The 576,716-nt window shown below is 38.1% G+C and overlaps 3 protein-coding genes across 8 annotated transcripts; 2 read left to right on the top strand and 1 right to left on the bottom strand.

Moving 5' to 3' along the window:
• Positions 1-46,414: 46,414 nt before the first annotated feature.
• Positions 46,415-46,978, top strand: FERD3L (Fer3 like bHLH transcription factor). The gene has a single exon (XM_058833307.1). It carries the CDS (start codon positions 46,415-46,417, stop codon positions 46,976-46,978), a length of 564 nt encoding a protein of 187 aa, XP_058689290.1.
• Positions 46,979-64,388: 17,410 nt separating this feature from the next.
• Positions 64,389-66,800, top strand: TWIST1 (twist family bHLH transcription factor 1). The gene is made up of 2 exons (XM_058832215.1): positions 64,389-65,406; positions 66,085-66,800. Exon 1 carries the CDS (start codon positions 64,794-64,796, stop codon positions 65,361-65,363), a length of 570 nt encoding a protein of 189 aa, XP_058688198.1. The 5' UTR covers positions 64,389-64,793; the 3' UTR covers positions 65,364-65,406; positions 66,085-66,800.
• Positions 66,801-105,134: 38,334 nt separating this feature from the next.
• On the bottom strand, positions 105,135-565,594 carry HDAC9 (histone deacetylase 9). 6 transcript variants are annotated; one of them, XM_058831729.1, is made up of 28 exons: positions 565,302-565,594; positions 530,144-530,254; positions 383,421-383,483; positions 333,995-334,236; positions 332,894-333,044; positions 330,736-330,862; positions 328,719-328,840; positions 313,702-313,830; positions 311,711-311,826; positions 305,951-306,073; positions 304,353-304,400; positions 303,712-303,922; positions 303,084-303,301; positions 294,639-294,908; positions 253,652-253,829; positions 246,946-247,079; positions 239,177-239,297; positions 233,764-233,813; positions 218,747-218,854; positions 207,110-207,165; positions 206,780-206,867; positions 202,308-202,427; positions 201,888-201,985; positions 165,921-166,039; positions 134,984-135,117; positions 125,968-126,052; positions 120,658-120,811; positions 105,135-111,615 (listed from the first exon to the last, which is right to left on the bottom strand). In XM_058831729.1, the coding sequence occupies exons 2-28, from the start codon at positions 530,160-530,162 to the stop codon at positions 111,576-111,578; spliced, it is 3,324 nt and encodes a 1,107-aa protein (XP_058687712.1). In that variant the 5' UTR covers positions 530,163-530,254; positions 565,302-565,594; the 3' UTR covers positions 105,135-111,575. The 6 variants fall into 6 exon arrangements, with proteins under 6 accessions (XP_058687712.1, XP_058687711.1, XP_058687714.1 ...); XM_058831728.1 differs by lacking the exons at positions 530,144-530,254; positions 565,302-565,594 and having other exon boundaries at positions 383,421-383,873; XM_058831731.1 differs by lacking the exons at positions 304,353-304,400; positions 530,144-530,254; positions 565,302-565,594 and having other exon boundaries at positions 383,421-383,874.
• Positions 565,595-576,716: the final 11,122 nt, after the last annotated feature.

Below are 576,716 nucleotides of genomic sequence, written 5' to 3'. Positions count from 1 at the left end.
CAAGCTGTTGTTCACTCTGTTTAGGGTGAGATGCTTATGACCAACCCCACTAAAGCGATTACTGTGTGTTTGATTGTCATGCCTGGGTATCCTATAACGGCTCACATGCAAGTGGGGTCTTCCCTGGTAACAGAAGTTTGCTCAGCCTCTGATATCCTCCTGGTATTTACAGTTTTTATAAAGTCTATCTAATTTTTAACTAAAAAAAAATTCTTCTAAGGAATTGAAAATCTTTGCATATTAAAATAAAGCCATCTGTGACTATATTAAAAAAAAAGGTTTTTTTAATGTAATCTTCATAGAATCATAGAATCATCAAGGTTGAAAGAGACCTATAAGATCATCAAGTCCAACTCTCAACTCAGCACTACAACTGTAATTCCTAAACCACTAAATTATATTACATAGAAATCTTGAGATTGATTTTTAGCATAGCAAACCATAACCAAAATTAAGTTTGTGAACAGCTACACTGAAATTTTGTTTGCATCCAAGTGTATGCAGCCAAAGTTGTATCACTTATGTTAGAAATTTCTCATTTTTGACTCCATTATTTTGTAGACCACTGTTTAAAAAGGGATCACTCTTAATGTGAATTTGGAACCAGATATGTTGAAATGAAGTGTGAAGAGATCTTCTTGTTGCACCTGCTATGGTAAAGCAGCCTGTTCTAAGCTTTTTTTCTCTGATTTTGAGACTACTTAAACTCCAAGGCCTATACTGCAGAACCTAATAAAATCTTTGCACAGACAGCCAGGCAGTGATCCAGCTCTGCAAACATAGTGATGGAAAAGGTCAAAAGAAACTAATCTAAACTGAAAGGAATAAAAAAAGCAGAAGGCACTCATCTGGAGTCAGGTTCTGCCCATTAACATGGTGTAGCCATGACTCACTGGGCACTTCTTAAGAGCAGCTCCCAATCAGCAGAGGGTTTGTAATGTCCCTGAGGGCCACAGTGAAATTCTTGTCACTGACTTCTCTATTTCCAGGCCCAGAGCAAAATGTAAAGTTACCAGCCAGCCAACAAAGAAAGCCTATCTTCCATATTTCCTCATGCCCAGTTCAGACTTAAAATGCCAGTCTAGCCAGCAGTAATTGCCTTTTCTCTGGTACTCCCATCTGGAAAGCAGTGAGCATGCATGTCTTGCAGGCCAGCCAAATTTGAAGTGCTTGCACTAGCTGAAAAAAATCTTTCCAAGCTGTCCAAACCCCTCTGAGCTCATAATACTACTTCTCTGACTGTTTTAATTCTAATATTCTAGAGATTTCAGAGATCTGGGGAATGGTCACAGATACTTATGATCTCCCCCATGTAATTCAGGAACGGAGCTGGCTGCAGACCAGCAAAGTCCCCTCAGTTTGATTGTTGTTTTCCTTACACTGGCTGATGTTAATTTCTGTCCAGCTGGCACATTCCCAAAAACTCTTCCCCCATGGCATGTGCCAGTATTTTACCTCTTAATTTGTTGTTGGACCAGCTCAGAACTGATCATCAGAGCCTCATTTTAGCACCTAAAATCTGTCAAATCATATGATCTGTCAGCTCTCCTCTGTAATTCAAGAGAGGAAGTAGATGCATATGAATGGGCATTTATCCCATTTGTCTTCAAAACCCTTTCTCAAAATTGGACAGTTTTTTCTCAGAAAGGGCTTTTTAGTATTTCCCAGCTATCAAGGGACAAAATCAGAAGATAAGAAACCAGCCCTGATCAATGGTTGAGGAGCAAACCGTGAAGCAGCTGAACCTCTGTGTGCTCTGTCACGTAACCAGACACACAGAACCACCAGCTGAAAACTTCTGGCCCCAAAAGCTGCCAATTGGTTCTTGTTGCAGTTTTAGAGGAAGAGAAATAATGTACAGTGGCTTAGTGTCTGAGACAAGAGTAATAGGCAGCAAGAGTAATGGAAGGAAGTGGGAATTAGTGTTGCTTACCGTGAGGATAGTAGCAATTGCAAGAGTTTAGACAGACTTTAGAGGTTCGGGAAGTATTGAGAGCATTAGCAGACTGCTTCTGTGCTGCGTAATTCTTCAAATGTGGCTGAAATGTAGCCTCTGACATTCTTCAGATAAGCATATCTTCAAGAAATAATTTCATGGTTTGCAAAGCACATACATGTATACATCTATTTCAACATATAAAGATGCATAAATATCTGGAGAATATCCCTCTCTTAATTAAACTTAGTTTACTGATTACCTACATACCTACCTGCTCCAAGAGACTATGATAACTTTGTTGCAATCCCTTTCAGGACACTGGTATTCTTTTTGGACAGAGCAACAATGGGAACAATCCCAGGCTCAAGAACTGTTCCTAATGCCTCCAGGAAAGCAGGAGAAATCTTGCCCTAGGTAGGTTTGGAACCACTGTCCCCAAAAGGATGATGAGGTATTTTTAATTTCTCAACTATTAATTAGAACTAAACTTATTTCACTGGTTTCCCTTTGCCAGGCCTCATAAGACCATTGTTGCTGCAGCAGCTTCTAGAAATTAATGAATGTTTATGTTCTTCCATCTCCATGAGTCCAAGTGCTAACCTGAGCAGCCTTCCACAAAGTTGAAATAACTTAATGGGAATGACATAATGCTGTGCAAGTGTGTTCAGGTTCTTACATGCCAGTGTCCGGCAAAAGCGTTTCCTCTCAAAGAATAAATTGTAGATGATGAAGTGTGCTGCAAACCACCCACCCACACTCAGCCTTTCTCTCCTCCCACACAATTATTTTTCAAATAAGTTGATCAGAGAGTAGCCTTTTTTTCATTCCTTCAGCCAACAGCAGTGTCTGCATTATTACTATGTGTTTGACAAGCAGAGGACATTGCAAGCAGAACAGCTAGGCTAGATATTTGTACATTGTTTCTCAGTTATTTTTACCAATAAATTGACATGCTAAATGTGGTTTACTTAACATGACTTATTCAAGCTTTGTTCACCTATAGACATCTGTATTATATGGCACAGTATATCTGTAAACAAAATCAAGATGAAGTGGAACATATTCATTCATGGAAGTTGTTTTTTTAGAAGCAAATAAATACTTACAATTTTTCTCAGTATTAGAGCCAACAGTTTAAAAACCCCAAAACATACAGACACTGAAACAAAAACTGTGTTGTTTATGAAGAGTAACAACTATTGAATGAAGGTAAAAATAGAAAAGAACAATGTTTAAAGCCTTTTGTTTTTCTTATTTTAGAAGATGACTACACAAAGCAAACCTAAAGAGTGGAATAGGATTTCATGTTTTATTGGCATTTGGGGAAACTTTATACTGTGTCTCTGGAAAATCAGAAAGGGAAGTGGTTGCAAGGAATCCACATAATAATGTATGGGAAAGCCAGCTAGAATTTACAAGAGAGTGGATGGTGCTGGTAAATCAAAAGGTTGCCAGATCGCATGGTTCACAATTAATAATAGTGGGGTGTTCCACCAGCAAGCAGTTTCTTCATTTTCTTTTAATTTATTACCATTTCATTCCCACTAAGCCACTAAATTATTTTTCTTAACTATTGATGCAAAATAGATGTTATTAGTAAAAATATATCAGGTATATAATGAGCAGCAAATAAGGCTATTACAGTTTCATAAAATAACATGAAAATTCCAAACTGTAGCATGTTTTGTTTTGTTTTTCCTTGCTGAGAAATAAGCTTTTATGACCAAATGTTATGAGAACCAAGTGTTCACAAGAACCAGTTTCAATGCTCAGTTTGGAGGCTCAGTTTTAGCTATATAGTACAGTCTGCACTCTTGACTTGGTGCCAGTCCAGCTACAGTCCCAGAAGGAGATGTTTAGGGACAGCTACTGACAGGATATAGCAAATATTGGGAAATATTTTTTGTTGTGTTTCATAACATCAAATATCACAAATGTCACCCTTGTGTGACACCTCATGGTTTTTGTGCAGCTAAGTTAGCAATATCACTAAACAAAACACATTGCCTTATAAAGTGAAAAGAAATTCCATCTGCCTATGCAATCCCAGCTCTTGAAAAGGTTTTGCCGCAAATCCAAACTATTTTGATGTATGTATTATCTATGTCTCATATTTATTTATAGTACTGATATCCAAAGGATATTTTAAACAGAGAAACAGATAAATGACACTTTACGAAATTTGCCATGAAGTACAGGAGGAGGAAACACAAGAAATTGGGTTGCCTAAGAATCATCCTTGGAAATAGGCATCTTCCCCACAAGTGGAGTTTGTCTGTCAAGCCATTCAATTTTACATGGCTCAAAGTGTCTTCTTACTGACCTCAGTTAGTACATGGTTATGGCTCCTTTGCCTTCGTTTTAAGTAAGAAGTGAGCTGTAATGAAGACACATTCTGGTTTCAGAGTTCCTGATTTAAAGGACCTAAAAGCACTTTTGCAAATATTAGTAATCAAAACTTCAAAGCAAAAATCAACAGTAATTTTGTCTGTGCTGGACTCTGTGCTCCCGTCTAAACTTACAGTGGTTTTCTCACAGAAAGGAATATAGAATTTTTCAGAACTCATCTCTGCTTTACAAAAAATGCCTTTAAAGTTTAAGTGCAATGGAAAAAAAAAAAATCTGAATATATTTCTAATCAAAATTGAGCTAAATCGCTCTTAGAGTTTGAAAAGTGAAGTGTTTCCCCAAGTTCTCAGATCTGTCCATAAATACAAAAATCCCTTTGACATTGAATGCAATGGAGGGGAGTCTGACACCAGACATTTCTGTAAAGATTTATGCATACTTTCAGTTCTGTCAGCCTTGTTATATACATTGTATGAAAGACAGTATGCCATATGGTAAAAGTAATTTTAGTGTACATTTTCAGTGAGTCCATAAACCCCACCAGCTCAGACTCAGTACCAGTGTTAAACTAATGTATACTGACAACTTCAAACCTAACTCAAACACACTAATGCCTGCCAGTATGGCCACTATACTCAGGAATTTTGGGGGGTAATTTAGACCTAGGATTTGAAATTAAATTAAGTTGTGCTGGCTGCACTTGACCTTGCATTTATTATGTTCACAGCTAAAGTTGACAGGAGTGTACAGAACTAATGTGAAGGCTCAGTTTGGGCTTACACCAGGTTCAGAGAGGTATCCTGCCTCACAGAGAGCTGCCACTGGTTTTGAGATCAGCACTGGAAAGAACAAGGAGTTAAGTTTTGATCAGAATTGAGGAAAGACTAAAATCTGCAGCTAATTTTATGGTTTTAGCCTGAAAGTCTGCTCAACTAAATTCTTACCCAATTATTATCTGAAACTGGCACTAGTAACCTCCCTGCATAGATAAAGTTATGAGATGAGATTTGTCATGGGGCAAACTAGGGTAAGGAATAAACTATAGACCACATCAGGGGATGTAGCATTTAACCTTGTATAAGTACTTCACACATTGGGAAAATATTTAGAGGAGGCAAGTAGATTTCTCAGAGACTGAGCCACAGAGAGAAGGAAATGATGCTCATCACTTCCCTTGGAGCATTTCAAAACTTCCTCCAAGATGAGACAGGCTTTTAATCTTATCTTTTCAGACAGATGTGATACCAACACTGAATCAGCAAAGCTTAAGAGATAAAACTGGAACAGCTCATACTTCTCAGTTGTCTACAGTGGAAGCAACAATGACAATGTTCTTTTATAAGGGGTGCAAGGAAAGGCAGTTCAAATTCAGAAGCTCTTCAGAAACCAAAGGAAACCAAATGTAGCCTCTCATTTCTGGACAAGCCAGAATTTGGCTTTTTCTAAGTGAGTGTTTTTTGTGTTTGCATCATCACTTCTTCCATAATAGGCTTTTGATTGACAGATGATGGCAGGAATATCTAAGAATATGACTGCTAATACACAGTTTTGTAATAGCAGGCTGCAATCAGAGCCTGAGCTCAGCTTGAGTCATTGTTGTTTGTGAATGTGAGCCAGAAACACTGGATTCCTTATTCAAGAGATCAAGATTTTGTGGCATCCTTCTGGCAACAACAGTGCATCAGAGGTTCACCTTCAAGACCATGTTGGCAAACATGTTGTAACATTTGTGGTAGACACTTGACAATGGAAAACCTTAGGAGGAATTTTCAGCTCATAAATAAAACAAGAAGGGCTCATGCTTACATGAGCATGGCTGCTGAACCTGGACATCTGTATAATGTTCCCACTTGCAATGACCTTCCTTAAGATGAACAGTCCATCATTATAGAGCAAGCACATAATTATGGTTACAGACTTGTTTTGACAATATTTCCAATGTTATTGCAACCTGCTCCAGAATTTCTTTGTATCAGCTGATCTCAGGCACTTCACAAGTGATTTCTTTTCCAAACAAAATAAGCATGTCCCTTCTCTCAAAAATAAGAGTGGGCCAGTGTCATTTAGCAGAGTTACTAGAAATAGATTCTAAACTAATTTTGTTGTTCACTAGAAGCAAGGTAGTGTCTGAAGTCTAGTAGACAGAAGATTTCCAGTCTCAGACATTTTGTAGTGGAGATAAATCTATGAAAAGCACTAATACACTAATGCTGTCACTCAGAATTTTTCAGGACACTCAGTTCACTGTTTGCTTAATTAAGAAGCTGACCTTAGCTATTGCATAATTAACTTTAATATCTGCAAGCTTACATGTATTTGAAGTGCAATGGTGGGTTTTTGCCTTGTAAGAACAGAAGACCTTTAAATTAGTTTGAGAGAAAAATTCTCATTCCCCATAACACACAATATATAGTTCAGTTCTGGAATGAAAAAAATGCATTTTAAAACCTTATGAAGACATATGAATCTTTATGACATCCTATGAATTCTTTATAATGACTAACAGGAATTTAGACAAATTTCAGTAGAAAAACAGCCTAAAGTATATTTTTAATATTTGCAAAATATTTCTCTCTAGTGTAAGTGACATGAAGAGAGTATTTGACAATGTATTATAGTTTAAGGATCTTGTTGTACCTGCTGAGAGTGAGTCAGTCCTGATTTTGTTACCCATGAATCCATTCCAGACTCACACAACCATTCCAAACCCTATTGTTTAGATCAAGTTATTTTATCTTTCATGTATTCGGATATGTATTTCTTAAACTACTTTCTCATTGGTAATATCTTGCTCTTTTCATGATTTGTATGTAGATCTATGTACAAGAAATACATTCCCAGAAGATATGCATACTCTATTAAAATACATACCTGTCTCTGTGCTTCTTTTCTTTATCTGAAAATGTATGGGTTTAGCTACTTATTTTTTCTCTTTGCATTAGATTTTAATATCAAAACCTGCAGTGCCAGAGCATTAAGGAAATCTGGAAGGACAATGCTTAAAGATACACATGAAGATAATTTAAAAGTTGGTGTGGTAGCCACTAGTAAGTATTGGCTTTTTTATAGTAATCAGGGACGTATCTGTTTTATTTTTAGCTATTCTTGGTGTAATAGTACAGCTGTCATTCATAAACTTCTGGATTGTAACACTTTAGGTTATTTCCTTATTGTACAGTGGGCCTCCAAATTTATTTCCTGACATAAAATTAACGGTGTTTTCTTATTATTATTTTTTAATTAAGTAGCCTTAGCAGTCATCAAATTTTTGGACAACAGTCCAAGAAGTGTGAAATTCCGAATTTAAGCATCTCCTGGGTGGAATCAGGAATTGTTTTCCAATTGTGATGACTTTTTTCATAATGGGGATTATTTTTTCCTGCAGGAACTCATTTATATCCAGTTCTGTTCAGATATTATTGTAGCTCATGACTTGTGATGTGGCTATACCAACTTCCCAAGCCATTGCTTGACCTTCTGTCCTTTTGCAAGGCAAATTCCAGATTTTGTTGTTAACAAGCTACTCTAATTAAAGATGGGCTTTAGGAAAGAGAGGGTTTTATCCATTTGACTGACTGAAGTTTCTGCTAATAAAATGTACTTACTTTTGGATCTATTTCCTGAGGAGTCTCATACAACTATTAAACTGATGTAAGTAGCGCTGCTAGGAATATTATTGCTGAGGAAATAGCACACTTTTAAATATCATGTATTTTTGAACATGATTTTGTTCAAATCAGACAATATTTAATACTGGCTACCAGGATTTTCTTTGCTGTAGGTCTTTCAACTAGTCATTTTGCCAGAAACAGTGACCATGGACATCAAAGTCCTAGAATGTATCTTCACCTTCACCCAAGCAAAAATTTACATATTAACTACTCCCTTACAATATCCATTATTTAAAAAAATAACTCAATAAAGTGTATTTCTCATTATCTGATGAGTAAGCCTATCATTGGTGCATGAAAATGTGCCATTCAGATAACGTCATGTGAGAATTTATCAGCCTTTATAATAAGCAACCAAAAAATATATTTTAAAGGAATTTAATTTTAACATAATCGAATTTAAAACTCAAAACAGTTTAAGTCATTACAGACACATTTAAAACTAGAAAATAATCTTGTTTTCATGCAGCATCCCCTGAACTAGACATATCCCTTCTATGAAGCTCTGCTGAAGCTTTTGCTAGTTTATTGTTTGAAACACAAGAATACAGTGATACAAAGGTTTCAGTCATTATATAGCTTCACTCATGTCACTTGAGCTTATTGTTTCAGTTACCAAAACAACACAGTTGTTGCTCTATATTTATCTCAGGAGGGCTTGGTGAAGATCTGTTACCATCTGTTCAGTTTTAAGAACATTAGTTCCATTATAATTTCACCTATGTGGTAGATTCTTGGTTGTTGTTGTTCTTATAGTGTTCCATCTTTATGGCTCTTTATCAACTCTCTTGATGACACTCCTTTGTCTGTGTGCTCTGACTGCTCCAGCACAGCTTTCTAAGTCCATTGAATTGTTATAAGGGGTTATTTATCTGCTAAACACAGACAAAGCTCTTCTCTATGGCAAGATGATATAAAGACTCTATAAAGAAATTTTGTTGTTTTTTTTATTTCCGGGTCATTCATTTCATCTTCATTTTACTGTTGACTACTCCAATGCAAATGTTTTTAGATGTACATGGTATAATGGATCAATTTTTACTTCTCTTTCAAACCTGTCTAAACTCCTTGATCATCCTTACATTGCAGCCCACGGGCCAATGAACTAGTAGGGTGAAATGGGCTGTAATCCAAGGGGTTGTGACATATGAGAAAGGACAAAGAGGAAGCCTCTTAAACTGACTTACCAGCAAGAGAAAACGCTAGTGGATCTAAATCACAATATTTAAAACTTTCCTTGACAACCTGCAGGGCTAATGCTGTGATAAGAACAAGATAATTGTTTGTACTTATCTTCGCTGGAAAGTAAAGACTGTGTGTTCTGCACTCACCTTTAAATCAATGTTTTAGAGGTAAACACTTACAAAATATCTGAAGAACATCAGAATTTCAAATTGATCTTAAAAAGTCAAGAAAATGTCAGATGATGTCAGGCAACAGTCCTGAGTGAGGCAGAATTCATTGAGGACTGATTTCTGAGGTACTATATAATTAATTTGCAGAACTCCCCTGCAGGGTAAGACTTTCGACCAGATTCATAAAAGAACCTTGCAAGACAATACGAATGCATGATGTCCTATGCATGAAAAGGAAAAATATGAAGACAGAAGCCCACTTAAAATTTGGATCCCATACAGGCTGACAGCCTAACAATTATTATGAATGGAACTATTTCCTTGGAAATTATGAACAGATGTGTCTCAAGTTTGGATTTCCAGGTATTTCTTTCAGAACATAAGAAATTTACACTTTGTACATTATAAAAGATATTTATTTTTCTTATTATTTCCATATAACAGTAAACTCGTTATTTGAAGACACCTAAAAGCTTTCTAAAACTTTTCTTCAGGTCTTCTGTCTTCGTTTTGTAGCATGCAAAATCCTCAAACTGCATCAAGCTACTGGAGAATTTTTGAAAGCATTCCTTTGCTAAACTGCCAGGCCAAGTGTGATGGACTCATGTGAAAAAATTAGAACAGGTCCTGGATCCTAAGGCATTTAAATGAGAAGCTCCTCTGAACTGGAACCCACACAGCTACTCTGCTCCTGCCATTTATGTCATCTCTTTAATATTATTTTTTATTCAGTGTATCACTTGAATGTTACCTAAGGTAAGAAGAATTGAATGTGAAAAAATTGGAAGGTTGTTGGATCATTGAAGAAAAGAAGAGGAATAGGACGTGTTCCATGGAAAGTTACAATAAAGACCAGTGAGAAAATGCATGCTATGAACACCACCTATTAATCAGGAGAAAGTGTGTGAATATTTTAAGGGACAGATGGGAAGGAATATATGTGGAAAAAAGGAAACAGTGAGGCAGTTGTAAAGTGATGTAACTGAGGTTCAGTGAACACACCTGGCCAAAGCAGATGGCAGAGCAGTTTCTGTAACATGTGGCATTCTTCTGACTGGGACATTATCAGAAGCATGACATAACATAATGCAGTCCTGTGTAGGCCTGGGGAGGAAACAGGGGCTTGCTCAGCCCTGGTACCATTACACGTTGCCTCACAGTGTTCCATTACAAGAAAGAGTGGAAATTCATTAAAACACATGGTGGTCCAGAACGTGCACAGAAGGCAGTCACAGAAAGAGTTACTTTTATTGGGAGTAAAACTTTCTGTGTAATATAATATTTCCCAGCTTCACTACCAAAAGGGCAAGAGGAATCTAAATGGAAAATGTAACTGCATTCAGTGTGCCACACTTGTGTGCACATGCGCACCGATACTCACTCATTATACACACAGAAAAGGGGGGAAAAAGGTTAACACATGGGAAATCTATAAAAAGCTTATTAGCAAGGGCTACTCAACATCTGTGGAAAAGTTGACAAATTCTGTAATAACAGTTTTGTTTTATTAAGATTTTATTTTTATTTGAAAGCGGTTCCTTGGGTTTACTTAACAGCATAAAAGAATCATTGCATTGGAGAGTATAAATGTTCCAAAGCAGGGGCTATAATAGTAGATAAAGAGTATCAAGGATTGCATACTCATTTTAGTATGTACATTCTTACTGGCTTCAGCCATGGCAGTTTTAACTACACAGACATCCATTCTTCACACTGAATTAGTGAGTCTTTTATCCTCCCTAGTTCATTTTACTCCCACATGGACAAAACTGGCTCAGGAGAAACAGGTTATGGGACTACAGTCTTGGCAATCTTACTGTTCCATAAGCTCCCTACAATATTTCCACTGCAGCATCATTTGAAATATCTGTAGATCTCTGGTTGAGCATCACCCATTTTTACCATTCTGCATCGTTATGTTCAGCAGCTGTGTCATTCCAACAGCAATTTTCTGGGCCCTGAAGCAGCCTGTCCATTTCTTTAATTAACATGGCTTTTATTGCATTCAAGTCATTTGGATCAAAAAGTTATGGTAGAATTAATAAAATTAAATACTTAAAAGGCAGTGGAAGAGACTGTTAATTATATTTTTCAGTACATGCTTGTTTAGTTTTGCCTTTCTGTTTTACAACTGACTAGGACATATACTGACAATTAAAAATCCTATATAGATTATACATATAGTTCTCAATGCAACCCACATTCTCAAAGGCAAATAATTAATCTGAGCAGCAAACCACATAGCTGTAATGAAACTCTGCTATTTCTGGAAAGAAAATTTCACAAAGAACTGATTTACTGTCTCATGAAGTCCCAGAAGATTCCCAGGTATATGTGTACTTCCTTGTTCATAGTACTTTTTCTTTGACAAATTTGACTGGTAATGCAGTTCTCTGTAGGTTCAGGGTTGCTTTTCAGTTCATGTTTGCAAATCTGCAGTCTAGCCTTTATTAGTAGATTTATGATAATCTTTTGTCCTGCATAAATGTGATATTCAAGTGTGTACATTTTTATATAACGATTGTACTCGTTTAGCAGACACATTTTCTTTGGATTTTATCTCTCATTCACCCATATACCCCATAATGCTCTACTTTCTGCCAAAACTATGTTTAATGTTTTATTGAGATACCTTTATGTGTTGAAATCTTTGTTTAAACAGGAGAGTTTCAGGCTAGTCGTTAGTGAAAGCCCTGCAGAAATATTGTCTTGGTGCAGGACATATTTCAAGTGCCTTATCTATAGTGTTCTGTTGCTGAAAGTGATCCTATCTCCTCATTGGTTTGTTTCTGTTTTGTTATCTTCCTGAAGAAAGGATAAAAATATTTTATATTTGCTGGTGGCAAGGACAGCAAAGAGGGGGGTGCAAAATAAATTTTCAATTTGCCTCAACTCAGAGACATGCTGGTTTTGAATAAGCAGAAGCCTGAAGGCCCTTCTTTCACGTCCATTGTGGCAGTTGGAAGAAAACTAAAATTTATATCTTCTCTCATCAAAGTCAAAAGACTACCTACTTGTAAAGCTCTTTGTTATAAGAACTACATCCAGTTTGACTGCTAACCCTAAGACAGTGAAAAAGTCTCTTCTGCACAGAGAAAAATATTTGCAATATGAATAGACCTGCTTGCTGCCTTTACAAATAAAGCAAACAACTTTTCTCTGCTAAGAAAAGTAATACTGTGGCCATCACAAACTGTAGAATGAACTGTTGATAGGTGTGTCAAAATTATCTTTATTCAAGATGAGATCTTTACAACCCAGCTTAGGAGAATAGGTAATTGCTTTCCAGACACTGAGGTCATTATTTCTCAGACCCTATATTTTTTTAAATCCTCTAATCTAGAAAAGAACTTCAGCTTATGAAGCATCATGTTGTTTTGAAGACAATGCATAAAATAATAATACCAGTCAAGTCAACAACAAATATTGTCTTATGCTAATGGTGTTGGACTGAGCCTTTTGTTGGTGGGCTGCTTGTCAAGAGCACTTTAAGCAACTGACAACAAAAATATCTTCTTTGCCATCCCAAATTTGTTTCCTGAATTGATGATAGTATTTTTTACTTTCTGCCAAGATTCAGTTTTCAAGCTACAAGTCATATTAAAAATCAAATGCACAATTAATCAGAAAATGGCATGTTCGTTCCCTGTCCCCACCCCCTACCGGAGTAATTTTATTGATAAATTTCATTGATTTCATTTCTTTGCTGTATTTATTTGCCATCACTTTGCTTTCCTGACTTCAAAGACAGAGGGGTAGGAGGGTTTTCATCATTTTTTTCTCAGAGCTGAGCACAGGAAATTGGGGATCAACTTCCTGTGTTCATCTCTGACCAGTTTATCAACACTGTCTGTGTCACTATGGAACTGGGGGAGGAGGAAACGCTTTAATATCTAAAACTGAAAGTCTTAGAAAAGCAGATGCAACAAGAGGGGTTGGACTGAAATATCCTATAAAATTCCAAGTTACATACTACCACAGGTGTGCATCGAGAGTCCAATTAACTCCCACTGAAATCTCAGAAGGAGTCTTGACAATGGCTTTACTGGGCATAAGTTCATCATATTCTTTGGTAATGTTGTCCACACCAATCAATTAATCATTTAAGCTATAAAACTGACATAAAATGAGATTATTTTAGCTGTTGTGACTTTATTTCTGAATCAAAAGACACAGTGAAAGTGTACCTACACTGATAGCATCTCATTAACAGCATTTAACCCTTGAAAATGGCATTCTCTAAAGCACTGAAGTGTTTTAGGAGCACATAGCCCATCTTTAAAATTATATTTAGATTGCTGACAATGTAACTACAAAAATTGAGTCAAGATACCTCCAATATTTGAATGACCTGGAATATATTTCTGTATTTTTAACTCTCTTAATTGCTTCAGTCTCATCTCATCACACTTTGTTTAGGTGTTTTAGCATAACCCAAAATTAATTATCTAGTCTCCCATATCCAAAAACAAAGAAAGACAAGAAAATCCAAGGGCATAAAATGGATATTTAAAATCAGAGAGGAAAGTCTTCTGGAAATAGGTATCTTTCTCTGGTAATGACTGTGGAGGATTTGATCACTACCTTCAACCTGACAGTTCTACAACAGTGAAATTAGAGGACATGAAACTAAACCTCAGTGTATATGAGAAGACATAATTCAGACTTGAGTTTACCCATTTCCTGTTTTCCAAGTGATTTATATTACCCACCTAATGCCCCTTCAGCTGTTTGAGGAGAGTAATATATTTGCCTAAAGAAGCAAGCAAGAACATTCCAAAATAGTACTGAATTCCTGAATAGGACTTTGCACAAAGTCCATATGTCCTATTGAAAAATCCTGTATTTCTATATAAATGCAATCTTTAATAAGCTCTATTTCAATACATTTATTCTTGCAAGACATTTATATTATGAGCCCATTTCTCACCTTAGAAACTTTGCAAAAAAATGTGTTTGCAGATACTTTTGTAGTTTTTTGAGGGATCAAATGAAGCAAGATGAATTTAATTTTTCTTTTGGGTCATACTTCATCAATGGGATAAAACTAGGTATGGCTAGTGAATATGTGATATCTTTTGGTTTCTTATAAACCCTTTTTGTCAGATTCCTCTGCACATGCCTGAAAGAAATGGAAAAAAAAACCCTTTCATATTTCAATTCAATTTAAATTTAATGGAGGTCAGTTTTTAGCTAACCAGTTAGTGCATAAAAAATAAATATTCCAAGACAGTCATCTGGTATACCATCTTTTACATTGGATTACTTCTATTTTTTTCTTCACCTTGCACAGTCCAAATATTAATGTCAGTTTACACACATAATTCATTCCTCTTCATATATTCCTCAATATTTTCTGTCATCACATATTTTAGGCCAAGACTTTTCAAAGTACTCTGTTTTTCAGCCCTGAATATTGCCCTCCAACATCACATTTCCAAGAAACTTTCCTTTGGATATTTTCTACAGATAAACTTGTTAACTTTTCATTCGTTGGACTTATAGTTCTAAGCATCATCCCTCAGAGACTCTTTAGACAGGTTTGAATATTGCCCATATGCTTAAATAATGAAATGGCCAAATAAAGGAAAATAATGGTTTTCAAAGCCAAAGGGTAGATTTTGGTCAGAAAATGTGGAAAATTTTGCTACTCTTCTCTGAAGAAGAAGTTCTCTGCATACATAACATCACCTCAGATAAGGGCAGTTTGTCTACACACCTCTCCAAAGCTGCACATTCCTTGATCCTTAAAGACAACCTAATGGATTGAACTGAGGGGTAGGGTGAAAACTCAAGCATCACTATGCCTGGTCAAAAAAAGTTTTTCACAGGAGGAGGAATGTTAGGATAAAGCATCCTTCTCCTGTGAAGTTTGTTAGTTCAGAGAATTTTATTTAAAACTGAGATGTCTGTTCATATTCCTCTTTATATGGGTGTAAGCCCAAATAGATCCAAGTATTCCATGCTTAGCCACCAGGCTCCTGAAAGCAGAGTTGATCAGCCACTCTTCCTTACCAGAAGGATTGCCCTGTAGAATTCAGGATTCACAGCATAACCTACAAGCACTGTGACTGAGTATTTTAATTTTAAAAGTTCTTCTCTGGTAGGCAGTGTCTTAGGCTCTGGTACTTTCTGTCAACATTATGTATCTTGTGACACAAATTTTTCACAAACCAGCAGTATTTTTGCTGTGACCACTCAGAAAAAAACTGTCTTTTCTTAGTCAATGTGTGAGAAATTTAATGCTTAGGTTTGGTTTCTTGATTCCACTGTGGGAATTGCCTAAAGTTACCAGCAACAGTCTCTACTGTGTAACACCAAAACCTTTCAACAGAACCTTAACCCAAATTAGGCATTAGCTGCCCCACTGAAATCATCTCATCAGACGGCAAATTATTAATACATTGAATGTTTAGGAAGTGTTCTGATGTGGGAATGGGCTAGATCACACTCTGCTGTGGGAGTTTGTGAACAGTGCCATATTCATAGGGCATAAGTACACTTGTACCTCAACAGCACAAGGCTGGATCAAGAGAAGGGCCAACAGAGCCTCCTTTCTCCCCTTTTGAGCACTGTCATTCAGATATGGGAGGAACTGGCAGGGGCAGGTTGCCCCCAACAAAGGGGCACCAACTCCTGCCCTCCCCAGCACGCCCAGAGGCTGTCAGAGTTCTGGGCCTCCCAAGGCTGGATTAGATCAGCTCCCCTTGTGCAGACTGTGCCTTCACTGCTGGTCCTAGCCTCAACACTTTGGCTCTGGACAGAAACTTCAGTGCAGAGAGGTCAGAACTAAGCCAATTTGAACTTGAAACCAAATATTTAAATCCTGAGGGGATTCAGGGATGGGGAGGGGGGGCAATGGGTAGAAATGACTGTTGTATAAATACATGAAAACCCATAAAAATATTTACAAGACACAGCTAATCTCAAGATAACATTCTTTTGGCCATTGTAAAACTGACTCATCAATATAGTGGACTATATTTTTGGTTACTTTATTTTAACTTTCTTTTTTACAGTTAATATTTGCCAAGTCTCTGGGGACTAAAATTACCTCACCCTTTTGCTTCAGGTCTACAGCTGCAGTCTCTTGCCTCACCATAGAAACGCCTGGAATGCAGCGTTGTGTTTCCTTTTCTGTTAGAAAAATAAGGGAAGCTGAAGTAGCAACTACCACTAAGACAGAAAAATGCTTTTATAAGTTACTAATTAATAATTTAAAGCCACATCACTGAGTGGAATATAGGTGATTTTTAGATACTTTAACACCCCAATAGACTGTAAGTACACAGTACCTGGTGCATATTACTTGTCCTCAGAATACAAGTTCATCTGGGTGTACCAGATCAACAGCAGCTAAAATTAATTCATTTTTCATAATTAATCTGGAGAGGAACCATTTGGTTTTTCAAAGCAGCCAGTAATTATAAGGAGATTTCATTTGAAAGGTCAACACACAACTTATAGAGCATTTGAATTCAACTAGTTCATTTGAGCCCCCAGACACTAAGGCATGGAAAATCTACAGTTCTTTTAGAAAATCTTGGCCCCTTTTTATTTCAAGAATTCTTTAGCAGAGTGAAAGCTGCATCTCTCTGAGCCAAGAACTATATCTTTTGAGCCACGCCAAGAAATGAGGTAGAAAAAGATGAAAAAACTTGTAGTCCCAGAGTTGATAGGGCTTGGCTTTGAAATGGCTTCTGTGATCCTTCCCATTACAGTGCCATTTGACTGGAAGGAACTACAAATGCTGATATCTTTCCATAGCACACAATGACATCTTTTTGTTGCTTCTGTTACTATATATGAAAATCACAGCAACCAAAATGTCATATTCTGTATTTCTTGGACAAAGATTATTTTTGTACTTCGCATTTGAATGCAGAAGTGTTACTGATTGCTATTTGCCTTTTGGCAACATTGCTAAAACTTAAGCCTAACAAAGTATTACTCAGCTATGAAGACAAGACTTGGACAGACAGTGAGTGTTGATATCAGAGCATAGTACCATGGAAAATGAGTTTCCTAGGAACATAAAACACTGCTCATTATTTACCTAGTCTCAGAGTTTAATATAGGGAAATGACATATATTACTGTATTAGATAATCTGTAACTGTTATAATAGACTATTCTTATGAGGGTTGCTTGAAGCAAAAATTGGGGAAAATGATGTTATCTTTCTATGACATTAGTTCACCCTAGTAAGAACTGGGCCTACGCTTCTCTCCTGAGAATACAATCTACAGTCCTCAAAGCTGTAGAGTCACTGTTAAATTGAAGAAGCACTACAAATGATATTTGCACTAGAACTGTAGAACTTACCTTAGTCATAGCAGGGTCAACATCTCAGAGTGCAATACATAGAATAAAGTCATGCAACGAAAGGTCTTCTGCTCTTCCCTTACCTGTCAGATGAATATCACTGCCAAGGAACAAAGAACATCTGCTATTCTTGTAATTCTGCTTTGGAACCATTGTCAATTTCTAAGATCATATATAAAGATAAACGGCAGTTGAAGGCAGACTGGGCTGGCAGTTGCAGGGGTCCAAGAGCTGATTCACATTCTTGTCTCAAAAGCAGCAACATCTGTCTAGATGGAGCAAGACAGACAGCTGCAGGCAGCAGTAATTCTAAATTTAATTTACTATATCATGCATGTTAGAGCATTTTTTAAAATTTATTTGTTTTTATTCCAGGCAGAGTCTGTCTTTGGCTTTGCTTTTGATTCATCTTAGTCAAAGGCAAATCCAACAATGCAAACCCCTCTTTATTATAGTGGTGGTAACTGTGAAGCAGTGAAGAAATGTGTAATGGCTCGTTATGAAAACTCTGCACCCTAGAAACCCTCAAGGTCAGGTTGGATGGGTGTCTGAGACACCCGGTGTAGTTGCAGATGTCCCCGCTCTTTGCAAGGGATTTGGACTAGATGATCTTTAAAGTTCCCTTCCAACCCAAACTATTCCATGATTATATGAATATTGGAAGAGCTCTTTTCAATAAATATGTATTTCTGAGCCACAGTTGTCAGTGGGACAGTACTATTAGTCTTCTTTATTTTCATCCACAGTAAAAGACAGCACAGGACAGTGATTTCAGAGGACAGTGGACTGGATCTCAACTTTTCATTGACAGAAGGATTAGTAACAAGTTGCACATCAACCTACTTAATATGTTATATTTTTACTCAATTTTTTTCTTCAGTTGGCTGGGACAGGTAGAAGAAGGAAGAACCAAAGGAAATATATTTACAGTACCAAACCAGGATCTCCTACATAACATCAGTGCACTAACTTTAGGTTTGCAAAGCAAATCAGAATTATGCCAAGGAGGGATCATTTTAAGTTAATAATTTAATGGTAAGGAATGCTTAAATGGTAAGGAATTGCTTAAAGATACTAGTAAAAATGTAGGATCAACAAAGTAGAAGAAAATTTACTGTCCCTACTGTTAAAAACTTTGAATGTTTACAAACACATGTCAAAAAATAAAGAGGTGAAGCAAGCACTCATATCAGCTTCTAATTCAGCTGGATCAGATCACTGTTTGCAGCCTGTAATAAACATCTCACATGGAGCTTAACTACCTCTGAAGCCAACAGTTCTGCCGTAACTCACGTCACTCGCTATGACTCGCTTGCCAAAACTGTTAGAGCATTTCTTTTGTAACCTACCATATTTTAGCCTGGGGGAGGGCATAAAGAAATCACACTATATGAAATAATATATTTTATTTTTACACAGTCCTGAACATTCTTATTTTGGACATAAAACATATGATATTTTTTCAACTGGAACTGAAAGAAAAAAAAACTAAACTAAACTAAACTATTCTGATTTCAATTCAAGCAGAACCTAATTTATACTTGATGCACATGTCTATAAATATATATCTTCTGACTGAAGCTTTGCTCCATATTATTATTCACCAGCTAATCTTGATTTTCAAAGTTCCATGCAGTTATTCATCCCCATCACACCTCTCCGTGGTGCTTTTGTCTAATTATTTTAGGTAAAACACATCAGATATTGGAAAAAATTATCCAGATAATTCAGAGGAAATGGAAAAGCCAAACACTGGAATAATATAGAGGGGGGTAAAGCCACCATATTGCTCAAGACTTGCACTGGATTGAATTCTTCTCATCACCAAACAAAAAGCATTGCCTATTTCTAAACACATGTCTTGTTGCTTGGATAACTCAGCACTAACTACTCTTAGCCAAACTCCCAGATTAGATCCTTAGTCCCAAAATGGGTTCTTACATGTTTTTCCTTTCACTGATGGCAGGACAGCACCTTCCTTGTGCAAACCCTTCTTTTTTTAATGGCATGTTTAGACTACAAAAATGCACTGCTGGAATAGGTCTGGGATGCAAAAAGACTAACCCTATTTCTCTCTCTGATCCACATTACATTTCACCCTTATCTTTGTCCCTTGTGTCTCAGAATTACGATGGAGGCTTTGGTTATGTGACCATGTAGCACTGAGCAATAGGCAATATTTATCTTGCAGATATGAGTTAATTAGACCAGGAGCACAGATGTGTTTCCTACACTGATTTTGGTAAGTTATCAGATTGTACAGGTAAATTGACATTCAGGAATTTCCCTATCAGGAAGTCTTATCTTAATTTATTTTCACAAGGGAGCCGAGATAAGGGTGATTTGGGAAGAAAGATGCAACACCGTTGAGAGGAGATCAAGAAAGGGGACTAAGATTAAATAAATTATATCTCTGAATTTTTTGACCTCTTCTGGCATAGACTCCATTCTAAATGTCTCATATTTGTAACATTTGGTGCTCAGCATCCTCCTTTATGCCTTCTCTTCAATAAAATAATATAAATAAAATAAATAGATTAGAGGAAAAAGAGAAAATATGTGCAAGGCAAAGAAAGACAAGTTGGCTTAATGAAGTAACAAGACCAGAACACAAGGGGCCCTACCCATGGCAGGGGAGATGGAATAAGGTGATATGTAAGGTCCCTTGTAACCCAAACCATTCTAGGATTCTATTCCATGAAGTAGAAAGGTGGTAACTTTCTCCAGATCTTTCTCTAATAGATTTATGAGTTTCCTATGTAACTTGCAGTCCCTTTTTTTGTCATTTTCTTGCCTTCCAGAATTATTCACTACATATATCAATAGATGTATAGCAAGGATAAAGGAATAAATGCAAATCCTACTGGACCAGATGCCCAAGATGTAACTGATTTCAATGTGTACTGACTTTAATTAACATGACACTAAACATGACACCTTTTAAATGTGCAAGTTTCATGTCTTCATCTAGCTATCATTAAACACATATATTGGTATACCAAACACATAGCAAGGTGAAAAATTACATGATTATTAGCCCCATAGAGTTAAGCATAATAGTCTGTAGAAAATATAGGACCATGCTAGTGGGGCCTTTTCCTGGGAATGGCTAGCAGGTGTTCTGCAGGTGACACTTGCACCCTGTAACTTCACCTCTGCCCCACACTCTTCAGCACAATTTCAGGCAAGCTGCTTCAAAAAAATGACAAAGTAAATGATCAAATCCAGGTTTACACTTAACAGTCAGACCTCTACTGTTATGCCTGTGAGCACCAAACGGGATCCTCACTCTTTATGTGGTACCTGGTCACTTGAGACCAAGGGGAATCGCAAAGTAACAGCCAGTAAGCAGGCTTGGGGTACCCCAAATTCAGTTCCACTGCTGAATTTTTTTATTAGAAGTTTTCTCAAATTTACCACATAGTAGCGTGAGTAATATATTCATAATTTAGTGTACTCACCATGCTGGGGAAGATGAGGATTACAATCTAAAATGCTTTGATTAAAACAAGGAAACCTCTTTTAATGGGAGTACAATCAACAACTGCCTGCCAAATTTCAAGCATTAGACTTTATAGAGTTTCACATTTTATAGGAAAGTAAAAAGCACATAGCCCTTTTGGCCTTACTGAGGTTTGTAGGAGCATCCCAATACCATGAAACAGCTTTGTCTTGGCACCCAAAAGGGTCTCGGTAGTCCCTGTGTGTCTTTCAATATTCTATGAATTTATGAAGCAAATAAAAATTCATTATCAAGTACCAAAGTATTTTTGTTAGCTGCCAAGTTACTTTGTTATACAGTGCCCACTTGATTATCTCAGTCTATTGAGTTAAAGGATAATCTTGTAGTTCTTTAGTAATCATGAACTACAGCCCAAAGGTTTTAGCCTTATGCCTCAAAAATAGAAAGCTAAAAAAGTTTTGAACACAGAACACAGTTTAAAATAACAGAGAAAGCAGCAAGGCTTGTTTAACACAGCAAAGCATCCTTCCTCAAACAAAGTAGAAAAGGGTTAAAAGTTTTCTTGATACAAAGGAATTTGAGTGTAACCAATGACTTTGTATCAATGGAGAATATGGTCCTGTTAAAGTCAAACAGATAGAACCTGATACAGAGAAAAACACTATACTTATGTACTGCAGAATGTCCAAGAAAAAGCTTTTAGAAAGAAGGCAGTAAAAATCCAGCTGATGCAATGAGCAGGAAACACTGGGTAGCAGAAATCTGATTAAGTACATGTAAATTGGAAGACCTTTCCTTGGGCATTCAATCTCACACACAGAGTCCTGGGGAAAGTCCAGAACAAGAGATCTTCATGTGAATTGCCAAGAAGGAAGAAAATGTGCCCCTTCCTGAAAGGCATGTTGTCAAAGAGTGCCAGAACTACCAGAAAAAGTAATAAAAGAGAGAAAAATAAAGAAGGAGGGGAAAGAAAAATAGCAAACAAATGCATTGTAGAGCATTTTACTGTGTAGGGATAAGAACTGAAGAATGAGACAGGTGTGATAGGCCTTAACAAACCATTTCTAAAGAGAGAACAAAATACAGGCACTCAGGAAAGTTCAAGCTGGTGAGAAATGACATAAGCTACATTATGTCTACACTGGTATTTAATTCAAATTAAACAAGCTACTTGGATGAAATATGAACATAAGCTATCTTTCCTGAAAGATGTTACGGAACCAAGACCATAAATACACCAGAGAAGAACAGCATTATTGTAGCAAAAGACAGTACTGAGTCAGTTGTTTTTTGGGCCGAAACTTCATATTACAAAAGGTCAGTGTTGAAACACTGAAAAACAGGTAGTTTGTAGACGTCAGTTCTGGAAATGACAGGCTTCATAGGGGATACATGTGTTTATTTTTGCCCTCTCAGAGCAAGTGGGATCTCCCTGTGCAGTGTTTGCTGTCTGTGAAGCACAAGTACATAACATCTTACAGGCAGACAGAGCCATCAGACAGCTGTCACAGAGATGCTGAAAGAATAGTTGCTATCCACAGAGCAGAGAGTGTCTGATTTCCATACTGTGCACTCCAGCTCTGTGCATTCCAGTCAAAAGGAGATGATCTAGTACATATGTCAGTGGACATCTATTTATTTTGTGTCCTCTGCGGTGCTAATCTCCAAGGGGAACATTTGCTACCCAGACTCTCTGCTAACGTAGCCAGCATACAAATTATTTACTACCATCTTCACTAAGAAGGCATAACCTGGATTTCCTGGTAAAATTAGCTAAACATTGAGACTGTCTCTTGAGTCTCAAAATGTGTACCAGTTTTCTTAAAGGCCCTGTACTTGACAATACGTGAGAAAGTGAGAATTTCATTCTGGTCATCTGTGGTTTTAAAAAAAAAAATCTTGAATATCATACACCAATTAGTTGGAAAGAGTCCAGTCTATAGAGGCAAGTGAAAAAAACCCCAAAATACATTATGATGTTATCAAATTTTTAAGAGCTGATATGAAAACAATAACAAGCTTGTAATCTCCAGGAAAGAGGAAAAAAAAAAAGAATCTATACTGAGGCAAAACAGAATTAAAAATCTGTGAATTTTACTGCAATCCAAAATTTATCCTAAAGAAGTCTTAAACTACTTCTTTCTGTAGAGAAAATATTTTGTAACTTTGTTAGCATGAAGATGAACTTAGGCAAGTATTTGGTGGATCTAAGCATCCCATTCTATTTAGGCTACAGACATTTCTATCTATCCGGAGGGAGGGAGGGAGGGAGGGAGGGAGGGAGGGAGGGAGGGAGGGAGGGAGGGAGGGAGGGAGGGAGGGAGGGAGGGAGGGAGGGAGGGAGGGAGGGAGGGAGGGAGGGAGGGAGGGAGGGAGGGAGGGAGGGAGGGAGGGAGGGAGGGAGGGAGGGAGGGAGGGAGGGAGGGAGGGAGGGAGGGAAAAAGAAGGGTTTATGAGGCAGAAGAATGAAGGGCAGATAATAAAATAGATGTCTTCATTTTCAGACTAAAGCAAAATTTACAGAAATTTGTATGGGATGACAGAATTCCTGTCTTCAGTTAACATGCTGTCTAGAAGAACCTCACACCGCCAACATTCCCAAGGATTTCTGGTGAAATCACCCTCTTCATAAATATAAGTTCCATGCTAATTTTTAATCAAATATAATTTGAATAGTTTTAATTTACAATGGCATTTTGAAGATCCAGGATCATATTAACTTGAGATAAAGTGCATGCCATTTCCTAATGACACTGGAAGTGTGCCTGATCCCCATAATGGTGAATATTACTCACCATGTTTAAAGCTTTATAAATAACTGTCTGCTGAATGTGTTGTTCAGCCATCACTCAGCAGACACTGGCCTTTGAATGGGCAAAAAGGCAAGCACTACTACATCAGTAATGCCAATGAATGAGTTAAAAGTTCCACTCTTTGTTTTTGCTGAAGGAAAGCCTCAAAGAATTCAGTACAAATTATAGCTAAAGATTCCCATGGCTCACTCTCTCCTAGTGCTTAGCAACAAAAACATGGTGCCCCACATAGTTGCAGGGCCACCATGCCAATATACATAAAGAGCTAGGGGTGGGAGGGTTAAAGGAAAGATGTCAGTCATATTTTGGATAAAAAATTATAGTAGTGGCTCACCAGAAAGTGTTATGGCTGACAGTCTCCATCATTATCCCATTTCTTTGTATCGTAGTCTGTAATTAGAGGCAGCTGATGTGCTGAGAAATGTCTTTTCCACTAGTTACAGAAAATAGGGAAGACCTTATTCAAAGCCTAGTCAGGTTTCCAGATCTTTTAAATCCCATGCAAATTTTCCAGAATATTTTATATTAAGAATTATATTAAGATTCTAACTGAATCCTACTTCTATGATAAAAATTCATTTCTATTTCCATGCTTATTATTATTTATCAGTATCAAAAAAGCATATAGATACACTTGACAAGAAACATTGTACTCATTTTGGAAAATCCTGAAATAGCTGAGTTACAACAATAAATTTATTTTATTTAGTACACTGTTGAAAATTACTTACTTGACTTAGAATTACAGACAGCTATTTCATGTTCCAGCTAGCAACAAGGTTACATCTTATTTGTGGTTTTTCTTCATCCATTTTTAGGCATCACTTTTGCTAGCACACCATTCTTATTTATATGGGTATAATGTCATAACTGAAGCAAGAGAAAAAGCTAGCCCAAGACGCCTCAAAATCCCCTCTACTATAAGAGATGAGATTTATAGTTCCAGGGTGAGCTCACATAAACATAATTACCATATGAACAGTCTGAGATGTAGATAGCATTGCCTAGGGCAATTATCAAGGGCCTCCTTACCTTTTCTTTATCATGTCCCCTACTGTATCATGTCTCACGAATAATGAGACCACAGCAATCCCTGCAGAGCCATTGAGACAAGAAAATAATAGAAGCAGAAAGGATTGGTTAATCCTTTCTGTAAGTTTTGCAATTTGGCACAGACTTTACAGGCAATGATATAATGAATTTTGTACTTACATGATACATGATCTAAAAGGAAGTCCAAAAAGTTAAGAGCATACATCTTTTGTGAGTCAGGTTTAAATTCCCAGGACTTGCAAGGAATGAAGAGTGAACAGCCTGACTACTGAAATATGAAACTTAGCATTATTATCATGCATATCCATCACTTTTGTTTGTTAACCTATCTGGAATAAGAGCATTTGGAGGGAAAGCTGTGGTGAGCATCTGGCATGTACTAGAGGAGCTGAAACATCTTCAAATGGACCATACTTTAAGGAGTTCATTCCAGCAAGAATGAACTAGAATGAACTTCCTTAAAATATAATTCAGCCATTGACTAACAGAACATGTGGAGTCTGTTTATGCCCTCAAGAAGCACTGATTTTATTATACCAAGGCTTAAACATAGTTCTGAGCCATGACAACTCAATACATCAGACCAACCATTTATGAGCTGAAAGTTGACACATGCAAATTTTTATCTGCTGAAGAGTTTTTCCAGTACGTTTAGGTTTGGGCCCACAAGTTGCTCTTCATCTTTCAAGTGTCAGTTACTGCTCACAGAAGTCAGTAGGACACAGAGAACACACCTGCCATGCAGGACCTCACTGTCCCTCAGGCACTCACCAGCCCATTGATGCTGTTCATTTAGGCAACAATGCCCTTTGAACATCTCCATAGGTAATTTATAATAGAGTCAGTTGCTCAACAGGATAAAAATCACTTTACATTGTAAAGGATCATCTTACATAGGAGTTAAATGCCAATTAAACAAATTGCACCCAGTTCACATGGTCTTCACAATGAGGCACCATGATCTTCATTCATAAATGGAACTAAACAACTGATAGGTAAAGGAACATGTGTGGGGAAACTTTGACATAGAATGAACAGCCTCACCACTTCAGCCCTCAGGGTTTCAGACCTGCCATTCTGTTAGATGGATGTCATGTTGCAAATCTCCCTTCACGCTATGGCCCTCCTCTTGGGGTCAGCTCATGTGTAGGAACATAAGAGATCATGTCTTGCCACAGAACCTAGAAATTTTTCACTCTCATCCTCCACAAAGATATCACAAAAGGTCCAAACAACCATACCAGCGATTCATATGTCAAAACTCTTCTCATAGACTTTTGAGATAAATCTCCTGAGAGAGTCATTCAGGGACTACATAATTGTAGTGGTTTAGATTTGCCAATTTCGTTTTCCGGCCTATGTACTAAATAAATGTCGTGGTTTTAAAGCAGCAACTAAAAAATCTTACTAGAAAACTTACTTATTTCTTGCTGTGCGATATGGATTAGAACGAGAGCAAAACAGGCCTAAAACTTAAAAGGAATAAAGAAAGTTTATTAACAAAAACTATAAGAATAAGAAAACCAGAATAAAACTTCCAGAAAACCCTTTTCTCCTCTGCTACTCAACCATTTCTTTGTTCACATGACAACACAGAGACAAAAAACTTTGGTGTTTAAAGCAGTCCCAATTCTTGCTAGAGTCTTTTCATCAGTCTTTGTAGAGCAACAGAAGTCTTCTTCTGCTAATCTATGGAGTTTCTCACAAGAAAACTAATTTTCTTCATAGCTTCCTACTTCTCTGGTAAATCCCGAAAATCTGTCATCGGTCCTCTCCTCCCATTTCACATCACTCTGAGGTGTGTTCTGGGTCATGGGTCAAGGGGTGTCATGTTTAAGGATGAGTTATTCAAAAGCAAAAGTTTTCTTTATCTGTCTCTGTGAGCTTTCCTGGAAACAGAAGTTTTCTCTTTGTCTCTACAAAGCTACAAATCTTCAACTATTACTTCTCTCTTCTCTGTTCCAGCACCTCACTGTATCACAACTACTTCACTTTTTGCTCAAAATCCACACTTTGAACTACTCTATTCCTCTCAATATACTCTGTCATGAATTAAAGGAGGGTTTTTTTTCAGAACACTATTGTCCATCTCTATAGCTTTAACAGAAAAATATTTCAGCGTATTAAAGCATCTCCTTATTCTCTACCTTTTCTGAAGCTTAATTCCTTTCTATACTGTTTCTGATAGTTTATAAAGTCTCTTTACATATTGATTACTCTCTCTTTCTCTCTCTGGAAAAAAAGGATTAATCTGCAAGTCTCATCTAGGTAATGAAAAGGTTAAAATCTTGCCCAGGCTTTGTAGATGGTTCTGTGATCTCTGCCGGAGCAGTGGCTGGAGCCGTCTGCGATGGAAGATTCTTCATGGCTGCTCTGGAGAGTGTGGTCGCTGTCTCAGCACGCCACAGGTCAAGAGCTTTTCCTTTCTTTACTCGGCAGTCTCTGGTGAATTCAGTCACAGCAAAAACTGCAGCTGAGCCAGGAACCGGCCTGGCCCGGCCAGAGCCCGGGGCAAGCCCCGCAGGCCCCATCTCCCGGCCGGGAGCCGCTGGGCCCAGCCCAGCCCGTGCCCCACGGGGCCACATGGCCTGGGCAGGGAACGGGAACCAGCTAAAGCTCAGTTACCTTTCACAGCCAGGAAACAAAGAGACAAAGAAATTCCCAGGCTTAAGTCTTAAGGTGGTGTTCACAGGTTGATCTCACTTTTCAATGGTTAAAACTGCTGTCAATTCTTAGAAATGGCCAGCTGTTGGCTAGGAGAAAAACTCCCATCAGCCTCCGGCAGTTTTAACTTCCTTAGGTGTTTCTCTTTGTTTTCTTAAATGCCAATCTATCACAATAATCAATGTTATTATTGAAGTGCTATACACTGCCTATTTGAGATGACACAATTTTGTGTGTAGTCTTTTATGAATAACAGTTATTCCTCTTAAGCTTGCTGACTGGGGACCTATAAAAAAATCCATAAGGGAGATTTAAGTTAACTCAAAACCAAAATTTTGCAATGTTTTATGACTGATCAGACAAATTAAAATGTTTAATTTGAGGTTGGAAAGGAGAAGCCAGAACAAAGTCATATGGCCAAGTTCGGCCCAAATCCAAATTCCCATTGCACCCAAGCCTCTTTAAATAAAAATGAGGGATTGGATTAATCTTTTGCACTAAGGAAGTCATTGCTGCTCTGCTTATTCAGTGAAACAGCAATACTATGATACCACAGCCTCGAAAGACTCAGTACCTGTGCATTTCACAGGAAAGGATATAGCAGATGAAAACATCTGCTGTTTTTGAATTCCTCAAGTTGTTTAAAAAGAACTGGAAATGCTAATATTTAAAATTATAAACATATGAACATAACACTTTTAAGGTAATAAATGTCAAACTGAAGTTTTTAAATCTACATTCTCCAAATACAACATTAGTTACATCACTATTATTAGGCAAAACCAGCTGCTTGTCAATGACTGCTGATCCGACTGAGAAGGAGTGCCAATGCATCTGTTTAGGACAAAATAAATGAGTGTCTAAATTGAAAAGCAATCTTACAGAATACAGCAGAGAGTGTTCATAAATGGTCAGTTGGACAAGAGCATACAGAAATCAGTGTCCATTTGACTATTAGGAGGAATGGATGAAGTCACTTATACTGTAAGGAAAAGCACCAACAGGGCTAAGGGAAGAGATATAGATGTCAAGGATGTCTGAGCGAGGTAAAGTGCTGCTTCTTAGGACAAGCTGGGAGTGTAGGGGAGCAGGTGTCACTTGTAGGGGACCTAAGGAAAGGAGGGATGCCTACAGGGTAAGAGTAGAATGTGTGGGGGGAAAGAGAGAGAACTACAGGTGCTATGCCTTCTCTGGGAACATTACTGAGTGGTGGAGAGTTGGCTGTTAATCCTAAAATAATACTTCTCTTATTCATTGGAGTGGGGCAAATTTGGCATGGGTTTTAATGCAGCATTTTTATTTTATCTATGCCTGAAGGCAGAATTTGAGCCTAACAGCATGGAGGCACCAAACAAGACACTTAAAAAATGGCCTTTGTCTCAGGAAACATAAAGCCTGTAAAACTTGCTGTTCTCAGATAATATTCTGAGAAATTACTAATAGCACTGTGATCAAACCATTGTTGTTTTAAAGGTCTGTATGTCCTTTCTGAATGCAACCAAACCTTTTACAAAATTTCAGTCCACCACAATTACAACCACTTTTTCAAAGAATCCTCACATAACCACAGCTCTTTCAACAGGTATGCAACTCATCCAAGTACATGCAAATAGAGAAGCACAGTGGAACAGAAGAAATCACTCAGTAAAACTCCCTGTATTAATACTGGGACAAGAATTTATTAAAATCCGAGGAAATTGTAACCCTATCTCCAGAATTTTCTTAGCTAAATTAGGTATCAAAATCCCTAGCTTCTTTATAAATTGTGTGATAGCAATGAAAGGAAAATCACAGCCCCTACCTAAGTTAGAATGCGTCTTTCTGGTGAAATTAAGATTTTGTTCCTAGGCTTCACACTTGTCTGCTTCTTGTGATCTGCCGTGAAAGTTTCTAGAGCCCTGGTTATCTTTCCTGGGTTTAATCCAATCCTGATGGGGGCTGAGAGGAGTCTTTGTCCCATTCCTCCCCCCCATCCTATCCTAAGGGACTTTTCTAACCCAGACTCAAGCTAAGCTACACCAATGCAAGCCATTGACAGGAGTTCTTTTATACCTGAATTAAAATTACCTACTCTGTGCAGTGCATCATGATGAGCACCTTGCAAATATGTTATGGAACCAGAGCCAGACAAATTCCCAACCTAAATATGTTAACTTCATTTGTCTAAGATGGGTTTTAGCTGTACAGAAGAGGAGTCAGTTGTCTCTCTCTCACATAGAAGTTTGCTTTCTCTCTGATTTGAATGGTTAGGTGTAAGGCCTCATCATCAGTCTATGGGACCATAAAATATTGACTAGAAATTAGAATAGATGTGCAGGATCTCTTTCATTCTGGCAGTGGAGCTATATCAGCATTGTACATGTTCCCCCTTGTCTTCTTCTCACATTTTCACACAAGACCAACAGAGGTTTCTTACAAAGTGCTTTCCTATGACAAATTTCCACAGATATCAAAAAAGGGAATATAATTAAGCTTTATTGGTTACACACAGCAATGCCTTTTAGAATTTTGCACTGAAATATCTTAAAGGTAAAATCTTGGTAAAAGTCAAGTATTTCTTCCTGTTTATAGAATATTTTTTTTGCCTGAAGTTTTATCTCAAATAATAATTTGGCTTTCAAGGTCTGATGTGAGTGTTCTACATGTCGTCTTATTATCTTCCCATCACAGAAAGTAAGAATGTAAATATGAAGGATATTTTGGGCTTTTACTTAGAAACCATGCATTTTTTAGCTTGAGTTCCTGAATTGTCTTGAATATAACCCAGCTTGTTATGAGCATTAGAATAGAAATCCAGCTGGGCAAAACCTTGTTGTACAGTAATATGAGGTCATATTCCCAGAAACTCAGGTCATCAAGTCAGTAGTCTGTTTTTGAAAAGCTGGTGGCATGCCTTTCAAGGATAAGCATTTGGAAGTTTAATTATTCACTCTATAGCAACAGGAGAGTTTGTATTTCATGTAGCTGTTTCCTCTGGTAAGATCCTCCCTGGCATTTGGTAAACCAGGCACACATTTCGATCTACCTTGCTTACTTGAAGGCAACAGATAACATCCTGTCTCTCTTAGGGGGATAATGAATGTGACTGTATATGTTTATATTCCTGGATGTGCACAATAAAAACTTTCATGTGTCCCTAATGATTGATCTTGACTAGATGAAGTTACAGTGTTGCGCTTTCTAAATTCTCTGGCCAGAACTTACATCTATGCCAGTCACCTGCGATGCCTGGTATCCATATGACCAACTTCTCTAGTGTCACCCTGTTGTAAATTGTGGAAATAATGGAAATCATTCCAAATTACTTCCTTAGCCAATACTAAAACCTGGCCTACTGTTTTCAATAGTTATAGCAACTGATATTATTCCTCCTGTAAAGAAGTAATTTTATTCCTGTTTTGTCTTACCTTTCCCCAGAACATTCTTATTAAATTCATATAAGCATCCCTCTGTAACAAGCTGATTAAAGAGAACTGCATTTCATCCTGAGCTCATGTGCAAATATTTCCTCAGTTAACACATCTCTCCATTCCCAGTAGGATTAGATCATTGTACGTCTAATATTTCATAAGAATTTGCTGCTGGTTTGATAAATTGAAAAGATGGCATCTTCTTTACCACAAAGTCCTTTGCCCCACCAAAAAAAAAAAGGCCATACTGTAATAAATAATAAATATTCAGTACAGCTTCCTAAGACAGATTCCAAGAATTTTATGTGCTGTAATTTAATCCTTAGAAAACCAGAGGATATTAAATGAACTAAACTGTCTTAGCCAGAAATCTCTGATTTGGGCTTCTCTTTGATGTTTATATCTGAAAGTCTTTGATGTCTTAAAATTGTTTCAGAAATTAGAAAAAAATCTTGACTTTGTAAATCATTTTGTGATTACATAAATGACAATATGATGATGAATGGCACAGAATTTACAAAAATGAATCATTTTTCTGAATATTAAGTTAATCAAAAAGCCAAGACTGTCTACTATGAGCTCCTAGTGCTTTCAAGATCCTTTGGCATTCCAGATGCACAATGAAACAAAAATAGTGTAGCCTTATTATGAGCACCTTTCCACATCTGCAATCCTGTTATACAATAAACTCTTGTTCTTTTGTAGCAAGATTGCACTGGTTCTTTTTTTCTTTCTTTTTTATTATTAATTTGAACCATGTGGGGAGAGGGTAATCCAGTAAGCCATAGGCATTTCATATCAGGGCTTTCATGCAATCACATGTAACGTCAACCATCTGGGTGGAAGGACAGATAGAACTTGCTTTATATCGATAGACTGTGAATGATAGCAAGGAGCAGAAAGAGTAGAGTTCTAATGAATATTATATATTTACTTCTACAACCATAGGCTCATAGAGGGAGTAAAGTGGTTTTGCTATTAAATAAAATAGCAAGCACTAGGCAATGTTTGTTGCATTTGCAGCATTTTGAATGTATATCTTTGTAAGTGGATGCAAATGATTACATATGAAAAATAAAAGAGAACAAGTTGCATGCATATGCAAGAGTAAAAAGACAGATTTCTGCCAGCAATGTATTTTTCTGATGGGTAAATAAATGCAGTTTTGAAATTCACCAAATCTAGTAATTAGGTAGACAATTAAAAGATAATAATTTAGAAACCAGATGTCTGCTTTCGTTTGGAGCAAAGAGAAAGCATTTTCTCTGAAAACACATTCATTTATTGGTTTTTTTTTTCAAAGTGAACTTTAAAATTAAATTACAGTGTTTGGAAGGAAAAAAAAATTAAATAGACATCTGAAAGAAATAGAATCTATTTCTAATTTTACCTTTTTGATGTCAGAAGATATCCTAGAGGAAAGCCTTAGGGATATAAATTCTTCTCAGACTTAAAGGCATGCAATTTTTTAAGATGCATTATCCTGTATCAAAGTTTTTTGAAAACCTGATAAAAATTTAAGAGTTCGTGCATCTAAAAGATTAAAACCAACAACCAACGCAAACAGTTAAAATTATTTACAGTCCTGTGAAATCCAAACTGCACACATGTGGAGTACTCTGTATGTTGTAAAAACTGCAGTCGAGTCTGGAATTCCGTACAATGGAAGTTGAGAGAAAAATATATGACACGCAATATCTCTGCCTGTACAGTACAAATTAGTGAGTTTCTGCTCTGTGTTTCAGTAACATATTGTCTAATCATTAAGACAATTCTTTGCTGTTTTCTTTTAATGTAGCATTGCAGGTGTTTTTTCTCTGTTCTCTACAAATGACAGAATAGGAACAAATTCCAGGGTAAGAAACTGAACATTGAAATTACACTCAGTTTGCATGAATACTTTTGTAAATAAGATATTAAAAGAATAACCTTCCACATTAGTTTTTTAGATAATTAATAGTTTAATTGATTTTGTTGTTGCTGCTTGCATGTGTGTAGTGAGCATTCTACACAGCTCCCAGGAATTCAATACTTCATTATGAAGAAGAACCAAAGCCATAAAACAGCAAATCATTTTATGACTTAATAAGTTCTCATCACACTTGAAGTGAATGGCACTGCTTCTGCATGGGTATCTATGAACACAAATAAGTGGTTTGCCTTTTTTGTACCAAAAAGCTCAGAACTATTTTATCAAAATATTCTGCTATATTTAATGCATATTTCCTCAGATGCCATGAACATAAATAAATTCAAGAGATTTTATTTTAACCTAAATAAACTCTTCTGTGAAAACTTTTTCAGAAACCGAGGACAAGAGGACATGCCTTACACTGCTGTGCAGAAGTGTGCTCTTTCAAAGGGAAAAAGACAATGGGGTTCAGAACTCCAGATTCCAAGGATCAGAATCAAAGAAATGCTGTTTGCAGGGGATATTTGGAGGTCTCTTCCACAAAAAGTTTACTTTTGCTAGCTAGGAGTGGTTCAGATAAGACATATCTTAGTGCTACCCTGCCTATGAATCTCACAATTGAAGATTCCCCATGATCTTTGGGCAGTCTGTTTCAGTGTTGTACGGCCTGTCTGCCAAAATGAGAATGTTTTTGTCATCTTTGTACCTCCCCTTCTAGTAGCTGCAGGTTACTACATTGCTCCCATGCCCCACCTAATATAGTCCAACACATGGTCTACCTTCTTTGCAGCTTGCAGTACTGCTTTACATTCCATCACATCCTTGTTATTTAGCAACCTGTATGGATACAAGAGGTTGTTCTGACCCAGATATGAGGATCCTCATGTTTTTAATGTTGGTCCAGTTCTCAAGAATCCTTTGAATTAAAGTTTTCCACTCTTCGTGTCAATCACTCTTCCGTATTAGTAATATCTGCAGGTTTACCTGAGGACATAATCAGTGTCACCATCTAAGCCATTGACGGAAATGTTAAACAATATGAGTCCCAGTGCCAAACCATAGGGTTTTACTTTGCTTCTTACCAGCTGGAACTCAAAGCATTGATTCCACTACACTTTTTCTGTGGAGGAAAAACCAATTTGCTATGCATATAACAAACTTCTTTCAGTCCATACTTCCTCAGATTCAGAGAGAATCCTTTTGGAGACAGTGACAAAAGCCATCCTGATGACTGGGTATCCATTGCTTTCCCCCTCCCTGCTCCACATGCCATTTCATGACATCAAGCAATCAAGCTGGTCAAGTCTGAACTTGTTATTCCTGATTGCTTTCCGGTGTTTGAAGATGGGTTCCAAAGGGCCATGCTTCACAGTCTTTACAGGGATTGATAGGCCCTAAAACTCCCCAAGTCCTCCTTTCGTTTTTCCTAAAGATAGACGTAGTGTTAGCCATTTTTGGTTGGAAGGGATTTCCCTGATAACCACAGGCTTTTTTCAGAGACTGTAAGATTGCAATCTCTGCAACAAGCTCTTCCAGTGGCTTTGGATGAATACCATGCATCTCCACTCTCTTTAAATTTCTGCCAGTAATAGTTACTTGTTTCTACTGCACTATTTGGTTTCTACCTCTTCCCCAAATTACATTGATCAATGCAGAGGTGTAAGATCAGACAATGTCTGTGAAAACCAAGACAAAACCCACAAAGTCTACTTCAATTTCTTCTGTATTATTTCTGGGTAACTTTTTTACCTCAAAAAACTCGCATCTTTCCTCAACTTTACTTTGCAACTAACTTCAGAGTCTTATTCTGTCACCTTTTATGTCCCTGCCTACTTTAGCTCAGACTAGATATTGGTCTGCACATCATCTCTAAATACCAAAGAAATTAATTATTATAAATGTGCTTTTTCATTTGTTTTCTTTCCACTTCTTGTATGGTGTCATTGCATTTCAATTAATCAGAAAGATTCCTATTTTGCCAAAAGAAAAACTAATAAGAGGTCTTAGACCAGACAAGTGGCTGCATTAGGCTGCACTGGTTCTTGATGTTCCAATCACCACTTTCTGACTTGTGAAGCTGAAATGAGAAAGGATAAGCTGATGGACAAAATTGGCTTCTGTGTCTTGGTGATTTCCTGCAAACAATCTGCTCAGGAAACATGAAAAGTAAAATGGGAAATGGTGGCAGATAAAATCTGAAACATTCAGGTTCCAGAAGGGACCCACTCAGTTATTTAGTCTTGTTTTCTTAGTCAGTGTTTGAGAGTTTTTCTCAGCTGGGGAAAAAAAAAAAAAAAAAGTTTATTTTTGAACCTTTGACTTTTTGCCCCTTTTAAGCTCTAATTTTTCCAATAGTTTTATGTCATCATCAAGACCAGCTGCATAGCAGTAAGTTCTACCATTGACTGAAAACAGCACCTGTGACTGTAGCTGCAGAATGGTATTGCAAATTTCTTCTTTTTCACCCCTCTGAGAATCAATTTGTGAAAATTCTAACATACATACATATGGACAGTGGGAATTTTTGCTGAATCCATTATCACTAAAAAAAACACCAGGTTAAGGGTGTATAGGTCTGCCATTGATTCAATCCAATGATTAATTTTATTTTTTTGTAAGATAATGCTTTTGATTATTAAATGGCTATTAACTAGAAATCCTGATCTCCCAACTTTTTTTAATCATTGTTTTTATGTTTGTCTTTGAATAATAAAACTAATAGTATTAATGCTTTCAAAAATACAGAATGGAGTTAAAACACGTGGTTTAAAATATTCTGAAGAAATTAACTGTATTACTAAATAGCAAATAAAAAAATAACAAAAAAATAACAAATTATGTGATTGCTTCAGAATGCATTAAGAAACTCCCTTTCAACACAGGCTTAGAGGAATGAGTCAAGAAATCCTGGAAAAAAAACTCTCATAGCAATAAAGACTAAACCAAAACCACCATGGCTAATCTTCAGCATCCTAGGACTCTCATTCTGACTGACTACTGTGTATATACTAAGGTATATCACGTTTTTAATTCACAATGCTGATTTTATTATACCTGATCTAAATTAAATGAGATTATATGTCGTTTTTACTTCTGAAAAATAAGAAAGAAAGTAGATTTGCTCAATTATTCCATCTTTCTGGAGCTAAAGATAAAATGGATTGTTCCCTTCCTAATTTATTTTCTCTGGATCTGGTCTCACAAATGAGATAATCCCAAAGAGATTTAGCTTTGAAAGCAAAAGCGAATGATTTGATTTTCCCTGACTTTGTGAGCCAGGATTACCTACCAATTAAAGAATTAAGCTAGTAGACCAGAGTCAGTGGGTTTGCTCTTAGCTATGCAGCTAATGTGTTTTGGTAACTTAATGCAAATAACCAACCCTGCTTCTCTTTAGTTTAGCCTATCACAAGGATAGGATATACTTACACATTTTGCTGGTGTGCTATTCACATGCCTATACTTGCAATTTAGACCCTTTCTACCAATTTTTGAATAGAAGCAAATATGAAAAGACAGAATAGCAGAATAATATTACTTTCTACAACTCACTTACTCTAGTGTTAGCAAAACATGCCATAGCTAGGACCCTGTATTTATGTGGGTAGCAGAAAATATCTGCAGGTCCTTCTGTATGTTTTTACATATTTGCACTTGTGGTCTAGGGATGTTTTAATTGCAAGGATGGAGTTGTCCATGACTCACAATGTCCTTTGTGCAAATGAATTGATGCTGTTGTTCCCCGTTGTTAGCCTGGGGGAAATCCCTAACTGGGAGTGAGATTTCATTATTCAGTAATTCTCTGAAGTTGGGCAAATCTGAGGCAGAGATGACCTGGGACAGGACATGAAGAAACTTCTTTTTATCAATGAGTTTATAAAATAGCTGGATTATGAGTACTCATTCCTTACTCTTTAGCTTTTAACATATACTTGGATGCATTTTTTATTTACTATTTGCTTTCAAAATGTACTACTTATATATAGTTTTATTTGCTATTGTGCCCTCAGATCATGGTGTCCATGAGTAGTGCTATGGCTCCTAGGTTCAGCCTTCCTATGTTATATTTTCCCTTCACAGAATTTGGAATTGAAAAATTAAAAATATTTTCAATGTCAAGAGCTCTGGGCTTCATCTCTGTGTGGTAGCCTTTCCAGAACTTGCTCTATCCTCCTACTAAATCTCCAGCCTACTGGTGCAGTAGGAAAGGGTCCACCTTCCCTCCTCAGCACGGCCAACAAGGTATTTTAGACTCACAACTCCTCCTTCCCCTTCTCCAGCTAGGCTATGACTCTGTTTAGCTCATCCTCCTTTTAAGCTACACTTATTTTTTGGCATGAAATGCATGAAATGCATCTTTGTCTCATCTTCTGTGTCCAGTAATGACTGAGCTTTTCCTCTTACTAGTCATGGAAGAAATATGACGATTCAGTCCTTTCCTGAAAGATCTTCTAATCTAATATGTGATGCCAAGCAACATGTTTGCCATAAATCAAAAGGCATAAGAGAGGAAAGTCTCCCCTTCCTCTTCATGTTGGGAAGTGAATGGGAGAATTCACCTCCACAAAATTCATGTCTGGGCTTCCTTGATCCTCAGGGCCAGGATAGCACTTTCCCAGGTATTAACATCCTCAACTGCTCCTTATTTAGTTCCTTTAAAAGGGTCATTAAAACCTTTTACTCATTCATGGTGATTATTGCTTTATAACTACTGAGAAGCACCAACCTCTGTACTATACCAATATTTCACTTTTGTCAGAACTTAAAATAGAAAATAGGAGGAAGGATAAAAAATAATGCAATGACCCACATATAGGAGGAGGAGAGATATCTTTAATGTAGCTGTTCAAAAAAATCCAGTACCTTGACTCATTTTATATTTCTAATAGCCTCAAAAGATAATGTACTATTTTACTTTTATCCAAAACAAATAAAATTGCATTGTTGATATGCATCTATGTGTCAATGTGTTTATGGCACAACCTCATGCAATTTTTTTTTTTTTTAATGAATAGTCTGACCAGGTTCCTGAAAATTAGATATTATTTTTGTTCTAGTGAGAATAAACAAAGGCAGCTCAAATAATATTTAAAAATCTGCATGCAAATTCTCCAGAATGTAGTGAATCATGTAACTGGAAAAGACAATCTTACAAGACAATCTACAATATTTTGAAATAGTCAAATGCTTACCTTGCCCAAGATTTTTCTATCAAAATGGTAGATTCTCTCATCTCAGTTGGCAGTGAGCAACATCTTTCACCTAGTTTGAAAGCCTTTCTAAAGAAAATGCAGCCTCATGAACATTCAAAACATTTAATCTCATACTTATGAAAAACATTAGAAGGAAAAAATAGACAAATTAGTGTTTTCTGTGGCACAGATCATTAAGATATAGTGGACTGGCAATTTTTTTACTGTGAGTTGTGCATGAAAGGTATTACAGAAACATTCAGGTTAGTTTCTTTCCCTACACACATACACATTAATCAAAGAAATGGGTTAAAAAAACGTATGATTTTAGAAAATGGCTTTGAGCTTCTTTACCTTCTAATGTTAAACTTGTAAAAAGAATCTATATAATTAAAGCCCATTTAAGTAGCTTTAATATTGCTGTTAATATTTTTATTACTAATAACAACATGAATTGTACAACTCAATTACTCTGATATTGATGATCTCTTATTCTGTAATCCAGCCAAAATTATTGAGTGTAATCAAAGCAACTGGGAAATCAACTGATTTCCTCATCCTTCAAAATACTGAAAATTGCATATTTTCATAGGAGTACACTTTCAAATACCTCATTTAAGACCTACCCTACTAGAGCAGACTACAAGTTCTATGGCTTCGAATATTCCAGATTGCTTATACCATTCTATTAATGTTGCCAAATTTCTTAATGCTCATGCTTGAGAATGGTAAATTATTACAGCTCTGTTGTGCCAGACCAAGGCCTGGGGTTGGATAGCCCAAACAAGTGAAAATGGGTTCTATGATTAGACAGAGAGACAAAGAAGGCAAATAGAGCAGTGAGAAGGGGGAGTTTGGGGAAATGACCAATGAACTTCAAGAGGTGAGAAGACTGAGGCACAGGAAGGTAAGATCCATGTTCCACATGGAAAGTAAGTTAAGCAGCCTCTTTTTCTCAGTCTTCAGTAGTAAGGCCAGTTGTTCCCCAGGTAGCCAGGCCTCAGCAGGAGGAAAGGGATAGGGAGCAGAATGCAGACCCCATAATCCAAGGGGAAATAGTCAGCAACCTGCTACATCACTTAGACCCACACAGCTCTGTGGGGTTGGCTGAGATCCACCCAGAGGTACCAAGAGAGAGGGCAGAAGAGCTCACTGTGCCACTTTCCATCACTCACCAGCAGCCCTGGCTAACCACGGTGGTCCCAGGTGACTGGAGGTCATCAAAGGTGAGGACCATGGACAAGAAGGGTCAGGAGAAGGATATAGGGGAATACAGGCCTGTCAGCCTGACCTTATCCTGGGAAAGGCCATAGAGCAGATCATCTTGGGTGTCATCAAATGGCATGTACAGGACAACAAGGGGGATCAGGCCCATCCAGCAGGAGTTATGAATGATGCTGCCAGCAAGTGTCTGTGAAATCTTATGGAAAAATGTGTTACCATCCCTCAGATCCTGATGGCAGAGGGAGAAGATTTGGCTGTGTTGTTTCAAAAGCAGTAAGCAGCACAATGGAACTAAAGATTTTAACCCTGCCACTGACACACATGGGAATAATATGATGGAACATAAGATGGACATTTTCATTTTACAGTTCACTTTAAAAAAATCTGGCAAATAGCAGTAACACTGGCATGGATTTTTAAAATTACATTTGCAGAATCAAACCTTTTAGGTTAGTAAGTAATCAAAGCTTACTCCATGTTGGTAATAAAAACATGTTCCAGATATATATTAAAAAATCACTTAATGAACATATATTATATATAATTAATATAAAAATCATATACCATCCTTGGAGGGACAAAGTGCTCACAGCTGAATACTTTAATGAGATCTTCCTAAGGTTAAAAGTCTCTATAGCACAAAAGGTCCTAGAAGCTAAATTCTAGATAAATCAAATTGAAGCTCTCAACTCCAATTAACTTATTGTTCTATTTGCCATAATTCTTTTATTTCTGTTTGACATTTGTTCTGTTCCTACTTTCCACTTGTAAAGAGAAACAATACTTCATCCACATCTACCAAGCATATTGATATAGCAGCTGCTAAAGCCTGAGAAACATTTTTACAAAGAAGATTTCAAATCTTATATTTAATTATGACTTGTATACCACAGAAAAAAAAAAACAAAAGGGTGAATGACAAAGCAAAAATAAGCAAACACTCTTCATAATATTAGCTGCTTCCAGTGTGTTGAATGGGAATGAAATGGAATCAGTTGGAAAGATACAATGTGATTCTCTAATTGTAGACATTGTCGTGAATACGCACAAAGACACAAGTTGTTAAAAGCTGTTAAGAGGGACTATGAAGAAAATAAATCACAGATCCTTAGGAGAATACCGTAGCCAGAAGCTAGCAAGGCAATGGATGGTTGAGAAGCTTGGCAAAGGGCACCTGTTTTTTGGAGATGACTTTCAGTTCAGTCCCCTTGCTAGTTGCAGGAGATACACCTGTGAATTATAAAAAAATCTGTAAATTCCAGAAAAAATAGAAAAAAAGGGAAAAGGATGAATCTTGGCCCCACATCAAACATACATTTATTCTGTTGATATATAAGCAAAATCTTCACTTAAAAATAGCTTTCAGACTGACATTTTCCCTGCATTTTACAAATTGTGAGAAGTGGAAGAGAAAAAAAGCATTAATTAATGCAACTAGTACATTATAATCAAACAGTAAAATTAAATAATTGTAATAAAGATTTATAATAAATCTAGACTTCTAGGTAAGGAATACATATTTTATTGCATTCCGTTTCAACAATAAAATATTTATATAACAAAATCAAGATTAAAGAAGCTGTGTTTGAATAACATTACACTTTTTCATGCATGATGATAAAAAGCCAGGAAATTCAAAGTTAAATTTGACATTCCAACCCTAAGGCATGTCCTGTTCTCAATCCCTCCCACCCCTAAGGTTATGATTAAGGAAAAAAGTATCATTCATAAAACTTTGCAAGCATGATCAATCCCATCCCACCCTAACCACAGCTGTTCATATCATTTGTCTATGATTTACCCAAGATTACAGTTTCAAACTTTTTCTTAATTATTTGCTCCTGTATGGGGAAATATCAACAGTTGCTTTTTAAACTCTTCAAATGGTGTGTAATACCACTGTAAATAAAAATGAACTGCACTTTACTGGAAGAAATACCTAATTTTATTAGGTTTTGCCCAAAATATTGATTTTTCCTAATGATTTCCTGTGTCAGGGAAAAATGATGTTACTGAATGTCACATTTTTGTCTGTGAGAGCCAAGTTGTGAAACCTGATCTTTGTAAGTAGGTGCTTGTATTCAAATTGGAGTCCTGTTAACGGCACGCTGTGACACAGGAATGCATTAATACAGCCAAGTGCAAGTAGGATCAATGCCTGAAGTTACTGACAGGATCAGACTGTAAAGCTTTGGCTCATTGGATATATTCTGCTTTTCAGAACTGAACTAGTCCCTCTGTTGAACTAGTAAGCTGGACTTCACCTGCTTTGTGAGCAGAAATTTTGCACATATATCAGTCTAAGGAATAAAGTTAATTCTTAAGCTGTCTATACAGGTAAACTATTCAGAAAAAAAAAAATGCAGAGAATTCTTACAGACTTAAACTCTAGTCACTGCACCAAATACACTCAGTTGTGTTTGCCTACATGCTCTGGATATACATCTTATTGGACTTTTTTTTAGTCTTTATTCATACATTGCTGATTCTAGAGCTAAGGCTCATCCTACAGAACCGAAGCTGGTATCTCCAAGCCTCTCACAGTCCCCCAGGGAAGACAGACTTGAAGTGGACCACGATGTTCACTACAGGTGCTCTTATCTCTGTGGGAATCAGAATGTCACCATGATTACTTGCTGCTTGGATAAGATCCAGCAGTTTGAAAACATGAGCCCATTTCTAGTATCCATATTATTTTCCTCAACTGATGGAATCAAAAAATTCTTTCCACAAATGAGATCTGGGGAAGTCAGGCTGAGGTAACTTTGTCCTCACCTCCTATTTCACCTGTCTCTAGTGTCTCAAAGGCTTCTCCAGTAGTTCCAGTCAGAAAATCACTGGTTCCTCTGGCCTGTATTAGCTTTGACCTTGACTTCTGACTTTGTCAGCCTCCTCCTCTTTGCTTTTGTTGCAAGGCACTCAAAAAAGTACTGACCATTTAATTTATTTTATACAAATTTTTTGGCCTCCCTCAGCTTCACTCAGACATAAAATCTTTGAACATAAACTCTAGCACAGTCCAGTGTTCACTGCCTATTTAACCTCATAATGATTGAGACATTTGAGGACTCCTTGACTCTTCCAGTGATATCACAATCACATTTTCTATGCTTTCATTTGTATACTGTGGCATTCTTCTAGCATCCAAATAACCAGTATTCAACTAGCTTTGCTTAAATATTTCATTTTTGTATTAATTCATCAATGGTGTCCATAGTGTCTTCCTCTTCACTAGCAAGGGTCAAGATGAGATATTGTCCAAACTCTCTCTATTCCCTTGAGAGCTGGCCCCATCTCCACACATATCTTCTGTAGTGATCCTGTCTGGCCTGTCAGGAATACAAGCTGTGAGTCCAACAGGACAGGAACTGCCCTGTGTTTTGAGGTAGTAAGGTCCTGATCCATGGGCATTACTGTAATTTTAAGATTAACAAGAAGATCAGACAGCTGCAAAGTCAATAATTCGTAAGAGATCACTTTAGTGGCCCACAGACTCCATCTGTTTTTGCTATTCAGGCCAGAGTCTGAAAAGTACAGCAACTATCAAACTATTAATGGATCAGTTAAAGGAGAGAAGATTCTTTTTCCATTTTACAAGTGTAGACATTTTTTTTCAGTTGCTTATCTAACTTTTTTGTGGTTTCCAAAGCAGACAATACCTTTCACATCCTTGTTTAATGAGTCATATCTGATGAATCTGCATCTCAGGGCACTGACTTCCAGAGAATTTTCAAGTACTGTTGCAGGACAGGTCACTGTTAAAATCTATAGCATCTCAAGTAATAATTCCAAGTTATCAGAATGGCTGTATTTTCCTGTGTCATACTGTGGATAATTATGAGCACAGGCACACAGCACACAAGGTGACAAAAGGGCTGGGCAGAAAAGGATATATATACATTTTTTCATAGGGCTAATAGATCAGAAAAGTTGTTGTGGTTTGAGTTTTAAACACAAATCCTAGATGTGTAGAGAGTAGCAAGAATAATTTTATAGATATTTCTGAAGAATAATTTTGGAAATAGCTGCACAGTTTGAAATTGTAGCCATAAGTTCTTAGCAGGTCTAAGTACCTTGTAAACAAATTTTCAATTAATAAATAAGGGAACTGAAAAGATAGGATAAGAGAAGGGTGAAGGAAGGTAGGATTCATAAAGCAAATTACATTCATATTTAAAACAAATCTAGAATATGCTTTGGATCACCTAATCTGGTCTGAGACAATTTTGGAGTAACAAAGCAGCCTCTTATGAGAGTTCATTCTGCTTCTCTGACATTCTTGCTTTGTCTAGGCACTGAAAATCTGTGTCTTGCAGCACTGGATATTCGTTGTATGTTGCCTCGGCTCCATACTTTCCCGAAACTGAAAAAAATAACCAAATTTAAAAAGTGCCACATATTAGTGGTACCACAGTTCATTAAGTTTATTCTGTATAATAATAAAATATTTAAATTAAATTAAAATTCAAATAATATTAAAAATATTTAAATTCAAATATTTAATATCAGAGAAATATCAATATTTTAGAAAAAAATAAGGAGGATTATAAAAGGATACAAAGCAGAAAAAAAACCCCAGCTTTACAAGAGGATTCCCCTTGGTAACAAGTCTTCATTTTCTGCAAGGACCTCCCAGTCCTGTTGTAGTTCTGTCTTTATTGCTTCCTTTAAGAAGCATTAATATTTTTTATGGCTTATGTTGTATTATTTTGTGATCCATTACTATCTAGAAAAGCTCTTCTTCCCTTTATGTTCTTTCCATATAAACCTCTTCCATCTCTGCTTGTCTTTGTGTCTTGTGTCCTGCAAAAATCTGCAACTAGAGAAGTGAGTAAGAGCTTCTTTATGAAGATACCTTGGTGAAGGGCAGGTCTGTCCTCTACTGAATTCCAATTTCCTACAGGACAGTAAATTCATGTGAAGTTTGACATAGAGGTGATGAGTTAATATTTTTCCATTATTTTATTTCACTAGCTGAAGTAGTTGCATTTCCACAATATTTGTGAGTTCTGTAGCGACATATCTTTCCTACCATTTGGCTTTAATTTATACCTCCATGTCTTAAGATGAAATACTTGACATCTCAACTAAAAGGAGCCCAAATAAGTCGTGATCCTTTGTGGGTCAGTCATAAATATATATCTGATCTTTCTTCCACCGAGTGTCTTTATATAACACTTAACAATTAAAGTTTTTCAACTTACTTTTGGATGCTCTCTAGGCAGCACCTCTCTCAACAGATGTTTTACAGTTCCTCCTTGCCTCGTTGCTTCATTCACCAGGTGTTTTATTGAACCATATTAGTTACAAATAAGCAAGTTCTTGCTCGCTAAGAGCCCTCTTAGCCCTGCTAAGACTAAAGGCAGTAGTTCTCTATGTACCCTGCCTCCGGCGGGCTGCCGGGGCAGCCGCGGTGCCGCCCATCGCTCGCCGCAGCCGCGGCGGTGGTGGCGGCGCCACAGGACGGGGACAGCTTGCTTGTGGCCCCGGAGCAGGGGGTGCTGGCCATGTCCCCCTGCGCTACCTGCAGCGCTGCGGGCTCCGGCCGCCCCTCTCTGGAGCTGTCCAGCGTAGCTGAGCTGCCGCGCACCTTGCGCAGCCCCGCCCGGCCGCGCCGCCCGGACAGACGGACGGAAAGCGACTCCCGCTGCATCTTTCCCACCGAAGGGGATGCGGAGTTCACTCGCTGAGTTGTCAATGGTGGCAAATCCCGGTACTCGGCGGGATATGTTTGCCGTCCTGTAGGCAAACAGGAAGTGTTTTCGAGGAGAGGGATCCTTCGGCCGCCCCCATCCACCTCCTTTGATCTCAGGGGTTTTGAAATCCCCTTAGAAATTAGACACTAATTAGCTCCAAAGAGAGAGTGGCAACAATGCATGACAAAGGAGAAGATTAGGTTTGAAGAAGGCAGCTCAGGAGTGATGGGCAGTCGCTCCTGAGAGAGCTGTGTGTACAAATCCTGTGCCAAAGAAAACCGATCGGATTCGACCTCGGTGTAGCTGACACTGCCAGGGATTGCCAGGGCCGGGCTGTTTATTTATCTATGGCGCGGGAGGGTGAAGACACAGCTCCTCTTCCAGTCTCCCAAGACAAAAGCAAAACAATCCGCAGCGTCTGTCCTCAAGGAAACCTTGATCAAAGAAAGGTATTCAGCGGTGTCGGGTGTGTGGGTGGGTGTGTTTATGTGCATCTCACCGTATTTTGGGGCATGTGTCCAGCGCTATCAGTGCGTGCGCTCAAGTTGATTCCTCTGTGCTCTGCCGGTGACTGGGATGGCTCTACCAAAGGTGTGACCGCTGCCCTCAGTAGGACCTGCTTATTCTCCCACGGGCAGGAGGAAGGAGTTTCGAAACAAGTGCTATGAGATTGCCTGAACCGAAAAGAGCTTTACGAAGCAGCCTTTTACTGGAAAGACATTTGACCCTGATTGAAGGGGATTTAGGGGAATGGAGAGACGATTCCAACAGTTACTACTGGGAATGCAATATCGGGTCCCCTACAATGCTTACTTAGGCTAATGGAGGTCCTGTCATTCAGTTCCCATTGCGCTGGGATACAGGGTAAACATTCCCCGGTGACCCTCTGCATGCAGGTCCCCTCTTCAGAACATCATTAAAAGCATACATGCAGTTGCCTGACATCAATTGTCAGGCTGGCTCCCAGGGTTCAGAGATCCCGACAGAAAGCAGGAAAACAAGCCCAGTGGAGACCCGTCTCTGCTGCTGGGGGCTTTAAGGAGGTTGAAAATCGTTTGGTTGCGGGTGTGTAAGAAGAGACAAAAGTGCTCAGCAGGTAAGAGCGGAGGGTTTTGCCAAGAAGGAACTGTCCTTGATCGCTGTGACAGGATTGACTCGCTGGGGACTCCTCTCTCGGGAGCGTCCACGCGTCCCCGAGGGGATTGCCTGTCTCCTCTCATCAGCATCACGGCGAGAAATTTTACAGCCGCTCTTTCTAGTCCTGCTAATCCTGTTACCCGGGGGGTTATAAATATTAACGTCGCTGGGGCTGGGGATGGGGCACCAAAATAAGCCCTCTCTGAAGTAAGATGTCAGCCAGCCTTTTCCCAGCCCACCAGAGCCCGGGGCTACTGGATGAGCTGCACGGCAGAGTCCCGCAAGTGCCCTGCCCGGAGGGGCTGCTGGGCACCTCGGTGCTGGATTTCGTGGCCGATCTTTCCCTGGGCAACCCCCAGAGAGCCCCTGGGGCCAGGGAGGGTCTGGGGCTCTGCGAGGTCACCGCCGGGCCTCCTTTCGGGGACAGAGTCCTATCGCTTCGGGAAGGGATGGCCCGGGGTTTGCCCCTGGCTGCTTTCGGAAATGGAGATCCCGAAGACGAAGAGGAGGAAGAGGAAAGGATGCGCAGCGCTTCCCTCCTGGACAGACCTAGGAGAAAACGGGTCATCACCTACGCCCAGCGCCAGGCTGCCAACATACGGGAGAGGAAAAGGATGTTCAACCTCAACGAGGCGTTTGATCAGCTCAGGAAGAAGGTGCCCACCTTCGCCTACGAGAAGAGGCTTTCTCGGATAGAGACCCTGCGCCTGGCCATAGTGTACATCTCCTTCATGACTGAGCTCCTGGACGGATGCAGCAGACAGGAGGCGAGCTAGGAAGCTCCCAGGCCCGGCGGGATGCGGCTGGGGCAGGGCATCGCCCGCGGCAGCGAGCAGGTGGCCTCGGCGCCTCCCTCCTGGGGCAGCGGAGCCGCGGCTCCTGCCTCGGCTTCTCACACCGCAGCCAGGACCGTGTAGGTGTGGGATGCAAAACCAGGAGTGTTCGGAGAAGCGTGTGCTGAGATCGAGAGGAGCTGGGGACAAGATGGATGGAGAGGCTCAGTGTGTTGCAGATTTGTTAATATTTATAATTTTTGTAAACGGAAGGGGGTGGGGGGATAAAGGTTGGAGGCCCTTTGGTTTGTGTTATATTGCCTGCTTGCTTTAATATCTTTCTAATTTGTTGCTTTGGAGAACGATTGGGCCGGGGCAGTGGAGCCCTTCCAACGTACGGAACGGGTTTCCAGCGTGTTCCGTTCCTGCCCAGCTGCCTGCCAGGGAAATCTCGGCCTGAGCATTTTAACCCAGCGCTTTCTGCCTTTTAAAAAATAAACAACAACTCCCTTTCCTTTGAAATCCTGTCTGCCAAGTCCACGCCGTGTGTCACGGGGCCAGGGAAGCCGAACATCTGGACACAACCGTTTGTTGTCACGGGTTTTTTTTTCCCGGGAACGGCTCTGTCCTTGCGTGTGGGCGGCCAGCGCCGTCGCTCGCCCCGGGCGGGAGCTGGAGCTGGAGCGGGAGCGCCCGGCCCGGCCCGGCCCGGCGGGGCGAGGCGCGGCTGGCAGGGATGCCCCGCAGCCTTCCCGGCACCGGCGGGGCCCGCCTGGGAAGTCGTCTGCGCCCTCCTGAGAGACAGACTTGTGAGTTTGTGGGCTTTGGTTTTGGGGACGTCCAGCGGAGATGTTTTCTCTCTCCCGGCATACACACATATACACACAGACCACGTTTCATCTCTGCAAGGAATAAAAATGATGCAATACATTCTGAAAAGCCGGAGCGGGAGGAAAGGGGAAATCCCGAGGCGGGCATACCTCGGGGGAGAGTATAGAGTCCACCCCGGGATGTCTGTCTAGCGTTACCCACTGACGCCTTGGCAGTACCTCTGAACAGGGGCGATGTGCCGGGAGAGCGGCAGCGGCGAGAGGGAGCCCAGGGTCTCCCCTGAAGCCTCTCCGACCCATCTTGATGTGCCTCTGCCCTCCCTTCCCGCTCTCCTCCCCACTTTTCTCTGCTGCTGGCACCTTCCTTTGCTGCTGCTGGGGAAGACCTGGATTTCTCTCCCCCCTCGCAGCGGACGGGCAGCAGCCAGCCTGCTCAGAGCCCGGTCCACTCGCACTGAACTGCCCGTTCAGGACAGCGGTGCTGCTTGGCTTCATGGGACAGCTTTTATCTCCATTACGGAAAATTAGCGTGATATTAGTAAAATCAAGATTTACCCTGGATTCGCGCTAGTATAGCTAGGATCCTCTGTCGTATTTCTTCTGTCGTGTTTTGTCAGCTCTGTGATGATTCTTCTTTTTCTCATTCTATTCACTTTATTATCGCGAGAGAGTTAATATCCTGTATTAATACTCTAATATTTATTCTCTTTTCACTTGTTTCCTCGGTTTCTTTTTCTACTTGTTTTTGTTGACCTCCCTGACACCACACATTGCATCTGCTCTCCATTTGTCAAATGCTTTTTTTCCAAGAGGCAGTTGGATAGTTAGTGCAGCTGGATCCTTTCTAGGAACTGGGGGGTTTCATCTCCTCAGATTGTTTTGTGTTGTTTTGGAGTTTGTTTTTTTTCTTTTTTCTTTTTTTTCTTTTTTTGTCCTAAAAATAAAACAAGGAAAGGAACTGCGAATGAACAATATTCCAAAATCAACAATTGTTCACATAACCCAATCTCATTTTAGTTACCATCATCTCATGAAAAATGACGAAGACAAATTCTTCAAGGACAATGAAATATGCAATTTAATATTCACTTCTTACCACTAGTTCTCCATGGTCTCTCACAGTATGGTTATATAACTTTTCATAATTTTTCTTGCTCATGTCATTGGATAAAATTAGAACTCTATAGCACATAGAGTCTTAAGTTAGGAGATTCATAATATAAACATGTCTGTAACACATAATTCAAAAATTATTGGTTTTTTGCTTCTTGGTTTAATAACAAAACACTGGAATTTGTTCAAGATCGAAGTTTTTTTCATATTTATGTTAGAGACTAGAGAAAAGCAGAAAGAACATGTTACATTTTATTTTTAAACACAAATGGATCTTGCATTATGAATTCTGATTTCTAATGGATCACTGGAAATTTTGCAGCAATATAAACAGTACTAACATGAGCCACTGATACCAAAAACATTAGAAATTAAAAATGCAGTTGAGGTATAAGCCAATAAACAAAATATGTTAACAGCACAGAAAAAATACCAAGACATATTTTGAGCTGCCCCTGGGCCACCCATTGATTTATACAACCTGAGAACCTGATGAAATGTGCTTTTTTATTTGTTTGTTTCATGCTTTTCCAAAACTCTTGAAGATTTACCCAAAAAAGCAGTCTAAATGCAATTTTTTCCAAGGAACTAGTGTTGAAACTAAAGCATGTCCTTACACCTGTGAGGAGCTCAGTGAAACAGCAAGATGCTATACTGACCTATCCTCGGCCCCTGTGGACATGTCAAAATCCTGGAAGTTTAGTCTGGTGAGAATATAAACCAATTATGAACATTGCAGGCAAGCTTCTTGCTGGAGTGCAATCCCATCTCACTGAGATAACCAAACTGTGGGATCCTTTCCTCTAATCCTTGTCTCAGTCCAAGGTAGGTGCATCCTAATCTGTGGAGTCAGTACAGCCCAGCAGCCTGTCAGGCTTGGGAAGACAGTGAAAGCCCAAGCCTAAGAGAGTGCAGAAGGGCTGCTGACTTCAGCAAGGCTTGGATTTCACCCACTGGAGTGAGCAGCCTTCCCTTTGCTCAGAATCCCTGCTGTCACCGAGGCTGAGTCCAGTTCCTCCCCAAATCACAATGCCATTATCACTGCATTAAGAACAAAAACTGACAGTGTCAATTACTTCTGGGAAAAGATAATAAGGGGCTTTTTAAAGCCTTGGAGCCCATTTTTAGACCCTGGTCTGAGGCTGGTTTGTTTATGTTCTCTTTGGCCACTGAAGACTGACTTTTGGTAGAAATTTGAGTTCCCTTGAAGCTATCATGTTACAATTAGTATTCAGATATGTAAACCAAAAAAATAAGACTAAATGAAATCATATTTGAGAGATATTTTGTAGCTTTCGAGGAGAAGTATAAATAATCAAATGATTTTGCAATCTCCAGTTAGATTGATCTTGTTTTACAGCTGCTAAACCTGAAAGGAGGTTTAAGGAAACTAGTGCTGGAAACAGAACAAAATATTATGATAGCACTGCAAACTTCTGCATCCACTCTCTGATCAGCTACTCTGGCCCCATGATTGGTGTTTATTATCGCATTTGTCAACGTTTCCATTATAAACACTCAAGTGTGGAGGGTTTATAACTCAGCTATAAAAATTCCCTCTAGGATGAAACTTGATAAGTGAAGTCTTAGTCCAACAATCCTTTTTTTTTTTTTTTTCTGTTTTACAAACTTTAAAGTAAATTAGTTTTTGAAGTCATGGAGGTACTAAGCAAAAGTAATGGAAAAGTGGCTTTGATTTCTTTTTCAGATCGGTGGTTCTTCTCAAAGAGAATTTCTATATGACCCTATTATTAACTTGGACTTTTAGTTTTTTGGGGGACTTTTTTTTTATTAAAAATAGCTGAAATACTGAAACTTAAAATGTGGTTGCTGTGCATGCTGAGTCCCTGTTTTCACAGGAATTTGTTGTTTTACTGGGCTTGAATGCTACTAATTTGAAACAATGACAGACAAGCTTTTCCTAGCAATGCAAGAGAATAGTTACAGGGATGGATAGGTGTGCTGGTTATGCTCTTTTTGTAGCACAGTAAATTGGTGCTTTTTCTAAAAACTTGCTAAATATAATCAGTTCAGCTTATTAGCTCTTCAACTCTGCTCAAAAATTGCTTGTTTCAGATAATGAGATGAACATTTGTCACAGCAATATATTCAGAATAAAAGAATTTACTGAATAAAAATATTCAATTGAAATTGCCTAGAATTTTAGCTTTTTAAGAAGTGCAGCTCAGATATTATTTTTTAAATTTTGTTTCATCCAAATTTTGCTTTTCTCCTCCTCTATCCTAGTTTCAGTGATTACCTTTTTTCTGGCTGGCACTGAAGTTTAAGCCTTTGGATTTTTCAAGGCTACTACTCTGCTGACCACCAGCTACACTCCAGCTCAGTGGTCCTTACATACCCAAAATTCCTGTTTCTTCAAAGAAGTCAAAATAGGGGAGTAATTCTGTTATCTTTACTTTTGTAGTATAGTTTTCCACATTAATATAAACTTATAAAGACTGCAACATACTCAAATTGCTGTGTGAATTATATTATCTTAGTGTGTTTTTTGCTGCTCTCGAAGGCTTGAGTGCCACAACAGTGGCACAGACCACGTCCTTCCATGCTGAGGCATTTTAAATGGTTCCCACACAGAGTTGTTGCATTGCAGAAGGACAGGTTTCACTATTGTCATCCATGACTTTATTTCATGCAAATAATCAAGCATACTGGGATTCTATGGCTGTTTATGTTTTTTGTCATGCCTCTGCCATAACTTCAAAAAGAGAGATAAAGAGTATCCTGTTGGTTTAACTGTCTCTCCTTAGGTCTGAAAGCAGGAGAAAGATGATAATTTCCCTATGAGTTCCAGTCCCATCTTCTCTTGCTCCAAGCCTTACAGGGGATCAAGGACAAGTATTTTATGATTCTCTACATAGCAAAGGGGAAATCTGTGAGCAGAGTCTTCAACATAAACACATGCACTGAGAGAAGAAGTTAATTCAGATGTTGCTATTTCTTTTTATTTCTAGCATTGTTTAATTACTATGCAGTCTTTAACCTTGTTGAGGATTCCAGCTTTTGAAACCTACAGTTATCAGAGGGAAGAGTGGTAGCTACAGAACAAAGGATACAGGAATAAACATACTACAGCAACCACCATTACTGCTTGAACTTTTCAGTTTCATGTGGGATACATGTTGGCTCTGATCTTGCTAAAAGGTAGTTTAACAAAGAGTTTCAAAGCAAGCAATGATTTATGATTGTTCATTATTTTGTGTGGCCAAGATGAGATATCATATAACGATCCTGATGTTACTGCAGAAACAAAAGTTGTGACCTGAAGCCATAGCCATTATTTTGGTGTTTGATGGTGAAATGGAGGTGTGCAGCTCCACCAGTCCTTTTCTCTTCAGCTGTGAGTAGTGATTACAGTGAAATTCTTGCTCATAACCAGTGTTTCTGGGAAACCATATTACACTTTACAGTGCCCTGGGCTTCCTACTCAGGCTCTTAGGGGCTTGGCAGGGCTGCTTCCATATGGAAATGTGTGTAAAGAAGGCATTGAGCCTTGCTCCCGGAGCCCTGCAGTGGGAAGGGGCCATGCTCTTTCCAAGGGGTGTTTCCAAGGGTTAACATCTGCACCCTAAAAAATATACCAAGAGACTAGAAATATAAAGAAAAGTTTCACTAAACAGAAACTTTTGCAAGTGTAAAGGAAGACTCAACAAAGCCTTGGCACCCTGCTCCAACCCTAGACCTGGTGGCTCTTCGAATTTGCCTTTTAACCCTCCACTGCTCTGCTCCCCTCCCTCCTGGCAAACAGAAGGCCCTTATACTACAAAGAATGTCTCCTTTAGAAGGCATATGTTTGGGAAAAGAATGCAAAACCTGATAGAGCTAGATCCAGCTACAGCTCAGCAGATTTCATGTTGCAAGTGTGCTATATTTTCTATTAAAGCTGGCGCCAGCGATCACTTTCTGCCATTCAGTCCACTTCGTGTGGTTGTATATTTTCTTAATGAGGATCTGAAATCAGCCTCTTTCACTTAGCTGACAGTCTGCCAGAATTATGCCATCTTTCCAAATGCAGAGATCATATGATCCATCTGTTGTCTGCAGCCATGCAGGGGAAACATTTTCCAAAGAGAAATGTGGGTTGGTCCCAAAAGTATGCAATTATCCAGATGCTGAAGTGTTTCAGATGTTTCAAGGTGTTCTTGGGCCTGGTCTTGGGCATTGAAGCTCCTATGAAGTCTTTTAGAATAATGTACATAACTAAGTCATTTAGCTGCCAGGAAATTTTCAGAGTACAGGCGTAATTTTTAAATTATTTTTAAATAACTTTGAGCTGAATCAGATATTTAGGCCTCAGCAACATCATCTGGGGACATTTGTGAGTACTTACAATTTTAAGTAGTTCACGTTTTTGTTGTTAATATTAGCATATATGATATAAAATATAAAGAGCATTAAGTGAATATGCAGAAAGATGTTTTAATCTATTTTTATAATTATTTAATTATATGCTAGAATACTGCAGTAACTCTGCAACATGATTGACTCTCGTAACTCTGCAAACTACCAGATGCAAAAGAAGTCGTAGGATGATGAATAATAGCAATGGAGGGGAAAAAGGGAAAAGATGATTGAGAGACTGTAAAACGAAGGGCTATCTCAGATCTTTCTCTGCCATACTTGAAGGCGTGTGGAATTCATTTCATATTTCATCTGACTCTGTTTAAATTTTCTTTGCAGATATCTTGAATGTTGCCAAATATGATTAAACTGACAGTTTAGACCCTCATCAGGTGCCACCTCCTTGACATACAGAACCCAAATTTTAATCATGAGCAAATGGAACTTTCTCTGAAGTACTGATAACTGTGCTCGAACTACTAAACCAGTCCTTGGTAAGATGGACTTTAAGTCCTATAGCTGCAAACACCTTTACCAGCCCCAAGGTATTAAATTTGGAAACATCCACCCATTCATTGCTTTTTTCTGTCAGCTGTACTTGGGCTGACAACAGCATGAGTCAGTTCTCACTATGTTTCAGACATCCAGGAAAAGAAAGACTCCAGCATCCCCTCTCAGATCACAACTGCCGTACCTATGGACTGAACCTCATTATGGTGAGGAACTTCTATGATGTTAAGAAAGAGCATGGGGTTTGCCCTTGGAGAGAAATAAGTTCTACCAAAGCTATAATGAGAACACACAGCATTCATCATATTTTAAAAATTTAAAATGTGCAGGCATATCTTCTGAAACATGTAAACGGAACCAAACCCAAAAAATCCCCAAACAAACAAACCAAAACAAAACCAGGTAAATTTCTCATCTTGTTTTTGAGAGTAGTAGATACATGAATCTTCAGCATACCATTGGCCAAATTATTTGAAGGATCCATTGACTGGAGAGCATTTTTGTGTATAAGACCAGTGGTTTTTGCCTTCAGACTGGAAAGACATGATAGATACCCGAGAAGAGCACCACAAAGGTAAAGTTCTAATGACATTCACTTCAACCCTGCTTCCCCTTGAAGAACATAGTTTTTGTGAAGCTATGGGTCATTAGAAATATTTCTTGTGAGGGCTTCTGAATCAGTTCCATAGCACATAAACACCAAATATCACCCCAAAGATGCAGTGTGACCTCAGAGATGAAAAGAGAAGACTTTATGCCCAAACTATTTTCTTTTGCTGAAAGCATCCAGTGACACATTTTTGAACGACAGAAAGTCTACACAGGTTGGTAATGATCACCTTGCCATAGCATGGTGGAAATGTTGGTGACACCATGAAGGTTCCTTAGTGAAAACCTAGGGAAAACACAAACCTATATTTGCTGTGGTTTCTTTCCACTCCATGTATAATGCTGCTACTGCCTGCATGGTGTTGCTCTCCTGTGTCTGTATTGCAAATGGGGTGGTGCTTATCTGCATCATTTGTGGTGCCACAACTGTTACTGGGGAGCTGCTAATTCATTCCCTTCAGTTTTGATGTCCTTACAGTAGCACCTATTCCAGCATGGATTTCACAGGCCATTTTCAAATGCTCTTGAGCAAAGTTTAATGGCAGAATTTTATCATATAATATTTTGCTAACTTCTATGATTTAAGGAGCAGCAGAAATCCCTTTTTCCTCAATGAGCAGTTTGGGAGGGATATGAGCAGAGAAATGCAATGCCTCCCATTCCCATAACCACAAGGAGTGAAAAAGCATCTTCTACCTCTTTGTAGCAGTTTAACTTGTTTCTGATGCACATTAGATCTGTGGGAATGTGAAGGGCTGCTTCTCCCAGTAACAGCTGAGTGACTGTATTGCCTTCTTTCTTCCTGTCTATATGCCTTTGGGTTGGCCCCTTACCCTTAATGTGAGCAATTATGAAGTGCTTCCTATCATACATCTGATTTAGCATTAAGAACTTAATTTCCCAACAGTGCGTCTAATCTTTAAAGATGGTTATTTTTCTTCTTTTTTGGATGAAATTTCCTACCCACAGTGAATTCTGTGAGGAAATAGTAGGACTTAGACAGTTAACCTGCCAGCTACACTAACAAATCAGATAGTTTGACATCTAGACCAGACTATTAGTTCCTGCAATGAACTGACAACATGAAACCACAGATGGAAGGATTTGGTGTTGCAAAATCTTACCTGCCAAATTGGAGGCTACGTTGTCCTCTCGGAAGAAACAGCCCATTCTGGGATGCATCTTCAAGAAGGAGAATGTGGCAGCTGTTTTGCTTTTTACAGCAGCATGACACAGTGTTATAGGAAAGAAAATACAGAGAGTTATCTTAGTTGATTGAAATTAAGCCAAATGACAGTGTGCCATACCACAGCCACTCAATTACATACGTTGAATGTAGATAAAGTTGTAGTTACCCATAATGGACTTTGGCCAAAAGACAACATCATGAATCTTTCCAAGACACTAAAGGATTTTCACTGACCAAAACTTTAACATGTTGGCAGATAACTGCTAGGTTGAAGGCCATTTGGGGATAACAAAAATAGATCACAAATGTCACTGTAGATAGCATATGGCTGTAAGCCACTGAAATATAATTGATCAAACTTCTATCTGTTTGGAAGGAATGATGACCATTTTACTGTCAAATAACCCAGATTCAGCAAAAATTCCTTCAGACATTCAAATTACTCAAATCTCTGATAGAGTGATTATGAGGAAGCAGTGCAGTAAGCTCTGTGAGTCTATAGCTTGTTTTAATACTGGTTTCTTTTTTATTAAAAGGAATGCTCTAAACATTATGCATTCTTGTAGAGAAAAGGATTACCCACTGAACTATAAAGCTCATTTTTTTGAGCTAAAGCCCTCGCTACATTCCACTGAACATCCTCTACCTTCAAATTAATTACAGCATCTGCTGTTGCCAAGAGAGTCATTAGTCCTATTGCAAAGTGTGAAAAACAAAGCCTAACATTAGATCAGACAATAGAAAATGTCTTAAGTTGCTCACATGTGAAGTCAGACATAAACCTGAACATATTTTACTCAGAAAAGTATTTTGGAATTAAGTCTCTGCTTTGACTTTGAAAATCTGGGTCATATCTTACTGCTTAGGATCCAGTCCATATAGGCCCTACTGAGCTCAAAGCATCCTTACACTTACTAAGTCAGCAACAACATTCCTACTACGCAGAAAAATGTGGATGTTTTGGAGACTAAAAATTAATTACAACCTTACTGAAAAGGATTATAGTTTTAATAATGAAAAATTCCACAAGATCAGCTAAATATTAGAGAACAATGACTGATGCTTTACTCCAAAGGCAGCCTTTCTTACATATCTCTTATACTCTTAGGCTGGACCCATTATAATTTTCATTTTATTTAAAGTTTAATTGACCCTTTGTAAGACTTGATCCAAAGGCCACTGAACAGTCTCCTTGACATCAAAGGATTTTGGACAAAGTCCTTAATGAATGTAAGCACAAATGTTCTAAAAGGAGAAACAAATATTTCTCTGCTTCTGACATGAACTATTTTTAGTGCTGCAAGGTCAGATAGTAGATTTTGGTATGAGAATGTTTGATATAGATACTTTTCAAGGCAGAAGCAGTACAGTATTTTGCATAAATACAAGTACAGATGTTTGTTTGAAGGTCAGAGTTCATAAATAGTCAAGTATGTACACAGATATGTGAACGGTGAATGTGTGCTAATTTAATTTAACATATCAGTAAATTACTACCTCTTTGGAAAATTGCCTTTGGAATTTGGTAACCAAGATTTGTGCTCTAGATCAGCTTCATTGTTGACCTACTGTATAATTTTTGGTCAGAAAATAAAGCCAGGACATGGACTTATGGACAGATCAGCCCTCTGTGAACAAGCTAACCTAATCATCATCCTATATTCTGGAGGAAGGAAAGTGAGATGGGGGCTGTAAAACGAGGACTAATGATGGATAGCAGATCTTTAGGCATCATAGCTGATAGCCCATAGCATAAAACAATTATAATCTCCCCAAGAAGAAAGGAATATGTAAATTTTGCTCCATGCCAACTGCCTTTTCTGAAAGGAAATACAACCTGGCAGAGATGGAAATAAACCCTTGCTCCCTCAAAAGTTTTCCTACTTCTAAGTAGGTGTCCTTGAAAGTAAGTTAAGAATGATATGAATGTTCATTTCTGTGAACCTTTCCCCTACAGGCTCACCTCCTCTGCATGGTAACATTCAACCCATGTGGTCTGTGGCCACGAGGAGAAGGTGGATGGGTTCCAACTTGGAGACCTGGCATTCAATTAGCCTACCAATAAAAAACATAAAAAACCCCAAAAAAAACCACAAAAAAAACCCAGAAAAAACCCACCAACATTTCTTTTGCCCAGGAAAGCATATGTATAGTTGGGATGACCTTCCATGCTCTTTCCCTCACACCAGAATTTGCTGCCTGCTTCAGATGTAAAAAACAGCCTATTATCCTGTCTATTGAATTTCTGTGTTCATTTCTGAGTTATGGTTGTTCTCATATGACCTCTTTTCATTTTCATCTGCGATATTCCAACAGCACCTGAAACCCTAAGGGAGACCACATATAGTAGGAAGCATGGGAGGGGGAGTGTATTTTTCCTAGGGTTGCAGACATGGCTAACAGAGAGAAATCTCACTTCTATGCTGAAATCCTGGCTCTACAGCTCTAATTCTAACTGCTCAAGCTGCAGGGAATTTGAGTCCACCCATAGGAAGAAGGCTTTATTGAATGCTTTATCCATCACCGCTGTTGGAGGTGCACCCTGCCCCAGGCTGGAAGAAAAAAGCAGAATTTGTGGCTGAAAGGGCCTGAAGTTTAATGGAGTTTCTGTAGGCCAAGTGTACTGAGAGGCTGAATACATAGATTTGAGTAATGCATGAGAGAAGGAAGAATACAAGAAAAAGATACATATTTATACAGTGCATGAAAGATGGAAGAGATGGAAAGGGAAAAAAAACAAAGGAGCTGAAATAGCCAATAAGCTCCATTATTAATAAAAATAACTGTTATCCCCTGGAGTGTAGATAAGATTGTTTTACTAAGTGGTCTTTTCAGATTTAGATGTGAAACCACATAAACAAGACCCAGAGCCATAATTAGGGGCAGAACTCCACCACAGCATTAGATATGTTGATTTCTTGTGATGGGAAGGACTGGTCTTGTCTCAGATACACGAGAGGATACCACTCAAGCTTCCACCAAGGTACTTAGGATCTGCTTAAACAGCCCCATCCACGACCACAAATTATTTCTGGAGCTGAATAAAAGATTTTATATAAAAACGCGTGTTGAAAATAATCTCAGATGTGAATTTATTGGGAGACCTGTCTCCTGTGTGGGACTGCTAGTTTGCCAGTAGGATATAGGGGTTTCTGGGCCTCGCACAGAATCGAGCGCTGGGAGGGGAGGATGGATACAGGAGATGCGGGGGGCGCAGCGCTCTCTGCCGCCGGCCCAGAGGAGGGAATGATGGGCGGCAGCACCGGCCGCGCACTGGGGACACTGGGAACACTGGGAATAACTCTGTCACATCCTTTCGTGGCAGCAAACTGCTAGGACTCTTACATGAACGGCCGCATGACAACGACCTTAAAAGCTAAATAAAAATCATTGTAGCGATGTTGACGATAAAACTGACTCGTCAGAGGAACTCCGCGTTATCCGTATTCCAGAACTTCCAAAAGAAGCGAGTGTCCAAGCGCCGGCACTGGAAGCCCACCCGTGGGAAGTGTCCGTATGTCCGTGGGGGATCGGTGTGCCGGACCTCTCCCCAGGACCCAGCACGGCTTCCCCCGGGTGGGCAGCGTGGGGCCACCTCAGCGAGGAAAAACCCTCGGGGCTCGCTGAAACACGAGTGAACAGAGCCGGGAGCGGGCGGGCAGCGCCTCAGGGCCCCGAAACTCGGCTGACCCCGCCTGACGGGGCTCTGGTCAAGGCGGGAGCGAGTCACCCGGGAGCCGCGGCGGGGCCTGCGGGGAATCGTGCCCTCCGGTGGCCGCAGGCTGCACAGCCCTGCCCGGCCCCGCACAGCCCTGCCCGGCCCCGCACAGCCCTGCCCGGCCCCGCACAGCCCTGCCCGGCACAGCCCTGCCCGGCACAGCCCTGCCCGGCACAGCCCGGCCCCGCACAGCCCTGCCCTGCCCCGCACAGCCCTGCCCCGCACAGCCCTGCCCGGTCCCACACAGCCCTGCCCCGCACAGCCCTGCCCTGCCCCGCACAGCCCTGCCCCGCACAGCCCTGCCCGGTCCCATACAGCCCTGCCCGGCACAGCCCGGCCCCGCACAGCCCTGCCCCGCACAGCCCTGCCCGGCACAGCCCGGCCCCGCACAGCCCTGCCCCGCACAGCCCTGCCCCGCACAGCCCTGCCCGGTCCCACACAGCCCGGCCCGGCCCCGCACTGCCCTGTCCCACACAGCCCGGCCCCGCACAGCCCTGCCCTGTCCCACACAGCCCTGCCCCGCACAGCCCTGCCCGGTCCCATACAGCCCGGCCCCGCACAGCCCGGCCCGCAGCTCCAGCCCTGCCGAGGAGCCGAGCCGAGCCGCACCGCTCCCACCCACGCCGGGCCCAGGTAGAGAGGATGAATGACAGGAGATACTTGTCAGCTTTCCCGCGTCCTTGGTTGTATGAGCTACAGTGGTGATAGGAAGGAAAAAAGAGCTGGAAGAAGACAAGAAACGTGTCCTGCTCCCATGCCCTTTATTCTGCACTTTTGCTGTCACTGAGCAGAAAGTTGTACCAGGGCATACTGAGAGTTCTCAGCCTGTTTCCCGGTGTGCTTTCTACACGGAGCAAATTACAGCATGAACGCCAGTGGGGAAAGTTGCTAGGTGCTCTCTCGTCTCTTTTCAAGGATATGGCCCTGACCAGGCTTTCACCTAGAATCCATAGGAATTAAAATACCTGGCTACAGAAACAAGTAGGGAAACTTCAATTGATTTCAGTGGTCTTTGCAGCATAAAGATAAAACACCCAATTGAAGGCTTTGGCATCAAAAACAAGCAGGCAGGCAAGTTGCCTCTAGGCATGCATGCATGTAACACATTGCTCAATATTCCAAGAAATCATGAGCAGTGAGAGTTTTACCACAGTGAACAGCCTTTGTGATCTAAATTACATGTGTATGTGCTTGCTGTATGGGGGGAAAAAGAACAGTCTTATTGCAATTCAACCGTAATTTGTGTGCATGCACAATGTGTATAGCACATTGATGAGGGGCAACATTGTAGTTGCAACCACCAGATCTTGAGCACATTAGTGCTTAAACTTCCGCACTGATTTATAAACAGGCAGACAAAAGTGAGTCATTCATTCATTCTTAGAAATCAAGGAAAGAATCAACCTTTTGACCTATTCCCCTGAAAAGCTGTGATGTTTCTGCCTGGCTAAGGCAGATATTGCTTTTCCCGTCCTGCAAGTGTCTCAACAATTCATGGGTGCCTACAGTAGGGCTGGTATAAAGCTAGGGAGATCCTTTACAGATATCTCACTGTGATCCACCATGACTATGATGATTGATGATCATCACAGACCAACTTACTCCTCATTTCTTCCTCCCAGGAGTTTGTAATTTACTTTGCTCTGTGTTCAATAGATTACATACCTGTAATCTAGATTTACCAGTGCTTTGTACTTTTCTGCACAGGTGACAAAATGCTGGAGTGCTCTGTGTCCCGTGAGTGTTCCATGTAAGAGTTCATCCCACAACACATATTTTCCTGAGCTGAGTCCCAGGGAAACTTACAGGAATGGACCTGGAAATATTTCTAGAAAGGCCCTTGATCTGTTTGCAGTTTTTCTTGCTGCCACCAAAGAGTGAAACGGTTGAAATTCTGCCTAAGGAGCCAGGAGAGTTCTTACCCAAGCCATACCTATGCATAGAGAAAAACAGGACTTGCTACCCTTTGTCCCATGCTCTAAAGTGGTCTGCAGAAGTACCTTAGTGGCTTAATGGACGTTCAAAACAGATGGTTTAACACTGCATAACTAAAACACAATTATTACTTTAGTGTGAAACACAAAGGCTTCACCTCAATCCCCATCAAAACTGTAGATTTCAAAATAAACCAGAATTTAATTGATTTTCTTTAATCCCTGCACAGACTTCACTTCCCTTCCCTCCTGACATATATATGTATTCACACTGCAAAAGATCAACAGTCCATGCATGCACACACAAACACATCCTCACATATAAACACAGCAATATGTCTTTCTCTCTCACACAGGCTCCCAGACATGACTCTCTGACACCTCCACCCTCCTCCCAACACATCTCCACACACTCCAGCCCTAGGCAGGGTTGTTGCCTGCCAGCAGGCCTGGGGATCTAAGCAGGCTCCCACACACAGCCAGCCCAGCCCAAGTCCCTGGGGACAGATTGTTGCCACCACAGCTCATCTGGCCCTTGCTCTCCTGTGTGGGTCTTGACAGTAACATCATGGGCTGCTCCTGAACCCATAATTTGTGAGTCAGAGATAAAACAAAAGCCATAATGAAGATGATGGGGGGGGGGGGGGCGAGGGGGGAGGGTTGTACAGTCCTGGTTCATACACCAGTGTGCACATCACAGGTAGAACCACATGAGTACTCTTGGTTGCTTTTGCTGCAGTTCACCCAAAGAGTAGCTGACACTAAGTCCAGCCATCTGCTAAGGTCAACTACTCCCCTCTCCCAACTCCATCCCTACATTTCTCCATGTTTTCTATTTTTACAAACCATGTAATACTACTTCTCCACCTGTCCTTGACTCCTCCATACACCCTGCTCTGCCTACCCTCCTCCTGCCCCATGACGAGCAGGTGATGTCCTGCATCCCATTCAAAGGTCAGGTTACCCAGACAAGTCGTGCATCCTGCCAAATCAGCTCAGGTGGTGCTGCCCCTCCCTCCTTTCAGACAGCATCCTGTTCCCAGCAAGGTAATTGCTATCCAGGTTTGGTTTTGCTCTGTTATGGGAGGGAAGGGAAGGAAGGGAAGGAAGGGAAGGAAGGGAAGGAAGGGAAGGAAGGGAAGGAAGGGAAGGAAGGGAAGGAAGGGAAGGAAGGAAGGAAGGAAGGAAGGAAGGAAGGAAGGAAGGAAGGAAGGAAGGAAGGAAGGAAGGAAGGAAGGAAGGAAGGAAGGAAGGAAGGAAGGAAGGAAGGAAGGAAGGAAGGAAGGAAGGAAGGAAGGAAGGAAGGAAGGAAGGAAGGAAGGAAGGAAGGCCTCTAGAGCCACCTACAGATCCTCATCACTACTGTTTCAAACATTTCTTATGCAATGACGCTGCTCAAAACCCCAGATGAGCAGTGAGGCTCTGTGTTCGGAGAAAATTATTGGTGAGAGGGAGGTGAAAGGAGATCCAGCTCTTCTTACCTTGGAATCAGCAGCTGCTACCAACACAAGGGAACCCCTGAAGGTCTCTGGACCAGCCATGGTGTTAAGTTGAGTGAAGAGGCCTGTGATCGCAGAAGACAGCAGGGACAAGCCGAAAGCCGGGAAAGCTGTACAGGCTTACTGTGGGTCTGTGTGCCGATGTGCCTTCCCGTGCCGGCTAAGGCGGTCCCTACTTCCTCTCCGATCCTGTTTCCAGCTGTTTCCCAAAAGAGAAGGTTTTGGGCAGACTGCTATGTGGTCGCACCCCGGGCTGGAAACCCGAGAAGGAGAGCTCGCCGAGAGGGGCAGCGAACGGAGAAGCGCCGGGACAGCTCCCGCGGCGGCGGGTGCCGACGGGGGATGCGGCGGGGCCAGGGCCAGCGGCCGTAGCCGGGCGGCTGCCCCTCGGCGCCGGCCGAGCAGGGTCCTGGCCCCGGGCAGCTCCCGGGATGAGACACCTCTGCCCGGAGGAAAGGGAGTCAGTCCTCAGGCAGAGGAGAGAGACGACTCTGTTCCCCGGTGAAGATGACAGCGCTCTTCCAGAAGCCTTGTCTTATTTCACACCTGGAATTTATCGCTCCTCTGCCATTCCGTTCTCCCTGTCCGCCCTCACACCTCAAACAAGCCGGGGAGCCTCTGCGTTGCCGGCGCTGCCCGCTCCGCCCCGCGCCCCGCCGTGCCCGTCCCCAGGCCGGCAGCGGCGAGCGCGTCGGCACGCAGGGAGCAGAGAGAGCTTCGCCCCGTTTACTGATGGGTGGCAATTTCTAGCTTTCCCTCCCAGGCGCTCCCCGTTTGAATCTGAGCTGTTGTTAAAAAGACACACCACCTGCTCCGTGCTGCCAGCGAGCGGGGAAGGAGGCACAAAGGCGGGGGATGGGAAGAAATAGCTTTGGCTGCAGACATAGAAGAGAAATTAAAATAAATAATCTCTTTTCCCAGGAAGTGCCGGACTCGGGCGCCTTGTGGGAGGACGGACTGAAGTGAGTGGTCAGCACACTCAGAGTGTGGGCAAAGAGGGTCTGTACACCCTTCCGTTTCCCGGTGTGCCAGGTTGGAGACGCGAATCCTCCTGGGTTTCTCTTAAGAAGAGCTCAAGGACTGGTGCTTATGCATGTATGAAGCAAAGCCTGGTTTCCCCGCTGCTTCCACCTCTGCGGATGGCTTTCTCCGAGCGCAGTCCTCCAGCCTGGCAGGACGAGACTGTGCCACCCCCCCATCTCCAGCCCAGATATGTGCGACTCCCTCGGCAAGTCAGACGCCGGGGCGCTCAGTGATTGGGAGTGCAGCGTGCGCTAAAGTGGGTCAAAATTAAGATGTGCCTGGATGCTGCCCAGTGGGTAATTTCCCTTTCCTCCTCGCTGCGAGCTGTGCCTGACGCGGAGGGGGAAGCCCGAGAGATGCGGGATTTCCGCGGCCGCTCGGGGCGGTCGCCCCCAGCACAGGCACGAAGCGGCTCGCTGACCCCTCCGGAGGGGCGCACGGGGTGCTGGGCACCCCCTGAATCCCCGGGCCGGCCCCTCAGCAGCACCCGAAAGCCGAGCGCTAACCGAAGGAGTGTGAGAGAGAAACCACGGAGAGGGAAACCGAGAAAGAGGTTGGAGTAAGGATATATGTGCGTGCGTGTGGGGAAGCCAGATCACTTGTGAATGGCTTGAAAAAAATAATTGGGGGAGGGCGTGGAGGGGGGGAAGCGGAAACTTTCCTATAAAACTCAGCAAAAGTCCCTCCTCTCCACGTCAGGCCAATGACACTGCTGCCCCCAAACTTTCCGCCAGCAGGAGCTATAAGAACCTCCAAGTCTTCAACTTTCTCCCAATCCCAGACACCTCGAAGGGGCTCCAAGGAGGGATCGGGAGGGATATTTTTTTTTGGTTGGCCTTTTTATTTTTTTCCTCTTGGATCCTGATGCCATCCCCCCTCCCCCCAAAGTGAGGTCCTCCCTCCTTCCTTCCCTCCTCCTTCTCCTCGCAGGCCAGCGAAGCAGCCGATCAAGGGGGAGCTGGCGGGTTAGGTGCCCCCCTCTTCTCCCTGCCCTCCCCCCCCTCCCGGCCCGCTTCTCGCGTCTCCCCCCAGAGATGATGCAGCAGGACGAGTCAAACTCGCCAGTCTCCCCCGCCGACGACAGCTTGAGCAACAGCGAAGAGGAGCCGGACCGGCAGCAGCTGCCCAACAACAAGAGAGGGGGGCGCAAGCGCCGCTCCAGCCGCCGCAGCGCCGGCGGCGCCGTCGGGGCCGCGGACGAGCCCTGCAGCCCGGCCCAAGGCAAGCGGGGCAAGAAGTGCGGGGCGGGCGGGGGCGGCGGGGGCGGCGGAAGCAGCAGCGGCGGCGGCAGCCCCCAGTCCTACGAGGAGCTGCAGACCCAGCGGGTCATGGCCAACGTGCGGGAGCGGCAGCGCACGCAGTCGCTGAACGAAGCCTTCGCCGCCCTGCGGAAGATCATCCCCACGCTGCCCTCGGACAAGCTGAGCAAGATCCAGACCCTCAAGCTGGCGGCCAGGTACATCGACTTCCTCTACCAGGTCTTACAGAGCGACGAGCTGGACTCCAAGATGGCAAGCTGCAGCTATGTGGCCCACGAGCGGCTCAGCTACGCCTTCTCGGTGTGGAGAATGGAGGGCGCCTGGTCCATGTCCGCATCCCACTAGCAGGCGGCGTCCCCCACCCGCATCCCCCCGGCAGGAGCCCTAGGTAAGACAGGGACCCCGAAAGCGGCGGGAAGAAAGCGGGGAGGGAGGCGAGAGGCCGCGGGCTGCGCCGTGAGCCGGACACGCGTGGCCGTGGGGCGAGAGGGCCCGCACCCCGCCCGGAGGGGCCTGGCTTGCCGGGGCGGCAGGAGAGCGGGGCGGCTGGAGATGCCTCCCCCGCTCCGGCGTGTCCCTCCTCCTGCGCGGCCCGAGGTGCGGCCCGGGCCCCGCGGGGCCCACGCGTGGCCGGGCGCTGCCGGCGGGCTGGGCTGCGGGAGGGAGGCGGCGGCGGTGCGGGTGTGCCCCAGCCAGATGGGGCCGGCCTGAGATCACTTCTTCACCAAACGCTGCGGAGCCAGCAGGGCTGCTGGGATGGCTCCTGCTGCTGGGATGACTCCGGCTGCCGCCGCCGCTGCTGCTCATATTTTGAAGTGAATCCATGTCCTCCCGTTGTGCTGCCCGATGAGGGCTTCCTACCGCCCCGGCAGTCCCCTTCCTCGGCTCTGACAACACGGTCCGCCGGGCTGGGGTGTCACACGGTCAGCGCACGGCCCCCACGGCGAGTTCTCCCTTCTCCATTCCTGTCCGATACGGGTGTTTCCAGAGACAGTGAGGTGTAGGTAGATGTTTGTGTAACTTTCGTTTCAGTAACGAGTTTTCCGCCCTTTCTGGGTTTTTGCAGATGACATTGCTCCCACAGAAGGAGAGAATGGACAATCTAGAGACTCTGAAGTTGGATACGATTTTTTTTGATCTTGTCTAACAAAAAATGTACCAAGGATTTCTTGGAAATTAGAAGAGTAATATCCAAATTCAAAGCAGGGCGTGGGGAGCACTTAAGGAAAGAGAAAGAGAGAAAGGCTTTGGACAGTGACTACCCTCTGGGCGTCGGTACAATCCACACATCTCTGCATTCTGATAGAAGTCTGAATCGTTCGATTTTTTTTTTTTTTTTTAATTTTGACGAAGAATGTTGGAATTGAACTTTTTTTTTTTATTTGCCCTTTTTTTTTTTTTTTGCATGCATGCATTCCCAAGAGGTCGTGCCTATGAGCCACTGATGAAAGGAAATACATTATTGTGGACTTTCTTCGTTCTTGAATGAAACCAAGCAGCCAACCAAAAATATCCCTGTAGAGATGAAAACCCTTTTTTTTTCTTTTTTTTCTTTTTTTTTTTTTTTTTTTAGGGGGGAATAAACTGGGCTTAAGCTGTTATATACCCGGTTCCTAACTTTTTTATTATTATTATTTTTCCTCTGAGAAAAAAATAAACATTTTATTTATTTATTGATGACCCATGTTAAAATGCAAATAGATCCGGTGTCTAAATGCATTCCTATTTTTATGATTGTTTTGTAAATATCTTTGTATATTATTTTTCTGCAATAAATAAATATGACTGAAATTTTAATAACCTTAAAGTTTGGTCTCTCTGAGAACTCAGGGTTAGAACTGTAGATAAATACCTGCTTGTTGAGCTGTAAAGACACCCAAGAGAGAGGGGGCACTAGTATAAACAAACCAGGCGAAAAACGCAAATAAACTAGCTACTGACAGACACAGGCTCGTTATTTATTGAGACAGCTTTATGATTCTGTGCTGAATCTCACTGCATCTGCAGAAGAAGGTATTGTCTCTTCTCTCTTTCTCTCTCTCTCCCCCTTTTATCTTCACGCCAGGCACGGCGGAGTTGAGCGGGGAGCGGAGTTTTAATGCCCAGCTCTACCCCTGCCTTCGTGTTTTGCCCCCAGATGTGAGGCAGGAGCGGGGCCCGTTCCCCAGAGCCCGGCGCAGGTACTCTTGCTGATATCCCTGAGGAAGTGGCATCGGTTTTAAACAGGGATTCGTCCATCCAGAGGCAAAGTCAAAGAAAGTGAGATTGAAATAGGGAAGTGTCTAGCGAGTGGGGTTTTACGGTGGAACTGATGTTTGACTGCTCTGTTCTCTAGGGTTTTATATAATATATATACTAGCGGTCACATCTTCGTTGTGCAAAGCACGGGGGGATACCCTAACCCGCCCTCTTCTCCTTTTCTACGTGTAGGGCGCATATTGCCCCTCTTTCTTTTCACCATGCTTTCCGCCGGGTCCCGGTATGAGGCGAGGGCCCGAGCTGCAAAAAAAGAGGGAACCTCCAGATCTGAGGGGTCGCAAAGAAAGTGAAAGGGAAATTATAAACAAAAAAAACCAAGCAAACAAACAGAAAACAAAACAACCCAAACCAAACCTCAACCCCTATAACCGGACAGCTGAGCGAGTCTCTGCTGTCACTGGCTCATCTCCCAGCGCTTGGCAGCCGGGCAGTGAGCGGGGAGCGGCGTCTCCTCCCCTCCGCGGCCGCGGAAGGTGCGCGGGGACCGCTGCGGCCCTGGGAGCGGAGCCGTGCCCTCCGTGGAGACAGGAACTCCGCCGCCTGAGTTCGGCCAGTGTCTAGGGTAAATAGGATGGGGTACTTTTTCAAGACAGAGCCTGTTTGCATAGCCCATGAGTTGACTTTATTGCCTGTATTTGTTTCCACATCCACATATTGGCGTCTATTACCCACATAACAATATTGTGAATATAATATCGGGCATATTTTAAGCCAGTGAGCAATGTTCACAGTAGAGCCAGCAGCACTTGTTTGCACTGACGGATTAGCGAGGACTTGAAAATTAGATGATGGCCCTGGTGGTCGCAGCTCTCAATGATGGAGAGGAGGGGAAGCCGCTGCGAGCTCACGAAGGGTCGCTGCTTTTCTCCGGCACCCTGGCACCCACAGCTGCCCTCTCAGATATTCCGAACCCCCGGCCCCGACGCCACCGGCTGCCGAGGTGCAGATAATATCTGTCCGCGTTACCTCGGCTGCAGCCTAAGCGAGAGGCAAGGGGAGCCGCCGCAGCTTTGGCAGTGGGGCTAAGGGGATTTGGGAGGTTATAGAAGATTTGGGTTGTTCCGGAGAAATCACGCCGGGGAAAGGTGGGGAAAACTCCTCACATTTAGGAAGAAAACAGGTTCCGGGAATGAAAAAAGCAACCAACCAAACGAGCTGCTCGGTGCTGAGGAGAAGGCGTGTTTCGTGGAAGGGGATTCCTGCGAAATACGAACGAGAAATCAAGTTAACTTTAAAAGCCACGAATCAAACTGTGCTCGGCCTTAGAAATCGGGAGAGGCCCCGCTTGATGGACTTAAACCTGACTGGCTCTGTTGCAACCAGCAAGAGGCCTCTGGGCCAGCGGGTGTAACACCTTTCCAGCAAGCTGAACATCCGAGTGGGAAAAATCCCCAATTCCTATGCGTGGGGCTTATGATGCCACCGGCAGGTCTTCCTTTCTCACTTCTGTGTCCCTCCGAGCGAGTCCCTGCCGGCGCTGCAGCATTCCTGGGCAGCAGGCACTCACTCAGCCGGTGCTCTTTCCCGGCTGACAACCGCTACCTCTGCCTCATTAAAAAAAAAAAAAATTAAAAAATAAAATTAAAAAAAAAATTAAAAAAAAGACACAGATAAATCTGTTTTAAAACTAAGAGCATACCCCTTCTCCTGGATTGAAATTGGGGACTGCAACTGGGGACTCCTCGGGCTAGAGCCAAAAGCGATTAAATCAACGTCAGGCTTACTGAAAGAAAAAAGAAATAATATGTATGTTAATTTGCCTTCTGGGAATTTTAAACACTCTTGCAATCGGAAAATTAACTCTGCCTTTGGAAATCCTGATTGATTTCGCTTTTTTTTTTTTTTTTTTTTTTTTTTTCCTCCGAGGCATCAATCTGTCCCGTTTGTTCGCGGACTAAGCGGTCCGTGGCCGCTCGGCAGCCCGGCGGAGCTGGCGGTGCGCGGAGCGGCGGGGCCGGCGCTGCTCCTCCTGCGGGGAGCCGGCCGGGGGGGCGCCGGCCAAGGGCCCTCGCACATTCCTGGCTTTGGCAGGGGCCGCCCCGCTGCTTTCTCCAAGCCGGTATCGGATTCCTCCCCGGCGTATGATTTCACTTGAAGTCCTGCCCAGGAGCCCTTCAAAGTGCGCTCTTGTCCCGCTCCCATGATGTCAGGCGGTTTTCCCTGCATCTGTAATTTTAAGAAAAACAAACAAACGCGCCGTGGGGATGAGGGGGGAAACGGAGGGAGAGGGCGGGGGCACAAAAGTCACGGAAAAGCGCAGGGGGAGAGGGACTCACCTGCGGAGCCGGCAGCTCGGGCACCTGCCTCCCGGGGCGAGCCACCGCGGGGCTCGGCGGTTCCCGGGAGCGGGCTCAGCTGCCGGCCCCGGCGCTCCCCCGGGCGCTCTCGCTGGCTGAGTCCGCCCGGTTCACACGGCTCTCCCTTCACCTGCCCACTCCGGCAGGCAGCAGACCCGCCGGGAGAGCGGGAGCGCTGCCGCCATAAATTAGCATCTTTGGGAAGCGGGTGGTGGTGGTGGTGACGGCAAATCCAATCCACCCCGTAAAGGCATCCGAGAGGCTAAAGCAAAAGAAAAAAAAAAAAAAAAAAAAGAGGCGCGCACATCCACATCCCATCAGGACTTATTTTATTTGCTGCACACATAACCTGCCCGCAGTAAACATGGCACAGGATGTATTTTACATTAACTTCTGCACCAGCTTCTTTCGACTTCAGTCCACTTAATGTTCTTGGCAAATCAAAGCACGTGTCCTTTGAAGAAGGTGTGTAATTGGAGTTTAAGGCGTGTATGGAATTCCCAGATGTCTATAAAGTAAGAAGGAGCATTTGGCAGGTCACTTGAAGGTGGAGCAGGTTAAAATCACTTGTAGAAAAGTCCCCCTTTTCTTTTTTAAAAGCAAACAAGCAGACCATTTATAAGGACCAAGTGATCGACATTGCGGGAGGCTTAGAACGGTTTTACAGAGCAAGAACAATAATGCGGAAACCTAATGATGATGGTAACACCAGTTTAAAAATCCGAAATAAAACGTGCAACAAAACTAAGTATTCAGATCGGCGAAAAAGCTTCCCATTCTCTTGGTAATTCCCTGTCTCCTCCGCCCGCTCAGGAACACTTACACTGTTCTTATCTACGTAGTCGTCTTGTCTTGGTTAGCGGACACTTCCCCATTCTTTTCATAAAGAGGTGACATTAAATCTGCGGACAATTTACAAAAATTCTCTTGTTCACTGTATGGATACGGACAAAAAAAAGAAGTTTTTTACTCCAAATAATTGAGGCGAACCACGCTGGGATAAAGACGGCTACGAAGGTATCAGGAGCAATTAATAACAACAGAAATAGTAACGGAATAGGTTTGGGACAATTAGGTGATGATCGTTTCACTTTGGGAATATTATCAGCGTTCATACAAAATACTAGCCCGAGTAGGACTATGGGTTTGCTTGGAGCAGAGGGGCCGCAAATCCTGTTTGCTGGACTGCAGAAATCCCAAAGCGAAACAGTGCGGCGGGACTAAGACCCGCTCTGCCTTCCTAATGCGGGGAAATCTGGAGGTGGGAGGGGGCAAGATGAGGAAGGGTGCTCTTGGGAAGGGTCGGGGTCGCCCCCTCATGTTTAGGGTTGCTTTGTTCTATTCGGGCAGAGGCAGAGTCATTAAACAAGCAGTCAAGAAAGGAGCAATACACGCGACTGCAGCCGTGGAGGAAAGGAGTGCTTCAGAGGGGAAGGGATTTTGACATGTGAAAAGTTAAGCAGGTACCTGAAGGAGGTTTATTTTGACCAGATGTTAGAGCTTTTATGAAAATGTCACGTGAAGCGAACAGATGTACAACTTGCAAATAGAGCCCCGCCTTGTAAACACTGGGAAGAGAAAGGCTCACAGAAATTCAAGCATAAATCATTTCTCCTTTTTCTGTGTGTGTATTTGTACATATATGTGCAAGGGTATGTAGGCTCTACTTAAACTGCTTTTATTTTTTATTTGTTTGTGAAAAAAACCCAAAAAGCCATTCTGTCCAAGTTTGCTATCCTCTTCCAGTGTATCTAAACAATTTCCTTCCTTCCTTCCTTCCTTCCTTCCTTCCTTCCTTCCTTCCTTCCTTCCTTCCTTCCTTCCTTCCTTCCTTCCTTCCTTCCTTCCTTCCTTCCTTCCTTCCTTCCTTCCTTCCTTCCTTCCTTCCTTCCTTCCTTCCTTCCTTCCTTCCTTCCTTCCTTCCTTCCTTCCTTCCTTCCTTCCTTCCTTCCTTCCTTCCTTCCTTCCTTCCTTCCTTCCTTCCTTCCTTCCTTCCTTCCTTCCTTCCTTCCTTCCTTCCTTCCTTCCTTCCTTCCTTCCTTCCTTCCTTCCTTCCTTCCTTCCTTCCTTCCTTCCTTCCTTCCTTCCTTCCTTCCTTCCTTCCTTCCTTCCTTCCTTCCTTCCTTCCTTCCTTCCTTCCTTCCTTTTCATTTTTTCTCCTCTCCCCCTCCATCTCTTGCTCTTGTTCTTTCTTTCTCTCTTTTCTCATTCTTTCTTTCCTGCCGTCTGACCCCCTCCTTTATTCTCGCGTCCGTTTGATCCCAGGGAAAGTATCGGATCTCTCCTGGGAAGAGAAACTGAAACTAATCAATTGCCTTCTATTTGAAGGTGAGTAGGAGCTCCTAAGAGCACAGAGGAAAGTCTGGGCTGGCAGCCCCTAGCGCTTCAGGCACGGCGAAGGCGGGCGGCTCTGCCCGGCTGTGCCCGGGTTCTGCCCGGTTCTTCCCGGGTTCTGCCCGGCTCTGTCCGAGTTCTGCCCGCCTCTGTCCGAGTTCTGCCCGGTTCTTCTCGGGTTCTGCCCGGCTCTGTCCGGGCTCTGTCCGGCTCTGCCCGGTTCTGCCCGGCTTTGCCCGGCTCTGCTCGGGCTCTGCCCGGTTCTGCTCGGGCTCTGCCCGGTTCTGCCGGCGCTCCCGGCCCCGGGGAGTGGGGTCCGTGGCCGAGGAACCCCTGCCCGGGTTCTGCCCGGTCTGGTCCCTGAACGGGAGGGCGGCAGAGCCACGGCTCTCCAGGAAATTAAAAGCTGCCCTCCGTTTGACGTTCTCAGAAAGGAGCAGCCGGTCCCTCCGTAAATGCCAGCCCTGCGTGCCGGGTTTCCTTTTGTCACCATTGTTGCTGTTTTCCAGAAGTTCCTGTGGTATCTTAATGTAAAATGTATGTTAGAGCCCCGATGTCCGCGATGTCGGTGCGGCGGCACGCTGGCAGGTGCTGGGGAGGGAAGGTGGTCCCTCTGCCAGCCCACGGGCAGCGGCTCAGGGATGGCCAAAGGAAAGACCCCGCTGGAGCAGAGGCAGGCCGAGGGCTGTCGGACTCTTGCAAACAACCTGCCTGTGTTTCGTTTCACGGACCATTTCGATGAGCTATAGATATGCCTTGCTTATTTCTGCACATCTATGTCTACAATTGGAGTTGACATATTAATTTTGGACTGCCGTGGAGGCTTTTATAATAAGCACCTCTGTTAAATAATAGACGAGTTTTCATTGAATTTTGCTAGACAGAAATTAATTCAATATTTTTTTTCGTGCAAATGTTTTCAAAAGGCACAAAGGCTGGCATCAAGCACTAAGCTTTTGAGTGACAGTGCAGAGTATATAATGCAGATAAATAGACTGAGGTGCTATCCATAATAGATAACATCAGTCTAAAAATCCTGTAGGGATTCTTATCTAGATTTATTGCCTTTTGAGTCCCAATCACATGATCCTGTAAAAATGTTTAATGTTTTTTCAAATAAAGGAGCCCTTTTATTTAAAGGAGTGGAGTCCTCTCCCCCCCCCCCGCCCCCGCTTCATTTCTTAGCTATTAATGCTGTAACGGATGGACTCAGAATAGTCAGCTGATATAACGATTTTCAGCAAATGTTGATTTGTATTGTATTTTTTTAATGCAATTTATAAAACAAAGGAAAATGGCTTTCACATTTGTGTCATAATTTGAAAGGAGTAAGGCTTTCCTTTGCGTGTGAAAATGTATAAATTCTGGACACAGCTACAAACAGACACATACACTCACTTCTGAACCATAGAGCTATCAAACCATGTTTAGTGACTGAGTGAGACGCTGTCTACAAAGGGGTTGTTGATGTAAGAGCCAAATTAGTGTTAATTTCAAACAGGCGGCTAATTCCTCCATGGAACCTCAGCACTTTCAAAGTGCTTTGCCATGCTTCATAGTTAATTATTTGCGATGGAAAGATATCAATTTCCCTGAAGAAAGATTAGCTAATTGATGAGGTTCCTTTCTTTCTTTCTTTCTTTCTTTCTTTCTTTCTTTCTTTCTTTCTTTCTTCTTCTTTTCTTTCTTTCTTCTTTCTTCTTCTTTCTTCTTTCTTTCTTTCTTTCTTTCTTTCTTTCTTTCTTTCTTTCTTTCTTTCCTTTCTTTCTTTCTTTCTTTCTTTCTTTCTTTCTTTCTTTCTTTCTTTCTTTCTTCTTTTCCTTCCTTCCTTCCTTCCTTCCTTCCTTCCTTCCTTCCTTCCTTCCCTTCCTTCCTTCCTTCCTTCCTTCCTTCCTTCCTTCCTTCCTTCCTTCCTTCCTTCCTTCCTTCCTTCCTTCCTTCCTTCCTTCCTTCCTTCCCTTCCTTCCTTCCTTCCTTCCTTCCTTCTTCCTTCCTTCCTTCCTTCCTTCCTTCCTTCCTTCCTTCCTTCCTTCCTTCCTTCCTTCTCCTTCCTTCCTTCCTGCCTTCCTTCCTGCCTTCCTTCCTGCCTTCCTTCTTGCCTTCCTCTCACTTTCTGTCTTTCTCCCTCTCTAAGCATCCTGAAACACCTTTCAACTTCAAGGTTTTTACACCAATATAAACCAGATCCAGAAAGAACAGAATCCCTTCCCCCCTTCTTCCCAGTCCTCAGATCTGAACTTAAAACATATATCATAGATCAATTTTCATCCAGAGAATTTAGACATAGTTCCTCGACCTGTATTTTCAAAGAGATTTTGGGCTGGAGTCTGCAATATTTATCCAGTCAGCTATTAAATGTCCTCCAGCTTGAATCAAGAATTTAAACAGGCATCTGTGCTGGGGATAATGACAGTTTAAGCAGTTTGGGGTATAGCGTGTGTGGCAAAGAGGGGGGAAACGGACAGAAGGATAATGATTAACCTCTTTGATTTGGAAAATTCCTGAGTTTTAGGGAGTTCTGTCAGAGTATTGGTGGAGGAGAACATAAAAGAAACCCCTTTGCTCAAAGGCATGGCTTTAATGGGGAGAAAGAGTACTAATAATACGTGACAGTGTCTGACACTCGCCTTTCTTCTTGCCTGCCCAGCGGTAACCATGATACCTGCTCCCCCAGGGATGGGGTGGGCAGCCAGCCCCTGCAGGGGACCCAGCTCTGCTGCACGGGGGTGCTCCCATGCAGGGAGGGTTCCCCAGGATCCGATCCCCACCGGGAGGGAATCCCCCAGCATCTGTCCCCACCGGCTGGGCTTTCCCCTAGCTCCGTGCCTGATAGGAGGGCTCCCCAAGCACCCCACCAGGAGGGTTTTCCCTCCTTCTTCCCCTTTCCGGGGCCTCTTTATTGAGACCTTGGGATGGATGGGTTGGGGAACTTGAGGGTATTTTAAAAAATCAGAAAAATTTCTCTTCTCTTCCTTCTCTTCTCTTCTCTTCTCTTCTCTTTCTCTTCTCTTCTCTTCTCCTTCTCTTCTCTTCTCTTCTCTTCTCTTCTCTTCTCTTCTCTTCTCTTCTCTTCTCTTCTCTTCTCTTCTCTTCTCTTCTCTTCTCTTCTCTTCTCTTCTCTCTTCTTCTCTTCTCTTCTCTTCTCTTCTCTTCTCTTCTCTTCTCTTTCTCTTCTCTTCTCTTCTCTTCTCTTCTCTTCTCTTCTCTCTCTCTTTTCAGTTCTTGAGCCAATGACTATTTGAAAGATGGAGTTAGGGATTGGGTAGACTTCCTAAAGTCTTACAGGGCTTGGATCCATGGAAAAGATGAGCAAGGCATCAAGAAGAGGCTCTACCTTTGACTTGATGAAGCATGTGTCAGATTCTGCAGTTCAGGCAACTAAAACTCGATTCTGATCAAAGGGCTTCATAAATCACCAGGAGAAGTGAACTGGGCAGAGACAGCTGTCTGCATGAGCAAGCGGGGGGCAGCTTCTTATCCCCACCTTTCAGACACTGTCATCCTCTCACACTGCTTCCATGGAGTCTCACTGGGAGTGGGATTTTTCCTGCTGTTTTATGGAGGCTTGTTTATTTATGGAAGCATTTCAATAAGAAAAAAATATATGGAAGGAGTTTGTGACCATTGGTGACTATCCCCAGGAATGGAGGTGCCACAGTATTTTCTTTTCTGATTAGACAAGAAATGCTAGATGCTAAGGAAATACTTAAAAAAAAACATATCTTCCCTTACCCTTAAGAATGAAGCTTGAGATGTCTGATTATTCAGTCCTCAGTCCTGGACAGCCTTGAGTGCAGAGGAGAGCCCAGAGCTCCTGGCTCTGCTCTCAGCTGGCTCCACTGCTGGGACCTGGGCAGTGAAAGGGACAGGTGAGGGGGAAAAGTAAAAGGATTTTGCATCTGTGTGAAACCAAAGCCTCTTCATTCTTGGAGCAGAGCACAGGAAATTCATGCAGCCCAGTTTGTGCCAGCCCTTGTCTGGCCTCAGGTGTCAAGGGACACTCCTGGCATTCAGCTCCCCACTAGTGCATCTTCCTATGTCAGATGTGCTGTATTGTAGGAGTCTAAAGTCTGAAGGGCTACTCTTTGGATATTGGAATTTAGGGTGAACATATAAGTGCCTCAAGGCACTTGTCAATTTGAGTGCTTTCTGGTGTGATTTATGGCAAGAGGCTCCTTTCTGACACTTCCAGATGCCAAACCTTTCACCTTGCAGAAAATGTGCTTGCAATAGCTGGGGTGAGTTTATGCCTGCGCTTTGCAGCAGCTGCTCTGGGGCAATAAGGTGGCAGGCAACCCCAGTAAGGAACCTTTTTATGAGATTTGCCAGTGGCTTGAATGGTTTCCACAGTCTCCTTCCAGTATCCAGTCTATCCACAGATATTCAACACAGAACCTGCCCTATCCCTGCAGAGGAATGCATGTCATCTTTTCTCTCACCACATTCGTTCCTTCAGATTGCCTCAATTTGCACTTCAGCCAGCTTTGCAAACCTTTCTCTGCCCTGTTTGTCATTTGACCAGCTGAATCATCAAGAGACAATGAAGCTCCTATTAATACAAGGCTTTTCAGAGATTTTGCTGAACAGAGGGCAAATATGGAGTGAGAATTTGAGACAGGAAAACAGGGGGCCATTCATCTTCAGAGTCCATAAATCACCATGAACCCTCCCAGGCTTCTCCAACAAGCCTGGGATTCCCTTGCCAGAGATGAGTCACAGATAAATTACCCAAGGCCTGCAGAGAACAAAAGGTTTGGCCAAAAGCTGCAAGGGGATGGGTGTTCTCCAAAAAGTAGCGGAAGCCTTGCAAACACATGCCTCTCGATGGATGGTGGAGTCTAATCTGCATTCCTGGTTCTCATGAATAGCAGGAAATAAAAAAAAAAATAGATGAAAATTCACTGTGTTTGATTTCTTTCCTGCATTTCTTGGCAGGTGGACTCAGATGTTTGATCTCACTAAGAGACAGTCTTCCATCTGAAATTGAAATAGCTTCTTCTCTCAAACTAAATGCATCAGCAAAAGAAATTAACATTGAATCTTGGCTAGGACTAGGTGGGGGAAGAAATATCATCATTTTAGAGTAGCACTGCAACAACAGCTGTCATCTGATCACTTCCTCTGTGGAATGTCAATATCATCTAATAAGACTGATTCTTTGAGATTCTTCATTGCTGTGATCAATTATGGTATGTGGAATAAAATCAGCAAGAGAGAGAAAGTGAGAGAGGGAAGGGCGGAAGGATGTGCAGGAGGGAGGGAGGGAGGAGAAAGAAAAACTGTTAAGAATTTTTTCCTGTATAAGGAAAGATAGAACTAGCTGTGTCTGGTGAAAATCCTCAGATAATGCTTGTTACCAATGTTAATGGGGTTAATGAGGAGAGGAAAATGGAACCGTCTGCTTACATCCACGTTATTTCAATTTACAAGTGTATAGGCTTCCTCTGGATAATAAATGGATCAATCCATCTTTAAAGTTTTTTTGTGCAGAAGTGGTCTTTTTTTGAATCCTAAGCAGAACCTGAACAGAAAAGCTGATATATGTGACACTGGCAGCTCTTTTAAAGAACCCTGCTTATCTCTCCTGTCCTTTGTTGGCCAACCATATCAAGAAACTAGGATTGGCTTAGTCCTGCTGCATCCATATTTCCCATGGAGCAAAGTGAAGCTTCCCCAAACTTCAAATGCATCAAATGTTTAGCATCTGAAGGACATTCATCTTTAGGAGCCAGGCCAAATAGTCAATAAAAATTTAATTATTTCTGAAGCATATGGGAGCACTTACAACACCAAAAATGTGTTACTCTATCTTGGCATTGGGAAAAAGTTCAACAATATGCTTTCATATTTCCTGGTCAAGACAATGCCCTCACCAAAAGGCAACATAACCCCTCAAAACTGCAATTAATTCAAAATAATTAATAATTTCTAAAACTAGCACATAATAGGCTGGTGATCAAGGAGGTTATTACTTGCATATCACATAATAATAGAATGGTGTAAAAGACTCATATGCAGAGAAAAACATGTATTTATCTTCCTTTTTTTTTGTGGCAAACAAGAAAGAGAATATTTTTATTGATAAATTTATTGTCAGAAATGAGTTATCTCCACTTGAATTTGCAGCTATGGGAACAGAGAAAAAAATCCTAAATATTTTTCTGAAGAAACAGAAGGGAAATCCCCAATTTTACAGATAAAGATAGCTTCAATGTATCAATCATTAGCAATGTCATGCAGAGGAACTCTCCTTATAAGGCCTTATCTAGCAAGATCATCTCTGTGGGAGCCTTTCAATTCACTTCTTGGGGTAATAACCCAGACTGCCACTGTGTTATTTTAACATACCCCAAACTAGCTCTTAGATAAAGGGAAATCCAGTCTGACACAGGTAGGAGACAAATGGAACACCCTGTTTTGTAGCCTGTTACTGTCACACACAACCCCTAGCAAGACTTGTCTTCAATTTAGATCTAGGCAGGGACAGTTTTAAACATGACATCACTGTTGCAGGTGCAATATATCAGATTCTACTGAAATAAAATCACACATCTGTGCTGTCATTTTCATTATTTTAATTAAGGAGAATAAGTATGTAAGATATCTACAGCTGTATAGGGTACCTAAACCAATATACATTTAATTTACACCCTGTGTGTCTATCTAACCCAAATGTAGTCCTATATTCAAATACTCAACTTTTGTTCATTTCCTTTGTTGATCTCAGCAAGACTTCGGCCACCAGTCAGTTTTCTTCAGAAAGATTTATTCCTGCCTTTATATGTGAAACAAACCTTCTGTTTTCCCTTTTTCCTTAAACTCCATGCAGACCAGCTCATGAACCAATGTTCTAAAAAAGCCCCAATTCTGAAACAGAGCCAGATTTTATTCAAATGAGGGGAAAACATACAGGGTGTTTTTAGTGGCTTTTTGTTTGTTTGTTGCTGTTTTTTTGGTCCAAATATACCACCTGCCTCCAGTATTTACAGGGCCTGAATAACAGGTGTTTGAACAGTGATGTCCATCTGGAAAGAACATTGGCTGCTACTAATTGTTTATCAGTTTTCTGTTCCACGGATACTTATGCAGCTGGAGGCAGGGCAACAAGAAGGGTTTGGTTTTATAGGAGATTTGCTAGGTTAAAAAAATCAACCCCTTTTTTTCAGTCAGTTTTTCCCCATATATTATTAATCCCTTCCTTTCCTCCACCCCAAATTAATGGCAGGATGTGGTTTAAAGGATTTATTTGTAAAAATTTTTCACCTTTTACCTTATTCATGGACATCACTAAGTAATGTAGACATGCCAGATGAATGCCAGTGTATACCATTTATATAAGATTATGTATGTTTTGTGCCCTGTAATGGCATAGAAAACAGTGACATCAGTCAGGAAAAAAAGCTTTTTCAAAGTTGTGTCTTGCACTTCTTGCAGAATACAAGAAATTTCTTGGAGATTAATACTTGCCCACTTTACAGGAGGACTTACTTCATTAACCTCTTAATATCTGAGTATATCAAATGGAAGATTTACCTAAGCACAATGTATTTTATTCTTTATCTCAATATATAGCATTGTACCTTCCCTACTATTTAACTTATAATTCCATCACAATGGAATACCTATATAGTTACACTATTGGTTATAATCCCACTGGTGTAATGTATGAACATGATTTAAACTAGGAAGTCTTAGTAGATGTTCAAAGACCATGAAGAAGACGGTGACTGCTGTTCTGAATATTTGCTTTTTCTTTCCAATTATTATATATATATTATGAAAACTGGATGCCTCTATATTAATATTATATTAGCAATAGTAAACATGTTGCCTTAAAATCTGAATATTTAATTATATATTTTATCTCAAGACAAAACAAAACCTATTTCAGTCTTTCAAGACTCTATTAATGTTACCTTCAACCTCTATATAGGTTACCCATACCCTTAAGCTTCCAAGAAAATACGAACTTTTATGCCTAGATTTTTATGGGAAGAGTCAAGCTGAATGCTATGTTTAGCAGGTTAAGCATTGGCCTTTTTACTCTCATTGGGCGCTGTTTCACTCTAAACAGTCCCACCAAAGCAAATGGAACTGTTACAGAAGTAAGGAGTTACTCACTGTGAGCTGGGATCCCACAGCTGCCAGTAGTAATTCTTGTTTAAGAAGAGAGGTATTAATATCTGCAAGGAATGGCAGGCTTTTGACAAAGAACAGAATTCCAGTGTAACAGAAAAAAATGGGATCCACAAAGCAGAATGTGATTTGTAGAGTCAATTTTGTACCACACATTGTGAGTAATAATATCTTCCTGTCATAGCATGGCATGAATAATTTTTCCAAACCATGATGTAGCAAGAGAGACTGTGACCTTTTTAACTTTTTTCCAGAAAAATAAGAATATGGTTGTTTAGTTAGCAATATTGGAGCTAATTGTCCATGAAATTAACTTTAAATTAACTGTTAATTTTAATCAATTTAGCAGTGTCTCATGGGAAATCTTGAATAATTAATTGAAATAATGTCTAAGTAACTTCCTAGCCTGGATGTTTTACAGCATCATCAAATATAATGTTTGTCTTTTCCAGTACAAACTGTAGATTTCCCAAGTGTATTAACAGAAGAACATCCCTCTCAAATTCTGTAGATGAGAGATATGGCCTGGTGTTTATTTGAGACATCAGCCACTTTTTTTCTGTTTTAAACCTCTTCTTGTCTTTGCCAGTGTTAGGGCCAAGCACAGCAGTACTGAGAAAAGAAGAATCACAACCTCAAGGCAAAGTGTATATTTCTTCATCCTCTAATACACAGCACACCTTTCATTCAGCTCCAGCTGAATGCATGGGAAGACAGGGCAACCAACCTCGTCCTCCATTCCTGCATCTCCTTTGATTTATGGTAACATCTCTGCAGTGAGTAGCCTACAAAGCTGCTCCTGAGGATGTCCTTGAACTAGCATCCCCTCCCATACTATCCCAGGAAACAACACTGAATATATTATGAGAAAGACAAGCAAATTAATTTCTGGTCCTTGCAGTTTGTGTCTTCAGTGACCTTGCTAAGCAGTCACACCAACCCCTTCATCCAAGATACTGATGAGGAAATTCAGCAGTACTGGGCCCAGTACTGAGCCCTGGGGGACACCTCCAGTGGCAGCACTCCAGCCAGACCCTGCCTGACTGATCACAACCCTCTGGAACCAGCCATTCAGCCACTTCTCCAGCCACATCACAGTCCACTTATCCAGTCCACACTCCCTATGAGTGTTGCCAGAGGCAGTGTCAAAAGCCTTGCCAAAATCAGGCTAGACAATGTCCCCTGCTCTTCCCTGAATCCATCCAGGCAGTTATTTCATTGTAGAGGGCAATCAGGTGGGATAAGCATGATTTACCTTTAATGAGCTCATGCTGACTATCCAGATCACCTCCATCTCATCCATGTGGGTAGAGATGTCCTCCTTCACCTTTCCAGGGATGAAGGTGGGGCTATCTGGATGATAGTAGCTCCCCAGGTTCTCCTTCTTGCCCTTTCTGAAGACTGGGGTGATATTTGCTTTCTTCCAATCCTCAGGCACCTCTCTTGTTCTCCATGACCTTTCAAAGATGATTGTGAGTGACCTCACAGTGTATCTGCCAGCATTTACAGCACTTGTGGATGCATCCTGTCAGTGATGCAGCCAGGGTTTTCAAATGGTGCTGGGAACAAAGCTAATATGAACAATCCCCAGTATATCTGACTGTCAGTACTGTCAAAAGATCTTACTTCTTGAAAAAAGTCTTGTTTTCTCAACACCCAATCTTTTTACCCAAATGTTCACAAGTAAGTAAACAGAAACTTTGCTATTCCCAGCTCTTCCCTGAGGCTGTGGTGAATCAGTGATAGTTTCTTTTCATTGCACAAGCCTTAGAGACATGGGCAGGAGGTTTGCCAAGGCCACCTGCCCCACGTCAGCCAGCCAGGCCTAGGGGACCTGAAGGGAAGTGACCCGCTGGCTTTGTGTGTGCACACAGCAGGCATCAGGGGCACACCACTGCTGGAGCTGGGGCTCTGTAAGCTCAGGAGAACTAATGCCTCTGTGGTCATCTGTCCCACAAGATCTGCCACCAGTGCTTTCAAACCTTGCAGGCAAAATAGTTGCTGGAGGAGGCTGGCCTGGGATAATGCATCTAGCTATTATCCAGCAACACAGATTGTGATTTCCTAAGATTTATGGATTTTATCTGAAAATATCAGTCAGATCTTCACAGTTTCTCTCCATTCTACTGTATCAACAATTCTACTTCAATTTCAGACATCAGGTCACCTCTCTTTCTCCTCCACGGGAAAGGCTAAGGAAGAATAATCATTCACTAGTGGAAATAAACCACCATTTGATACAACATTTTCTTCATTGCTTGGAAGTGTATCTCTCCTCACAAGCTGGGATACATTTATAATTCAGCAGTAAATTTTTAGGGGATCAATATAAGAGAGTGGGGACATTGTTTCAAAGTGTTTGCTAACACAGCAGACAAAAAGCATTTTGTTCTGATCTGCAGAGACGGTGGACACAGGTTGTGTTTATTTGTTATTATACTTTGTAAAGGTATTAATCATCAGCCTTGTACTGAGCTTTGTTTCTCTGCACATAACATCAAAAGGGAGGTTTAAAGCTCTGTAACCTCTTCTAAAGAATGCTACTCTCGAGTATTTCTGTTTCTTGTTTTGCTTTGTGGTCACTAACCACAGGAGAAATTTGTCTCTTTTACATATGCTGGAAATAATTTACTGACTTTGGAAATATTAAACCACAAGAAACCCCCTACATTAAAGTAACATTAAGGGTCTGCCTAAAACCCACAAAAAGCCAGGAAATTGAGACTTTAAGCCAAAACTCTGATCTGATACTCCAACCTTAATTTACCTCATAGGGTATAGGTGTCTCCAGTGAGGGGAGTGGGAGAAAAATCTCGGTTGCCTGGGTGCTCATGTTATTTCCCTGTCCTTTCTCACCAGCTGAACATCACTAGCAGTCAACAAGAAGCTCCCAACCAGGTGATATCTTTTGGCACATCTTTAGATTTCTAACAGGACAGATGACTGTTGTTAAAAAGGAGGGGAAAATCTCATGGTCTCTTCTCACCTGAGAAATTGTCAAATTTTGTAGAGAAAAAAGATTTTTGTCCCTACAGCCAAACTTGCATTGAGGAGTTTGCTGACACAGGAAGCTGTGGAAGCAGAGAGTATCAGTAGTTTCAAAAGAATTAGACAAACTCATGGACAATGTGTCGGTAAACAGAAACCTAGTGAGTGGTCTACCTGTAGGATCTCTAATAACAGCTGTAGATGCTGAAGATGTATAAGACATATATATACCAGACTCACAGTTCTGTTGTCTCTGACATCAAGACTACTGACCCAAAAGGGCTTTACTCTTGTTCTTATTGTTTAACTGTCCAAAATGGTAATAAATGACAGTTCCATCCTTGATTCTTATTTATTCCTCTAATTTCCCTTGGGAAAAACTTTTTCTTTTTGATAGTTCAAACCTCAGTCTGAACTATTGAGCAAGATCTTTCACAGCACTGCTCTGCCTCAGGAGCTGTGCCACAAGGAAAAGAGTAAATGGACTGTGCTCCTCTTCTGGTGCTGAAGAAACAACTTGCTCGGTCTACTTTATATTTAGAGCAGGGTGCAGCACAGTCCTGTCCTGCTATGTATTTCAGTTTTTCTCCTCTACCAACAAGGAGAGGGGGGAGGCAGCAACACAGTGGTGCTTTGCATCTTCTTTCTTTGCCAGTCAGCCAGAGGAAAACAACCAAATTGGGAACCACCATGAAGCACTTGAGACAGCTGTTTCAGAGAAACAGCTTGTCTGGACCTGATAACAAGAGTTCTGTTTATATTCCCTTTTTCAAGATTAAAACCACCAGTTCCCTGGGTGGTTTAGATGAACTGGGAAGGTTCATCTAAAGACAGTGAGATGGTTTTGGAGGTCCTGAACAGGTACAGGACTGTAAACATCTTTATTGTACTGCTAGATGGGAGTAAATTCTCAACCAAATAGAAAGATTTTTTTAAGAAATATGGATATAACAAAGGAAATGTGGCTGTGAACTGAGACCCATTGTCTTCTTTATTAGTACCAGCAGAAGCTGTTAAATTTATATCTCTCTAGGCCTATAATACCTAAGTCAGGGACAAATATTATTATGAGAACACAGTCTACATCAGTATGATAACTAATATTCTACCTGTGACTTTATTTGCAGTGAAAGATTATTCTGATAATGAAGTGAAAAGTGTGGGAGAAACAGTAGAGCTGACAGTTAGTAAAAAAACCAGCTCTAATACTTTACAATATTTCTATTCTGTAGTATATTTGTCCTTATTTATCAGCCACTTATCTGTGACAATAAAAACTGCATGAAGCTTCATTACCATAATAGTGTGAATTTGCCAGCTATTTGACAATAATTCACAGGCTTGTGTGTGCAGACTGCAAACCTTCATGGAAGTCACCAGGTATGAGAGGATTTGGATGCTGAGATCAGTTGTGATTAGTTCATGGAATGGACCAGGGCTGGAAGAATCTGTGCTATATATAGAATATATTTTCTATTAATGACATTACCTCGGTGCTCTCTCAGACAAGGGGACTGCTGATTATTAGGCTTTAGGTATTCACATGATTAACTTAAGGCTTATAAATTTTGCCACACACTGATAATAAAGACTGTGGTCTTACCAGTGCTTTAATTTCTCCTCTTGGCATTGTCTTCTTGCTATTTTTTTGAAGGCTTTCAAGAGGCAATATTCCAAAATACTGTGCATGGAAACGATAAAGTGCTGGTTGTGACTTTACTTTGAACAAATTCTCCTGCAGAGTATCATATTTAAGTAAATTGCCATCAAGTACAGCAAGCAACACAATTATTCACATTCAAGCAGAGCCTTTTGATCATGTTCTACAATGCAATCAAGATTCACATGAGAATTCAAGTACCCACCAACCTCATTCAATGCTAACTAGGTGACAGAGAAAGAAGAATTAATTGTGGATGTCAACTAATTGGCTGGTGCATTAGCATACAGAAACAAGCACTGGTTATATGTAAAAACTGTGTATAATTTTAACGGGCTCATATGTTCATATGTGGTTTGCAAATGTATGGTTACTCACAGCTGGAAGATTATTAATAGTGTTTCATGTGGTACACATACACTCCTGCTCCCCCCATTTTTCTCAGATCAGAAAAAGTTTTGGAGCTTTTTATCCACAAGGCACATTACGGTCACCAATTGGGAATTGCTAACTGATGGTTTAATTGGGGAAATGTATAGACTCTGTTGAACTTCAGCCAATAATTTAACAGATAGATTTATGCAGAACAACAGATGTGGAGGTGGAATCTCTGAAGGAACACACGGTACTAGCACAGAACTATCTTTGCCCCTATTCAAATTACAAGTGGAGCCGAAATGTGACAAGGAGGTGAGAACTGATATGATCTGAAAATACCCCTTGGTTAAAAAAGGGGGCATATTGGAAAATAAATCTTTCTCAGAGACAATATTCATCCCAAATTCACACAGAAATAGGAGCAGCCTGAAGCAATAACCTTAACCTTGATAGTGCCACTCATTTGCAAATAGGTTTGTACGCTACTCCATGAAGTCACTTCTTCAAGGGTTTTTTCTGAGATTTCTTGGAAGCTAATTCCTTCCAAACCCACTCTCCAGCTAGCCTTTTTCAAGTAGGATTGCTGAAAATTGGCCAAATAGTGCTGTTTTTGTTAAAGTGCATTTAGAAATAACAAAGTTGTGTCTGATGTTTAAAGTAATGCTTTGAGACTATGTGGTTCTATATGTGACCTCTCCAGCAGGCTATGAATGAAATCCTGAGCTAACAAGAGTCCCTGATAGGACTCCCATCAATTCCCATTGCCAATAGGAGCATTTGTTAATTGATGAAAAGTGCAAGTATTGTTGCTGGACCCTATTCTTTCATTTTTTTTCTTACTCTTGGACCGTGTGGGGACACATGCTTTGAGTACATCTTTCAAAGTTTAGGAAGGCAGTTTCTACCATCCTGAATCCTACATGGAAATGACCATGAATGAAGGATACCACTTGTTCTTTCTACTGGGCAATGAAATAAGTTTGTAAAGGAAACTACTCATCTAATAAGCCTGTGATGAAGTGCATCACTCCTTGAAATCTGCTGGAACAGCCAGTTCCTATGATTTAATGAATTAACTGAAAGGGACACATCCATCATTGGATGTGGATCATCCATCCACTCCTCACTAGTTCTTGGCTTGTTGGTGTACTTGCTCTATTTAAAACTCCTTATAGTGGAATGGCACAAGTAAACATGGCCTGGAAACACCACAGGCTTCATTTGCCACTTCCTCCTGCTATTGGAAGAAGAAACTGGAGTGAGCAGCCTGTGGTGGCCTGACTGTCCCTCCCTAAATGAGACTGGCAGCACTGAGTCTGTGCATAAAGGGGACAACTTCTTAAGAGTGGTTCCAGGTCTCCCTCCTAGCAATGCATAATTAACTCTTTCTACAGGGATAGCAGTGGCTTTGCTTTTTTGGAACAAGTACATAACATTTTTTTTAGGATGACTGAACATTCCTTTACCATTTAGGAATGAGAGGTATGCTGTGGAAGATTTTAAAGTTTTCTAATAGTTTTAATCTCTAGCTCAGATTGAGGTTCTCCTTGGCTTTACTTCATTATGTTTGATATGGGCATTTTTTGGTCAGGAAAGGAATGAAGGGGACTGTATTCAGGTTGCACTCAGACAGGTATTTCTCATCACAGCTGAGCTTGGTCACAGACTACCTCTTCCTGTTCATCTTCATCCACTTCCCTCAGCTCTTAGACTACCATCCTTTAATTCTTTGCTTTCTCATTGTGCTTGGAGGAGGTGAAAAATGACCGGGGTTAAAAAAAATTAATGGATCAAAATATCCAAGTGATTTTTTTAGAGACACATCAGAAAGACTTTATATACAGTTGTGGGAGTATATTTTAGGGAGCAATAGCTCTAGGAAATGTAAGGAAGAGAAGCTGGGCATAGACTCAGGAACAGCTGTAGTAGCAGACTTGCCTACAGCTTCATTTCTAGCTTCTGGTTCAGAGGGTAATAGAAGGTTCATCACATCTCACACTGGCACTGAGATTGGAGGGAGGAGGAAGAGCTCATCTGTGAATGATGCTCACAGTAAACCCTGTTAAAAGTTAGGGCAAACCAGATGCTTTATTGGAAATAAATGTAAATGTAAATTTATCTGAGATTTCAAGACTCAGTGATGAGAACTTGTGAACAAACAGAATAGCATGTTTCACATTAGAATTGAAGTGAATATGTGAGCGTATATATGTATATATGCATAAATATGAGGAAGGTACACAGCAGGCATCCTTTGTGACTGACTTTCTTTTTTTTTTTCCTGTTTTTTTTTTAATTTAGTTTTAGGAATGTTTCTTGAAGAGTTGTTTTGCGTTGCTGTGGCTTATATTCTGTCACATTTTGATGATTAACCCTATTCTGAACCTCTATAAGCATGTGAGATATCAAAGAAATCTGCCCAAATATACTTAATTTAGAACATATAGAAAATTCAGCCTTTCAACAACAAAAAACCTGTTTACACAGACATGAGAATATTCATTCTAGTGTGCATTTGAATTCCTTGGCACTAGCACAAATACTTTAGAGTATCTACCATGCACTGAGGATGCTCTTCCTCAATTCCTCAAATAGAAGGAGTATATTAAACCTAGCTCTGCTGAGTGGTTAAGGATCATGAATAGTTTTTCCCTGCAGCACCTTTCTCCTTGCAGTCCTAGTTCTAGCTTCAGAGGCATATGGAGGTTCTTTGTTAGAAAGAGTGACTGAAAGAGTGACCTTTTGGATATAAGAGGCTACATAAGATGGCATAAACAGAGTCTTGATTAGCAGGGCATCAGAACTCATATGAGATGAAGTACACAGTGCATCCTAAATAGCACCTTCCCTTCCCTTCCCTTCCCTTCCCTTCCCTTCCCTTCCCTTCCCTTCCCTTCCCTTCCCTTCCCTTCCCTTCCCTTCCCTTCCCTTCCCTTCCCTTCCCTTCCCTTCCCTTCCCTTCCCTTCCCTTCCCTTCCCTTCCCTTCCCTTCCCTTCCCTTCCCTTCCCTTCCCTTCCCTTCCCTTCCCTTCCCTTCCCTTCCCTTCCCTTCCCTTCCCTTCCCTTCCCTTCCCTTCCCTTCCCTTCCCTTCCCTTCCCTTCCCTTCCCTTCCCTTCCCTTCCCTTCCCTTCCCTTCCCTTCCCTTCCCTTCCCTTCCCTTCCCTTCCCTTCCCTTCCCTTCCCTTCCCTTCCCTTCCCTTCCCTTCCCTTCCCTTCCCTCCTCTTTTCAACCTGCTCAAGCAGACATCACTTCTTTTTATTCATCCTCTGAGTTTTTGCTGGATTTAGATTATTTTGCTATTGTAACTCATGCCTTCTTTTGTCCCAGCACTCAATCCCTGCAGCAGAAGGTGAGCAGGTAGTACAGTAAGCACTGTGTGAATGCGAGCAGACAGCAGCTTGTTGCTTACTCAGTTTATACAGATGCAAGGAAAGACCCAGCTCAAGCCACAGCAGGACCCAGTGTTTCTGGAACACCATTCTCCATTTCTTTCCCCAGTGAAGCTGTAGGACCAAGGTAAATTAGTAGAGGGTGACCTCAGGTTTTTATAGTGTAACTCCTTACTCTCACTCACCTTAGCCTGAAAGGAAGTTGAGAGGAGATTTGATGTAATTGATTTTAGTATTTTTTTTTTCTTTAAATGCCTGAAGAATGCATCTCACAACTCCTTGAGTTTACACTAGATTCCACAGAGATCAGAAATAGATGTTAAAACTGTAAGAAAAACAGAAACAATTTCCTAACCCTGGAGTATTGCTGTAATATCCCTAATTAATGTTCTTCATTGTTTTCTTTGTAGTATGGAAAATGTCTTGTAGAGCAAAGCACCAAGCATGTACTTAAGAGTTCATTTGAAATATTTATCTCAAATATCCAGGGTAACACTGGTGGTCAGCTGTCTACTGCAGAGGAAACTGAGAAAAGCCTTTTCATTATTTTCAGCTAAAGTGGCGACATAAAACATTATTAATGCAATACATAGAAAGAGAGGGAAATGCAAACTTATACAGCATTGCAGTTTTATGTTTTCCCCAGCACTTCAGGTAAGAAAAGTACATTTCCAGCTCTGGGGTCCACTTTTGTTGGAGGTTTCTGCAGAAACCTCACTCGTGCATCTGGCTGAACTTGGAGGTTACAATAACCTTCCTTTCCCCATTGATATTAGTTATGCTAGAATCATTCTAGAGACCCACTTTAGGCAAAGGAATCCCTCAAATGAAACAGGTGTCGAAGATAAATAATTTTACTTGTGAATTTATATCCCTGTAGTCCTGACTGGGAAAGCTGTACCCAACTGAAAATTAATAAAATTTTACATTCTTTTTATTATATTATTTTACTGATCGCTGTCTTCTAGGATAATTAGTTAATAAATCTGAAGGTTTCCCAGTTAAAAGAGGATGCTGCGAAAAAACATTTCTGTTCATCTTAGACAGTGGAAATTTCAATTGAAACTCTGTTCCTTTCTTTAAAGTTCCCATCTCTTCATTCCATCTCTGATCAGCCTCAAGTGCCCATCTCCTTGGCCTGCTCAGAGCTGCTGCCAGTGCTTTAATTTCCTCTCCCTACTGTAAATACAAACACAGAGTAGAAAGTTACAACTTCCTTTGATGTTAAAGTCTCACCCCAGTTTTTCAGCAGAAGCAGCTTGTTGGCTGTAAGACTGTGGTCTCAGCCTGTGAAGGTGTCCTGTACCGCAGGGCCAGTGTGCTTCTGAACAACCCAGTCCCTCACCCCAGCACGGGAGGAGTCCAGGCACCGACTGGGAATACAGGGAAAGCCAATAGCCCTGATGGGGAACTTGGATAGGACCTTCATTACCACAACTGATCCCTCTCCACCTCTGCATCACACAGCAGGTGTGAGGGGCTGCAGCCTGAAGCACAGGAGGTTGGCACAAGGAAAAAGCTGTGTCCTCTCCCAGGGAACAGTGCGTGGAGCCCCCACCAGGACCCAGTGCCTAAATGTGAGCCAGGCAGATGCGTGTTTAAGAGCTGCAGACTACTCACAAGATTTCTTTCCACAGTCCTGCTGAAGAAGCCAATGCTTTTCCAGCTAGACAAGGGGCACGACCTTAAATTAGATCCCACCCAAAATTTCTTTGATTTGGCCTGTGTCGTGAGCCTGGCCACTGTGTCGTGCAGTAGAGCAGCAAAGGCTTTGATCTACTGCTTGCATGGGAAAGAATTTGAAGGCATTGAACTCTTTGTATAAATGAAGTTTTTTTGGACCAGCCTGAAGAGTTGCTGGGCATAGTTCCTTCCCAGGGGGTTTGCTCTGATGTGAACCAGAACCATCCCAGCTCTAGCTCTAATAACCTAGCATATTTTACTTCCTTCTGCACTTTGACTTTTAACACAATCACCTTTTTAGGTCCCAAAGCAGCAGTTGTATCCCTGCCCAGTAACCCATGGGGCATTTCCAATAGATGAGGTGTCCTTGAAGAAGAGCAGACCATCCTATTTCCCTCTGGGGTATGTCTAATCTAGAAAAGCTTTAAATACCAGTTTTGAAACTCTTCTGCTGGACTGGTTTTGGAGATGCTGAAACCATCTCACAGATATCTTAACTACTGCTACAAGTATTCATGAAAATTTTGACTAATTTTCAGTGTCCTAGTAAAAAGACACTTTCCATTCAAGAAAACTCTGAAGAAATGCATAAACCAGATTTAAGTAAATGGGATAAACATAGTATTGAAACTACAAAATTAATGAAATTTGCATTGTGTTTCCAGGTGTCATATAAAAAAAATATAACTCAAGTAATATATAATATAACTCAATATGTAATATGTAATATGTAATATGTAATATGTCAAGTAATATGTAATATAACTCAAGACACTGTGGCTTAATTTGAAACTTTAATTTGAATTTTTTTAAGTTAAATTTAATATTTTTAAAGATTAAAGACTACTTTCAGTTTATTCTTTCTTTCTTTTGAAGGGATTGATAGACCTCCAGGGATTTTTATAAAATTACAGACAGTATCAAAATTATTAAATTAAGGAAACTTCCATTACAGTGAAGTAGGAAATACTTAGTCCATTCCAGGTTTTGAAAGAAGTAAGGATATTTCTGGTGAGATACAGGATAAAGTTTCTCCAAAGCTCTTTAAATTGCATTTGGAACTCAACTTTGATTGGAGAAGAAATTAAAGAATTGATCAACACATTTTCCTGTACCAAAGGTAGTCTGAAAATTTGAGATGTCTGTGTAAATGTTTAATCTTGCAATAAGAATATTTTAGTATTTTCAGAGCACCTGAGGCAGATGAGGAAAGAAATGTGTTTGGATCTTCGGTTTTCGCATTATTCAGATGAAAAAAGGACATGAACCATTTCTCTGTATCATATAAAATATATTTATTTTGTTACGCATCCTAAGATGCTTAGAAGGTGTGTGAAGGGAGTACAGATAGTGAGGAGAGGTCAGGAAAGGCATCTGAAGGGATGAAAGCTGTCAGATGAACAAACTACATGTGTTTTTCCTCTGTGCAGTAAGTGTATATGCTAAGAAACCATGGAAAGAAAGAAAATCTTCCTGCAAGCTTTGCTTCTCATATTTGGCTTCAAAGCCAGATTCAAATGTTGGCCAAAAAAAGTACATAAATCCTGGGGCCTGTTCAATGGGAGGTGGGGATCCTTTTCAAAATCATAACTTGGTAACAGAAAACCATCACTCAAGGAATGTACTCCTGTTGGTGATAAACATTCTTTCCAGCTCTATTGTAAAAAAAGACAACTCAAAGAGAGAGACTTAAGCCATGCTGCACTCGTATACATGGAGCCATACCAGAAGTGGAACTTACAACAACTTCATAGCTAAAGGGTAACATGCCAGCCAAGATTACCTTCATTTGGGTTATTGCTTGGCTGGAGCATCCTGATAGATTTGCATAATTAAATTTAAAATATTGTGTTATATTTATTTTGGAATTCCACATTGAATAAAATCAATTTCTCTAAAAGGAGTGCATTTTGGGAACTATTGTTTTAATCAGATAAGGTTTTTCTTGGCTGAGCCAATGTAACACAATAAGCCTGGTAACAATGGCTATCACTACCTATCCTGGTTAGCACCATTGCCACTGTATTTATTTAATTGTTCTTGCTACTTTATGGGCTTTTCAGTAATGCTAGCAGTGAGAAAAATCAGCACCCTGCTGCCAGGGTCAACATTCTTTATGAAAACTTGCTCGGCTTCTGTGAGTTAGAATTTGGCACACATTTAAGAGTGTTTTTTCCCTGTCTTTACCCTCATATTTTACCATTTCTAGTTCAAAATCCTCATAAGAAAACCCATTTGCATTGAGTATCACCCATCTCAGAAAGTAACCTGAAACTGAGGTTTTAAAGAGGTGTGTGAAATGCAGGTTAATCAACTGTGAAGATGGACCCAGGAGTTAGCTATAGAGAAAGGTATGAAAAATTCGCAAATCTTTCCAGCCGGCTCACACATGTTCACAAAATATAAATACTTTTGTAATTTTGGAATGTTTCACTTCATAAAATAAATGGATTAGAGACTGGATTAAAAAAAAATGCAATGCTCAAGTGTGAAGTGATGGCCTCTGTGCTGATGCCTGTTTGCTGAAAGGTCCATGGGGACTGTGAGGCTGCCATTCCTCACACCTGCCTGCCCCTGAACGGCCTCAGGTGTACTTGGTGGCATGCTAAACTGCTGAGAGTGCTTGAGCAAAGAGATCTCTTCATGGTCCAGCCACAGCATGGTTTTGCCTCAGCTGAAGCTTCCTGGAATGAGGGCACACCCCAAAAATGTGGCTGGACCTTCCCATGACTGGCGCATACAATTACTGAAATCTAAAATCAGGGAGGGCAAGATGTTCCCTGGAGGAAAATCATCATGAGACTTTACTTTCAGTGGAGCTAAAATGCTATATACAGCTAAGAATTAGCTCCCCTATTGTTTCAACTCCATGATGGTACATATATTCATTGCTGTGGTATGTACAGTGCTAGAGATGGACATATATGGTACATTATAGTTCTTCATGCTCACATAATTTGGATGGGTAGCCAACCTAAATACAGCCATGGTAGTTTGGCAGATAGTCATCTAATCTGTGAAAAAATACAATTTTGGTTTTAAAACTACTTCATTAAAGTGGCATCTTCTGACTCAATGAGCTCATCTTCTGTGAGTGCTTGGTGGCTTAGCTACCTACTTTAATGACTGGAGTTGATTTTTGCCAATCATGCTATTGACAGTTCTTCCTGCACTCTGAAGAAGTAATTGTTCTGTAGAAGTAGCCTTTTGGGAAAATCTCTGTAGCTAGCTCAGTAATTTTTAGGTGAAGTCACATGTGATTGGAAACCCCTCCACACACCTCATTATCTCTGCAGGTTCAGCTTCCTAATGCAAAAAGTAAAACCGTTATTTCTTGCACATGGATCATATGTAAAAAAAAAGCCAAATCAGAACAAAAAACATTGCAATAAATCATTCACACAAGAAAGTGGCCTACACTCTTGCTCTCTTCAATGATATTTTTATTTGAGAAACTGCTTCTCAGCAGGAATGAAGTGATCACAGCCTGTCCTTGGCTAAAACACCTACAGAACTGCTTTGTGCTCTGCTGTGAACACCATGAACAACATTTTAAACAATGCTCAAAGGAGCGGAGAATGCTGCTCCATAACTCATCAGTGTGCTTGCCACAAGTGACAGTGGTAAGCAATTTCTGGGCAAAACTGAGCTTCAAACACAGTGAGCAGTCTCATCACACCTGCAGAACAACACTCATTGGTCCAGTAATCAGAAAGGACAAAGAAAATTACCTTTTTATATTAAAGTACAGAACACTTCCAGAACATCTCCCTGAACTGTTCCCTGACCTCACAGTATGCATTGTGTTCTCATCTTTATTTTACATTGTCAAAGCAATTTCAAAGCAATTTCAACTGAGAAATAACATTTGACCAAATGTAAAATTTAGTGGATGAATTCTGCTCTTCACATTTGTTGTAACAAATTACTGAATTGGGGCAAAATAATACACAGAAATATAAACAATAGAAGCACAAACCTAGAATATATGGAAATATTTTATCATGGGGGATGGGGTAGATTCTAATTAGATAAAATGAAGAAAGCAGACAGAAAAGTGGGCCAGTAATGATGCTAACAGTGCAACTGAATGTATAATCCAGGTGACAGCATGACAGAAATAGACCAAGGAACAGATACATACCTAGAAATGCAAGCATCACTGTTGTGCAACCATGTTTGTTACGTTCCCATGGAGACTTGTGTTTCCCCTGTTAAGAGTCACTACTGACTCCTCCTGCAGACATTAAAAACACCTATTACAGACACACATACAAGCACTCAATCAAACACCTTTGGTAATAAGTCAAGCATATTAACATGCCAGTGATAGCTGCCCTCAGTAGCACACTTTTGTTTCAATAATAAGTCCCTGTGGGAGAGGTAGGCATCCTCAGAGTTTGGACATTTAAATTCTGAGTCCTCTGGATGTCTTATTCACAGATGAGTGTAATACACAGAGAACTATTTCTGTTCCAGTAGGTTTTGGTCAGGCTCCTGAAAAGCTGCATACTGCATGAACAATAATTCTAACTAAAAATCATCAACACTTATTCTAACTAAAACTTTACTCCTTTAAAACCTATTTTGGGTCAACTAGCCCAGGAAATGTAGTGGAGCTGTTTGTACAGGAGCCTCCTCCAAAAGCTAAGGGATTTCTGTTGATCATAGTAAAAGCCCTCAAGAACATGCATGCAGAGAGGATGGGATGATGTGTTCTAGAGGTACTGCAGAAGGCAGCAGTGTAATTAAGGTTCTTTTCCAGATGCATTCATTCTGCTCTGGTTGATTGGTCTGCCTTGTCTGTATGTTCTGTTTTTGAAGATCAGTTTATTGTAGTTGCTTTCTTCTTGTTCCCTATTACTGTTCACAAAATTTTTCAATAGCTTTGAGTCAACTTTCTCTCCTCCTTGTCATTAACTGAATAAACAGACTTCTTTAAATTTACCCAAACTTGGAACAAAATATGATTTGAGAGATAGATTAAACTTTCTGCAACAACAGAAACAGTAGCATTGGGCAAAGCTGCCCTGATGGAAACAGATTTTTTGACTCAAGTTCTTTTAACTGCTATTCCACTGTCTGAGCAAAATTTTGATTGTCTCTTTTGGTAGATACCAAAACAGAATGAAAGTATGCAAAAATAACCTCTATTCCAGGACAATAAAAATTGACAGAAGATTTACCTATGAGCAGCTTGTTTTTTGTAGGTAAAATTCCCACAGACCAGCTCTTAACTTAAATTCACAGGGTCTGCTTATTGCTTTAAGCCACAATTTACATTAGTTATTATCGGTGCCAGGTGCCTAGAGAGAAAATGGAACTTTCCCCTCATGATTGTTTCAGAGGCAGAATAACAGACTAGGAATAAACCACTCCATCTCTACTGCCACAGAGGTTCTGGGTTTTTGGAAGAGTAACTTTGGAGCAGTTAACATAGTCCTCCACAGTGGAAAAAGAAACATACTCATAAACCCAAAAAACCAGGGCAGCTCTCCTAGTCTCAACGGGTGGTAGCAGAAGGTGGCTCTAAAAGGAAGTAAAATGCTTTAGTTTATTGCAAAAGTTCTTTTCATTTCATGCTAAACTGGGATGGAGATGTATACCTAACTGAGGCTGCAGGGATCTACATTTAGAACAATCTTTGTTGAAAGGAAACCAAATCCCAAGCTCAGTGAAGTCAATGGCAGCATTCCCACTGACTTCAATGGGAACAGGAGGTAGCCCAAAGTCATTAGAAAATTACTAAGAAGCTAAATTTATTTAAATGCAGATATTACACACTTCTGTTTGGAATGGCTTTTCATAGAAGAGATTCCGGTAATAATAAGAGCTGACTTTGATATTTCCATTCTAGCAAAAGTATTAGACAGCTACTCTACTTAGCTCAAAATGTGCTTAAGTCATTAAAAAATCAGGATACCACACCCAGTATATAAAGCACAGATTCTTAATGAAGCTTCTCTTTAAACAACTCAAACTGATTTTCACAGAGAGGACTAGTTGTTAGAAAGCACAGGCATGAATCTAGAGAGGTTTTTCCTGCAAAATGTATATTTAAAAATCAGAAGACTGTAGTTTGTTGCTGCCATTTTCACACAACTTGGTGTGTTGCTGTTACTGCTGGCTTTGCAAGTTGAATGTAAACGATGGGGAAAAATCCAAAACTTCTAATTAATAAAGTATTGTTAATAATAAAAACAGCAAAAGTTCAGTCCTGAAAGGATGGACAGCTTAGTCCCTCACTCTCTCCATAGGCTGTGAAAGGCACAGTGTGTGATGTAGCTTGCCTAGAGCACCCATTTTTAGCTTGACACATAAGCCTGCTGGTGGTGAACCACCATCAGTGATGACTGATAAATAGTCCATAAATAGTTCAATAGATAGTAAAGCTCTTGCAGAAGCAGGACTGCTTCCTGAAAAGATGTCACAAAGATGTCTGTGCAACCCCCAGTAACAATTCCGTTCTGGGCTTCAGGGTTTTTGTTTAGCTTTTCAATTTTTCATATATTCCCCAGCCAAAGTATAGATTAAAGCAATTTCAGGACTGCAATTTGAGGGATGCCATAACACTAAATTACACCCACTTAAATAATTACGTCTCTTTAGCTACAAATGATAAAATAAACGTATCATGTTTAGTGTGCCTACTTAGCATGAAGTCATACAGCAGTTTACATGCAGAGCCTTTCCCAGTGTAGCAGAGGGAAAAAAAGTCCTTCTGGAAATCTTTACTATTACACTAACATATTTGATTGTGGGAAACAATAATTCAAATGAGCCAAAGGTTATGGTAGAAAAATAAATGTAGTCAAATGGGAATAAAAGCTGTATCTAGAAGGACAAGTTTCAATCAGAGTACTATATTCTCATTCTTAACATCAATTGGTTGTTAAGAGGAACATGGCACTTAAATTATTGTCTTGTTCTGTTTGCTTTATGAACTTCTCTTTGTATACTTGCCCTTTCAATACATATACAGCTAATGAAACTTTATTTTTAGTGTCCTCATTCAAGTGGGCTACAACAAAACAGAAAATATATGAGGTAAGGGGGAAGTAAACACTGTAGCATGGGATAAGAAAGAGAACAATTTTGCAGCCAAAAAAAGGTCTACTCTACAACAAGCAGTGAGGACTTCCTCACACTTTATTATTTGGCCCAAGGATAAGAATATTTTTACTCTTACAAGAGCTAACCAAAACACCATCAGAAGTCCCACCTGTTGCTGTTTTAATCCACAGCACAGAATGTATTTACCCCTGGCTCTCCTGTGTGTCCAGTCCATGGAAGACACCAGCTGTAGTTGTATTTATCCCCGAAGCCAGAGATCTTTTGTCCAGCTTGCTGTTGCTCACACTTTGGGAGATGCCTGTCCTGAAGGTGGCTACGCACATCATCACAAATAATTTTCTTGCTCCTCCCTGGCTGCTGCACACCTGGCTGCTTTGTAAAACATATTTGAAGATACATCAGAAAACAAAGGGAAGAGAACATTGGTAGAGTATTGATTGTTTGATCCTTGGGAACAGTTCACTCCTCTGGCATATTGCAGTTCCATCACAGAGATATATCATAGTCTAAATGTGGCTCTGAATTTGGATCTGAATTCCAATTGGGCCAAAATCCAGTTTTCACAGGGATTTGTGTTGGGTTATTTTAGTGATAGACTTTTTTGCTGAAATTTAGGAGGAAAACTTAAGTCCTTTTCCTCAGAACTGCTTTCGGCTTTTAAAATACTAGTCTGGAGAAACATCCTGGTTTAGGATCTGTAGCCCCAGGTAAATGACTGAAACACATGCCAATCCACAGGGCCCATTATGCCAGATTTTCTCCAAGCATATCTCCAGGATCAGGCCATGAACAAAAACAGCTGGAGCAACATGCTTCTGTCTTTTTTCCTATGCTTAGATCAGCAAGGGTTTGAGAAAGACACAGTTATGGTCCTTGCCTGGAGGGGAATGACAAGTCAAAGCAGACGTGAGAAAACTGAAATTTCGGGGCACTAAGGGTAGCTTCAGTTTACATGTTGCTTCAATGCATGCTGGTTAATTATCATGGGGAGAGTGAGAGAAGGATCAGGCATGGCCATGTGGCTCGGTGGTTACACACTGCCCCAGGAGGTAGGGGTGCAGTGCCACAGCAAGCAGGGTATGGCTATTAACAGCAGCTGTGGAGCTGACAGGACTATCGGACACCATCAGCAGCTGACAGGGTGCTGGGGAATACATTTCATCCTGGGAATAACCACATGGCCGTATTTCCCAAACCAAGTGAAAAACAATAAGAACAACAAAAAAAGACTAAATATTTCCCTTTTTCCCTCTTCCACAAGGTTTTAAACTCTTGGACTTGGAAAAAAAAAAAAACCAAAAAAAAAACCAAAACAAACAGTTTGTTCTGAAGAAGAGTGAAAACAGCATTTGAAAAGATTTGTCCAGTTCTTCTCAATGTCCTGGAGACTAAGGTTCTCTGCAGGAATGGGAGCGACTGGGGAGGAGGAGAAGGGACACATCTACCAAACCAAGCAGATTGCAGGTGAACATGCCTAAAATTGCCACTGGCATGCCTTCCCAGGAAAATGGTGGAATGCCCAAACCATGGGTACAGAGGGAGAGGGATGCTGACTCAGCACAAAAGCCTTTGTGGTGCACAAGCAAGGTGACGTCCTCTGAGAATACCTCCCCTGAGGATCATAACAGAGCTTGGGCAGTAGAGGAGCCCAGGAGCTGGCAGCAGCAGGGTTTCAGGCAGTGGTGATGCTGGATTCAAGAAGGTAGGTCTTCAAAAGCCCAACACAGATGTCCTGCAATCAATTAAATAATCTAAAAGCATGGTCTTAAAGAAAATGTCATAAATGCCTAAAGTATAGTTAACACAGGATGTTGAAAAGGATAATGTTGCAGTTATAAAAATCTATATTTTCCACATAATGCAGTGCATCTTATCTGTTATCTTCAGTGAACTTCACAGAATTCTTCTGTGATTAACAGCATCTGCAGATGCAGGGTAATTATTACTATATTACTATATTACTATATTACTACTATATTACTATATTTTGTGACTGGTGAACAAGGAGCAGAGAAATATTCATCACAAAGTTTTTTTATGCAGTTCGTCACTAGCAAAGGGATATACTGAACCCTTATTTTAACAATAGCCTGACTCTGTTTCTATGGGTAGTACCCTTCAATAATCATCATTAGTTACATTTTTAGATTCATTACTTCAGTCAGCTTAATACCATTATATCTACTGTAAAAAAGTATCTTGGATATAGACACCCTCCAGACCTCACACAGGTTTGCTTGTGCTGTGAGTCAGGGATATAGATGCTGGAAATAGATGATAGATATAGATACTATAGGCATGGACACAACCAGAAATAGAAGCCAGAGGAAATATATCCCAGCATCAGAAAACATACTGCATGTGTTTCAAATCTTATCTTTCTTATGAAGTCAGTCTACTGTCTCTCACATACACGTTAATTTGGTCTAAAAGTCTTTAAAGCAAAGAGATGTGCTGCTGCCAGCATTCCTGACAGTGTCCCAGCCATGTCAGGATTGCCTGACTTCCTGCATAATAACTCTCACAGACTGCTGCCAGGAAGTTCAGCATAGCACAGAGAGTTTGTACAGTTATTACTGTGTGGAAAAGAAATGGGAGAGCCAATGTGATCAGTGTGTCTTTCCCCTGTGACATGTTTGCATGATCTAGCACTCCTCCTTTAGCAAAGGCTGTGTCACTTATGAAGTCAGACATGGAATTGTGCAGCACACAGAGTAGTCTCCTCTGGAGCATATTTTCCTTTCAATTTCTAGACCTAGTTCACAATGTCCTCAAAATTCCTTTCATGAAGAAATCTGCAGAATATGTGGAGGCAATAGGTTAGCATAGTTGGGATAATTCCTCCTATATCATGCCTTGCTTCTTCATTCTGTTTGAACCAAAGATGGGTATATAAGGTTGGATCTCAGCAGGCACATTTTGCTGTGGTCTGATTTTAAACTTGCCTCTGAGCTGCTCAGATACCAGCTGCTGTTCATATCACAGCTGATCATCCATTAGCAGGGGCAACTGTGGAGCTTTCTGGTCCTTTCCCACTCACCTCTGGGATTTACAGTCCTGAATGAAACTGGGCTCAGATTTTTACTGAGACTTTTTTTCTTAGATTTTTTTAGAGGGTTCTCTCCAGCAGCTTATTCTGATTCTATAAAAGGGATGAAGGATGTCCCAGACCATTTTGAATCATGTCCTATTGCTCTAAACTTTGATGGTCCTGTCTCCATGGATCCTGTGTGGACGCGGTACATAGCATCCATGCAAGTCTTATTTTGCTTTAAATATGGCCACACTTGTCTTCATCTTCTTCTTAAGAGTATGTATTCTGAGTGTGACACCTTAGACGTCCCAAGAGAGTTTTTAAGGAAGATGAAATCTAAATTTGCAGCTAAACAACAGATATTCTGTGACATGTACCACCTCCTTCCTTCATGTATTCACAAAGATGCTCAAACAGTTGTATATAGGAGGATCTAATAAAATGCACCTTGAAAAGTCATTCACACTGCTCACAGGAATTCTAGGTAGGCAGAAAATAGAAGCAGATTTGAGAAACCACTTGGTGAAGCAGGTTTTTACAACTCAGTTCGAAATGTGGTATAGGGCTTTGCTTTACTTTCATTTGTGAAGGCTTGGTGCATGCAGCCTGTGCCTGTTCTCACCTGTCCGTTCACTGAATCCCTATTGCTTGGTAATAAGAACCACATCTTATGCTTGTAAACATTGCAAGTCTTGAGATAACTTCCTTCCAAATTCCCTGAAGCCTCATCTAAAATGGTTCAGCTGTTACCCCTTACACAAGTGCAGTATTTATTGACATTTTTTTTTCATTCTTTGCAATCTGCATTCAAAATCACACCAGCCAGCACATCCAGCAAGGTAAAGCAAAGGTCTGTGCGCAGATTGTTATACAAACCAAACAGTTCTCTGTTTTGTGAAGGTCATTTAAAAATGAGGAGTGAATAAGAGAAGCAAAAACACAAGGAAACTACAGGATGTGATTCATAAAAATCCCACATCTCCTCTATATGCTCATACAGTCTCCTTTGAATAAATAAATAAAAGCTTTTGTTGTTTAGCAATGTTCCAGTAAGTAACACACAAGCCAGAGAACAAGCAAGCTCAAAACAATGAGCTAAAATTAGAAGAGGCAGATTCAGCATCTGAAGTCACAAATACACACTAACTTTATAATGTGAAGGCATCTGGAAGAAATATAGTCACATGGACAGTCTGGGTGCTGGCATAAGGACTGTAGCTCCGAAGATTTTCCGTCAGCTACAAGCTCTTTGTGGATGCTCAAACAACACTTTTAATCCTATCTGTGAAAAGAGGCAATGATTGGCCTGCTTCTGTGGCTGTTGTGAGTATGAAACCCTGGATGTTTACAAGGATCTTGGATTTTTGTGTTGAGTGCCACTGAAATAAAATTATTTCTTCAAACCACTCAGCTGTAAAAAGTGCTCAAAAGTAATTAACTTTGAGCCATTTTGCTATTCTGACTGAAATGGAAGACAAAGAGACATGGTGTCTAGCCTACACATGGTGTATTAGTACTGACCATTTGTCAGCTCTTCCGTACCATTAAAACATTTTTCTCAAAGATTTTTCAGATAACTTTAAAAAAAAAAAAAGTTCTTTACAGCAGATGCTTGCTAGCCATGATCAATCCTCAGCAGACCTTACCAGCCCTTACATTGCCATAGAAATCATATAAGACATGTTCAGCAGCAGCAAAAAGCAGCATGTTCTACTAAGAGTCCGTGACCAGGACCACTGTGTCCATCAAGCAAAGGGAGGGTTTCTTACCCCTAAAGTGGAGACAGCAAAGTGGACCCCTAAAGTGGACAGCAACCATGGCTATGGACAAATTTGACATTACTAAGAGGATTCAGATGAAGCTGTCTAATCCCACTCTAGATTTACATTTCTGGATCAGGAACAGGCTCTAAAGCAGATAACATGAGCTATCGTAGGTCAACAAAGATGGAAAGATTTCATTGCAAGACAGCATTACACTGTAATGATGATTCTCATGAAATAATTTGTTGGACATTTTAAAGGAGAACTGGAGTACATACATTCATTTTTGAAGTTTTTCAGCACTGTTTTCTTTTTGCAGATGTTGCTGCAGCTGTCAAATTACGTACTTGACTTCCAGTATGAACCCAAACACCCACTCCAGGCAGTAGCACTAAAGGAGCCAGGACTGGTTCTTCCTGGGTCAGGTGGCAGAGACAGAGCTGATACACATCAGATGTAGTGGCAGACAACACACATTTACATTTCAGCTAACATAAAATGTAGTTCTATAACATGATTTTGAATAAAGAAGGAAAGGCATCTGAGAATTAGAGAAATCAAGGATTGTTTTTGGTTTCGTTTTGTAAGTATCAGTTGTTACTTTTCCTGCCATATTCAGTAGGTAGAACAAAGAATCATCCAATTTATCCCTGCTTGTAGGTCAGATTAATTTTAACAAGACTAGATTAATTATTGACTAGATACTAGATCTAGATACTAGAGATGTTCCAATAAGGTTTTCAAGACTAGATTACCTAAAATAGAGCAAAAAATGTTAGACTTTCAGAGGTTGTGTTACCTAACACAGCCAAAGTTGAAGAGCAGAATTTAGACAATGAATAGAAAGAAGAGAGAAAAAAGGTATTGCAAATTATGGCAGTTATCTTCCTACTCTTTGTTGCTGTGTAGAGTCTGGCAGAATTGCATGCAGTTAGACTGGGCTACTGTCACAGCTAGTGTAGATATTCTGAATATGCAAAGCATATTCACCTGTACTGCCTTGGGGCAACATAAATATTTGTAACACATGCTTTTACCCCGATTGATTGGGTTATTTTTTTTTTTATAACAACTAATAACTTTATCACTGACTAATCTTTAATTAAATTAGATAGCTAAAGAACGATGGCATTCAAATGCTACAACCATCTGAATGGTGTAAAATTATGTTGTTTGTACATAAAATATACCACAAGAGAGGTAATTTAGGATCTTATGAGGAATGTTCTATTCAGTTATTAACAATCTATGAAGACATTCATGCAACAGCCCTAACAGGCTGGGTATTTTCCAGTGATATGTGGACAGAGAAGTTCAGCCAGAAGCAGAATACAAGCTAAGAATATAATTTTTTCACAAAATCCTGGATCCATGCCCTTACTCAGCTTCTAGTAAAGTAGAGAATTTCATTTTAGGTTTTTGTTGAACCTGTTCCCTTTTACAGGCAACCCCAGAAAAGGAATTATGAACAAGAATTGTGAAACCTTTTTTTACAAGTCTCCAGGAGGCCTATATGAATAAAGTACTGTATCTGGGCACTGTGACAGCAAAGGTGAAAACTAAACTTTTCTCTTTAAAAAGAAACAAACAAACAAAAAGTACTTCTAGCATACCAAAACCAAACTCCACAATTTTAATATCCTTCTCCTTTTATTTGTCAAGGAAAAGAGAAGGAAATAAAGCAGAAGAGTAGTGGCTCAGCACATATTCACTCAGCTTTATCTCATTACTTACCCTTTCTGACAAAGAGCCATCCAACTCCTGCTACTCCTTTTAGAGCTGCCAATGGAAAAAAAAGATTTTTCCTGGGGAGGAGGATCTCCAGGGGAAACAGTGAAAAAACATGAGAGGAGGAATCTGAAAGAATTCACTCCCACCCATCTACAGGAGATTCCTAGAAGCATTGTTAGTCTGAAGGTTTAAAAAAACCCACTCCACTTCTCAAAGGCAAGGTTAATTCTGGCAGGTTGATTTTAAAGCAGCAATGGTGTTTAGCTGGAATCTCTCACAAGGTTGGAATGTTAGAAGTAGACCCAGGAGAGAGGATTTAATGTACAAAATGCAGGTGAGGCAGCCAAAAAGACATGATGAATGCAATTTATCACAGGGCTCTGCAATTTATCACAATGGAATCACAGGAAACAAGAAAAACAGAGAAGTAGATAGATAGACTGGATAGATTGAGATTCTCTGTGCATGGAACTTCTTTGAAATATGCCAAGAAAGTTGCATGTTACATGTTCAGATTTTCAAATAGTATTTTATTGATGGAATAGAGCTGTGTCTTTCTAGGTTTGGGGTCCTTTTCCCCAGGAGAGAAAAAAAGATGTGTTATTCTGAAGGATGAAAAAAAGCTAAAATTATAGGATGCTGTTTTGCTTCACTTTGGTTTTAATCCCCTTCTGGAGCAGCACTGGATACATGCCAGGAGGTAGGGGTTTCCATGTGCAAACAAAGAGCCTGTACTTCCCAGCTACCCTCCTCTCTGCTCCATTTCCAAGTTCAGGTGCGCGAAGGTCCACACACAGAAGCAATTTCAATCTGCGAGCTACTTTTGACAATGTGCAAGTGATCAAAATGTGCTCACAGCAAACACACTCCTTCCTCACTCCCCTGCTTTTGTGGGTGCCTTTCTCAAAACAGGTCTGTTCTATCAAGGTAACAACTCCAAGTTTTACAGCAGCAGTGCTGGAGCAATACCGCGGCCCAGAGCATTGCTGCAGAGTGCTGGGTATTCCCCACCGCCCACAAAGTAGGGCCTTGCAGCTTTCAAAACACTGCATGTACTATTTAAATTGCTTCACTGGGAGGAGAATTATGTGTTCTGCAACGCCTCAGGACAATGAGCCAAAGGAACTATAGAATATGAGCTTGGTGTTAGAGCCGGAGCTCTGCAATGCTCTGCTTTGTGTGTGTTTTAGCCTGCTATGTAACATTACTTTTACATTAACATTTGTGGTTCCTTTTTTATGCACTCCAGCTTCACCATACTTCCCCCTTTATATTTTAACAGTCAGAATCCTATGATCCAACCAGGGTGGCATGTTCAAAGCTCCACTTTTTTGCACTGATTAAAAAGTAAAACAGGCAAAAAAAACTCCTCAGAGTATTGAACAAGCTTACTTCAAATAGCTTTTATTGACACTAGGACAAGACTATAGCCAAAGAATTATACAAAACACAAAACAAAAGGGATTTTAACAACTTGGTTGAAGACTAATTCACGCCAATCCAATGCTCATATATCTATAATCAACAAAGTTCTGGAGCACAATATTACTTAACATTACTCATTGGATACTTGCAGATACAAAAATGTATCAGGAATAATAACAATGGTTCCTTTTACTCTTATGGAAATATTACTATTAACCTTTAAAAATGTTGCCCTTTGGGTCAGTCCCACTGATGCTTTATCCCTTAGAATCTGCTCTGCCTGGAAAGACAAATTACAGAAAAACTTTCAGAGCTCTGAGCAAAAGGACTGTTTTTTATCATGGAAACAGATAGCAACATCAATTTCCCAAGGAAAAAATAGACATTTCAGCTGTGTATCCCTAGACCAAAAAGTTGGTCTTGTAAAAACCCATGGCAGTAAGCTTGCTTTGAAAGCCTCAGTTATGACTTCACCAGGTATTGCTTTATGCTTTCCTACTGCATTCTAACTTGGAATATTAAGCCAATCATAAAATTTAAAATAGCAGTAAACTAAGCAGCAAGAGACATGAGTATCAACCTGTTCCGTTAACACATGACACATACGTGCTCATGGAGCCAGTAGAATAGATCCAGAAGAGGCAATTTTCTCTCAGACAGACTCTTTTAGGAGCAGAACTGGAACTCTATATCAGAAAAAGGTATGTGTGGGCAAGCTCAGACCTTTTACCTGGGCTTTTTGTACAGTTTCATGTGGCTGAGTGCGGAGTTTGGGTGCCTCCTCTAGCTGCCTCTCAAATATTACCCAAAGACTGTTAGAGGAGGGATTTAAGAGGCCTTTGAATCAGGACATCTGATTCAAAAAGATGAATCAGAAAAGATAAAGGCTCTGCTACTGCAAATGTGCCTCTGGCCATGCACGTGTACCACCAAAAGGGGGAATGTGTGGAGATCTTGGTACAGAATCCCTCTGACCACGCAGTACCAGTGCCACTGCTTGCATGCATCACTTGTCTTTAGACCATCCCCACAGAAACGTCTGTCATAAATCACAGCCCTTACAAATGACAGCCCAACTCACAGTGCAGTAATTGACATCCAAAGAAGAGCAGAACAATATCTATTTTGCTGTAATCTATGCTAACATGCTGAAACACAGAGCATGGCACTGGAGCAGGATGAAGGATTGTGCAGAAGAGACATAACTGAGAGTTCCTGGAACATCCATCCTTTATGGTCTTCACTTTCTGTAGTGTGTGATACACAAATTATTAGAACTGAGCTAGTAACAAGATCTCATGGGACAAAACCCTTTCGGATCAAGTGAAAAAATGACATTGTTAAAATCAAAATGGGTTTCTTTTGAGGTTAGAGAGGAATTTAAGTTTCACAATTTCTTTTTTTAACAGTCAGCAGACAGCCAGCTAAATAGTGCTCTTAAAATACTGCTGCAGTTTGGATCTGTTACAAAAATGAAACATTTAATTGCTGCGAGAAGTGACAAAGATAAGTGATTCTCATTCCCACACCAGGGGCAGGGGAATCTGTCAGAAAACAGATTTCTTTTAGATGCTTTCCTATGTGTTACAAGGGTGAATTCAATTACAGGTACAGAAACAAAGCAAGTGACAGGACAAAGAAAGATCTTAAATTTAGAACCCAAACTTCTTCAAATCCAGGATGAAAAGCAAGTAGCAGAAACTTGATTTAAAAGAAGTTCTTTTCTGGCAGGTTCCACACACCACATCCCCCCTCCCCAGGTACATATTCTGTTTTACTTCCATATGGAGTCTGTAAAAAAAAAAAAAGTACAATGGTTCACAAAGCCCTATTGTGACCTTTAAAAATAAAACAACCATGCACTGTATGCTTCTGGAAAGGCCACTACTGAGAAAAAAAAAAATTTCCCCTATCAGTCATGTTATGAAGCGTCTGCTGCAGGCTGAGAACTTCTTGGGCAAGCTGCTGCTGCTACTGCTGCTGCTGCTTAGGAGAGAAAATAGCCCAGCCAGGTTCACCTCTGCATGAGTGTGGGCATGCTGGTGGAAAGGAGCGGCATTTCCCAAAGAATAAATGCTTGCTGAGCACTTCCTTTCCCCTGTAAGCTAATAGGAGTTAGTTGTTTTACAGCCATCAGCTCCTTTGGAAAAGTTCCCTCTAATTCTTCGTCCCAGACACATTGCCCTGAAAGTGTCCTGCTGTCTGTCTACAAAAATTAGTCAGTCTCTACATTCTTGTTCTCTACAAGACCTCTGGTGTTGGCTACAGCAAAACCTTTCTAATATTTCATTTCTGGTTATGACTCTCAGCTTTTCAGAGAGGCTGCACTTAGATAAGACACCAACTAAAATACCACATACTCTAGAGAGGGGATTGTTTTGCCACTTATATTCAGTCTGCAGCAAGTTGTTGACTTTTTTTTGCAAAGCAAAGGCTTAGACATGTTTATCTGCATAACATTTTCTGATTCTTTTATGATGTTTATTTAAGATAGCTTAATGATTTTATTTTTCTCAGATTCAGCTGCTTGGAATTAGTTGCTTCATTTGCACTGAAAGAAAAATTAGGAAGGTACATGATTAAACAAAGGGAATAATTCTGTCATCTTTACACTGGCAAAATTCCCATGAACTTTGATTACCCACTAGAAAAGTTGCCTGAAAAGAGATCATATAATCAAGCTGCAAATTATATTAAAACCAAATGAGCATATGCACAATTCCTCCAAAAGTGAGTCCAAAAATTAAGTGCAAGACACTCATGAAGGTTTCAGCAGTTCTGAGATTTGCTGTTCATCACTGTTCTTACTCCAACCCACGTAAGAACCTTAAGCTGGATAAAAATCATTCTTTTCTTGATCTCTTGAGTCACATCTCTTTTTAGTTTTCAGTTTGTACTAGGAACTGAAGGACCTAAGAATACAAGAAAGGTACTAGAAAAGCATAGTAATACAAGAAAAGCTCCACTGAGCTTAATACTTAGCTCCTGATGCTGGAGAAGAAAATGAACGGGAGCAAGCATGTTAGTGGGACTTGCTGCTGAGGCAGCTCTCTTTCTGGTCATTGCTGACCAGCACAGGAGCAGAGCACAAATTACTTCAGGATTCCCCCATAAGGCAAAGATTTGCTGCCAATGGCAGTGGCAGCCTGCGGGGGAGGCTGTCCATCTGCCTGCCTTCAGCCCTTGTACCACCAGCACCAGAGGGTCCCCTGGCTCCAAGTGCTCCCTGCCACCTCCTCAGCTTCACCTTCCCCATGGAGTCACACACTGAAACCATCCTTATCCCATCTTGTTTATTCATTTCAGCTCAGTTTTAGATGTAATCTCAGCTCAGACATAGATATTTTGGCAGCCGACTTGAAATATCTGGGATTGAATTTTCAGAGGTGTCAATCTCTATGGACTAGTGGGAAAGGTCTGTGGGAGACATGAGACTTTGATGTCTCTTCAGAAATCTGAATTTTTACATTTGAAACACAATTCATGCATCCTGAAATTCTTGCAATCTGTTGTTGAATCCAGTTTAAACCGGGCATTTTTAAGAGTGTCTATGTGAATACTTCCCTAGAACTATGACTAAAATTGCTGGAAGATATTTTAACTCCAGTCCATGGGGAGCTATTGACGGTAATAAAAAATACTGTGAGAAGAAAACAGCAGCAAGTGAAACTGCCCTCTCAGAAAGCCCAGGTCTGCTTTGAAGGAAGTGTTGACATTCACCATAAGATTCAATCATTTCCCAGAGGGCCGTAAGATGCCTTGGAATGACATAAAAAGCAATGGTGCTCTTGACTTAAAGGAGTAAAGAAAAGCAGGGCCTGATCCATCTCCCATCATCAAATCAAAGAGGAGTTTGCTATTGACTTCAGTCAGAACAGAGTTCTGGACACAATCTGTGTGCAGATTATTAGCACACTTGTTTATCCAAACGATCCTAACTTCAACCAACGGCATGTCTAGATATCTTCCTGGGACTGCATCTGTACAAATGTATAAGTGTGAGTTTATAATGTGGTTTAATTCAAATTATTCTGGCACTTTAAAAGCATTTCCAGCTAAAAAAGGCAGATTTAGCTGATTTGCAGCCCAAAAGACAGACTTTGATTGGAAAAGCTTGTAACTCATATTTCAGGTTGCAATTCATATACAAGTTCATACAAGCTAAGGACACAAACAGATTTTAGGGTTAATTTTAAAATGATTTTACCATTCACTCAATTAAAATTTTGCAGCCATGATTTCAAGATGTGAAAAGCTCTACAAATTACCCAACTCATCAGCTATAGCCCTGGGTTTCCTTGAAGGGAAATTTCTCTGATGACCATAACAAAATCACAGTAAATGGCAAGTAAGATTGCCATCAGGAGTCTGCTGAAAATGCAGGAGGAACTCCTGATTGCTTTAGTCATGTGCACAACCCCTTCAGAACAGCCCAGAGTCAGGCAAGGTGGCTTACACCAGGAGTTAATTTAGCCTGCTGGGACTCCTTGCATTACTAAAACGAGCATGGTTTCGGCTTGTAAATGGGGGGTAGAATTTTATTTCACTTTCTGAGGGTCAGAATTTTATTTCCCTTTCTGAGGGGCATACATTCATTTCAGAGTAAACCTTTCAGAATAAAAGTTTACTTCACATTATAGGAAATGACATCCCTTTTTTTAGATTTCCCTTTTCAAAGCATGCCTCAGATTTCTAACTTGTCGTGGAGAGCTTTGGTATAAGTAATAAAAGTCTTTAAAATTAAAATGCTAATCGTAAACAAACCCAAATGCATGAAAGATATAGTCTGACTGCATAACAAAAGAGAATTATATAATTCTATTTGAGTGAAATCTTTCATCTTTGATTTACAGGTTTGAGTCTGCCTATAACTGAAACCATATTGTTCCATATCTTTCATATCATGGCCTTCCCCAAAATCTTGTTTTAATTAAGGTTCCTTTCAGATTTTAGAATAAAAAGCATGACAGTCTTCACTTATGGCTTTAATATATATCCTTTTTTTTTTTTTTTTTTTTTTTTGAATTTGGAAAATATATAAAAAAAGAACATTGCTTGCTTTTAAAAGCCGAGCAAGCTATCAAATACTGCAAGCTGAATACTTCAAGGTATCTCCTGGGGTTCATTAGGTGAGAAAGTTGTAAACAAAATAAAAGTTACTGTAAGCAGAGTTTTGTTCATTTGAAGTACTCTTACATACATGCCCCAGCTCTCTCTCTCTCTGACAGTAAGGCAACACGTGTAACAGTTTAAGCGTTCATTTTCAGCTAAAGGCACAACTCTATGTTACGTTCTCAAACATGGAATTAAACAGCTAAAGTCACATTGCAGGGAGATCTTGCTGCACTTCGGGGATCTAAAATAAAGCCTAAACCCTTTGAAGCTTCTTAAGCAACATCAGTTCTCTTGGTGCAGGACTACATAAAAGAATCAGTTCGTATTCACATCACGACCTGTAAAAAACACTCCCACACAACCTCCACAGAAACACCTGAGCTTCAAATGAGCTGCACGCAGTTACTGAAGGTCGCTGCTTTGGAGTCAGAACGCAGAAACATTTCAGAACAAACTAAAAACACGTTTGAAAAACTACCCATACTTGATCTCTGCTGCACATATGGTGAGCGCTACTGTCAACTACAGAGGGTACAGCACATTTTCTTAAAGGCAAAAGATCATTTTAGAGAATCGTGAATGTGTTTTTATAATAGAAAAGATTACATGAAATGGGGAGGGATGGCCAGGAATAGTGAAGAGAAAATAAAGCACCACCAAGCACAGTACTTCAGGGGATTTATAGTACAATAAGAAGTGCTTTCCCTTTAGCTAAAATCCCTCATCATAATTTGAACACTTTTCACTTATTCAGCTAAGAATTCATTACAGGAGGTTAAAAAATGGCACGTAAAATAAGGGTGGGTTTGGTTTTTTTTTTCTTCATTACACAGAGCAAAGAAAACAAATTCTATTAACAATTTAACACAGTATGAAAAAAATTATCCAGTAAAAAGTGTCAGAAAGTGATTCACGGAGTTCACAGAGTATGTTGCTGGCTGTTGCAATTCTCATATCTATAATCTATCATGTAGAATTTTGCAATACTCTATTTCACAATTTGTGTTGGTGAGTGGGTCAAACAGCATTAAAAAAGCATGCTCTAGGCTCTTTCCCCCAAGTCCATTTTACTGTAACTCTAGAATTGTGGCGGTTACATTTAAGGAATCTTTCGGGCTCTTTCAAGTCCATCCAAAGAACAAGTGAAGCTGCTATTCCGAGTTTTGTGCCCAGTGTTTATGTTCCATCTGATCTGTGCCACCCAAGAAGCAGACAAGACATGTCTGAGGGTGCTTTGGGGAATACACAATGATGTCACCCACAGGAAATATCAGGGAGGACTTGGCACTTCACAAGGCTGGCTCTTCTTCCATGGGCTCACCAGCAGCTCTGTAAAAATAAACAGGCAATCAGAATACGGCACAAGAGTACACAATGACATTGTAGATTTTCATGCATAATCAAAGCTGATTTTTCAGCTCTCTCAGATGTTTATTTGTGTTATTCAGCTATCCATAAATAGAGTTTCTTTCCTAGGAAGTATAAACAAATGTCAAGTGGAAAAACATTTTAGATCCAAGCAATCACCGAAAATGTTCCTGTTTATATTAAAATATGTCAGAATATTTTATAACATTTTGTCCAGAAATGTACATGCTTTGTGTCAACAGCATCAAATAATTTAATGAAAAAAATAGCTGTGATACTTCTATTTTACAAGCTTTTGCAACTATAAATACATGCATTTATTTTTTTCAAGCTGGCCCACACCATTAAAGCAAAATAGTTCACTAGTAGCCAAGTAGTGCTCCCTCTGAGGTTCTTCTCCAGACCCCTAGTTTTTGATTTTGTGTTTTCATAAGCATATTGCCAGCCTGCAACTTTTGAGACTAAATCCTGAACCTGATCAGCAGATTGCTATCAAAGAAAAAGTATCTGTTAATTATATCAAATCAGATTATATATATATATATATATATCTTTTATATGAGAACCTCTGGCAAGTTATCAGCTTAGGCAAGAAGAGCTCTCTAAGACAACCAATAAGAAAATGAAGACACAAATGCCAAGCTGATGTCAAGTCTTGCAATTCCTCGTATCTCACAAGCTACTGCACCTGAGGAATGTGATGGCAATTATAAAATGGGAAGCTTCTGAGATCATGGAGAGACCTCACTATTGAAGGGCAAAGAATTTGGACAGAAACCATTTTTTATCTTAGCCTGTCAGCCTTAAGAAATACTTTAAAATAGTAGTCTCAAGCAATTTTGAAATCAGGGAAGAAAAGTAAATGTAAATTAATAAATGAGATGTTTACCAGTTAATTCGTGTAAGCCTGTATAATAACTGGCTTCAGCAAAACATGTCTCAGAAAGTATTTTATAAATTCATGAGATCCCATGGAAAAAAAGTAATTAATGGGGGCTTGCTTGGCCTTTGATAGTTTATTCAGCAAGGAAGCCAGAGAATTTTAACTGAATCTGGAATTTATTAAGGACTTTCCCAATGAAAATATCAGCAGTATATCTTTAAATTATTTTATACAGGTTACTCCTTTATGATTTGGAGTGATCACTGATAGTATGTTGAAAAATATGTCAGGTGAATGACACGTGAAAAAGATGATGTTTCTCAGACTAATCACTTTCCAAAGGGTATTGTCTCTGAAAGATGATTAATCTATAAATCTAAAATATTTACCTCCTCACCACATGGTGGAGGATGTTTCTTATGTGCAGTAACCACTGCGGCTCTCATTCCTGAGAAATGAGGTGAAGCCCCCTTGCATTCCCTTTTTTCCTCCCTTGCAGCAGAGCACACAGTAGCAGCCAGGGCGAGGTGGAACTCTGCCTGCTGCTGAGGCCCTCAGGTGTAATAAAGGATCCCACACCAGGTGAGGAACTCATTCTGATGGTGTGGGCTGCTGTTGTGCTGACCACACACTTCCACCTTCTCCAGACACTTGTGGGAGACCTCAAAGTCCTCTGGTGTAACACAGAGGGTCAGTAAGCCCTTGTTAAACATCCAGAACCTGATGGCTCTGTCTGGAAAGAAGATAATTTGGAAGCAGATGACAGCTCAGTTTTTAGGTTCTGCAAATGAGAAACAATATGGGTCAATAGATTTCAGGTGGTGATTGGCAGATCAGGAAGGAATGAAGCTCTGGAAGTGAGAGTAGGGGTTTGGACTATTCATAAGAACCTAGGGAAGCAGTACATGCACCAGTCTGTTCAGATGTGTTTGATTTCTGAGACTGACAGTCTCATCAACATAGGACAATTGAGGAACTTATTTAGGACTTCTTTCACTGGGAAATTTTTCACTGACAAAAGTGCTTTTGAGGGCCAGGAGTGCCCTTCACTGATCTTGAGTGCTATATTCTAATATATTATATTCCAGTATATTCCAAAAACAGGCCAACATTCCTCACCAGCCAGAGCATAAGCACCAATAATAATTTTTATATATAAGTGCCAGATGCAAGGTTCTTTTTAGGAAAGGGGGATCAGGTTAGCGCACCATGGCAATCCAGCTGTTGTCTCACAGTGTGGGTACTCTCACAGTCTCCTTTTGAAGACTTATGTGTATGCTTTAACTTCATTTTATTAGTGTCAGAGAAGTCACTGGATTTATCCGATGGTTTACCATTAAAAACATTCATTTTTATGATGTAACAGCTCAGGCTAGAGTTTTGTGAGAGAGTCAGTACTGTTTTGGAGCCAAAGGACAGAGAGAAAAACATTTTAAGTCCCATAGCACTGAGCAGAGAATCAATATATACCCATTCTGACAAAATCAAAAGCTGTCAAAAGAAAAATCCAGGGGGCAGAGTCTGACAGGCCAAATTTGTGTTACTTCAGCTTTGTCACTGTGAGTTATGTTAGTTCAGTCAGTCTTCCTGTAGGTGACGGGAAGTTGGCATAAAAACATAAAACAGACAGAACCCCCCATCCCATACTGTATGCTCTGAGCAGTTCCTTGAGATGCAGCTGTGAGCTCAGGTCTGATCTAAACCATTTCCATGCAGTCAGCAAATTCAGAAGGACACCAGTTGAGATTGTAACGGTTATAGAACCACAACTGTGATTTTTCTCTAAGGCTTCACTGTGGCTCATTTAAACTCCTAGGACTCATAGGAGCTGAGTCCTCCTGCATTCACTTTACTTAGGTGTGCTGTGAAGAGTGCTCATCTTTAGCTCTCTGTATGTAGAATTCTGAATTAAATAATCTCTTTGCAGTTAACGCTCAACAAAATGATGCTATTTAAACCTTCAAAAAAAAAAAAATAGATGAGGCTAAAATCCTACCACATGAATAAAATCTGGCAAAACATATGAATCTTAAATATTGTTTTGTGGCTATTGAGAATAAATATTATTTATGGGAAAAATTTTAAAAGTAATTAATATCTACAATTTTTAAAGAGGTAGTATTTAAGAATGTAGATAAACTCAGCACATCAAGCAAAAAAAGAAAATGTTTGTCTTACCTTATTTTTCAAATGACAATTACAGTGATTTCTCTTAGCTACAGTATCACACACACAAAAATAAAAATTCAAAGTATGTTTCCAAGATAGAAACTGCTGAACAAAAGATAGATTTTTTTTTCTGGCATGGTATGGCTGTTTTATGCCATAATCTGCTCTTAATTTAACTCATCTGTCCCAGGGAAGATCATTGTAATTGAAAAGTGATCCTCTGGTAGCAAAGAGCTAGGGAAAAAGAGGTACATTTCTATATCATGAAGGTGATTTGGGGAGCGTCTAAAGACATTATATAAGACATCCTGAGTAAGTGTATATCCTAGTAAAAATGGACTTAGTATGGATCAAAGAGAAAGGAACTAAAAGTAAAAACCATTCTAGTTTAAGAGCAGAATAAGATAATTCCGTGTATACTCTCAAAAGAGGAAGTAATATCCAAACAAGTTAAATTAAATAAAATATAAACTCTGGCAAGTTAAATGCAAACTCCCAATGAAGCAAACCAAAGGAAAGTCTGAAGAGCAACATATTAAAGGCATAAAAGCTAATAATAAAAAGATCTTTCAAAATACATCAGAGGAAATGATCAAAGCATAAAAGGAGCATCAAGGAAGGTAGACCACAAAAGCAAAATGAACTATTTATATCTGGGTTCACTAGAGAAGTGTCAGTGAGATTTTATTACTTGCAGATGAACTATCCTAAACTGAATCAGTGCTAGAACAGATACACCAAACATTGCCAAATTTCTAAGAGCAGATGATTTTTGTCTGCTAAGTTCCAGGGAAATACGATTAGGATGTTGTTAAAGAAATAGATATTGAGCATATTCTACAGCTTAACTCAGCAAGAGGTAGAGAAGGCAAGAAAAGCAGTTCCCCTTTTGGAAACCACAGGAGGTACAGTAAGCCTGTATGGCAAAATTGAAAGCAGCTACAATCACTGATGGAATTAGTAAGCATTTAGGTAACAGTCATTTGGGTAAGAGTTAGGTCTTAACACTTACAGAGATGGCAATCCTTTCAAATTTACTAGAAGTTTATGAAGGAAATTAGGGAAGAGGGATCAAGTGATTTCCCTCTGCAAAGGTCTTCCAACAATTTTATCCAAGTGCTCAGAGGAACCTAGGCAGTTGGGAGAAGGTGCTTTCACAGATTAACAATACACCAAAAGCAGGATACGCATAATATCAGTGATTTTTCACCATGGAGGAATTCTCCTAGTCCAAAAGACTAGGCACAAGTAGATTTAGTTGATAATGTTTGCTGATGATACCAAATTGCCGATACTACTCAGCTGTAAGACCCATAACAGCATTTCTGTATGGAGAACAAGGCAAAAAACACAAGCACAGAATACACAAAACGTGGGAGGACAGCTTTAACTGTTTTAACAGTGATGGCTATGACTGAGAGCTTAGAGTTAATGGCAGAGGAGCAGAAAGCCACAGAAACAAAACATCCCCAGTATTAACTACTGTGCAAATTCACAATGTGCCCAGCACCTGGAGTCCTCCATGCAGCTTTTACTCCATCTCAAAGAAACTACAAAAAACACAGAGAGGAGCAAAAATAATCAAAGGTAAGAAATTATTTTCATACCAGAAGGAATAGAGTCTTGAGAAACTCCAGCCTTTAAAACCAGAAATGGATCAAAGATTATGACTAAGAGGTGGTTTTCTTTCTCACAATACAAGACCTAGGGCTTTCCCAGTGATTTTATTGGTTAATAAGTAAAAACGGGGTGATGTCTGATGAGGCTGTGGGATTCACTACCCAAGTGCCAGAGGCATAAGCTGGTTCAAAAATGTTTTGCAAAGTTTACACCTGTGTATGTATCCTCGAGGCTTTTACACAGGATGGGTCAGACACAGCAGTTGGGATTTATCAACTCACCAGGGTAAGGCTGGCTCCCAACCCAATCTTCTCCTGGTTCTCCTCCTTATGTACCCACCACCAAGGATGAGAAGAAGGTGGGCAAGACAAGGGTGCAGGTGGGTGCAGGCTGACCTGGGAAAGCTGTCCTGCAGCTCCTGAGCCTGGAGGGGACTGTAAGCCCTGTGGGGTATGGCCAGGTATGTGCTGTGCACTCAGCATAGCTGAGGTAATCAAATAGTGAAATGCCAAGTGGAGCTTTATGAATTAAGAGACAAATATGGCAAGTGACCCTAAACGGTAGCTAGCTGTACCCCATGATTCAAACATGTGCTCTCATTTGCAATTCGATTGAAACTGCAACTGGTAGCTCTGTAACACTAAGAGTAAAAATTATACTTAGTTTTCATTTCCATTTGAGTAAAATCTATGCTCAGCTGAACCAGAGCCATAAAGTCAAATTCTGATAAATGTCATTCTCAAGATTTACTGCTTCCTGTAAAAATAGTAAGTGCAAGATATCTCCCTCCACACCCTTTTCTTTTTCCATTTTAAGAAGAAACATACAGAAGCTCCAAGGTATCAGGGACAGCAGCATACTGAATATTTTCACAGCACGATTTCTGAAACAGATGTCTGGCCAAAGCAAAATTCTAATCAGCTAAATCTGTATCTCACACAGGGAACAGTTATCAACACACAAAAGTTCTGGTAGTTAGAAATGTTTTATAGGGCATGCCTGTTCCTTTAATTGCGTCTCTCTTCAAATCCCCGTTAGCACCATACATGTTTCCTCTCCTATACACAAACTCTTTTTTCTATAGCTGTACTCTTCCAAAGTCTATAATCAAGATTCAATTGGATCTTAAAATGCAGAGTTATGCTTTGGTAAAAAAAAAACACCAAAAGCGCAGCAGTTTTTCACGTTTTTCTTCATTTACCCTGCCAGAGAAAATCAAGTAAAAAAATAATCGGCACTGTCACTTGAAGAAAAGAAAGAAAGAGAGAAGAAAGAAATAAAAATACTTAATATGGGCTTTAGCCAGGAGCATTTTATCCATCAGTGGTAAATGAGTCAGATATGAGTTGGCCAGGAAAAGAGCTGCTTTACCCAAAATCTGAGTTTAAAATGAGTCATCTCACTCCAACACCAATATATCCTCCAACATAACTGGCCAGAGTTTCCCGCAAAGAGACTCTTGCTGCTGCTCTTCATCTGGAGGCCTGACCATCCAGAGCTGAAGTCGACAGGATCTCTTCCATTGAATCAGTGGAACAGGCTTGGAGTTGCAGGCCAGAACTATCAGTCTGGCTGACCGTGGTGGGAATAAAGAGGAAACAAATTGACTCCTGGTGTAATGAAGGAACCCTTCAGGCTGCCCCATCAGTTACAGTGCTTCCTGTTCTGCTCCCTCCCTACCTGTCACAAACAACTTTCCCAAATGAACACTCAATGCAAAAGCTTGCAGCAGGTCTTTGGAAGGTGCCCCCTCTACAGCAATAGGAGGAAGGGCACACCTTCTAACAGAACTTGAGATCCCACACGACTCCTCACATCCCTGCTGCCCTCTGTTTGCCACAGGAAGTGGCTGGAGAAGGGGCATTGCATACATGGTTCTTTATTACAAGCATTAAAAAATGAAATCGCAAAGCTGAACTCGTCTCTACATTGCCGCTGTTTGTGTTGGTATGTACCTCTGAGACAGATGGCGTGCTTATGTGAAATGAAGTAAATTATACAGAACCCTAGGCACGCAATGTGCACAGAATCACTCCCTCTACATTCCATGATGGATTTTCATTCACACTCAAAGTGCAGGCAGGTTCTCTCAGGTCTCCCCACAGCTGAGGATCTTCAAAATCCAGCTCTCAGGGGGATCACTTCAGAGAGATCATTTCTGATTCCATATTGTTCCTTACACTCATCAGGAAGAAAACAAAGAAAACGATGCTCAGAAGCCTCAGAAAACCTATCAATTTTGATCCAGCGGGACAGAATTTTTCTAGTCCTGTTACTCTCTGATGGCAACTTGGCTTCATGTGACTTCTTTGAGAGCTAAAAATGTAGGAAGAGATTTCAGGACGCATGCGTGCGTAGGCTTTTTTTTTGTGCTGCCAACAAAAGTCTGCAGCACCACAGAAGATATTCCAAACGAAGTAATTTTTCCACAGAACAATTCATCACAATGGATTCATCCCTACAAGAGTCCAAAATTGATGAAGTGTAATGAATCTGGAAGCCACATGAATTCCACTTGTGTACATTTCAGTACATCCATTTTTTCCCATGTTTCTCAGCACCACCCTGAAATTCTGTTTTCAGAATCGGTAGAAACTGTCATAGGTTATCAGTTGGTAGGTAATAAGCACAAAAATTAAGTGCAGTGTTACTCAAAGGAGTAGGAGTAGGAGTAGCAGTTGCTCTTGGTAGTTGTAGTTTTGAGTGGAGGCACATAACAAATAAAATTTTTGGTTATTCTTAGCAATGTAAAAATATACAAAATTAACCATGCCCTTTTCCATACAATTTATAGCTTTAATTTGCTTGACTGCAGTATTTCCAATAATTTAAGTAAAATTATTTATATTTCAGAGCTATGCACACACAAGTGGGAATTTTTCTGTCCCTAGCTAGCAGAAGTGTCTTGTAACTGTCAGAAACTTATATGAAAAACTTCATTATGCCTTAGCTGAGCACTGATTAGCACAGTCACAAATCTAAAACACATCTTGTGTTCATCATAGATTCTTCTAAGCTTTGATGAAGCTGTCTGCAATAATCCTAGCACAAGAATAGCCATGGCACATTAAAATGTAAGTACAATTGGAAAGGTAATTATGATAATACTGTGAACTTTACTAGCTAGCTCTACTCCCTGTGTGTCCCTTTGAGCCATGCCTCAATTCTTTGACAGATGAGTGTTGCCACTGTTGTGCCAAACACATCCATAGCTCTGAGCATTGCACTAGTCCCCTGGGCGCCTATCAGTTCAGTTCTGATTAAAAGACACAACACAGGAGGAAAGAAATGAAGCAACTAAGAAGCAGTCACAACGTAGGAGCCATGGATCTTTCTGGCTCCACTCCCACCACTGCTGTCCCTATGCACAGCTCCCTCTTTTCTCTACTGTCTTTCCACAGCCTGATGAGCTGATGAGTCTCCTTATAAGGCTTTTTTTCATCTTCCCTCCTCCCTCCCCTGTTTTTTGTGTATAATGGAACCCAAGTGGTTCCACTACATTTTGTGTCTTTCTCTACTGGCAAAGACGAGGAAAGTTTGTCCTTAAAACTAAAAAAATAGGAAACTCCAAAAACTTCTGGAGTGGCTTTTCTGATTATAGATGACACAATATTCAGTGGCTACTGAGTTTTTTTCACGTGTAATTGGCAAAACACACAACAGAATTTAATGCATCATTTTCTTAATTTGGCAGTTGAAAGCAATCTTCACTAATGTAAAAAGCAGACTACAAGTTGAAAAAACAGAATTCTCATTCTTTGCTGGTATACCTCCATTTTAGCACATAGAAAATGTTGGCCCTAATCCTGTTCAGGATTACTTTAAGTTTTATACTGGCACTGTTCACTTTTCTTCCAGGGAAGGAACTTTTAATGCCTGTCTAGTATCACTTAATAATTATTTAAGTCCATCCTTATTAAATTAATTTTACTGTTTGCTGAATGCCTTCCTAGCAGATTAAAACTAAAAGAGATTTGAAAAGCTCTTCTCTAATGAGAAGAATATGGTTGATTACACTTGACCATGTCTATTTATCTCATATGGATATTACACTTTTTATGCAGAAGCAAGAATTAGACATGGGAAGAAAATAAGGTTCTTGTACTAGTCATGGACTTTATTACAGAAAGAGAGACACCAAATTCAAAAAACTGTTAGCATAAAATATCTCTGCTTCCAGTGTTAAGTGAGAGAACTGAAACCCAGGGATGAAAAATTCCAGATATCTCAATTAGCAGATAATTTTGAAACAACCCTTAGTCTTCCTTTCTTCTTCATTTCACTTGGCTGGAGTGAAAGCCTTGCTCTCTGTAATAATTTCATGCACTTACCTGCTGCCTTCCTGAGGAATACACTGCTCAACATCCACTGAAAGAGAGGCCATAGCAGATACTGTTTCTGTCTCCTCCCTCTCTTGCTTCTGAGACTCGGCCAGAGCACAATCCACTGGCACAGAGTATGGCTCCACTGACTTCCAGTACTTGCCTAAGGAAAACACACATAATTTATGGGAATTTTAGCTAGCATGGTGGTACAAGAACAGTAATCACTTAGTTCAACACTGAGTGATTATAATTTAAAATCACTGTGGTGTAAGCAGTACAGTTGAAATTTCAGACTGCAGTGAAGAGCTCTGTTTCTGAACCTAAGAATGCCAAGTTGGAAAGTGCTTTCATTCCAAGGGCTGCGTCACACCCTTCCCCAGAAGGTAATAAACTGAAGGAGTAACACACAGACTAATGAACACAGATTGTCAGGAAGGCGGTTGGCTTTATCTACACAAGTTGATGGGAGTTCAGAGAAGGTTTAATAACTAGAAGCTCTGATATGCCACACAGTTGATGCAGAGACAGCAAAATGTAGAAAAATGTACATTGTTGTACAAAGTGCTCACACAGCACTGTCTTGAAAAGGAAAGAAGTCATAAATGCCAGCTCAGACTGAAGTGGTGTTGCCAGAACAATCAGGTTTGTTAGTCCTGGATGTTCTTTCTCCTCCAACCTCAGGGCGTATACTAGAACAATAATTTAGTTAAAACTTTCATATATGAACTGGCTGTTGCTGGAAAGCTGCCAAGTATCATAAGGGATACCTGGATTTCTGGTCTGCTATGTAAAAATACAGCAGCGGATTAAAAGCATGAGTACTTTCAGATTTCTGCCTGCAACGGAAGAAGCTCATCAAGCAATGCAAAAAATAACAGCAGGTGACTCATCCTAAACATATAAAATTATCTGCTACTGCACAGCTATTAAGAAATAGTTTGATTATTGGAAACCACATAACAAGTACGAATTTACATAAATTTTTCTTAACAGTCCAGTAAAACACTGAGCACTCACTAATTGCCAGGTGGATGACACCTGGGAATTAGGAGCTTTGGGAAGTCTGGGAGCTCTGGACCAGAGCTTACTCAGAGTTTAGCAAGAAGCTTTCAGCAGCTGCTGCAGAGGTTGGATCAGGGTACTTATCTGGGAATTAGACAGCGGGTTTCAACAGCTGTGAAAGAGAGGGGATCAAGCAGGGGACCTTTCCAAGGACTAAAAGGAGGATTTTGGCAGCTGGGCAGCAGGCTGAGTTGAGGTGCTTATCCAGAGGGTAGCTGGAGGCTTTGACAGCTGGGAGGCCAGGCCAGCAGTGGTGCTGCCTGTGCTGCAGAAAGGCTGCTGAAAACTCCCTCTTTGGTAACACAGCTCTCAACACAGTTTCAGGCTTTTGGAAGGATGAACTTTTCCCTCCAGTGAGAAAACAGCTGTCAATAAAGTCTGAAAATGTCTTTATTCAAAAACATCACTGCAAGATGAAAGCCCAAGTCAATCTAAAAGAACAACCAGTGAGCATGGCCAGAGTGTTTCTTTGAACTCTAATAGTGTGCACGTTTGAGTAGTTAGCAGAATCTTTAAATAACGGGGACCTTCTGGGGATAAAATGTAAAGTGTATTAAGTATCCTACAAAGTTGAGATTAAGTGTTAGGAGGTTGGCTTTGCTCCAAAAACATGAAAGACAGAGCTAAAAAGTTATGTACATAACAGTAGGCTCAATGATTGGAGCCTGGCAAATTTTATAAAAACAAGACAAAAATATTCTCTATTGTTACTGTGCTCAGAGACCATATTCTCTATTCATTAAAAAATACACTAAAAACAAACAAAAAAGTTATATGAGCATTCCAAAATGTTCTCACAGATCCTATGTGCAAAAGTCAGGCTTTGCAATATACACCCAATTCAAACCCTATAATTTATGAGCTAAATGTTCACAGAGTGGGTGGGGTTTTTGTTGCAGAAACAGATGTGCAAGAAAAATCAAATCTGTTGGCATGGGAATAATACCCCCTCTTGCCTATAAAAGAAATGAACCCATGTTCACTGCTGGAGTTTTCAAGGGCTTTTATTCATAAAATAAAATATTAGTACCCAGCTACCACTGTGTTGCTCTCCTGCAGCAACAATAAAACAGCATCAGTGAGGATTTCTACATCACATTCATTCATTCACACACAGGCTTGCACACCAGCTGCCCCCTGAATCCTGACTTTCTTGTAACATTAAAACTCAGGGCCAATTTGAGCATATTAGTGGGCTCTCTGTGCCCATTTAACTGCCCTTCACTCCCAAGCGATTGGTGGTGTTCTTTGTTTGAGAGCTGTGTTATGAGAGAGGCTTCAGTGATAGGGAGAGCAGAGTCAGGCCAGGAGGCAGGTGGCAGCCCATATACTGCACTGGAGGGTCCTGGAGAAAGGAACTACGTGGCAGCGTGTTTGTGGTTTGTGGGGGGAAATGTTTAAGCAGTCACAATTAGAAATAGCATCCAGGTAGCAGCAGGTACCTCATGCAAAGAGGGCTCTGTGATGCTTGTGAAAAAGAAATGATAGGTGTTTCTTTAAAACTGGAAAACTGTATTTTACAAACATCTTGGGTAAGCAGAAGAGCTTTGCAAGCTTCTTTTTATCCAGGACAACATTTATTTGCTGTACACAAAACATACAGGCCTTGAATGTGTGTTCAGCCAAAGGATTTGCAGGCAAAGACTTATGGAATGGGGAGGCAATCACAGCACGCAGCTGCAAAGGAGCTTTGTTAGGAGGTATGTTGTGGATTGATAATTAAAAGAAATCAAAAAGCATTGGCCTCAAACCACTCCAATCTTTGAAAATGACATTTCTACTGTGCCCTACTGGAATGTGAAATTTTACCAGTGCTGTTACATTCATTGAGAAGGGCTTGGTGGAGCTCAAGGGAAAAAATGAAGCATACTGCTGGTTTCATTCATACAAAACTTGAACAATCATGGATCGCAAGAAAACAGGAATGAAACCAAATCAGTCTTCTAGGTATGCTTTGGCTTTCAGCATGAAAATGTGCTTAAGCCTCCCTCAAATATTTGTGTGAGCACTGACTATTACCAGGAAATAATAAAAGGGAATGTTTCTCTAACTCCTATAGGCATTTGTAATTGCCTTTCATAGATTTGCACATGCCGTACCGTGGCTTGCTTGAAAAACAATGTTTGGGGTTGGTATTCTGCTGTTGAACAGGATTGCTCAGAAATAGCCTATTACATGGGTGTGGAAAATACTAATTCCAAATATATTACATTTTCAAAGGAGCTTTGGATCACTGTCAATACAAAACATTTATAGAACATCTATTCTAGCTAGAAAAACAAAAGTGGTCTCTTAGTTTCTAAGTATTGTAGCTTCAAGGTTTTGCAAAAAGCACAGAGAAGGGGCTTATTTGGCATAAAATGTTGCTAATATTCATTATGAAAGCTGGATCACAGAAATACAAACCCAGTATCCAAAGGCAGTGCAATGATTCAAACAAATCAAGCTTTCTCAGTACCTCTTGGGGTGCTAATCAACAGCCTAATGCTCTGCAACTTGCCCAACTCTCTTAAGTATTGAACAGGTACTTGATTCTCTTAGATCTAAATATGCATCACAAAGCTTCACTGAACTTCATCAGGGCTCCTTTCTGTCATCCAAGCATATTCCTTTCTAATACCTGGTCTCTCTCCAGACAAAGTGAGGTAAATATAAATTTTTAGGTAGCTGCAAGAAAAGGCAGAATGTTGTGTGTAAGTCCAAACTCTGAACAGCCTGACTAAGGTTTCAGAACAGCCCACTGGACTGCATGACTGTACCAGTTCAGACGAAATCTAGCTGTGGCAAAATTAAGCCATTCTGCAGAGCTCTGGACTATGTTCTCAGATTTACACTACATATTTGTTCCTAAATCCACACCTTCTCTCTCAACAGCCATCATTTCTGTGTATTCCTACTCTTCTGTTCATCTGTTTCTCAATTCACCCTTTTTTTGGTTTCACATCCATTTTTCATTACATACATGTTTTATTTCAAACATAATTTAATCCCTTTTCCTTGTGTCTGTGGTCTGTGTAGCATTCTGCCCTTATTATAATTCGCAAATCTGTTTTATCTTGCACAGTACATGAATCTCCTAAACCTGCTGACTCCCTCCAGATCATTAACAGATTATTAACAGGGAATTTTATCTCATGAACTATCCAAGAACATACCACTCAGCACAAAGGACTTATTAGAATATATGATATACAGATTATTTAATTAGAGCTTCTCATATATATGTGTCTACTGGACATGCATGATGAGTTATATATCTACAATGAATTTTCTTTGTCACTTTGCAGCTAAAAGCAGATGGAGAAATACTGTATGAACAGTGAACTGGGCATGGTGTCCCTTTTAAAAACTGCATTTATTTTATGTAGATGAATCCCAACCATTTGTGGTTCATCTCAAATGAAGGAAAACATTTGTTATTCATTTGTTATTTTAAAGCAAACAGTAGAAGTCAGGAAGCTCCCACTGGCTCAGTAAAATGGCAGAGACCAGAAGATTAGAGAATTTAAGGGATGTGTGCTCAGTTGGATTAAAGAAATTGATGGCACAAAGTTCTTCAGTGAGCAAATGCCCTAAAGCATCTGGGTATTTAAGGGTCAGAGAACACAAGTGAAGTAATAATGTACCCCCCTGTCTCAGAAACAATAAAATAATGTAATTTTTAGCACTGCTCCATGGATCAGTGCCCATGAGGAGCTTTTTAGCTTTATCTCAAGCTCCTGTGAATCTCAAAGTGAGTACCTTGTAAAGGGCTGCAGAAACAGAATCTGAACAAACTGTTTGCTAGAGCTCTAATTTACCTGTCCATTCCTGTCCCTCACTGACAAACATCTATTTCATCCAAGCTGCTCTGGAATGAAAAAATTTGGGAATATTCAGGAATCAGAAATGTTTAAATAATTTTAATGGGTTACTTTTTCAAGGCTAAATACTTGGCAGAGAGAAAGAAATACTGAAGAAAAGAAAATCATATACATATACGTATAGATAGACATAGATATAGATATAGATATAGATATAGATATAGATATAGATATAGATATAGATATAGATATAGATATAGATATAGATATAGATATAGATATAGATATAGATAGATATAGATAGATATAGAGATATTAGACACACCATGCGAATTTACACATAAAACATTTTCCCACTCTTTTCTCTGAAACAATAATGTCTATGACATTAATTAATAATAAAAAATAACCCCAAGCCCATTATCCCACCAACTCAAACTGAGAAACATACTTTGAATTTCAGTGGTCTTTTTTAAAGAAGCTATTGCATTCATATTGGGGATTTGGTGCACAATATCTTCTGGGAGAGGTTCCAGCTGAAAGAATAGAATAGAATAATATAAATAGTCAATAAGCCACAGGGACATAAAACAAACTGAAACAATCTAATCCTCAGGAAAAGCTCAGCCCAAGAACTGGTTAATATGTTGCTGGTATCAGTTCTAAATGTATAGTCATGATTTTGTTTTCTGTTTTCCAGCCATGTAATTGAATTCCAAGGGGCTTTTCTATTGGCTGCAAGACTAATCTATGGAGTCTCTGAAGCAGGTGCATGTCTGTGTATTATTCATTAAAAAATGCTAGTTATTTGTGTAATTTTTGTAGGTTCCTCACAGACCAAATTCCACTGCGTCTGTATATGCAGCTGGGCACTCCAAACAAAACCTTGCTGAAGCTGCACTGGAACCAAAGTGTGCACTGTATTATCTTTATTTTTCTGATGTTATTTCATCTAACCATCTTAATACATTTTAAGGTTTATAGGGGAAAACCATAAAACACAGCTGCTTTTACTAGCTTAACTTTAACTTCAAATAAAGTAGTAAGTAAAAAAATGGTTATGCAGATTAGCAGTAAATTTCCCTAAGTAAGTTTTTTACAGAATCAGCTGCATTTTAATTTCCTAATCTTAATGGAGTATTCTTTGAGTAGGCCTGCACTAGTAGAAAGAAGTGTTCAGTTACTGCATAGTTATTTTTGCTCTGCAGTGGATAAATATAAAAAAGTAAAATGTATTTTGAATGTCACCCACATGTCCACCTTCCACACATTTTCTCCTAGGAAAAAAAGGGTAAAAAATTGATTGGGCTAAATGTTTCTCCTTGCACTGTAATAACTATATTCTCCTTGAACTAGGTAAAAAGTCATGAAGTTTTTTGCTTCCCCACATAAACTGCCATGGCTGGGTGTGCAGGCTTGCGTCCCAAGGAGTAGCAACTGTGTCAAGGTGGACAAAGAAAAGAGCTATCTCAACACCAATCTCTCCTGTCTAAAGCTAAGGAAGTTCAACCACCATTGACAGGAGACATCTGTACTGCAGACAAAACTCCTTTCTTAAGTATGCCTGCATCTATTTTAAACTAGGTCAAGTGAAGCCCACCCAAGGAGCTTCCTTTGTGAAATTAATAGTTCAGTAGCCATCATATACTGTCCTCCAGGTTGCTACTGCTGCATCGCTACTCACCAGCTAGATAAAATCAACTTTGATCCAAGCATGCATAGTGGGAAGTAACTGCAGTGTGGATACTCCCTCGGTGGTGCTATTTTAAGCAAGCTCAGCTACAAATCCCAAAACTTCTGGGATCCTGCCACTACAATCAGCAGTGAATGCCTGTCAGTGATAAAGACGTTGCAAATATCACCAGTCCTTTGGAGTCTTGGTTACTAAAATGAATAGGGCTGTTCATGTCATTATTTCCTTAGAAGCCCATATGGGATAGCAGCTGGAAGATTTTCTTCTGGCTAGAAACAATAGCACTATGTTTTGTTTTCAAATAGCATAAATCAGTCCATTCTGCTCAGTGATCAACTATGCAGAGAAGTTCTGGTTGGACCTGACTGGGTCCCAGTGCTACTTGGTTAGCAAAGAGGCCAAAGTGCAAAGAAAGATTGTTCCTATCCTGTAGCTATGGTGGATTAGCACAATGACAGCAATTACAATGCAAATAATATTTCAGACACTTTGCAATCCTTGAACCCCATCTACTTTATCATCTTCATAGGTGGATCTATTTGGTAACTCCTTCAGGTGCTTGGGGGGAAACTGCATTTTTACAAAAATGCCAACAAACATATCAAGCTTTACAGATTTTAGAGCAATAATCCATGTAATAACCTTAATAATCCACAGCTTGAGTTATGCAGATAAATAGCATTTGCTTTGTCACTAGGCATTTTCTGTTTGAAGTAATCAATCATTTGGCCAGGAAGAATAGAAAACCCTGAAGTTCTGTTTGGTCATGCTGGGTGCAGGAATGCATAAGGGGCAGCAAAGAGTAATAGTTTAAGGTTCAGTTTCATCAGTTCCTAATTCCTAAGGCTTTGATGACCAATTCACTTCCCTGAAACAGAGCCTGGAGCTCCAGGCCATAGCAGTAGGAATAATAGTAAAAGGTATGGAATTGACAGACTGCAATATGTGAGAGCTGTGTCTTGGTTTGCCCTTTAAGTATAAGATTCTTTAGGCAGACCTTTTGTACTAATTATATGCAGATCCTTTCTACTAATTATTAAGATGGCAAGAACTGATGTAGAGGCAGTTGGAGGAGATTTTATATTAGAAGGTGGATATTTTGTTGCCCTCCTTAAAGTTGGATTTTTGCAAGAACCAAAACACAAAATATTATCAAAACCACCTCTTTATTTATCAGTGCAGATTTTTTTTTTAAAACAAGTAGGCTGCATTTGAACATGTAGACATATCAGGTGAATATTTAGAAATGACAGATATGTTTTTAGAAATCAGCATAAGCTGATGAATCCTTAAAAGAAGAAAAAGGGTAAAACATCCAACACCTATCCCAATCGTTATTCCATCTGTTAGCACTACTAACAGTTGTAGGTGATGAGAGTATAATGGGCATGTTTGATCATTTCCTTAATTCTCTTTTTTCCTAAAAATTTTATTTCACATCCCAAGTTTGGCTGAGGCAAGTTCCTAAGCCTTTCTGTCTCCTCATTCTTAAGTACAGCCCGACAGACCTCGGACCCTCTTTCATATCAGGGAAATTTTATCAGGCTCCACAAGTGATTTCATTGCATCATATATCCCGCATAGCCCAAAATGAGGTTCCATTAAGAAATCACTGCAGAAATAAAGCCAGTGGGTTATGGCAGCTATTTCTATATCCTTTGAAATGAGACTGTCTGCAGTCAAAAGAGGATTTTGCTGGCAGTTATCCACTGTTTGCACACAACTGTATAGACACAGAAGTGTCCCTGGAAAATATCAGCAGTTAGACTGAGTTCTGAACAAAAGAAATTACTCTACACCTGGCATATATGGCACCATCACCTTCCCTCCTACACTTGCTGGCATTCAGATCATGAAGCCTGTTAAATCTGGAGGCTAACAGAAAAGAAGTTGAAAGGAGCACTGGAAATACACCATCAGGAAAGAAATTGTTCAGAGAAGAACAGTTCAAGTCTGCAGAAATAACCAAACCACTGGAGAGACAGTTTGGACCAGACACAAAGGGTCACATTTTCAAAGCTTTTACATGGCTGAATTGGGCTTTTGTGTCCTAAGTAGAAGATTAATGTAGAAACTGAATCCACTAATCATTTTCAAAATAGGAAAAACAATGTAAATGGGAAAAAAAATCACTTGGTATGCCAAAATCTGCCAGAGGCATATCAACAAATGTTTGAAGAAGGAATTAATGATGGAAATTTCATGTGCCCAGAAAGGGATCTGAATTGATCCTTGGGAACGTGGAGAGAATCTGAAACTACAGCAGTCCGTACTGAGCTGAAAATTCTAGCAATATCCGTGTTGTCTTTAGCACTGTCATGTTTTAAAGTACCAAGATCAGCTTCACTGAAGAATGTTGCAGAGTGCAGTTAGAGATTACTGACAAATGAGGCAAGAGTAAGCAGAAGGTAAGGAGGATGGAGAGTCTGCCAGAAGCAGAGGAAGGGGAGGAGGCAAGCAGGCTCCTCAAGGTTGCCAGGGCTGCAGAGGGAAAAATTACAACCACCCCTTTCTTGGTTACACTATGTAAAAAACCCATCAGCATAAAGACTGAGCTTTGTGGCTCTTAATGTTGCCTATGATTACAGAAGAGTAAGTTCAAAGATCTCACAAGTCTTATATTATGTGTTCTTATATTAGAAATTTTGTCAGAGTTTCTGCACTCTTTGCTTGCTTACGTATGAGCATTTCAGGCAGGTATTTTTGTGATCAAGGGTTACAACGCAGTAAATAAACAAATCAGATTTCATCAGGGAATAAGTTCAAAGACACAAAGGGCCATTAAGGTCATTAGCACCTGCCACTCCCTGAAAACCAAGCAATACCTTGGAATTACGTCATTTTGGAATCAGAATATTCTTTTTCCTTGGCCAAGCCACTTCCTGAGTAGCACTGCCCACCTTGGGAACTTTGATGTCACCTTGCTGACCTCTGGCACACATTTTGCTCCAGTTTCCTATCCCATCCAGATCTCTATTTCTAGACTCTGCAAGCAGCAGTTGACAGGTGGTTCAGACTCGGTGTTAATTATTTTCTAGTATTAGAGTCAGATTAACAATGAGGATGTGAGATTGTGAGCAAGTTTACCATGCAATTTAAAATTGATCTCAGGCCATATTCACTTCCATGAATATTTCCATTTTGGAGAGAGAAATGCTTACCTGTTCTGGTAAATAAACCCTTTTAATGCCCTCTTGGCAGAGCTCACTGCCTAGCTGGCAAGCAGACCCAGATTGACACTGAATTCCACAAAGGAGAAAATGCCAACTTTTCATCATCAGCAGGAAAGCTGCAGAGTACAAGCTTTCCTCTTAAATTACCATCCCCTCCTAAATGCCAGCTCAACAGATTGCAAGAAAGAAGCACATACTTCACACTCTGCAAGAAAATTGTCCGGTGTAAGTTTTCAAACACGCTTGGGAGCCAACCAATCACAATGTTTTGTCATATTCTGCTTCAGACTGAAATTCAAGCCAGAAGAGTATTTACTAGAAGATGTTAAATTTAGTCACTTAAAAATGTTTTTACACTTAGGGCCAAATTCAGCCTTGGCTGCCACAGTCAATGAGAGCAGACGTGCATCTTCTCTGCGCCTTCGCTGCAGGGTCCCGCTGGGCAGAGACACTGCGGACTGCACTCCTCCTGCTTCCTCTGTGAAAAGAAGAGCATGACCCCATCTGTGACTCATTATCACTTGTTACAGACCACAGAAAACTGCTGTGCCATGGGGAGCTAAGAGCCACTGCCCAAACCTGTAGGCAGATCAGAGGGACCATGATGTCAGAACGACTTCAGTGTCCTGTAGAGATATCACACCTGGCTGCTTTAAAAGGGATGGGATGAAGGAAGAGCTAAATCCTTAGGTTTTGACTCAAAGAGGTTTGTGCTTGAAAGAATACTTCCCTAATGTTTCTGGCTGCAGAAGAACCCCTATATGAGTGCAGCTATGTTGGAAATAAAACTTAGGATTTAGCATACTCGAATCAAGGAAAGCCCATGTCCAAGCATTTTTTAAATCCACGTAGTTCCACTTCAAAAATAATGTGGAGGAAAGAAAGCAGAACATATCTTACATAGATAGAGCAGCATTGCTCACCACCACCAGGGACCAAAAGTCATAGCAGAGCTTTTCATAGCACCTAAGCTAGGATGGGCAAAATAAGGGGGAATATCTATACTCCACAATGAAGATTTTGGGGAAAATCTCAATATTTAACCCAGTTTTCACAGAGTTCTTGGAATAAAATGCAAATCTTAATATTCAATGGTTTTCTTAACTGAAGTAATATGTGTATCTATATACACTTTAAAAATGAGGTTTTAAATCCATATTATCAATGTGTGAAAAACTGTAGAATCTTTTAAAGACTGTCACAATAAATGAAATAATTTAATTTTCAGCACAGATATCATAATCTTAGAAAGGCTTAAAAGCAATTAATCTTTTGGAATTATCTGAATCCATCTTTTCCTTTGTTTTGACAGATGCTCTTTTAACAGACCAGTTCTCAAATCACATTGAGAAAATTCAGAGATATTTTAAGGCAACTGATGGTCATCTTGCCTTTTCACCTTCCAGAAGGATTTTCATGTTTGCATTTTGGATTTCAAGGGAACCCAGCTGCTTAATCTCTTCTCACCTCTTAGGAAGATTTCCTTCCAAGGAGATAACCTAGAGTGCTTCTAATTAAGCCTGCAAATGGTCAAATGGATTTTTCTCAAAGTGACATGGAAACTTTCTGCTTGTAAACAGAAGCATGGAGAGAAAAACCTAAGATATCAAAATATTTTAAAAGTAATTTTACATGTAAACTTTCTAATTAAAAAATTATCTTTATACAGTTTATCCTTAATTCTATAGCTTCCTTTTTAGTTTGTTTATTATTTAAGAAGGTATTCACAAACCAAACAGAGCTATTTCAGATACCATATGTTGTCTTGCCTTCTTTCCAGTTGCTGTCAGAAACGGTATGGATCTCCTCAAAATTCTCTGTTACTTATACCAGTCCTTCCATGCTCAAATTATTTTAAAAAGATTAATTTGATAGAGTATTATTTTCCTAGTGTCTTCACTTACTTTTTTCTAAGAGAAAAGTGAGACGTTATCTTACTAAACAAATCACTAAACTATAAGTCATGTATAAATTAAAATATCTGTTTTGGAGGTCAACTGTTTTCCTTTTTGATTCTCTGAGAGAAACTAAGAAAAGAAGGCATTTTGCAGTTGCAAATTTAATGTTACCTCTTAGGTAACATATCAGACCAGCACTTCCTGAAAGGTGAAAGTTTTAAGTTGTGGCTAGTTTTAGAATTTTTTTTAAATGTTATTCTGTTGGTAATAGGACACATGAAGCAGTGAATTTCTGTATTGAAAAGTCCTGGCCAAAAACAACAAAAGAAAAGAAAAAGTTTTCAAAAAGCTCAGCAAAATGTTTATGAATTCTAATCCTCAGCACATGAATAAATACATCTGACAAACTGCAGGGTACCTCACAAAAGCCTTTTCCAACCTTTCTAATTTAAGTTCAAATACATGTGTAGTGTTTAGAACTGAAGTTAATCTTGCCAATGTTTTTAAACTAGGGGTGCAGCATATACCATTATTTGTAAAAGTGAAAGGCAGATAATAATTTATAATTATCCTATTAATCACCTGTAAAGAACTGCATTCAGAGAAGAATGCATCCTCAAATTATAGTAATTAGTTGTTTAAAGAAAAATTCCATCCTTGGCAGAACACGCTTGGAGTTTGCTGTGCAAGTTTATGAACAGTATGCTGAAATCAAGCAGTGTATACATGTGCTGTGGGTGATGTGGTGCATATTGCCATAAGTCTGTTTCTGACTGCCAATTAGGTATCAGACTTTCTCGTTAGTGTCTGCTCCTTGGCAACACCTTTACTTATTCTTTTAAGCCAATGTTGGTTTCTTGTGGTACTCTTGGTAGCAACATCCTCTCTGGAGTACTTTTCTTCACAGCCATAGCATATTTCATCTTTGAAATTCTGTTGCACCAAACCACATCCCAGAAGACAGTGTTGTTAGCAAAAGGACATGAGAAGAATGCTTATTGCCTGAGATGTTTCAAGTTATTAAGGACCATATTCTTTTACAAGCAAATTAAAAAGGACTGCATGGGGGGTTTTGTACCCATCCTCATTCAGTGACAGCAGAAATAGTAGTTGGGTTTGATACAGCGGTAAAACAAAATAAGGCAGTTTCCATAAATGGGGTAGCACCACCAAATGGTCATAACCGGAGAGAGGGACCCAGGCGCTGACACAGAGGAAGATACATCACCCTGTCAGCATAGAACCATTCACATTAGTCCCACAAGGGTGCAAACTTCAGGGAATGGGTTTAGAAATGCTATGAAAAGCCACTGGTGTTGTAATGCTATCACAGGGACGATGACAACAGAAATATCAGTGAGAGTGCCCTGGAATGGCAGCTGATCAGGAAGGCAATGCTGCATTCACTAAGATTCTCAAATGCCTCAAGCTGGGTTATGTATTCCATATTTCAGTACCTAAAATAAAAGAACTAACACTGAGCTGAGCAGCTTTTTTAGTAGCGTATACCACCACACTGGAAAACTTTCCTTCTGGAGTTTATCAAAGGTGACAGTAGATAAAACCCATTGAAAACCTTCTCTTTTTTTTTCTAGTATCTGTTTTACATTTCTGAGAATATTTTTGAAAAAGCTAACACTTTATTCATTGTATGTATAATGTAAAGAAATAATAAGCATTGTTGATGTGTCATAAAGATGAAAAGCAAAGGTTTAAAAGAACACTTAGAAAATTCTTCTACCCAACATCCATCAGAAGACACGTTACTTCACCTTATTCACATAGGTAGGAAGCCTTGAAGTGGAAGGGACCTGGCAGACTAGCCTGCAATTTGGCACTAACACATTTGATTGGAGAGATTATATAGCTATTAAGACTTCCCCTGAGGGGGAAGCAAAGTAGCACACTCCACTTTTATAACAAGATCTTGCAAAATTCACAATTTATGGTAAAGGCTTTTGTCCCTTCATAAATTATTTTGGCTGCACCTTCAGCAATTTTTTTTTTCCTTCTCACTGTGTTTATAGGAGAAAATATATTTTTTAATGGATTGCACAAAAATTTTCACTAATAGGCATCTTTATATTGCATTTGTATACATAAATAGCACATACTCATATTTACTCAGTCTTATAGTCTCCTCTCAAATGTTGTTAACATACACAGTGTTTTATAACTTTGGAAACTCCATTTCAGCTGCATACAGATCAACCTGAATCTTCATTTATAATTTTTTTTAATCTTGTACACATTCTTATTAATAATATTTCAGAAGTGAAGTGTCAAAATACTGCAAAATACGTGCCTTTACAATATCCAGTCTCTGAGATTACCAGTTACCTTGAAAAAGACATTTTTTTTCCATGATAGATGGCTAAAAGGTCCAGTCCTAGTACATGATATGCGCATCAATGACTGCCAGTGATGCCAAGTCTGATATTCAGTACATCACTAAAAGCAATTTGGAAGTTTTAAATATTACTCAGAACTGGGAATAAATTAGGCATGCACTAAAGAATTTTTATAAACATCTAATTTAGAGGTATTTATGCAAACCAAGTCTGTTCATTTCTAAGACATATTCAAATTCCATGGTTTTTATACCAAACGAAAAAAGGACTGACACCGTAGTTACTAAAAGAATACCAAAGACAGCAGCTTCAGCAAACTTGGCTCATTCTCTCTACCTGCTGTATGTTTTACCTCATTTCCTAGAAGGGCGTTTATACAGGCTTCAGAGGCATCACAGATGGCAGTAAGGTCATGTCCTCCCTCCAGTGCCAGCACCACACGGCCATCCGCCAGCTTCAGCAGCTGCTTGGTTAGGTGACCAAAACCTGGCATTCAAATACAGGAGTGCAAATAATTAAAGCAGAACAGGCACTGCAGGCATGTTTCACATCTGCTGCATGAGAATGTAGAAAGCTCTGTACAGGGATATACTTAGTCCAGTATCCTGTTTCCAACCATGGCCCACACGAGATGATTTGGAGTTAGTATATGGAATTTTTTATGAGGCACATGTGAGATAATGTCCCTCATGTTGATCCCTCATTGCTGGAGATTAGTTGAAACATGAGGATGTCTCTCTGCTTACCTTTGTTAACCATTATCACCCTGGATTCTCTTCTATTTGCATATCAGTGTGACATATAGCCATGTTATTTAGAGAGATCTGACATAATCCTGGTCACTTATGGCATTGATATGACAAATAATATCTGTAGTTAAACTATGGTGCTAGAATTAAAAATAATTGTGCTTTCCAAATGAGATGATGAAGGGTTTTTTATTTAAAAATTACTTCTTCCTTTATATTTGAGGTTTAAGAATAATATAAAATCATGGATGGAGAGATAGTGGAAACATATGTTACCTCTTAGCCCCATCTTGAAGTGTTTTTAGAAGCAGCACTAACAACTTTAATTCAAGGTTTTGGTATAAGCTGAAACTGTCTAGAACTTCGTAACTATCTGTACCAGTATCACTCACTCCTGACCAACAGTATTCAACTGCACCATAACCAAAAATGATGGTACTTCATTTTCTGTGGTGATCTATAACTATACAGACATTACCACAAAGTTTTCATCTGTGATTCAAGTAAAGTTAATTTATTACATTTTTAATGAGAAGAAAAATTGCATGAAATATGTCAATTTGGAGTGAAGATTTTTGGAAGGATTTTTGTGGTAGTTTCCTAGGACAGCTATTGTTTTTGTTTAATCTCTTTCAAGTGAGAAATGATAAATAAAGATTTGAAACTACTGATGTTAAATAAACATCACAACTTTTCCACTTGATCTGTACTAGTTGCTCCATTGATGGTCATCACTACTCAGTCCAGTGCATTTCCTTTCTTTCAATAAACCATTAGAAGGTACCTGCTAAACCCTGGAGTTCTAAAAAGACAGGAAAATCAGACTCTTTTTATTATGTTGCAGTGAAGAAGACCACCAAAAATCAAATCTCTGGAAATTGCATGTATATTTTCCAAGGGAAATTTTCTAAACTCATGTTTAGTTCTGTCTTCATTTTAGGATCTGAAATGAATATCTTTGTTAAGCACATGTCCAATTGTTACTAAAATAGGAACTTTATTATATCAAATCTGGATTAGCTGTACAGACATAAAAACCCCAAAATAAAAACTCCTCTACTTGCCACTTAACATATAGATTATCATAGAAACACTTGAAGTGAAATACTGTTTCCTTGAGCCACTTCCCAATCTTCTGTATCTTGAAAGTACCAAAGTTTTGATTCTAACAAAGTAACTACACTGTGGTTCATATTACATTAAGGGGTGAATAAAAATTAAACTATAAACTCCTCTTAAACTCAACCTTCCCTCATGAAAAAAAAATCCAACAAAAAAACCCCAACAACCCCCTCTCCCTCGCCTCTCTACAAAAGACCAAATTTAGACAGGATAATAAAAGTGAAGGAAGCAATGGAATGAGGGTAACCTTTGATCTTTAGCCAATTTCTGCTGTCTTTTACCTACAGAAATCATTTCTGTCTGCATGTTATATATGAGCTCTTTGGGTCCATAAGAAGAGAATGCCAATAGTGCAAATTGAGTCAAAGACTTCTACATTCCTGTTTCATTTACAGGAAATTAAGAAGAATCAACAGGTGCAGGATCCCCATATCTATAATTCACCCTTTCAGTGTGTGAGGAATCCAATAGCACTTTTAAATTGACATTATCCTTTGTGTTATACAGACCCTGTGAATGGGAAGCTCTACCACATTTACCCTGCACATTGGAGAATTCTGTTTGACTGCAAATATTGCTATCTCCACATCGTAATCTTCTGAGGTTTGTAGGGCAATAAATGTAAAGACTCTTACAATGCCTTTTCTTCATTTAGGCAACCATACATAATATAACCCATCATCATTGTTACAATATTAGTTTGTCTGCTTGGTTTCCTGATAATTTTCTTTGTATCAATGCTATAATAATCACCCCTGACTGAACCAGAATACAATGAGCTACATAGAAAGCTCTGTTCTTTCCAGAGATCACGGTGACAGGATAAACTGTTTCCAACCCAGATTAACATGATGGGGCTTTTCTTCAGTATAACTACTCCGAGAAAGTAAAGGTGATTTGCTAGAAAGTGAACAACTAACTTTAGTCAACAGCACCAACATCGCCAGCGACTGAATGAGTTATGGAAATTCTTAACAAAGAAACTTGGATCCCGTGTCACTGCAGCAACCTAGGAAAGATGTTAGCTTCCTCAAGGAAATCCCCTGGAGTGCAGAAGTAAGAAAATGGAAAGAAAGGAATCCCATTCAAGTAATAGCTTTAAGATGGGCTGTAGTTCATGCCAAATAATTAATGAAAACAAGAAGAAAATAGTAACAAGCACCATTAAAAGAATCCGTCATCTCCCCTGATATAAGAAGATCAAGCACTGGCCAACTTCAGGTGAGAAAGGAGTCAGAGAAGCATTTTGAATCCTGGGCCTTTCCAACTCACATGAATATCTAGAAATCAGATGCAGTTCTTCACCCTTCTACTGTACCTGCTGAAATCTTGTAAATGTGCTCAGTGATTTTGCATGAAGCATTTTTTTTTTTCAAATTAAGCTCATGCAGCATGCCAGAAAATGGTAACAATGGTCTTGCGCCAACTATTATTTTCATAATTTCTGTAATTTAAATATTGAAAGTACTTGCTTCATCAACAGATCCAACATTTGGGTATCCTGGGCAGAACTTGCAAAAGCATTTAATATTCACTTGCTATCATCCTATTAAATATTATGATTAACCTTTGATTTACACAAGAAACAAAATGCTACTAAGTAATTCTGAAATTCCTGCTCCCCAAGTGTTTTATAACAAAAAAAAACCAGGAGTGCACAATGTGCATCAAAGCAGAGAAGACTAGATTAAGGCTGTAACCATTAAAAACCATGCTATGCATTGGAGAGATAAACGGTACATGAGCTGTAATTTGAAGTAAAAATACAAAATTTCAAGACAAAAACATAATGTGTAATTTTTAATTATACCCTTTCCCCTCCTGCAGTACTATTATTGGAGGAGATACAATACTCAGACTTTTGTAAGGAATTATTCTAGTGTAGGAAGATGGAAAGAGAGAAAATTATTATTCTATTAAACTAATGAGCAAGCTTTCAGTCTGTTATTCAGTGTGCTGACCGCTCAAATTGCCATCCAAGGAAGTAATTAATCATTTAGTGGACTGATGCACTGATGCCCCTGTAAGGATCTTGGGGTTTTTTTTCTGTTTGTAACAGATAAGCTCCCCCCACACTCTTTTTAGTTCTGCTAAGCAGCAAGGAATGACATGGGTGAGGTTTCTGAAGCCTCATTTGACCAAAGTCACTGGAGTAACTGCACTCTACCTGGACTTACTGAAAACACAAAAAATGTACAAAAATCCTATAAAAAGAGAATTCAGAGGTATTTCAGTTTTCTTTTGTTGTTTTTGAGGTATCCTCAGTCTGATAACCTGAAATGGACAGTGGCAAAAGAAGGCAGGTAAGAGACCTCTTATCCAGCTCAGTTCCCCTCTGACAGGCTCACTATACAACTGTGTGCTGTGTTACACATGGTTGAAGTAAAGCTAACCAGTCAGAGTTCACATGGACAACCTCTCATTTTACAAAAGAAGCCCTTGAGAATGAAGACAACTTGTGAACGTTATTCTTTTCGAATCCTTTCCTCAGGAGACAGGGAAAAGAACCATATGGATGGGGTGAACTCTCAGCCAGCACTGCAGCACTCCTTGTTTGCATAAACAGTCATATATGCAACTCAATTTGCTTGCCAGCAAATGTGCAAACACCCAGTTAGTGGGGACTAAACCTGCCTCACCAGAAGAGAGACTCCTTCCCTCCCCCCCACTGTGCATAAGGAGAGCAGATGTCTCCTGCACAGTCATTTTTTGGGTGATGGCAAGCTGAACAAAGCCGTGGTGCTGGCCCTTGCTCATTGGAGACGGCTGGTGAAAGAACAAGGACACGTCAACAACCAAAAGGTTGGAGAAGCTTTAGAGTTACGAAGAAAGCATCAGCTCTTTCAGCCTCAGCAGCAGGGCCCCAATAGCTCTTTTGGCTCCAGTGTCTTAAAAGCTAAAACCCAACCCTAAATTACAGGCAGAGCTCTGGTGAGCTCCTCTGGATACTCAGAGCAGCCTGGAGAGGAATACATGCAAAATACAAAACCTCCACAGTCTCTGTCCTGGACCTCCAAGCATGTATTTAACTATTATTTACCATTTAATCATGTCATTACTCTCTAATTTACTTGACAATGTGTTTTCCTCTCATTAAAACTGTTGCGATGATCGCTGCCAAAATTCTACCCACCAGTGTTCCGTGCTCCTTCCCTGTGGTTCCTTCGTGACTATTTGATTAATTTTCATTGATATTCTTCCAACAATAGCATCTAAAATTAACTGGGTCAGTTTTTACATAACTTCCTGAGTCACCAGGCTACGTGTCCTAAGTAAATATGTCCATACAGGAGTCAAATGATAATTTACCCTTCCAGCACTAGCAGGGGCTGGGACATTTTACAAAGCTTGTGTTCTATGATAAGAGGACATATTTTATTCTCAGCTCTTAATTCACAACCTTTTATTCAATCAAAACTTCATCTGGATGAAGTCAGAGACTTGACTCAGTTGGCAGGATGTGGCCTTGAGTGAGGGGGAAAAGGAGTTTTTAACGCCAAATACATTCTTATGAAAAACATTTTCCAAATGGCTGAAATTACAAATGTTAGTGTTGAGGTACCTGAATCTAAATGGTACATTTGGCCTCCAGGCATTAGCTGCTGATTTCTTGCTTTTAATGCAGGAGAAGGAGGCTCAGTAACACTTCAAATTACATGTCTCAAGCAGGCATTTAATTTATATTAAATTAGACAGTAATTGTATGTTAAATAAATATCAATAGTCTCAGGAACACATTCTTATGGAATAACAATTTATGGAATAGATGTTTTTATTGCATGCCTGTTAGGTCTATAATAATATGTTTTTCATAATTAGCTGTTAAACTGAACATAACTTATTAAATCTCTCTTAATGTATATTTATGGATATATAGGATACCTCTTTGAAAGTCAAATATTGCAAACTTGTCTTACTATAGGAAGAAGCAACCTTGCAATGCTCATTAAGATGGTGTTTTCAACTCACTTGAGATATGGATGTATCCAAGTGTGTCATACAGTCCATTGCATTTGCTCAGTCCTTCAGGAGGGAGAACTTTTACCCCTTCACCACACAAGGCAGCACTGACCACTAGACAAAATGTTCCTCAGAGAAAACATATGGAGGAAGAACACTCCCCCAAACTTTTCTTCTAATTAATTAATGGTAAAAAATAAAAGGATGGCCTTTTTTTATAGCTTGCATTATCAAGTTTTAGAGATTCTGCACCCTCCAGGAAAGGTCATGGTAATGTACAAAACAATTATGAAGCTTTTAGAACTGTAAAAGTGCTGTTATGTGAATTCAGAGGGAAAATATTCAACCACAGATTTCAGCTGCCAAAGTCAAAGCAGGAACCTTTGTATATTCCCAAATCAGGCGGGACATTTTTAGCCCTGTTCTTATTAGCTCTTTGCTCTGTGCCTTCCTTTCTTCTCCATTTCCTTACATTTCCTTAATGTCTGCCCTTTCTTATAGCTGGCCCACATAATAATTTCTTCACTGTCCTGCCATCCTTCCTCTCTTTTTTTATTTTGCTTCTTATTTAGAAAATCCTCTACTAAGTGAAGCCAAACAGGATGCAAGATGATCCGTCCAACAGAGATCTTCCCTGTTTTTTCAAGAGCAAGTAGTTGTTCTGCATCAGAAAGCAGAAGCCAGAAGAGAGAAGCTGTAGGACTTCATATAGCAAGGTAGTATTTCAGAGTCTTGGATTCAGATCTCTCTGAAAAAGGCTGCTGCTTCATCTGTGAGGTGAGGGGATTCTCCATGTAGTTTGGAGAGCTTTTTCTTTTTTCTTTTTTCCTAGAGACTGAAAACCTCTAAAGCAATTCTGTAGAGATAGACTAATCAGACTAATAATTATCCGTGGAAATCTGTCCCACATACTGTGAATTCTGCCAAGCTGATAGAGCATGTGGTATTACTGTTATCATAACAACTTCTTCCAAATCTGATCAAGTTGCCTGATTAAACTGATATACAATATATGCATCTGATGTTACAAGTTAGAGATGATTATATCTCCAAATCTGAGTCTAGACTCAGTAAGGGGTTGGCTAAAAAACAAGACATCTGATAAAAAAAATAATTCAAAGTATGAGGAATTTGTTTCTAATCCACACTGGAATGAAAATCAGATACTACTATTGACTATCCAAATAAATCAGTAAGCTTGATTAAGTTTGGAGAAGTTTATTATAATGCTACTGCCTATAAAATCAACTTGACACATTTTTAAAATATGTGGGGCAAAGTTTCTGCTGTTATACATGAATAGCTGAAATGTGGGCACTGAGTTATAACTGAAAACAATCCGATGGGAAGATCTAGCCTTATTTCTTTTTCTAACTGATGAAAAGCCAAGTCAGTTAATGCTGAATTGACCCAGGAGGCTAACACAAAGGATCTGATTTAAACCCCATCACTCAGAAGCTAAGAACTGACTGCCATTTTATGAAGATGGTCTCATATATTCTGCCAAGAAAATCAACATGGACTAAAGGATCTTTCTAACTTATACAGTTTCTCAGAGGATACAATTAAGGCTCTCACTTTATTTTCAGTCATTTACTGACCCTACCACATCAACATATCAGATTAAATTAAGAGCTTGTTCGTCAGCCAGTGTTAATCAGCATATACCATTATCTAAAGACCTAGCCTCCAGATGTGCACCATTCATCATTCCAAGGCTAGCAACATACATTCAATAAGCATATCAGGGAGAGGTGCTTGTAGGTGGATAGACTTGAAGTAAACACTCTATTTCCTGAGCAATTTGGCAACAAGTTTCCTGGTGAACTCAATATAAGTATCAGAGATCTAGTGCCCCTCAGGATTTGGATCACATTGTTTAATAAACATCATTTTATAAAATCTAAAGGGAATAAGGCACTGCATTTCTAAGGGATTACTGTACATCTCATATAGTTATTCACTTTTCCTCTGGCCCTGTGCCTGTTAACCCCACCTGACACATGTTATAATCACCCAGAAATGCACTGCCTGTCACCACTTATTGAAAAGGTAATGTGTAAAACTCGCTAGAGGAAATGGTATTGAAACTAGGTATGGGGTCTGACTCCTTACAGTCTTCTGTTTAATTGCAATTTCCAAGTAAAATACATTGAGCAACTTTCTATTATGTTGTTCGATTACAAAAACATGAAAGAATTAAGGATGTGATTTCAACCCAGACAACAGCCCTTATGTACCTTTTCATACTATTAAAAGGACACACAGATGCCTTGAAATGGTGGAATTTTAAAAGCAACTGCAGCTACCATTTGAATGACATAGGTGACTATCCAATCTTCTCCATGAATAGAGAAGTTATGTCACAACCTTGTCAGTCATGTTATTACACAGCAGAGTTTGCAGGAGCCTTCACCTGGGAGCACAAGAAAAGGTGGCAGAGCTGCATGGGCTTCAGGTGAAGCAGGACTGATGTCACTGTTCTCATGTACAACAGGTGGAAATACGTAGAAGACATTTTTATTTTCAGGTCTCTTTGTTTCCACTGAAAACCACACTACCCCTCTTCCTTCCTACCCCCCCAAATCCTACAAAAAATACATATGGGAATAAAATATTTTCTTAGATTTTTGAATATCTCATCCCTGTCTTTCCAGTCTTCCAACACACAGTTACCTGAAACTTTCTGTGAGACTCTGCAGCCAAGTGGTGACCCACCAATTACTGCTTGAGAATTAGTGGTTCAGAAGCCTTATGGAGTTCTTTACTCAGTGGCCTTTACTCAGTGAAGAACTGAGTGGTTTACTCAGTTCTTTACTCACTCTACCTTTTCTTTTCTAGAGAAAGTTTCTACCTTTTCTAGAGAAAGGCAAAACAATGACAGTAAGCTGACATGGGTGAAAGATGCCTTCAGGTGGCTGAGCAGCCAAGGAGTACTGCTTTCTGGATTTTCTCAGAGTGAGAAGCAGATCATTCCTGATCTGCAGGATCCATATATAAGCAAATTACCACTATCTTTACTGTTACCATAGCATGACAGCAGTATTAAGGGTAGCTGGAAAACCTAAAATAAATGGTAATCTTCACTGAACAATAGAAACATCAAGACAAACAATGGTATTTCTGTGCTACACTGAGACCTAAATCCAACTAACTAGTGTCAAGGTAATTTGAGGACTCCAGATGTTGTTGCAGCTGCAGCAGTCATCTTAGTCATTCTCCTTAAAAATGGGAAGTTCACAACAGGGCAAAAACCATTCATTCCACATTGAGACACTGTTTCTTGAGCAGCAACAGCTACTTCTTCTTCAAGGGAAAACAGTACATCAGCTTTTTTAGCTGGAGACACTGAAAATCTACTACCAGAACAGCTACTGTTTCTCCCTCCAGAGTTTTAACAGCTAGAAGTAAAATAACCTGCTGCAGTGGCTCAAAGGTCTCTAGTGGCTCTAGAATCTTAGCAAAGAAGGTATATCAAATTGCAACATCAGGATTGCATTTACTCTTTGCTCTGATGAAAGCTGAAGAGCCACAGGAGCTGAGAGTTTGGGCAAAAATGATCCAACCTATATAGCAAAGCCACTTAGAAACCCTAGACAAGAAAGCCATTCAACTGTCTCACTACAAATAAATACAGATAAACGAGAAAATCTCCAATTCAGAACAGTTCCACTCATTAGGGCATGAAGTGGTCACTCCAGCAGAGGATAAACTTTTTAGTCATTTTCAGTTTTGGCCAGAGTGCTGATTTAATTCCATAAAATAAATTGCCATGGACCAAAGTTTTTAGCATCTTCTCACAGTTTTTACCTAGATTTTAGTGCTAAAATTTATGTTGGGGGGAATTCATTAATTAGTAATATTAATTACTCATGAGAGATAAAGATGAAAGACAAAAAGGGACATAAGATAATTGGGAAAAGGATAAAAGGGCTTGTTTGTTAATAAAAGAGACTTATTAAATAAGAGGACAAATAAATATACTTGTGACTAATAGACAATAAAGGCACGGAAGGATGAGCAAGAAAAAATGAATGTGAATAAGAAACTAGACACTGCCAAGGAAACAGATTTTCTTATAACCACCAGAAAAGGTCAGAAAGTAAAGAGAGCAGAGTAATTTTATGATCTTACTTCTACAGGGGGATGCAGAGCATTTCTGAATTTTCCTGCAGGGATATACTTTTGTATCCATTATTTGCAAAGAAAGGTGAGACAGTGGCCCAGTAATATTAAAATGGAAATCACTCAGCTTTTGGCTGCAGCAAACTCTGGATTCCTCAGTATAATTTGGTAAAAAAAAGAGGCCTAAACACAGGCAGCTGGCACAGTGCTGGGTTTGTATGTGTGAGCTAAAGTGTTTGTGATAACTCTCAAAGCAATGAAAACATTTAAATAAGCAGGTACTTGACAACAGGCTGGTCTCCCTAGGAGCAATCACATCACTTGCCATTTATTCAGACATACTACCATACATACCATGTCACAGAGACAAAATTTGAAGTAATCCAATGGATGCAATGGATTTATATTTCTGGAACTGTGAGCAAAACTTGGCCTATTAAAAGGAGACAATTTTCTTCTCTTAAGCATAGCAAAATAAATTTAGAAAATGGAACAAAATACACATTAAAGCTCAAATGCATATTTGGAGAGTCACGTTTTATCAACCAGAAGAGAAATTTTAAGTGAATACAAAAGTTTCCTGAACTCATCTGGACATGAGGAACCAATAGTAGTTGCTCCTTCTAACCTTTTATCTACTTATATATCTTTCTAATGGGTAATCACAAATAAACTCAAACTACCTTTCCATAAATACAAATCCTTGGTAAGCAATGGAAAAGGTGGCTTCTATCTCTTTCCCAGGAGATGTATAACTGCATCTCAAGCTGATGAGCCTTGGCATAGACCTAGTTCAACCTGGAATAGCTCAAAGATGGCCTGGAAGTCATTTTAACAAAGATAACAACAAATTTTTTTTTTTTCTTTCTACCCAATGTGAACTCAAACAGTAAAACTTTGCATTTTTTATAACACTTGCAAGGACTGAATGCTCAGATCTCAGTAGGAAACATGTCTGAACACAAGTTCTTGCACGTAGGTAAACAAACACATAATTTCCAAACTGAAGGTGATTTTTGGCAGTGATAGCTATTAATTAATTAAATTAATTAATGTAATTTAATTTATTTATTATTTTAATTAATTAATTAAATTAATTAATTTAATTATTTGTTAATTTAAAAAATATTTCTTTAGTGCTAAAATCTATACAAATAAGAGCAAGATATGGATGTTGCCTATTCAAAAGGTGTGAAATCCAACACATGCAGCCAGCAGGGCTGGTACAGGTGTGACTGAGCAGGTGTGTGGTTGCAGGCAGAGAAGGTTGTAAAAAACCAATTTTTTTTCTTCCTGTCCTGTTTCAGATACCCAAGAAACAGGCAGGAATATGACCCCTTCAGGCTAGGATTTTTTACTTCTTGCACATTCTGTACTGGATCTTCCTGTACTCTCACTATGTCTGGAAATGCTTGAGAGAAATTTGCTCTGACATGACTATTACCTGCTCTGTGGGACTACTATATAATGCAAGCAAGTTAATATTTATATCTGAGTTTGGCTAAAATTTCTAGCTGTGTCTTTTCATGGGCAGATGCAATGCATAAGTGACATGATAGATGATGTTACACACTGAAAGACAGAAAAATAAAAACTTTTTCATTTTCTGTGAAATTAAAATTTAAGAAACAAGAAATTTAGGGTATCACTGCCTTTTTTTTTTATCAGCCACAGAACTTGTTGAGTTTTAAGGTTGCTTTAATTATTGGGAAAAAAACCCAAACTGATATACAGAGGAGGGGTAGAGGAACATTTACTTCCTATAGTTTTTAGCTTTAGGCAGAAATTACGATGTTAGCATTTAGTGCTGGCTTATAGTTAAAACCTACACTTGGCCCTCTCAATGCAGAGAAAAGCAAAGGTCCAGAATAGTAGATGTTCATTTAATTAACATCTCTATCTTACAGCATATGCAAAAGGGGTCCATTGTGCAAGCAATCATAAATCTCTCTTAGTCTAACTTCAGAGCAATTGACCTTACAACCCAAATAATGTTCCTTTGTGCACAGTTTTTCTAGGCAATTTCTAGATTTACTGTTGCAAAGAAAGAGTGTGTAAACAATTTCAGGCAAGACTGAAGTGAACAACTCATTCATCCTACATATGGACAAATGTTTGTGCCAAACTGGAAAACTTATTCCGGAAAGAGTCTCTACTGATGCTACTTTCAGTGGTTCCAGATTTTAATTTTTCATTTATTTGATTTTATGTGCTGATGCTATCTTAATTAGGAATGAAATGGGGAGAAGAGAAATGACAGGTTTTAGCAGTTCATTGGACAGCAGAGAATATTATAGGGAAAGGTAGTGACACTTTGCCAGTCCAAGAGTATTCCCTTGTCAGTCATCAAATGACTGACACTAATAAAAAATTCTAAGAACCTCTTCAAGAAAAAGGCAGAAGCAGAAACATAGACAACATAAATGTAACTTCTACTTGTTCCCACTATAACTGTGCAGTGTCTTAAATTCTTGATATTTCTTTTTTTCTATAAACAAAATTTCAGGCCACATCTTGAAAAGTTCAATATGAAAAGCACACATATCACTTCCATACATGTGTTCTAGGTGACATCTATATGGAAACAGTGATGAACTCTTTCCTTGATGAAACACTCTAAATTCTTTATTATAAAATTTATCAAAAATAAAAGTGTGTTATTTATATGTGCAGTACTCATTAAAAATCTCAAAGTAATCGGCTCTAAGATGAATTTTGGCAAACACTAAATTCTGCATGTGGGAGAGGCAACTTTAGCACTTAGTATATATCAAAAAATCTGCAGTTAACCCAAGAGATTCTTTCAGGGTTAGACTCTCCTGGAGAGCTCTGGAACCCTTGAGTCAGCCTCTGGAGGCACCACTAACAATTTGATTAATTAATTGAGATAATTAATTGCTTTTAATTGAGATACCACAGCCAGGTGGTTAAAGCTGGGGCAGCCCAGAATACCTCGAACTCCCTAGGATATGATCCTTGTCCTTAGATTACATCTAAGTATGGTCAATCTTTTATACATTAATACAACTTCTCAAAGTAGTAGTAAATGAATAGGTCAGGTACTTTAGCCCTGTTTCATGTTTGTAACACTGTTTGTAAACATATGCTAGTATTTGCCAGACATTCTGCTCAGCTTAGAGAATCCCAGCACACTGAATACTCTGACTTCCTAAACTTAATTATCTATTTCTTAGTAGTGCTCATAAAATGACATCCTATAGTATCTGCTCTCTTAAGGTGTAACTGAAGCAACTGAACAGAACAGAGTGGTGATTAATGGTAACTAGTAAATAATCAGTTCTCTTGGTCACACAAATATCCAGAAACCTTTGCAAAGCAATACCACTCCTCAGATTTAAATAAGAACATAAATTAGAGCCAGTGACTATTTCTAAATAATAACTGGAAAAAGAACACTAGCAGGGATGGGAAAAATGAGTCCTAGAAGTAAAATAAATGTTTATGAAAGAGAACAGCATTTACATTCCTATTTGCCTGGGCCACTTGCCCCTTTTGTAACCTGATAAAACAAGTGAGTCAATACAAATCAAGATGACTTAGTGGAAGAACAGCAAATGGCCATTGTAAAAGTGGAGGCCAGAGGAAAAGGGACGCCACAAAGACCCCAGTCATGCAATTCTTTTTGCAAGCAGATTTAATGGGTGTGCTGTGGCCAGACACCTTTAGAGTCACACATGCTATTTCGAAGAGAAAGCAGCAAGATCCTACACAAACTAAATTAAAATGGAATGGTAACTCAACGTGTGAAAAAGTTCATATTTTGAAAAGAAAATAGTAAAAAACTTGCACAAACTATTTTTCATGAGAATACATCCATTCTACAACCATTTTTATGTGACAGACCAGAAATGCCATTCTTTCCTTCACAGATACACTGCCTTGTTTTATCGATTTACCCTGCCTGTAAAGTAGCCTTCCAGAAAACAGTGAATAAACTGAAAAATTATGCCGTTCATACCAACTATCTGACAAATCACTGAAAAGTTTCATTTTTCCCCTTGCCTGTCTGAAAAAACTGCAAGACAGCCAAATACAGGTGTCCAGATATGTCCAGACAACACTCTTTTTTCTTTCTCTCTTTTTAATATAATATTTTGTCCTTTACTCTGGTGAAAACATTATGGTTGGTAAAGTAAGATCAATCAATAATTCTAATTTTTTAAAGCCTTTAAAGTAATTTTTTTGAGAAATATGGTCGTTTAGACAGCACATTTATTTAGTTTTAATTTTTCTGCTGTCGTACATCAGCGCTGAAGTCTTGATTTAGAACACATGCAGCATGCCTTTGAAGTTTTGGCTGTTTTTTAACAATGGCAAAAAAAAGATATAAAAAAATTAAACAGCACCAGAAAAAAAAAAAATCATAAAACAGGGCTTTTGTGCTCTTGATTTATATATTGTTTTTTATGTCTGTTTAAAAAAAAAGCTTTATTCTCAATAATCTTTCATGGGAAGCTTTGCTCTGACATACTTTCATCTAAGCCTTTTCTTCTGTGTTGACCTTTCTTTTCTCCTTTCTATCCCCTCAAGTCTCTGAATCTTTCTAATATCTTTCCCATTCAGTAGCAAAATGAGTTTATTGGAATTCTTATGAAAACCAAAAGAGTAGAAATTGTCCAAGTGATATGTTAAACTGGTATTTTTTGATGAAAGTAATAAATATTCCAAGTAAACAGGACCTCCAAATAAAACAGCTATTTTCTTCTGGTGCTCATTTGGCTCCCCTTCTGGGCTGTATATGTGCAGTGGTACATGTCATTGTCTTTTTGGCCAAGTTACACAACACAGTTTTTTTCCAAGGAAGTGCATGAAAGCTGATAGTTGCCATTGTTCATTTTTATCCAATGTGTTGTAATGAATATGAGCCAATGCCATATTTATTTGTTCTGTGGCCAGCTTCTTCCTGTTTTTTTTCTCTCCCTTTCAGCTCAAGGACCAAACTGTTGAAACAACAAAAACACCACAACCGGCTTTATAGTCTTGCTCCTCCTTAGGGTCTTCTATTCCTTGGGAAAATTTAGTGCATTAGTAGTGTCATCTAAATCTACCAACACCAGGTGCTGCTAAGAAGGATTTTAATTGCAGTTTACCCACAAAACAATTTCTAGATGGACCAAGTCCTGAAGGTGTCCAGAGGTTTGAAGACTATTAACCCTCCTGCCATAATTCGTAATTGTCAGCCCAAATATACGTGTGCACATTACCAATCTGTATGTGTAGAAGAGTATGTGCAGGGTATTTGTGATAGCTGAAAGAGCTGGATAAGCAGGGGCTAGCAAGGTAGCTGGACTTTGAGAAAGCTTAACACCAGCGTGTTGGGAGTTTGCTGGGGATTTCCTCACTCACTTTATCTCCTCCCTCACCTTCAACATCTCATACCCATATCTGCACCCCTTCTAAACTACTGCTTACTGCTAACATTGAAATGACAACGGCATCTGAGCTGAAAGTTTCTATTATATTACAGATCTTTCATGTGTGCAAATAACAAAACCAACTGAATCTCCTATCACCAACCCTGACAGCTGAATTTATGTCAAAATGGATTTTCGCAGTGAAGTGTAGATGTAAGCTTACTGCAAAGACACCTCTGAGTTCCACAGTACCACTCTTAAAATCTATGGGGACAACTTGTTTAAAAGTTTTTCTTAATATTGAAGATTCTGTGGTTCATTTTATTTTTAGGGACTTTAACTACCCATTTTAGCAACTTGATCTGTATTAAAAGAAGTCTCATTTATCATTTCATTTAATTTCATATTCAATTTATGACCTTTCTACATATTGAAACTGGATGGGAAAAACCCCTTGATTTTAGAATTTGTCAAGGTTCTTCCCTGTCTTTAAGTAAGGAAAAGTCAGCTGTCTTGCTTCTGGCACTCCTTCAGCCTATTTACTACTCAGTAGGAAGAGAGGAATATCCCCAGTAAGATCTGTTGCACCAGTTTTCTGACAAGATGGTCTTTTTGGAATTAAACACCTCTCTTGCTGCCTGTCACGGACAAATCTGGACTTAATCAGATGTTTAATGTCCAGAAAGCCAAAATTTGAGAGAGGAAGCTCATTTATGGCTCCAAAAGACCAAAAGACACAGAGGCAGACAAAATATGCTTGCATCTACTAAGGTCATGCATTGTGAATACAGTATACTCAGTGAGAAAATTCTCAGGTAAATATGAAATTAAAGACAAATGCATTTTAGATAAGTAATCTATGGTTCCATTAGTGCCTCAATAAAAATTACTCTTGACAGAGATTTTGTGGGTTATGGAGACCTACTTTCAAATCCTTGTATTATTTGAGTTATTAATACTATCATACAATATTAGTATATTAATTATATACTTACTGGGAAATTATTTATAAAGTATTTTCTGTTTAATAATACTGTAATATATTTTTAATAGTCATTCAGATTTCAAGCTAACAGAGGTATTTTTATACAGAAACCATGGAAATTACATAGAAAATATGTTTGCTCTGCTTACACTACATATTGTCATATTAGTGTGTCATAATAATAAAATTCTTAGCTTTAGAGCTTATTAATCTATGAATGTCTAGTATCATTTCCTGATTCATAAAATGAATAATAATTGTATGCACACAGAGAATTTCTATGCCAAATTTGTTCCATTAAACCCAGTAATAATTCCCCAGACTACACATCTGACTCAAAATATTTGCTATCCTACCAACCCACTGTTCACCTTGCTTTCTTTGTCTAAGGCATAAATCATCTGCTCTTTAAAGCCCTGCTCAGTACTTCAATCTCTCCTAACACCCTTTTAGTTCAGTGTCCTCTTCCCTTGAATATACTGGCACTTCTTTGCTAATAACATGACAAAAACTTGGTAAGTGGTATGCATTTACCAGGATGGTTTTTAGATATCAGAAAAACAAGGGAATTTGACCATTTGTTCTGGTGCTTTGGAAGTTAAACCAGCTGGTCAAAAGAATCATTCTAGCTCGGATGTGTGTTGTCCAGCCTTCCCATCCTCACACCTGGGATTTCCAAGACTGAAACACTGAAAAATGTCCTCCTCCATCATGAATTAATTTGCTGATCTCAAGCCCTTTCTTTCAGATTAGCAGTTGACATATCTCTAAATAGTGCTACCATAAATAATTATATTGCTTCAAGAATGAGGCATTTGAAAGAGGGAAATGATTGCCTACTTTAGAGAGATAAAGTGAAGCAAATGAAAATCAAATCTCAAAGCACATGCTTCAAGAATGAAATCTCCTCAGATCAATCTCCCAAAGGCAGTAAGTGGTAAAAGGCACTGAGCTGAAATTGACACAGAAGGAACAGTTCAGAGACATAGTGATATTATTATAATAAAATTGGTCAGGGAATATTCCTGTAGTAATGAGATGCCTCTTATCTGAACTTTTTTTTCATTTTATGTTTATTTCTGAGTCTACTAACTGTGCATCGGTTTTCTTAAAAGCTAAAGAAACATTCAGCACAAATCAATATATTTAACAGATACTCTTTCTTTCACTTGTTTAAATAAAATCACATCAGGTACTGAGCACGGACAGTGGTATCCAATCGACTAAATTAGGTAGTTGAGCCATGATGACAAGAGGGATTGGCAAATTTTGAAGAAAAAAGTTACTCAAGACATAATGTTTGACATCTGGTTTATGATGCTCTAATTGTCAGTAGTCAGCCAAAGCCAAAAGACTGCTATTGTCTTTCAGATGAAATATATCTAGAACAGTGCTGACTGTTTACTGAACTAAATATATTCTCTCAGTTTCTGCCTGAAGTATATATCCCACCTTGGAACAGAAGATTTTTTTCTACTTTTTCTGTTAAAAACACTGCGTTTAGGTCTGACAAGTTCTGGTGGTCAGTGTACACCATGCTAAAGTGGTTATGCAATAATGGTACAAGATGGACAGTTCCATCAAAATAAATTACAAAATCTTCTTCCAATATAATAAAAGGCAGGTGAATAATTTAAAAGTATTTTAGAAAATTTTGTGCAAAAAATGCATATGAGTAGTATCTTTCATACTTTTCCTTACTTTTAGATATTTAATGAAAATTACAATAAGGAAAATCTTATTTTGTCTGAATGAAAGAAATTTCTTTTATGCTCTAGATTTTAATATTCTTCTTTTCTTTTCTTTTCTTTTCTTTTCTTTTCTTTTCTTTTCTTTTCTTTTCTTTTCTTTTCTTTTCTTTTCTTTTCTTTTCTTTTCTTTTCTTTTCTTTTCTTTTCTTTTCTTTTCTTTTCTTTTCTTTTCTTTTCTTTTCTTTTCTTTTTTCTTTTCTCTTTTATTTTTTATTTTTTATTTTCTTTTTCTTTCCTTTTCTCTTTTTTCTTTTTTTTCCTTTTTTTCTTTTCTTTGCCCTGCCTTTTTTTCTTTTTCTTTTTCTTTTTCTTTTTCTTTTTCTTTTTCTTTTTCTTTTTCTTTTTCTTTTTCTTTTTCCTTTTTTTTTTCTTCCTCTTCCTTTCCTTTCTCTTGATTTCCCAGGTTTCTCATGTCTGTGATAGACTACTAAATTTGATCAGACTCAATTTCCAATTCCTTTTTGAAAGCACTACATAAAAACTTATCTTCATTAAGTGCCGCTGGGATTCCAGCACCACATAACTAATGAGAGAATTCAGTAGCTTCATGTCAATGTGATGCCTCAAGTTCAAAGGGGACAAGGACATCCTGTTTGGTGTTTTGTTTCACTCAAGCCATTAAAACTGCACAGACCCTTTTAAGAGTTTTTTAAAGCAATCTTCTTTATTCCCTATCAGTAACCTAAAACATTATAAAAATAGGGTTCATTTAGATAATCTTCAAATTTGTAATGCGATTTTGAAAAAAAAAACTTCAGCAATTTTCAGTGAATTGGAAGGAAACTCCTGGTGGATGAAAACATTTCAGAACTATTACTTTTTCCTTTAAAGATCCCTTAAAGAACTTCAGCTTTTGTGACCTCGATGTTTTTCCTCAAAAAGCATGCTGGGAAAATCCCAGAGGTGTCCACTGTGTATGGGAATAGATGCACCCAAAAGAGCCAAAAGAAAAAAAAATTACATGGCTCGGGACATATGCACTGTCCTCATGTATGTTCTACAAAGCTACCATTGGTGCAGTTAACACCACTAGAAAAATAATGTTTTATTCACATGGTGACATAAATATCACAATTATTTTTGGATAACCAATTCCTTTGATGTTACACATTTGTTAATTAAATTACAATTTTGAAACAGCTTTGCATCACTCGATAAATGGATTTTCTTTACTGTTTTCCCCTGGGCTTGATGCAGATTTAAAAATGCTGCTTGCTCAAATATCTAAGTGTTTAATGAAAAATTCCTTTGATCTGTTCATGTAGGCTTTGGAAACTTTAATAAAATGGGTTCCACTCTGCCACTTTTACTTCTGTGCTAACATGCTTCAAAACACTGAACTTCATTATGCAACTATTTCAAAGATGATTTGACAAAATTTCTTGAAATTCCTTGTAAATTTGTTAGGACACAGACCAGTCATATTGAAAAACAATTTTACTGCAAAGCTGTTCCTGTAGGAGCCATAAAAGATGCTACTATAACTTTCATTGAAAACTACGGATTTCTGAGACTATAGATACTAACTTTTAAATAGACATAAAAATAGATATTTAAATAGAAATAAAAATAATAACAACTGGATTTTGATCTTCTCTACCACAAAACCACCCAAACCAATTAAAGATATTCCATATTTTTTTTTCCATTGTTTAGGATAAATGAAACTCTTTAGCAGAAATAAATAATAATTCTATTTTCTTTAAAAATATTATATGAAAATTTTAAAAACAAAACAAACTTGGGAAGATATATCAATTTTTATTGGGATTTATATATATATATCAGATTTTAAATTGATTATTTCTCTTGACAGCATAAAAATACTATGTAAAGCAATTTAAGTTATTCTTTTCAAACAAACTTTGCTTAATAAGAAGAAAACGATGAACAAGAACAAACACATTATGGCTGGCTGCAATCATAAATGAAGCCACAAATTATATGGCAATACATGTCAGTGATCTGTTTTCCATATAAATAAATCACTGAATTCATATCTGATTTTAATTAATCATATTAGGAAAATAATTTTGAAAGCTAGCACATTTAAAACGCAGACATTTCATTAAAGGATATATTCCATTATTAAATGAAACAGCTTTGTTTTATTTTGCTTTTAGACAACACTAATCTGTTTTAAGTAAGTAAAAACTTTCAGAAAACAGCTCTCACAAACAAATTACTTCTGAATAGATGCAATGTCAGATATCAAAACAGAACTTTTTTTTTTTTTCTGAGAGGAATTTAAGGGAAAATGGATCAAAGGAAACAAATATGTGATTAATTTGCATTCATAAACCAGAAAATATTAAGTAAGTGAATTTTTATTAACTGACAATACTTTGTTGTTCTGGACCGTTATCTAATTTTAGTTTCTTCTTCCAAAGAAGATCTTTCAAGATCTTTCCCTTGGTCCATTTTACTGTACATGAATCATAATTGATGATGGGGAAAATAGAATGAATTTGAAGTAAAAAAGTTGTTAGTAAATTCACTTCAAATGGACATATTTTACAATAGAACAATTCTTATTTCTTTTCAATTTAATTCTGTAAGATTTCAGAAAATACTTAAATAACAGCATTCTCATGTAAATATGCTTTTGAAGAGTTTTTAGCATGCTTTTTGTACCATGTTAGTATTTACAATCTCTTTCCCTGTAAACCTTATTTTAGTAAATCTTAATCAGATTGGTGGCGTAGTCTCAATCAGCAGGACTGCTCAAAGTGAGTAAAAGCATCTGGGATTAGGATCTACATTCTTGCATTTCCAGAAATTTTATGGCAATTTGTTGGTATAAGCAAGAATTTTCTTAAAGATAGTCACCACCCCCCCACCCCACAAAATAACATATTAAAATAATAAAGTGCTGAATTAGGGATTTTTTTCATGCACCAGTGTTGGAAACTTGCATCATTTTATTGCAGATTTCATAGTATTCAGTATTTGCATATAAAACTATTATAATCAGGAGATTGTAATTGAATCCGAATGTTTCATTGATGAAAAATGGTTGCAGGGAAAAACTTAAAAGATGAAGGAAGACGTTCTGGGAGCTCTGTAATGAAAGAAATCTGAGTAGCATTTTACTAACTCTTACAATAGTTTTGAGGTCTGAAGCAGTGTTTCTTTCAACATCTAGAACTGATATTCTATTTTAACAATTAATACAGGTGTGGTGATGTGACTTTTTGAAACTACCACCATGAACTAATGTTTTGAGTTTAATCACACAAGTAAACACAAAAATTTCCCTTTACCCGCAAGTAATTAGCATACATTTTGTAACACCTATTTCAATAACTTATTTTGTTTGTGATAATGGTACCTTGAACATAACGTTTTAAATTTTGTTTTATATATTTGCTTGGTTAAAAAACCACAATACAACAGCAACTAATACAATTGCTGGGATCAAAGCTAAAAATACCAAGAAAATCTCTTCAGATTACTGACGAATTGCTGGTGCTGATACCAGTCAGACCTAAAGTGTACTTGGTACTGGGATAGTGTGAAAAAGATGAGTTTGCAGACTGAAAAAACAGATGGCCCCTTATCACCCCATGGGGCTAAACACACAAGAGCAAACTTCAGAGACGCCTTACCTTTACCTTGTCTATCCCTATCAGGAGAGACTGTTATATTAAGGGTTATTGCCTCTCAAGCCCTCCCTGTGATCAGCTTTTGAAGTCCACGGCCAAGAGGCCAGTGTGAGAAAATCACCTCAGATAAGAGGTGTTTGCTCTGTCAAATATTCAGGAGAGGAATCCATGGAGCCCGTGATAGTTCAGCAGGGAACCACAAACTCCAGCTAATATCATTTAATCCCCTGTTGGTTTGAGAACTACCCGCCATAAAAAGCATAACTGGCTGTTTATTTGTGCAGGCAAGAGATAACATCTTAAAGTTACAGTCTGCCTTAAGTAGTGGGGATGTGAAGCCCAAAGAAATGAGCCATCCAAGCTCATAATCAAAATTGTGTGTGCTCTCTTCTTCTCTGCCTAATGAGATGTAAACATTTTGGCTGCTGTCTCTTTTTAAAGATATTAATCAATCTATTGGTTAGAAATCACAAAGGATAGTCAGTCTTCAAATTACATGCCTTCTTTTATAGCATTTTGTAGCTGTGAACAATATGTTAAAAATTTTCCCATGGCGCAACCAAGTAAATACTTGTGGCACATTTCTATTTATTACAGAGAATGGTTAAATTCTAAGACATAAATCATGCTCTTCTACTAAAGACTAAAAATTCCCAAAGACAAGACTAATTCCCAATGCAACGATGCTAAAAAAGATCAGACACTTTGTTATGCAGAAATCGACATTTGGAGATGTCTTTCAACAATGTTCTCTCAGGACCCAATCCTGCAAAAGGCACAGGCAAGTTGCTGAACACTGTGTCAAGCTCCATTAGTTCCAAAATGACCCTAAAAACTTATATTTAATTTACTCTATTTAAACTGTAATCTGACATGATTAATACTGCCTAAGCAAAAAATAAAAAAAAAAAAATTAAAAAAAACTTTGTTCTTTGCTTTCTTCTACTAAATGACAGCCTCTTTGTTTCAATATGGAAAAAAGATTTCAAAAGTATAATTTCAAAACTGAGAGAAGGTATGACAAATTTTACCTTTTTTGCATCTCTCACATAAGTTATTGTCATTACCCAACATTCCTACTGTAGCGTGAAAGAAAAAACATCAAGAAGTAGGTGAAGAGATAAGGGAAGATGACCAAAAAGGGAAAATAATTCTTAATGGTTCTGTACATTCTCTTTTTTTTCTATTGTAATCTATTCTCTGCCCTGTCCCCAGCAACTGCCCTAAATCAAGGAACGGGCACCTGATGCATTCTGCAGATGGATTGACACTGCATAACTGAACATGCAATACAGGTGGTTTTTCACTTGTACCAATTAGTTAACTAGCCAGCAGACAGATCTTCTCTGTGAGAGGCAGGAGTGGGAATGGAAACTGAAATCTCTCCTGGCTCATTTGCAGAAAGAAAGGCCAAGTAAAAGTGAAAAAGCAAGTCAAACCAATGCTTATTTATTTCTAATTTCACTCACTTTCTGCTTAGGTAGACCCATTCTGGAGGATACACCAGTCAGGCAGACAGTATTGAAAACACTGGGCAATAACAAAATCACTACTGTGACTTCTGAATCCTTCAGATGAGTTTTATGTGTCCAGTTAGACACGCGTGCCCCAAAGTCTGAAGACAAGGATTTCCCTAGCCTCAGTAAATGACATCAATTATTCACTGTTTTCTCATGGCTCAAGTCCATATTTGAAGCCATTGACATATGCTTACTTCAAGTATGTGAAAGCAGGCTCTTCAACCAAACATCAGAATTTTTCTGAATTTCTCCAAGCATTAATCCCTCCTTTAAATGAAATAATAAAAAAAGAGAAAAGGATTTCTCCTCTTATATCTTCGCATTTGCCTTTTTTATGCTGTGTCCTAGAGAGGACACTAATTTTATACAGTGAATTCCAGTCTTTCTTCCACAGGAGCCAACAGACTATTCTTCCTCAGAAAGTAGGATTTCTGAAATTTTCTACATTTCATATTTATAAAAGTAAATGTACTGTACAAGCCAATAATGTACCAGATCCTGGCATCACTGACAAATAAATCACTGATATCTGTATTGCAAGAGCACATTTAAGGAGTACAAAATGCAGGAGTAAATAAACATAATTTGTTTTAGGAGGCTGGGAGATCCAATGGCCATGTCCAAACCATAGGATATGATACAGAAATGACTGCTGTGCTCTACAAGGATAAAGAAACCAAAATGCTTTACTTCTTAGAGAGAATCCTGTGAAAATAATTATGTCTAAGGGTTGGTCACCAATTAATTTGTCATCTATTTTGATGTCTTTTGGATCATACTAGACAATCATTTCATTAGTATTCAAGAAATCACCCTAGAGAAAACCCAAATTTTGCTTTCAGAAGTGAACAACTGGAAGCAAAGTCTTGATGCTACATTTTCTTGCTGCCAGTCACTGGGTATCATATAGCTTCCAAGAGACAAAAGGGACAGAAAGAAAATATCTGATAGCAATGAGAGCACTCCCCAATGAAAAACTGTATCAATGATCATTGCTCCAACCCATTTCCAATGCTGTTAGTTCTGAGACAAAAGCTGAAAATCTACTCTGCTGGATAATCATTCTATCACCTCAAGTACCACAAAGATAACCAAATTATGTAAAAAAAAAAATCAAATCTCTGAACTCAGGAGAATTCAGAAAGAAGGCAGCTGTGGCAACTGAAGTAATTTAACTAATTAATTTAACTAATTAATTTAATTAATTTAATACTGCTACCATAAAATATCCTATGCAATCTCTTCCTTTCTCTGCTGCCTCTGGCACACATTGGTCCTTCCATAACCTGATTCAGCTTCAGCCCAATAGAAGTCTTTTTTGTCACTTTTTTGACTTTGTTTTCTGATGGGTTGATGAGTTAATGATCAATGTGTTTACAGAGAGATTGACAAGAAGCAGGACCAGTGAAAGGTAAATAATGGACAAGTCAGAAGGGTAAGCAGTGTGCAACCACCCTTTTGTATGGCAAGGAGCTGCTTGGAGCAGCTATGCCAGCTCTGAAACTGCAGTCAGAGGCAGTCAGTGCCAGACTTACCAAGACCACAGCTTCTCATAGCTGAGCCAGAAAGACTTTCTTACTTGTGAAGAGATTAGACATGACATTATAAAAGCCTGCAATGCTATTTTTAGAAATTCAAACTGTGTTATAACAGCTACCAAGCTACTACTATTCTTTTTAGTCAGCTGTCAATTTGCAGGGGCTTCTTTTCCTGCCTTCCTTTAACATACACCTATTACACTAGGCCCAGTAGCCCCAGTCAGAAGTCTTTCATGGAGTCAAGAGTCAGAGAAGACTTTCAGTCAGAAGCAAGTGAAGTCCCTACCCAAAGACAGTATAATCATTCTACCCAAAAACACTCACAGCCATTCCAAGGCTGTCCAGTTCCAGTAGAGTAACAATATTATCTGGGGACTCCTTTAGAAACTAAGTACTTCCAGGAAAAAATAAACAAAAAAAACCCAAACAAACTAAACACAATGAACATATATAGCCTTTTAAGTTCTTGAAATACTCAGAATAGCCACATAGAATGTTTTAGAAATACTGAAGCTGGCACATGGGAAACTTTATCTCTGTAAGATATCTGAAGCACCAGGCTTCGACCCTGAGCAGTTCTGCATCTGAGTTCAGTGATATGTAATTCTAGCATTAGCCTTTGGTCCGTTTCTAACCATGTAATATACACAAAACACAGTGGGAAACAGAAGAATTCCAAGATACAGTAGGACAGTTGTGAAGGCTCAAGAAAAAACTGGTCATTGAAGAAAAACTTCAGCATGAAGCTTCTGGTGTCTGAGTGTGCTGTGGCATACTTAATTTTAAGGATGCCATCTAGTTATTTAGAAAGTCTCCCTTAAAGCCTTCCAGTGGCAGCTGGTAAATCATGCTAGATCATTTGTTTCAGCATTCAGTTGTCTCTTTATTACAACTGTGCCCGTTACTTCTGAATTTGCTTGTGCTAAAATGCTAGGTATTTTAGCTTTTATAGCATTTTATGTTACATTCAGAGATCATTTTAATCAAAACTCATTACTCACAGTGGGAATTGGAACTGAAATGTGAAGGGCAAAGCAACAGGAAAGCAACAGGGCCCCAAGTTCAACCTGGTTGCTCTTATTTGTATTATGCAAAGTATCAGTTCCAGCCATGAGAAGAGATTCCTCATGGAAGAGATGTTGGCAACGTGTAAGTCAGTCAAATTTTATACGTTAATATCTACCACTTATACTGACATATCTTTTGGAAATAACCTGGGCTCATGACAAGGGAAACTGTTAATAACTTCAGCACTTTTTTCACTGGTCCCACTTGAATGGAGTGTATTCCAGCATAATGCAGCTTTTGATAAGTTAAGGGAGTTATTACAATTTTCTCAAATAAAAACATTAGAAGCTGCAAACCAGCTTAGATATAATCAGTTATATTCCAGGCACTGGATCAACTTTTCAATACAAATTTGGTTTAACAGAAGACAAATATTCCAACAGACAAAATATAATTTACTCTTTAAATGCCCACAGTGGTATCCTTCCCTACCGCTAATTGATGATTTTATTTTTCACTGTGGTGTCAAATAGCATCTTTGGAATAGGAGAGTAAAACAACAAGGAAACTCCAGTAAATCATCACAGCCCTTCAAAATGCTTCAGGAAGTTAAGTACCTTGAAAAAGGTCTTCATTCTTGCTTGACACTTCTCTATTTACTTCATTCTTTTTATGGAATGGTCACGATTTAATGAGCAATTATGTAGAATATTTACTTGAATGTAAAGTGATCTCGGTGGCTTTAGTGCAAGCATCATTCTAAAGGATGTTCTATAAAACAAAGTACTTCACCTCAGGATAATGTAACATGGAGATCTTCAGCCAGCAGAGCCAAATCTAAAAACAGTTCCCTTACAAGATCTAACAGCTTGCAAATTTATTACCAGATCTGAGAGCTCTTCCTCAGACTTGTTCACTACACAAAATTCAAATTGTGTGATAATACTATATGCTTTAGCAATGATGTAAAAATTAACCGTAAAATAAAGCACAAAATGTTTCAGTGCTATCTTCAGTAGTTCCATCTAAGGATCATCAAGATAACAGAAAAAAGTAGGTTCATACTGTTTAGGCATATCCTTACTATTCTAAATATAAAATTCCTTTATTCCCATTATTTCTTCTACCATTATTATTCTTATTTTTTTATTGTAAATAAAATATTATTTACAATAATATTTACAAATTAATGTAATTTGTAATAATTATTTACAAATATTATAAAATATTATTACTCCAGCACTAAAAGTTAATTTGATAAAAATATGCTTTGATAATACATGTTACATTGTGCTAATATTTTATGTTATCTTATTGAAAAAAATAAGTTTCTAATAATAAAAAGAAACCATAGGACTAGTCAGGAACTGAGATGTGTTTTCCTCTCACCTGATTATATATTACAATAAAACCAAAGGACTTTTACAGCCCATGATCCAAACAAAGAGATCCCAAAGACTTCAATAGTTACTCTGCATAAGGGCTGTGGATGAGAGTTCCAGCTGATGCACCCACCTCTACCTTGCATCTTGGGGAACCACTTCCCCAAGCAACAGGGACGAAGCCATGCTAGTACTGAAGATGGACTCAACATTACAAAAGGTACTCCTCTATTTCAGCTAATGAAATTAAACTTGAGTCATTACAGAAAGAGCACAGAAAGCAAAATTTGAGATAAGTTGCCTGAATATTCCTGGCAGAACATGCCAGATATTAGAGAAGCTCCTGAGTAGAAGTTGGCACCTTTAACTGATGTAAGACCTTGGGCCAAGAGGACTACCAGAGAAGTTTAACATGACATTTGCTTCACTTTCTTCTCTTTGCTTTTTGATGTTAAACTTGGTGCAGTTCCCATAGCATAATGCCACAGGCAAGGCAGTGTTTGTGAGTAAAGATAATATTTTTAGCAGACAATATGTTTTTATTTGGAAAAACAAAGTCTTTTTTTTTGACACAAACTCTTTTTGGGAGGGAAGACTTTCTTCAGGGAAAGAAATTGTGAATTCAAAAGTGTATCTGTTTCTAATTATGCTAGGTGGCCTTTCATCAGTGCTGTCAATAAAGTTTGCCTTTCCTTACTAAGATATTAGGAATGTAGCTTGTACCAAAGGACTAAGAACTTCCCAGCAGCAACAAGTTCTGCCATATGCCACCAGTCATATCAAATCTTTGAAGCCCTTTTTGTTCTTAAAATAATATAAAATCCATCACAAAGTTTATGCACATGGGTTGAGTATATATTTCAAGATGTGTATGTGTATGTGTATGTAGGTGTATTATAAAAGCACCTTTTGAAATCATAGCACTTCATTAAGAGAGAGATTGGCACAAAGAGCTAACATAAAGAAAAATGTGCCTGTGAAATCCTCAAAGTTGGGGTTGAAACAAATGTTTTACTTAATGTTCATTCTCAATTCTACATTGCACCAAACAAATCTGTTTCACAGACAGGTAAAACTTGGTTAAATATTGCTTAGTTTAGTGAAAACTAACCTACAGATGAGGATACGTTGCAAAATCACTTTGAAAAAATTGGGAAAGTAATTCAAAAAGTTCAATGAGATAGGAAAGATTCAAACTTCCCTTCCAATCTTTTTTTAAACATTATCTCTTTTTTTTTTTTCTTTTAATGGGAAAAAGACCATTAGTGATTTCATTAATTAAGTAGAAATAAGTAGAGATAAATTAGGAAGTGAGATATCTCCAAGCTGATCACTGATGTTAGCTGGCCAGATTCCACTCTACAGCCTTCTAGAGGAGTTCAGAGTCACCTTACTGTGAGAAATCCTGACATGCACAACAGACTCACAGATTTTAAATCAGCTGAAAATATATAAATATATATGTGATTATTTTGTTGCAGACATGTTTCTTTACTATTCAGAAATGGCAATTCCTCAGAAAATAAGATTGTATGACAAAATAGAGAAAAAAATTAAAATGCTGGGTTAAAGCAGATTTCAACTTACATTTCTCAAACTGTGCTGATTTACCAGATAATTTTTTGCTGAATGTAATTGCCTGCTATATGGTTACTCCAAGACTGTAATTAGTTCAATCTGCTATCTTCATCCAGTGATTTTTAGTTTATAACTTGGGACAGCTGATTGGTTAATACATTTTAATTTTTTCTTAGATTGTACTCTGAGGGAAAGACATAAATAATTCATTATCAAGTATCTACTGGTTTCTAAATGGCCTTTAAGGGCAAGGTTAGTAGCTAAGGGTCTATCTTCTCTCCTTTGATGTCAGTCTCTCCCTAATTTGTAAAGCTTGTATTAAATCATAGAAATCAGAAAATTCAATGTATTAAGTGTACACAAAGTGCTAAAGATTTATAAATAATCTTTACAGCTTCAGATTTACTTATTGGTGTATAATTTTTAATTATTACAAAGCAATTATATTAAAACTTTGCCCAAATATCTCTTTTGAGTGTCTAATATTAAAGTTTTCCTGTGGACCTAATTTTTTTTTTTAATAGACTGTTCATTTTCCTACATACCACATATAGTATGTTATGTTCTAAAATAGTATGGTGGAATGTGGAGAATTTTGTTTTGGGGAAATAATAAATTCCTTTGGCTCTGTAAATATGTCTTTATTCATCCCTCAGGTGCATGATCATTATCTGAGTCTGTCTTGGCTTTTCTCTTAATTTAAACAAAAGCCACCTACACTGGGTCTTTTCTTTTGTCTGTAAGCAAAAAATCCCCTTTTTTGCTTACAGACACATATGCAGAAGTAGATGTACAGCCTCTTATATTAAAAAATGTATCAAGATTTCTCAAAAAATATTAGGAAGAGTTAACTAATTAATTCATGAATGAAAATTAACACTAATTCTAATGTCAGACAGTTTTTATTTGCTGCAATTTCTAGTGAAGTTGTTGAAGCTGCTATGCCAGAAACTTACACATGCTGAAGCATTTTAAATCCTTAAGGGACATGTAGAATACCTTCTCAACAGGTAAATGCAGATAGCTATACAATGGTTCTCAACAAAATATCTAATTTAGTACCAGTTGAAAGTTCACCTTCCTCCCACACAATCTCATGGAATGGTGCCTCTGACCAGGAGCCACACATGGAAAAAAACCAGCAAGTAAATCTCTTACCTCTTCTTGAAAAACGTTTTACTAAAAATCATAATACACAGGGAAATGACTCTCAAACATGCACACGTTTCTTTCCTCTCCAGTGTAACCACTGCACCAAGCTGAAAAGCTGTGCTAAACTCAGTATGTCTTACTTGCAGCCAGAGGGATATTCCATTTCCAGCCCATTTGTGCATTAGCACCTGTGTAAGTGTCTTTGGGTAGACCCTTGCACTTCTCTCTGTATTCTCCCTTTCCACAACACACCACTATCGACAGTCACTCTGTTCCTCCATCACTGTCACTGGTATTCAGGGGAGTCTGCTCAGCATGCAAAGGAAATTAAAATTATCTATCTGTCTATCTATCTGTCTATCTATCTATCTATCTATCTATCTATCTATCTGTCTATCTGCCCTGAACCTCCTGAGGTAAACAACAGCTTTGGTCTATTGATCTGTAACAAAAGGCAGAGGTTAGAAGGACAAAATCCTCTAACTGGAGTCCATTTATGCAGTGTTTTAAATGCCATTAGGTCTCATTGACTTCTCCAGACTTTTCTCAAATGCTAAGGCATTTGCCATTAGCAGCAGAGGTCCATATTTAATGACTGCTGAAGCAATATTATAGACTGAATATGTTGAATAAAAGTAGATATACTGAAGAAAATTATTCACAGCATTGCATTAGGAAACCATTTTGTGTTGGCCCATGTAAAGCAACATATACAGCAATGTTACAATGCACATTACTGTACAGAGAGTTAATACATCACCCCGCCTTGCTTAACATCCCAGGCTCAGAAACAGTTTGGCCACAATGTCTCGTAAGAGCTAGTGATTTTGGAGTGCTATATATGAGATATGTCAGGCAGACCTGTCTTTCAGAAAGTATTAAATCTCTGCCAAAAGCACACATTTTGAAAGACTGAAATGGACATCCAAATATTGAGACCCAACAGAGTAGTCTTTTAGAAAAATTTGGCCTTCATAAACACTGATGTAATTCCGGATTAATGCCATGGAGCTGAAAAGATTACAATAACAAAAGAGCAATATGAGATTGGATTTAGGCATCCAAAGTCTAAAATCTCCAATATATATTTAAAGAGAAGTAACTTACTCCAGCATTTGGAAATTGGGGCCCATTGAAAAGCATGAAACCTCTAAATTGTTATTTGAATGCCAGAAAAGTAATACTTTAAAAAGTCAAGACTTGAATGCCAAAAGGAGTGAGCCAGAAACTCTAACATCTTTGTTTCCACCTTGTCCATGAGTTGGGCAAGCGCTGCAGCTCTCCAGGCATCTCTGGATATTAACTGCTGGACAGTCCCTGCCCTCAGTGACACAGCTGTCTCACAAAACAGAAACATGGGTGTGAACTGCACTTATGTAATAAGGTTGCTAATTAGAAAAAACACCAACTCAGAAACACGTGCTAATGGCAATACCTACATTTAGCTGTGACTTTGTACCCGCCCAGCGGAGGGTCGTGGCCTTCCACAGCATCGAATCCTGCTGACACCAGGACAATTTCTGGATCAAACTCGTTGGCAGCCGGCATAATCACAGTCCTGTAGAATGTAAAGAACCCAATATTATAAAATTAAAAGAACTTCCATCTTCATTACATAAACTGTAACAATCAGAAAAAAACACAACACAAGATCTTTTATTTTAATTAAACCAATCACCATAGTAGCTGTTCAAGTCCAAGGCTACAATCAATTTATTTCTATAATCACTCTTTTTTCTTTCCTATGACTGAGAAAAAAAGGCAGGTACATGTGAAAGCCTCTAATATTACTTGCACATCTGTGTCTGTTTTATCCTGCTGCCTATAAAAAGCTGCCTCTTCCAGGGAAGTGACTAATGGTTTACAGAGAGCTCTCAAAGCCTGACTGGAAACCCGGACTGCTCCAGTTAGTGCGAACTTGGTGTAAATTTGAACTATAAATTTCTTTTGGGAAAATGTTTGCTTTCCAAACTTTTTTTTTTTACTCCTTAACATTTTTAAATGTTTGTCGAGGTGGGGGGTGACTCTAGCAAAGGAAAAACATGAAATTCCCTTAATCAAATCCAGACTATGTTGTCAAGCCTTTCCAAGGTCAAGCATAACAGGAATGTGACAACCACAAACTAGTGACAGCAACCCCTGCTGGTGTCAGGAAGATAATTCAGCCCTTTACAGTCACAAAGATTCCACTTTTTTAACCCCTTCCTTGACAAACTCATGTGTGGATATTTTATTGCTTTGATTTTGCCCTTCTCCAATCTCAAAGCACAAAAGATGTATTGAAGGAGAAGATAAGCCCCTGTGTTCTGCACTTGAATATGTGTTCTTTCAGGCTGACTCCAAAGGGAAGGAGCAAGGATGGCTTTTGCACTGGTTTGACAAACACTGGGCCTGTAATGGCTGTGCTAAGTCAGGGGAACATGGCTAACATTAAAAGGCAAATACATGTACGAATGTTCTATCACAGACAAATCAACTCTAGAAAATCAAAATTGGTCTACACTGGTCAGAATGCAAAGATGAATTTTGTGCATGTGTAATGCTATTTGTTTAACTTCAATGTTTATTAATTTATTTGATAAACAACTTAGTCCAAATAAATCATATTTTTGTTGAAAGGTTCAGGTTTTCTGCGGAAGAAAGAGACACGTTAATGATATTAACAATTCTCTGGGTTCTTCTTTAGTTTTATTTTTGATCTATGCATTATTAATTTTATTTTGTTTTGTTTTCCTCAAAGGTAAATTTAATATTAGGAAAATGTTCCTTTTACTTGTTAATCATAAAGAAAGAGAATTCACATGAAGCAAAATGTCTTTGTCAAGGCATACAGCATTTCATGGAATACAGTTTTACATTAAAAAAAGGATAGAAGCTGCCTAAAATTTTTTTGGTGATTTTGATGAAATTGCACCACAAATATCTGCAGGAAAAGTGATATAAGTTGTGAAATATTCATTTTTTTACATGTCATTAGTAGGCCTCTGCTGAAATATGGATTCCAGTATTGAGCACTGCACTTCAAGAAGGACCTAGACCAACAGGAGAGATCAAAAGCAAAGAAAAAACTTCTAAAAAACATAATTTAAGTGGATAAATAATATAATTATAATTATTTGATTTGCATAACATGGGAAAAAACATGATAAAAGTGCACAGATATGTAAGTTGTTGCAAGAGGAAAGAAATAACCTGTTCTGTACCCTGTAGTTCAGACACTGGAACAAGCTTTTAAATAGTAAGAATAAATAGTAATATAAATAAAATTTTTAAGAAAATTGGAGACTCCCCATCTCTTGGACTTTTTTATAACAGCTAAAACAAATATCCACCAAGCTTGCCACAGGTTCGAGCTGCCATGGCCTGGAGGCAAGCGGTCAATTACTTCTTCTCTAGGTTTTTTTTCCCCTATTGTTCCACAATGTAGAACTCTATAACACAAAAAGTACACATATGAATACTTACATTAGACATTACAGTGACTGAGCTTTTGCAGGCTAATCTCCACAAAGCTAGGGAATATCAGGAATAAAGGTCTCCTATGAAACCATGTCTTACGTACATACCTTCTGATACTCTAATTACAAATTCATTGTCTGAAGCAACACATACTTCCCAAACTTCCCCACGTCTGCAACACATGTGGCATGTTGGATCCTGATTACTGATGAGATGTGGCTGATACACAGTCTTCATATGTCCCCATAGCACCATACATCTTATACACTGAAAGAAGGAGGGATCTTATGAAGAACCCTCCCTATCTGCAGCCACTTGAGCTTTTTGCCCTCCTCCTCTCCATTCATATTTCCTCAAATTCAAGTCAGGCTCTGCTTTTTATTTCTTCATGCAAACAAAGTGGCAGCACCACAGAGTACAGCACAGACTAAGCTCAGGAGTCAGACGACAGAGTGTGTTCAGTGCTGAGAAGCTCTGCAAGCTCAAGTTGCTGAGCAGTAACAAGCCTCACCAGCCTAACACACAAAGAAATTTTTGAGTCATAATTTGGAACATTGGGAAAATCTACCACACTTCTACCACATTTCAAGAGCTTGCTCTAAAGCATAAATATGTCAGCACATTTTTTAATAACAATGGGGCAAAACAATGATTTTGACCCTTAATCTCATTCATAGAAGCAGCAAAAATTGTTTAGACACAGTTTATTCATGTTTTTTTGTCAAATAAATATGTCTGACATTAAAACTGCCAGCCATACTGAGTAGCAATAGGAAAATTATTAAATACTGAAAGCAAAGTCTTTCGACAAAAAGAACCAGGAATAGCTATTAACACCATCTTTAATAGTGCTGAACAGGAAATAGTAGCACATTCATAAAACTCTACAGAAATGATATATAGGAATCTCAGCTAAAGAAAGGAGAAGGCTATAGTGCTAATAACTGGAGGTGGCATTTAGAATTCAGTGTTCTGTTGCTGCTTTCAGTATTACCTGAATTCACATTACCAAAATAACAGCTAAGAGGGTTTTCCTGAAAGAAATATTTTTTTCTTGTAAAAATTTACAGTGTCTGTTACATTTCCCCAGAAAAATAACGTCCTACTTTTGCTGTAATATTGTCTCACAAACTAAGACAGAACTTTGCTGCTACTACTCTTTATACAATGTACCAGAAGAGCTAACCTGAATGCCCTGTGTTGTTAATTTCTTTTTCATCCTTCAAAGTACTGAGACAAGTGGAATTTCAGAGCTCCTCCATCTTAAACAGTTATTCATATAATACTGAAGAACTTCTAAGAACTTTTCTTTCTGAAAGATATCACGGAAAACTAAAAATCAATATAATCTCTTTACTGGGATAGCAAGCTTGACTCTCTTAAACATCTCAGAGTGTCCCTGGTCTTTGTTACAGCAGCCAAGGCTACTATTTGGTCTTTCAAAAAGATGACAGCCACAAGTCTCTCAATTGCAAAGACTATATAGACCTAAATCTCTAATCGAGGCTTCTACACTGATCTACAGTCATTTAGGTGGTTAATCTTTTGAATAAATTCTACTATGTCTCTGCTCAGAAAAGATCAACTTGTCATTGGGAAAACAGCATTTTAGTTTGGAGTTTATGTAGGTAGGACATCTCTAATTTTTGTCTAGCCTTGGCAGTAACTGCTTTGTGGGAAAAAAACACACATGAAAATTCTTTCACAAAAATGACAGATACTCTCCTATTTTATGAAGTCCTATAAGGAATGATATACACACACCTTTTTAAATGCAGTCTTAATTTCACAAGGACATACATAAAACCTTTTGTCATTTGTTACCTCTCAGGCTTTAGCACCCTCATATGAATATCTGTCTTTAGGAAATTCACAGAACCATAGAATAGCTTGGGTTGGAAGGGATTTTTAAAAGATTATCTAGCCCACCCCCGCTGCCATGGGCAGAGGCAACAAGTGTTTTGAGGTTGGTAATTGTAAAGAAAGCCTACAGAAAGTAACATGAATATCACTTCTCCCTTGTAAACCATCTTTTCCTACCTCAGGATGCTTGGACAGGCAGTGACAGTTCCTGATCCTTCACTATCTCTTGGGAGCAGAGAATCATCAGACCCTGTATCTTGCACCTTTTCTATCTCTTCTACACTCTGGAGGGCACAGCAAGGAATAAAAAGGAGAAATCATCCACTGACTACCTTCAGGAGCTCCTATAACCATGTAACTTCCATTCTCAGCTGCCTAAGAAGAAAACATTCTGAATCTGACCATAACAGGAAATACGTGTTGTTTTTTTATAAATCACGCAAATAACATTGGTCATACACTAATAGATATTCATGTTAACCTTCCAAGACTCCTCCGACCAGCCCAGTGCTCAGAAGTCAGGCTGCAGCTGGCAGGATTCGTTACGGTGCGAAGGGTCAAAATTCTGCTCACCAGAAATCCTTGCAAGGGTGCACTGGCAGCCTGCATTCAGATCCTGCTAGGAACGCTGACTATCATATGCCCAGCAGGAGTAAGAAATATGATTTGGCTTCTGGCCATGGGTCACCAGACAGGTACAGACAGGGGACTGGCAGGCCATCACTTACTTTTGAAGCCAGTCAGGCTCCAGAGCTTATCAGCAAACAGAAGTTAAAGCTAGGATCCTTCTCTGACAAAACAAGCAGCTTTTGTCAGAAAAGAAATAGATTTTATTCTTCCACTATGACTCACTCTCTCCTCCATTTCCTTCTCCAAAGAAAATAAAACACATAAAAGTGATATTTATTTTCTGTGATCTGAATCATATAGAAGCATAAATATTTGCTATACCATATTCACCTAATGATGACAGCAGCGTTACAGGGGCATCTTGCCTGGCTGACTGTTTCTTTCTTTTCTCATTCATTTTCATTAATAAACATGTCAAAACCGGAAAGCTTGAGCAGCTGCATCACAGAAGTTATTTATCTAAACCTTGCAGTTAGAGTGAAACTGTGTCTTCCAGATCAACATAATGTAGATTCTTCTTTCAGTCTGATGGTACTGGGAACAGAGCATGTATCTGGGAATCTGAAAAGATTTCTTTTTGTCTGACTAAGGAGATTTCCCCAAAGAATTAATATGTTCCATTTGGGCATGCTGCTGTCTGCAGAGAAGCCAAGGGATGGCTTCCAGTTGAGTGTAGTTCTAGAGAAAACATCAGGCATGTGATCCTCCCCTCCCCACCAATCTGAACATCAGATGCAAGACATTAAAGCGATTCTGCCAAGGGACTCTCTTTCTTTTATTCTTCTATTCTATTTTTGTACTTTCAAAGCACATGGCTAGGATGCTACCAAACATTTGTTCTCCCAGAGGAGATTGCAGAGAAGTACCCAATGAAGAAATGACTCTCCAAGCACCACGACACAGAGCTGGAAATCTCCAAAGAAAGCTAAACTTAAACTTATATCCAAATAGCTACAATTCTTTTGCTGTGTTGTTAATTTAAAAAGGAAACGAGCAGGAATACCAGCCCAGGACAATAATTTATGTAACTGAGAAAAATAATCCATGCAGATTGGAATGGCTTAGTAACATGAATTATTTGCTCTTTCTCTAAAATCCTCCAGTGTTTTCATCCAGTGGTCTCAAAGTACTTTGAGAACACTGAAAAATGGAAAGGTTCATATCTTCAGCTGGTATGAATCTGTATAGCCATTTCTGATTGCATACTCCTCTAAAGCAGGCATTTCTTCACCCATATCACAGATGAATCAGCTAAAACTAAAAGCTGGTAAAAGCCTTGAATAAATTACCCAGTTTACTCTTGAAAAACCTTGAGAGAAAATGCAGAGGACTCTAAAGTCCATAACTTCAACAAGCAGAGAAAAGAAAAACCTATAAATGCACTGTTATTTGTTCACTTATACCAGACTTGTATTTTGCAAGAAAATACATATATATAATGCATTAGTGCTATTATAGTGGGGATTTAGCCACCACATGGAGACCCAGTCTGTTGTTTGAAAGAATGTAGGTCTGCCTACAGTTTCTCAGTTTCACATCATGACAATAAAATACTGTACCAAACAATCACTATGTTGGCCTACCTTAAATTTACACAAGGTAAAGTACATTGTTTAATGTTCCCTGGTAAAAACAGACCAGAAAGTTTTGAAAGGATTGTCCCTATAGGTATGTGGAACTTAAGGTATTTATTATTTTTATGTATTGTTTGCACATATGTTTTAATGTAACACAGTATCAAGTAATGTCTCTTCTCAAAGAAAGCTACATAGAATTTTTGTATGACTCACAGATAATACTTTTTTCTGCATCGAGTTTATAATATGTGTCTCTCACTAAAATTTTGGTTTACTTTCACGAGATTCCTTTCTGCCAGTTCTGCTGTCAGCCCAAATTCATCAAGGCCAAACTTGAGAACATTCCCTCAAAACTACTTGATGACTATCACCTGATCATCAGCTTTGTCCTGGATTTATCCTCCAAGGCATACCTAAATTCTGCCAATTTTGTCTGCATTAGTTTCTAAGACATATATTTTATAGAAGTTTTATCTTTACAGACTTTATTTTCATGTATTTTCTTTTATTCTTCTAGGTTTTCTTTTTATATATTTTTAATAATTGCATTTCTTCTCTATTTCTTTTTTAAAAACAGTCAATATTCCTGCCCTTCCTGTTATTTTATAGTTACCTTACTTGCTTTCTGGAGATACAAAATATATTTTTCTTTATTTCTTCAAGGGGCAAAAGGTACCACATGAATACGAAGTCCTCAGTACTGCAAATCATGTTCATGTCACTGGGATTGGCACATGGTTTTGAACTTAATCACATTCCAAAATTTTTAAAGGGTCAAGGTCTTCCAAGGATGTCCCCATTTAAAGGCCATTTATAAAGCTAGCCATTTTAAACATTATAATTGTAAGAGTATCTAAGTGCCACTAAATGAAAAGTTTTAGAAGTACCAACAGTTTGTTTTCTTTCTTGCTTGCTTTCTTGCATTTTCTTTTTTTTTTTTTTTTGCTTTTAAAGACTTTTTCAGAGCCTAAGGCGATTATTTGTGGGTTCCTTTTTAAAAGAGTAATTATTTTAGCATCCTTCATGTAACTTTCCTGAATTCTATTACAGCTGTAACTGCAAGACCTTAACCAGTCAAAAAGCATATGAAATATTGTCTAAAATATCTGCTCATCCTTCTGTTTTTATTATTTACAAAGGTGATTTCAATGTAATTATAAGGACTCTTCTACATTTGATCTGTAATATGCCTCAGTCAGAGTCTCTGAACTAGTATAAAAAGAACCAAAATAAGGAAAAGTTAATACAGAAAAACTATGAGAAGTATTACTTTGTGTTTTCCAGAATTCACTTAAAATTTAATAGCATAGTCAAGTAAAATTATCCAACTTCTTGAAACACAGGCAAAAGAATATACACAGGTACTATATACAGTCACGTCCATATTCAAAATGGAGTGAAATTTAAAGTGCAGTGGTAATAGGTAATGGAATTGGCTAAAAATTATGGTAAAGAAGCTTGTTCAAAAATCATGGGTCTAATCATCTCTCAAATGAGTATGGTTTTAAAGAAAAGGTTACCTTAAAAGGCAAGTTTGCAAGCATCAAAGGAAAGTATACAAATGTAAAGCCTTCTATGAAAATATAGGCCAAGATAATACTAGTAACAGCAGGACACAGAACCCTTTTACCCTGAAAAACAGTTTAGAATATCTGCATTTTCTATTAAATATTCCTCTGTCTTCTCAAACTCTTGTGGAAGCACTTACATGATGAAAAAAAATTTGGTTTTTTACCTTTTAGTTATTTCTCAGATCTCAAATAAAACTGGTTGGTAATATGCCATTCTTGTGAACAATTTATTTACTAAATTCCAGTTTGTTAAAGGACTGATGTGGCTTCCAAGAGCTGTACAACTAAAGATGATATAGGAGAGGGAGGAAGTGAAGATTTAATTTTCAAGACAGAAATCAAAATAAAACACAGAATAACTTAAAATAGTAACTTCAACACTGAGAAAGCAAAATGCTGTAACTATGGAATTCCACTATTTAAAGCAAATTATTTTTCTACCAAAGACATTCTAACTTATATGGGAAATGGTATTGACACATGCATACACACTGCCAAATTTTACCACCAAATATTGATTAAGATATCATTTATCTTTCATGGTGTAACATGTTTCTACCAGAAAAATCAATTCAATGCTCATTACTCTATTTTATGGAAGAAAAATAAAGTAAATAATTAGAAGCTTTTCACTCATAATTATAATAATCACATTTAGGGGTATTTTCTCTGTTTTAAAATTTGTATAATTGTTTAGAAAACATATTACATTCTTATCAAGGCAGAAAATACTACAGTATTTCCAATAACAAAGTATCAGTTTTGCCTTTTTACTAAGTAATTTGTCTCAGCAGTATTTTATTATAAAAGACTTTGCCAAAAATGTTAACATAATAAACAAATAACACTACTAAAACAGTTCACTGCTCCCAGTAATCTTATTATATAGTAATAAGATTGTTCATAAGAAAACAAAAGTAAGTGCTAGAGCATCAGAAATACTTAAATACAGAGGCAAAAACTTGCCTCAATGTGTTGCATTTACAGAATTCACAAAAAAAATGACAGCATGACATAGTCTCCAAGGAATTTCTTACATCTAGAGAAAAGCACATTATTTTGATCATATTCTACATTTTAGTGTATTTTAGGGCACTTGAAATTTTTAAAATTACTTAGCTCTCTAAGAATAGTATGAGAAAGGAAAGCCTAGTACCTATTTTACTGATATTCCACAGGAATGGTGAAATTGGGGAAAAAAAGAAATGGTTTTGAATAAATTAAAAGAAGAGGGCTCTAGAGTATGAGTTTGCCTGTTTATGAAAAAGCCTTTAGAAAATCTTTTCAGATTGGGGATACAGCAGACACTTCAACACACAGCGGGAATGAAGACATTAAATGTTACCTAACATTTACTTTATTGATTATACAACAGCTTAGTTTGCAAAGTCAACAGTCTGCTTATGTCACCACAAATTATTTTTACTTGACAAGTGTAAAGTAGTTTTCAGTTTTTGCAAAAGTGAGAAGTGGGGATGAAAGTAAGGTAAATCTGATTTTAAAATGCCTGGAGAGATGAATTGGAGTGGTTGTGTTTTTCATGGGAGTAACAAGTTGAGTGGATAAAAGACACAGAGATCCCTTGGAAAAAGCACTTTTACCTATAAATTTTCTTCATTTCTGAAAATTGCATTTTGCCCAGAAGGGGATTTTTTTTCCTTTTTAAATGAAATCAAATTATTTATCAAGGTCATAGCCATTTGCAAAACCATAATTTTCCACATGCTGTATTCATCAACACAGTTGTGAATACGAAGTATATAAAATTCTCCTAACTTTTTTCTCAGAGGTTTCTACATATTATCTCTTACAGATGCTTTCTTGGTCTGTCATACCTTCTTTCATATACTCATAACCACTCTTCATGGTATTTTCTCTCTGGTTTTCTGGCTTATCTTTAGACAGGAATTTCACAATTTTCTGGATAGCAACTGCCATTTTAGCTTGTATAGTCACTTTTCCTTTGAAGTAATGCTATTCAGAAAATTGCTTATATGATTAGTGTTTTTCTGATGTTCTGAAGGGAAGATGCAGGCATATGTTATTTCTTCCTGTTTTTTTCTGAAGAACAATACTTTGGTAGACAAGGAACATGCAGACATTGTCTTACACCCAAACCAAATTAACCAACAAGAAGTGCCTTTGATCTCAATTGATATTACAGGCAGGATATTGATGCTACAGGCAGCAACAGGATTCACCACTTCTGTGCAAGTAAACACAGGCACATTTGTTTGCTTCATGCTTGGCAGAGCCTGGTCACTGGAGCTGAGGCCACTTTGGACCAACTCATTGGTCAAACTCATTTGGACCAACTCAATACATCTAGTGTGTATTTAAACAGACCAGCTGACCTTTCTGATAGCCAAAAATACAGTTTCCCTCATACAATAAGGCTTATACAGAACAAGAACTTCAAGTCTTCTCACTTTACCTAAATTGAATGTCACTTAATGGAACCCAAACTGATATAATTTTATTGAGGATTTAGTAGAAACATGTACAGATAATGTAAGGTAACCCAGAAAAGCACTTTTCAATCCCTGCCCTTTCCTCTTCCCTCTTTCCTCCCACTCTCACAGAAAATTCTCAGAGAGGAAGTGAGGAGATATTTGTGGGACCAGGGGGAACACTCTCACTAATGCACTAATCCCAAGGTACCACATGGTGTTAGAAACTACAACTTTTTCTGGTGCAGTTTTAGCTACTGTTTGGTTAGAAATATGATCTGGTGTTGGCTCTGTGTAGCTTGGAAGAATCCTGTCTCTTTTATATTACCCTATCCCTGTTCTTCCTTTACACTCATTTTACTCAACAAAACAGAGGAAATCTGACAGACTTTGAAGAGAGAGAAAATTGGATGTCAGCACTTAGAGATCAACTGAATTGAACGCGACTGGAAGAACTCAATTCACAAATAAAAGTACCAGACTTCTTCAGGGAGTATCATCAGGTAGGCTGTTTTAAAATGAGAAACACTCTCCTGCAAGAGGGTTAACACCTATAACTTAAAGACTGAAGGCAAAGAAAGGGTTGGAGAGGGCTAAGGCTTAGGGACATATGAAGCCAAATATGACATCTTGAAGACAACAGGAATTTTTTTTTCTGGTTTCAGTAGTATAAAAAATATTTTTATACATAAAATTCAAAGGGAAGCATTTTCATGTACAAAGAACTTTGAATATTAAGGAATGTCACAAATAAGCAGTTTAATAAAATACAAAAATAGTAAAAGAATCTGGATTAAAACAACATCTGAAACAAAACTCAAGATGATCAGAAGATACTGTATCAGCTTCAGGGAAACTCAAGTAATAATAGTACAAAAGGGATACATATTCCATTCATGGGCATAATGAGGAAAAAAGATATGGAAAAAAGGAAAAATAAAAAGCGCTAAAAAAGGACTGCACACAACAACACAGAGTTCAGGAATAACATGACTCCTGTTTCCCTGTCCTATTTTTGGGTTGTTTTTTTTTTTGAAAGGAAGGAATAGTGAACAGCAAAGCATTTGGAATCTCAGACTGAAAAACAAAATATGAAAATGCAGGTATATTGCAGTGTGATTTTATATTTTCCTTAGGCTTCCATTGACTTCATGGAAGCAACGTTTCTCCTAATAGATTTTATTTGACATCTGGAAAAGAATGGTAGAGTCTTGTGCTCCTAGATCAATCACAACTCTTTCAGTGGTGTATGTGAAAGAAGCCTTTTATCTGTCATTTTACAGCAGAAGGGCAATCCCACTCAGCCCAAGAGAGTCATATTGACACATTGCTATTCCATTGTATTCACCAATACAATCGCTCACGCCAACTCTTCATGTTCTCAGCACCTCTGAAGAAGGACTGAGGAAAAAAAAATCAAGGTGAAGTTTGGGATTTAACTGAAAAGCATCTAAAAATTACATTTTGACATTTCTGAATTTGCCTTTCCCCAGTGAGATTATGCCCCCATCCTTCTTTTGAAAAACTGAAATGCTCACACCTCCTTTAATAATTTTTGGATCCTCCTTGGAGTGATAAATTGGATCATCTCCTCAACAGCACGAAACAAAAAAGACTTTTTCTACCATATGCTACAGCAATAAAAAAGAAAGCTGTTTCTCATTATTGGCTGGTCCATCCTCATATAGTCAGCTGTCTTGGAAACTGAGATTGATTCTAATTTCAAGAAAATGTAAGAATGAACTGAATCACATAGTTCTTTCTTTCAATGTCTATCTCAATTTACAGTGTTGGAACTAGCAACAAAAACATCCCTAAGCATGATTTCCAGTTCTAGATTTATTTTTGTTGAACTTCTCTCTCAGAGTGAAAATCAAAATAATATAATAACTTAGACTGGAAACTTCAGTAAAATAATTGTCAAGTTTCAGGAAACATTGAAATAAATGTAAGTAAAATATACATTCAAATCAACCTCATTTAAAAATAAAATAAAATAGTTCTTCCAGATTTGATATCTGGATGACACAATATATAGGTATCATGTAATTCAAATTCTTCACTCTGTCCAAATACTGAACCTCTTACTGAGGCCAAAATGTATTTAATAAAATATTAATTTTCCAAGTATTTCAGAAATCCCGTCAGGACTTCATTTCTCGCCTAAGGATCTGACTTTAGTCAGCTTTAGTGTAGTTACTGCAATTAAGTTACCATTACTTTATGAAATTACGTTTGTCATTTCTTTACTTGAAAATGCCAACAGATTTTGTAAACTGTTCAAGGGACTAGCTAAAAGCAGCACTTTTCATGCTGCTACCTTTGGATTACCAGCAGTCTCCAAAACACTGCACAATAACCTTTTGGCAGTGGGTTCCTCAATTCTATTTGCCAATATAGATTTAAATACATGGAATTTTACACCAGCTGAGAAATTTGGCATACTATTCTCATCTACTCTCCATTAAAATAACCTTTCCAACATGAAGTTGCCAAACCTGTCATAGGGAGGTTTTGCAATTACAGTGAATAGGAGGAAGTTTTTATCATTGCTAATATATGGGAGGTGATCCAGTAGATTTTTAAGTTGTGACCTGCTCAAGAAAGGTTAGAAGACTCTTGGCACCCAAGCAAAAAGAATCTGTCAGCCCTTCAGCATGAACAGCTAAGGAAAAAATTACTTATTAAAATCTGTAAATTTTGTACTGGGTTGTTGTAAGATGGTTCAGTCTTTGGAAGAAAAAAGAGAATCCTAAGTTAGTATAATGTCAAGGGAATGTACAGAACAGCTGTATATATAATTACCCAAGATGCAGTCCTAATTTCAACACTTTCTGACTTTTTTTGAATTCATAAGATCAATCAGATAATATCTAAAGTTTAATTATTTTTTTTCACTTATTGGATACTTCATGTGTTTTTCCTTTATTTTTTATCCAGCTCTGCACACTTGGCAGACACTATTAGTCAAGCAGTTTTTCAATGAGTTCCCTCTAACACCAAATACAAATAAATAATTTGTATTTTTTATATTATTTACCCAAGTTAGATTCAAAAATATACTGAAGTAGTAAAAATATAATTTTAAATTTCATGTCATAGCTGTTAAATTTTGAAAAATTTCTTTATTTTATACCTTGAATTCTAAAAAATTTGAGCTTTTAATTGGAAATCTTTAAAATTAATTCCAACCTCAAACATCAGTTGGGGCTCTGACACTGGGAACACTGGCAATCTGTCAGTCCAAGTGAAAACCCAGTCAGGAAGGAAATAGTTATCTTTGAAGGGACTTGACTGTGGAATGAGAACTGGTAAATCTTACTTGCTACAATAAAAAGTAAGACAGCTTTCCCCTCACCTCGTTGCAGTGCTTTCTTCACCAAGAAAAGAAATGATAGAGATGAGGAGTATCAAAGATAAAAGAGTGCTTAAAAATAAGCTCATCTTGCCAAGGCTGATACATTCATCTCCCTCTGGCTGTACTCCATTCTCTTTAAATTTCATTGAATCACCAAAGAAGAATCTTAGTCTGATCATGAAAAAAAAAAAAAGCTGTGACTAAACCAACAAATTAGAAGCACTCTAGCTCATAATCTAAGATCTCCTTTTAGCAGGATTGCTAACTATTGATTAATACAGCTCAAGAATGTTTAAAGAAGCTGCAGCAATTCTAGAATACTCAATATTTCTATAATTCATGCAGATACTGTACAGTTAAAAAGTACTTAGAATTGAAAACCACTGTTATTTCAACAGCTACAGGGTACACATGCAACTTCCAATTTGGCTCTGTTTCTAAATGCAAATGAATCAAAAGCCTGATAAGCAATTTCTTCAGACTTGTGCTCCCTTGAACACTCCCTACATTCTCCTTCCATAAGTTAAAAAATCCAATTAGAATTTTTTTTTTTAATTCGCAATCCCAAATAATTGTAAATAATGATTTACTATTGACGGAATAAAGAATATTATTAGATCATGCTAATTGGAGGAAAAAATTGTTCCAGCTTTGGCTTTTGTTTAACTTGTTTTACATGCATTCTTGTTATCAATTCATGTTATACGTGCGTACTTAATATAGATTCAATTGTAGGCTCTTTACAGCTTTAAAAGGAAATATATATTAGCAAAGAATAGGTCTCACAGGATTTGAAGTTTGATTCAAATAAACATGAAAATTTTTTATGTTTATTTCAATCTAATCTATGCAAGGTGACCAACACTATCAGAACATCCTGTTATAGAATCTCTGTTTCTAATGCCAGGATGAAAAGATTCAAAAAGTTCTGCCTTAATCCATTTAAAATCCTGTTAAAAGTGTTTGGGTTTTTGGGGTTTTTTTTGGTTTTTTTTTTTTTAATTCCAGAGTTGGATTGAGGCTATAAGTTTCTTTCAGTGTTTTATCCAGAGGAGTTCCACCATGTCTTGTGTAAATCATTGTAGTCTTGTCTCTCTCACTTCATTGGCTTTTTGGCTTCCATCTGTTTTCTCTCATCTTTTCTTCTACTCTGTCTCATCTACATTCTCCTTCTACTCTGGTTTCTCTCATCTGCTTGCTCATTACTGTTAGTCCAGCCCTCTATTATCCCCTTTACTTCCCAGCTATCTCAAAGAGGAGAGAATGTATAGACCCAAGAGCTCCATTCTGAGAGATGTTGACCACTTTAACTTCTTTTTTTGACCTGCAAACTTTCATTGCTTTCCTTTTAATGTAGTTTTAAGACCAACCTGGATGTCTTCACTGACCTAAGCATGTTACTTCCCTGAACCTAAGGTACATTGTGCTGTTATTCCTGGAAGCATAAATTTCTACAGGACCCATTTGTGCTTTTCACAGAAAACTGTAACTCCCTAGCATCCTACCTGCACACAGGTTAGCACAGTATGATGTTACCTACTTTACTAATCTCTGAAGGGAAACTCCAAATATTTTATTTTTGCATGTTACCTGTTGAAGAACACTCATGAAAAAAAAAAGTTATACATGCATTTAAAACCTTTTAGAATCTCAAGCCAAATATATACATTATTCCATCACTGGAAATGGCTTAACACAGAGGCTTATTACCCTACAGCTATCTTTGCGACTACATGAACGTCAAAACCCCCTGTTCTAAAGCAGAAATCTAGCCACCAATGATCAGAGATAATCATTAATCCTTATATTGAATTCAGTCAGAAACTTCCAGCTTGAAGCTATTTGTTTTCCTTCTTAATCAAGAAAACTCTCAACAAAAGTCCATAGCAGTACAGCAAGTTACTGATCTTCCAGAAGTGAGCATATGGTCTCACTTCCTGGGCCTGAATAATTTCTCACATCTGTGCATTCTAACTTGCCATCTCTGTGATCCGTCTGAAGACACAATGCCAAAGACACTTACGCAAGACCATCACCTCAGCATCAGGTCCATAATTTAAAGGGTGCATTCAGCATAATTCACAGAATTATTTGCACATTTCTACGTCTCAGGCTTGGAAACACTGGCTGGACACTTAACTACCAGCTCCAGTGAAGTCCTGTATGCTATGTCCCTTTCCCTTGGAACAGGTTCCAGTTACAGTAAAATGCATGTGCTCCAGCTGAACATCTCTGAAACAGGAAAACCCCATTTATCTTACTGCCTCTGCCCTCGTGCCTGCAGAGACCTACATCAGTCAAATCTTTTATCCCTCTGCCTTTCTCCTCACACTGTCCAAGGAAATGTTTTCAATCACTCCTCCAAGCAGGGACAAACAGTAACATTCTTGCTCTTCCCTATCTGAGTGGAAGAGAAAACTCACTACAAATCAGAGCCTGGCTGTGGAGGAATTTTCTGGAAACTCCAGAGACTTCTACAACTTCCCAGAGGTTAGAAATGAGGTTTAGAGACCTAGTTTGCATGTTGCCTAAATTACACAGTCTATGTCCTTCCTATGATTGTGAAAATTTGTGAAAGGTTTGAATCAGAGACTGGAGACTGCACCTCTGACAGAAGTTAGCCGAATTTAATTTTAACGAATAAAAGTAGCAGTGTTATACCATGTCATTTCACACTCCATGACATATCAAACTCGTTTTTGACGACTACAACAATGTTTAAGATGCTTAATGTGGACCTCTGACACAGTAAGAGCTGCTACAGAAAGATGTAACTTGTCCTTCATGCTTTCAGAGACTCTGTTCTAAAGGCTGGCATCTGCGCCACAGCCAAAGCAGTGTTCATCTTTCAATGAAATGCCAGAGTCATGAAGCTGAGTGATTTGGGACTGCTTTGTTCATAAGCAGATACTCATGACAGCATTTTTGGAAGGCAGCCACTGGAGTGTACTATATTACAGAATAAATCACACTGAAAAGATGCTCCCTGTCAAGTTGGAGGTACTTTTGGAAAAGATCAGTTACAGAAACCATCATATTTATGTGACTATTTTTACCTTTGTTAGTGACACAAGCTTATTTCACATATACTTTAAGGTCCTAGATGAGTTCCCTGAAGATTTCACACATATCACAATACCACAGGCTCTTAAATCTAGTGGAGAGGTGTCATTTTTTATAGTACAATTAAGGCATGATCTTCCTCTGACAGGTCTAAAATGATCTCTATCCCAGTTCCTTAGGGAGTGTGTTGAAATTTAGCTGCTTAGAAGATCTCTAGCCAGTGTTTCAACTGCTCTGAACTCTCATAAATATTATCAGCTCTAAATTTCTGGAAAGGGTCCCTGTTGAGAGGTAGTCCCTTCAGGAGTGTATAGTCCAACCTGACTAAAACACAGCCTCGTCCCAGGTTCTTGCTCTCGTGTATTTTGGTCTAAGTGCAGTCAACAATCCTGTCTACAGAAGGTGCAATGCAAAGATACAATAGAAAGTGTACAACTGAAGTGGTAAACCTCCCACTTCATCAATAAACTGAAGGAGAGACCTTGCCTAGGGGTATGACTACAATGCATGCTGCAACTAGATGCAAAGATGTGTAGGTTCAAAATGAGTCAATGCGGCTACTGAAAAACTCTTGTCATGGGGACTCAGTTTTGTACAGGCTATTTCATACGGCTAAGAAGAGGTAATTTACGTCAGCACAGTATATTAGCCTCTATAAAGCTTCTTCCAGCCTGAAAGATTAGTTTGGGAACAGACATAAACTACTTACAGTGTGTGTGTTTATGTTTTATCACTGTTCAGTAAAGACAAAATCAATGAGCATGGGTAGTTCGTGAGAATTCTTCAGACATTGCATAGGTAGCTTAAAGCTGGACTGGACATGTTTACACTTTCTTTGCAGGTATAGAAGTATAAGCATGCTCTGAAACACTGGCTTAGAATATCCCTAACCATATATAGATGAAAACATGATTAACTGAGTTTACCCTCAGATATGTAAATAAATATTAACTAGAATAGAGATACTTTGAACCGGGAATGGCATCTAAATCCGATGAAGACAGCTAACAATATACTGTAGGAGTCTCTATGGGAGCTGAGGGTCTAAACTCCCGTTGTGTTGCATGGAGGCGACGGATTCAGTTGAGTTACCTACATGAAGATACCTAGTGGCTTTTGGGAATTTAGGGAACCCTTCCTGGCCACCTGCACAATGTCCCAGAGATCCTCTGCTACAGCTGTCAGTCACAGCAGTAAACCTCAGCTCCTGCAGTACACCTCTTGTGGCACAATTTGTAAGGTTTTGCAAACTGAATCAAGGTTCTGGTTAGAGACCGTGAAATCTAGGAAGTCATTCAGACAAACAATTCATATCCCTGGTTAAGGGTGAGCCACGCTGCTGTCTCAGTTGGGCTGACCCAACTGAGCTGTATCACCCAGAGCTGCACAGCGGGAAAGCAGACACCTTGCTGACACGCAGACACCTACATTGCAGGGATGTGGTTGGATTTCTGAATTTGATCCTGAATTCCTCTGTTTATATAGTAGTTTTTAGCCATAACCCAGTGTGAAATGAGAAGCAAAAAATCATAATTTCTTCAATATTATTCAGTCATTCAAGCTAAAATCTCCTGCAGAGAAACCATTCTAGGAAGCCTTCCATTAACACTATTCTCAATCCAGACTTAGGGTACTGGCGCAGAGGTGTCCTGGATAGAGAGCGAGGAATTAAAGCTTCTTTTTCAAATATAAAGTCATCTTTCTTCATGTTCAGAGCAGAAAGGACATAGGTAAGTGAATCACATCTGTATAATCAAATTTGTGAACTAAGATCTGAAAATGTATGGCTGCGTTAAACATTTTCTTTTAGGGTACTAAAGCAAATTATTTCTACACAGCAGCCTGAACCTTCTGTTTCCTTTCAACAGTTTGTACATTGCTACTTTTCAGTGCAAAAGTCATAGTCTGATCTGGTCAGCTAATACTATTATACTAATTTATAATGATAATTATCTAGAGTTTACTAAGAATAATAGTATTCACAAGCAGCATGGGCAACACAAGACCTAGCACTTTGGTAATTCCAGTTTTTACACAACCTAATAGGCAACAAATTGTAGTTACACAATAGATTCCATAAGTGAAAAATATATGTGTTTTTTAATTTTTTTTTAAATTATTAGTTCATTTTTTAAGACAGCTAGAATAGGATTGACTACTAATTGAAAAGATTGCTTCATGTTACAGTTAGAATTGAATTTCACTTCTGAAAAACATATTTTAAGCAAAATAATAAATAGAATACAATGGAAAACCTTTAAAATTTTTAAAGAAACATTGAATTTGTGTGTATTTTCCTGTGTTTTATTACAGCACTATCAAGCAGTGCAGTTATTTCAGAATACTGTACATATGAATTAAATTAAGGAAACAGAGCTATTAGGAGAAAATATGCAACTAAAACCACTCAGTTTTTCTTAATCCTATATCTGACCTTGTTAACAAGCAGGTGCAAGGCTTCACACTATAACCAAGAACAAAAAGAAGCATTCTGTCCTCATTTTTCCTCTAATTGTCCTTTTCTCTAAATCATGTTAGTTCCCATTGGTTTTATGCAATATTCACCAGTAATACCTTTTGTTCTTTTCAAGTTTATTGTAGTCATGGAAATAGGAGTACAATCCTTTGATCTCTCACATCACACAAAAGTAATCTATGAGAATATAGCATATGCCACAGTATGAGAAATGTATCCCAGTTGAATTCCTCAGTCAAAAGAATTATGTACCCATGGCATTCTCTTTGAAAGTTCTCTGCAGTGAATTATTCCTACTGTTGTTACTGAGTACAGCAATGAAAAGGCACAGTCAAAGAGCCACATGTATATATACCTTAGGTAGGTAATGTCCTTATTAACTCTATTCTTTACCAGGATAAAAGATGTCTAACAGCCATCTATAATTATATAAGCAGTTAAAGCAGCCAGCATCAAATTAAATGTTTTTTATGGAATTTATCTTTCAGTTACCCTCTTGTTATCAAAGAGAATAAAAAAACAGGTAATGAACAACAGAACATAGTCCTGCCAAAATGTGTGTCGTGGTCGCTGCATCTAAAAGTGACTTACAGAACCCAAGTGGTTCAATTTACCTCTTCTTTACACATTCTAAAATGATACAAAGGAAGAATAATGAAAAGCAGAATCAAAATCTACTTTTAAACCTTATAAGGAAAGCATATGGATTTTCTATCTGAAAGCATTTAGAGAAGAGCAGACGGGTACAAACAAGGATGACATCTAACAGTCATTTTTTTTAATATCTGTCCTTTTAAAGATGCAGCAAATTCACAGAACTAGTGAAAGTAATGAAACCAAACATTTACTCTGCTCAGCCACAGATTTCCTGTGAGGTCTATATAGTGTTTTAAAAATACACAACACAACACCATTACGTTAGATAATGGCTATTTTATGAATATTTTTGTTAAGACTTCCTTTTATTAAATTGCAGATTTAAAAGCAATTGTAAGCAAGATGGAAATTATGCAAATGTGCAGTCCCCTGTTCCCCACATAAAAAAAAAAAAAGACCCTTTTTACTAATAAGCATTGAACTATCTTAAAAACATTATTTGAAAATTTGGAAATAAGCGATTTAAGCATCCGGGGAATTTTTTCCTACAATAAAATGCTTCCTCAGTCACTATCCCCTGCTTGATTTACACCACCCATCTAAGCTTAACTTTGTGGGCAGATGTGCAAAGGTCAAATTAAATCACCAGTAGATTTTATAATTTTACTTCTTCTATTGAAAAGATCATTAGGCACATGTGCAAAGTAGCCACTAAGTCACAAATAAATCACGTAATCTCAATTCTGCCAGTCAAAGTCTTTTCCAATATACTATAACATTATTCTACCATCATATATGATCCTCTCAATCACATTAGCCTCTCTAAAATGTGAATGCAGCTGAAAGTGCAGTCAGACAAGGGTCATGATTTATAATGATGGGCTATGATTAATAGTCCAAACTACCTCTTAGAAAGCACGGTATCAAAAAGAACATTAGTGTCTTGCTTTTTACATTATAAAAAATGTGAGCAAACAAAATCTTATGTTTAATAAAGATCAGAATGTCTGCCCATCTGGAAATATCGCTTATAGCAACCCTCATACTCTCCCACTATGATACTTACACCACTGTTTTCTCACAAAACAATCTTTTGTATTAGAAGGGAAATTATTGTTTTCCAATAATTGTGATGAATTATGATGATTTGAAAAGTTATTTTCTCAGCTCAGAGAGAGATTCATTAGTGCTAATAAAATACACATACAGATATAACCAGCTCCCTGTGATGCTGGCTATGAGTTTAACAGGTTAAAATTTCACAAAATGATGATAAAAATATTAAAACCTGCTGCTTCTCTTTAAAGCATATAACCAATTTGCCATTCTACTAACATAAAACATGTTAAAGTGACAGGTCATATGAAAGAGAAGAAAAACAAGAAGCCTTCAGGGTTCTTAAATATGAGTCTGCTGTGTAAAAAAATTTTGAGCAACATATACATAAAATTTGTATTTTAACAAATATTATATACTTATATTATTTATAAACATATTTTAAAATCTAAATAATATATTTATATTATTTGTAAAATAACATAAGTTGGAACTATCTCAATCTCCAGAAGCCTTCTTTATGAAAAGGAATTACCTTTAAAGAAAGGGCTAAATACTCTGTGGAATATATGATTCTAAATTTTATGAAGGAATCACAGACATTTTCAAGATTTAAGAAAAACAGAAACACTACTTCCATGAAAAGAAACAAAAACCAAGCAAAATTTTTAAAAAATATACAAACAAAAATCCAAAATAAAATCTCACAGAGTAGACATTAACACAACTGATTTTTCAGTCCTTTTTAATTTTCCTGCTGAGCTCATTGAAAAAAAATGTTTCTTATCTTGATCTGAACTACAGTCCCACTAGAAACTAATTTTCATCAATATTTCTTTCATTAAGTGCTAGTGCTGGTAATATGGGATCTGGCACAAATCAACCAATATTATACGCTTTCATTAGTCTCAGGAGGCCCAATCCTGCAAACCTGAATGCACATGTGTAACTTTACTCTGGCTAGTAGCCTAATTGACTTATTAATGAGTTAATATGTAAATATATTCATTTAAGCAGTTGCATGATCTGTCCCAGGTTGCCTGACAGCAGTTTTCCCAGGCACCTCAGTGGCCCCAGACTATGGATCCTGATGCCCGAGAGACACCTCTCCTGCTACAGGGTGTCTAGATCTGAAAACCAATTCATGCACAGAAGTTCAGCTTCTTCTTTTTCCAGCAGCACCACCAGCTGGAGCAGCTAAAGAGAATAGGACCAAATTCTGAAAACAATTATCTTGAAGAGAATAATTCAGAACTAACATTGCTAAAATACCTCAATTGTTGCTTGCCCTAACAGTACTTCACAGGAGCTTTTCTGTTTTTGGAGAGCACGTTACAAGTTACCCTGAAGATATCAGTCTGGCTGTAAGAAGTCAGTTCTGTAGGGTGTCAGGTCTGCAAACACACCATAGGGGTTTCCTCACTTATTCCCACTTCAAAGAAGCATTAAGAACAATTTCTCTTTATTACAGTTTTTAACTAGATTTCTTTCCCCTGTGATGATTAATTAGGCGTTTGTTACAATTTGCTTTCTTTCCACCTCTAAGAATAAATGTACCCTTCTGCTAATCAGACACAAACAAAATGTTTTGAAAAGTAATCACTTGCTAAAAAAAATGGAAATTGGGCTTCTGTGTTGTGAAGAATGTACACACATAGCACAGTGAAATTTAACACGGGTAAATGATCTGACTACCTCAAAGTGAAGTTTTTGCCTTCCTACAGTGGCCTTTCACCCTGCCCTTTCCTCCAATCTGAGGAGAGCTGATGTTGATGGAACATATAATGGCTCCTTTCCTGTGTAGTAAAGTCAGCAATAAAGCTCAGTAATTAAGGTGACTGGGGAGGCCCAGCCCAGCAGGCTAGTGGTGTGGCGAACACTTTCAGAACTTCAAACAATATCAAAGTCACTGAAAAACTGGCCTAGTTCAGGACTGGTTTGAATTAAGCCTCACTTCCACACGCACTTTTCAAATCCAAGCTCAAACAAGAAAGCCAAGGCCTTCTGGATTTCATTAGAGCCAATTATCTTATCTGTTTCATCTCAGGCCTGACCCTAAGGCTGGCAAACAGCTATTCAGTGCATTTGTGTGGTTGTTTGAGAAAGCCTCCAGCCAGCCAATGGCCTGAGGAACCTCTAATTAAAACACAGTTGCCCCCTGCCTCTAGTGATTAAATATTTTCAAGCTTTTGTAAATAATTTTTCCATTCTTTGCCCCAAGCCTCAGAGGTCCAATACATGCGTTAATTTATTTAGTTCGTCAAAGAATACTGCTGGAAATAAAACTATAATAGAAACTTAGGAAACTCTTATATCTTGCCTAACTTCTGCAAGTCACATTCTACAAGCTTGCACAACATGTATACTGTTTCTTATGTAATTAAGCCTTAATAACCTCATGGTGTTTGAAGCAATACAGTGTACAACAGGCCCTACATTTTGTTGATAATCATCATGTTTCCTTAGATGTCAACAAGATAAGTGTGCTCATGGGCTTCATGAGATCACAGATGCTGTAGATGTGATGCTGGGAGATATCTGCGCTTCTGAGATGGATGGACTCTTCTGACAGGCTGGATCACACTTTGAAAGCCTACCAGTAGCTTATGGAACTGAAGAACAGCTCCAGAATACAGATCCATGTCCCAAATAAATTCTAGTAATTAATATTTGCATGACAGACAAGGGACTAGAGGATTTAATCCCTCCATCTCCCTTTCTCAAAAATTGTGGGAAGACACTGCCTTTTGCATGAGATCAGAGAACCTGATTCTAGCCTGGTTCTAGCCTTGGTACCACACAGCGTTCCACCTCAAGTCATCCCGTGCCTCACATGCGGCCCATATCACCATTATTGAGCATTTGTATCTCTCAGGCAACATGCAAAGTGCTGGGGAGAGGAACAACTTATATCTCCCAAACTAACCTCTTAACTCCTTAGATAATACCATTATTCTTAACAACATGAACAAACACATTTGTTTTAGTAAAATGCATTGGAGGTACTGTCATGAACCAAAATCAACTGCACAAAACACTGCACAGAATGAATAAAAAGATGGCTCATGTCTGTGTACTCTATGGAGACTTGGGGAACTACAGGGAGAAGCTATACATGCCAGAAAAATAGAAGCAGTTTTAGCAGTACAGTAATTTGACCACTGTCCAGTTTTGTGTGAGGCGATACAGCAAAATAGAAATGTAATAAAATATTTCAAGGAAGTCAATAAACCAGTCTTGTAGCTGTTTATGAGAATACCCTATGAGTATGACCTTTATCACATAAAAAATCAGAAAACCTGTACCTGGTATCATATGGAAAATGAAATTCATAAGAACATTCTGAGAATGACACTGCAATAATAAACAAAATGGCTGAAACTTAGAAATCACTTTAGGTGGTTGGAATGGTAATACATTCTGTATTTCAAAGACATGCTACAGAAAGAATTTGTAAAATTTAGACATTGCTGTGTTGTGACTTCCAACAGAGAAGGTCAAAGGTTACATAAGAACTTGCCTGACTGACAGGCAGAAAAATGGCTTTGCCTATAGAGAGTGGCAGTAGTAATGGCTTGGGGATAAAAGTTTGGTAAAGCTGAGCTTCAACTAAATGCAAATTTCCTCAATTAGTATATAATAAGGTTCCTATAAAATTTCATAATCTATAGAGGAAACAAAACATACCTGGAATGGAGAAGCCATTGGTTGACAAACAATAATTCACTTTCCATTGTGGAAAAGCTGCCCTTCAGAAAACCACAAAGTAGAAGATACCAAGACCAAAAGCAGAATGTCATGGAATAACTGAAGAAAGATCAAGGAGGCAAATGCTGATTCTTCCACAAGACAAGTTAAAGATGTTCTATGTTCAAGTGTGGGTGGAGGCCAGGGACTATCAAGCACAGAAGTCAGGGAAAGATGAATTTTCAAGAAAAATATCATAGGGATAAATAAAAGTGGATGAGACACAAGCTAACAAAGTAAGCGTAAAATACACTAAGCTTTGGCTCTAGGAGGGATGTATGTTAAGAATGGTTTCAGAGGAAGACTGAGATGTTCTTTTGGAGGAGGTATAGAATCAGAGGACAAACAGCAATATGTACACTCAATGGTCTTGGGGATAGAGAGGGAGAAAGAAGAGAGGAAGATGGAGACCTTAGCAGTACTTTTCCTTAACAATAAATCATGTTTGTATTACAAGGGACAAGAGCCTCTTGTGAGGAGAATTGATTTGACAAACAAGGGAAGAGAAAAGCTTACGTCCCAGTAGATCAGCATATGAAAGAGCATGAGGGCCTGGTAACAAGCAAAAGAAGTTTCTAAAAACTCTGACGCTTCTGAGCATCTGAGAAAAACAGAGGAAGAGCAACTTTGTGATCAGTGGCATATGATAGATGTGTGGGAAGGGATGTTACAGATGCTATGGAGAACTTGATGAATGATCAAATTATGACTCCAAGAGAGAGAAATGTGAAAGTGGGAAGAAGGGTTGAGGAGAGGAGAAGGGAGTATTAGCAACCTTGGAAAATTATTTATACTGCTTAGTACTACTGGAAACGTATTTCCAATCTTTGGATCTTTCTGATTTCTTCCAATTTACTACATTCCAAGTACTTCCAATCTAAAATTTGCTTTGCATGATGAGAAAAGACAACATAAAAGATTCTGTGTTTGTTGAGCAAGTTCAGCAAGTTTTTACATAGAGGCCAATAACTGAACTTAACACAAAGCAAATCAAAACTGACTGAAGAACACTCATCTATGTCATAGTTTTAGTTTCAGGGGCAGTTAATACTTAGCAGTGGCCCATATGATGGAACAGAATGAGAATGAAATCACTGCATTCTTGATTGGAAATTGATGGGTCTTCAAGCTATTACAAACTGCATTTCTTTTGCTGAGTTTGCAGTTTCTAACAAGAATTGTACTGAACATGATGGGCAACTTTTTGAAATATTTTTGATTTGTTGGAAGAAATGAGGCAAATGATCAGATAATAAATTTTAATTTTCAGATCCACAGGGAATCAGTTCCCAGAGTTTATCACACAGAAAGTGAAGCACATATTAATGAAGCATGAGGTACGAAAAATCCCTGTGACAGGAACTGAAGCACTTTCCAAGGTTTAACAATATATTCTTAGCAATACATTCCTAATACGTAAACATCTTGATTGAAGAGGTAGGAGGGTTAGACTGGATAGGGTGGTAATTAGCTTGCACTCTTCTATTAGCTTAGTAATTCAGAACTAGAACACTAACTTTTTCAAGAAATGTATTTTTTTTACTAAAACATAATCTTTTTGTATCTTTGCATCTCCTTGATATTTTTCACAGGGAGACTTCTTTTAAGCATGAGGGAAAAAAACCAAACCCAAAACATTCCAAATAATCAGACAGCAAAGGCATAAATTTCCGATGTGATGAGGTCTGGTTCAATCCCCTGACAAGAAACTGCCTTCACTCTTTCACAGTATCGCAGAACCATCAAGTTGGAAGAGAACTTCAAGACCAGCTTGTCCAACTGACATCCCCACACCACCATAACAATCCCTAAATCATATCCCCAAGTGCCACATCCAGACACTTCTTGAATGCTTTCAGAGACAGTGACACTACCACCTCCTTGGGCAAGTTATTCCAATGCGAAATCACTCATTTAATTTTTTTTTTTCCTTAATCTCTAATATGAACCTCCCCTGGTGCAATTTAAGGCCAAATCCAATTCCAAAGCATTGGGATTTTTCACTTAAAATTTTCTAGCTTCCTCGAGTGATGTCCTCACCAAGAGGTCAGATATGAACACTGTCATAAAAGGGTTTGAAACACAAACTCTTAGTTATTTTCCTGGAAATTTCCAATAGTTTTGGTTTTGTTTCAGTGTAGAAGAACATCAAATCATAACCACAGACAGTTGCTGCTTACTGGAAGTGCTGTCTTTAGTCATTTCTCTTTTAGTAATGCACTCCCTGCACAGGAGGGACACAGCACCAGCATCCAGTCAACTTACTGACAGCAAGAAAAAGAACCAAATAAACTGAATCATCCCTTCACTCTTCCTTCTATCTGCTGATAACCATGTACACTCCTAGATCCATGACACAGAAGAAATGCATCCCAAACATAGCTATTTTCAACCTGGCTTATCCTGTGCTTTTATTTTCCATTATTTTTTTTATGAATTCATAATCTTGGGAACTTTAACAGTTGATATAAATATCACTGGAAGGCTTGTGGTAGGTAAGCATATGAATCAGCTAATAGGATCCTTCAAAAGGTTACTTTGTTTCAAGGTATAAAAACTCATTAAACTGCTTGTACATAATCTTAAAGATTTGACTTCTTAATTAGGTTAAATATAGTCACAGTATTTAAGATAAAATCCTGCCACATTTAATCAGTAAAAAGCCTCTGATTTCAGAAATTCTTTTAACAATGTTTTTTGCAAGAAGCTACTATTTTGTATAAGTAACAGCTCTATATCTTAGCTATGAATTATGGTGTTGTGCAAAACTGAGATCTATATAAACGACATAAATGATCAATTTCCTTCTAAATCCTAACCCTAGTATATGTGATCACTAGACAAGGACCCCACTTTGCCTGAATAAAAATATACACAATGGTAAGTCACTCTACAACTAAGAATTTTTCTTATACTGCTTGTAAAGTTAATGTCTCAGAGTTTGAAGTCTGATGGATTCCCTCTCATTGGGTAATGACTTACTATCTAAGAAGCTGCTCTGATTTAATGGATTACTGATGGCCCAAGTAGTACTGCTAATACCACATCATGATGAATCATAGACCTCCCTGAATTTATTCATTAGATATCTATTTTTGAGACATTTATGTTTTCATAGTTTCAAACATCTCTCCACAGGGCTAAAGGCTGACTTCAAAAAGTAATGAAATACTTGGAGTTAGGGCTCCAACAATATCCAGTAACAAGAATCCTCATAAGATCTTGCAGCACTGAGCACAGTGCTATTCAGCATGACACAATTTTAAAATCTGACACTTGCCAGATTTTTCTATTTTTCTTCAGAATTACTGCAGCTCTCTTTTCTATAATATTTTTTCATCAAAAATGTTTATTCTTTTTATGCAGTTATTGTATAGGTAAAGTGTAGCACAGACACACAAAATAATTAGGATAAAAAATATATCTCCAAGGAATTATTTGTGCAAAAGCACAAGAATATCTATAAGCACAGACATGCCCTGGAGGTACTCACACAAACTAACAGAGACACAGGTGTGTGAGCACACCAGAACCTCACAATACTTCTTTGCAATCCTGCTTAGATTTGAAAGCAACAAAATAAAAACTCCCATTTATTTTTCTTCTCTAAGTATTAGAAGAATAGTGGAGGTCTCATTAGCTAAGCTAGCTAAAGAAAGCATGAATAAGAACTGCATAGCTGAAAGGCCTCTGTTTCTGCTGTTCTTGAAACAACACTTCTGTCTGATTCTGGATAATGGGCTTTTAATAAAAATATCCACCAAAGGAAAACAATTAAACAATACATAAAGCACCAGGGTGCAATCTAGTGGTTCTGTTACAGTCTGGAGCTGTTCCAGCAGAGAACATGTGGATATTTTTTACAGGCTTCAGTGTAGTTCTCAAAAGTTATTATAAAGCAACAAAATTTAAATTGGAACTGGACATCTATACAATCACTCAATGTTGCTGTAGGTCTTTTAATTCTGATCTGAAATTTATCTTCATGAAAAGACCACAGATATTTTGCCTTTTAGGGTGAAAGTATCTTCTCCACTCTTGTTGCTGTTTAATTTCTTCCAGGATGTTTTTGATGATATTTCTCAACTTTTCCATCAAAGTATTTGACAATATGGAAATTCTTTATCCATACACCTCTGTTCTTTCATCTTTCTGGTTCAACAGAAATTGGAAAATGGTTATATTGGAAAAGAGATCAGATACTTTCCAGTACTTTGAAACTACAGACCATGTATGGCTTGGGGTTTTAATCAAATAGTTTTTAACCTGAAGCACATAAACCTGACACATGCCATATTTTATTATCCTTTCTCCTCCACCCCCTACTCTGCCATGTCAATAAAAGAAACTGTGCATCTGTAGAAAAGTAAGCCAACACTAATTAATTTCTGTAATGAACGGTCTCACTTTTGTAGTTCCAGTGAATTAAAGGAGCACCATATACAGTTTTAAAAATCCTGGTACAGTAAAGGTGAAAATTTAGGGCATTTCAGTCAGAAGAAGTTAGTTTTTTTCCAAATAAAAGTAAAGAAGTAGGAAGAACAAGAGGTTGCAGGTTATAAACACTGTTGCCAGTTTTAGTTTTATGGTGAGCTTTGAAGTATAACAAAATGCTGAAAAGCTGTTTATACCACTGTTTCAAATGCTTTTAACTCTGTTTCTCCATTTCCTAAGGACTCGATGTTCAAAATATTTGTCAAGGAAAAAAAAAAAAAAAAAGCATGAAAAATTACCATTGTTACAAAACCTTTGTTATCACACTCAAAAAAGAATTCTAAAGTCAAAAATCACCAGGACTATTGAATGTTTACATATGAAAATTAAACAGATATAAAAATTACTCCAAGCAGACTTCTACCTTCATCAAACTTCTTCAAAAGAAATTGCTCAGGCATTAAGTTATCTTTAGCTGTTTGGTACATCTTTATTTTAATTCTCCTAAGAAATTTTTTATGGCAGAAGGGAAAAGAATGACATCTCTGGTTGAAATTAGCATCTTTTAAAGACATCTGGTAGAATTACAAGGTCAGAAATTAAAAAAATGATTGAAACTGTAACTTATAACTGCAGAATGCTATGGGTGTCTGAAAGCAAACTATATACACTCACACAGAAAACATTATTTAGATTTCCTAGGGCTTCCATGACTGTGTTCTGGTCAGCCACATTTTTCTTCCTAAATGCATTGCCCTTGACAATGCAGAAGAACTGTGGATAACTAGCAGTCTCAATAACATCCACCTGCATTTGGGTAAATCATTATCTGCCTGTCATACATGACTTAGAGATTCTGCCCTCCTCTGTACACAGTAAAATGCTGAACGTATTTCTGCCAAAAAATAGACAAGAGAAATAAGTATAGTTGAGATAACCTTTAGCAGTTATTACAAAGCTATATATTGAGAAATAAATAATTAGTTTCCATTAGTACAGATAAGGATGGCATTTGGCTAGTCTGAGGCTATTGACAATAGAGTTCACTGATAACCCAATAGGTTAAAGTTCTGAAGATGTTACTGGAGTTTACTTCTCATTCTTTCATTGACTCATGAGGCTGAGTAACTAACTTGCGCTTTTTTTAATTCCTCCCCTGCTTTTGTCCTTTTATCTCTTTGAAGAGATATCAAACGTTATCAAACATTTGAGTCAGAAACTTAGTCTTATTGTAATTTTTAGACCTCATCTAGTATAATATGGCCTCAGCAGCCGCCTCTGGAAATTACAGTAATAAAAAATTAATAGCATTAATTTACAGGTATTAAGAATCATTGTTTAAAAGAATTTTATACTCAAACGCTATTCTTGGTGGAATTCATTAAACATCACAATACAGCACTGTACTATGACTCACTTTCAATAGTCAGATACAGCTAGGAAAAAATGTTGCTTTTTGTCTTCTACACTCTTTTTTATGTTTATCAGAAACCAAGGTTTCTACTCAGAAAGTTATACAACACTGCAGAGCCATGATGCCAGAGACAGCCATAATAATATTCAAAATAATATAAATCAGTGGTTCGCCCTCATGTGGTGTATTTAGCTCATTTCCAGAAAGTAGCCAAGCCTCAGCAATGAGCAATTAAAGTGATTTGACAACTGGATACATTTCTAAATGAAGAGAGATTGAAAAAGACCATAAATATTGTATTTTGAGAGAAGAAAAATAAGAAAAGACATCACACAGATCATACAAATAATAAATTTGGATAGTAAAGAACTTGAGTTTCAGCTACACATGTAATACATAAACAAATGGCATTTAATGAAAGTGGAAGAGTAGTGATTTGAGATAAAACAAAGAATTTTTATTTTTCAGACACACATACTTAAGACCATGAAATGTAATACCAACAGGACAAATGAAACTTCCTAAAGTTATCTCAAATTTCTTAGTCAACAAAAAGTTTTAAAAGTAAAACGTACAGTAAAATTAATTTAATAAATAAAAATACATGCTATGTATGCTTCTTTTAAAAACATAAGGCATATATAGCAATAGAGTGTTCTTTTTAGTGTTTATGAATTAAATTCTAACATAAATAGTAAAGAAAAACTACAATCAATACCTATGGTGAAACAGAGTTAACAAGGACAATTATGAAAATATCAAAAGTACTTTTACAAACTTTTTCCTTTTAAATGTCAAAATTAAATGTCATGAGATTTGGAATTTCAAAACTACAGAAAAAAAGAAATGGTATACATCAATGCAGTGTTTCAAATGAACTTATCTGTGCCCTGTATGGCCACAAGATGACAAGGAATATTTTTGTTAATATTTTTGAGCGCAGACTAGAATACAAAATGTTTTCAACATATTTATTTTCTTCCAAAACAAGCACTAAAAACTGCAAGACAAGATGAAGATTTTCTGCACACCTTTGTTTTCTTTCATTTTTACATTTTAACGCATGTAATTTCAACCATAATTTTAATTTTGCACTTTGTTTAACATTATATTTTGGGGTAACTGCATATGTATTTTAAATTAAATCACAGATATAGTTCATCCTTAACTCTGCCTTATTGCACTTATTTCTTTTGAATTTTCTCCCCTTCTTAAATTAAAATCAAACACGAGTGCTAAAAGATAATATTATCATGAGCTATTTCTAATCATTCCAAAAATCACACACACATACATGTTTCATTTTATGCAAGCTTTTATGGCCCAGTTCATTAATATGCTGTGGCTGTTTTATACTACTCTGGAGTAGTGCAAAGCAACCAGAGCATAGTGGCTGGTTCAGCTAAATTTAAAACTCCTTTGTTGAACAAAAGCAGTGCAAAGCAGTTGGGAGGCACAGCCCAGTTTCCTTCTGTCTCTTGCTTCTCCTTCACTCTTCTGAACACTCTAATTTGTTTCCACTCCCTCCTGCATCTTCTGTATTCCACTCTACAGAAACACATCTCTCCTGTCCCCTGAAAACTCCAAGTACACACACAGACATATGTGCATGTACAACACAGACCTGAGCCTCTTTCTGCTGCCTGCTTTACTGAGCACATCTGGTGTAATGTGGAGCTTATGAAAATAATTATTTGAACATTACTAGTCAACCATTGCTCTTATTTTTTCTCTAGAACTGTTGGCAGAAGAGAGTGGATTACATCCTCATAAACTCGAGTGTAAAATCATCCTCTTAGAAAACAGCCACCATCTCCTTTGGCTTTTAAAGAGATTAAAGCAAATTTAACCTGAATAGGTGGAAGTAAATGATGAAACAAATTCTCTAGAGGGATACTTCAGAGCTTAAAAATAATGGAAAAGAGCTGTGCATTTTTGTTAGCTTAGGAGAAAAGAAGAGATGCTTGTCCTTTAGAAAAAAATGTCATTATTTCAAGGATTTTTGTAGCTAGGTCAATTCTTTAACTATGGTAAACATCAAACAACACTTTTCTGGCAAAATTAAATGGCATAGTGATTAGATTACTGCAATTATTTTCTATTCCACAGAAACTTCTCTACCCTACATTTTTCTACTACCTTGTAGTTAACACAAGCAAACTTAGTAGAAAACTAAGTTTTTATTAGTCTTATAATTTTAAAACTTATTTCTTAGTAGAAATAAGAAAGAAATGAAAACATCTTTTATAAACGAATAAGCAGACTTCAAATTTGCTACAGCCACTTAAATCTGATTTTTCAATAGAAAGAGTCAGTTCAAAAATATAAGCAACTTTTCACGTAGCACTGAAATCAAAATGGCAGACACAAACCAGCACTGTAATTTTTCCTGTTTCCCACTACAGTCCCAGTGCAGCCACTCACTCAGCACGCCTTTGAAGTGATTACTCTGTGTTCAATTTTTTCTGTATTTTCACACATGAAAGTTGTTTTTCCCTGAAGAAATAGAAATATTTTCTCAAACAGTTTGGAGGAAGAGTGCAGTGGACAGTTATTCAGTCCTAAACAGATTTACATAAAATAGATTTATCTAGTTATTTATGCAGTGGGAAATAATTAGTATTCTGCTACCTGCATGTTTATATATGTGTGTGTAAATGCTTCTACAAATATATTCTGACCTAAAAGCAACATACCTGATATCAAGTATACCATTATATATATTACCTGGTTATGAGCTCAACTATAGAGACAAAAAAAAGCGCCTTGGTCTCATTTTCTGTGGGTATTATCATTCAGAAGGATCTCTGCTGTGAAATTTGACAGTCAGTCAAGTAATAACGAGCTACCTAGTGTCAAGGCTGGTGACACTTCAAATCTGTGCTTGGCGCAATTCTAGGATGAAATTAGGGCTCTGCTGGTGAGAAAGTGAAAGCTATGGGCACCCCTGGGGAGTTTTAGATTATTTTAATGAAAAGTTCTCAGTTCCTAAGAACTCAAAGGATAAAGCTCTGGAGCCAGCCAGTAAGCAGGATGTCTTGGCTTCTCTCCAAACAGACTCCACCCATCTGCAAACTCACACCTTGGTTATCCTGGAGAGGACCTTCTCCAGTATCCACTCCTGCCTTCACTAGGGAACGAATACTGCCCAGCCTCTGTCTACTGGCAGGTATAAAGAGAAAAATCTCTCCATTTTTCCCTTATTTTTCTCTTAAGATTGAAGATGTTCAAAATCTGTTCCACACCTTAGTTTGGACCATCTGTGTAAGTCTGTCTACAAAAGCATGTAATCTAACACAAAAAAACAAATCAAATTTTTCTATCTCTGAAATTCACTTATTTTCTTAAAAACTGACTTGTTGTAGACAGAAACTCCAGAACAACAGCTGATTTGTTGGGAAAGAATGGCAATTCTTCTACTGATTTTCTGGACTTTTCTGGACTCTTGCCAGTCTGCTTTCTCACAATTCCATTCCAGCCAAACTGAGAACTTAGGCTACATCATCTGTGACATTTTGGATAATAGCAAGGACAGATTCTGGCCCATGGATAAGGTGTCTCTAATAGGAGCTACTCACTCTAATAGGAGCACTCAGACCAGATCTACAGAAACAGCTACCTGGTCTATCCTAAGTAACTCACAAATTTTTGTATCCACCCTTCTAAGTTCCATGCTATTTGTCCCATTCAAAACTGTCATACCAATCATACTAAATCCATGTCAGCAAGACCTACAGAGGGCACAAAGACTGTGATCAGGTCAAAAGGGGCTGAGAGTGTGGGGAAACATTTCCTGTTGTTGCTTGGAGAAAAACATTCACATTCATTACAACATTAATCACAAAGTTAAATGGATGCATTTAAAACAGCGACATTAAATTTTTCACCATCAGCAATTTTTCAAAAGGAGATCCTAAACTTAAATTTGAATTTATTTTCCTTAAAAAATACAGTAAAGTTTATGCCTGCATATGATTAGTCAGAGTGTAGTAAGTTACATTAATTTTATTTTCCTGAAAAATGCTGCTTTGCTCAGGAATGGAGACTGAAATTCCCTCTAAACCTGAATTGTGTAATAGGCATAGCAGCAATACTAGCTGCTCCAAGCAATTTACTAGTGTGCCTTAAAATAGAACTGTGAAGTACATATTTGTAAATGCACTATTAAGCCCAGGTACTTGTCATCAGGATAGCAGGGGTACCAATTATGGTTACAGTCTCAGTATGTGAGTCTTCTGTTGAATAAACTGGGACCACCATTCCCTGCATCATTAGATGGCCAAATTACCTGTATCATTAGTGGGATTGTTTGGATCCAAACCAAGAATGCTGGGGTGCAAATACCAGATATATAAATATAGGCATTATTACCAGTGATTTGAACCACCCAGTTCCTTAATTTATGAAAAAATCTCATGGAAGCATAGGAAATATCTTGAGGCACTACTGAGTGTAGAAAATTTGGAGCCCGCCACTTACCATTTGTTTAGATTCTTTTTAAATAGAGACAAATATAAATAAAATAATAACTTCTTCCACAATAACAGTGGGATATCAAGAATGTGTAAGGCTATTTCTCTGACTAGGGCTTAGACCCTGATTTCAGGTGTATTGTTTATTAGAAACTCTGCATATTATTTCATGGGCTGCACAGAAGTTCTTTGGAAAAAAACCCAGAACACATACACACAAAAACCCCAACAAACAAAACAAGAGTTTTGTGGGTTTTTGTGGTGTATTTTCAATAGAGTATAGTCAAAAACTGTATAAGGTAATTGCACTACTTCAAACTAAATGTCTTGAAAGAGATTTGAGATACACATTGGTTTTCTCATTGCCTTTCTTGTGCATCATTCTCCTTTAAATGAAACTGCTTCTCAGAGGTGTAGCATCTGTCCAAATGTGAAAGATGAACCCTTCACCTTCCCTAAAATTCACTAAACCTTTCCACTGGATTGCTTTACAGTGAAAGGAAATGGTGTATGTAATATAGGATGCTGAAACTCTAAAAGATAGTGGTTTGGACTGTTCTTATCTCCTCTGCTCCCATGAAAATAAGACTTAATAGATTATGAAGCAACACCTATGAAGGAATTAAATTTCATTTATGAACGCATTATTGAGAATATTCATGATGAGTGAAAAATGAGAATTACAGCATGCAGCATTTCCTATCATTCTTACTGCAGTATGCCAAAATAATTTAATTTTAATTAAGTAACACTTTACTGCAATTCGTTGAAAAAAAACTGACGGTCAAATCTGTGAGAATGATAATGAGTCTTTTAAGTGAATGAAGAACACTGGATTTGGACCATACTTCATAATGCTTTCTGTCTGCTCTACTGGCATGTAACTGCAATCAATGTGAATGTAAACAGTAATTTTCTTCTACCTGGTATAAACACTTACATTTAAATTTTAAAGGCAGAGAAGTAAGCAAGCTCCAAGTAATTTTACCAGCATGGCATAATAATAAAAACACAAGTGACCAATTAAATAATTAGAATTTTTTGTTGTTGTTGACTCTGCATGGATGATCACAATGATTAAATTACCCATTTTATAACTTTTTAAACTCTCATATACTGGGATACCAGGATTAATGTAGTTTCACCATGGATGATTCTCCTGACTTTTAATATTACATTAGCTCTTATTCGTGTGCTTTTGTTCTACAAACTGTTTTCAAAACTCAAAATGGTACCAACCTGAATGCTGTGAGATACTCAACATCACCCATAGGAGGATCCAAACCACCTGTCCAAGCAATATTTATGTTATACCCTTCGCCAGGGCCACTTCCAACCTGAAAAATAGAAATAAAATGCCAAAAAGAAAGAAAAAGAGACTAAAGGAGGAGGAAAAAAGAGAGGGAAAGGGGAGAAGAAAAAATTTCTTAAATGTGCTTTAGAAACAAACATCAAACAACATGTCAGATCAGCCTTGTTTGACAAGGACTGCTCTGGGTTATGCACTTGTTCTCCACTGGTCCCTGCTCCCAGTGGACAATTTGGTAATCTGGTGTAATTTAAAGAACCAGAGAAGGACAAGAAAATTAGGGGTAATCATGCAACGCAATTACCTGAAAGATACAAATAAAAATGGGGCTCTAAAGAAATAAACCTAACCTCATTTGGGGCTCCACTGCCGGGGAAGAAGTTGCCTTCATCATAGCGATGGAGGGAAACATACAGGATGCTGGGGTCAGCATAAAAAGCCTGCTGTGTACCGTTGCCATGGTGAACATCCTAAAGGAGAAAGAAAACAGATGACAAATGTAATAATGTCCAACTCAGTGTAGAGAGCTCAGTTCTGCTTTCTTTTACCCGCCTCCTCTCTCTCTCTCTCTCTCTCTCAGTTTCTCTCCCTCTCCCTTGCCCTCCTTTTGTCTTTCCCTTTCCCCCTCCCTTCACCACCCCATACTTCCTGAACTTTCAGGCAAATTACTCTTTAATGCACTCATTTTTTAAACTGGCTTCTAAAAATCAGGAAACCATAGCGAGCGTGCCCTGGAGACTCCAGATGAGCAGTCATTGAGAAATCCCAGTCCTTTTGTACAATTAGATATTTATACACCGGCTCTTTGTACTCCTTGCCTCAGTGATGGAATCTAGCATCCTGTTTTATGGAGGAATTTTATGACTTATTAACTGCCAACAGTTCATAACCCCTCAGGCTTAATTAACTAGCCTCATTGGCCTCTGAAGAAAGACTAATGTTTAAACTACAAACTAGTATTTTGCAGAAGGATCTATGGTTTACAGAGCTTTTTCACAATTCTTGACAGAACACTAAACATAAGAGTATTCATTGATTTGCCAAGTTCCACTATTGAGGTCAAAGGCTCTGCGACCAGCTGAGTAAATTGGCTTTCTTGAAACATTCAGTTCAGTTCAGTCCCTCAGCAGTTAGATCCACATCAAAAGAGATGCCAGATGCAGAAAGGACTTCATACTTCATTTTAGCAAAATCATGACGGCAACAGTTGAAGACATAGGAATATGATCTCATTAGCTATTAAATCATCTGGCAGATAGGACGGTGCCTTCCACAATCAAGGAGTGACCTTGGCCAGTCTCCATATTTCAAACATTATATAATGACAGTGAATAAAATTCTGTCATTAAATAAAATGCTAACAAAGAAATGCTGACAGTATATCTATAAAACAAAGGCTGATGATGTAGACATTTCCTTATTTCTTAGTGTGTTTTCACAGTTCACTACTATTCTATGTGGTTAGAGAATTTTTCAAGTGAAAATGGGAAATCCACTTGCCTTTCAGTAATAGAAAAGTAAAAAAAAAAAAACCAAAAAAACAAAAATGCTTCTTCACTGGCATTTCTAAGAAGCTGAAAAGTTATAGATATTGTTTATTTTCCTCCTTTAAGCCATCCCTTTGAAATTTCTGATTTAGAGAATTAAGGGGGACAGACAAAGTACGCTGAATGGCAACACTGTCACTGTCACCCAGTCTGTATTTATTCTACAAATGTTATGAGGTTTAAATCAAATTTAGTGTCCACGAAACAGAAGTTACATTCTCCTTACCACACCTAGACTCCAGGAAGGCTCAGCTTGTACCTCAATGTGTGTACTGCCAATGGCACAGCAAGCACTGAACATTGCTTGTACTCCTTGCCAGTTGAAGCAGCCCATGAGTTTCGCCCACATTGTTCAGAACTCTCTACATTGAGTCCTATTTGTACTGCATTGTGTTTGACTTTGACCTCCTCTGGGACCTCTGCAGGGTAGTATTATAAGAGTTTTGTTTTTTTTTTCTATGTTGAAAATACTTGAAACAACATGAGGATGGAGTTACAGCCCAACTGTGAGTTAACACAAAGGTTAAATGTAACACATGAGATGTCCAAAGGAGAGCACACTGGTATGAGGCCGTTGAACATTTCAAGGCAGCCAGTGTAGTGTTAGATGGTTCTGACTGGCAAATGAAGTAAAATCTGGCATGCAGACTAATCCCAGACTCCCATTCAGTCTTCAGCTGTGACAGAATTAATTGGTTTACTCCAAAACAGACTCAAATCCTGCTAGCATAAATGCAAGTATGGATGATCCTGGAATGAGGATTTCAACAACCTGACAAGCTATGCTAGGCACATAGTTAGATCTGAAGGGACACAGTAGGACTTCAGTTTTGTTATTTTAAGTAGTCCTTCTTTTCCATATGTATTTGGGGCTTTAGATATATTCTTGCTGTAACAGTTTCCAAAATGTAAGGAAAAATGTTAAAGGGGCATAGAGACCTTTTCTTATTATTATTTTTTTTTAATTATTCAGATCTCAAAGCTAGCTTTCTTATCTAAACTTTAACTCCACTAAGAACTCTTTTTTGAAGAGCAGTAACTTCTCTGATTAGACAAAGGAATGTGTTTTTTAAGACTGCAGATGTTAGCATGTGGGAAATGAGTTCATACTCTGCCCTTAGTAGATCAAATGTATTCAGGGTCTAAAGTCAGTTCAAAATCAGAGATAAATGGTGGAATGAGGAAAAAATCCTGTCAGATAGGTCTTTTAACTGTAGAAATAGATGAAGGGAAGATTGAAAATTAAAAAGTTAAGAATTTATATATGAAGACATGTAGCAGCTATGAAGACTACACTTTATTTGTAACTAGAGTACACTTTAGTGTGTGGGATTGGATATTACTTTTCAATATTTATATTGCAGTAACATGTATAGCTGGCAACTTGCATGGGGTCCTGCTATGCTAGTCACTATCAAAATATAGTCTTAAAGGTTAATTTCAAGTCTAACATCTGTAATTCCATTCTTTCCTTCAGATGCCCCAAACTCTGTTGCTGGGAATAAAGACATCACTATTAACTTGTTCATTCATTCAGTTTGGCCTGTGATTTATCCATAGTCTGCACGCACAAGAAATTTTCCATATGACTTTTTGTACATCATTGCTCTGACCATGTAGTCTACCCTAGTAGACTAGGGACTAGACTGCAACTGCTCCAGGAATGAAGTCATCTGTGTCAGCTATAGATTCCTTCCTTTTCACCCACTGAGTTATTCTGGCCAATGGGACAGTTGCAGAAGGACTGAAAATTCCCTATCTACTTTCCTGGGTTAAGATAGGCAGCTTCAAAGGTAACTATTTGCACAGGTAATGATTTGCACATTTAACCTTGCCTTGAAAAACTGAAGCTGTATTTCTAAATGCTTATTGGCTAAGTATGTCAAAGGGAAGTGTTTTCTTTTCCCAATGAGGCAAATGTAACATTTACAGGCAAAAAGACTTTAAAAACATTCACAAACTTTGAATAGACTTTTCCTATTAAAAAATGATAATAAACAGAGTTTATTCATTTGGCCAGAATTTACAGCAATAAACTGAAAGATTCAAGTCAGCAAACAGACATAACATACAGTAGAAGCAAATTTTTCAGAAATAATAGTTTCTGGCAGTTTATCATTATGTTTCTAAATGACAGTAGAACGATCTCAGAAATACTTGAAAAACATTCTAAGAATATTTAATCTACACATATACTTATTCTGCCACTCATTTTTTACTTACCATTCCTTCTCCCACACTCCCCCTTTCTCTGCTTCTCTTCAACAGTCAGTACGCATGTTTAACTGAACAAAAGTGCTAGATGGTAAGGCCATGACTCCACAATAAGATTTAATTATGAGTGCAGATATGAACAAGATTTAGACTATTAAGCCCTGCACTTCAAAAACCCTTTAACATATTTTGTCTTTAAATCTTTTATCACCTGCAAAAATTAATTAAGTGCAGATGTAACAGGTTAGGTTTTGATGCCAGGGTTCATTTCCTGTCTATGCTTTGTCAGACACCCTATTACACCTCGTCATGAACTGTAGGAAAACAAAAATGGTGCTCATAAATCAGCATTCGACTTTCCTTGGGTTGTGCATTGGGCTGATCCTTAAAGTGCAAGGCAGAGCTCCAATTCATTATTCATGAAAATAATACAGCCAACATGCCAAATGTCATCTGCATTTAAATAATCCATTTGTTAAATGTATTAAGTATTGTGTAAGAATGCCTTCTATTAAAATACAAGACTAATCCAATGAAGTGAATTTTTAATCACATAGCTTTCCTTCGGGGAACCACCAAAACCAGGTGAATATATGACTAGAAAACTTATGGGGAATGACCTGTCGATTTGTTTCATAATATCAAAGTTACACAAGTCAAATCATTGTGAACTGGGGAAAGTGGTCAATTTTGTTACCAATGCAACAACATTCTTTAAAGAGTATCTGACTACTTAAAGTTTCTAGTCTGCAGGGAAAAGTAAACTTGGGTTCTGTAGGGTTATTTTAACAGTGGAAGTATCAATTCATTTAAGGACCATAAAAGTTGCCCTGATCTGTGCCTTCTTCTCATTAAATTGCAGTTAACACCATTAAAGTGAAACATAGATGTTTATAGCTTCAGTACTGCCATCCTGGCTTTAATGAGTTCCCAAAATCAGAGGAAATGCACACCTTTATTACTTGTAGGTATTAAAAGCAGGAAAGTCAGACTTATAAATACAAATTCATTATCTTTCATGTAGATGCACTGTGAGTGTGGTGCTTGCCAAGAATACATACCAGATCTACAATCAATATCTTGCCTATATTTAGCTTGTCTCTCAAGTATTTGGCAGTAATTGCAATCGAATTAAAAAAGCAGAACCCCCTGTGGAATAGAGAAGAACAGAAATAAGAAAGCAAATCAGTCAGGAAAACAGCTATAAATAATGTTCAGAGCATTTTAAAAAATGCTATATGATCTCTGAGGCCATAAATCTGCTTCTGGGAGTACCTAGAAAGCCTTTTCAGTCATCTGCTAACAATTACAGTTCTTTAGAGAAATGCACAATGCAGGTGATTGCCAGTAACCTTAGTGCTCCAAGATGGGCAATATTCCCTGGTACTTACATGGCTGTTGATTCTTCAGCATGATGGCCTGGGGGCCTTACAACAGCAAAGCCATTCTGTAAGAACAAGATAGGTTTTCAATTATCAGCTTAAAAAAATACTTGACTCAGAGCAAAACAGAGCAGCAGGCAGATGGGATTGAAATCTATTAGAGCCTCTTGAGCACTTTTTCTATCCAATCACCCTTTCATAGTACTGCCAGAAATAACACAGTTGAGAACAGTGGCAAATAAACTTATAAAAATACACACATGCGCATACATACACACACAACATGATCTAAAGAGGAGGAAAAAGGCAGGATGAGAAAGCCCTGATATGAATTCTACCGTTTATAATTCGCATTTAAAACGAAGATCTAAGATCGTGTAATCTAAATTTCCTTCAGCTTGAGATGCTTCAAAATAAAAGTTGCTTAAGGTATATCTTTTACATGATAAGCCATTGTTGACCTTACCTCTGTATAGACTAAATGATAAATTCAGACCTCCACACACACATAATTTCTAACAGTAGAAAAAGGATGACAATAAACATCCCATATTTCTGCAAACCATAAATTACACTTGGGAACTTGCCATGCTTGCAAGTTAATAGATTCCCTGAAGTCAATTTCCAACACACTTTCTGGAACTGCATATACATTTCACAAAGTACAGCACAAGGATCAGTGATGACCAAGGAATTTTTTGCCTCTGGAGTCACTGAAGATAAAAGAAAAATGGAATTTCCATCCATCCAGTGGGGGTATGGTAAAGGGAAAACGTAGAAGTGATGGCAAGGTAGCTCTATTCAGAAAGTCCAATTATATGTTCAAGAAGCAATGTCTCATAAGGTTATGTATCATATCAAATTTGTCTTACAACAGTTAGATTCAGGAGAAACACCACTGCTTCATAGTATTTCCTCTTTATTTCAAGTACCCAAAATGGTCCTTCTATTCAGCTATATCTATGCCATCAAACTAATGACAATTACCATATATATAAAAATAAGAAATTATAATCTGTACATGAGATATCTGCTCAATTTGTATTTTCACACAGCCGCACACCATCACTGTGTGTATGTATGCCTGCATGACCAATCATTGTATTTTCAGAGAGGAGGAGACAGGAAGAAAAAGGTTGGAAGGCTTCTGTATTTTAATAATCAATATTAAAGTATTCCAGTTTGATATACTAAAACTTGATAAATTTAAATGTTTCAGCCTTCTCTTTCCTGAAAAAAACATAACTATCATTAAAATTTCACTCACATTGGTGTAAATACAGAGGAACATAGAGGTTAATAGTTACATTGGTTCCTGTGAAATCTGTTTATTTACAATCAGATGAATGTGTGGTTTGTGTGTACCTGTGGAATTGTCTACCAAAGTTGCTTCACTGCCATTTATTTATAAATAAATACTACCATGTTGTCTTATTTAATTTGCTTCTAGATGTGATCCAAGCAGACAGCTGCAAAGTTTTGTGGAGAATGGCCAAAGTTCTATCAGAGTATAGTAAACTTAAATTACAATACCAGGGGAGTGCATGTGTAACAGTGGTTCTTCTGGCCACCATTTAAAGAATCTGAGGGATTTGACATTATGACTTATTTTGCATTAAGTGTCCACATTAAAAAAACAAACCCAAACAAACAAAATACAACAATCCAACAGTTAAAGGCACAAAATTTATATATGTTTATATTCATGCAGGCATTCCTGGAGATGGGATATAAATTGCCTATAGATCAAGCACACCAGCTTTAGACTCTCAGCTAAAACTGTATTCTCGATCCTTCTGAGGTTCTTTTAACATTTCCTTCTCATGCAAAATATGATTTAGAGAAGAATTTGGCATATAACTCTTTTGTAGAATTTATGAAAAGACAAAGTATATTTATACTGTTGAGTGTCAGGATAATGAAGTGAAAAAAGACCCAGCAAAGAAGGTATTACTAGAGAAAGAGCATGATGCTACCTGTATTTTGTTCTCTCGATATTGTTAGGCATTTGGAAAAAGTCCATGAAAGGCTTACAGCTGCCCCTGCTCAGCTAACAGCTCATTATCATCTAACTTTATCAGTATTCCCAAAAGATCAATATAATTAAGATGATTATCTCTAGGAGGATTTCATGGGGCAATATAGAGACAGAAAATATCAGCACTGCTGTTTTTGACAATATAGCCCTGTTTTATAGCATCTAGGTAATTTCTGAAATTAGAGCTTAACTATTACAGTTCTCCACTAGCATGCAGGATATTCACAACAGGGCCGTGACCACTTTTTATGAGTTTTTACATCACAAAAAGTTCAGTATTCACATGAGAATTTTTTTTTTAAATATACTGTGCATATGTTACAGTGATGATAAAATATATAGTTGAATTATACCAAACACTGAAAAATAGTTACCATGCAGAATTATTGCCAACTTTTGTGCAATTGATAAAACACTTAATTTCTTCTACTTTCAAGCTTTGCATGAACACAGTATACATTAGTACAATGAAACATGATTTTTTTTTTACTTAGGCAATTTTAAATACCAGAGAGTGAGCACAGTAGAATAGTAGACAGAAAGGCAAAAATCTGCTTTAAAGATAGAAAGACTAACAGAGCAATATGTTGAAAATGAAGCAAACACACAAATTCAAAGCGTTTTTGTACAGAGCCTTATTTTTACTAGGATACAGACACCTCTGTAAAGTAGGCAGAACATGAAACTGACTGAAAGACATGAACATTAGAAAAACAATTCATATCTGTGCCGTTATGTGGTTACCTTTATTTAAATTTGAGGATTAAGAAGAAAGCCTGAATAGAGATATTCTAAAATCTGTGCATATTTGAACAACAAAGGAAGATAAGTCTTCCCAGGCTCAGTTTATACAGAAGACTGACTGCAGATAAACCCACTGAGTTAGACCTTTAATGAAAGCTAAGAAAAATGTTAGTCTTCTTCCACAGTCAGCTAAGTATTCTGTTCTTTTGTGACTCTAAATAGGTAGATGGATGTTTGATTTCCAAGAAACAGAGGTGTACATCCTACTGTGGCCTTCTTGTCTTTGGTGGTCAAGTTAATCCCTTTCTAGTGTTCTGGGTCACAGTATTGGTCTACGTCATGCTTGGGCATCTACTGTGCCTCCCCATGAACCTCTCCAAGACAAGCACTCAAGACAATACCATAGCATGGGTGGACAATCCAGGGCTTAGAACTGACCATCTATTGCAGAGTTCCACTGGTGCTTCTGTTACATTACCTCCATACAGGAGGTAAAACTAGGCACAGATAATGTTTCTCAAGGGCAATATGTGATCATTGCAGCAAGGTGTGAATGATTCTTCCATTCACATGAAAGTGAGGAGCTTGCTCTGCCTAGATTCCAAGTGAACCAAGAGTTACCTGGCTAGTCAGGTAGTCCTGGTATGGTGAGGATCCTCACTGAGAAGCAGTGCCTACTAGTTTCAGCCTGGTACTACCCTAGTAAAATCATCTGTCTTTTTGTAAACTTTGAGAAAAGCCAGTGCCATGAAAAAGTAACAATAAACCACGGCAGTTACTCCAAGAGCACTTACTGAAGTAGTAGAAGACTCAGGTGCAATTTCTTAAACAGGGGGATGAATTTTTAAATTTGTTTCCCACACTGCTTTGTGTATTTAGATTATGTGGTCCATAAAATAAATATTGAGACACATCTTTTCAGTATAAGTTTTCTAGCAATAAGTCTGGAGTCATGCTCTTCCTCAGCTTTTATTCAAACACAAAAATTATTAATTATTATTAGAAATTGAAGGTCTTCTTGAATTTTAAGCTGTAAACCCCTGTATGAATGAGCAATGGCATTATTCAAGAGGAAATAGGCACCAAAAGAGCAGAGGCTTCATATGAAAAAATCCTTTTACTGTGTGGGTGACCAAGCAATATAACAGCTTACCCAGAGAAGCTGTAGAGTGTCCATTCCTGGAGATATGGAAAAGCCACCTGGATATACACCTAGACAACTAGGCTAGTTAGCTTTAGGTAGCTCTAATTGAGCAAGGGAGGTGGATTCAATCATCTCCTGAGGCCACTTCCAACCTCACCTGTTCTGTGTATTTCAGATGGAGAATCTGAATTCCACACTCAAAGCTCAGCTTGCTCCTAAGGTTAGGAAGCTTTTATTTTCTACTTGTCTAAATACCTTAACCTATCTCACAGTTAACTCTTAAAATTACCAGTGCTTAAACAAGGCACTCTTGGACACTTGTTTTTAATGGAAAGTTTCTATTTTTGCTTCAGTGTGCACACATTGAATAATGAGAATTATGCAGAAATGTGTAACACATCATTACACAGAAACATATCAATTTGTCCTGTCAGAACTTATAGTCCCCAATATATCTATATATATCTATATATCTATATCTATATCTATATCTATATCTATATCTATATCAATATAGATATACATATAGATATACATATACATATACATAAACATATATATACACTTGTATCCTTATAAAGTAATATAAAAACCAATTTCTTTATATTTAGAGGGTGGTCCATAGAGTGTAGCTGACAGGTGTCATCCCTATAGTGTCCTTAGTGCCATCTTTAACTCTGCCGTCTCTGGTGTAGCCAAGTCCTACAATAACAAACATCAGGGCTGCTTTAAGTCTTGGCTGCCTACAAGAATCTGCTTGCAACTGATACCACAAAAAAGATAACCATATTTTTACCAGTGCCACTTATGCTGTAACATAATCCCAAGCTATGCCATCCATCAGGGAGGGTAAGCATGAGAATGAGTGGTATAAGGCTGAGGATACCCTTGGGCACCTGTTTAGGGCAATTTTACAAGCTACTCATACAGCCAGAGCAGGAGCTAGCACTTGGCCTGGGGGGTCTACGAATGCAGTGAACAAGAACCTGTGATTTAACAGAGCAGTATTATTAGCATGTAGATTTGCCAAGAAAACAGTAATGGACATGAGGGAATACTACTTTGTCTTGCAGAGGAAGCTAGTAGAGGCCAAATACACAGAAATGGACATTAAACACTTAACTTTGATGGAAACAAAGAGTTCCCTGTCTGCTTTCCTGAAGGCCTAAGTGGATAGCATAAGAAAACACATATGAAAAGTTGATGCTTGCAGACTAGCTTAGGTACAACCATGATGGCCTGTTTAGCCACAACTAGTGTTAAGTATATTTGGAAAGAAAGACAAAAGAGTTTTAGTATAGAGTGGTCATGGAGGTAAACAATGTACCACATATATAATTAAAGTTGTCTTATTATATGAAGTAATAACAGTTATTCAGCTATAAATATAACCACAATTGCTGGGATAGCATATCTAAGAGACAGTTTAATATGAGATTTTGAAATTTTTCTAACTTTGTAAAAGCAAAGAATATAAACTACTACCTAAAAGATTTCATTGGTAACTTTGATTGAGGGCTTTTATCAATCATATCTTTAACAGTAGTAAAATAAGTACTCATTTGTTACTGTTTCTTACACACATACATCGCTCAAAATGCTGTGGCTGGCTATGGAAAAAATGCCTCTTTTTGTGGCTGTCACACATCACTTGGAAATTTTTTTTAAGCAAAGGGAGATTTTTACAGGGCAGACGGTGAGAAAGTAGAAGGAATGGTAGGGAAGAACTTGCAGGAGAAATACTGTCCAGGGGGCACCTGGGCACAGAGCACATTCCAGGAGAGATTTTTGTAGGCAACCAGAGGAGCCTTGTGGGGTCTTGTGTTGTTCAGGCAGCCATGGAAATTTGCTAGCCTAAAGCTTTACCAGAAGAAGGATGCTATGGGACTAGGGAGACATTTGTTTTCTCTTCTTTTTGCTTATTTTGTCTTTAGAATGATAATTTATTTTATATTTTTGTTGCAAAAAAACCTAGCAATAGAGCTGTGAAATATGGCTGAAAGATTTTTATCCAGAATACTTTTCAAACTAGAAAACTAAGAACTTGGGGGGAAGAGGAGGTTGATTAAGCTAATTCTGTTTATTCCCTAGATTAGTACTATTTATCACATGATGATTCCTCCATAGGAGTGTCCTGTGTGACAAAGGCCTTGAGAACAGTAAAAACCAAGCTCATTTGGAATGAGAGTTTCAAGTTCAATTTACGTCATCTATGGATTGTACAAAGACACCAGAGTAGCAACAACCAAATTCAGGAGGTTTACTTTGGTATTGATTCAACCTGACATATCAGAAAGAACAATCCCAGGAACGTATCAGATTCTGGTTCAGGGGCAACTCATTTCAATTGCTTTCATTCTGTTAATTGACCCTTAGCTACCAACAGGGCAACTTTACACGTGTGTTTGTGTGTGTGTGTGTGTGTGTGTGCACATAGATGGTACAGCAGAAAAAAGGCGTTTACTTCACTTGATTCAGCTGAAGGGGATATTCAAGACAGTCTCAGACCATGTTTCTAACTTATGTGCCCTTCTTCTTGAGTGTTCTTTTGAAAAATTTCTTAATTCACTCAAACCTTTTTTTTTTTTTTTTTAAGCAGGGAATAATCATACAAAACCTACCAACTCTTGATGGTTTTTTTTGTAGGTCTTGTCTGTTTCAAGTTTGCCAAATTAAAAATATATGGCACTACATGTTTCTATCACAAAAAACAGTGCTACCATCACCAAAATTTACACAGTTAAAGGATATGCAAAGTAAACTAGACAGTGATCCCTACTATAGGTTCTGTATTTAAAATATTTAATCCTACCATATAATAGTACTGAAGGGGTCATCTGAGGCTGAACAAAAATGTTTCAGCAATGTTCCTTTGCATTTTCAACAGTTACATGGTCTGCTCTGGCAGAGCTATCTATGACGATGGAAAGTCATCTCCCATTGGGAGAATGACTCCCATGTCTCCTTTGGTAACCTCTCCCAGTAAGTGGTTTTTATTAATTATACTCTTTTTAAATTATGTTTTTCACCTACATAATTTTTATTCCTGCCAGTCAATTTAAAGATATTGAGGGACAAACAGTAATGTACAACTTGTTATCAGAAAATAAATTAAGACACATTTAATGTTCACAAAACAACACACAATAAAACAACTATTACAAGAACAAATAACATTTTGGAGGACATTATTCAACGAAGTATCACTATTGGAAAATTATCATACTAAATTAACTGAACTGAACTCCAGCTTTTCAAATGTAGTATTAACTATTTCATAAAAAACAATATATGGCAACAAAACAGGTGGCAGCATCAGCATGCTGATGCATAATTTGGTTAACAAAATGAAAATATCAGCAACCTAAACATTTTCAGGAAAAATAAAAACAAGCTAAGTCCTAAATATAAGATTCTTAGCAAGTTCTAACAGTCACAAATGAAATCTGAATTTCAGAAGACCATAGATGCAAAAACTCTCCTTATTTTTCTTAAAGACTTGTTTGGGGTTTGTACAACCTCTGTACTTGTCCAGTTGGGCAGCAGGAGGGACATGCCTGCTGTTAGGACAGATGCAGAGGCAAGGGAAGAGTCTCCTGGTGCACAGCTGCCTGGGAGTGAAGTAGCTCGACAGCAGGAGGGGAGGTGAACCGAGCTGAGCATCACAATGAATGCAAGGGAAGCACCGGGCAATAAATGAGAAGGGAGGGCAAGACAGCACCTTAGAGTGTAACATCCTGTGGTAATGAAAGAGAGCAATGAGAGCCTTAGGAAACACTTCCAGGAAAGAAATGCTCTCTCTTTGCATCTTTTTGGGCCCTCTTTCTGAAGGCCATTAAGTAGAGACAATGATTTCCAGGTTCCTGAGCTACACTGCATGCAAGAAATCATATGCTGGGCACTACCTCTGTTTCTTTCAAAAGCACAAAGGAATATATCATAGGACTTCTCTTATCTGATAAAATTATTCTTTGGGTATAGCTAAGGACTGTGGTGGAATTCTATTCACCCAGATCCACATACTCCCCTCTTCTAAAAACCTGTAGTCAGGCAGCAGACTGTTAGAAGCTTTCTATATAAACCTGTTCAGGAAATGAGAAATGACCAAACATACATACATAAAAACACAGACAGGAGAGGTGTGGCTCTGATTCTACATGACATAAATACAACATTGTGCATCAGCACCTTTCCTAATTATAAACAGCTCAAAAAAAGGTAACCTTCATGCAATAATTAGGCTCATCTCCTACTGCAATATTGCCAGGAACACCTTCATCAGACATGTAAATAAATTAATGAAAAAGGAAAAGCATAGTTTTTGACTCAGTATAACCTCACATTTACAGTACTATATATTTCAATGGTGTGATTCTTTAATCTCTATTAAATACTACCTCGAAAGTGTATCAAAAGGATATTAATGACTGTTCATTATATTATTAAGCAGACCCAAAGAATGCTTAATTTTAACAGTTGTATATAATTAAAGAAAATACATCTAGATTAAGACTGCCCAGAGAAGTGACAATTTGTCTTAAATAAACTAAAATAAAATAAACCACATAAAAAACACCAAAAAAACTCCCCAAAAACAACCAAAAAACCCAAACACCTCCCCCACAAAACCCCACACCAACCCCCCTCCCAAAAAAAAAAGTCCACCACTGATAATTACTATTGTGGCTATTGTTTTACATCCCTAGTACTGCCATACTGATGTTTTTCCCAGTGATCAAGGAGATCAAAGAAATCTGATGTCTCACAAGGGGTTTGAACTATGGCAAAGAGAATTCTTCTTAATTCCTTGTCAGTTTTTGAACACTATCCAAATCAGATGAACAACATCTTGCTGTTCTCAATGAGACTTGTGTGCAATGGGACTGGTAGTCTCAGGAAATTCAGAACAAAGTAAAGAATTTTATGCCTTGTATATGAGTTTGACTCATGCCCAGCTCTGTAATGAATCTCCCAATTGTTCTGCAGACTTTCATGGTTTATTTTGCAGTCTCATCTCTTTTCTTGGCAACATGCACCTATAGCTCCAACCTACTACTATCAATATGTGCCACAGCAAGCAGTATCAGTAGAGACCATGGAGTAAGCACAGACATCGAAATGCCCTGTCCTTCCTGAAATGAATTTTCTATCAGATCCCAGTCCATATAGGGCACTTGATGTTTGTTTCCACACTCCAGCCTGGCACTGTTGTAAAAGATTTGGGGTTTAAATTGACTGAATTGACACCAAACTGACAGTACACCATCTGACAGCAATCCACAGTGGTACACATCCAGGAAACTACTATGGTGTGCTTCTCTACTGTATTTATCTTGCTGCTAACATGTTGTAGAGCTGTTATAGCTTCCATGCAATTCTTGGAAGGTGCTTTTTTTGTCATCAGAAATTTTGAGGCTGTAGAAGATAACTGCAGATTCCCATCAGAGCTTAAACCTCCCACTCAGTGCTCACAGTACAGGCCCCAAATGGTTGTTTCACACGTATATTTGCTCAACGAATACACGTGAAAGTGGTCAACTTCATCTTCTTCCCCTTAGATTTTCACAAGTATACTACAAAATTGGTATTTTCCCTAAGAGAAAGAGCTGATCAACTTATTTTTCTACAGATAAAATATTAGGAAGATGGAAAAGGAACATATAAAGGCATAAAGGTAGACTGAAGATTGTAGAGAACTCCAGAGAACACTGTAAAAAACCCCCCTAATGAAATTTACAATTTGAGAGTATTGACAGCAATTTGCCAGCAAATCCTGGGTTAGAATGGATGCAGTGACAAAGCAAACATAGGATGACTGTACCAAAATAGCTAATGTCAGGACTGTTGCATTTACAGAATGCTAACATGCTTTCCTACTGACAGGCATTAATAACCTTTCCATAACCTTAAATGAAAAATACCACATGCAGATTAATAGTTCATACACATGACATAGTGGCATGTAAATCACTGAGCTTCATGCTGGAAGTCTAGAAGTAGGTTAGATAAACACCTATCAGGAATAGCAGAAATATTCACAATTCTATTTCACAGCAAATCCCTTCCATTTCTGTTTTTCTGATGGTTTAGTTCAAACCAGCTACTGGGCATAGCTATTGAAAATTTGCCTTTCTTATGTCTCAACTTGCAATTTGCATTAGACTGGTTCAATTCTCTGCATTTTAGAAGAAGATTCTATTAAGGATCAACAACAATGTTACATTAAACTATAAACTAGTTCTAAATATAAAATACCTAGTATTAGATTTAAAACATTTGTTTACAAACTCCTGCAACACCAGTAGCAAGACAAGTCTCACAATGGCTGATGATTCTTTCCAACTGTCTATCACACAAATAAGAAAAAGCACTCACACTGTGTGAGACACACCACAAATGTACAGAGGTAAAGTGCTAAAGATTCTGCAGTGGACCCTGCTCACATCAAGTGCACACAGGACATATCTCACTATTCTTACCAAAACTTGCTTTTAAATTGCCTTAGACACTGGTGAGTCTCCTACAGTTGCTAAAGGTAAGAACTAGTTAAAAATCCTTCTAGGTGTTCATTATTCCTGTGTGGAACACTGCACAGTGAGTTACTTATCTTACTGTGTCGAAAAAATCTTAAAAGGGGAGGAGGAGCCCATCAGATAGGATACACAACAGAATCCCATATAATGCACCCCGTCCTTGATCTGAGATTTTAAAATTTGTACATTTTGGGTGGTACCTAGCTAATAATTTCAGTATCTGAACATAAAAGTTTAGTAACTGCATTTTATTATGTCAGAGCTGTAGTACTGCATTTCACCTGTGCTCTCATTTATATACTGATATATTGTATATCTATCTACATATATACATTAATACATGTACCCATTCTCAAATAGGTAGAGAACATATCTTGATTGAAACAAGAGAGATATACGGGAAGAAAATTTTCCAGGCAGAATTTGCAATTTTGAAAATCATCATGTAGTGTTAATTTTAAAATATTTATTTCCATCTTGATTCTGGAAACAGGACTGAATCCATTAGCATGTGTACTGGAAAGTGAATAAACAGTTTCATTAAGGAGACATGTTAGCTCCAACAATGTTTATTGGGGCAAGCCTGCACTCCGGCTGCATATGGTGTACCTTTAAATAGGGCCGTTAAAATACCAAATAAAATGTCAAAGTCTGTCAGGTCTGGAGCTTTTATAAATTGTTTAGACTGGGGATAATTTGGGTTTCGTACATCGTGCCTGGCCGATCCCGCGGCACGGAGGCAGAGCGGGAAGGGGCCCGGGAGAAGCGGGCCACGGCCGGGCTGGCAGCCGGGCACCGCCCGCCCATCGCCCTCCTCGCCAGCCGCGCCCTCTTGCCCCCGGCGGCCGCCTCCCGTCTCGCTGGGTGGTATCCTGAGATTACACACGTGACTAAACATCCATATTTTAAAAAGAAAAAAAAAAAGTTAAAAAAATTAAACCTCGGCTTCAAAGGGAGCGCCGCAGCCACGGCCGGAGATGCGCACTAACTTCACCTCGGGCTGCGGCGGCTCCGCGCTGGCACCGCGCTCGGCCGCTGCAGCTCTTGCCCTGCCACACCTTCCCGCCGCCCTCCCGGCTCTCGTCCCGCCGCCCACCCGGAGCCGAGCGCTGGAAGAACGGCGCCCCGAGCCCCCCGCGCTCCCGGCCCGCCCGGCGCTCCCACCCACGGCGCGGCCCGGACCTCACCTTCAGCTCCCGGGAGGCCACGCGGGCCGCCAGCTCGATGACACAGCCCACCGCCATGCGTGCCGCCCCGGCCGAGTGCAGCTCGTTCCAAACGGTGTCACTGTCCACCTGAGCAAACAGCCGGCCCCGGGAGGAAGGCAGCGGAGAGGGGAGAGGGGAGAGGGAGAGGGAGAGCATGAGAGAAAACAAACCCGTGAGGGAGGGCTGGCAGCGTGACAGCCCGTGTACAATAACATCAGTCTTCCGTGCTGGCCAGCTGAAAGGCCTTCTGGACATGGCTTTGCTTATGCTTTTTCTCTGCACGGGCTTCTCCAATGGAAACACATTCCTGTCATGCCTCGCTGCCATTCCCTGTTTAGATTTCTCATTACAAACAGTGTTACATCGGCCGGGCCGGGCCTGCTCGCCAGACGCTCCTCAAGCCGGCCGGCGAGGTGACGGGGACCTGCCAGCACCGGCACCGTCGGGAATGTCCATTGGGAATGGCCACCGGGAATAGCCATCGGGAATGTCATAGGGAGTGCCCATCGGGAATAGCCATCGGGAATGTCATAGGGAGTGCCCATCGGGAATGCCCATAGGGAATGTCATAGGGAGTGCCCATCGGGAATAGCCATCGGGAATGCCCATAGGGAGTGCCCATCGGGAATAGCCATCGGGAATGTCATAGGGAGTGCCCATCGGGAATGCCCATAGGGAATGTCATAGGGAGTGCCCATCGGGAATAGCCATCGGGAATGTCATAGGGAGTGCCCATCGGGAATAGCCATCGGGAATGCCCATAGGGAGTGCCCATCGGGAATGCCCATAGGGAATGTCATAGGGAGTGCCCATCGGGAATAGCCATCGGGAATGCCCATAGGGAGTGCCCAGCGGGAATAGCCATCGGGAATGTCATAGGGAGTGCCCAGCGGGAATAGCCATCGGGAATGTCATAGGGAGTGCCCAGCGGGAATGTCATAGGGAATGGCCACCGGGAATGCCCAATGTCAATGGCCATCGGCAATGCAGAGCCGCCGCTGCCCCAGCAGAGGCGCGGGCAGCCCGTGCCACTAAAGCTCTTCAGTGGCACATCAGTGGCCCCTTTATTAAAAACAAAACAGAGCAATAACCCCTCGTTTTTCCTTCCCGGCGGTTTATAAGCTTTTCCTTCCCACTTAGTTTATAAGTGACTGAAACTGGAACAATGAATTTTTTTTAATAATTTCACTCTTGCCATAGAAAATGGAATTACGTAAAGCACCTTGCTGTATCTCCAGTTTTGATGAACTAATAAGTTTTGGCTGGAAGGCTTTATTTTGTAACAGAAGAATGAGGGGTTTTAAAGCAGAGAAAGTTATCTTCTGCACCTTCTAAATGAGAAAGTGTGACATGGAATGTCATGTCACAAAATGACATGGAAATGACATTATGTTGTAAAGAATATACTACAGAGGTGTCTAAGCACCACTGCACTACAGCTTCAATCAGTGTGCTAAAACTTTACTTTTGAAATCTATTTCTAATAAGTACTTATTTGCAGGAACATACCAAAACATATCAGTGAAATGTTGTATATCCCTATATATATTATATATTTATGTAAAGCAGACAGGTTGGTGTTAAATAGTCTGAAAAAGTTATGGAAAGAGACAGCCAGACTTCCTCGATGTTCCATGGGAAGTGCATTTAATTGTAGCATACCGTACAAATTTATCATGAAAAGAAAAACGTTTAGAAATAGACAAAATACTGTGGCAGATGCTATTTGGATGACTTCCAAGCACACTGAGACATGTTTTCAGTTTGAACCAGAAGCTTCTGTTCCTAATTCCTTTGGAAAAAAAAAAAAAAAAAAAAAAAAAAGGAAGAAAGAAATCAAGTAATTGAAAATGGATGCAACTGCTACTTGACTGTGGAAGTTCTGAGGAATTTCTCTGATTAGTCATTTGAAACAGAAAGAAGCTTGATCTAAGCTTGATCTTCTCTACACCTGTCAAATGTCTTTGCCATTACTGTTACAATAATATTATATTTCAAGCTACTAAAATGATCTTATTTTTCAGTATTCTGGACCTGATTTTTCTATCATTTTGATCAGTCTTATGTGCATGCAGCAGAACTAATGAAAATAGTTTGTGTTTGCAGTAGACCTGAATAAGAAAACTGGATTTTGCTTGCAAAGTTTAAAATAACAGTAGTGACAGCACACTGTTTTCATCTGAGAAACTCAAAATGTTGTACAAACACAATTAAGTGTCATCAGCTGATATGGGATGATTTATTATACTTGTTTTGTAGATTGGTAGCTTGAGATTTAAAGAAATAAGTGTAAGTTTTGGAAAGATGCACACTAATCAATAGGTAACAAGAAATAAGAAAGGAACCAAGTAGTAAAAAAATAATGACCTAAGTAACATTAGGCAGACCTTCAAGTTATCTCTCTATTTAAAAGGCTTTAAAGAAGCGGAATCAAATTTCATTTTTAAAGCTAATCAGGAGATAAATAAGTAGAGGTCATTGGTTAAATCAATTTAATCAAACCATAATAAAGTTTGAAAAATACTGTGCAGTATTTTAAGTAAAGAAGTATCAGCAAGAGGGCTGGGAGGGAGTACTTTCCTACCATATTTATGGGTAGCAAATTAAAGTTAACATGAAGGAGTGGCTGATGAAAATGATTCAATGGCAGCTGCTCCATACACCAGGGCATGAGCAGGAGTAACCTGCATCCTCAAAGGGACTATGATTCATGTCCAGGAAGGCTGATTAAGTTAAAATTGTAACCACAGCTTGAGAGTACCCACCCTTAAGACAGTTGTCTGCTCTGACACATGAGACTGCAGTCTCTCCATTCGCTGAATGCTGAGCATTGGCCAAGGTACAGCATTTATCATTTTCTGCTTTCAGCTGAGCAGGAGGAGACTGAACTGCGACAGTAAGACCAAGAATCTTCCACTGAAAAATTTCCCTCAGACCACTTGAATGACTGCTACCTTAATTTACCTGGACTGGTAGAAAAAAATGGGCAATCAGGAAACAGAACAGTGTTTCCTGAGAATTTTTTTCAAAAATGACCACCTAAATGAGAACAGGAAATTCAGGATATTTTAACTAATCTCTTGGGCATGGTATCTGTAATGAGTGGTAAAGTCTTAAAATTAGGGATAGCCAACTGAAGCTGCATACTTTAATGCACAGTTACTAAAATACAAGAAAAGTAATATGAATATATGAATATTTACTCTGAAAAGGCACATTATTACAAACTTAGTGTCAAATACTATTTCATATTCTTGCAAAATTAAAACTGAATTTCTGAGGAACATCTCATGAAGAACAACCTAGAAGAACTTGAATCACACAGCCAGTGCTTTAGCTGTAACAACTAGAAAATGCCATCTCACTCCATTTTATATCTCTGTTAACTCTATGTATTCCCTTAAATATTTCTAGTGTTTAAACAGAGATTTTCTTCCAGTGTTACTCAGTGTTTACTTTGTAAATTGCTGTTGAAATACAGTGGTATAAATTGCAAATCCATTAAAATTACAGCTACTAGTTGACCCAGTTGTCAGGTTGTATATGAAATGAAGCTCTGAAATCCTATTGATTTGCTTTTTTTATATTCCTGTGAGATGAAATGGTTGGATTTTATACAAGTAAAGGGAATAGGATTAGACGCTGTGGTTTCTGGTTCCAGTGCGTGTATATATCACATATATCTGACAGCCTATCTATATGCTGACTATGCATGAATTTGTGACAAATGTGATGCTTTCTGAATCACAGACTATGACGAAGTCAGATGGAATGTTATAAGAGGTTGTTTTTGTTCAAGTGCTTTGGAGCAGCCAAAGATGTCAGTAAAAAACCTGTCTGGATTAGGATTGTTTTTCAGACAACGTTAAACAAAATTTAAAGAAAATACAGCATTCGTAGCTGAATTCTAACATAGAATCTTAGCCCTTTTTTTCTGTTTAATTATGTTTAATATTAAATATTAATTCCATTTAGGAATCCTCTAAAAATTGTCAAGATAGAGGGATGTTCAGAATTGAACCAAATGAAAAAGCAGTTTTTTAAAGCATCAAAATGTCAGTGTTGAACCATGAGCATACCACACATTTTGTTATCAAAAATCCTATCACTACTACAGTTCTTCAAAGAGGAGTTGTGCATGGTGGGGCCAAGAGCCAGAGAACACGAGCCCTATCTGAACGCTGACTTTCTAACACACATATGGATTTACTTCACTCCCAGTTTCCTGAATGAGCACTGCAGGTTTCAGGCTTTTTCAAGCACATCTAGTATAGCTCAATCATTGGCATGTGTAGCAAAGCTAATACTCTGCAAAGCTACAGATGATAGAAATTAAGCTACCTGTCCCTGAAGTGGATGTGGAGGCATTAAAGAGGAAGAGAATGACTTAAGTGAAAATAAATGTAGGTAACTTCTCCTGACTGAATGAATTAATATTTCAAGCCCCGTATCTAGAAATCCTCTGCTTTACACTAGAAAAAAACTTGATATGAATGTTTCCTGTAAGAAATATCTATGTGATAATGCCATGTTCACAAGGAAGACTTCAAGCATACTCAAAACAAGCTAAGAAAGGAGCCTTACAGCAGAGATACTTCAACAGGCAGAAAGCTTGTACTATAACCCCTTTTGGACTGGAAAATTTCGTTTTGTGGAAGATTGACTGTAACATTTAAAAGTTACCAGCTCCTTACGCTGTGCTCAGGTTGTGGCATATGTGAAAAGGGGGAGGAAAGATACAGCAGTATACCTGAGGGAGAGATTCCTTACTTAAAGATCTTTCTGCAATTACTGCAGTTGACAAAACTGGAAATGTTCCGTGTCTTGCTATTTAAATGTATCTGGAACCTACCTCAGGGGGGGCAAAAAAGGAGTGTGATAATGCTAAAGCATTTGTAAGATAATAACTGCTTTTGTTTTACCTGTCCTTCCTGGCTACAACCCTTCTTTATTCCTCATCCTCTATTTCAGTCCTCTTTTTTTCCAGAAATCTCCTGGGATCTGCCAAGTGGTCATTGTATCACAGCTCTGCTGAGCAGAGATGCTGCTCACAATCTGACAAACCTTCCACTTATTTACACCCTGCAAGATGCATTCATCTGTGTGAGTTAATTATCTTTCCCAAATTATTGTAAACTCTGAAGTTACCTTGAATACATCCCCACTGATAACTATATAACAATATCAAAGACAGCCTGAGCTACTGCTTTGGGATGAATTCAAAGCATCCTAGAACTTTCTCTCCCCACTCCTCTTCCCACCTACAAGCACACAATTTGTGATTTAATGTAAATTCATTTTCTGCAGTGGAATTCTGATTTTACTCCTAAGAGGAATAAAAAATACACTGAATTTCTCATTCTGCTTGGGATTCTCTGCACAGTTGTTGCCATCATTAAAATCAAAACCAGTCCTCTTAGAGATGCCACACATCCCCAAAAGGGATACTTATTTTCTGACAACAGGTCAAAAATGCAATCTGTCATCGAGTTGTTCATGAAGACTTTGACCTGTGGTGCTCCTTGGATAGTGGTCATTGTATTCTATGTGTCCAATATTCTGGACAACAAGAAGTTCTTTACAGTAGTTTGAAAGGATTCTTTGCCCTTTCTTTAAAGAGTAGAGATTGGGCTCAACTGTTCTTACATGGAAGTTAGTTAAGTATGCATTTCAAATTGATACATTTCAACCCAAATCTAGAAAAACAATTACGTTAAAAAGAATTCTGTCCTTTGATATAAGTGGTTCCAATACTGAGAAGTAAATGGAATCTGCTCAGCTCACAATAGTGTAGCTATATGAAGTAAACAATAAGAATCTGTGATAAATAATGCTGGAGAATACTGACCTCCTCAGTGATACTGAAATTTAATAAAATTTAGCTATTTCAGATAGGATTCCTGTGTTTTAACTTTAAAAGCATTCAGAGTCTCACCCTCTTTAACTTATGCCAGAACAAACATGTTTCCATCTCTGTTCTTTTTTTAATATGCTGTCATGAAAAGAGAAATTAAATATTTTTCTGTAGTGTTTCAGTCTCTAAAAATTGTATGCCATTTCGGTATCACTTCCAGCAAGAAGCCTGTTATTCCTAGGGATGGTTGGTGCCAGCTAATGCTGCCACATAAGTTTGTAATATTTTGCTTCTGATCATGAGCAGTGCAGCTTCCCAGGTGTCACGCTCATAGCTCTCACCTCCCACTCTTACAGATGTCCTGGTGATCATTCATCACCTCTGTGATTTCCACTAGGAAGCAAAAGGTCCTCAACGTGCTTCTCAGCTGCTGTTTCATCTCACCATGACTAAAGAAGCGAAGGTGTGCACATCATCTCCAAGGAATAACGTCTAATGAATGGCCTGTCAGCCATGTCACTCGTTAAGGAACAAAGGAGAAAAGGTTTGCATGGCTGACGTCTTTTCCATAAATTCCAGATACAGGAAGTGTGTAAAAGTGTACTACTTTAGGAAAAATATGTACAGTGAGCTTCCTTTATTTTTACTGCTATTGCAGCTGTATCAAAGATTTTTTTCTGTCAAAGGCATTTCCAGCTGTTTTGATCTAAAATGCCTACCATAAAGAGTACCCAGAATATCAGCTTTGTGTGTTTTCTTGCCTACCAGTGTGATTTACAAATAATTTGTGAAGGGCATGTGATCTTTAGGCTCCAGCAGGATGAATAGTTCAAAGGACCATCACAAATCATTGCTTAAACAAAAACCATGGAATTCCCTTAGTCTTGCATTGATTTCTGTGTTTGAATAACTCCAGTAGGAGAATTTATCAGTAATAATATTTATGGAAAAGAACTTCTAAAAATAGTTTTAAAGGCTATTAATTCTCAACCAAAAGGCTTCTTTCCATGCTTTCCACAAGAACGAGAAATGTGGGTGATACACGAACCAGTTGTATGTAGAATACTTAATATCTTTCAAGTTTTACCTGCTAATAGTGAAGTAACATGGAAAGCCAATCAAAGTCAATTTTCAGAAAATACTCAGTAAAAAATTGAATTTTTAATTAATTATTGAATGCCTAGCAGAGTTACTGATGTTGGAAGTCATCTCCTGATTTAAATGTAGCATCCCCTCTATAAAAATGAAATTGATCTTAAAGTTTGTAAAAAAACAATCAAATATGTGAGGTCTGTATTGGAAAAGAAATAGCTTTGTATTCAAAATGAGAAGCAGAAAAAAATCAGGCTAAGTCAAGCTGAAGCCTGAATACAGTATCTCAAAAAGAAATAGTTCTACTTGGTTTCTCTCTTAAACTAACTTTTATTACAGACATCCAGAATCTTAAGGTCTCATAAAGCATACATTAGACACCGTAAATGATCTCAAAACCTTAGTGAAACAGTGTTGTGTGGATCATTGGTAGAGGGAGTGGGGGGAGGATAGTTTGGATTAGATGTGGATTAGAACTTGTTTTTAGAAAAAACTCATAAATAAAACACTTAGGCCCAGATTCAAGTCTCAGATATGTGGTGTGTATCACCAGATGCTTGTAAAAAATGTTACTGCACTTTCAGGCCTAGCCCTAAGTACTCTATTAATTTAACTTGACATTTGTTTTAGTATTTAATGGGTTAGTGTGTGAAAATGCTTGTGCAACTGCCTTCTTATGTTTGATCCTGTAGTTTTCAGGAGTTTGTAGACAAGGAGATACAACGATGTATAGTCATTGTAATGCATACAGCTACGGAAAATGCAACCTCTTTATGCAATATTCAAGCCATATTTTTGAAGTTTCATGATGTACTGCTGAACAAATTTTCATTAAAACATAACATTTCATTTTTCTGCCTGGATGTCAATGATCTTTATGTTAGAGGCCACCGTGGGACTACACTAGAACCTTGTGTTTATTCAGATAAACAACACATGAACATTTACTCTTCAGAGAACTCTTTTCTCCATCTGGGAGTTAAATTCTGTCAATAAACACGTGATATGTTTTTAAAGTGCAAATGTGAATTCTTCTTTAATTACAGAATTACCATCAAATCCATATGTGTGTTAAGTCCAGGAAGAGTGAATAGTAGCAGCAGTAGATTGGATATGGTACTATTCCACTATTTACATTTAACATACCTGTGTATATCTATCTATATCTATATCAATGTTTCCTGTTCTGGAAAATAAGAAGCTTCTTTACATAATGTTTGCCTTTGGCAACACAGTAGTTTTTAGAAAAAGAAAAAAATTAGGTAAGACCTTTCAAGATTTGCCTTTAGAGTAGTTCATTAACTTCCCAATAATTTAGTGTTTTCCATACACTGTATGTTTTAAAAATCTGTTTACAAATTTAATCTGGTTGAGTTGCAAGAGGAAACTGTCCTTTGTTAAAAAGGGGGAAAAAATTGTCTGAGGGACAAAACTGTGTATTTGACAAGTTGTCAGATTACCACACCTGAGCTTTCTGTCCTTGCCTGCTGCAAATAAAAGCTATCTGGGACTATTCTAGAACATGTGCCTGCAGCAATGCCAAGGAAGTATGTCTCTCAGATAAAGTTTCACCTCTCACCGAAACATAAAGCTCTGTAGTAGATGGCACAGGGCCACCTTATTGCCATAAAAGAAGAATGGGACAAAATATCTGCCCTGAATGTGAAGGAATTTTTTTTGTGGTCATGGTGTTGATATGCTAAATGTCGCATTGCCTCCCTGCCCAGGAGATACTGATGCACTTCCAGAGATGAAGTCTGTGTACCTCAGTAAAGGGAGGCTGGCTGATTCCTGCTGTGATCATCAAGATTCACCTTTTCACACTGTTGGTTTGGTTTTGTTTTGTTTTTTTCTAAAATCAGTGTGCCTAAAATTTGAAACTTAGTTGTTTCAAGTCTCTGTCAATAAAGGAAAGCAAGCACCTACAGTCAGTTTTTCTGATCTTAGGTAGAATGACTAAAAAGTATTGAAATGGTCTGCCTGGGGAGGTGGTAGAGTCACCATCCCTAGGTGTGTTTAAAAGAAGACCAGATATGGCACTCAGTGCCATGGTTTAGTTGAGGTGTTAGGTGGGTTGGACTCGATGATCTTGAGGGTCTCTCCCACCCTACTGATTCTGTGATTCCGTGACTCGTGCTCTAATGATGCATGTGGCTTTCTAATGCCAGTACATAAAGCTGGACAACGGAATCTTCAGAGAGCTGTTGTTATGGACTTCAAGTTAATTAAATGTGCATATTTTATCTTAATTCACTAATTCATTTTTTCTTTACACAAATTTCCAGCTCTGGCTCTGGTTCCATCCTCAGTGGCCCTAAATTTCCTTGGGGTTGTACCAAGGTGGACTTACTGATCACACATTTTGTTGACCTCTGCAGAAAATATCACAGTCAACACTGTAACTGTGAGTCCTAAAAAGGCTGAAAAATACATCAATTAAAGTATAATGTGCCTGTTGTTTTGATTAAAACTTGATGTTTCTTTACAAGTGGTGTAGCTTACAGGCTTAGGAGGTAAACAAGTGGTTCACTCCAAGAAGCCTTCTGCTGTGTGCTCCAAAATGCTGTAAATAGCAGATTTCAGTAGGTTAATGAGTCAGGTAAGTCATTTAAAGTATTAGGTGAATATATTGGCAGCATGATATATTAATGATTTCACAATAGAAGACTTAATATTGAGTGGATGAGCTTCTAGGAATTCCAGATTGCTTTCCCAAAACTAGGAAACAGACATACTTTTTGTTGAGAGGACTATACCTATTATGGTACAGCCTGGAATACAGGGGAGAGGCACAAATTAATTCTAACATCTGTGTGGAGGTGATGGTTCATTTGAGTACCCAAACTATAGGCAGTCTAATTTCTTTACAGGCACATTTTTGTGCAGGTATAAGGAGAGATACCTAGGCAGCCTGGAACCTAAACTTGCTACAAGAAGGCGATGCCACTCCCAATGTTTTCTTGATTTTTACTCTGTTTTACCATGGTAATGGAACCAGTTTGATAGCATTAGCTCTTATAGAAATAAGAGGAATGAAGAGTCCTAATATGTAAAGGCTGAAAATTCTTCCTGGGCACTGACTTGAGAAGATCAAGGGAAGAATGAGAAGCAGCAAAACCCAATTTGTTTCCTGGATGACTTACTAAACTTGTGTATTAGTAAAATCTTGCCTTTCTTATGGCTTTTCTTCTTGTGTGGTCAGGACAAAAAGTAGCACTTTCAGCTGCCACAGCAAGGAATGTCAGGAAGGAATTTAACATTCAGAAAATACAAATGTTTTGTAGGTTTTTTAAATACATTGAGAGATTTAATAGCTGTAAACTTATTCCCTTGGTAATTACAGGCCAAATTGTTTTCTGATATGAAAGATACAAGTTACACTTCAGTTTTTGAAACAAGACCAGCTTATCCCAGCTGAAGATACCATCTCTGTTTTACTACTATAACATCAAAATTAGAGGAAATGCAATGGACATTCCATAATATGTACAAGCCATACTTAGCCATTCAGGTGGCTCAATATTTAGCCCAAGATCCACTCTGTTCAGCTCACTAAACATTAATTCTTCTGAAGTCTAATTTTTTGCAGGGCAGCGTTCTCCCCCAGCTCCTCCTCTTGCAGTTTAAAGTTCTGACTTTACGCATTACAGGTTTGGAACAGTGTCTTTGGTGAGGAGGATGGGGGAGAGCAGGGGGGATTGGATGACTGCCCAATTTCATATGATAAAAGTGAAATTCTCTTCTGTCTGCAGGACAATCCCCAGGGAACAACGTATGAAACCCAAACTTAAATAAAATCATATCCTGTTTGCAAACATCATATTCCCTTTGCTTCTCAGTAATCTGGACCCATAAACCCCAGCACAGCTTGAGAGCCCATTCCTCATCTAAACAAATGCCATAAGCCCCTTTATACTTTTACAACCATGTCAGAAAATAATATTGACTGCCAATAGTGATGTGATGGGAGTTGCCTCCTCTGAGCCATAAAAGAAGCAGTCTGTTATCAATTTCTCTAAATGCATCAAGGGAATTATGGGTCGGTTCAGTTCCAAGTTATAAATGACAATTCAAAAGCCGCAGAAGTGTTTGAAGCTGGGAGCCGATGATGACATTATCATAAAAGCCTGCTCTTCTTTGCTTTTGTGGGGTTTTTTGCCTATCAACTAGACAAAAAAATATGGCTGAGAAATGACTTCAAGATTTCTTCACACAGCAGCAGGTCAAACAGGCAAGAAAACAATCACTATTTTTAGTGACGGACTGAGACAAGGAGATGAAACTTACTCCCATTAAAAGTAGATTTCTTCTTCTCTTATTGTCATTTTCACAGCACAATAGGACAGGAATTGCAATAGATGGATACATTGGTCAAATGATCAGTTATAGCTCTAGTGGCTGTTTACAGATGAAAAATTGTGAACGGTCTGACAATCCACAGAACCAAAATGTAATTTGTGATTATTCTCCCCATTTGGCCACTTCACCTGCAATCAACCCACCTCTCCTGGAAAACTTTTCACATTCCAAACCTCTGACCAGCTGCAAGAAACCATCTCTTTTTATTAAAACTGCTGGCCATAGAGCTGCTAGTCTCCCTCCAACACAAAGAATTTCATCCCCCAGGTATTAGAATTCTTTAACAACAGTTGGTTCTGGAACAAGGCTAAGCTTGAAAAAAAACCCCCAAAAAAACCATAAAAAGCATTATTGCAGGAGGAAGATCCTATACTTAAGTGGATTTTATACTCCTGACCCTGGATAGTCCCCTGATAAAATATTAACCATCATTGAAATAAAACTTGTTATGGGCAAATTTAGGATGCTAGTTTAGACAATTTTCTTCCTTGCTTTGTGAGATCTGTTCAGCTTAGCTGTACAGATGAAACAGATTTCTGCTCTTAGGTAAGAGACCTAATTACTACTTACATAGTTCCTTGTAAAACTAAAAATTTATTTGATTTCTTTTGAAAGCATAACATATACTAAGCCAATGGTATAATCAATCCCTAGCACTACTTAAAAGAAAATTCATATGGATGAAAAGTGTTTACAAAATAAGTAAACAGTAGTTTTACATACATTTTTTTCATTGCTACGAAAGATTTAGTGGAGCGATGGAAAAGGATCAGAAAATACTAGTTATGGACACAGACTGCCTCTTGTTTGCTTTTCAAAATTCTTGAAACAAACTTACTTTCATTGTAACTGTAAATAATGTCCAAAGAAGAGGATCCTTGATGTTGACTGCAGTTTTAGAACAAAGAAAATCAGTAACAGAGTAGAATTCAGGGTTACAGAGGTCATTTGAACTTTTGTTTGTGAACAATGTAAGCCCATCAAGTGATCGTGTCTTCAGTGTCTTCCATTCCTTGATCCAAGAGCAGTTTTCATTCTGTTCAGTGATCCTTTCACATCAAATGTATAAGCTGTTTTGTGGAACAGGGCGTCAGAACTAGGAGCTGGCAGTATTTATAATTACATATAATAGGTAGATCATAGCCTTAGGTAGATGGGATTTATCCTACTTATGAATAAAGCCTTACTTGTCCAGAGCTCTTTCCAACAGTAGCACCACTGGAGGTCCCCAACCAGAAACAATATTTGATCTCCTTTGTGGTAGGAGTGTGTACTAAGAAATGGGGTCTCTGATACTAAATCCAGCCTGGGAGGGGACAGAACTGAGCCTAGGCTTCCCATCCCCATTGTGAGTAGTCAAACCACTAATCTATTTAATAATAGAGCTGCATAATAACAGCAAGGTACTGTATGGCTAGAAGACAATAGGATCAAAGAGCTCTGAAAACCCTCATTCAAAAGGCAGTTGTAAAGTCTCCTGCAAGAATGGAATTTTTTTTTTCTTAACACTGTCTTATATTCTGTAGCAAAGAAGTAATGATGCAATCAAGGAGGAAAAAATATACAACAAACATAAAAAAGATAATATTCTTCCATTCCTCCCTAACATCTGCATGAACTACACTTCCTGCTTTACACTGATTACTGCTTTATACCTTTCATTTAAGTTGAAAGCCACTAAGTAGCAATATTTCTTGTTCCTTTCCACCATCATTTCTGAAAGTCAGCTTAAGAATTGCTTTCCACATAGTTTGAAGCAGCTCCCTTTCCCGGAGATCATTTTAACCAATCGACAGCTAAATATCGCTGAAAGAAAGCTCCTAATCTGATTATTTACCCTGAAAAAGGTCATAACCCATTCCTTTAAAAGAGCCCCACAGCAAGCCTGACAGTAATAATATATAGAAAGGAAGACCAAATAGAAAATAAATAAATAAAAGATCCATTTCTACAACATGGTCTTTAATCCAATTTCCATGAATTTAAATAAGAAATAAATGAAACAGACTGGGGAAAAAAAAGTGTAGATAAATTTAAATGCTTAAAAAAATGAAGTTGTACTGAGAAATTCTGAATTGTGTTAGCTTTAGAATGGAACATATTGTCATTAGTAGAAGGATTTCAAAGCACATCTCTGGTCATGATTTTTTAGTATCACAATAATCAGTTTCATAGAAAAATCTTATCCTTTAATTTTCAAAGAATGCTATATTCATTTTACTATCCAAGGCCCTCAAAGATTTTTTTCAAGACCTTTTACATGATCTCCTTTTTTCTCAGAAGCCTGAACAGCTTTCAACTTTATTTATTATTTTTTATTAGTAACCTTTCTCAACTTTATTAATTTTTTGTTCAATTTTCTCAGCATCAGCAGTGTGAAAAATACCCTTTTTTACACACTAGTGTGTAGATATGTGTCCATGTGTGCTCGCAGTAGTTTACAGAGGAGGATGTGCACACACGTCTACATGTCAATGTGTAATGTTAGCTGAACCACATGCAAAAATGATGCCCAAATTTCCAAATTGACACGTTGCTAGCCACCAACTTCCAAATTTTAGGCAGGATCTCCAGCAGGCTAAGCCCAGGGTGGAGGAGCTGGAATGACTCCTGATCCTTTTTTTCTTTACTCATAGTTCAGAAATCCACAAAAATTACGAAATACTGACAGTTAAAATGCATTTTTTCTTTGTGTGTGTGTGTGTGTGTGTGTTAAAACTTTATAAAATGAGTATTTCTTCTGTCATATAAGCATATTAGGATGGAATTTGTCCTTTGTGAAGAATAAAAGTAAATAAAACTGTGTAAGGTTGCACTGAAAGCTGACCTCTAGAGATTACACCTTTATGTCTGCTCAGACTTTTCAGAGAAGATACTCGCAGAATTCACTGAGAAACAGTAAAAGGGAAGTAAAATGTACCTCACCATCCAGCCCACTGATACCTAGATTATTAGCATTTCACTTTAACATTGATGACATCAGTAAATAATGGATCCAGTTGGACCAAAAGGGTGAAATACTTTTGTGTGAAAAGCTCATTTATGTGAAAAATAATTTCTCCTTGGAATTATCTTCATTACAATTTAATAGGAGCATGATACTGGTATCAATAGAAATTCTACATGGTTTTCAATAATTTAGCTTTACTCTTACCTAGTGTTGCAACATATTTCTTTCTATAGATTTTTGTCTAATGTCTTAATACGAGCTTGTCTTTCAGGATGAATCCATTTCAAAAAGGCATAAAAATGCTCACATAATTTATTACTTTAATACCCAAGTTGTTGGCTAGCAGCTAGTGAGACCTTTTCATGCTAAATGTTAGCTTTGGCAACTTTTTTGTCTTTCAGAGAAGTGTGGAGCCATATTTACTTTTCAACAGTACATGGAACAGCTTCTCCAAAGCTCATTGTGCTATTGTGCCCATGTTACTTTCCTCATGTAAAAAACCCCAAGTGGGATAAGTAGAAATGGGCACATTTACACAAAATTTGTTCCTAACTGTTCCATATGCCTCTTGTAATGAACTGTCTTCCATGTCTTTGAAAACACAGTACAATAATGGTTCATATTTCATCTCTACATTTTTCATCAGCTTTTGCAGGCTTTGATCTGATAGTGCTGAAGAATTAATCAGAGAACACATATGCTGTGTGCTGTACCTTTTTGAAAAAACAAACATCTACTTACCCCAAGTCCCCCACAAGGCAACAAGGAAAAGAGTTTTTGAGACACGTTTCCTATATATTAAAGAAAAAAAGAAGCAATAAGCATAGTTTATAAAAAAAAAAAAATACTAGACAGTATTACCTTACTCTTTACAGTAATTCAGATTTCAGTATTTTTATCACTATGAAAATGCCAGATAATAGTACAAAAAATAATCATAATATTTAGAAATCAAATCAGCAATGGGAAATTTAAGGTACTGTTATGCAACAGTGACAGATCATAAGACTGGTAAGTGGTGGTTTCAAAGGAATATAATGATCAAAATTCCACAGAAAATCACTCTGAACTAGGGTGACTAATCATCCTGATATCTGTAGCTGATAAGCAGCTGTACTAAGCTACTCATCTCAGCTTCTTCTCCAGCTAGAGGAGTGAGGCATCCATCCAGCCTACATGACTGATGGGATGAATTATGCTTGAGAAGTACCTGCTTCTTTTCACTGACAACAGAGGGAATCACATTAAGTTTACATAAAACTGATAACTAATTTCTTAGCTTTTTTGCTTCAAAAGAGTTTCTCCTTTGAAAATTGCAGCCTTAGTTTTTCTATCTATGTAAAAATGCTGTTTCCTTCATTTACATTACATCAGATTGTATTAATATTTTTTAAACTTAACTTGAAATACTATTTTTTCAGTATTATTCAGTAAATACATGATACCAAAGGGAACAAAAACTTCATGAGCTTTAGGATTTAATTTCTAGCTAATCTGCTCTAAACATTAGCTAATGATAGTGTTTACCTTAATATTTATACTCACATTTTCTTAATTCTTTTTCTCTCTCTCTCTCTTTCTTTTTTTTTTAATGTACTACTAAACTCACTGTTTATCTTGATAATGACAATATGAAAACTGGGTAAGGATCTCAGGATTTGATGCAGTTCCTATCCCAGCGTGTAACCTGATCCTAAGGCAGCTGTGGAAGAGAACATAAGCTTTTCCCCTGCCATATCACAGAACTGGCTTTGTAACTTTGCCATCTGGAGGAAACATTAGATAGTGAATCACTTGAGTTACCTAGAGGAGTCACCCATTTGTTATGGAAGGGGTGAATGCTGCAGTTACTCATGTTTAGCAGGTGCCAATGAAATGCACAAAGACAATTATAAGCCATCATCTTTGAAGTACAAGAGACCAGACTGCAAGGTCTGGGATGAGGAAAGTAAGTGCTTTACACTTTGAGTAAAATCCAAGATGCATTTTCATCCAAGTAGAGGCCTTTGATCAGTTTGAACAGTGTGCGAGAGAAGCCAAACAAAATCTCCTGTGGAGCTACCAGGGGAAATGCAGGTGCAGCAGCTATGCAGAGCATTCTCATACTGTGAGTCCTAATGGCCCCAGACATGCAAGGAAATGTTGGCTGCAGGAGATTGTCAGAGTAGAGGTGCAAGTTGGAGTTTCCAGATTTCTTGCTAAGCAGATCTGGGGACCAATTTTTCACTTTTTATTATGGGGAAGATGAAAAAGTCTCTAGCAGATAACTAAAAAAAATTAGTGCTGTTAAAATGCCAGGAGACATTAATGGAAACATAAGATGTAATTTGAGATAAAAGAAGGCATTTTTAGATTATTGAATGACTAGGAATTTTTTCTTAAATTCCATGGCAGAGTTGGGACATAAGAGACAACAGATGAATTCTCATTTATCTCCCTCAAGCCAGGCACATTGTGCATAGTAAACACTATTAAAAACAATAAACAAAAAGTAAAAACAGAAAAGCAGATGGTGAGAAGGACACTAAAATCAATCAGAAGATAGTACTAAAACTGGGGAAAACAAGCATGTAAGCCTTTTCAGTGTATCAAGAGGCTCGCTGGAATACTCGCTTCTTATTGCATGATGGCTTAAAAAATAGTAGTTGCCAAACTTTGAAGAACAAGAAAAACATTGAGATTTCACGAAATGAACAGTGGGGAAATGTTGGACTAACAGAAAGTGAGACCATTGCTTATCTAGCCTCACAAAAAAAGAAAGCTCACAACAGTCTGCCATAAATTAAAATCAACAGCAAAATGCTTCTCTGAAAATGAGTTGAGGTGAGAAATTCCCATGATGTTTAAAGTTGATGTCCCAGAAGATATTGGGATACTTCAAGTAAGGTGGAAGACAAAGGCTAAATCATCAAATAGTTTTGACTTTGCTCTAGGACAGAGTTTGTAGTCACCAACTCATTAAATTCAGTACAACTGTTTACTGATAGAACTAGAGATGTTCCAAGATTTGTATTCTAGAATATCAATGCACAAAGGCAGTAGAAGCTAGTTTGTCAAATTAGGTGCTGAGGCACCCATCACTGACTGAGGTCAGGCCCCTACAGAAGTCAAGGAAGTTGCTTAGAAGAGTGATGACTGGGGACTGAGAGTCTGATCAACTGAGAAAAACTGATGAGTAAAATCTCACTTTCAAAAGAAAAAGAAAACCAAACCCACATTAAAAGTGTGTTCACTTTTTAACTTGATTATTCGCAATTTCATCTCAAAGACATCTTTGCTTCCAAAGAGAAAAGCCATTTCAGGTAAGTGTTTGTTTCTTCATTAATTTGAAATTGGAATTGCATGGATGCTTTCTGATGCATCTTTTAGTTGCACTCTAATTACTGACTCACTCTCATGGGTGTGTTGACAGTGCATTTCTCATTTTACAGATTTCTAATACAGGCAACTTGACTTAATAACAGTTGGAATGAGAAAAAGGAAACAAAATTGTGAGAAATGTTTTCTGTTCTGCCCTTGAATTTATTTGAAGAGATTTGTAAGGTTGTATTCTGATATTTGAAACCATAATGTGATGTGACACATAGTCTGCATATTAGTTTCCTTTGTGTCAAGACAATGTTAATGCAATATAACATGTTGCTTAACACACACTAAAATACATCAGTCCAAAGCTTAACTACAGAGTAGTGTAGATGTGGTCATTTGCAATAGCTGCATTTGTAGGCCCTGATGTAGGGAAGATAAAGCCAAGAGTTCAAGGAAGTTCATACTTGTAAACCAGTAGGAGTAGATGAGTATGTGCATAAGTCTCATTGATTTCAGCAGTTTCCAGTCAAGCTGTTTAGCAGTTTTCCAGAACAGGTTTTTTTTCTTGAACAGGGAAACTGAAATAGGCATTTAGTGGCAAGTAGCACATTACTAGCCCCTAGACATACTTAAATTTCATTCCTTCGGGTGTTTCTTTTCTGTTTCAAAGGTACAGAAGCTGCTTGTGAGAGGAAAAAAATAAAAAAGAGCTTCAGACAAAGACACAAAGCAGAGGCACTCTTCTGACGAGGAGCAGGAAGCACAAACATTTGCTGGAGCATAAGTGGTGAACAAATGGTGTCTTTGTCTTTTTGGATGGATAGAGGAGTAAAGAAAGGAAGGTTAGGTCTTACTTTTCATTAGGATGCAAAGCCATCATTTGATGGATGCTGAAATGGTGATACAATGGAATACACTTCCTGAGACCATGTTGTCATTGATGACACTTTTTATAAGAAACATTTATTTAGATATTTTTCCCTTGGTACATGTATATTGAATTTATGTAGTGTACAAAAATGTTAATTTTAATGTCAGGATTGGTTAGGTTCAGCCTCACTGAAATGGGGACAGCAAAATCAGGAACAGTCACACTGCATTTTGGAAAAATCTGAGACAAATAGGTTCCTTTATCCAAGAGTCTGGAAGGCCAAATGATCAGAGCTTTCAGCCAGAAAACAAGCACATGCAAAAGCATGTGGGAAGGGTGTTTTATTGACTTTTGTCTTGGTAAAAGGCCATGTTAGATGCAACAAGAAAATATCCTAGAAACAGAGAGAGAAAAGGGCAGTGAGCCAAGGATACATTCAGAATATATTCTGAGAGTGTGATCTTGATATTAACTTAGAGAGTAAATGTTTTGGACTAAGTGTCTAATAAAAAAGGCAAAGTATGTCCAGTAAAGAATGGTGGGCCAAGAAATGGTTTTCTGAGATCGGATAAACAAAGCTTTCTGCATTCTCTGTACATCAGCAGAAACACAGTTAGATCCTTCTTAACCTTGTAACTACAACTGCACACAGCATGCCAGAGTCTGCTCAGCCACTGAGATCCAAAATTGGAACAATATTTTATATCAATGTATGTTATATTAAATAATGTAAAAAATAAAATTCATTACACCAAACAAAATTTAAGTTAAATGCTTGACTGTATTAAAAATGAGCAATTTAACAATATTGAGGAAAGGAAAAATAATTCCAAATTAATTTTGCAGGAATTTACAACTTTTTCTTGGAAACACGTAGGATTTCCTACTTAGAAATTCAAGCTCCTAAGAATCTATTATACTGTAAATATTTTTCAGTTTTGATGTTGCCTTTTCTATGAAAATGTATAAACCTATCTAATATTATGATCTTAGGACTTAGGACTGAAGCAACAGTCTGCTGTACAGAAGAAACAGCATTAAGTTTGCAAAGCAAAATAATTGCTATGTATTACTAGAATTGTGGCAGCAATTTCTTTTGATGGCTAATACTATTTTTGTTTGGGTTGGATTTGATTACATTTAGGAAAAGCTCCACATCTTAGAAGAAGAGTTATAAAAATAACTGAGAATTAGAGTGTTGCATCCAGTGTATTGGGACATAAAGGGCAGGATTTCACTCGCAGATTATTTCCAAAATGCACTGGTTTTTGTGTGTTTCTGACAAATAGACTTGCTTCATACTACACGAATGGCAGAGCTCCTTTTAACCCTACTTTTGTGTTATAAAAGACATACACTGAACATTGGTTGTCCATGAAGATATTTTGTGTGAAAAACCTGTCATTTTTCTGCTATTCTGTACAACCATTTACAATGTATGTGCATTTAATATATTAATGTATTTTCCCCCATGCTGTTCAGAAAAATATCATATCCTGCATAATGAGAAGGCATTAAAATAAAGTTCACTTATTAGCAAACCTCAGGCATAGTACCTGCAGACAGATTGGCTGAAATAGTTGAAATAAAGCAAATGAGAACAGCAAACAAACAATTCTGACAAGCAAGTGTATCTAAAATTCCTGATTTTGAATCAAAGAATACAAGGAGGTAGAAAACCAATGGTGTTCAAAATTGCCACTGACCTCCAGTGGAGAACAAGTTACAGTAAAAGGTTAACACTGATGATTTTTGAAGCAAATGAGGAGAAACTGATATCGCTGCTTTCCAGCCGGTGTATTTTGCTAATCTCTATTTGGCTTCCATTGTAACATTCTCCTTGCACATAGCAATGCATTTGGAAAAAGTGAATTTTTGTCACACTGCTTGCCAAGTGTTTTAAACTGACACCAGCTATGACTAATGACAGTGCTGGAATGTGCTGTTCTCAGTAGAATAGAGGCCTGTACAGACCTAGGAGTTTCCTGGGGTCCAGCTTCTGTCTGTTCAGTGGGCTGGTGCCATACAGCAGTGAATGATGTTCAGAGTGAACCAGCTGTATTTCCTCCAGACTGGCTTTTCGACCTCGAATCCGCTGAAAGAAAACAGCAGAGGCCTACAATATTCCACTGACAATATTTAGGGAGAAAAAAAAAAAAGAAAGTAAAGGTCCAAAATAACATTTAGTATGATTAATAATGGGTTGAAATTGCGTCATGCAGGAATGTGACACTGATTTGTTTATTAAAGTAATGCTATATGAAAAACAAATGCGTATGTGCTTTATCACAAAATGCTTCACTTAAGCCTTAGGAGAGTTATCTTAATACAGGGTTTCACATAAAACAAAAATAAAAGATTCTGTCTCTTTTCTACATGATATATTAAGAGATACAAACCAAAAGATGAAATATTTCTCAAGTAAGAAATCTGTCTAGAAAAAACCCTGATTTAGAGAGCAAAAACTTATTCACACCTGTAAGCTGCAGATGTGTTTGGAATGAGGATTAATGTTTTTTGCATCATTACTAGTACTTGTGATTTATGCTGCTAGGAGGAACATGATCACAGTGAGGAGAGACAGGGAAAAAAAGAAAACTGAACTTTAAATGCTTTAGCAACAAATTTGTGTATGTTTTTAAATTTTTAATGTGTGATCAATATCAACATACACACGTGTTATCATGTGTGATTAATTTTTTTGCTGTTACACATTTTTTGTCTCTTTAACTGGGTCTCCAGCTTGTACTTGCCCCAAAATAAGATGTAAAAAATCTGGGACATCTTTCTACAACAAAACCTTTCCTTAGGAAGGAAGGAAGACAGGAAAGGAAAGCTAAAGCTTACACTTTCTTATTTGGCATTTCTGTTCCTTGTGTGTATTTGGAGTTACAGCTTATGATAAAAATATTTATTTCTCTGCTTGTGCTGGTGTTGCACAGCCTTTGCGGATACAGCAACATGAATCAGATTTTGTTCAGGATTGAGCATAATAAACAGCACTGTCAACTAAGTTCTGGACCCAAGATCACCTTTCCTGTTAATATTGGATAAAGTGAAGAGAAAACAGCTTGATTTTAGGGTCTTGGACCCTATTTGCAGACCTGGTCCTTACAAACACCGAGGGCCAATTTTCTCGCAGCTTAGACTGGATCTGTCTGACTCAAGGTCTACAGATAAACAGGTACAGCAGTTACCTAACAGACCACCCTATTTTCAATTAGACTGCTTTACCTGTTACAGAAATGCATTTAATTCTAGTTTTCTTGGAGTTTAAATTCTTACTGTATCCAACACTTTGTCATACACATTGGAAAGCATCAACCTTTGCAGTAGGAGAGGAAGGCATTATTATGAATATTAAAGAGAATGTGCGCTACAGAAGAGATGCCTGGAGGATGAGGGGTCAGAAGAACCATGCACAATTTATATTGAGTTAAGCAGTGGGAATTTTTTCTGACTAATCAGGAAAAATATCCGAAGAGTTAGAGGTAGATGACTGTGGAACAAGCTCCCCTTCAGGGAAATGGTGGAAGCCCTATTTCTTGCAGTGTTTAAAACTTGACTAGACACAGCAGTGGAAAGAACATTTTAGGGAATGATCCAAGAACTAAATGACTTAATAAACCCTTTTTCATCTCTAATTTCTTCAAGCCTCTCCCAGTCTCACATGAGAATTTGTAGCAGTGCACTCACATCCTTTTAACACACAGTTGCACAATCAAAATCAGCACATTATGTTACTTCATGGAGTCAGTAAACTCTGTAATGGTTCTTCTGGGTCAGATAAAATATTTTTCTTCACAAGTGAGGTGACTGGTAACATTTATTCCTTCATCCATTCTCATTAAGGTCCATGTTTCTAACAAGCTGTTTTAAAATGTATATACCCAATTCTCCCCGGCAAAACTGGGAAAGGAGTCTGGCTTTTAAGGCAGATAAAATAAATGTATAAGAAAAGTAAAAAGGAATTTTATGAAGGTCATGCTGAAGAACCTTGAGCAAAACACTCTGGTCACATATTTTCTATAAGGTATACAAAAACTCTCAGACATGTTTAAGACAGTTAATTGTCTGGCTTTTTTTAAGTGTTGCTAAATGGAATGCCATATCCCTTTGACTATAAAAAACCACACAGCTAGCCATTATTTTTACAATGGGGTGCTCTGTGATATCTGGTCTGGAAGTGGCCTCCCCAAGTGATTTGCCAACAGTACACCTCCTACCCAGTTTCACCAGTCAAATTGTTTAGGGTAGAAACAGGTTATGCAGAAAGCAGTTTGGTGCAGAAATCAAATAGCACTGAAGAGGACACTCCAGGCAGCTCCCCACAGTGAGGTCCTTGGAGTGCAGCCATCAGCTGAGCTGGCAGAGCCCAGAGCTGCTCTTTCAGTATGGCTTCTCCAGCTCTAACATCAGCAAGGACTTTTACACTGTGGATGCCAGGAGGAGAGGGAAGGGCAAACTCTGTACTTGTATGTGCTCTTACTACATTCCCATCTGCTTATTTCGTGTTCCTTACATCCCATCCTTGCAGTATCTCGGCATGCCAACCCCAGCTATCTAAGGCTCTGCACAAAGGAAAAAAATGTGCATTAAAAATTACCTGTATTAATTTCTAAGAATAGTTCTCACATGTAACTTCAGTTATGGAAAGTGATCTCTTTTGCGTCTCACTAGCATGAGTTCTCAGACAACAGAACAAATGCATTTGTATAACTTTACACATACACTTTTAGCCACATCTTTGGTAGTATCAAAAACATAAAATGTAGCAGAAAATTGGAATAAATCCAACAAAAAAGGAGAAATAGCATAGAAGAACAAATGAAAAGTATTTGTTTCATTCTGGAGAATTTGAACAATACATCTACCCTTCTAATACATCCTTAGTAGAAGGCGAGTCATCCTTTTCTAATGTGTATGACAGTTTGTGTGTTGGGTTTGTCCTCTGACATATGCAGTTCCCTTATTAACAGAAACATTTATAAATCTCAGGAGAGCAAAATACTTGCACCTGAGTGCTTAAAAAAATCAGTCTAGAACTAGAAATCCATTGTCCCCACAACGGGGAAATGTTTTCACCCTTCACAGAATTTATGGTCAAAGTCTGGTCTCCTGTTAAAAGAGACCATTAAATTTTCACACAGACAACCTCTATTAACCTGAAGATTTTGGCTGGACTATCAGCAGAATAAACTCATGCACAGACAGAGACTCAAAAGGACAAAGGTGACACTGCCTGTTTCTCTCTGCTAAACAAACATTAATTGTGACACAGGTTATTTCTCACTCAGGTCTCTCAGTGTAGCGTGTCCATAGCCTGTACTGCAGCTTTTTGTATGAAATTCCCTTAGGCTATCAAGTTTGTAAATAAGGTCTTCAGATTTTTCCTGCCTTCCTGAGATTTCTCATAGTTGTTAAATTTTCTCCTGTTTTCAGAACTACTCAGATAACACGTCTTGTGCCAGTCAGTATAATCACATTGCTTGCTCTCTCTCCACCATGTGGGAATTTCAAGCACACCTCTGAAACACATGCACCCACATAGAGATGCATTTATTCTCCTCACATGTTTTGGCCATCTAGTGCCTTACACTCTTAAGATTTTGAGTGACTTAGACAGATTTAGAATATGTTAAACACTCTAAATAGTTTTGCTCTTTAAAAAAAAGTAACTTTTCCTGTATTATTTTCTCTTTAGTGGCAAATTGAGGTTCAAAGAGTAGAATTTTTCAAATATTTCAGTTTATGTGATCTGGCAGACTCAACTTTAAATTCTTTCCTTCTCTTCCCTTCAGTTCATGATATGTGGACAGCAGCAGGTGTGAAATGCCTCCCTAATCCAGAAAACTACCAAAATTCAGAACAAATTCTAGGCTGAAAAGAAAAGTGTTGCTGGACCACAGTCCCTACAGGAAGGAAATGTGGGGGTATGAAGCAGGACTATGGCCACACTTTCTTTTCTCTTCTGAAAGTGTGCGGATCACTGTAGCCTAATGCCAGTCATGTGTGCATAAATTACAACCCCAAAGGAGTTATTTGAATACTTCCTCTCCCTAGAACAAGTGGAAAGTAGACACCCCTACCAAAACATAATTCAGTCCTTTTATTGTCCCAAAGGCAGGGCAGCTAGGCTTTGCTCTTTACCAAGGGAAAATTGCAAAAAGAAAAAAATATAATGGAGGTTTGTATGACCATCTTTGCATCTTTTAGCTGCCCCTGTCTTCATTTGATAACTGTCTGTTCTACATCTTTCAGCCTGTAACAAACACCAAACAAACATTTCAGCAAACATACATAAAACTTTGAAACTAATGCAAAAATATTGTGTGTTAATTTTGGTTTTGCAATACATATATACCAGGATTATAAAAAAGTTTACTATGGATATGTGTGTGGATGTGGATGTGTGTGAATTATACATAGTCATACTCCACTCTCCTGCCTTGAACTCAGTCAGGGATTGGTCTCTCAAATCTGCCTCTCCATGACTGGCAATGGTCTAAATATATTTTTTCCCTTGTCTTGAGGAATCCAATGGAGGAATTAATCTATCTGTTTGGAAGTAGGATATTATTTAAAAAGTAATCTGGAGGCTAAAACTAATTTTTTGGTTTAGCAAAAGTCTTCCAAACTGTTGTTTGAATAATTCTAGAGCACGAATATCTATGGCTAGAAAGACAAAATACAGTCTGGAAAAGCAAGTCCTCCTGGCTGTGTCTGCAGCAGTAAACTTAGCAGTGCCAGGAAACATTCCCAAGCAGAGTAACACAATCATCTGTACTATTAAATTGCTAAAGTGGTCCTTCATTCTGTTTTGGCTGAGCAGCAACTAGGACTCTCCCAAACAACTCTCAGACATGGTTTGGTCACTGGCACGGGCCAGGAAGCATTCCTGAAGCCCATGAAAATGGGCCTTTCCATGCCAGTTGGCTGCAGGGGTAGAGAACAGTCTCAGACACTTTTTATTTTGTAGAAAATACACAACTTGTGTACCCCATTCAAACCTTGTTATGATTTTACCAATTTGTCTTTTAAAAATAAATGGGGTCAGCATGAGTAAGATATACAGGTATCTATAAAGGCAATACATTAAGCTCAGATTGGTCTATCTAGATTAATCTATGAACTGCAGCAAGCACAGTGTTAGCCTTAGTCTATATGACTTTCATCATCCTACGCCCAGTTAGAGATACCAATTCTCTGTACGCTCAGCCACTCATCTCTCTGTTGCCAAAGACCTGAGCAATGTGAGAGGAATTAATCCACACTAAAGGATTTGGGAACCACAGAAAGCTTCCTGCTATAGATAACAAGGGTCATAGAGATACAAGTTGTTCATTTTCATAAGGGTTTCTTGTTGGATTATGAAAATAGGGGGGCCCCCCTAAACAAGCTTGTGCCCAAGGATTACATTACAGTGCAATGTAAAATGCCTGAGCTACCTCTGACTGAAGTACTTTTGATCCTAAAACTCCTTTTCAGACAAAGAGTGGGACTGCAGCCCTCCCATGGGACTATTGTTTTAGTTAGAGAGGAAAAAATTCACTGTTAACTGCAGAGATTTTCCTAAGTGGCTGCTGCAGGTGGCTGTTGCTAACCTGCCCCATAGCCTTGGTGTATGAGGCAATGCACGTGGCAAAACCTGACCAGTGATCTCCCCACATCTTCTGACAAAACTGTGGGAAATGATGTTGAGAAATTATATTAAGAAATGGTAGCGTACATGAAGGGGTATTCAGAATTCAGCAGAAGTGACAGTGCAGTTGCCCATGATCCTTTCACTATGCACTCTTGGTGTGGTATATTCCAGAAAGCAGCTTGATGGTGGCTTTTTATATCTTGGATAGTGCAATAACCACTCCTTTAGTGACACAAGTTATCTATTCAGCTGAATGACTTTCTAAAGAAACAGAGCACCAATTAAGCATATCACTCTAACCTTTCTTATTTTGGAAAGTGAGCCGTTTTAAGCACTTGTTTGATGTCAGGCACATGCTAGATAATTTAGTGAAACAAAGGACAGATTGCATCACCAAATATAATTCTGTCTCTAGATACATAAGAGGATCTAGATAAATACCATATCTATGCACCAGCCTCACACTGAGACTCCTTAGTTTTATCATCAGGCTTTACATTTTGACAGCTCATTTCACATTCCAGCCTCATTTCAAAGAAAACAGTTGGGGTCAAAATTAGCTGAATGCAGTTCAACATGAAGTGACTTTTTTCCTCTCTGCCCCCCTCACTCAATTATGCAAGACTTAATAGGCTGTGTTTCAGGTTTTGAAATTTTAGAATTGCAAGAGGAAACTTCAAATCTTCCTGGAAACTAATCTTGCACTGCATGCATCTCAAACTAACATATACCACTTTTTCATTTTACACCTTTTACAGATACCTTTTACAGAGGCACAGTTTACTGTTCAGCAACAGTTTGTTAGTGAAGAAAGCAGTATATAGTAGCACACTGCATTTTACTTATTTTCCCTCTTTTGTCTTTTCTTTATAATACAGAGTCCTGTGTCAAGAAGGTAACTAGGCTTTATTTTAGTAGGGCACTCAGCTGCATCTTTAACTTAATCTTGAAGTATGTGATTCCCCAATGAAACCACTCATGATAGGTGGCCTTAAGGGCCTTACTGAAAGAAAGTCTTCTTGAACACCAAAAAAAAATTATCCAAGCTAAAAAAGAGAATTAGCCTGTTAGAGTGCTGCCATCTAGTTAGATGAGTGTATACAACAAATCCATTTGCAGTGCTTGCAATATCTCACTGACCAGGACATGAGCTACCTACAGAAAGTCTTTGGAGACAGCCACTAATAGCTATTCAAAGGGTTCTATTGGACCAGTTCTTTGGGTTTGTAAAAGCATAAGGATATAAAGAAAAGTAATTAAACAGACTATGAGAGACATGGAAATTTTGGGATCCTGCAAAACATTTGCAAATTTTTGCTGAACTTTGTTAACTTGTGCTGCAGTGCAGTAAACCCCTGTGATTGCCACAGGCTTCTGCAGAAGTTGACAGTGCTGTACAACTCACAGGAAGCAGGGAATGGTAAGAAAAAGCTACTTTTAACTAACCCAAATCATATATGAACCTCACAGACCATATTTGATTCAAGCATTGTTTAATACGCGATTTTTTTGAAGAAAATCATAGCAGAAAAAAATTACAAATTTTCTATTGCTTAGAAGATTATTCTTGAATGTCTTGGGGCTTCACATGGGACTTCTTGTATACCAGGTAAAGGAGCACGCTATGAGAACAGACTTTAAAGTCTGAAAAAAGACAAGATGCAATATGCTTATGGAATGATACAAACTATATTTTAAGAAGTGTTCTATGCTACAGAAGTAAAATCCTTAGATGCTTGAAAAAGTTAAGAACCATGCCATTGGGAGGACTGCACTTACTGCTTGACTACTGCTTGTCTACATTCCTTTATAAAGACGAGGAATAATAATTTAGTATTTTATATAAAATAAAATATAAATGGATTTTATATATTCTTATGCATATGGATGCATGACACTGTGTAAATTCTTTATTTTCTGATTGGGAAGCGTGCTTTCCTATAATGCATTATTTTAATATTATCAGTTAAGACGAAATGATTCCTAAAACAAAATTACTCTCTTATTACAGAAATAAGACAGGTTAAGAAGAAGTAAGACAGGAGTTAATAAACTTGCTGTTTACATTAACAAGTATCTGGTCTTAATTTTTAATTACCTCACACTTGTTTAGCAACCCAGTTTCTTGCAGCCTTGACCAGATGCTTTGGATTCTTCCAGCGTGTTCGGGGTGATTCGCATAGTTCCCACACATGCACTGGTGCTTCAGCATCAGACTGTCATACACAACACCTTCAGCACAAAGACAGCACAATAAGAAACAAATGAAAAATGCAAGTTGTACTGTTCCCTGTCATACGTACTTTTTGCAAAAGTGGATTTTATTTGACTATTACAGCAAGATTAAAATCCCACTGAATCATTTAGGTTGGAAAAGACCTCCGAGATCATTGAGTCCAATCTTTGACCTATCTCCACCTTGTCAACTAGACCAGACCACTGAGTGCCATGAACAGTTGTTTCTTGAAGAATTCCTGGGATGGTGACTCCACCACCTCCCTAGGAAGCCCATTCTGATGCCTGACAGTTCTTCCTTTGAAGAAATCCTTCCTGACATCCAACCTGAACCTCCCCTGACACAGCCTGAGGCCATGTCCTCATGTCCTGTTGCTGTTTGTCTGGGAGAAGGGACCAATCTCCACCTGGCTACAGCCTCCTTTCAGGCAGTGTAGAGAGCAATAAGGTCCCCTCTGAGCCTCCTTTTCTCCAGGTTAAACAGCCCCAGCTCACTCAGATGCTCCTTACAGGAGTCATCTAGACCTTTCACCAGCTTTGTTGCCCTTCTCTGGACCTAAATTTCTTTTTCCTTTGTGAGACTCTGAATTTTGGTTTATGAGGTGAATCTTGTAATTCTCAAGAAATTATATTAATAAATACAATTAACTGGAAAGAAGAAGGGGGATTAGGTGATGTCTTTTGAAAGATTTTATGGCTAGGAAAAAAAAGTCTTATTATCAAATTACTTTTCTCTCTTTCTTTAGTGGGTAAAGTTAGAGCTGTTAACCTATATACAACAAGAAAATATTATATACAGAGTGTAAAGAATATAATTTAGAGAAATCTTTTAAAATATATTATGAAATGGCAATGGAACTCTGCAGTTTTATTGCTTAACTAACACTATATTAATTCCAGATCTCAAAGCATATCAAATTAATGTTTCAGAGAGTCAGAACAGTGGCAGCCAGAGTCCTTTTTCATTAAAAGGAAAAGTTCCACCCACTACTCAATTAGGATCAAATCCTGTTGTTTGACTGCAAGTGCAAGGTACCTTTTGAATTTTCTATGGTCATTTGTGCAAGGACAGAACAGCTTTATACAAAGAAGCTATCAATATCACATTACTCTGTAGCTGTGTATTAGTAGCAAAAGAGAAATTTTAGTGAGTAGGCTCAAGCTAAATTCAATTTTCAAGGATTTCAAACCAAGTCTGAAACACTGAAAAATGATTTTCTGTATTTACTTGTTCTTTGCATTTCTCCTAGACATGTCTGGAACAAAAATTGTTTTCCTTACCCCTATGTGGACCATTTTCATTTGGGAAACATTTGGCTTTTTTCTTTCCCTTACAGTTGAAAGGGACTCAAATTAACAATTTCTCCAAGCTGCAATACTTGGCATTCAAAACATCTTTCTTATGTGCCACCACTAGTGGGGATGCCAACACAGTTCTGGGAAAATTGTATTAGCCTGCTACTGAAAAGTCAGCCAGTTAAGAAAACACAAAATTAAATCCCAGATTCAACAAAATGCTCAATACCACCCTTATTTAGCAAAGTTCTCTAATGGGTATTGAACATCAATAAAGTCTTTAAAAGCTCTTCTGAATAAGAGCCCGTATACATCGTGGGTGATTCAAAGTTAAGGTTCTGAGATAATTCAGTTAGAAGCCAGCCAGAAGTTATGCTGCTCTAGAAATATTTATGCTGCCATATTTCTTAGCTCATGCACTTCAGAACTGATCCTTTGGGATCTTGGTTTTTTATGCCAAGATAAGCCAAAACGATAATGCACTTATGTTAAGCGTAAGGAGAACACAAATATAATACCTAACTGCAGTATGACTAAGTTTATGCTAAATTATTATCTAGCAAACATAATAGTTCATTAGTGATAAATGTTTGTATTTACTTTCTGGTTCTGTTTTCTTTTAAAGAAAAAAAGAACCAGTGAAAACCTGGAGCTAATAAGCTAATGCAGCTTAAAATATCTGCTGGCATTGTCAAAGCAGTTAATAATTTCCTTTCTCTGCAGTTCCTCACTGCTCTATCATTAGGTCTTGTAAGTTACTTGGAAGCATGCACACAAATAAGTGCATGCTCACATACCTCACTTTCCTTCTATTGGCACTCACAGTTTTAACTTCTGCAGTCTGTTGCCTACTCAGCTTGTCCAGTTTGGCAGTGGCCATTATACCAAGAGATAAGAAAACATTTCTTCCCATCCACCTGACCAGCAGGGAAGCTGTTTATATGCTAACTGTACAAGCATCAGGACTTTCAGAAGCTTTCAGGTAGAATAGGCTGTTATATTGAATGGATTTGAACAGAAATGCTTGTTAAACATTAAGAAAAATTAGCTGAAAGTATCTTCTACCTGCCATCCTTTCAATTATTTTTTTATTCTTCTTACTTGAACAGTTCAAATAGCAGGTAATGGAAATAATATTAATAAATAAAAAGCATATTATTATGTTTTGTTAAACAGAGGTGGGTGTAATAATGGTACTTTTTGATTACCTGTATCAGGATTGCAATCAAAGTGAAACACTGAAAATGTGTATTCAGGATGCCTTCTCTGGTTGACATAAACTTCCTTTCCTTAGCACTTTTCCAGAAATAGCATATAACTAAAAATGTAATTTTATTACCTGTGAGTTATTTTGTCTGAATCAAAAATCAGTTTAATAAGGTGAGGTCAGCATTGCATAACAGAAGCATCTGCTCCAAACTTTTAAATATCAAGGTATTCACACCATTGAGTTTCAAATTTGTTTCTAGGAGGATTAATTGACTTTAGAAAAGACTGAAATATATGTTTTCGTTTATTGCAAGCATTTAAATTGATTTAGAATGTGCAAGTGATTCAGATGTGTAGCTGCTGGTCATACAGCACATGTGCTTGGTATGATACCAGAATGCAGCAGCAGAGCTAACTGCTAAAAATAGCCTGTAGGATTTCCCTAACAGGATTCAGCCAATAATCTCCCCACCCCCACGAAAAAAATAAAAAGAAGAGAGAGAGACAACTGTTTTCAATTGCAGGCTGCTGTGAAATATTAATAAAAGATGGTTATTCTGTCTCTCCAGAACAAATGCCTACAGCCAGATTCTGCTCTCAGATTCCTTGTGTAAATCTGAGCAGCTCCACTGAGACTGGTGGATTTATTCTGGATTTACACCAGTATTACTGAGGTCAGAATGTGGCCCTGAAGACAGATGGGAATGGTGCCACCACTGAACCATATAATGATAGGGGACACAGGACAAAAGAAACTGAATTTGCTTAAGTCAGTAAAAACCAAAATTTTACTGGGGGGACTCCCTAACACTCATGCATTTCCAAAATACTTTATTCGGGTCAGTTTCTTTTAATAATATTTTAAATGGAGGGGAGAACAAGAGACCTAAAAAAATCACTGGCTAACAGTGCTTTTGAAGATTAATTGGAACAACAGTACCAATAAGAAAACCCAAGGGAAGAATATCTAATAAATTATTCCAACAAAAAATCTGAACTAAATAATGTCAAATATTCTGTAAACTGCCCAAATGAAAATTAAGTGGACTTTATTTTTTTTCCACCTTTAACTCATTATCTTGTGCATATACTGTGTATATATATTGCTTAACTCTCACAACAATCACTGTTCTGATTCCCTTCAGATATTTGGCTAAAAGCATTTTTCTCATGACACACAAAAATATAGGCTCAATTTGATTCCCCTTAAATAATCTGCTACAACGGTTTCCCCCTAACTTTTTTTCTCTTTTGTCTTTAAAAGTCTTTAAATAGGAAAAAAAACCCAAAAACAATAAAAAAAACCACAACTCTAACAGAAAATAGTAACTCAAGGCAGGAATATGCTATTACATTATTTCTAGAGTCTGAATTTGCCCTTGCTTTATGGTGGACTAGAATTCTCTCCCTTTCCACACACCCATTCCTTCCCTTCATGCTTTTACAAATGGTAGTGTTGCAACTGCTGTGGACAAAGGCTGGTTGCATCTTGTGCTCTCTTAAGTGATAAAATCATGGAACTGTAGGATAGCTCAAGCTGGCAGGGACCTCCAGATGTTTGTAGTCCAACTCTGCTCAAAACAGGTCAGCACTGTGAGCAGACCACATTCCTCGGGACTTTCATCCTAAAGGATTTTCTAAAGGCCATATAAGAAGAAATAAAAACTGGGTCTGAGTTTCTTTCTTTCAAGTGATCAATGAATAAATGCCGGGGCACCATCCAGATCCAGGAGATAGTATGAAAAGATAAAATCTTTCTATACCATAACATCCTGTATGTTAATAATTCACAGATTGTTTTGTTTTTTGTTTTTTTTTTTTTTGTTTTCACAGAAACTGTATTAGAACTGTTGATGTTGCAAAGTTTCTGTTCATTGTCACTCCAAAGGTATCAGTCTCAAACATAAAAAATAGCTTTATTTTTGGTGCACTGAGATACTGGAGTGATAAAGGTTACATGTGTAAGTCTGTAAGCCGACACATGTCAGGAAAAGAGATTTCTTTAAGCAGAAAGGAAAGGCTTAACTGTGAATGCAGAACTATGTGCTCTGCAAGAGCTGTTCAATTAGCACAGGTACAGCTTGCAAGCAGGTACAGCACCACACTGTCCTCAGCTACAACCTAAAGGATGAATTCAGAGCAGAGGTGGAGAAGCAGAAGCATAAATTTGTAGGGCAGATGAAAATAGGAGGATTTAAATTTTTTTTAGTAATGAGTAGAGATTATTATCTTGAATGAGCAGTGGATGGGGGGAAAAGATTCAATAAAACAACAAACAGGGATTCAAGAAAAAGATGTTCCAGATTTTGGAAAAGGAATTCAGTGAAGGACTGAGAATCTCAGTTGCAATAAATTGGCCCTCCTTCCTTCCTTCCTTCCTGCCTGCCTTCCTGCCTGCCTTCCTGCCTGCCTTCCTGCCTGCCTTCCTGCCTTCCTCTCTCTTTTCCTCTCTCTCTCTTTTCACTGGTGTTCATGTAGCTATGCTTTACTAGAAGGGTAAATTTAGACTCTGCCTAATCTGACTGCATTTCCATTGCTGATCCTATCAGGTTTCTTTGTGTCACATCTCAAGCCCGTTATGCCAGGGATGTCCCATTCCCATCATCATCTCTGTTCAGTGTTTGTCATACATAATTTCATTCCTTTTCTTATTTTTCCATCTCAGCTTCACACTTTCTTTCTTGATTAGTTCCACTAATGCCACAAGTCCACAGATCTATGTTACCCCCTTGACCTTACTGCCCTTACTAAGGATTATAAAAGGAGGTGTCAGTAAACCTTAGCAATCAGACTGAAGCAGCAGCTTTTACACCTGTAACTCTATTCAACTTTCTCAGTGGAAAAACTGCAGATTTATGAAAGGGACAATGAGCTCACTTTTGGTGTGGTCTGCAAATCTTAGAATGACTTTACAATGTTTTGGGGACTCTATGAACACAACTGGAAATACAGTGGTCTGGCTTAAGAATCCTTTCTGTACAAGGCTGTTCTTTTTGGAGAAACTCATGGAAAGTGAATTAGTATGATTGTTTCTGTACAACCCAAATTTTTGTAACCCAACAATAATAATACATTTTTGCTTTCCAAGTTCACATTCTAATTGGAAAGATGGAAGCGCACACTGTCTGACACAGTTATATACAGTACCCATTAAGGAATCCATCCTACAAAAATCCATGGTCATAGCCTGAAAAGATGCAATTTTTCAGGGTTCTACCAGCTGAAGAAAATATTATTTTGGCATAAACCTTCATAAACAGAAAATGAAAGTATTTATTTCCCTCCGCTTTTATTTTCCTTTGTGCACAATATGAATCTTCACTTCTGACCATGCTCTGATATTATGCTGACTTTCAGGCTTTTGAAAAGATGGACCCTCATGCAAAGTTAGATTACCCACAGTAAGAAAAGAGGTTTCTATGGTCATTTTCCTTCATTTGACTGAAGATTTTTGAGGTTCTAATCACTTTGCTTTGGACAATCCATGTTCCCTGAGTGACTGGAATGCCCAGGACCTAAGCATAAAACTTGTCTCTCTAGACTCCACACAACTGTTGAATGACACAAAAGTTGTAGCCAACATCACTTAGTCATGCCCACAGCTTTGCTCCTTCTCTAGAGAAAGTGACCTTGCAACAGAGACTGATTTGTCAAATGAAGACATTGAGAATTACATTGCAGTTTTCCTCCTTACTGGTGGTCTTTCTTCAGCTTATTGGTGGTCTCTTTACAAAACAGGCAATGCGAACACAAAGAAAAGAACCAGAGAATAGGGAAATGAAAGAAAAAGCTATAAATGACTTAAAGGCACCAAAAATGCACCTGTTTCTGTACTGCCAGAGCCAGCCAATGGTAATAATTTACAACTGTGTGAATATTAACCCTGTGATTTATCAGCTGCACTGGTTGAGTTGGTGCCAGTATAGCATCATAAAACAGAGGAGCAGTAGGGCTAAAACTGAGCACATTGCTGCAGGAGGTATTTGAGGCATTTAAGTCTGTTGATCCCACATGAACAAATGCATTTGCCCTGCCTATTAAAGACAGTCTTTAGGGAATCCTACCAGTTGTGTAGACATGCTGGCTGGGCTGGTCCATGTCTAGGTGAGGTAATGTGGATTCAGCAGGGGAAGATGGGGTCCTGGAAAGTGGTCGGTGTTTATCTGATCCTGCCATGCCAACTGTAGCCATCTGAGCCTGGTAGATTTGCAACTGGTGGACATGCCGATGTGACGGGAACTCCTGTTTCCGAGAAAACAGCACAGTAGAAAGAAATGTGAGATGGGATCAAGTAAAACACTGAGGGAAACATGTCAACAAATTAAGTTCATTAGGTCAGGGCCGTAATAAACAGTGGGCACCTCCACCCCCACCTTGCACCTAAGACCCACTCAATAAATCCATTCAACAGATGTTTGCATGCTGACAGTGTGGGCTACTGACTTTGTTGGAGAGTAGGTGATGGCAGGCAACCTGTCAGTCCTCCCTGGCAGGAAAGACAGCTTCACATGCAAAGGCTTACAGAAGACAAAGTTTCTTTAATATATTGAATACATAATATGATGTTAGAACATGCATTTTATGACCCTATACAAATAGAATTTAAATTTTCCCACAGCACTGAAAGTGAAAAGTGATGTTCTTACTACTCAGTACCAAATGTGCTGAGCAACTGTGAGTCAAGTTTTTACAGTTAACTCAGTTCCCAGGGCTCCCTGGAAAGTAGCAAGGATTTGCATATAAGTTTTCACAAATTGTTTAGAAATTCAGGAATTGTTACGTGAGATCCCACTTAGGAACCATTTTTTTTGTCATAACTGCTGCTGGCTGTAGGCAGAGGCAAACACTTCAGGGAAATAGGCAGCTGTGAAAAGACTGTAACAGAGCAGAAAAGAAGATTTTCCGTTCTGTTTTGTCAACAGATGGTCACTTTTGCTGACATGACAAAGGCTAAAACCCTGTGAAGCCAGTAGGAACCTGGCTCACTCCATGGAGCAGGATCACTTCTCAAACCATTTTCTTTCTATCTTTCTTTTTTCTGTGCATATAGTCCCAAAACCTCAAACAAAAGGGGATGCAAGAGAAATATTTTCAAACCACTTAATTCACTTGAAATTCACACTTGTGACTTAAAACTGCAGGCTCTGTTTATCCTCACCTGGGCTCAATATACATATATGCAGGAAGATATAGATATAGATACAGATACAGATATAGATATAGATATAGATATATAGATATAGATATAGGTATAGATATAGATATAGATATAGATATAGATATAGATATAGATGTAGATATAGATATATAGATATATAGATATAGATATAGATATAGATATAGATATAGATATAGATATAGATATAGATATAGATATAGATGATATAGATATAGATAGATATATACATGGGGCTTTTTTTTTACCTTATTTTTTTTATTTTTAAATAAACCCAAGAACAATTAGCATTGTGCTTGGGACAGCAGATTGGAGGCCTGGCTTGGTCAAGGAGAGATTGCTGGCTGCTCAGAGAGGTGAAGCTGAGTTCAGGCTGTGTGGGAAGGCAGGTGGGAGTACCCCAGCCCATCACACACTGCAAAATAAATCGGCAGCTCATGGGATGTGAGAATGTCTACCCTGCATGTAATAAAAGAGGCCTTTATGCAAACACATGCTCATCAATAACAGCTGAAATGAGAATAAATGCTTTAAAAGGCAGCTTCAAAACCCACATTAATATCTAGGGTCACTACTTCAGTGGAAAGACATAAGGTCATGGGAAAGGTAAATCACCTGGGACCTTGTCATAAGTGACTAAATGAAGGAACAAAATATGAGTAAGCAAAAAGAGGTTGTACAAAAATTGTCTTAGTTTAGAGTCATTGAGCCATTTCCATTCCTTTAAATACCCCAATAAAGACCCCAACTTTTCTTATCCTTTTTTTTAACGTACAGTGACAGGATAGTGTTGCATATTCCAGGAAATATCTTGAGCTATCTGAAGAGGTCTATGTATCCATTCATGAATAAAATGAAACTTAACATTCAGGAATTTTTTTCCTGAAATCTCTTTTTACTTAGTTTTGCTAATAATTTTGATTGTGATAAATTTTCAGAGGAGTTTTATTTTTTTGTCCTCATAGGTATACATATGTTTTGCAACCTTTGCTGGGAGTGTGTGTGTTTGGAGAGGAGTGAAGAATGCATGGACACTATTGTGTTGAATATTCTCCCTATGGAGAACAGAAATAGATACATTCCTTTGTGAGAATTTAGCATTCACTTTCCTTAATGCTGGTTTCATGTAAAGTAGTCACAGGAGGCATTTTGCTGTCTGTGGTGTGATTACTCCCTGCATCCTAGGATCAAGTGGCAGCAGCACTGTCTGATGCTCATGTATTCACAATTTCCCGCCTCGTCTTCTAAACTCCCAGCTGAACAGTTTGGAAGAAGCCAAACTGCTGCCTGCAGGAGCCATTCATGGCACAGAATGTTGCTACCAGACAGGAAATCAGTGGAATACTGTTATTTCTGCTGCTTTCCTCAACTTACATGATGCCTTCATTGCATAAATTAAATAGCTGCTGTGTGTGTATTTCTTTGAGCAAGGGAATTTATGATATATCTTTCAATGTTCATAATAAGCATTGATAATTTATTAATTGAGTTTACTTTTCTGATAATCATTAGAGTACAGAAGACAAAAGGATTTGTTCCCTATTGGAATGCTCTTCAAGCTAGTAAAGGTGCACCAGTGGATTGTGTTCATTGAACATTATTATTTAAACATATTTCTTAAAGAATCTTGGAAATTCAGCTGAAGGCAGATTAATGCTGTGTCTGGACTTTTCTCAGTGCTGTTTACTCTGAGCTCTGACACTTTAGAGCTGCATTGTCTGCCTTGCTGTTGCTTCCAGACCTGAACTTCAGTTTTGCAATATCTGTGCTTTTTTTTTTTTTTTTTTTTGTGGAGCTGTACATTTGCCATTCAGTCAATATCTAAACTATAATCTTTCCAGATCTCTTATCTAAAAAAGTCATTTAAGTGGGGTTTTTAGGGGTTTTTTGTTTGTTTGGTTTGGTTTGATGTTTTTGTTTTTTCTTTGCTGGGTTGTTTGGGGGTGGTTTTGTGAGTTTGGGGTTTTTTGAAGTGTCTTGAAGAAGAAAAAAGTCTGGAACATCAAAAAACAGGAACATCTTCCAGAGTTATCTATATCTTTGCTTCTAAAATTATTTTGTGTTTGTGTCTATGTAGTCAATAGAAACAATATTTTTCATGCATATGAACAAACTGAGATAATTTTTTTAAATATTAATCAACCTGTGTGAACATCACCTGAACCAAACATCTATTTCAGCAATTTGTTGGAGACCAAGAATACAGCCTATTCTTTCTCTCCTCCATTTTCAGGTTAAAGTATGTCCTGTTTATATCATTCTCCCGTCCTCAAATGGGACCAGACACATACTGTGTTTGACACATGTTTATCAACATAATCTGTTTAGGGAAGGAGAAGAAATTTGTGGAAGGTTACATGGAAATTGACTGACACCTGCTTTAATTTCAGAGGACACAGAAAATGTTTACCTGTGAAAATCTTTTAAAATTTATTAAAAGTAGAGTAGTTTGTCTCACAAGGCTTACACCGAGGCGTACATCCTCTCATGGCATCCAGATCCTTTAATTGTATTATTTTAAACTGTAGACATCAGCAAAGTTTAGACCTGTTTAGATATTAGTCAAAGTTTTAGGCTAGTTTCCTGATTAGGTTATATTTTACAGACAACAGGCACACATGAAATACATACATTTTTTCCCAGCCACCTACATATTTATGCTGTGAGCATTTCTGATACTCTGAGTCACAGACAAGTGGATTAATGCAATGAGTAATGTGGATAATCAACACACTTATCTGGCTCCCCAAATGTCCACCTGGCCTCTGGAAGGGATTAAAGGAACACAATGAATTTGTCTTCAGGTTTTATGTGTTACAGCCCTGCAAACACGTGTCCATCTCTCCAGCAATATGACAAAAGCAGTATTTGCACATCTGCAGGGCCAGTGATTTGTGTGAATATATTTGGAGCATTTCTTCGGTAACCTGAGCCCTGTCTGCTCGGCATGGAGCCTGCTAGTTCCAGGTGCCTGAGATTAGTTTATTAGTAGAGGCAAGCAATTAGGGCTTCTGCTGGAGCTAGCAGAGGGCCATCCATCGCCTTCCACAGAAACAAGCTCAGGCCCTCAGTAATTATTTTGAGGAGGAATTTTAGAATCAGTATCTAAAGAGAAGATGAGCCTTTTAGGAGCATGGAAGGTAAATATTTGTTGTCCTCCTAGTATTACTGTAAGGTTTGTTTAGCAGGGCTTTGAATTAATTTGGGTTGGTGTGGATATTCCTTTCATGTAGATGTGTGATTTGTACATTTTGGAGCTTAACATTTTGTAAATTCTAAGGATTTTAACGAGAGCTATTTATTTATTTCTACTGGCTCTGAGAACTGATTAATCATGAGTAATCTGTTGGATTATTAGATGATCTATATTGGAGGATAAAGCATGGGTGAGTTGTCTATAACAGTCCTTTGAACTGTTATGTTTTGTGCAGAGAAAAAGATATGTGGGATTCATTCATAAAAGCTTGTTTCGCCTCTTAACAGTCTGTTTTTTAATTTAATGTTAATATTTAGTTTAGTCATAGTTAAATAAATCCAAATATTTGCATGTCTGTAGCATAATCCTACATGTTTATGGGTGTACTCACACTTCTGTTCTGGGTTATGCTTTGGCTTTTTTTCATTGAGGTAGAGAACTTTTTTTTCCTCTTAGGGATAGCAAATTTTGCATTTCTTACTAATAAGATTACTACTCTCATATATTTGTGGCCAGGTTTATATCCCTCTGTTGTGCCTTTGATGCATTCTGCTGAACTATGAAGTGTGTGCTCATGTCTATTAACTGGTAAAAGTTTTTCATGTTTTTTCCCATCCTATCTTCCTCTCCCAAAAGACCTTAAGCACTACTAACCTTACAAAGCTTTTCCTCTCAAAGCATTTTTGGTGGTCTGCTTGCTAATTTCCACATTATTTTCAGAAAATTACCCAAAAGATGGGTAATTTCCTGAAGGGAAAAGCTACATGTAAATGCTTCAGAAAGTTTTTCCCTAGGAAAGGATGTAAACAAGATCTGCTGCCTTTCAGACCTTCCTCTCCCTCCTTCTTTTGAAGGATATTTCTGGTGCCTGCTCTGCTGCCTCGTCTCACCCCATGGCTCCTGTTGGAGGCCTTACTCCTTAGCCCAGTCCAGACCCCTGTAACAACATGGGAACAGAGCAACTTCAGATCCTGCCACTTGTCTTCTCTACCACCCTCCCAGGCTTTCTACCTTCCCAGTGCAGTTGGAGCTGAATGCATCCAAGGGGTGTCCAGGCCAGCCAGTGACTGCATCCAGCAAAAAGGCCTCAGCTTGCAGCAAACAGAGCTCAGCCCTGCCTTAAGGTCCCTGGGAAGGCAGTCTTGGCCCAAACTAAGACAGCAACATCCAAAGTCTGACTAAGTCAGAAATTCTGGTCACCCAGAAACTTCTCCTTCAACCCAGATGTAGGTAGTTAACAGTCCTTCAGAAATATCATACAATATATTAATAAGTTTGAGCTTGGTTTTGTTCTTCAGAAGTGACAAGAAAAAAACTATAGAAGGTAATGAATACAAAGGAGTTTGTTCCTTGGGACAAAGAACTGTGGGTAAGTGGAATTTTTAGCAATTTTCACCCAGGATTGTTGTGCAGTACTATTTCACCTACTGTCCTCAAACAAAGCCATAACTAATTGCCCTCAGAAACCAAGAAAAGATAGGTCCTGAGGTCTTCAAAAAAATGTGTGTGAACAGATATGAAAGTGTAGGAAAGGTGTCTCTCTGTCAATATATACAACCTAAAATAGAAATTAGTCTGAGATATCCTTGAAAATGAATATGTTGAGACATCTTTTTTACTGCTCTGTCACTTGGAGAAAACACATCACCAAGAAACCCTACCACTTTCTAATTTTGACAAAACCACATGTGGAGCCACCAACTTCCATGGTCATCACTTTCAAAAACCCCAGTATCACCATCTGAAATATATTCAACCACAAACTCAGAATCAGCATTTTTATGAAAAGTAAGTAAATTACAAGTATGGTTACAGGCACATAGATTGAATAGGTAGAAATGGATTTAGAGCAAGCAAAAGCATAGACAGGAAGAAACAGGACAGTTAGCCTTGAGGTATCTGGATATATTAGGTCATGTATTATCAGGATGTTTATAGAATTTGGATTTCTCTTGCTGTAATCCAAGGAACACAATGTTGACTAGAAAATGGGTAAACAGAAATGAAACCTTATCAACTGAATCTTAGATGCAGATAGAGAGCAGTGGGATGGAAGCTATAGCCAAAAAAACTGCCTGGAGTCCCAGGCAGAGATTTGCCTTGGGCAGCAAGCTGCTTCTCACAGCAAAATATCCCCCTGCTCTGTGCCTTCCCCTTGCCTTCTGAAGGCCTGTGGAATGGCTTATTCCAGCTTCTGCCAAGGTAGAGCTTAGTACTTTGACTGGTCCTACTGCAGTGACAGTCCAGGGAGTGGTTATCACCCTCAACCAGTTTTGTTTTCCGCCTCTGTTCCTGGAGCTGCAAAGCTGCTGCTGTAGGGGCCCCTGTCCCTCTCCTTCCATCCTTCCCTTCTAGTGCAGAAGCACCACTGGGGTGACAAAACATGTTACAAAAACTACAACACTTTTGGGCCAAGAAACAAGGGAAGAGCAAAGACTCTTAATGGGATAACAAGAGCATGCTCCTTTATCAAGGCACATAGGAGAAGATGCACTTTGGACAGCAGGTTGCATGGCTAAGTGTGCAAATCCAGGCTGGAGTCACACCCCTTGCCTCTGGCTGCAGGATGTAACAGCAGAGTCAGGACCCTGCCAGCAGACTTTTACCTCTGCTGTTGCAGGAGGAGGTGGATGGGCTGCTGACCTGTGTTTTTGAAGGGGGAGAGGGTAAAAGTTACCTCTCTTGGATGGAAAGTTTCCAGAAGCCTGAGCATCTAAACGTCACCTATGTTGGTCCCATAGAGGTGAGGAATGAAGGTGGTCACATGGTTTGAGAAGTTTTCATCTATCTTTGTTAAGAAATAGGAACCAAGCAGTCATTACGTTGAAGCCTGGTATGATTAAGTAGAAAGGAATTATGGGTGTGACAGAAAAGGTGGCCCTAAAGTCAGAGCACTTTTGCTGGAGAGAAATTCCAGGAGTCCAGCTGAGCTGCTGGTTTTACTCCTGGTTCCTGCTCCTGTGAGAGCTGCTTTCTCTGCTCCCAACACTGGCAGGTACTTGACTTCTGTCACTCCTGCTAAAGTGCTGACTGCAGTGTGAACAGCACTCATCCAAAGAAAATGCTTTTGAGGAGAAATCTTCAAAAGCTTCATTCCTGGCTGAATCTTTTCCTCACTTTCTGACTCTCCCAGATATTTAATTAAAATGTATAAATAATTGGGGGTACAATAAAGGGAAAAAATATTCCAGAAAAGTTTGATGCTTTCAAAAAAAAGAATACAGAGAAGTGTAGATATGAATGCAAAAGGAAAATACAATTTTTCATGTGTCTTTCCCTAACTTTCAGTATTAACAAATATTTTCCTCTTTTACTTTGATATGAAGAAAAAGTAAGGTCTATAATAACATTTCATGGTTACAACCACCTAATCCTAGTAGCTTTCTGAAATCAATAAGTTGATATGTTGGTCAAAACTAAATGATAACATCACCTGTCCCACAGGTTTCATTAATCTGAGAAATGTCACCCAACTCTCTTCAACAGTATTGGCAAATCAGTGTGGTGTTACTTTATGCAGATCATTTCAACCACTTCCATCTTTCTGCTCTTCATCAGAACTACTTTTCTTAGCAGACTTGTATGACTTATTCTTAAGTGAAGAATTGTTACTTTGGCCTTCATACAGAAAAATAATAATCTCCTATCGGGCTAAACCCCCATTAGCAGTCCAGCTGCAGATCTGTGTTTTCTACATATTTCAACAGATTCTACTTTGGTTTTATAGACAATTCTTCGGAGTTCAGGTTTTATTGTAGAAGTAATGGAAATTACTTGGTTCTGACATATAAAGAGAAAATCTTGGAAAACCCTGCTGTTCAATATAGAGTCCAGACAGACAAACACATTAGTGCCTAAGTATAAAATCATGAGGGTGTATAGATGACCCTCCTTGTATGGAGGTACAGTGAGGTCAGAATGGAGAACACTGAAGGACCATATGGTCAGCAAATATAAGAGCCATCACTGGGGTGTTTGCCCAGCTCTGTTCTCTCTCTATTAAGCATTTGTGCAGGTCACTTTATCTAATGCACAAGGCTAGGGAATGAACAGATTTAGAGCAGCCCTGCTGAGAGGGGGTGCTGGTGGATGAGAGGCTGGACATGACCCTGCAAGGTGCACTCCCAGCCCAGGAAGCCAGAGGTGTCCTGGGCTGCACCAAAAGCAGCGTGGGCAGCTCAGGACAGGGAGGGGATTCTGCCCCTCTGCTCTGGACAGACCCCACCTGCAGGGCTGCAAAGAAAGGACAGGGACCTTCCAGGAGTCCAGGGGAGGGATGCCAAGATGATCAGAGGGTTGAAGCACCTCTCCTGTGAGGAAAGGCTGAGACAGTCTGGATTGTTTAGCTTGGAAACGAGATGGCTTCAGGGTGAGCTAATTGCAGCCTTCCAGTAACTGGAGAAAGCCTACAAGATGGAGAGAAATTATTCACAAGAGCATGTAAGGATGACAGGGAATGGCTTCAAACTGAAAAAATCTTAGATTTGATATCAGAAAGAAATTCTTTACTGTGAGGGTGGTGGAGTAAGTTGCACAAAAGTGCAGATGTGCCATCCCTGGATGTGTTCAAGGCCAGGTTGGATGGGGCTTTGACCAATCTGGTCTAGAGGAAGGATTCCTTCTTCATGGCAGAGCGTTTGGAACTAGATAACCTCTAAGTTCTGTGTCAACCCAAGCCATTCTGTGGGTCTATGACTTTTACCCCCTGGAGATTTCAGAGAGATATATTGCCAAATCTCACACCTTATTTCAATGTGGTTAAAATGCCCACAGACTTCCTTTCTCTAAAACATATGTAGTAAGAGACAGTTTCTTGAAAAACCGTGTATGTACGCACACACATCTGCAAATATCACAAAATATTTTAAAAACTTTTTTCTCTCTTCAGTGCAGAGCTCTACTACACTTTTCAGATTTTGGAACACAAGGAAATAGTGATGTGTAGGGAAATGGTGATATAATTTGAGACTAGAAAATAAAGGATTTGAATATAGGAAGGATGCTGCAGATGGAAAAAGAAACTGTCACAAAAATCCTTTCAGATATATTCCATATATTTAGAATTCTATGTAGTTGTAAAATGCTCTATACTATTGTAAAATAAATATATTTCTACAACAAATAAGTACAGTTTTGTGTTTGTTTTTGTGGGTTTTTTTAGTTTTATTTTGTCTGAAATAAAATTATTTGTAATTTAAACAAAAACTGAACTGAACATCAGAAGATTTCTTACGAATATTTCCCACTTTTTCTCAGCCTAGGTTTTGCTGCTTGTAACAAGTGGGAGAATTGCCAGAATGGGCAGATTTCAAATGGAGGGAAAAACCTTTATGTTTGCTGATTTAGGAACAACTAGAGAGTTAAAAAGAAACAAGGAAAATGTTATGTGTTTGCATAGCACGAATTGTATAATGCACACTGCAAAGTAAATTATACAATTTCTTATTCCTTAAGTAAATCTCCAAACTTAAAATGCGAAGTAACTTTCAGTAGATACCATATTCTTTGTTATTTTTCATGGGAAGGATAAATTAAATTATCTGAACTTGCCTCATTGCAATGTACCTCAGGTGGGGCTAGATTGCTGTTACAAGGAGGGATGTGGACTAAAAGGAAGAAGAGAGAGGGAACAGTATTACAAAATCCTAACATCTGAATAGCATAAGGCCCAACCTCTTCCCTTCTCACCCTCTCTCTTTTTTTATGATAATGCCTTCCACTTTATTTATGGTTTAAAATTTGGAAGCATTTTTGTTTGTATGTTCAACTATGAATTCTTGCCTTTCTGCCTTTTCGAAAAACTGCATCTTTCATGTGCTCAAATTAATCCTCAAATAGCAAAAGATATTACAACAGTTGCAAGAAATGGAAGCAGTAAGAAGAAGTAAAGAGAATACTAGCTGGGGAGAGGTGGGGCAATAAGAACACTTGTTCCATTCTGGAAGGAGGCTCATTGATTTGCTCACACTACATAGGGATCTCAACACTGCTTAGCCAGTATTTTTCTTCATCTCAAAGAGAGATCTCTCCAAAGTATCCAGGACTAACTTACAAGAAAAGAAGTCTGAATGCTTAAAAGGCCAAAGGACACAAAATTACAGGCCAAACAATAGTCTGTATTCCTCATCTGTGCTCTGTTACTCCTTACTGTGATCGATGTCCTTCCTGAAATAAAACACAACAGTTTTAGGTATATTAATTAAAATTTTTAAAGCTGCCTATATATGGAACAAAAATAGCTTTCTACTTTAGACAATGGCTATTTTTATTTTTTTCAGAGAATAGCTATTTAGTACTTAGAATTACTATCTCCTTGTTTTAAAGGCCAGCTGAGATGGTGATGTTTTGACTCACACATTGGGGAAGGCAGTCCTGAGGATCAACTCCATTGCTGGTGAAGTCCCTTAAAACACCTCCCTAATTATGGTCTGATGGCAGCCTGGGAGGACATCCACATGCTGGAGATTGTCTCCCTCCTTTGTGGGAAACAAACTTCTTGCAGACACACAACACACAGGAAAAAATACATACTGGAAAATACTGCACTAAATAAATAGTTACAATTTTAGCTTTGTCTAGTGAAACCTGGGAGGACAGAGTGGGGGAATCCTGAGAACCAGTAAAAGCAAAATGTTAATTCTAATTGTTGTATTTACTTGGCCTTGTGTTGTGACAAGTTTGTTATTATGCAGATTTCCTACCTGCCACCTTCTATGGGAAGATTTTGCCAAGTGAAGTTATGCAGACAATTCCCCTTGCTTCTTACCTCTTTATTTGTAATTATGTTGGCCCTGTGTTCACTCAAGATAGCATTATAGCTGTCCCCAAATGCTCTAGATTTGGAGCCTGTGACAAACAAAATCTTTCAGTGCCTGGAATACTTTTTTTCCCCTCTGTTGCAGAAATGCAGCTACTAACATGCTGAAAACAAAGTTGTGCTTGTTTATTTTCTGACAGTGGATTAGTAGGTGTTACATATTTCCAATGGTATAATTTCATAAATGTCCTTTTTTTCTTCAGACAGATATGTAATATATTGTCCTTATGTTTTTTTGTAGTTTTTGCTAGGAATATCAACATTCTTGCTCTGTAATAAATTTTATATGTGATGCATATATATCCCTTGCATGATACTGTCCTATTAAAGGTTATAATGAAAATAATCTGTAATTCATCTACTACATAGAAATTATTTTTGTGTGGAGAAGCTAAGCAGATCCAAAGTGCACAAAGATTGGAAATCCTGATTTTTAAGTCCTTTCTTTTACCACTGGATCAGTAGTAATTGCATTGTATCAATAATATTCTCTATTTCTGGCCTCACATCTGGTTTAATTGTGAAATAATGCAGCACTGTGGCTTTCTGTGTTTCTTATTACAGCTGATAGCAGGAGGTATGGTCAGAAGTTGTTTTGGTTTGATGGTGCTGGATTTGACAAAGGGTAGGAGAAAGAGGTCGGAGCAATTGGCACTGTAAAATATCACAGCTTTTAGGTACTGCTCAGACAAATTAAAGCATCCAAATCTTTAAGCTGGGTGCAAAAGGGCTCTGAGCAGATGGGGTGAGGAGAGGGAGGCTGATAATCCCTCTCGCCCACAACGAGGCATTGTGGCGAAGCGGTGAAAGAGGCCATGAAAATTCCCAGCTTTTGCATCTTTGGGGTCATTGTGCTCCTTAATCTTGTTGGGAACATCCAGTACATTGTCTTTCCAACCTCTGGAAGCATTAAAGCTACTCAGGTAGGTTTCCCAGGAGGAAAGGCAATCACACAAACCGGGTGTCAGGCTGAGGGTGCACACCGTGCCACAGCCGACCTTTGGGGCCACCGCGAGACCCGAGAGATGTGCTGACAGCGCTCCCAGCAAAGCAGTGCCAAAGCACCCCAAATAGCTGGCACCCCACATCCATGCCATTGCATTCAGAATGGCTCAGAAGCCCTGCTGGCCTTAGGGGACCTTCAGAAAACAAATGGACGCTGTGAAATGTATCGCAGAGCCTTGGCAGAGCTGCAAAGGTGGGCTGCAAGCTTTGAGGCAGGGGTCAAGGCACTGGGTGCTGCCAGCCCAGCAGTTCCTGTTGGAATCTACAAGACAAGACGTGTTTGAAGGTCTCTTCTCAGGAATCACAGGGGTTAAACCCAACCTGATTGCAGTATCAACAGATATGCTAAAAGCAACAGATTTAGCCCTGAGCCCAACCAGAGATCCTAATGCTGTCCTGAGGCCCAGCCACAGGCAGTGAGCTTCTCAGCTCCTTCCTTCTCCTTTTCCAAATCCTCCTCTGACTATGGGTGTTGGGGTTTCTCTGCTACTCTTGGTAAAAAAATGTAATTGGGACAATTAAACAATGGCAACATTCAAAAGGGGGAAAATATGTGAGATTGGGACTGAGCTTTTGATTTTTATTGATAGTTTTAGAAATATCCCTGGTTTTCATCATAAAAGTTCAGATTCACATATCTAAGTGGCTCTTTGGACATTGAAATGTGCTATACATATGGATATAATTTAATTCATAAGAATCTGATGGCTGCTACCTGGCCTTCTTTGCTTATTTTTAGTCAGTCTACAGAGAACTTAAAAGACTTTTACTGTACAGTTGGAAATAAGAGACAGGATTGTTTTTCAGTTTTTCTCATGTGCATTTTGAGGCATCAATCTAAGCTATGACCAGGTTATTTTTTAGTATTTTTTTTTTAATGGATTTAAGCCCTGATGACTATTTCTTTCATACAGCAATATTTTCCAGTGACATAATACAATACACCCTATGTGTTATTAAGAAGTTCCTGGGCCTTATTCTTTCTGGGAGAAGGAATCACGAAGTTGCAAGGGTTCCAGCAAATCTTATATAGAATTGTTAATTACCTGGAGAATTCTCATTTTAGGTACATCCAGGAGTTGCTCTGGATACAAAACCCCAGAAAATGCTTTGAAAACTTGGGTTCAATGTACCTACAGGTAGAAACATCTGCTAGCTCGTTTAATCTCCAGCCTTTTGTGTGTGTGACGGTAAATGGTCACTGAGCTCCCTTTCAGAGCTGGTTGTATTTCTGGGCTAATATTAGTAATACCTGGAGATTCAACATACTTCAGTACAAAAAGTGTTATGTAAAGTTACCCAAGCTGATATGGTCAAAACTCTTTTGAAAACGAAGTTTTGTTACTTGTGCAATGATTGCGAACAGCAAAACTAAGCTTGTTACAATGTGAGTTATACATTCCAACCTTGTGCAGTAGGAAGGAAAACACAGTGCTAATTTATGAGTAGCTGCCATTTGAAGGCATTGAGATTTTAGGCCCCATTGAATCTAAACCAAAAAGGACCAAGGGAATACCTGAGGCAAACACTACATATCATTGTATTTTAGTTTCTTTCACTTATTAAACTGTTCTGATTTCAACCCAGGAGTCTTACCTTTTTTCCTGATTCTCCCCTCCCTCCCCACATCCCACTGGGAAGGACTGAGCAAGGGATGTGTGGTAGTTAGTTGCCAGCTGAGATTAAAGCATGGCAACATCACAGGCATCTCTTGGTAGCCCTGGCCAGGAGAGGAGATACAGTCAGTGCTGCTGTAGGCAGCGCATTCCCATGCAGGGAGCTTGGGGTGACCAAGGCACATTGTGCCTAAACCAGAGGTGTGAGTTGTCTCACCTAGTGTTTGTATTTTAATGAGAAAGAAGGAAGTGAGAAGCCCTGAGCAGGGGTCCATGGCTGGCTCCTTTCAGCTGTGAAATGTCTGTGTCCCTGGGGGTTCTCTCCTCCCCGGGGGCACAGGGGGTGTGAGAGCCTCTCCTTTTCATTTAAGAAGGGTTACAGGGCCATGCTGCTGAAAGAGCTGCACTAGGGGCTGAAAGTCCCGAGAGAGTTTTGGGTCAAGTTAGGTTGCTTTGGGAGGATTTGGATCTCTGAAGATGTTTTGTTTTCATTCTTTGAATTAAAATTTAATTTAAGTAATTGAAATACATAATCCATCTCTGAGGAATGCTGTCCTAATCTTCTCTCTTAGAAGAAAAAGCAGGATTTTCAAAATTTATCTGTTACTGATCAGCTGTATGAGCTTACACCAGTCTTCTAATGTCTCTTTGTGTCGCCTTATCTCATCCTGGCTTTATCTCTCCTAACAATGGAGATTTCAAGCAGTTTGTCCTTTGCCATGTGACAGTTCAGTGCTCAATGCTAAGGATGCTTGACTACAATTGTGGTGTTAAGGCACATAATACTTATTGAAAATATACCTCAAAATTCTTCTTCCTTATACCTCTGTTTGCCTGCTCCCCCCGTAAAAAAAAAAAAAAAAAACAAAAAAAAAAACAAAACTGTGAGCTCCATTTAGTTGATTTCGGCATAGTACATATAGGTCCAAATACATTTCAAGTTAAAAGAGAGAAAGAAAAAAATGAAGTAAATATAAGGAACCAGAGAAAGAGAAAATGTAAGAGAAAAGAAACTAGATGGGAGAGGTGTAGAGAGAAAAAGAATCCATCTTCAAAAAGACAAATCATAACTCAGACTCTGGATCCAGGCAGCAATCTTCTCATCACCTGGAAACAGTCAGAGCACGACGACTGTGGGTTTTGGATATTCATACAGTATGATGTTCAGTTGAGAAAACCCTGATGCCCTATGTCGCTTCACAGCATTTACTTCTATAAAAGCTTTTAAATTTAGTTTACCTTTGTTGTGATATGAAGGCTTTTGAAATCTGTGGTTATTTTGGAAGGGTTTTGTTTATTGCTCTAGTCTGCTGTAGAACGGTATCTACCCTATTTATTCAATTCCTCCCAAAACACCACAGAGATGAATTGCTGTAATGTGTGGTTGTGGTAGCCCAATGGTCAGACAAAATCAGCTGAGAAAGCAGGGCTGGTTGTGCACCAGCTGCAGGGCTCGCCCGTCACCAGCCACAATCACTAACCTTTTTGGGAAAAGTCACTTCCATCAGTCAGGCCACTACAGGGCACTGGCCGCAAGGCAGCAAAACACTGCTTGGAATAATTCTTTGCAGATGCCAGGAACCGGAAGTTTCAGGGAGAAAAATGAAAGCCATTCACTCTTCCAATGACACAAGCCTTTGATACAACAAAGTCGGTTGGACAGAGAGCTCCAAGGTCAGGAAGGCACGTAAAGATTGGTGATTAGAGAAATACTATATCAGCAAAGTGTGGCAAGCTATTAAAAGAAACTGTAGCTTTTATGATTGTGCTGCTGGAGCTTCCCCAGGGCTATTTATATTAGATATTGAGTTAAGCATAACTTATTTAGTCTCAGCATTCCAGAAAACATTTTGATGTCAGCTACTGAAGGAAAGTAAACACAAGGAGGAGGAAACAGGGCTGATCCCAAACAGATAAAAATTTTGTAATTTAATTTTGTGAACCCATGCATGTTAGAGCATTAAGAAAGAGGAATTTTTAAAAGCTTGATTTGACTTAAAGCATGGTTGATAGAGGTATTTAGTGGCTGTGCAGCTGGGGGAGGATGGGTGGAGAAACAGAGATGATTTATCACCTTGAGTACTTGCTACACCCTAACAAAGCATGAGCGCAGTTTTCTGTAGGCATTTTCGTCTAGAGCAGATTTTATGCACATGTGTGGTTCTCATCTAATGCTGTGGGCTTGTGTGTATGTTAAGCCAAACTATTTGCTTAGCTGGGCTGTTTGCCCAGTGGATGTCCTGATGGCTGGTGACAGGGATTTGCCTGCCCTGTAGCAAGCAATTAAGAGTCTCTGGGACTGTAATTTAGGAATTGCTCTATGAGTCTGGACTTTTGGTCACTAAGCAAAGAATACAAAATCTGATCTAGAGGCTGGTAATGTCTGCACAGATATTATCTCTCAGCTCAGCAGCTCCAGTGCAGGAATCATGCATGATTATTTTGTAAGAATAAGTCAATAAATTCATTGGGCAGTTTTGCTCACGGGCTCTCTATTCTCTCAGAATAACACTATGGACCTGAGGAAATCACAGCTATGAATGTAAGTCAGGTGTGGTTTTCTTTGATTTGCCAGAAAGCACCATTTTTTTAACACTGAGAAAGTGGGAGTGCTGAAACCTCAAAGTCAAGTACAGCTCAACTCCCTTAACATAGGGGAGACACCTCAGCACCAGCTCCTTGCAGAGGATTTTTTTTCCCTGCCCTCTTGACTGTGCTTTGATTCTCAGCTTTATTTTTTAAAGGTGCTTTAAAGGTATTTTTTTTTAGGTGGGAGGTTAGCACTTACAGCTTTGTCCGAGTTTCGCAGAAAAAAAAAGTGTGAAGGAATATAGTAGAACTAGCATAATGTTATTGGTATCACTCAGTAGATGTTATATGTCCAGAAATACTGTCCAAGAAACAATCTATGCTTCCTACTATCTTGTTCTAACCAGATGTTCTAATGTCATGTCATTTTGGATTTAGGCAAGATACCAGCCTTTTCATTTTCCTTTCTCTGAGTAAAAGATACGGTTTATAAGTTTGTGAAGACCATACTTTCATGCTTTTCTTGATTAGCATACTTCCCATTCCATGACCACTTACTACTGATAAAGTTTTTCACTCAGATTGTGTAATTCTACACTTCTGTGTTTGAGTGAAAGAAAACTTCCTCTTCCTTCTCACCTTGCTGTGTATTCTTTTTGTGCTAATGTTTTCACTGCAAAGAAATTATTCACTACCACAGAAATGTCCCAGCTCTGCAGGTTACATATTAATGACCAGTTCTCCCAGACAGAGGATCATATTCCATTTAGAGTGCAAATGTTATGTCTTATGTCTGCTGGTTACCGAACATCACAGAGAGGACTTAGCAACTAAGGCTTTATTTGCATGCCCTCTGCCTAAAACAATACTAGTTAGTACAAAAACTTCCCACAGATATATTTTTTCTCTTAGTTATTCAGCCTTGCATACTAGTCCTAATTCCTGGCTTATTTAATAAAATGATGCTGGGCTATAATTCTCTCTCTCTTAACTTACCTTAAGTTACCACTTTATTGCACTTTTTGGCTGTCTTTAACAACAGCCTGTTTTTACTCAGGAGTATTGTGCATGTTGTGAAGATAGACTTTAAGCTTTTTGGGACCCATAGGTAAAAAGGGAAAAGGCTTGTATTGTTGACTATTTAGTTGACAAAGATAATTCATGGCTCAAGGAGAAGGAAACAGAAATGTGTTTTACCCTAAAGCTAGACAGAAAACTAGTACACAAATTTAATAGAAAAATGTGTTTGCCTATGGCTGAAGAACTAGGTGAGCCAAAACAGATTTATGTTTTGGCTTAACATAAGAAACGCCTCACTGCATTAGGCCAGTTGATCATGGCCAATAATGTCTCAGACAATAGGAGATGCTATTTAGTGAGACCACATGAGCATTGTTACACTCTCTAGTTTATTCTCCTCATACCCTCCCAGCACACAGAATTTCTACAATGTAGATGTTAGAGGCACATCCCTCTCTCTTTCCTTTAAGATCTGCTTACAACCCTGTTGTCCATGAATTTGTCTAATCCTGTCTTGTACTGCTCAAATCTTCCCCGGCAACAAATTTCAGAATTTCACTACTCATGGTGTAAAATGAAAAGAAAAAATTAAAAAAAAAAAAAAAAAATTAAAAAAAAACCCCAAACATTAATACCCCACCACACCAAAATCTTGCGTGTTTTAAACTGTTCTCCTCATAATTTCAGCAAAAGCTCCCAAATCTAATATTGCAGGATTTGCTGAGTAACAGTTTCTCATCCACTTTGCCTGCTGCCCTGCTGATGTTGTGAATGTCTTGGCATTCTGTAGCAGAGTTAGACATGTATACCCAGAAGGGTCTGTGCACTTTTGCAGCCTCTCATGGTGATAATGTGGCCCTGGTTCTCACTTGTACAAACTACCTTTCTGCCCAGCATTGTTGAAAATGGTCCTTTAATTGATGTTGGTGCTGCAGCTGGCTGGTAGATGACTTGCTCAGTGGAGAGAGGACACTGCCAGCTCCTGCCAGGCTCCCTCCTTGCCTCAGCATGCCCCAAATCTGCCACCTCTTCTCCAGGCCAAGGGGAGGCTGGCAACCAGACAGGGAAATCTTACTATTTAGGTGATATTCTCTAGGGGAGCATTTGAGAAGTGCATTTGAGTTTTATTTAAATGCTTAAATGTTTCTGGTTTATACAGCCCTGGGTTTGCCTGTATAAAAGCCCCATATTTAATGCAAACTAACATATGAGTTTTCCAAATGGTTTCCTCTACACTTCTGTTTTTCAAACCCTTAATTTTGTCCTTCTCTATCTCTCCTTCCCTATTCTCCCCACTGGGAGAGGATGGTGTATCTTTGCACAAATCATTAGTGTGTACTTGCAAGCAGTATGCAGTAAAACTTTGACTATAATGCAGTTCAGTCAAGAAATAAGAGACAAAGCCTAAAGGCTGAGACCAACACCAATGTTAGCAGTTTGATATTAAATATATTGCCATTTTCCAATATTTTCAACTAGGAAATAAATCTCCTTTCTGTTGAAAGATAGTTCTGCCTTTGAAGATAGAATAACGTTTACATAAATGTTAAGGTCCTCTTTAATGTAGCTTTCATTATCTCCTATGTTCCCCCTTTCTCTGAAAGCTGAAGTGACTGATGTCAAGATCAAGAGAGTCAATCAATGTAGATACACTCCAGGACCCAGATAGGATATAAATCACCCTTACTCCTAACCATGGTAGACACCTAACTGAAGGACAGAAGTTTACATACTCACTATCCTTGTGGGGGAGGCTAAATTTCCCAGCCACTTACCTCACGGGCACCCCTCATTCATTAACCAATTGGGGTGCTTAGTATCACTTATCAAATAGGCTAATCAAAGTTTGAGAGAAAACAGCTCTTGACCATTTCTTGCCCTTTGAGCACTCCAGGGCCACCTCCCGCCCCTAGACTTTTATCTAATTAAAGTTAAAGAGGGGAAAATTAATCCATGGAAGAAAATGAGATAACAGCCACCACAGCAGACCATCCCAGAGCCTGGTTTGGCTTTCATCTACTGCTACCTGACAATTAACTCTTCAGCAACACAGGAACCCCATTTCATGGGAACAGAATCCATCCCTTCACGCAGTGATGGGTGTTGTATTTTCATTTCTCACTGCTCCATGCTGCAGTTCCTCTACTTGTAATGGGTGCGGGTGAATTAAAAAGGTCATCCTTTACTTTCCCTCTCTCAAGCTTGACTTAGTGCTGTTTTCACTTGCAGAATACAAAAGTGAAAACTGTAATTTATTACAGTACCAGCAATTCAAGATGTTTTGCTTGGATCCTGTGCTTGCAATGGGTTACTAACATTCCAGCCTTTCTTGCTTTTGTTGGCTACAAGTTTATAACCCTCAATTTCATTCTCTAAATCTGTCTTTAAGAAGTCATTTCACAACACAGGGTTGTGGGTTTTTTTACCTTAGAAAAAAAATCTGGAGTGTCCCTTTTGCAGATTCTCTGCCATTTTTGTGGTACTACTTGTGTTCCTCTCTGGTGTTCTTTTGTTTTCAATTCTTCTCTTTTAAACCACCTGATGGTAAACTTTCTGAATCCCAAAGGATCGCCCTTTACGATCACTTGAATTTTTCAGCAGCCGAAACTTTGGCACTGTGAATATCAGAAATAAGTTAACTCTGGTAACACAGCAGTTGTTAGCTGCACTGTGAATGGAGAAACTGGTGTTTTATGGGGTACTTGGGAGTCCTGAGCTGTGGCCATGCAGCAGCAGCAGCAAGCTCTGCTCCCCCAGCTCCAGCAGCAGCATGTAGGGGTGCAGGAGCAGCTCCAACACATCACCCTCGCTGGCATTTCAGGTTCTGGGGCACCGAGGGAGCGACAGCAACAAAGTTCAGCTTTCTTTCTAAAAATACTCTGATATTTTGAAGGCTGCAGTTATACTACTAGAATTTTAGCAGGAAGCATTGGATTATAAAGTTTGTGGGACAGGCACATATGGCCAAAATTAGAAGTGCTGAGGAAATCCCACTTAAATTCTAGCTGTCTCAGTATTGTAACTTGCACCTTGAGGCATTCAACGGTGGGCAAGTTAAAATAGCCCAAAATTACACTGTTTGGATTATTTTCTTAGACAATGAAAACCATTTTAATTATTACATATCTGTTTTGATTTGGAATGGATCACTGTACTGGGTTTTGTGGGGTTTTTTGTTTGTTTGTTTGTGTTTCTTTTGTAGCATGTTTTTTTGTTGTATTTTTTAAACCTTTGAAGACCATGTACATCTCTAGCATTATAGCAAGCAGTAGACATTAAATACCCTACAAGACTAACCTTAATATTGTCAGTACCCAGTCCTTAGCACTTCATAATGTGTATTCTGCAACATAGTTAATCATTTGCAAATGGAAGCTGTAAAAGATAATAGAGTTCAAACCTTTTCATTTAAATCAAAAAGAAGCCCTACTCAAGCTTCCAAATTTCTTCCAAACTTTGGGAAAATTTTACTCCATATCAATGTCTAAACTAATATCTGACCTTCCCTTTAGCTACCTGAACTAATCCATCAGGCTGACAATTTAGAACTATGACCCACAGCTGTTTGGATATGGAAGGGACACTGGTTGGGCTTTAAAGGGGGATAAGCGAGGCAGTGAAAATGAGATTCAGTTATCCTCCTGTATTTTAAGGTATTTTGCACAGGGTGGAAAGGAGCTGAGACTTTTTCTTGCTTCCCCCATGGCAGGCAGCAGTGGGGATGGCACTGGCCGCTCAGTGATCCCATGGAGGCAGGTAGCAGAGGGTTGTTTCCCAAATTCCTCCTGCAGCTGCGGTGTCAGAGTGGGCAGTTCACCAGTCAAACTCAGATATCAATTAATACCAGCTGCTTTACTCTGTAGGGTGGACAGGACCAACTAGGAACTGGAAAATCTGTAATAGGGAAATACATTAGAGAGAACAGTTCTGTACTGGCAGTGGGATAGGCTGCAAGCTGTAACAAATCTTTTCCATCCCTAGTTTCTACCTATATAATTTATATAGGGCACTGAAAACTAAAATTATAGTGAACTTTGGTCACTATCCACAAGAGACAGATTTGATCCAGTGACCCAAAGGCGAAAGGTTCTGTATTCCATTAGGAACCCCCTGCAAACGCAGTCCCTCACCAAGGTTTTTATATTAATAACTAAATACCACTAACCTTTACAAGCTATGTGGTAACATTTGCAGTCTCCTGATTCTGAGTCATTTCCCATTCAAATGTAAATTTGAGTTTATATTAAAGATAAAGATGGAATTTTCCCAACATTTTGTTGATAGATATTTAGGAATTCAGTTATTTTAGAAGGAGGGGGGAAGAAGGGCAGGTTGGATTATGACTGTGTTCAGAGTGTCTAAGAGGCATTAACATTAGAGAACACATGAGGCACCACTCCTACACTACTTTTTCCACACTCCCCTGTGACTGATTGTGAGAGAAAATTCTTCTCTTCCCCCTTACTGGCAATTTTACATCTTCTACTCTATTGCCCACTGGAATGTCCCTTGGAATTCCAACCGGGGTCCAGAAGTTAAGAGTCTTGATCTTGACACCAGTGAAATCTGTAAGCAAGATAAAAGTATTTCCACACATATTATTTTGAACATGCACAAAAATGTGTACAGACTAAGAAAATATAGTGTTATTTAATTTCTATTCTATAATGTAAAAATGTGGAAATGACCAAAAATAAGTTACATAAAATAGCAGTTGGAGGTCAGTATTGATGTCAGAGGTGGTCTTGTTCTATTTTTTTTCCCTTTTTTCCTTTACCTACAAGCCAAACACCACTAAGCCAGAAACCACCAACCAGTACAGTCTCACAGTAACAAGATATTAATAGCCCATGGAAAAATCAACATATAATTTTATATTACAGTACTTACAACAGTCCCTGCATCTTTTTTATTTCTGACCTAACTGTAACATGAGAAAAGGCAGTGGAGTGACATGCAAAAAACCTATGCTCATTTTAATTTATAATATATTCAAAATACTGTAGGTAATTTTTCATATTATATGCTTTTAAGGAACTATCACTTCATTCTTTTGTTTCAGAAGGATAGGTATTTTTCCTACAGATTTTAGTATTGTTGCTTCTTGCTTAAACAAATCTATCAACCTTTAATACGCAGAGAACTATATAATAATCCTCCGTCTATAAAGTACCTTTGGGATAGTGATGCAACTCCACCTATGGGCCTGCTGTCCCCACCATCAGTTATACAGGCTCCTCTCAAGCATGAGCTCTTTTGTTGTTGTTTTTGCATACTGAAGTAAACAAACAAATGTTTTTGTTAGATGCCAGAGAATGCATTTGCATCACCTGCTTGGACCTCCAAGGAAGTGACCCCCACACTTACAGGCAAGTAGGTGTCTTCAAAATAGAGGCCTAAGCATTTTTGTGGTTTTACTTAAAATTACTTCACAGAGCTCCCTGTCTGCTGTGATGGTCAATGACCTGAACTGTGCTCAAGCACGCTTAATGCCTAAATTCTGCTTCTCCATATCTACACATGCTTTTTTGTTTGCTGCCACATCCTTTACCTTTGTCCCTTTTTGCACACATTTTCTTCAGCATCAGTGATTTCAAATCACTTATTGCTAGAGTTCCTAATTCTTTTTTGTATTTCCTAATCTTCATACATGGGTCACAGATTTTTGTTTGTTTAAATTATGTTGATTAATCTCTTGATGTAAAAATTGCCAAATCCAGCAACAGGAACAGAATTTTCTGGTTAACTTGAAAAGACCTTAATCTGCATTTGCCTAGCCTCGTCTCCTTGTAGAGGTATGCAAACTGTTTAGCAAACTTTCAATCAGTGTCTCTCAGCCTTTGCCTCTTGGAAGGAATGACACTGGTTCAAAAGTGCAAAGCTCTTCCATGATTCAGGAGTGTTAAAATAGCAGAAAAAACATGAAGCAAAAGAGAAGGAATGGACACAGCTCCTCCAAAAACTCTCCCTCTAGCAATAAAAAGCAAGCTTGAAAGGAGGAATCTACTCAGCAGGGAGGATTTAGAGGATAAGACATTATACATATAACACCACTCTCACAGGCAAGCCAAGAGCTGCACTCAGCATGCAAAGGTAACACTTTAGATCAAGGCAGAAATGTCAGAACTTTCCAAGAATTTTGGATAGTGCCAGTGATGCCATGGAGCCTGAGGTAATGTGAATGCCTACTGGGGCTGAATTTCAGGTTGCTCCTAGGACTCCATGGGTTTTAAGGATGTTTTGCTGCTGTTTGTATTCTGATTTTAAAATGAGATTAGACACTTGGGAAAACACTGTGTTAATCTGCTCCACAGTGATTCATGCTGGTCACCAGACTGAAGCGAAGTCCTGCTGAAAAGCTTTAAAACTAGGCAACAATATTGGAAGCAGAGCCAAACCAGCAGTGTTATTTCTAAGGCTGAGGGCTCCATTCCAAAACTACTGTCTCCTTTTCTCAAGCAGCTTAGTCTTCAAAAGAGGTCCATTTAATACTAAAAATTACCATGATTTGGGGGTCAATAAATCTTTTTTTTTAAGTGATAGACCACAAAGTGCCCCATGAATTGATCTATTTCATGTTGCCATGGAGTTTGTCATCTTTTTTTTTTTCCACATACTCAAGTACTTCATTCTGCCTTCCCCTTGAAACTTGGAGGATTTGGGTTTCTCCCTCTCCCAAGATAGTTATCATTGGCCAGTGCATCAAACAACTTGTCTACTGAACTCCAGCCACAGAAGAAATACACCACCTACCAAACCAAAGGCGCCCTCTTCAAATCACAGTCTCTTTTGGCAGCCAGTTCCCCTCATACCATTATACCCAGAGCAAACTATAAATCTTTTGCCTTGGACACTACTGGCTACCTCAAGTGCATAAAACCAGCTATTACAACGATCTTAGTAAAATGAGCAACTGTTAGAAAGGGATTGTGCTGTAGGTGTAACACATTTCACAGAAATACTTTCATATAGCTCTATCCTTTATTTTTCAACATTCAAAATCTTCTCTCCAGTAAGCTTGAAGCCATTTCTCTTTTGCATCTGCTGATGTTTTTTTTCTGTTTCTGTATCTTTGCTTTTTTTTTCCTTTCTTGATAATTTGTTGGTGTTGGTTTAGGGTTTTTTCTTGGTTTTGTTTGTTTGTTTTTCCTGTGTGGTCTTTTACATTCCTTGTGAGCTAAGAAACATGCCTTACCATTGCAGGAAACATCACCACATAGTCCTATGTAGAGGAAGAACCTCACCATTGCTGTCTTAGGTAGAAAGTAGATTTGAAAATACCAGACAAAATTAATATCCACTGAGAACAAAATCTCACTTAATTGTCATAGAACTTCATTTGATCCTGAATAGTGTTGTCTTCAGATTCTTTTAAAAGGAATTCTTGATACTATTGAAGGTGTGGGGAAGCAATAACTCCTAACAACTCCTCACAATAAACTGCCTGAATACTTACATGCATGCAAGAAGGGAACATTCTTTTTTTCCCCCTACTTATTGAAAATAAAACTGACTTCTACTTCACTGGTACATGCTCAGTTTAAAACATGTTTTTGACCCGCATTGCTCCAGACTTTGCATTAGAGTTGAGAGTACGATAAAGTCTGTAACATGGTAGACTGCTGTAACCTGTTAGTATGGAAGCAGAAGTTTCAGCAAGGCAGTTAAAATGATAACCTGAATGCAGTGACTTTAGATAATGTGGCCAGAGCTTTCACAGCAGCTGTCAAAAGGCACAAAAGTGTCCTTGCAGACATGAAGGCAGCTCCACAACAAAGGTGTATTTGGCTGTTGGTCCCCTCCATCAGCATTTGCACTGCTCCAAAATGCTTGCTTCTACTGTCTCAGTCACACATGAGAGTGAGAGAGGAGGAAGGACTTTATAAATACCTGGTTTCCAGGGCTATGCAAAGCTGCATGAGTTACTTTCCACTTTCTGAACCTGGCTCACGTCCATTTGATTACTCGCACACTTTGTACTTTGCTGCCTTTCTAGTTACTTGGGGCAAGGTATGTTTTTCCTGCTCCATGTCAGATCCAGCTAACACGAATTCCTTTGCTAAAGGGCAAGAATGAAATGTCATTAAATGATAATTTCTTTTCCACAATCATAGCAGGTATAACCAAGCTGCTTTCCTCCTAAGCCTCCCTCCCAGCCCTGAGACAGGGAAGAGACTAACCCCACAGTACTGCATTTTCTTGGGTCACTATAACTTAAAGCTCTTTTGTCAGAAGGAGAGAACAAAGGTTCCTTGAAACAATTTTTAAACTCTCTCCCCTCAAAAGCAATGTAAAAATTCACACCATGTGCTTTTATAATCAGACTGAGCAGGAAACTTTTCCCTACTCAGGCAGCATATGCATCAACAGGGTGTTTTTACTGCAGCAAGCACCAGATTCTGGTCTGAAGACAAACTGCTTTCTTGTATTGCCTGCTTTTGTATGCTCTAGCTAAACTTCCTGGAGCTCATGCTTAACCAAAAATATAGTGGAGAACTTTTCCCCTTCCTTAGCAGGCTTTGCTCAAACATGTTCACTCACAAATTTAAGAAACTGTAAGAAATTGGTGAAAAAGAAGCAATTCACATAAATGTCCTGTCTAAATGAAATGTAAAAATGCCAGATTTGCACCAGGAAATCAAAGTCTGAAAAAGTAATTACATTTGTTTAGATTAAATGCAAGACAACATTTTAATAAACAAGCAAAACCTTTGGCTAACATCTTACTTCTCAGCCTTTCTCTTATTTTGTGTTTAAAATTAAGTATATTTTCACCTCAGATCCATAATCCCCAATAAATTAACCTGTCCAAATAGCACATGTACAGGATAAAACCATAGCTTTGATTTTAATTACTTTGCTTATGGTTGCAATTTAGGTAGCCTTGATTCCAGCTATTGTTGTTTATCTGGACTTGAGCGTGCTTCAGCTGCAGAGAAAATCTCAGTTCTTACATGGATCTAGTTAGGCTGTTGGCTGCAAACAGATAAACATATCTCTTTTTTGTTGACAAATTACTTAAAAACATAATTTTGCAAATATGGTGTTGTTTATGGTATGTTGTTGCTCTTTTATAGGGAGCATGGACTTGCACTGTTTAAGCTGGAAGAAATTACTTGTGAGTGGGAGTGGTTTTATTTGTAAATTCAATTCTCAAACATTCAACAGAACTACAGGAAACATTGCATTAACTGAACTGTTGCATAGAGACAGCAAAACTGACACTATTAAGCCCATGGAACTTCTTGAAGCCCCATAAATAAGCAATTTGACTTCTGTCTCTTATGAAATATACTTGATATAACATAAATAGCTTATTATCAAAAATATCTTCCTCACTGATCCAGTGCTAGACAGACACTAAATAGACTTCACATGACACTAAAACATCATTATACTTTGCTGGCAGTTCTTTGCATTAAAACAGAAAAAAATAATGCTAAAAAATGGGTTGTGGTTGAATTTGAAATGGAAATGGAGAAGAGCATCATTCCAAGGCAAGGAGTCTCACCTTCCCTGCTTCCAGGGCACCTTTAACAGGAGTACAGAAGTACATGGCTAATGTGATAGGAGATAAAGATGTAGCCAACCCACATTGCTACAGCTGTGGGAGATCAGGATTAAAATAGGTGAAAAACGAGGAAGATTTATAACATTTCAAATTTAGATTATTAAACCAAAAATTAATTCTTACTTTTAATTTGACTACGGGTAGTGCATTGTTGCACTAACAGTTGATAAACTGATTTTGAAGACAAGTTTTAGAATGACCCTTTAAAATAATCTTTAAGTATATCAGACAACACATGTATTAGAGTTACAAGACATCTAGAGAAAATGGGTTATAAGTCATTGAAATGAATCTTAAGAAAGCAAGATGCTCGTTGACACAGACACAAAAATGTATCTGAAGGTGTTATTACTCCACTTATATATCCTCATGCTCTCATGTATGCAATTTAGAAGCATAAATGCAACTTTGGAGGATATGTTTTTCAAGTAGTCTGGACCTTCTGGATTTCTGGAAATCAGGCTTTTAAAAACATGGGATTCTTTCCACACATCCTTCTGGAAAGTTCATTCTTCCTAATTCCAAACCGCAGCAGCCGGTGCCTTATGGATATGCATGACAGCGCTTCTCTGTCTCTCCCCTCCTCACACTTTGTCATTTTTGGACTTGAATAGAGCAGCATACTCTTGCCTGACTGCTCAGTGGGATATTTTTCACCCTGCCCAGTCTCTCCAGAATCACACTACTGAAGCCAATATAGTATCTTTTTTTGGGAGGGGAGGAGATGGGGGATAAGGGGAATATTCTCCACAAACTCCAGTCTATTAAGTTTTTCTTGGACATCCTCTGGTTTCTTTTATGTAGAGCTGTCATCGACACTTGCTAAGTTATAACACCCTAAGGACTCACACAATGAGTTATGTTTTTTTCTATAAATGCAAAGACACATGAGCTGCTTGTGTACGCCTTCATGCACACACCTAAATATCCATGTATACCTACACAAAATTCATCAAAATATATAGTAGTGAAGGCAATTCCTGTATAATGTTCTTTTTGAAGTTCTTTTGTCAAGAAGCATGTAAATATATGAACTGTTGCATGAGGAGACTGGAATGTATGCCCACACCTGTTAAGTAAGTGGGAAGTAGTGTCATCTAGTGGTTAGCTCAAAGCTAAAGGGGACAGAAGCTGTGTTCAGCACATAGTAAACAGCATTTTTAATTCTTGCATTGCTGTACTGTGCACCTTAGAGGAAATAAGTGTTGCCTATTATATCTCATTGATTCAGATAGAAAACAGAGAAAAGTAAAGCCAGTTGGAGAAATATCAGAACTAAATAAACTGTTAAGATGGATATTTTCCTTTTATGCATCCCATGTCATCCCATCAATGTTTCTCTCTGATGATGCAGACTTCTTCAAAGCATATTCATAGGCCATCTACCCAACCTCTTTCACATTATATAGTTCAAAAACTACTGCAGCAGGATTCTGGCACATTACCACATAAAGAAGTACATTAATTTGTTGCTGAAACATGTTAATTGAAGTTTATTCCATAGTTCCAAAAAAATTGAGTTGGCAAGTCTTTCTATATCTAGTATAGATAAATATATAGTAATACCTTATAAGATGGAATTTGTTTAAAAGATGATTCTTACTGACAACATGATTTTTAGAAATAGTATCCTCATACAGTCTTAAATACTTTTAGCATCACTTCTGGTTGCAGGAAAAGATAGAGTACTTGCTTACAAGTGAAGGAAGTGGTGGTGTTAAGCATATACTTAAGGCTAACTGAGAGATTAATTTCTCTGTAGATTTGTGTTTTATAATATGAATGGAGTATTCTATCTGCTCTTCAGTTTTTGTTAAAAGACTTAAAGGTGTCATTTGCAGATATTTCTTACATAAAAATAACAGTATAGTGTTAACATAAAAGCTAACTTATACCCAGTTGCAACAATACTGGTATAAGTATTTGCTATGGAATCTTAATTAGTTTCACCCATAACAGTTTCATCTACTGAGATGAAAGAAACAAAAATCTACTGGAACTGCTGAATGAAGGGCTAACCATATTAGAAAGGAGCAGTTTTAAACAGGACTTTTCCAGCTGCCCTTGCTAATAGGCAATTCTAAAATAACAGTGATGTGTGTCTTAAGTTTCTGCTAACAAAGCTGATTTCTGACCAGAAGGCTAGAGTATTCTTTTTCATCTATTAAGCCCTGAAAGTGACAGTTCTTCTTCATATCCCTAATATTTCCTTTTCAGCTCACCAAGGCCAAAATGTCATCTTTTCTTGTAAAACAAAAAATCAAAGCCAAATGGTTAAAATGCAAAGTTTTGGTTAAACAAACAGTCAGTATTTCAGTGGTTTTATCTGCAGCCTGCAGAGCAACTAAACAAAGCCAAGATATTGTCCATCTCTTTGACAGACAAAGAGCCTCAGAGGTCCAGAATGACATGCCCGGGGCTGGCACGTGATTAGAGTAATTAAATTAAATAGCAGGAAACATGTTTTCCATATGCCATTGCCTGGCCACACACAAACTGTAACAGTAAATCTTTTATATTACATTGGTTCAGGGAAACATATAACCATTCTAAAAATGCATGGTGCCCACAAAAATAAAGAGGATATAGTAGCATATTCAACAGGCTCCCCAGCTTTGGTCACTGGTCTTAAGTGGCAAAGTTCATTCCTTATTTATTTATTTATTACTAAAGGTACAGCTTAAAATGCCCTGAGCATGTGAATATTCCAGATATGTTACTGGATTTACAGTGGAGGATAGTGCTGATGCTCCAAATGAGGGGGGAAAGAATCCTCACAGTAAAATGAAGAGAAACATTTTGGTTATCTTCCACACTGAGATCCTAGCAAATTCCTGTCAGTCTTTTACAAGAGTTAGGCAAGCTGTACATACTCAAAGCATGTATTAAAAAGGATTTTTTGTTTCAGTTCTATTTTCCACAGCAGTATCAACTCAAATTTGTTTTCATGACCAGTTGTTAGAAAAGCCAACATGTTTATCCGTGCCATAATATAGTCAGAAGAATTGCTAGTCAGTGGGATCATCTGTCATCCTTGAATTTACTTGTCACTACACTATTAAGATCAACTAGAACATTTGCTAATCTACTTCCGACTCATCTTTCAGTGGTTGATGATGCCAAATCAAATGCCAAATCTCTGGTATTTCTGTTGTATAATGACTTTTTACAATAGGGAAAAGGCTGCAAATCATTTTGGAAGAAGCTGTTAATTAATCAGGACACATTTAAATGCCCAATCCTTGGGACTGTTAGGAGATGACATACAGAACACTTCCCATAAATGAGAAAATCTGAAGACTGCAAAATTCTCTTAATATGAAGATTATTAAGAATTCAGAGAAAACCATTGCAGCACGTGAAAAGATGTCCATTGAAGTAAATGAAAAATGTAACTTGCCCTTTTCTAAGAAACATGTATTGGATAATTTCATAAGCATTTAAGACATTCCATCTTCCTTTTATCTATCTCCTTGACCTAGAAAACTCAGAGATGAAACAATGGTAACTTCAGTGTTTCTGATTTCAGATCAACCACTGAGCTACGGTATTAAGTTTATTAATTAATTCTATTCAAATAAATCAAAAAAAGAGCATCCAGCTGGAAAAATAAATGTCAATTTATTCTTGAAAAGTAGTGTAAAAGATTATAAAACTCTTGATATCTTGATTATATTGATATTCCTGGTTCAATCTTTAGCAGTTATGGTATTTCCCAAGTTACTAAAGTGTGATTCAAGATGTAGTTAAGTATGAAGAATGAGATTTTGAGACTTTTTTCTTCTATTCCTTTGAAAGCTTTCTTTAGTAACTAATCTCCATGGTTTGATCAGGAAAATTTGTGTTTAATGGAGAATCTAATTAAAGGAGACAACAATGACAGGACAGCAAAGACTAACAAGTCATTTTGGTTGTAGCTGAGAGAACTCTTTTTTTTTTTTTTTTAACCTTTCTTTAACTGTCTGAACTCTCTATTCCTTGAAAGGATCGGTGCACTTCACCTTAAATAATTTTAGCCTGAACTTTCTATACAGTGGGTTAAACCACTCAGTTAAAAGGCAAAGAAGTTAACCCCTTGTACCACACTGTCACCACAAGGACAATGGAAAAAGTACTTTGTAGCAGGTAGAAATCTGGAGCCTCTGGCTGAAGTAATGTCATCATTCCCAGGAGAGGACAGTTATCTGAGCCAAGGAGGGCTCTCAAGCCCAACTGTGACATGTTTCACTGCTGCTGCTTCACCTCCTCTATCTCCCATCAGCATTCCTCACCATGGTATCCCATGCTGAATCCCAGAGCACTGCCCAAGAGAGGACACCCCTGTATCTGCCCGCCTTGCTCCACAACCAGGCTTTGGCCTTCAGCACCTTCCCTGCCAGGAGCCAACCCGCCAGGGCTTGGCCGAGCACGTGTGAAACAGCGGGAACCAAAGGCTCCCAGCCCTTCCCAAGATGATCTTTTACATCTTCTGATTGTCAGAAATGGGACAAATCTGGAGGACTTGCCAGAATTCTGGGCTGGTACAGCAGGGGACACCTACATAGATACGCGTGGGAGGGAGAAGGGGCTGGAGAAGCTTCTGGGTAGGAGTTAATCACTGAAGGGGAAAAACACTGTGGTAGCTTTGAGTATAACTGTTCTGATTTTGCAGTTCTGCCTTTCACCTTTTGGTGCTTTTCCAGCATTACCCCTTTTAGGGACACAAGTTTTGTGCTGTGAGGACGCTCCATCCCTGTGAACCATCACAGCTGACTCAGTGGCATAGAGGAGATAAGGCCTGTAGAGAGAACTTGGTAGCATTTCTTTGCTCTTATAATGCTATCCTCTACTTAGACTTATGGATGCTAACTATGAGCAAAAGCAGGGAGCACAGTGCCTGTGGAATAGCAGGCCACATAATTTTCTCAGTTTTGCCTGAGAAAGTGGCCTGGGAAATCATAAGGAAGTATTAAAACAATCCTCAGAGATAGAAAACAGCCTTGCAGGTGCTGTTTGTCAATTTCTTGTTTTCTTGCAAGAGAAGGTCGAGGGGTGGTGAACCTCACTGACCAATAACGGTGATGTGTTAGTTTACTAACCAATAAGAATTTTACTTTTCTGTACTTTCACATATTGGTCTATAAAAAAGATCTGAGGTAATAAACCTTGGAGAAACTCTCCTGTTCAACTCACAAGAGAGTCTGTGTCATTCTTCTCGCCATTCCCAATAGAGCGACAGACCTATGACAGCACATGAAATCCAGTCCAGTGGCTTCTGGCAACATTAAAGAAACTCAGTTTTGCCTTTGGTGATGCCCTTGGTGAGCTACTCAGACAAAAGGGCTTGGACAGTTTTGTTTTTTCTGTTTTTTCTTATTCCAAAGTACTGCTGTAAGCCTGGAGGACTTCCTCCAGCAGAGCACTTCTCAGGAGCTATACAACACAGGGACTGAGCACAGCACCAGTAATGACTGCCAGTTGTTCACAGCTGATGCCACAGCACTGTAACAGAGATCTGTGGAGAGGGCAGTGCCTGAGGAGTGAGTCTGGCTTCTAATAGGAGTCAAGTTGTGAGATGACTTTCCAGCTTCTCCTTTTGCACAGAATATCTCTGCAGTGCAGTCAGCTGCATGGCCTAACATCTCCTTGTTTTGTTAGGCCCAAATGCTTTGTTCAATGGATGACCTTTTTAACACAGAACAGCAAAATACATATATATAGGTCCTTCTTGACATCAATTTCTGTTTCATTTATAGAATTCTGCAGGTTTAATGCACCTGATCTCAGTGGAATCATGTCTCTGCTTTCCAAATTGTCAAATCCTCCTCCAGTTATAAAGTCCTAACCAGAAAAGTCCTGAAAAGACTTAGCATATGTATTAAAGCAGAAGAAAGAAAAAAATAGGAAATGTCAGAGCTTCATGAATAAGAAGTTGCTATCCATCAAATATTAAGCACCCTGTCTTGTGATTTCCTAAAGTACTTGCTGAAGTAATCATGCTGCAGACACAGCAGAGCTGATCCTAGTAAGACAACTTAATAAATATCTTGGTAAAGATCCTGATAAAGAACTTCAAAACTTTTTCTTATCTAATGTACCTAACCCACTCAAAGTACCTGTCTATAAGTTCATATTCAGCCTTTTGGGATGACCCTAAATGTGCAGTTGGCCACGTCAGTGAGACAGAGAACCGAACATTCACTTCTATCACTGACCAGCCACGTTTTCTTTCAAACTTCAGTGATCCACTCACTTGTGGCCTCTAGGATTTGGTACTGATGACCAAAATTATGAAGGAAACTGTGTTGTGGAACCGTTTCTCAGTTGTGACCACCTGCATCTCACCTTTACAACAGCAACTTCACAAATGCTGTGCTCCTGTGGGTCTGACATCCCACCAGGCTGAACCCACTGCCTCCTCTCTGACCCAGTGCATTCCATGCCAACCAATTTTGCAACCTGAAAACATTTTGAAAGGCACTAAAAGAAGAACTTGAAAATTAAAATGACTTAATGGGCTTTGAGTAATTTCTTTCATTAAAAGATGGAGAGAAAGGGCCAGAGAGGTGAAAGAAAGGATTACTTCATTTACAGGAAGGTCCAAGCTACTATAACAGTGACTTATAATGCTATCTAACTTGAAAGCAGTCAGTGGACTTGGGAAAATGAGCAGCCTGCCTGGTTAGTGCATTTTCCATCAACACAGGTAAGTAACAGTCCCCATGCTAATTCTTAGCCTCTTGCTGTGGGAACAGCTCTTGCTTCTGTTCCTTTTTTTTTTTTTTTGCTGGTCCTGAGCTGTCTGTGTTTCTGTTCTCAGAACCTGCCTGAGAAAGGATGGAGATTGTTATGAAAAAAAAAAAAAAAAAAAAAAAAAAAAATCACACAGCACAAAGGGTAATGCTGTGCATATTGTAACTGAATAATTAGCATCCTTACTGAGACCCAAATACCTGCAGAGAAGGCCAGATCAGAGCTATGGATGTCAGGTGTCCCTGGACTGAAGGCACCTGTATTCAGCTCTCCCATTTTCATTTCTGTGTGAAAGGGCAGAAGAGAAGATTTGAAGCTCTCTGTATAAAGTCAGTAGCTTCAGAAAACTGAAATATATGCAGAAACTTACAGGAAGACAGAAGACCTCTACAAATTTAGGTAGATGGTGAAAGCCAAGATGTTCTAGAAAGTAAGGAAGATGCCAAAAGATGTGCTGTTAGGTTTGGGTGCCTTTGATACCCTAAGACAAGGTGTTAAAATGGCTGAGAAATGCGGGAAACCAGTCACCACCTGTCCCTGTGTGCAGTCTAGTAGCTGAGTGATGGAATTATGGTCTCTGATGTGTAGTAACTCTACAGCTTCTATTTTCAGTAGACCAAGATCTAGGAGAACAAGCCTTAGAAGAAGCTGGTCTCAGTAGTTGTCCCTCTGTACACAGCAGGAGAGCATTTCCCAACAGTGTTTCTGCCCTGTGCTCCTTCTGGGTCTGTTCAGTAACTGAGATCTGCTTTAAAAATCTGCAGGCTGCCACCTGAAAACTATCACGCTGCTCTTATTGATGGGAGCAAAAGGAGAAGACTAAGGAGTATGAGACTGAATCCTCCATGCTGTACTAGCTGCTTTACAGAGAACCTGAGCAAAGCCTTCTTAAGCCCTTGATGCTGCTGCATTGCTGCAATCTCATAGCTGTAATTTTCACAAGCCCCTTGGCTGAGGAAATACAGGCAGTAGGAACAGAAACACCTCCTTGGTCTCCTGGGGATCCAAGGGTCACAGGCCAGAACGTGAGAGGAGACAGATTATGCACTGCTTTCTGCATTAGAGCACCTATGTCTCCAAGGCATTTGGGCTGAGCTGCACTTCCAGGACATTAAACAACATAGCTTTATGAAGATTTAGCCAGCGATATACTTAGGAGTGCATTAACTTGCTCTTGTATTTTAAAGAAAGGAGAAAAATGAAAACTTGTGCCTGTGCATGTATGAATGTCTAACAGTGAGAAAGACATTCAGAGGTCAAACAGAATTCATTCCAAAATGAAGCATTTAAAGAAGCAACTTTCCAAGAACACATAATCCTCTTCAATGACAATATTAATGAAACTGTGCTGTAGGATACAGGAAATGATAGATTGCCCCAAGTTATGAAAGTAGTATCATCTAACTGTCAAAATGTGCAGTGATAATTACTGGGATATGGACTTGGATTTTGATTCATGCTAGTTATTTAGTCCTGATTAAGGAATTTTGCCTAGTGTTGCCCCACTGGTCTCCTGACATTCTGCTTTCTCTGACAAATGGGAGCAATAATAAAAGTACCAAGGTACTATATTCTAAATATTTTAAAGAGGAAAAGAAGCATAAAATCTCCTGGATAAAAATCGAGCAGTGTCAACATTAGCCCATGAGGGTATCAATAATATTAAATAAAATTTTGTTATATTGTAATGCTACATGGTCGGGAAGACAATCAGTTACTTAGTTTTATGATAAAATAAGTGTTATCACCTTCTGTAACTGGAAGTTTACAATAGGATACAAAAATAATTGATAAATAATAAATATTGACAATTATTACAGTTAATAGATTTGAGGCATTCTTTCAAAAAAATGATAATTTTCCCATCCAACTGGGGATAGGAAAGTATAGTTACTTGGGAAAGAATAATTACTTGTAATTATTCACATTATTATGCACTTTCACATAGAATTAGCATACAAAAAAAAAATCATTCTTCCAGTAACACAGTTTTTAAAGACCACAGTTAGAAAGTTCATAGAAATAAACAGGCCCTTAAGAATAAGGCTGAGAACAAGCAGACAAAATATTCAGAGGCTTCCCTGCATGTAGATAAACAAAAAATTTTGACAAAATAAATCCAGCTATGCAGCACTCCACCTCCTTGCTCCATCTACACTATGTTTGATCCCAGAAATCATAGAGGCAGCTTGTGTTGTGTAGGAGTTACACTGGGACTGTGCAGTCACAAACTTGAGGAAGGGCAGGAAGGTGCAAGGTTAGTGTCTCTGACTGGCTGCAAAGTTAAAGGAAACAGCTAAGGCAGCCTACAAAAAAAGAGATGAATTGAGCTAAGACTGCAGTGGCAATCTAATTTAGGAGGGAGGAGGGGGGAGGGAAGGTTTATTTATGTCTGACATTGTTCAAAACTTTCATTTCCATTTATTCTTCCCTTCACAGCACTTCTCAAGGCCAAACATGCTGTAACCATCCTGGAAGGATCAAGTGTACAGAGGGATACTTTTAACATCCTATGCTCCAAACCATCTCCCTCTTATTTCAGGGCTAACAACAGTCAACACAGTTTCTTCAAGACAGCTATGGAAAATAAAGTAAAACAAATGCAACAAAGACTCCATGACCACATTCAAAACATCTTATTTAGTTAATTAAGGCACTGGATCACTTACTTGTAAGTATCTGGTCTGTCAAAACAACTCTAGTGACTAAGGCCCCCATTATCACAGCAAATCACATTGCTGAATTATTTCAGGCTACTGAAGGGACTCCTTTCAACTCTCAGCTGCTGCTTAAGTAATTCTTGGGTGGCTGAAGCAGATGTGTGTGCCCACAGGTAGCCAGGGAAGCTGTCCTGTACAGGCCAGATGAGCTATGGGGCCACAATCAAAACAAGCAGGAGTGTGACACTCAAACTCAGCAAATGGGGACTAGAAACTGGGGCAGGCCTAAAGGATGCACCTTCCCAGACCAGTGTGTGAGAGCATGGCTGAGGAACCCAGATTTTCCACTGGCTATGCAGCTTCAACTGATCCTAATTTTTACATTTAAATCTTAATCCAAATTAGGCTGAATTAGCAGAGAGAAAAAAACACGAAAAAACAACCACAAAACAAATGCAAGGCACAAAGCCTATCAAGTAGAGCAGTAAAATTCCACAAAAATAATTTGTAATATTGCTTTAGCCCAGAGAAGATAATTTCATCCAGGATGCTCTTCTTCTGTTTGCCTAAGCAGTAATTCAGCAGATGGTATTCTAAACTATATTCTTCCACCGAGAAATGAGGTACAGAAGCTCCATTACCACCCAGATGATGGGAACAGCATAAGGAAATCAGAAACTAAACAAATAAATGAAAATCAAACAAACATTTCTTAAGTGGATAAGTAGGACATGCTGCTAGCAGGACAGAATAAAATAAGAAAATTAACTGGACTTAGCTAATTTTGGCTGCAAATTGTGAAGTGTTCATAAGAGGGAGAAATAAGTAAACATTTTTAGATTGCTGCTTGGGACTAAAGTTTATAGATTTTTACCTCAGAATTCCAGTGAAGATAAAAACAGGGTACAGTTGGCTTAAGTAACATGGAATAAGTCTTAGTGATCTTGATGATAATGAAGATGGAATGAAGATAGTGCACAAATGAGTGGTGGTGGTGTCTGAAGTGCTCGTGCTTCGCTGAACCATTCAGCTTTAAATTCTATTTTGTTAATGCCAGAAGATGACAAAAAGGCTAATGTTACACTATCTACATTCCAGTAATGTGTGTCTGAGTATGTAAACTATGATGGATTCTCTTTTCTTTATTAGCAATTACTTCTAAATTGTAAGCTATCAGCTATATTGGCTTTATTTTTTGGACAACAGGACAGAATAAACATATACTGTTAAAAGAGATGCACATCATCCTGGGAAGAAAATAAGGCATGTGAATTGTATTGTACTATAATTATTTTCTTCATGCTTTGGTGCATGGTAAATAATTTAGAAAAAAATCTAGGTGCAGTCTGCAACACGGGAATGTTGTAAATTGAAAATATTTATGGCTGCCCTTCTAATTCTAATACAGGTATTTAAACAAAAGGGCACTAAAAAAATCCCTGTTATGAAATCATGATTTACTTAAAGACACACAATTCTAAATACACTATAAACAATAAGGCAAGCAGTATAATATTATACTGTTAATGCTTGCTTTAAGCTTTCCTCAGCTATAACTTGACCTTTTATCTATTTTTGGGGGATGTATTACTGATGAAACATTATGCTGCTGCTATATCAGCGAAAATAATTGGATTTACAGAACTATTTATTCTTACATACTTGTGCTGTTGAAACATAGATTTTATTTTAAAGTTACACCAGAATCAAAGCTGCATAGAGCATTTGGAAATGAAATGAGCAATCATAAGAACTACAGTACAATAGTTTTTCAAACTCTTTTGGTAGTAATAATTCATGTACTGTAGCAATAGGGATTGTTATGCAGTACAAACTCTCTCTGCAGATCCTAAGCAAAGTTCAGGAAACGCTGCAATGTTATTTAACATCTTCCGGGAAGTTCTCTATATTGGGACTTCACTGTCTCATGCAATTGCTTTGAAGTCTGCCTAGTTCATGGATTCCCTCTCTCCCAGCATATTTACAGGTGGATTTGAATTTTGCAAAGGTCTTGATGAATACCAAAGTGGTCAGTACCAGCACATTTTCAGATAAGGAGTCTAGGCAAGTTTTAGAAATGTCATGTAAATGATTACAGTTCATTGGAATTTTGCAAAATTGGAAGCTGAGGAATTGGGATTCACTTTTACCTTTCCTAGATGGGATGATCACATGTTCAAGACAGATGCCATGATGGGATAATGAGCATGCATCAATTCCACATTCACTAAAACTTATAATGGCTGATGTAAGATAAAACAAGAGACCAAAAGGAAAGACTTTGTGTAATTATTGTAAGAATAGTGTAATAAAAAAACTTGCTCCTGAAAGTTTAAATTGTTTGAACAATGTGTAGCAAACATATTTGATTGTACAAAGCAAAACCACCACTAAGTTACCAAATTTACACAAAGTCAAATATCTGGAAGGGGATCTTTTAAAAAAAAACTTTATTTGAGAAAGGAAGAGACTTATATCAGAAGGCAAAAAAAGGGAACATACAAACAGAATATATTTACAACACAAAACAAGATCACCTCTAAGGGTGTAAATTATAATAAATACAGTAGATTTAAAATGTAAGAGACAATCAATTAGAAATGTGGTTGTTTAAACCCAGTTTTCCTTTTCACTGGTTCCAGGTAGATTCTATTTTTAAAATTTTATCCAAATTTGAAAGATTCTGAAATTAAAGTACACTAATGTATTGGGGTTTCTCACCTGAATGACATTATAAAAATATCTTTTGTCTTCTGTTCATACACGTCTTTGGAGTGATATTGTACAAAACTCTTCTCAATTGCAAATTTCTCCCCAAATGTATTTTAAAAGATGCACTATCCCTTTTTGATGAAGCTGAAGTCAGATTTCAAAGAAAATTAAAAATATACAAAATGGAAAACACATATAATTTCATTTTTATAGCCTTCACTTTTTGAATGTAAATATAATTTTTTTCACCCAGGATGGAGAAAGATTTCTGTTCAAATATGAAGCACACATAAAAATCACCTGTGTTTTTCTTAAATAAATCATTTTCTACCTATTGAGGCCTTTCATGTTAACAGCAACTATTTAGTCATTTCTTTGGAGACCTCCTAGGAAAAAGGATAATGTATCTTTAGAAGTTGCAACATTTTAGAAGAGATTGAATAGTATTAGAACATAATGTAAACAACACATGCTAATAACATATTTTAGAACAATTTCTACATTTGGCAAAACAACTATCTCTTTTGAAACCGGATACTGCACCTTAAAATACCTCAGCTTTAGAAATATAAATATTTTTAATAGAAAAAAAAGCCTGACAAGAAGTCCAGGTCAGTTTGGGATTATCCATATTAAAGGGGATCTTAATACAATGAATCTTTAACTAGCTTAACAAAAGTAAACCTATAAAACAAGGTAAACATATCAAAAGGGAATATGAAGGAAATGTTTCACTGGAAAGCTTCCTTAACAATTTCCCTACTCGCTTTGTTATTTTCTTTGACAATAAATCAATTCATAGAGTGCCTTTAAAAACAGAGGGAGTGCTGCCCCGTCCCCCCTGCCCCGCATTCCTCAGCACATGAATCACTTGGGCTTCCTGTTTCCATAAGGCATTTCCTGCCCCCCCTCCCAAAATCACTTTTCTGCAGGAGAACAGCAGGGACCTGACAAAGTATTGGCTTAAATAAACAGGGCCTTGCACTGCACCCAGCCTTGCTCTGCCGGCTGTGAGGGATGGAGCGGGATGTAGCTCGCGGGCTGCGCACACCACTGCGCCTTGCAACTCCGCCTGAAGGCCCCAGACAAGCTGAACCTGCCTTTTGTCAAGGTGGCATTTGATGCACAGTTGTTATTTTAGGATTTGCCCATGAGACTCCACAGTAAAGGTTATGAGATATTGTACAATTAGTCTTCATTTAAAAAAAAAACCAAAAAACCAAACGATTGGATATCAGATGATGATGATAACATCTCTGTGCTTTTCGTGCAGTGTCCTAATAACTGACTGGAACCTAATGCTGCATTTTGCTTCTCACCAGTACTTGCATCTGCTGCATTTAAAGATGTCTCTGCGGACATTATCATCAAATAAGACAGAATGAAAAATTAACCAAGCAGTGCAAAAAAGAAAACAATGCAATTTTTAAACAGTGCCTTGCCTCGCCTCTTTATATCCACCTTGTACTTTTCTCTAAATTAAACTTTATACACCAGCCTGAGACCACCAAGATAGCAGTCAGTACCTGTCTACTGGGAAAAAGAATACCCTAACATAAACAGTGTTCAAGACTACAGTATGATACAATATATACAGATAGCTGAAAGCAGAAGTCAGAGGATTCAAAATCAGAAGAACGTTTCATCAATCAGGTCTGGAAACTAATTCCATCAATTGCTGATTTCAACAGACTAGGTGATACGAGGTCTCTTTCACTAGGACTAAGCGATGTAAGGTAATTCTGGGCTAATACAACATCTATCAGCTATTACTCAAAGATTTAAGTAGAATAATTGATTGCAACAGATATTTTCTCAATTAGTGGCCATAAAGATGAGCTTCACTATGTTTTCAAGTGTACATACAACACTTCTGAATTTGTTAAATTCTTTGAAATTCAGGATTTGCTAGCTCAGTGAATCAAAACACAATTGCTTATCAGAGCCTAGAAAATGCATGTGATGTTCAGATAATAACCTTAATTACAAATCCTGGAGCTAAATCTTTGCCTATTACCTGTTGCATAAAAGCAGCTTGCTCCCCAGATTCCATTTGCTGGGTTTGAACATCCTCATCACTGTCCAGTGGCTCCTCTTTGACTTTCACAGCCCCCACCTGCTGTCCTATTCTGTCATCCACACCAGCACTGCTGCTCTCAGCCCTAACGCTGGCACCATCAGCGGGAGCTCGCTCTTCCTGCATCGAGTGATCTCCATGAAGCTCTTCTTCAGCTTCCTCCAGGTGACTGCCAGGCTGCTTGAGCTGCTCAATGGACTTAGAGAGCATCTGGAAAGAGAAGAGGGGAACAAGTACTGACTCCTTTCACTGATGCCAAACCAAGTACCAGATCTGCATGGATGAAATTAAAGTGCCCACAGCTAACCCATGTAGCCATGCACCATCAAAACACTGATGTATCTGGAAAAAACAACGTAAGTCCCTAAGCAAAAGGCCACTTTTTATTCTGCAGCAGAAAACACCATGTTTATAGATAATGAAAAACATGACACATCTGTCAGACTGCTACAGCTGGTAAACTAGAGAAATCTGTCTTCCTTCATCTTCTTCAAACACAAATGCAGAAACACCATCTTACAGTTAATTACCCACAACACAATATAATAAAGGAACACTAAGATATAAGCAAACTAGTAATCTGTTTAATATTTTGTTATAAGAAAATTAGAGAATTTTCACACCAACATCTCTATCAATTAAAGCATGAAGGCACTGAAAGGCAACGAAGGAGTGACAAAGAGCTGATGTCAGTCCCCTGCACCATGGCACAAGGATACTACAAGCACGTCTGCCCATGACTGGAAGGACTACGGCCTTTGTGGAGCATCGTACAGGTATCTCAGCTCCAGCAATGATGATATAACACAGCTCCCAAGGCAACATCAGCTCCAGCCCAGTAACTGCTATGGTAAAGCTCTGCAGAAGTGCCGGAGGCCTGAGTGTTGCAATTATGCAGTTTGTGTTTTGCTGTTTAAGATGAAGCCAATGCATTCCAAAATACTCCAAATGTAGTCCAAAAACCTAAACTGAAAAAATCCCCACTTTGTTGAAAGAGGCACACATCAAACATATGAGTAAGAAATTGCAGGGCCTACTTGACTTCAAGTAAATACTGTTTTGTAACATCTAAGTCAAATATCCTAAGAGGGTAAAACACCTTTTACCTTTACTCTTAAATAATTTCCTCTTCCTATCTGTCCCCCCACATCAACCATGTCTTTCAAAATGAGTTTTAGATAGTGTTAGATACTCAATTACTGAATATATGAATGGTTTCACAATGTCTGTTTTTGCCACAAACCGTGGACCATCCAGTTCCATTCAGCTTGGTAATGCATATAGATAGAAAAATGCCGGGTTGTCATGTAAATCGTGATCGGGAAGCTGCAGCTGGATTTAGGAAATCCAATGGAGTCAACTAGGAGAGCTGAAAGATCAATTTATAAGTTCCAGTTGATGCTCTGATGCATATGACACACATCATTGGAGAAACAAATTCCTCAGAGGAAGCCTGTCTGGCTATTGTCACAGCAAACCTTCATTTTTGAGGGGCAATGGGAGTTTAATGGCTTACTAAAAAGAAACAAATAAAAAGTCCCTCTTTGTTACTCTAGCAACTGGCAAATCACAGCATGAGTATGCTGCAGGCTGCAGGTGGCATGCCCTAAGCTGAGCAATCCTTACTACTTCAACTAATGTGGAGAGTCTCCTTTCATCACACAGCATCTGAAAGATTTCTCAGATCAAACCTATAAATTTTTTCCAGTTGTTTCTCTGGGAATGACCAAGACCAAGAAGGTACTAAAGCTAACTACACGTAATCAGCTCAGGTACACTCCTTTCACTTATTATTATCATTATTGTTATTGTTAATTAGTTAAGCATTTGTGGGGAGCCTTTCCCACTCCTCAAGCAGGAAGAGAAAGGCAGGTAAAGCTGCATGGCTGGCTGCAAGTGAGCAAATACAAGCTGAAACATCTGTGTGACAGATAATCATATAAACTACAAGAATCACTGAGGCTGATCCATCTGTAAACCATTCCCTGTGCCAGTTACTTGACACCAGGTGGGTTTTTCTGCAGAGGAAGCCAAGAAAAAATGCGTGCATGCCCACAGCAAAGACACATATTTAGCTCATTACTGCTCTCCTTTCTTTCATGCTTTTTCACTTTTATGTTTCTTCTTTACACTGCCGTATGGGTACAGATCTGCTGCTGGGCTTTCTGAGGCAACACATGATGGATTGCAGTATAGAATCTATACATGGATCACCTTCAGACACTTCTTGAATGCAATCAGTGAAGAGAACGAGCACACGTAAGGGGGCTGCAGAGACTCAGAGTGGAATTAGTGCGCATTTCAATTTGCAATGTTCCTGTTTTGGAGCCTTCTCTCATGCTGTGGAGCTCAGCAGGTGATTTGCTCCAGATTTCAGCAGCAGAAGGAGATAAGCAAATTTAATTTTCTAAAACTCTGTGAACTGAAAGTCTTTATATATTTACTCAACAAAGTTTAAAAAGTGCATTTATATTACCATCTTTACTACAAAATTTTATTAAAACATCCTTTCCAGTGTGATTTTAACTAGGCCTCAGGCAAGGGGCTATGAGGCACTACAGTCATGACTTCTCATATGATGCAGCATGATCAAATTGCATGGATGGAATGGGGGGGGGGGGCATGACCCAAACCCTGAAAATCTCTTCTACTGCTCAGACTGCTTAGCCACAGCTGATTGCTTTCTCTGCATCACCACAACACTTTCATATTTATTGAAGTTTTTTTTTTTAAAGACAGCTTGGCCCCATCCTAGTCTTGTAATTATACTAGTAGCATTACTGGACAGTTCTCCCAGGTCAGAAACATCTAATTTTAAATTATGTCTCCTAGTGGTAGTACTGTATCTGGAGACATGTGAAGATGGCAGTTTAGAGTCAGTATTTCTATCTTCTCTATCTAAAGATGGGTTACACAGCAGAGTTTTTTCTTAATGAAGCACTGCTCATGTCCTTTCACTGCAAAGCTGAATACTTCTACTCACATTTAATGTTTAAACCTTTCACTTTAAACCCCCAGTTGCCATTTTTTTTCTGACTTTATCTGTAGCTATATGGAGGATCTTCTCTTAATACATCTTTTTTTTTGTTTGTTTTGTAAAAGTGATTACTTAATCTGAGTTTCAGTGGGATTATGTTTAAAAACAACAACAAAACCATAGTTTATTCCCTAATAAATTAAGGGTTGCACATACTGGTTATATTTTGCCAGTATACTTTACTGATATCACCTATTCCAATTTAAGCGGTCACTAAAAAAATGTCTTCCTGCTAATGTAACCTATATATTTTTTGCTTTTATCTTCAGGAAATTAAGCTATAAGGGATATGCATGAGTCAAAGTAAATAGTATCAGTGGGAGAGGAAGTATTTACAGACATCAATTCCACTGTATAACTGCAAGACTCCAATCAAAGAAAAAGACATCAAAGATATCCTAACCTGCTTGCCTGTACAGAAAAATGGACGACTAAATAATCTGGGCACTGCAATAGACAATTTTATAGATCCTTCAGCTGCAGCCCTTGTTTTCTTCTTTGAAATTATATGCTTGTGTACACAGTGTCTCAAATAAGATGTCTTTACAAAAAGACAAAATCACAAAGTCCTGCAACAGCCAACCAACACATTGCCATCCTTAATTAATTGTTCATTTTAAATACATGGCAGTCATTTCTAGGAACTCATGTATATTCTTAGATAACACTTTTTCCCCTTCTCCTCTGTGGCAGGTTACCAGCTATGTGTGTTGTATGTACATTGTTAGCTGCACTGAAAACAACTTGGCACCTGCTTCCTGTTGTCTCTGTTACTCATGTAGTACCAATATTTCTAAGGGATGTATTTGTCTTTCAAAATCATTTTTCTGCATTATGGCTTAAACATTAGTTCCTTTAGTTTTGCCCAAATAATCCCCTGCTATTAGCAATATTTGAAAGGGTATCGCTCACCTATAGAAGATGCAAATCAGATTTGTAAGCTGCAAAGCCAAAATCTCAGTGCAGTATGTTTAATGAAGCTAGATTGATTTATTACTGCTGAATCTGGTCTTCCACATTCCATTAAATATCATTCAGAGAAGTGAATGATTAATCTGGGGTTAACTTTCCAATATCTTTCCAATATTCCTGCTTGCAATAAATAATAGTTCTATTTTCCAATCAACGTAAATTTCTGTATTATTTTTAGCTTTTAATAAGAACTGAGAACACCATCCAAGTACTAATAAATATTCACTTCCTGTATATTTTTTTTACCTCACAGGCTATCCTGGTCACCAATTCCCTATACCGAGATGCTTTAAACCAACTGACATCCTAGAATGAAAACTGAAATTCAGGTGTTTTCTTATATAAGCCTTAACATTATCCATATACCTGCCTTACTTTAGAGCACACTACCAACTGCCCAATTATTTTACCCTTTGCTTCTCCAATACAGATAATTTTAGCATTGAAAACGAATTGCCAAAATGCCATAAATACACAGTTTATGAACACAAATAGGGTTCCTGCACTGATCAAATAAAATTTTGGCCCCAGTGAAGACTTCAGCTTCAGTAGAGGCAGGCCTTATTCATCATACATGGCAAAAATAACTTCTAAAGACAGATGGCTTTGTTTGTGTACTCTTCACATTATGATTTCTGAGATTTTCTTGCAGGGGCTTTGAATTTAGATTAGTTAAATCAAAATTCTTGTTTTTTCTGCGAGTGGCTGAGTCAAAGCTTTCTAGATACAAATACAATAATATCAAGATTTTAAGTTTCTTTATGGTAGTAGTGGTCTTCTGGTATCCAATTGCACTAATTTTAACCGGGGGTTTTGGACTTTGGTCTCCCTTTATTGAGCAGAATGAAGATCGGCAATGGTGATCAAAGGGTGTTATGAGGAAATAAGCTGTCATTTGGACAGAAGTATATTAATGCTGACAATGCCAAAGCTGGTCTTCCCTAAGACAAGCTGAGTTCAGGTTACTTCACATCCATTATTAATTCTGGGACAAGAGTTTTTACCTACTTTTGGAAGAGATGTCAACATTTGCAGAATGTTTTCAGAAGGTCAGTATACTAGATCCCACAGGTATAAGTGTCAGACTTCAGTGGAGACATATACCATTTCCCACATCAAAAGCCAGGCATCTGACAGCTGACCAGAAATAATCCATAGGGGATCTCCTCTTTGCTAGTAAGGACAGAGGCACACCTTTTGGCAATGATTTGCTTCTTTTCAGAATGTAAATGATCCAGGGGAATCCTTTACCTCTGACCTATGTTAGATTTTGCTTGTTATCACCCTTATAGCAGCACTGACTCGCTTCAGGGAAAAAAAAATGTGTGGGTTTTTTTTTTTTTTTAATACAAGATAAATACAAGAACAATGGGGTGAGGAAAAAGTGGTTCTCTTCCTCTTTTTGTTGTTACATCTATAAGTCAGCCAAAGAGATCAGTCCAAAACCAGTTATCAGGGAGTGCTGATACATGCCCTATCATCTTAGCTCAGGGCAAACACTCAAATTGTGGATTCAGTTGAATACTAAAGACTTAAGTACTTAAAGACCTAAATATAAGAAATAAAATATTAAGGGAAATAGAAAACAAAAAAGAATATATTCATTTGCTCTAAGATCTTGATTAACTAACATTCCACAGTCTTGAGAGTTTAAAATGGTTCTGGTCTTTTATTACCAAAACTTTTAGGGTCCTTGAGTATTCCTTATTAAATGAAACCTCTGCATTTTCCATGACTGAAAAGGTGGGAATTATACCTCTGTGCAGCTCATGAACAGAAGAGTAAAGGACAGAACAACAGCAAAAAACAAGTTCATGTGTTCGCTTGATACATGCCCAAACTTATCCTAAGAAATAAAATACGTGATTGTTTTCTTCCCTGGTCTAGTATATATTTTGTTTAAAGTTTCAAATAACTATAACTCTGCTTTGCAGAGTTTGATTTTAAAGCTGTGCAAATTATGTAATGAAAAAATAACTTCAACTGTGAAGAGAGTTTTAAGTTTTGAAGTTTTAAGTTTCAAGGCCAAACAAAGTATATTCTACCACTCTAGCAGAGTTCAAAAACCTTATGTAGTCACAGGAGTTCAATGTGAACTTTTAGCTAAAAGGTTAAAGAAGACAGCTTTAAATTCACTATTTAAAGTTACTCCATGACTGATCTTTTTTCCTCTCTCTTGTCTATTGGCTACCCTTAAACTCCAGTTTATAAAAATTCTGTAAGTATATAAGGAAGCTCCCTGGCTTTCTGTGTCCTTGCAGAGGACAGATACATTGTTAGACACTGAGATTTTTCAGCACTATTCTCCAAAATGGTTCCTCTAAGAATGGAAAAGAATCTAGATGATGCAAACTGTAAAGTCTGATAAACCACACACATCCTCGGAAAACCCACTGCTTCTCTGGCTGCAACATGATCTCATTTGTCCTCAGGCATTTGCTGCTCTGAGTTACTGTGCTCCTGAAGAAGCCTGGTTGCTCTGGGAGTAGGAGTAAGGGAGAGTGAGAAGCTGTTGGGGCAAAAGTAGGTTATGGATGTTCAAGGCAGAGAGAGGCCCCAGGACAGACTTAAATTTCCATTCTCTGCATATGTGTGTCGCCTATACTGTACAGAGTAAGAGCTAGATTCACTAGTTTCATCTCTTCATCACAAAGAACTGTGTGAGAATGAAAGCATATTTCAAGTATGAGAGGGAATTATTCTCATTAGCATGTATTTTCACTGTAGTTCAACAGAAAAAAAAAAAGTTACTGAAACAAGCCACAAACCACAAACCAATTCCAATCTTTTTCCTTCCTTACCCCATCTATCTCTGGTAAGATGCAATGCATTCCTCATCCTACGTGACTAGAAATATATGGTTATGTGCCTCAAGTTTAATTTTCACACTGGGGAAAAATGCTCATATATGCCACAGCATATGCCCCAAATGCTATGGTAGAATTTATATCAATAAGCATATTATCTAAGAAAAACATGTCAGTGGGGTTCTTTGCTTTGTGAGGAATGCATGAACTGATGGGTTTGTAATACAAAGACTCAGTATTGTTGCAGTTAAAAAGTCTTTTTAGACAATTGAGGGAAGGTGAAATATTTTCAAAACCTGAGGCTACGAGATATACATATGCCATCTTGATTAAACATATGGAATGCATACTCAAAGAAAAGCCAACTGGAGTCCTAGTTGAGTAATCAAAACACCCAAGCTGAGAGGGGTTAACATGCAAGGATCAGCTCTGAACTTTGAAGTTTTCTGGTCTTCATTTTTCCTAATTAAGACAAGATTTAATAACCAAACCACTGTACAAACTATGTACTTAAACTCTAGGTTTGTTTCTAATTTTGTTGGGAATTCTTAGTAGATTCCAAAGAATCAGTAACCCCTGGGAAATTCACCCAGTAAGTAAGGTGGACTGATTTTTATTTTTTTTTCTCCTTAGGTAAAAGAGCTGAACATCCACTTTTCATCTTTTTTTCTTTAAAATTGCCTCATATATAGTTATTGAGTAACAGTAAAACAAAAGAAGACAACTAAAGAGGCGTAATTAGTATCTTTGTAAAACTAGTGGAGCTTCAGCAAACAACTTGTGGAAAGCTGTGTACAAAAAACATGCAATTACTTGCACATCTTAATTTCAGAGCAGGTAACAATCTGTTTTTGTTGTAGAAGTATTGTGTCCTGATAAATCTGTTTAGAATCTATTGCTCTTTGTTGATTAATGGATGGTCCCTTTTCTTCTTTCCCCTGCCCCTGCTCAGAATAAGATGCTACTGTACAGGGAATCTTGTACTACACAATTCAACTCTGTGTCAGATACCAGCAACAGGACAGTTTTCACTTTCTCCTTATACAGTCATTTTATATCACCATATAGGTGACAAACTTTCTTGTTACCCACAGAGAAAAGCCAGTTTGATAAACACTGAGTAAAAATTTCTCCAGATGTTTAGTAAGTTTCTTACATAAACACCTAAATTTAATAAGGTGATTTGAGTTCAAATGAGTTATCTATTTATGCAGCATTCTAGTCCACAATAATACAAGTTTTTACACAATTCAGAAGCAGCAAGTGGAGCAATTGCTGCACCTCTGAAGTACACGTCAATTTTTAAGACACTATTTACCATTCAACAGGAAAACCCCTGTCAGGTAAAAATGTAAGTTGCTTTGAGCTCTATTTTGTTGAACTGTAGCCTATTTCAGAACCTTAAAATTAAGATCCATACAAATGTGTATATCTGCTATGCGTAAACAAAAAAAGATACTCCTGCAAGAACCTCTCTATTGTCTGTGATGACATGGCACCAATATCTAAATTTCACTGTTAGTTTTCCACCTTTAAATTTATTGGAAATTCTTTACTTTGGGAACTCACCTTATTCATGTGGATCTGCTGCTGGTACTGTTTCTGCTTCTCCAAAAATTGCTGATGTTGCTGCTGGATGACCAGCTGGGCCAAAGTACTCTGAGGAAGAGGAGCTGACTGGGTTCTGTTCAGTGGCCTGTGACGAGGCAGTTTGTGGGCAGCTCTTATGCCAGGTGAGACTCTCTCCTTTGCTGCTAAAGGAGACTGTGGATGAAGAGGAACCGCTCCTGCAAAACAGGGACATTTCACTCCCCTGTGGAAAACAACAAACTAATAGTTTAACAGCAAAGAAAGCTTTCAGTAAGAAGAGAGGTGTATATTGCAGAACTCTGCATCTGCTCTGATGCAGTGGGACTTGTATCACGTGCCTCGCCATGCTGGGAAGTTCAGCTGCTGCAAAAGAATGTGATGAAGTAATCATATTCTTTTTTCTGTAATCATTGAATTCTTTCAGGCTAACAGACTGGAACAGAATCACTAAAAGGGAAAACAAAGATGCTGTCCTTTTTTCTTCCACCCTTCTACTTTTCCCAAGAGTTCAGATGTATGGTATTTGTATTACCGCATTTAGTTTAAACCGAACACAAATGTCATTAAAAACATCTTAAATTACTATTGCCAGAGCTTTGATCATTACCAGTCACAAGAAGTTTTTGCTGTCTCATTTGTTCTTTCAGTAACAGATGCTGCAAGAGAGCTTGGTGGCTGCTGTTTGGCTTTCCCTCCAAAGCAATGTGAGGATGAGTTGATGATGGAGGAATGTTTCCTCCATACTGTCCAGCCAAGGCCACTCCTTGTCTCAGTGACGGGGTCTCCCCCTTCTGCTTTTCTTTGAATGATGATGAAGCCTGTCAAAGAACAACAGCAATGGTAACTGCTTTTCAGAGAACTGGCCATTTATACCTCTGCTTGATTAGATGGTCTTATGTCTTCATGAACACACACAGAAGGAAAGGTTAACATCCCTATCTTACACTTTGTGAGATGAAAAGGAAGAACATGCTGGTTAAATGTAATGCTGTGAGAAACTAAGTAATGAAACCAGTCGAAAAAAAATCAGCAATAAAAGCCAAAGCATAAGGAATCACTGGTTAGAACATTATTAATGAAAGGACGGGACCTATCCTTAAAATTCCTAAAGACCTTTGCACAGCCTCCTGCACAGGAAACTAGAGGATCAGAGGAAATAGTTTGCATTTAGTTTGGAATAGGCAAGGCTTGGTTTTTCACATAACTTTCCATCACACAGCAAGCCAATCAGCAAAACAAAGTAGTTACCTGTAGTAGTGGGAAGCTATTACTTTTCCTGGAGCACTCCCTGACTCCCTGAAGGACAGCACAAATGTAAGTTTTACCCTCCGCAAAGCAAACTTGTACAGTTAAACTCTCATCTACAGAATCATCAAGAGCTGTTGTATGTGTGTGGCATTTTGAAGCGCCTTTTAAATTACACAGTTATTGATTTAAAGCTTTTGGAAGTTTTGGCCCTTCATCATTGCAAATGTACTTTATATTGTTTTGTTCTTTGCCTATTTAAAAAAAAAAATCTTGAAATGGCAGTTCAAGCAGAATAACAATTTTCACAGCAAGAATAATAACTTAGCAGAAATATGCATGTTGAGGCTTGCAGATAACCACTTATGATAAGTCATGGTAAAAACAGTATCTCTGATAATATGAATTACATAAATTCTAAAGTAAGGTTTTCACCAATATTTTTTTGGTGTATGCTTACTTCACACTGCTATCACCCTCCCCTGAAAAACAAACACCAAAGTAAGCTTTACATTCAATTTGCAACTGCTTATTCTAGTAACAGAAATAAACATTACTTGCATAAATCAATCCCTTTGTTTTTTCTAGTGCCAAAAGTAATATTTGGTGCTAGTTGGCCACATCAAAAGCTTATAAGAATTTGAGTGAGCAAATTAAACATATTTTCATTTCTTTTTAATGTTATAAATTTACTTTGAAGCTAGTTATATTTTTGTGAAATAGCTAAGAAATTTTTGATGATATCCTCTCAGAAGTAAGCACTACTTTTCATGATGTTCAATTTTTCCATCTTTTAAAAACAATAATTTTCTAAGACTTTTAGAGAACTGATTTCAGACTTACACAATTTTCTTTGTGAATTTCTGTACCTGATGCTAAAATGTTAGATTGCAGCAATATATTACTGCTAAGAACAGTAAAAGTATTGAAAAAGCCATAAAATAACATGGAACTTTGACTTGAAACTACATTTAGCACTGGAATTAAGGAGCATTATTACAAACCATAGTGGATCGCATAGATTTAATTTTTTTCACCTCCACTGAAACCTGTGGTTAGAACCCCTAATTTCACCATAGAAGTTACCAGTTTCCACCATGTTGTATAGAACCACCATATAGCAATATTTTTACTTTTTTTTTTTTTCAACTGAGCTAGAGGAATACTACATTCTTTTTCTACAATGCTTCAGCCCAGTTTAGGTCATTACTGGAATCTCATAAAAAGTTACAAGTGCTGTAATTTATCAGGTAGAAATTATCATATAATTTAAACTTTTATACTAAATAATCTCCTCATACTTTTATACTAAATCTCTTCATATACTTCTTGCCACATATGAAATCTGTTATCTGGCATAAATGCAATGCATGTGGATCATACTTAGCTAAGATCCACACTGGTACTTGTTTATTTGAGATCAATGAATATTGCTTTCAAGTTGTGCCCTTAAATGTTGCCCAATGCATAGAGAGGTCTGGTTCCTGGTTCCTACTCTGAATTTCTTGTGTTCCAAAATGCTAAAAATATAAAGAGAATAATCAGAAAGTAGATTTTCTGGAAGCAAGTGTATGCAGGAAGGCTTGAGACTGGTCACTTACACTGATTTGAGGTTGTATTGCTGGAAGTCCCAAGGTAATGTTGGGCAGAGAAGGGGATGTGTACAGACTCAACAAGTTCACTGATTCATCCTGTATCAAAAGGCGTTGCTGAGAAACCAGGTGCTGGAATAAAGGGGAAAACCAACCAAAGTAAATCTCCAAGCTTTTTATCTTGGTTATTTTATGCTTGTATCGCGATACGCTGACAGCCAATTATGTACCAGTCATTGGTTTGCATCCCAACCGAAAACTGTCCCTGTAAAAAAAGTTCTTTTCTTAAGAAAACAAATTAAATGTATCAGGGATTATTCCTTGGTTAGTAAATCAAATTTCAATGCAAATCTGAAATCCTGAGGAATCCTAGACCATCTTATCGACTTCTCACCAACTCAAAATCAGGTCTTCTCATCAACCGGACTTTCACTCCAAGAAACTCAGTGGGAATTTATCCAGTGAATTAAGGATTATATCCAGCTGAATCACGAATATGGATGTATCGAACTTTTACCATGGTTTTTATGACTTTTGTTGTAAGGAAAAAAATGTGGTTTTTAACTAGTCCATGTCTTTTGTTAGCCAGACATGGGGACGTTTTTGTTAGCCAGACATATGGGGATGTTTCAGGCACATTAATTATATTACATCGAAATTTTATGTAGAAAGCAAGGCATATTGACACATCTGCCATTTAAAATAACAGACTGTCTCTCTGTCTGCATATATACAGAACCAGCATCCTGCCAATCTCTGATGATGGGATAGTCCTCACAGCTTTCCTAATCCATTCAAGTTAAAATTTTTAACACTTCTTTTGAAGAACTGTTATACAGTTTTCAGGGACACGGAACTGCTGATACATTTTTAATTACTTTAAAATAAAACCAGACATTCTACAAAGATCACCCTTTTTATTTCCATAGATTAATTGAGAAGAAACATAAAAAGATTACCACATCAGGAATCTTTTTGAAGCCTTTGCCTTTTTGCTTGAACAGTGATATTTTTCAACATGTGGTCTAGTAAAGTTGCTTGAATTATATTTTCTGTTTAACTCTTGCTTCCCTCCCAGAACTTTGACACAATAAGAGCTACAAAGGTCTTATTAGACTTAGGAACTCTGGCATGATATGGTCCCCAAGGGAACAACATCCTTGAAAAAGAATACCCTGTGTAACAGTATGACACAGTGACTGCTTTCTTCCCAAACAAAAAGCATATGGGACTCCAATAATAGACCACCTCCAAGAGGGATACTGCACACTCGGGCTTTGACTAAAGTAAATATAATAACTTGTCAAGCATGTTGTGGGGAGCTGTAGATTTTCCCCCGGACAAACCTGGAATATCAATTAACTCTGTAAAATACTTCGTGTTAATACAATGCAACTTCAGACCATCAATGAAAAGTGGTTAAGCACAAAAACACAGGATGTTATTCCAAAACATAACCTTCCTCATACAGTTTGTTTGGAGATACGACCTATCACTGAGACAATAACAGTAGAAGTCTATCCCTGTAATTTTCTTTTGGTACCTAGGGAATGTCAACAGATAGTGTAGGAAACAAAGAAGCTCCACTTGTATATTACGTTAATTCCTGACTAACAGTGTCTTGCCTTGATAACATCCACCTTTGACCATGAATAAACGCATGTCAAGACTATGGAGATATTATGGAGGGAATCTACAAATATTTGAGTAAAAAAGGACACTCTAATGTGCCTCCTAGAATATAATCAAATTTGTAGCAATGGCAGCATTGATACAAAGCCACTTGAAAGATTTATGTTTAATATTTGGGTTTTGGTATGCCACTATTACCTTCTAAGATCTGAATAAATAAAAATAACAATGGCAGGGTGTATAGCAGTAAAACACACTACCTCACTAAGGTCTGGCATGATTATTTCATCAGGTAGAAGCAATGATGTTATTTACCACAGGAATTTAATATTGAAAACAGGAGTTAATTAGTAAAAGCCTCTTAATTTAATTTCTAATACTGCCAATAACCTGCCATTTTCATCTGGCAAGTGATTGATTTTAAAAAATATTTTCAGGTAATATCCTAAGCATCAGTTTAACCTCATCTTCCAAAATAAATGCAGTAGTCCACCTGCATAGATTAGGGTCCTCTGCGTATCACAGAATCCCTGAATGGGTAAGGTTCAAAGGGTCCACTGGATGTTATCTAATCCAAGCACCCTGCTCGAGCAGGGTCCCCCAGAGGCAGAAATTTGTGTTCACAGCTTTTCTTTCTACATGGTCAACAATTCCTTGCAATGGTGGCACATGCAGGAGTTGCCAAGAGAGTAATTTGGCAGCACAATGACTAATCCATGTCTGTGTCCTACATGCAGACATGGTGGTTTGGATTGGCACTTAAATTTCCCCAAAGAGTAACTTGCCCTACTTGCTCCTCTATGTACCTACTCATTGGGTCCCCAGATCCTGCTTACTGATGCTTAAAATAGCCCATCAACAGAGTTATCCTCTTTCTTAAATTAGAGTACAAGAACTCAGTGTAACAGTGCACGACGATCAACAAGTAACCATCAACAACCCTGCTTGGGCTGTGCTGTGGGACCTGCTGAGAGCAGGAACACCTACGTGTGCATGTTTATATGCACATTTATAGATTACAAGGGGAAGACAAAATGGTTTGGCTTTAATGCTCGTCAGTTGTGGAGCTAATTGCCACAACTTACAATATTCACAATTACTTACACTTGTATTTCTTGAGGCTTTTGGGATGATTCTTGAAAAAATTAATTTAGACTCTCTTTACATGCACTTGACACAAACCTCATGAGCTGGTCAGAAACCTACACTTTTTTCCACTGGCTCCTTACAAAAATCACCTCAAGGAGCTTAGTATTAAAAACATGGGGCTGTGGAGTTGTACAAAACAAATATGTGTTTATCTGTCACATACGTGATTTATATCTCCTGTATAATCAGGTGATATTCTAGGAAATACTATTTTCCAAAGCACAAATAGAAGAAAGAAATTGATCTGAAGCCCAGTTACACCAACTGGAAACTTTCCATTGCCTTCAATGGCTTTTGACCAGACCGTGAATGCCTAAAATTAATCATTTCACATGACTAAAGCAGGTTGTCCCTCTGAACTCAAGGGACATGCTGTGCAGGGGCTCAATCCTGCTTGCATTTCTCAGGCAAGTAAGATTTAGCCCCAGCACAGCAGGTGACCTGAAAGTGTACGGCATACTACAGGAGACAAATAGCTACTGCGGTGAACCTTGATGATACTGGAGACAACTGCGCCTAATAAAAACAGGATTTTATTTATAAGGTGCAATTAAAATCCTGAGTTCAACTTTCAAGTTTCATATAATGAGACCAGTGTTTTAACAAATGGTAGTGAAAGTACCATTAAGGGAACTGTGATAGTAAAAGATTATCTGGAAAGCTGCAGCATGTGCAGTTCACCTTTGTTCATTCAAAAAATTGCAAACGTCTACCCACCAGACTGTCTGCTCCAGAGAGTAAACCACTCAAAATCTCACCATTCCAATGGATGTGGTAAAAATACTTTAAAAATCTGTTTCATTACTGATAATGCTCTAATTCTGTCCATGCACTGGAGTGTAATCATTTACGGTACTGACTCATGTTTTACTGGTAAATTACTCTGTCATAGCAACCTGTTTTTCCCCAGCAAAAAGTTGTTTTATTTGCTGCCATGAAAACCACGGCTATCCACCCACTCAGATATGAGCATAACACTTACTGCAAATGTCACAACAACGATTATGAAACAACAGCAATGTGAGTCATACAGAATTACAGAAAAACAAGTGATATTTTGGGTGATTTTGGAACACTCATCCTGTTTTAGAAACTTCTGTACTTTGTGAATCTGATTAAAAACTGATTAGCTGTATAGTCTTTGAGAGCTGGCTAAGACTAAACTAGGAAAGAGATATGTAGGAGTTTGGCTGCTGTTAAACTACCAAAGAAAATCCCACTGAAATAAGACTCAATGAAGCTGAGATTTATGGAAAAATGTTTGAACCCACAGGAAAACAGTACTGTCAAGTAACCAGAGAGGTAAAGAAATCCCCAACTGGATCCAGAAGTGGAAGTCTGTAGTTTCAGCTTCTTAGCACATTTCACCAAGTGAAGTGACCAACGCCAGCAATGCAGAGCTCAGCTTCCAAAGGGATGTTTTAGGCTCCTTTGAGCATCTTTGATTGTATGTTGGGGTTATCATTTTTGATGTCTGACACAATAGTGGCAAATATGCAATGCAATGGTCTACTAGCTAACAGAATATAACTGCTGGTTCTTGCTACAACCTTTCCAAATATCCCCAGAGACCATCAGCCTGACCAGCCTGTATGTATTTCTGATGGTACAAGTGTCCAGAAACTGTAATATACAAAGTCATGACCACCATGTATCAGTCTGAGACATAAATGCCCTTCCATTTTGTAAATCCTCAAGTCAATAAAAGATCCAATTGGATAAGATTTCCTGTTTAATACAGCACACAATAACATCCACATATTACCAACTTCTACCTAAAACATTCCCAGTAGTAAAATACACAACTTAATTCCACTGAACTAGGATCCTAATGATGGATCTTACTCTGCATCATTTAAATTTCTTTGCAATCACATATGGGGGGCTATGAGACAAGACCACATGTTAGCCATCAATGCAATTTTTTTTTCTTTTTGGTTACGGGCCAGAGAGAGGCTACTAATCAGTGTGCAGAGGTCACCCACCTGCCCCCTGGATCATAGTTCACACACACAATTAATTCATTATGGGGAAAAGTCACTGCTGGAAGTTGAACTGCCCATTCCAGCGGGTTTTTTTTAGGTGAATGTCCTGCCACTGACCTGGAGAAATAGCTCCATTAACTAAAACTCTGTTAATTCACATTTTCTTATGCAATTTTTCTAAAATAAAAAGCATAAAACAACAATTAATAGGAAACCTTGCCACCAATGCAGGAAATGCAGTAAGTATAGACTAGAATATTGTGGAATTTGAGCCTCTCTTAGTCGAATTAGTTTACTGTCCCTTTACAATATTGCCATGGAAAGCATGACTTGGGCATGTCATCTGTGCTAAATGAGGTTTATCACAACTGATTTACCATCTGCATTCCTGCTGTTATAGGCACGTATGTATGAAACAGAATAAGGAGTAGTTCAGATTCCTTCCGTTTACAATCTCACTTTACAAAACAAGTATTCAAGAATTCTGGCATGACATTTACGGCATTAAGCACTGCCCTGATAAGGAAACAGATACAGTAAAATAAAGGGGAGATGTGACAAGGATTTAGTCACCTATCTTCAATACTGCGATTAAAGAAATCTACTTCAGCATACATCTGTACCTGGGACCACCTTAGCTCTCATATGTTAGGATCACCAATGTTGACACCACGGTAGGTGGTGGAATTCTTTATCAGCATTCAGCACTGAGCACCTCCTGCAGGTCACCCCAGAAGGAAATACTCTATAACCAAGTTCCTTCCACAGCTCCCTCCACTCTTCCGGTTAACACTACTGCTGTTTTTCCCTAAAATTTTGTAACCATAGTCTTCTGAGTATGTATCTCATACATAAAGATATATCATGTATATAACATACTGTGATGTCAGCCTGTAGTGTCCTGGTATCCCAATTATTCTGCTTGTGAGTATGATCAAATCAAATTTCCCATCCTATTCAGTCTAGAAACCTGAGCAATTACATACACAATAATGAGTGTTACCTCAGCTTGAATATTAGATGGCAAACCAGAGGTTTCATTTTCTGTTGTACTGCTGGTCGGACCATTGCTTGGGGAACTGGGACCTGATCCAGGGGAGCTGCTACTGACTGAGGATTCTGAAAAACAGATTAAACATACATGAATTTCACTCTGGAAGGCAATTAATAATCTTGATTATTTATAGAATCTTAATAGCATGGGGCTTTTTCGCTGTTGAAAAATATCTGTTGGTTACACTATTTACTTACATTAAAAACTCTTGATTCATCTTCCATTTCTTTGGTTTTCTTTCAACAACTAACAAGGAAAGATACTCTTGATCTTTCCCCTTCTGATCTGTCTGTGTCACATAAGAAGAATTTAGTATTTATTTTTCTCAGAAAGATAGTTATGATACTCAGTATCAGGTAGAGACAGAGTTTGTAATGAGTAAAGAAAAGAAACTCTTTCCTTTTTAATTGTACAGAGCCCTGGCTCTGGAAGAGATGAGGCCTACTGCCACTCCTTCTAGGAAGGGGATGAGTCCATTGTGGACAAATCATTACATACACAAGTACTAATGGCAAAATATACACCTTCACTGTATCTTTGGCACAAATATGAAGGAATATTTACAGTATGTAAAGACATTAAAATAGGATTTGAAAGGCTGTGTGCTATCTTGATTTAAAATGTCTGTCTAAAAAAAGGGGGAGGTGATGACCTCATTGTATGCTGTTGTATTGAATTATTCTAATTCTACACTGATATAAATTATATTTATGGAATGGAAACAGTTAAGAAGGTTAAAGAAGGAAGAGAAAGCCACTAATGGAGGTAATCCTCTTTCAAGGAATAGCTTTCAAATTAAAGCACTCAAGTTAAAGTAATTAATATCTAAATGTGGCACGTAATATTCTATAGTTACTTCTTTGCTTATTCACTCTTTATGCTTTAGTTCATATGCAAAAGTATGTTTTCACTTTGACTGACACCACAGGAGGCTTCCTAGCTGTTACGTGGATCTCTTACTCTTTGATTTACTGAAGTGACTCCATACCCAGCTATACAAACTGGCCATGTAGGAGTTCTTGCATTGTATCTTCAATAGGTATCAGAGAAGTGGAGACACACAAACTTAAATAAATTTTTTTCTCATTTTTTAAAAATTAAAATGGCACCTTTTTGTACAAATAGGCATTTAAAAAAAAGAGATATTTTCAATTAAGAGAATAAAAAGCAAAGGGAAAAAGACTTCAGGCAACAATTTTTAACCAGGGTTATGAAAGGTCTAAACTGTCATATAGTCAATACCAATAATTATAACAGCAATCTGAAAGGCTTCAAGTTATTGTCAGAGCCAGGAAAAGAAGACAGCTATTTTCATGTTTCAATGAATCACGAAAAAACCTCCAGTGATAAAAATTTCATTTTATAAACTACTTGTAAGTATGCAAACTGCAAAGAAATCAGCTAAGAACTTTAAAAAAAAACAAAACTAAGGAAATGGATATTAAAATCTCATAGAGGCTTCAGCAAACAGAATTTACAAGTTAGCTGTAGAAAAATTAAAATTTGGAAATAATTTGTAAGGACTACTTATATATTATAAAACAACTACTTTGCTTAGCAACTTTCATGCTTACATTCACATTTCTGTTCCACTTCCACACATGACATCCTGTGTAAAGTTGTCACAAGAACTGAACATACAAACAATGTGTTTGTTCAAGCTGTATTTTAATTCCATTTTGGTGTGACATAATTCTGATATATCAAGTGGATACAGATATATGTTGGATAGACTAGTAACGATTGATTGCATAAAGGTATGGTCCAATCACCTGAAAAAGCCACTAATCTACTAAGTATCAATGCAAAATCGAAGCAAGAATCGTCAGGATGACGCCAAATACTGCAAATGCTCATTTTGTTTAGTAAACAGGTTCAATTCTGAAATACCACCACTATTCTGTGAGCTGTGGCAACAGAATTTCCCCATTCTTCATTACCTGTCACCTCAAAAAGACGCTTCTTGAATGAACTGACATTTCCATCCTTCCTCCTGAGTAAAGGACTGCTTCTTCTTTCTGTCACCTTTTGTTTTAATCTTGAACGTACCTTCAAATTGGGCTCTGAAGCTGGAAATGGAAAGAAGAAAATTTGTGACTACAAATCCAATTCCTGGCTTGTGTCAGACACTGACACTGTAGCACCTCATCTGATCCAAGGAGGGCATGGAGGCAGAGATTTTACTGCCCAACCTTCCCAGTCATCCTGTTGCTCCTCATACAACTTCATTTTAGATTGGCTAGGAAAGAGTTGAAGAAAGCTGAAGTACTTCGGATCCCAGTATTTTTTTCATTCCTTTGCAACTTTGAAGTTACCCATTAATTATTGTTACTACTGTAAGTATTAATAATAAATGAATGCAAATTAAATTTACATTACTTTTATCTCTCTTGTAGGTGGAAACTTGGAAAACACATCTTGGAACCTGGAACACTAAATGGATTAAGGTCTAATTGCAGAAACAGAGATTAGCCTCCACTGGTGCCTTTTGATTTCTCTGAGAAATATAAATTACGACAAGCCTTGCTGGCAGAACATTTCTTGGTCAGTGATTTTAGGTCCAGAACTTTAATGTTTTCTGAGTAACACACCAAACAACTAGATTTATGACAGTGTCCTAAGAACACTCACAGAGAAAAATATATGCTCTGAAAATGAAGAAGTAGGGTTGATTCCCAGAAAACCTAGGATTATACATAATGCACCTTGGGCAAGTTCCACCTTTGTTTCCTTAATAGACACAGTCTTTTCACATGAAGGTCAGCTCTGCTGTGCTTTATATTTTGTAGTATTTTTAGCATGATAAAATATTTCATGTAGTCATTTATTTGTTCTTCAAGTAAACCCTGTATCAAACAGACTGCTAAGAGCTAGTGAAAGATAATTGTGGAGTAGAATTTGTTTGTATTTCCCTTCCTGGAACTGAGGATTGGCTAAAAAATATCTCAAAATAGAGAGAGCTAGAAACTGGGATCAGTTCTCTTTCCTATGCACAGACTTAAACCCAGCCGCAAAGAAGGAGCAAGAGTTAGCAGAAAACCAAAATACATGGTATCTTCACTCAATTCAGAAATACACTGTTAGTCACTTTGGGGCAGGAATTCAATCCTACATTTTGAATTCTAGTCTCTGCCCATCATGTCACATTGCACACCACTTTTCCTTCTGTCCCACCTGTTCCCTCAGGGAAGGGGAGGCTAGAAATGGTCACTGGAGGGCAAAGGGGCTGCTCCTCACTGCAGAGTTGCTGTGACCAGCAGTACCTGTTGTCACACACTGACTTTTGTCATGTACCACACTGCACATGGCCAGGGCTGCCCTCAGAAGACCCTGTGCCTTACATACATTTCAGACCAAGATACCCAGGTTAGCACAACGCTGGAAATCTTTAATAATAAACAATTAACTAGAAATTTATTTTTATCACCTGCTACCACTGTTGAGATGAATGGTTCTAACAATACAGTACAGATGACTTGTTTACTATCTGAGATATCATTTGCAATGAAACTGAAAATATAAAATATAGTAGTGGGCTCTGATTACACTACATGCTATCACCACAGATCTTACCAGGTGTGATGACATTTAAAAGAAAAGGTGCTCGCTCCTTTTGCACTTAGATATATTTCCATTTCTACTATTCTGTACTCTTTAAAATTAGGAGAATATGTCTGTACATAATCTGTCTGTGCATCCATGACAGATGAAAATGATACAAATCCTCAGCAACACTCACTGGAGAAATTCTCCACTTCTATGTAAATGTTTCATGCTCAATCACAGCAATTCCCTTTCTATTTCTACCAAATTCCCGTAATTTTCTGCATCTGACTCCATCATATAAGCACAGAAAATAAACTTTAAAGTCAATGTATGAAATTATGAGCCATCCAAGAAGATGCATGAGAAACAGCTATAAAAATGGAAATAATTAATTTTAATATTAAATGGCATGCAGAATATTGGTTTTAAAATTATAAAACAAACCTCACAATACAAATCAAAGCCAATGTTTGAAGAGTGTTTCCTTCAAATTCTGGCTTCCCTGAATTTTCTTCCTGAGACACTGCCAGATCCTAACATGGTACTTACTAGGACTCAATGACTAGCAAAAAGAATTCTAGTTTCAGTCAATGAAACATACAGAGCTAAACAATTTGAAGGTATCTGGTCCAATGAAAAAAATGCAGAACCCAACAATGGTTTCTTGATTGCCAGCAGTGGCTGAGGCACTGGCTTGACTGTAGAGGTCACTGAACCATCCTGCTCCTCCAAGGCTGGGGCAGAATTACTGTTCACTGCAAGATGTATGGATCACAACAGCAACCCTATGTGCTTTAGTGCACTCCTACATGAGGGCACTAATAAGACATCTATAATTATCAACTCTCTTCTGACAGTTAAAAAGGCAAAATTAAGTATTTTAAACTTCAAATATGGAACTGTGGACTGCAATTATAAACATATATACACATACATACACACTGCCTCAAAGTACATATGTAAGAACATTTAGAAACAGTTTTAGTCCTTTAAACTCTGAAATGTGAATATTAGCAAAAAATGAAAATAAATTCTTCAAACCTTTTTTTTTTTTTTAATTAGACTGTTTCCCTAGTATCTGCAAGACACTTGGAAAGTCTTAGCAAATGGCCCAGAATTATTATAATTAATTTGCCTTATGTTTCAAATGAGTATTTGGCTCAATACTTTAACTAGTGGCTTTTAGAAGTGGTTCTACAGAGGGGTAATGTTCAAAATAACTGTTTTGCATTAGCCACCCTGTAAGTATTTTTACTGCACATTATTTGCTCCTTTGCTCAGCTTAATTAGTTCATTGCCATGGCTGACTGTGTTCATCACACAAAGGCATTCTCCATGGGAAAAACTGTCACATGGGGAGTCAATGCCAAATAACTTTTGAGGCTAAAGATTTACTCCCCCAATTGCTGCAGAGTAGCTCTCTTAAGCAAATACAAGCCCCTAAGAAGTAACATTTTTTCACCAGTAATATCAGAACATTATTGAAAAGATCATCATGGAATCTATATGGTGATTCAACCACAAACCAAGACACTGACACAGCAAGAAAATTAATGCATGTGGCTAACTTTCTATACACTAACCATCCCACTGGAGTCCTGAACTCAAAACTAGATTAATTCTACCCAATATAGAAGACATCCTGTACCTTGCCCTCCTGAGGAAAAGAAGCCTCTCTAAATGCTGGAGGTGTGGAATGGCGTGTGTTTTGCTGGGTTTGATGACTCCAACTACAGTGGACTGAATCATGGAGCCCAAATGCCACAGACAAGAGAAAAACAAGAGCACGTGGCCAGGAATGCGGCCATGAGGACGAGGAACACAGGATGGCAAATTTTCATGGCCGAAGTCTGGTTGGTTGGGCTCTGAATCTAAAATCTTAGTAAGAAACAGTATACAGCTACTATCAGTTTAGTTGGTCTCTGTTTAGCTAACCTCTTTGCTCCACAAATCTTTGCAATTCTATTATATTTAGCACTTTGGAACAAGTAATAATGAATTGTTGCTTGGAGAAAGTGAACATATATTATTTGAAAGAGTTTTGTGCAGAGAAAACAAAAAGACACAGCTATTTTCTCTGAAGGCCATCAAAGCCCATGTCATTGTTCTCAACAGGAATCAGCTGATTTGAGTGATCCACTTCAGAGGATTTCAGGAAAGACTAGTCTGAAAATGACTGTTTACATAGAGGTAGCATAATCTGTAATAATGAGATGCTGCAGTAATACGATTTGTTCAGTTGTGTTGCTATTACATGGCTTATTCTCTTTTTAGTGCTGGTAATTATGGACTCATATAACTCTTTAAATGATTCTAAGTGGGAAATAGATATCAAAGACAGAAAGGATTAGTTTAAATAAGAGAAGAAGATATCACAGGCAATCAAAGGATTGGTTACCTAACATTTTGCCATGACTTGTAACTGTGTCTACAGAACTAAGAGCTTTGGCTGTAGGTTAAGAAGAAAAACAGTGTTTAAATTAATTTTCTCATATTTTATGGTGGCTTCATAAAGGAAAAAAAAATAAAGTAACTGTACTGTCAAAAATGGAAAATATACTGGCTTCTATGTAGGTACACATTCATTTCATCACATGAGCTATCATTGATCAGGTGAAAAAAAGGTAGTCTCTCCTAAGGAACATGGTGCTCAAATACAAGCACAAGAGATAGGAAAAATGATTTAGTGAAGTCATTACATCCTGTACTCCACTTTTAATATTAGCAATTAGCAGATACTAGCATACAAGAATATAGCCTGGGGCCAGATTGCTCCCAAATGAGCTGAGGTTTTCTTGCCAGGGCTTTGCCTCACTGTTTCTTTTTATTAAACATACAGAGATATTTAAGAAGAAGGAATGAAAATCCTTTTTACGCATGGGGCGAAGACATATATGAAGAGAATGTAAAAGACAATAATGCACTACTTTCTGATGGTTCCTGGAACACAGTAGTACTTTTGTATCAGAAGAGTGTGTGCCAACTTCAAATCAGCATTTAATGAAGCCAGGCAGGAAATGGGGGATGGTAGAGAGTGCATAGCAAGCAGGTCCTCATCTTGAGGCTAAAGCCATATATAGGAAGCCTAAAGAACAGAAAGTGAGCTTTTGTCCAGATTCCAAAAGGCTCTAAAGTGAAAGCATTTCCTTTTCCTCACAAGCAGGCTGGCTTAGAAAAGCTGTGAGGTAAATGATGCTAAATTTGGCTAAAAAGATTCCAACACCAACATGAGCAACAGTGGCAAAACTGACATCCTACTCAAGAAAGATAAACTGTTCGCCATTGCCCAGGCATCAACTGTTATCACTAAGACCCTTTTCAAAACAGCAACCTGAACTTCCCTAACATAATTAGGTCACCAGAAACAATTAAATACCAAAGATCTTAAAGCAAATTCTCACAGGTATTCTCTGTTTCTTTAGCTATAGCTTTTTTTTTTTAAAATCATGAAGAGTCATATGTGATACTGATTTGAATATATTCTACACCATACTGCATGCAGGAGTTTGATTTTTTTTTTTCTGGCTCGTATCTAATAAGTATCAGTAATTGAATACATAGTCAAGAAATCTGTTTATTCACACCACAGCGGGTTGCCTTTTTTTAAATCCTATTGTATTAAAAACTCATGTACTGACAAGGATTTTGTGCTGTACACCATAACCCTTCATGCTGAAGATAGCTTAAAGTTGCAGCACAAAATGAGGATGCATGGACACAGGCCATCAGAACTCCAAAACAAACACTAAGATGGCACTGGTTAGCACAATGGGGATATTGCCAGCATACCACTGGTTTATCCTTTGTCAAATTTCTTTCTAGCACTCTGGCAATTAAATATTTTCAAGACACTGTATGTGGACAATGAGATAACTTGGAGATTTCTGTTGTGATTTATCCTGAAGGAGCAGAGGAAGAATTGAAAAAATACCACACTGTGAAGAGATCCTCATTTTGTCAGGTCTACTGCATAGCTGAACAGGTTCCTGGGTGCTGTGGGCTCCCAGTCACCCTGGTAATACACATAAATAATAAAGCAGCCTGCTTGCTTATGCTATGGCAGGACCTGGAGACCAAAAGGAAAGGTCAAATCCCACATTAATACTGCAACAAAACCAACCAGAGCAGGCATATCTTAGGCTCCTAAGAAGCTGGTCTGAAAGCTATGGGCTAAGAAGAAACTTCCCAGTTTCCCCTTCAGTTGAGGTAGGCAGAATCAAATGCACAAGACAGTCCTAAGCACCACCAGAAAGGGTAAATGTGAAGATAATCTGGGCTTCCTCAGCAAAACTGTGGATGCAACCAAAGCCTGGCAGAAAGCTAGAGAGGCAGAGGCACACAGATCAGGAACAAAAGCTGCTTCCAGCTTCCTCAGCTGCTTTGTGAAGAGCTGTGAAGGAGCCTATCCTTCTGAGAGACCTGGTGATCTCACAGCCTTTACGACACGTGGTTCTCATGAACATGTAACTATTCTCTGCTCTGAATGAAGTTTCTGATTGCTGCTCTGCCTTTCTGTAGGCAGCCACAGAGTGTCTCAGCCACCTGCATGTGATTATATAAAGCATAGGCAAGATGAGCAGTGCCTCTTGGTCTTCATACACGACTGACTGACATTTGCTGTAGAACACCACATCCCAATGGAAGATAACACTGGACAATGTACGCGTGGACATTCTCCCCACTGGATGACAGACTGGAAGATGGTAGTAGTCTACATGTTGTATAATTCTGTGGGTTCAATGACTTCTCAATTCTGATGATTTAAAATGCCACTTCTGAAAGAGTTTTAAATTAGATTAATGAGAGTGAAAGCTATTTACATGTGTCCTCTAAAGTTCTTCCAAGAACTACATGGACCTGATTGCTGGGTGGTCCCAACATGGCAGGAGAACCAGATACAGCAGTACAGGATGGAGATGCTTTGTTTTTCTGGTTTGCATCACCTAATGTGTTTTCAGGATATACTGAAACAGTTTCCTGTACAACCATTCACTTTATGGGGAGTGCTAGTCATATGTGAAACCCTTTAGTCCTTTGCTTTATTTTACTTCTGTAACAGGTAGAATGCTTTATTTTTTCAGACTAAGGTAAATATCCATTCCCTAAATAAAAAAACAGGTTTAGTGAAACACATGGTAAAAGAGCTAATTAGATTACAGGGGATCTTGCAGCCCTTCTGCTCTCTTCAGGCTAAGGAAACCAATTTAACAAGATTAGCATATTTTCATTAATTTTCTAAAGCAGGTTCAAAAATGAAATAGTCCCTGAAGCTTCTTTAAATATCTGACTTTTCTTAGTTATTCACTGCAGTCTGTATGAAACATAAAATATTTGTTTCATTATCCATGCAAACAAGTGTTATCTTTCTAGGCACAATTTAATGAGTTAGATGTAGAAATTACTTCTTTTACTGCTTGGATTTAGCCAGAATTGGAAATCTTGAATACCTGAGCATTATGATGTGTTTCCTGTTGATATATGTTCTTCATCTAACCTATAAGGCAGAAGAATATGTCTCTTGATAGAATTTTTAATAAATTCCAGTTTTTAGCAAAGAAACAGCATCTCCTTGCATTTGCATCACAGGGTTATGCAGCAGTTTCAGGGAGGCCATGGTTTTACTGGGCCTTACGAATCCTCATTACATCAAGACTGCTGAAACCATGACATTTCACCACTCTGTCAGGTTCATTTTAATCTTCTTACAGGTAGAATAATATCCTTTCCTAATAATAGTAGGGGATTAAAAAGCAAATACTACTATTCTGTCTTGAACCATAGAATTAAGGAACAAGGATAGTTTAAAATAAATTTTCATCTTCTCTGCATGTCATCAAATTCTGTGATTTTATTAGACGTTTATAGCACCTTCTGGACCCAGCTCCCATCTGAGCTCTCAGGTGGTGTGGAGGAGAAGATGAAACAGGCACTTGAATAGAGGGTATCCCTCATCTGAATGGTAATAATTAAAAAAAATAAATTAAGATATGCATGACTAGTAGTCCTCCTTGTTAGGTCTCCACTGGTAATTCTTACCCTTTCTTCTGACCACCTACACCAGCTAGCTGTAGCTAGGAAGAACAATGGGAATACAATATCCTACTTTCTGAAAATATAGCAAATCCCATTCCTCAGTCTAAATCCTGCTCCCAAATTCACTGAATCCCAAGAAAAAATATTCTATTCAATGAAGAACTGCCACAGATAATCCCCTAGCTCCAAAAGTCAAGGCTTTTGCCACTGTCACCATTTGACATGATCTATTTTTTATAGAATAATCACGTTCATGATTGTGTTGTTCCCCAAGCCCCATAGAAGTCGGAACTAGTTCATAGGGTGTTTAAATCCCACAGATTTTAATTTAGAAAAATATCCAGCAGTGATAACTCACTGATGTCAGGGAAAAGGTACAGTCCAGTATTTCATCAACCTTCAGAAATTCATGATGAAACACCATCATCTTCTACCCTGGGTTAACAGGGCATCTGTGTCATTGGTAAATGTGAGCAGGGTAGGTCTAGGCTGCTGAATCGTACTCTGGAGTTGTCCAAAGGCAACAGGATGCCAAGAAAACAAAAGCAACCAAAACACATTATATCTTGCTCTCCTAGCAGATGAGAACCATTGGCCAAGTTCATCTCAAAAGCAGGAAGGCAATTAAGCTCCACTGAAGAAAAATGAAGATAAAATTGGCTCCAAAGTTGTTTGGACATTCAAGACATGTTTGTCTTCTTGAACTTCTGCAGGCAAGGCTGACTTTGTGAAAGTATCGCTTCATGTTAAGCAATGTGAGAAGAAAAAACCCATGTTTGAAGTCTTAATTGGACATCCATACTACACCTTCACCACTATACTGAATTAAAATAAATTTACTTTTAGATAGATTCTTATGCTGTGGGATATAATTCCAGTCCCCTACAACTTAATTAGCTAAATATACAATGTAGCCTTCCATCTGGTAGAGTAATTTAACAAGAATAATTGTGCACCACCATAACTCAACGAGACACTGAGGAAAACCATTGAAATGCTATTTCCTTTCCTTTGGAAGAGAATTATGTACAATTTCAGCATGCTTTGCATTTCTAACAGTTAAAGCCAACAGGGAGGTATCAGTCTCATTTATATTACTTTCCCATGAGAAAATCAAAAGCAAAGTACAAAGCTTATGCCTTTGCTCATGAATGGCTCTGTAATACTCACTTGGCTTTAGCCACAACATGTTATTTGGCAGCTAAAACCCTTAATTAGAGTTGTGGGTTTGAATAGATTTTTCAGTGAAACCATGTTTTGCAGGATTTTGGAGAAATGCAGTCTTTACTAACCGGTATCTTCTATTTTGGATGATCCCATAGCATGTGATTTCCACTTTTGACTTCTCTGTTCCTCTCTTTTTGCGATCTTTTAGATGTTCTTGTTTACTTTTCTAAAGGTTTTCAACTCTCCCTGCTCTAGATACAGTGGAAGAAGAAAAATCCTAGTCCTACTGAAATCAAACAGGACAATCTCTACTCACTTCAAAGAGTCTCAAATTTTATATGCAGTATTTTGTAATTTATTTATCCAAAGTGAATAAGCTTTGAAATACCCATTAAAAATATTCCACTTCATTTTCAATGGACATTATGTTCTTAAAATGCTTTAGATTTTTGGACTTCTCCCTCTTGCTTATCAAAGCGGTTTCTTTAGGTTCAAAGGTCAAAAAAGTGTCTAGTACCTGATTACTTGCTTATCAAAAAGTTATGCAATTTATTTCTTAATGCTGATTTATAAAGCATTTTTGAAAACATACACAGTGTAAGAAAACTTTCATGCACTCACATGAAGCAGAACGTCATAATTCAGTTTTGGTTATACACTGGTCAGTAAAATAACTAAGCCAGTATTTTGATCAAGATTGCATAATTAGTTTAGTTATGAAAAAGAGTGGCTAGTGTCACGGAATAATTACTGGCAAAACATAACATGACATATATACACAGAGTGTTATTTTCTTCTAGAAGAGAAAGACACTGAATCTGGAAACTGAGTAATTTTTTTACCCACTCACAAAAACTTGCTTTCTACAATTAAAAGTAAGTGTTAAATAAAATACATTAGAGGAACAGCCTTTGACTGATGGGAAGATTATGATGGTCTTCATGAGAATCATTCTGGTGATGACTGCTGTTGAGCCCTGGTGCAAGCCCTGGCAGCTTTCATGATACCAAAACATGCCTACACAAGTTCTTTTCTCTTTGACAGTGTCATTGAGCCTACACTAGCACTCATTTTTTAGTTTTAGTATGTCTCAAATACTTACCTCCTCTAAGCTGGGCTCAATCAGAATGACAAGACATCCCTCCTAAGCCCCAGCTTGGGAGGCTGCAGGGCTCTGGTGGACTGGAGACAAGAGCAGCCCTGCACAGCAGCTACAATCACATCACATTTTCTTGGAGCTGCTGGCTCCCAGGGCCTGGACACTGGTTTGGCTTGTTCATCACATGAATCCAGAAGCTTTGACTCCACTCCACAACTCTGCAATTGCAAGTGGAAGCTTTTCTCTTTCTAAAACTTCCTACTGCTAATTACATGCTCTGAAGTTATTGATACTGAATTTGGGAAGGCTGAAAATGTTTGGCGATTAACGGGAAGAAGAGTCAAGGTCAGGGTACCTTCTCTCTTTGATAAGTACTGACTTCTTCTGGGCACACTACCTAGTCCAAATTTGTCAAGACGGCTCACCAACCCAGGAAAACAAGGACTCTGGAGAGGCAGGAATGCTTAGCATCCCTGGAAAATGGGATAAAAATAGGAGAATCATATGTTTGCCTCCTTTCCTTGCTTCAATAAACAAAGTGCCTCTCCCATTTATTGTGCTTGCTCATAAATTCAGAGAAAAATAGCACTTCTCTCCACTGACCTGGACTTCTTCATTTTGGCAGACATGGTAATTGAGGGTTTGAGATACTCTAAGCCTTTTTTTTGAATGAAAACCAAAAGAAATCCAGCTTTTTCATATACCGTTACATCACAAAAGATTGTTTTCCTAGAAAATGCAAACAGAAATAAAATTTGGTGGCACAGAAGGGGAAAGGAGAAAAACCTTCACACAATGATGTTTTTCTTCTGATTTTCAACTGCTCCAGTAAATTACTGAGTCACTAAGTGCACAAAGAATTGTAAGGAAATATTCTAATTAATTTTCTTTTCTTAAAAAATTACATCTGCTGAGTTCTCATTCAAGAATCTTTCATTCTCATTTACACAAGGCCTACACTGTTATTCTATTGCCTAATCAGGTTAACTTAATATGGTTTTTACAGAGTGATCTTCATGGCTGTGTAAGACAGCCTTCTTCCTCTCTTTCATCACAACATTAAACAATCCTTCATCTCCTCTTTTTTCCTGTGTGAAATTACACAACTTCTCCCATCCAAGGAAGAGCCTCATACTATTTGCTATTAAAAAAAGGCCCCATGCTATGTTTCCATTGAGTATGCCTCCAATTTTTGGAAGGTGAGCTACAAACATCTTCTCAAATTGTTGTATTGTGAGATATCTTCAGATCCCTAAGCACCATGCAAGTCGTAAGCGCACAACTCCATCTGCAAAGAAAGATTCAACTGGCACAAAACCAAAATAAATAGAAATACTGATTGACATTCCCATTCTTCCATGATTGTGCTAAACTCAGGAGAGAAAAAACAGTTCCTATTTGATATGATGATGTCCCCAGGAACTTCTTCCCCAAAAAGCCAAAATATGTAACAAAATGCAGAAATTCCACCTACAGCAACATTTTTAAAAAGTATGCAGCTTTGGCCAGAGAGCTAATTCTTGCTGGAACTTACCGGCTTTTGCTGGTTTGTATCAACACTTGCATATAAAAAATAAAATTTTAAATGTGGAGAAAATGCAACTGTTAGGGCCATTTGCTAGAACTTCTGCATTTTGAAAAGATAAAGGAAAAATAAAAAATATTTGAAAAGACTTTCTACCCTGCCAAACCCATGTTGTTTAGTGTGGTTTTGTTAGTTTTACAGTAACCTCATAAAGAGGAGAATATTTTCCTGGACAGATAGTCACAGAATAGAGGAGCTCAACAAGCAAAAGTTCCCCATATTAAATGATCAGATTTTCAAAAGTACATGGCTCCCATCAGAGCTCTTAAAACAGTCAGTATGAATTTCAAAAGTGTTCAGTAATAGGGAGGTATTTTCAAACCTCTCTAGTAATTTAGACACATTAGTCTCATTGAAAGTTAATGAGCCATGTGCTGCTCAGGCTTTTGGGTGCATTGAAGAAAACACTGTATCCATGGTGCAAGTTTTGGGGATTTTTAAAATTTAATGTTACGCTGTTTACACTAAATTCTGCTTGTAGCTACAGATGTGTAGCTTCTCCTTATGGTGTATTTATCTATCCAGTGAAGCAATAGCTCCCCTTGCTCTGCTCTTTTCAAAGTCTGTCAACACCAAGCATCTGAATGCAGCTGTGCAAAGAGTTGCATATCCTGGCCTCTAGCCCTTAGGACAGTCCCAATCCTCCATGCAGCTAAACTTTCTGAAGTCCACTGCTGACAACTTCTGCCGCATCTTGTACAGAAAGGAACAATCCACATGGCTGAGACTTGTTGAGTAACCACAGTCACTGCACTAGGATGTTAACTCAGGTACCTAACTGTAAACACTGACAGTGCAAGACTTTTAAGTCTTTTCCTAGTTATTTAAGCATTCCATCATTCTAGATACTAGAAGAGTAAATGCTGCAGAAAATATTTTCCATTCTTTTGGAATTAATTTTTAGAAGATTAAAAAGGAGATGCCACTTCAGAACTAATTAAACAAAGATTAAATGGATTACTGAACAAGAAAGCAAGCAAGCAAAACGCATGATTTACAATGCCTGTGTGACACTTGATGTTCCCCCAGCACTGAAAAACACATTAGGATGTCAGGGCAGAATCATTCAGCTTTGTTTCCCATTAAATCTGATCTCAGAGTACCTGATTCAATCAGAATTATCGTATGAGAGCATTTTATCAACACTGGAGAAGAGAAAGATACCTCTGTATCTTATATTATGAAGATTTAAAGAAAAAAAAGGAACCTAAAAAGCAAAACAAAGCTGTAATTAAAAGTCACAACAGGTATTTCTTTCTTAAGGCTGAAAGGAATGTGAGGTCTGCTTTCATATGAATTGCTGACTTCACGCAGGTTCAGCACCACAGAGGGTTTACCAGGAGCCAGTGGCAATAAGTGTTCATGGCCTAAAGGGAAGGAAAAGAGGGTCACCCCTCATGGCAAAGGTCAGATTTCTGCAGGCTTACAGCCTGTCCATATACATGAGTGCTCGTGGGACATCTTTGTCTAGTAAGGTCCCGTGGGGATGACACAGGCTCCACAATGTCCCCTCTGCCTGGAGGATGGCCCTATAGCCACCCAGATCAGTTTAGGGTCATTTGACTTGTGTCGATTTGGTTCCTGTTGCTTTTACACTCAACCTGATGAACAACCATTGAAAGCTTTGTGGGGATGTTGCTGAAGACTGGAATTAAACATCTCTAGTACACAGAGAGACTGGATGTGTAAACAGGATATTAACAGTTGCCATTTTCACGGATATGGAGAGATATCAAATATCCCCTGTTGGTAACATACAACATGCTGTACACTTCATTTATATTTGCTTATCAGAATCACTATGTCAATGTCATAGAAACGGTTGTACTAATGATTATATTAGTATTTGTCTATTTGTTCTGTAGATATCTTTTCAGAGAGTCATCATGTGCTTTGTTCAATTTTGGAACTGATGCACTGCATGCCCAAATATTTGGAATAGCATATAGAAAACATCTGGATTTAATTATATTATAGTCCTCTTATGCAGACAATGGGAATTGAATTAAGGAATATTTTGAAACCCCCACAGAGATATAAAAGTATTAGCAGCTGCACGAGAACTTTACTGTTACAAAGTTTGAAAATGTTTTGTTTTACAGATCAACAGTCTGACACATCATAAATATCAATCATAATGTTTAAGATACATAAACATGGAAGAAAAATTGAAGCTTGCATTTCAAATACATGTAGATGAATTCACAGCATTTAGAAGATGTAGAATTTTGTTCTACAAAATGAAAATGTATAGTCTATTGGCATAGAAAATATATGCTATCCAGTGGTATTAAGCAGAGAACCACATAAGGGTTTATTGTGATGAACAGCCTGAACAAGATTTTATAGAATCTTGTTATATTGCCACCATATAGTACAAAAAGCAATTTGGCTAGAATAAATTAGCATTCTGCTTTTCATGCTTCCATTCCTTTGAAAATATTTGGGGATATAATATGAGCTTAGAGGGTCTGCCCCGAAGTATTAGATACAGGCTGGATTTTCTCTCTGAATATATGCTGGTTCCAAATGCCACTTCTTTTCAAGTCAGTTTTGCAGTTAGTTTTCAATCTCCCAGTGGCTAAATCACATTCAAAGGCTGTTAGCACAGTAGGGGGTCAGACTTTCTCTCTGAACGTAACTATATCACTCAACAGCAGACTCATGCAATAAGCGATCTAATGTTTTCTTTTCCTTTCCCCCCCCTCCTCTGAGTGTCTCCCTGCATTCCTGGATACCAGTCACTGCACCAAGGTCCTGAGGCAACAGCCACATGGACTCCACCACCATTCTAGCTTTCTTTGTGGCGCAGAAAAAGCTAAGTCTACAGTTCACCTGCTGTCAAGATAAAATATTCAATTGTTAGATCTTCCAAAATATTCTAAAACCATCAAAAGAACACTTTCTATGTGTCAGAAGACATGCAGATGTGTGTATAGGGACACAGCACAGTGCTGGTAACACCAAGGTCACGGGTTCCATCCCTGTATGGGCCATTCACATAAATGTTGGACTCCACAATCCTTCTGGGTCTCTTCCACCTCAGAATATTCTGCCAGTCTGTGATAGGCACACAAACTCTGACAATCAATGACACAAAATATAATACTCATCCAATTCCTCCTCTTTCCATTATTTCCTCTCAAAATGCCCTGAAAAACATTGTCTAAAAGCAGAATACCATCTGAAGACAGATCCTGTATCTACCAAGCAGGGCAGAGAGAGTTATTAAAACCAGAAGAAAGGCAGAGAAAATAAAGATCCATGAAATGATGATCTGTTTAGAAACAAAATTTAACAGAACTGAAGCCTACACCAGCTGTCAGCACTGAGAAACACCGACTCTCAATACCATGTGGCCAGGCTGACCTTGGAAATATGCAGTCTAGACCTTTGAACTTACTCATAGTATCACCTTGAACAGGATTTTTGGAGTATAATATATGCCTTGCTGGTGGACAGCCTGGTCAAAATAAAGGGTGGGAGGATTGCTGGGCAAGGGGCTCGAATAAATGCCGCTAACTCACCCGTTTTACGAAGTGGAAAATCATCCTTAGCATCCTGTGCTCCTGGTAAAGTGTATTTGTATGGTGGCGAGGCCCCACTCAGGGGTGGAGAGCTTTGATCCAGTGAGGTATGGTGGGCAGCCCTGCAGCAGACACAGAGGTCACAAATTAGCTGTCACTGAGGTGACCAGCAGTAACTATCCACACATGTTGCACACGTCTCAGCTGTGTTTATGTTCTTGTTCGTCCAAGTGTGCGCAAACCACAGGCTCATGTAACCAATTTCACTCTTACAGTAAGTTATGGAACTCCTTGGGATTCCCAAAAACACATTTTTTGCGCTCATTACAGAAGTCTCATAGGATAAGATTCATGTTGATCTACAGGCAGGGTCTACCACCAGCTTGGGGAACTGACAATTCCAGGTGGTTGCTTTTTAATATGAATCAGCTGACACACAGCAAAAGCTGTTTAAGGCTTGTTTATCACGTACAAATAGACGTATATTGATCAAGCCTTCCCTATTAAAATGTGGGGGATTTTCAGGGCACGAGGGCTTGTATAAAATAACCAGAAATATTGAATTTTTATCTCTTGGATACCCCACTTCACTGAATTATTTAGTGGATGAGGTAAATGAAACGTTGACTTTAAGTTCAATTTGTAAATTTTGTGAGCATACCACTGTGCAGCACATAGCACTCATGTCAGCAGAGAAGCTCCAAGCTGGAAGAGTGCTTTCTGACAGCTGCTGGATGAAATAAATATTGTGTGCAGAGCTTTCTGAACGACCACATAGAAATTGCATCACTTGGCTCAGAAACAGGGGTTGTTTTTCTAGCTTTTTTTTGAGTGGGGGGAGTTTGCTTGATATTTCTAACTAGAGAGGGAAAGGAGAAAAACTTTCAAACTTTGTGTTTATTTAAACATAATTTTACTTGGCCTTTAACAGACTCTGCTTGTCTTTCCAACACAGTGTGGTTAATCAATAATATGTCTCTGTCATGAGAGGAAGTTCTACTTTTTGTAGTGTAGTAGAAGGCATCCTCTGTAGAGCTCCTCATACTCAGTCATCTGAAGCTCAGATTATTAGTCCAGAAATCTTACATATTCAAGAGACTTTTTACATATTATTTGGAAGAAAAAAATGAGTTTATTACTGTATCTCCACCAAACACAATGCAACTATATATTAAATAATTTTACCAAAAAGCTCTGGTTAGCTCAGAATGCAAACTCCAAGGGCCAACCTTCAGCAATTCTTTTTAAAAAGAATAAGTAAAAGATAGAAATCTAGTTTACCATATGTATTTCTGTTTGTCCTTTTGAAGATCAATGCAGGCATGACACTGAAATCTTTCAGAAGCGCAGACAATTTATTTTGTTGGATTCATTTATGTGGGGAATAAAAACTATAAAACTGTAAACTCTTAACATGTCAATAGACTGTCTGAAAGATTCAACAAAATCAAGTGCTTCCATGATCTAAGCAGATTCTTGTCAAGGCCAAGTTATCATAAGAATATGCAATTTGGATACTAAAAGCCATGAGTCAGAAAAGTTAGATGACCACTGTCTTTCTCAAAACCCTTGTGAATTACCAGCACCATTCAAGCAACTTCACTGGAAGCAAAGCAGCATCTCTTCAAGAGAAAACGTTTTGTGATTGATTCAAAATCCAAGACAAACACAGTTGTTCTAACTGCAAAAATTTAAGATACTTGGAAAAATGACAGGTATAGTTGTAAAACTTGTGATTGCAACAGCTATAATCACTATAGATGAAGGAGCTGAAATAAAACAAATTACACAGATTTTTGAGGGAGTCTTGTTCTGTATAGTTCTCATCTCACCACTGAACACTGAATACTCCTCAGTTCAACCAGAAATACAACACTTCTGGCTTTTCGCTAATCTTTGGGTTGAACTTCTGCCTTGCTCTGGAGGCAGACTCTCAACAACCCTGCTGGAAAAGCATTCTGCCAAGTTTTAGCTGATACCTCAACGAGACAAGGAAGCAGCTTAATACTGAACATACGTGTACCAGAGCTTGGGGTGGCGGCTCATGGAATGATTCTTCCCATTTGCTGGAGAGTCTTTTGTAGCTGATTTACTCAACAGGAACTCTTGAAGTTTCTGCTTCACTTCTGTGCTGGCCACTGCCCCTAAGAAACACAAGAGTTAAATTCATCTTAGCTTTACTTTAAAAAAACTTACCGTTTTAAATAAAACAAACTCCAAAACAGAGTCTGTGCCTTATTGCTGGAAGTTTTGTAAACTATAAAAAAACTATTGGTGGAAAAAAGTCAAAATGAGATAGCATTTGGATTAAATGCTTCTCTGTGGAAGCCTGAAGCTGGCTGTGACCCAAAAATCCAGTGAAGTCATAAGGAATATTTCAACAGTAGATGAGGCCATTTATCCAGGGCCAGATGTATCTAAAGAATTTAAATTATTTCCTGACAGTTCCCAACAATCCAAATACAAAACCAACAATGGAACTAAAAAGACAGTTACAAAAGGTCAGTTTGAGTTTTTAGTAATGAGTGTTTTTTTCTTTTAATAAATTAATAGCAGTAATACAGCAAAACTATCCTCTGAACACTGTCTTGGTTATAAGCAGAACACTGCAGAAAGAGCCAGCAGTGAGGCTTTTAATTGGAGCCCTTTAAGGGCCTCTACCTGCGATGTCTGGCAGACAAGAGAGTGCATTTTGACCTCTCTTGGTGGCTAGCTCAATACAGAGCAAAAAGTAGAGCATGTCATTGTAAGGTTAAACTGCCAATTCAAGCTTGCAGCATGGGACATGCTTTTTTACTCATAGCCAAAATAGTGTTCATTAAGGAAAAAAGAAGTATGAAAACAAAAAATCTTTTGCTTTTCCATAATCAGTGATTAAAAAAAGAGATGAAACCCCATTTCTTTCAAAGTTGCAGCTCTAAGGCATTTTTGATACTCTATTTGGTTATCCAACCCTGACACACCACAGCTGAGATGCTGAGCACATCCCATGTGATCCTCTGCCCATACCTCCCTTCCATGCTCTCCTCATTAAATAGATCATCACCACCAACAAACTGGGCCTGGAGGGGTCACAAGCTGCATGGCTGGCTGTTACATCCTGAACAGCCACCCAGCAAGCTCAAATTGAGAAGGGAACCATTGAGGTCACATCTCTGCTCGTCCCCTGGCAGGAACACCGATAAAGCCCAACTGTTCATATGGAGACTGATTTTTTTTATACTACATAGAAGAACCTTTTGTTCCTGCAGTTTCCACACCCTCACATTTCTAGGTCAGCAAGATGGAAATTTCTTTATGGGATCATTGTTCTTCAAAGTACTAGAAGCACCATGGACACCTTAATTTCTAAAGGCTGTGACATGGTACACCTACAGCTGTTGAAGTGCTATCTTTTTCCACCCAGGGAAAAAAAAGATCTTTTCTGCTTCGGTCTTTGTCAGTTAATTCTTGTGCTCATTTAGTAGGGCAAGTAACAGTATCTGTTTGTGGCAGCTTCATTTTGAATATCTTCACACTGTACTTCAACCTGATTTTCAAAATGACCTCACTAAAGAGAATTATTTGTATCTGTCTCCCTCTAGTGAGCATCAAATCTTAACAAACCTTCATAGTTATTTTCTTTATAGCTATATATGAGCTAGAAATAACTCTTCGTTATGCCTCATGAAATGTCATCAAGAACAAACACAAGACAGTTTGAAAAAGTCCTAACAAAATATTTAGAAGGCTCATCCTAAGATATTCTTAAATATTTCATTTTATTTTCAGTCTTGAAACAATGCTCAGCAACTAATTTAATTTTATGCTGTTTCGTAGTGCTTTCTGTATTGAGAAATAAGCTCTTCATAAAGTTCTCATGTGAAGCTTTATGCTTTCAAATTTCCTCATTTTTTTTTATACAAAGAGCTTGACTCTTGAGATGCATATATACAAGTCTGTCAAACTGTGCTTTCCTGCAGTCTTCCAAGTCTGCACACAAACCAGAAATGTGTTTCTGTGGGTGCAGTGGGTGGCCCTGCCCTTCTCAAAGCACAGTCTTGACTTCTCGACCTGCGTATTTCACACAGGAACAGGCTTCCTTCAGGTTCCTGTTCATAGTTCATCTTGGCTGGGAGAATGCAAAGGGGAATAGACTCGTTTCTTATTAGGATTCATGGTACATTGGCTCTTACTTTCTCGTCCTCTTTCTTTGCCTCGGAGGGGAGGAAGCTGTTGCTCCCTGCGATGCCTCTCCAGTTCCTGCTCTTGTCTTTGCTGCTCCAGTTTCTGCTCTTTTTCAAGGAGTTCTTGCTGTTGTTTAATGGCTAGGAGTTCCTGTTGTAACTTGCACAGAACAAAAAGACATGAGAAAGTGCAGTTTGTAGTGTTTTCTAGGTCAGTCCTGGTTAAAACAATTCCCTTGAGTTAACGGGGATCAGCACTTGCTTTTATGCTTACACTTCTTTTCATCTCTTAACTGACTTTTAAGCAGCCCAGTGCATTACTGGCTGTCACCAAATCGAAATCTAGTGTCAGGTAGCAGCCTGCTGCTCTGGTTTCACTTCTTTCTCTTTTGGCAAAGATGCCTGGAAACTTCACATTGTTCCTTGCCTGTGCATCACCCAACTCTGGTTGCAGTGCTCTGATGCATTTGTCAGCTCCGTCAAGTGGAAGCTTAGCACAGCAGCACAATGGCAAGTAGATAAGAAGGAAAAATGAAATGAAAGGCAAGATCATAAATTCCCAGTCAAAATCCATTATAGCAATCCTGCCATAGTGCATGCAAGCCCATAAATAATTTTCTTTTTGTACTATATGAGGCAGCTCAGAGAAGAGTGAAAACACAACATTATCAGGGCCTGCCTCCATTTTACAAATGCAAATATTATACACTTGCCTATCAATTTGATTTGTGGTTACAAAGTCAAACAGTAGCCCAAAAAAGCAGTCTTTTAATATACTAAAAACAGTATATACAAAAAAAAAAAAAAAAGCCATATTGAAGTTCAGCTGAAAATGCAGGTTGCAAAATAGGTAGCTCGATTTTTTGTGGATGTGGTGGCTTCATGAGCTTGATGATTCTCATAGTACTGCCTTGGTCTGCTGTGAGCAAGTCACTCATAGGTGCCAGCAGTTTTGCTTTGAAAGGCCTTTATCATCCAAATACAGAGAAAAGAGCACTCAAAAACCATCTCTCAGTCACAGCAAACCTTTCAGGCATGTTCCCTTTTCTGTGTCTGCTTAAGCATATTCATTTTGCAGATAAACTAAGGGATAAATGAAAAATTTGCTACCTTAATGTGCTCCTGGAGCTGGGCCTGATGCTGGCGGGTCAGGTTTTCATGCTGCTTCTGGAACTCTGCAATGAGCAGTTGTTTCTGTATTTGCTGCTGCTGCTGGATCAGGAGCAGCTCTTGCTGTAGCTGCTTTTCACGCATAATCGGGTCCACCATGGGAACCATCATCCTGAGATCCGTCCGCAAGTCTAACGGTGAGATAGGCTCCAGTCCCACGGGAACCTCTGACTTCACATCCACTGTGGGAAGAAAACAGCAAAACATACACATTAAATATAACAGGAGAAGGAGAGCAGAGAGCATTCCTATGGGAAAAAGACCTGCTTCACTCAAAGACTGTTTCAATGTACAAGAGACCTTTCAAAACATTTAATGCAATCTAAGCTGTATGCAAACTTCAGCACCTCCTTTCCACACTGCAGAAATACTCCCAGATTAATATTCTGCTAAACAGGTTAACACACAACCCAGTTCTAAAACCATGTCATAGCCCAATGGAGCAATATTTAGTGAAAATCTCCTAGGCCCTATTGATGCTACACAATAAACACTCTGGGCACTTCCTCAGCGTAACATTAAGGCCCTGCAGTTCCACTGCACTGGAAGAGATTTTTCAAAGCTAGGGTGTAGATTTTCTGAGGACAGTGTTACACATGAAAACCTACTCAGTGCTACATGGCTACTGCATATAAATATACCTACCATAAAGAGAGGAATAACATATAACGTGGGGAAATAATTTGACACACAAAATGAGAACTTTTAATACAGCTTTTGGAAAAGTAACCACCGTGCATAGCACACTATATATGGCTTGTAAGAAAATGAATTATTTCAATTTGTTGTAGCAATGCTACAAATTCTTAATCCAGCAATTAATTACTTAATGGAGGATTTATTTTCTGTATTTTCCATCTCATAATTTAAATCAAAGGGACTAAAAGGAGGCAGAACAGAGCGTTTTGATCATTTTCACTGTAATACTTGTAAAGCTGTGGTTTTCACATCAAGTGAAGAGAGTGAGTGTAACTTTATCTGTCTCAAAAGAGAAAAAGACTAACAAGCAGCATATCTACAAGAGGAAAATAAATAGTAGCTGAAGGTCTCTGCTAAAGCCCAGCAGTTCTGATTCCATCCACAAGAGGACAGTGAAACACAAACACATCCACTCCAGTTCCCATTCCTCCACTATCTTCATTGGAAAATAAGATTATTAACTGAAAACAAACATGCTATAGGAAATGACTGGGGAACGAGATTTTAAGCATATTTTCTCCCTTTTCTCTGCTGCAGCTGTATTTGTTTCCAAGGAAAAAAGCAAAACGAAACAGAAATATTCTAGTAAGCAGAGACAGCAAAACTGAAGCAGTAAAAGTTGAAACTGCAGCAAATGGAGAGGACTGAATTCTAACTGTATGATTGGTAATATCTAATAAAATATATTAGTAAAAGATTATATAAAAATAAGAGAAAAGGCACCAAATCTTTTCTACTGATCACACTTTTTCATTCCCAAAATTCTGAAAACATACACTTTTCTGGGCCCTTTTTTTTTTTTTTTTTTTTAATCTTAATAACTGTGAATGTAAACCTCAGAGCATAATTTGGCTTCTTAACCTGCTATCCCAACAGAATGATTGTGTCTAAGTGCTTACTTTTGTTCTGAGACTAATCACTAAATTATAAAAAATCACCTTTAACTTACAAAAACTACTCTTGATTATAAATAATTGCCACCGACGAAGAGAAATGGACAGGCAAACCCCCGGCCTTTCATCCCATTTATTCAGCAGCAATCCACATTCCATTTGTCTAGACTAAATATAGCCGCGTTTATACAAGAAATCAATAGTGCTTGCAGAGAGCAGAGCAAAGACATGAATATTTCATCAAACCCAGAGAGAAATGGCAATCAGCAAACTGACAGCAAACCGTGTAGGCTGACTGGCTCGCCAGATAAGTCTCCTGTACTTGGACAATGGCTCATTGCCTACAAGTCACAATCTTATCATCAGCACTCTTCTATTTTTAACATTAATTGCATTGTAGGTGACAAAGGTTTATCATGTTTAAAAGGGAGAGATGGATTTTCTTACATCTTCTGTGACAGGATAATAAGCCTTACTAGGAGCAGTAACTGGAGCTCAGCACACCCTGCAGGGTCTGGTTCACAATAGTGTTTGCAAACTGAGCCCCGCAGGGTTTGGTTCACAATAGTGTTTGCAAACTGAACCCTGCAGCTTATTTTGCAGATACTGGCTGAAAATCAACCTCTACAGATCTGCACGGTGACTCAGGCTGATTATTCTTCCCATCTTAGACCAGCATCCCATTTCTTCATTTTCAGAGAAGGTAGCATGAGGAGAGGCCCTCAGATTTTTTTAACAATGGAAATTTCCTTTCACTATTAGTAAAATCTGCAACTGAAACCAGGCTTAGTTTGGTAAGCTACATGTTTTCTAGAATTTGCACACACTCAAATAATAAATCTGGAATATCTACTTCATCAAGTTGACCTTAACCTCATTCGTTAATTTGGGGAAAAACAAATATTAGGGTAGTTCTAGACTTGAATCCACAGAAATCAATCAAATAATATTTAATTCAATTTCAGTGCCAATGTTTACCAACAAACAAGGACAAGCATTTATTTGCTGGCATAAATATTGCTAACAGTAAGGGTACCACCAATACTTCTAATAACTGCTGACATAGCAAATATTAACTTCTAGGGGTAATTACTGTCTTTGAACTAGGCCTCATCCATGAAATTATTCTAAACAAGTAACTATTAAGATCACCAGTCAAACTGAACGGTTTGTTACTGTCTGTTTCACAGTCCTAATGCCACAGGCCATTTACATTCTTACTTGTTACTAGCTGACAAGAGACAAAGCAGCTCTGTGGGTCAGTGTAAAAAATGTGTAATGGAGCAGAGAATCAGTCTTTAAAAGCTTTGACTTTTAGCTGAAGCATCTTCCTCTCATCATCACACCACTGCAATTTTAAGTCTCTGGAGAGCAAAGGTGATGCAGAATGTTTACTCTCATTGGGGCTTTTTATATTTTTTAACCCCCTGTACACACACACACACATATATATATATATATATATATATATATATATATATTCTACAGGTAAAAAATTAATGCTCTAATCAGTGCCTTCAACATCACGAGGAGCAGTGGCATGCAGGATCTAAGTAACAGGATTCATAAAAATATTAGACAAAGAAGGAAAGGGATGGATAATGAAAGCAAATATTAATCAGAGGCTTTATTAATAAAGCTAACTTCACATATTCTTCATGATTTTCATATCACCAATGGAGTAAAGCTGCAGCAGGCACAGTTCAGACCCTCTCCTCACTCTCTCCACTGCAGTCCACAGCAGATCCTTCCCAACAGCTCTGCCAACTACAGAGCAAGCCTGGGATTCCTCTCTGAGGTTAAATAAAGACAAACTCTCTGAGCTCATGTCAGCTGCAGTGAATACAACAGTAGGCTGCAGAATATTAACTAAAAATGTTACTGAAAGCTCAGTGATTCCAGGAAATATGCCAAAATTTGAGTAGAAAAATATTTAATTTTCAGTTACAACACATTGCAAAAGGCATATGTATTTATTTTTCCTATAAATACTCAATTGCCTTTATCTTGAAACATAACAACAAAAATAGTCTCAGAAGAGTGTCCATATCAATTATACTCCATAGATGGCACTTCCCACAGGGCTTTTGAAATTCTGTGGAAAGAAAATAAGACACTTGAAAAATGGCATTCTTGCTGAGTGATTTAGATGCTTGGAGCATGTGTAAAAAGAGGTAAAGGAGCTTGGTTTAACCCTCAGGCTTTGCATTTTGAAACCACTCCTTACAATGGGAACACTGAACAACTGTTAAGTCTTCCACTAAGAGATGGCATTTCAATCTCAGTTTCTGGTGACTGGTTTCAATTCCTGATGTATTAGAAACACAAATCTTCCAAATCACAAATGCTAAAGAAAAACATCAGAAAATAATGCAGCCCGCTTTCTTATCACCATCTCCCAAGAGGGGCAATCTTCTTTTTTTTGTTGGCAGTTACCTTTCTTGGCAGACATTTTTGCCACCTTTAAATCCAGGAACTTAAATAAGGAATTCTGACATCAGCTTAACAGTCATCATTCCTGATTTGAGATGCAATTGAGAAGAATTCTAGTAGACTTGCTTACAGACCATCTTGTCTAGTACATGCATGATTCTCACATAAGAGGAACTGCTGGGACTGCAGGGATCCAAGTTAACCTTTTCCCAAAGGAATATCTCAGTTACACTTTTGGGCTGGGACAGCAAAAGAAGCTGGTGATAGAAACAGGGCATGAAGCTGGTGAGCCTCGTTCTGCCTTGGTTGTTCAAGGCAGACTTATATAGAGGAAGCAGTTAAGGTTTATAAAGTGAACAAGGAGGACTACAGAAGTTGGAACATTAAAACTAAATTAAAACTACATCTCACAAAAGACAGATGACAAATTTCTGCAACCAGCAGTATTAGGCAATAAAAACATATTCCTGAAAACACACAAAACCCAACTAAAATCTAGAAGAACCAGTATGCAAAGAAATGGCCACACCTTACCCCAGAAAGCATCTTGGTGAAGTATTACAAAGAAAAGAGAATGAGAGTTTACACCAATGCTACTCTTTGGAGCTCTGCTCTACAAAAAAAGAGCCCAAAGTTATTATTAACTTGTCCAGTACTTTTCATAGTTTTCATATGCTTTTCATAAAATGAAAACAAACCAGAATAATTTTGCACATTTTAGTGTAAAGGAAACTGGCTCCATTTGGCTTCTTCATACAAAGAAAGTAAAAACTCTCCCTTTTTGCAGAATTAGCCATCAGTCAGTCATGATATAGTCAGAGCACTAAGGAATTTATAAAAAAGAGCCCTAAATGCTGACAAGAGTGGAAGATTCATCTCCTCACCAATAAAGGTAATACTTTATACTCTAAAAAGAGAATACTTTAAGACATTAAATGATATAATAATTTATAATTTAAACCTAGAATTTTTTTTAACCAGATTTATGTGTCAACTCATGAAGGACTTGAAAAGCACCAATACCTGAAAAGCTGTAACAGCATCTTTGAAGCAGATTGGAAAAAAAAAAAAAAATCTCTGAAAAGACTGAAAAGATGAAATGCTGTAGGAGGTTTAAAGTTGCAGGAATAAGGAAGAGTGGGTAAGAGGGAAATTTTGGCAGCCATGTGAACCACAAAGTAACTGGCAGGAGATGGGACAGAGTAGGATTGGCCAGGCAATAAGACATGAGCAGACGATGAAACACAGGAAAAGGAGTTAAATTTCTGCTCTGAGAGGCTCCATTAGAGGGACACTGCTCACTCTGTAATCTAAGAGCAGCCCTGGCACAGTGATTAGGTGGCAGTGAGGCCACAGTGTAAATAAGGAGCTAACACAGAAGCGACATGTCCATGGTGAGGATGCTGGCAAATTCAGTGAGCAAAGTGGTTTTGAATAGCCATGACTAAAGAGGACTGAGACCGGCAGGAAAACTGCCACAGCAATTGTTCAGTGCTCAAGAGTGCAGAAAATGTCCTAATCTGGAGCCTGTTCCCTGGAGGAGAGGCTGCTGGCAGCTTCCTGGGGGAAGCAGTGCCACAGCAAGACCTGCGTGGCAGACGGCAGGAGCGAGAAGCTGAAATGTTAAGAATAACTAGTGACATCAGAAGGACAAGTCAGATGATCAATAAACTGTGAAAGGTTAGGTTACCTCCCATGGGATGCTTTTATCATTTCAGCTCTGGTAGCTAAAGTCTTGTACCTCAATTCCCAGCTGGCATAATCGGTCATTCCTCTGTTAACTTCAATGTAGGCAAAGCTTCTTTATGCCACCTGAGAAGCTAGATGCAGAGCCTCTCTCAAGAGAACAGGGATGAAAGAAGACAGCCTTCAGAGCATCTCATTTTAGCATGGGGACAAAAGTATCCCGATTTAGGTTGACACTTATAAAACTTTTTTGCAATATATAAAATCAGCAGCTTCTTTCTCCACTCTCTCAATTATGCTAGAGAGTGCATCAAACTGAAAAAATGTCACCTAGGTTTCACTGAATATTATTAAGTATTTTTGATTCATGATTTATCCTCAGTCTTACACTGGATTTTGGTTGTCACAGGCAAGGAAAGCACAAAAACTGCAAATGAAAATGGAAAATGTCTTTCAAAGGTAGCACAGTGACTTTTTTGGCAGCTAAATATTCAGCTGCACTCTGCAGTTTTAAAACTTCCTCACTTGGAAAAGAAAAAATGCGAGAAATTAAGACACATTTCAGAAGAGAAAAAGGATTTTCCAGTTATTTTCTTGGGTTACCTCTCAGGAGTCAGTAATTATTTGAAAAAGTACTGTCACTGAATTAGAAGTATAAGTGAACTGTCAAACTTGATGAGGCACTCAATTCAGTTTATAGTATTAAGGAGAAGTGTAATAAATTAAACTAGAAAAGTATTCCCCTTTGTTAAAAAAAAAAAGGGATCTTATCATGATTATACCTTTTTTCCTATTTCTTTTAAGTGTTTGCATACATGTCATAATGAGAAGTAAAATAAATGCAAACAGTGATCTGGGCTTTGATTTACCATACTCTTATTTCCCCAGGGCCTGGAAAGGAAGCTCAAACAACCACAAACTTCTAAAATATCAGTGAGAGGCCTTGAAATACCAACACTGAAGTTACAGTTAGCTGGCTTTTGTAAAAAATCAAAGGCTTTATTATATTGATTTACTAAAATCAGATTCCTTCTCTCCAAATAGGCTTTTGAGTCAAATACTCATAACAAGCACAAACATAAATGCCATCTAATTTGTTATCGCCAGAAAGTTTTTAAATGTTACAGTGTTTGCTGTTTCTTCGATACTGAATACATGAGTGAAAGTTCCACTTAGGAGCCGGCCAGAGTTCATACAAATATCAGGCCAACCACTTCTATCGCAGGAATAAAGGCAAATGCGCCCAGTAAATCACATCAGAACATGAAACACTTTTAAACTCAAACCTGGGATGATCTGTTATCAAGAAATCCAAGCTGAGCTATATTTGAGCTTCTGAGTTACTTTATTTATATTTCACCTAGGAGAACCCTTACATACACGCTTCTCTACACTCATCAACACACAGGCATATCTTCACTTTCCAGAATAAGCCTTTTTGATATAAGGAACATGAATACCCTAAATTCTAGATACTACTGCTGCAGGCAAGATAAGAAAAGGACAAAGATAAATGCACATATAGTTAAAATGTATAATTTCTATGTAACTTTATTCTCGGTTCCAAAATCTATGACATACTGATGTTTCCATTAGGTAATGATAATAAATCAGAGTCAGTTATGGCATCAGGTTAACCATTTAGACATTAATATGTCTTCTGCATGGTATCCATGCACAGAAAAGTGTCAGGGAAGAATGTAAAGCAGCATTCTGTAAAACAGATGTGGATCTTCTGTGCACAAATCAGTACCACTGATAGTGAGAACCCTGCGAAGATGCCAACTCAGGTTTGATTTGGTGGCGGCACCACTTACTGGGTAAAGAAAATTTAGCTACAATGTCTCCAAGTCACCAAGTACCAGTTTATCAGTATCTTCCAGTCACTTCAATAAAAACATAACTAATTAAATTGAAAGTGTGACATAATTGTGTCTGTGCACTTGCATACATACGTAATTCTTGCATCATATCCTGAAATGCTAAGAAAAGTAATGGAGCAGACATGACACAAAGGGTTCCTCTCACCTCTCTTTTTAAAACAGGTACAATGATTGATGCCACACCCACACGAGAAAGGCAACATGTTTGCAATTGTATCGATATAATTGCACATAAAAAGGCAGCATACCAAGTCCCCTCAGGTTGCTACAGATGACTGAAAGGGCACCATGGAGGGTTCTAGAGACCTGCAGTCTTTGCCTCAGCACCGATCCAGAGGCAATACGAGACTGCTGCAAAGGGTACCAAATAAATCCAGAATTTAGGATTTTCACTTACTTTTCTTTCATCTCTTCTCCACCCATGAATGCTGCAGGCACATTTGTGACATTGCTGAGTTTACACCTGCTGAATAATTCACAGCAGTGGGGCCACCACTATTCTAATACCAAGGTGATGACAGAGAGAGGAGGGGGAGAAAAAGCTCTTCCTTGAAGTAAGGGTATCAAAACAGCTACCATTTGGGCATGCCAGCAGGTATGTCCTGAAGTACCAGAGGGCAGCATGCTCCAAACAATTAAGACAGTGGGTGGAGGTTTGCTGAAAGAGTATCCCCAAATAGCATTGCTATTTCAGGGGTGTGACAGCCAGTGCTCCAAACAAAACCCTTGGAAGGCAAGATGTAGGGCAAATCTTTCAAGGAACTGTTGGCAACGTTGCTTTTTAAGGAAAAAAAGATGACTGACCCAAAAAATGCACTGAAAACAGTACCTTCCAATTCCTTTTGTTGTTGTTGTTGTTGTTGTAGAAGTATGTGCTCCCCGAAACACTACAATAATTAGGGGTATGATTTTTCTCCTTTTTACTGCATAGCAAAATCTAGCACTTACACTTCTTAGTAACTTCTTAGGCTTACAACCTGTCCATTATACCCAGGAAATCAAGAAAGACTTTCTATTATTATTCCAGTGTTTCTTACAAATATTTATGGAACATCCTGATCTTGGACAAGCATTGGGCTAAAAATGGCGTTGATCCTAAGCACAGAAGCCTCCCCCAGAGGAGGGGAAAAATCCGACAGAAGGATATTAATGCCTTTTAAAGAATCTTTCTAATGAGATAGTAAATGTCATGCCAGTTGGAAAGTGGCAACACAATATTACTTACTGTGCTAGTTCAGAAATAAAGCTCTTATGTGGTCTGTGCAGAATTAACAGTTGCAGATGTTTATGAGCAAAAATGCATCTGTTTGTATTATACATTTTTTCCTATCCTGCTCCCCTTTGCACCACACTGCCTTGAACTGCAGCACACTCAGGGGACTTTCTCTCCCTCTGCTCACATAAAACACTGAGCATATTTGCACAGGGACTGAAACAAAATGAATAGAGAACACTAAATTGCTGGCATGCTGTTTCTCAGAAGTCTTCCTGCCAGATTACTGATACCTAGCAGCAGAAGAGTTGACAACCTTCATAGAGAAAACACTGCGGGTAAGGCAGGGCAAATGAATGGAAAAGACAAGGTCCCAGTGATGATTTCCAAGCAAAGGAAAGGTAGGGTTTATTAGATGATGGCAATCAATCAGGAGGGGCAGAGTCTGAAAAGCAGAAACGCTAATACAGCTGATGGGAATTTTAGGCATCAGTCAAGCCCCAAAGTTGGATAATGAGTCAGTATGCAGAGAAGACAGGCTGCTCTACATAAAGTTAAGGAGGACCTTCTGAGGAAGGTCCCTCTCAGCTTGATGGAAGTGCTGTGAAGGTTTTAAAGACCTTTATCCAATTTATTTTCTGCTGCAGACAGAATAAGTCTTACAGGAAATAACCTTGACTACCATGCAGATGGACTCGTTTCCATTACTGAGACCTTACATAAGGCAGGCACTCCAGTAAAAGAGATTACATAAAATACACAAAAAGCACTATGAACTCACAAGCAAGGAGATGACAATCTTCTAGGATGCTTTCTTATATTTTTGTCTCATTAATGTGAAGACAGTTGTGGTTTTGTATAGATCCAAACCATAATAATTTGCAGTAAGTAATCACAAAAGATCTCTCTTATATCTTGCCATTTGGGATTTGGGGGAATTACTTGAAAAACTGAGGCAGACATCTCAGGTTCAGAGCTGTAATCCAAATATTGAAGAATTATTCCTTTTATACTAAAAGGGTGTCTTGGCAAAGATAAACTCTTAGATGTTTATTTTTAAAATCAAATAATGTTCTCAAACTGAAAAAAAAATCCCAAGCTAGGTATAAAAGACTTTGTTCATGTAATCGTGTGACACACTTAGCATCATTACTATTACACTACTTATCTAAATAGCACCTTTCCAATATTTTTCATTTTTCACCACAGTAAATGATTTCAAGCCTACTTTGTCCATATCTGTGTTTACTTTCTTTTGACAATCTACTTTGATTTCTTGAAAAAGGGCTGTAAATCTCTTCTTGAAATTCAAAACAGCAGTACTAACCAACTACTAATGCTACACTGTATAAGAGCAAGAAAAACTATTTTTCTGGTTTTTCATAATGTTGTAACACTAAACTTCGAAAATATTATTTGTGATTTGTGTTCTCCAGAATGGAGGGGTCTCTGAAAGGCTCTCTTTGGAATGCAGAGACCTGGTTTCAACCACCAGAGGGAGTCAATTTGATGTTTCAGGAAGATACAAAATCAGAATAAACAGAAAAAACACTAAGAACAGATTTTAATCCAGATTTATCTAGATACCAAACATAATGAAAATAAAGTTTAATTGGGGTTCTTTTCAGTGAGATAAGAAAATCACCTTTTTCACTTCAAGTGCTCATTAACAAAATTCTTACCAGTCTACTTTACACTAAGTGTACTTATATGACTTCAGATTAACAAAATTTTAAAGAATAAAAATATAATAATTTACATAAGAACAATACTTACATTTCTATGCAAGCTACTACTCTTAAGTGCGAGACACTGCTGTATTCAAAAGTCTTTTTACCAGCTGTAAATATAGCAGATTTTCTTCAGTTTATTTATGGTTCAGTCAACTCAATCAGTAAGTAGAGCTATGGATTTATTATTGTGAGTACAGGAAACAGACATTTCTCCTAACTCTGACATACATTTGCTTTTGTAAGTTTTAAGAACTGGACAAACAAACTATAGAAATTATTAAGATGACAGCAACTTTCTCAGTACATTAGCTGAAGATATTTTCTGTGATTATTATTCTAAATAAACACTGAAAAAAAAATGGTTCTGCATTCTGCAATACTCCAGACACTAATATAACGCTTCTAAATATTCATCTGTGATGTCAAAGAAACAACAGACATTGAAAATTTCTATGCAATTCTGATGGCATTTAGCAAGTGCAGTTCAGGAAACTGAAAAAAAGCCAAAAGTTATTACCCATTTTTGGTTTTCCACATTTCAGCAGGTCCATTTTTCGTACTAGTGGGTTGGTTTTTTCTCTCTTCATCTCATCTGATACGCAGAAAGTCAGTGGGCAGTTTCTTCAGTTTCAAATGAGTCTTTCTTAGGTAAGTTTTGCAAGAAATTAAATTTCCTACTAAAAAGTCTACAAAAATCAGTAGGAGCTCATCTCAAATTTCAAACTCAGGTTTTAGAAACCCACAGACCAGGCCTGGAACAGGCACAGAAGACTAATGGAGTCAAGCACTAGAAATTACTTTTCGAGAAACTCTCCGGGTCCTTTGAGAATCTTAGCATAATCATTTAAATAAATCCTAGTCATATGGAAACTTCCACCTCCACTTAACACATTAATCACTCAGAGCAGAAGTTCCCTCTCACCAGACCTAAGATGAGCAACTCTCAGCACATTTAGTCCTGTTGACTGAGCTTTTGAACTTGGCTGGAAACATCATTACAAGAAGTTAAAATTCTGCAATACAAGAGGCAACTTGCAAGTAAGTGTTTAAGTTCTGCACTCTAAGCAGAACTTTTTGTGATCAATGAGCTGGCATTCCACGTTAAGGAATTATTGCATCATTATAATAGTAATAATAGCATTATTAAGGACTAGAAGAAAAAGGCAGCACAACTAATTGAAGGTTTGCCATGGAGAAGCTCTAGTACTAATTTTAAGGTAAAGCACTGAGAGTAGGCTTGTTACCATAAAGAATTTATTAATCTGTTTGCTTTGACATGAAGAAAAACTGGAATCTAGCCCGAATCATCCTCATTAAGGTTCTACCCTCATCAAGGTACTGCAGAAGGCTGCACTAGCTGCAGCATACCTTAAGTTCTTCTTTTCAGAAAAACGGGTTTTTTTCTCAGAAATGTGAAAATACTTCCTGACTGCTTCCCTTCTTATGGTTTTTATATTTGTGCCATGCACACTTATGTCTTATGCTGCTAAGAAACAGGAGCTTATTTTGGTGAATGAGGTTATTTTCACTAATTTTTAGATGTGCTTGTGTTTGTTTTTTCCCCCTTAATTAGGATTTGATAGAGCATACCTGAACTGAAATTTCTGCACTGCTATGGATTTCCCAATAGCCAGCCTTGGCCAAGCAGTCTCTCTGCTGACTGTAAAGTTCAAGTAATTAAATGAACGCTGAGATCATGGTAGCATCCATAAAGCATGTTTCACACCATGTCCTAGGAGCTGAAGGTGATGAATACACCCCATGAAGCTGACTTCCCCCAGTTTAACAGCATAAACCACCACACCCCAGAACCTACACAAAACCTACACAACCACTAGCTCCTCACCACCGCAGACAGAAGCAATCTGCAGAAAGTATGGGAATAGTAGGGGCTGGACATAGCATATCTAGGGAGAGAATGACCAAGTGTCAGCCCAGCTGCAGGAAAGGATGTCTGGAAATCCAGTCAATGGAGATGACACTGATTTCACTCTGTCAATTGAGAGCTATGCACCTGATGAAACACCTCTGAGAAAAGCTGATACCCAGTGCTATTATCTTTCACTTTCTCCACAAATCAGTCACAAAGTGACCAACAGATGCTCTTGGTTTAGAAAGAGCTAACTTATGCACCCATAAAATGCCATTTCATTTCTAATTGCATCTACATCTGCCAGGCAAAAAAAAAAAGGAAACTTAAGTTGCTATTCAACACACCTGTAAAAAAATATTCTGACCTTAAATGCCTTTTGAATACAGTTAAAATGATGGCTCAACTTCTACAACAGAGATGATTAGAAAAATAGCATATGATCTTTCTTAAAAAATGTGACAACAACCAGATATCACAGTCCATTATCATCTTTATTCATACATTCCCAGAATTTGTGCCATCTTTTATTGAGTTTACTCCACCTCATCTTAGAGAACATTCTGATAGAGAGTTGAGAAATATGTCTTTTTCTGAAATAAACGTTACTTGGTTCTAAGAATTTGCACAATTCACTTCCTTAGCTCTTCCTTGACAATGTCTATTTAGAAGAGATCTATTTATTCCTCACCACATTTCACAGTTCCTGTTGCTAAATGAGAATCATATCAACAAAGGGTAGAAAGACACAAACATGACTAAAGAAACCAAGGCTGTTTTTTCTAATGTAGGTACAGTGGTGTTCCCAGAGGGGAAAAAATTCCAAACCCTTCAAACATGGGCCTCAATGCAATTCACCTTTCAAGACTTTCTGATCTTGCTGAAAAAGAGCAAAGTATAAAGGTGTTTATGATAAAATGAGTAAATGTAGATAAATGTACTACACTATAAATTGTTTCCAATTTATTGTTCATAAATAAAGGTTAAAATTGACCTTCTTCCAAGAAAGAGATCTGTAACTATTTCATGATAAATGATTGTCTGTTCACCGTTATTGTCACATTGGATTACAAGCACTTCCTTCCTGTAATACAGTGGACATCATGTTAAAGTGATTTCAAGATGATATACGGTATTTTCTAAAAAAACCCCAGTGGAGTGAAAGGAATCCACTTTCCACAAATTCACTCTGTGCATAGTTATTACTCTTGTCTCATTATTTTCTGCTTAAACTAAATTACCTACATCCTTTTTCATACTGCAGTATTTTCAGGGAAAAAACCCTCAAATACATAGAAACCTGCTGAAAGAATATGAAGATCACAGCACAGACAGTAAAAAGAGCAATGGAACTGTGGAAAAAACTCCAGCCAAACACAACCATATTTAAGGAGATCATGTAGCGAAATTCAGATTTTTTTGTGTGTGCTTTGAACAGATGGTGTGTATTTGCTCCTTCCCATGCACTTTATAAGCTCTTCACCATCGTCTGCAGGTACTACTTCTGACTGTGGAGCATTTGGTAGTGCCTCCTCCCGCTGTGACACTTCACTGGTAGGGTCACTGAAACAGGGGTATCCCTTGGCATGGGCATGCAGGGCTGTTCTGATCCCTTCCCCACAGCTTCCTTTCCCACAGTAGGCTACCCAATATTCCAAGGCACAGCCTGAACCAGTATAAACTTCCTGTGAAATGCCTGTGGTTCCATTCCTCAGCCCAGCCTAGGGCACCAGGGACTGACCACAGCCTCCTGAGTACAGATGTATCAACAGGCCACTGGAGCTGCTGAGTAAAATGATTAATGTATTTAAATACCTGTATTTGCTAGCACAGCATGTTCTTAACCATTTTCTTAGGCTTTTTGGAATCTGTAGCTTTCAATGCCATAAAAGATTAGAATAAAACACAACCCACAAAGGTTTCTTCCCAAAACACTTTTTTAGCCACAACATGAACTTCACTGCATCCCTGCGTGCCATTAAAGTGAGTAATCTACTTGAAAGCAGTATTAATTGAATAGCATCTTGAAAAAGGGAAACCCTTGAAATTTTGTTCCAATTAGATTTTTTGTGAAACTACATATACTTTTACATTGATCTTAATTTTTATATTTATTTTATTTTACTATTAAAACATGCTACAGTTTATTCAAAAACTACAGAAGCATTGGGGTTTGCTATCATAAATCAACCAAGGTAAAAAAGAACAACTAAGAAAAAAGTAACTTTGACTTCATTTGAAGTTTACATTTTCATTTTATATATAAATATATGTATAAATATCTATATATACAAAGAGATCTAGACAAAGAAACAGACAGTCTGAGACCCTGCCAAAAGCTGCAAAAAATAAAGAACCATTTGGATCATACTAGAAAAGAGTATTTCTTCTTACATAATGTTCCAGCTAAGGGTTAGTTCGGAAAGCTAGAGAAAAATGGTTCAAGTATAACCATTATTAAATCCAAGAAGAGCTTAAAATTACACCTCGGGGAGCTAAGCTGCTTCACGCTGTGCATAAGCTGCACATCTCCTCCCCCAGCAGCTCTCGGCAGCCCTCCCAAGCAGGGTGCAGACTGTAACAGATCTGCTGCCATAATCCTGTCCCCGGAGGAAAGGAGGAGCTCCCTCGTCTTGCTTTAGGAAAGGAGATGAGACACGGGCTGAAGTCACTCTGAGTATGTGCTGGTTGAGTCTTAAAGTGACAGCCACATGAGATACAGCCAGCGATGGGCCTGATTGCCTTAATAAACCCATTTTTATAATCAGAGTCCATGAGAAGCGAGTGCAAGAGCTGTGAAACAAGCAGGAGCTGAGTAAGCAGGGACTGGAAAGACATATTTCTTCATGGATGAATATGGATCCTACACCCCACACTTGGCTAGCAAAACATAATCCTGTATTTAATACAATTAAACCAATTAACACCATATGTACAGTATTTAAAAACTCGTCAAGTTGGGCAGCCCAGAGCCTTGGGAAGAGCCTTTTCAGCAATGATAAAACCTCTTTTACATTAAGCAGAACTTAAGCAGCAGAGGAGGACCACTTCAGAACAAAAAATAGCCCATGATAACAGATATTGACAACTTCCAGCAGCAACCTCCCAGCCATCTCAGTGACCTCTCAAAGACAGAGCCACCAATATGAAGCCAATAGTCTTTAGCCAGTTTCAAACTAAGTAAAGAAACCAACTGTCAAGAAAACTCAGCCAGGCAGCCACAGGGCTGCTAAACTGCTCTTCTGAGGCTATCTGCCACTGGGATTGTGTACTAGAGGCAGTGGGATGAGAAGGGGGTCTGAACAGACAAAGTTCTGCTCCCCCCAGTGACACATCGATTTTCCTGTTGAACCCTCTTTTTTGCCACTCCCACTGGAGGAGTGGGCGCAATATGGGCCAGGAACAGTCAGGTAAGGACAGAGCAGTGGAAATCATGCTCTTGGTCTTTCTAAGACTGCTTGTGGTCTTCTCCCTGTACTTTCCAGCTTACAGTTGGCTTCATGGCACAAGCACATGTAGTAAGACAGAGGAATGATGGAATTAATTTCTTCATTTCCTTCGTGATTCATATTGGCACACAGTCAAAACAGCTCCCTTAAGTGAGGTGGAGAAGAAGGGAGCATGAGAACTTCATAGATTTTAACAAGAATAATGAAAAAGGGCTGCCAACTCCAGGTCTAAGGCTGATGGCTCTAATGAACCTCTCTGCACAATGGTAGACCTTGAAGTCTGGGTCTGGACTGAAATGATCCATGTCTGACAACCATTCACCCATACCCATGGGCTGGTTGCCAGTCTCCCTCTGTTGTGACTTTTACACATCTTAAAGGACAAGGAGTTTTAAGATTCTCTTCAGTCTAAATATGTAGCTAAGGATCACAAGTAAATACCTGTTACTTTCATTTGTACAGATTTTTCTCACATCTTTTGGTGAGCTTCTTCTGGCTGCTAAACCTTACCAGAGTACTCACCTGCACAACAGTTCTCTTAGCCCAACAGGCATTTCACATTATTTTGTTGATCTATGAGAAAGCAAGTAACTTCAGAGAGAAAAAGTTAAATGGGTGAAAAGGCACTGAGGGAAGTCATGCATTTAACCACACTGCATTAAAAAACAGATGTGAAGAGATCTGTAAGTTTTTTAGCATTTACAGAGATAAAAAGCATTCAAAAGAAAATCTGTGCCTTTCATGTTAATTCCTAACCTTTCTCCTGCCTCCTTTGACTCATGCTCTCAGCAGTGTCCTGCTTAGAGTCAGCCTGCCATTACTTTCCAGGCTGTGGTGGTGCCCTAGAAGTAATGCTTCTCAGCATCTTCAGAAAAGGGGGACTGGCATGTACCACATGGCCAAGCTGGAGCCTCTTTTCTGCTCTCCACACTCTTCAGGGACAGAGCAGAGAGAGACAGTGACAAATCTACAGGCAGAAGCCATTGGTTATTCACACTGCAAGCATACTGTCCCTCACATTGACATTCTGCAATCTCTCTTATCTGGGCATGCATATAGTATATTTGTATGTATACACAATACATATATTATATATATACATAATATATATATTATGTACACACACATACATAATAAAATCTGATTGATTGAACCTGGAAATTTCTCTGCTACTTCATCTTAATATTTAGATTGATAAATAAGAATTTGCCGCCTCTTGAAATCATCTTCTGAAATGTCTTTCTGGATTGCAAACTGCACTTTTCAATTACCAGTTTAATCTATTAATGCGTTAACGCTGCAGTTTTTGTGAGTATTGCGTAATCCTTTAGTCAGAAATGCTACAATGTGGTGTTATTTATGAGTCTTTTCTCTAATGCCAGTTTCCCTTCTGAAAACCACCGTGCAATTTGCTTTTCAGATCATATTAATTAGTCCATCATTGGATTAAACTGCTATCATTTGTTATTTGTTATGCTGTTAGCAAACTGCTGGGTCTGACTAACTTCCGTGTAGTTTGTGTACAATTTAATATCATCTCCATTACAAAATGCTTTCAAAGCTTAAAAAATGGTCTTTAATCTGAAAGTCCTGTTGCATGGCATGTTTAATTTATAAGCACTTTCATCTGCAGTCACTATTTTCCTGCCACATTCTTGCTTGCAATTTTGATGGCAAACTGCAGATAACAGAGCAGTCAGCTCTACATGAAAGCAAAGACACAGTGCAGATATCTTCTGCTTAGACAGGTATGCAAAAGACAGCAGAAGTTATGTACAGTTCAGAGCACAACAGCTCTTCGTGGATAAATGATGAAAGATATGATTTCTTCCAGTGAGTAGTAAGTATGCATAACAAATAGCTGTACCACTGTTTGGCTTGTGGGGTTTTTTTAAGAATGTACCACAAAACAGGGAGAAGTACACAGCTGGTATCTGCACTCTTTACTGACCATTTTGGTAGTGTTTCTATAAATATGGCACATGAGCAGCTACAAAGAAATAGACTTAAAAATAGGTCATAGGCATTAGGAGCAGATTATAGTGTACAGGTGGGAAACAATGATTTCTGGCACAAATACAGATTATGTCTGTGTTCAACATGTAGGAAGTCTCCATCAGTACAAATCAGCTGCCACCAGAGCTGAACGAGCTCATGTCACTGCAGAGCACAGCATGAATCTTTGACACAGCTCTATTGCCTTCCTTGATACATTTCTATCTCAAGGGAGTAAAAAGTCAGAAAACAAACATTTTTAATGTGGTTTGTATGAATAGGCCTGTGATGTGTGCCTGTAATAAAATAAGATTGTGTACTCCTGGTAACTACCAGTACCGGATGAGAAACTACAGAGAAACACACAGAAAAGAGAGACTTGCTATTCCTAGAAAACAGCCATAGCTAGGGAAATTCAGGTATACAATAAGGCAAATTTTCCATGGGGAAATGTGAATGTGAAAGAGCACAGTGTGGTTGGATGCTCTTGAGTCCCTAATTGCACAGCTGTTCTTCACCAATCTGGAGTAGGATGGGCACCAGATAGGTTATGACCACCACTATCCACCAAAGACTGCAGTTTTCCTAAAAGCCCTACCAGAAGAACCATCCTGACTGTCTGCCTCCTCCTGAGATTCATCTTTTGGACATGGCATTCTTCTGTCCTCGTCTTGCCAGTTCTCTTTGAAGGAAACACTAAGATAAGAGATTATGGAGCCAAAGCAACCACAGGAAAGCATTTTTTACAGACGGCACTGCCTTTAATGCTTTAAAAAAATTTACCATCCTATCAAGTTCAATATCTTGATAATCATGGAAAATATGACATATATCAAACCCTCGCTTCTCTCAGTCACAGAGTTTCAAAATAGCAGATTTCTCTTTGCAGTTAGTGAGCTATTCCTCATTCCCACTTTTGCTTTCTGTCAGGCAGAAAGAAAGAGAGAAGGGTGGAAAACCTGTACAAACAGTACTTTCTGCCACTGCAATGTCCAATGTAACGTACATAGGCAGACTTCCAGAGGAGAAACTGAAGCTCACACTTGGACTTAGAGTATGATATAACTTTATTCCCCTTTAGTTTTTGTGTTGTTTTGTTTTGCTCTGCTTTGTCAGGAAGAAAATAGGGAGAGAATATGCAGAACATCAAGAAATCAGTGTTTTCCAGAGAACTAAATCTCAACACATGTCTAATTTACACATAAAATTCCTACCAATCAGTTGCAATCAGTTCTAGATTGACTGCTATCACTGATTCATATGAATTCACAGAATAGTCCCCATTAGACACACCTCTTGAAAGAGCAAAAAGATTCCCCACACAGGTTTCAGTCACTGGCCAAAATGCCACAGCCACAGTCCTTAGCAGAAACACATGCAGGGGAATGAAGAAACAATAAATACTGCCAGAGATCAAAATCAATTGCCACTTGAAAACTCATGGAGAGACAATATTTTCCTTGAAAAATGTATCTTCATTCATATGGAATTCAACTGATGTGCTTTAAAAAACTTTTCAACAGAATTCTTTGACATCTGCAGTAATTACATTTAATGCAATATATTGGCCTTTTTGGCTATCGCTAGTAACTATGCATACTGCTAATCATCTTAACATTTTACTTCCTGAGAAGTGAACTTGTATAGAGAGTGTAACAGAAAATGTTAATCAACTGCACAGATATATATATTTAAATAGGATATGGTTATTTAATTAGATTTTAAATTGGCACTAACTTCAAGTAGACACTCAAGAACAGGAAAAAGTAGTTTTATGGCTGTTATTCTACATCAAACATTGACTCACAAGTGCTTGTTTTTTCCAAAGGGCTTTTTTTCTCTCATCTGTTCCCCAACTCTCGCCACATTCCCTGCACTCAGCTTCTAATTCTCAGTTCCTAGCCATCAATATGAGCTCAGTGTTCCAGTTTATCCTGTCAGGTTTTTCTCTTTCCTAACCAGGGAAAGCAAGAAGAGTAACTGAGCAGAGGAATGACAGATGTCCTTTCGGTACTTGGATCTGGGTTCAGATTCAGCCTACAGCAGCCAAGAACCAAAACAGCTGAGCTCTGAAATGGAGCACATTCAAATGTAGATGAGATGAAATCTTCAGGTTATCTACACAGCTCTACAACTTCTATCACACAGAAACTATGGTTTTATCAAAATCTCTGTATTGGCCAGATCTTTACAAAATAAATAGATAAAATGCATTTATAGTGTGACAGTACTAGTATATTCCTGCCACAACAAATTCCAAAACTTTTGCCCCTGAATCTGTACAATCCACATGCTCTTAAAAATCAGCAGAAATTTTAATATTAGCACTGCATGTGAGCAACAAAGCAAGTAAGGTGACCCTTTATGGCTTTGCTTTGTTCTTCCACTGCCATTGTAATATCCCCAGTCTCTAGTAGCTTATCACTATTTATTTAGCTTTATGCTCATCTGTGGTTTGTACTATTGCCGAATGGGGGGTGAGCTACTGTAAATCAGTCTTTGACTAAGTAGATGCTCTGAAATCATGGAACAAAATACAAAAAATTAAAATAGAGAATCAGAATAACTGACTGATGAATGTAATTCAGATGCCACAGAGATTTTGATTTGGCAAAAGTCATGCTTCATTGAATTCAGTGAAACCCTTTCACTGGGGAAGATGAATTGTATAGTAGGTGAGAACACCAGAGAAATATATTTGATTATTTTACCCAAATTTGGTAATTGCTATATGGAGGTAGATGTGCTTAATCTAAATGAAAATTTGATTTGCATAATTCCTGAAATTCTCTTGCAAAATACATTAATTTATTCCTTTGGGAAAATATTTGACATTAAAAAAAAATTTAAAAATCCAACATGATACAGAGAAACAAAATCCAACATATTTAAAATCTCTATGTATATATCCCTTAATATTAATACTTACTTTGGATCTAATTTTGAATGTAATTAAATCCTTCAAAGATCCACAACTAAAAAACTGAGGGTATTTTTTTTCCCAAAAACACACATTAACAGAAAAAAAAATAACCAAGTGGGAATGGATTGTATTGGTAATGCAATTAAAACAAAGCTTACTTAAGAAACATCAGATCTCTGTGGATACAACAGTTAATACATGGTATGGTATCAAGTTACAAAATCTTGTAACTTGGTACAAGCAATCTTGTTTCTAAGAATGAAATGTTTGGCAATGTAGGATGCCAAAGTTCTCATTTTTTGTAGTGAGAATTCAGCTGGCAAAAATCTTTGGAATTAGCCTGCGTCAGATGAAACTTGAAGTTTCACAGCATCAGTGCATTTTCTCACAAGATGTTGACAGTAAGAGCTTGTATTTTCAGCAGATATGGGTAATCACTTCCTCCTCCTATTCAAAGACAAAGCTCTGCACTTCTGAAAAATAGAGATCTAGTGAGAAAAAATATTTTGGGAGAAGTCCTTTACTCTTCAAAGGAATAAAATCCACTGAAGATTGTTTTAGTTGAAATTAGTAATCTCTATAAAAAAATTTATTTGAGGGAGTTTCCCAACCAAGGAGACATGCAATGTTAGTTCCACTTCATGATACTATTCCAATACAATTCCAAAGCAAAATTATTTCCAGCGTAGTCATATTAACCTTTTAAAATATAAATTTTAATTGCTTTTATATTTCCTGATAAAGAGTTAATTTAATCTTGGCTCATTTTACACTGGAGTAAAACCCCACCTTACTCAGTTACTGAATACACAGAAAATTTACTGCACATTTATCATGCGTCAGAACTAATGACATCAGTGAATATCCAGTTGCCTAGAGCCAGATGACAGAGTAGCTCTGCTGACTGAAAAGGAAACTTTGCCAATCTGTGCCACCTTTAACATTTTGCTAGATAGGGGAAAACAAACTGGAATCCACAATCCCTCCACTTTGCAGCAATACTAAATGGCTTGCAAAACCACTAGTGCTGGTGAGTGACGTCTAACAATATGAAACAAATTTAAAGCTTCAGTGCTGGAGTCCTGTTTTGCACATTTACTATATACCAGCCTTTCCTTTGCTTTCTGAACTAAGAGTTCTCCTTGAGTTTTTGACCTTCTGGTGTATAGTAACCCCAGAGAAAATAAAATCTCTTGTCTTATACATCAATACTTACCACCAGTAAACATCTAGAATACACAAACACTAGATCAAGAAAAATTACTTCTTCCATGATCCTAAGGTAGATAACAGTTCAAGATACTTGTATACTAAGTTTTAATTTCACTTGAAGCCGAGTCACCTTGCTTTAGTATCATTCTGACAAGAAAAGGTGTAGAGACCCCAGAGTCTCAAATCCAGAAATGCTTTCAAGGGGATTTGGAACAGTTATTGAGAGAACTGTAGTGAAGTTTCACACTTCCTGATGATTCTAGATATTCTAATGATGGCAGAATACACAGCTACTCTTTTCATTCCTTTTCCTTTCATTAAGAGCTCAGTAGCTGTTCACTCCACTGTCAGATTACTTGAAGACCTATGCTAGTTGAGAGAGGCGAGGAACATGATATTCCCCACAGTCTGTGCCAGCCTCCCTGCAAGAGGTCCATCCTTCTGAATCAGTCTGCAGAAGGTAAGCAGTAATTTAATCACCATGCTCATTCAATGCTCATTCAATTTTTTTGTCCATTATCTCTATGCCAGGGTTTCTTTTTATCTCAGTATTTTTATGTGCCAGCTGCAGGTTCTGGTTTTTCTTCCAAGGACACTGGAAAGTCATTTCACAGAGATCAATAACAATGACAGTGTATTTTGATTGGCATCAAAAAACAGGTTAAATTCGTAATGTTGTTCAAGAGATAAAGATCTCAAGATTACTACCAATCCCCTGAGCTAACCATGCATTCCTCTAAAATGAATTTACTAATTCTGCCTAAAACTCATTCACATTGCTCACTTTGGCACTATTGTCAGCAGGGTGCTTTACATTATGAGCAACTTCTAGAGAAATTCTTCCTGGATGTCTTATTGACTAGACAGCACACCTGTATAAATTTAAGCCAAGTCTTTGCGTTAGCCGTGATCTTAAACTTCTGACTGGCAGAGATCCCATTCCTTTCCTTTGAGAGTGCTATATACAGGGTATCTCTTTAAATTCTGTTTAGCCTCCTTTCTTTTAAGCTATGTAGGCTGTTCATATCCTTTGTACTACAAATAGAACAGATACAGTTAATTGAAGGCATCCCTGCTGCTGAATTTAGCCTGCTAGTCTGGTAGTCTGAAACTTCAGAGGAAGTTCCTATAACACAGAATGAAAGGCTACTTTAATTTCCTCTGACCCCATTACAGACCAAAACTTTTTGATAGAAAGTGGGTTTTTTTGATACAATAGGAAGAAGCAGTTTTACCCTTGCAGCAATATGCTTCTAGCTCTCACATCAAGCAGAAGCTGAGTATCTTACTGGTATACAAACACCAGCTTACAGAAATTGTATCAGGATGCAAAAAACTAGAAGGAATAGTTTGATTTTACAAATTGAGACTTTTAATTCACTTATAGCAGCACACAGATAATACATTAGAATTTGGGAAAGGTTTTAAAAACTTCTGGTTCCTTAAAAGACCTTGGATGAACACTCAGGTGTCAGCAATCATTCGCCTCCCAAGGGTTTTTGAGAATACTAAGGTCCCTCTCACACAATTTTCTTTGTGCTTAAATAATTTTGAAATGTGGATCTTAAGTAATGAAGAATCTGCAGTGTTTAAGTGCTATTCTAGCACAATAAGATCTGTTAAAAAACCAACCTGTTCACTTGCTTTTATACCTAGAGAAGGAATTTCTATAACTTTCTGTTTTCATAGGGACTGTTAAAAGGTGATAGATGCAGAATTCTTCTGTAAATGCTCAGATTACACTGGAAATGTGCAAGCACAACCCTAGATTTAGGAAAAACAGTGCTTTCTTTGCTACTGCTTCATTTACCAGATTGAACTACTGTATCTTACACAGTTTACTTCTTCATGAGAAAACTGGAGTTAGTGCTAGCAAACCTGCTAGCATACCTAATAGACCAAATAACCTCAAAAGCTGCAGAAGGAATTTACCTTATAAAGCTTGGTACTACTTTTCTTGGAAAGCATACTTTAATGCTACTTTGAAGCATTTCTATACATCTTTAAGTAGGAGGGTATTCAGAAGCCTGTGATTCTGATAACAGTTGCCTAGAGTTTCCATTTTAAAATGTTTCCATTTTAAACTCTATCCTATTTTGAATTCCTATTGCTCTGATGTTTTGCTCTTAAGAGTGAGTTTGGAGGTCTCGACCTCTTTTCTCAACTGCTCTTGCAAGTTTCAGAGAGAAATTTTTGAGACTGGGACTGGAAATACTTAGCCGTTTTATGATTCTGGATTTTCTTTTGCTTCAATTGTTTAGAAATATACTTTCCCTGAATGACTGTTAATTACTTCCTACATAAATTTCCTAAATAATTACATATACACAACATTTCTATAAGTTAGCCTGAGCAAAGTTGATGAATTTGAGGTGATTTCTTAAAACAGATCTCAAAAAGGTCTTATGCTTAACAGTGAGGGATTTTTTCCAATGCAAGTTTGCCTCTGAAGTGGTGAGCTGCAGAAATTTTTGAGGAGAGGGGAGAAACAACCACCTACATCACATTAGAAGCAAATGACAGCAGAGCAGTCCCTACATACACTACACTCATCCTGTCTGAGCCATACAAAGCTGGGTCCCAGTTTGAGGATTTCAGACACACTAGTTAGCTAGCTCACTTCACCCAGCAATGTGCAGAGGAAGGGGCTGTCGCTCTATTAGGAACGGCGAGAAGAACGACACAGACTCTCTCAGGAGTCAATCAGGAGAATTTCTCCCGGTTTATTACTTCAGGTCTTTTTTATAGACCGATACGTGGAAAGTACAGAAAAGAAACTCTTATTGGTTAGTGAACTAACACATCACCATCACTGGTCAGTGGGGCTCACCACCCCCCGACCTTCTCCTGCAAGAAAACAAGGAACAGACAAACAGCACCCGCAAAGCTGTTTTCTATCTCTGAGGATTGTTTTAATTCCTCTTCATGATTTCCCAGGCCACTTTCTCAGGCAAGACTGAGAAAGCTATGTGGCCTCTAATTTACACAGGCACTGTGCTTCTCTGTTTCACAGTTAGCATCCATAAGGGGCTGTAATTAAGGGCTCTAAAGAAAACCCCTTAATTTCAGATTAAATGTATCTACATTTCTGTCTATATATACATACAATACACTTAGCTGCACAATGAACATAAACTGTGGGGATTTGTTGTCTGTTGTCCTCTGGTACCACTGTCAGTCTTAGATGGACCCAGAAAGCCAAAAGAGCAAAACAAATCAAGGCACTCTAGAAAATTTCCAACTGTGCTGTGACTCTGGGATGGGGTGGGTATGTTTTCTTTTAATGAGGGCTGAATATTAGTCACATCTTTGAATGTTGTTCAACACTGCAGATATTGTTGATAAAACAGAATACTTGCTGTACCAAAAGGACATTTATAGAAAAATTAGCACAGATGGGGTGAAATTATAAATATGTTGTCTGGACATCTGTGTCATTTATACTGAAAAACCTAAAATGAATGATAATTATCCACATTTAGTGGAGCAAATGAGGAAAGCTTATTCACTGTGTAAATAATACAGCGCTTTGGCCCCCCTCCAGCAAAACTATATAGGCAAAAAAATCTTCAGGCTTGCACTGGATGATTCTTATCTAGGCCCAAAGCAGCACTGGCTTTCCCTCATGTTGAACCTGTAAGAAGAGTAGGATCACTTGACCCATTCGATGGAAAGTGTCTCAGTATTTCATTTACAAATTTACATTTACACTCATTTACAAGCACAGAAAACTGAATGACCAAGCCTTTAAATATTGCTATTAACTTATAATGATTTAACAAATTTATACAATGTAGTAAGAAATCCCAGAAAAGAGACTAAGGTATTTTAATATTATTAGTTATCCCAAACTGTCTTAACTCCAAATTATACATTGGTTTTCAGTTCACTAGTGGTGAATTGCATTTTTATGAGGATAGCCAGGTTTTCTTCTAGGATTTATTACTTTCCTGAAGTGTTTTCTGCAGCTGTAAAATTACATAATACTCAAAAGATGATAGAAAGACTTCCTTAGGACTTTTAAATTACTGTCTATCATGCATTGGGTTTGAGTGTACTTTCAGTTACAAGCATTTTATTTACCCTTTTGGATGATGTATTCTTTGAGCTCAATTGTTTATTTCAGAAATGGCAATAAGAAAAACGACAGGTGGAGTTCATTTCAAGCATAACTCTCTCCCCCAAGACATCGGTTTTCCTATGGATGATGTGTGGCATCCATTATATTTAAAATGGCTTGTTCTCCTCTAATTGAATTCCAGATTGTTATTTTTGTCAAAAAGAAAGGTTTTCTGTGTTCCTAAAATAATTAGGCCTGGTTGCAAATCAAATTATCTAATTTCAAAGGCTTGTTTCCCTCTCTGAAATGCCCATTACAGACAGACTACAGATGACTAAGACTTGTGTCATCCGTGACTTTATTAGGAGAATATTCTAAGTCCTTCACTTTCCCTGTAATCAGAACTATAATTTCTGCAGGTTATTTTAAGATCAAGCTACAGCTAAAGCAGGAAACTCAATTTTATTCTGAGCTCCAGACATGTCGACACAGCAAAGCAGGGCTCCAGTTTTATAGGCTATCTTCTTACATAAAGCCTAACACTGGTATTAAATTCAAGTTCTCTGTGAGATACACCATGCTGACTACTATCAGACAGCTCTCTATTTGTGGAATGAAGTGTGGCACAAATGTTTGTTTTGATAATCTGTTTATAAGCTACCCTTGTAGAAACAATACAGGCTCAGAATGGCCACGTCCTTCTCTCTCTCATTTATTTTTAAATGAATAAGGAAAACAATCCCATACCCAAATGGAAGAGAAGAGATAACATAACAGCAGCGATGTGCCCTCAAGTTACCCAACAGCAAGCTCAGAGCACATGTTTCCATTTAGCTCTGCAGCTTTGTTAGTGGTATTTGTTTCAGTAAAATTCCAGAACGTTATAGAATTAATTCTGTGGAGATAGACTTTACTCTTAATTCTGCAAAGACAGTTAATCATGATGTAAGCTGTTACACAAACAGTATAAAGAAGGTGCAAACACCCTTCACAATTAAAATGTGAAAAATACAGCTTTAAAATGTAAACAAATTTTAACAAAAGCTTTGGGAGGACATGCAATACACTTTGTAAAACTAACGTGTGATGAAATGTAAAAGTAAATTAGCAGTGACACTGCAGCCATGAGGTTTTCTTGAGGCTGTGGAAAAAATAGAACATTGTTAGTACTCCACTACTTTTCAACAGCCTAAAGTGGGCCTCACAGCTAAAATGTCATCTCACATTTGATTTTCTATTGCCAGAATATAACTTAATTAACTCTTTTTTGCCAGCTTTATGTTTTTAATGCAATAGAAAATCATTCATTCTTTTCTTTAATGTCTTCTCATCCTCCTCAAAAAGGGCTTGAGGTTGCTCACAGTATCAATCAGATACCTCCATCTAACACACTACGTTCAGCAAAGCTTCTTTCTTTCCACTCTCACTTTTTCCTTCTTCCCCACTAAATAAGCCTGTCTTTCCACCTCGTTTTCTCTCTTAACCTTTAGTTTTTCACAATGACTTTCCATTCTGCACTGTGTACCATGAAGTACACAAAAAGGAGCTGATACTAACAGAACTGCTTACGAGTTGTAAACGTTCTTCCCAGTTAGAATCCACCCAAACATTATCCTGTCTCTCTTTCTACCTTTTGGACCTGTGGTTTATTACCACTGGGAGGAGCAACAGGGTCCAAATTTATTATTATTACTATTATTACTGTGGTTATTAATACTGTTATCATTACTATTAATAAATACTTGCAAGTTACTAAAGTTTTACAAACTAATAACTAGATTATGCCACAACAGAAAGTTACCTGAATGTGAAAGGGAGAGAAAGAACAAAATGCAGCTTCTTTCTCTCCAAATCTCTTATCTTTTCTTTGCAGCTCAGAAGCTGTAATTATTATAAGGCATCATGACTGTAGTTCACATCATTAATTCAAATTGGTGACGACTGTCGAAATAATTCCTTTGAAATTACAACCATCAAAAACTACTCACGTGGGGTATAAACACATGAATGCATTCCCCAAGTCAAGAATTACTCCAACTGCAGTTTATAAAAATGATTTGTCAGTCTGATTGCTTTACTTTGAAACAGTAGCATGGTCCATAAATGAAGCTGACCTGTGTAAAGCCATGAGACATCCTTGCAGTCCAAACACCAGGGAGAAAATTTAGTATATGGGCTATAAAATAGCTTTTTTGTGTGCTTCAGTTAGATGTAGAATTACATCTTATATTGATTCCATGCTCGTTATCTAGAATAGTCACTCTTATGTCACTCCCATTACAGAAATCCCTGTGCCAATGTAAACATTTCAAGGATGAGCAAGCGAAAGAGTGAGCCAAGGCTCTTCCACATATCAGCAAATGATACACTTGGCTAATCAGAGGCCTTAATTTCATTACATTTGGTTAATTAATTCGGTAGGTGATCAGAGAATTTAGAGGGGTGCATTTAATCCGGTAGCTTCACTGCACAGTTCATTTTAATTCACAGAGCAAAGCAGCTTTGAACAGTGACTGCAACAGAGCACCTGTGGCTGTAAAGCAAATGGAATTTGTTACCCCTGACATGAGCATCACTAGTAAGGAGCATTTCACTGAGTTTCCACCCACACCCATTCAAACATTCCTGGCTCCAGGTAAGCCATGTATAAACCCAAAGCTTCAATGTTCTGCATGAAACCAAGGATACAGAGAAGTTCTAAAAAAAAGCCAAACCAACGAAAACTAGCTAAGCAAAATCTCTTTATCCTTATCCCTCCTCAGCACCTTAACATTTATACCTGCCAGACTAAGCGTTTTGGCTGCAAGAAAGCCTGATCTCTCCACAGCTTTCAGGGAGAGGGGAGAGAGAAGCGTCAGCTTGGTGCGTTCTGGAGGAGCACCGAAGCACTCCGAGTTCCTCTGTTCTGCCTTGCTGTAAAGATGACTGTGGAGCAGCAGAGGAAGATTTTGAGGGTCCAGCTTCCATTAATTAGGGATTCCAAGATGTATAAGCAGTATTTCCATCTTTTTAATGCAGACAACTGCCACTTTATTTACTAATGCAGAAAAAATTTCTACCTATCAGAACTGCATATACAGTGAACCTCTGTTTCTCTGTTCTTCTGACTATGAGCAACATGAAACTGCTTACGGTTACCAACACAGTCAGTCTTACATTGAAAACTGAGCTGATTAACTGGGGAGAGGCTGACAGTAAATCATTTCTTCCTGACTGCTTGAAAATCTTCATCAAAGACTCACAGGAGAAATATTACAGCTTCCTCCTTCTCCTTTCCTCCCTTCCTCATTTACTCCACTTCAGCATTACCCTGTTTGTTACAGCTCTGTCCAGGCTGTTATCAGTTGATAATTAATAGATATTATACTTAAGCTGATATTTTTCATTCTTGTTGCAACTTAAGAAGCTACCAAGAAATGCCACTGAGAGATTGGAATTTTCTAATTCCTGGGTTCTTGCAGAATGAATCAGAAATTTGGTGGTAGTCACCCCAAAAACACTGGAAGGACAGCTTTTATTATCCTCAGGCAGCAGATCTGGGATAAGCCTGTGGTCATTTAATCAGAGTGTACAGTGTTGTGCAAACTTCATATCACAGTTAATGCTTTCTCTGTTTAAGCTCTAGGAGCTCACTAGAACAAGTGTGTGAATTACACCCATCTGCACAAGTAGCTTAGTTCTGACCTATCCCAAGTTCCCAATTTTGCAAGGCCAAAGTACCCATTATTCAAAGGCCAAGTATCCACAGACATTTCAATGATTTACCCAAAGATATTCTAAAACAAAGGAGAACATGCGAATGAATACAGAGTGATACTATTTGTATCCAGGATATTTCTGAAATTGTAACAGTGAGTCAGCAAAACAACAGCTTGAATGTTGGATAAAAGCCACTAGAAACAAAGAAGTAGCACTAAAGATAGTTCACAAGAACTGACATTATTTCTCAGAAATATTATAGTATCAACTTGTTTTGTATCAGTCGCTCACTCTCAGCAATTTTTAGCTAAACAGGCTTTAGCAAAATCCAAAGGACTGATATATTAGAAGAAAATGTTATGACTCTGAGAAATCATATATAACACTTTCACAAGGAGGCTCAGGTAATTATTCCTTGTCTGTAGAGAAGTTCAATTCACTCTGCATAAAGATAAAAAATCTTTTACCTCACAAAAAATATTCTGTTTTTTAAAGATGAATAAATTAATGAAATATTTTTTATATTAAATACCTTACTAAAACTCTAGTCAGACTAATAAATTAAGCCCCCAAACCCTGCCTTAAATAACAGCTCTATATAAAGTAAGCATGCTGAAACCTCAAGCCCTTATCTTTTTAATGAGGGCACATGAATTCACAGATATTCAGTATGCTTCTATTTTAAATGTTTGCTTTAGTTCCAATCCATAACACAGCACCAACAACCTCTTATTTTTCAAAAAAGGTGTTGTGATATATATATATCACAATATATATATGTGATATATATATAATATATCCATACTTAGAAAAGTTCTAGAAAGTGGGCTCAGGAAGAAATTAATGATCTTAGCATCCTGAGTAGGGTACAAATGGAGTGAAGTTAGCAATGTCTGTAGCATGAAACAATGAAGTTATGGAAACATTTTCATCTTTCATCCACTATGGCCACAGATGAAGGTTCTGTAAGAAGAAAATGTGATGAGATTACACAGCTCCTAATCCTACTGACTTCTTGCACTTTGTCCTTTCTCAGGTCCTTTATTCATTCTTTGCCACTTCCATTCAAGCTGCCCCTGGCTCCTATCCTTCCCACCTTCCATCCAGCCCCATCCTTCCCAACCTGTTCCATCTTCCCCATGGTCCTCAACCAGACACAGCCTCCTTGGCTGATCAGTCAGCTCCTCCCTATTCATTCTTTTTTTTCCCCTTCTCTCCCTTATGCTTCCAGGTTCCAACTGGCCTTTCATCAGTCTACAACTCACCATGCTTGGTGATGGAGGTGGAAGGGTCTGCAAGACAAGCTGAGGGAAACAACAAGGTCCTGCCTCTGCTTGAGGCACCTGGAATTGCACCAGAGCTGCTTTTGGCTGCCCTGCCTTGAAAACCAAGATCAATAAAAGTACAAGAATACAACATGCTAATTGAAGAAAGAAGACCTTGACACAAAGTAAAACTTGATCTGCAATTTAAATTTGGCCAACAAAAATAGATTTGCACTGTGAAAATGAAAATTCGTCTTTCAGCCACAAGTATCACATGCCAAGTTCCTGATCTAAAGCACCAGAGCATCAGAGTTTCATGCTCTTGAATAAGGCAGGTAGAACTTTTCAAGGACAGAATAGTTTATTTTTGTCTAGCTCCTTTCTCAAAAATGGTTGAAAAGTTTCAGCCAAAAACAACAGGAGAGGGGGAAAAAAAAAAAAGCCAAATTTTAGCAGACAGTTGAATAGCACCATCACAAGCTTCAGAAATATTTACTGTTATTTCTTTCTAAAATACGAATGTTGGTAGTCTGAAAGTAGTCTGAAAATCTCAAAGATACACTGGTTTAAAAGTAAGCCTTGTATTTTTTGACCACCACTGCAATGAGGATTCTCTTCTATCCTGGTACAAAATGTGGCATGAACAGACAAGGAAAAAAATATCTGAACAATAGGAATGAAAGAGTTACTAATTCTTTCATACTAACAGATGGTTAAAAACAAGATAAAATATAACTTATGGGACTTGATAACGATATCAGTTGCTATCCTAAAATGCATTTTCCCTTGCCCGTTGAGAAGTTTGGGCAATCCAGTTCCAGGTAACAGACAATTAGTCTACTGAGTTTAAGGCCTCATACAAATTTGTGAGTCCTGTAATTTCATAACAATAAAATAGTTTCACAAAGTTCTTTGTGAGCATGAAACCAGTTCATTTCCTCTCCTACTTAGGGTAGTTCCTCAAAAAATTTGCCTTTGCTTTAAGGAATCTAAGTTTTAAAAAGCACTTTCAAAGGCTGCAATCAAGTTTATGATGATAATGAATGTCCAATCAAGTTTCCAATGCCACTGGATAAAGCCTTTATTAATTTGGAGTCTTGAATACTTACCACAAAAGTCTTGAATACTTACCACACAAAACTTTCCAATGGGCTAAGTTAAAGATCTAGTGACATTTATTATGGCAGCTGAAGTGTAAGACTTCATCGTTTTTTCATAGCCATTGCAATCATGCTTAGAAAGTAATCATTAAAAAGTGATTGCATAGTCTTTTAATTTCACCTAGATCTTTTATCATAATGAACTTTTTCTTGATCTGATACTTCCAGAATCTGTCAGCGAAAGGTCTTCTTTGTAACAGATTTATGGAGTGAAGTCCAGGTATGATACGCACCATTTCGTATTGGTGAAAAGAGGTGTGGGTGTCTCAGCATCAGAGCTTTAAACATAATGTATCGGCCTTCTTGGATCAGAACCCAAAGATTCAGCAGCTTGCTGTTTAGCTTACAGGGCTAAACAGGCATAACACATTATTTTATTCGAAGCTTTACTTATCAAGAACTTATTTTCATACATAAAATTGAATCAACTCTGTCCCTCTCCCCACAGTGACCTCCGGGTGTCCTGGGGCTCCTGCCAATGGCGTGATCCCGCTGCAGTAATGAAACTGGGACAACAGCTTTCGTTTACTTCTCTGCTCACTTATAGCCAAGCAGCTTCAGCAGGAGGGAGCTCAGCAAAGCCTTACTGCCTGGATCACTTTCTCACTTCTCAAGCAACTACAACGGCAGTGTAGGCACAGGTGCCAGAAAAAAAAAATGCATAAGAATATATAGTTTTGCAGGGGCCTCAGGCTCAGCTGTGCACGGCAGCCCTGGGGCCTCCATTCTAAAGATAAAATATTTCCTGAAAGACTGAAGAACATCAGCATGTGATTTTGTTCTTTCTATAATAAGTAAGAATAATACTTAATTTCATGCTTCCCTTTTCAAGTTCATAAAAGTATGTAAGCCTTCACAGATGCGTAACATTTGCTTTTGGCCCACGTACAAGCAAATGAAACTTCAAATCAGAGAGTAACTTTTTCTGAATATTTTTCCATATATAAAGACAAGCAATTGAAAGAAAATGGTAATTTAATTCCAGACTTTACCAGCTGGCATCAGATATAAATTAAGATCATTAATTTTGGAATAGCAACACATGTTTAGATTTTGGTCAAGTTGGATATTTACTCATGTCAGGGTGAATAAGTAATGAACATTTTTCTATTATTTAGTAAAATAAAAGTCAAAATATGAAGTGGACAGGAACTGGCACCCATCTACTAGACAGACAGCTTTCCTATACATTTTATCAAGCAAATAAACATGTACCAAGGAACACTGTGAGAAACTGTTACCAGTATAATTGAGAGCTGTTCATATTTTGTGACAAATTATCCAAGTAGTTTGAATTAATGCCAAAACCTGCACAGACAAAATGCAAATAATTCTGTCCCAAATCATAAATTATTTTCTCTTGTTTTTTTCTCATTTGGTGATTTCTCCCCTCCAAAAACACGTTTCACCATGCTAGAGGCAGAATCCAAGCCTTCCAAAGGTCTTGGGATTAAATTCATAGTTTTGCATGAATTGAGAAAGAACAAAAGGAAAATGACAACAGAAATTAAAATAAAGAAAAAAGTTGACTTAATTTGGTTTAACTTTGAAAAAGTCAATAGGAAACTAGGATACTGTCAGTCAAGAAGATGAAATAAAGTGATAAGGATTTTTACAGTGTAGGACAGATGCCTCTTGGCAGAAAAATATATTAAAGTATTTATGGACAGTGCAATCAAAACATAACAAACATTAAATACTGAAATGTGACACTACACATGCCAAGTAACTAGACTTTTCATCTTAGTGCCATTTTCACTTATTGGAAATTTGATGGGCTGCAGATTGCTTTCTTTGGATTTTATATAAAAAAGCAAAGTAAACATGCAAGCACCATCTTAATAATCTTGGGAAATTAAGAGTAATATTTTCTTAGTTTAATTTAGTCCACTCCAATTTTCAACAGGCCTTAAAGTTCTTTTAATGCATAGGGGCCTCATATAAAAAATAAAAAAAAATAAATCCTACACACATAAGACATTTTTCAGGCCAAAGAGTCCCAAGTCAGACAGATTATAAACACTTCCACCTTATTTCCTCCATGATGGGAGAACATTTGTTTGTACAAGGACCATTGTGTAGCTATCATCATGTCCCAACACTACGGAGTTTTTCTAACAGAATAAAGCAATGCATTTCAGGGAAGTCCAAGCAGAGATATCAGACAGCTCTGCTGTCAACTCTATGGGTCATCCTGAAGAGAAAACCATGAGAAACACCTTTTATGGCATGAGCTACAACCTCCCCAAGAGGAAAAACAGACTCAAAGGTGACAGGGGAAAAGATCATAACAAGCCATGTGAAGAAAGAAAAATCAAGAAATACAATATTTTATACAGACTGCAAACATATAACTCTATATTGAAGTTTTCATAAATTAAACTAGATCTCTGATTTCCTAGAAGTCTAATCTCTTGGAAAAGCTGGATTTTTTCCCAAAGCACATTTGTTTCATCTAAGTGAAATTATTAGTACCCAGACAATTGTCAATGTTCAGACACTGGCACGTACAACCCAAAGGCCACAGAGTGAAATGAGGGAAATTGCTCCAGGAGGTAGCTGGTGCCTGCTCTGCAGAGGACACAGGCGATTACCACTGATTTACAAGCTACAAGAATTGTCTTAAAAACGTATCTCAAATCCAGGAAGACCATAGGTCTTCCTAACACCACTGTACCTCCAGAGCCACCTCGCATGTGGGGCACACCAGATTTCAAAGGCTGGCCTCTGAGCAAGAAGCTGTTCTTCCAGTGCTGTCATCTGGCCAAGAGGGAACATGGGTTTGAGTGTGGCCAAAAAGGGATGACAAGAAGAGGTGGTAGGTATAAAATCAAATGCTGTCCTCTGCCATACAGGATCGTCAATTATTTTCTCTATTATCCACATGAAATAATATTATTACTTACCTTATTAAGGCAGATTTTTCAAAGCTGCAAAAATTAACAGCTAAGAGGTACAAAGGAAAGACAGGGAAAAGAGCTAACTATTGACTAAATGCCTGAGAAATTTAAGGCACATATTCTGAGCTCTTATACACTGAACTCAATCCAATAATAGTTAAAAAAACTCAGGTTCAGGTGTGCCTAAAAGCCTGTAATTCAAGAGGAGACCCTGCCTGATTTATCAGCAGCGGGAATGTCTAGCAGTGCTAACAATGCAAGAGTATGAGGCTATTGAGTATGAAATCTTGGACAGGAATGAGTAGACATTATATTCCTTTTCTTGCAAAAATACAGACACTTATTGAAGCTATGCATGCCAAACATATCTATATTACTTGATCAATATTAACTCAGACAATATCTTGTATGGATATTGCACATAACAACTAAAACTGTAAGTCCCTCAAAATTATTACTGCCTAGTGGATTACATGTTAGACAAGCAGAGATAAAAACAGCTGCCATATTAATTTAACAATGCAACACTTTGGGTTTTTGTATTGTTCTCATGACATATAAAAGCCTATTGAGCACTGAAAAAGCCATAGTAAGTCAGACCAAGAAAGTGATATGTCGTTTGTAGAGGTCCAAACATACCTGTGCAGTTCTTCTCCTTTACTCAATTGATTTCTCCCCTTCTCTCTCAGTTACACACTCTCAAACTTATATGATACCCTCTTGAAAGAATTGCAGTCTTTCAAGTCTCCTGCACTGCTCTCGATGACAGGTGTGATATGACTTCTTTTAGCTGGTTTACACTGAAACAATCTCATCCAAAATTTTTAAATTGAAAAATAAAATGTCCGGCATTAAGAAGCCCCTCAGACACATTTGAAATAAAGGAGGAACCAAGAAAAACATGTCCAAGTGATGACCTAGACTAAAACCATACTGTTTTGAGAGGTCTACAGCTGTAGGCAATGAGATAACAAAACTCAAATTCGTGCTGGGGTTTGTGCCATGTCTCCTCCTTCTCAACTATGTCATGGCTGTATCAGGGCTCACTTTGAACCATGCCAGCACCCTACCCACATAAGCCAATTCATGCTAGTGAAGTCAGCAGTACCCAGCAAATGCCCCATGTTCTGACATCATCGTGTACAATCCCCAGAAGCTGTTTTGTCTACCCAGCAACTTTATGTTACAGTGTTCAGCAGCCATCATCTCATCTAGGGATAGTGGAGAACAGAGGACTTCCTCCTTCAGACCAGAACAAATTACAACAGGAAACTCCACTACTCTGATGAAAACAACACGGCTTTAAATTCAACTAATAAATGAGGTTACAATTGAATAATAACCTTTTTTTACCCTTAATCTGGTTAAAGATGCTCAATAATCTTGGAAGGAATGTGCTATCTATATAGTCTTCATGAGAAATTAACACATACCATGAAATGTGGGTATTATAAAATGCACCAGGATAAGAAAATAGGAAAAAACCGCTTGCATCACTAAGTCTAGCCCTGTGAATTTTGTAACACAACTCCTCTACGAGTAATTTTAATCTGTAGCCAAATAGCCGCAGTTGGTGCTTTAGAAACTGCTTCAGCCTCCTACCTTAGTTATTTATGTCTCTGCTCTCCATAGCTCTTACTGAGACAAAAAAGTTCTAACATCTAAACTATTCTTTTCTTTGCTCCAGGCTACTATTCCATGCTTTGCCATCTTTTGAGAACAAATAATTCCCTTCCTTCATTTATATTGTTACCTTGAAGTTATTTATAGCCAGTGCCCATGTCCCTTGAGCTCTCTGTTATAGGCTATAAATATAGCTCCCTTAATCCCTTTTCATATGTTTTATCCTCTAGTATTTATATCAGATTTGTAATCTTTATATTTTCTTTTCATTTTAAACTCTTTGGACCACAGCTACAGACAGGATTGTAAATGAGTGGTGAAACAAACAAAAAAATGTTCATTTTAAATATGATCTGTTTATACTGCTATAATTGTGAACACACGAGTCAAGATTGAAATGTATAAACTACTGTAATTGCTTTAATCTCCCGATACTTTTAAAACTAGTTATTTTGAATTTAAAATTTCTAATGTTTTGTCTTAGCAAAATTCTAGCCAAATGAGAGCCATGTATGTAATTTTAAAAGAAAAAAGGAAAAGAGATATTCTTTCCCCATATGTTCTCTAAGAAATTATATTCCCCATTAACAGCCACAACTGAGCCAATTTTTGTTTAAACTAGATTTGTTTTAATCTCATAGACATTTAGGGAACAAATCAAGGTTGACGCAAACTGATTTTTTAAGATGCAGTTATGAGCTTTGAAATTCTAATTGCAAGCATACTTTGAAATACAAAAGCATTAAAAATTCTTTCAAAGGGTTAATAAGATGGTGACTGAAAAAGGGTCTGGATTTTATTGGGGCTGTGACAGTTGTTACCAGTGAAGGGTCTGGTCCACAGACTTATCTGCACTTGCAAAATGTCCTTCACAAGGTGTCTCACTGGAATTTGTGTCCTGCTCTGTAACTTTATGTGAAGTTACAAGAACTCTATAGCTGATCAGAAATGGATTTAAAGATGAAAACAGAAGGGAAATAAATATTATTTCTGAATTTCAGAAGAGGCTGATAGTGCAGTGAGCAACAGTAATTGCTATTTTAATAGAGGTCTGGAAAGAAGAATAATGGAAAAAAGATTGATTGGGTTAAAACCACAGATGAAACAAATCTCTTCAGGATATTTCATGGAAGGCTCTGAGGAATGCCAGAGGTCCTAATAAAGCTTTGTGATAGGGAAACAAAATACAAGAGTTCACTCATTTTTTGCATGTGCACGGTAATTTCTGCTGGGAGGAATGAGTGGAATATGCCTTACTGTGCTTCATTAACCTTAATATAACCTTAAAAACAGATGGCTGTCATTGCAGACAGCTCAGTGACAACATGTGGTCAATGTACAGCAAAACCCCAAACTGAAAAGTGCTGAAAGCAGGATAAAAGTAAGTTTTCATATTCATCAATGAGGCTTTGTCATCGGGAATATTCCACATCCGTTATCCCATCTCAAAGAGAGCCGTGTCAGAAACAGGAAAACACTAATTGGATTTAAGATGATTAAGAGCTTGGGAAGACTTCCATAAGCAGAAAGAGTCTGATTTTCATTTGCGCTACTATGCCTTTTTTGCATGGAACACATCCTATTTATATCCACCTAAGCATCCATCCATCTATATTGGAAGAGGAAAACCATATTATAAATGAGAAATATTTGCATAACTACAGGCCTTCTGAGGAGTGCAAGTAAGGGTTACATAAAAACAGTCGATTTAGTGCAGAAATGTAAGATTAATGTATACAGCCTTACTCCTGCAGAAAATAACTACTGGCTTTCAGGTAGACTTTATAATTGCATTCAGAGTCATGAAGTTTAAGCATCTGGATGTGTTATCTAAGGAGGAAGATGAGTTTTCTTCTCTACCGAGGGTTTGGACAATTAGTCTAATATCATGTCCTGAGAGCTGGACACAACATGTTATTTCCTACATGATTGTCACTTACTAATGCTTCTAGCTCTCTACTCTGCCCCACTGGGGAGACACAGTTTGTGGCTGTCACCAGTTCAGATGTGCAGACTTTCACAGCAAAGCAACAGCAGTGAAAAATTTCTCTCAGATTCGGCATCTTCTACTTTGGCTATTACTGTGGAGAGCACAGTCATTTTGAAGGGTTCTGATCCAAAAAGTGTCTGTACAGCCTTGTGCCAGCCACGAAACTCAAACTGTGCCTTCAACCTGCACTCAGTAAGAAATTTATAGCAACAACTGGGAAAATTATACGGTCCTTTTGATCTGCGTTTGCTAACATGTCAGCATGTCAGTTAGCTGTTTTATGGTTTTGGTTTACATTGGGAAGTATTTGATAACAGTAGCTAAGTACCGACCAGGAAACAGTATCACACTGGACTGGAAGGGAAATTTTTTCTCCCATAACTTGAATTCTACTGATTTCCAGATTGTCTAGGAAGTCTAAGGACATACCAAAGCACACTTAGGTTACAGAACTAGAGCATAGGAGGGACTACAGTGGGAGAATGTTTGGCAAAAAATCTTCTCCATAAATAAAGAATGGACCTGAAATTAAATGCAAGAGCCAGGAAGGCCTTCCTGGAGCAGACACTGCACTAGTAGTGACACAGCTTTGAGATGAAGACAGCTACTGGTTCCAGTACATTCCGTTTTGCTGCAGGTTGCTAAGGTCAACAAAGACATAATACTCCAGTTAATGCAAAACAATGTACATTTTTAGGATATTTTCCTTTCACATTAACAGACAAAACGTGCCCTGTGGAAGATGAAAGGTAAATTATTGACAGCTTCATAGGGACAGAATTAGCATAAATTATACTTAATGGTAAAGTGCTATGTAGTTCACTGGAGTTTAACAAAGTGCTAATTAAGTGTGAAATTTTAGGCTCTGTCCTGTAAAATGTTGAGAGAAGCAAAGTGAAATCTCCAGATTTCCCAGACAGCAGTTTAATGTATTTTGGGGCCACCTTATGCCATAGCAGAAAGCGAGAGGAATTGTTGGGCTTCCCTTCCCCACTCATGGCCCCCCGACCCCAAGGATGGTGCCCTCCTTCCCCACACTGCAGCACACACACTGCAGTGACACGGGGGCCAAGTTTTAACCGAGATCAGCTCTCCATTCCACCAGTCCCAATGGACACATGAATGAATATTTGTACTGGTACAAGTGATGTGACTGTCCAGCAGAAGAATGAGCCCCCAGAAGAAGGCAGTAGTCCAGATTTCTACACTCACTCATGTCTTTCTGAGACTGCAGGACAACACTAAAGAGTATTTGACTGCTAGTGTTTTAAAACCAGCCATGCACCTAGATCTCCTCCTAATCACTACCAGAACAGGCCTGCAATAGTATTCACTAGAAGAAATAACGAAGACAGGTCCTTAAGAATGAGTTTCTGAGGTCTTGGGAACATGCACGTGCTGCTGCACACCTTTGGGTATCTGCAGATGAAGAATGGCAGACAGATGAAGAGGTTTATGGTGTATCTGCTTCTGGTGAGATACTAGGCCTGAAGAAGGAAAAACGCTTTGCCTCAGGCACTCATTCAAGCTTACCTCAACTAACTTGTTAAACCCAGAGTTCCCAAAATTTCTGACAGATTTTAACACAGCTATACCAGAGTGTCCTCAGTGAGCAGAGGCAGAGTAAGATTGGTGATAAGGCAATATATATACATCTTTGTAAATGCATGCCAGTGACAAGTAGATATGCATAACCTGTAACCAGAGAGAAGCATTCTTTCTTAGATGAAGCTTGAAATTTTTAGCCCAAGGGTAATTTTTTTCTAAATATTCCCATTTCTAACCATTTATTTTCTAAACAGAATAGCTGTGTCAGTATTAGTATCCTTAATCATCCATAGCATCACCATTACTTAATTCTGCTACATTAGCATTCCTTCTTCATTTCTTCTCTTTGATTTTGGCAAATATAATTTCCTTTCTTAGTAAGTTCTCCAGATGCCCCATTATCACCCTTTTTACACTGGCACAAGAAGAAAAAAACAAACAAACCAGAAAATCAGCACAGAGCTCAGAAAATTGCCTCCTAGGTCAAGAAGAAAAGGCAAGACAGGAATGCTGCGGCTGACACAGGGATGGAAATTTACAGCAAAGCTCTGCTGAGATTGATTTGCAGACTCTCCAGGAAAGCAGAGCTACTTGGAGGGAAGGAGTTCAGGATGGTGAGATGCACCAGAATTTCCAGTATGTGCTTAAACAAAATCTGTGTCCTATACTTCTCCCTCTCACAAACCTCATTCTCAGATCTAAGAAAACAGAAAAAGAATCTCTACAGTGGTAAGATAAATCCCTGAATACTAGTTTATGTGTCATTACAAGAGTAACACAGCCCTGGGTTGTTTTTAACAACTCTTGTTGATTCTAAAATATTCATACTTACCCATGTATTCTTCATTATGGCATTAGAGATTTCTTTGACAGAAACTTCTCTTATCTCAGTTGATTTCTTTCTTAACTGTTTTCAACTATATTTTTCCTGTGCTCATGGACAGTTAGAACAGTGCTTCATAATCCCCTGGTTTCCACCTCCCACATAGTTCTCTTACATCTTCAGAGCCTTTCCCACCCTCCCTCATAACAGTATTTTAACATAGGAAGTGCTTGTATAGCGCATTTCTGCCCTACTACTCCATTTATAAAATTCTCTCATACCTTCTCCAAACCTTTCTCTTCTGACAGTCCTTCCTTCATACTCCTTGAGAAAACCTAAGTAAAACTTACTATATCCTATGGAATTATTACTGTGATTATAACTACTGACAATACCTAATAGAAACAACAGAGTAAAACTTTCTTCCTCTCTGAAACAGATTCTGTAGGAAAAACAGTGACAGCAAATAAAAGGATGCAAACTTTCTGATGTGTGCATGGGAACGAGTGGATGTCTCTTTGGAGCCTGGAGCAGTTTTGAGCATATGCATGACACAGGCTGGAGAGCTACTAGACCGAGGTAAAATGCTCTCCTGAATTTAGGTCCCACTAGATTTCAGCAGCTGCTGTGCATGGATTTTTAGGATGAGCCTTTTGAAGCAGCCTAGAAATTTCTACACAGTCCTTTAACATTATGTGCCTACATGAAATAAATATATGCTAATATAAAGACAGTATAAATACGGATACTGATGATTTTCCTTTTGGTAATTCTGATACCATTCTGTGCCTCATACTAATTATATCGATGTCTATGTTAGCATAAAATCTCAAAAAAACTAGGTATTTTACTTTATGATTCTTTATGATATCACAATACATATATTTTTTAAGCACTTCAAAACTTCAAGGTCAAATTCAAATTAGAATATAAAAAATTTGAACAGTCCAGGAGTTTTACATTTTTGTGTCTGTAAAAAAAAAACTTCACAAGGCTTAGGAAAAATACACATTTTCAACCAGGATGTTTATCTAGAGATGAAGCATGTAGATGTAGAGAAGTAAGAACTTACTGTCTCTGTGAAAAATGGACTTACGATCAGGTAAATAAAAAGGCCAACACTAACATTTTACTAAATGTATAAAAAATTCCAAGAAGAGTCTCTATGTATGATTAGGCACTAACAGTATGTGTTCTCTGCTCTCTCTCTCATATTGTTACTGCACAACACCAACAAGGTGGTGGCCTTGGGCACCAAACAAGAAAAAGGAAACTTGGATTAAGAACAGAACAATTGGGGGAAATTATTAAATTAACATTAAGCCTGCTCATTATTCCATTCCAGACTTCACTGAAATTGAATAACTGTGGTTCCTCCCTGTGGCATACATACCTTCAACCACAGGAATCATGAAAGAGGAACAACAGTCTTTGATTGTAAAAACATGACATATATTTGGCATTTTCAAAGAATTCATTCCATTACTTCTCTTGCCTCCCTTTGATGATATTCAGTCTTATTACTAGAAAGAACATGTTATCATTAGAATAAAGTAACCTACATTCCTAGCGCATTCATCTGCAAAAGGCTTGAATTCTTGGAGCTCATCATGTTTGTATACTCCACAAGCTGGAAGGAGTTTACAGCCATGAGACACCAAACAAATAAAACAGATGTGTTGGCTATACTCAGATTATACTAAATGCCAAAATACCTTTACAGCCATGCACAGAACTGCCAGGCTGACAAAAAAAAAATAAAAAATGAGCTGCTTATTATATAATGGGAGTTAAACCAGCACCGTATCATTCAACCATGCAGAGGCTTCCACTGACTCTGCAAGCCTTTTTACACCAGTAACATTTTAAAGTAGAACAAATCAGGTGCCCCCGACTGCATACAAAATCTGCACGAAGACAGAAACATGCCATCTATTTAGAGCAGAAAGCTAAAAAAGATGGAATTAATTAGGTAATTGTAATCCATTACTATTTCCCTATTTTGTCAGCTGCCTGCTTCCTGAGCAACAACTGCAGGCAGAGGCTGCACTGACACCCAGCTGAAGACGTGCTACTTTCCTATTTTTGCTGCTCTTTACTAAACTGCCACTAAAAGCTAAAAGCTTCCTCCTGTTTATACACATACAAACACAAAGATCCCAGTGAACCTCCTTACAAGAGAATGAGCTTCGCTGTGCTCTTGAACAACAACTCTGCTTTAGCTTTAAAGTTTTGCTACTGATCAGAAGTGTTTCTGCAGCAATCGTAAAGAACACTTTACTAAAAATTTGTCAGTTTGCTGAAGCTTCCTGTTATGTCTCGTGAAAATCACATAGAAGGCTACTAGCACAGCAGACATCACTTTTATGTAACAAAACTAGATGGGTCCATTTTGGAGGAGCTTTATGCATATGTGACATGTTCACACTGAACATGGAGCTTGATAGAGCCGACCTCTAAAAATAGCACCTGGTTATCCTTGTTCTCATCAGCAGCCACAACCCCATCTCAACTCTGTCATTTGGTGCATCAATCTGGCACCCCTCTCCCTCCTCCAGAACAGACAGAAGCAGTGGTACCCTGAGGTATCTTGTTTTAGGAGAGGTAAGATGCTTGCATCTGCTGCAAGCACACATTTTAAACAATATCCCTGCCCCTCAGCAGGCAGTTATCATGTTGTTTTGGCAGCAGGAAGGAATCTGTGGTTTTTCTTGAATGTTGCTCTTCTTTATTTAAACTACCAGAAATAAAGCAAAAATGACAGAATGCTCTGTCTATAAATAATCATTCCGGTGTACAGTTATATTAGGAGGTAACTCAGATGGCATGATAACGCCTAACAGGCTAATCTTAGACCTGTAATGCCATAAGATGAAAATAACTAGGCTAAGAATAACTGACCCAGAGGAGTCAGCCTGTTAAAGAGATCCACAGAACAGGGCATTTTTCATGTGTTCAACAATAATATCTGCCGATTGGTTTTTCTATGATATTTTGTACTGTACCCAACATATAAAACTCTACCCCCAGCAGTAGCTGGGAAGGGTTAAAATGCAACAACATCTGAAATCTCCCCCATCATCTACACCAAAACCTGAAATGAATGTGAATATTTTGCAGGCTACCTATCTATTCTGCTTTCTCCCAGCGTTTGGTTTTTTCTGTAAAGACAGTGCAGAAGAGAGGGGCTGGGCAGTCGGCACAGAAACGTGGGTCTGATTAAAGCTCTGGCAGCAGAAGAGTTACAAGTGTTCACATATCGAGTACAAACCTTGATGAACTAAATGTATTCTGCACAGTTTTATAAAAGGGAGGACTGGCTGGAACTGTGTGTTTGAGTGCTGTGCAAACAAATACATCTTATAAAGCCAAACAGGTAAAGCAATAAACGACTGAAGTAAAAAGCTGTTTTCCAATAAAGAGATTTAGTTCAACACCCTAAGAGAGGGGAGCTAGTGTTCTAGCACCAGCACTAGAGAAACTCTGTACTAAATGCAGTGTTTAATGGTCTCTGAAAAGCACTGAAAGATGACGTTTTGCGTAGTTTTTTTTATTTACTTTCCAGCTTTTCTAACATGCTATTCTTGTCAGTCTTGTACTTCGAATTTCAGGCTTTTCTCACAACCTATAAATATACCTCCTAATACAAAGCAAGACCATCAGGTAACCACATAGCATCAGAAGCTATGACTGGAATAAAAAAACAAAAGAAGGAAAGGGCAATGTTATAGCATTAGTTGTTACAGCATTAGACACATGAAATTGGCAACATTGGTCTGTATTCAATATTGTCTCAAAACATAAAACAAAAAGCAGCTTCATTCCATTTCACCATGTCTTTGTTCAACTGAATTTATAACAAAAGTTTTGTCCAGCATACATTGCAGAGCCTCTACTCAAAATTAGCAATATTTTAACTACGTAAGACCTGCAGCTCTGTGTTGCTTGTTTCTTCTCATTGTATTAACTGTATATGGCTAAGGCCTTACACTTCCCTAACAATTAATTCAAATACTTTGCTACTACTATGAAGCACCAGATTATTTTGTACCTCACCTTTACAACAGGCATTGAAAAAGCAACTCTGGTTGTTATCCAGAACTTCCCTATACTGAATTTCCATGCTCAGTTTTTCATTACTTTGTAGAGAACCACAAAGCTCAGCACATCTATTCCCATTCTTTCTGCTCTCTCCAAAGTGTTACTACCTGAGATACCATCAATGAAGCATTTGGTATCTGTAAGAAGCTTGTTACCTGACTGAGATACACAAATATGTCAAGTTTTTCATGAGTATCAGAGCAAAACTTTAAATGAACTTGCTTTCTGCAGGTTCTCCACAAGAAAATGTAAGCAGGTGAAGGTTTTGTCCAGAAAAAAAAAAGGGGAGAGCAAATACCAAAGAACTTTTCCCTGAAGGCAATATAAATCCATGTGTAAAGCAATCCAGGCGCATACAAGGTCATGCAGACACATGGCAGAGACAACACAGAAGACAAACTGGGGTTTACTGAGGGAAGATCGCTCAGGAGGACCTGTCAGCCCACGTACAGCATGATGCGTGCAGCAGTAATTCTGTCATTTATATTCAAGAGACACAGCTTACACTTCCTGACTGGCACAGAGAATAAACATTCACTACATCCACTTGCGACACTTGTGAAATCGCAGGTATTTTACAAACCTGTAGGGGGGGTGAAGCCAATCAAATCAATCATTCTGAACCGTTATATTCCCTTTAGAATAGTTTTGCTCTATCGATTCCTGACCCTGACAGGTATCATTTACTGTGTTTCACAGAAGGATTAGCTGACATAAGCACGATTGTGTAACTTGCTCAGGTCACCTGTCAACTCATTGGCAAGCCAAGCTTTAAGCTCGCGATCTCCTTGAACTCCTGATTTTTCAACACAATAGCTTTGGGCAAGAAAGAGAGGATGCCTTATCCAATAAAAACCAAGGTGGAATTCAGGCAGGGTACTGCAAGGCTGCACATCAAGATACGTCCAGTGGAGAAGACTTAACAACCTTACCCTTTGAAAAACCAGCAGTGTATTAAATCACTAAAAGCTGGCATTACTTTCTGAAGTCCCACATCTACAGATACCAGGACTGGGTAGGTCCTTCCTTCTCCTTCACACAACTACCATCTATTTAAGAAATGTAGTCCTGCATTGGTTATTTATTAACTACAACTTAATGAGTGTTTTTCAGTGGAATGTGTTGCACCAAATGCCTTTTTTTCAAGGACTTACAGTTTATTACCTGTACATGGAAAGATCAGAGGCCAGCTGGATGTCAGGATCCACTGTGGCATTGCACACACATAGAAATTGACTCCTTTTGTGTAAAGTAAAAGGGACAAATAGTAATTCCAGCTAAATAAGAGGCTTTAGACCCCAGACTTATTTAGTTAATGTGAAATTAAAAAAATTATGGCATCAACTAAGAATACATCAGCTTCATTTTCTTAAATAAAGATGCACAGCACTTGCTGCTGCATTTTAGAGCAACAGCACCATATGGGAGAATTTAGTTCAATCTTCTCAAGATAGCTGAAACGGCTCTCTGCAGTAAGGTGTAGGTGTCTGCAAATTACACAGCCTCTTGAGTCAGCGCCGATCTAGATTGCTCCATTCATAATTAGACTTTTGATTGGTACCTATCCAGATCATCTCATTCATAGTATGACTTACAAGCAAGGATGGAGACAGACAGGCAAGGCAGTAATTGAGGGAATACCAGGAGAAATGATTCTCATGACAGAAATATTTCCTATGCCTGCTCATGTCAAAAAATTTTTAGACATTTTGCTTTGCAAATCCAATCCATTGACCAGTGAACCTGTCTTCTTTGGGGATGTCTCCAGCCCAGTTTAAAATCAGTTGCATAATATATGTGCATTGTATCTGGAAACCAGCAAACCTAAAAATCTGACTGTTGTTGGCTGGTTTAAGTTATTCTTGAAATCTTTGGAGAAAGCACAAACCTTCAGGAATCTGTTATTTTCTTAACTACATGCAACTTTTTAATGTGAGTATAAGTCACATACATTTAAGCAAAGATAATTTTAAGGTCATTGTGAAAAGGAAAATTCAAATGACTGTTCCTGGCTTCTCCAAATGCTAGTGCATACTGTCATACCCTAGGTATTTTTCTTCCCTATATGCATCATACATGGAAACAATGAAAAGTTACCAGAACTGATCCTGCAAGATGCTGAACTTGAGGGAGCTGCAACCAAGAGCAGCAGCAGGCTTTGAGGTTTCACATAACACGAACTGAAACTGCAGACTATGTGTAATGTCAGCTACTCATAGTCTAGTTGTGTATTTTAAAGGCCAGCTGAAACACAGAGAAATATTCCATGTTACACAGAATATATATATAGATATATATTTTTAAACATTTTTATCTGGATAATGTTATTGAATAAGCTTTTGTGGGGATTGTTTTTAGTCTAAAGCCACTCCCTCGTCTTGACTTGGCACTACAGGGAAATTATGTATGTTATATGGATTTACCTAATGTACTATCAGATAAAAATCAACAGTTACGTGACATTCTTATTTCCAATGATGACAAGCAGAGCTATAAACTTACAGAAAATCACCTCCTTTTCTTGAGTTTCAAATTTAAAAATTGCTATTATATTAGTTGGCAGTTAGAGGGTAGCATAGTGAGATAAACCCCCCCAAATTTTCACTCATGAACCATTAATTCCAACTTGACTTAGTCATAAAAAAAAATATAAAATAAAAGCCCCCAAAAAAACAAACAACAAAAAACCAAACAGGAGGGAGAGGACACAATCAGCCTTATCTTTAACCCATTTATAAACACTGGACACCTGTTGAGCAGTTCAGGAAAACTAAGGAAATGCAATAAAGCAAAGCAACAATTCTTGAACAAGAAGTTGACGCTGTGGATGGCTTTGCATAAGAACTGTAACACTTCCAGGAAAACTTTTGCTCTTACCCACAGTCTTTGCTAGAGCTTCACTGTTCATAATTGTAAATATGCCTTCACCTGGATTTGTGTCCTGACAAAGGAGCTGAAATTGGTGACCAACAATATAAAACTGTATGTAAGAAAGGAGCATAAGTAAAATTTCTAGCTCTTTTTCTACAAAGCAGGAAAATAAACAGTTTTTAAAAAACAGACATAGGCTCAACAGGTGTACCAAAAAAGGTATAATGTGAAGAGAGGTATGGTATACACACATAATTATCTTTAAAAATTGAGGTCAGTCAAGTTTTGGGAAAGAAGAAAAAGAGCAAAGGGGGCACAAACTAAGACTAAAATACATGCAAACAATTCACCCTGCATTCCACGTAAGGATCTTCTATAAAACTAACACTTTCTGAAAAACAAAGTCAGAAACCTAGGTTTAAATAGATATAAACTAGAAAATACTGTGCCTTAATAGACAAGAGTTTCATCCCAGTGAAAACTGAACTGGAATTAACAGACTTTAGGAGAGAATAGGCAAGGGTAGACAACGTGAAATGTTGACATTTTAGCCCATCTAATTTATTGCCATGATTGAATGGCAACAATTCTTCCAAGTTAATTTATCCTCAGTAGCAGATCTCAAACACAGCTAGTAAAGAAACTAGAAAACACAGGGGTAGCTGGAAATACATGAGGAAACATGCAGTGCTGTTTCTGAGGAGCTTCGAAATACCTTCATGAAATAACACATCCAATTTACATCTCAGTGAGCCATTACATGTAACTAGCACTGCCAGGTTCACAAATATTTTTAAAGGAACAAAATAAACCATGCTAGTTTAAAGATGTGTTAAACGTTTTTTTTTATATATATACATTAGTAGCACTGTAATGAAAACAGAAAGGAATTGGTATAAAACCCCCTTCATATGCAAACTAGAGAAAAGGAAACTCACAGAAAGAGCAAATCCTGTTTACAATAGACGTATGACTAGAATTGCTTATGAGGGGCTCTAAATGCAGCCTCCTGACAAGGTCTGTCTGAGGAAGCCTCTTCCTGTGAACAAGCCTGTACCATGAGCCCCATTTTGCAATCACGCAACAAAACAAACAAGGAAACCCCAACTCGACTTCAGTTGGGAGCATTTTGCTGCATCTGGAAAGCAGCAGACCAAAGGAGACAAACTCCTCGCAAAAGCAGCAGCTGCTATCTAAAATACCACCAGAATTAGATAAATTTAGATAAAGCCCACAAAAATAAAGTCACTTCTTAAAAGCAAGGGTGTTTTCTTGTCATGCTAGGCTGTATGTTCCCCGTCTGCCACTCAAGTCTAAGGCACGGAGCTGTCTCTTACCTGAGCTGATCATACTGTGCATTCTTTGCTGAGCCAAGAGCTGTTCACGTCCAGAAACCCCATCTGAGGAAAAACACGATTCACTCTCGTAAATTGTCTGCAGCATATTCCAACTGGTCTGCACTTCAGCTACACAAGAGATTCATCACTGCACTTGCACACAGGCGTCGGGCACGACCCTCTGCGGTCCTACCTCCTCCAGCGAGGGTTGTAAGATAATATGCTTCGGCAATTAGCAGTGTTTAAGCATTTGCACAAGTATCTATGAGGAGAGGGAAGGAGCCCAAATCCGGTGTCGGCAGCCCCCGCCCGCAGGAAGGGAGCCGTGAGCGTGCGGGGGGCTGAGCGCTGCCGAGTTTGAGCAGTTGCGTTCGGGCAGCCAGCGGCAGGTGGAAGAAGAAATGAAGAAATATCTCTGCGCTTTGGGCTTCCTGGCAGGGCGGGTGGGGGGGAAACTGCCTCTAACAAACCATCAAACCGAATAAGCCACCTTTCCAGGGACCGGGAGCCGCGGAGGGTTTAACCGAGTTGACCCGAGCCTAGCCCCGCGTTGCTGTGCCCGCGTCCCTCTCCGCTCCCGGCTGTCCCTCGGCCAGGCGCCTGGGCGAAGTTGGCGGGAGCAGCAGCGATAACTCATTTGCATTTGAATTGACACCCTCGTGGCCCAGCGGCGGCAGAAATAGAACAATGGCCGGCCTGAGCCAAAAATAGGTCAAGCATGGCCGGGTGATTGGAGCCTGCATTAATGCGTTTAAAAATACCACAGCAAACACAGCTGTCCAGTCTCTGTCTTTCAAACCGCCGCCCGTCCTCTGCGCGCCGCCCGGCCCCGAGCTCGATTAACCCCTTCCCCCTGCCCAGCCCGTGTCACTGGGGATACGCCAGGGAGGGCAGGAAGACAGGAGCGGGACAGGGACGGTCCTCGCCCGGGACTCGCGCCCCTCTCCCCGCTCACCCTCCCCCGGGGAGTGTTTTGTGAAAAGAGAGCAAAACGCCACGGCCTCTGTCTGTATCGGTCCTAAAATAACGCCGGGAGGTTTTGCTGGCGATGTGGTTTCTGCCTCGCCCACGCGCAGCCATCCTGCTGTTCTATTTTTGCTGCCCGTTTCTCTGGCTACGCCACAGTTGGCTTTGGCAGCGGAGCCAGGCGGCCGGCAGCTCCCTGCAGGACCCGCAGCCGCCGCCGGAGAGGCGATTGCTGCAGCTCATCGGGCCGGGGGGAGCAGCAGGCGGGGGCAGATGTCAGTGCGGGACCGCGTTTTGTGCGTGCAGCTATAAGCAGCCTTTCCGTATTTAGCATGCTTCGTATAATTCTTATAGTAAGTCACCAGTTGTGGCACAGCGGGTTAGACACGCTTACCGACTATGCACTATTTGGTTGACTTGCTAAAATTTGGAGAGGAGCTGAGTAGTTCACACTTATTTTTAAAAGCATTAGGCAATTTACACAGCGTCTTTTTTAGTTCTCCAACATGATGTGGTTTCAGAAGAGCAGCTTTTGACAGTGTATCAGAAAACAGCACCATGCTCCTCTGTGGTTTGCAAGTTTCACACATTGTGAAGTTCATTTTTCATACCGGTGTTTCAAAAAGTTGCATCTCATTTGATGATTAATATATCTACACACAGATAACTTTTATTTCAGTGTTACAGACAGTACTTTACTTCTTGGAGTCCTACCATGCCTTACAGCACTTTTTATACAGGTGATCAAAGCCTATTGCTACCTGTATTATAGAGCAGCTTGACTACTCTCCTACCAAAATTACAAGTCTGTTTCTATGTTCCTGCTCAACAGCAGCAACAGTGGCCACTGGGATGTGATTCCTCACCATAATCAAGAAACCAATACAGAAGCTGTATTGGAACTTTCCAGAAATCCACAAAATTCTCAGGTATCAATGTAATATTTTGCTCCTGAAGACAAGAATTTGGGGCTCTCTTCTGCCTTTTGGTGAAGACTCTTCCATATGCTCTTTAGCTTACAAGACAGAACACAGCCAAGGGCAGTATATTTTTAAATATACTTCTCACAATTGTGTTACCGAAGAAAAGATTCCCAGTAACAAAGTACTGTGACACTCCTGTGATGTTTGGCTGCTTGATGGCACCTTGGAAATCGGTGGCTCAAGTCTTCCTGTCATCCCAACCCTTTGCTTCCTCCATGTGCTTCCACCTGGCCCTGCTGAGAGTTAGGAGCTGCCCCCTGGACAGAGGGAGATCGGAGCAGCAGGCAGCAGCAGGGGTTTTCCCTGCCGAATCCTCAAGTTAGCACCTATCTCTCCTTGCCACCCGGCTCTCCGTGGCGTTTTCCTCCCTTACCCCTGTTTTCCCAGGCTCCTGGGGAAGCAGTGAAGCTCTGCGGGTGGCAGCCAGTCTGCAAAGGGGCATCAGCAGGGGCAGGGGCAGCACAGACACAGGTAGGGTGTTACAGATTTCCAATGGGCACAACTCATACCATCGCATCACTGATTGCTGACAATTTGGTATCATAAACATTTTCTCAGGAAAATATAATAAAAATACCCAAATGTTTTGTGGGAAATATCTGTCCTTTCTACAGTACAGGGCAGTTTAACACAGTGCAAGAGGCATCAATGGTAGAAGGAGAAATCTCCTCTAAGGCAGAAAAAGCTTTTTATAGACAGAAGTAAATAGAAAAAGTGGAATTGCTTATGCCTTTCAGCCAAACAGAACATGACGCTGTTTGGTGATTCAGCGCCTCAAAATAATCAAGTTTCATATTACAGGGAAACACGGGAGGAATAAGTAAAAAACAGGTCAGAACAAGGAAAACTGTGGAGTGTGGCATCCTGGTATTAAGGTACCCATATGTGTTTGTAACTTCTTATACATGCAGCTGCGTTTTTAAAGATAGTGTTCACAGCTATAAATTACTTCAACTACTTCAGTAACTAACTAAAAGCAAACTATATTCAAGACCAGAAAATATAAATTTAGATATTTAGCTGCAAGTGTTCTTAATTTTGATGTACCTGTTTTAAACTGACAGACACATAAACTGTCTTACGTTCACTAATTCACAGACCATAATAGCTACAGCATTATGCTTTACATTTTAGATGATACATAAAAACTATATTAAAATATTTTAGTTATGAAGTCAGTCACCCCAAAGGTAGGGTTTTTACAACCTGAATTCTTCCGACTTGCTTTGACATATTATAAGCCTACTTTGGTACATGCTTAGGTTTAAAACACGTGTAAATCCATTTCTTTTCAACATAGTATTTAAGCACATTCTCAAATTCTATTGATTGCAATAGAATTGAAGCACATAGTTAAACACTTTGCTGAGTCAGCCCAGACTTTAACTGCATGATCACGTGAATTTAAGGAGCTCTTAAAGAGTCCCACAGGGGAAGGATAAAGGGTTCATGCCTGCAGAAAATCTGGTTTTTATTTTTGAAGCTATGGATGTTATAAGGTGACATTTTCATACAGGAACATGAGGGGATTTTTTTCTATTTTTTTCAAATGCATTTCCTAAACTTGGAGAAGTTTAATGACACTGGCAGTGAGAGTAAACTGCTGAAATGATTTAGTGCTGCTGAGGTGACTCCAAACCAATCAGGCACTTTATAGAAAACGTAAGGCATGTTAGTAGCACTGTGATCTCATTATAGTATTTTCACAATGTGTTTCTCTTATTTTCCCTCTGAGTTGTTAAAAACAAATAAATATAAGGAAATTAAATTTGGAAACCACATTACTGCAACATGAAGACTGAGAAATGGAGCCCTCAAATTAGAAAGAGCTAGGATTTCTATTGCATTATTAACTCTGCAACATTATAATTAAGTAATACTTTTGTCTTTTTTTAATAATTTAATTTTTGTTTTCTTTTCGAAGTACAAACAGTATATTACTGATTGTTTTTAGCACATCCCATTTCTCACTCATGCTGTTCTGGAGCATTGCCTTCATTAATAATAACAATTTAGTTTCAACTTTTGCAGGTTTCTTGCTTTTAAATGAGTACATGGATAGATTTTTTTTTGTCATATTGCTCAATTGTATCACACAAATATTTAACATGTTGAAAAAAGAGATATTCTCTAGCTTCTAGTCATATGCCTAAGTGACACCTGCCATCTTACAGGTGTCCCATTCAACCTTCTTTCAGCCTCTTTTTCATTTGGCAAGTGAAAAGGCAGCGAGTAATAACATGCATCAATGTCAAACAATTCATAAACAAGTGGGGGCTAAATTAAGGTTGCATGAGTAGTATTAAATTTGGCCTATTTCAGTACCAAAGGTTTGAGTTCTAATCTTTGCAACCTAAAGACTTCCTAACTGTTTCTGTGTATCCAATTACTGGGATTTAAAAAAAAAAAAAAAAGAAAAAAAGGAAAGAAAATAAAAAAATTAACTATTGTATAGAACAGATGTTTCTGAAGCCACAGATCATTAGATACCATTAGTACCACATGAAACCCAAACATCCAGCATAAATTACTACAGCTTACGCTAGAGGATTAACCACGTTAACGAACAGCAAAAGACTATTACCACAGAGAAACAGATGGTTTGGGAGCAGAAAGAAATCAGGGGAGATGCTCTAATGATCGGGTCCTGATCCCTCTTGGAACCAAGGGACCATATTCCAAGTCCTGGAGGAGTTAGAATGGATCACTTAATCCATGTGCTCTGGTTAGAAATACAAAGTACAGGAATGTTTCCAACCAATTCTCTGTGTAGCAAGCTTTGGCACTGCCTGTGCAGGAGTACATGGTGCTCTTCTTTGCAGTGCTGGGAAACCATGTGATGGACATTTTTTAAGTGCAGAGGAAACTGCAATTCTAGTGTTTTAGCTCAATTCAAGCTTCAAAGGAATTTTCTGGGACAAAGAAAGGCATATCTGTAGCTTTAGGGGATTTTGTGACAAACAATGGAGAATAAAACTTTACAAAGTTTTGAGGATAAGAAGTGCTACACTAGATAAATGTACGGCTCTCTTATCATCTCTTGTATAAGAATACAAAGAGCCTTGCATCTTTCTCATGCAAATTAGCTCAGGGGTTTTGTAACTAGTTGATGACATCACTTCTTTCTCCTCCTAAAATACAATTTTTTGTTCACATAAATAAATCTACTAGAAATTAAGTCCTAGATTCAGGACAGCTCAACAGCACATGGTTGATTATAAGCACAAGGCTTCAGTTAAGCATATGCTTAAGGGCTTCATAAATTCAAAGTTGCTTTCCTGAATCACAAAGCTCAGGTAATAAAAAGACCCTAACACTAATATCGAGCTATGAAGTAAATAAATATTTAGGTTAGGGAAAATATACAGAATTCATTTATTCTGTTGACAAAGTTATTTATCAATTTGGAACTATAATCTCCATGTTTGGTGGCAAGACTGAGGTAAATTGTACATAAACAACACAAGCCAAAGCAACATCAGATACTGACAAATAAATGTCTCAGAGCAGCAAAGCACTTTGTCCCTTTTATGCCATTCTTGAGTTTAGAGAAGATATGAGCAATATGAGATTTCCTGGCTCTTCATGGCTATGCCCACCTTCCTTAGAGAGACATCAGCGCTGTGTCTGCTGCTCCTGGCTCCACCAGGCACACCTGGGTGGAAATGCGGAAAGGAACACTCGAGCACATCACCTGGGACAGCTGCCAATATGTTCAGCATCCTCCAGGCATTTCAAGCTTGTTGCACACCTAATGAGCAGATAATCTGAATCTCTGTGCAGGGTTTTGCACTGCATCTCCTAATCATGGGTAGTCTGGCAGGTCAGATCACCTGGTCACTGCTCCTGGACAACAGACTACTAAATCCCTATGGCTGGAAAACCAATAGGAACACCATCTCTAGCTTGTAATATATGCCTGGGTTTGAGTGGTTTTTTTTGGATTTAAGACAAGAAATGTAGGCCATGCATGCTGCCTGGAGAATTGAACTGTGGAAACCAATGGCCATGCAAAGGATTTGGAATCATAGCAGAAGCCAGCCAACCAAATAAAAGCTCCTAGGATTACACCAGGACCAAAAAGGCTAATAAAATCCTTCTAAATAAAACAAGTTTGTACTGAATAAAAGCAGTGAGATGTAATACATCTCACAGAATATCTTTGAATACTGTAACTTCTCCCAGTATAAATAGTTCAAAAAGAACACTGAAAAACTAAGGATGGCTAGACATGCCACATGCATAAAATGGGTATGGAAAACCTTTGAAAAGTGGAAACTTAAAGACTTGTGGTAGTAAGCTTATTGATAAAGCCTAGGGGTGTCTTGGCATTGTCTACAATACACAGGGCAAGATGTCCAGTGGGGTAGCAAAATGGTCTTTCTGTTAAGAAAAAAGGCCTTAAGAAAAATCGATTATAAAAACTCAAGCCAGAGGTGGACATGCATTTAAAGCATGCTTCAAACACTGCAGCAACTTACAAATGAGCTTTACATCAATACTGACCATGTCTCTGAAAAGAAAGCTTTAACAGTTCTGGGAGTCAAGCTTAAGGCAGGTCTTGTAGAATTCAGACAGATCTTATCTCATGACTCTAAAAGGTAAGATCATAGGGGTAGAATCATGGAATTGTTTAGATTGAAAAAGACCTCTAAGATCGTTGAGTCCAATCATTAATGTAAGTACATCCATGTCCATCAGCCAGTTCCCACTTCAGGTACCTTCAACACTAAAAAGAACTACTAAGTATTGCTTAATTGATGGAATTGATGGAATAATACGTTCCATAGTAACATATACAAAACTAAACAAATTGTTCCTATATCAGAAATAATTTTATTATTTGAAATCTTCCTCTCCTGAAAAGCAGAGGCTTAATTTTTGTTCTTTTTTTCTTAGTCCAAGGTATGTTTACTTTCCTACAATACTGGAATAGAGTAGAACAATGGAGTGCACTGTAAATAACTTGGGAAAAAAGCCTTTGTGGGGAAAAAACGCCACAAAATGTTTGCTTCATTTTGCTATTCAAAGCTGCCCTTTTACATCAAGTAATTATATTTCAAAAATAGGGTCTTTCTAAATACAGGCTTGGATTCATGAGGTGATGGGGTGGCTTTACATAATATATTACAAGCTGATTATAAAGCTATAATAGATTTATAGCAGATTTATAGTAGATAGATACCAAGGTAGATTGGAACAATTCCACTTTTAAATTTTGAAACAAGATGTTTTCTTAAAGATAAAAAAAAATTAAATTAATTCAGTGAACTGTCACTACAGGCCACTGGAAGCTTAGCCAAGAAAAAAACATTTCACACACAGCGCTAAAAAGGGCCTCCTTTAATGTGTGGGCCAAGGAATGGACCTGAGGTGGCAGACCATGTGCTCAGCTGTGTGCACACACCAGTGTGCTGCCTGCTTGGATCTCCTTCCTCTCCCAGCATCTCCACCCCTCACAGGGGAGCATTCAAGCACATGGAGAAATAGCATTGGATGCACAAACATGCCCCTGAGAGCAGTAACAAATTGACCACTGCCGCGCTCTGAAAAGGTCATATCTCATACTGGTCAATAATGTTGTGAAACCACACAAAATCCTCATGGTTAGCTGGGCCAGGATGGCAACAATCCTCTCCTGGTCTTTTTTTTTTTCAAAATGTTCCAGTGAACCCAGATAGAGTTTTCATCTAATTTTGTTCATCCTCTTGAATTTGATAAGGAACAGATCTGCAACCCAAAATGTTACCAATATTCACCAGCTTGGGAGCTGTTGGTGAATTTGGGGCAATGCTAAAAGGATGAAACTGTGACTTCATTGGATAAACTGTAAATATTTTGCCTGACTTCAGCAGAACCAGGATATCTGCTGAGGAGCAGTATGATCTTAATTTTCCTTGTGTAGCCAACAAATTGATAGATTGCAAAAGAGGGGAAAAAATCAAAATACAATGGAAAGCAAGGTTTCAATCTGAAATGAAAATGAAAATTACAATACACACACATTTCAAGAAAATATAACCTCTCCCTTTAGCTAAGCAAACCACCTTGAAAATCTTAATGCAGCTACTTACTGCAACTGAAAATATCTTTAAAATGTACTACAGCACTGCCAAAATGTGTCACAAGCTTGACTTTTGTAAATACGGGCTTCCTACTGGTATTCCTAAGGCCAAACCAGCTCTAAGAAGGCTTTTACCCATCCTTCAAGCTGATTGAGCCAAATCTTGCAATGTTCAATTTGCTAGGCACTTGATCCCACAAAAGGGGAGGAACAAATTGAGAGGAAAGCCACAGCTAATGCCCAGCAAAGTCACACCTCAGCAGGCAGACGTGGGCAGCTGCAGCTGCTGCTTCCACACGTCCCTCATCTGTCCCTTCTCTGGCTTAAAGGAGAAAGATGTGGGTGCTCGAGCTCTCTAGGACAAAGGGACAAGGCTGGTCCCAAGCCCTAGTTTCCTAGAATGAGAACTGGTCACAAAAAACTTGCCAGATTCTTCTGAGCCTCAAAGCACTGTGCAATGGCTAAAAAATTGCACAGTTCAGAACTGATAATTTGCACTAAAAACCTGGGGAAGCAGGAAGATGATACACTGAATCCATGTTCAGACAATACTCCCATTCTAATCCACTTCAATCAGATATATTTATGTCTTTTAAGGAATCTGGGAGGGGAAACCTCTTGTAGTAACTTCAACCCTAATTGCTGCTGGGAAAGGGCAGTCCAAAAAAGAAGTAGTAAGTGAAAAGTAACTGCTAGTGCTGGAATTTCAATGCCATGAGCAGAGAAGACAGACTATTTTCTATGACCTTAAGCTTCTGACCATTCAAAATGTTGGATCAAACTTCGGCTCAAGGCGTGTTCTAAAAATATCATAGCAGTAATCTATGCATTTCATACCTTGCTGGTTGGTAGTCAAGAGAACAGGGTGGCAAGGCAGGTGAAAATGGCAGGAAAACAATATTTTTTCAGTCAACAAATCAGAGGATCTGCACTATCATAGGCCAGGTCTCACTCAAGTTGTCAGTCACAGATGGACTAGTCTGTGCATGCTGTGGCTGCACTTCATTTCCAGTCCCTTCTCCTCTTGTTAAAGCACTTGCCAATGAAATAAACTGCTAAGTACATTTCAGTACAAAGTACAGAGATTTGGATTTTTATTTTTTTTTTAATATGAATATAATCCAAACAAAGTGTTATGTTTAGTCTATGAAAAAAATAAGTGCGTTTTCAGCAGCCCAGGAAATAATGCTATACACAGGATAAGTGGCAGTCTTGGCTAAAAGTATCAAGGGACAAAAGCTAGACAGATCAAGGTGGCATGTATCAAATGTGGACTGTGTCCACATGAATGAATAAAGAAATCGCAGTCCAGATTATCTTTAATATTTTTCTCCATCTTCTCTCCTTACCTCTGCCAGAATTCCAGAGGAAAAAAGCAAAGCTAAAAAGGTGGAGACATAAAACTTGGGCAACTATAAAGTGAACATACAGTTAGCAAATGGTTTACCTGCCATGACTTAGCAGCTTTCCACATCTCAGAAGACAAAGGATGATAACTAAAGCCATGCGACTGGTTTTGTGTTATCTGAAAAAGGGGTGCAGCAAATTTGGGCACCACCTTAAATAAAAATAGATGTGCTGTAATAATAATAGGGCTGAAAAAAACCCACATAAGTTAATTACCAGTATGATGAAACAGGCTTAATTTTGGTCAAACTATTTTTTAATTACCAGTAAGAATGCTTCTAAAAATAACATCCTCATGTTTTATAATATTAATTTGCTTACCATTCTAAAGAAATGCTTGTCTCCATTTTTGGACTATACATGAATGTGACAACCTTGCATTTAAGGAATAATTTACTTGAAGTAATGCAGCAGAGCTGGTTTTATGTAGAAACTTCAAATAAAATGCTATTGTTAGCTATTTAATCACACAATTTTCTTTCAATCACTAATTTACAGGCATACAAAGCACATTTCTCATAGAAGTCTCATGTGTGTATATAAAAATTTAAACAGTTTTAAAGCACTTTCAGCTATTGGTGTCACACATCACAGCTGAAATACTAAAGCACAAGTACACTGACATAAACAACAACAACAAAAAAATCTAAAAGGTACATAAGCAAGTGTCCTGATTAAAACATGTGATGACTGAGTATTTTATTGACTTGGGCCCTAAATCATTGTATGTACTTTTGTTCATTTAGTGTCCTCTCAGATGCAGCAGAAAGCCTCCAGCAATTCAGAGACACAGTATGCTATTCTGGGACCCAACAGAGAATGAATAAGTTGAGAAGTTGAGCAACTAACTATATTTGCAAGGGGAAATCTCCAAGGCATACCTACCAAAAGGAATGTCGGGCTGGAAATACACCAGGATGGTTGCCAACAGAAATATATCATCAGTCAATCTTTTACAGTCCTATGGCTCCCATTCCATTTTTTTGCCAACTTATTTAGCACTGCAGGCACCACCAACAAACAAGTTTGGGATGTGCTTTCATTTCCCACGCACTTTTTCTGGAACTCAGCTGTTTTGTGATACTTGGCCTTCTGATCCAAAGACCACAAGCTTGTCCCAGGATGCCACAAAGGGGTTTGTGCACACAACTGCAGTGCAAGGAGAGGGAAAGGACAGGGGTGGTCAGTATACCATTAGTGGCTATGTAACTCCTTCAGAGTGACCTGCATCTGTGGAGGGCTGGATCAAATGATCATGGTAACTTCTTCAGTAATTTCTTCTCCAGTGGAATTGGAAAAGAATGTGTTTCTCATGCATGAATCCGAGGACAGCCATTTCTCCAGAATCCTAAATCTGACCATCCTCTAAAGAAGACCATGTGTGCTAAACAACATATTTTTGGAACATTTAAATCAAAACAGCCATTGCTGCAGTCTTGCTGCACTGCTGATCAGTAGAAAGATGTTTAGTCGGATGGGACACAGGCTTCACTGATAACATCATGTTGTGGAGCTCCTTACGTGCTCCTGCTACTTTGCTTGTTCTGATGGCAAGATTTTACACATATTTATTCATTTCAAAGGAAATCAGATCAGATCAGATCAGTTTTCCAGCACAGCTCAAAAAGCACAGACAAAAAACGCAAGATCCCCAAAAGCCCAAGCACAGAAAGCAAGAACTTTTTATCCTTATGAGATCCTCTGCCTCGTCAAACCACAAGCACAGTGACAGAAGTTCAAAGGACTCCTGACAGTGCTATACCAACACAGAATTATTTTTACTAACTGATATGACAGGTATTCAAAAAGATTTGCATATTGAAGACATTGATGAATCACAGAAAACCTATATGGCCATGCCATTATATATATATATATATATATATATATGGTCTATATAAATATTTAAATGGTCATGCCATTTTATATATTAATACATATAATCAACATAACTGACCACTTAAACTAGCCACCATCATTTAAAGATATGCATAAAGCCAATAGCACTCAAAAGTATTTTGGCCACTATGAGGGGGAAAAAAAAAATCTTAGAACTCAAAACAGGTTCTTTTAGAGCTTCAAGGTTTTAACAATTTGTAGCCATGCTGGCATAGATCTCACTTGCATTAGGTAAAGAAACAGTTAAGGTTTCCTTTGAAAAGGAGAACAGTATTCTTTAATTAGTTTCTATACAGAACACACTGTTTTCTGATGATGTAAAAAAAGGAATTTTAGGTTAGGCAATTTCTACATGACTTCAGCTGATGCCTTTACTTCTCATAGAAATTCAGATGAAATTCAGGGTACCTTAGGACTTAGACTAGCTAATGGATTCCGGTTTCCTTCACATCTTTAAATGCTTGTGTGCAAAACTCCCCCACCATCCTGTAATTTTCCTGTCTCAGAGGAGGCAGCAATCAGTGTGCCATTTATGCACTGAGCAGACAAACGGACAGTCTCAACACTGCTGGCATCACAGGAGAGGCTGATAAACAATCCATATAATTTGGTCATCTCATTTGATAAAGTTTACATTTATTTTCATTGTCTTTGGAAGAGAAAAACGATATACAGTAAGGCTTGTTATGTGCTATTCTGCTCAACACACAGACTTGAAGAAAATTAATTTTGTCCATCATTAAATTTAATTAATAATGTAGTTTTAAAATTTTCAATTTGCAGGCAAGATTTGGTAAGATACTATTTTACCCAATCTGTAATAGAGCTGAATCCTTGTCATCTTGGATAGTAAATTATCATTACCTGATTTCACATACAACACAGCAAAGCAGCCTGAACATGGCTTGTGCCATTCACTGTCATTGGGAGCATGAAATAATCTATTTCTGTCTCTCATGGATGACCAATTCCCATATTTGACAAAGTAACATTTTTTTTCTCTACTTGAAGCAATGTAATTTTTCACTGGCAGAAAGCAAAACCTTCAGCTGTCCTAGTCTGGCAGTACCAAGAAGAAAATTTGCCTTTCATTCACATAGCTACAAGATACATACAAAACACTAATGGACTTTTTTTGACTGTTTTTTTTTCTTACAGGTTTCTACTTTTCCTGTGGTAACATTTAAAAAGATAATGTGGCATTTTTCCATTTATGTATTCATCATATAATTCTTAAAAGTACCCATGAGGGATGGTTAATGAATGTTTAAAAAAAACCCAAAATTGTTAGGGGACTAGGATTGAGTGGTCTCGAATTGCAATTGCTGATCCCAGATTTCCAGTGATCAGAGATCCCATACTCCCTAGGTTTCAGTTCCCCATCTGTCCAATGGGAATAAATAGCAGTATGCTGTTTATTAAAGCACATTATTGTTTAGAAAGTGCTTTAAGGGTGCTCAGACATCACGGAAGGTGAGAACATACACTTTATTTATGCTAAAACACTTTTGCCAAAAACTCTATCTTCTATAGCACACAGTCGGTTAGCAACTGGTAAACTGCATCCTTCCACAGGGAACTGGCAACATTGATTGCTACCCATGGCTGTGAATGCTTTGTAGAGCCTAAATTGCTTTAGATGGCTGATTATTTCCAAAATAAAATTGCATATGATCTCCCTAAACCGCAACAGTAGATGTTTTTTCTTCAAAAGCTAGAGATGAGCACAAAAAGACTCTGCTTGCTTTCATATTTCAAAAGCTTTCTGTTTTTACCTGTGTTCCCTTAACTTGTCCTTTTCTTCAGAACATTTTATGTAGTTCTGTAAACTACAGAACATTGCCACTTTCAAAAAAAACACAGCTAAAAAAAATTTTATGTCTCTAGATTCCAAGGCTTACAACTTACTGGTATTTCCATTCACAAGGAGAAACAAGACAGCATAGCAATAGTTGTGGCAAGCAGCAAATCTCACTCATGTAGACACTAAACGCTGTTCTAAAAGAAAACGTGTTCTAAAGAAAAAAATCATAAATTTTAGCCCAAGATAATGAATTAAAAAAAAAACAAAAACAAAAAAAACCTAAAAATCAAATGCATACTTTTAAGTAACAATTTCTGCCATTCAATCTGTTGTACACTGACAAGTTAATGAGATCAACTAAAGGACCTTTCTTCCCATTCAGCTGAAGCTGTGGCCATACACACCCTGCTCCTTCTATTTCATCTCCAGCTCAGACCTGGCATGGTCAGATAGCTTCAGTCTATTTTTGGAATAAGAATATTTAAACAATGATTGACCATGATAAATTGTCTCTGCTCCCGTCAAGATTAAATTAACCAGTCCTCTTGATACCTTTCTCATGAGTCTGGAAACCTCATTTGCCAGTAGGGTAAATATTTCCATAGTATGTTCTTTTCAAACTGACCAGAAGTCTTTGTATTGTGGGACCCATTTATAAATGCAATTCTTTCCTTCTTTGTTTACTACTCCCATCAAAAAGAACGGTGTTTTCCAAGGGAAAAACCAGTAACTGAGGACCATCTCTTCTACAGTTTTCCTTCCTTGTGCTGGTCTTTCCTTAAACACAAACACAACTGTCCTGCTCTTCTCCTTTAACTCCACCTTTCATTCACTGCTGAAATGGTGACCCCCTCCATGCTTCACTTAGTAAAATCTCAGACAAAAGACACTTCTGAGGTTTCTCCCATGCTATTCCTGTGTTTGTGAAAGCCTCCCAAAAGATAAAAACTTAAAAAAAAAAAAAAAAAATGTTTTTTCTAAAGATTAAAAATTTCCTCCATAGGTCAATACAAGGATTTGAGCTCTTTTGCTCAGAAAATCACTGGCATTACCAGGAAATATGGTTCTTGCCTATCTGACAAAGTTTATACATACAGCCAAGATATTTCCAACCAGGCTGAAAAAATTACTTGGAAGAGGCTTGTTGTGATGATAAACATAAAGTGCTTCCCATCAGATAAAAAAAGTGGTTGTGTCTTTGTACTGTCATTGTATGTACTGTCAGTGTAACATTGCCTTCAGCTGTAAGATCTCCTTTATGAGCTCTACAAATACCATTGCCATTGCTCCTTTCCTGCACTGCCAGCTCCTTTTTTCCGGGTATTTTATACATTCACCAACAGCCTGCACTTCTGCAAGAGAAGTTCTTCCTCTGGTCTGCTACCAGCTACAAAAATATCTTGTAAGAATTCATATTTATTCCAAACCCACTAATTCAAAATTCACAAGTTTTAACTGCCATAATCTCTGCTGAATATTGATCTCAAAAAGAGATGCAAAGCATTCTTTAAAAATGGCTCATGTCAAACATTTATGAGCTCTGCCATTCTTTTCATGCATAGATGAATGCCTCTCTCAATTACTTTTTTTTCTATTTTATTTACAGTTTTTTCTTTTGTATTTACTTTCTATAGTTTCTGCACAGTGTTCCACAATCTCTTCTCCCAGAAGCTTCTGATCACTGATTTTTTTGTTTTTATCTTCATCACTCTGTATTTATCACTATATTTCACACATTTGCTTCTTCCTCTTTGATCCTTTAATAGATATTGTGCACTGCAATTTCTTTACTTATTAACAGCCTGAACATTCTTAATCAGATCTAATTCAAAATATGTTTTTTACTGCTTGTTTTCTTATTGTACTTGTAAACTTTCATCTTTCCTGTCTATAGAGATGCTGCAGGATTTGTTGTCTCAACTACTGAAATTCTCCCTCTGAGTCCTCAAATTCAACGTAAACTTCAAACACAGAGAATTTTGTCACATCTCATTCCTTTTTTTTTTTGGAGAGGATAATGGTGTTTATAGCATCCAAAAATTTATATTGCTCTTAACCTTGTGTCTCTTTCCCCTTGGAAATGTCTAGCACTTTAAAAGCCAACAAACTGGTAGAGTCCCATCTTGTTTTGCCACTTAAATAACAGAGGTGATTCTTGAATTCAGCATTTTCATGTGATAAATTGATGCAATTCCAACTGAAAGGGAAAGCATCCAAAAGCATAATTTCCTTTTGACTCATCATGTCGAAGTAGATGTAAGAACACTAACAATATACTAAAGGGCTTGTATACTTAATTTTCACCATTTGTAATCTCTCCAGAGGCAATTTTAGCATTTGTTATATGGAAAACAGAGAGGTATAAAACTGCATTTTTGGCAAATGTGAAACAAAGGTAGGCTTTTTATTACAGAACAGAAAACAGTCTTTCCACTGTGCACAGAAAGGGAGTTGCACCCTGAATAGAAAAGGAGGAGTGGAAGGTGGTTGAAGAAGAGGGATAGTTACTGTGCAACTTGGAAGTCTGCTAGAAAAACAAACACAGAAAAATAGCACTCTGGGAAAAACCACATTGTTTATCAGTCTGAGACTGAACAAGATACAATGACTTAAAAGAATATGTTCAACGTCACCAAACAGGATGAGCTTGCAAAGCATACAGCAAGGCTTTCTCAACATATCTCGGTGTCTAAATTTCAACAATTTCTTCAGTTCTCTACAGATACTTTCCTGTCTAAATCTACTAAGTCCTCACATTTCTGTTTCAAGAGTGTCTTCTTGTGGAGGGGTACTTTCTATTTTTTACTTTAAGAACAGTGTGTATGGATGGTACTATGGAGACAACAGGAGACTATTTTGAAGCAACTTTTAACTTTGCACTTTGACTCACACATGACTGAAGAGCTCACAGAACTTGTCATCCATGAACCTACAAGTCTGGCACCAGTCTTCCTTTATTAGCTGAATATTGATAATTATCAATTCAATAGAAACTTAAACTGCTTAAGGAGAAGGTGTAACATCAGCAAGCAAGTTGTTGTTTTTTTTTTAAAAAAAAAAAGCTCATCTGAGTGACTCAGTCTGTTTTCATGATAAAATAAACTTTCTAGAAGTAACAATAACAGAAAGGAGTGAGGTCTATCATCCTACCAGGACGTTAAGCCCTGGTGTTTACAGGTGCTTTATACCAACTAAGCAAAAAATAGCAAAGAAATTACTAGGTTATATTAAAAGAAAAGTTTAAAATAACCATAGTGAGCTAATGTTAGAGGTATGCAGTGAAGGTTGGGTCATGCCTAGAGTGTACCATTGCCTTCAGCTGTAAGATCTCCTTTGCGAGCTCTACGAATACAGGAGCAGAGTGGTTTGAAAAGCATCATCATTAAACCTGGCATCAAGCCAGCTCTCCCCTTGTTTTCCATATATTAATAACTATTATGTCGATTTTCCACTCTACCCTTGTTTTAACAAAATCCTGACAGTTTAGTTGCAAAAGTTCATGGATTGCTTTGTATTTTCTTATTTATATGAGAATGAAGAGACAGTAGGCCAGTAAAATCACCTCTTTTGAGATTTCCCCATCTTTGTTGTTTTTATACTAAATACAAGGCTAGAGACATGACTCTTGCAATCCTATCATCTTCCTCACAAATATGGTCACATCATGTCACAAAAGATGGTGTCACATCTAAAATTAGAAACAAATCTCAACTGTGATGATTTTAACACTGAGTCTAACCTTGAGAAATGCTGAGTGCCTTCCAAGAGGTGAAAATGGAGTTTGAGGGTTCTCGGCAATATACAGATTATGCATGCAGATCAAATGCAGTAAAATAAAAAGAAAATAAAAAATACCCACCCCCTCCAAAAAAAATCCAAAAAAACCCCACAAAAAACAAATGAAGAAAAGAAATAGAGAACGATTTTGAACAGGTACTGTGGAAAAATAGAGTAGAAAGTGACAGGATTAGTGCTATCCATTTATATATAATACTTGGGGAATGTTTTTCTAAAGACTAACGTACTCTTAGTTTTTTAAGTTCTCTTCAAAATCTAAGCCAGTGGCTGACAGGACTAAACCTGCTTCAAATTATATTAAGCCCTGCAGATTGGACCCACAGAAAAAATAATGACATTGCATATTAAAGATAAGCCTTAAATGACCTTATTTACTTCACTATACCACCTGACAGGATCGATGAGATCACTAGCTATTTCTAAATTATCCCAGAGCACAAAAGGAAAGGGGAGGGAGGGGGAAACACTGGAATATGAAAAAAATAACAAAGTCAAAACTACGAAACTAACAAAACAATTCCTAATTCCAGCTACTTTCCAATTGTTTGAATTATTTTCTGTTGTCTTTCCACTTCAAGTAGAAATTTTCCACACAGCTCAGTAACTAATCCCATTTGCAAATTACTCAATATGATCAATACAGCAGATTAAAAATAAATATAATAATTCATAACCATAACATCATTAATCAAGGAAGATTGATATTTCACTAAATTTAAATCTTTAACAGTATGCATTTTAAAGCTAATTAAATTGTCTACAGTTGTATGGAAAGCAATTTTATTTACTTACATTTAAGTGGGGATGTGTGGTTGCATGCAGCATGAAATTTCTTTTGAAAACATATACTGATGGAACATTTATGACAGACAGCATTTATACCATATATAAGACGTGCAACACATCTTAGCATCACTCTTTTTATAAAGTTTGTTTACTTCAGATTACGGAGCATCAAAACCTTTCAAATGCAATTATTATAGACATTCTGACAAGAAGCTGAACATTAGATGTCCAAAGCTCAAAATGTCTGACTTCCAGGAGAGACTGTGACAGTTGCAACTGTATCTCGTACTTCTCAATAAAGTGAAGTACATGGTTGAGCTGTTTTTCCCCATAGAACCACTGGACTTTCCTGCCACTGGCTCAAACAGCTCTGCAGTCCACCCTTGCATCCCATCCAAAAGAGCACATAGAAAATACAGCCAAGGGAAGTATATGTCTGTCTCACAGCTCAAGGTCCCGTGAAAAAAATCAGGAGACATCTTCCCTATTTTATTTTACTTTAGTGAACATTTATGATAACAGTTATCACAGTGAATAGTGAGAAGTGCTGAAAGTTGTTGCAATACAGACAAAGTAGGAGAACTTGAAAAATCAACAAACTTAATTATCCAAATACATATTTCATAAAGATATATTATATGAAATATATTCTCAAAGGATGGGGCTCCCAGCTATGGCAAGATCTGAGCTTTCATTCATCCTATAAAGCTCCTTGTACTAGTGCTGGGAATTTATCTGAGCTCATGGTGTTCACTGCTAGGGAAGAAGAACCTGCAGGAGAGAAGCTTTGGCGGAGATGTTTCTATTCCAGCTTAAAAGTGGTACAGACAAGATGGAGTCAAGTATCAAATACTATTAGAGCTTTCCAAAGGAAAAGGTGCAAATTCTTCAGTCTCCTCCCCGCACTTGCAATTTGACTAGAAGGATAAAGACTTCACATCAGTCAAATCCATAGGAAATTGCCTGCTGCCACCTACAATTGATAGCTCCAAAAATAAAATAAAATTGATGCCAAAGGGAAAAACTGATTGATCGGGAGGGGGGGAATCATTAAACAGAAAGAGAAAAAAAGTTATTTATTTCCTTTGAGAGGTTACAAATTAAAATTCCCATAACACTTAGCAATGAAATATGTGTTCAATACAAACGTCTGCTTTTGTTTTTCTACCTACAGATAAGAGTTGACAGTGCAATTGTTAGTTGAATTACTGCTTCAATAAAAATCTGCCAGCATAAACAGGTCTGTTATAAATTTTTAAAAAGTGAATTGTCTCTTACTGTTTCAGAAGCTTATCAAAACCACTAAAACCCAACTTGACAATTTATTATTAAAACTAAGTAGAAGGCATTTATGTGCCTGATTTTACCATGTTATGGCATTTCAAAATCATAGAATCACAGAATGGTTTGGGTTGAAAGGGACCTTAAAGATCATCTAGTTCCAACCCCCCTGTCACGGGCAGACACACAGGTTCCTGGACCAGGTACACTGGACCAGGTTCCTCAGAGCCCCATGTAACCCAGGGATGTGGCATTTACAAGTTTTCAGGGCAACCTGTTCCAGCACATCACCATCCTCAGAGTGAAAATTTCATCCTAATATCTCATCTCTAAACCCCTTCTTTCAGTGTGAAGCTATTCCTCCTTGTCCTTTCACTACATGCTCTTGCACCAAGTCCCTCTCCAACCTTCCTGTACCCTTCAGGTACTGGAAGGCCACAGCTAGGCCTCCTCGCACCCTTCTCCTCTTCAGGCTGAACAATCTCAATTGCCTCATCCTTTCCTCACACAAGAGGTGCTGCATCCCTCTAGTCATCCTGTTGGTCCTCCTCTGGATCTGCTCCGATTGGTACATGTTCCTCCTTTGCTGAGGACCCCAGAGCTGATGCAGCCCTGCAGGTGAGGTGTCTCCACAGCAGAGCAGAGGGGCAGAATCCCCTCCCTGTCCTGAGCTGCCCACGCTGCTTTTGGTGCAGCCCAGGACACCTCTGGCTTCCTGGGCTGGGAGTGCACCTTGCAGGGTCATGTCCAGCCTCTCACCCACCAGCACCCCCAAGTCCTTCTCAGCAGGGCTGCCTTGGAGTCCCACAAAGGATTCCATATGGAAAATGTGCATCTGGGTAAAACAGCTGTTTGTGTCAGGTATAATCAACCTTTTACTATAAGAAAATATAACACAAACACAATGGCACAATGCTCCTTTGTTACAAGAAAACAACACATTTCCAATTACATATTATTTCCTTAAAATTATATCCAAAGTTTTCTGCAGTGTAGGCTCAAGCCATAAAAAGTGACCATGCACCCAGCACCAAGGGTTCGAGCTGTGATACTCACTGAGGTAAAAGCACTGCAGCCTGGCCTTCAGGTCTGGTTACATGCCTGGCTACACAAGACTTGGAGGTGCAATGTGTGGTGAAAGCCAAGGAAATCACCTTGCATGCAGAATGCCAGTGACCAAACCTCACTATCATGAGTTCAGTACCAGGTGGATCCCTGAAACTGGAAAAATGTGACAAAGACCTACAACACCTGCCAGACCACAGAGCTAGCTCTTCATATTTTTACAATGCAGACAATTTACAATTCCCCATCCAGGTATATGAAAAGGGCCTCTAAAACCAAGCAGTAGATATACAGATTGCCCACCATTTGACTCATCTGCTGAATTTTATGTCTTTCACCACCTCTAACGATAACATGAATCAAGTATTTCTGCCATTTCTTCTATACACTACTTATTTTCTCAGTCCTGCATAATATGCAGCATAGCTGCAAATGGAGGAGCTATCACTGCACCATTTAAACTTGTGTTATCAAAAACCACATCTTTCATCCAAGTAATCTAAGAGTTCACCTCTCATAAAAATGTCCCACTGTTGCTTGCAAATATGAACAGTTTCATTGCAGGGCAATCCCTTGTTGAAGAACACCATGTAAGGATATTATGAATTCTTAAACATAAAAGCTGTGGCTTTTGCAAACACAGACATATAAAGTCTGATACACCACAACTTCACAAAAGCAGATATAACTACAAACAGTAATTGTCTGATCTGAGCAGCCAGGTCCTGGCTGGACCTGATCCAACTACGCTACTGCCAAAGGCAACAAGGTAGATTTGGTTTTTTCTCCCTCTCCCCTTTTCTTTTTCCGAAGTGATATTTATGTTAAAGGATAAGAACAGCTGAAACAGAAATGAGACACTATAAAATGCTAAATCCTCAGAGGCTGTAGAGAGATTACATGGAAAAACACCCACCTGAAAACACAATACTAATGAATCTCACCTAATAAGGAGAGCTTAGGAACTCAAAAGCATCCTTCAATAAGCTGTGTCCAGATGAAAATCATAGAGAGAGGTAAATTTAATATAAGAACACAGTAATTGTCCTTCCCACACTAAAAAGTTTAAGGATCAACTAGCATATTGACTTATTAATTCTGCCTTCAAACACAGGAGCAGCTCCTTTCCATAGATTACTTAGTCCATTAGGGAATGTCCACTCCCACCTGCCCTATTTTATTGCACCCAAGGACACAGTGGGCTCTGGACAGGTCTACATGCAGCAAAATCTGGTAGAGCCAAAAAATCAGATGCATAGCACATTAAAAAAAAAAAAAGGGAAAAAAAGAAAAAAAAAAAGAGTATTTCAGCTGATGACCAAATATTTACAGTCTGATAAAAATTGAAAGTCTTAAAAATATATATATATGTATAGACACATGTATATATATATCGTGTGTGTGTGTGTGTGTGTGTGTGTGTGTGTGTGTGTGTGTGTGTGTAAATCAAGAAAAACAAGGGAAGATTTTTTTTTTCACTGAAATACAGCTGTATTTGGTTGGTTTGATCTGTATGTAAATAGGTTTTATTCTTCTAGAGTTTCAAAACCTCACAAATGTAATAAATCTAATGTAATCTGAATCAAGTGTTTGCAGTGTCACCTTTTAGATAGCTGTGCCTTAAGACAAAGTAAGTTAATTTTTAACAGGTTTTGCTAAGTCAGCCATCCCCATTAATTCAATGGCATCCCCAACCAACAAAAGGAAAAATATGTCACCATAACATTATACTAATAATTAGATGTGATGCTATTAAAGGATTGTGCTGGAGGCTCCATAGGGACAATGAATCATGTATTTACATTCTACCCAGAAAAGCAGTTGACTGAGTAGGATGCTTACATCTGCTGCAAAATAATTACAGGGAAAATATTAAATACCAAAGCAAACCAAAAAGACTCCTTTGTAATCTCTTAAATGTAATTCAGGGACTTGTTGAATTTCTACTGGGTGTTAGTAAAGAATTACCTCTCTAAAAGGTCGTAATAGTTGGTAATATTCTGAGGTGAGATAAGGAGATGTAAGTGCAGATTATGACAGAGAAATCATTTGGTTTTAGTCTGCTCAGAGTTGTACTACTGAGTTTGGAGGAATAAATTATAATATAATTTAAATAAATTATAATATAAATAAATTATGCCTCATATACACCTGTATATAATCAAATCTAAGATACTTGAAAGTAAATAAAATTTTCTCAAAGAATAAAATCCACAAAGTTGTACTCAGTGGATTACTGAATCTAAAGAGGAGACAATTTCCACAAAATTATTTTTCCATGAAAAATAATCTTGAAGCAAAACAATTACTTTGGCTATTCCATCTTTTGCATCCCTCATGCAGTACTTAATATTATACAAGCTTATCATGGATTCCTTGCATACTATCTCTGTTTTTCCTTACATATCTAAATTGAACAGTTAGAACTTTAGGTAAGAATTTAATTCTCATATGCTCATATATGTATATATGCATATATATATAAATATATGGAAATTAAAAATTAAATACTTAAAAATGTTGTTTGTAACGTGTATAATTACTTTTATCTCACAAGTTCAAATAAATGCTTGAGAGAATGACATAAATCTTCAGCCTAAAATAAGAAGGCAAACATAGGACTGTCCTAAAGATACTCAAACAACATATAATTATTCAGTAAATAGCTTCTGAGCTTACTGAGTTTTGGGGACTGACTCACGACTTTTATTCTGGGTGGCTTCACAGTCTCTCATGCATTTCCTTAACTGGACTATGAAGTCAGGACTGAGCAATGAAAGATTCTCTCACACTTTTTCAGGAATGAAGAGTAAGGACTAGCAAAACATGTACAATTTTCTCCTGCTTAGTGTAGATTTTTACCAACAGGTAAAACTAAATAAGATAATAAAACAAATTTAAAAAATAAAATAAAAAAAAAAATCCAGAACAAATAAAAAAAAAAAACCTTGACAGAAATAATAGCACAAGGACTATTCTTTTTCACTCTTCAACGAATGTCGTTTATTTTGACTGAATTAAATAGTCTTAAATAGCAAGTCCTTTTAAGAAGAGTTTAGGTAAAACCCTATTACCTAGTAGCTGATTAAAAGGGACTGTCTGCTATCTACAAGTACAGTTTGGGTCACATAGTAGCACATCTGTCATTCAAAATAAGGCTGAGAGAGCTGGGAGGGAATGTTTAGTCTGGAGAAAAAGAAGGATTAGGGAGATCTTGTGAATGTGTATAAATATCTTAGTAAGGAAGGAGACAGAGTCTTCCCAGTGGTGCTTAGTGAAAGGACAATGAGGACAAATTGAAATGCAGCCAATTCTGTCTAGAAATAAGAAAAAAAAATATCCCCCATATACTGCAAAGGTGATCAAACACTAGAACAGTAAGACAGCTGGTGTATTCTCCATCTAGGGAGATACTCAAAACCTGACTGGACACACTCTTGGCAACCTGCTGCAACTGACTTTTTTATTTTTTTTAATGGGAAAAATAAAACTTCTGTGGAAAGGTCAGAACTTATTGAGACACCCCATGCATGAATGGTCCTTTGTTCTCACACTGAGATCCTCCATCTTTGTGGCGCCCCACATGAGTCAGGAAATCACCTGAACACCTTTTCCGTGCAAGACTTATGCCTGAGATCTACACTTACAAGTTCATGGGTTTTATACTTTATTTTGTAAGTAATTTATGATGGTGGGTCAACCATAGACAGGTTTATTTAAGCAGACTCTTTTGGTGAATTTAAACACATAGCTAATAAATTCAAGCCATGAATAGACCACCTGGCCACACGTAGCTCCTGCTGGCGTTGATGCATTGGTGCTCAATACTGTGATCCAGCCACTGGTGCCCACAGCCTGCAGAACTCTGCTAGCAGAAGATATTTTCATCTGAGGACAGCACAATAGTCAGATGATCTATTGGAATACCTTAGATGCTTTGGCCTTCGGTGCAGAAGTTGCACAAGCTCTTATTCTGGCAGTTTTGGAAATAATGAGCCCCAGATGGAAAGTAACAAGCCTCTGGCACAGATAAAGTTGCCTTCAACCAGCAGTGTCATGTAGAGCAGACATGGGCACCACGGGCATCAGTTAAACCAGAACAATCTCAAGCCAAACAACAATCTCTCAGAGGTTTAAATTCAGGCTAAGTTCACATTTTGCTCTACAGACCTAAACTCAGACCCTTTGCACTTCAGTGAAGAAATTGCCATATGGATAACCACTTTCCCTGAGCTGGGTTGAAGAATGCTTTTGTAACCTATGTGTGGGGATCAGAGCTTGCTATCTTACAGTAATACAACTTCATGTACAAGTCCACAAAGATTGGAGGAGAAAAGCTCAGCAATTTTCTGAACTGAGGTAGGGAATCTGTTCTCACAACATATGAGCAATATTAACTTTCTTTTATAGAAATGCTGTAACCAGTAATTTTCAAATGTAGAGTACATGCTGCTTTTTGGAGGGGGAAAAAAAAAAACAAGCACAAAACATTACCAAACAAATTTCCATTAAATACTTAGGGAAAAAATTGTTTTGGAACTTCAATACACAATTCCATTTTGGGGAGAGAAAATTCTTTTTTTTTTAAAGTCCATATTTCTTTCTAGGTTTTGTGCAGCATATATTTACTAAAGCCATCCTAAGAGCCAGAAAACTGTTTTATTTACCTTATTGCATTGTAAAATCTAGGGACAAATTATGCAGTGTCTGCCAGAACTACAAATTCATACAAAGTTATTTTAAAATTATGTAGATTAGAGGAAGGGTAGGAGAAGACTGAAAACCTCAGTAGTGCTGTCATGTCCTTCACCCCACCACCCCTCAGAGTCTGAGCTAGACCTGTTCATTTTGTCTAAACCTGTCAGGAGCAGAAGTATGCAAGGTCATGGCTCTGTTACACACTGGGGATCTTGATTTTGCTCCAGAATCACCAAAGTTAAACAGCCTGGAGCTGGTTTCTATCCCCAACATAGACTTGGCAGCAGATCTATTTTTACTCCATTCCCTAGAACTACAGGCATTGGATGCCACTTGGAGTCCAACACATGCTGCAGCACCCAACATCACAGCTGCCTTCATCACTACAGCTGGGCACCAGGTGCTGGCAGGGACAGCACAGCCCAGGGTCCCGAGCCTTTCACGCTGGAGTCTCCACACTGCAGGTACGGAGGCTTCTCCGTGAGCCACCCGTCCTGGGGCTGTGTGTGTGCATGTGCTGGAGACCCACAGCTCCTGCAGGCAGCCTCTTCTGTGAGCTCTCCAGTACTCCCAGTTTGAGAGCTAAAGGCATTAAGCACTGAGTTCAAGTTCAAGTGTATGACCTCACCACATGAATGAACTTATAAGACATCACAAGTATTTTTAGGACAGAATTTTCAGAAGACTTCAGCATTGGTCTAATTCTATTTCCACTGACTTCAGTTCTGCTATTCTAAAAATACAATCACAGTATTATTGAAGACAACAGGCACCTGGTAGAAGGTGACATACTGTGTTAAACTGTGGCACCTTAATATTTTAAAAATTAAATACACTGCTGAAATAAAATTGGGTTTTATTTTTTTAAAGGCTACTTTAATACTATTTTTGCCTCCCCTTCTTGCTTAATCCTCTTTTCCTACAAATGTAGATATGAGTTTCACTGAATGTAGAAGGTCATGTCAGTTTACACAAATTTGAAACCTAAAAATACATCAAATGATTAATCAAGATACCAGACTTCACCCTAATGAGAGTCATGAACGTCCCAGCTGCAAAATCAGTATCTGAATTAGTATCTGATCAGTCCACATCAATTGGACAAATATACTGAAGAAAAAGACAGCACATCATCAACTCAGGTATAAATAGTCTCTGGTTCACCAAAACCTTTGTGGACAACAATAAAGTATTAAGTGGAAAGAAAAGTAACTTAGGGTAATTAGATTTAGACTGCTACTTATGGAAAGTTGTGATTGAATACCAATAACTAATTTTACCTCCTGTGATTAGTGAAAGCTGATTACAAGTAAGTATGTTATCTGCTGGCTCTGACACGATTACTGTCTTACTAAAAAATGCCTAATTAGTTTTGGTGCAGCTAAAAATTTCTGTTTAACAGGTATCCTCAGAAACACTGCCAAGCATTCCATTACTCATCCATTAGTATATTCTCCTATAATGTGCAAAACTCCTGTGTAGAATTCAGGAACTTTTGTCATTGTTCATTGTGGACTGAATTCTGTGAAGAACTGAAAAACTGTGGATTTTGGATCTATGTTCTCGGACATAACACATGTAACTATAAAGTAAACTCACATTTTTCACAATCCCAGTCAATAATACCACAACAATACATGACTGTTAAAACTTCCAGAGGCTTCCCTTGATCCTAAAACATTGCAAAAGACGTAGGTAAATATGGTAACTGTGAAATTACCTAGACACAATTCCATTTAATTTCATTTACTCACGTGACAAATTACTTGTTTGCTTAGACTGAAACATAAATGAAGATTAGGCATAGCAGTAGATAAATAAGACAGATGCATCTTTAGAGCAGCTCAGAAAGGCTGATGACATCTACTGTCCAAAGGATCTTTGATGAATACCTGGCATCCTAAAGTCGCTAGATAGCAATTCCCCACTGAAAACATGCAACAAAGTTCCTCACAAATGGTTTTACTAACTGAATAAGGACTAAGAAGTTTATCAGAATTAACAGAGAAAAGACTTGAAATAGTTTAAGGTATTATGTTCTTGAGGAAGGTGACAGCTGTAGTTCCTTCAACTAAATTTTTCACTTATGCATATGTTGTTTTTTCACTATATGGTTACCAGCAGCACAACAATTTCCTCAGATAAATATTGCCAGGAATTCTCCATTATCAATGTAAGGCTACTACAATGTAAGGCCTCAGTAAACAAGGCAAGCTCTGCCTTGTTTGTGCAGCATGCATCAGAAAAAGTTACTCCCCTCTTTGTTCAGTCAAAGTTAACAATGTATTTCAGAGATCCTACCAATAGCATAAAATGAGAAAACTAATTTCAGGTCTCGACATAAGGGGGAGCAATTCTGTTCTCCTGAACAGCATTTCATGTTTAACTATGGCTGCTCATGGTCCCTGAAAGAATTCAACAGACTTGCTCTGTTGTTCTCTTTTTAAAGTAGCACAGAATCTCCCAAGCACAAACTTGCTAACTTAGCTGTCAAGCTGATGAGTAAAGTAACTTCTCTGGGAAGTGAGCGCCCTCCAGAAAAACACTGCTGCAGCCACACATGTTGCTTTGCAAAAGAGATCACAGGAGATCCAGAACCATTTATAGTTATTTACGTGAGGATGTTAAGTGAGAAAGTGGAGATATACCAGGGGACACATTGAGGATGTAAATTCTCATATTAGCATGACCTAATATGGATTCTCTTACCTCACTGACAAATGGTTCTTCCAGAAAAATATGATGATTGTTGCAATATATTTTCTTTTCCCTCTATGTTCTCCTTTTATTCATATCTCCTCACACTAAGTTTCAGAGAATTTAGACCACAATTCCCAAGCTGTATGTTCACACTTGTTTATGTTTACACTTCTGTCTGTGCTGTTCTCTCTACAGGTGAGAGGTTTGGAGTTCTCATTCAGGTGAGCACAGAGCATGTTACAAACCCATTTCAAAAGAGGAAAAATACTTTGCTTTTCTAACTTTTACCTAGGGCTCTGAATGGGTTACTAATTTACATAGCAATTTCTTACTTATCTAGAGATTTCTACAGCTGGTTTATTGAGTGTTCTATGGAGCTAGACAGGGAATCTTGACCAAATGGAGTCTCTTAATAATGCATATGGACTATGTCAGTTTTATTATTTGGGGTTTACTGTGATTTAAATGAGAACAGAGACGGGCCTTGGCTCCTGCCTACAAACATTAGAGCCCCTTATGTTTATGCTTCTTTTAAGAATTTTTTTTTTTTTAAGTTAGAGAGCAGGACTATCCCCATAGGCTATTTTTCCTTCAGGTGCTGAATCTAAAATCAATGACTGAAATTTACAGGAGAAAAGACCTTTGTAATCTTTCCAGATCCCAAATGGGCAACCCCTCTTAAAGTATGTTTTATTTTCACAAACTAAGGTCCAAAAACCATGAAGGGCATGTGAGCCCCCATAAACCCTACACACTAGTTCCACTTGAGTGAAATGAAGGGAATCTGGCAGGTTTGCTGAAGCTCAAATAAAACTTATTTTCTTGTGCTAATTTAATAGGGTACCTGAGACCTTCACCTATACAAAGTCTGTCTCCTCTGCCATCTGCTGGAGCCCTACAATATAAACCCCAAATTACCATACTATAACATTCAAAATCTACTGATTATTATTATTATGTAAAATAAACTGGATGTATAATCTAATAATCATAAAAAATATTTTACTCTGATTAGGTTGATCTAGCACAGCAAGCAAGCTTTGATCTTGGATGTAGCAGTTAGGTCAGCATTCCATATCACATAGATAAAATTCTTCCAGGCCTTTCAATAAATGAACATTAAAGTTATTAGTCCACATGCTAGTCTTTTTAACAATATATAGCCAGTTACTCTAATGTACTTCATAAAGTTACCTGAGATGTATCAATTTGTAATGGAGTCCAGATTATTACATTATGTTCTTATATGTTTTTTAAAACAAGATTCAGAAACAAATATCAGAGTTTGAGAGTTCTATACTACCCATGTGCTTCTCAGCCCCCTGTAAAAAAGTCTGTACATGCTGGTGTCTTATGAAAATGCATTCTGAAAAATACATTTCAGGACCTTTTTTACAGGCATGATGTAGACTGCAGTAAATCAAAACAGATTTTCTTCTTCCTAAGCCATTTCAGAACTAATTCCATATAAACAAAGAGAGGCTTCAGCCCCTTCAGTTCCCAATGACTTTACCTGACAATGACTGACTACAACTCCATTTAAACCATGATTTTGCACATTCTGGATTAGGAACGAGTGAAGAACCTACCATTCAGGTTATCCAATGGTTTTATTATATTATCCTGTACTTATCTTCTCACAGTTGCAAAAATAACTTAATCTGTTCCTTTCCTCAGCTGTTGGCCTCTCATAATTTTCAAGGTGTAGGGGAGAAGAAAAAACAAATATAACAAGTGAGCCAGCTAAGACAGATCTTCTGGAGAGAAAATCTGGACAAAATGAAAAATTACTTTGCCCAGATAAAATCCCTGTCACTAACAATTTTACTACCTTAGAATCAACACTCTCACAGTCTTAGAAATAGGTAACAGAACTTGCCAGAGAAGATACTACTCGACCAGAGAAGTGTATTTTACTGCTCTCACCTAATCAATCTTCTGTTGAATTATGGATCCGAGTAGCACCACTTAAATATTGTGCAAGAAAAACACCAACACTTTCAGTGGGCCAATAACAAAACTATTTGTTGATCATACACTAAAGTAGACCTTCTTTAAGATAGATGTGGGTATAGAAGACCTTTAGAGGTTCCTTTGAATGTACATTTTTCACTGTTTCTGTTATCTGAAAAAGGCCCACCTAGCCCACAGCTGACTGAGACTGTCCTTGAGCTTACTGTTTGGCAGTGCTGCCAGAAATGTGAACCAGACCATAAGAATATCTATGGGCTACAGGCTCCTGGCTGTCAACCGGAGTTCAGCATGGGTAAATTAAGGCAGGGTCTAGGCAGTCTGGAGCCAGAGCATTGTGTCAAACAATTTTCTTTTCCAAATTCCACATTACCCATGCTCAGTTGGAGACTTGTCACCTGAAGGAATACTTCCTTGTGTTTTTACTGAGTTAGGAAGTTTTGTGTGAGTGAGGAAGGAAACTGCAAGTCTTCCTCTTGATTACAGAAGCTGAACACTTCCTGAGATACGAATTCTCTCCTTGCCCTTTTGCAGTTCTTGCTAAGGACATTGACCAGTGATTCCTGAAGACCCAGGAAAGAAGAGAGCTACGGGTCAGTACCCCACAGCTTCCATGTGAGATATCTTCCCTCTGTGTGAAAGACTAAAGGCATGTTGACACAGATTGCTGGGCCAAGCCTATGCCCAGGGCCTAGCGAGCCTCTCCTTTGCTGTTTGCATGTCGCCATTTGCTGACTGGAGCAGGCGGTAAGAACTTCTCTCTCTAAAGGGAAAAGGCAAATTAATGATTTTTCCACTCCCTTTGCACTGGCAGGACACTGAGTAGAGTGAAAATCTGATGTGATATGCAGCAGTCTCCAGCTAAGAGGTGATAATCAACAGGTCTCTTGCCTGTTGAAAGCTGTCTCTCAGGAGGCAGCACCACCAGAACCTCACCTCCACCCTAACGCATTCTAAGGGTACGCTTCCTAAGAGAGGAAGCTTACCCTTCGAATAAATAAAGGTGGTTTAAGCTAGCTGTTTGCACAACCATTAACACACAGCAAGAACAGAGTAACTAGCAGCTCTGCCTTTGAGCTGTTAATTGTTGGAGTTTGCACTAGGTTTATTATTTAGGTTGACTGCAGGAAAGGAGCTCATGTTTCCCCAGGAAAGCTGCCACTCTGATATGTGAGACATCAGCCTTTACCCATGGTTCTCCTTTGAAATAACAATAATTACGTGAAGGACAGAGGCTGGACATCTACCCCAGTGTTGTGGTTGCCCAGTGGGTCAATGCAGGCTTTTGAATTATCAAATAAGGTGCTAATGCAGGAGAGAGGAACAGATATTGCACATCTAACCCCAGTATTTCTTACTGGGTAACTGGGAGAAGCCCTTTACAGAGCTCCCTGCTCCTGGGGAGCCTGTGCTGGGATTCCTGTCTCCCCCAAAGACAGCAGAGTCTGTGTGCCCAGGATGCTGCTGCAAGAGCTCAGGAGATGGACAGCACAGTAGGCAGCTTTAACTGCATAGGACCTCTCTGGGACACAAAGTTTAAGCCAAGTTTATCCTAAGCAACACCTGGGTTTTGCTGTTTTCTAACTGAATGTTCTGATATTATTTCCCTGGGGTTTAAGTTTTGATTTTCTTTTTTGCTCAGATAGATATTTGCAATAGAAGTAGAATGGATCTGACCTGATACATAGTGATACTATTACTGAATACTTTGAGAAGCAGAATTTTTCAAGTTGGGTAGCTATATTGCTATTTTAGATAGTCTCTGAGGGTATGTCTGAACAGCAGAATGCTCTGCAAGTCAGAGCTATCCTGTCTTAATATAGCACAACTATTTTCTTCTCTCAGGACAATCTGGGAAGCACAGTGCAGAACATCTTATACAGCTCTTGGTACACTACCAAGATCAAACAGAACTAGTCAGAGTAACTCAGCAGCAGTGCCCTGAGTTTGAGTTGTCTAGCTATAAAGTGAAATATACAAATAACACAATCTCATCTTTTTAAGGGCATTATGGGATAAAAATAATCTGTGAAACACTTACATAAAATAGTCAATAGTCCCTATAAAGAATGCTAGAAACCACACAAAATTCTGTATCTAGTGCAGGATTGAAATGCAGGTGGGAAATAAAGTTAGAGCTCTGCCAAAAAAAGAAAGAATGAGACATCTTTACAGAACCACCTATACAGCTAGATCATCTATCAAGTATTACCAAAAAAGCCACATTCTGTAGGGGAAGAAAAAGAGTCATGAAAATGAAAGTGAAATGGCTATGCACAAAGAGAAAAGGAGGAAAATGAAGGGTATATAGACAATCTAATTGCAGATTTATTCTTCTGTTTCAACATGCCACTATTTTACCTCTCTTTTTCTCTCCCTTTTTTTTTTCCCCCCTAAATGCAATGTGGGTATCTGTCACACACACTTTAAATACTGAAATATATAAAATACATTTTCTAATTAAGAATTTCCCATTCTACTTAACTAGAAATTAAAAAAACCAGCTGTCTTTCCTCAGATTTTATAGTGCAGTCTTTTTTCAAATCTATGTTGATACACCAAGTTTCTAAAATCAAGCTAAAAAAAAACCCTAACCCTATTTCCTTTGTTGAGATATTGCAGTCCTCTCTATATGTAGGAGTAGTGCTCTATTCATCTACAACATGACACCTGGTTCTGCAATGGTTACACAAAGATGGTTATTTATAGACCAGGGAAGCACAAACGTCCCTCCCATGTCTCCCAGTATAAGGGTCACAGAGCCCTCACCTGGTACTAGATTCAACATGACAGGTGATAACATAGAAGTAAAAATAACTTGTCAGTATTTCCTTCAAAGTCAGACAATTACTTGTTTAAAAATAGGGATGATCTGTTTTTAATTACAGAAGATTTCAACACAACAGAACACAAACACCAACACAAGTGCTCTCCAACAAGAACATATGTATTTACACATGTAAATACACACACCCACATTACTTACACAAGTTTATTTTGGTCAGAAACCCAGATGAAGTTGAGGCTAACATCAGTTTTAATTAAAATCAGCTCAGTAAACCTGATACTGGATTTCCAGTATTAAATGGAGGCTTACAGGGCTCTAATTAGGATATAAAGGCTCTGTTCCCAGTGGAGCAGATCCTCAGTAAACCCCTCTGCTAGTCCATTATCCCCAGCCCAGCATGCGTCATTGGGTGCCTCTTTCTATTTTAGCCTTATTAATGTGTTTAGGCACATCCATCAGTGAATTAGCACAAACTGGTCTAAGGTTTCAGAACAAGGGAGCCACTCACTTCCATCACATCAGCTTCACCTCTCACCTTGCAGAAAAATAAATACCTCAGTAACTTCCTAAGTAAACTGCTCTAGATATGTAGCAGGTTTCACAGTAACAGACTGCATTTCAATAACTTTATGCAGCAAATAGGAAGGGGTTTTTTGACAGCATCCGGAAACTAAAATCAACTATTTAGGTTTTGAATTACAAGATAGACATGCTCTCAGGACAGGGGATATCTCATCCTTACAAACAAAAAGGAGTCCAGAAAAATACTTACTTTTAAGGTATCCTGTACTCTTGCTCCTGTAATTTTACAGGCAAAATACAAACATAAAACCAGACAGGAGGATCTTTAAATAACTAATTTTTTTAATCACTTTTCTCTCTCACTATACATCTGAACAGGCATTACTCAGTTTTATTACTAGTTCAGTTACCTCTGCTGTTACCCAGAGAACCTCGTTTTGACAGTATCTTAAATCAGCAAACATTTCATCACCAAAAACTGCTATTTCTATGTTTCTATGACATGTGACTATCAAACTTCAGAAAGTATTTCAACACTACTTGTAATTTGTGACAGCATTACCGGATTAGTCATCAGGACAAAGATTACTTGGGCTGCAATCCAAGTGTTTATCTTAAAATGGGTAAAATACAGGAATGAAATAAATATAAGACAGATATTGATCACTGAATCCAAACACATTAATTTTTCTAAGGCCTGCCACAGTGCTGCTGTCAGGGAATTTTACCAACTCAGTCATTCCACTTAGTCATACTACATGGACAACATCCTGACTAAGAAATTGATTAAACCTGTTTGCAGAAAATCAAGACCTTAAAATCAAAGCCAACAGGAAGAGGAAACTGTGAATAGCCCATTACCCGGTGCCCTGCAGTTCTGCAAGTGACAAGAATTTAGGCACCCCCAATTTAGGGCACCCAGAGCTGGTGGGCTCTGCTCTAAGCACTACATACAGCAGTGAATTTATTTATATACTGATCAGAAACTGCTTTTAAACCTACCCTGGTTTAAATGGACTTGGTAGATTAGCTAGAGTCTACATCTTACATCTTTTGAGACCTTATTCAGTGTTGTGGAGCAATCTTCCTCACTTGCCAAAATGAAGGTTTGTTAGGATAGGTAAAGAAAATGCTCAGAGAGGCCTTTTTTTCAAGTTTTTTTATAATTCCATTGTCATAAATCAAGCAATCATTTTCCATACAATCAAAACACAAAGAAACCTGACATTATGCAATTACTTTCTTTAATCTGGGAGAAAGGAGTTTGTATTGATGCTAATTACCTTCCTTAAATCTCTTTTTGTCAACTGATCAAACAAATCTTGATCAAACAGAACATATGGACTATTAGTCAGTCTTGCTTTAGCTTGGTTTAGCTTTGTAATAGAAAGTACATCTCTTTAATACAGCTATGTGAATATTATTTTTGTCTTCCCCAAAAGGTATGATAGTCATGCTGGGATGATTTGGAGAACACAGAGAAGCACAATCTATTAGACCCTGAAAATAAAAACCATCTGCAGGGAAGTTTATTCCAGTGAGGCCTCTTGAAGCTGGAAACACAAAAGTGTTGTTGGCTTGGGATGGTATGAAAATCTTCTGTCACAAAGATAGTTCTTTGCATTTCTACTTATGACACTAGTTATATCTAGTAGAATAAATTCCAGCACCCTATTCTTTATGACATTACATAACTTACTTGGTAGATAAAACCCTTCACGTTCACGGGCCATTACTTATATTTTAGCTCATGCCCATGTTTTTACATTATCCCATTATGAGTTTGTAATAGAAAGGAAAATCATGAAAATTTTTTAAGATATTCTGGAATGCAAAGCTTTATTTAAAAAGAACAAAACTGCATGTTGACTGTAGTTTAACTGCTGTAGTGTCTACTTCTCTGACTAGTGGTAGCTGATCTACCTTTCACACATAAAAGGTCAGACCCTTACTCAAAAAAGAAAAGCTAGAAGGGTAAATGAAAAGACTTAGAGCACTTATGGGTATAGTCATTTTTCCAAGACCACTTAGGAAAACAGGAGAAAATGCAAATGAAATCAGGTCTTTCAGATTTCCAGTCATCTGTTCTATTCACTGGATAATAGTTAACTCCTCCACTTCACTTCAGAAAGCTACCCATATAGAATATCACCTATAATTAGCTGAAATATCAGCTAAAATCTTGAAGGATCATTTAGGAATAAATGAATAACAGAAGTAACAAAAAAGAAAATTTTCAATTGTCATTTCCATATGCCTCCATCATATTTGCAACTTTTAAATTTCATTTGTATTTGATAAGAAGTCCATTCTTACAGGAAGAACCCAAAGTGAGTACAAATTTACATATTCTTCAGGAAGCTGGGGAGCTTTCTGTCAGTTGAGCTTTGCCTTTTTATCAATTCAAAGAATAGCACTCAACAAAGTATTCAGACAGGAAAAAAGGAACAATAACTAAAGTGTTTCTCTAGCTGCAGTTAACACACAGAAGAATTGTTGAAGTGTTGGATAGATCAGATCAATATAAATACTCTATTTATTGCTGTGAAGCAGTCAAGAAAAAATGCTGTGAACATTTAATTGCTACCAAGAATCCAGAGAATCTAAGACATTAATTTTAAATATTCAATTACCTATTGAACAAAAATCTATTAGGATGCTGTCATGAGCGTAGCGGCTGCTTGTTAACTCTCCAGCATGGCAATAAAACTTGGGCAATGAATGTAATTGTACTAGGGATCAAAGAGCTGAGCTCCTACTGAGAAGCAAGTGTATACACTGCCAATATTTCATCATTCAGAGTCACTTTCCCTCCTCTACCTAATATGAAAGCTATAAAAACAAAACCAAAAATCCCCTCAAACTGTTATTGTTAAAGCCAAAAACTAATTAGTCATTGCTTCCCAAAGTGTTATGTGAAAAGTCTCTAGAAATAATGGGCTGCATTCTCAAATTTTATAGGTTTGCTGAGTCTAGTGTTCCCTGGTATTTCCTGTTTCCCTCACTAGGGAAGATTGAGTCAAGTTTACAAGTCATCTTGAATAAAACGCAAACTTTTCAATAAAGGCAATAATCTGTAGATTTATAAAGCATGCGGTTAAAATAAAGACATGGGTGGTAAACAAAGGGAATAACAAGAGCTTTTCTATTGTTTTTAGAACAAAAATTCCCAGCATATTAAACATTTTAGCAGCCTAGAATTCGCCATTTCAGTAAGGTTTGGTGATGCACTTTTGTTTTTCTACTTAAAATATCTGAGCTTGAAAGCCTCAATACATCATATTACAGCAGGGGGAAAAGAAAAAATATAACACATCCATTTGCATCTAGAATACTATTTCTGTATGTTAATGTATACTTATGATAACAGCTATAGCTGCTAACGACATGGGAAACAATGAACAGCTTTCCTTCTCTTCCCTTGTGAGACATTTCAGCAGATCTCACAACATGACATATATAAAGAATTGGATAGATCCTTGAAGCACCTACATATGTTACTTTTCCAATCTATGAACAGCGCTCTGAACAATTAGCAATAAGGAATCACCTTGGTAGCTTTACCTGCAATGAAAATGGTGTTTAATGTCATGACCCTTGATCAAAGTCTCAAGATGATGATTCAGACCCCTGGCCCCATTACAGTTAATGGAAGTTCTGCTATTGACTTTATTATGTCAGGATTTCAACTGCTGAGATCACTTAATTGTCCCAAACATTTATCACCTTGTTTCTGCTTAACAGCAGAACTAAAACAGAACTAAAAGCATGTCCAGAACTGCAGCTGTAATGTGATCAAACACCGCTTTAGTGAGGACCCAAAAGAGCAAAATAACATCTTTCAGAAAAAGAATTCCCAGATCAGCCCCTGAATTTGAACACAATCCCAATTAATTTTCTCTTATTACATTTAACAGCATACAGCCCAAGTATGTATTGGTGTCCTTTTAGCTTACTTTTATTTTACCCAGTCATTATGAATGTAAGCTACTCAAGAAAATGTTCTCCCCACTCAAGATAAATTAAAGCTTTTTCTATATCCTGGTCCAAGTTATCTGTCACCCTTCCAGTACTGTTCTGTTCTTCATTACATCATCAAAAAGGCACAGACTCTCCAAAAACTGTGTTCAAGGAGAAAATGCTTTTGTTTTAATTAATGAAGAAAATAAGTGCATCTGTATGCTTAGCTACCATCCATACTGCTAAGTGGATAAAAATAATAACATGCACAGGCTCTTTTTTTCCTAAATCTTATTGTGTATTCAACTCACACAGGCATAAGGCACTGGGAGTTGAGAATACTCTACTGCCTCTTATGGCAGCATGATAGAAGCAGCAGGATTGGAACTGAACAAAAAATTAGATTAAAAGGAGAGAAGAAAGCTGAGCTGTTGACCTGATCCAAGCCCAAAAGATATCAGTTAGCAAGACAGAAATTTATGAATTTATTCTTTTTTTATTTTACTCCTGTGATTATTTTTATTTTTTTTAAGTTTGCTGACTATTGAACTGGACAAAAAAATAAACTTGTAATGCTCTGGTCAGAAAACAGGCTTTCTGCAGTCAACCTCTGCATTTCAAAGATGTCCAGTATTTAATGAACTAACCTTGGCTTTAAGACACCATAAGAACATGCTTAGTCTCACCATATTACATATAATGTTTTACATACACGATACTCTTAAGTAAATTCATGAAAGCTAGAGCTCTAAATTTATCTTTGGCTGATGTTGGTTTCTTAAGAAATGGACAAATCTGGATGCAAATGAGGGACATCAGCTGAAGTCCTCTTGTACATGGTCTTGCACTGACCAGCTCCCACAGACAAAGTAGCACTTGCTCCCTAATCAGAGCTGCCTCCATTCAGTGCTCTGACATAATTTCTGCAGTCTCATAATAGGTGACAAAAAGGGAGAAAGCCATAAAATGCCTATATATTGCTTTTAGCACCAGGGTTTTAAACATGCATAAGAAACTGTCAAAATATTGTTTAGAAGTGAAATCCAAGATACCTGTTTTGAATAAACTACTGTTTTCTGAGGTACTAGACTGAAAAACTAAATAGGAATATTATTTTAAAATGTTTCAGCAGCTGAAATCTGTAATTTAGTAAATTTCTGTATACTCACCCAGCAGTTCTGCACTATAGAGTTACTTTCAAATTTATCCTAATGTACTTCTAGCAGCAAATCTCCACTGCTGACCATTTATTTGATCTCTTTCTAGCACATATCATGTTATAAGAATACTGAAATTCTTTATGCTTCTAAAAATAGCAATGCAGAGATTCTGAAATGATTAATGACAGTTAGGACTGTTGAACTCAACGTAGAAAAATAAAATAGAGTATACAGCCATCCATCTCCTGAAACTGGGAAGATTACTTTTCCTGTTCTGGGGTGAGGATATTAAATTTCCTAAGAGCTCTCCTCTTACAAGACTGTCAGAATGTCAATGGCTTTATCCAGCATTTGTTCTAACATATAATAGTATACATAACTGCATAGAGGTGCCAAAATACGGGCAGAAATTGAACAGTGGTTTTCTAAAGATATAAATAGGGATATCAGACATGAGTTTATTATGAAAACTTTAGACTCCTAAGACTCAGGAGATCTCCATCACAGCCATGTTCTTGCAAAGCATTCCTGTATTTAAAGTACTCAGAAATCCTTTACTTTTCCACAGCAGACTACAGCCCTATCTGCATGAAAAATCTCATCAAGGACTAGACTGCTACAAAATGTGTGGAATTTTTTACTTCCTTCATAGAGCTATCAGTGTTTATTAATGAATTGCATAGAATTAAAACTCTGATCTCTAAGAGTCAGTATATACAAAGAACTTTGCACTGTCAGATAATTAAAGGGATGAAAGCAAACCAATATGACAGCTACAGTGATATCACCAGAGAACTACATATACATTATTTGGAAGAGTGACTATAAATCTCACCAAATGCCTCTACAAGATATCAGAAAGACAGATGATATAGGAACACTCAGAGTGTGATTCAGACCACCAGTTTCAATTCAGTAGTGAAGCAAAACATAGCAGACTATCCTAAAGCAGATGCCTGATTCTCAGATGGTTAAAGTGATGCAAGTTGAATTGTGCTCTGTGCATCTTAATGCCAATTTTTTCACTCGTTCTTCTGACTCAGAAGACAAAATTCTGCTTCCTAACCATATTAAAAACAAAACTGACTACTGTTAAAGACATTACACATAAAGAATATATATCCAATTCACTCAGACTGAGTCTACCCCATTGATGAGCTGCATGCCAGCTGTGTGTTACCTATTCTGCTTTCTCAAAGAGAATCATCACCCTCCATTTCCAGCACTTAAGCAGAGGGGGGAATAGTGAGCAGCATGGACAGCAAAAATTTGTCATACTCCTTAGATGGATAAGCAGATGTACAAATTGAGATACACAACCTGCTGTGCACACATCTCTCATGCATCACAGGACAAAACAGAGGAGGCAGAAAGCCCTTGCTCAGACTGTCATTATTTTTCTCCTGGTCCCCCAGTATTATTGCAGTCCATCATGTAGAAATAGCACAGTTCATTATGAACAGGATGAAATCACCTGACAAAGGAGCCAAGAACTCACAGCCCATTTAATTTCACAGCATTGAGATGAGAAACAGGAAGAATAATTTCTGTATGAGTATGAAGAAACAAAAGCATTTGGGACTTGATGCTGAAAATTTAGACAGCAAAACAAATCAGGGAAACAAGCCAGGATTGTTGATGTGTGGCAGCACATGAAGTTCTCTTTCATTACAAATTTGCTTGGTGTTCATTGCTGGTAATATGCAGGTGTCATTGCACTAGCCTAAGAGCTTTTTTGTAATGAAGGATCGATTTTACATACTATTGAAATTATAATGCTGCTACTGAAAGCAACCTGAAGGACAACAAGCTGAAAGCTATTACTGAAAGAGCAAGATACAAATGTGCTCCTTCTTCATAGTCTATGCAGCCATTTATCATTCAAGGAGGAAATTTTACTGCTCAGAAAATAGCATTTAGAAGGACCCTGGATCTATCGTTCCTGTTCCAAGATCAGCCATACTTGAAATTCTCAACATTTCTTTTACCAGCCTTATAATTTCAACATATATTAACTGAAAGCAAGGGTACATGTTTCTTTTACTAGATCCTGATTTTATAAGGAATAACTAATTATAAAGAAGAAAAAACCCCAAATCTTTTAACTTAAATCTGGTTGAACTCAATTAACAAAAAGAATACATTTTTGCTTAATACTTGTTTGATAATTACTTAAATTTATTCAATAAATTGTAAATTTAAGGGCTTTTTTTAAAGTTCTTTTATAAAACTAAAATTGCATTGATAATTATTTAATTAAGCCAGGCAAACTTTAGGTACATTTGCATGGCTTTTATAATAATTCAAAATGGAATAAATTAAACTCTTGTAGCTTTTCAAATACAGAGATAGCAATTACAATTCTTGGAAACACTCATAAGCACCTTTATGCATATAAGCAGTCCTTTTGAGGTCTATTCATGGAAATGTTTTCTGGAATGAGGCCCTATGGAATAAATGTGAAAGTGGTACTCTATTTTCTAGTATTAAATATAGCTGAGGAGTGTCTAGTTTTTGAATAGCCATTTTATTCTTTCTGTCTATGAAAGCCAGTGCTTTGTTGGTGGCGCACTTTGAAATTTCAGGAGCCCATTCATCTAATATTGGGAGTTGTTCTTATATTTATGCCAGGAAAAGTATATAATTTCCTGCTGAAGGAAAAGCTTTACACTCAAATTTATATTTGCATGAAGAAACAAATACCTGTAGGGTCATCCTTCCAACTTATCTTTTTGTTTCAAAATAATTCTTTGTATTTTTATATCTTAATGGTGTTTCACAAGCGTATTATTCTGCATTGAGATGTTGGTTTCCTCAGTTTTTTATATTTTTTTAACTTTACTCCTTGCATGTGCTTTTCTGAAGATCAGAGAGCAAGAAAAAAACATGTAGCTATATTTTATATAGATTCTTTGTGCTAATGCATGAGACCTCTCCTTTCAATACAGTGACAGCTCACAGATATGTTTCAAAAATTTTCTTGTTTTTTGGTTTGTGGCCATTGAATTTTAAATTACTAACTAACATTAAAATTATGAAAGCAGAATATTAATTTTGCAATTGAATTTGAATGACAGAAAATATATGCTTTATAAATAAAGCTATTTTTAAATATAAATTATCTTTTCTCTTTTCAAAGGGTGTTTGGAGACATGCAGTTTAAGTCCTTGCTGCTTTTATAATAATAAAAAATTTTGAAAATAAGAGAAAGATCAAGATCTTTTCTATAACAAAAATATCTTGATATTTCCATCAAAATATTTTTATTTCATTCTGGAATTGCCATTTTTCACATTCCAGGTTACTATTTCCAATATTCATCATCAGAATTTCAATAAAGACAAAAAGGAACGAACTGAATTTCACAGTTGGTTCAGTGACATGAAGAGTTTTCCCAGCTAAAAAACGTCCTGTGACACCCTCTATAGTGGGATCAGAAAAGTGAATTCATTCACAGAAGTTATGACGGGCAGAGTGATGTGTACAAACAACAACCAGGATTTCAAGTTCTCATGTTAGGATTGTGGGTGTTTATTCCAATGTAATTAGGGAGAGAAGGAAATACACGCACAAATTCCACAATTTTTTATTAAAAAGGTTGTCCTGATAGATACATATGCTTATCTTTACATGTGTGAAACACTTTTTCTAACTTTGAAGACATTTTCCCTATTGGAGGAGACAAAGCCAAACACTGATACTTCTCTCCATTGAATTTCCTTCTGCCAGGCAACCTGGGGTACTTCTAGACCCAAAGAGCCCTGAAGGGACGTCAAGAAGGCCAAAGCACCTCATTGAAAAAGTTTGGGGTGATCCTGCCCTAAGTTTCAGAAACTGATAAATTTAGATGAGCGGGGCTCAGTCCAGGCTTGATAGAGGAGTTTTAAAGGTCAGGGCTGTCTTGCTTCCTGGTGCACCTCTTCACAAGCAGAAACATCCTGTGTTCTGAAAAGGAGCTGTGCAGCCCCAGAACTAGCACAACAGAACAAGAACATTCTAAAAATCTTAGCATAAACCTCCTCAGCCTTTGCCCGTAAACACCTACCTATCTACACTGAAATTGGGCTAATATTGGCAAGACCACTGTGGTTTTTGTTAACTATTCCAAACAAACCTCCACATCTTGGTCTTGACACCCGGAACAAAATTATTATTAGAAAATAACAAAACCAATACTCTGGAGAAAAATGTGTGGGATATAGTTCCCACTGAACATCTATGCTACCTAATAACGGAAATATCTCTAAGGATTATATTTTAGATGAGGAGAAATCTACCACCCATATGCTAGATAAAATGAAATTGTGAGTGGAAAAAACAGGATGCCTATCTTTGTTCTATCTTAATTAGAATCAATATATCTGACTGAATGTAACATTAATTCAATTAAACACCGTGCAACAGACACAAAACTATCTCTTAATAGGAAACCATTGCTATTAAACAATATTAAGAAACAGTAGTTTATATAAAAGAGGTCCATTAAGGTCATTGCAAATTCTATTCACTATTTTTATCCTTCATTAACACTGCAAGTGATGTAAAATCTGAATTACAAAGCTGAATGAGGCATTAAGACTGTTCATTTAAAGCATAACAAAATAGTTTCTAAAATCATCAGCTCAAGAAGTAGATAAGGTATTGTTTGGGCAACTTTGGACTTCAAATAAGCCTCAAATTCTTGACCCATGAGGGGGAGGACTTTAACCACGTATAATCTGCTGGAAGGACAGCAGAGGAGAGCACAAGCAATCCAGGAGGTTTCTGGAGGGCACTGGTGGTCACTTCTTAACACAGGAAATTGAGAAATGGACAAAGGCAGGTGCTCAGCTGGACCTCATACTTACAAACAAGGTGCGGGAGGTGAAGGTCATGGGCAACCCTGGCTGCAGTGACCATGAAATCACGGAGTTCAGCAAAGGAGGGCCACTGAGACCAATGGGAAAGTCTAGAGCAAAGACTGACCAACCCTAGAAGAGGATCAGGCTAGGGAAAGGCCAAATGCTACCATAAGACCTGATACGATACACTCAGGAGCTCTGGGGGAGCTGGACAGCGTTGAGGGAGGTGATCTTTTTACTGTGCTCCACATTGGTGAGACACACCTGGAAGGCTGTCTCCAGTTCTGGGGATAAAGAAAGTTCCTCAATATGGGAGAGACATGGACACACTGAACTAAATCCAGCAAAAGTCTAGGAAGGCCCTGGAGTGAGAGACAGAGATCTGGGACTGTTCAGCCTGGAGGTGAGATGGCTCAGGGGAAACATTAATGTCTGCAAAAGTCTGAGCAGGGACGGTGGTGTAAAGATGGAGATGGACTCTTCTCAGTACTAGCAGTGAAAGGACAATGGGCACAAATTAAGAACAGGAAGTTCCAGTTAAAGATAAGAATACAATTTTTTTTCCTACAAGGGTGGCCAAACAGTGGAACATGGTTCCACAAAGGTTATTGAGTCCCCATCTCTGAACATGTGCAGAACCTTATTGGACTTGTCCCAGACCAACCTGTGCTAGCCAGCCCTGCTCTGAGCAGAGAGGCGAGAGAGTATATGATCTCCAGAGGTTCTTTCCAAACTCAACAGTTTCATGATTTTGTGACTCTGTGAAACACATTTTAGTAGCTGGAGCATGCAACAATCCTACCCTTTCACTTCCTACGCTTGATCATGCCAGTATTAAGGAAAGTGGCCAAATCATTGACAGTATTTTGTGTAAAAGGACAAACTTAAGCTCAGAGCAAATAAGCACATTTGATACTGCATTGCTTTTGTTAAACCAAAGGAAGTACCACAGAGGCTAATTATTTTTGCTGTTCTTATCCATAAGCATTATATTTTTCAGTGTTCACAGAGAAATACTTTAGTTAATGAGATCCATAAAGATTCTTTAATCAGTTTATATTGTGAAAAAGTATTAAAGTCTCCACTTTCACAACAGGCGCATGAAATATATCGTTTTATGATATATTACTAGCACAGGAACTCGCCTCCCCCTTTCCCCTGAACCACCTGCAATTTTTAATAGTCATGTATCACCAGGGTACCAGAAACCCATAAAAGTTTAACCTGCCAATTAACAACCGGGTAAAGTTCCAGCCTTGTAGAATATTTTGATTATTTCCAAGAGCTTTTCACAAAATACAGAAAATATTTCCACAAAATTTCCAGGCAAAGTTTTAATCTAATCTACAAAATATTGGGTAGCAGGAGAAAAACATAAATGTATAATGTAAAAAAAATATATATTTTTTTTTAATATGACAGTAGACCTTCCAAATCCAGCTCTGGATAGAAGTTATTTGTTAGGAGAAGGTGGGGAAGGGGAGTGAGGATTAAAGAAAGAATTTAGAGACTTTCAATCTAATATTTCCTTTTAAGTGGGAGACAGAAAGTAAGGGCAGAACTCACCTATCCAGTACAAGTTAATCAAGGTGTGAAGTACAGTACAATAGTTTTCAATGTATTTTATGACACTCCATTAAAAAAATAATGATGCCAAATAACATTACCTTTGTTTTCAACAATTCTTTAAAAACCAGCTAAGAATGTATCAGCTTTTGAATCATTTTCAGGAATACACAAACTGTAGTGCAAAAGAGTTACAGTTAGCTAGATCTGGACTACATATCAAAGTATACATTTTTTGGCACTACCATTGATAATCACAGATCTTTTGCATTGAGCAATACTTCAAATAAGGCTAGAACACAAAAAAAAACCCCTCTATCCACCTTTGAGAGCTTTAATTATAAGTAAGAAAGTCTAAATTGGCAGGAAAGAGAGCATAGACAATATTGTTCACCAGCTGTGATAAATAGCAACTCATATCCATCACTGGTGCTAAATTTTTGTAGATTCCACAGTATTGCAGGTGAATACAGGATCTCCTAAGTATGAAAAGCATAAAGAGGGAGCATAAAGATGTCCATCTGGAAGCATAGAAAATTGGTAAAGAAAGCTGTTGAACAAAGTGAGAATAAATCTTTTCTACTGGAGGACAGATGTCATGAATAAGTGGGACAAAACAAAAGAAGAAAGTCTAAGTTAGAGGGACATGGCAAGAACTGCAAGCCTAGAATTGCATGAAATTAGTGCAAGTTATTTGGAGAGCTATCCAAGAAGAGGATGACAACAAATGAGACAAAGGGAGCTAAGAGAGGAAAGAAACCATAGACTGTTTAGGGCATAAGTAAAAGGACTTGAGAAACAAAGAAAAAAGAAAAAGAAAAAGAAAAAGAAAAAGAAAAAGAAAAAGAAAAAGAAAAAGAAAAAGAAAAAGAAAAAGAAAAAGAAAAAGAAAAAGAAAAAGAAAAAGAAAAAGAAAAAGAAAAAGAAAAAGAAAAAGAAAAAGAAAAAGAAAAAGAAAAAGGTCTTACAGGAAATGGGATGAAACTAAACAATAAATAGAAAAGGGGTTGCATTTATACATCTCCCTGCCCCAGGGATACAGATACTGCAGAATGATGGCAAGGTTACAACAGAGCACATGGCTGCATTCACAGGGGACCTTCAAGTTCAAGTGCTGCAGTTATACCTTGCCTTTGGGTCAAAAATTACTTGAATCCAGGTTGTCCAAAATGCTGATATGATGTAAAATAAGTGCATGCAATGTAGAGAAGCTAATTAATAGCCCTAGACTAGTCCTGGAAATTCCCTGAATGTTAATGTAATTTCTAATGCTCCAGTCAATTTGAGGAAGGAAAAGTGCATAGAATTTATATAAACACTATTAACCTAAAATATCAAATAATTTACATCCAAAAAGAGGAGCAGTTATTTTTATTTACCATGAAATACAGAATCGGAACAAGGGTAAGTGTTCTTATAGTCTTAACTCTGAACTGATTCTACTGTACAGGAATCTCAAGTTGAGTTTTTTCTTCCCCTTTCTACCCCTTTTTTCTTAGTTTTCTGCTGTTGCAGAAAATAAATATATAAAGCTTCAGAACTTGATAAGTGTTTGACAATGATGAACTACCAAGAAATTTGAAAGAATCATTGTTAGGAGTTTTTAAACTGTTTTGATTTTTGTCAAGTTAAGTTACAGTCTAGGTCTGCAGGTTACTGTGCATTGGCTTCTAAAAGATCACTTCTCAGAAGAATGCCATCCATTACCACTGAAAAGATATATTAACTGAAATACTGCCCAGAAACTCATTTGTGTTCCCTTAACTGATAAAAAACTAACTGAAGACATAGCTGTGGACTTTATGACATACTCAAAGCATCATCCAGCTTTTTAAAAACAAAAAACCTAAACAAAACAAAAAACAACTACAACAAAATCTAGCTCCTGACTAGTCACTTAAGTTTTTCAGTCAATTCTTTGTGTCTGTGTTGGCAAAAATGACAATAAAATCAATATTTATACTGAAAAGGAACTCTAACTGAAACAAACTAAAGAAGACCATAGGCCAAACATTTTCACACATAGGCTATAAACTCTAATTGAAAACATTTTTTCTTCATGTTCTTTTTTATCTACTGCAATTTTCATTTCATTATTACAAAGAAAAGAGGATCAAAATAATTTACAAGTGCAGATTAAAACAATACAACAAAAAATGCAAGGGTGTGAAATTCTGGTAATATCTAATTTATAACTTACTTGATTCTAGATCTACACTATAATATCAACCACATAGTCCACTACTAGTCATCAGTTCCATTCACATTCTAGCAAAAAAAAAAATTACTTTGTATTCTCACTTTGTAGGAATTGAATGGTATTTTAAGAATTTCTTGGAGAGATTCTTGGCTTCTCAGAAAAGAGCTCTCAGAAGAATGATTATAAAGGAACCAGCAATACTATTTATTTCCAATTCCCTAGATGTTCAGTAAGAGTTTTAATTTAGAACTAACCTGTTTATTCAAGTAATTTTAGATAATTTTTTTCAAGTTTTAAGGCCTTGGAAGTACAGTATTAAGCTTCACCTGTAAGCACCATAACTCTATATATGAAGCATTTGTTACCATTTTTTTTATTATTTTTGGCTTACAGTGCCAGTGTACAACATATGCTTGATTCAGAAGTCCTCCCAAGTTTAACTGAAACAATCCTAATGTCTACCAAACAACACTGAAAAAATATGCTGAATAACTACTTCATTTCCTCTGAATTAATACAACTTAGATAATACCAATATAATAATGAAATACAACATTGTAGTGTAAAATAAAAACTTCTACCTTCTACTTCTCAATTTTTAATTTATGCATTACACAGGATGGGAAGGTAAACAAAACTGAAAATTCAATAATCCTTATTTCCTTAGGAAGATATCATAAATGTTAAATTGTTTACTTGGAAAGGAAACTCAACCTGGATTCTGGTTTGATTTGTGCCAGTCCTTGATACCACTTCAATTTAGGCAGAATGTGGCCAAGAAACACAGCTCTCAATGTTAAACTACAAATTAAGGAAGTGAGACCGATCCAGGGCAGGTATGGGTCACTCCTAGGAATGAGTCTGCCCAAAAGGTAGCACTGTCTACATTTATCTGTTTCTTCTGTTTTGCTGAAGATGAGGATTTCTCCGATTTTGATATGCATGTCTTGGATCACTTATCACATTTCACGTTCACAAAGGAAAATGGGTTATTCCGCTTAACCATAATATTTTACTCATGGCCAGCTTAGTAACTGTAGAAATTAGCTCACCACACACCAGTGATGGGCCTTGTCATTTTTCAGCTTCATAAACAAGTCAAAGGAAAAATAAATCAACTTTTTATTAACCAGCTTTTAACACTAAGTCATTTATGCCTCACTCTGCTGAGACCCTGATTCAAAGGCAAAGAAAAGCAACTGTAATAAGTTTACCAGTAGGCTGCTTTATTGAAATCTATAAGCTGAAATTTTTTAACCCAATCAAGTCATCATAAAATATTTTATGTATTTATGATAAATTAAACTGTTATTGAACTCCTTTTCACTGTAACACCACCCTTAGAAGCAAGGGATTTTGCAGATTCCAAAAATGTTTTTTTGTAAGATGCTGTTCTGCTTAAGGTTAAGTTGTATTTTCCCTTAAAACTCTCATTTCCAGGGGTTTATTATTCAGCCATAAAGATCTGCTTGGAATATGGCATGTAAAGACTAAATTCAGAATCGTTTTTTTTAATGAATATTTAAGGAAAGAAACCACCAAATACACACATTAGCTATTTTTAAATTGGTAACGTTTCAGACATTCAAAAAAAAATTACACACCTGCAAAGATTTGAGTCTGGATTTGAAGTACTGACCCTGGAAGCCAAAAATAATCTAAATAATCTCTTCAGTGACCATCTGCCTGACCAAGCCCAGTAGTCCCCACGACAAAGCAGAACCAGCAATAATAATATGGCAGCCTAAGCACCACAGCACTGTCTTCAGTCACCTTCATGAATATTTGAAACTTCTCTCAAATATTCCCCCTCTTAGGTGTCTATTTTTCAAAACTGCAATTAAATTAAAACACACTTTTCTAGATTGTTTACAGAAAAAGAAATGCATGTTCCACTTTGACAAGCAAAATTTTTTTATTTTTTATTTTTTTAAGATATCAATAAAGCTTAAATAAATAAAGCTGCATTAAAGCTTAAAAACTATTTTAATGAACTTGTCATTATTTAATTTACATGATTAAGTTATAGTGATGCAGAAACAGAAGTCCTGGGTCAGATTACAGGTTCATTTAGCCCTGCACCCAGCCTGATGCAGTAACTCATGTGCAGGTACATAGAAAAAAGTAAGAAGAGAACAAGCACAGTTTTCTCAGCCTCCAACTAATTTCAGCTCAACTCCTTGAGTAAGTGCTTCTAGAACATTTAAACCATTGCAAGCATTAAAATTTCATGCAAAAATTCACTAATTTTTTCTGGAAGTTTTGGTTCTATGAATATTTTTTGGGTTTTGCCAATAAAATGCTAATGATTTATAACAATTCAGTACAGGTACATTGAGAAAATGCTATATGCATGTGCACCAGCATGTGACCATATACACAGTAACTCAAACAAACTTTAAAAGGTTTGATTAAAGATTAAAAAGGCAGGAAATACCAGATTAATCTCGAGGGCACAACTTCCATTTTAACACCTTTGTGCATGGCTGCTGTAACCAAACCTCTAAGCACACCTCTGTGTGCTGGCTTTTTCCACAGAACTTCTGACACATTTGGTCACAGCAGTCATTGCTCTATCACACCTTTTTCTGTCTCCTCTTTGATCATTATGTAATCTATACTCACACCTTACTCTTTGCATGGAACAGCAACGTGGATATAAAGACATTTTTTTCTAGGCTCTTAACACTTCCTTGCAGGTTGTCCTCCAATCCACACTGCAGCAACATGCTGAATTTTCAGTTTTGTGAAGTCTGATAAGACGTGCAGCAGGGCAGTGACCCACTGAAGCAGAAGTGCAGTACCAGAAGACTGAAAATAAAGAGGAGCCACTTGGTTTCCCATGTGGGACATGACACGTGACAATATCTTTGTCCTCAAGCAGTGTTCAGCATTGCATGGCACTTACAGCATTCCAAGTAAAGTTGCTCTAAATTTCACCTGCAGCGAAGTGTTGCAGTGGATTTTTCTTCTGTCCCAGTCTCTTCATCTATTCAGTCCCAAGCTGCAATCCTGCAGCCACAGTGCCAGTGTTCCTGCCCAGGAGATCACTGTGACACCTCTGCTCCTCTTCATCAAATGTCTTGCTCCTTCCAACTCTTTGGGTTTCAGCTTGTGCACTGTGAGGTCTTCCCTGCTCCAGATTCTTTTCCCAAGAAGTTCCAGTGTGTTCAGAAAGCCACCCTGTACAGATTTTTCTTCCTGTAAGCCCCTAGTGTCAGTTCCCATCCAGATGACCAAAGTGGTGACCACAGGCAGCAGGAGAACAGTGACAAGAGAGTCCTGCCCGCCGCTGGGATTTGGGGAACAGAGCAACGCAAAACTGTAATGCACAGGGGTCACACACATACTTTATGCACCAATATTTGCAATGCCTTTATGAAAATAACCATTGCGATTCAGAAAAATTGCAGAGGGACAGCTTATTCCACTTAAACCCTGTGTTTAGCTAGTCAGTGCATCTGCTATGGGTTTAGCATTAACTAAAATGTCAGTGTAGACAAAACCTTTCCCTCACCATTTTTAAATGTTCCTACTGCACATAGTGCTGGTGCCATACAGTACATGCTGATGATTTATCTGCAGCTGTATTTCAGTGAGCAAATCCTTCCCACCCTGCAACACCCAAGCATATCCCCATCATTCTGAGACAAAAGGGGATGGCAATGTAAATCCTTAAAGATTACATGGCCCCTTGTGAACGGTTAAGTGGAGATTATTTAAAAGACTTAATTACACAGAAACCTGACACACTCCTTTTTAATGGGCAGGCAGACTGTTGTTTATTTAGTTTTTGAAATCTAGTCTAAATTGGGCCTTGAGAAAGAGAAAAGTACCCCAGGTTTCAATTAACAGATTGTCTTCCACTAGTCAAGGGATAATTTGAGCTTTACAGAAACATATGTAAGAAGTAAAAATAAAGCATAAGTACTTCCTCATACTGTATATTGTTTTGCATCAGCCTAGTTATTCTGTGGATCATCACTGGTATTAAAAATCTACATGTATAAACTAGTTTAGAGGATATTAACAAAGCATTTCTATCTCTTACTATTCATAAGTCATTAAATCTTTCAATAAAGTCCAGTTTATAAACAATGGTTTAGGAAAAACATCATACAGTAGATAAGACAGAGGTTTTCAGAATGCAACTGTGCAGCAAAAGAGTGTGTCAGTTGATAGCAACCAAATATTTTTATAAGAGAGAGTGATACTAGTTAGTAATATCTGTACCAAACTGGGAATTGTTTTGACTGCAACTATGCAAATTAGTGACTGGGGCTGTCTGTTTAGATGTACTGGGATATATTTATGACACACATGTTGTGTGGAATGTCTATTAAGTAAAAAAAAAATAAATAAAAAGTAGGGTTTTTTAATAGAAAAAGCAAATTCTTAATAGCAGAGAAAAATAATTTAAAACCCTTGTTTCACAGTGTTCATGCTTAATGACATAAAAATTTATTCCTGCTTAGGAACTGCACTATATCAGAAAAAAACCCAAATCAATACTCTTCAAGAAGAATAACTGTGTTACTGATGAGAATGAGGAGAACTAAAAATTGAGTGAGAAGCTAGGCATAAAATAGTGGTTTGTTGTTCAAATTCACTAATGCTTAGGTCCAAAGAAATAAACCATATGATTTTCTCTTTAATGATTAGCATGAAAGAAGATCTGCACACTGCTCTCAGCAGCTGGAAGTGGCAAGAATAAACTTACACATTTAAGCAAGAAAAACTCAAGTTGCTACCTGGTATGAATTTTTGAGTTTTACTTCTGTATCAATAGAGGACAGGATGATTATCAAACAAAGATTCATGAAAACAAATTGACAAAATTGGTATGTTCTTCATGCATATTCTTTTAGCTTTTAAAATATACGTATAACCAATACTGGAAGCAAAAAGAAATGCAGGTTCCCACTTGCAAGAAAAAAATATACATAAAAATTACAAATTTTCTTTTCCAGGTTAGTGTCTATTCTAATTGTACCAAACTGTACATGCCACTTTCTCTTGTGTCTACCTATGAAATTTAGAAAAACAGTAAGGAAAATTGATTTTAGGTTGAAAAAAGAACACTAATTGAAATATTATAGAAAAATTAACACTTAATAGCTTTATAAATCCTAATGATTTCAGGAAATAATTAGCAAGACAAGCTGTCACACAGTCATTGCACTACAGATTCTTCCAGATTTTTGCTCTTCCGCTAAATCTGGCTGAAATTTCTCAATGTGATTTAAAGCTTCATGGGAAAAGACAGAGGGTGTTATTTTAGCCCTGTTGACTCATGAATGAAGGCCAAAATTCCTGTATTTAAAACTAGTTTGGTTGCCTTAAAAATCTTGACAGGATAAGACTACAATTTTTTTGATGCATTTTTGCTACAATTTAGGAAAACAGGGTTTTTAAAAGAAATTTCATTTATGATGCGTGCTCAACTTACTATTTTTCTTCAGTTTTACACTGCAATTCATTAAATACTTCACCCCTTCAGCTATCTGAGCTGTGTTCCATCCATGTAAAATCCCCATTGTTCTTGCAAAATGACATTGTTCTCTCTAAGAAGGAAAGCAAAGCGGTGGACCATATGGTATCTCCACTAAATTAGCAGAAGTTTCACTGATGCCAGTGGAAACCAGAATTCATCTACCCTACAGAATGCATTTGCATGTCATTGTTTTGGATAAAACCGCAAATGAAATGGCAGTTAGATTTGATTTGTTAATTAAGCCCGGGAGAATAAAAATATCTTTAATTTTAAAAGACAATTATTTGTTGCTCTTTCTATTATTTAGTGATAATAAAAACCACAGCCTTGATGATGTCCTCATGCTGGTTTTCACCACACACCTGTCAGAAAGCTGCACTATTAAGCATGATTTGCACTGGTAAAAATGCTACCTGCCTTCATCATGGTGCTATGAAATGAACAAGCACTCAGCAGCTAGTATCAGAGAAGCAAATATAAAATAAATTGGCATGCACAGAACTGCTTCAGTAGAATTGTCCACCCCATCATGCCACAGCTGTAAGTACTTCTTCTGCAGAGGCAGGTGTATTACTTCCCAGCTGGAGCTCAAGAGGAACCAAACTGCCTTTGACAGAAGGAGGAGAGAGGGTCTTTAGGGTGCCTTCAGAGTCCTGATACGGTCACTCTGTCAGACCCCTAAGAATCCTGGATCTACACGAAGTCCCCAGCCTGGCTCAGCAGACACCTGGGATTGACCAGGAGTCATGTGAATGACAAGAGCCCTAGGGGAGAGGCATGTCTACCTTCTCTGTGGAAGGACCAAGCTCATCTATCTGCCGTGCTTGCGCAGCTTGTCCTTGGCAGAAAGCCCACCAGTGGGCAGGATTCTTTACTTGACACATCATTCCAGGCAGAGTTCAACCGAAAACATAAATATTTTTAACTTGCTGACTTGCCTCACCTATTCAAAGCATGCTGGAAATTCCCCAGCACGTTCTTGAGCATGAGAGGTGCCTGGGGCAGCTGCTGTGGCTTCACCACTGCCAGCCTGCACCTTCCATGCCCCTGGAGGCTGGCACGGTGCCCTGCTCTGCAGGTGGCCAGCAGGGACACACCTGCCACCCTCACCTCACTCCCCAGACAGGCTCAGGCCTCAGTCACCATGCCCAACCACATCCTGGTCCATTGATGAAGGGTTTGTCAACAAAATCAAGGCATCAAGCCTCCCGACAATGCAGCATTCATCCCCAGCCACAGAAAAGACTGACGTACTGGGAACAGAAAATGCGTGGGCAGTAAAAAAAAACACAAAAGGAAACCATAAAACATAAACTGAGTATAATATAGTGAAGATAATCTATTTTCATCTTTAAATCATTAATTTTTAAGGAGTATGAGACTTCTGTAAAACCTACAATGAAATACTACTGAACTGAATGAATTCACAGCAGAAAGGTCTCAGTCTACATCAGGGTTATGCTTATGGCCATAAATTGTGATTAAACGTTTATGAGTTAGTTGAAATATTGCAGGCAAGATCTTTTTTCTTTTTTCACTGTAGGGTGCACAGATACAGTGTAAAATCCTGTAGATATTTAGGGGATTGTGGGTTTAAAATATGATTATTTATTGTTAGATCAATTTATTATGGCAATAGTTAGGGGCCCAACCTGAGATGTGATTACCATCAAGAAAGACTCTTTATAAAACATAGTAGAGGCAGAAAACTCAGGCCCCTGTTGAATGGAGACAAAAAGGATGTAAAAGACAAAGAATGGGAGAAGCAGCATGTTAGCTCTGTAATGAAAGTAAAGAACTGAAACACAGAGATGAGATGGCTTAACTAAAGCAGCAGTAAGTATCTACAGTGGGAAGAGGAGTACTTAGGCCAAGGGCCAGCCCAAGTTTTCAACCGATGGAAGGGAAAGACCCTGGAAGTAGAAGTGGACTAGATTAAGCTCCTGTTTTAATTAGAATACCACACCCACAAACCTCTAATTTTCATTCCTGTCTAACCAAACATCCTATCACAGTGTCACAGCCTGAAAGATGTTCCTTCAGAAAAAGCTTTTACAGCTGTGTAAAAACCATCCTAGGAGTAAAATTTTCTATTTGTTCTGAGTACATGAAATCTAGTCCAAAATCCAAATACAAGCTACTAAGATAACAAAAATCACAGTAAGTTTAGGAATATTTTTCCAGCCTTTGTTGCACATGCACTCAGTGAATCAAAACATTCTATAAATATGGTTTTGATCTGATGAGGTCATGATTGATCCAACCAAGTAGTTATCCTTCAAATCCCAGTTTTCTGAAATAAACTTTCACAGGGATATTCCTCTCTCCTGCAACTCTCAATTATGCACACAGCATAGAACAATTACGTTAAATGCACATTTAGTAAGCTTGGTCTGCAATTACTTACTTGTGCAAGAACAACTTGCACACTCTGGGAAGTTTATCTTGTTAATTACGAGTCCACTACTAGATATTTATGCAAGTGAAATTACCACAACATGTAAAGATGTGTAACAGCCATTTACATTCCCCTGTGCTCTGAACAGAGCACAATTCCTTCAGAAATCTTAGTGCATATTTATACCTTTAAAGACCAATCTAATATATAAACATATATAAGGTTCTGGCAGCTCCTGAAAACTTGCATATCCTGAGTTTGCATGCGTGAGTTCACAATGCAAACAACACAATTTTAAAGCAGCAAAATGAAGTGTGGAAGAATGTGTTTACAGGAATAAAAGGAAAAATAAACCCTGGTTTATACAGCCATGCTACCTTACCCCACTAAATACCACCCCAGCCGAAGGACGGACGAGTAGTCAGCACTGGTGCTGAGCAGAAAATGGGCCTACAACTAAAAAATGTTCTTTCACCAGTTTAAGAGGATGCACCACAGCTGTGACTTGCTGAATTTGAAGGGACAATCATCAGGAAGCCTGTTATGGCTTTCTGTTCACAACCCAGAAATCAGGAGAGTTCATGTGCCAAGTGTCCTCCCTAAGACGAGGCTGACCTCTGATATACTCCGGTATTGGGGGTAGTAAGAGAAGAGGGCCAGCTGTCTTGCCCTTTCCTCAATCACTTCTGTGGCTCTGTGCTCCTAGATGCTTCCAGCATGGTCTTCCTATTGCTCTTCCTACTGCTCGAGCAGTTTGGACTTCAGCTTCTGGAATGCTCCCATGCCAATACCATTTAATCAGTCACCCACAGTTTCCCTCAGCATTAAAGCTGCTGCCATAAAGCAGTGTAATAAAGTAAAATAAAGTAAAATAAATAAAGTAATTTTTGATACTTGGGGGTTTTGGAAATGCTAAATGAAAAATTGGTATCTTTGTGTCTGGCACAGCTTTAAAGAACGTTACAAGCAAGGGATGTATAAGAGCTTTATAGAGCAAAATGTATTCTGGAATTGGACTCAATAGGAAGAGTAGGGCAAACCAACAATAGAGAGCAACCAGTTCAATCCAGAATTACATACCTATACATACATACATAAATAGACACAGAGAAATGTGCTATCATGCTTATATTTTTTTCTGTCTGTTCCAGAATTGAAAACAAACAATCCTTTAAAAATATATTATCAATAATTAGTTGAGACTCACCAGCAGAGTGCCTGTCAAATACTTTCAAGTGACTGAAATTAATTTCAAATACTTTGTTTCTCTTTTTTAAACAGCAGGGAAAATAAATAATTCAGCAAATAGCATCTGGGTCCCATGAGCCCTTTGATAATACTATGCCTGTATTAAAAATGTTTTTGGAAATCCTTGAGTACATTTCCAGTATGTCAGAAATAAAGATGACTGTCAGATACTCTTATTAATCAGTTAGAAAAGCCAAAACCTCCCAGTGGGAGGCAGAAATGTTATACTGATGCGATTATGAGTCACTGCAGTTTTGGTTGAATCAAGGCCATTTATTTGAAGGTCTGTTGCCCAAAAATTCCTACTAATTTGCAAGAACTCTTCTTTTTTTCTTTATTCTCTTCCCCTCCCACTTTTTTTTAAGCTGGCTATCTTATATAAAAATTTGTTTCCATCACTTTATGCTGAGGAATTTTCTGTTGGCCCTTGTGTAGAATGATGCCTGTAACATCCAAAACAGAGGGCTCCAGGATGTCTGCCATAAGAAAATATAGTGGCTTGCTTTATTTTTAAAGATTAATACAGTTGGCAACCATGAGGACAAGAATGACATGATTTACAAGTTTGTGGGCCAGACAAAAAAGGATCGAAAGATTATCTGCAAGCAGAGAATCAACATTTCAAACTGAGGAAATAGGAACAGAAAAGGCTCATCTGTTCACAGTCCAAATCTTTCCAGCAGTCCAAGGTAGCAGGGAAGAGAGTGCATTAAGTCCTCTGCGCCAGCTCCCTCTGCAGGGGTCTGGCTGCAATTCTGGCCAGCAGATTTCACCCTCAGAGCTTATAATTGCATGTAATTCCTCTGTCTGAGTGGGAAACAAATGCACACGAAAGCATGGCTTTCTAATGGCTGGAAAATAAATCTAATACAAATCTCTTATTTTGGGGGCTTTTTCTGTTTAACCCAATTACATTATCTGAACTCAAGTGCCTGCATTTTTAGTGCCTAACTGGCAGAACAAATCTGAGTTAGAGTGCAGATACTTCTTAATGTACAGGGTCTTCTTTATGGCAAGGTTCCAAACTAAAAACAGATCGGTGGTTTGACCGTGGCATGAGTAGTTTGTGAGTGAATAAGATAAGCTATCTTCAACAGCACCCCTGAAAATCAGTTGTTTCCTCTTTGCACTTCATGACACAAGCCTGGTGAGGCACATTTAACATGCTTAGATGCCTTCCTTGGCATTCAGGCTTCTTCCAGACCTGCCTTTATATCGTGAGAGACACTAGAAACTTCACCAGAAGAAGAGCTAATGAAAGTTTTGTATTACGGGTCCTGAATATTGGCTTTCCTTGGACTTTTTCTCCTGGTTTCCAGGTTTTCATAAAAGACAACAGACTTCTTGGTTGTGAAGATCATATAAGCTCCTAGAAATTGCCAGGAACAAGAAGATGGGGACAAAACCACATAACATGTCTACTGGTAAGCTACAGACCACAGTCTGGGGAATTCAAAAAAGCATCAATTACTCCTGACTTTGAAAGACTCTTTGAAAGGCATTTCTGACTCCTTCCCACACCAGCCCTAAGGGAAGAAACAACCCTCTCATTCTGCTCTCAGCCCAGCATGGAAAGCAAAGGACTGCTTCAGCTGCACTATCCAGAACAGAAAAGGAAAGGAGAAAAAGCACAATTTAAACCAGGGTGGGATCAGAGAAGGATACTGCAGCCAAATCAAACACTTTCCAAATGCTGGAACAGAGCACAATCCTAAATACAAATGAACCCTGCTGGGTTTATGATCTGCACAATGAACTTTATCAAGGTATCAGTTCAGTGCTACACCCTGTTTACAGATACAGCACTCAGGCCTTTCAGGGGCTATGATAATACTGGGTAAATACATGCTAGTAATGACTTCTTCCCAAGGATTAAGTTGTAGCAGTTTGGAACTGAACATCAGAGATTCTTGTTCATGTTTCCTGGTTTCTCATTTTCTGTACTCAAATGAATATTTTCTGAACACAGTAACTGGAAAAAAATGGTCTTTTTGCTCAAGCATTTAAACAGTCAGTCCTCTAGTGAATAATAATACCAAAGAAAAACAATACTAACCTGATGGACTGAACTCCAACCAACAGCTCCCCCTACCAGCGAATTCAAAGAGGATCAAGAGAAGCAAAAAATGAAGTTTAGGATTCAGAAGCACTGTGAACTAAATGGTAAGTTGTCCAGTGATAGAAAGAAAATTTTCATACATGTGCAGATTTTTGTGATGAGAAAGAACCTTACACCACAGACTATGTCTCAACGGAGTGCATTTAACAAGTCACTGAAAAATACTGGATTTATCTTTAATGTGGTGTTTAAATTTAGAAGATAAGGGTTTTCTATTTTGTTTTATAATATGAGAGCTACATTTTTATTACAGCTGTGTTGGAAGGTAAGTCATCAGCTTCTGCAACAGGAAATGGCATACACTTGGAGGCAGATGTTGACTGAGTTTACAGTAAATATTGCAGATTCCCAGAAGCACTTGGGTTTGGAGGGACCTTGGGACGCCTCCAGCCTAACCTTCTGCTCTGCCAGATCAACACTGAATTTGGATTACATTGTTTAGGGCTTGGTCCCATTGGGCACTGAAAAACTCCAAGGGCAGAGGCTCCATAACCCCCCTGAGTAATCTGTTTGCTTAATTATCCTCAGATAGACTTTTTTTTCCCCCTTTTTATTTTATATTTATGGCAACTCTTTCTTATTATCTTGCTGGACATTCCATAAAAATCCTAGCTCCACCTTCATGGCAACATCCTTTTAAGATGTATCAGAAGGCTGCTATTCCCACTTTTATTCCTACCTTTGTGAAATCCATTTAACTAAAAGTAAGTCTCAAGGGCAACTTACAATGGTTTTTTTGGACACACAGCACACACATTGTTTGCATTCAGCTACACGCAGAGAGAGAACTCATTTATCACGAGGCCGTGTGATCCATCACACAGACATCTCCAGACGTCCGAGCTGGCTTACGCCTGTTACAGAGTACATAGATAAATCTACCTGTCTTGTGCACACGTATCTATCCAGCATACCAATAGGGCATCTCAGATTTTGAAAGCATTTCATCTGTGGTTTGTGTGGGGATTTTCAGTTCTAAAACAGTTTTCAACATTCTGAGCAGCTTCAAAGAGCCATTTGCATTCCTTCCTTGAAAAAAACCTAACAAAACAACAAAAACCCACAAACACCAAAACCACAAAACAACAAAAAAAATCACCAAAGCCCAACAAAACACTCATGTGCTTAATCAAAATGTTTTCCTCTGCTTTCCACCAACTGTTTCCCTTATCCACCCACACATGGTTATATGCCCTGACTCTAAAAGATGTATTAATAGTAAAATGTAACAGCAGCAGGCCCAAAGCATGAATTTTGCATCTAAATATGTGAGATTCCCAAACTTCTCAGTGGAAGGTGCAAATAGGTATTTTGAATGCTTCAGAAGATTGACTATGTTGATTCTAAAAGTTTTTATATACTTATGAGTCAGAAATCTATTTTAGCTCCTTTAGGATTATGTTTATGACACTGTCTAAGCCTTACCTTTGAACTAAGGTACTTATACCTTATATAAGCACAAAAATAATACCTCTAATACCATTTAAAGCCTTCTAAAATGTTTATTGGTTTCCCTAATACTTGGTGAGTATATAAAATACTCAATAATGAAATGGAGTGATTTAAAGCTTTTAATAGCTCTCTAGAAGGAAAAAAACCCCAGAACTGTATGTAATTTGTTTGTTGCCTTTTCTCTTGTAAAAAACTTATCTATACTTGAAACTTGTGCTCCAAAACAACTCAGAGATATACTGTATGTAAATTATGGACTCACATTTACTGCCACATGCCATTTCTATGCGGCACAAACTGACACATAATCATAACTCTAAAGAAACCAGTTCCTGGGCTCCCATGTATGAGCAAAGCACTTCTCCCTTCACAAGCACAGCACAGAAAAAGCACAGAAAGTGTTCAACGCAACCACAGAGAGCATGAACAACTGAAGACATCCCATTTTTTCTCTACTTTTTTTTTTTTCCTCCTAAATAGCAATATATTGTAGCATATTAATGGAACTGGACATCAGAAAGTTGCTCTAAGTGTAACTTTTCCCTTCAACTCACACAATAATTTTGATTGATGCTATGTAGCTAAAGCCATAGCATTTGAAAACCTCCAATTTTAAATACAGCTAAAGAACAGCCTTTTCCTCACTGACATAAGTGAATCATTGATAGGTGTTACAGTTGAGCTTTTGCAGGTACAAGAGACACTTGACAACACCTTAGAGCATTTTGACTTACAGTTGTAAATTGGTCAAATTTACAAGTTAATCAGTGCCTCAAAAAAACATTTATTGCTGTAAGAAACTTTATCAATTCATTATTACTAACATTGAACCAAAAATATTATACACATCTACAATTAGATATTTTATCATGTATCTGTAGATAGGTGCTATTTAATCTATCTTGTAGCAAACTCCATCGTGGGGAGAAACATTTTTTTCCTATTCTAATTAGATATTATTTTATCTTCTGATCATCTTGCTCTTAAAATCTTTCCCCAAAAAGCAAAGTTCTCCACCTGTGTTTGCATTATGTTGTATTTGCCTTTCACAAAATCCATGGAGAAATAAACTTTAAAAAATAATATCCTTATGTACGCATATATTACTGTATGTGCGCTCTATTTATATAAGAGAGTCCACACATTTATTCAGGCATCTCAGGAATGCTGTACAAAACCCTGTGTGCAGTCTCAAGCACCAAGTCTACAAGAGAGGAAATCTGTGTTTGCTTTCATAATAGTAAATCAACTTCACATGAGGGACAGAACAAAACTCTTTCTAGTCACCTGCTAGTTACTTTCATATATTAAACATGCAGAAAATAAACCATCGCTAGCCACACCGTTTTATTTGCAGTCCCTCATTTCCAAACAGTAAATACGAACCAGCCAGAGCACAAACATTCAAAGCCCTGTGAAGAGCAGAAGCTGTCCCAGGCCACATGCTCAGTGGTCCTTCAGCTGCCCCACAGAGCCCAGTTTTGCCGGTCCCTGCACCTGGGAGCCCCAGGGTCCACAGCCTGGTGTGACTTGATGGAGACCTGCTCTCCTGGGGATGGCTGAATGCCAGCGAGACAATAGAAAGTGCTGAATGAATTCATTGTTTTGATTTGCTTCTGTATGCATGTCTTTTGCTTTACCTATTAAACTGTCGTCATCTCAAGCCACAGGTTTTCTCACTTTTACCATTCTGATGTCCTTCCAGTGTGTCCCCAGCACAGGAAGGACACTGACCTGATGAAACAAGTCCAGAAATGGCAAAAAAGTTGAATAGGGGGATGAAGCACCTCTCCTGTGAGGCAAGTCTCAGAGAATTGGGATTGCTCAGCCTGGAAAAAAGAAGGCTTCAGGGTGACCTAACTGCAGCCTTCCAGTACCTGAAGGGAGCCTATGAGGAAGATGGAGAGGGACTATTTACAAGGGCATGTAGTGACAGGACAAAGGGAATGGCTGCAAAATTAATGAGAGACATTACATTAGATAATGGGAAGAAATTTTCACTGTGAGATCAGCAAGGCACTGTAACAGGCTGCCCAGAACACTTGCAAATGCCCCATCCCTGAAAGTGTTCAAGGCCAGGCCAGATGGGGCTCTGAGTAACCTGGTCTAGTGGAAAGTGTCCCTGTCCTTGGCAGGGAGGTTAGAACGAGATGCCCTTTAAGGTCCCTTCCTACCCAAGGCACCATGATTCTGTGATTCTCTCCCCTCTCACCACTGTGGGGTGAGTGACCAAGCAGCTGTGTGGGGCTTTGCTGCCAGCTGGGATTAAACTACAACAGATCACATTCCATCCACAGGAGAGGTCTGTCTTGGTGACTTTCACACCTGGCACCTGGATAGCATTAGGCACAGGTACTGGCAACACTTGGGATACTGCTGCTACAACTGTACAGAACTACCGACAGCCCTCTGATTCTGCTGTGCCTTCGTGTGCCCTCTGCTCAGTCCCTGCTCACCACACCCAACAGATCCTTCTCAAAAGTGACTTCATTTTGCTAACACAATCATTAGCTAATTTGCAATTCATTTCAAATGGCATGCTCTCTTGTCCTGTGATAAAACATAAACTAAAGTGAACATTCATGTTTTGTTGAAATACACTCTAGAAAATTTCACAAGAATAAGGGAACGTGGTAAGTCTAAGTCAACAATGGGGCAGTGTTTATACTGGCTGGACTATGAATAGCAAGGATAGGTGCCTATTCAATGTAAATATGTAAATGTAAAATGCTAAAGACACTGGAACCCCTCATCCAAGGTAATCAGTGAAGTCACCTACACTGGGTGAGGGTGTAGTAAAGGCAGTGCAAGATAACTGCTGTAAACAGACTTGATTTTATTAGTAAGCTAGCTTTCAACAGAACTGTTTTCATGTACAGGAGGTATTTTAATAAGCAAGCATCATGGACTTAGCACTTTCCTCATATGCTATTCATGACAGAGACTTGGCACTTGTCACTAACATATTTACTATGATGATATTACAAATAAATGGACTAAAATAGAAAGCAAAACTACTAAGTCTAAAATTTACTCAAAATACAGGCCTTTATTTTAATGGTCAGGACTTCAGCTTCAATGCTTAATTGCCATGGGGAAAATCTAGTCTAATAAACACTGAATTTGGTGCTATGTTGAGATCTAATTTGGTATGCAGCAGCAGCTGAGAGGATTTCAGTGGTAAGTGCTGCAGCACACAGACAGAATGCAGAAGAATTCTGCAGCATGAAGTCTGCCAAAGCCTGCCACCATTTTTTTAATTCTAAGGTTTTGGTTTATATCAGATTTGTAACTATTTAGAATGATTCTCATACTAAGAATAAAAAAAATATGGTAAGTGTTAATTTCAGGAAGTTTTTAAACTGAAAAGTAAATTCCATTCCAAAACATAGACCAGTGAATCTAAATGGAAAACAGTAACAGTGAATGTGTTAACAATTTTTGAAGTTTATTTGCAAGTTTTATAGTCCTAAAATAAAAATAATGTGTTTCCTAACTTTCTCACCCAGAGATAACCAGAAGGAACAGCTGAGGAATGTTAATGATCAATAAAAGAGATTTACTTCAACAGTTCAAAGTTTGGGAGCAGTACCGAATACATCCCTTTCAGAGCTAGAGTTGTGTCAGTGACCTGGATTATTGAAATGTCCTTTATGGCACCCTAGTTCTCTCTTACTTTTAACTTACAAGAGGTCTAGTGCCACATAAAATTGACATTTCAAATACTATAGCAGCAGTGTATTTCCTAAGCAATTATACAATTCACTGATTTCCTCAAAGAAATAAGAAGCAAACGAAAACAACCATATGACACATGACAAAGATCCACAAATTTCTGTGAGAAACTGTATCTCATTATCAAGTCTCTCGACAAGTATTGGCACCTGAGCATCCTGTAAAGCATCTATTCCTGCCCTTCTAATTCTCTAAGGAGAAGTCCCCCATAAGCATCTGAATAAACCTAAATATCCCGAAGTAGTACTCTATTTGTACTTCCTGAATATACTTAGACATTAGCAATGCTGCTGTTGGCTATTAGATTATATAATCTTTATTACAGAAAACCATTCTGGTTCTGCCTTTCTTAATACTTCTCCTTTGACAAAAAGGAGTGTAATTATTTATGCCTTTCACTGCTGTTTATGCAGTTTAGTTATATATGAAGAGGGAGTTGATAAAAACCAGTTGGTTTTACTTCATGCTTTCCACAATATTACATTTCAAGATTGGAAAAGAATGTGGACATTTCAAAACCCACAGACATTTTATCTTTTGTTGTTGTTGTTGTTGTTTATATTTACTTTTAATGAGGATTTGTAAGACCCTAACATTATTTTTAGAGTAGGTCCAGTACCTACACATATTCTGCTCAATTTAACATTGAACCCTAAAGGAAACCAGTTCTGAATGCAAATACAACATGACAATTCCACTGAACTTAACAAGATTATAAGAAAATTATTTGAAAAGAGAAATCATCAACTAGATTTTAACCAAATTTAAACTGTATTGCATTAATTATAGAAATTAATTTTGCCATGTCTAGCTGAATTACAAATTACTACCTGCACTTCCAAATTCACTTTAATACTGATAATAACCATTCAGAAATCCTTAATCCATTGGAAAAATAACAATGTTATTTCTGAAATGAAAAAAGACATATTGTGAGGAAAAAAAGTAGATGATTACTAATTGGATTATACCTTTTAGGGTTCTGTGAGAATGGTGCAGACAGAGCTTCAGTTCTGAGCATGGGTGATCCTATTGATTCATACAGAAGTATTCATATTGTTAAGATTTAGTATATACTTCCATAAATTGCTGAAAAATGAACAGCAGAGTTCAAGAGCACTTAAGTGAAGTGGAAAAACAGCATCCTCACTTCTAAGAAAGCAAACTGGGAAGATGCATACAATAAACCTGTTCTCTTTTATTTGTTTGTGTATATGAATATGATGAAAACAAACCTTAAGAATCCAAATGGTGTCCTGAAAACATTCCAGTTTTTATTTATCCTTTCTTTTCACTCCCTGTAACAAATTATCCAGGTATTTTAATTCAAAATATATATAAAAAATACTCAGATACATAGCTAATATAAATTTTAAATATATACATATCAAATTTAGAAAAACAAGTGTCTTATTAAAATAGGCACAACTGGCTGCAGAAAAATAATTTAAATACAATGTGGAACTCCAAGGAATTCATCAGAGACCATTTCTTACTGAAGGGTAAGGAAAAGATCACATCCTAAATTGAAGATAGGAAAAAGAGAAGCAGGGGGGCTAGAGTGAAATAGTATCATTGCACAGCTGAGAGCTTCTTGTGACTCAGAGACTCTTCGCAGTTTCTAATATAATCCTTTTTGTGCCTCAAGCTCCAGCAGGTCTCTGAGCCTTCACACTGCACTCTCCACTTCCCCACATATGTATGTTCTGCAAGTGTTTGAACAGCAACACAATACCAGCATTAGCCCAATACAAAAACATCAAGTAGGAAAGTGTTTAAATCTTGTGCTGCATTAAATTAAATGTAATACAAGTAAATGTTTCAGTTAATAAAAAGTCTTTGTAATAACTGTTAATCATTGGGCATTAAGATAACATTTATCATAATAATATTCATTACAATGAATAAGCTGATTTGTTAATAATGCATATGTCATATGCACTTCAACAGGATTCCTTTAGTCACCAACACCACAGCCGCTATTTTCAAGTGCTTCCAAAAACATTAATACGCAATGTTAATCTGAAATCCATACCTCTGTTATTTTCACGAAGCAACCGGCAAGGTTTGTTTAGGAAATTTCATGCCAAGCTTCAGAAGTGTGCTCTCTAACCTTCTTCAACACATAATTCAAGATAAACACTTTCTTCATGACAGACGGTTCAAGAGATGAAGGAGTGGAACAAAGGCAGAGAGTGACATGAAGCACAAGTTCTGCACCATTAAGATGAATGGACAGATTAGCTGGAAAATCCATAATGACACGTTGTGCTGGCTGAAGCAGCTCTGTTTATGTAATTACAGCTTTGTTGCTCAAACGAAAGGAAGCTCTGAACAAGGCCTTCACCTCAGCGGCCCTGCCCCAGCGCCTCACCAGTGCCTCAGCATCCCCATCCATCAGTGCCAACCACTGCAATTCACCTGACATCACATGAAAGGTTTTAAAGCGTCACCTACCACAGGACTAATGGTTTACTAACCAAACCATTATGGGCTAAATCCAGTCTTTATGCAAAATGTGCCAAGCAGCTTCAAGTACATTGCCAGCAAGAGCAAAGTCTATTAATGTACTCCCATCCAGCACAGCTGACCCACATCTCTCAATACCCACAGATGGCAAGACAATGTCTTCTGCCTGCCTTTAAAAAGAGCTCTATCCAGCCTATCTAAAATGCAAAAACTGGGAGTGCAAGTCTTTGTGTGCTTCACTCTAGAAAGAAATACCAAAGCAACTTTTCATGCAAGAAATCCTACTGTGTTCCAGCTTGCCTTCTCAGTATGTTTGCAGCAATATTGAAGACCACAGTACACATCTGTCCCTAACCTGATGGTTACCTCTGTTTCTATTTCAAAGTCACATAATTTCCTTACAGCAAGACTAGCATTAGCTCAAAATGAAAGGTAATATGTGCACAATATGTGCTGAAAGTTATAGGCACGCTGGAGAAAATACTTTAAAGAAACATATATTGACCCTCTTATTTGTGCAGTTGGATGTGGTGATAAGTTTGCCCCTTCTAGCCCTGAACTTCATGAATCTATAGAAAATGAGGATCAGAACCAAAACATCCCAGACAGTAACGTGAATTGAAATTGCAGTAATCATATGATGCGTTTTCAAGTCTGCTTTAAATAGGCATTCCAGAGGCACAGCAAAACTTCTGCACTCTGCCATCACAGTTCATGGAGATTATATAATTGTAAGAATATTGGGCCAGGAAGAGACAGCAACTGCAGACACTCATGCCCAGGCTGGCCTAAAAACTAAAGATGTAAGAGGGTACACAGTACTTCAGGGTATGCTTCCATGAATAATTGTTTTGCACAACGTGGGAAATCCAATACTCTCTCATATCACCAATCAGAACATAAATAACTAAAGTTTTTCAAATTTCAAATCTCCAGAGCAAGTTTTCCTGAACTCCTATACTGTACCCATACCAGTCTAAACAGCACCAAAGCTCACCAAGTGCTTTCTTTCGGGTGAGAATGCTGCAGGTGCACAAAAGTCAGTCTTTGTGTAAACCACAACTTCTTTGGTCTAAGATTTGCTGTGCTTCAGTTGCTCTTGACCCCTGGTCAGCCTGGACACCAGGCAGAACAGCATCTCAATCACCCTCAGGATAGCTGTGCTCTGTACATAACTAAGCTGTCCCAACAAAATTAGGTGTCTTTAAAAATGCAGACATAGCAGCTTTCTTTTCAAAGCATTGATGTCCCAGAAAAGTAGCACAGCTTCCAGATCCTGGCCAAGCTTCCCCTGAAATCCCAGTTTAGCAGGAAGCAGAAGACCTAGATCCAGTTTGCTTCTCAGATGGAGGAGGTCCCAAGTGTAACTTCTGCTTTCTGACCTACTTGAATTCAGAGAGTTTGAGAGTTCGGGTATCACAAGGTAAAAAGAAAGCAAAAAATGGTACCTTGCTCTTGCTGACTGGTGAGGGAATATCTAGGTCCTGATGCCTAACCTCAAGATTATTTTATTTTTAATGTTTCATAGGAAGTTCAAAAACAGTCACAGCCTTATGACAGGCTTTTCATTTTCTTTCTTAAAAAAAAAAATAAAATTTAACACAGATTTTAAATCTTGTATCATACATCTTTGAACATTTGTTAGGATTTTGAGCAGGGACACTTTGGTTGCTATAAAATCTCAACAGTCAAAGAAGGTGATAAATATAGCTTGCAATGTGATTATACTGAAACAGTTTGTTCCAGTCATACAAGGCTCTTGACTTGACATTCCAATTAAAAAAAGAAGCAACAGAAAAAATATTTCAGATACATACTTCGGTATTGAAGTCAAGGAAGTAGGAAATTTTCTTTTTCTAAGATGAAATAATTGGAACAACTGACATTTTAGCTACAGCAGTTATACTGCCTATAATTTCCCTTTATTTCTAGATTAAATTAGATAAAAACTTCCCAAATGCATGAAAACAAACTCTTTGTCATATCAATGACTACATAGTTCCTTATTTTCATCATTCACTTCACATGATTTACTGTTTACATAAAAGATCATAACCTGTCACCAAGAAAAAATAGTAATTCCTGAAGAGATATTGATAAAGCTTAGCTTTACTCATACAAATACCAAGTGACTTCTCACAGCAAAATTTTCCATAACTCTCTGAATATTTTTTCAGACAGGAAAATTTCTTCCACTTTGCTGGTCAGGGTCTTGAGAAACAGGTATTTGGCCTAATGAACAGTGGGCTGTGCAGTCCAGACTCTGGCCAGATCATCTGGACAGCTTAACACAACAGGCTACTTTCTCACCATCAAAGTGCATCCCCCTGAAAGAGCTATCGATCCTCTGGGACTGGCCTGGAGCGCCAGTTGCTCTCCCAGTGTCAAATCCTGCAAAGGAAGGAATGCATTCCTGCTAAGGGGAGCCTGCCAGCGCTGAGTTAGCACTTGCACTAGGACTAAAGCAGCTGGATAAGGGAATCGCTCTTTCAAGAATAAAGAGAAGTTGGCTAAGAGTTCTCCCAGTAAAGGACTGGCAAAGATGAAAAAATCCTCTCCCTATTCATAGCAAAGGAGATTTACCTATTAAAATGCCCATGTGAAATACAGATAAACTAAAACTCCTGGGAGCAGTACTGCTTTTAGTAGCTTGACTAAATTATTTTGCTCTATTAACAATCAAAACTCAGTTAAAAAGCAAAATGTAGGTATCAACTACTTAAAATCCATCTATTATTACAAATGTTGAGTTCTCTGACCTCGTTTTGATTGCTGCCAGGTAGGCCAGGCCAGAAACAACATACGATTTCCTTTTCCCAGTTGAAAGGCATCTGAGTTAAGAGTCTGTAAAAAGTGCAGCAGGAAGAATCCCATGCTTGACTGTCTCAAACTTTAGGATTCAGTTTAAATTTGCTGCTGTTACAAAAAGAAAAAAAAAATAATAAAAAGGAAAAAAAAAATAAAAGATTGCTGTAAGGAATAAATTCAGTATTCAGTGAATCTGGCCAAGCACACAGCAGTGCCAGGTTCTGTCGTGACAGCACACCAGTTCCCAGGCTGCTTGTGCAGCAGACTGAGGAAGAGGCCGGCTCGTTAAACTTTCCATTGGGTTACGAACAATCTGCTTTCCAAATCACACGGCTACTCCAAATGGTGCCATCAATTCAGTCTTCTGTGTATTTCTTTGCTTTTAATTAGGGGAGTCTCCCACTGCTACAACAACTCAGTTGCAAGCAAGAGAGAAATGATAAGGCTAATTCTCCTTAGCTTTTTCATTATACCATTTGAGAGTGGACATAAAAGACAGCTATCACTTTTTATATCATTTTGTGCTGATGTAAATTAATTTTAGATTAAAAACAGAAGGCTTTTGAAGACACTATAAATATTCTTCTAAGGCATATGATGCTGAGCATTTACTTCCACTCTGGCCCACCCTCACAAATCTATTATTCCAATTCAAGAAGATCAAAGGTGATTAAAAGTTTTGAACAAGTTGTTTTCATCATCGTTTGTCTCAATAAACAACTGTAGCCCCAGCAGCATCTAGGTTCATTTTTGCTTCTGAGACACAATGCCCTTTACTTGCTGAAGGTAGTTACAAAAGAACTTTATACCATCTACCCAATACCACTGGACTGCATGTGGCTGGGCTTTGTGTCCTATCTTTCACAGTAATCCTTTTAAAGAACCAAATTGTGAGAATGCTACTAAGGACATGTGTTTTAACCATTTACTGTAGCTATTACTGACCTCTTTACCTTGGCTCTCTTTATTACCAGAAACACAGTACTACCCAATGGCTGGAAAAATCAATCAGAAGAGTGCCAGCAGGTAGACAGTGCCATCAAACACCTGTTTATACCGTACCATAGAACACAGCTTAGTGTAAATCACCCTTTGGTCATGTTTAAAATTTGCTTTTCTACATAAACTATTCTCTGCATGTCTGGATGAGGCCCTCCAAAATGCCTTAAAAATCTAATAAGGAGCCAGGAATTCTTGTGGTTTCATTCCAGTTCTGCTACTGACTTGTTGTGTGGTCTTGGAAAAAGCCCTTATCCTTTTTCTGGCTTTTATTTCTCACATGTGGTGATATTAATATGCAGTAGAAACTAAGGCTATATCATATGTAAAGCTGAGAAAACGAGTTGACATACACAGTAAAAAAATACCAAATCCTAAACTATATTTGTGATCCTAAATGCAATTTTAAGCACTGAGACTATTGCTTTTTGGCACATGAAAACATTATCGCGAAAAACACAGCATACAAGTGCAAAACCCTATGGCTGCTATATATGTTATTTATCTCTGCATGCTTTTACACCTGGTGGTGTCTTGACATACATTTTCTTGTCTTTCCCACCCAGAAGTGTACATCCCTGCAATCTCTCCTTGAAGTAGGTGATGCACTGCAGGATGATGTGGTTCATGGCATTTTCCCATATGCCAGCACTGATCTTAATCCCAATGCCTAGCCCATTCCCTTAAGCACTCTGAATAAGGAATTGCAGGATATGTTTCATTATCATTATGCTCAACAAACTGAAGGAATTACCCCCGGGGACAGCAAGGAATTTCTGGTTTTATGAAACCAAGATTGCAGCATTCACATGGAAAACATAAGTGTGGCAACTCTGATTCCTGAGTTCTGCATTTTACTGTAGATAGATAATTTAAAATATTAGTCCTAATCCTACATCAGTTTTTCAATATTAGCAAAACAGCACAGCACACTGACATTAGGTCTAAGTTTCCCACCCTCAGCTATGAAAAAACATGATGTGTTCTGGAGAGCCAGTACAGTAAATGACTTAAAGATTTAAGGACAAGAAACACCATCTACATGCAGGGTACTTATAATTTATGAGACTGCCTTAAAGAGCATAAGTGATGCATTACAAGACCAAGGCTCAGCAGAATAGCTTCTAAACCTCACTGAAGCCTGCCAGATGCTGCTGAGAAAAGGGCTCTGGGGTCTTCTCTGAAAGACAGCTCCTGTCCAAATGAGAAGAGCCTTGCAGACCTTCTCCTGGGGAAAAGTAGTGTTTTACCATACTGTCAAATTATTAGATTTCAAAAAAATTTCCCACTTTGTTCCAGGGATGAAATGGAAGCATTTATAGGGAAAAAAAGACAACCAGGCTCAAAGTGTCGAGTAGCTGCACAGCTGGACACTGTCGTGCCAGCCCCAGATGTAAACACACCTGAATGCTCAGTCCTCCACTATCCCACATAAACCTTTCCAACCGAGGATTTGTTTTGGGTTAGCTAAATTAGTTCTTTTGCAACAAAAAGTTTGTACTGGATCCATGAGAACACCTGAAGCACTGGATGAAAGACCCCTATTGGATCTGTCAAATAAGAGATTCAGGCAGAAAGTAATGAAAACAGCTCAAGAGTCATCACAGCATTTAGATACATCTTACACAATAAGAAAGTTATTTCCTAGGTACTCCACTAGAGCAAAACTGTCACACAGGGTTTGATTTCAAGCATGCCCATTGCCCTGTGAGTCTCTTTAACCTGCAATGGTCAGAGATGATCTCACAGCTTATTAGAATACACCCCAACAGGAGCCTATGAAAAAAGGTTCACTTTTTTGTTCCCATTGAAAATTCTTTCATTCATAGTTAACTAGATATTTTTATAGGAATTGTGAAAACGAATGATATCTTATATATCATAATTTACCTTAAGGTCCATGAAGCCTAGAACAGAAGTGTAACAAATTTTTAAGGTAGCAAGAATGATGAACAGCATTTCACCCTGGCAATACTGGAGAGAACAATTTTATTGTGTCTAAAAAAATCTCCTTTAGTTCCCAGGAAAGCCAGCTGGGCAAAGGGACTCATTTTATTATAGTTTCTTAATGAATAATAGCATTCACACCTATTTTTTGAGAAAATATTAAAAGAGAGGATTTAATAAGTCTTTAGATGATTTTGGAGCCATTAGAAACCTCTGCATTAAAGAATCTATGAAGGAAAATGCTGTCCAATGCTTTTAGGGAAATTTGTCACCAAACATAAGTAATACGCCCAAGAGAGTTCACAGCATCTATAACAATTAGTTCTCAAGTAGTTTTAGTACTAATAAAATAACTCCATGCATTTAAATATACAGATTTAAATTTTTCCAGAGTTGAGGTATGTGCATTTGGTCTGTTTCTTCTGCTGCTATAACATCTGTTTGGGAAAGACACAGCAACCTAACACCTGCTGTTCAAAGCAATGCTCTGGAATTTCCTTAGTTTTCTCATTCCTTGTTGCAGAGCTGGAACAGCAGAGAGTACATCTGATTTTGCCTGAGAGAAAAAGACTGTAAGGTTCCAGCCCTTTGTATCTTACAAGTACTCTTCAAACAGTAGCATCTTCCCTAAACTCATCTGCAAGAAAAGTAGATAAAAATACCACAGTGCACTGGATGCAGACATTGTGTGACTTGCTCCAAGGTCTTAGAGGACGAAAAACAGAAGTAAAATTGAAACTGTACCTTCAGCAGGCCACTCATGACAAAGGAGATGGTTGTGGCTAACACAAAGAGTAAAATAGGATCCGAGGAATGCTTCATTTCTTGCCAAAATTAGTGACATGCATGTTTGTCATGAACAGCCTGTATTGCTTTGAGATTTCATGCTGCTAGAAAGTAGGAAAAACAAGAAAGTTTATTTGTAAAACTATGTATGTATGTATGTATGTCTGGCTGCCTCTACTTTCCAAATGTCACATCATTGTCTATTGCATTATTCAAATCAATAGAAGAACAATGCAGTAGATTTGGAGGTAGTTCTGTTTGGGGATTTTTTTTTTTCCTTTTAAGCAGAAAAATAAGCCTTCTATTTACAAAAGGATAAAATACAGAGACGTTCGTTTAAATTATAAGGGATACCAGTGATTACTGTGCAAATAACAGTCTGAACACATTATTTCTCATATTTAATTCCTGTGCTCAGAAAAAGAGCTGCAATATACAGCAAATGCAATACAGTCACTTTACTGCTGCATGAATGCACCAGGACTCGAAGGCTGAAGTTCGATGACACCTTGTAGAGGCTGTAAGACGTGACAAAAATTCATAAAGCCAAGTCTCTGACAAGGCCATTTTATTCTGAGCAAGTACTTTAGATAAAAAAGGCTCATTTCACCCTCCTCGAAAGTTTACATTGCAACCCAGCTTTTCCAGCATTAAATCTCTGGAGATAACTGGGATAACCTGGGATAACTTCTCTCTTTCAGAAAAGGGACAAAGAAAGAGATGGTGACTTCTCCTGCAGAACTGACCTAACCCAATGCATGTGCCACCCTCCTGTTCTCCCTGCTTGGTTCTGAGGTTTCTGCACACTGGCTACTGGTGCTCCTTTCCCCCTGGCTTCCCAGAAGGACAAAGTTAAGTTTCACAAACAGCAAAGTGTGCTAATTCAAACAAAACACAGGACAGCAGCTCTTTTTAGGTAGTAAAGTCCTGTCTGCATATTTTAGCTGTTGCATAATTGTTACCTTTAGCTCATAAACTACAAGGTCAATTCGAGGTCAAGAGTAGGTGTTGAGCACATGAAACTCAGAAATGCTGCTAAAAGCATGCTTTATAAATCACTGTATTTTCTTCTCATTTGGGGTATTTTTGTGTCTAGTTTTTTCTTACTGTCTGGTAGGTTTTCATTTGCCTTTATACAATGTACATTTACACGGTGCTTTCAATCTAAAAGTGTAATTTACATACTTGAAATGCAGACTAACATATTGCTGCACACCAAACCTGGCTATTTCCCCTCTAACATCCACATCACATGTTACAAGTTTGTTTGCTGAAGAGCAGAACCCAGCAACTGAAACAAGGCACTAGGAATTCAGAGCTGGAGGAATGAAGCAAGTTAGAGAACTTCTGATACACAAACTATTAAAAATTGTTCTCCTATATTTAAAGCCATGTTAAAGTTTACATTCAATTCAATTAAATTAAATTGAATTTGTAGTGGTCTCACTTCTAGAAGTATGTGCTCTTATATGTATTCATCTTTTAAGTGATGACTTTTTACTTTGCTTAGGATAGAAGCCTACAGTATAATGCTAAGCATTATGCAAAGATAGTTAGAAGAATACCATAACAATGCAAAGGGGTTCCCAAACTAAATAATTGCTTAAATCTTCACAGGAGCCTTCACACAATGGTAGTTCAGCATGGTTTGTGGTTCTGTTCACCCCCTCCTGCTTCTATGCTCTTGGTAGGCATCATACAGCAAAAAAATGTCACTGATGTCCTTAGTTTACATTGCAAAGGACTGCATCAAACCCAGGCAATAAAAGGTTGCAACAGTAGCTTTTGCATCACTCAGCAACAGAATCCAGCATTTATAATGTGACTCAGGAGCACACAGGAGGAGGGAAAACGTAGTTTACTTAGTGCTCCTTAATTCTTTGTGCTATAATGAGAGTATATCAGAATTTATGGCTGCATAGCACATATATTTTTTCCCAGGAGAAAAGCCTTTCATGACCTGCTCATTTCTGTGGCAATCAGGAGTTACAAGATCTAAGTCTAGTCATAAATGTGGTGTCCTGCTGAAAGGAGTTTGATACCTTTTTGATTAAAACTAGTTCAATGTTCTGTTGTGTTTTCAAAATGCAGATCAAAATGATAAACGAACAGAATTTTTAAAAAGCAAGCTTTAATGATGGTTCACAAAATTAGTTTCTTGTTTTTGAAAATGGGGCCATTTATTGTTAATTCAGCTTTTGGGTTTTTTTCTCTTTTTTTCTTTTTTCTTTTTTCGTTTTTTATTACATTAAGATTTGGTTTGCAGCACAATAGCATATAAAGATCAGTATGGCTAGAGGAGAAATCCTATATCCTGTGACAAATCCAATAACCATATGGTTCATTGAAGTAAAGTGTTTACTAAAATATTTTGCTGATTCGCTAGGGTATTGGGAGACATTGTGCTGAGTGCATAGCATGACATTCCCAGAAGGAGATAAGTTTTATAGTGAAGTTGTCAACAAACTTGTTCATGGGATTGACTCTTGGCACAACGAAGAGTATATGAACAGGCTGTGAGGATTGGGGTGCTACCCACGAAGGGTGCAGGGAAGTAGAAAGATGGAACCGCTTTGTCCCCCTCTCTTCTGCTTATATAGAGAGGGGAAAGGTGGAAGATATGACTTTTTCATCATTGCTGGACTAAACAAAAAATATAAACGTTCACAAATTGTACTATCTTTAGTTTTTGAAAAGAAGTAAGGCAATCAAGGAAATGTGTTACTCCTGTATTTGAAAACTGAAATAGATGTGATTTGTGGTAGGAAGAGAAACATCTCCCTCAACACTACCCAAAGCAGCAAACACTCACCAATAAGTGCTGTGCCAGCATAGCAGGACACACTCACAGTCCTCTACATCATCCACTGCATATTGCTGCTGCACATCCCCTGCTTAAACATCATGGTAAATAGCTATGAAATTTACCAAGTAAATTGATGAATATATTTCTGTGTATCACAAAGCAGTATGTTTAAAACTCAGACTAAAAAGTAGGAATGAATACTATATTAAAAGAGAAAAAAAAAGTAATTTACTCTACACCTCCAAGTAAAAGTTTGCCGTTTCAGTTCTAAGAAAGTCTTCTGGCTCCCTCTAGGGGTTTCTACATGTGTCTTTACAGAACATTCTTTTTCAACATAACTTAAACAAATATTCGTCTCTTATATCTGGTAAGGGAGGTGAACTATATGATTCTGAAATAACTACAAATGCAAATAATACATGTAACCATTCTGGGGAAGAGATGCTACTTCTGCCCTTCTGTGGAAAAGGTATAAGGTATAGTAAGCCCTCTTTATATATATCCTAAGTGCAAAAATTCAGCATGCATTTGTTCTTAAATTACCACAATCTCCTACATGTTTGTGAGATAAATATTTCAAACCAAAGCAATTATGTCCAATCTTCATAGTAATAATCTTCTGACAAACTCTGATGTGAAACATCACTTATAATTTGTTTTCTTTAAGTCAAATCATCAGTCATGTATCTATCCACTTCCTCACTTCCAGGGGGTTTTTTTATTACTATTATTCTGAGTGGCATTATACTATTATACTATTATAATGAGTGGCATTAAGGCATCATTATTTACTTAATCTTTCAAAGTAAAATTGCAGCCTATTCTTGTGCTTGAAACTCTAAAGACAGTTTACACACTGCTCACACACAAGGAATAAGCTCCCCACCTAAAATTAAGCCCAACATTAACTTAAGAAAAAACAGAAAGAGAAGCAACAAGAGTGTTGTTTGTAATCTGTTACAAAATATTTATTCTATACTTTATGGTAAACAAAGTAACAAGGTTCAAAAATCTGTGTGCCTCTTTCCTGTGCTGGGCTGGCCATCTAGGCTTTGCATCTTACAGAATGCAGGTAAGACAGGGTAATGATGCATCATTAAAAGGAATTATTAGATGCATTATTAGGGCATTTCTAACAATTACAGTCAGATCTTGGAAATGTCAGCACTGGCTGATCTCCCTGAAGAGTGTGTGTGGATCAAGCCCGGCCCATTTGTATGAATCCCTGGCAGAGCCCATCAGTTGGGGGTGTTTAGCAGGCTTTGTATCAGCAGATGGCTGGGAGACTATGACGCACTTGCAGCAAAAGTTTAGTACAAAACTGAGCAGAAGCAGCTTCAAACCCAAGCCTTGCAGTAAGACTAAAAGCAACTCCGAGTATCAGCAATTCTGTCCAAACGCGTTGCCCAAATGTCTGTAACTTGTTCAATTTGAATCTAATCAAAAGTTTGGAAGCCTGTCCAGGGAAATGCAGCCCCACCTCTCAAACCATGGAAGAAAGTGAGCCATGAAGCAGCACGGCAACAACAAAGCCATTGCATGCGTGCCCGCTGCACTTAGAGGGATTAGCGGGGGTCAGGCTCCCATGGCCGCACCTGCAAAGCTCAACACTATGACATTAGCTAATATCCTGCATAAATCATATTCCTTCTGTTTTAAAAGCAAATAAATAGCTGTGCATGTGTCCTTTGACCTCCACTGCTGGGAAACCCATGCAGTTTATCTTTACGGCAATAGACCACGCTCAGCTAACCGCTGCTGGCAGGACGTCTCTCTACCGGTTTAAATAGAAATTAAATTCAAAGCTGCAACACCAATGAAGATTTTTGTATTTTTAATCCTTAAGGAGTAGCAGGTACTTTAAGAAGTGTGAAATAAGGAACCTTAAAAATATGGTAGACTGTATCTATGGATTATGTAGCTAGAACTACAGTAAGAAATACCTCATTAGATATTTACGGTATAATACCAAAAACCTCCAAACCACAGGTCTGGTTCAGGAAGCATCAAAGCTTTTCATCTTACTTTATAATACAAGGACAGACAATGATTTTTTGCTCACCACAGCCTGTATACTCTACTTAACATTTCATTTAAACGCACACTCAGATTCCAATTACAGGTTCAGTCTTTATGAAAACACAGTAAAAACAGTTATTTATTCTTTACCATAAACTTGAAAATATCAAATATACAAACATACTTGTATAATAATAGAATTTTTAATAAATTATTGGAACTGTTACTAGAACTAATACAATGTACCATAAAAAATAGAAATAGTTTCTTAAATATATTTCTCCTTAGAGGGTATCATTCAGAAGCTAAGAAATGCTTAATCTTAATGGGGAGAGTATGGAACTAAAACTTCATCTTGAAATACCCTGGATGCTTTGAATTCTAATTTTACAGTAGAATCTGTAAATCAGTATCTTGTGAACCATGCATCTAGAAAAACAGCTTTCTGGGTGAGGTGGGGGAACACACAATAACTAATATCATATTTTTCTGTTATTTATATTGTATGTACTGCAGGGACACAGTGTAGTGCCCTAGATAATTGTAGAATCCTTGTATGACATCTTGGAGATTTAAAATAACTTCAGATATCTAAGCCAGGAAGGAACTGGAAAAAAATCCATTAATTTTAATAATCAACTCTGTTGACATGTAATAAACACATAATATGTTTTGAAGAAGTGTATTTCTCGCACAGCCAGAACATTTATGGCAAAATAATATAAATAATAGAAAATATGTAGTACATTAGGTAGCCAAATAAAATTATTCAATAATTAGAAATAAAATTAAAAGGCTGCTTTAAAATTTAATTCTAGCTTTTCCAACTGACAAAAAAATCTCTATTAAGAAATAAATGCCCTTCATCATTTCTACATAATGATGCTGTAAAAATTAGATTTTGAATATGCTATATAATTACACAGATGAAAGTGCAACAAGGTGAATGTAACATTACTGTAATTAATTTCAAAACCAATGCATTTGACTTCCCATATTGACCAATGAGAATTTTGTTTTCTTATGAAAATACAGATGTGAAACAAGACTGGAGACTTGAATATATTCAGGTTTCTTTAGCACATGGGATTTAATTTCACTTTGAAGTTTAGAAATCCACACTGTATTCCAGAACTATCAATGCTTGCCTGCACAATACCTTGGCTTAGAGGAGCAGCAGACAGTGAATGGCTTATAGCAAAGGCCCAGATCCTCTCTGCAGGCAGGAAAAAAGGAGGAGAGCACAAACCTGAGCAAGATCAGAATCCTGAGAGATTTGGCATGAAGAGGTAAAATGACTTATCTGAGATCCTTCTGAACTGCAGCAATCTTGGGAATGCAAATGCAACTTTAGGATTTAAACACAAGGCGGTGATATTTCTGTTTTATTAGATAAACAAACAGTTAATGTAAAATGTGACCTTTCACTAAAACCTGCTTTGCTCAGTTAAAATCAACTTAATGTCACAGGCTTTTTTCTTTCTACTTATCCTTTTTTCTTATACAAGATTTCCTTTAAATTAGATTGAAAGCAAAGACTTGATACGTAAGTCTGGTTTAGCACACCAAAAAGCACAAGGATAGCTGATAACCCGAAAATCTCAAGCTAGCTTTAGGCATGAGTAGGTTTTAATCAGAATTTGGCAACTGAAATGTATTTGCAGCAGTCTATATGAATCAGCTCAGACGGTGGTTTTACTGATAAAAATGAAAAAAGTGATAGACATGCAAAAGGTTTTCTAAGGCAAAAGTTGTGGGATTGAGTTCTGGATTTTTCCCAGTGCTCTTATTTGAAGATAGATCTGACAGGATTTCCTCACCTCAGTTTTATAGAAAGACTTAGAAGTGGAAAAAACCCACAGACCTAAAAAAACCCCCCAAAACCCCCAGGTCCAAATAAACCAACAAAATCCAAACCAAAAAAACAAAACATCACAACTATTTCTGGCAGGAATCTCTTGTTTATAACTTAGGTTGCTAAGGCCATTCTCATATAAGCTAAATTTAAGTAACTAATAAACTATCCTAGAAGATGAACAGAAAATCTGAAACGACTTCTTATCCCATAAGTACAAATCAATTTTAATTCAGTACTGTGTAGGTATATAGTTTATATGAGCTCACTTGGTTCAAGACTATGTTTTTGATGGATATGGCCTTCTGTTTGTTCAGCTGTAGAAAAGAGGAATGCAATCCAGGTTGACAGTGAAAAAGAGTAAAGAAAACTTCAAAAACTGAAGATTCTAGAATTATGACACCAGCTTCCGATACAAACTTGAAAAAAGAATTAAGAAGCAATACAACTCCTGAACTGAGATGTAAAGCAAATAAATAATCATCAATATAATGAGAGAACAGACGGAAGCAAAAAAAAACAAACCAACACCCTCCTCCCAAACCTACCAGAAAAAAAATCTACAGATTGTGTACTACATTTTTTTCATCTTCAGAATTTAATTAGCTCCAGAAGAATATTTCCATCCCTCTCTGCCACACACACATTTGTGCATTGACATAAATATGTATTTGGCAAACAGGATAAGCTTAAACTTTAATAAACAATAACTCAAATGTATTTTAAAATTTTTCAAATTGTAGCGAAACTCATTTGGACTGGTTTGAGAAAACAGTATCTTCTTCCTGGCCTAACACACGAAGTACTTAAATAAAGTGTAATGTATTTCTGCTAACACCTCCATCATGTAACCACTCTGACTGGTGGAGACCCTGATGCCCAAAGGCCCTGCAGGGAGCCTACTACCCCAGGAGCTGAACCTGGAGAAGAGACTGGGGGGCTGCCAGCTGGGGTTTGTTCTGACCATGCCTGGTCAGATCAGATGATGACAATAATATACAGAAAACTAAATTAGTGTTTTATTTGAAAATATTCAATCAAACAAGTAAGGCCAGCAGAGGGACCCATAAGGCAGAAACAGCCATGCAGCCCTGCAATTGCAAGAACTTTCTATTCAGAGGGCAGTTTGAGGATGGTCATCAGGAGTTTTGCACTGTGTGCTCTCTTCCCAAGGGTTTCCCACGGACTGCAGATCTTTAAGTGCACTTCTCATTACAGAGAGCTCCTTGTGCTGTTGTTCTTAAGACAATTTTTATTCCGTTCTTTTCACTCGCTGCTGCCATTCCTGCTTAACCAGCCAGTCTGGGAAGCAGGGTGACCAAAGACAGCTGGAGGGTGAGATGCCATGGTGTCCCATGGCAGTTTTGGCAGCAGGACAAAGGACTTGTGCCACCACAGGCTGGTTCATAAAAGAGGAGATGTCAGGTGGTTGGTGACCTTCTCTAAACTGTCTCCATTCAAACTGCTTTTGAAAGAATAACAATATTTAATTAGTTTTATCTCCATTGATCAGCACTAGTGTTTCTTACCCACAGGTCAGTGCAGGAGAGCAGCTGAAAACCATCAGTCTCACACAGAATCATAGAATATCCTGAGTTGGAAGAGACCCACAAGGACCATCAAGGCCCAGCTTTTGTCCCTTCACGGGACAGCCCCAAGAATCCCATCATGTGCCTGAGAGCATTGTCCAAACACTTCTGGAGCTCTGTCAGGCTGGTGCTGTGACCCCCGGGGAGCTGCTCCAGTGCCCAGCCACCCTCTGGGTGAAGAACCTTTCCCTGATATACAACCTAAACCCCCCCTGACCCAGCTTCAGGCCATTTCCTGGAGTCCTGTCACTGATCACCAGAGAGAAGAGAACAGCATCTGCTCCTCTGCTTCCCCTTGTGAGGAAGTTGTAGACAGCAGCTTTCTCCTGGTGCTTTCACAGTAGCATCCCAGGAAATGAGAAGGCAAAAGCACAGTAGAAAGACTGAATCCATCAAGCCAAAGCAACACGTAATCAGATCAAGCCATTAAAATGTTGTACGAAAGAAAAAGCCCTACCTTAATACTCCTTTATTTTATAATGAAAATGGGCAATAACCTCCATTTCTAGCTACAAAATTAGACTTGTCACTTCACTGTGAGAAATTCGGTACCAGGCATTAGGTAGTATTTGCTGCTTCAGTTCCCAGCTTGACCACGAAATGTCATTAGTATGACAAGTTTTTAATTTGTGTCAATACTGACTGCCAATAGCATCCCACACTACTAGTTTATCTAGACACTGGAATTTAATAAATAGCCATGCACAAATTGCTTCAAATAGAGTCTCCAAATGCTACGCTGTCTGGTAGTGAATTCAAAGTTAGTTTGCAGTTTCAGGCCACGCTAGAGAAAACTCTTCAGTTTTGTGCAAAAGAGAGATGAAAGACAAAGAGAGGGCAGCAATAATATAGAAGCTACTTTATGATTTTAATCTGTTGCAACTGACTTGTAATTTGCTCTCACCTTTTTACTGTTCACAATCATGACTGTATGGTACAGCTCTTAAATAATATCTTAATTTCTTTTTAAAGCAACATTGCTAGTTTGGAAATTAATTTGTAGTTTTTCTGGAATATCTGGGTGGCTGAACTAAATCCCCATAGTGATCCCATGATTAGTATTCATCAGGAATTTCCCATACTAATGCCATTGTGAGTTCTAGCAATAACTTTTAACCAGATCCTTGCTCAGTGTAAATCGGATAGAGCAAATTTAGATGAGGTATGAGCTATGTGTCTTTGACATAAAACTAAAGAAAGTCCCAGACATCTGCCTCAACAGGATTTTGTTCAAAAGACACTCCTACATACATAGTTATAAATATACAGAAGGTTGTATATATTTATTCTAGAAATATATATTTGATAAAGATGACCTTCTCTGCAGACCGAACTGGTAAAGTAAGTTTGTTGGTGGGAACAAGAACCATGGAAATGAAAAAGGAAGTGAAAATCAGCATTTTGTTCGATCACAGCCTTTGTTCAAGGAATAGACTACAGCAATGCAAACAAATTGGAAGGATTTGGCTGCTTTTTGTTTGCTTTTTTTTTTTTTTAATTTGGATATTTAATAAAATGTGCCATCAGTATGTAAAGCAAATTAACTCTCTGTGGCTGTACTTACACCATTAGCATCGACTGCCCACATACATATGGCATGGAAATAGCATACAGCCTTTAGTTCCTCAAACACATGAGGCTGAACTGTGTGAGCTTTCTCTCAGCACTGAAGGAAAAGGAACTGCCCGTATGTGGGGCCGGTTCCAGCCAGGAGATGGCAGCAGCAGGCAGAATGATTGCTGAGGTTCCCTCATTTATTTCAAGTATATGCTCCTATGACTAAGGTCAAGAGTAACAAAAATGTTAGAAAGGCTGGAGGGGAGAGGAAAGGGGAGAAGCATTTTTTTCAAGGTCACAACATTTACAGTTACACTGAATTCATATGTTTGTGGTTTCTGATACTGACTGTAAATTCAACACTATGAATGCCAATTATAATTAACACAAGAGATGATACACTTATGGTTCCTATGGCAATTCAGGAGATAGAAAGTCTGGCTGCCATTTTAGCAGTTGCCTTTATGCCATTTAATGCACAAGTAACTTTTAAAAATTATTTTCATTTTAAAGAACAATACAGTCTGTCCCTTTTATTCCTCCTCCTCTTCTTTGTTGATAGGTGCCTCCAGAGTCTATCATAGAACTCTTCAGATTGATCAAACACTTCTGGGGCTCCTCAAGGAGCTCTGTCATCTGTCCTCTGGAGTAAGTATTGCAAACTATTCATCTGGCAGTGTCAGCACCACAGCTGGGGCTGCTACCACTTTACTGGGCCACGGTATCAGAGAGATGGTGAAGGGAACCAGTCTACAGTGAGAACCCACTATCTGAACAGGCTTCTCACCAGTACAACATTTCTGACCAATGCTACTTGCACTATTTTCTCAGACCTATGGTTGCATCTAACTCATTATCTTTTGCAAGAAAACCAGGTATAATGATTAAAGAAAACCAGGTACAACTATTAAATGTAAATAAAATGCGAATATTCAGTGAATATTCAATGACATTTTAAAAAATGAAGAGAGGAAAAATAAAAAAAAAATTGCATACAAACATATGACAATTAATTCTAAAAGAATAATGACAGCATCAAAAAGCAGGCGGAAGATCAAGCAAGAGAAAAACTTCAGGCACTATTAAAATACCTACCCTAGAAGAAGCTATGATATGGATGGAGTCTGTATTAGAAAGTATTTTGGAGATTTTAAGGGGGGGAAAAATATCCGCATTACAGTATTTGCCATAGATCTATTGAAACAAATTACAAGCAGAGGACTATGAAAAACTGGATGGCACTTGACGATTGAGATAGCAGAGAAGTTTTTCAAGGAGGGCAGTTTTTGTTTGACTTTGTTTTATTTGATACATGAAATTGGGAGTAAAACTTATACATACTATAAAATGCCTGAACACAGGACAAGAGAGAAAGAAAGCTAAGAAAGTTTCTCCAGCAATTAGTCTCCACAATTTCCAGGAAGTCATCAATTACTCTGTCACCATATCTTTGCCTTTTTTCTCAAAATATAGTGCCTACCATTGTGGCAGTGTGCTGCAGACCCTTACCTTAACCATTGGCTAAGTAGCCAGAGCACTGCAGGCAAAACCAAACTCAGGTTCTCTGGGGCTGGGCAGGGGACTAAACTGTGTAATGATAACCAGAGAGCAGAAGGCCTGACAGTAACTCTCCATCCTAAAAGTCAAAGAGATTAAATTACTAAATAAACAGACAAACAAAAAATACCTTGGTATCGGCAATAATAGATTTCGGTGAGCTGATCTTAAAAACCTGGGGAAATAATTTTCTTTTCAGCAACTTGTTAACACAGGAAAGATTTTTCAAATGCAAATATGCTGAAACATATTGTCTCAAAGAACGACCATTTTATTTATTACTGCCATATTATGATTTTATTTTGCAAAGGGTTTTAAAAGTTACTAGAAAGAATTTTCACAAAACCTCAGGACTTCTTTCTTTCTTTTCTTTCCCATATTAAGCACTTTTAAATAAAGCAGGATGAGATATGCTAAGAATGTATCTCCACAGTAGTAATTTCAGAGGGAATCAAAGCTTCAATAGAACATGAAAAGCTACTTAAAAAGACAAAAGTGTTTGTGAATTTTTGAAGAGGGGAGAAAAAAAGACAGTTGTTTAGTTTACCATGTAAGAAAAAGAAACTGTATCTTTGATTACCGTGGGCTTAAAGCTAAGCAGGAGATATCCTATTTAGTAAACATGATTTCACTCATTCCTAAGAGGCTTAAAAATGCCATCGCCAAGTACTTGATTTATTCAATCAGAATAACTGAAGTAACACGTACAACTCATGCCATAAAAAGGACTAGTCCAAAATCTGCTTCTAAACATTTAAAATCAAAGCCTCCCACTGGTACGAATACATCACAGAATCATGGAAGTGTTTAGGTTGGAAAAGACCTCCACATCATACAGTCCAATAGTTAGCCCAGCACTGCCAAACTATGGCCCTAAGTACCACATCCACCCATCTGAGAAATATCTCCAGGGATGGTGACTCCACCACTTCCCTGGCCAGGTTACTCCATGCCTCGCCACCTCCCGGTGAAGAAATTTTTCCTAATATCCAATCTAAACTCCCTGCACTGCAGCTGGAAGCTGTTTTCTCCTGTCCTGTCACTTGTTATATGGGAGAAGAGACCGACCCCCACCTGGCTATGGCCTCCTTTCAGGGAATTGTAGAGAGCAATAAGGTGTCCCCTGAGCCTCCTTTTCTCCAGGATAAACACCCCCAGCTCCCTCAGCTGCTCCTCACTGCCCTTCTCTGGACATGCTCCAGCACCTCAGTGTCTTTCCTGTAGTGAGAGACCCAGAACTGGACACAGGATTTGAGGTGTGGCCTGAGCACTGAGTGCAGGGGGACAATCACTTCTCTGGTCCTGCTGGCCACATTATTGCTGGTACAGGCCAGGACACCAGCTGCCTTCTCGGCCACCTGGGCACTAAGTCTCACCTTAAGTTTATCTGTGTAGATGTCGCTTTGAAGGAGGGGGAAAAAAAAAAAGAAATTTTTTTTTATTATTTTGAAGATTTGAAGATTTTAGGTGATAATGAGAAGTCTCAAAACTAATCTCAGTGCTCCAGATTTTTTTTCAATATCATATCAATACTGATTTAAAGTACCATCTGTAGGCTTCTCTCCATTATTTGGCGATTTTTCTGAAGACTGAAAATGCATTAATTCCCAATCAGTCATCTACATGACTACATCCAACATAACGTAATGCTTTAACAGTCAGTTGTGAAAGGGTTGGGATAGACTGCTAATTTCTAGACTTAACCAATATACTTTAAAAAGGAATCAAGTGGCAGAACTTCTTTGACATTCAAAGTGAGAGACTGATGTACCATAGGAAACAAAAAATCAAAGAAAATACGGATGTGAAAGAGGAAAGGTGATCAAAATATGCGAATGAGTGCAAAAATGTGAGGAAATTCTTCTTAAAAGATATTATACTCCAAAGGAATAGTCCAATAGTCCACTTGTGTGTCCAGAGTACTTAGGCAGGATAAGAAAGGCTAGGCCACTTTTATGCAACTAATATCCATAGAATTCCTTAAATAAAAAGAAATATAAACCCCACAATTTTAATTTCTTGCAGAAAAAGAAGTTATTTGGACTGGCATATCTTTACAGGATACTGAAACTCTGTTCCTCTATGTATTTTTTTTTTTTTTAGAAATAAATATGCTTTTGTAATGCATTCAGCTGAATATAGCAGGATTTGGCAGAGGACGGGCTAGCATGGTTAGCAGCAACAAAAATTGTACCAAGCTTTTGGTCATTTTCAGTGGCACCAATCAGCAAAGGAAGAAGTGAGAAACAATTTTATAAATACCTTACAGAATTATGAAAAAGAGGACATTTGAAAGCTTGCTGTGTTAACTGTCTCTCATCCAAATTTGCACAACGTCATCTGGAAAAAAATCTGGGTATTTTTCAGGGCCAATGCAAATCTAGTCTAGAGTTAAAAATCTTTAATGATTTATTCCTGAAATTCCATTTTTATTTTAAAGCTGTACACCTAGAAATTATTCTAGATGCAAAAGGATGAGGAGAAATTTCTATTTGAAACACCACTTCATTGCAATGGCTACCCTGGTTAGCAGCTTGGAAGTACCAAAAGTTACTGCTTTTTTACGGGAGAGCCTGCCCAGCTCTGTGTCACCACATGGTGACACAGCTGGCACCCGGGTGCAGCTTGGATAGCTTCCAACCCTGGACCAGAATGTTCTCACTGCTGAGCAGTGGTTTCCAAGTGGACTGTGGTACAGTCAGATCCACCCCTCCAACACAGTGCTTAGCACACATCTTTTCCCCTACAGGTGAACCTGTACAAAATGCAAGCAAGAATTTCCGTCTCATTACAAGTGAAACCTGCTTGTGACCACAACCAGCAAAGGTTCATCACAAGTGCTGTGCACACACACCCAAATGTTAATATAACCTTAAAGACTTCTCATTTACCAAAACACCAGTGTCTATCCTAACATTTTAAAAAGCTTTAAAAGCTAGTAAGCTTTAGAAAAAATGCTAAAAAGTATCCTCAGAGGTTAAAGCTTCTGGGTACTTACAGGACAAGGCAAGACATTTGCCTGCTTAACATTTCTGCAAGATAGATAGTTTCATTTAAAGTAGTTAATCTCCTAAGTGAATCTCTAAAAAGACCTCTCTGGAGCAAAAGAAACAATCTTTCAAACTTGTAGGTGCATTCTTCATGGCAAATAATAATAATTCATTTGCAAGTATAAATCGCAGTCTGCACAAAATACATGACCTCCCTATCTACTCTGTACGTATAAAGTATATTTTACTGCTAAATGTCAGTTTTTGCAACCATGACCCTAACATTTCTCAGACTTTAACAGCATACTTCAGCACCATTTTTATTCTTGATGAACAAAATCTGTGCATTGCCCGTTGTAGCTTGTCTGTACTCAGCAGGTTTCATTGTTTGAAAATAGCTCACAGAAAAGATGGAGCTCCGTTTATTTTGAGCTGTGGAATTTAAGCTATAACTGCCTAATTAGATTTCAAACCCCACTGACAAACATGATCCAACTCCATTTTAACATCTCCTGGTACAGGCACTGAAGTGACCTCTAAAAGATGTGGGAACTTCATTAATGAGAAACAATTAGGAAATATAACTATAAAAGTCCTAATAAACATGAAGTGAGCATTACAATCAACTCAACAGCTGTTGTGATTTTAGGATTTATGACAGATTTATGCCTTGGTATATGCTATAGTACATTTCCTACACACTGAGAAGGAACTCCAACCATATCAACCAGATTTATTTTAATTGAATAAAAAAGGGGACAAAACTGTAACCCTTGTGTTCCTTTTTGAAATAAAGTTTTCAAAATCAAAAGCCTTTGATATCCCATGTGTATTGTAACATCCTCTCTCTGATTTCTCCTTACACATACACTTAAGAAAACACAAGTAAATTCAATGACTTAATTAAAAAAAATAATTTTTTAACAACTACATTTTGTGTAGCAAACAGGCTCAAATGCAAAATATAGTGTTAAGTCCCTCTTCTCCCACTACAGAGCATTCCACGCAATGGAAAAATTAGTCACCTTAGAGGACAGACCACAAAACTAGTGCAGTGAATGAGAAACAGCTTAAAAGTAGCTAACAGGAATCCAAGATAGACACCTGGGTGATTGATTCAGTTCCTTACAACTAAAAAGACTGATTTAACAGAAGTTTATTTCCAGGTAGGTACACACCCAAACTAATGCCAGCCCCTCAGCACTCCAAAAAACAAAAAGCAAACCTAATTAATTTTTTTTCCAGAATTATCTTCAAAATATTTAGAACAAACGCCAGAGTTTTCACAGGATAGACCCATGAGCCTCAAAAGCAGCAGTACACTGAAAAGAAACTAGTGGAAGAAAGTGATATAGGGAGAGCAAGAAATTGAGTGGGAAGGAGAAAGAAAAAATTAAAAAAAAAAGGGAGTTGCAGCCTTGAAGAAATTTAATTAGGTAAAACAAACCTGGTGACCCTTGCAAATGAACAAGACTCTATGCTGTAAAGGAAGGAAAAAGAACTGCATTCATTTCTGCCAACACGACTCAGAGGAAAATTCCTTCCTATCCCAAAAACCAAACCATTAGTCTATCCTGACTTGCCATTCAGCCAAGTATCTTCAGATCCTGGCCTTTCCTCCCCTCCTCACTTTTGGCAAAGTCCCTGAGCTTATCTGTTTCACTCAACCACCACCATATTCCCTCACGGATTTACACCATCACTTCTCCTGCAGCAAATCCCAGCCCCGGGGTTAACCTCTCCTAACCAGACCTGCAAGCTTTCAGCCTGGGGCTATCCTGCAGTGCCACTGACAGTGATCAAACTCAGGGCAAGGCATGTGAGAATGAAATAGCCCTGGGAGAAAAAGGTGTGCAAAGAGGCACAGGGAGAGGCAGAGCCAGGATGGTGAAGGCACGGAGATTGAAATGCCAGCAGCAAGACTGCACTTCATGAAGACATCCAGCTTCACCTACAGAACCTATACACAGCAAAGGACTGGATGCAGATGGGGAAGTGACGTTTTATCACTCTTTGAACCATGAGCACTGAAGTTTAGCCTTTGTCTCTCTTTTTCTTCTCTGTTTTTAACTGCAGGGAAGGCAGAAGAGCTGCCTGCAGCCTAGCAGAGGGAAAAAAAAAACCTTCCTAATTACATTGGCCTGAAGACATTTATTTTTTTCTTCCTTACACCTCCTACTTGAAAAACTAAGACACAACTCAACTCACTATATTCATTCTCAAGATGAGAAGGAACATACTTGTCCCCTGCTGCTATGGAAATCAATACAACAGTTTATAACTGGGTGTAACTCCACACATCTCATTCAAAAACACATACTGACATTACTGTCCTATAAGAAAGGACACCATGGCTGTCCTTCCAACAGCAGAGGCTCCCACATCTTTCTTTCAATGAAATATCTTCTGAGAGAGGAAAAAAGCAATATTGAGAAAGCAACTGTCACTTACTACTTGCATTTACCACTATTGCAGGGTTGGTTTACAGGAGCAAATGGAAAAGTGCCTTCTGTGTTCTACTGTGCAATTTCCAGCAGGAACTTCCTATCCTTCGGCATCAAAGAGATGCTAAAGAAATTCCAAATAGGAAAAGCTCAATACCCCATAAAATGGTAAACAATGCTGGAGACAAGAGTAAGGCAGTTTCAAATACAGGGAGAGGACACAAAATATAATATTAGATTGCTATTCTTTTGCTTTTTAATCTCGCTCCCACTGAGAGCCTTTACAGACTATTTTTAGTTATGATTCAGTGTGCTTGGTATGTCAACGTGCTCTACAATAATTCTACTAACAATTTAATTACTAAAAAACCCTTTTGCCATTAGACTGTTAACATCTAAGATTGATAACAAAAGCACAGGGTAATTAGATGGGGATATTTAAACCAAATGGAATTCATGCATTTATTACACACTTCACTCATCTAAAATTAGGTATCTAATCTGAATATGAATGATGAGAAATAACAATGATGGGGGGGAAAAAAACAATTAAAAAACAATACAGAGATAAACGTAATGAGTTTTTCTCTTTTTATCCATAAGTGCCATTTCTATTCCTGATTATAAAAGCAGCCTAATGTGATTTCCCCTTTGGTTTATGACTGCAGGCTGGCAGGAAAGCACATTGTTAATTGATCAGTGGAAAATACTTCATTTCTTTTAGTTTATATTTGGGCTTTGATCTTAATTTCTCTTGTGCTTTCTGCCAGGATTGTTTGTCATACTTTAACAAAATCCATGAACCACAGAGGAGATGCTAAGCTTATATCTAGGCATTTGCTTATGAATAATCCTCCTATAGTCTGATTTACATAATTTTATTGTTTAGTGTATTCTTCCCATGCAGATATATTACTGCCAGTGCAACTGTACTTAAAGTGGTGTCAATGGAGTGTGTTTCTGAAAGTTATAGTTTGCATATAAAAACCTACTCAGAGATAAAATATAGCATATACCAAAACACAGTGCCTCAGAGGAAATTCAGTTAACAGAACATCAGGAGGAAAATCAGTTTGGCTATATTAACCTATAGGAATGCAAAACACAAATAGAAGATAGACATTTTTAGAGCATTTCTGAGAGCTTAAGAATCTGTTGGTTGTTTTGTTTATTTTTAGGGAAGTAATGCATGTACAATTCTGCCCTTGGGTTTGGGATACTTAAGAACTGAAAACTGACATTGACAATTAATTTTGTTTAGAAAGGTTGGTTTTCTGTGATTGAATATAATGGAAAAAAATATCATCTGGATTTTTTTGTAAGCATTTGAGCTATTTTATCAGAATCTGTCCATTCAAAAAAAATTGCTAATTTCAGGACTCCTGGCCAGTGATCACACACTAATGACATTATAAAATTTAAAACCTTATCAGTGTCATTAGAATACTCATCCAATTCCAGCATCCAGCATTCCTGGGGAAGGACTTACAGACTTTTCAGCTGTTATTATATGCTACCCCTTTCTGAATTACCTTCATGCCTCACAGTCTTTAAGATTCTTCAGTCCCAGGAAAGCCAAGACTCAATATACAGGGACAATAACTTCCACTGATTAAAATTCCAAAAAGGCACTCTGCACTCTGAGAAGCTGGTGCACACTGATGCCAGGCCAGTGCAGCCGCTGAAAGGAATGGGAATCAATGAAGAGGACTGATGCCCTGGAAGACTCCTTGAAAACCAGCCAACCAACCAACCCATCCAACCTACCTTGTTTTCCTCCCACATCAAAGCAAGGCTTCCAGATTCACTACCACTTCCCAAAACTAGTTAACTGCATTGTCAAAACTGGTACAGAGCTCAGGCAGATAGATCCTAGCAGAGGGGCATGAGCTCAAGGGTCCTGACATTTTCTGTCACTGAGAAAGACAAAAAAAATGCTTACTCTCTGTCACCCTGAAAACTCAGCTTCTGAGCTTGCTGACATGGTTTTCTAAAGACTTTCCCAGGACAGTAACTGCAAACACAGATATGTGTACATTCTTTCTGTTACACGTCTTGTGATGGGCATCTCTCATGGCCAGTGCAGTGAGAAAGTGTTATCCTGACCATCCAATCCCTGGCCGTGGTCAGAAGCCTATAAATCCTGGGAGGAAAAATAAACTTTCTCTTCTCTTCACCACACCTCGACCTGTGTCTGTGTGATCTATTCATCTTCAGCGGGAACAACTCTCCATCAGCCTTGGGGGTGCAAAGTTAAATTTTGTTTATGGTGTTCATAGGCCTCGATCTAGCTCTGTACCTAAAAGCAGTGGAAATTAAGAGTATTTTAATTACTTGTTTTGTTGCACATATAGGGGGGAAAGTGGGGAAAGTGAAAGAAAGGTAAACAATTCAGATGTGATTGTAACTGCACATTTAGAATGCATCATTAAAATTTTACAAAGATACAACTGTTTCCATTACAATCCCAGGCTACATTCACATGGCATAATACGGGAAAGCCTCCTTCTTGCCCTGCTTCTGAACTAAGTGTGATGTCAAGCCTGAGTGGAGTCAGCTTCAAGAATGTCTAATACTTTACATTTGGCAAGTAATTTTGTCAACTCTGACATTTTACATATAATTCTCACATCCTTTGCCAATAGCCTTCTCACCAACAACACCTTTGCAAAAATATTTTAAATGTACCCTATACTTGAAGGCATGAAAAATACAGTACAAAGCTATTAGCAGTAACAGTTAACATAGCAAACATAACTAAGGAAGTGCTATAAAGAATGAGACTCACCACCACTGCATCCCAGTTAATGGAATATATCTGATACTTTATGCATTTTGGCAGCATAATATGTTAAGAAGAAACTTTCAAAAGCTTCAAGATAGATTTTCTTCATGGTTGAAACCAAACGTATAAATTATTATTGTACAACTATTTATCTTTGTAACTCCTGGTGTGCACATATAGTTTTGTAGCGTTTGTTTCCAAGCTTTGGTGCATTCCATTTTTGTTAACAATTTTTTTCTCACAAAGGATTTACTTTTTCTTTGTACAAGGGAAACTCTTGGTAGAATTTCCATATTGATAGAGATTCTCTGTTTTAAGGCCTGTAGGACAGCAGGGATTTTTGATTCTTTACACCACAAAACACTACCTTTGCTGGAAACAAACTGAAAAACCCCAAAGGAATCAATATTGAATAACACCTGCCTGGCTCTCAAGAGATCTCTCTCCGTGCAATAAGAACAAGACCATGTAGTAGGTTCATACAAAACAGCCATGTCTTTTCACTAAACCTAATCACAGATATTCATACTAAACTTTGCATGATCACTTTCTCACACACACTTTATATAAACTCCCAAATGAAGCCATGAGATTTAAAAAAAAAAAAACAACCACCCAAAAAAACAAGCAAGCATTCAAGTGCAAAATATCCCTAGGTCACATGGACTGCAAAGCATCCTCAAAATAAATGTTTACATGCCAACCCACCTACTTACCTACTGGTATTTGTGCTTAAGCCAAGAAGGCAAGTGAAAAGCTCATACTGATTTCAGTCATGTATTTTCTGGAAAGCTAAGAGAACATAGGAAAGCCTCTGGCCAGAAAGATTAAAGTCAAATACCCAGGGGAAAATTTTCAAGTATTTAATGCCACAAACAGCAGTTTCTAGTTAGTTTAGCCCACACCAAAACAGAGTGAACTGGACTGAAGATTTAAAGTTTTCTGGATTTCCTTAGCCACTAGCATTGTAATAATTAGGACAGAAAAGTTCTCCTGAGTGTTTTAGAAAAACAGTATTGTGCAGTACTGGTGTGTTTTCACAGATATATGAATACCTTTCTCTGCTCATGTAAAAATTGCATGTATAAAACAAATTCCTGAAAACAGACTTAAACTGATGAAATTGAAAGGTTTGGATAATAAAACATATTTCCAAGAGCTGTGATACAGACTGCTTTGAATGATGAACTCAATTGAAGTTTCAGCAACTGATCTGAGAACCATTTAGAGCTAAAAACTGAAATTCAAGCAAGGCATAACCTTCATTAAGTATGGCAGTACATCACAGCACAATTTGAATCCACAAATATATGATCTTGTACTGATGAACTGCTTCTACTCCTCCTCCTATGACACTGGTTCTCAGTGAGTAGAAAACAGTTTTGCCATTCTCAACGGCCAAAGCTTAAGGCAGCTGCACAAAAGCCAGTTATTTTCATTTGGCTTGATAGATCTGCCCCACCAGCCAGATAAAATTACAAAATCAAGCAATTGCAACATTCCGTTGTTCACCTTTATGTAGAGTATTAGAATTTGATATTAAAAGCAAGGGTCCAAGCAAGCATATGAAATTAGTTCAATGCTGAGGCTACATTAATATTTAGTTCATGCTTCCCTATGGCCTCAGTAAGAAAGTCTTAATTCTGGAAGAATAATTTGGAAGAAATCTGGTACGCTCTTAGTCTAATTTTAAAATACATGAAGACAAAGTATATTATCCAATTGTTATTAGTATGATATAATATAATGTTATAGTTTACTTTTCTCTCATTATTTCAAATATTTAGAATATGACATTCACTTTTTTCTATATTCTTTCTTTCAAAATTATCTTTAAATACAAATGTTTAATTTTACTAATGAATTTGCTTTTTTCTGTATTATAAAACTTGCCAGAATTATTTTTTTAGTGATCCCAATGAAACATTATATTATTTTTTTATATAATGTCCAATTTTTTTTTTTTTTTTGCCTAGTCCTTAACCCTCATTTCAAAAAGAATTTAAAATTATTCAAGTTATGTAAAAGAATCCTACTATTAAGAAATTAGCAAATTACAGAAACTGTCTTTTTGGTTTGGATTTCATGTGAGTGTACAGAATCCTTGTCCTACAAGGTTTGACAGAATGATAATACAAAAATGTTGTATGGGTTTCTAGTCTAAAGTTCCAACAGTCTGAAGATGAGTAATTTTGACAAGTTATTTTGAACTGAATGAAAGTTACAGCAGTTAAAGACCAGGTTTTCAGGAAAAAAAATTGAATAATCTCTAAGAAAGTTGAAAGTAAAAGTTGACAGCTGTCAGTCTGGTTTGGGGTTTTGGGATTTTTTTTTTTCAGTTTTCTGAGGTTAGTGAATGATATTTAAGCTATGAAAAATTGTTTCTGCATAATGCATAAATGAATACAGAAACCTGATGTAGCTTCATCATGCAAAGTGAAATACACATATATACAGAGGAAAGTACACATACACAGTAAAACACATTTCTGTTGAATTGTACCCTTAGATAAAAGGGAAAGGAAATTAAGCATAATCTACTCCAAAACTAAATATCCTATTAAACAAAAGAAACACCATAGAAAAAAGCAACCCATATAATTTCCCAGACTTATTTCCTACACTGAGTTTGTTCTTCTATTCTAATATCCTACCCCTCAGTTAACAGTTCTCAAAATCACCTCATATCTCCCTCCCAGAATTCAAAATCCACTTGGTTTTCACCTATTTTCATGTAGACTCATGTGACTACAGCATATTTCTATGGCATCCATTAGAGGCAAAGACACATTTGGGAGAACTCATTCTTTCTGGAACATGCACATCTTTTGACAGCACTGAATGCTTATGAATTATGACTTCTAAATCCAGAAAATAAGTTAAAGAAAATTCTAGTCTGCTTTCTGCTAAAAAAGCATTCAAGCAGATCTGAAACAAAAAATGTGATTTTTTTTTTTTAAAAAAACAACAGTTTTTTAATATAGTACAACACAAATGGAGTCTGTCACATTACAAGTCTCAAGGCACTTCACAATTTTCAGCAAAAGCTGACAAAACTCTGTCTAGCTAGATATGACACAGAAAACAGATTTTTCAACTATTATCTTGTGACTTAACATGGTAGATGAATTTCAAAACAAAAAACAGAACAAGTTCAAGAACACGGTAGCTATTAGATGTGAAACTGAAATTCTTGAATTCGGGGTTAGAACCTGGCAAAGTCTCCCTCCAGGGCAAACAGAATTTACTCATAGACAAACTCATGCTTCAGACCACAAAATAATCTGTCTTTTGTTGCACAAGCTGACTGCTTCCAGATTAGTGCTCAAATTCACGTGCTGCATAGAAACAAAGGCTCTGATAATAGAAGCAGTGCACCAAATACATGTAATATAAACTAATACAATTTCTATAACGCTACCTCTGTTAAAACCAGGAGACATTTTTTGTATCTGGTCTACACACATGTCCACACCCACTTGCTATTGCAAGTGTTGTAATTATGTCTAACATCCACTATATAAATTTCTTCAGAGAAGGACATAGTTTTGTTCCAACAGTCCTTGCAGAATCAGAACATGACCAGAAAAAAAAAGAAAAAAAAAAAAAAGAAACTGAAATTTTACAGTAGCCTCTTTGTTATTATTTTGCAAATATTTGGGATTGACATGTAAAGTCAACAGAGAGAAATTTTAATGAGAAAAACTCATTAGTCCCAAATGTTCCAAGTTGCTTTGTTTCTCTCTGCAACACAGAGCCAATCAATATAAGACTTGGAGCTGGAAAGGTAAAAAATCCTATCATCCTCATAACTTCCAAAGATTTTACAAGTTGATATGCAGAAGTTTCTTCATGTAATAACACAGTAGTTCATTGTTTGACACGCTAGTGCTGTACCAACTAGTACAAAAATTAAAATGTATGTATATGGGAAGATTCATTAGAAGTGGTTGATTTATGGCACATACATAATACTTCTACAAAAAATGGTTTGAGTAGCACTGAACTTAAACATATTTGAATATTGCACAGTGCATCCACTGTTGACACCCCAAATAAAATATTTTTACTGTCTTCACTATGCAAGTTCCAGTGCAAATTGGTTTTTTACACCTTCATTATACCATCATAATCACCAGACACTCCAATTTCAAATGGAAGACCAGAAGAGAATAGATTTCTCTTTGAATGTCATTAAGATCTACCAAGTTCTACCAAGATCTACCACTTGCTTAAGGCTATTCACGGGGGCTAATGTACCTCACACAGAAACATCTGTGCTACTATTGCTAGGCCTAAGGAAAAGGGAGTGCCTCAAGACTTCCACACTGTATCATTACACAGCAACAAATACAGCAGCCTTGCCCCGGCTTGAGGACACAAAGCGTTGGGATTTCTGTTGGGTTCTGTGATTTCTTGGAGCAGTCTAGAGCAAGCACCACAAAGAGAACAGGACTCTTCCTTCTCGTGTTCTCTGTTGAAGAAAACTGCCAGCACTGCTGAGATCTACTGCGCCTACCACAGCTCCAGTTTGCACACTGAAAATTCCTAGTGGGGAGTGGTAACAGAAACCTTTAGTTTCTCCCAGATACTTTTTGCAACATAAGTGAGAAGTTATTCATTTATTTGTTTGTTTGTTTATTTATTTCCATCAAATACTTTTGCTAAAGAGCAGTAGTACATTTATACCACTTTCAGAACCCCTTTTTTTACACTAAAGCAAAGTTTAGTAAATAGAGACATTGACGACATGGCAGTTCCAGCCAGCCCTTACAAATCTATGCAGTCAGAAGTGCTTAAAAAGCTGACACTTCGGAAACTTAATTTCTGTGCTCACCTAACACCAGACACAACATCCTGAAACCTTTAGGTGCAGCTGAAATACAGACAAACACCACTACCTGTACATTTGTTTAGTCATTCTAGGCTAGAATTAGACAGAATAGTGGATGAAGAATTATTTACTGTCCCAGCTCTTCAGATGCTTTAGTTTGTTTGGGATTTTTTTTAAATCTTACTGTTGGCAAGAAAGCATGTCTTTTTTTAATGGAAGTTGATCGCTTTGGTAATTAAAACCAAGCAGGTGCATTGCATTTCTTAAACACACTATATGAAGTCAGAAGCTAAATGCTCTTTTCAAACTAAAACTTGAAGACAAATCATAGGCTCTGAGAAGGTGTAAAGATGTACACACACTAATCTTACCAGCTGGAAATGTTAAATTCCTCTTTGAAAACTAGGCTAATACCCTTGGAAATTGAAGTGTTTATATATATATATCCTACTTTCGGATAAAACCTACATAAAAGGAGCTTCAGAACTCAAAAAAATACATTCAGCATTTTGTTGTTGTACTAACAAAATTCCAAATTAAAAACTCTGGTAGTTGTTGGGGTTTTTTTTTAATCATATGTCAGGGTGGGTTGCAGGTAAATTCACTTCCTTGTGTTCTTAATTTAAAAAAAATAAAAGTTTAACAAACTTATTTAATTCCCACAAATGTGCATATCTAAAAGACTTAAAACACTTTCATTCATGACTTAAAACATGTCTTCCCCAATCATACATACAATATTGGCCAGTATTTTTGTGCCAGTTTCCTCAGAATTTCTCTTAATTCAATTATTATTGTTGGTATTTGTCCAGAATGTTCTGCAACTAAATGCCATTTTCAGCCTAATTTTGTTTTAGAAAACAGGACTTATATTTCCAAGTTAGAACACACAGATAAGGGCATTTACACCATTGCTACTTCAGTAGCAGCATTCAATTTTTTATGTAGCAAGCAAAGATCAGCTCAAGTAGGAAGAAAGAAGTCTCTTAACACTTACAAAGCTATAAACTTCCTCCTTTCTCTGCTTTCTCCATTCAAGTCCATGACCATAATGATAAAACACAAAAAAATCTGGCTTTGGTTTGGGTTTTTTTTTGCCAGTTAGCACACCTTGATCCCACACACAGCAGCATGCTGGAAGGACTCCAGCGCTTTTAATGTACAGCAGCACTGAGTGACTGGAGACTCTCCGTCTCCATACCCAAGAAGGGTGTCAGGAGAGCACATGTTAGAGCAGAAGGACAGCCAGCTGAAGAGAATGACTGCCAGATCAAATAAGGGCAACTCGAGGAATAGGCAAGGATCCAACACCTTTAGTCAGGCTGAACCACATCCTAGCACACAACAACATCGCTGCAGTCAAAGGAGGGCACCAGAGCAGGACCGCTCACTCAGGACAAACAAACCCCAAATGATCAGGAAAAGAAAAAGACTTGTTTTGTCATTCTGTAGATTATACAGAAAAGTAAGTTACAGTAGGTCATGTGCTGTTGTTCACTCCCTGGTCCCCCCATGCACACACAGGCTGACCCTCAGCCATGCCAAGGCCCAGCTCCATCTCCTTCCCAACTTTCAAATATGCCCTTCAAAAACTCCTCTTTTTCTGGACTTTGCCAATCAGTCCCAATTTCTTGGGACTTAGCTAACCCTTTTCTTCACACAGTCCATGGATTTAACAGAACATTTGTGCATCAAGTATGGGTTGCTGCTACTACATGGCATGTTCACAGACCAGCGAGAGCCCAAAGAGTGCCTGGAAAGCTGCCTGGAAGCAAAGAGCCACTCAGAAAAGGCACAGCTTCAGAAGAAACCATGTTATAAAAGCATAAATGCTGTCTTCATTTCCCAAGTGTTACAGGAACGAGAGTTTGCCCATTATGAAGTAGCTAAATACTTTCATCTAAAGCAGGGCAGTAGTGAATGACTCCACTTCAGACACCCACACATGGCTCTGAAACAAAATACTACCAAAAACCATTGGAAGGAGAGTACTGGGAAAAAGTTCTGTTACAGACTAAGGAGTTGGTGGCAGACCTATTTTAGGCTTGGCTGGTTCCTTGCAACTTTTACTTCAGGTCTCAACCACTTGTTAAATTAAGAAAATACCTAATTCTGTCTAAAGATACAGAAAGTGATCAAAAAGGGTGGGAAATGCGGGAAATGTTTTTCTGTTGTATTAAGAGAAAAACAATCTGCTTTGTGATGGTGCATTTTTTTTGGTATGAGGGTGTGTGCATGCGTGCATGTGTGTGTAAAACATTTTTAGCTCAGGAAAAAAGAATACAGCTTATTAACTACATGTTACAAAGATACCTTCATTGCTGAAAAATATTTGGCATGTTGATATTTGAGGAAGTGGTAAGATGGGAACCTGAATGTCTCAGGAGTCTTTTACAATAATATCACACTTAGCTTTGCACTCCTAAACCAAGGAAAAAAATGTCCCATGAAAGGCTGGTTAAAATACTTCATCTACTACATTGTTCATCTAGACAGTGAAAATGTAATCCTAGTAACCATATGGAAATACACCAGTTTGGACTCTGAAGCAAATTAAAATTAAATCAGAAAATATTGATTCTTGGGAAAAGAAAAAAAAACAAAACAAGACACTTCATTGATTTCTGTAGTAATACTGCTTAGAAGAGATTTTTTTTCTTTTCAGCAGCTGCCAGGTGAAACTGGCATTTTAAAAATCTTATTTTAGTGCCTTGCAAAGGAAGCTTTGAAGCACTAATGAGACAATAATGTGATCTTTGGATAGAGGTATTTATTTAGCAGAGTCTTATACCATCTACCTTTCACAAGCAGGAAGCCCATTCTGTCAGCCATAGCAGTTCCACAAGAAGCATAAGCTTCTTGCCTCCTTTGACCTAATTTTCACTACATTTTTAATGTTACATGTTCAATATAACTACCACCTGAGAAGAGATATTTAATGCTCAAAGCTGCTAACAAAATGCCACACAGTGGGCTTTTCTTCAAGCAGTGCTAAGGCAAACACAAGTTTATGCACCCCACAGGACATTTTTCCCTACACTTGTCACAGAGGCTATATTGTATTGTATTATATAATGTATATATATTATATATACATTGCAATATCTGTGTATATTGTACACATTTCTAGGTATCAGTCAGAAAAAAGAATAAAAATCGTAAGTTTTTTCACTCAGAGGAATCTCCAAGATCAACCTTTCAGAGTTTTTTAGGTTGTTCACACAGACCTAAGTTTTCAAAATTACTTTCATTCTGTCTTTTTAAATAATTCTGAGTAAATTATATATGTCTACAATACAATGAGCATATTGAGTCTTAGCTCCAGTTCATTCCAGTATTAGGGAAGTCTGAATGTAGTGTTTTCAAAGATGGTACCTCTAAGTCTTTCCAATTCTTTTATTACCTTAAAATACTTTTCTAAAATTGAAACATTTTCTCCCATCTGTCAAAATATTGCCAGCAGAATAAAGCTGGTAGTAATTTGTCAAAATATTTAATTGCAAAAATGATCTTAAAATCAAACCCAACTCCCTGAGTTCCTTAGAATATGCTGTCAGAGACAAAATATTTTCAGAAGAGTTTGAAGGATTTAGCTGTATTCATGATAAAAGTGTTTAAGGAAAAGACTAATGCATGTAGCAAAATGTATAGACAGTTGAAACTGAGGTCCCATTTTGCACCTAAAGCTGGTTTGCCATATAGAACTTAGATAATGAAAATTACAATAGTGCTTTGTAGAAGCTATATATACATCTAGACAGACTTCCTCCCTTCATTTACATCTCCTGAGGAAAAGAATACAAACAAAACAAACAAACAGAAAACCTACCTGACAACAACAACAGAAAACACACACACACCAGAGAAAACCCCAGGACCCAAAACAAAAGAAACAAAAATCCCAGAAAACAAAACCATAAACACACTTTTCCATTAAGATTTTCAACAGCTTTCCACTAGGAAAAAGCAAAAATCAGAATTACACTGTTTCATGCGTCTACTTTCAGGTTTTGATACACATATTTTACAAACATAAAACTCTTAAAGAATATTAAGGTGACAGAGTTCAGCATTTTGAAATTACAAAACTTTGGATTAGGGTTGTCTTTGACATATTAATTTGGTTGCTATTCTTATGTGGATTATAGCAAAAATTTTAAGTAAGTACTTCTATGCTTCTTAGGATCCTTATAGCAGGGATGAATGTTACTCATTTAACAAAAAGCTTTTATACTTTGTTCCCCCCTGTTCACTGATTAGGGTTCCAAAATCAGTTTATCAGACATTACCTACATCCTCCCTTGAAAACAAAATTATTCACTTCATCAATGAGCTCCCTAAAATGTTGAGAAAAAATAACTTTGAAACACATTTCACTTGTTCAACATCCCTTCAATATGAGAGAATCCTCTACACTATGGAAAGGAGCAACCACCTTCCTTTGCAGAGCACTTTTCTCCCAGCCTGGCCAGCTTCTCCCAGCCACATGCTATCCTGTGCTAATATCCATACCTAGCCAGTATCTCCACCAGCTTCCAAACCTAACAACCTTAATAATACATGTGGTGCTACCTCAGTTCCCTATGGATGCTATGTTAGCATTCCTAGTTAACAGACCAGGTCTTTTACCTGCCAGTCTTTCCAACGAAATGAAACAGCTGAGACTATTGCTTCTCCAAACAGCAAGTTATTTCTGAAATGAAAAATACTGCCCAATAAAAAAAAAAAGCAAAAAAAAAAAAGCAAAACAAAACCAAACAACCAACCAAACAAAAAAAGCCCCATAAAAGAAGAAACCAAAAGCCTAAAACTACACTGTGCCTCATTACCATGATAGTTCTTTATGAACTCTTGGCTGGGCTTGGCCTTCAGTGCTTTCCCAGCATGCCTAAAGCAGTTCCTGTGTGGACCTGGGATCTTGCAGGAACCTTTTCACTCCCATGTAACACAGCAGGGTTGGGAGTTACTGCATGCCATTTAAACAGGCCTCATGAGCATTTCCAAGAAATAGAAATTTTCCCTGTATCTTAGAACTGTAGAGAAGTCCTGTTTCAGATCCTGAAACATCTATACCTCATCTGAATTCACCTCAGAACTGAACTGGAGAGTGAAATGGTCATTGAAGTACTGCTTTTTTGCTTTGCTGAAGACAAAGAAATCCTCAACAATCTCTTTAAGTCTGGATTTTACAAAAGCTTCTTCCATGTGTCAAGACAGGGAGGGTAGATGTGAATGTCATTCCCAGAACCTCCATGCAGAGGCCCATTTCATACAGTATGATTTCCCATATAATCCTTTTCTTCTTTTAGAAGCATAATTTTTTAACTTTTCCTGTATTTTTACTGCTATACTTACATACTCAGAGTCTCTAACAAGCATCTGGGAAAGTACCTGAAGGGTAAAGAAAAATCTGTCAAGAAAAAAAGGTTGGATTCTCAGGTTTGGCTTTGAGAAACACTACTAAGAAGAAATTCTCTCTTTAATTGCACTATAAAAAAAAGCTTCTGGATGATACAACTCACACATTACCCTTTTTCAGAAATACATCTAATGGTGCACATCTCCACATGCACCGTTCCACACAATCTCTGTGCCAGGATATGGATTAGTGGGTTTTCTTTCACATTCAGGGGATGTGGGGGAAGGATGGTAATTAAGAAAGCCAAAACAAGGCTGAGGTTACTCATGCCAAACAGGCACTCTGAGAACTGCAGATTGTACATGCCCAGCAATGCTTTCATTTTCAGTGAAGAAGGAAGGCAGAATCTGTACCACACACTGTAAGGTCCATGGAAACAGGCTTTGACCTTCAAGCCATGGAAGACGTAGCTTAGATTAGCCTCTTCCCCATATTTCACTATAACAGTACAAAATATGACAAGGATTTTTGCTTAGGATGCAGATTTTGATGCACACAATAAAGTGAATCTGTTTTTTGCAACTTAAACACTGTTTTTCTGTTAAATTTATTCATTCTTACACATTAATTTCTGTGAATAATATTTGAGGGAAGAAGGGGAATGGGAAGTATAACCGACTGAATCAAGAAGCTCAATTTCCCTGAAAGCAGTCAGATTTTTAAGCTCTTGGAAAAGCTGCTTATAGCTATGTATTTCATAAAAAAACAAACAAACAAAAAAAAAAAAAACAAACCAAAAACAAAACCCAAGCATCTAAGAGGACTAAAACAGAATACAGACCATCATGCTCATTGTTAAGCTATATTAAGAAAAACTCCACCTTATATAGATATTTTAATGTTTTTCAAAATGCTATGTAGTGAACTGTTCTCAAAAGGGAGACATTCAGCAGCAAACTGCCTAGTGCAGCCTAAGAGACCACTGGCCTCTCTTGCTGCAATGGCACACTTCCTGGCTTCTCTTCCAGCTTTTCCACCAAGACCTCCAGGTCCTTTCCTGCAAAGCTGCTTTCCAGCCACTTGGCCCCCAGTCAGAACTGGTACATGTGGTTGTTCCCCCCAAGGCTGAAGTTCAGCCAAGAGAAATGGAAAGTCCTGCATGACAGTCCTGTTGCTACATCTCTGCAACCTGCCAAGAGCCTTAATGATGCTGCTAAGCAGTTCTGGCACCAGTTATCAGCCCCTGGGGAACTCTACTAGTAACTGGCCTCCAGCTGGGCTGCAGTTCACAAAACCTTTGTGGCTGGCAGCTCAGCCTGTTTGTAGTCCACATTCCCGTTCACTTATCTACCCATACTTCATTCATGTGAAAGTTATAGGAGACTGTGCTGCAAAGCTTACTGCAGTATGGAATATACCACATCTCCCCTCTCCCTTGCACAAGAATATCAGATTGGTGAAGCATGATTCTCCTTTCTAAGTCCACACTGACTATTCCCAATTACCTTCTTTTCCTTCATATGGCTGGGAGTTATTTCCTCTGCTGTTTGGTCCCTCACTCTCACAGGGATCAAGTTGAAGATGACTAAACTGTTCTCTGTAGTCTTCTTGCCCTTCATGAAGGTAGAAATGTTATTTTCTTCCTCCCAAATACCACACTCTTTCAAGAGTACTTTTAATCAAGAGTGTCCTTCACAAAGACATTGGTCAGCTCCCTGAACACTCACGGGTGCACTACACCAGCTCCCACGGACTTCTACATGTCCGGTTTGTGCTCCCCAGTCTTCATCTATCGAGGATCAGTCTTCTGTAATCTAGACAGGTCCCATGCACCTGACTCCTGAAGGTCAGCAAAAAAGACAGGATGGAGAAGACACTGAACACCTCAGCATGCTCCATGTTGCCTGTCACAAAATCCCCTGTGCCATTCAGAAGTGGGACAACATTTTCTGTAGTCTCCCTTTTGTGCCTGATACACCTGCAGAAGCACTTCTCATCAGTCTTGTTCTTAACTTCCTTGCCAGATTAAACTCCAAGTCAGCTTTGGCTTTGCAGACACTGTATCTCCCTTTTTCCTCCAGAATCACATGTCCCTGTTTCAACTTCCCTTATGCTTCCCTTTAATGTCAGATTTCTGCTACATGTAGGCCTCCCAGCTGTTTTTCTTGACTGTCTACACATCAGGATGAAGCTTGCATGGGGAGATCCTTGAGAAATCGAACAGCACGTCTTGATGCCTCTTCTCTCCAGGCTTGAAATATCTGTTCTAATTGTTGTGCAGCTTGGAAACAGGGCTGTACCTGTGTGCACATCCAGTGCACCAAGTCCTTAACTCCCTGGGTAGCACAGGAACTCCCCAGGGAGTTCTCTACAGGGATTAAATAAAAATCCTATTTACAACTCTAGCTGCAAATATGTATTTTGACTAATTGCTAAAGGAGCTTGCCATGTGGGAATTTTGGATAGTTCCAGTGATTCCCCCAGGAAGGTCATGCTGTGTCTTGATAAACTCATCTGTTTCAGTGCACTGATTATCATCCTGAATGGAGTCTTTGGCCATTTTAGAAAGATGCTCAGGCAGTTTCTGCAGCAGAATTAACCAAACTGCACACAGATAAGACACTTGCAAATAGACAGTAACCTGTTCCTCTAGATGTAGAAACAGTGACATACAATAGTTTCTGAAGTTAAGGTTACTTAGGAGATGATAGTTTAAGGTACTCTCTTGCAATGACCACACAGGTGCCAGGGAAATCACACAAGGTTGCAAGAATTCAGCAGAACTATGGTTTGGGAAGTCTCATGCAATCCAGATTAAAACACTGTTGCAAGAACCCACCATCCAGACCAGCACCTAATTGCTTTGTTCAGGAGATCTAATTGTTGTGGAAGTCTGTGTGGCATTCTTCTGCTATGGGACACTACCAAAGCATATTTGTTTTTTTTCACTAGGAGAGTCCATAACTTGAAAAGCCATCTTCACTCAAAAACCCTTCATAATTGTATGATTTTTGTTTATTTATCATTATCAATACTTTGTAGGCACCTGTAATGTCAACATAGCAACTGAAATACAGCCACTTGATGTAGAAACTGCTACTGTGTCAGCAAGACAGAAAAAAAAAATTAATGTGATCATAATTTGCATCTATAATGAATTAATTGCATACCTACTTCTAAAGTAACATTTCTTTCTGTGTTATGCATTTATGCAACTACACTACTACGTTGATGTGGAAACTAAGACAAGCATACAAAATACTTTAAACATACACTTAAAAGGCGTACACTTAAATACTTCAAATCTCCTTTTTCAATGAGGGAACATAAGCAGATCACTGCATTTGATAAAAAGCCACACAGATAGCCACCAATATGGCACCTGTGTTGAGACAGGACTAATAACTTGATTTGTGACTACCTGAATAGGTAACTACAGAAACACTGCAATTATTACACAAACATATATGTTAAAAGTACATAGTTCTGCATACAATGCTATTTCTTTTATAAGTGCATCTTTTCATCCTTTTCTCTACTCATGATAATGCTGAACACACAAAAAAAAAATCGTGTAACAAATAATTCTGTAAACATTCTACACATAGTTTTAAATAGTAGCAGGATACTACTGCAGAATAGACAGATTTCAACATGGGTTGCCATAGGTAGGCATTTAAAATGTTTTAGTAAGTTATTGAAAAGCCCTCCATAAAAAGTTCAGGTCTCCATTTCTCAAAAATATCTGAGTAATAAATTAGCTTACAAAATCACTCAGGAACGTGTTACTGTAGAAATCTATTTTGATAATCTTAGTATATTATTTGAAATAATTAATTTGGTATCAATCTAACATTTCCTTTACAAACCTGAATTCAAAAGAAATTATAGCCAAAAAAATATGTAAAAAAAAGCAGACCAGCTACATTTTGAGGTAATGTAGAGAATAAAAATGACTGTTCACACACACACTAAATCCAGAGATGCACAAATTTAATACAATCAGTATAAAGAATATCTGTGTAAATTCGAACTCTTTCACCTTCTTCTATCACTTTCATTATCTTGTATTATACAACTCAAATAGATAAAAAAATAAGTGGTTTGGGCAGCATTCAGACGATTCTTACCATATTTCAGCTCTTCTTTTAGTTTTGCAAATTGCTTTTTGAAATTGCAACTCTGAATACTAAAATGACATTAAAATAAATAATTATGGAATTTCTGTGCCTTTTTCTGTCCCCCCCATCACATCCCTGAAATAGCTGCATGGATCCACATTTAGAAAAACCTCTGCCTAACACTTGAAAACAAAAATTCCCTGACATTTAGACATTTATTACTGAACATGATTTTACAAGATAACAGAATTAATTAGATAGTCCTTCAGGTGTACTTCAAGACTTGAACACCAATTCATGCATTCCAATGCTGTTGGCATGGACTTAGTTATCCTATTAAGGAAAATGTGATTTTACTAAATGACAAAGTACTTTGACAAATAGTCAGAGTCAGGAAAAACCAGGAAATAGTGGCACTGTTCAGAATATTTTTGTAATATAAACATGAAGTAAGTAATAATATTTCAAATGCTCTGACATTGTACTCATTTACTTCTCCAAAGCAGGTAAGACTTTTGTTGCTTACTGTCAGGTTTGCGAACAAATGACAGCCATTTACAACATCAATTCCTTTTAAATGCAACTAAACTGAGGAAGAAAACATAAGTAGTTATGACAAAAGTGGCGTTTTAAAGTATGGTAAAATTATTAAGACAAAGTGAAATGACAGAGAGTCCCCACAGCAAAGAGTGGTCCTTTCTTCATCATTAGAATGACCAAATTCATAACATTGTTCTGGGATTCAGAGCAGATAAACACAGAGAAATATTCTCACAAAGAGAAATATTTGTTAAACACAGATGTCATTTATCAAGACATAGAATAACTGAAAACCAGTATTGCATTCCTCATCAACATTAATACATGAAGGGAATAAGGGAGAAAGACAGCAAACCAAAAATAAAAACCCTTCTGTGCAGGCTTCTACTCCTTCAGTGTGACTAAGACAGCTCCCCTAACTAAAGGAGTAGCAATATGCATTCCAAACATCTGCCATCTGACTCCCATCACAGCAGTGCAAGGAGCAACTTCGAGGGAAAATTGTGAAATACATCTATGCATGATTGCTGTCAAGCAACTTTAAAAATCTGAAAGATAGTACTTTTGGAAACATTGTATCAGGAGCATAATCTAGAAATTTTTAGAAGTGTTCCTTTACTGCACACAAATAGATGGCTAGACCAAAAAGTACAAATAAATCAACCTACAATTTTCTGACTCAGCGATTAAAACATCAGCTGTATGCAACACTGAAAATACTTTTTAATGTTACAAATTAGAATTAATGGATCATGAAAAAGGTACTTATTATTATTAAAATAATTACAGAAAAAAAACATCACCAGGCACTGCACTGAATACACAAGAAATTGTAATTAAGCTGATAGTGCAGAGAAAAGAAAGAGATTTTATCTGGCAGGACACAAGCCCAAGACCTGCAGTGACCAGGGTTGCCCACCAATTGAACACAGAAAGCAAAGCACAGGGCTGCCCACAATGTGTTATTCACTCTGGAGTGGAACTGGGAACCACTGCTCTACACAGACCAAGGACTCAAGTGGCAGCATTTTATTTTACATTAACTTTGCCTTATTCAATTTTACCAAGCCTTCATTCTGGCTTTGGTATTAAGCATGTTCATCCTATACTACACCTACACCACATTGCTATAAGCACATCTGGTACCTGAATTCAGAAAGGGGTTGGATGGAATCTCACACCATTAAAAATTAGTTTGCACTTTTGGAGCTTTTTGGGAGCTTCATAAGCCTCTAAAGCCACAAAGGTTACCTTTAATTACAAAAGGCAACATCGATGATTTATTACATAAAACTTTATGATTCTTTACATGATCTACTTGTTAACTGGGATTTACCCAGTCTAATCTTGGGCAAATTCTGGTGGCAATAGTCAGCTTCTCACCCACCAATGTCCACCTGTTAATAATCCCAGCTGAAGCAGCAAAGCAGTGCAGAAGATACCTTTTCTTCTTTCTTTTTTTTAAGTCATTAGTTATTCTTCTTGTCAGGCCTGGAATTCAAGGAAAGAAAAGTAATACCTGCCTATGTCTGGTGTTGAAATTTATTTCCAGGGAAGCAGTGTCTTTCCTGCAGCTATTGAATACTTGGAATGAGAAACATTTAGGAACTCCCTCAACAATTTCCAGATGAATGCATACTACCACATTAACAAATGCTCCACATTATGGGAAGTAGGTAAAGGAAGAAATGGGATGTGTGGAGTCCTTTCCAAACTATCCAGCTCCAAACTTCAGTCTAGATGGAAGGCTACAGCCAGTTTGTGTTCTGTTTGCCCACAGGTTTTCCCTAACTAGGATTATAGCCCACAGTCATGGGTCACCTTTGCCTTTTCGGGACACAGTTGTTTAGGCCCTGCTAACTACAAAGTGCTTTACAGAACTCAGAAAATAAAGAAGATCCAAAAGCCTAATTTTGTAATAAACTTTTTAGTCTCTGTATGTGCCACCTGACTTCAAAGAGAGGAACGCTTTTTAATCAGCCACAGAAGAAAAGAATTTGTATGCAAACAGAATTAAGCTATCAGTAAAGCACGACAGTTGAACATGGATTCATTAAACAGGGCTGCATCTGAGGACTAAATTAGGCATAGGGAATAGACAGGGGAAAAAAATCTATATCTTAAAATGTGATAGGGTCCATTTACTAGATGAGATTACTTTTCTCTACAATACATTACCCAGAGGCACTTCCAAACTGAGGGAGTATATTACATGGTGCTAATCAGAACTTTTTTCCTAAGTAGGTCAAATGTTGAAAGAAAATCTTGAAATTTTATGCACTGTTAAAAAAAAAAAAAAAAATCTCCCAAAAGCAGTACAGCCAAGGTGCTAATCACTTTCTAAAATATAAAAACCTTCTGCATAAACATTAAATATAGCACTTTAAAATGCACAGTCATACACCTGAGGCTGTTCTTTCACTGTCATTTTAATTCAGTCTGTAACAACCAAATGAATTTTAATTGGGAAAATGCCTTTATTTGCATATGTAGTTGTTTAACTACAGAGATTGACTTGTTTAATTTTTCTTTTTCTTTTCAGAAATCAAAACATCCCCAGTTCCAAATGGTCAGGTATATTTAGATTTCAGATTTTGTTCTTTGTTTAAAAGAACATTAATAAGACAAAACAAGTTTTGTTTTTTCTGGTTTTATTGACAATAGGTATATTACACCTTTGAATAGCTTTGATGGAGAATGAGGCATCCTGGGGAAGGACAATGAAGCAAATAGCAAAACAAAAGCAGAAATAGCTTTACTGCCAAAATTCAGAACAGACAATTCTGACTCAGGTTCCAGCAAACACCAGGTACACACTGTCCTGTATGTCCTGTCCTGTACTGCACACAACTTTGCAAATTCCCAAATTAAGAATCTCCTTGGCAGTGTGTGGTAGAGTCCTGGCCATTATTCTAAAGCCTAACTGATGATCATCCGTTATTATCTTTGTGTCTTCTTTCAAAATTCAGAATCAAAGAATATACATGGATGGGTACAGAAGTGAGGAGTTGCCATGGATTTAAATGGGAATACATTAACCTCTCTGAAGACATGCACAATAAATCTCTGTGTGCCTCCTGGGCTAACAGATACTGGTTTAACTACAATTAGGACACCACAGAACCCTTGCTGCTAAGAAATAGGCTCAATTAGTTTGGGCATAGTACCAACACAGCTTTCTGTAATCTCAGGATGCAGCAAGAATCATCTACCAGCTGTTTGCAGCATGGGAACAGTAAACCAGCATCTGTCTGAAAAGGACATATTGACTTACTGATGTTAGAGCTATAAAATCAGAATTAGGATTATAAATTTTGCTGAATAGGGAATGGTGATTGGAAGCAGCAGAATCAAACTGGAAAACAGATAAAATATGTAAAAGGATGACTTTTCATTAAAACAGGATGGATGGAAAGAAGTGAGTAACTTCCTGGGGAATACAGGACTATACTTTGGTATTAAAAACAGAGCCAAAGTAGCTCCTAAACCAGGTGAGATTTACAAAGGCCCAAAAGGAGTTTGCACCTTTACCACCTGAAAAAAAGCAATTTAGCAAAATGCTGTAGCCAAACTACTGCAGCCAAACTGCTGCAAACTGTGCTTCAGTAAGAGCTTCACATAAATGAAAGATATTTTTTACTCTGTTCATGGTTTTGGAGGAATTTTCTTGGTCTATAATTTGGAGAGTTAAGTCTATTATTTCAGAAGGGTTTCAGAGTTTTGGGGTTTGTTTCCAAGAATAAAGAAAAATTCTGGACAAGAAAATAGTTTGTCAAATTAGATGTGCTAAATAGAAATATTTATTCTGGAAAATGCAATAGAATACCACACTTGCACGCATATATACTGTGTCTCTGTTAATGTAATTACTAACAAATCAGAGAGTAGATAAGCAAGATCCTCACAGAGTCACATAAAACTGAAGACAGAGTCTAGAACGCTATCTTGCAGAAGGAACAGATTATTGTAGTGAAGAGTACTTGAAGGATGAGGGCACTTCAAAAAGAAGAGGATACTTCCTACACATACAACTCAACATGACCATCCAAGTGAAGGTTTGCTTTCTATTCTTCACATACATAACCTGTAGTCTATGCTTGACTGTTGGCTACATCTCTGAGTCACACAGCAATAACATAAAATGTTATTTTTAAGCCCAAGTCGAAGTCTGGAACGATTCCTTATTTCCCCCTCAAGTTAACTTACTTTGAGTTAAATCTCAAGGCACCAAATGTGGTTTTGTAAAATAGTATGTAGTCTTCCATTTGTTCTGGTCTACAAGTATGTGTTCAAGCAAGAAAAATAACCTAAGTTAATTAGCAAATAACTAACTTAAGGACGAACAGTCTTCAGCAGACATACTCAAAGCTTTGCCATGCCATCATGGAAAATAAAGCAGCTCTTCTAATTCAATCTCCACACTAAGTATTCTTGGTAGACATGTGTGATACTGGAGAGAGAAGGTTTTGGTTATAAACCATAAATATTCATTAAGGAACTATTGCACGGCCTTTTCAGAAAAATACATGTCTAAGAAAAGATTATATTCTTTAGAAGTTTTGCCAATTTATTATTAAACAGCATTCAACTGTCTGTAACATTTCTAAATGCAGCGATTCTCAGTGAGTGAGTACATGAAAGGATAAATCTGGTTCACACAGTCTAAAATCTTCTTCACAGTCTGGGAAAACACTACAACAGGGAAAAAAAATTCATAAGAAAAAAGAATCTTCATCTGTCAGTCAAAGATTCTCCTGGCAAAACTTCAAAACTTTACTCCCACTTTGCTATACGTTTTGATATAAAAGTTCATCCTTTCAAATCATCATGTTAGACTCAGCTAACAATCTTGCTAGAATATCTGCAAACAGAGATCTGTAAAAGAATAAAAAATGGTTGTGATCTCCCAAACATTTTTATGACCTCACACTTTTAAAATTCAGTGTTTTGTTTATTCCTAAATACTGTGTTCATCTGCCTAAGATAGTTTGCTTAAGGATCTCTTTTCTTCACCCCTCTTCCTATAAAGACAGATAAGAAAGAGACTGGAATCAGAATACCAAACATGAAACGAATATTGCTGTTCAAGCTTTTTTCATTAATTGTACTGTTTACTCCTAACTTTTATTCAGCATTTACTTCTGTATGGAAAAAAATGTATTCATTCCTGCAATTTTGTATCTTATTTTTTTAAAAAATGCATATAATTTGCAACTAGATCCTAGGTAAAAGAAAGAAATCTCCCAAGACATAAGACCATTTCTGAAACAAATGGCAGCAATAACAGGCTTTTGCACAACAAAGATTTGGCAAATAATAAGAAATTAATGAAAATCTACAATTACTCAGATTACAAATTACAGAATCAGCAGCAGGATTGTTTTCATTTACAAAGCCAAAAGTAATTATAAATAATGAAATAAGAGAGCTCTAGCAACAGCCTTGGTAAGAGTATCAAATTAGCGAGCTGAGAATAATTTGAAAAATGTAACAACACTAAAGAGCCATCAGAGTGATGATAATTGGCAGCATCTGCTATTTCACTGCAACAGTACATCAAATCAGCTGCAAATACAGGGCTTTTTAAGCTTTCTCACAGAGTTGTACACTTTTCTGCCTTCTCTGCTTTCAAACACTGATGTGTAATGATCATGCTTCATACAAAAATATTTGATGAAAAAATGAGGATTAAAAATAAAACGACTTACCAATATTTACAACACAATAGATGCTACTTTAAACAGAAATTTTTAATAGGGTAAATGTTTTCCAGCCTCTATTAAAAGACTGTCAAGTTGTTACTTGACAATTTCAGTTCTGTTCATACAGAATTCCTGTCTTCAAACCAATTCTGTTGCATTTTATCTTCCACCAACACTTGGTAGACAATTAGATTAAAAAGAAAATAATCATACTATACAGTGAATTGTATTATTCAAAATTCTCCATTAACTCTTGAAACTGATACTGTCAGAATGATGCTGCCATTATCTGAGATATAGAGGAGGCCAGAGAAGCTTTAAAATGTTACTACTTTCTATAAGCTACAAGCCCTTCAAATCTGTCTAATCTGGGCTTCATAACCATAATCATTCTTTTGGATTCAAAAAAAGTGCTGGGAAATATCAAACCCCACCATTCCTCTAAACTCAGCTGAAGTTTCATTTCCTGTAAGCTCTCAGACACCGAAGGTGGGAATACACCATGGAAATTATTGAAAATTCTAATCATTGCCCACGTGTCATTTGCTCTGCACAGTAACTGCAGAAGATGACAAATGCAGGCTGGACCTTGCCAGTACCTATGATGGGGAGGGAGGTTACAGACAGATGAAATGAAGGAATGTGCAACTGCCACGGACACATTACGGTGGAGCTGCTAAGTATCTTCTCCTATAAACTGTGAAATCTGAGACAGCTTCATTTCTTCCACATGCCTCCAGAAACAACTACATAAGATAGTGCAATACCAAAGTCTCCCTCAACCATTCCTCCTTCTGACCTTCTCCTTCCTATAGAAGTATTATGGGATCAGATTTTAAAAACATTATTTAAAATATCCAGCATATATACACTTCACCATATACTCAGTATGGTGGCTCCCACTACATTCAATGTAGCTGAAAACTTCATTCAGCACTACATATTTTCTAGTCAGAAGCTTGATTTTAAGGCCTGACCTGCCTTTTTGTAACACTATTCATTTGCCTATGTTGTAGATACAGAAACAGTACTGTTTTAACTAGAAAAATGTATCTGGGAAGGGGTGGGGGGTGTGCAGCAACCTTTTCCGTAACATTAACACCACATACAACAGAAATGACACAGGAAAAGTTTCTCTGGAATTATTTTACATTTGCTGGCACATCCTTTCAGTTGCAACTAACTGCAGGAGAAAAAAAATTGAACTAAAGGAGGAAAACTGTCTAAGGAAAAGCTGAACTTGAAAACAGAGGTCAAAAGAGGGGGGGTCCTTGACTTGAAAGGATTCCTCTCCCCCAGAATTCAGGATCCAATGCAGTTCATTAATTTCACTGATAGTCAGTTGAAGAGTTAAAAATATGAACAAGAAGTCAACATTTGTTATGACTCTTCACACCACAGATTTTGGAATGAATAAAAGAACAACTGCTTTGAGATTAAATACTGGATTGGGAACATTGATTTGAAACACTGGACAGAATTGGGATTCCTGAGGTTAGGCTCTGGTAACACATATAATTACATGATGGCTTCTTCTAAGACCAAAAATAGATGGTCTCAGGAATAGCACTAAGCATATTTGAGTGCTAGAGAGAAAAAGAATTGACAACCCAATACCTTAAAAATTCCACAACAGACTCCTCAACCTGATTGACTAAAATGTAATTTTTTTAATCACTTTTTGCCTCCCATTTTGCAACAAACTTGGTACTAACATTTAAAAGATTTTCCTCTGCACACAGAAGTGCTAAAAAGTTATTTTTAGCCTGGTTTCCTAAGGAAATGAAACTTATCCGTTAGGCCCTCATCACAATAACTTCTGAATTCATGGAGTGATTTCTGCCAGGTCTGACAGGGTGTGAAACATATTAGATTCCCAAAAATGGCAGCTAGGAGAGGAAAGGGAATGTCAGCAGAGCTCCCACTGTGGAGCTGCTTTTGCTAGACATCAGAGAGAAAAGCCAGGAGCTCCTCCCTGCTGTCTCTGAGACCAGGCTGCTGTGGTTGTGCTGCTCAGGGGTCCCGGTGGACCGGGGAAAGGACAAGGCTGGTTTTCTCTGATTGTCTTATTTCCTTTAATGACAGCTGGGATGATCACGTATTTGCATGATTCCAGTGCAGTTGGAAATGAAAGTAGCATTGACCAAAGTGCCTTTACTAAAATGTGTCTTGCACACACAAGACCTGTGTGTCTTGCACAGGTCCACCAAGGCTTTCAAGAACCGTGTAAATTTGCTGAGAATCCAGCAGCAGGCACTGCAATGCAGTGAAGGCTGAAGAAAGGGGTGAAATTTATTAATGACTTGAGTGAGGGAAAAATTCTAACAACTCCAAGGGGATCTCCTATAGCTGGAGAACCAGGTAAAAGAACAACAATTATAACAAAATTTGGTATAAAGAAGCAGAGGAACCCTTAACTAAGGGTTAAGATGCCTTCAAAACAACCTTATTTTGTCACTTAGTAAGAACAAATTACATGCTAATTATGTTCATGTTGCTCAGATGAGGGATGTGGATGGCCTCAAAAAGCAACACTTCCTGCAGCTATTACTGCTCTAAGATTTTTTTCTACTGTTAGACTTCACGTCCAGTAAGTTCTGTAAGACAAAGAATTATTCTTTGATGGCTGTTAAAAAGGCATCAGCATTAAAGTTAAGTTACATGGAAGTCTTTTCATCACAGCACAGCCATATCTTAGAGCACAAGTGGCTGGCAGCCACAAGGTCACTCCCAGCCCAATGATCCACCGTCCAGTATCTTTTCTTGTCTGATATTCAAATGGAATTACTTGTAATGTTTTTCAGCGTGACATTATAAATAAAGCTATAATAATTTCAAATCCTTATTTTTTGTCAGCCTCATGAAGCCCCTCAAACATTTGGCTTAATGTTTTCATCTTTCAAAAGCAAATATCCAAATATGAAAGGAATACAGAGCAGTCACTTTGTAAATACCTGCTGTAGAAATTGTAGAGTGATAATGTGGATAGACAGCTTGCAATAAAATAAAGTTTAATAATTATGATTCCAAAATACATTGACAACTTCTTAATGATGCCTTCCCTAGGAAAGCACCCATTGCTAGGGTTATTTTTGCTTGCTTGTTTGGGTTTGGGGCTTCTACTGCTAGGAAAATTATCGTAAAAGAGCACTTAACACATTTCAAGTGAAGCTATTAAGTAAAAAAATATACTGACAATGAAAGTTAGCTCATCCCCCTAAATGACTGCAATAAAACAGATTCTGAGCTGACGAGATTCTGAGATGAGATCCCTTCCCTAGTCTTGGGGTATATTTAGCCACATCAGACACATGATCAGTAAGACAAAAAGAAATAGCTGTAACAAGTAAAACACTTATTACTACTTTTGCCTGCATACTAAGAACCCAAACTAATTCCCATCCAGTAAATACAGACTTCCTGTATTTATAATATATAATATATTATATATATTCCTGTATTTATAATATATATAATATAATAATAATATATAATATATTTATAATATAATAATACCTTTCATTGTACTGCTACCAAGACACCATGCTTGAGCTTAATACAGACTTCATGGCTGATTGACAGGTTTTCTGAGCAATTATAAACCAAACTTATGTTAGCCTTAGCTATAAATCTCCTCTGTAAGTTATCCTCACTTCAGGTTATTTAGTGCACTTAAAAGTGAAACTAAACTAAAAAGTATTTGGTTGATTATTTAGCCTATTATTTAGGACTTTAAACTATAATAATTATTATTACCAGGACCTGCAATAGAAACAATCAAAGACAAATCTTCCAACCTGCAAGCAGTAATAGGAACCAACATAAATGGCTTCAGCTTGTGAAGGACAGCAGAGAATAAGACACAGAACTTGTGAGAGAAATGGAAGTTCATTTCTCAACTCATTCAGAAAACATCAATGAACCTCCTTTTCAGATCTTACAAACTTGCACTGTTTTTCCAATTGTTATTTTTATTTTGTAAATTAGCTTGTAATTTGCCAGGTGAATATATCCTTCAGGCCCTGCATGAAGTTTGTTGCTAAGGCAGGTATGTGTCCAGATTTATTTACTTTTAACAACACAGAAGATCTCTTTTTTTATGATTATGATATAGTAACACAAAGCAATACATCTTATTCATTTTTTAACCACTGAGGATCACTTTAAGTCAGCCTTCCATTTAGATCTAAAATGAAAGGAACTTACCATTTAGGGTGTACATGATTTCTCTAAAGTAGCTTATGGTGGTTTAGAAAGCTAGCAAGGCTGCTCTGATATTAAAAGTAACAATGAAGGGAAGTGGTTAGTCAACTAGCTGGTTCTGTTATTCCCTCCCACTTCTTACAGCAGTATCTATCTCAGTGGGGTTATAATTCAGCTCATTATCCCAGCTCTTAAATTTATTTATTTTTTAAAAAAGAAAAACAAAAGAAGTGCAACACCACCTTTGCAGGACTACTGGTGCTTCAAACCAGATGTTCAATACCTACACTCAAAATAAATACTAGATACAACATCCAAGCAGAGGTAATCTCTGTTTGGAAATCTTGGAGAGAAAATTAAAAAAAAAAAAAAATAAATCACAAGCAAAAATCTATTTAACAGTAGTTTTTTCATTGCTGCTTTGACTGGAGATAAGATTCTGCATTAGTGGGAAGAGAAGAATAAATTATCTGTATATATCATTAGTCAAGTTACCTAACAGCTCCAGTCAAGCTGATTTTCAGTCAACAGATGGGAAATTTTATTCAGGTACTTATATGTACCTGAATAGAGGATGCTATCTAACAAAAAATCAGTATTTTATAGTCACTCAAGTGACCAAAGGTAACAAGAGAGAGAAAAGAAGTAAAAATTATGTAATTTTGTTTTTAATTAATATTTTAATTTTTACCTTAAAGCCATATTTGTTAAAATATTTTCATACATATGCTGTATGCTTCTTCATTTCACGTTACATTTCAGTTCTGTGGAACTTACCTCAAATTTCAATTTCACTGCTGAGCCATGATTTTTTTTTCTAATACACGATGTCTAACACCACATATTAAAGGAACTCTGAAAGAATTAAAACAATCTCAGTGTTCTTTTGTAAGCTCCTTTAAACACCAAGAATTTCCACTTTTAGCAACAAAAGTTGCTAAAGAAATAAATAAACAAGACAACTCCCTTTGTTTCTGTGCAATAAAATAAAACGGATTGAGATGAGTTGGTTAAAGCTGAGCCACAGAAAGAGCCCAAGTTATCTTTACATTTGTGCTCTTATGGTTTCTTTTCCTTTGGCATTTGTAAAGTACATCAAAGATTTAGTGCCTACATCCAGAAGTTTGAGTGCTTGGGATAAATCATAAACTAGACCAAAGCCCAACTTCTCTCCCTGCCAAAAAAACCCCTCACATCCAAAAGCCAGCATGTGACCGAGGACAGAAGGAACTGCACTCCCTGTGTCCTTCTCCATCATCCACATACTATTCCCAGTCAGCAGGCCACAGAAGCTCTCCTGCTTTTGTAAAAGAATGACCTGGCCAAGAACATGCCATACTTCACTTTCTCTCACATTTCTTTCTTCCATCCATGGGGATTTCCCATCTTACCCTATAGAGAAGCTACATTTTGTAAGAACTTCCAACGTACTCACAAAAGTCTATCAGACATCTATTGCCATCTTCTTCCAGAGCAGGCCATTTCTAACAGCATGATTGTTGTGTCTCCCCAGTAACTTGGCATTCAACTGGGTATCACCAGGCCTCATTTGGAGTAGCTTGACAGCATAAAAGACCTTACAATAGTACTTTAAATTTCTACAATATTTAGTTGCTGTGCAGACTCTATGGAATCATGTTACTCCTCCTGGGAGGAAAAGAAAACAAGATCTGGAGAGACAGAGATCCTCCAAAACCTGTCAAAAATGTAACGCTTGTAGGTTATTAAAAAAGACTTTACTCATAAGGAGTAGAAATGTGGTGATGCTACCTGGTTTTTATGCAATTTCCTGGTACAGTAAGCAAATACGTCATGTTGCTAAACACATCACGCTGTAACTGCTGTGTGTTTCCCCTATCTCTCTATCAAGACACTGTCCCCATAGTTTCACTTACCTAGTGAAAGGTAAGTGTTTTACCTGGTAGTCAAAACATTTATGGAATTCCAACATATACACTGGAGTAGCTGACACAGACCATTCATAGTTCATCTGTGACCACTGCATCTTAATGCTCAAACTGCTGTTTGGCTTAAGGACAGACTTCCCCTCACTTGTAATGACAGCACTGATGCAAAGGAATTAAGATTTGTGGAGCAGCTTTGACAGCTTTCCCCTACACATATTCAGGGAAACTGGGTGTGGGCAGGTGAGTGTGTTTTTATCCTTGGACACCTTTCACTGGATCAGGTTGCTCAGAGCTTCATTCAATCTTGCCCTGAACACTTCCAGGATGGAGGTCTACCACTTCTGTGTTCCAGTGCCTCACCATCCTTACAGTAAAGAATTTCTTCCTAACACCTAATCTAAATCTGCTCTCCTTCACCTTACATCCATTAAGTACTGGAAGGTTGCTCTAAAATCTCCCAGGAGCCTTTTCTTCACCAGGCTGGACAGCCCCAGCCCTCTCAGCCTGTAACTATCTTTAGCTACTAAATAAGCAACCTATTATTCACACTTCCACAGAAAGCCTTCAACTTTTTTCATGAAAATCCACAAATTCAGGGTCCTTAGAACTCAACAGAGAACCCATGTTGGAAATTTTATTAGTATAAACTAAATGTGAATTTCCCGTCAATCTGCTTCTGCCTTTCTGCAGACTGGATAGCATTAGATACAGTAGTTAAATAACAAAACAGACATAAATTTCCAGATTGCATCAGTTAAAGAAAATGCTACCTCCAGCTGTAGAAGCATTAATTTAATTAATTTAATTAATATAATACAAGCAGATACTCCTTTCAGTATTTGCTGAAATCTCAGCATTCATTTATACAGTGGCTTATCAAGAAATAGTAAACTTTAAATATTGATAGCAAATAAAAATTACTGTACCAAAGTTAGTGCATAAAGCTATTTTCATTGGTCACAATATATATAATTGATATGTATGCCACATGGCAAACATACCAGACATCCAGGCAACCCACAAATTTTGGAACAGTCAGCAATAGTGTCTACTGCTCTTCTCAGTCTGCTTCTACAGCATTCAAATGTTGCTCTGTTTGGTGTGATGTTTCTACTAGGTTAACACCACCAGAGCAGAAAAAATAGCTACATGTTTCATTTTAAAAGACAAAACATTATAAACTAGGACATTTTTTTATACATTAGCTATCTATTTTTCTTCCAGCATAAGTGCTAACTATGTCATCCTTTCTGTCTTGGGAAATCATTACAGTCCCCATTTTTATTTAAAATAACAAATAACAAAAAAAAAAAAAAAAAAAAAAAAAACTCAACTGTTATAATCCCTATTTAGACCAGTTGTTATACATTACTGAAATTCCATGAGGAAGTATAACTTTTACAAATATGGACAGCTTGTTTCATTTCCCTAAGCTGTTTCTTTACAATATCTTTGCATAACTGGGCGGGGAGGAAGAGCAGAATCTAAAAAAACATGTTCATATGGACAAAACAGAAATGGCGTCTTTTAAAAACTGCCCTGAACATTTTGGTCTATTCAATAGACTGAAAGCATGCCTAATTAATTTAACAACGCCAGGATTGCATATCCCAAGGTATGTAGCACATGCTACAGTGTAGCCCTTCAGCTACCCACAGGACTCAGGTTTTCTGAAAGTTGTGGGTTTTTTTAATAGCAAACCCCTCCCAGTCTCCCTGTTCCCAGATCCCAGGCATCCTGAGGCCAAGAGCTCCGTCAGAGGAAAGCTTGAGAATTATACACATCACAGGAGAATCAATGCCAGCTTTCCTTTTTGGGAACACCTTGAGGCTTCTTCAACACACAAAGACTGAGACTAAACAAGCACTAAATTAAACGAGAATGCTCTTTATCCTGTGTAGGGTTACACAAGGAGCAAATTTACTTTACAAAGATGGCTTATTTTCAGAGTCTAGGAGACAAATGTAACTTATGTCTGGATCACTGCTGGTACAGGCCCCTCAAGCTGTTCCTGGATGGAGTGACTCCAAGAAGGTTCAGCACTGCCTCCTCCATGAGTGATAGTCACAAAGCAGCATCTCTATATTCTTATGTTACTCGTGTTCCACAGCCAGAAAAGAAACTCATTTTGTGCATATTTGTTCTTACCTCATGGATCCTTGATATGCACTCTGAACATGCTGGAACTTTCAAAGTTATTTTACATCTTTCCTAGATAATATTTTCTCTTACAATCCAATATTCCATTATCATTGATTATGTAATCTCAGCTATTGCTCACAGTTTGACTTAAAGGAAGAGATGACCAAAGCAAGATACATGAAGCTGTCAGAAAAGATTGAAATCTGAAGTAAAACTCTTCAGTAAAATTTATTACTCATTTACAAACCTTATTTTTTGGGGAAATTTTCTCTCACACATCCATCAAAATACAGAGAGATCAGCACCTTATGCACAAGAACAAACCACTGATGACATGTTCTACCTAACATCTGTGATAATTATTTTTGCAATGAAAATTATGAGTTTCATATTTGCCCATGGGAATTTTCATGTGAAATTATACCACCTTTTCTAATGCTTTGTGTAACAGCTCTGGATTCTTCATGCTTAAACACACATTGTCCTTCATGACACATGATCTAGACACTTCCTTTTATTTCTGTATGAAATAAACAAATCAAGAAATAATCCCATTTATGATTCCATTGCTAAAAATGACTGTCACAGGATACTCAAAGTGAAAAAAACTTTAAACAGAATTAGATCAGACAGGATAAGAACCTTTTCCCTCTTTCACATTTCAGAGTATGCAGCAGATACGGAAATAAGCCACGATGCTAGCACATATAAGTCAAATTGGGTATTATTTCTCCATGAAGACTACACTTTTCAAACAAGTTCAAAAGTACTAAAGTTGGCTCCCAAAATCCTCTTAAAATTTTCTTTAACTTCCAGATGACACACTGAAAATATGAAAAAAAAAGCATAAAATGTGTTACAGAACTGGTGCTTGCAACAGTACTTCAAAAAGTTCATGTGATTTTTTGTATTCATTTTTAGTCACTATTAAGGCTTCAATTCTTAGTTTGTGTACTCCAGATAAACCAGTCCAGTGTTTTAAAGAACCTAAATATAGATTCTCAAAATGTGAGTCAGAAAAATAAAAAGAAATACAAATTTTCTGGTCAATTTGAAAAGCACTGACCTGGTATAGCCAGAGTTTACATCTGCTGGAGGAAAAAATGGCGCAGAAAATAACAGACTATAAGTCTGTTATTTCAGTGTGGGTGAAGAGAAGGATAAAGGATAAATGTTGCTGCACTGACTCTACAACTACTCTTTATCATGTTTTTAACATATGGCATGGATGCACAAAGCTCCAAATGAGGAGCATTTTGGGAGGAGCTTTTTTTAAAATCACAGGAACAAACAAGTGAAACAGAGTACTAGGAACATCTGTACAAAGGCACTACCGTACAAAACACTTTGTTCCCCTTCATTAAAGAAAAATGTCTTCCAGTTTCTCTCCAAACTCAATATTCCAAATGTTGATTTTAGCCAGTATGCCTCAACAGGAATACTCCCTAAATGCCCAGATTTCACAGCTATAATGGCTGGTGATGTTTTTGTATTCTCTTGCCTTTTTGTCTATAATTTACCTACCATTTAAGTTCCCAGGCTTCATCTGAAGTATTAGGATGAGATCTGGACATATATGAGCTACTCCTCTACATACTTATTTACACAGAAAATAAACCAGGGTATGTAGCCCAGCCAAGAACTGCAGCACATACCAGTAAGTATCCATGAAACAGATCCCAGACATGCAGAAAGATCATGAAAATCATGAGGTTTTGTTTTGGGGTTTTTTGCTTTATTTTTTATTTCTAGAAAACAACTCCAAACACCAAATACAAATTTGTGCTTTAAAGTTTAACAGCAGAAATACTATCTTACCTCCTATACTTCCCTTTTTTGGCACTATTTTAGATGCAGTGATGCCTGCTGGCTCAGAGGAAAGTGATCTCTCTTTTTCTGGGAATTGTAAAGGCAAGAGCTAAAGCTACTATATTTACTTTGTCTCAATACTTTCAACAGCACAGAGAAAATATACAGGAAAAAAATCCAGAGGATAAAAACCTCACAAGGATTATTTTCTTTACCTTTTCTCCTAGTTTCTCAATAATTTTCTGTCTCAATTTTAGAACCTTCTCCTTTTGGAACATTTTGTCCTCATTTCTCCCCATCAAAAGCAACACAGGTACTTTGTAATACAGACACTAATGAGATAAGGCTGGTTATTCAATGATTAGGAGAGAGGGAGGAAGACAAACAGGTTAAAAATACATACATAGAGTGATTATATGACTCCTAAATTCTGCATGTCTCTCCTGTGCCAACATTTTTCTTCTTCTGAAACAGAAGTTGTGCATGATCATGCCTTTCTTATAGACAGCAAATGACAGCAAGTAGCATATAGATTTTTGAAGTGCAAGTGGCTCAGAAAAGAAAAAAATATCAAAACCCAATTAGAACTGATTTTTGTTTTGCCAACACTGTCCTAAGGTCTAATATTTTCAAACCAGTACCTCCTGAAAAGTAGAACTTAACAGTGAAAATTTCATTTTACATAATAACTTTTGAGGCTTTCAATGCTCAGACAGCTCAGTCTATTCAGTAAGCTTTACACTATGCAGAGCTTGATGTGGATTTTATTTGGTAACGCCTTAGGTTCTAGTTATTCAACATCTAGCTGCAGTTTAATCTTCTAATCTCTTGTTCTGCTCATCAGTATGACTTTTATATATGCCAATCTCTAATTGTTTAAGGGGAAGCTTAAACAAAAAAAAGCAGATGCAGAAGCATTTAAAGGTATAAACTCTGAGGGACTTGATACACACTTCTTATTTTTATAAAGAAGCTAATCTCTTCCATGAAATAGAGCAACTTCTATGAAGGAAAGTTTTAATCCCCAGAGCAATACTTTCTATCTTTTAAACAAACTTTGCTATTACTTGATGAACCATGAAAAATTTTGAATGATGCTGCACAAGTGACGGCGCTGGAATTGTCTTCTAGTGTCTAAGCATATATACTTAACTGCCTCCTCAAGTCACCTGAAAATCTCTTCCAGTGTTGTCTTAATTTTTAATTCTAACAGGAGATAGCTGCATTTGGCTGTCAGTGTCCTGAAATAGTAAGCAAACACCATGGCTCTGCAGTGTATCTTTCTTGTAAGGAAAAACCCTGCAACTATAACTGTGTGATATTCTGTATATCAGTGTGCACTGGCATATATAAAGTGCCTATTATCTGTACTGTTACAGACTACAAAATATGCACCCCTAAGGCAGTACAGCAATTTACCAATGATGCCGTGACTTTAAATAACTATGTTAGAAAAATGAGCATTAAACAACTTTTAATGGCTGCATCTACAGAAAAATTGTGGCACTAAGCCACAGATCTTTCTCATATGAAATTTATATTTAGATACATAATTTCTTTTATCTGTATACCAATTTCTCATTGTTACAGAACATATGCTCTTCCTCAAAATAACTTGCTATTTTTGTACTATTACTCAGCTGCATACTTCCACAAAGCTGCAAGTGTTACTTCAGATAAACTTAGTGCTTTTTGGCTAGTTTCCATAGTACTTTAATGACAGAGAAAAAGACTACCTAATGAAGCATGATCCTGTACCTCCTCCACTGAGTTTGCTTTGGGTGAGGGCAACAAAACCAGTTGTTTATCAGTTCCCAGTTGAATAGAGGGGATGGAGAGGAGTTAAAAATACAAGTTTTTGCACATTTCCCCTCTGGTAGAAGTCCTTCAGACAGGAACAGTATCATATCCTATCTCTTAGTAACTCTGATGACTTCTTCTGTTATTTTAAGTATTTCTGAATGGAAAATAGTAGTGGTCCAAATTACACATTTATCTCATCAAAGGGTGGATGAAAGAGATTGTTAAACATTCACAAGATTCACTGTTACAAATAAGCATCTTTCTAAGCTTTGATATGATACACTCAGCTACAGCAACTTAAAATGTCAAATGTTTTCAATAAATTACCACTGACTTGCTAATTGCCATTCAGATGTTCTGCAACTTTTGTATTTCATAGCCACGCTACAGTACTACCTCTTCCAGAACATTTTTGCATCAGCTATTATTATTATGTATTATTAGCACACCAATGCCACTTCCCTCCCTCCATCAAAAATATGATTGTACAAGACATACAATTCAGCAAGTCTTATTTTATCTTTAGAAGTAACTTATTGCAATCATAGAGCTATGTGGGGTTTGCTATGTATTTCTTAAAATAGAGACACCCCACACACTTCATATAGGAATAAAGTATTTCAGTGTTCTTCAAAATGAAGCAGCAGCTTGTTTCCTACGAGCTGTAAAAAACAAATTGACAGTCTTCCTCTCCATTTTGATCATCATGATAGATTCAAATGTTTAAAGATAGGGAGAGAACAGGAATTTAGCAGGACACATTAGTACTGGCTAAAACCTAGTTGATTTTCATTCTAAGTACGCTTAAATTTCTTACCAACCATTTATTGCCCTCTCTTCTGCCCTAGAAAACTATTTTACATTACATTACGTGGCATTTAATCATATAAAGTAATACAGTCTCAGGCAAAAAAAATCTCTTTCACATCATTCGTACATATTCTACTCAATAATGCTAAAGTCTACAGAATCAGAATTTTATCATACAGGGATGCAAACAGTTTCTAATCTAAAAAAAATAAATTAAAAATTCTATAAATAAAAATAATATCAACCCTGGAAATTTATTGAATCCTAATTTTATAATAATTTAAGCCTAAAATGGACTTGCTAAACTTGGTGACTTTGGGCCACCGACCTTCCTCTGTAACTCCTCCCTTAGGAACCTATAAAATCTCTGCCCTGATAAATTCATTTGTTTGGGGATTTTCTGAGAGGAAACACACTGCTTTCAAGAACTGCTTAAAGCTCCAGAGGGAAAAAAGAAAATGTCTGGAAGTCTAAGAACTGAGTGCAAATGAGGTTCCTTCATCACACAGGGAATGCATCATTTGCTGTTTGCACAGCTCCAGCTCAGCAGGGCTGTTTCTGGACATCCAACATGAATAAACGATCTATGAAACATTGTGAACTTACTTTTCCTTGAGCGTATCTTACCACTTTTTAATATCAGTGGTTTTTAATCGATTTTCCCTCTAATCCTCAGAGATGGCAATTATTATCCTAGGAAAAATGATCCTAAATTGATGGTGACCATGAAGTAAAACTGCCAGGACACATATGAGTTGTAAGAGAAGGAACCTCCACCTGGTGAGCACTAAAAGACCTGAGAGCAGGAATATGTAGAGCACTAAAAGCAGGAATATCTCTTCAACTGCTCCAGGAAGAATAAAACGAGAATGTCTGACCAGTTTAGGCATTAGGCCCACATTTGCCAGAAATAAAGTTATACTTTTAAACATGTATCTATTAGCTTGTGCTATCAACATTAGCTATCCCATAAGCTGCTTTTGCAGAGTTTTCTGTATTTGTTACATGACTCCTGCTGAGGACAGCTCCACGTTACACAACGTGGATGCAAGAAGCTCTAAGAAGGAAGCTGAGGCTGTTCACTGGGAGGCAGGGAGGGATGGCAGTAATGTACTGACCTTCTGTTTGCCTTTTCCATGCTCCACAGCATTCCACATGCTGCTGGGAAGTAAATTACTTGGCTTACTTAAAGCCTTCAGAACAAAAGCAAAAAAGCATAGTCACCACACTGATTTAGTCATCAGAAATCCACTCTCTCCTACAAACCTATTCTAGCAATTTATCTGCCTGGGAGTCAGCTGCCTCACATCACAGCACAGCAGGGCCACTATCACTTAATCATTATCATTAAACTACATGCAGCCACACAGACATGGTTAACTGGAGTATTCTCTGCCCCTCTCTGTCTCCCACTGGGAAATTAGTCTGTTCTCACAGAAGCATAAGGTTAACAAAATGGTTTTTGCTGCCCTAGTAGTGCTGGCTAGCAGAATAAGTCTTTTCAGTGTAAGACATTAATAGGAAGAGAAGAAAAACTTCTTAACACTGTTGTCTTTGCTGGTGATATTAAGATGAAGAAATACTTTACCAACAAAAAAGGAACTCAAATAAAAATCCGTATTTGGATTTTTATCCATATTGGACAGATATTTGTCTACATGTACATAAATGATCTTGTAGACTGAAATGGGTCCCCCTGTAAATTCATAAAAAGAATAAAACCAGGGGGAAAAAACTGAGCAATGTTACCTTGATATAGCTCAGACATGCTTGGGTCAAAGCATGGTTTGAATTTCATGCATTTGATTGAAAAATAAAATATAATAAAAAAAAAATTCCACACTGACATTCCTGACTGCATATTTTTTTTTAAAGTATTCTGGTCCACAGTTTGAAAGAGCTAATGTTCAGTCATTTAAATTATTCATTATTCAAAAGAAATAAGCTGTGTATCTAACAGAACCTTCAAATACCTTGATAATACTTTGTGAGTTTCCATTTAGTAAAGATGAGCCAAGATCAGATTATAGTTTTTTTCTTTAAAAAAAACCAAAAAAACCTCTTAGTTTAAGAATTAGGAAGTCAACAAAAACATGCAAAAACTTCAACTGGTTGTTAGATGAAATATAAGGTAAGACCAGTATCTTATCTTCATCAATATTCTCAAGCAGGGAAAAGTAACAACAGGACATATATGATGCTCCCCTGAATAGTCTTCAAGATTCCAAACCCTGTCCAAGGAACTTTTTGAGGCAGATATGATTGTGGTATGCTAAAAAACCTTCAGGCATTTCTCCTAAGGTCCTTGTTTACAATCCCCTTAGATTCAGATTTTAAAAAAAAGAAAAAAATTGGCCCCTTCCTTTATTTTGAACCTGCTCTCGACCAGTTTCTTTTGACACCCTTAAGTACCCGTGGGGCACCCACACCGGAGCAGCCTGCTCCTGAAGGACTGCACCCAGGGCAAAGGTACCCAAATCAAAAAGAAAACTGGGAGTGAAACTGAGCCTGGAAGAAGGGAGGGATGACGGAAAGGTGTTTTAAAGGCTTGGGTTTTCCTTTCTCATTATTCTATTCTGATGTGACTGGGAACAATTAAATTTCTCCGAGTGAGTCTGTTTGGACTGTGACAGTCATTGGTGAGTGATCTCTCCCTGCCTTTACCTCTGTGCACCAGCCTTTGACTGTATTTTCTCTCTCCTGACAAGCTGAGGAGGGGAGGGATGGAGCAGCTTTGGTGGGCACCTGGCATCCAGTAAGGATCTACCCACCTAAACTGGCAAAGGACCTGGCTATGTTTATGGGTGCCCACCAAAACCCTGGTATCTAACACCTGAAATGTTAATTTGGCCAAAACCAGACTGCAAAATACCTCCAGAGCTGACTAATTCCATGTGCTTGAATTATCAAACTCAAACAAAAGAAACAAACAAAAAAACAACAACAAAGAAAACCCACTAGAATATTTGAATCATTATTTAATTCACCTGTCTGGGACTCACTCTCCTGATTTACTAGAACGGACCCTCAGTGATTTTGTTGCGCAGCTCTGCTGGCTCTTTAAAATTCTGAAAATATAGTAAAACTTTCAGATTCTAGAACAGCACTTCAGGATCTCTGACTTCACATAAATTTTGGCCCACTAGGAAAACGAACAATTCTTTAGATGTGAGCCTGATCCTGTTACCTGTCTAAAATATGTGCTGTTTCAATCCCTATGTTACACATTATTATGATTGCATCTCTTATGCTATAAAAAAAATGAACCACAAACCCAGCATACTTTACATTTCTTGCATGTATCTTTTGAAAAGCTTGTAATGTAAAACAAATGTTTCAGGAAATTAATATTGCTTATTAAGGAAAGCATCTTTCTCACAGTCCTACATTCACATTGAAATAATCCAAGAATTTGTCAATCACAAACTATTCAGCAGATACCAGAAACATAGTTTGGCATGCAAAGAAGTATTAGGAGTTTGAATGACACACATTGATAAAATATGAATATATTCATTCTAAGTGTACATTTCTATATCACAAACCAGATTTAGTTTTCCAGCTAGAGAAAACTAACTTTTTGTAAATTCATATTCAGCCTGCTGTTATATAATCCTGATCAATAGAGTTAACTCCTGCAAGTCTTGCATTTCTTGGTAAAGAAACCTTCTATCAATAGGAAAAAAAAAAAAAAAAAGTTCATTGGTGTGACAAAATTCAAACATTTGAGTTTGATTATGAGTATAATTTAATAAGTAGTTTATCTCTTCAAGCATCCCGAAGACATGTTAAATGCATGTTTAAGAAGTATTTGCATTTCTTCTACCTTTAAATTGTTGGCATTTCCAGCAGATTAAAATATAAGTATGCAGGAATTGAAAGATATGAAAACTCAAGCCCTGTGAAGCCATTTTTCAACAAAATTATTTTAATTTATTCAGGATAAAAATGCAAACAAATCTTTTGAACACATATTGAGCACAGAAAATTGTAATGAGACTCCAATATGATTATTATAACATGAGGGAGAATGTACAGAAGTATTAGTGTGGCAGCCTGGAAATGAGAATTTCTAAGGATACAGACATCAGATAAGCACCAACAGGGGTCACAATGCCTTTCTGTCCAGGAGTAGCAACAATAATTTTCAAATATCAGAAAATCAAGCAAAATATTACAACTTTTTCATCAACAAGCCAACTATACAATAACATTAATTTAAAAAAAATAAAAATTATAGAATATTTATGATATAAGGAAGATGAGAGCCACAGGTATGTCTCAGTGTTACTTGGGACTGAGAAGACCTTTTATGTGCTACAGCTGTGCGAGCTTTCATGCACCCTCCTTTTGCCCCTTTCTCTTTCCTCACAGAGACATTTTATGTAAAAAAAGAAAAAAGATCTGTCAGATGCATCAGACATTTTATTTTTGTCTGACAAGAGAAGTGGCAACAATCATTTATTCAAATATGTTAAGTTTTATAGAGATATACAGGGAGTGGAAGAGCACTCAGAAGCAGACATAGAACTAAAAGCTACTGCTTTTAGTACACACAGAATTAATATGTTCACACAGACCATCACAGTTAATGAATTTAGCTACAAAACAAATATAAAAATATCAAAATAAAATTGGTGAAAATTCAATTATTTAGCATATATAGAAAACAGCAGTAAAGAGATGACACTTTCATCTTCCATCATAATCGTAATACCTTGATTCTCAGAGGGAACAGAGGTAACAAATAAAAAGCCCACACTTATTTTTTGTGGTATTTCCTTATATAAAAAATGTAATACTATTTAAGAAGTACGGAGAATTTTTTTTTTTTTTGCTTAAAGATACATATTTGAGAAAAACTCTGATTACATTAAGAAATTATTCCAACATTAATTATTTTGGAGAGTAATTAATAGCTATCCATTCACCCTAAGTAATATTAAAATAGTTTCATTTACTGAACCTCACAGATCTATTTCTTCTTTCCCTAATTTTTTTTTTTTTTTGTGACAAATGATATGGAAATCACTCAGCAAATTCTGCCGTAAGATCAACATCCTTTCAAACACAAAAAGGGAAACGTATCACTTTAAAGGTTGCAAGAAAAGCTAGAAAAATGCAGATAACAGTACACTTCAAAAGATACATTGCACAGGAGGGAATATATTACCAGATGGAATAAAAAGCTCAGCACTTTTCCAAGAACTAGCCTGAGATTCTCATATCATCTGTCTCCTGGTCACTAACTATGAATAGATATAATGGGTCCTCTTGCTTACAAATACCAACATACTTTAAATCAAAAAATTATGGCTTTGCTTACAATAACATTGTCAGTTGAAAACAATCAAAAAAGCCCAACCAACCCAACCAACAAAATACCCATGTATAAAAGCAATTCTAGACATTTCATCTTCAAAATGAAGTAGAAATTCAAAGGAATATCAAAACACTTGAAAATAATCCAGACTTACTTTTAAAAAAGCATTATTAAACTAGTTCGACCCCATTATTGATACTCACTCAGGATTAAATTAACTCCATACAGTTTTGGTCACCTCCAAAAACACTTAATATAAATTAAATTAAGGAAGCTAATTTTAAAAGCATTCTGAACAAGGATTTAATGCAATTTGATGAATCTGCTTCAAATCTGGTTAGTGTATATTAATTTTTTGCCTGTCCTTGTGTAAATCAACCCAAAGCCCCTGGAAATGTTATCATGCATAAAAAATTGGGTAGACATAAGAACACATCCCATAATGTATGCAAGACCCTCTATAATAAGTGTAAGCTTTTATTATAGCTATATTTTTTCCTGCTCAATTTTTGTTTCAAAGGGGACATTTGTATTTAAATTATTAAATTTGGATTTTTTTTCCTTTAGTAAGTCAATTTCCCTCTTCTTTTAGCAATGTCAAAATGAGGACAAGGATCTACTTTTAGACTAATACTAGAAGTAATCACAGAGGAAGATTTCCAACCAAGGTAGAAACTGGCTTAATAAACCAGCATTTCCAGAAAGAAACATTTAAGAAAGTTTATTTTTATATAGGAAATTCAGCATTTTCCAGGAAAACACAGGTTTTTACTATTAAAATCTAAAAATAAAGGGTGAATTATATAAAACCTGTGGTCATTTGCTGTCTTCAGTGTTCAACCCTTATTTATATGTAGGCATAAAACAATCTTAAATTAATAATAATAAATTAATAATTATATGTTCATTTAATTTCACTTACAAATTCAAGCACGTAGTAAGATATTCTAAAATCATCCATCTTTTACAGGGAAGACCAAGATTACCTGGCTTGCAATGACTCTCAGGCCATGAACAGCAAGAAGTAAAGGAGGAACAGAAGGTTCTGCTTGGCAAGGAAGGGTAACACTACATCCTAGTAGCCTGTTCTGCATTGTACACCATCTTTCATGGCTTCCATCCCCTAACTGGGTGCATGTTGGGCTGCTCCTGCAAACGCTTCTGAAGGTATTTGACTGAGGGTATTCCAGTCAAAAGGTACCAGATTAGCAAAACCCTAATATTTAAACTGCTGAGAGCAATCTTCGGAAAGGGCCTGCAGTGATAGCACAAGAGTTAATGGCTTAAAACAAAAGAGGACAGGTTTAGATTAGCTATTAGGAAGAAATTATTTGATGAGAGGGTGGTGAGGCGCTGGAACAGGTTGCCCAGAGGAGTGTGGATGCTCCATCCCTGGCAGTGTTCAAGGCCAGTTCGGATAGGGCTCCAGTCTAGTGGAAAGTGTCCTGTGCTAAAAATATTGGACTGAGAAATTCTTCCTTGTGATGCCATTTAAGTGAAATATTTAGATATTTCATGAGGCATTTGTAAAGGAAATTACTTGGAATTTTAGAAGATGGAGCACATTCACCAAATTCAGAAGTCAATTATTTGCTCTAAATTTGGTGAAAAGCATGACTGACTGCTGTTCCTTCCCTTAAAAGTAACTACCTCTCATTAGGTACTGCAAACATCTTTACTGCTACAACATACATCATTGCTTATACCCATTCAGATCTGCTGAACAGCACAACCAACATAAACCTAATTCTGTGTCTAATCCTAATCTCCTCAACAGATAAGTGTGAAAGGGAGGAAAATAGGAGATAAGCAATGCATTCTCTCTTCTACCAGATTCTTAACAAAGGAAACACTGAAGCCGTAGCCCAGGGGCTTGGGCAATCTTACTTCCCCTTCCCCTCTTTTTCTCCTGTTTAGGAGTGGGTCATAATTATCCCAAGGCAAATAGAGTAGCAACCACTTTTAGGTCACTGACAAAATATTTAAGTGATAAAGCCTAGAACAATCAGATCATCACAGAGCCTTTCCTACAGCTGGGATGATCTAAATCCAGGCACTCATCAATTTAAGACTGAATGTCATGTATACAGCTACTTAAAAATTCATCTGCACAGCTTTATCACTACTGCTGTCAAAAACTAGTAAATTCTTATAATCTGATTTCAGCCTAAAACATCTTAGAAACTGACTCTAAGTGTTACTATTTTAAGAACCACTTGTAAATTGAACCTGCAATCATGCTCAGGCAAGGACAGATCCGCAAGTTCTTAAATTTCTAGTAGGTTCAGCCAATAATCAAACAGACCAAACAAGAGCAATTTTTTAAAAAAAAGTCAATAATTGCATTTTCAAAGAACTTTTAAAAGTTAATTTCATAATGAAATGCCTCCAAAAAACATTGTAACCTAGAACTCTGCTTGGCATCAATTAGTATAAAAAAATTACAGGCCACAAAAAACTGATTAAACTACTTCTTGCAGCTAAAAAAAAATCTCATGACTCATGGGTATGACAGGTGCAAAGGAATTAAAGTCGAGGAGAGAATGACACACTACCAATTTCAGACAGATTTGCATTGTAAATATATTTAAATATAAGCATTTAGGAAAATAAAACAAACACATCTTACCAACCCACCACTAAGCTAGTTCAGGCAGCTACGGCTACCTTCAGAAACAGGTTGGAATTTTTGTGTGATTTCTTATGGGAGGCTTAGATTTGTAAGAGGATGATAATTTGCATAAAGGACATTGAAGTTGAAGAATTCTGGGAGATTGGATGAAGCAGAGAAAGAAAAAAAATCTTTATTGGATAGAATGAAAACATTACAGAGGAAAAGGCATTTCATTCAGAAAATTCAATTATTCATTTAATTACAGCTAATAGTGCTAAGATTAAATAAATTTTAAAAAAGCTAGAATATCAAAGGAACATCAAGATTGTAACTAAATCCATTTATCACAGAAAATGTAAAAGACTGATGGGAGAAGGATGTGGAGAGATTTAATCACTCAATGTGACTACTTTATGCAAACTGCAAGTAATTTGTATCATCTGCCTGCAAAACAGGCACCTTAATAAATCTCATTTTTCAAAAGCCTTTACTTAAACCAAGACTCATTTTCTGGATCTTCTGCACAACCATCTTCATATGACATCCTTGCTTAAAAAGGATGCAAGCTGGTCACTTTCTTCTCAGGTTTGTCTGACTTGGCTTTTGTTACAATAATTCCTAAAAGAGGCTAGATCCTCAAATGCATCCCACCTGCTTCCCCCAGGTTTTCCTGTAATCCTAACACCAGCCCAGCTATGTAAGAATGGGACTGACCAGCAATTTATATGCACATGGCTACAGTGGTCAGAGAGTCTGCAATTTCTCACTACTCTCCCCCTGATGCAGACCAGTAGACCTCAAATATAGAGTTTAAGATGATCCTGCAGTTTGAGGTATTTGCCTTTAAGCCTCCCAATCAAAGCATAATCCCCCACCCCCAAGTGATTCCAAATCAAAGAAAGTAGACTTGAGCTTCAGTTTCCCACTTCCTAGACTAGTCACTGAGATGCTTAAATGTAGTCTGAACACAGGACCCTAACAACAGGCTGGTGAACTGTGGAAACTGCCGAGCCTCAAAAGAGGTTTTGGTTTTAATACTATCAGTTAAGCAAGTATGCAAGGAACCCTTCCTAAAATCATACGGGCTGTTGTTTGATGTGCACTTGCCAGGTAACATTCTGACACACTTCCTGTACTTTCTGCAATGTCTTACTCCTGCAAACTTACTTCACACAACTCCCACTGATCACTAATAATTTAATTTATATCCTTCTTCCCTTGCTTTCAATGGGACTGTTCCCAGAATAAGAGCTTTCTTGTACAAAGATTCATAGTCATAATCCAGCTCCTGCTGCATACAGCTGTGAGCAGTAATTGTGCATAATTTTGAGTTTATTATTATGTAACCTTCCCTTGGCTTACCCACATGGAGAAATATTAAAATAAATTAACATTTTACTGGGTCTGTAATTGGAAGTGTCTCTTCGAAATAAATATGTTTATCAAACAGTTAGACTGGGAAAATACATTACTGTAGCTGCAGTTACCCAAATTGCATGCTATCTAAAGCAAAAAGGGCAAAAGCCATCTGGCTCCATATAACTTACATTTTCTAGACAGCTTGCAGCTGGTTCTGATTAAGCAGCATCTCAGTACTCCCAGAGATCTATTTTTAACTCTGCAATTTTATTTTTAGTGCTCGCACATCCAAGGCACATGGTGTTTACATTAATAAATGAACAACCGCCTACAGTTAAGAAATGCTTTGTGCGATTCTTGTGGCACAGTCGCTGCGCAACATAGATGGATGGTTTAATAAAACATCATGTGTTCTAACTAAAGAGACTGTGCACCTCCTGCCTCTTTACAGGACTGCAGAAAGCAGCTCTGGAGAGCTGGAACAGCAGGAAGAAGACAGTGATGGACAACAGGATGATTTACTTCTCAAGTAACATTGGGTGGCATACCCAACCCCTCACCAGAAAAATCTTTTTTTCCTTTTTTTTTTTTAACGTGGAATAATTATTAATTTACAATTCAGAATGACTGAAATCTGCTGCTAAAGCCCTAAAAATGTCAGAACAGTGAATGCTGCAAGTCCAGGAAGCATTATCATATTCCTGTTTTTTATAGATAAACACACATGCACACAGTTTATACCTGATTTTTAACTGGAAAATATCAATTAGTCTTGTACCATTAAAACACCCCTTTCAAAAGGATTTTAAACACATGCACCAGAAAGGTTAAATGTAGAATATGTTCTTTGATTGTTTTTAAGGTCTCTTATTTTTTCATTCCATGGTATAACTGAATTGCAACATCATAACTGGGAAGCAAAGGAAGGTTAAGACAAATAAACAGATATAATGAAGTCAAATACAGGTAACCTAAAGCTAATTCATGCTCAGTTTTATAGTATTAATTCCATTTTGCATGAGCTTGCAACTTACTGTATTGCACAGACCACTATGTACATATGACATCCTTCATCTCTGACCCCTTGCCCTCCCCAACCAAAGCAGGCAGCTGCATCAGGCAGTGTGAGTTGTCTATGGGACCTGCTGGCACTCTGCAAGAGGGTATGGTCCTAGAATTTGCTTCTGGGCAGTTATACCAAAAGGACTATTAATCCTGAATGTGAAATTCAAATGTAAAATTTTACTTCTGCCAGAAACACTTCCAGAGGTAAGAAAATACAAAACACACCAAAGTAATCCAGATTTTCTTTTAGCATGCAATTAAAGGAATTTGCTCTTCTAGTCCACATCCACTGTGCTACATCACTAATACAACCAAGTTTGAAACTAGTGCCAGCTAAACACCTTAGAAACCTACCAGTGGGAATGTTTTCAGCACCATAAAGTACAGACTATCTGTAAAATCTTAGTCAACTTTGAAACAAATCTCCATTTCAGCATCTAGGCATGCAGAGCACAACAGAAGCTAGTCCCAGTTCCCTTGTGACACTGAGGACCAGTGCCAAGAGGAAGGGAGGCTATTTCCCCAGGAAGTTCTTTCAGAAAATTTCTTTTCCTCACTAACACTTTAGACACACTTATTCTCCTGTGTTCTTAGGTTTCTACATATGTCTTCTCTGTATACCTTTTCTCTTACATTCTTGGTCCATATTCTTTCAATCTAAGTCCAGTGCTTTCCCCCTCCATGGCTCTTAACAACTCCACGCTATCTCACTTTCCCTTCTCTATGCTGCTTTCAAGCCCCTGTGTCACTGTCTTTCTTCCAAATCCTCTACATACCAATGCTGGGTTTGTCTCATTTTTCAGTTGCCTGGCTGTGGAGTTTCTTACTGAAAGGACTATATTATTAAATTCCAATGTACTTTTGGGGTCTGCACCTCAAAGACAGCCACTGCAGTTTAGTCTCCCTGCCAGAGAAATGACTGGCACCTCCACAAGTCTATAGGCACTCCTGATCAGCTATTTGAAATCAAAACATTATTTGTCTATCCAGCACAGATTCCTTGGACGGTAATGGCATAAGAAGTGCACAAAGGAACAAGCTTTCTTGTATGTTTTGTGAGGAAAGGCAAGTAGACCTCTCAAATTTACCCAGTAACATGGTGCAAAAGGCATATTCTAGTACATCACACTGAAGAGATAAAACATTTATGAAGTCACAGAAATAATACATGGGAAAGGTGATGCAGTATTTCATGTAGAAGCACCATGTTTTGAGTTCCTCTGTCTTCTTCTACTCTTTAAAAATAGCTGAACAGAAAAGACAAAGTACTCAGTGACTATTTCAGGATTTTCCTGACTTAGCTTACACGTACTCGTGAATTTGTCCACAAAAAAAATCGTCTAGGGCAACTGCTGAACGCTTCAATAGAGAAAAAAAGATATTCATCAGGATCTGAGGCAGCTTTTGAGCAATATAAAAGAGTGCTCTTTCCACCCACAGCAACTACTGAAAGCTGAGTTGGGGATATCTAAATGAGCTGCGTTCACTTTGAGTCACTAAAGATATACTTCAAGGCTAGAGAAACAGCTGCAAGCACCCTAGGGGGAGTTGTGAAAGATATCTGATGTCTGCCTTCTTCATGAAGACTAAAATTTGTGTATTGTGCACTAGTCTTTATTGCAGGGTACTGCCTCAAAATAGTACTGTTTTAAAACACAGAGTAAATGCTTTTATAATACAAGTGATGTGAGTCACACAACACAGAGCACACACAACACCTCGTTGCCTCTATACCTACAGAAAACCTTTTTTTGCTCTACCATGCCCCAGATCAGTAATCCATTGTGAATTTCTCACTCAGGTCAGATCATTTTCCAACACAGGAAAAATGAAGAATACAGACAACATGAAACTTGTGTAAATGAATTACATGAACATTCAATTTTGAAAAGTCTCTAAATTTTTGTAAAGCACATATGCAGCCTTAAAGAGCAGTACAAAGAGGAAGCCATGTGCAAGGAGTTGTCATCTCCATTACTCACATCATGGCAATGTCCTGCAGTCACGCACTGAGGGGTACAAACCCTTATTAATCCACAATTCAGACAACTGAGAATGACATTATCTGCAAATTCAGGGTTACAAAGCAATGAGAGATTAATAAACAATAAGCACTTGCATAATTTTACTTTTATGGAACAGAAACTTTCCTTTCATTCCCACATGGCAACTTAAGCATCTAAGAGAAAAAAGACGGAGAGATTTAAAAATTTTATCTATGAAGAAAGGTTAAAGTAACAGATTTTTACAACTGAGTTAACAGAAGACTGGAAAGAACAACTAACGAATGATATCCTAGGAGAAGAACACTGAATAAGTTAGAGGACAAAATAGGGTGGCAGAGGTCACTAGTCCTCATGTCTCAGGTCAGCTGTTAACTACAATTGATAACAAAGGGAACTTTAGCCAGGAATTCAGGAATCCTAAAATAGCTTTGCGTTGGCAGAAACTGACAAAATGTTAAACCAGAAATTTTGAACTCAAAGTATCTTCTGTTTAACTAATGGGAGTTTTGTCAAACCATCTGGGGTTGCCTTCCTTTCTGTCAGAATTTCCAGCCAGAGGTCATTACCTGAAGGAGACTCCCCTCTGGAACAGGCATTGAGGTTGACAACATCAACACCTCACATCACAGCCCTTAGAACTACAGTCGTCACAAAAATTAGGTTTTACCTCAGGCCCCCTGACAGCTGCTCAGCTTTGTCATTATTAAAAGAAAAAAAAAAAAAAAAAAAAAAATTCTAGGTATTAGATGACATCAATATCCTCCCCTGCAGAGAATACTGGTCCAAAACAACATCTTTTGTGTTAATCTGTTTCAGGCCTCATTAAACTTTCAAAAGAAATTATCAGAGTTTACAAATCTTGCATACCTAAAGTGCAATGCTAAACAGAAATAGATTTAAGTAGCAGAAATACAAATACATAATATATTAAGTATTTTTCTAAATCACGCATGGAAACAGGTCATCAAGGGAGACTGTGGAACTTATTGTGATGTTAGCTTTTAAAACTCAAAATAATCTTGTCTTCTTAGATATGATAATTTAAAAATATTTTAAAAAGCCCTGAGGCAGGATCACACCGTGAGTTTCACTGATTCAGCAGGGCTTGGATTCACCCACAACATGCACATCATCATCTGAAGTAAAGCATGACACACCCCCCTCCCCAGTTCAAACCATACCTTGAGCTCCCTTTAGATATTCATTTGCTAAATGCTACAAAGCAGTGCTTAATTTCTAGATTAAGATATTCCATACACTCTAACATTTTAGATTTTGTAATGATATTTTGAAATTGCTACCAGCTTCAAAACTAAGGTACAACAAAATAGTCTTGCTTTTTGTGAGTTACCAAATCTGCAAATTACCTGTTATAAGTGTTATAATTATCCCTGCAGAAACATTCTGCAGAAACACATCTGCCAGAGACAAAATTAGGAGGTGGTATGTGGGTGTGAAAACACTAAAAGTTGGCAAACATGCCTTTCTCAGGGTATTCAATATAACCAATATTCATGCAGCTAACGTAATAAATGAAGAAACAAAAACTTTTTATTCATGCAGTTTAATCTAACTACCTGTATAACGCAACAATTTAGAAACACAGCCTTACAAAATTGTAGGTGTTATAAATTCATATAGGTAAATATTAAATCTTTTAACAAAGCACATTTAATATATTCCTAACTTTGCATTGCATATGTCTAAATGAATATGAAAGAATGTCTGGCAGCCAGATACTGAACTATCACTCTAAAAGTGGTATGTTGTATGATGTGACTGATGATGTGACTTTGTTGGTCATTTCATTCAGCTATAAAAATGTTCACTGAGCCTCCAAATTCTGCATGGACAGAACAGATAATTCGGAAAATCCATGAATAAGAAACGACCAGTAAAGTGATGAAGTATGAAGAAGTCCTTAGTACCTCTCTCCAGCTTTACCTATGCTTAAGCAGTCCCACAGTTATGGAGGCTGACCATGATTCTCTTGTTCAAGGATGACTTGTGATGCTTTCTTTCCAATGTAGGACGTGAGTTAAACGTTCTTTTTGTCTTCCTCTTCCTTCCTAACTTTGCCAAGACCATTGTATGGCTATGTAGTAAACCTCACTGAGCAACCAATCCAGGCTAAAAACAACCCTTACTTTTGGGAACAGCAGAGCCTGGATTAGTTCCTGAATCCATTTCATCCTGTGGCCACACAAATAAGTATACCTGGCACATCTGAGCAGTCAATGAGAAGAGTGAGAGTTGCTTATTCTGGCACTGCCACTGAAAAAAACTTCTCAAATTGAAACCTCTCCCTCCCTGGTGGCTCTCTGAACCATGCAGCCCCACTGGCTCTCCTGTCCTTGAGGTGACACTGTCCTGTCTTCTCCCCCCACAGAGACAAACACACAGCAAAATGAGGCTTGACACCACATCACACAGTAAGAGATTGAAGTGAAAGAGTTATCTGAGGAGCCAAACCACTCAGGAGGTGCGCTTGCAGCAAAGCAGGAAGCACAAACATCTTCCACACGACTTGTGTTTTCAGATACAAAGAGCCCTGCTAATAATGACATTGTAAAAAGATTTTTGTTGCTGCTGTTAATCTGGATACTGCAACAGTAATTCTCCACATGGAAATGTGAGACTTGACAGAGACATGAATTAGGAAAACCAACTGACCTGCCAAATGGACTACAGCAATGAACCACCTGAAGAGGCAAAACTTTTTATATAAAGCCTTTGAGCTATATTAATTCTTGAAAACACAACACCCTTAACATTCCCCCCATGCCACCCTCCTCAAACAGCATGCTAGACAGCAGTACATTAAAGCAAATATCGTCCATAGAAGAACAAGCAGATTATTTGGTATGACAAGACTAAAAATGGAATTCAGATGCTGAGGAGAGGGAGAGAAGTAAACAAACAAACAAACAAAAAAAAAGAAAACCAAAGCAAACCCAACCAAACAAGACCAATTGAAAATAAATGAAAAGGAACAACAAAAGTAGATGCACTTATCTAGAACTCATCTCACTCACTTAGGAATTTGGGTTTCTTATACTTGGCACAGTCTAAGGCATACTCTGTATGCATGACAGTCCAGCTGCCTAGATAGAAAGTTCAGAGGTGGTAGTGATCCCCCCCTCCTTCCAATAATACAAAAACCTAGGCCTTGTACCCTGTGGAATTAGAAGACAGGAAGACACATGTCAACTGCTGAAATGAGATGGGGAAGGGACATCTCTTTAGTTGAGCTTCAGATTCTGACCCAATTTAGAATTACACACCATTTTTGTTCCTAGAGAAAATTCCTATGCTTAGGCAAGGCTTTACAGGTTATGCTAAAGAGTTTGCTCCAAGCAAAGGAAAGCTTTCATGAGGCAACGTGGGATGCTCCCATTGTGTAAGCTTCCAGCAAGCACAATGACTTCAGGATTACAGACAGTAAAGTAATAAAAGCAGAGTTGATTAAATATTTCCTGTAAGACTGGAATCCAAACTTCTGAGCTTGGATTGACTTAGAGTGATAGCAGACCTCTGCTCAGTAAAAACACATGAAAATTTTGTTATACACTTAGTGGCAATCAAAGCAACTTCTAGGTGGCTGTTTGGATTCATCGTTTGTAATGATGAGCTAGATGAGGAATCAGGCTCTCCATTATTTTCCAGCATATTTCAATGGTTAGTTATCAACACTGTTACAAGCCACCTTATCTTCACTCTCAACAGAGAATGCAATCTTCTGATTTGCTTTTCTAAGGTCCCTCAAAATATAAACATATACATTTACCGATTTAAAGTTCACTAGACTCCAGTGAAAGTATAACTGTGCCACCTTGGTTTAATGAACTACTAATCAGCAGACAGGACAGTGGCATACTGGGTTTCGTCACTGGACAATAAATTTGATGGCAATTTCTAGAGGCACATGTTCTAAGTGAGCACCGAGGATAAATTACTTAAAATGAGAAAAAGTTTTTACCTCTAATTTAAAAAAGCCACGCTGAAGAATCTTTACAAGCTTTATAAACATTTCAAGATTTATTTCCAGAAAACTAATTTATCTTTTAAGGTACTAATGCACAAAAAGTCCGACCTGTGCTTTGGCTACACAGACCAACAAAATAGTTATTTTGAAAGACAAATACCCAGTCAAAAAAACATTCAGCAGACAACATTAACAACTGACTCGTGAAAGAAAACAGCAATATAGCTCTATTTGTCAAGCACAGTATCTGTTTGAAGAGATAGGAATCTTTTATGTATGTATGTACTGGTTAAAGTTTGTATGCATGTATCATCTTAAAGCACTGCAAAGTTATACCAAAAATACTTTTTTTTTTTTCAGTTAACCTGAATCTGCTGAAAGTAGTAACTGATCCCACAACCCACTGTCTAGTTGTTGTCATTATTTATTCACTTACTATTCACTTAAAATCTGAAGAATTAGCATACAAAATAATAGAACTTCATGAACATGTTCAAGTATGAAAGCACAAATAAGAGTAGAACCGTGACACCTTAATGCTTTAATTATCAATTTTCATTGTAAATGGTGCAAATTACTTCTAAGACGAAGAAAAAAAACATACTAAGTAGCTCAATGTATTTACAAACTTTAATTATAGCAAGTGAACAAGATGATGCTTTCTTATCTAATGCATGCACACAGCATTTTATTCATTATTTGGTAGACTTGTACATTAAATCCCCAGTGGCAGAACACATTTTGAATCTAAATTTTTCATTCAAGCTTGTTGGGATTTTACCTAGAAATACCTAGATGAAGATGTCAGGCTTAAATTATTATGAGAAAAATACAGAGGGAGTCTCTGAACAGCAACATCTTTTACATTTTATAAGGGCAAACTTAAGACTTATGTCAGACTGAAGCTTTTTTGGAGTTCTGTAAGGAGATTCAAGAGGTCAAAATCTGACCTGCACATCTCAGTCATGCTTTGCATTAATAGTTAAAAAGAGCAGAAAGTGTTGTGAGACAAAAATCCTTCTTTTACACACATTTACATAAGGCTGAACTTGTAGATTTGGGTTTTTTTCCCTTTTTGAGATTTTAAAGGGATGCAGTACTCTGTCACATATAGACAGATAGATATAGGTAACATACCTATTAATCCTCAATCTTATTGAGCCACATTCAGTGAATTCTCTATATATATCTAATCCAGCCTATGATGCAGTTCTTTTTTAATATAAGGAAAATTCATCACAAAGTCATCACAAGAACAAATGTATTTGATTCCTTCAGTCTACAGTCAGAAATCTGAAAAAGATCCATGCATTTAACTTCAATGGAACTTAAACACCTTCCAAAACAGACCTATGTGAGAAGGTTTTAGCCTTCTGGTATTTAGTTACTTCTTTGTTTTGGACTCAAAGTTCTCATATATTTTTACCAAAAAGCTGACAAAATACATTTTAAAGTAAGATACATGATTATTCATCAAAATATTCATCTGTTCACAGCATCTACTTCTCATGAAGAGATGGTTACTGGACTGCAACATAAAACTTCAATGCATTTTAATTTTAAAACAGTAGTGAAAATTGCATTTTGGAACTTTATATTTATATAGGAACTTATATCTATATAGGAAAACTATTTATAAAATTGCAGAGAAAAGCAGAGCAAGGAAACAGGGGGAGTCAGCTTTGCAGTGAGGAAAAACAAGCTATTTCTCATGAGGAACAAACAAATGCCTATCAAAGAAATTCAAGTTGACACAAAAGTGATCCAAAAGTAGTAGCTGGCAGAATTTAGCATACGGCTCCTTTCTCTCCCACTCCGTTTATTAAGAAGTATCACTCTCTCAAAACTCGATGCTAGCTATTCTCTGTAAGGGCAGGTGCTGGGCCGGTTTAGTCCAGAGAAGAGAAGACTGGGAGGAGATCTCATTAAAGCATAGATGTATCTCAAAGACAAATTCCAAGAGATTGGAATCAGACTCTTTAGCAGTGCCCACCTACAGGACGGCGAGCAAAGGCCGTGAACTGAAACACAAGAAGTTCCACCTCAACATGAGGAAGAAATTCTTCGTGTTGAGGATGGCAGAGCACTGGAACAGGCTGCCCAGGGAGGTCATGGGGTCTCCCCCTCTGGAGACATTCAAAACCCAGCTGGACTCGTTCCTGTGTCACCTGCTCAAGGTGACCCTGCCTTGGCAGAGGGATTTGAATGGTTATCTCCAGAGGTCACTTTCAACCCTAACAATTCTGTAATTCTGTGAAATAAATATTTTCTTTTTCTGACCAACGCTTTTTATGCAGTTATGCACTTTTTAATCAGTTCAGAACATGCAATGGCTACAGAATGTAAACATTTCCTTAATGATCTCACAATTCATAACAAGCAAAGCAAACATCAGCATCTTTCCCTGTTGAGATTCAGCATTCACCTAACAGCTTTATAGATTAGCAAGAGTCTGGTCCCTGAAGGTTCAAAGTTCTGGGATCAATTTAATAGGCTACAGAGTTGCTGCAAGTAGATGTTGCTATGCTGGAGGCCCCACATTCATTGCATCATACAATATAAGGAAATACTCATGTGCATTGGTTCTACAAACAAACCCTATCCAAAGAGGTTCCTCAGATAATGGTTGAATAAAACATAATTTTTGCTTGTTCCATGTAAGGTCTTTCAATGGGCTTTCAGACAATTTAGTTTTGAAGGGAAAGCAATTCTAAAGAAATAACTTTTTTTTTTTTTCACTGAACACATCCCATCATAAAAGTACAGAAATTTATCATCATGCACACAATCCTTTCTAAAGCATTTCAGAATTTTTCATTGACAGAAAAAGCCATCCATGAAGTGGGTTGGCCTATACCATTCATCTGCAGAGTAGTACTGCTTCACCAGTTTGCCTCTTGCTTTTTTTTCTCTTTTTTTTTAATATATTTATATTCTGTGTAAACAGCATGTATGAATGTACATACACAAGCTATATATATGTGTGCTAGATATATTGTAAAAAAAAAGTACATTCACAATTTTGTTGAAACTTACAACCATGACCCAAAATATCAACATTTACCATATATTATGAAGATTTTCACAGGTCTTATGTACAAGACACACAGATTGGTATTCAAATGAGATAGCGTCCTGGTGTTACACCATAGGAAAAAAAAGGGTTAGAAATACTGTCTGTATACTGTATGTTCTTAAAGCTCCCTGCTTAAAAATTATTTCAAACTGCCCTAACCACTGGATGTAACAGAATAAAGTAACCTATTCCCTGAAGAAATTCAAGACTATCAGGAATAAAAAAGAAAAAGCACAAAATCCCCATCTCTAACACTACTGATCACTCAGACTTTTGCCATTTAAATTGCAAGCCATAAATACAAGAACTACCTACCATGGGCTCACCGCCACAGGAAGAAGCTGGTCATGTCACCAGTGATTCATTAATTTTTCTTTTGGAATACTACGGACACGTGAACTACTGGAGCATCTTACAAGTGAAACAATCACAACCTGATACATATTTTAGACCTAAGTTGGAAGCTGAATCATTGGAATCATGGAGTCATAAAATAGTTTCTGTTGGAAGGGACCTTTTAAGTTGGATGGAACTGCCCTTCCATCTCTTAATCTCATAAAGTTAACCATCATAAAAAACAAACTCCACAAGAAAGGAAAAGTAGCAACAACAATTGCAATGGGACAAAGACATTGGCCATGTATGAAAAAACATGCACACTTGAAGAGGACTGGAAAAGGGGAACTCAGTTACTATGGATGCAATAAGAAAATTCAGCAATGTTTATCTTCTAAAAAATTCCAATCTAATGTTAACTGCTCAGAGAAATTGCAGGCTTCTCCTAACACTCTGTTCCCTACCAGTCTGTTACAGGGACTGCACTGAAACCAGAAATTCCACTGACTTCCAAAAGGTGACAAAGCACTGCACAAAACACATCTCAGCCTCGCCCACCTGGGGGACAGAAGAGATGCCACATGGGGACACTCATCCTCCTCCAGTTCACGGCATTAACTTTAAGCAGGATGCTTAAAGTCCAAATAAATCCTGCCTCACTGCTGTTTCACTGAGGGAAAGAAAAATGAGGATCCCAAGGCTGACACTGCCCTTGAATACTCCATTTCTGTACATGCCACAGAGGTGTACTGAAATGGCTGGTGAAGCAACTCAGAGTTTTCAGAGGCAAACTCTAATGATGGGGGACACCAAGGAGTAGATTTGAAGATATTTAGGCACCTAACTCCTACCAAAAGTGATGTTCCTGAAGTATCTAAATACCTTTACAAGTAATCTGATTATACTGAATGTTTCTCCTTTCTTGCATTAGATGTAGCCTGCAGAAACAGACAATAAATATGTACTCATGTTTGCCATCTTCTTTCTTCATACCAATAAGAGTAGTGGAAAATTTACTTTCTTTTTGTGAGAGCCAATTTAATTTTTGGCTCTTTCCATAGACTGCAACTAACACAAAAGAATAAACGTTAGAAAGATACCAAATCAGCTGGAGTATCTTGGCATTTGAACTGTAAGTTTAGCAAAGCACAAGATTATTTCCTATTAAGCACCACTGTGATCTAGATAAAGATGTGCCTTTCTGCTGAATGCCCTGTTGTGCTCTGTAGGAATAATTCACTGCATGCACCAAATTGCACTGTAAGAAAAAGAGGCCAAGTCAGAAACCCAGCTATGCTTGATTCCATTTGATGTAAAAACTATTGCCAGTTTTTAATACTGCAATCGACAATTCTCAAAAAATGCTCACTGAATTAAATTTCTCTGCAATAGGGCATGTACAGATAAATACAGCTCACAAAGCATTACAGTGTTTTCCCTGATGCTTTTATAGGCTGTTTGCACAAAACCAAAGCAGTCATAAAATAAGCCACCTGTAAAGGGTTATTTTACCAACAGTACTAGGAATAGATGCTTCAAGTGTGGGTGAACAAAGTGTGAACCATATGGGACGTTGCAGAGATTTGAATTGGGGACTCTCACTCCTCAAAAGAACTGAAGTCAAGGCATGTTCCATATGCAGCATTCTGTTTTCTTGGAAGTTTGAACAGCTACTGATAGTTTGCTTTCTATCAAGTGAACCTGCAGTTCAGTGACTCATTTTGCAGGCATTGGATAAAGCAGGCTCAGAGACCATTGTTAATTACACATATTTAAAGCAGGAAGCTCTGCAAAGAATGCCTATTAAGGGCAAAGATGACTTTGGAGCTAAACAGAAAAATAACAGGATAGGAAAAGGATAGGAAGTCTTTCTTTAAAATAAGCATTTATGCAAAGGCAGAAAATAAATTAATGTCTAATTACACATATTAAGTACGATAATATTACAAAATGCCTATTCATGTCAGAGCATGATGAATCAGATTCTTAAAAAAACAAAAAACATATTTTAGATGTACTGTAGGATTATACTGGCTTTAAAATTCAACTGTGATAAGGTATCCCAAAATTGTCTTCTTTGCCTATATAGCCATTGTCCTGTTTTATAAGAAGTGTTGCGTATCAGTCATTTGCCAAATTCATTTCATCAATACAAAGAATTATATATTTCCTAAGAAGGCATAGGAGTGAGATACAAATATAAACAAACTGACCTGGTGTTGTGGAGCTCATTTTTCTTAATGGAATGGTATCCTGTTAAAGTGTAAAGCAAACTTTGGCAGAAGTTGTTCAGATTTTGAGAATCTTCTGGAAATGGGGTGAATCTGAGTAAAATAAAGAAGAAAAAAACCACCTGTGACTATTTGCTGACAAATAATACACTTATGTCAAACACACTTAAACAGAAGAACATTTGAAATTTCTCACCCCAGAGGTTCTTTCTATAGTGTACTTTTTTGCTGCAAATTCAAGAGCTGAAGACCACTGAAAACAAGACTAAAATTCAGAAATCTTAAACCTTCAGAGCAGCAGAAATTTGCATTACAGCCCATCTATAGTCACATAACAACACCAGAAAGTAAAGGATGAACTTTCTCTCTCCTTTGTTTTTATTTATATGAAATAGAAGATATGAGGTACAAATATCTGGATTACATCCTTATGTCTAAGGAGTGGCCAGCTCTCAGTTTTACTGCAGTAAGCGTGGAAACATGAATGTGCAGAAACTGATCTGCATTCAAAAGTCTTTCTGGAATAGCGACTACTTCCTAAAGCTCCAGTGTCTGAACAGCTCATGAATAGAACTTGTTGAAATAATTAGCATAGCTGAAGGGATCTCCCATGACAAGCTAATGACATCTCTGACACCACAAAGAGAGCTGCTACTGGCGTGGGCTGCTCAAGGGCAGGGCAAGGAAGGTTCTGCAACTTGGCTGAAATCCTTTCACAGTAGTGTGGCATTCTCAGTCCAATACAGAAGCAGAGGCAAAAATGTTCCTCTAATACTCCCATCTGCTGAAAGTTTAAAGCTATAGAGGCTTTCAGGGAACTAAAATATCTTTTCATTCAAGCATGATATAAACAGCATAATGAGAGAGAAGGTTGTAGTGCATTACGACTGTGACTATCCTATTCAGCCACTGTTCCTGAAGTATCTAAGTAGTCAGATATTCTTAGTGCTGAATATTTTAGCAGCTTTTGTCACTTTTTTTAAACTACCAACTGCACATTTAGTTTCAAGCTGAGCTCAGCCAAATTTGAGATAGTAAATTACATTTTAACCAAGTATAATCATTTAAGTTTAGAATCATTATCATTCAAGAAAGGAAAATCACACATTTAGATAAGTAACTTCTGCTTTTATGCCCCCCAAAACAAGCTGGACATATATTGCTCAAATAGGCATGATATTTGAACACAACCAACACTACAGCAGACAGCACCTGTAAAACCAAAATTCATGATACCTCGTGAAAATCCTAATTACTTTCCCTTGTTTGCTTCATGCATCAAAATTCATCAAATATCAGATGGAACTGCTATAAAACTGAACAGACTCTACTGTTAAGCTCTATCCAAAATGTGCATTTGGGCAGATCCCTACTTTGGCTGCAGCAGGCACATAGCTCTAAGATTTATCAATAAAGTATAACCAATACGCAATTCAGTAGTTCTAAGATTCTACTTAATTTCACTGAGCTCATTATTATCTTTGCATCTACACAGATCATGAAAAAATATCTTCCAGTGAATCCAACATCCATTTATTCAGTATCCAGCCTCAGCTGGGATGATGTGGTTTCTCTCAGAAAGTCAAAAATGGATACTGATGCATAACTGTGGACTTGAGTGAATTTTCAGCATACATTTAAAGTAACCGTAGTCCTTTTGAGTGTTAGGAAAATTCTGGGCATTAGGATTTGTCAATATTCTAATATTTGAAATTCATGTATAATACCCATAACTGAAACTATAATTTTGTCTAAGTTTGCTTCGTATAGACCTCCCATCTAAGTAAACATTTGAGCGGAGAACACGTGGTCACTTCCAACTGCACTTTCAAATGGGTAAGCTTTCTCCTCACAAAGAAAACCTTCACTTTTTTCCCCCAAATAATTACTAATAATTGGGATAATTGTCCATGTGAGGCAGAGAGGACAGTAGATGTGACTGGCATGCTCCTGTCAGTGCAAATATTCCATTTGAGTGACATTCCCTACTCAAAACAGTGGCCCCACCAATCCTGTACTGGGTTAGGGATACCTGCTGTGCTGAAACTGTAGAAACAAGCTGCTTCATAGCTCTTCCCTGCTCTTCTGGAGCAAGGAACATTTACCCTTGGAGAAGAATCAGGTTAGGGAAGATTTAAACAGGCTGGTCATACATAAGTTCATGTGACCTGATGGAATGGATGCTCCCACAAGTCCTGAGGGACCTGGACAGCATCACTGCAAAGCCACTCCCAGAACAGCTTTGAAAGGTCGTGACTATCAAGGGAGGTTCAGAAAGACTGTAAGAAAGCAAACATCTCTCCTGTCTTCAGGAAGGACAAGGAGAATACAGAGAACCAAAGGTCAGTCTACCTCAACTCAATGCTTTGGAAGGTGATGGGACATATAATCCTGGAAACAATTCCCAAGGACATGAAGGACAGGAAGGTGGTGGGAAACAGGCAGGCTTTATTTATGAAGGAAAATCATACTTGGCCCACATGAGAGTTTTCTATAATTAAACAGTTAGAAAATAGGTGGAGGGAGAACTGAGAATGTTGTTTATCTTGAATAAAGAAAAGCTTTCAGCACTGCTCCCCAGAACATCCTCACAAACTGCAAAACACAGGAAAGGGGACAGCAAGGTGGCTGCAAACAGCCTGTGCTGCCAAGCTCTAAGGGTTCTGATCTGCAGGCCAAAGTCCAGCTGGAGGCCAGTCCCTTCAGTGGAGCCCCAGGGGTCAATGCTGGTGCCAGTACTGCTTTTCATTAAGCACCTGCCTCATGGTACAGAGCACAACCTCAGCAATTCTACAGACAATTCAAAATTGGAAGGAGTGGTTCACAGAGCAGATGGTTCTGCTCTCATTTAGAGGGACTTCAATGGGCTAGAAAAGCTGGATCTAATGAATGTGTCTGCCAAGGCTGGGGTGGGTGGCAGGGAGAAAAGTGAGAAACAGAAAAAGCCCCAAGATCAGAGGAAAAGGAAAGCTCTATTGCAGTAGCTAGGTAAAAGGCAGTAAAGAGGACAGAACAAGACTGTTCTCAGTGATCCCCAGAGACAGAAGAGGCAATGTGCACAAACTGAAATATGGCAAATTCCATTTAAACATTAGAAGGTACTTTTCCCCTGTTATTGTGGCTAAACATCTAAGTAATAGGCTGCCCAGCAAGTTTTCTGAGTTTCCATCTTCGGAGATTGTACACAGTCTTGGGCAACTTGCTGTAGCTCACCTAGCCTAGAAGAGGGGCATGGACTACGTACCTGCACAGGTCTGGAGATGCTCTGTGATTACATAATTTTTTCTTTACAAGATCACCAAAGACAGCATCAGCATTGAATATTCATTGCAGTTAAACCTAGTGAGATTAATTCCAGTATAAGAAAGTGTTCTGCTGGGATTTCCATAAAAAGATTTCTGTTAAGGAATTTTGTAAATTCAACTGTACTGGTAGTCTTATACTTAATGAGGTGGCAGTTGGCATCCTTCCTGATACTCTATTTCCATATATTTCATGTAAATGCAAAGCTTTCACTAAGCTGAATGTTGTTGTTCAGGTTCAGTTTTAACAACTCCTTGTAAATATGATACAAGGCTCACATTATCAAAGCTCCCATTTAAAATATAAAAAAATTCCACATCACCATATACAGAATTATATTCAAAACACAGACACTTTCATTCAAATACACTTCTACTGATAAGTTGACATGCTTCATTTATTTTTCTGAAGGAATGTCATAGTGCAAATTAGACACTACGAACTGCAGTGCCACGTGTTTTTTAATGTTAGCACTGAAACGAACAGCACAGGCCATCGTGCATTAAAATTTCATGAGGGGTGCTTTGCTCATTGGGAGACAAATTTGTTCTCCCTCTCCACCCACAAAAACCAGCACACAATTCCTGAAGATACTAAGGTACAGCAAGGGGCTCTGGGATTTAGGGGGGTCTAAGTGCACCTCCTAAGGTACTACATTTCAACGTTTACTTCAGTAACTTCAACTGTTACTTCAACAGTAACATTCTAAGGGTGTGTTTGGTTTTTTATTTTTACTACATTTTAACTGAATGATAATTCATTCTTTACCCATTATTAAGCTGGCATTTTAGTCTACAGCACAATATGCAGCAAATTAAGTTCTACATTCATGTGTATCACTGGAGGTGATGCTACACATTAGTGACTTGCATTTGCTCACCCAGGAACCATAAAACTTCCTCTTTTTCTTCAAAGGAAATTCAACAGCTCATATGCTTCAACAACTAATGCACCTTTGAAATTGCTACAAAAGAAGAGTGCAAGATGGAATGTAGGTTTTCATGCCCACCAGCCACCACAAACCTTATGTTTCTCATGACTACATTGTAGGTACAGTATTTTCTAAAACAAATAAGCATTTCAAGTTAACACTATCCCTTTAAACTGTCATCTTTCACTGTGTTGTCCCAAAACTAGTACCCACTGCCTACATTTTTTCTATCTTGTGCATATACTTCAAAATTCTTCTGGGAATTGAGTTTCTGAGACAGGATGCAATGAATTCAAATCCACAGAATTCAGATGAAAAATATATTTTTACTTCTATTTTCCCTGCACTCAAGATGAATTTTTCATGAGAACTTCTGAAATTAATCCATAGTTTTCAAAACTACATCCTGGAGGTTATGGATGCTAACTCTGAAACAGAGTGCCTGTAGAAATTGCAAGCTGCATAACTTCTCAGTCTTGCCTGAGAAAGTGGCCTGGAAAATTTTAAGGACGAATTAAAACAATCCTCAGAGACAGAAAACAGCCTTGCAGGTACTGTTTGTCTGTTCCTTGTTTTCTTTGCAGGAGAAGGTCGAGGAGTGGTGTGCCCCACTGTCCAATGATGGTGATGTAGTAGTTTGCTAACCAATAAGAGTTTCATTTTTGTACTCTTCACGTATCGGTCTATAAAAAAGACCTGAAGTAATAAACTAAGAGAAATTCTCCTGATTGACTCCTGAGAGAGTCTGTGTCATTCTTTTCACCGTTCCTAATAGAGCGACAGGAGGTACCTTCCAGATCTTTCTCTTCCAGGAGGATTTTTTACCTAAAATACCTTTATTTAAAAAGGGGTCTAGAAAATCATTATGAAAGATTTTGTGGATAAAAATATAGAATTATACGCTTCATTACATTCTGAACATGACAGGTCAGCACCCTTAATAATACATCTCGTTGTTTCTCTGCTGCATACATTGTTTTAAAATAGCTTTCAGTTACTTAGAAACAGAATTGTTGTTTGGAATTGAGATTAAAATGCTGGAGGCCATTAAGTGTCACAAGTGCTCAAGTGTCACAAGAAAGAAATACTTCCTTCTCACATTTAACAGCTCGTGTATTAAAAAACCAAACATGTGAAACAGCTGCAAGAATTAGTACAAATTCTGTTGCCCAATGAACAGTTCAGCAAAACGCTCAATTAAAAGAAATATGAAAGCTTAAAAACAACAAAAAAAAAACCAAAACAATAGTTGTTCTCTCTAGAATATGAAAAGCATAATGTTTAAAAAAAATACATCTTTCTAAATGAAAGATATTCTTCAAAAGAAAATTGTTGAATAGGTATTCATACAGTAGCTAATGAAAATCAGAATAAAAAGAGATCAAGCTATAGATCTTAGAAAAAATAATAAAATAAAATAATAAAAAATAATAATAAATGCACAACAACATACTGACTGGAAGACATATCACAATGAACTTTTACTGAAGTGATCTGCATCCATGTAAGCCCATGAAACCCAGAGTGCCAAACTGAACCCTTCTAACCTTGTATCAAACTTCTAAATTTGATTAGGAAGTGAGCTGGCATATGGTGGTAAGTTGTTAAGGAATGGTGTGAATTCCAAGACTTAAGTACTTAAAGTACTTAAAGGCATCAATTCAAAAAGCAAATGGCTATTATAATTGGTTTAAAAATGTAGAATAAGTGAAAGCTAAACCAAAACCAGGACATTAGCAGCACATGCAATTGTGCAGTGACTTTTATATGCAAATCCACTGCAGATTTAGTTGCAGTAGAAGACCAAAGTCCAGTCCAATAGACATTGGGGTATATAACTGCCTTCAGCGGGAATTTAGTGGTTCCATAGCAAAGCCTTCAGAAGCCAGAGCTCAGTGCAGGATTAAGTATTTTACCATAAGGTATTGTGCTGGTTTGGTTTTAAGGCATCTTAATTAGGTATCTACTTAAAGAAATTTTAAAGTCTGTACCAATTTTGCAGTACATACCTTTGAAGATTTTGTATTAAAGAACCACTCCAGTAGCAAGTACTGGACTGTCATACTCTTTATATTTCCCCAACAAAGTGATTTTTGATGCCTAACAGAACTTAAAGAATCTGTAAAGAATCCTCGGCTATACGTCTAAAATGCAACTATTTATTTTGACCAAAAGGTTAAATCACTATGTTTTAGCAATTACTCATGTGCAATATTAAGCAGTGTTGGACCTCATGCTGTGAGCACACAGCTCACACAGCTGTGAGAGGCTCAGACTTCTGTCCAATAAAATAAATTCTCCTTCCTGAAACTCTTTAAAGAAAGCAATAAATCCATACACCTATTTCAACAACCTCTTTTACATTCACTGTCTACTACAGAGATGAAGCAAATGAGTTTTCTAAAAATCAAGATGAGATGATGTCTTCCACTAAAAAAGAATCCAAGGCCTCAATCAACAGGATTAAATAACTGCTGGCTGGACTTCTGCTATGCCAGTTACAACAAATTGGCAGAAGCTTCTGCTCTGTTTCCCAGTGAAATCAGTTAGAAATACAATATAGCTTAAATAAAAATAAAAACAAAAAAGCACCAAGCAACCTCTTTTTCTTTCAGTCTCATCAGGATTTGGAACTTGTTCACCATACAGCTGCAGAAATACTTCTACTGCAGCTTAAGTTGTTCTGTCTTCCTCTTTCATGCCAGCCCCTTGTCTGAATTAAAAAGAGTGCACATCCAGATGTGCCCTCACAAAAACAAAGCTGATGTACAAGATTTGCCCTGTATCAAGTACAACCAGGCAGTAGCAGATACCACAGCAGGTGAGGGACTGGCCTATACAATGTTTTCATAGCAGAAAAAGAAAATATGAGACAGACTTGTTTAGGTCTGCATTTTGATTATTTTTTTTTTAATTATGCCAGATTTTAATCAGTACTGAAAATGAAAACAACTTCTTATAAGGAAAAATCAAACTTAAAATTCAGAGTTTACTGAAGCACATAAGGAAAGAAACAAAGAAACAAAAGTCTTTTTCATTGGAACAGGCTGTCCAGATGTCATCTCCATCCTTGGAGATATTCAAAACCAGAAGTGAAAATAGCCTTGGTCTACTGTAGCTGACTGTGCCTTGTTGACTGTGATTGAATTAGAAGATCTCTAGAGATGCTTTCCAGCCTCAGCCATTCTGCCACAAGACACACAAAGAACAGTCCTTGTAGGTCGTATGAATGTGGGTACAGCCCTCTCCCCTTGCACAAGAGCATTGAGAAATTTTCACCACATGAATACAACCGGAAGAAACAATCTGTCTCTTAAAACTTCTCAAAAATCTGGACAAAGTGAGCCACAAAAACAAACTACAGAGTCCAGATTACTTTGAAGAAAATCACAAATTCTAAGTTTATTTTATTTTGACTCTCTTCCCAGCACTATCAAAACTAATTATCCAAGCTCCTGGTAAGAAACCATCAGACAACTCATGCACTACATTTACAAATGCTTTCTAAATTCTTAAATCTACCTTTGAAAAATTTTAAGTGAACTTCTGTGGTGAGCAAAGGCAAAGTTAAGTGACAGCTGGAGTACAGACTTACCTAAGCACTGTGAGCCCTGCACTATGGAGCTATACTGTGCATAATTCAGGGAGTATTGCAGGAGGGCCCCACTCCAATAATCAACAATTTATTATCAATCATGATTAATAAGTTAGTCACTAGTAATTAAAACAGAAAAGAAATAAAAAATCCCAAAACCCACCCTTTCAAGAGATGTGACAACAAACAACCCTGGTGTGCATACACCTCTCTGCCTGCTGTGTGCCCAAGAACATACATTTCTCTAAAAATGCTTGAGATTAAGTGTAATTTTAACCCATGGAAACTATTAACAGTGGGTTACAGTAGAGGGAAGGAGAGAAGGAGGCAGACTATTTATTCTATGTCTGCATAAACACAAAGAATAATATAAAAAAAAAAAACCAGTACACAACACATTCTTAATAAATAGCTGTGCACAAGAACAAAAAAAATCAATAGGTAAACATTACATTAGAATATAACTTTTACCATGGGTTCAGCTAAACCAACACAGTTCAGTGCACTAGAACTACAAACTTGTTCATTCAAAGGAACAAGAAGTAGACCATGAACAGAACACTTCTGAAACTCTTTGAGCCTATAATATGTAGCTCACAGTACTTCAACTTTGGTTTATGTTTGCCTTTTCACCAGATGAAAACCAACTTTCTATCAACCATTCCCCCTTCTTTTTTCTTGAACTGAACTGTATTTCAGCTATCGTTGACCTTGTTGCACGGTATGGTAATTGACATATAGCTACCTATAAAGAACCAGAGACAGCAACACAATTTTCCCCTGTTCCTTTTTTATCCTGGGTCTTTTCAGATGAAGGGCAGTATAGCAACTAGGTTTTTATGTTTTAAATTTAATGTGAGATGCACAGCACCTGAATACTTACCACAGCGGGACTTTGTAACTAGAACATATCAGAACATCAAAGCTTCTTTCATACAAAAAATCACTTTTGCATTTCTGCATCATTGTCCTAATTTAGAATAACAGAACACCTCTCATGAAACAACAAGAATTAACAGCCTCTCTATGGAAGTTCATCTGTTTTAGACAGCCTCAACAAGAAGAGACTACTTATCTAGAAGGGAAAGCCTCCAAAGGGAGTTTCAGATGCTTGGCCTGTGATCTGAATGGCTGTCTGAAGGAATCAGTCTTGCTTTCCTTTCCAGCTCGTAAAGAAAACATGAAAGTATGTAATGGCTAAGTTAAAAGGAAAAAATATAATAAAATTTTAGAAGAGCAACCTCATGTATAAACTTCCTCTGACATTATAAAAATTTAATTTGGAATCCCCAAAATTTACTTTCAGTAAAATAGTTTGAATACAATACTTTTTTTTTCTGATTTTAAGACAAAAGGAGATACTGTCCCTCACTGAAACCTTCATTAGTATGCAATGATTTATCATTTTTATGTGATCAAAAACACTTGGGGCTATCACCACTGCCTTCAAAAAGACTAGAGCGAAGTTATAGCAAAATACCCTTGAAAAATCCATATTTGTGTTAGATTGTATGCTTACATATAGATATTAGCATCGGTAATCATATTCAAGAGCACCTGATTTACAAAGAGTTCATATTTTTAGAACACAATATGTCCCTGTAAGCTTTGCTTTGACACTTGGTTTAGATGAATCCAGACAAACCTCAAGGTGAATCATCATAACATTCTGCTGCCCTCCAGCCCTTCCACAGAGGCTACAAAACTCTCTTTGGTTTCTTCTGAACCACTTTTGCTACTTCCATCAAATTAGGACCTAGATGTCCCATCCAGCATTCAAATCATTTAATAAGATATTCAATGCTCTGTTATTTAACTGACCTTTAAAAGTTATCAAAACTTTTTTTAAATGTCAAATATGGAACAGCATGCCTCAATGGCCTTGAATTGGTAAACTTCTGTGGACATCAAAACACAGGTCTCAAACATGAATTTCTCACGTGTACCATTTCCTCCTCTACAGAAAGAGTATCCAGTCTCAGATGCTTTACTTCAGTGACACAGGCATACTCAAAAAGCTGTAAAAGTGTTACCTTATTTGCAAGTAAGTTGTACTCTTCTATACACACATGTATTTCTGATTTTGGGAAAGTCTCAGCCACTTAGGATATGAGACTTCATTTTAGGAAAAAAAGTATTTTACTGGTTTCTGAACTTTATCACTTAAAATACTAATCTGAGAAACAAATATTTGAAGAAATATAAAGCAGAGAACTTCAGATCTGCAGGCATATTTGGATCGTTTGTAATTCTGACTTGTACATGACAGACAATTTTCCAGAAAACCAAATATTACACAGGAGTAAGACACGGAAAATGCAAACTCACGACAACTTAATTTTAGGTCAGGAGTACCCAGAATACAAAGAAACAGAAGCACCTAAAACCAGATAAAACACAGGCCAAGAATCATGGCAATCACCTATAGGAGTTCGTCAGCTACTTCCATTGTGCAGCACGCAGAGACCCCACGTGAGAACAACATCTTGTGTTTCTGTAGTGCTTAAAGGAATTCCACCTGCAAAGACCTTGCAAACAGGAGAGGGAAACAGGGCTTAGTGCAGGCACCAAGCACAGTGATGAGTGGAGACTGAGATCTTTAAGATTTTTACAAAGGGATAAAATCTCATTAAGTAAGAGAATTGACACAGGAGAAGGTCTATAGGTATGTAGAAGCTCTCAGCAAGCTTAGAAGGAAGCAGAAGGAACCTCTCCATGTAAATATTTCATGGTTGTGATTCATTACATGAGATGACTGATGTCCAATGCTATTTCATGCATTAGAAGTAACTGTGATGAGTCAAAATTTTCCATTTAAATCTATGATGGAAAAGTGGGTTTATCTTCTTAGCAGCAAAATGATTTTTGCCTTTATAAACATCAAGATTCCTTTAGCTTCTGCTGCTACATAGCCAAGTAGTTTTCTGTTCATTAAAAACAACCTTCAGTCAAATTTTCCTCAGGAAAAGCATATATATAGCCAAAGAACATATAAACTGAATTATTTTATAAAAACTTATCCCACAAGAAAAATTTTTGCTGTCATTGAATTCTATCAAAGATTGGACAAGTTTTTGTTTCACTAGCTTCTAGATACATTAGGCTTCAATTTTGAATTTTCAATTCTAAAGAACTATTATCACAAAATCTTTAATTGTTGAAATAGTTATTCGCAGTGTTTGATAAGTAACATATTTTGTAGAGCTTGTCTTACAAGAAAATAAACCTTTCACAGCAGATGATGCTTTGAAGAACATTTACACTGAATGTCCTTTGACAATAGATTTCTTTACTGTAGAGCTTTACTTGTTTTCACAAGACAAGGTTTAATTCTAAACTGACATGTTTTAAGATTATGATTCAGCAGAGACTGAATGATACATGGACGTTTGATTAATACTTTGGCATTTTCAGCAGTGGAATACAAAAAGAAGACAGACTCCCTGTATCAGGCAGTTAAATTGGTCACAGATTGAAGACTGAGAATTATTTTAATGCTCAATTAGTTTTCTGTGATTTCACCGATGTCACTGAGAAAAAAAATAAACTATATCTTTGATAATTTGTAAGTTAATATTACAGTTCATATTTCTTACTGGAACTTGACAGGAATGCAAGAGACTTATTAATGCACCTGGGTGTTCAATTCAACTCATAAATCAAAATTTTTGAGAAAATTCTGACCTCTGCTACAAGTGTGTACTGTCATTTAGCAGTAGCAGTAGGACAAAATAATGGTGAAAGTTAACGACCTTTATGAAGCTCAAGTCTTGTGCAGGAGTGGGGAAAATGTTCAACACAACCCACATTCTGACCAAGTTCTTGTCCACTCTTGCTCAGTGTCTGAGGGTTGAGCAAATAAAGATTCAACACATATAAAATCAACCATCTGTCTTTTTGCCCCTATCAGATATATGGACATACATATACTTACAATGATTTTAAATTAAATTTTTTTTTGTACCTACACTCAATTACAAGGAAGCTTATACCTTTGTAAATATAAAACATAAATATCACTATCAGTTCCAAAGAAGAACCAGTTTAAAATTTATATCTAGCAACAAGCTACAGGTACATCTCCCAATTTAATGAAATGAATTCTGTATCCATGCAGTTTTGCATCTAGCTACATACATAAAAAAAAAATGGACTTCTTACCAAATGATTCAGTTTTCCTTCTTGTTAGGACTACAACTGTGGAAAGTACTCATACACAATCAATTCAACTGTTTCAACTGTGTGGGCTTCTTCGTTCAACACTCAAATTCACTTTTGGATCACAGATTTCAAGACCTAAAGAAAAATCACCTCGAGCTAAAATCACCAGGTTTCTTGATGACTTGGGGGAGAAAAAAAACACAAAACAAGAAAATACACATGAAAAAAAAAAAAAACAAAACAATTTCTATACCCATACAAAAAAACTGCAGTTGATTCCAGTGAAATGAAAAGCACAACAAGCAAAACCAGGGCTCAGTGCTTTTTCATCAATCCTAACTGGATGAAAACAATTGGAATTAAAACTCAATGGTTTTGGCAAACACTTGCAATGCAGAACATTGCACCTGCCATCACAAATGTATGAAACATATAATGGTGCTTAAATACATTAAAAGCTTGGTTATTTTTCTTCCTATTCTTTCAACATCAGCATTCTGAATATCCATGCAAGAGGCCACATTTGTGAACAGCCAGGAAAGAGATCTGAGGGTCCTGGTCAATAGCAAGTTGAGATTAATTCAGTGGTATGTCCTGGAAGCCAAAAGGTTCCTGGAGTGCATCAAGCACAGCATCAACAGCTGGTTGAGGGATGTGACTGTCCCACTCTGCTCTGCACTGGTCTGGACCCACCTTGAGCACTGTGTGCTGGTTGAAGTACCTCAATACAAGAAGGACATCAAGGTATTAGAATATGTCTAGAGGAGGGGACCAAGATGGTGAAAGGCCTTGAGGGCAAGACTTCGTAAGTCTTGCCTTGTTAAGAGCAGCTGAGGTCACCTGGTTTGTTCAGCTTGGAGAAGATGCAGATGTCAACCAGTCAAACAGAATCACGGGTTCATTTTATGCTTCAATGAGACCATTTCTCTTGTTGCTACCTCTGAAAGAGGTAAAAAAACACAAAAGCTATTTTAATACACACAAAAATGAGTATTCATCCCTGTCTTAGCAGGGAAGTTATGTAGCACTTAGTCTGTGGCTTATCCAAAACTGTCATGTTAATCACAAAATTTTGATAATGCAGTGTTTTTAATTACTGCTGCATAACTTTAAGAGGCCAACAGAATTTGAAACTGAAAGGCAAATATGTCATCTTTAAAAAATATCTTCAGGTTGCAAAAGCAATTCTAAGTTCAACCATCACTCGTCAAACTAATACAAACAAAACTAATATCAAACAAAACAGGACATTTCTTAAGCCTTTGGGACTCAAAAGAAAGTGCACAGATGGTTTAGCAAAGGCACAGAGGCAGGAAGGGACATGATAAATGGGGGAAGTGGAACAGAACTGGGCTTCCAGTACATGGCTGGGGTAAGGAATGTGAAAGGCAATTTTTCTATCTTTTCTACGTAACTTTGAGCAAGAGGGATCTTCCAGTAGTAAGGAAAAAAACCGAAACAAAACCTCAATCAAACTAAGAAAAAACCCCACCAAAACAAGAGTTACAGGTTGTCATTCCAAATAGAAATATTTGTACATTCTGAATGTACTGGAATTAAGAGAAAAGCACACATACAGTGTTTGTGAGTACACCAGAAATTAAAGGGGGTTTAGGAGTTTAAAAAATATTCAGTATAGAATTTAACATTCCATTTTTGGGAAAACTCAAGTTTTAAGCTGGGAGGAATATAACTTTCACTTTTTTTTCCTGTATAAAAATCATATATGTTTCCAAATGAACTATCACCTCCCATTCAAGCCTGTCACTTCAGTAACCATATTTCCATGGTAAAAGAGACGTTAATGAAAGCAGCCCTAGATTTTTTCCCACAATAAGAAGCATAAGAGAATATAATTAAAATCTTATTATTGTTACATTTGGATTTGCTGCCAAATTCTTGTAGCAAGTAAGTCCAGATACACAAACAGGAAAAGATTTTATGTTATTTTTACTGGCAAAATCCCAGCAACCTGTCCACAGTCCACAACTGCTCATACAGCTGCATACTTCCTGCTGCAGACTCCTCACTGCAGATACCTAATTCCTTTTTTTTTTTTGTTACAACACCAACCATACCGAAAATTCAACTGGAAACAATTTCAACACAAGCTGCATCATTATGCTTGAGGACATTATGCATGCCATACCACAGACTGGTAAATAAACATCACATTGAAATATTTTCCAGTATAACCAGGGGGATTTTTTACTTAGTATAAAGATACTATTATAATTTTTATTTTATTTTTAAACCTTAATAGCATGGTAATTAAATTTCTCTTGACTTTAGAACACAAGAACATCCTCATGGTTAGATTTGCCTAAACAGAGTACACAAAATAAAACCTAACACAAAATTTGAAAGAAGGCAAAATAGAAAAAAAATTGTACCATGCCAAGTAAAAAAATGCCTAACCTAATTAGTTACTAAATAATTAAAAGTATTTATTTAATAAAGATGACATTAACAATAAAAAAGCTCTTTGCTCAACTACGCTTCATTGGCAATATAAAATTTGAGCTCAAAGCAATTAATTATAGAACAGCTCCACTGTCCCAAAGCTGGAAGAAGCTACTTTCCCCGTGAACATAAAAATCCCTAACTGTAAACTTCTGGCTAAAATAGCCTGTATAAAACCGGATGAGGTTTCCCAAAAAATGAGTGCAGTCACGTCACCTCCTTTCAAAACCCACTCAAATTTTGCCTGAGCCAAATCTCAGGTCATTTCAGGCTCCAAAAACAGCAACCAGGCAAATGCAGCTTTATTTCCAAGGATCTCTAAACTAGCAAAATATTGAATAAGACTGGGAAGCAATATCCAGCATTTGTGAATGAAGATTTTTCTAGTTATTATATCAGTTATAAGAAAATGAGTGATGTAGTAAAATTGAAACCAAAATAATAGTAAAAAGTCACTTTCTACTTTCCTATGGAGACAAAATTATTGAGCATTCAGTTACTTTGGCACTAGCTCTCAACCTGACTTCCCAGTAAAATGAAGAATTGGCTTCAGAGAATTGGTATTACCACATACAAGTTAAGAGACCTTACTGCAGGCCTTCAGTATATAAGGGAGACTTATATGGAAGATCAGAGAAGCTTTATACCAAGACATGTAGTGACAGGACACGGGCAATGGTTTGAAACTGAAGGAGGATAGGTTGGACATAAGGAAGAAATTCTTTATGATGAAGGTAATGGAAGAGGTTGTCCAGGGGGGTTGTGGATGCCCCAGCACTGAAGTGATCAAATTCAGGCTGGATGGGGCTTTGAGCAATCTGATCTTCTAAAAGATGTCCCTACCCATGTCACAGAGGCTGGAAACAAGTGATGTTCAAGATTCCCTTCCAACCCAAACCATTCAATGATTCTAAGCTACATTTATATACATTTTTGAATATATTAAAAGAAAGACTAGTTGATGCTTCCACTAAAAATTTGAAGCTGTTATAGATGTTGGCTTGAGCTGTAATACTGGCAAAACAGCTAAATATTGATAAAACAGCTACTAACATGAAGCAAAGAAAAGCCTTATCAGCTATTTATTGTTTTTCTGCACTGCTATGAGAAACTCCATAAGCACATAACATAACCTATCCAGATGAAAGTTAACAGCACACGGCCTTTTCACTTTTCAGGGCTAAAAGAAAACTGTACAGATGCTGCAGCTATGCAGCCCATGCATTGCACTAGTCCATGGATACCATTCAGTTTAATCACCTTGCAAAGTTTTTGGGTTTTTTTCAGTGACTAGGAAAATCAACGAGAAGCCTCTCTCTAAGTATAACTGACAAAGCCTTATAAAACTGGCATGTTACAGATTCAACCCCTCTTTTTTAGTAGAACTAGAAAGAATACCAGTTTCTCAGAGGCAGGTAAAAGATCCAGTTGCACACAGTCAAGAAAAAATTGCCCAGAAGCTGAGAAACAGAACAGGAGACAGAAGAGGACATGGAAAGGGTTAAGAGAATTTGCTAGGCTGCCACAAGATGATGTAAGGAAATAAACTTTACCCCAAGAGATGCCTTCAGCTAAAATAGCCAATTATTACGATAAAGAGGCAAGGAAAATAACCAGTAAGTAAAAATTGGAATTATTTACAGAAAAGCAGAACTTCCATTCAGAAATAAATTTAAGTATGTCACCATCGGCTTGGGGCAAGGGGAACAGGAAAAATAAAAAATAAAATAATGACCTGCAAGGCAACTACCTCATGAAGTAGGCAAATCAAAGAACCCTCAGTTCATGTACGTTTTTTAAGTTTAAATAGAAAAATATAGCAAACATTTCCATTTCAGCAGGAGGAAAGTGTCAAATATATTTATCAACATAATAATAAAAATTCAGTACTGCTGAAATCTATAGGAATATCTTTCTGCTTCCATTGAATAACACTTTTATTAAATATTAATAAAACAATATATAATGACACAGTTCAAATGCTGGACGATAAAAAAACAAAGGAACAGTATTTATCATCTCTTTCCAAGTTTCATGTTGTTTTTATTCTTACCTTAACAAAAATAAAAGATCTTCACACACAGATAAAAAAAAATAGTCAATGTGCCAAGACCCAGGAAGTGTTTTGTCTTTCCTTCTGATACTGGTATCAAAAACATGGAGTTTTTTTCATAATGTACCACATATAGAAAGGAAATTAGGTATGATGTTCAGAAAGAAAAATGATAGGATTTCTTGGCCTTTTTCAAGTCCAGAATATCTGCTAGTACTGTCAGTGAGAAAGACACCCTTTCCTTGAAATGAAGAGGTTTTTGCTACCTATGTTTAGGCACAGAAGTCACAATTAAATGTCAGTATCTGCCAAAGAAAGTGTATTACAGACTACAGCAGCTGCTTTGATGAAAAATTCGTATTATTACTGTTTCCTGGCCAGAGTAAAACCTTCATCCTGAAAAAGTGGCATTTAAAGCTACAGCTCTGCTTTCTCAAAGAAAGAACTTTAGTGTTATACACAATCAATTAATTTCGGTATTTATGTTCCTCCAAGCTTTAACAACTGTCCTTAATTCCTCTCTTTACTGGCACATTTCCATTCATAGATGATATGTATCCAAACTGTTGAGTGTTCCAGGCATTCATCCTGCACCATTTTCTACCTGGGCTTCTCTAATCTGTTTCAACCATGATAATATTTTTCCTGGTTATCTATGTCAACCTATGTCCATTTATGGCAAAGGAGAAAACCTGTATATTCACGTAATTTTTTTTTTTTCCTCTAATACAGTTTCAGATATCTGTCCGTCTATTTATTTGCTAAGAATTTGACTAAGATGGCCCCCTTTAGATGTGCTTCCTGGCTGCCAATTTGTTATTCTGATTTTTTTAAATCCTCTCACTTCTACACTGCCCACTGCTGTCACCAAATGTTAAGATTTGCTTTTCCCCATCTATGTTTTTTTTTTTGTTGACTGCTGTACTTACACTGTTGTTGAAACCTACGAATATTAAAAGGGTTCCTTCATCTCACATGAGTCACATTCATCACTTAAACTAAAAGAAAAAGCATAAAAGAAAACTGAAATTCAGAAAGTAAATCTAAGAGCTTTCCATCTAGACATGTGTCATCATTGTTCTCTTCAACAGGTCTTTGTAGTTTGAAGACACAGATATAATTCTCAAACTGTGCAATCTTTGCTTTGAGCTAGACCACTCACTTTCTATCAAGACTATTAGAGAAAATGCATTTAATCTCTCTATATTTAAAAAAAATAAAATCACTGAGTAAGTCTTCAAAGGTTACCACTATAATCAAACTGACAGGAAAAGATCAAAAACAGCAGGGTAAGCATCTTTAAATTTAGGCAGGTACAGTTCTAGCTCTACAGAGAGCTGAAGTCTAATGTCTGCCATGGGTACTTTGAAAGGCACCAGCCTTTAGTTTGGCTTTGTGTTACTTCAGTATATGCTGAGCAGTACTGAGATCTAAATTATGAAACGGAAATTTTAAAGGATCAAATCTCAAAGCATATGCCTAGATTTAACACACATGTTTATTTCTGATAACATCAACTCACAGGATATAAGAAATTTAGTTACTGGCTATAACTTGTTTACTGCATACAATATGCTGGTGGTAGGTGTATGACACCTTTCCTCTACGTGAGCATTCAAAATAAATGTGAAAAATACAGAAACATAAGTTGTGCAAAGAAGAAATTAAGTTCTGTACATACACATTATATTCAAAAATATTGCATGCATGTATTGTAGTAATGTATTTGATACTTTTCACCACACACTTTAATAAAAAACAGCTTAACATTTTTATTTAGCAAAACTGACTTTGCTGCACACAGTTTTAGGCATACTTTACTACAGAGACTGTTACTTTCAATTGCATTAATTTGATTTTTAACAGGTATGACATGTATCTTAGCAAGAAGGAAGTTCCATTTAAAGGCCTGTGAAATCAATCCAAAGCAGCATTGCCAGCATGTCAGTGGAGGTGATTCTTCCCCTTTACTCCACTCCCATGAGATCCCACCTGAAATACCAGAATACTGCAAGTGAGTTCTGGGATGCTCAGCACAGGGAGGACATTGATCTGTTGGAATGAACCCAGAGGAGGGCCAAGAAGATGATTAGAAGGATAGAAGACAACTCCTTTTAAGGAAAGGCTGGGAGAATTGGGATTGTTCAGCCTGGAGAAGGCTTTGGGGTAACCTAATTGTGGCCTTCGAGTGCCTGAAGGGACCCCATGAAAAAGATGGAGGGACTTCCCAAGAGCATGTAATGACAGGACAACAGGGAATGGGTTCAAACTGACAAAGTGTAGGTTTACATTAGATATTAGGATGAAATTCTTTACTGTGAGGGTGATGAGGCACTGGAACAGGTTGCCCAGAGAAGTTTTAGATGCTCCAGCCCTGGAAGTGTTCAAGGCCAGGCTGCATGGGGTCTCTGAGCAATCTGTTCTAATGGAAGGAGTCCCTGTCCATGGCAGGGGGTTTGGAACAGATGACCTTTAAGGTTCCTTCCAACCCTAACCATTTCATAAATCTGTGATTTTATAAATGAAGTGAAAAAGGTGCAGTATTCGAAACTGCAGATATCTAAACAGTTTTACAGAAAATACTGGGTTTACTAATTCTGAGGACAAAAACACTATTCATGACTTTGTGGAGCACCCAAGAAGAAAAGTGAAATCTCTATGAGTATTTAAGCCACAAATACTGAAAAAAGTAATTCTACTTGGTGCAACAACTCATCAGAGAAACAACTGTGATATAAAGGCAAAATGCCGTGGAAATTGCTCTAGGGAACAGTGACCACAGCATGAGCTCTTTTACAATCCATTCAAGAAACTACACAGCACAAAGGAGAAATGAGCTGGGAGAAAGATACCTTCTAAAACAGGTAGTTAGAAAAAGGAATTTGAAAGACAGAAGTTGTATTTTGGAAAAAGCATTCATCCAGAAAATTAAAAGTTCACTTAGAGGAAAGAAGTAAAGTGGCACTTTTCTTTTTAATCTGGTTATATGCTTACTGATCATTTCCTAGCAACTGTAGGTGAATTTTCTCTTATATATCTAAGAAAATAGTTAAGAAGAGTCTTAAATTATTTAGATGTGTAAGTCTGACTTAAGCCCAGAAAGCTTTGTGCTGTTACTTATCTATGCCATTTTTAGAGGCTAAATCATGGTCTTTTTGAATATTATAACCTGCATATCGACATTTGATTGTGTATCAAATCTAAATTACAGCTGACAGAAGGGATCCATAAATGCCACGGAAGAAAGGATTACTTGTTATCATTCTGAACAGAGAAAAGAAGTGATCTCTTCAAGACAGCAGTGTACACCCCCTTAGAGCTACAGAGAAGCAGCAGTGATATTAACGAGTTACTCACTGATGTTTTCATGGATGTTAGACTTTCCATATCACCTGTCAAATATTTGTGTTCTCCTAAATTCTCAAATGTTCAATTCAAGAAGAAATACGTATCACTTAAAAGGAAACTTTCTAGAAAAAAATATTCAAGGAACAAGATTTAAAAAGTTTGTTGCCACATTCCCAAGCCATCATACTTCACCCTCCCCTTAACAAGCCTCTACCAAAGGCTGTGTATGAAAATGAGACAAACAGCCATTTCATTTCTAAAGGAAATCCCTTAGCACAAGTCAGGGTACAGCAGATTATATAGCAAGGGGAAGTCTGGAAGCCACATGTGACTACATTTGGAAGGCCTCATGTGGATTTATAATTCTGCTAATAGTAAGACTTCATGGTCATACATCAGGATCATGAATAATACCAGGTGTTCCAGAAGAAGGAAACATTCTACACTGAAGTTTATAAAAGTTCAGTATCCAGAAATTGAGAGCACTGCATGTAACACCTGCCCCCTTCCATGAAGAACTTGGAGAGGCTGCCACAAACCCTAGCAATGTATCCTATGGTCACCTCCAGCGAAGCACCAGAATTACTTTCAGATAACCTCTTCCTGCCTCAGGACCTTCTTCCAGACCTACACCTGAGGCACAGCCTAGAAACAAATTCACAGAGCCATCAGTCAAGCTTCCTGGATCTCACTGATTTCCACAAAGATACTAAGGAGGAACTAGATCAAATTTGTGTCTACAGCCTCTGATTTTTGCCAGCTGGGCAAAAAGGAAATTGAAGGATAAAGATATATATACTCTGCCTAGAGGACACAAGCTTTTTTAAATATTTGCTACAGAACCAGTAAAACATGGAAGCTGACACCTGAAGAAGTCAGAACAGTCCCTTTCCAGTCATCATTGCCCAGCTTGCTCTTATATGAAAATAATCTCAGAAATGCCAAAATTTTAGGTGAGATACTTGTACAAGTAACTCAATTTGATTCAGCAGAATAAAAACCAGATGTGACAGGCTATGTATACTGCCCTATTGCCAGCCCTGAGATTAGGGGAATTCAGATCTATCATACCACCTCTGTACCTGACAGGAGGAAAAGACACATGCTTTCCCCAGCTGCAAGAGAAAAGTAATGACTTGTAATTCCACCATGCAAGATAGGCAACTAAGCCCTGCATTCAGGTACCACCATGACCTCATGAGTACAGCTGTAGAGACCCCAGCTCTCCCAGCATTCTTGTTCTCTACTCACACTGCTGTCACTCAGTAGATGCTTAGCTACTTAAGAAAGGAAAAACTGAAAAACTTCTTACACTGCAGGACACCCAGGCTTGATTTCAAACCAAGCAAAAGCATCCCACTTCTGGTGTTGCTATGTCAGCTCGCTCCTGGCTATGACTGGGACAGATTATCAAGTGAAGCAGCACTGTAATGAACAAAGAGAGCACATAACTGTTCATTTCAAGTGTCCACTCCAGGGTGAAGGAGGAAACTTGAGTGTCTCAAGCCACTTATTCAGTTCAGTCTAGAAATAAACACAATAAGGATGATGCATTACCAAGTCGCTTCAAATTATTTTCATCTCTATGTCTCCTATTCAGTGTATATTTCACAGTCTGCAAGCCAAACATCACAAATACTGTCTCTAAACACCTGCTCACTTTTCCTTAAGCACCTCAGACATTGTTTAGACCTATTCTCCTGGTCATGAGGAGGAAAAGGATCAGATTCATGTGGGAAGTTACTGACCTGGAGAAACAGAGACTTGAGGACTAAATAGGAACTCTAGCTGGTTTTGAATACGTAACATGGCCAGGACCTGGCCAAAACTGCTGACTGTCCATGCTAGGAACACATACTCATGCTGCTTAAGCATCCTTCAGCAATAAAAGGTGAAAGATGGAACACCAAGTACGGAAGACACTTGAGAAGGCACTCATGCCTCTCATTGTCTCCAAGTTTTATACTTGGCTTGTCCAGAACTGTGTGCTGTGAGCTAGTAACCACCTGCATGCTGAGCAATGGCAGGACGCTGCTCAAAGCTTTACTGTTTCCAGTCTGTCAAGACAGGGTTTCTTTGGCTGTCATCTCCTTTCTGCCATCAAAGGTTGGCTACAAAAAGACATGTCCTGTCACTGGACTTTCATAAAAATTACACAAGAAGCACTAGAAGTTGCAGGCTAAATGGTGGTTGGTGCATGTTTTGCAACTGGGAAGAATACACTTTTCCAGCAGGTTTTTGTGATTTGGATGCCAAGCATAGTAGGACTTGTCTCTTGAAAAGAAGCGCTTTTTTTTTCCTTCTGCCTTTGTCCCTCTTGATCCTGAATCACTAAGAGGCCTGTAATCCAAAATTCTGCATCATCCAGGCCAGCAAGAGGAAAAAAAATTAAGCTAAGACTTGTCCATGGTTGGTAGACGACTTTCTCTTCAGAGCTGTGCGACTCATTGGAACTCATCCCACAGAGAGAAGGAAAAAGCTTTGGGAAAAAATGTAAGGAAGAAGATCCTTACTCACAAAAAGGAAGCACCACCATGCCTTGGAAGGTCTTGTAGCAGCACAGACTGTACCAATACTGGCTCGGTGTTGTCCCCTTATTGTGCATAGGCAATACCATTGTGATTACCCATGGCTTCATCATCACCAGGCCAATAACAGCCAGCTGTGCTCTCTGGGCAACATGTTTCCTTTCATCACTATTTTAACCAGATACTTCATATTGGGTTTAAGAGACAATTTACACAGATAGATACCTTGGAATGCACTTCTCCAAAGCATATGGTACAATGTAGTACTCAGAAGAAGAAAGAAAAGAAGCAGAAAATTAATTGGATTGCTGGAAAATATAGCCAGCACCTTGCATACTTAAAAATGCTTAGCCATCTAGATGAGCCTACAGGACGATGTCATAGCTTGGGATGTAGGCCTGAGCATCTACAGGATATAATGGTGTACACATAGGAGCTTGGTGCTACAATCAAGCTCAATTTCCCACAAATAAACTCAGATTCATTATTTTAGAGTGGCATCTAACAGTTCTCAGTGCAGGAAAACAAATCCCGACTTTTATGAACAACCATGCGTAGAATTCTATGTCTTAACCACGGTCACAGCACTTCACTTTATCTAAATAGAATTTATGCCCACTGGACATAGTAACTAGAGTTACTGAAATCTGAATAAGAAGCAAACATTCCTTCTGCATGAATCATGCTGCTGAAACAGCAGATTGAAATTGACTGCATTTCAAATTATTGTAGAGGAATGAAGAGTTTAGATCTCTTTTATAGGTGAGGGCACAGCTTCTCTCTAACTCACTGTTCCAAAAAATGAAGTGTTGAATGTGCCTTCTTTCTTTCAGTTTCTTTACTTCAGTTATTCAATTCAGTTATCCAAACTGTCCCCAGTACTTATATACAAAAGCTGCAATTACCTTCTGTGGGCCAGTAATAAGAAAAAAGGGAAAACACATCCCATTCTACAACAAAATGGCAGATTTTACAGCCTTACACAGAATGGAAAGCTCTCCTGTTGATGCTTTCTTGTTCCAGGAATTATGCACTAAACAGTGAATACATTCTATTATAATATTAAAACTGATTTACTTCCATTGGAACATGAAAGATGATTCCTTCTAATCAGGAACTCAGCACCAAAATAGAGTGGGCCTTCAAAATAAACAAGAAATAATCAGGCTTTGCTATTATTTTATGTAGTTGTCTATCCAAGCATAAATTATTCAAGTCTGTATATTGTATACATTTTCAGCACAGTTGGCATATGGGTATTCAAGTAACAAAAATGTGATTTTTTCTTTTGTTTGGGTATTTATTTTTCACTTTGAGACTGTTTTTATTAGGTCTTTCACTATTTTTCTCACTCATGATAGATCTCATAGCTATGTGAAAGGGATGTTTTCTTCTACAGGTACCAAAGGTTTTGGTATGACAGGCAGGGTGGAGATAGAGAGTTTTTCAATTACATATTCACTTTCCACTGCTCTCAGATGATACTTCTCTATTAGAGACAGTGATTCCTAGCTGCCATCAGCCAAGATGAACTTGCCTCATCCAATTGCCTGTGTTAGCCTTTATATCCAAGCCCAAAGCTTCACTTGCTTCCCAGAAACATTTCCACTTAAATCATTAAGATTTTCCTGGCGCTATCCTCACATGCAATTTTTTATTTCTCCTCCCTTTTTTGCAGAACTGTAATAAAATAGGCAAATCTTCTATTAATTTTCAGATGCATTGCAAAATAAAAACCAGTGTAAAGTGAAATGACAGAATTCCAGTTTATTACTACTAGGAAATGAGAACCACAGCATCCAATAACATTGCAATTACTAAACTAAAGAGACTCCTCATCTATTGCAAATTGAAAAAGGACATTTTTTTCTTGCTTAACCTACCCTTTATTTCTTTTAGCAGCACTGGTTTTATTAACTAATCAATACAATTTTTAATGACTGATGCAGAATGAAACATAACTGGTTTCAAGTACCAACTACTATGTCTGTCCATATGCATTACAGCATTACTTTCACTTTAAACAATTAATCAACTGCAAAATGGGCAGAACCAAATGAAATCCTCATTCAGAGAGGATTGTTTCTTCAGCTATCTACTACACAAAAATTGTATCTATATTTCTACTTCTAGTAATGCCATAGCCAACACTATTCTGTACCAGGGTAAATAGAGAATTCAGCTGTAGCACTCATCTTTTAAATCAGAAATATTGGCAGTAGTACCTTCTTTCATAAAAAATGATGGAACTTCTCTAATTCAGTATTACATAGTAATTTATTGAAATAGATAAAAAAATAAAACAGGTGAAAAACATTGAGGTACACATTTACTACTCATGTTAATCCCCTGTATTTATTAGTGGTTTCTGACAAAAACTTCCTCACCAAAATGGTCATTTTCTTTAAATAGTGTTTGTTTTTTCCAGGAATTTAAATTTTACAAAGAAAGTTCCATGGAATTTACATTATTTTTTTTAAATCACCCTTATAACTTTACATGAATTCAATTACTATCAAAATTCTGGGGACTGGATGACGATATGCAATTAGATTTAAATCAGTATAATTAGACTGAGTCAACAGCTAGCACATTTCCAACCTGACACAAGTCAGATTTTCATTTTTTTTACCTTGATATGTGTCAGCAATAACAGTTCCATTAAGATCAGTATAGTTAATTATTCCTTTGCCTGACTGAAGCAGCAACATTACTGGGAAAAGTCTGTAGACACAAGGGTAACAGGCTGCATATGAAAATCTGATGGATCATCGCACCGACATACAGTAACTGCTTTAAGGGCGAAAAATAATTGTCTTTGCTTTGCTTTATGTGTGCTTAGCACATAGTCCACATCCTGTTCTGATGCTGGACTTAAAACCCAATTATGAACAAAAAAAAGGTACATATATTAGACCCCAGTTCTGGCCTATCTGTGCATTTCCCATTCACTCTGGAATACAACTGCGTACCATAAATGAAAGATTTGGTATTTTCCCTCATACTGATTTCAACATATGTGGACCAGGAAGATATATAGTGCCATTTTTCACAGAGGTGAGTAATATAAAATGATCATATACATAACACAGCAATGGCAACCTAAAGATGAGGCAATCCTATGATGTTTTAAGAAAAATACTTTAGGTTACATATCACATAGTTAATCAGTTTCATGCAAGATAATCACCTTCAATCAGAGTAAGTAAGCAGAATTTAAAACACTTTTTAAATGTGGCTTACTTTTAATTTGTTTTGATTATATTTATAGCCTTAAAATAAAAAAAAAATATGTCTTTTTTAATTCTCTCTCCTGAAATACTTAGACTGAAATCACTGGAAAAAAATCTGCATCTTTTTTCTTGTAACATGATAATGGATTTATTATGTTGCTTCATTATCTACGCAGAAGTGTCTTTTAAGCTGACATTTCTATGCATAAAATCTAAATTATGGACCAAATGTCAACTGAAAAAGACTCTCAGTTGTGTCTCCTGCTGTCTCTCCCAGCTCAGTCTCTTTTTACAAAGACAGCAATACAAACACTCCATAGAAATAAAAAGAGGGAGGAAAAATGATGTATACAGACTCCACAGGCAACCAACAACCCAGCAACTCTCTCCAAAAGTATGGATGACCATTCTGAGAATAAGTAAATGTGAAGCTGTGTCAGAAATGACACTCAACTGGTCACGGCAAAGTAAATCAGCCCTTTCAGATTTCTCACAGGCATTGCATACAGACTCCACAGAAAAATTGCATTGAAATTGTGGAAGCAGCTCAGTTGCTACTCTGTGGCCTAAAGAAAAAGGATTGCATTTGCCAGACACCCAGGAAAATCTCCTACGCATACCAGCATGCTCTGTTTGCATGTAATCAGAGTATACTGAAGAAGCTACAAACTTATATTTAGGCATCACTAAGGAAAAGTAGTGATGGAGGGAATAGAAGCATGCAGACAGCTCGATGTAGGGAAAATGTATCCAGAATACATGCCAAAATCTGCTAAATTTTTTAAAGGTAATTTGCAAAAGATGGTTGGAAAGAATAATCAGGAATTATCTTTTATATACTTTTCTAGCTCCTCTACTGCTTTGACTGCCTGTCTAAATTTAATCAGTTTTTGTGGTTTGCCCTAACGAATTAAAGATCAAGATTTGAGCTAGATTACTAGCTCAAATCCCAGATTCCATGCTCTGTACCATTTCTGCTCTGGCTGGGATGGCAATGAGTATACTACAGCCTTCCACGCATGTTCTCAGTAGATCTGAACCTTGAACAGGGCTTTCACAAGCTCTCCCCTTAAGCTGATCTGTTTCAACAACAAACAACAAACAGCCCATCAAAGAGGTGAAAATTTCACATGCAAAGGTGACATCCTGATCTCTTTATAGTCAATTGCAAAACTCACAGACAAGCAAAATCTTTGACGTCTTCAATCAAGATCCTAATACTGCTAATATTATTGTCACCCTCAGCAAATTTTTAGATGTCATTTCCTATCACCTTATTTTGAAATCTGCATTTTCTTCATAATCTGAATCAGTATAAATGACGTGCGTTGGCACAAGGAAGAAGAATGGTTGATCAGCTCTCAGAAGCCCTAAAGGAACTCTCATCACATTAACAGGCTGATACCGATCCAGTCATATATATCTCACTAAAATGCTACAAAAACCTAGGGTTACACACCCATTAATCACATGAAACCTGTACCTTTTCTCACCAGTTTCTGAAGAAAGCCTCTTGACCAAAAAATCCACTTACTAACTTCACTTTCCCAGTCAAAAGAAAGCCTTGAACTCTTGTTCCAACTGTTCAAAAGATAACAATATTTAACCACATTTTCATGCCAGAATTTTTTTTTTTTGGAAGGGGTGAAAGCATTTAACCAGATGGAGTGGAAGACAAGGTGTATGTGATGGCATAGAATAAATATAAACACTTTGCAGTCTTCCAAGAGACTCTGAGTAAGCAACCTGGATATATTGAGAGCAATTGAATATTCTCTTAGGTGATTTCTACATTCACAGTCTTCATAACAGACTAATATGTTTGAAATGGGAGAGGTAGCACCCCTAGAAGATTTTCCTCATCTTTTCTTCATTACACTCTGCTCAACAGTACTTGGCATTCTGTGCAGACTGTCCACCTTCAAGCACAGAATGCACACATGCAAGAGGAAGGGACTGCTAGGCTGGTTCTACAGTGGGTACCCAGAAATTAAACCTAGAAATGCAATTTGCAAATGAAAATACCTTTCTCTGATTCAAACCTTGGTTTGGATTCCCCCTCAAACTACTCACTCTTGTAGGCTGTGGTCCTGACTGCCACAGGATTGCATCTTGACTACGTCTTTACTCTGTTCCTGTGGATGAGATTCAACTTCAGTCCCCTGCTGCTTCTGACCTGCTCCGTTTTTTATGGAAGGACAACTGAGTATACTGAGGCCAAAAAGAATCCTATGGCAACCTCCAGCTAGATCCCTGGTGCTGATTATGGCAGTCAGGAGAGCAGACATAACACACATTAGAAGACAATGATCTTTTTTTGGTATTGAAAATTATTTTCCATTTCAATTCACTGATCATTCAATTTATAATATGTTTTCAGAGAATATATAGAGTAATTATTTATATCCCCATTAAAACAGCTTCAACTCCAAATGAAATATGAAAATTCTGCTTAACTCAATGGTGTGACTTATTAATCAATGTTGATTGTATTGACTGCCAAAAGGGGAAACACAAAAGATTAGAATGGCAACTGTATGTATTTTATATTGTCCACACATTCCTATATTTTTAACCTATATATGGACAACTGAAGAGCTATCTATCTATGAAACAAGGAAAATATGAATAATTGACACATTTTATGCACCGAATAGTTTCTATATGCATACTGCTTATTTCTCATTTCAAGCTAAGTTAAATTTTCTTTCTTTGGAAATCTTACATTTATGCCTGCAGTTCACCCAGCTCTTGTCAAAGCAAGGTTTAGATCAATAGTTAGGTACCCTGGAGACTTAATGTTAACTGTCAAAAACTTGAATAATCCAAATTTTGTATAATTAATTTCTTAGACATACAGAATGTCTGTGTCATATAATTTTCTTCATACACTTCGATAAAGGAGATACAATATTGCATATAAAGTGCTTCAAAATAAAATTCCAATATCACATTTCCCTACTCCGAAACACCATGATTCAAGAACTTTCCTGAGAATAAATATCAAATTAACTTTGTTTTCATGTAAGCTGCAATAACAAATTCTTAAGAGCGTACAATAGCTTGAATTCATTTCATGGTTACACGACAGTAAAGTTCTGCCTAATGTCTCATTCCTGGACTGTCGGAATTTGGTGCTATTTACTAGTTGGTAGATTTACCAATATGAAGTTTCATGTTTCTACTTTACTCAAGCACTAGACCCCATCTGGAACATTGCATCCAGTCTTGGTGTTCCAAATAACTAAATGAAGCATCCTCCAGAGTCTGTCAAAGTAGGAAAGAGCAGGAGGACCCGCCCTGTTGAAAGCTGAGAGAGCTGGACCTGTTCACCTGAAGATGAGGCAGCCTTAGCAGGGCCCTAACACCAGCCTGTCTGTGACTATGAAGAGCTTTTCCAAAAAGATAGAGCCAGGTCTTCACAGGCACACATGGCACAAAATGAGAGAAAATACTCATGAATTGAAACTGGGAGGCTATGACTCAACATAAAGAAGAAAATGTGCTATCAGAATAACTAGGTATTGGGTATGATGGTTCAGAGAAGTTGCGGAATCATTTTCGTTGGACCTTTTCCAGGCAGAATTGAATAAACCCCTAAACAACAGGGTCTAAATTCTATGTTGACTCTATTTTGACCAACAGGTGCCTTCCATCTACTGTGATTTAGTGCAATCATGAGCATTACAAAAAGTAACAGGAAATTAAACTTTCAGATTGAGCTTAATACAACCTAGGACATATCACTGAAGATTTTTTAAAAAGGAGGTGGAATATTACCACCCTTGGACAACGCAATAAAGAGATTTCTGTGGGCACAGACTATTTTTCTGATTTACTGAAAAAAATCTAAATTCAGACTGTAAAGGATACAGAAAAGGACACAAGAGGTATGGTAGAATAGAGATATACTCACATGAAAATAAATCAGAAGAGTAAATTCAGGCTGACTAAATAAATACTCAGCAGATGTATGATTTCTCTTTGACCAAGAAGTAAAAAAAGGAAAGTTATCAAATAATTTCTATTTATATAGGTATAAATTGACCATGTACAAATCTATTTGCACACTTACGCAAACTTCTCATTACATGTATGTAAACATCTCTATATCTCTTCCTGATTTACTTGCAGAGTTGATAGCTGGTGACAAGCATCAAGGCCAACAATAGAAGTTTCTTTAAGGGAAACAGAAGGCAGGGGGAGAAATAAAAACATTTAAAAAGGGGAAAGGTAACTAGAAAAGCAAGAGGACATAATGAAAAGAAGAAAGGGAAAGCTCCAGTGGCTAGTCAAGAAGAGAACCTCCAGGGTTTCCCCATTAAGCATCCTTTCCAGTGTATCAGGTGATGCACCATACTACTTTTCCCACAGAAACCACACAAATTTCCCCATGATCTAGTCAAATTCCCTAGTGCCTGTCCTCCCTTATGATGCCATTAGCCCTGAATGAAATAGTTTTTGATCAGAGGCTGGTGCTGCAAACTAACTGGCTGCTAAGTTTTGCATATATTATTGGGGAACGCTGGGCAAATACTTATCTTCCTCCTAATGCAAACTAAAAGCTGCAAAAAAACAACCCATGAAAAGGTTGGTGAAATGGATTGACTCTTGCAGCAATGTCAACCACCTCCCTGACATAACAGCAGTACCACAACATGGAGGTACAAGGCCATGAGAATAACAGTATGGGACCAAGAGCATGAGAACAGAAAGGCAACACTGCCCTAGAAGCCTTGGTGAAAGGTGACAGAGCTGCAATGGAAAGGCAGCTGCAAATGGAAGGCACTGTGCAGCACCACTTCTTTTATGAATAAGTTCAGGCTCAAGTCTTTACATATCTTGTATGCACACAAGATTGGGATCCTTCAGGGCTGCCAATTTCTCTTGTGCAATGGACATCAGCTTTTCAAAATACTCCTTAGACCAGGTCTTCACCTCTCTTGCAGGTTAAAAGAGCATGGAAACAAAAGCTATGGTCAATGAACATGACAGCAGAGGCTCATACATGCTCAACTAAACCAGAATTTATTCACACTCAAGTTTGAATAAAGCCTCAAGACTGACAGGCATCCATTCTAGAATCTTGAACAGAAATTAACTACAAGACAGAGCATCTCAGAGCAGAAGTTAAATGAAGAGATATAGAATCCATCAACTTCAACTCCAAAACTGAGGAAGTAGGGACAAATAAAAGACATACTGTCAGCAGTCATATTCTTACAGGCACTGCTGAGCTACCTTCACTGAAAAGAATTTCATTTTCTTAAAAATAGTTTACAGTTATGCAAGATATTTAAAACAAATGACCCTGATAGTTGCTACATATCGTAAACAAATTTCAACAAGGTATCATGATTTGTGAATGACCAATGTTAACATTATATTGAAAAATATCATTAACAAATTACTGGAAAGTAAGAACAAATATTTGCTTCCTATGACCTCTCCATCTCATAATCAACATCATACATTAAATTAATGCTAATTAATTCAAGTAAACATCTGCTTGAAGGTTGTGTAACGAAAGTTTTCAGTCACTTGTCCCCAAAAAGGAATGTCTAAATTACGTATCACCTTGTCCACCTTGACCAGGTAAGAATGCATGAACAGTAAGATCTATCCAAACCAAGGACCTGTTCAGAATCCAACACCTTTTTCCCAGATGCCCAACAGCAAATGCATAAGGAAAAGTGAGGAAGTGCAATGCAACCATGTGAATGGTACCTTCTTGAAATACTCTGAAGCCTTCAGAATATTTGCTGGTTAGGGACGTTCTCATTCAGAAGCATTATGTCTCTGCTTTCTAGCCTTGGATATGTTTGGTTGGGGCTTTTTTATCTAGGAATTTGTCTAAATCTTTTTTTGAACTCATGTTAACTGTTTGCATTGATCAACTTCTTTGGCAGAAAGTTATATTGTATTGTACATATATATATATAGATAGATATAGATATAGTACAAAAATGAGGAAGTATGGAGAAGTGCTGGTATGTCCTCACAGGAAAGGCCGAAGCTGGCCTCAAAGCACTGAAACTTTAGTTTTGAGCAGTAGTCAAGCACTATTCCACTGTAATCTTTTAGCTGCTTGAAGATGAAGCTATAGATAAGCAGCACAAATAAATTTTTTAATTTGTTATTTAAGTTGTAACAATAAATTCAACACTAGTATAGTCCAACCCAGCACGCATTCAAAACACATTCATTACACAAGTTACATTGACTAAGGAAAAAATTCTTCGGTCACGTATGATCATCCTAATTTAAAATCTTAAAACCAGAAGGAGAAAATGAAAGGTGATTTCATCAAGTAATGTTAGCTCTAAAATGCCTCACTCATCTATCAGTTTTAACAAACACTATAACCTTAAGTGATTCAGCAATGCAACATTCTCTGCCTATTTATCTGGAAATCATTACTGAGGCCTTGAAGCATGACAAATACGTTTTATCATAGAATAGCCTAATGTTCTGTCTTTACACGAGAGCTATCTTTAATTTGACTCAACAGATGTATTATGCACTTTCTACTTAATTGCAGAAACTTAAAAGAACATTTTCTAAACATTTTCTCTTTTTGAAGAGACTGGAAAACTCTGATGAATACTCATTCCTTTTAATCTGAATTTATATGGAAAGTTCATATAAACAGCATGCTTATAGGACACAGCATATGATCCTCAACAAATGTGGCCCAGAACTCTTTTGTAAAGGGAAAAAGCCTCACTCCTGTGATGCACTAAGCTCTCTCAGCTAAATGGTTCAGCTGAGTACGCTGCAAGCCACAAGTACTTTCTACTGCAGTTTGAACACACATACCCTAAGTAGCCTTAAATTTGCTAGTCTGAATAGTGATGAATATAAAACAACAGTAGAACACACACTCTGGTAAATATGTGTTTAATTTACCAATTTGGAGACGATTAGAGTACATCCCAACTCTTTTGTCATTTTTCATTGGTTACAGTTGATCATTCACAACAGGATTTGATTACTTTCAAAGCTACATTTAGCCTACTAAGCATCAGTTGAATACTAAGAAACTAGCTACTGCAACTACATTTAGGTACCATCAGGATTCATATAATTTTCAGGACAGGTAAACTTAAATTTTATATATATTTTCAGTATGCAAGTAATATTTTTACCAGCAACCTCTATGGGGCTATTTCAGGTAGTGAGATGAAGAACTGGAAATTATTTTCCACTTCACATGCTTTTTAGAAAGTATATCCTTTTTATAACATTTTTATAACTCTTTTCAGTGTTTTATCAAGAAATTAGAAAATACATGTGCCACTTAATCATAGTATTATCTTTCCACAGAAATAAATTCTAATAGGAACAACTACTCTAAATGAAGCATGTACTGACTTCCAACAGCAAAGACACTATTTTGCTTTTGTTTTCAAACTGCTCTGGGCGCAGGAAGATGCTGGTGAACTGAAGATACACAACAGCTTACAAATTACTGTTCACATTTAGCTGTGTAGACCAAGCTTCATTTGTGGAAAAGCAATTTAATGGAAAACTAAACACTACTGTTTTCAAAACTAACATTTTAAAGTCAGATTCAAAACATTTTGGTGTATTACACATTCACACAGACTTGCAGAAGAATCTGAAGCTGAGACCAGTGCTTTGGGTGGGCTTAACTACAGTGCTGTGTTTGCATCAAGTTGGTCACCAAGAAGTATAATGGCATGTTTTTCTCTTTTTTGGAATTCTGAACTGACAACGAGATTTTTGTTTAAAAGACAGCTATTTCAATATTTATATGAAGAAACTGGCACCAGTGGTACATAAACATGACTGACTGCAGCTTTTCTCTGGAGCCATGACATGTTTATTCCCAATGTTTTGGATCACATCTTTGCCATGACAATGAAAAAGAGGTGTTAAAATATATAAAAGTATAAAATATATTATTTGCATCATTCATGGTAGAAAATTCTGTACAGTTGAGACATAGCTATTTTACAAAAATAACAATGCAACTTAAGTGTATGAAGGGATGGAATTGCCTTCCAAGACTGCTCTGGTGTTATGACAGAGAACAAGCTGCCATCTCTTTCTGAACAAAGTAGGTGCTCCTGGTACAAAACATATTATGAGCTGAGGCCACTGATACAGAAATGCATTGGACACGAGAGAAAATTTAGAGACACTCAGCAACAAGATAACTACAGAAGATACAGGGATGCTGCTGTGGAACTAGGTGTGTGGGGATTGAGGAGTAGGATAAGACATTTGGGTAGGACATTTGAAAAACCTTAATGTGAAATACCTTCCTTTTTGTGTTCTTGAGTTCTCATCAGAGCTACAGGCCTTAGTGAGCTTGCTAATTAAATCCTGAATAACTGCCACAAAACTATTTTTCTGTCACAGAAAACAAAATGTCAAGGAACTAAAGCTGACAATGTTGAAAGACAAATGTTTAAAATTCCTCAGTTTCTGTATCAGCACTTGTTCTGTGCTGTTTGTGACAGAGAATCTCAACAGCTTTTGCATCAGAAAAGCACATTCATGCATTTTCATATGTCAAAAGGTCTCCACAATCCACCTCACTACTTCTTTTTCAAAGATCAGCTTGTTTTAAGTATTTGTCTACACTTAAATTTTCACATTGTTTAACAGTGGGTTTAGACCTCCTCAGAGCACTTAAAAATATAAACTGCTGTGGGCTCGGGGTAGATATTCAAAGATGAATATGCATGTTGTGCATTACGAGTAATACCTGTTTTTTTCTATAAGAGTGATAAGCATGAATGATTACTGATTGCTATTACGTTCCATTTCATATCAAAACTCAGACATTTTAGATGAGTCAAAGCAACTGTACCTTTGCTGGAAACTACCTTCCTCATGCCCTGGGCTACCAACCGGGAAGCTGCCGGCCGGGACGTACACACCGCTTTGCCACCGTAAATACAATTATACAAAATTCTGGCCACCCACGCGCTCCCGGGACGGGACGGGACGCGCCCGCCCTCCGGCTGCCGCCTGCTCCGGGCAGTCCGACACCGGCCCGGCGGCGGTGCCCGAGGAGGGCGCGCCCCGGCGTCGCCCACCTGTTCGGCCCCCACGGGGCAGCTCCCCCGGCGCCCTCCGGAGCTCCGCGGTCCCACCGACCGCGGGGAGCTGGTACCGCCCGCGGAGCCCGGGCCGCCGTTCTCGGGCCGGCACCCGCGACTCGGCCGCGGCGCCGCAGGACGCGGGGGTCGCGGAGGATCCCCCGGACCCGCAGACGCACCACCCCGCCCGGCAGGGCAAGCGCTCGGGAGCTGCTCTGCCACTCTAGCTCCCGCGAAGTAAAACTTGCCGCGGGCGGCCGTATCCTCCCTCCCCCGCCACCCTGTCAGCCCTCACACGGTCCAACTTCCCGAAACCTTCCCGAAGATCCCAAAAATACCGGCCCGGCAGGTCGAGGAAAACGTCCGGCTGGCGGGACCGGCCGGCCCGGCACTCACCGCCCGCCGCAGCCGGGCGGGGCGGAGCGGAGGGGCAGCGGCCGGTGCCACTCACCTTCCCGCTCCTCCGCCTTATCTCTTCGCTCGCGGGCTGCAACTTCCAGCGCTTCCCCCAACTGCCATCTTCCACCGGAGCCGGGGGAAACGAGCGGCGCGGCGCGGCGAGGAAAAGTTGCGGCGGCGGCGATTAGGTGCCGATTGGGTGCGGACTGGGTGCCGATTAGGTGCCGATTAGGTGGCCATCGCGCCGGCGGGGCGAGCCTGTGCCGTGCGCGGCGGGCGGGCGGGGCGGCGGCGGCGGCAGCTGGCGCGGGGCTGCGCGCTGCGATCGCCGCCCGTGGCGACGCGGGGAGGATTTGCTAAAAATAGCGGCTCGCTCGGCTCGGCGCGGCGCGGGGGGAGGCGGGGGAGGCGGCCGGGCTGCAGCGCTCCCCGCCGCGGCCGCTGGGGGCCGGGCGGGCCGCGCCTCGCTGCGCCGCCGCCGCCGGGGACAGCCCGGGCGGGCACAGGCACAGAGCACAGAGCGCGCCCGGGCCGCGCTCCGGGCCCCGGGGCTGCGGCTGCCCCGGCCCGCCGAGGGACCGGCTGGCGGCGGAGCCCTGGGTTATTTATTCCGCGGCCCTGGGCACCCTTTCCGCCGCTGGCCCCCGTCAGCCCTCGGGGGAGCGGACACACGTGCCCGCCCTGGCAGGCGAGGGACGGCGGTGAGGCAGCGGGGCCCGGAGGGCTGGAGAGGGGACACGGGGCTGGGACGGCACCGCGCTGCTTCCACCGGGTCCCGGCGTTCGGCACAGGGAGAAAGGCGGTGGTACAGGCTGTGTGGTGTGTGATTCGGTTCCCTTGGGCTATCACAGCCCGGGATGATCGCACATTTCCCTAGTGCTGCTTTCCTCTCACGGCCTTCTGACCAGTCTTGGTATCTTCAACTAGAGGACGCCCACCTTTCTGAACGCACATTAAGTCTCTTTGGTAGCGGTCAAGAGTCTCCAGTATTTCCTAATACTGTTTTAAACAGCGTAAAAACTACTTTAGTCGATGGAATCTGTCACATTTATTTCTAAACTTTTTGATAGAGCTGTTTGTTACTCAGGAGAGAAAGTGTCACCTTTTATTTCTCTCCTTCCAGGGAAAGGTTGGGAGTTCAATTCTTGGCTATCTAAGCAATCAAAGAAAAAAAAAACATAAGAAACTATCTTCCACCTAAAGTCTTTGTAAGTTTCATGCTGCATTTTAACAGAATTTTTTTTTTTTGGGGGGGGGGGATCGATTGTATTTATTCTTTCCAGTTTGTATTGCTTTCAGAGGTGCTTTTTTGAAACAGATGTATAAAATTGTTGTTTCCAAGACTGGTGAAGGACTTGTTAAGTTAGAAAAAGGTAAAGCTGCTAGAAAACGGAGGTTTTGAATTTGGGCCTGAATGTCATTTATTGCTCAAGGAATAAAACAGATGAAAACTCAACTGTGGTAAGCAGTGGTTTTTGTGACCCTCAAAATAAATCTCACTTCTCGAAACTAGAAATAGAGCTGTGTCTGAGTAGTTTCTTTTCATTTGTGTTTTAGTTTGAACTGAGTCAGTTTCAGTGGTATTGCTGGATGTTAAGTCATGGAGTTACATGTGACAGATCCAAGTCCAGACTGGCTAATGAAATCGCACAGCACCGTTTCCCTGGCAGATCAGTACACTTCAAACTGATCCATAACTTTTGTTTCAGTATCTACTTACATTCTTGCCCTCTGTTTACTCAAAGGAAGCATCAGCATTATAATAAGGTTTTAAAAGACTGGTCATCATTCTAATACTATATTGGAAATTCCTGAATTTATACTGGAAAATACCAGGCATCTCTGAGACACGTCCATGTTTTAGTTACTGCTGTGCTTGCCCGCTGGTAATAAATGTAATGAAGTGGTGATGCATGGTAGTTATATTCACCAGTCTTTATCTTGCTTTTGCTATATCTACTCATGCTGTTCCATTTCTTCATTATCTACTTCTTATCCTACAGACCAAAAAATGATTTATCAGCTTGACTGACTTGCTGAAGTGAATATGAGCAGTTCTTCATTCAAATGTTGCATTCCCTATGTTATCACTGTCTTCCTGAGTTATTACAAACATCTACTGAAAGTCATGGAGGTGACAAAAGAATGTGCTGTGCCTGCATTATAAGCTTAATTTATAAAACTTGAGATGGGGTGCTGAAATCTTTAAGATTTTTATCCCTAAAAAGAGACACGCATCAGCCTTGCAGCTTCATCTCTGCCACCATTTTGAAGTGGTGTCTGCTGACTATGAAGGCTATGATGCCCTTCATATATACTCTAATTTACAATAATTACTGGATTTTTGAATGGGAAAGCTTGCATATTTATCACACAGATCATTAGAAAGGTCATTTTTGTGAGGGCCACAGTTTTGGAAACCACACTGAAAAAGAAAAATCGTCTTCCCCATGGTTCCTTACTTTACATAGTGCCTAGTGAAAGCACTAGGAGAAAAAATATGAACATTTTTTCTCTTTTTTCCCCCCAGTCTAATAGAAACACTGAAAATACTGTAAACTAATATACATAAAACACCGTAACATTCAGTAAACCATTTGACACGTATTTTAGTATGGTTAATGCTGTGGAGAAATAGCTTTTGGAAATTCCATGCTTTCACTGGAAACTATCTTAGGTATTAAAAAGGCCCTGAGGTATAACAGCTTATCAAAAAGTACCCAAAACACATCAAGTGGTGAGCAATTCCCTCACTATGATACTGAAAGGGAATGTCTAGGGTGTTCTGCACTGTGTGATCATTAAAAATTAAGGTGATACTCAGCTATATCCCTTTCCAATCCAGTTCATAAATCAACATTTCACAAGAGTGAAACCAATCAAGATGAACAGAAAAACCCTAGGACATTTAACAACACCAGACTAGACTTCGAATGTACACGTGCAAGTTAAATTGTGGATATGAGTAAGATGCTTTTACTAAGAATATTTGCATTAAGTCATTCTTTAAAATTTTAAGATTTGTCTTCGCTAAGAACACCATCAAAATTTGGTGAGGTGAAGGAGTGTAACTTATTTGTGGTATCTTAGACTGAGAATTAATTAAAAGCTCTTCTTTTGGGTGTGTCTTCCAGTCTTTTAGCAAGTGTCTTGCTTAGTAGCTCATAAACATTTTTACATGTTTTTGATTGGGTATAATTGTTGATTTTGTTTACAGAAAGTAGTTGGGTTTTTTCCTGGGAAAAGATCAGCCATTTAGTTGATCAGTTTTACACAACTTGTAAATCAGCTCTTAACTGCTACAGTTAATTGCAATCTAAGTAAATTAACACAGATGCCAACATGTTAAAGATAATAGGATTTTTCAGACTAGCATTAAGAAAAAGAATTGTTTTATATATACTTAAATGTCTTATGAAAATATATTTCCCACACATTGGAGATAATTTAATGTGTGATTAGCTCTTTCAGTGCCTGGGCTTTCAGGAATGCATACACATACCTACATTCAACAGAAACCATTCAGGTGGTTAAAATTTAAACGTGTGATTACATGTTTGTTTTAGTGCCAGTGGTTAGCCAATATTTGGAAATGTGTGGGCTATTTCTTAAAGAAATTATAGAGTCAAGTGGTGTTTGATCCTGACCTATTTGTATGCAGAGAATACAGACATATCTTATTCCTGTGAATGCAGTAAGTCATGAAATGAGTGATCATACTGGGCTGCTCACTCTGAATGTCAAGCCTGCACACAACCATGCCCCCAAAGTGCTTTTTTATGCGCAAAAGCAAGGGTGTTTAAGTGGCCTCTAATGCTGTGGTGAGCAGTGCAGAACTCACAGTGAGTCATATAAAAAGGGGATCTAAGTAAAATGCTTGTCTGTCTGTTGAAAGATTGCCTGTTAGCTTTGGACTAACTGGAGCTGAAGCTGAGTCCTGTCCTTACTTTCCTGTACTGGTCTTGATCCTGAGTACACTTCTGTCCATATCATAAACACCTCTGATGGTTGCAGTTTTGCCTGCTTTTAGTCCAAATCCTTTTTTTACCCGTTTTTTAATGTTGCCTAACTATCTGAACTTTGTCTGGAAGACACTGGTATGTCCCATTATACTGGTTCAAGGGCCCCCTCAAGTATCCTAACCCAGCTCTGATCTCTGACCTTGTCTTTTACTCATTCTGAAGCAGGTGTCTTTCTCAAAGTCATCTGATAATAGACCCCAGTGATAGTCTTATCTGGAGTCTTGTTCAGGCAGAGCAGCAAGTTCTGTCACTCCATCCCTGTTTACATATTCGTGGTGTTTTCTTACTGTCTCCTTGATTTTCTGATGTCCTTGCTTCTTCCTGGCATAAATATGTACAGTTCCAGCAAAGGAGTTCATTTGTATTCACACCTCTTTGTAGAAATCTTGGCTTACAGACTGAGGACCTTTTCCTGTCTATGCTGATCCCCGGTTTGGACAATGGTTTGTATTCTTTGCCATTGCTAAGCTAGCAGGCATTTAAGTTTTTCTTTACCTACCCTGAACAAAACATGGATAGAAGGATAGATCACAACTACATCAAAAACTGCCAACATACCATAAATTTATCTAGCTTACAAAATTCCAGATGCATTAGTCTTTGCAAAAGTGCTTAATAATTGCAAAAATAAAATTACTGGCCTTTGCACTTGATGTGTTTTATTTGTTGCTCGTAATCATTGTTAGAGGGTAAAGAAGGTAATAGAGGTGAATTTCTTTAGTTCCTAACTGAACAAATTGTGTTTAAGTTGAGAAGAGGAATTCTCTGAGGAACATTAAACCTGACCAGATTGTGCTTTTTCAGATGGATGCTTGTGTCAGGTTTTGTTGTGCATTTATTGCAATTAACTGCAGTAACAGATTCTGAATGAAAGAGTGAGTCTGAAATTACACAAACCTTCCTCACTATAATGATTCATCAGGTAGGATTTGTTTCGGCTTTCTGAATTATCTTTTTTTTTTGTTATTATTATCCCACGCTCTGTAGTGATGACAGAGGTGTGATGGAGAACAGGCAGAAGTTACTGCTGGGAGCTTTTATCAAAAGCTTGACGCAGGCAGCCTGGACCTGATGATGATTCATTGATGATCAAGTGCAACAAACAACTCCATGAGAGTATCTGAGCAAGCCATTTCCTGGGGTACACAACAATTTGGTGACATTATTATTCCTTCCTGTAATTTCTTGTTCTGAATTGCTAATTTCCAGTATTGTTTCTTGTCTGAGATCCCACATCTTAGTACCAGGGCAGCATGAACCACGATGTTCACGGAAAGAGAGCTTTTCCTTCAGTTTTCAGCCAAGAGGAAAGGTCTTGGATTTTCAGAGAAAGATAGACGTCCATGATATGATATGGAAGTCTATTGGTAAAATAAAATTTGACATGTGACTGCTAATCTGGTAGAAATGGAAGAGATGGGCTTAGTCCCCTTGTCTTTTGTGAACTTTTGCAAATGCAGTGTGCACTTCCCACTTGCAGGTATTACTGTCAGGCTGTGTAACTCCTCTTTCAATTTAATGTTGAGCAGAAAACATCCTACAATTATCAGGTCTACTTGGCAACAGCCTTGTCAGCTCCCTTTTGGTGTTCATGTATTATCAATAAAATAACAGTAGTTTCTGAAAATGACCAGTTCCATTTACATTTCATAATCTGTTGAAAGGAAGAACGTTTGTGACTGAGTAAGAGAAGGAAGGAGCTGTCAACCCTGTTTTGTGATTACTGCCCACAAATGTTCTCACATTTTGCTTTAAGAAAGTGTTCTGACAAAAATATTAGCACTAATAGTACAGTATACATATGTTCTCAGAGTATAAATAGTGCAACTTCATCTCATGAGATAGCTCAGGGCTCTATCCAATGACTTTAATGAGGTTTGAGGTTGCTCAGCACCTCACAGCAGATGCTCAGCACACCCAAGGAAGGTGACATGGTAATCACGTGAGGTGAAAAGTACCATCTGTACTTGTCCAAGCCAATGGGAGTCACAGAGCCTTGGCGCCTGCAGCATCAAACCTTTCATTCTCCAACGAATGCAAAAAACCCATTTCTTTATCGCACTGGATCAGCATACTCCAACAGATGCACCCTTCAAACCACAATATGTGTTGGCATTCTGCTTTCACAGAAGTGGAACTCTTCTGCCCTAACTCAGGTGACTGCATGGCCCTCAGCTCCCTGCTCAAGCAACAGAGAGAAATAGTGTTGGAGAACAACTTTTCATTAAACTGTAGATGCTGAACACACCTGCAGTGTCTGCTGTCTGTTATTCAGTCTTTACAGGTTTCTTTTTTATTACATTATATCTTACAGGGGAGTTTTTAAGTAGTCAAATGGCCAGAAAAAAATAGCTTATTTGCAGACCACCAAGGAGACACATGCCTATTCCTACATAAATTCTGGATTTGTAGCTGTTACTAGTTTACAAATCCATGTGCCATCAAGGTGATATCTGTGTTCAAGAATATCACATGGATACTCCTTCTAATATTGTAGTGTTTTGCAGTTTTAACACTACAGAATGAAGTAGACTTCAACAATACTAATACATCCAATTTAGAGACATTGATAGATTGGGTCCTGAAAAATCCAAGGGTGATTTCAGCGGAAAAGTCAGAAATGAGAATTAACAAGGGATGTCTTTTACTTACAAAAAGTCCTATTAGTAATTAGTCCATTTCAAATATTCCACTCTGGTTTTTTGTGCTTCCTCCACAGTTTCATTCTTTTCTTTCTGATCAATCATCATGATTATTATCTCTCTGCTACAGAAATTCAGGAAATGTTGCTGAAAAGAGCCTACCATTTCTTTCTCATGTAACCGAATAACTTTGTTGAGGTCACTTTACTGAATGAATTCACAGTTTCTGAAAGCTTTCACACAATCTGTTGTACCCTAAAGAAAAAAAAATGTACTTGTTCACTGAATACCATCTATTCTGTAAGAGTGACTTATTCTACATTTTAGAGCCTTATACATTTTTTGTGTTAATGGCTATTAAAAAATTGTGCAGTACAGCATAAAATCTTACATACATATATATAAATATATATGCATACCTGCATATGATCTCTAGCATATAGGTGTACCATGTAAATATATATACATATATCTTACTTATACATAAGTATGTATAAACATTTGTATAATATTTAAGTATGAACATACAGATATATTCCAGATCGTAGCTGAAAGCTCCCTCTTCTTCCCCCTACACAAAAAGTAAAAAATTTTATCTCAACTTCCTGCAGTCTTTTTATTGTATAGAAAGAATTCATGATTTTAACAAAATTCACCTGTACATAACCTTTGAAACTCCTCCTATTCCACCCAGTCACAGTACTAGAATTGCATAACGAGAGAAGTAGACAAAGGCTGTTCTTTCTGGATTTCTGTCTTTATATGTAAGGGAGAGGAACTCTGATCTCTGCCCTAAATCTTTTCTGCATACAATGTAGCTACTAGAGAACATTCAGCTACTTTAAAAAGTGAGACTAATAAAATAGCAGTAATATAAATTGCTACAGAATTCGTTTAACACACACATTCATTTGTGTAAGCCTGTTTAAATGAAAAGTGTTATGACACTTTCTCTTGAGGGTTAAGACCATGCAACATAAGTAATCACTATAACCAAAACTCTAGAAAATCTTAAATTCACTCACCTATAAAGATCCATATTAAACAAGGATTTATTAATTCAAAAGTTACTATTTATTTACTATTGTTTGAAAAGCATATGTGAGGTGTGGGTCCGTAGTGGCGCAGAATCCCTAGGCAGGTGCAAACAAAGGTTACTTTATTCTAAAAATCTGTCAGTTTTAAGCAATTAGCCAGTTATCAGCTACATATCATTACAAACATAATTCAACTGAACACTGTACACCACAATGTGAACACACAATTGTTATGTAACTTGCTTTTCTATCTCTAATTCAGCTGTGTCACTTTCCCATAGTCCTTTTCTGCTCAGAAGAAGTAGCAAGCCTGAGCCATGATTTTACAAGACCTTCCTTTTATATGGTTTTACCTATATGCAACAATAATATATACATATTTCTGTATGAATGTGCTGCCTATATAAGACAGATATTGTCAAAGCTATTGCTAAATACAGCAATTATTATCTTACTTATTTGTCAGTAGCATATATGTAAGACAAAATCTGAGTACTCTATTTCTCAGTTTTTCTCTCCAAACCTTCCCTAGTAAGTTTGAATTTGCACAGCTTCTTGTCTAGGATGCAACAAAGGACAATTGTCCATTCTCTAGAATGCCACATTTTGGTCATTTGCCAATGCCTTACGTGTGCATTTTTTGATGGTTGTTTTATGTTCTGATACTATGATACCATTAAAATTTTAGAGTACAGACAGTTCTTGGCATAATGAAAGAATCTATGACGAAACTACTTCATTTTGATGACTCAACCCATTTTGTCTTTAAAGGCAATGTACTGGTCAGCAATGACCAAACTTTTGGTTATCTTGAATTAAAAAGAGTTTTTTTCACTATTGTATCCTATAAAAATTGTCATGCTGCTATAATTCTGTGCCTGTAGCTGTAGCTGTGGCTGATGTCTGGCAGGATTTAGTACAAAGCTAAATACTGTCAGCACTGCTGAAACAGAATGATGAAGCATTATTCCTGGTAGCGTGATAAAGAATGGGAAATCACAGAAATGTAGAATCATAGAAAGGTTTGAGTAGGAAGAGACCTTAAAGATCATGTCATTTTGAACTCTTTGCTTTTGGCATGGATGCCACCCACTAAACCAGGTTGCTTAGGGTCCATCCAATCTGGCCTTGAACACTTCCAGGGATGGAGCTTCCACAATTTTTCTGAACAACCTGTTCCACTATTTCAGTTTCCTCACCACCCTCCATAGGAAAGAATTTCTTCCTAATACCTGCTCTAAACTTACCCTCATTCAGTTTTAGGACATTACCCCATGTCCTATCCTTGCATATTCTTGTAGAAAATCAATCTCCAGGTCTCCTGTGGTCTGTAAGGTATCCCTGGAGTCTTCTCTTCACCAGGATGCACAAACCCAACTCTCTCAGCCTTTCCTCTTAGGAGAGGTGCCCCAGCCTTCTGATCATCTTTGTGGCCCTCCCCTGACTCGCTCCAACAGGTCCATGTCCTTCTTATGTTGAAAGGGTTTCATTTCCCCTGTTCCAGACAGCAGCAATTTCACCAGACAGCAACAACTTCTCAAATATGGTAGACAGTGGCATAGTCACCTAATCTGTCTGTTCCCTCAGGACCTGCAGAGGCATCTCATCATATCCAATGGACTTGTGCACCTCCAGGTTCTTTACCTTAAACCTATCTTGTCCTACAGCAGGTGGTTCTTCATTCTCCCAGTCCCTGTCTTTGCTTTCTGTGGCTTGGCTGGTGTGGCTGGAGCACTTGCCTGTTGAGACTGAGGCAAAAAAAAGTCATTGAGTACTGTTGCCTTCTCCATTTGCCAAGTAACCACATGTCCCATTTCCATCTGGTAGGGAACACTTCCTCCTACTCTTTTCTCTTATCACTGACATACCTGTAGTTTTTCTCATTGCCCTTGATGCACCTGGCCAGATTTAATTCAATCTTTAAATCTGTTAGCTTTCCTAACCTGATCCATGTCTGCTTGAACAATTTATCTGTATTCTCCTCAAGTTCTTTGTCCATGCTTCCACCCTCTGTAGGGAAAATTTGTCCAGGAGTTCCTTGTTCATCCATGCATGTCTCTGGGTGTTTTTTGTTTGATTTCCTCTTTGTTGGGATGCATCACTCATGAGTTTGAAGGAGGTGATCCTTATCAGTCCATGGAAAAATAATTTTCTTTAGAACCCCATCAGAACCCCAGTGCCAATAGAACAATCTGAATGAGAATTACTTTGGTACATGTAGAAAAGTACTTTTTTAGCAGAAACTAAGGACTGGTATAAAATTTAGCATCTTAGTGCTTCTTCATGTTATTGACTAGTGACTATCTCTGATTGCTAATGAAAAGTGATCAGTAATAGTCCCTGTAAAAATACACAAAATGTGTCAGATCTGCTTCTCAAACAGTGACCGGTAGAACAATTTAAACATGGTTATATTTGGCAATCATTAGATCCAAAGAATTTGCTTTTTTCACTTTGCTCTGTCTGAACCAAATCATCCAACTATATTTTCTGGTGTTTTCTCTATTGCTCTTTACCTTCTCTTTACCTGAAATCACCTAGCAGCATCTTCTTAAGTTTAGGTTGTTGGCCTTTCCCAGTAAACCATTCATATAAGGAATGGCTGCTATATTTTTACCCAAATCTTGTAGAAAACTAATCAGCAACTCATTAGGATTTTATTGTATACTGGGCATAAATGTCTTACAATATCTTATATCCTTTGGAAGTTTGGGTCAGTGCTTTGGTCAATGATGTAGAAGCAGATTACCTTCAATTGCAGGTAGTTCTGAATGGTAGGCTGAGAAGCTAAAACATTAAGCAACTTTCAAATTCCAGCTGTCAGCAGCTGAGGAGGTATCCAGTCATTTCTTCAATACAGAATGATGTTCTTGTGATGTTCTCGTGATGTATCTTGTGATACCACATCCTTTCAAATACAGGAATCTAGAACTGAGCACAAGGAACTTGTACCAACATGAGTTGTTTTTCCTTCTCATTGAAGAGTACCATCTTCACCCATGTGGCCTCTGAGCAGACATAGTGATAGAATGGCACAATATCCTTTTCCCTCCTCAGCATCAACAGCAGTGCCATTAACTGGTGTATGTGGGTCTCTCATGTAAGAATTTGGAGGTCAGGATTTTGAACAGGTATAGTGTAGAAATACCTATTTTCCTCAGCAGTGAAAGATCTGTTTGCCTTGAAGAAAAGCCATTTATCGAAAGGAGCCTTAAAGTGCTTCCATCTATATGTGAATGTTGTGTTATTGCATTTTAATTTTTCCCAAGTTGGGTCAATGGCTCCCTTACAGACATTATCTGGGAACGTGTTGGTTATTTTACCCTGATGGGATATTTTTTCCTTATTTTTTACTGTACTTAGAAATATGTCAGTAATAGGAGAAATAGGAGAACAAGTCTGACAAACCTCAAACAATTATAATCCTAAAGATTAGTTTTCTGACACCAAAAAGAGTTGAAATTGTTGGTTCTTCTAATTTTCTGATAAGCTTCATAACAATCAGAGTTACTGCCTAAAGCTGTAAAATAAGATGGTGTACTCCCATAGCAATCCAATAATGTGAAGATTACTTCTGAAGTAGCTAATTCTTTTTTTTTTTTTTCTGAATGCATACATGCAAATATGACATTTCCTTAAAAAGAGTCAGAAATATTTCTCAAACAGAGAAACATTTTGCAGTGTTTTATTGCCAAGCAGGATTCATGGGTTAAATGAATGTGAAGAAAAGATACTATAATTTATTCACACAGGTAGAATTTCTTCA

The sequence above is a fragment of the Poecile atricapillus genome, chromosome 2, assembly GCF_030490865.1.
Source record: "Poecile atricapillus isolate bPoeAtr1 chromosome 2, bPoeAtr1.hap1, whole genome shotgun sequence".
NCBI lineage: Eukaryota > Metazoa > Chordata > Aves > Passeriformes > Paridae > Poecile > Poecile atricapillus.
Note: the sequence above shows the minus strand (reverse complement) of the source record. Positions and strands in the feature narration are given on the sequence as shown.

What these genes read in the sequence shown, in the direction of transcription:
- FERD3L (XM_058833307.1), top strand. Translation starts at nt 46,415, where the DNA reads ATGTCAGCCAGCCTTTTCCCAGCCCACCAGAGCCCGGGGCTACTGGAT.
- TWIST1 (XM_058832215.1), top strand. Translation starts at nt 64,794, where the DNA reads ATGATGCAGCAGGACGAGTCAAACTCGCCAGTCTCCCCCGCCGACGAC.
- HDAC9 (XM_058831728.1), bottom strand. Translation starts at nt 383,526, where the DNA reads ATGCTGCAGACAATTTACGAGAGTGAATCGTGTTTTTCCTCAGATGGG. An exon ending in CAATACAACCTCAAATCAGT is followed by an intron (nt 304,401 to 305,950) that starts GTAAGTGACCAG and finishes GCTGTCCTTCAG; the next exon opens with GGAGTCAGGGAGTGCTCCAG. An exon ending in GCTGAAGAATCAACAGCCAT is followed by an intron (nt 206,868 to 207,109) that starts GTAAGTACCAGG and finishes TCTATTCCACAG; the next exon opens with GGGGTTCTGCTTTTTTAATT.